The sequence below is a fragment of the Camelus bactrianus genome, chromosome X (assembly GCF_048773025.1).
Source record: "Camelus bactrianus isolate YW-2024 breed Bactrian camel chromosome X, ASM4877302v1, whole genome shotgun sequence".
NCBI lineage: Eukaryota > Metazoa > Chordata > Mammalia > Artiodactyla > Camelidae > Camelus > Camelus bactrianus.
The window spans coordinates 114,213,453-114,790,168 of NC_133575.1; the positions used below are offsets into that span (position 1 = coordinate 114,213,453).

General features: G+C 45.6%; 5 protein-coding genes, 1 long non-coding RNA gene and 1 other non-coding gene across 30 annotated transcripts; 6 read left to right on the top strand and 1 right to left on the bottom strand.

Moving 5' to 3' along the window:
- Positions 1-4,140: 4,140 nt before the first annotated feature.
- MAMLD1 (mastermind like domain containing 1) lies at positions 4,141-116,036 on the top strand. 9 transcript variants are annotated; one of them, XM_010956511.3, is made up of 8 exons: positions 4,142-4,296; positions 4,782-4,876; positions 60,335-60,493; positions 77,847-79,559; positions 81,465-81,587; positions 107,429-107,672; positions 113,570-113,654; positions 114,643-114,780. In XM_010956511.3, the coding sequence occupies exons 3-7, from the start codon at positions 60,398-60,400 to the stop codon at positions 113,608-113,610; spliced, it is 2,217 nt and encodes a 738-aa protein (XP_010954813.2). In that variant the 5' UTR covers positions 4,142-4,296; positions 4,782-4,876; positions 60,335-60,397; the 3' UTR covers positions 113,611-113,654; positions 114,643-114,780. The 9 variants fall into 9 exon arrangements, with proteins under 9 accessions (XP_010954817.2, XP_010954813.2, XP_074214824.1 ...); XM_010956515.3 differs by lacking the exon at positions 81,465-81,587 and having other exon boundaries at positions 4,141-4,296; XM_074358723.1 differs by lacking the exon at positions 107,429-107,672 and having other exon boundaries at positions 4,144-4,296; positions 114,643-116,036.
- Positions 116,037-152,851: 36,815 nt separating this feature from the next.
- On the top strand, positions 152,852-258,453 carry MTM1 (myotubularin 1). 6 transcript variants are annotated; one of them, XM_010956481.3, is made up of 15 exons: positions 152,852-153,004; positions 185,781-185,853; positions 188,576-188,648; positions 190,389-190,483; positions 202,638-202,748; positions 207,221-207,322; positions 228,019-228,102; positions 230,240-230,389; positions 234,802-234,990; positions 238,682-238,867; positions 243,768-243,974; positions 245,022-245,114; positions 245,594-245,707; positions 249,221-249,397; positions 256,730-258,453. In XM_010956481.3, exons 2-15 carry the CDS (start codon positions 185,791-185,793, stop codon positions 256,895-256,897), a joined length of 1,812 nt encoding a protein of 603 aa, XP_010954783.2. In that variant the 5' UTR covers positions 152,852-153,004; positions 185,781-185,790; the 3' UTR covers positions 256,898-258,453. The 6 variants fall into 6 exon arrangements, with proteins under 6 accessions (XP_010954783.2, XP_045373681.2, XP_074216127.1 ...); XM_074360026.1 differs by lacking the exon at positions 152,852-153,004 and adding an exon at positions 164,142-164,227; XM_074360027.1 differs by lacking the exon at positions 152,852-153,004 and adding an exon at positions 164,142-164,227 and having other exon boundaries at positions 256,733-258,453.
- On the top strand, positions 216,426-216,587 carry LOC123617309 (U1 spliceosomal RNA). The gene has a single exon (XR_006725413.1). It is a non-coding gene; the product is annotated as a U1 spliceosomal RNA (small nuclear RNA).
- Positions 258,454-269,232: 10,779 nt separating the features above from the next.
- Positions 269,233-330,890, top strand: MTMR1 (myotubularin related protein 1). 6 transcript variants are annotated; one of them, XM_074359354.1, is made up of 17 exons: positions 269,233-269,512; positions 275,078-275,183; positions 286,294-286,317; positions 286,933-286,959; positions 292,217-292,292; positions 294,977-295,071; positions 295,428-295,535; positions 298,512-298,613; positions 298,934-299,017; positions 299,843-299,992; positions 301,025-301,213; positions 310,846-311,031; positions 311,493-311,699; positions 316,545-316,637; positions 321,823-321,936; positions 325,673-325,849; positions 328,681-330,890. In XM_074359354.1, exons 1-17 carry the CDS (start codon positions 269,355-269,357, stop codon positions 328,840-328,842), a joined length of 2,058 nt encoding a protein of 685 aa, XP_074215455.1. In that variant the 5' UTR covers positions 269,233-269,354; the 3' UTR covers positions 328,843-330,890. The 6 variants fall into 6 exon arrangements, with proteins under 6 accessions (XP_074215455.1, XP_074215457.1, XP_074215456.1 ...); XM_074359356.1 differs by lacking the exon at positions 286,933-286,959; XM_074359355.1 differs by lacking the exon at positions 286,294-286,317.
- Positions 330,891-331,885: 995 nt separating this feature from the next.
- CD99L2 (CD99 molecule like 2) lies at positions 331,886-426,561 on the bottom strand. 4 transcript variants are annotated; one of them, XM_074359360.1, is made up of 9 exons: positions 426,303-426,561; positions 372,930-372,992; positions 362,687-362,755; positions 358,117-358,200; positions 355,998-356,063; positions 341,163-341,201; positions 340,563-340,682; positions 335,351-335,416; positions 331,886-334,235 (listed from the first exon to the last, which is right to left on the bottom strand). In XM_074359360.1, exons 1-9 carry the CDS (start codon positions 426,367-426,369, stop codon positions 334,171-334,173), a joined length of 639 nt encoding a protein of 212 aa, XP_074215461.1. In that variant the 5' UTR covers positions 426,370-426,561; the 3' UTR covers positions 331,886-334,170. The 4 variants fall into 4 exon arrangements, with proteins under 4 accessions (XP_074215461.1, XP_074215462.1, XP_074215463.1 ...); XM_074359361.1 differs by having other exon boundaries at positions 358,117-358,197; positions 426,303-426,559; XM_074359362.1 differs by lacking the exon at positions 362,687-362,755.
- A 33,341-nt stretch (positions 426,562-459,902) lies between these two features.
- Positions 459,903-463,250, top strand: LOC123617308 (uncharacterized). Of its 2 annotated transcripts, XR_006725410.2 has the most exons (4): positions 459,903-460,150; positions 460,760-460,847; positions 461,124-461,236; positions 463,026-463,250. It is a non-coding gene; the product is annotated as an uncharacterized LOC123617308 (long non-coding RNA). The 2 variants fall into 2 exon arrangements; XR_006725412.2 differs by lacking the exon at positions 460,760-460,847 and having other exon boundaries at positions 459,906-460,150.
- An 11,347-nt stretch (positions 463,251-474,597) lies between these two features.
- Positions 474,598-479,623, top strand: HMGB3 (high mobility group box 3). Of its 2 annotated transcripts, none has more exons than XM_074359154.1 (5): positions 474,598-474,725; positions 476,976-477,130; positions 477,418-477,557; positions 478,027-478,201; positions 478,610-479,623. In XM_074359154.1, exons 2-5 carry the CDS (start codon positions 476,981-476,983, stop codon positions 478,748-478,750), a joined length of 606 nt encoding a protein of 201 aa, XP_074215255.1. In that variant the 5' UTR covers positions 474,598-474,725; positions 476,976-476,980; the 3' UTR covers positions 478,751-479,623. The 2 variants fall into 2 exon arrangements, with proteins under 2 accessions (XP_074215255.1, XP_074215256.1); XM_074359155.1 differs by lacking the exon at positions 474,598-474,725 and adding an exon at positions 474,810-474,947.
- Positions 479,624-576,716: the final 97,093 nt, after the last annotated feature.

Sequence of the window (576,716 nt, forward strand, 5' to 3'; positions counted from 1 at the left end):
GCTTTTTCCTTAAAGGTTCCTATTTCTTTAAATCAGTGAAGTTGCCAGGAAATTACAATCAATATTTTAACAATTTCCCATTTGTTTCCATTGTGAGTCTTAAAAATGCTTATGACCACCACCACCTTCCCAGAGAAAATGAAAAATGTTTAAGAACAACACGGTGAAGAGAAAGAATTCAACTCAAAAATGATTTCCCAGTGGCTCTCCTCCACCCCACCAGGGCCAAATACCACGTGTCCTCCACATGTGTCCTAGTCTGGCTCCTTACTCAGCACAGACTCACCTTTTCCAGACATAGCAAAATGCTCACCGTTTGCTCAATATCACACGGGGTTTGGACCTCCGTGTGGGACCAGGCTTTCCTCCTAGTATGTTTCATCTTAAATTCAACATCTTAGATTCAATACCTGCTTCCTGTCTTGGGATGTACCAGCCAGGCACCCTGCCAACGGTGGTCCTATGAATAGAGGGATGCAACTCTGCCCAGTAAGGTAGGTACTACTATGACCCCATTTTCCAAAGGAGACACCCGAGGCTCAGGAGCTTATACGGCTAAAAGGGCAGAACCTGGATCTGCAGCAGGGCCTCTAGTCTCCCAGGGCAAGTCACACTCACTCTATATGAGGCAGTCACCACCCTGGGTCTCCCCACAGGCATTCGTCTGTCCTGGTTGTGGCCCGAGTCTGCTGTGATCAAAAAACACGGTTCATCAGGGTTAGGACTATGTGCAGAGGAGGAGTTAACAAGCCCTGAGCGAATGCTCCGGGAACCTAGAGCTGAGAGCCTGGGCTGTAGGGTGTGACTTCTGCATAGGTGGGGCAGGGCTGCAGGGAGCCAGGAGCCAGGGGAGAGGTAGGGGGAGCAGAGGGAGGGGGTGATCTCCAGGTGGGCACAGCCAGCAGCCTCTGTACACGTGCAGCAGGTCGGGGGAACTAGGGGGAAACATCAGACCCTGTGCTGAGCCTTGCCACATACATCACCCAATTTCTTCCCTCTGGATCTGGATTCTGACATTTGGAGGTCACCCTGAACCTCCCTTTGCCCAAGACATGGGTCAGCCATGATCTCATCAGGGAGGTTTGGGGTACCCCTAAAGGTCTCTGATAAAATAGTGGAACAGGAATAGCTGAGGGCCAAGGCTTCCAGAGCCAGAGAGATACAGAGGGCATTGTGCTGTGCTGTGATGTGACTCAGGCCAGGCTCCACGGAGGAGCAGCCTTTTTGAGATGAGCCCTGCAGGTCAGGTGGGATTTTGACAGGCAGCTGGCATGCTAGGCAGGGGACATGCATGAGCAAAAGTACAGAGGTGGGAAGAACCAGGAATTGTTTGGTGTCCAAGTAACAGTCCAGTCAGGCAGGAAGCCCAGAAGCACGTGTGAAAACACCAGAAGGTGTATCTGGACCTGGCGGCTGGGGCTTACCTGTGGAACGCCAGGCTGAACAGTTGGGATCTAGTGCCGTTGGCAGTAGGGAGCCACAGGAGGCTTTGGAGCAAGGGAGTAACAGTGAACAGAGCCACTGGATGTGTGTCTCTTGCCTGCAGTCAGCATGCCCGTTCTTCATGGACTCCTACTTGTGCAGGCCACACGCAGAATTCCAGAGGCTGCCTAGGTAACATCCGTCACGTGAACGTGGGGAAAAGTGTATGTTCACAAGACTATGAATGACAGATGGCTGCTGATGGTTTTCATATCTCTTGAGCTCCAAGTTTGGATCAGACCAAAGGCAGGGCCCACACTGGCCTGGACATGATGTCCCTGGACCCCCACAGCCTAAAAGCCTGACCCATTGCTTGGTAGCTTCTCAGCAACAGGGCCAGGAGAGTCCCCCTGGAGAAGAGCAGCCCCTGGAGAACCTGTGGGTTCCTTTCCTTGCCTGGACCCACTGGCCAGGACTGCACACGCTAAACGTGAGTAGCCACATGGCCGTGTGACCCTGGGTAAGTCCTTTCACCTCTCCAAGCCTCCCATCTCCTCATCTAGAGCACAGAGATGACAATGACTCATGCCTCATCGGGTACTTGGACTCCTGCAGATAAGCACATGGTACATACACCTCAATAAATGGAGGGAGCTGTTAGCTCCAGACTTGGTCCACATTTGGGGTCACAAAAGGGTCTCATAGCCAGTCTACTCAATGAGGAGAAAACCCTCACCTTCACTGTCTCCAGCCTTTTCTCCCATTTCTCCATCAGCCTTGGAGTACCCAAGGTGACAACCACAAGGGAACCTCTGTTTCCAACAGTCACTGAAAGAACCGCAACAATCTGGGCCATGGCACGCCTTGGTAATCTGACCTGAGACTGGTTTCACGAAGCTAACACAAAGCTCTTTGCCTGACCTCCAGCCTTCTTAAGGAGGTCATGACCCTCCTGAAAATGTAATGACAGCTATGGGCCCCTTCCCCAGTGTGAGTGTACAATCTAGTGGCCCCCAGAGTTTCTTGAAAAGTTCCAGGAAAATAGAATCCTGCTAACATTCATTGAGCAGATCCTCCCTGCCAGGTACCGTGCCAGGAGCTAGGAATACAGCAGTGAGCAAAACAGGCACTGATCACAGCCGGCTGGGGGTGTAACCTCTAGAGGAGGTCAGCTAGTGGTACTACTGAAGAGACAACAAAGCAGGGAAGGGGAGAGGAAGTGCCAGAGATGGGCGTGGGGCTTTGAAATGTTACATAGGGTGGCCAGGTGACATTTGTGTCAAGATGAAAGGAAATGAGGGAGCCAGCCCAGTGGATATCTGGGAAAGTGCATTCCAACCGAGGGAACAACCAGTGCAAAGGCCCTAAGGAGGAACATGCCTGGTGTGCTGAAAAAAAGTCAGGAGGCCTGGAGCAGAGTAGCAGGGGAGGGTATGGCATGCAGGTCTGCTAGGCCACCAGAAGCACTACTGAGCGCTTTTACTGAGTGAAATGGGGAGCCACCACCGTTGCATGGAGAATGGAAAGACTGAGATACTGGGGTGGGGGAGGGGGGACGAGGGAGGTAGGAGACAGAGCAACCTATTAATTGGCTGCTGGAACCACTCAGGTGGGAGATGCTGGTGGCTGGGCCCAGAGTGTAGCTGTGGAGGAGGAAAGAAGGCTGGGATTGTAGGTGCATTTTGAAAAGACAACAGAATATTCCACTTCTTTGGATGCAGGGTGTGAGCAAAAGAGGAGAATCCGGGAAGACTGTAGAGAATTCAGCCTCGGCAGTTTGCAGGATGGAGCCAGCCACCAAGAACTGAGGTGGCAGACTATGGGAGGAGCAGGTTCAGGGGATGACCAGGAGCTCAGCTCAGGGCGCGTGGAGCTTGAGCTCTCTGGAGGCCATCAGGGTACTGGTGCCAAGCAGGCCAACCGAGATGCTCTGACATAGGTGCAGCTGTGATCTCACAGGCTCCCAGTACACGCGGGGGAGTGGGCATCACCCACCCACTGGGGAAGCAGAAGGAAAGTGACATGAGGGTGGAGCGAAGGTGTCTGGGAACAGAACCCCATTTTCCACTTCCGTGACTGGTGCACTTTGAGACAGTTGAGAATCAAATCCTAAACACCCTGCAAGCTTGGTAATACACAGTTATCCCCGGTTCTGCTTTGTTTATCCCGATTCCCTTCAAGACACTCACGAGCTCTCTTTCGCTCTAGGGGGACAGGCTGGCTCTAGGATGACCCCCCATCTCTGTAGGACCCCGACGGGCCAAGGCCGGGGGACTCTACCGCGGCATGGTCTGGAGTGAGGGTAAGGACTGCGACCAGTTCAGTAACCAGAGAGCAATAACCTCTCCTGGCCGCTGGCCCTCTCCAGAGCCGCCCAGGCTGGGCCCGGCCCAGGTGGATCACTTCCCAAGAGCCCAGCTGAGCGGTGCACCGCCACCGTGCCGCGTTGGGCCGCGTTTGCCGTGGTACTAGGGCTTCGGAGCGGGAGCCCGACACCTGTGCCCCGCGGTGGGGCCGCTCCTCAGTCAGGAAACTTCGGGAACCGCTTCGAGGCAAGCCCTCAGCTCCGTTGCGCCTACGCAGCCCACGAAAAGGACTTCGCTCGGTTCTGGGAGGGGGCCCCAGCGCTTCCCGTGGGCCCGAGGGCGTGGGCGTGAAGGGAAGGAGGGGCTGAGTGGGCGGCGGGTCCACCCCTTTATTCCTGGCCCGCAGCTCGGCCGAGTATGACCAGATGTGCTGGTGACAGGTCGCTTTTCAGAGGTGCAGTCTGGAGCTGTGAGTCCGTTCTGGGGCTGCTCCCGGCGCTGCTGCTGTCGGACCGGACGCAGCGTCTGCGGGGTGAACTCAGCCCCCGCCGCCGCCCTGGAAGTCCAGGTTAGGAAACGCACCCCGGGCGGGGACCCTGGAGACGGGGGCTTGGGCCAGACCCCAGGGATACGGGGAGGGGAGCCCCCGGCCTCCGCGCCCGGGCAGCGAGCGGACAGCGCGCTCTGGCTCGCCGGGCAGTTCCCAAGGAACTCGTGTTCCTGCAGAAGCCGCAGGTGTCTGCCCCGGGATAACCCCGCGCTGCGAGAAGCCGGTCCAGCCCAGCTCCCGCAGGGGCTTCGCCGGCGCGGGGCCAGAGAGGCGGGAGACTGGCTGGCGCGCCCGGGCTCCTTGCTGAGCACGCCGGCGGGCGGCACAGACAGGGTCGGCACCGAGGCCGGGCGGGGGCGGGGGCGGGGGCGGTGGACAGAGGAGGAGGGGAGCGGGGCAGGGCGGGGGGAGGGGGCCCGGTAGGGGAGACGCTACGCCAGGAGGGGGGCGGGTGCAGTTCCGTACTCGGCACCTGAGAGCCCTGGTCCCCACTGCCGTCACAGCAGGTCGCCTTGGCCGTCTGGGCGGGAGCCAGAGAGCAGACGCGTCGGCCGTGAGACCGGCGCTGCCCCCAACTCCCGGCAGCCACCCGCCCAAGGTGAGCGCCCTCCCAGGGCGAGGGGGAGGAGGGCCCGGTCGCTGCTCTCGGGTTGGCTTCTGCTGTGAACGGGAAAGGGGGAGGGGGGATTGAAAAGGCGACTTTACGATGAGACTCCTGTCTGGGTGACGACCAGGGCTCCTTCAAGGAGCTGCCACTTCTCTCTCCTCCGCCCCCCCCCCCCCCGTCGCGGGTGTCTCTCTACCCCCCGGTCTCCGTCTCCGTCAGTGCCTCTCTCGGCTTCTGTCTCTCCCTCTCTCTCTCCTCTCCCTCGGTCTCTCAGTCTGGCGCGCTCTCTCGCCCTGTCGCTGGTGAGTGCTGGCTCTCCCGCTCCCCCTGCTCGCTCTCCGGCCGTCAGGGGCGCGCACAGCTCACTAGCTCACTCGGCCCAGAAGCGGGAAGTCTACCTGCCGCGAGCGGGTTTCCCAAGCGCGCAGGGCTCCGCCTGACGCCCTCGGGCGAGCTCCATCCGCTCGTGCCCGGGGGCGCTCGGTCACCCCGCTGTCGCCTCTCGGCATCAGCTCACCGTCTAGGCGGGCCACCTGCCGCCTTGGGCACCGACCACCTCCCGCTGCGTGCGGAGCCACCAAGGTGAGTGCACCCGCGCCCCTTCCTTCCCCCGCGCTCCTCCCTGGCTGCCCCGGCTGCCCCGGCTCTAGTTGACTGAAGGAACCAGGCGACCACAGCGAAGCCAGCCTGCGGTCGCTTTCCCTTCCCAAGAGTGGTCAGAGGGCCTGATAGGCCCCTCGGGCGGCCGCCGCGCTTCCGCTGCCCCCGGCTCCATCCGGGCCTGGAAACTCGGCGTTTCGGGGGCTCAGGGCCAGCGGGGTCGCGGGCGGGGCAGCGCGGCTTCCCCTTTAAGGCCGGAGCCGCTCGTCGCCGCGAGTGTGAGGGTGTGTGAGTGTGCGGCGTGCGTGTCTCCTCCTCCCTGAGTGACACAGCAGTGAGAAATGCCTATCAGTAACTTAAACCCCCCGAAACTCCACCTTCCGGGCGCGCGGCGCGGAGCCGGGCGGTGGGAATGGAGCGAGCAGATTGAGGCCGCCGCTGCAGCGCCGCCGGCATGAACTTGGCCGCGAGCTGAAGCGGCCGGCGGCGGGCGGGCGCGGGGGCACCGGCCGCTAGCCAGGGGGGTGATCTGCAACCGGGCCGGGCCGCTCGGCGGACGCCGGAGGCCAGGCTGCCCGCGCCGGCGGCCGCCCGCCCCTCGGGCACTGCCCCCGCCGCCGCCGCGGGAGCTCCGCAGCACGGTAAGGCTGAGGGCGGGCGTGGGAGGTCCGACTGGTTTGGGGGCTCTAGGGTGCACTTGTGGCCCCCGCTTCTTGTCCCCGTCGCGGAGGAGCGGGGGCTTGGGGGTACTGAGAGCCCGGGGACCCCAAAGTTTGCTCCGAGCACACAGCCCACCTGGCGCTGCGCGCGGTCGCCCCCTTCTCGGACTGGCCGGGCCGAGCTGAGCGCAGCTTGCATCGCTGGGACTGTGGCCTCTGCCTGCACCTCGGCGCCCGCCGGGCGTCTAGAATCAGGCAGGGGGAGTCAAGTACCGAGGAGGGAAGGCAGAGGGGCGCGAGCCAAGCGGGCTCCCCCGGCCGCGCCGGGCTACGGGGAGATTCCCATTCCGTCCCGGCGCAACCCGGGCCGCTCGCAGCCCGATGCCGCCGGCGACGCTGCCTTCGCATACCAGCTCCCCGAGCCCAGGCCAGTCGGCAGTGGGCGCAGGATTCCCCCCACCCCATCCCTACCCAGGTTGCCGCCGCCGAGCTGGAGTGTGGAGTGTGCGCGCGCCGAGCCCGCTGCCTTAATGCTCCCTCCCCTGCCAAATTCTCCTCTGGAGAGCAGCCCCGAGCAGAGCTGGCGGCTTGAGGCAGCCCCGACTGAGCTTCTGCCCGGAGCTCCAGGCGCTCCCGCGCCCCGAGCTCCCAGGCCTCGGAGCGGCGGCAGCGCGCGGCGCCCGGCGCCAGCAAGGGCGGGCGGGAAGCCCCCCGGAGCGCCGCCAAATACTTTTCGCGGCCAGTTGGCTCCGCCAGGCTCCGTCCCGATGCAGTGTGTCCGAAGCCGCTTGGAAAGCTGGCCATACCGTCTGATTTTGATCCGTGATTAAATGCGAACTGAGGAGACACTAATAGGATTAGTCTGCAGAAAACTGCCCTGAAGTCGTCGGAACCTAAGCGAACAGACGCATCTCGGGCCGGGGGCTTCGCCCTGCCGCGCTCTTGCAGCAGGGTGCGGCCGAGTGGGGCACCCCGAGTGTGGGTGTGAGAGTGTGCGCGGGCGGGAGCCCGGGATGGCTTGGGGACGTGGAGAGAAGCAATTCCACTTGCTGAGGTGGCCTGTCGTTGTTTGGTAGCAGAAGGAATCCCTCCCCCCAGGGCACCGTCCTCACGGCGAACGTGCCGTTTGCGGGTAGCCGACCGAGGCCAGCTCCGGGACATTGTGAGGGCGAACGAGCTGAGCGTACAAGAGGTGGCCGCTCTGGAACAAAGACGCAAAGTCTCCCCGAGCTTGAGCAATTTCGAAAGAGTTGGCTAGGAAGAGGGCCCGGGTCTCCCGGGGGAGACCCTCGCAGGGATCGTGCCCCGCTCCCCCCCACCCCCGGCTCGGGCCCTGCGGCCGGTGCGATCCTGTTCCCGGGCTGCGGCGAGCCGGCGGGCAGCATCGCCGCGGGGCAGCCCAGCCCTCCGCAGGCGCGGGCCGCTGCCCGAGTGCCCACGGGCCGGGTGGGGTCGGCCGCGCTCCCGCCCGGGCTTCCCGGCCGCCGCCGCCTCTCCGGGCTCCCGGAGGCCGCGCAGCTTCTTCCCCCACCCCACCTCTTCTTGTCTTTATAGATCCCCCCTCCCTCCCACCCCCGCCGCCGCTGCCGCCAACAATCCGCTTTATAAAAAGCCCCTTTGTTTCCCTGGAGGCTGGAGAGAGGGAAGGGGAAAGGGACGCAGAGGCAGGGGGCGGGGGCGGCTGCCTCCCAGTGGCTTCGAGCCGCTCGGGACAGGAGGGCAAGTGTAGGCGGTGGGGGAGGGGGTTGTGTTTCGAAGCCCCTCGGCTGGAACCCCGGAAGGCGTGGGGAGCCCCGGGCTCCTGGCGCCGGTCGCACGCCAAGCCGGCCGGCGGTGGACACCCGAGGCCCCTGCGGCCCGGACGGCTGGGCGGGCGGCTCGGCTAGCGGGCCGGCTTGGAGGCCAGAGGCGGCGCACGCTCGGCGGGGTGGGCAGACGCTCTCGCCGCTGCGCTCGCCGGGCGCGGGCATAGGGGGCGCCCTTTCATCGGTTTCGCTTTGCATCCCGTGCCCCTGGCCGCCCGGACTCTGGGCCGCTGTCGCGCCCGCCGGTGGCTGAGACGACGGCTGAGACGACGGCGGCGACTCTGAGGCTTTCCGCCACTCCGCGGCTACACTCCTCACTCCTTCCCGCGCCCTCCTGCCGCCCCCAGCCTCCGCCACCGAAGCTCAAACGCTTGGCAGGGCCCCTTTGTTTGGAAGGAGGGAGGGAGTCGAAACTGCCACCTCCGAGGTTCGTGCAGCCTGGGCGAGCAGTGGGGACGAGGATGCACCTCCGGAGAGTGCGTCAGCCTGCCGCCTCTGCACTGATCTAAGGCCAGGCACTTGCAGGTGTCCAGGACGCATGGGTTCGCGGCGTTAGTCGGAGTGCGGATTCCGCCGGCCCCTTTCCCTTACACCTGCCCTGCCCCCCCAAAAAAACTTGTGGGAACTCGGACTTGCGCTGAGGAATGTTAAACACAGTGTTTGAAGTAAACTTTAGCCATCCTGTCGGCCCCGCCCCCGCCCCCCAGAGCAGTCTGCCTCTGTTCTTGTAAAGTTTGTTCGGAAAGGGAATACTGACAAGAAAAATTGATAAATAAGGAGAAGTGGGCGGGGCCCAAACTCGACTGGTAGGTCACCAGAGCGAAGTCAGATTCGTCCCGATCTCTCCCTGCCTCCACCCCCTCTTTCATGGCGACATAGTATGTGCGCCTTTTTGCATACCTTTCCCCTGCTCTAGCCTCCTCCGATCTCTGGAGGTTTTTCGGAAGTGTTGGTCGAACATTTGTTCTCTGTTCTTTGGAACAGAAGGAGAATCGGGAACTCCCCCCACCCTCCAAACACACACATCCCAAGTGCATCTAAAACCACCAGAAAGTACTCAAAGGGTAAACCACGGGCTCTACCTTCTCCTCCCTCTTTGTGCTTCCCTTCTGGAACGAGATCATTGGAAAATAAAGCTGCTGATGTGCGAGATGGAACATATGGTGCCTCCATAAGACAGAAGCTGAAATGGCCTTGAACCTGCCGGACAGACCAGCTGTTTGCTGCCAGCCAGAGCAGCTAATCAGCGTCTTCCCCTTAAAGTAACAGCCCTCTTTTCTCTTGATGACCAGTTTGCATATTACATGGGATATTCTCCAGAGGAAAAACGTGATGGGCTCCTATACTGCTTTGTGCTTTGGTAGTTGGTCCCCAAAGCTGGTCCCCTGCCCCTAAGGGCTGCCTTGGCCTCCCGCAACACGTGCCTCCAGTGTTTGAGTGTGTTTCATTTAACACTGATGGACGAATGTTGCTCAAAGTGGAACTTGGGGAAAAGGCAAGAAAAGGGGAAAGAGAGTAGGACTGAGAGATTCCCAGATGCCCAGGAGGAGATTTGTGTTTTGTTGGTACTGGTTTTAGGAAAACTAATAGTTCTCTCCCTACCCCTTAAAAATATCACAAAGAGCTGCAGCTCTTCCTTATAAGATCTCCCTAAAAATCATCCTCTTCTGGCCGTGAACATTTTCAGTTTTCCTTAAGTACAATGTGTTTGAGAGGGGGAAAAAAACAGTTTGGCATTGGAAGAAGAAAGGCTTGAGGAGATACGAGGAAATTCCATGTTAGGAAATCATTAGCAAAGGGTGACTTCGTCTGTTTTCCTGCCACTGACGCTGACAGTGACACAGATGTGTGGGTTGAAACAGGAACGTCATTGAATTTTTAAAGTCAACCAGGAAATAGCCTGTTGCTGGAGTGGGGGTGGGGGTGGGGGCTATACATTCACTGCATCTTAAGGTAGGAGATTTACTGTTGATGCTTTTTCACTAAGGGAAGGGATTTTGTCAAGCTTGGCCAGCACATTTAGTATCATTTTTCCCCCTTTAAGCCGATCACCTAAAGGCTTAAAATGCACCTGTTAATAGATTATGCCTAGGAAACTCAATTGCTGTTTCGGCTTATGAAATGGGCGGAAACTGATCTTAGACAAGTGGTTCTTCTGACAATAGCTGGGCTACTTTCCTTCTTTAAAGGGGTTTCCTCCATGCGATAAACTTATTTTTAAGATTCTGATTTCTTTTTTCTGCAGCGATGCATTGGAGAGATAATTAGCCTAGGACCTGAGAATCCTGTGTCCTAGAACACTCTCCTCACTAATTAGCATGGTAATCATGGACAAGTGGATCCTCCCTCTTTGTCTTCCCTCCCCTCTATGACCTAGGAGGAGTCTGAGTCCCTTCCAGCTCTCACAGACTATGATTTGTGAATGACATAGTCATTTTTCTGGAAAATTGAAATACTACGGGGGAAAACAGCTAGATATACAAAGTAATGGCACTGAGATTTTGAGGGGCAATGAGAAGATGGATGAGTAGAAAGTGACAGAAGGCCAATCCAAACAAAAGTGGAAAGTGTTCCCTCTCTCTGTGCCTTTTACCCTCGTGAACGTCTAACCCAGAGACATAGGTGGTGGAGGCTGGGCGTAACCCCAAGGGCTTCTTGTCCAGTACCCCTAATCCAGTGGTCTCAGGACCCACTGACGGCAGACCTTCTCATCATTGGGTTGGTTTACAGATTATAGGATCCAAACTCTTTGAAATGAGCCTGGCATGTTTCCAAAGCACTCATCTAATATAGAACAGATTTGCTGCTTTGCAGTTATTTAGCAAAGGTTTCAAGGACAAAAAGGCCTTCCCTCTCCACACATGTGCCCCACTGGAGCATGGGCTCTGAACTCACTGCTGAACCTTTTCTTTTCTTTTCTTTTCTTTTCTTCTTGGTCCGGCTGCATGTGTTGTAAAAAGCACATTTCCAACTTTGAGGACGCAGCAGCCAGGCAAGGATCTGCCACCATCCTGCTTGATGGTAATATTGATTTTTTTTTAAACGAGTGTGGGGGGAGACATTATGAAGGGGGACCTTTTATCCCCTGAGCTCTCTGGCAATTATCTTGCTGCCATAAATGTTGATACACATATAATGGATGTAACTAAAAAATCTCCTTATCCAAGCAGAAAAGGCTGAGTGTTTGTTGGAGCAGAGAGAATGCTGAGAGTGTGAATAGAGCAACCCAGATGTGGCTGGGGAGGCAGATAAATGATGGGGGAACAGGAGTCAGTTACAATGGATCAGCGCAATAAACCAGTTCCCATCATCCACCGCTCACAACGCCAGCCACCGAGGTAACCTAGGCAGCAGCAGTCAACTGTACGGGCGGCGGGAGCAGCTTCTCGAAGCTCCGTTGGAGGCAGTCTGATTTTTCAGACATTGGGTCCTGAAACATCTTCCAGACTTTGAGGAGAGAAACTTCATAAATCTGTATGAACCTGACGGGGTTTTATGGCAATACTTATTACTTGTTTTTGTCATCACTGCGTCGTCGCTTCGTCTGCAAATGTAGCAAAGTAAGAGCAGGCCAGCCCCGCGGAGCCGGTGCGGAGCCGGTGCGTAGTTAGTCAGGGGATCCTGTGGAGATGACGAACGTGGCTTGTGTTACACTGTTTACCTGCGAGGATTTGGATGCGCCATCCCAGTGAGGTCCTGCTTACAAATGACCAGCCTGGGCAGCTGAAGCCCCAGGAGCATTTCCTGCAGGGGAAGGGGATGGAAGCAAAAGAGTTGGGTTCCCTCCCTCCCCCACCCCATTGCTTTCTTTTTTCTCCCCATTCACAGAACCTCCCTGATTTCCTCAGGGCCACAAATTCCCCCCTCCCCCTGAAGTTTGACCTCTTCATAATTTCCAAAGCAATCAGATTTGTCACAGCCCAAAAAGCTCCCCTGGGGTGAGGCATAGCGAGGGGCTTCGCTGACTATGGGCTCCCCAGAGTGAAGGCTTCCAGAGACAGGGCTTAAGCCCTTCCCTGGCTGCCCTCTGACCCCAGCACAGACAGGGCACTTTTCTGCAGAGCCCAGTCCCAGCCTTGCAGTGGGGTCCTAGCTACCTTCCCCTCCTGTTGTGCCCTGCCGCTTACTCTGCCCAGTAAATAACCGTTAAATGGGCTTTGGGAAATGCTGTTTTCTTAAGGCTGAGAATTGGTCCATGTGGCCCAGAGGAGGATGGGGGCCGACCATGAGATTCCGTCATGTGTCTCCCCCTTTCTTCCACCTGTGAGAGTACCTGAACACTAGGCCACAGGGACACATTTTTGTTAATTCTAGAAGAGGCCACTGGAGGCCTGAGCTAGTGGATAACATCTGGGTAGGAAGGGCCTGGTCACCCCAGCTCATGCCTTCCATCCTTGGAGGAGAAGTGTGGGCCTTTGGGAACTAAAGGCAGGACAAAAACCAAGTAAAGTCACCCTGAATGCTTTGGGCAATCCCAAGTCCTCTGTGCAATTATTCTGAGAGCCCTCCACCCACTCTAACAGTGCTTTTATATTTTGCCCAGCGTTTGAACCTGAGACCCCCACCCATAGCTTCTTTTAGGGGCTTGGTGACATGGAGGGCGAGGGGGACAGGATCCAGCTTTCCTTTTTGTGGCCCCATGAGCCTGTTGACCACGGTTCCTGCACGTAGTTGGCATAAATGAACCAACTCACCTACAAACTCAGATGCTGAAAGACAGAGCATTTTCCAGCTGGAAGAGTAAAGCCCTGTGACTTTACAGAAGAGAAAATGAGGCCCAGAGAGGGTGCTTGACTTTCCTGAGGAGGCACAGTGAAGGGAGCCCTGAGGAGGTAGAACCTGGGCCCCATGCTGTAGATCAAGTACATGGGTCCAGGATGCCCACAATTTCAGGGTAATGTGATTTGCTCTGTGCCAGTGTGTGCTTTGCTTAGCATTGTTAGGACAGCAAGGGGCATACTGATAACAGAAACCAAAGCTTCGAACCTGCTGAAATCCGAGGTCGTGAGTTAAGGATCAGACAGGGGCCCAGGCATGTGTGCCTCCGAAAGGCGTGTCATGTCCTGTTTTCAGGTTGCCGTCAGAGAGTTGGGCCGCCAGCCCCTCGGAGGGCTCGGCTGGGTGGGCTCTGTTGGCAGTTGGCTGGAGTTGTTTGGGTTTTGTTCTTAATGAGATCTCAGTGTTCAGATGGGCCTCTGGAAGTTCCAGCACTGATCTCGGAATTTTAAGTGGGACAGTAGTTTTGGTGCCGTTGCCAACGTCACATGCTTTGCATGTCTAATTCTGAAAGACTGGCGTGCGTTCAGCTAGGTTTGGGGAGGAGGGCACAGCGTTTCTAAGCCGCTCGTCTGTCAAGGATTAATTTAACCTCTAATTACTGCATTTTCTTCACAGTTCGCTGCACGAACATGTTGTAACAAAAGCTCAAAGAAGTATGCCATTTCGTTTCGCCGCCACTCTAAAATTAATTTGGGGGAGACGGAGTCAAATCTGACACACGGAGTGTTAAAATAATTGTGCTGACGTTCGAATGAAAGCCAACAATCAGGTCGTTTCTAGCAATCCCCCAGCGATGGGGTAAAGAGCATCATTGTTACATGTTATTATTGTTTATTATGATGGTCTTACTCGCCGCCGCAGCCCTCAAAATGAGCCCTGAAAATCTGGAGGAGTCTCACCGCACGGATCCCACTGGGGCAGCCAGCGCTCCCGACACATGGCCCGTGTGTTGCCTTTGGAGCGTGACTAATGCCCCGCGCAGGAGGCAGCCTGGGAGCACTTCCTGTCCGCTAATAGGGCAGGTGGCAAGGTCTCGTCCCTCAGTCGAGGTGAGGCCATTATCAAATTGGAGCCTCCCAAGGGCCTGCTCCCGAGGCAGAACCCATTCAGACAGTACAATCACAAGATTAACCTACAGGGATTCTCCAAGCAGGCTGCTCTCCCTCCTCCTCCCTGTGCCCCCCGCCCCCACCCCCCCTCAACAACAGCCCCTTGGCAGCCCTACAGATCTCTTTATCCCTACCTCCCCCAAAGAGCAGCAGCAGCTATGGGAGCCAAAAGCCTGTTCCCCACTCTGGGGTGGCCAGGAAGTCTGCCTTCTCAGACCCGCGGCAGCAGTCCTTTGCAGCATCCTGCGCTTACTGTTTGCAAGTGCATGGAAGTAGACTTCTAGGATGAGGGTGATGAGCAGGAGAGCTGGTTGTGGGGCCTCGCCTTGTGCCCAGGCAGTTGTTCAGAGCCAGACGTTTACACTCTCACACACACCTCTGTCTCGGTAGCTGAGAAGCGTGATCGCCCTTCATCTCCTCCGAGGAGGGAGAGGCACTTCGCCTTTTAGAGCACACTTTGCCCCAGGAGTTGAGAACTAGAGGTTGACATTGTCTCCCTTATCCTCAGTGTCCCCCACACCGCGTCCTTTCTGGAAGGCAAGACCCAGCTAGGAGGGCTAGGTCGGAAGCCCTTGCTCCCCACATGGCCTTTTCAGTCATGCCTTTGGGTTGGTCCTTTGCAAAATTCTGAGCAAACTAGTTGGGGTTCAGTCCCCGCATTTTTCCCCTCCTGAACCCTAGCTCTGCCCCCTCGCCCTTCCCTGAGAAGCACCATCCTCAGCCCTCCATGCCTTCATGTGAACCCCTTACTTAGGGGAATCTGGAACCTCTGACATGAGTCACAGGATGTAAGGGTTGCCATGCTTTGGAGGGCATCTGCTCTTTAGGGCGCAGGTAGGAGGTGTTCAAGGGTCAGGCGGATCCTAGGGGCCCAGTGGTATCAGGCCCACGTAAAACTGTTTCGCTTCATAAAATTGGAGAACAGCCAGGACCACCTGGCTGCCAACCCCAGCTGGTCTCCTGAGGCCCAGATCATAACAAAAATGATTCCTGTCTCTCTGGAGCAGGGGCTTTTGCCTTTTGTGGGTCATGGACTTCTTTGAGGATAACATGCAATGTTGTGTCTCATCTCAGAGGCTCATATACCCTTCGGGAAGCCCATCCATAGTTCCCTCAGAGATCCTTTGAGACAGGTTAAAAAATGCCTCAATATGACACCTTGGGCTGTGCCAGATTGCAGGGTCATCCTCCAGTTACCATGTGGGCATAGACACACTGTGCTGTGGTGGGAAGAACAGTGAGCTTTGCCTTCGGTGCAGACCATTGACTAGCTGTGGGGTTTTATGCAAGTCCACGAACCCGCCCTCAGTGTCCTCACTTGTCAGATGGGAGATTCCAACAAGATGGTCCTGGTGAAACAGTCTTGCAGACCTCAGGCTCGAGCACACTCTCGAGCTGCTCAGTGATTCCTCTCCGTTTTGCCTTCTCATTTGGCCTGAGAAATTAAACAAAAGAAAAGCAGGTCTCTTTTGACACGAAAAGTCCTTTTGTTCAATGTCCTTTGACATTGTGGAAATTACACCTAGGCAGACTAGCATAAAAGACTCTCTGGCTTGGGAGGGACCTCCAGGGGCATGTGTGTCTTGGGATCTAGGGAGTTCCTGAGGCTTTCTCTAGTTGAGGATCCTGCCCTCCCAGCCCTCCTGGGCTTCAGAGTGGGGCCAGGGTGTGTATGTGTCCCAGTGCCTTGGACGAGGTTTCCCGCCTGCCTGCCATGGAAGTTAGCAAACGGGATCTGAGAAGACACGTGGTCAGGTTTAGTTTTCCACATTTCAAATCCCTGAAGAGGTCTGGCCAGCTCTTGGTGAAAACCGGTTTCTGGACTTGCCCCAGGATCTTGCCCCTGTCCTGAGAGAGAGGAGCAGCCTGTTCTCTTTGGATAGAAGGCCCAGCAGGAGTCTGCCAGCGCTCTGCTGGGGGTGGGGGCCTGCCCCAGAGGGAAGAAGAACCGGCTAGATTCTGTTCAAACAGCCCACCTCCACTGCCCATGTCCAACCCTGGCAATATGGACAGACTTCTCATGGCAAGGCCAGGAGGGCTGGTGAATCACAGATGGGGAAACTGAGGCCCTGAGAGGGGCCAGTGCTTGTCCAAGGTCAGATGACAAGTCAGGAGCTGTGCAAGAACACAGATGAGTGCGAAGACAGGTCCTGGTTCTTGTTGGGCCTATGTTCCCCCCCAGCCCCCAACCAACCCCTCCCCGACTCTCTAGCTCCTTATGGTAGTGTCTTTAACGTCTGAAAAGTACAACACTGTCTTCAGGTTCACCAGGCTCTAATGCATGTTCAAGTCCTCAGAGTCAGCGCTAGAGAGTAAACAGCAGGTTTGGAAAGCCCTTTGAACCCTCAGAGGATGATCCTGGCCACGCCATTTCAGAGTCACACATCTATAGAGTTGTTTATCCCCTTCCCCCAGCCCTGAGTTAGGAACCTTTTGGAAGAGAGCCTGTTGCTAGAAGCTTGGCCTTTCCCTCTCCGTTACAAAGAGCAGTGCTGGTTGGCTTTGAACTGGCTTGCAAACAGACTGAGGTGTCCCCCACTTTCTTTTGTTAAACCAGCCAGATTTGCCAGGACTGGTTTGGTGGAGATGATGTCGAAAATGGGTGTTCGGTACGAGCTCATTATGTGAAGGGAGCGGTGTCCATTTCCACCCTTTGCTGGAGCATCTCGGCCTTAGCTTCATTGTCAGTCTGGAGGGAGAGGAATTGTGCAGGTCACTGGAAAGCAGATGCCACTCAGCGATTTCAGGCATCGTCCTGCAATCAGCTGAAACAATACTAGTTTGTAAATTGGAAAAGGTGGCAGTTGGCACTTGCCCTTTGGAAGAGTCCCTGTTTGGACCCAAATTTCTGAGTCTGGAAGGGTCCCTCATGCCAAGCTGGGGGTTGGCTGATAGGCACTCCAGGTGTAGCTGGGAGCCTCAGTTTCCCCATCTGTGCAATGAATAGACTAGGGGAATCTGAAGGGCTCCTCCACGATTCATCCATGAGTTGCAAATTAAATTCTAAGTTAATTTAAACATTTGAAAAGCATAAACCGTAACTTGTTCTTATGGAGATGACCTAGACTTGAAGGTGAGGGGGATCCATTTTAGTTTGGTAGGTAAAGGCTCTAACTGTTATATAGACGAGAGCACTTCCAGAAGTTTGGGTAAAGACAAAAAGTGCATATGGATTTATGTAGGCCAGAGAAGGGGGACGCAGCAGTTCCCTTAGAGACCCCTGGTCTTACACATGAGGATGCTGGGGCTGGATCTCCCAGAGAGCCACTAGCAGCTGAGCTGCTCCAGGACTCAGGCATTCCTGCTCTCTGCCCGCTTTGGGTCTCTGCCCCACTCCGCAGATCACCGACCCTGACAGAAGGAGCATCCAGGCTTCCAGCTTAGAATGGGCCGGCAGTCTGCAGAATGTAGGACTGAAAGATTTTGACTTCTAGCTCTGAAGGAGTAGCATATCAAAAAGGAATTCTTTTGTCCCCATCTCTGCCTCCAACATCCAAGAGCTGTTCTGAACTAAAGTAAATGATTTGGTTGGCTTAATTTTAAATAAATCAGATTTTTTAATAACAAAAGTGGTGGTCCTTGGGGGCTTATTATTAAAATGATTTTGATTTAAACATAAAGGGTATTTTAGGTTTGACTTCATATTTGCTAATTTTCGTTATGAAAAAAAAAAAAAGCCACCCCACCTCGATTTCTGTAACAAGTAACAGTTTGTCTTATCTAGAAGAAGCTTTTGGTTTCTCTACTGTTCACACCCATAGTACTCAGCAAGTTTGCTTATTTGTTAGTTTGTTTTCAAATCACATAAATATGTTGACCACCCACAACTCATGGGGTTCTTACAAAGTCTACCTGGCTCATCCGCACCTAGCCACCAGTTCTGAGGCTGTTTCTCTTGGTTCCAGCCCTACCACCTCTTACCTGTGCCCAGCCACCACCTCCTCTGGCCTGAAACAGGACCAGAGTAAGGGTGCAGAGGCAGGGAGGGAGGCAGACTGGGTGACAGGCTCAGCTCTACTGCCTCACCATGTGGCTTTGGGCAAGCCCCTTCCCCTCTCTAGGCCTTGGGGTTCTCTGGCTACACTGAGGGGGCTGGCCTAGAGGAGTGGGGCGCTCTCTGAGATTCTCCTCTTGGGTTGGATTGTTATATTTGGAGGATGTGATTTGACCAGTAGCGGATATGACCTTCACGTCTTTTCTAATGGTAAAATTCAGTGATAGCCTGAAAGAGGAGGATAGACAAGAAGTCCAAAACAAAAATGAAACACTAGCACTTCTCAGTATATGTGCTTCTCTGCCCACATACTTCCTGATGGCTGTCTGCCTTTTGAGAAAAGTGTATCTATTCCCTCCCCCTCACTCAGATTGAAGAGTTTGGGCCATGAAACTAAAGCAAAAAGGGAGGCGGGAAAGGAGGGCAGTGCCCAAGACCCTTCTCTCTGCTGTCCTCCTCAGGTGATGGGGCACATGGGGCTGCCTCTCCTCTCCCACTTGAACAGCAGGAAAGGTGGGGTCAGTATGAAGCTGGAGCTCAAAGTAATTCCAAACCGGAACTTGGATGCTGGTCAATTCAGGAACTGGTCAAAAGTCATTTTGAAAAATTGATTCAGCAAATATTTTTGTGTGTGTCTGCTATGTACCAGGCACTGTTGGAAAATGGGTGGATGGGGATAGATGGACAGGTGGATGGAAGGAAGAATAGGCAGATAGATGAGAGTTAAGATGTAAAAGGCTACTAAATACCCAAGATGAGAGATCTTATGCAAATGAATGATGTGTCAGGGATACAAGGGCGAACAAAACAGAAAAAAAGCTCAACAGCTGATAGTTTAGTCCGGGAGGCCAACAATAGACAAGATTGATAAGTAAAAACTCCAGTGTGTCCGGGGTGATAAGTGTCTTGAAACAAAATAAATCAAGAAAGGGAGTTGGGGAGGGCCGGACAAGGACAAGGGTACAATAGGGTGGCCAGCAAGGATTTTGCTGAGAAGAAAAGATTTGAGCAAAAACTTGCAAAACCATCTATCAGCTAGTCCTGTTCTGTCCATTGGAAATAAAATGCAAGCCACACATATAATTTGAAATTTTCTAGTAGCCACACTAAAAAAGTAAAAAAGAAACAGGTGAAATGAATTTGAATAATAGATCTTAGTGAACCCAATCTATCTAAAATTATGATTTCAACATGTAATCAATATGAAAAAGGTTTGAGGTATTGTGCACTGGTTTTGTTTTATGATGCCAGGCCTTCACAGTCCAGTGTATAGTTTGCACTTACAGCACATCTCAAGTCCGACTAACAGCGTTGCAAGTGCTCAGTAGCCACATGTGGTTAGTGGCTACCATATTGGAAAGCACATAACCAGACTCTTCGAGTTAAATGTCCTCATTTTAGCAGGTCTCGGATGACCTGTACTTTATAGGGTGCTTTCTTGGCTGATTGGGCTGAAATTATTTAAAATAACTAATATTGCTAATCATCATCAGTTTACATAAGTTTTTTCACCATGAGTATTTAGTAGCCTTTTATATTTTAACTCTCATATGTCTACTGTACATTCATCCATCCAGCCATCCGTCCGTCCGTCCGTCCATGCATCCATTCTCCGAAATGGCTTTACCTGAAAGGAGCCCTTTGATTCTGTTTTTCTGCTTTGTGGGCTGGGTTCTGAGTGCGGATTTGGAGGGAGTTCAGTGGACCAGCTGGTGGCTGCCACACTGAGTGGGGCTTTGAGGGGCATTGGCAACAGGTTGTTTGTTGGGAGGAAGGCTCCAGTTTTGACTTGGAATTTATTAAAACGGCAGTTAGCATTCCCCGAATGCCTGCGTGTGCCTGAGACTCCTGTCCAGTTGGAAACCCACGAGCAATTGTGAACATTTTCTGACGGATAGTCCTCAGCCCTCTACACCTCTCCCTGGCAGGTTAATTGACCAATTCTAAGCTTTTTAAATTTAATATTTTGGCTTGACATAAATTCAGACTTCAAGAAAAGCTGCAAGAATAATACAAATAATTTCAGAATATGCTTCTGCTCAATTCCCCAAATATTAATTTCTTACCAAATTTTCATTGTTTTATCTACTCCCCCCCCTACATACGCACGGGCACACACACATTTCTTTTTCTAAATTGTGAGAATACATTGCAGATGCACTGCGCCTTTATCTCTACAAACTTGAATGTATATTTCCTAAAAATAAAGACATCGTTTGCATAAGCATAGGATGTTGATCAAAATCAGGAATCTAACATTGGTACTAATCTAATCTAAAGGTCTTAATCTAAAGACTTCAGATTTTACTGATTGTCCCAATGTCCTTTTGTAGCAAAAGAAAATTCAGGATCATACGGTGCATTCGGTCGTTATATCTCTTTAGTCTCTGGATCTGGAACAATTCCTCAGTTTGTGTTTTGTAGCATTGATATTTATGAAGCGTACAGGCCAATTATTTTGCAGAATGTCCCTTATTTTGTGTTTGTCTGATGTTTCCTGATGATTAGATTCGGTTTCTGCACTTGGTTAATGTGGGTGTCTGCCATGTTTCTCCACGGTTAAGTTATTATTTTTTCCTTTGTAATTAATAAGGATCTTATGGGAATATATTTTGAAGATATGTTTATAAATTGTTACTGTGCAAACTTTCACTTACTAGTTTAGCATCTATTGATGATCCTCGCCTGGGGCAAGTTTACGAGTCTGTTTGCCAAATATTGAATTTCTAGTTCCATCATCCCTTCTATATTTATGATCTGGCTTTCTACTGTGAGAGTGTTCCTTCCCTCACCATTTATTTACTTATGTCTTTATATCAGGTGAACTCAGGGATTATTATTTCATTCCATGAGTTATAATCCTTGACTATTGTTATGTTGATACTCAAAGTGTCCCATGTTTGGTCAGTGGGAACCCCCTTTGTGTTGATTCCTCTGTCTTTTTGACATGTCCCTAATCACTCTGTCCCTAATCACTCTCTGAGCGTGGCCTTCATTTCTGGCACAACAAGATACTCCAAGATACTCCTGTACATTTTCTGCCGCAGCCCTAAAAATCAGCTACTTTTTCAAGGAGCCCTAGTTTCTTTTTGGTGGAGAATAGTATCTAGAAACCAAGATGTGGGTACTAGACACATGCCCACTTCTACAGGAGTGCTGCTGCTGGTTGATCCTCAGTCTAGTAGAGACTAGAGAGAATCTACTGCTCATAGCCTCTCAGTCAGCAGGCTTGGAAATTAATTCACTCAATCAATGTCATTCTATTCTATTATTTTATTAATTTTTATTATTGTGGTAATCTCCCTACCTACCTACCTATGTATAAACCATGAGTTCACACTGATACCTCGAAATTCCAATCAGCACAAAAATTCATTCTGTCTTTCCCCTTTCCATGTTTGTAAATAGCTTCTATGCCAGTGAGAAATAGCTCAGCTATTAGCCACAATATATTTACTGACTTACTGGAGTCTAGAATACACAGAAAGTCATTTCAGAGTTGCTAATCCGGAACTCTGTGAAAAGAAGCCTACTCATTAGAGTACAATATTTGTTTAGAATTCTTTTTGTGCTTACCTTAAGGGTACATCACCCAAAGATTGTATTAACAAAATCACCCGGGCTAGTTTTTCATCCCCCTTGTCCCCTTGTGGTCATTTGAATATGGTTCAGTTCACTTGTGTCTGTTTAGATTCCTTTTGGGTTTTTTGTTTCCCCATCTTAAGTTTTTAGCATGTGACGTTATGTAATTCCAACAGTTAGGACTGTGCAGAAAATGACATCTCTCAGTACTTCTATCCTTTCTACCGTGTTCCATTTGTGCCCTGTAAGTAACCACCCTCATTCTTTGTCCTGTGTTTCTTTTTGCGTAAATGAGCAGGTGCCTGTATTTTCCTCTACCCCTTTCATTCTTACATGAAGGTAGCATACTACAGAAACTCTTCTGGGCTTTGCTTTCTTTATATAACAGTACGTCCTAGCAATCACTCCGTTATCAGCTCCTAGAGATCTTCTTCATTCTTTTATTACAGTGTGTGGATGGACTGCAGGTAATTCAGCCACCTTTCTATATTTGAGCATGTACGTTGTTTCCAGTATTTTTGCTGTTACAAGCAGTGCTGCAATGGACAACCTAGTATATATGTATTTTCATTTCGTTGAAGGTGTATCTTCAGGGTTGATTCCTAGAAGTGAAATCGCTGTCAAAAAGTAAACACATATGTAGTCTTGTTAAGTAGTGTCAAATTCCCCTCCCAAAAGGTTGTGCCAATTTGTATTCCCATCAGCAATGTGTGAGAGTGCCTTTTTCCCTAAAGCCTCACCAACAAAATGTTTGCTATACTTTTGAATTTTTGTGAATCTGATAGGTGAGAAATGGTATCTCAGTAATTTTAATTAGCATTTTTCTAATTACGAGTGACTTGGAGCATCTTTTTATATGCTTTAGAGCCTTTTGTGTGTGTTTGTGTGTGTGTGTGTGTGTGTGTTATCTGTTCATGTCTTTCTACCTTTTTCTATTGGGTTTTTGGTCTATAAAAGACCAAAGATAAACCTCAATTTTAGCAGTTTTTATACATTAAGGATATTAGTTTTTAAATCTGTGATACATGTTGCAAGTTATTTCTCTCAATTTTTATTGTTTTTTTGATGTTTGCTTTTCTGTGCCATGTAAAGTATTTTTCTTATCTAGTCAAATATCAATATTTTGTTTTATTGCATCTGGATTTTGAGACACAAAAGACTTTCCTCATACCCAGCTTAAAGAAAAATTCACCTAATTTTCTTCCAGTATTTGTAGAATTTTAGGTTTTACATTTGGATTCCTAATCCTCTGGGAGGTTTTTTGGGTTTTGTGTGTGTGTGTGGATGGTTACACGGTATGGATCTTTGCCTATTTTCAAATGGCTACTGAGTTATCACAACCCTATTTTTTAAAACATAGGGTCACCTTTATCATAAATGCAATTTCCACATATACTTGAGTCTATTTCTAGATGCATATTGAGTTGAGTTTTGAGAGAGTTGAGTTTTGCAAGTTCTTTATTTTATATACTTGTCCATTGTCCCATATGTAATTTGAAAATATTTCCTTCCAGTCTGTAGCTTGTCCTTTCGTCTGCATAACTTTGTCTGCAGAAAGATTTTTTTATGGACCATGCTTTTGTTGTTGAGTCTAAGAATTCTTCATCAAGCCCTACGTCCTGAAGATTTTCTCCTTTTTTAAAAGTTTTATAGGTGTACATTTGGCACTTAAGATTGTGATCTCTTTTGAGTTAATTCTTGTATAAGATGTGAGGCTTAGATCGAGGTTCCTTTTTTTTTTTTTTTGGACCAGGGATGTCCAATTATTTCAGCGCTATTTGTTGAAAAGGCTATCCCTCCTCCATTGAATTGCTTTAGCATCTTTATCAAAAATTAGTGGGGCACATTTGTGTAAATCTGTTTCTGTTCCATTGATCTATGTGCTTACCCCTCAGCCAATATCACACAGTCCTGAATAATTTTGTTATGTAATAATATAAAGTTATATAATAAACACTGACATCAGGTACATTATATTCTTGTTTTTCAAAATTGTTTTATTCTGGGGCCTGAAACTTTCCATGTAAATTTTAGAATAAGCTTGCCTTGTCTACAAAAAAATCTTGCTGGGATTTTGATGGGGATTGCACTAAAATCGTAGATCAATTTGAGGACAATTGAAACATTTACTATGTTGAGTCTTCTAATCAATAAACACAGTGGGTCTCTTCATTTATTTAGATCTTTATTTCTTTCATAAGCACCTTGTAGTATTCTGGATACAGATTCTATGCACATTTTCTTAGATTTACTTTGCATTTTCTTTGGAGCAACTGTAAATGGTATTGTGTTTTTTAAACACAGCTTTATTGATACAATTCACATGCCACAAAATTCATTTAAAGTGTTTGATTCAGTGTTTTTTAGTATATTTACAGGGTTCTGCAACCATCAGCGATATCTAATTTCAGAACATTTTAGTTACCCCCAAAGGAAAGCACATACCCATTAGCAGCCATTCCCCATTCCTTCTTACCCGTGCCCCTAGCAACCATTAATCTGGTTTAGGTCTCTATGGAGCTGCCTATGCTGTACATTTCTATAAGTGGAGCCATACAACAGGCAGTCTTTTGTGACTGGCCTCTTTCCCTTAGGATGATATTTTCAAGTTTCAGCCACGTTTTAGCATGGATTAGTGCCAAATAATATTTCATTGTATCAATATGCTGTGTTCACCAGTTGACTGAAATGTGAGTTGTCACCAATTTTTGACCATTATAAATAAAGCTGCTGTGACCATCCATGTACAAATTTTTGTGTAGATATAGCTTCCATGTCTCTTGCATGGATCCCTAGGAGTGGAATTTCTGGATCATATGGTAAACTCTACGTTTAACATTTTGAGGAACTGCCAGGTGGTTTTTCAAAGTAGTTTTACAATCTCACAAACAATGTATAAGGGCTTCAACTTTTCTGCATCCTCACCAACACTTGTAGTTTTCTGTCCTTTTCATTATAGTCAGTGATGTTAAGCATTCCTTCGTGTGTTTATTGACCAATTGTGTGTCTTTGGAGAAACGTTTATTCATATCCTTTGCCCATTTTTAAATCGGGTCGTTTGTCTTTCTGTTGTTGAATTGTAAGGGTTCTTTATGTACTCTGGATACTAGACCCTTACACGATATATAAACTGCAAATTTTTTCTTCCGTTCTCTGAGTCATTTTCCTACTTTCTTTTATTTATTTATTTATTTATTTATTTATTTATTTATTTATTTATTTATTTTAATGCAGGGACTGGGGAATGAACCTAAGACCTTGTGTGTGCTAAACATGTGCTCTACCACTGAGCTAGACCCTCCCCCCTCCACTTTCTTGATGCTACTATTTAGCACAAAAGTTTTAATTTTAATGAAGTCTAATTTATCTAGTTTTTCTTTTATCACTTGTGCTTTTGATGCCTATCCAAAAAATCCATTGTCCAATTCAAGGTCCCAAAGACTTACTCCTATATTTCTTTATGAGTTTGATAGTTTTAGTTCTTACATTTCAGTCTGTCTTCCATTTTGAGTTAATTTTTGTGTAGAATGAAAAAGGGGTCTAACATCATTCTTTTTCATGTGGATATCGTGTTGCCACAGCATCATTTATTGAAAAGACTATTATTTTATATTGGCACTCTTATCAAAAATCAGTTGAACATAAATGTAAGAATTCTTTCTTGACCTTAATTTCTTTTTCCTTTTATTTATTAATTTTTAAAAATTTAACTAGTTGATTTACAATATACAGCTTCAGATTCTTTTCCATTATGTTATTACAAGATAATGAATATAGTTCCCTGTGCTATACAGTAAATCCTTGTTGTTTATTTTATATATAATAGTGTGTATCTGTTAATCCCATACTCTTAATTTATCCCTCTCCTTCCCCTCTCCCCTTGGGTAATCATAAGTTTGTTTTCTATGTCTGTGAGTCTGTTTTATAAATAAGTTGACTGGTACTACTTTTTTAGATTCTGTGTATAAGTGATATATAATATTTGTCTTTCTCTGCCTGACTTACTTCATTCATTATGATAACCTCTAGGTCCATCCATGTTTTTGCAAATGACAATATTTCATTCTTTTTAATGGCTGAGTAATATTCCGTTGTGTCTGTGTGTATACATATCATCTTATCATTTTCCAGTCATCTTTTGATGGACATTTAGGTTGCGTCTATGTCTTGTGTATATTATTGTGTATTGTGAATAGGGCTGCTATGAACATTGGGGTCTATGTGTCTTTTCAAATTAGAGTTTTCATCTTTTCCTGATATATATCCAGGAGTGAGATTGGTGGATCATATAGTAACTCTGTTTTTAGTTTTTAAAGGAACCTCCATACTGCACCATAGTGGCTACACCAATTTACATTCCCACCAACAGTGTAGGAAGGTTCCCTTTTCTCCACATCCTCTCCAGCATTTATTATTTGTAGACTTTTTTATGATGGCCATTCTGATCGGTATGAGGTGATACCTCACTGTAGTTTTGATTTGCATTTCTCTGATAATTAGTGATACTGAGCATTTTTTCATGTGCCTGCTGGCCATCTGTATGTCTTCTTTGAAGCAATGTCTGTTTAGGTCATCTGCCCAGTTTTTGATTGAGGTTTTTTTGGGTTTTTTTTTTTTGAGTTATATGAGCTATCTGTATATTTTGGAAACCAACCCCTTGTCGGTTGCATCGTTTGCAAATATTTTCTCCCAGTCCGTAGGTAGTCTTTTTGTTTGGTTTATGGTTTCCTTTGCTGCGCAAAAGCTTATGTTTGTTTAGGTCATGACCCTCATTCTTATGTCATTGATCTATATACATCTATCTTTATGCCAGTATGTATAGTATTGTGTTTTCAATTTTAAAAGTTTTAACATGGAAACAAACGTTTCAAAATGTTTGTTGTTAGTACATAAAAATGTGATTGGTTTTTGTATATGGGTCTTATATCCTGCAACGTTGCTGAACTCACTTATTAGTCCTCGGAGTTATTTTTTCAAGTCTTTAGAATTTTTCATTTAGATAGTCATGTCATCTGCAGATAGGGACAGATGTAGTTCCTCTTTTACTTTATTTTATTGCCTTATTTCACTAGCTGGAACTACAAGTACTTTGTTGAGTAGCAGTAGTGAGAGCAGACATCCTTGCCTGTTTCCAGTCTTAGAGGGAAAACATTCAGTCTTCCATCATTAAGTATAATGTTAGCTGTAGAGTTTGTAGATGCTCTATATTAAGCTGAGGAAGGTTCTCCTTTAGTCTTAGTTTTATAAGAGTTCTTTTTCTTTTTTTTAAATAGTGACCAGGTGTTGAATTTGTCAAACACATTTTCTGCATCAATTGATAAAATCATGTGTTTTTTCTTTTTTAGCCTGTTGATATTGTAGATAACATGGATTAATTTTTTCTTATGTTGCTCTGTTTTTTATTGAAATATAAGTAGTATACAATATTGTGTTAGTTTCAGGTGTATAGCAAAGTGTGATTCAGTTATATGTATATATTCTTCATATTCTTTTCCATTACAGTTTTTTACAAGATATTGAATATAGTTCCCTGTACTGTTGCTTATCTGTGTGTATATCTGTTAATCCCACACTCTTAATTTATCCCTCCCCCTTTTTCCCACCTTGTAACCATGTTTGTTTTCTATGTCTGTGAGTCTGTTTCTATTTTGTAAATAAGTTCATTTATATCATTTTTTAGATTCCACATATAAGTGATATATAATATTTGTCTTTCTCTGGATTAATTTTTTTTGAAGTGCTACAGCTTTACAATCCTGGGATAAACCTCACTTAGTCATTGTATTATTCTTTTTACATGTTCTTTACATGGATTTGATTTGCTAATTTTTTAATTCTTATCAGAGTATTATTTTTTTAAGTATTTTCATTAGTACAGGCTTTACTGTTACAATGCGTCAATTTCTGGTGCATAGCACAATGTTCCAGGCATGCATATACATATATATATATTTGTTTTCATATTCTTTTTCATTAAGGGTTATTACAAGTTATTGAATATATAGTTCCCTGTGCTATACAGAAGAAACTTTTTTTTTAATAAATTGGCTTGTAATTTTCGTTTTCTGTACTGTGCTTAACTAGTTTGGTATCAAAGTCATAAAATGAATTGGAGAGTTTTCCTGCCTTTTCTATTTTCTGAAAAATATTGTACCAGTTCTTTAAAAATCTAGTAAAATTCTCCATGGAACCACCTAAGTTTAGAGATTTCTTTTTTGAGAGTTTTTAAATTACAAATTCATCTCCTTAATAGTTATAGGGTGACTATAACTCATATTGTAGTCAATTGGGTTCTGTAATTCACATTGTGTGAGTTGTGGAAGTTTGCTAATAATTTCTTGAGTATTTTTGCATCTATGTTCATGTTGGGCTTTCGTCTTTGGTTTTCTTTTATATACTATCTTAATCTGGTTTTTATATCAAGGTACTACTAACCTCATAAAATGAGTTGGAAAGTCTTGTATTTTCTGGAAGAGAATTGTAGAATTAGTATTAATTGTCCTTTAATGTTTGGTAGAGTTCACTAATGAAACCATCTGGGTCTGGTGTTTTTTGGGGGGAAGTTTTTTCAACTACAAATTCATTTTTCTTAACAGTGATAGGGCTATTCAGATAATCTATTATGGTAGTTTGTGATGTGCAGAGTATTAATCCAGTTCATCTAAGTTGTCAAATTTATGTATGTAGAGTTTTTCATAATATTCCCTCATAATCCTTTTGATGTTTGCCATTTCTGTAAATGTCCCCTGCTTCATTTCTGATATTGGTTAAGTTCTTCTTTATTTCTTTTCACTCTTGCTAGAGGTCAAGTTTACTGATCCTCACAAAGAACCAGCATTTTGTACATTGATTTTCCTCTGTTGCTTTTCTGTTTTCAGTTTCATTGATGTCTTATCATATCTTAATTATTTCTTACCTTCTGCTGCTTTGGGTTTATTTTGCACTTCTTTTCCCAGGCTTTTGAGGTATAAGCTTAGATTATAGATTTAGCTTTGATTGATACTGATACTGATTTGAGACTGTTCCTTTTTTCTCATGTATGCACTTAGTTCTATACATTTCCCTCTCAGCACTGCTTTAACTGCATCCCACATCTTTTTTTTTTAACGTTTCTATTGAGTTATAGTCATTTTACAATGTTGTGTCAAATTCCAGTGTACAGCCCAATTTTTCAGTTATACGTGAACATATATATATTCATTGTCACATTTTTTTTTCGCTGTGAGCTACCACAATATCTTGTATATATTTCCCTGTGCTATACAGTATAATCTTGTTTATCTATTCTACATTTTGAAATCCCAGTCTGTCCCTTCCCACCCCCCGCCCCCTTGGCAACCACAAGTTTGTATTCTATGTCTATGAGTCTGTTTCTGTTTTGTATTTATGTTGGGGGGGGTTGTTTGTTTGTTTTTTTTTTTTTTTTCAGATTCCGCATATAAGCGATCTCATATGGTATTTTTCTTTCTGTTTCTGGCTTACTTCACTTAGAATGACATTCTCCAGGGGCATCCATGTTGCTGCAAATGTCCCACATCTTTTTATAGGTTGTATTTCATTTTCATTCAGTTCAAGGTATTTTTATTTCCTTTGAAACATTCTCTTTGACCCATGGATTACTTGGAAGTGTGTTTTTTAATTTTCAGTTGTTTGAAGATTTTCCTGATTTCTTTCTGTTACTGATTTCTAGTTTGATTCCATTGTGATTAAAGAACATACTCTGTGTGATTTCAGTTCTTTTAAATTTGTTGAGGTGTGTTGTAGAGCCCAGGATATGGTTTATCTTGGTAAGTTCTATGGGCTCTTGAGGCAAATGTGTAATCTGCTGTTGTTGGGTGGAGTGTTTTATAAATGAAGTATTCTTGAGTTCATCTTTGTTGGTGCCAACTACTGTGGCTGTATCTATTGCTGAGAATGGGGTGTTGAAGTCACCATCTATAATGTGGATTTGTCTGTGTCTCCTGTTAGCTCTCTCAGTTTTTGCTTCATGTGTTTTGAGACTCTGTTGTTTGGTGCATACACATTTAGGATCATTATGTCTTACTCAGTGGATTGATTCTTTTATCATTATATAATGTCTGTTTCCAATAATTTACTTTGTTCTGAAGTCCTTTTCTGATATTAATATAGCCACTACTGCTGTTTTTAAAAAGTAATGTTTGTATAGTATATCTTTTTTTCCATCTTTTTTACTTTCAACCTACATGTGCTATTATATTTGGAGTATCTTATTGTAGAATAAGATCATTTAAAAAAATCTACTTTGCCAATCTCTGTCTTTTAATTGGCATGTTTATACCATATAAATGTAAGGTGATTGTTGATATGTTCCAGCTTCAGTGTGCTATTTTATTGTTTTTCTGTTTGATTCCTCTGGTTCTTGTTCCTCTGTTTCTCTTTTCTTGCATTCCTGTGGGTTACTTAGACATATTTTAGGATTCCATCTTCATTTATATTTAGTGTTTTTGAGTATATCACATTGCATACTTTTCTTAGTGGTTATTCTAATAACAGTGTACATAAATAATTTATCACAGTGTACAGTCTACATTTTATCACTGTAAGTATATAAATCGTAATTCCCTTTAACTTCCCCACTTTTTAAATATAATTGTGTTAACCATTTCTTTGGTACATTTGAGTGTCAGATGAGATGGTGTTATAATTTCTGCTTTATCAAGCAAATGTGATTTTAAGAAACTCATGAGAATAGTTTACTATACTTATCACTATTTTTACCTATTCTGAATTTCTTTTTTTCCTTTATAAAGTTTCAAGTCTTTTTCTGTTATCATTTCCTTTCTGCCTAGAGAACTTTCTTTATTCATTCTTTAATGGTGGGATTATTAGCAACAACATCTCTTATTTTTCCTTCATCTGAGAATGTCTTGATTTCCCCTTCATTCCTGAAGGATATTTTTTGCCAGATACATAATTTGGAGTTGATAGTTCCAGGGTGAGGTGGAACCCATTTTGCCTGGCTGAAACCACAGGATGTGGATGGCTTTTCTGTTGGTGTTGGCTAGAGTAGAGTGAGGATTTTCAAGACAGTTTTCTCTCATTTAGGCTACCTTCTTCACAGCCCTTTGACAAGGGGGAAAGGCTTTTTATTAGAGGGTTTTCGTGTTTGTGTGCATGTGCCTGTACCTGTGGGTGGTTCCAGGTTGGAGGCTTCTGCTGCATCCTGTCCAGGATATATGAGAGTCAATAAGGAAACCCAGGAAACTCACTGCTGTACTGTTTGTTCCTCAAGTCTCTAGGTTTCTCGACTGACTGCCTTTTGTTTCTACCTTCTAGAGCTCTCTTATACTGTTATAGTATTTCCAAGTTTTACTTGTTTGTTTCTGCAGTTTGCTTTTTAAAACATTTCTAAATGTCATAAAATACACATAAGGTGAAATTTATTATCTTTAACCGTCTGTAAGTATATAGTTCAATATTGTTAAGTATATGCCCATTGCTGGGCAATGTGCAGGGGGGTTTGTATTGCTTTGTTTTGTTTTTTTAACTACAAGAGGGAGCTTCTGGGAGGAATGGGGCAACTCCATCATGGTCGGAACCAGAAGAGTCCGAAAGTATGTTTTCTTGGCTATTCTTGTATGTTTATTTTTTTTGTATGAAATTTAGTATCAGTTTGTCTAGCAGCATTAAAAAGCTTGTTGGTATTTTTATTGGGATTGCATTTGATATTTATAAATTTAGCAAGAGAGAACTGACATCTTTATCACGTTGGGTCATCCTATTCAACAGCAAAAAGTGTCTTCCATTTGTTTGGGTCTACTGCCAAGTCTTTCCAGGGTGTTTTAGCATTTCCTTCATAGAGTTTTGTACATGCTTGTTATGTTTCTTCCTAAGGATGACATTTTCATTGTTGTTTTTGTAAATGAACTTTTCTTTCCTATTGTGCATGTTTCCTCCCCAGTTAGTTGGGTATAGGAAGCAAACCAATGACTCTCAAATCTGGGTCTCCAGCCTGTCACTTGACCTCAAGACCCAGATTTGTCACAATGCCTTCCACCTGCTTACCTGGGCAGCCCTCTGACAACTTCAACTCACTGTGTGCAAGGATTAACTTCTCTTCATTCCCACTCACCCCAACCCTTACTCCAATAATAGTAACATTCAAACTATGACGTTATTTCCAACTCATCCTTTTCCACCCCCTCACAACTAATTGGTCACTCAGTTCTGATTCTCTGGCATTTTCAAAGCTGTGATTCTAAAATCTCCACGTTAGACACAATCATAACATTACCTGGTCCAGCTACACTTCTGTTGCTTAGATTCTCTATTTAGCATCTCCATGGAGTGGTTTCCCGGCGTATGCTTGAACATACATTTCCAGGGGCAGGAAACTTACTCCCTTATGTGGCAATCCATTTTCTTTCTGGCCATTTCTGACTATATGTACTATACATTTCAAATTTATCACCTTCTTTCTAAAATCACCACCCTGTACTTGTTTAGCACCCAGCCTACACCCATGGCCTCTGCCTGGACTGCTGCTCCAGCCTGTCATGGTTCTTTCCCATCTCTCTGTGAACTTCTGATGGGGATCTCCTACATCACAGCTCTGGCTGTGGCTCTGCCAGGTCCCAGGACCACAGACTCAAGGACACATTTCTTTGGCTTGCATCACGAGCATTCTCTGAGCTGACCCCAGCCTTCCTCTCCCACATCATCTCCAACTATTCTGAGATGGGGGAAGGGAGAGGGAGAGGAAAAGAAGGAGGAAGAGGAGGACATGGGGAGGAGGAAGGATGGAGAAAAGAACTAGCTTTCCAAGGGCCCTTATCGACACTAGTTGGGAATCTTCCTTCTTTGTCACCCTATTAGCAGAGGTAAAGAGATCTGGCAGCACTGGCAGCTTTAGTAGGAAGGCTGTCAGGGATAATTGCACTGGGGCATTTTGGATGTGGACTCAGTAATGGATGTTCATTAGCCATTCCCTACCTTTTTGACACATATATATGTTGCCATCAGGAAACTTCCATGCTCGTGGAGGAGACAAGCCAATAAATAAATATAACATCAATGACCATAAATATGAACTCTAAAATGCTGCCTCCTCTGTGAACTCCAATAAGGTATTTCTCTTTTCTGAAGCTATTGGTTACTTGCAGCCTTGTAGTATCATTATTTATTAACTTTATTTCTAGGACGTCAGTTCCTAAATTTAGGGCAGGGACTATCTTGGAGCCATCTCTGTATCTTCCACTGTCTTCTTTCCCTGTCAGAATCTCATTCACTTGTTAGGGTCCCTCTCATATGTCACTTCTTCTGGGAAGCCTTCTGTGGTCTCCTGAGTCTGAATTCATTCTGCAAGCGTTTCCAGAGCACCTGCTCTGCGCCCGGTACCATGCTAAGTAAGCACTGGATCTGAAATGGTGAGGGGTGCTTTCTGCCCTGCAGGAGCTGACAGTCAAGTCAGGCTGTGTCACCCTCAAGCCCTCCTGTATTGGTGCCCAGAGCCAACTGATGTGTGTCATAGGTCATCCTCTCCCACTGGGCCCAATGCCCAGCCCAGAGTAAGCTCTCTGGAGGGTAGACGGCTAGATGCCAGAAAGGCTCAAACCAAGTGATATTCGTATTCAGGGAGAAGAGGGGGATATATGGCTCAGAGGTCAGACAGGCAGAAGGCATCACCCAAGCAGCTTAGCCTTGGCTTGGGCTCCAAGGTGGCCAGTTTGGGAGCAGCAGGGGGTCCAGAGGACTGAAGGCAGGACAGCGATGAGCTGGCAAATGTGGAGGATTCCACAGGCCATGCTTTGGAACATTCCCCAGAGGGAGCATGGAGCCACCCGTATTTTTGAGCAGGGAAGATGGTCAGGTCAGCATCTTGGAAAGATTGCTCTGACTGCAGTGTAGAGGACAAATTAGAAGACAGAGACTGGAGGCAGGAGTGGTCCCCTGGGACTAGGCTGTGGTGGGATTCCAGGGGAAAGATGATGAGGATAAAGCAGAGCAGTGGAAGGAGACAGACCTGACAGACGGCTGAGAGGCAGAATCAACAGATGGCTGTTACTCCCAAGACAGGCCTGACTGATGTGTCACCCGAACGGAGATGTGGGCTAGAATCTGTGATGGAGACACTGCTGTCAACAATCATGGAAGGTGTCCAACTCAGAGAGTTGAATGGTGTTGTGGGTTGAATTGTGTCCCCTCCAACTGTATGTTATGAAGTCTGAATCCCCACAGCATATGCATGTGACTTTACTGGGAAGCAAGTAAGCAGATGTAATCAAGTTAAGGTCATTAGAATGAGCCCTAACCCAATATGACTAGGGTCCTTGTAAGAAGAAGGAAAGTTTGACAGAGACACACAGAGAGGAGAAGGCCAGGTGAAGACAGAGACAGGGATACAGTGATGTATCTACAAGCCAAGGAACATCGAAGGCTGCCGGCAGCATCAGAAGCTGGAAGAGAGTCCTGGAACAGATTCTCCCTCATGGCCTCCAGAAGGAACCACACCTGGATTTCAGACTTCCGGCTTCCCAAAGTGGGAGAGAGTCCATTTCTGTTATTTCAAGCCACTTGGTTTGTGGCAATTTGTTAGGACAGCCCCAGAAAATGAGTGCAGATGGCATGAAAGAACCACTGAGTGATGCTCAGGGACTCTTAAGGGGCTTTAGGAGGGGATGTACATGGTGTGAAAATCTGGCAGTGGCTGTCTTGGTGGCTTGGAAAAAGATCTTATATTTCTGACCCAGCTTGCCACATTGCTCTCTAAAGAGAGGCTGGTTAGAAAAAAAAAATACTGGGTGTTACTCAGAAGTGGTCACATGCTATTGTCAGAGAAACAAGATAGTAGCCTAAGACATCTACGGATTCCTTCCACCCTGGGGCTTAAGTGGGTACCTCCTGGGTAGAGACTGGAAAGTTCCACAAGGAGGTTAGAACGGAGACCTCTCAGGCAAGTGTTCTTCCTGCTCTATCTCCACACCCTTGCCCCATGTATTAATGGAGACTTCCACTAGTATGTATCCGAGCCGGAGGATTTTGATTCAGAAAGTAGAGAAAAGGCAAAAGTCATTGCCATTCATACCCTGGAATATAATTCAGCCAAGACAAGGAATGAAATACTGAGCCATGCTACAACATGGGTGGACCTCCGCAATGTGATGCTAAGGACCAGAAGCCAGACACAGATGACCACATATTGTACGATCCCATTTATAGGAAATGTTCAGAATCGGTAAATCCATAGCACCAGAAAGCAAATTCATGGTTGCCAAGGGTTGGGGTGGGAAGTGAGGGATGAGAAGTGACTGCTACTGGCTACAAGGTTTCCTTTTGGAGTGAAGACAATATTTGGGGACTAGATAGAGTCTGTGATTGCACAGCTTTGTAAATATACTAAATGCCACTGAACTGTACACTTTCCAATGGCTAGCTTTGTTATGTGATTTTTACCTTGATAAACAAAGCCATTGTGGGCTTGAAACCATATTTTATGACTTGTTTTCTGAGAATTTGGACATCAGTAATCCTATCTGTGGATCTGAGGAGGGCAGGGCAGGGCAGGCTAGCCATCTTCAGCTCAGCAGCAGGCAGCCCAGAGAGCCCGAGTTAGCAGACACTGGCTCTCATTTGTCCACGTGGGACGAGAGGCCAGGTAGCCCAGCCCTCCCTGGAGTCTCATTCCCCTCCTCTGACTTCCGGGTGGATCCAGTGCCCCCCAGTGTGGACGGGATAAAGTGGAAGTGGGAAGAGGCCAGGGCCACTACATTTGCTTGATCGCTTCCTGGGTGCCATCCAGAAAGTCCAAGTGAAATTATACCAGAAAGCCTCACCCGGAAAGCTGAGAAAGCACAGGCCCACTAGAACGCTGAGCAAAATGCATCGATCCGTCATGTGAAATGTTGAACATCGCCCACACTCCTGGACTCCTGGACTCCGAGGCCCTGGGATATCACCCAAAGCTGGAACCTGAGCTGCTGATGGGATGCTTTTACCACTTGGTAGAGGTGTAATTGACATACAATAAACTGTACAGATTTAAAGCACAGTTTGATCGGTTTGGCCACATGTATACACCATCACCACAGCCAGGATAATGAGGATACTCACCACCTCCCAAAGTTTCCTTAGGCTCCTTGGGCATCTCTCCCTCCTGCCCCTCTTCACCATCTCTGGGCAACCACTGATCTGTTTTCTGTCAATCCTGAGTAGCTTGCATTTTCTCGAGTTTTGTATAAATGGAATCATAGAATAGGGAGTTTTTTTTTTTTTTTTTTTTTTTTTTTTGGTCTGGCTTCATTCATTCAGCTTAATGACTGAGCTCCAACTCATGTCCTGTGTGTCAATTGTTCATTCTTTTTTTAATCACTGAGATTATTCTGTTGTATGGATTATGCCACAATTTATTTCTCCATTCACCTGTTGATGGGTATTTGGGTTTTTTCCAGCTTGGAGCAACCATAAATACACTTGCTGTCAAAGTAAACAAACAAGGGTTTTCATGAATAGACTCTTTCCTTTCTCTAGGTAAATACCCAGCAGTAGGATGCTTGGGTTATAAGGTGTATTTCTTAACTTTTTAAGAAATTCCCAAACTGCTTTTTTTTTCAAAGGAGTTGTACAATATTACATTCCATGCTGGTGTGATTTTTTTTTTAATCCATGGCTTTCTATGGGGTTGGCAGAGGTCCAGGCTGTTCACACGTTCTGCAGCAAATCAGACATTGGGCCGGATCCAGAAATAACCTTTGGTCCGTATTATGAAACAAGATGGGAAGGAGGGGCAAATGATGAAGGGAAAACTGGACGAGGGAGTCAGGGGCTTGGGAACAGGGAACATCAACAGGAGTCAGATTGGCCCCTTTGAAGGGGAGACTGAGAGCTGCGGGTGGCAGAGGGAAGGGAGGGGACAGCCAAGAGTTCAGAGCCTTTCTCTGGCTGCCAGCCGAAGAAACAAAGTTTCTGGAGCGTGAGTGGGCAGTTTTTCTCGGCACCCCCTTCTAGGGCTGGAGCCCACCTGTGTGGCCATGTCATTGCCTGGGTCTAGGAAGCCATTGCAACGGGGTGGAGTGGCAGACACTTGGCCTCTAACTTAGGGTGAGTCAGGAAGAGAGGGCAGTTGTGCCATTCCCCATTCGCCACCCTTGGAACATCAACTGTTTCATAAGCACTTCTTTTTCCTATTATCTTTCTTTTTTTAATTTTTTATTGCAGTGCAGTTGATTTAGATTATTAGTTTCAGGTGTACGGCAAAGTGATTCAGTTATACATATACACACATAGATATTTTCTTTTCAAATCCTTTTCCATTGTATTTTATTACAAGGAATTGACTATAGCTCCCTGTGTATACAGTAGGTCCTTGTTGTTTATCTACTTTATAATTAGTGATGTGTGCCTGTATTGTCTCTTTAAAGGCTGATGAGAGACAGGCAAGATGGGGAGGGGGCTTGGGTGATACTATGCCTTCTCAAAGTCCCTTGCCGGACAGATGCCTTAGTGCCAGGCATTCCTCGAACTTCAGTTTCTCCGTGTACAGGATGTGGGTAAGGCTAGGTGGGATCTGATGGTCCTTCCAGGACTAGCCTCCAAGGATTCGACTTGAGCCCAGCTCCAGGACCTCCTCCTAGTCCTTGAATTGCAAAAGAGAGTTTGTTGCAAAAGTATCTATATATATATATAGACAGATAGATAGGAGTATAGTCTGTTTACAATGTGTTAATTTCTGGTGTACAGCCAAGGCGTAGAAGCAACGTAAATGTCCACCAACAGATGACTGGATAAAGAAGTTGTGGTCTATTTATACAATGGAGTACTACTCAGCCATAAAACGAATGAAATAATGCCATTTGCAGCAACATGAATGGACCTGGAGATCATCATTCTAAGTGAAATAATCCAGAAAGAGAAAGAAAAATACCATATGATATCACTTATATGCAGAATCTTAAAAAAGGACACAAATGAATTTATTTATTTATAAAACAGAAACAGACTCACAGGCATAGAAAACAAACTTATGTTGCAGACATTTTATATCAGACCTGTCATCTCTGCATCTCTGAAATTTACACTAACGGCACTTAATGGAGTCTTTTCTACCCTGGTGCAGTACAGTTTTCCCTGGCCATCCTTGAATTTAAAGTGATGGGATGAGGAGGAAGAGGATGGTCTGCACATGTATTGGACCTGTACTCTTAGCCGAGCATGTATGCCGTGTGCCTTTCACACCATGTTGAAAAGAGCAGTGACAGCAGCTGATCCTTGTCAAGTGTTCCCTCCAGAGCAGACCTTGTCCTCAGGACTTTACATTTGGTGGCTCAAAAAGAGCATCTGATTGGTAGATTCTATTATTATTGCCTCCGTTTTACAAAGGAGGGCACTTAGGCATGGAAAGGGTCAAGTCCTCGCTCCCTGTCACATAGCCAGGGAGTGGCAGAGCTGTTAAGAAGAGAAAGAATGCGTGTAAGGACCTCCTTTTCCAGCAAGATGAAATCTAAACATGCAAGTCAGGAAGGAAAGGCGCACTGCCCTCAGACCTCCATCGCCTCGCAGAGCCTGGGGAGAAATGAGCAAAAACAAGCGCCGCCCAGACTGAACTGCTCCGAATCCCAAACTGCAGCTTTGCTTCCTTAGTTTGTTAAAATACAGGTGCCCTGGGACCCTATGGGTGCCTCTGGGATCCCTTGATGCTCAGCCAAGAAGAGGTAGGTTCCCTATTCCCTGGATGACCCACCCTGTTCTTATTTTCCCACCAAGATAGAAACACACTCCTTCTAGAATTTCTCTGTGGCAGACATCGGCCGGGTTTGGGACCCCACCAAGGTGATGCAGGCAGAGGAGCAGAGCCACCCTGAGGTGATTTAGCCCCAAGAGGGCAGGACAGTGCCCCTTTTCCATGAAACAGGGCTTTCAGGATAGCCTAAGAGAGAGGTCAGGGGTCTGACTCAGCCTCTCCCCTGCCCCTCCCCCGTGGTCACCCTCTCCACTCGTTTTCATCTCTGAAAGCTGCTTCTCAGCCATTTCCCAGGGAGGACTGACTCACGATCCCAAGCTGTCTCACTGGGGAAAAATGTTGGAGGCCCAGCAATGATCACAGGCCCCAGGCACGGCCTCTGTCCAAATGGGCCCAGCCATTCTAAATAAACAAGCAAGCCTGTTTCTGGGTACCAGTCCTAGAGTTTTCAGGAGAACCTCTCTAACTAACCATCAAAAGGCTCATTATACCTGGGCACGGGGCAGGGGGGCTGTAGTTCGTAAGATCCTTACGGCAATTGTGATGGGTGATTTCTGAGCTCCCTCGGGCCGAGCGGGTCTCAGGCTTGGAAAGGAATAGGCTCAGTACTGGGTGCTGGGTGCTGGTGAAATGACTCTCAAAGGCTGGGATTCCTAATCCTTCTTGTGCTATGGATGTCCTTGGCTTTCTGGTGAAACTTATGGACCTTTCTCAAAAAAAAAAAAAAAAAGAAAAGAAAGGCAGGCTTTCAAATGCACCAAGTAAAACTATGGTATCACAAAGGATTCCAATTAGATCAAAACAGTTATCATATTAACAAAACAAATGTGTGATATATTTATGTAGGTGGGTTTCTTAACACATGAAATAAGAGCTAGCAGTAGGTCTCTCGTAACCACTGTAATTTCAAGGTAGTGATATTTGGAGATTCCTGCTATGACCATAATATGAAATAAAAGTATCTGATTTCTCTTGGCGACATAGTCACAAGTTCTGTAAATATTACTGTGGTTTGTTGCCAACATTCATAATTGAAGGAAATGCTAAATTTCTGTTCGAGGTTAGTGAAAATACAAATGTAATTTTTTCCCCATTTGAGTTTACAGGCTCTCTGGATTCTATTCATGAGCCCCAAGTTAAGAGCCCCTTGCTAAGGCAACCCTGAAACCTATTTATTTGGGTGGGATTTTTTCCCATGATTCCTCAGCTAAGTCAAACTGTTGACCTTATAGCTTCTTCTTATACTGTACTTTCCTCTTACTGCCAGAGCACAAGCAGGGAAGTTAGGTTTTGGTCCTAGCTCTCCCACTCATGAGCTGTGTGACTTTGGGTGAATTGCTAAGCCTCTCTGAACATCAGTTGTCTCCTCTGGGAAACAAGGATGGTAATAGTACCTACCTCCTCGTGTTGACATGGGGATTAAATGAGATGATGCTTGTGAAACATCTTGGCACTGTGTTGTTGGCCCTTCATAAAGATTAGCTCCAATAATTATTATTATGGAAAGAATTTAGAAACCCAAAGCAGCACGTGTGGACCATTATAGCAACCTGCCTTATTCTTTGGTGATTTATCTCTTTATCATCTCTATGATCCTAGAGCAGAAGGCATAGGACACACACAGCCAGGGGAGGGGGCAGTGCTGTGCCAGAGCTGCCTCATACTGGCTCCCAAAAGCTGATTGTTTTCAGGAATTTTGCCAGCCAGTTGATATTGTGTTGGTAGCTCGCAGTCAGCCACAGAGAGGACATTTTCAACAGAAATCATCAAGTGCTGCAGCCGAGTTTTTAATCAGAGCGTTTTTCCCCTGGAAAGCTGCTTGCGGAATGTTTCTAGCACAGCACTGTGAGGGGGGGCGGGGGGGCTGGGGGCCTGCGCTTACCGCGGTGGTGGCGGGACAGCCTACACTGTATCTGGGGGAGATGTGAAACATCAGGTGGGTTTGGGGGGTGGGAACGAAATGTTCCTTGTGGTCCAAGTTAATTTCACTTTCAGTCTATTGGTTCTTCCATCTACACAGTTTTAGATCAAGGAGAGAACAGGCTTTTCTTGATTAATGTTCTCAGTTCTTGATAATTACTTCCATTTTAGCAATTCCGCCAAAGGATCTGTTCTCAGACAGGGGGAAAAAAAAATCTCTGGTTTCTTTATCTGCAGAGTGCAATAGTTTTTTTTTGTTTTTTTTTTTTGTTTTTTTTTTACTTCAGGTCCAATATTTCTGTGTACTAGTAGCTTATTTCCATGTCAACTTTTATCTGGAAGATTCCAGTGCATCCTTCCCAGAGAATTTTGCAAAGGCACACAGCAGGAAAGTGAGTCGACTGATGATGCAGCCCTGTTAGCATTACTCGAGTCCAAATGTTGGCCTAGATGGTGTTTTCAGAACTCATAAGTGGATGTTTATGTCTGCGAATGGAAGCACTGAGTAGCTAGACTCACAGGGCCAAGGCGGGGGAGTCAGTCCTTGGGTGGTGGTTTACTCAAACATTGGCATTTTGGTTGCATGAGCTGTTTTCAAATGCTTCTCTGCTAGCTCGCCACAGTCTATAAGCCACTTGTATGTGCTGCTCTCCACCTATGAAGTGTGCTAACACATGATGGAGAAAGGAAATAGGGTGGCAGTGGCAAGCAGGAGAACTTAAAACTATGGAGACGTGGAATCTGGCAGAGAAGGAAGGCTATAGAGTCATGAGCTCCCTCCCATCCTGGCAGAGACTGGACACCCTCTTCTGTGGGGATGTTGTGGGGTGCCCCAAAAGGGAAAGTGTGCAGCTAAACTCCTTCTGACCTGGAGGAGTTCCACAGAGACTTTGGGTAGCCTGCTGAGCTACTGGTCTGACACTTGCCCCTCCGGGATGTAGTTTCTCTCAAATCGCATCCGTTCTCCTGGAACGTGAGTACCAGCAGTTTGATGCTGCAGGGCATGCCGCTCCTTCCCTTGTGGGTAGTCAGCCTTACGTGGTCCATACATCACTTCGTGTCTCTGACTTTTCAGCTCTTAATAAAACTCCATTCAATTGGATAATACCTCTGGCTGGCTGCTTGGCAGCAGGTAGATAAGCCCACCCCACCCTCCAGACTGGCCATTAATATTGTGATTACCCAAAGATGACAAAGAGATAGGGATGGGGACCATTGTCTTCCAAGATGGAATCTGGTTTCTGGAAGCAAAAGTGGTAAAGTTAACAAAACCTAAAATAATTCGAGCTGCTTGACTAGTCCAGGCTCGTCTGGCTTGGTCAGTGCACTTCAGATAAATTGCCAGCTGAGCTGCCTCTCCGCAAAGTACGTAACTCTCAGAAGTAAACCAAACAGCAGCGTGGGTTTATACCTGTGGCAATTTCAGATTGTCCCCGTCAAAAACGTACCTGTTTTCCAGGATGTCTTTTTTTAATGTAAGTTTCACATTTAGGAATTGAGGGGAGGAGAAATGAACATTTTCTAAAGGAAAACCAAAGAAAATGGCTCCCAGAGTTGACATGGAAATGATCTATGGAGATTCTTGTCAGAAATTGAGCCTGACCCTGACTTTGACGGTAGGGAGCCTGAGCCTCAGAACTGGGTGTGTCCCTTGCCTTCTTGTTTTACTAGTGCCTCGTGTGTTCTGGGCCTTGATGGGAAAGGAACTTCCTGGAGGCTGCAGAGCACGGTCCCACCTTACATTGTTTGTCATCCAGTGAGGACACTGAGGCCCAGAAAGGGGCAGGGATTGCTGAGGCCCCACAGTGAGGGAGCAGCAAAACCTCTCAAAGCCCAGCGTCCAGACTCCTAGGCAAGCTCTTAACTCTGTCCCAGTAGAATATCTGAAGCCTGCTTTGGTCTCTTACTCTCTGTCGCCCAACTGTGTTTGAAGCCGAGTTAGTAATTTGTGACTGTTGAGACCCTTTTCAGGGTCATCCCGCGCAAGGGAAAAGCCTTGCACCTGCTTGTTCATTTGTCACAGAGCACCTGCCCCGTGCCAGGCTCTCTTCGAGGGACCAGCAGGCAGCATGGGGCTCGTGTTCTAGCGTCGAGAGACTGGACAGAAAAAGTCAGTGTTGTTCTCTACGTCATGACAACGTTTCACCCCACCCAGTGGCTGTTCCCAGGTTCCCCTTTGCCAGGACCTGGACAGGGGCTGAGAGGAAGACAGTAGCACTAGCTAACGTCTCGTGGGGCTTAGCACACATCAGTGACTGCTTTAAGCACATTGCAGGTATCATGCCTTTTATCTTCACCACAACCCAAGGGAGCAGATGCTATTAGTATCATCTCTCTTTTACAGATAAGGAAACCAATGCACAGAGAGGTTGAGTAACTTCCCCCAAGCCACACAGCTAATGAGTGGCAGAGCTAAGATTCAAATCCAGGCCCCTGGGTATCAGAGTCCATGCTTTAACTGCTTGGCTACTACACTGCCTCTCAGGATGTGGCAGAATCTAGACCCCACCAAGTTCAAGGAAGGCCCAGGCCAGGGTCCAGCCCTAGGTCTTCCCTACTAAGGGTGAGCACCTTCACCCTGGAAGGAACTCCAAGGCATCTGTGGATTAGCTGGGTCTCACCAGGCCTGGCCAGTGCCCTGTTCATTCCCCTTTCTCCAGCCTGAACACCCTCCCTTGGGATGGGACCCCCCAGCCCTATTTGCTTCACAGAATGATTATGAGGCTCTGAGGAGGCAACTCTGATCAGACCAGCTCCCCTCTTCTCCCCCAAAAAAGTTTATCAGCAGAGACAGCTCCCACTCTGAGTTCCAAGCTGGGACACCAGGTTTTGCAGAGAATGAGGGAATTGTGACCATGCTGAGTCAGATGGTTGCCACCGCTGCCTGTACTTCAGAGCAGTCTTGCCAGCTGCAAGGCCATTTCAGCCTTTGGCATGCACAGTGCCTCCTAGATTTGGCCTCCAAACCAGGTGGGGAAGCTCTAGCCAAGGCCGCTGGGAGGAGCGAAAGAGACGTGTACAACAGGTTGGACCAGTGGCTGCCTCGAGGCTGTTTGTCACTGTGTCTGGGACATTGTCACCACATCCCACACTGCCCTGATCTCAAGATTACCCTACAAACCTGCCCAGTGGACCCTCTGCTGCTAAGGTGGCTTTTTCTAGCCCATTCCCTTCTTTCCTGGGTCCTGGCAAGCCAGCTGTCAGAGCCCCAGGAGCAGAAACTGCACTTACTGACTGGAGAAATAGGCAGGCCACCAGTGAATTGAACCCACTTTATTTCACTGGCCTGTTTGCTCTTCAAGTCACATTATTTTCAGTCAAATTTAGGGAATCAAAATTTGGCAATTAAAACCATCTGATCTAGAATAATATTAAAAGTCAAGGATTTAAAACAGCCGCACAGAATGTTCTAAATATGGTATTAGTGTGGCCATGTAGGTTTTCATAGAAGGAAACATAATCAGTCATTAAGAGGAGGAATCAGCGAATCAGCAAATCCACAGCGCTGGGATTCTGTTTGTACTTTCAGCTGCAATCATGTGGAGACCCTGAGGCTGATGACTGGACATGAGAAGGCCTCCAAACAGTCCTCAGTGTGAAGGAAAACCCCGTTGTTAACTGGGGAACAGCGTGGGAAGCTCTCCCCCATCCTTTGCACTGTGCCCTCACTGGGTGCCCCTCCCCTTCCAGGCTTCTGCTCTCAACTATCCTCCCGCCCCCCCCCCCCCCCGAGAAAAAGCTGCCCACCAGCTCGCAGGACCACCGCTCCGGCTCCAGCCTCAGGCTCTTCCCGTCCTGTGCCCCTCAAGGTGGACTGTCCTTCTCGGCAGTCAGCAGCTAAAGCCCAAACGGTGGATTCCATGGACTGATGGACTTTGCCTCAAGCCTATGGAGCTGTGACAACCTCCCCGACTCATTTGATGTCACCGCCACTTTCCATTCTCTCTCCCTCTCTCGGAAATAGCCTGAAAAGTTTGTTTTTGATTTAAGTGAATACTGGTTAATTTTATTCCAATGGCAACACTCCTTTTGCTCCCTAAGGCATCAAAATGAGACTTTGGAATTTTTGAGGCTTCTGCTTGCTGGTCCTTATCTTTCTAGTTATTGTGGATGATCAGATCACCTCTCCTGCTTATTCAGAGATCTTCAGAAATCATCTGAGATGTCTTTTTGTTCCCTGGCTCCCGCTTGGCTTCTCTTGCACAGTGTTTCTAGGATCCCTCCCTTGTGGGGAAGCATTGCCTGCTTCCAGTTTAGAAAATGCAGTGACTGACACTCACTAGAAGGCTTTGAGCCTGGAGCAATTCATAATAAGCCTACCCTGGACATTTTTGAGTTTCTTATAGCAGTGTGGCTTTCTCCTTCCCCTGTTAAAAGTTAAAAGTATAAAACTCAAAGATTCCAGACCATCTGGAGAGTTTGCAGCATCTGATGGAAGCAGCTAAGGTGCCTCTGAGTCACAGGTGGAGTGCTGGGGGGACGTGACCCGAAAGAGAGAAGAAGGTAAAGGGACACCACACCCAGGGAGTCCCTGGATAGTGAGGAGACTCATCCCACAGAAGGCGAAAGCAGGCTCTTTGGAGAAAAAGTTCAGGCTTCTTTGTTGGAGAGAATGGCCTTCAACCTGCCAGTGATCAATCGGCTGGTGAGACTGCTCAGCTAGAATAGGAGACCATGATGGATGACAGGGCTGTGGAGGGCCACCTGATCCCTGATGGCCAGGGTGAGCGACAGTCCAGGGGACAGAGGGATGGGGAGCACTTGCTAACAATGACCATGAACCTCTGTCACAGAGCGTTATGGAATCACGCAGAAGTGCCAAAAAGAACCATAAGCCCCCAGATGGGCAGCTACTTCCACACTTCCAGAAAAGAAATTCCTACAGCTGGACATCTTGTGTCATTATAGTTAGGTTGATGTGGCTCCCTGGGAAAACTGTAGAACATTCTACCTTTATTATAGAGAAGGAAGCAGTAAACAGGTGGTCTGAAGCCAAAGCAGAAGGACCAGGTCTCCCTCAGAGCCGCCCCGCGCTCATCAGGAGCAGCTCATTGGGTTAGAAGAGTCTCCTTTTCTGTTGCAGGAGCTCACTAGCCAGGTAGGGCAGAGAAAAGCAAGTATTTTGGGACCTCAGCAAAGGATTTGCAGTGGCAGTTGTGAAATCTTCGTTTACAGCCCAGTTATGGGATTGTGTAATCAATTAAAGAACTGACTCCAAAGGCCATGGATAATGGATTAATGTCCTCCCTTAGAGAGGGAAGCCTTGAGGCAAGCCCCAGAGTTTCCTTCTGGCCTGCCTTGCTTTTTCTCAATGATCTGGATGACAGTAGCGAAGTCACTGTTACCAGATTCGCCCCGACATAGTGCCACAGGGTGATGAGTTCTCTGTAGCACAGAAGTAGAAGTCAAAGAGATCTTGACAGCTCAAGACTCATGGGAAATTTAACAGGGACAAATGGCAGGGTCTGATGTTTGAGTCCTGAGCCCATCTGCCCAAGAATAGGAGAGGGGAACCATAGTTGGAGGAAAAACTGGGAGCTTCTTGTTGACCGTGATCTCAGGGTGATTCAGCAGTGAGCTGGGCCTGCTGGCAGGGTGGCCGTGGCCTCAGGCTGCAGCATCAGCGGTGGCCCATTGGGCGTGAAGGTGCAGGTGTGTAGTCCACATCAAGCAGTACGGACAAGCAGAGGTTGTCAGGCTGGTGAAAGATAGAGCAGGCTCCAAATTACAGTGTAGCCAGTGACCTCCCCGAGCTGGGGCTTGAACTCAGGGCCCCGAGTCCAGCTTCAGAGCGTTTTAGTGAGTCCCTTGGCACGACCCTGCAGGAACTATAACAGTCTGCTGCAAACCTTGGACTCGTTTTATTCTGATTCCTCTGAGCATATTGACAAATGCTTTGAGAGTTGGAAAACATTTTAATGGAAAGCAGAGACCCTATCAGTCTTAGAGATGTGGATAACTGCCAATGCCCTCTAACTGCCAATGCCCAAGAGAAACTCAGCAGAGATATCTCTCATAAAAAGCAATTTCTTATATGAATATGAAATGAATTTCATGAACTACCAGAGGCTTCTTAACCATTGGGAAAAGAAAATAAGAATTATTAAAGCAGTACCTTTTGGATACACCAAGGTTATATTGCTAACGGGACTTTACCGAACCTCAGTTTGGGCGCCATGCAAGATGAAAAGTGTGTCTCTTCTTATTCCTTCTCTGTAACTCTCTCATACTTGCTTTGTATTAAAAAAAAAAAAAAGAGGAAAGGATGATCAGTATGACACTGGCAGCTTGATCAGATGAATAAGCGGATGGCTGATTGGATGAATGAACTGCAAAGTCTTGGCACCGAAGTGTTTATTTGGAGTGTTTCTGAACTCACTCTGTGCACAGTTGAGGAATGGGAAAGGATGACACTCCACTGAGGAGTCTGCCTCTCTGTGGGTCTGGAATGTGTTGTAGTAAAATGTCTTTCAAGCTTTAGCTGTTTGAATCCTTAAACCACAGAAATACACATTTGTATTTTGACACAAAATGGAGTTAGATATTTATCCTTGAAGGAGTTAGAGCAGGAAGGACGACTGAAGTTGTGGGGGTGCTACTGATTTAGATTTCAAAGAAATCAGTCGAGAAGAAATACAGTGGATAAAATCCAGCTCTGGGGAAACTCAAACCTCATGCTTCCTGGCTGCTTCCGCAGGTGAACAGAGCTGGCCAGGGCCTCTGAGCACATTAGAATAAGCCTGAAGTAGGACTTGAGTCATTCCCCTGAACTTTCCTCCTCCTGGTAAACCAGCACACTGCACATATGACCCCCACAATTTTAAGCTCCAGCCAACAGCATTGTGTTTTCCTGGATCAGGGCAGACATCAAGAAGAGATGCCTTATCCACCTTTGGCTTATGGGTTGGAGTAGTTTTGAGCCATGGGTCGAGTGACTTGCATCTCAGATCTGCTTGGGCAGGTTCTCCTTTGCTCGTGGTGGACCACAGCCTTGGAGCTCCATGCTTGATAAATAGGCTGACTTGGCACAGGGCCGGCCACAGAAGTCAACTTGTATAGTTTCAACTGTGGAAACCTGCTCTTGCTATCACCCTGAGTCCCTACCGAGAGTATTCATGTCAGTTTTCCCTTCCAGCTCTTCTAGAAGCCAGAAGCATGCTGTCTGTGCAACATTACTCTTGCCTATTTATCACGCCATGCAGCCGAATGGGCTGCCTGTTAAACTGCATTCGTCGTTAATGCCTGCCTGTGTGCATTTTGTGGGCTGTGTTCTCACAGGGAGGTGTCTGGGAACCATGTCTGAAATGCACAGCAATTTTCCCACTTTCCTGGGTAACCAGAGCCATTGCTGCCAACTTGCGATAGATAAATATCTTGAAAATTAGATGGTTTCCTCAAAAGCTGATGGTAGCAGCCTTGACTGTTTTCTCTCATTTGTGAAATAATATCTAAAATACTTGCCAAGAAGCATTTCCAAGAATGGAGAGAATTTATTGCATCCTAAGAAGGACTGAAAGCATATTTCCTCCCATCAAATGAGATTTCATATGAAGTCTCTCAATGTGACACTAGGGTTTTTCTTATTATTCTAAATCCATCTGAAGAGTGGAATTTATTAAGGAAGACAATTGAAACATGTGCTCTTCGCAAATCTTTTCTAGTCTAATAATCTTTATTTTTTTTAATGACTCTTTTCTTCTCTTAATTCACTGTTGGCCACTTTTTAAGTACCCTTCCCTCCCTGAGACACCTTCTAGTTTTCTCAGTTGGACCCACAGCTGTCTAGGTGGAGACAGAAGGCCGGCCTATGGATGCAGGCATACGGGGGGGACACCTCCTTGTGATGCCCAGTAACAGTTGCCACATCTGTCTGTTAGCCGAGGCCATCTTTTCCTCCCACTGTGGACTCTGAGGTTGATGAGTTCTCGAGCATTGTCCTAATTCATGACCCAGGGTTCTGATCCCCGGTTTACCTTGTTTAGAATCTCAGGGATCATGAGTTTGGAGTTTAATGTGAAAAGATGAGACCTCAAACTCTGCCCAGCCCCGCTAGGAATCTGGAGCAAATCTAGGTTCTTTCCAGCAGCCACTGAAAAGAGGTCTGGACACTCTGGCTGGGGAGTCACAGTAGGTGGATGAGTGTTGAGGTGGCGCCAGCTGGCAAGGCTCATAGGGTCCTCCCGGCCAAACTGTCGTGTATTGAAAGAAAGTGAAACCCGGAGAGGTGAAACGACACACTTGTCAACCTTGGCAGGGAGAGGCTGAAACCTCAATGTTGTCGCTTCTTTGAAGAGAGGCAGGGTCACTGGACAGCGTGGGAGGCTGCCTCGGGATTTATGAGGCCTCTTGACCCAGTACCTTCCAGTGTGTGGACCCGAGGAAACGTTGGATGGAGCATCTGTCTCCAGCGCAGCCCACTGCAGTCGTGCCCTGACTTGGGAGCCCGTGAACTTGACTTCTAGTGTCAGCTCTTCCCTGCACATTGTTCCTTGCGACGCCGGACAAGCCTCTGCCTTGATTTCCCTATCTGTTCCAGAAGGAGGTTACCTTCTAACCACTAGTTTTCCTCCGAATACTAACATTCTAAGACTCTCTCCAAGCGTTACTATAAAGGAGGGGAGGACCAAAAGGGCTTCTTTTCAGCTCAGTTGCTGGCTCCATTTTCTGTGATGCAGAAAGGGACTGCTTTCCCCCTGCACCTCTGTCCTAGGGACTCTCAGGTTCAAGTTCTCATCTGACACTCACACGGTCCATGTGAAAGGCGAAGAGCATCCGCTCCACTTTGCAGATGAGGAATCTGAGGCTCCAAGAGGTCAAGTGACTGGTTTGAGATTGAAGTGGAACCCCGGTCTCCTGACTCCCATGTTCCGCCCCTGATTTCTCCTAGACCGCCAGCTAAAAGCACTTGGCAAACTTTTCCTTGCCTGCTTCGGCCTGCTGTTACAGCTGGCATCTGGGCCCACGGGGCACATGTTTACAAGCTGTTTCTACACACCGAAGCTATTGCCTGCGGAAATTGCTACGCAGCCCAACCCCTTACGATGTCGTCCTCCTCCCTAGCCCAGCATCTCTGGTTACTGCTGTACCATAAGTCTAGGGACAGAATGTTTAAAAAATCATTTCCAGGAGAAAAGAATCTTGCTTGCATGTCTGCCTTCAGGGCCACAGCTGAGTGGTGATCAGGGCCGGAAAGGAGCCCAGCAGCTGCTGTCCTCTTCCCGCAAGGGAGGGGGGCCAGGCGCCCACTGGTACTGATGGGGACACTTCCGCTTAGAAGGGGGCCTTTTCCCCAGAGTACTTTCCAGGACAGAGAGAGAGAGAGATAAAGAGAGAAGTCTGTGTCTGTCTGTGTGTACCTGTGTATGTGTGTGTCTGTGTGTGTCAGTATGCCTGTGTGTCTGTGCATGTCTTTGCATGTCTGTGTATGTGTGCCTGTGTGCATCTGTGTGCGTATTTGTATGTGTGTTTGTGTGTGCATGTGTGACTGTGTGCATATAGGTGTGTGTCTGTGTGTCGCTCTGTGTGTGTGTGACTGTGTACCTGTGTCGGTGCGTGTACCAACATATGAATAGAGGGTTTGGCCCTGCCTGGGTTTGACAATTTCCTGGCATCCCTCAGCACAACCACAACCACAGTGATCAGCTGTGGGAAAGCTTAAGGGACTCACCTTGTGGGCATTCAGAGACAGTCAGCAGGTAGAGGGCCCAGCCTCTGTCTGCACTACCACTTTAAATCCCAGGGCTCTTTCCATTGTTAAAACGCATGATGTCTGTGGAACAGAAAAAGATGGTGCTGAACAGGTCCAGTAAGAAATGAGGTCTTGACAAAACTTGGCCTCATGCCACCTTGCAGGGTGGTTCTGCAGTCCATCACGTGACAAGAGCAGCATTGTTATCCCTGCTCTAAGACCGTCTTGGTCTGCCCTCATTTCTGGGTGTCCCAAGTTCCCAAAAACTGCTTGCTGTAATGGATGGATACTGTGTGTCGCTCGATCTTAGGGTCAAATCTGTTTCAGAGCAGGGCCAGCGAGAGACACAGTGATCTCAGCTGACTGGTTGGTTTGTACAAGTCTTGGCTCCTTGAAGCGGATTCTGCCATCTAAGCCCACCATGTGGGGACAGCAGACATTTGTACTTGCCAGGAAGCCCTGGCCCCAAACTGATGTATCAGTGAGTGGCATGTGACGCTCAGGTGTGTGTGTGTGTGCGGAGGACAGGCATTGGTAACGTCAGTGCTGTGATATCCCAAATCCAAAAGCAGGGAGACTGAGGAGTTCCCCAGCAGCAGCAACGGCGTTAAAATTAGGATCAACTGGATCTTGAGATACTGTTTCCAAACCCACTTTGTAAGTGGTTGATTATGTGGGTCGCCAGGGGAAGGTCACCAGCCACACTGTGTCATTAAGGAGCTAGTCTGGCTAAGAGTGGACAATAGAAATTATCTTTTTCTCCAAAAACTTAAAAGATGTTGCCTCATCCTTTCTTTAAATGGAACAACTTTCTAAAACCCCAAGTTAGATGAAGGAGTGATAATAATTTGGGCTTTATAAGAAAAGCTTAATTAGGATATCATTTACAGACCATGTAATTCACTCTTTGAAAGTATACAATTCATTGTGTTTTACTGTGTTCATAGAGATGTGCCACCATCACCACAATTAATTCTAGAACATTTTCATCACCCTCAAAAGAAACCCTCTATCCATTAGTAGAGATTCCACTTCCCCCTCCCTCCCCCTGCCCCGAGTCCTAAGCAACCACAAGTCTCCTTTCTGTCTCTGTGGACTTGTCTATTCTGGTCATTTTATGTAAATGGAATCATACATTGTGTGGTCTTTGGTGCCTGGCATCTTTCACTTGGTATAATGTTTTCAAGGTTCGTCCGTGTTGTAACCTCTACCAGTGTTTCATGCCTTTTAATGGCTGAATAATATTCCATTGTACAGAGAGTACATTTTGCTTCTCCACTCACCAGTTGATGGGTGTTTGGGTTGTTTCCACCTCTTGGCTACTGTGAGTAGTGTTGCTGTGAACGTTCCTGTACAAGCTTTTGTGGAGACGTGTTTTCCATTCACTTGGATGGATACCCAAGACTGGAACTGCAGGCTTGTGAGCTCCTCTCTGTTTAACTTACTCCGCAACTGCCAAACTGTTTTCCAGAGCGTCTGCACCCGTTTACATTCCCACCAGCAACATGTGAGGGTTCCAATTTCTCCACATCACTTTGGGCTTATTAAAAGTCAACTTTTAAAAAGGAAACGTGGTGTTTTAGAATACTGAGATATTTATTAACACAAGGCTATAATGACAGGCCTTGTAGCTCTTGTGTACTGTCAAAGCCGTTCTTTCAAACACGCGGAAATTCTGAACAACGTGTAGGCATTCCTAAGGTCACGTGGGCTCCAGCGCAATGAGTCATCAAGGCTCTAGGCTCAGGGACTCCTACAGAGGATTCTCGTCCAGCCTCCACCCAAGCTTGAATCCACTCCGCAGATCTGTTCAGCAGATAGTTCCCGACTCCTGCCGTGTGCTCGAAACACTGTGGAGCTGCAACCACATGTAAGGCGTACGTGCTCCCTTCCCTCGTGGAGCTTACAGTCTAGAGAAGAGCCAAATGCTGGACAAGTACTTCCGGCTGAGGGCAATGGAAACACAAAGGATGCTGTTCATATGGACCTAATAGGAATGCTGCCGAGAGCCAGAAAAACATTCTCTGTAAATTGGCAAGCCTGATGCCTGGCTCTTAGCTGACATCCAATTCTGGCTGTTTGATGTCTGTACAGAACTTTGCATTTTCCATGTGAGGAAACTGCATCTTTAAGCCTCAACCGCCTTCCCAGGGACCCCTAACTCAGGACTGAGAAGCCAGCCATCCTGCGGGAGGGTCTGTCATTGGGCTCTGAAGCCCTGACTCTAGTAACATCCAGAAGCCCTGCCTTCTTAACCCTTGACCTGCCTGTCTCCAGCCTGGGCTCTGCCTGCCTCTCCTGGGACTGGCTCCTGTGGAAGCTGGGCCTCTCACCTGACTAGTTACACCTTAACACCAAGATTACTAGTGGCAGGTAGTAATTAGTGACAGCCAGTCCCTTTTAGAGCAGGGTCATCTGAGCAATGAGAGCCCAAAGTGGCCGTGGTTGATGGCAGTGGGCTGATGGATCTTTTCCTAACGCCGCTCGGCTCTCTGCCTTGTCCACAGCCTCGCTCTTCTTCCCAGCGCCCAGGCTGGAGCTCCGGATGGTAGGAGTGGCCTTTAGCTTCCCAGCCATCAAGTCACATGACTCTTCACTGGCGGCGACTCCTTCCCATTGCTTCCTCTTCCTTCCTTCCATAGTAATAATTATTGGAGCTAATCTTTATGACGGGCCAGCAACACAGACGCCAGGAGGTGACTCTTCCCACGGCTACAGGAGCCGCAAAGGGGCAGGGTAAAAAGTAGAGTGGGGTCTTTAAAAGCTAAAGCAGCTTTTTCATGTTTTTTTAAATTTTGCCTTCTTTCTTTAGAGCTGAATGAATGGGTAGCTCGTCTGTTATCAATAGGTTTTGTGTTGCCAGCCCTGAAATGAGATCTGGGCCTCCATCCCCCATGCAGGCTTGAGATACTGGGCAGGGAGTTAGGGGTGGCTTCAGCGGTAAGGTCTCTTCTTGTCCATTTTAATTGGAGTGTCCTCGCTGGGGTGTCTCTAAACACTAGTACTTGAGTGAGGTCACAGCTGAGGCCTTGGGCTTGGTCCCTGAAACTCCTGAGGAAGGTTTGGGTGAGAATTGTTCTTTAAAGAATAAAAAGGTCTCTATCAGCTTCTGTAGGTTGCTGGAAAAAAAGAATGCTGCTTAGGACATGTCCCAGAAGCAAGAAGAAGAACCATTGTCCCCCTGGATCTGGCCACTGAAATCTTTTTTGAATAGCAGTTAGCTTCTCACGTTGAAATAAGGATAGATTCAGCGGAAGCTGCAAACAGCGTGCAGAGAGGCCCCCGCGGGTTACGTCTTATATAACAGTTGTACAGTATCAAAACCAGGAACCTGATGTCGCTGCAGGTTTTTGTGTGGACGTAAATTTCCGCTTCTCTGGAACGAAGGCCCTAGAGTACGACTGTTGGGTCATACGACAGTTGCATGGTCATTTTCACATTCCTACCAGCAATGCCTGAGTCATCCAGTCTCTCCACGTTCTCAGCAGCTTTTGGCGTTGTGATTCTGATACGTAGGTAGTGGAATCTCATTGTGCTTTTAATTTGCAATTTTCTAAGGGTTAATGCTATTGAAGATCTTTGTACGTGTTTCCTTGCCGTCTGTAGAAACTCTTCAGTGGAATGTCTTTTCATGCCTTTTGCCCGTTTTCTAATTGGATACTTGGTTTTCCTACCGTTGAGGTTTTGAGATTCTTTATATATTCTAGATACTAGTCCTTTATCAGATAGAAGGTTTACAAATATTTTCTCCCAGTCTTGTTTTTCATCCTATTCACAAAGTCTTCCACAGAGGAAGAAATTCTACTTTTGATAAGGTCAAATTTATCGCTGTTTCCATGAATGGGTGTCAAATTTTGTGAAGTGATTTTTCTGCATCAAAGAGCACAATCATATGATTTTAATTGGATTTTTTGTTTTGAGATAATTGTAGATTCACATGTAGCTGTAAGAAATACTGCAAATAGGTCCCACGTATCCTTTAGCCAGCTTCGCCTAATGATAACATCTTGCAAAACTATAGTACAATATCACAACTGGGGTGCTGACATTGCTACAGTCAAGGTACAGAACTTTTCCATCTCCACATACATCCCTTATTTTGCCTATTTATGGACATATCCAGTTCCTTCCCACGCCAACCCTCTCCTTGCACCTTGACAACGTCTAATGAGTCCATTTCTATAGTTTTGTCATTTTAAGAATGTTATATAAATGGAATCACACAGTAAGTAAGTTTTGGGGATTGGCGTATTTTTTTCTTTTTCCACTCGGCATAATTTTCTGCTCATTCACCCAGGTCACTGTATATGTCAACAAGCGTGTCTTTTTGTCGCTGAGTAATATGTCATGGTATACATGTACCAGTTTGTTTAACCATTCATCCATTGAAAGATGTCTGGGTAGTTTCCAGTTTGGGGCTATTTTGAATAAAGCTACTATAAGCACTTGTTTGCAGATTTTTGTATGAATACAAGTCTTCATCCCTCTGAGGGAAATACCCAGGAGTTCAATGGCTGGGTCATACAGTAGTTGCATGTTCAGTTTTTAAGAAACTGCCAAACAGTGTTTCAGAGTGGCTGTACCATTTTTTATTCCCTCCAACAATGTATGAGTAATCCAATTTCTTCCACTGTTGCCAGAATTTCGTGTTGTTGATATTTTTTTAATACAGATGAAATTCGTGTAACAATTCAGTGGCATTTAGTACATTCACAATGTGTTAAACCATCATCGCTATCTAGTTTCTAAACATTTAAATCACCCCAAAGTAAAACCTCATACTTGGTAAGCAGTTATTCCCCATTCTCCCTTACCCCCCATTCCCTGGCAACCACCAATCTGTCTCTATGGACTTACCTCTTCTGGATATTCCATATAAATGGAATCATATATGTGACCTTTTGTGACTGGCTTCTTTCACTTAGCATAATGCTTTTAAAGTTCATCCAGGTTGTAGCAGGTGTCAGTGCTTCATTCCTTTGAAAGGCTGAATAACAGTTATTGGTATGGATATACCAAAATTTGTTTCTCTATCCATGGATGGACATTTGGGTTGTTTCCATCTTTTGGTTATTATGAATAGTGCTACTGTGAACATTTGTGTAGAAATATTTGAATACCTATTTTCAATTCTTTGGGGGTATATGCATAGGAGTGGGATTGCAGGGTCTGATGGTAATTTTACGTTTTAATTTTTTGAGGAATTGCCAAACTATTTTCCCCAGCAGCCGTAACATTTAAATTCCCACCAGCAATGTATGAATGTTCCAATTTCTCCACATTCTTGCCAACTCTTATTATTTTCCTTTTTTATTATGTCATCCTAGTAGGTAGGAAGTGATATGTCATTGTTTTCATTTGCATTTCTCTAACACCTAATAATACTCAGCATCTTTACCTGTGCTCAACGGACATAAGCATATCCTCTTTGGAGAAATGTCTATTTAAGTCCTTTGCCCGTTTTATTTATTGTATCATTTATCTTTTTACTGTTAAGTTGTAAGAGTTCTTTATACATTCTGGATACTAGATCCTTGCCTGACATATGCTTTGCAAATGTTTTCTCCCGTTCTGTGGGATGTCTTTTCACTTTTTTAATAATGCCCTTTAATGTACAAAAGTTTTAAGCTTTGATGGAGTCTAATTTATCTATTTTTTTTCTTTTGTTGCTTGTGCTTTTGCTGTCATATCTAAGAACCCAATGCCAAATCCAATGTCATGAAGATTTTTCCTTATGTTTTCTTCTACACATTTTATAGTTTTAGCTCCTATGTTTAGACGATTGATTCATTTTGAGTTGATTTTTGTATGTGGTGTGAGGTGGGGAATCCCACTTCATTTTTTTGCCTGGGGCTATCCAATTGTCCCAGCACCATTTGTTAAAGAGACTATTCTTTCCTCCATTAAATGATCTTGACGCCTTTTTCAAAAATCAGTTAGCCATAGATTTATGGGTTTATTTCTGGATTCTAAAGTCTATTCCATTGGCCTATATATCTGTCCTTATGCCAGTGCCACACTGTTTTGATTACTGTAGCTTTGTAGTAAGATTTAAATTGGAAAGTGTTAATTCAACTTTGTTCTTCTCTTTCAACATTGTTTTGAGGTGATCGTGTGATTTTTATTATTTTACCTGTTAAGATGTTGGATAATATGGATTGACTTTTGAATATTGAGCCAGCCTTGCATCTCTAGAATAAAATCAACTAAATGATAGCATACAATTCTTCTCACAAATTTCTAAGACTTTGTTAAACATTTTTGTGTCTATATGAATGAGAAATATTAGTCTGTAGTTCTCTTTTTTTTTCTTTTTTTGTATAGTCTTTGCCTTTGCTGTCAAGAGAAGCACAGTGAGTTGGAAAGTGTTTCCTCCTCTTCTATTTTATAAAGAAGTTATGTAGATTTGGTGCTAATTCTTCTTTAAACACTTGGTATAATTCTTTAGTGAAGTCATCTGAGCCTGGAGTTATCGGTCTCTGAGGTTTTTTTTAATTATGAATTTAATTTCTTTAATAATTATAAGGCTAGTCAGATTATTTCATATTGAGCAAGTTTTGGTAGTTTGACCTTTTAGAATAATTGGTCCATTTTATCTAATTTCCAGATTTATGTGTGTAGAGTTGCTTGTATTAATCCTTTATTATCCTTTACGTGTCTACAGGGTCAGTAGTAATGTCCCCTTTTTCATACCAATATTGGTAATCTGTGTCTTGCCATAGGCTTGTCAGTTTTATTATTTTGTCCAAGAACTACCTTTTTCTGATTGGGTTTTCACTATTTTTTGTTGTTGTTTTTAATTTCATTTCAATATTAATATATATTCTTTATATTCTCTTACTTCTGTTTGATTTGGGTTTATTTTATTCTTCTTTATCTTGGCTTCTTAGGTGGAAACTTATATTATTGATTTTAGAATTTTTCTCATCTATTTTATAAGCATTTTAGTGCTACAAATTTCCCTCTCAAGACAGCATTACCTGTGTCCCATAAGTTTTGGTATATTATATTTTTATTTTCATTTAGTTCAATGAATTTTAAAAATTTCTCTTGATTTTCTCTTTGACTCATAAACTTTTTTAAAAGTGTGTTGCTTATTTTCTAAGTGTTTGGAAATTTTCCTATTGTCTTTCTGGTTTTGTTTCCTAATTTGATTCCATTGTAGTCAGAAAACACAGTGTATTACTCCAACTCTTAAATTTTTGTGGATTGCTTTATAGTCCAGAATATGTCTATCTTGGTATATATTTCTTGGGTGCTTGAAAAGAATGTAAATTTTGCTGGGTTTTGGGGGAATGTTCTATAAATGTCAATTAGATCCTATTCGATGGTGGTGTTGTTGAATTCATCTATATCTTGCTGATTTTCTGTCTAATTGTTCTCTCAGTTGTTGAGAAAGGATGTTGAAGTCTCCACTGCAAATATAAATTTTTCTGTTTTTCCTTTCATTTATTTTAATTTTTGCTTCATAAACCATGGAGCTCTGTTGTTTGGTGCATACACATTTAGGATTACTTTGTGTTCTTGGCAGATTGACCCTTTTCCCATAATACAATGCCCCTGTCTTTGCCTGCTAATGTTCTTTGTTCTGAAGTTACTTTATCTGATATTACTAGAGCCACTGCTGCTCATTTTTCTTTAAATTAATATTTTCATCATTTTACTTTCAACCTGCCCATATCATTATATTTGAGGTAAGCATCTTGTAGAGAGCATATAGTTGGGTTATGTTTTTTAAATCAACTCTACCAATTTCTGTCTTTTAATTGGTGTATTTAGATCAGTTTCACTTAATGAACCTATTGATAAGTTAGTGATTAATTCTGCCAATTTATTTTTGTTTTCTGCTTGTTCCCTATTTTTGTGTCTCTCTTTTGTTTTTCCTGACTTCCTGTGGGTGACTTGAATATTTTTTAGAATTCCATTTGATGATTCATGTATAGTGTCTTTGCATGTATCTTTTCTTATATTAAAGTATAGTCAGTTCACAATGTTGTGTTGATTTCTGATGTACAGAATAGTGATTCAGTTATATATCAGAATATATATATATATTCCTTTTCATATTCTTTTTCATTATAGGCTATTACAAGGTATTGAATATAGTTCTCTGTGCTATATAGCAAGATCTTGTTTACCTATTTTATTTTACTTTTTTAAAATTCTTTTTTTCTTAAGGGGGGAAGCTAATTTTAGGTTTTTTTTTTTTTAAACAGAGGTACTGGGAATTGAACCCAGGACCTTGTGCATGCTAGGCATGCTCTCCACCACTGAGCTATACCCTCCCCCTTATCAATTTTATATATAGTGGTTAGTATCTGCAAATCTCGAACTCCCAGTTTGTCTCTCCACCCTCCCCTTTCCCCCTGGTAACCATAGGTTTGTTTTCTAAGTCTATGAGTTTGTTTCTGTTTTGTAAATAAGTTCATTTGTGTCATCTTTTTAAGATTCCACATATAAATGATATCATATGGTATTTTTAGTGGTATCATGTGATATTTCTTGCATGTATCTTTTCCTAGCCCACTTTTCATGGTTGCTTTAGGTATTACATCATATATACATAACTTATAAGGGCCTACTGATCTCAACATTTTACCAGTTCAAGTGAAGTATAGAAACCTTCCTCTCTTTCCACCCCTTTACCACCATCCTCTGTTTATAATGTAATTGGGTTAAATATTTCTTCCACACACATTTGGAACCACAGCATGCAATACTATAACTGGTGCTTCAACCACCAAACATAATCTAGAACACTTGAAAGGAAAAACAAAACTCTATTACATTAACCCATATTGTTTTCTCATTTCATTGTTCTTTCTTCCTTGGTGATGTCCAAAATTTCTTCTTTTATCATTTCTTTTCTGTTTAGAGAACTTCCTTTAGCCATTCTTGTAGGAGAGGTCTGATATAAAAAAGTCTTTTAGTTTTCTTTCATCTGAAGATGCTTTGATTCCCCTTCCCCTACCTGAAACATATTTTTCAGCACTCATTTAGTTCTTCTGTTTTAGCTGGCATCCTCTGACAATGCTCTGGTTGAGAAGGGGGGCACTGTCTCATTTCTGCCACATGGGCATGGAAACCTAGGTTCCCCTGTAAGCCTTCATTGCCACCAGGGAGGTCGGGGCTTCTCGTTACTGCTAGGCAGTGGTAGTAGTTCCAGCTCCCCTCTGGGCTTCCGCTAATACCACCCTGGTTGGGCTGGGTAGGAGTGCCTCATTACTGTTCTTCATGTGTTATCCACTGACATTGGGAAGGATGGGATGCGGACTGATTACCACTGTGCAGGGGCAAAGGTCCTGGCTCTCTGTGAGGCTCCCTCTACCACCACCCTAGCAGGGACAGGGAGAAATGACCGCTGATTGCTAGTTGGGAATGGAGTCTAGGTCCTCACTTGGCCTTTGCTGATGGGGTGATGGAACCACACTTTTGCTGTTGTGTTTAGTGGAATTAGAATGGTTCTTACACAAAAGTTTTCTGTCTTGGTAGGTTGCCCCTTTCCTGGTCCTTTGGCTAAAGAGAACAGGCTTTTGGGGGCCTTTTTGTCTGTATTCATTGGCATTTGGGGTCGCCAGCTTCTTCAGATGCAGGATCTAGGATCTATGAGGAAAAAAAAACTGGGAGCTCACCACCGCATCGTTCTTTAGGTCCCAAGGTCCCTATCCAGTCTGCTTTCTTCTCTCCACCTTTCAGGGTCTTCTTATGGTTGTTTAATATATAATGTCCAGAGGTCTTAGTTGTACTCAATGGGAGAATGAGAAAAGTGCCCCTCCGTTTTTCCAGAGGTAGGCATCTGGACATTGAAATTGTAGACCTTTTTTTGTCCTTCCAAGGCGATCTATGGGAAGGAGAGCTTCACTCACGTATGAAGGCCTTAGAAGAGCTATTATTTCATGTGTGCATCGTGAACAACAAAAAGAAATGAAATAAAGCAAAATTTTAAAAAATCTGCTTATCTGTCATGGAGGGCGTGAATTGGGGCAGCCACGATCACAACCTGCTTGGGTCGTTTTTTTATAAATCAGTGCACCGGAGCTCCATGAGCCCCTTCCAACATGCATCGCTTTCTTCCACTGACAGGTCATGAACTGTTAGCTGACTTGGCTGGGTGCTAACAGGGGCAGAGTTGGGAGCTGCTACTTCTCTGGGCCATACGGCTTCAGCAGAGCTGAAGGGGCAGTCAGCCATCACCAGATCCAACCACCATGATGTTCATATAAAAAACCCTGTGTCAGAGAACAGAAGAGCCTTTCCCCAGATCTCACTGCATACCACACAAAAGCAAAGCCAGACTTCGGACCCACATTCCCTGCTTTTAAGCCCACTGTTATTTTAGTTACATCAGACTGCTTCTCCACCCATCCCTCAGCTCTCCATTGAACTTTGCTCTGCCCCATGGCCAAGGACTGCTGTCTCATCCCAGCCAACTGCCTCATAGAAGTCATCCCTGGAGATGGGAGGGGCTCGATGAGGGTGGTGGGATGGAGAGAGAGACAGGAAATGGGATGTGGCTCACTCCACCCAAACCTGTCCTCAGAGTGAAAGTCGATGATTCATGGGGTCAATGGTCTCATCTTCGTATCTGAAAGACAGTGTACTTTTTGTCTCCCAAAGCCCTGTGTCTAGGTCGTTTGGGAAGCGCCTTGGAGAGTCAAGAATAAAATTGCAGGTCAAACCATGGACGACTGGAAAAGTCGGCTTGTAGTCAAGAGCATGCTTCCCCATTTCACCATGGTGGGAGATCGTCAGGAGCCCAGAAAGCTCCAGGAATCGGTCAGACAATGGGCGATGGGGGAGGGGGGGGGTTTGAATGCTTCTTATCTTAAACTTGAACGTAAAATGTTGTCGACTGAAAAAAAAAATGCACAGCCTAAAAGTTGAGAATGATGTGTTATTCTGCGGACTTTCTGAGGACTTCAAGCTCGGGAGACAGCCTCTCAGATCGCTTTGAGGGACTGCTCCGAAGAGGTAAGGGAGAAGCCAGGACATATAGGAGTTTTGGCAACAAAGACCAGGTAGTTAGACCATCAAAAGATGACTGTTAATTAAAGAAAACCAGATATCTCAAGTCAAGGAATTTAGCACTTTTCTATGTTTGGGAATGTGCAAATTTAATGGGCGGGCTCATTGAAATCACTCCTTTCACATGCACCTTAGCTCTCTAGGGCCAGTGTCCTGTCCTTTGCCAACCTGAGTCCCCTCAGGGCTCACTGTCAGAGATGGCTGTGTAGTGGCTTGATGGCTGCAACCTCCTTTGTTTACTGATATGGCGAGCAACATTTTTCATTCACAAAGTGTTATTGAAATTCTCTGTGCAAACTTGATGGCAAGGAACCAACCCAAAATGTAAGGAACTGTAATCTGACCTAGAAAAGATCTAGGCGATGAGCTGACCTTGGCCCTTGATGAGTTTCTGGAATAGCAGGAGATAGCATCCAAGGCTCCATCTGGGTTTCCAGTCCGGCTATCTCTGCACTGCACCCCTTCAACTAGAGAGGAAAGATGAAAGGGGGGGGGGAAGCCTCTTTTTTTTCTTAATAGAAACCACAGGAATGTGGGAATGACAGGCACTAGATGTATTGTGTTAGCTTCCCAGTACCACTGAGAACAGGAAGCCAGTGAATAAGGCACAGCAAGAGATTCCCATTTGACTCTCTAGTCCTCATGTCCCTTTAAAAACTCATCTGACAAATTTCTCCTGTCCTCCCTTGGAACCTAGAGATCATCTATGTGTCAGAAACTCAGAGTTAGGGATTCCAGTGGGAGTCTAGGAGCCAGGATGCTAGAAGGGGCCATGAGAGCCATTGGTTGGATGAATCTGACAGTGAACGCCTCCAACATCGCCAATCTGCTAAGATTAGCTCCGTTAGTAGGAGTTGCAGCAAACACAATGGCTGTTATCTCGGTGTATTAGGTCCACAGAGGAGTGGCTGGCTTAATCTCTGAAATTAAGAGAGCAGAGAGGAAATAGCTCTTATAGAGCCGTGGGTCTGCTTCCTTCCTGTTCAGAGAACTAGGAGCTTGGGGCTCTGAGGTGATGTCATTTCACACAACTAGAGGGCTTGGCTTCTCCCATTCCACGGGCAATCCGCTTTCAGTAAGTCAGCTTTCTGTTGAGTTGAGAATCTTGATACCTGCCCAGGTGATGGGGGGGATTTGTTGAAATCTTGTTTCTGTTTTTTCCCTTGATTGTCTACCACCAACAATGTATTGAGAATGTGGGATCTAGTTGAGTATGTAGACATTTACAAAACTTTGTTTACTGAAGTTCCAGCTTGCACAGAGACAGCGGTCAGATGGGATGGCAGAGTGGGAGAAATTAGTTGGCCAACAGCCTGTCCTCTAAATTGCCAGCCCTTCCATCAGTCATCTCTCAAAGGCGATCTCTACCCTCCATCCTAATTACCCTTTGTAGTTCTTGCCTCTCAGCGGTCAACAACTGAGTCAGTGAAGGGAAACCTCTTGGCAGTGCCTCCAGAGTCCATGGTCAGTTTCAGTATGGTTTTCAGTTTGCCCATTGTTTTCACACTTGTTTCCATTCCTAGGAGAAAAGAGGGCTGGGTTGTAAGTGCAGGGAATCTCTTCCCCTTCTGCCCATGTGCCCCACCAACACCCTTGTAAAATGTGTGACTAGGTAGTAATTGCTTTGGTTTTGATCAGTATAGATCTCAATGCTAGAAGGGTTTTTCCTAGAACAGGTCCTTGGAGCGCGCGTCCATGCCCTCACACTAGAGAAGCTGCCCTCGATTATGCCATTTCCAGGAGTGGCTTCTCTTGGCAGGTGGCCTTCAGAGCCCTTCATAAGCCTTGCCAAAAATTCACATTCACTGCTTTAGAGTCACACCTTGGACTTGATCAAAATCAGCCCCTCTCCCCCCTCCGTGGCACACATTGTTCTCCACCCATGGCTCTGAACAAGCTGTTTCCGAAATTCCAAGCTGTCCTAGAAGACCAAAGATTTTCCTCAGTCGAGGCAATCTGACAACTATGCCTCAGGTTCCGAAGGCAAGTGTCTCAGATGAGTTCTCTTTGCGGTAAAAACCACATCTGGCTTCTTGGAAGAGGCACCTGGTCTCTGAAGGCCGTGCTGCTGAGGGAGCCCATTCCTTTGGCACACCTGTCAGGTACGCTGTAGAACCAGTTATGGCAGGACTTGGAATGGGAGCAGCAGAAGGAGGTCCTGTGTGGCTGCTGGGCTGGCACTTCCAGGTGGGGCCTGAACTGGACCTCGGCTGTCCCCAGTGCTTGCTGTCCCTCAGATGCTTTGTGACATCCAGGGACGACACCCTGCACCCCAGTCCCAGGAAACTGTGTACCTCTGGAAACACTTCCCTTGTACCACTCTCCCTCCTCCTGCAAGCATCCTCAACATGGAGATCTGACTCAGACATTCAGTTTACCTGGTTCTCTTGCCCTTTCCCAAGAAACAGACCAACAACAACAACAAAAACGAATTTCAAGTCAAGATCTATTAATCAAATTGTATCAATCCCAGAGGAGAGTTCTTTTAAAGAGTCCTGGGATTTCCATGGGAATAATTGAGAGTCCCCTTGCAGGAAAATATGCATCTGATGGGATGATTGCTCTTGGCCTGAGACCCTAGTCTTGCTTTTGCTCTTAAGTAGCTAGGGGGCTTTGTCCATCCTTTGCCCACCCTGAGGACAAATGTGAAATGAACCAGGAGTATGACTAGCACCTTGACTAGATGCCAGGCACTTGCTAAGCATTTGGGGCACGTTATCAGAGAGGCTAAGCAATTTGACAAAGACACAGCGGTAAGACGTGGCAGAGCTCAGAGTCTGCTTTCTTCACCACTGTGCTCTGCTGCCTCTTAGATCTGAAGCATGTTGAAACCTATGAAGCTCCAAGCACGTATCAGGCAGGAGGGGTCATCATGAGAAAGCTCAGTGCCCTCCCAGCATCCAGCCCAGGTTCATAAGGCATCCAGTCTCTGCAGTTAGTGTATGGAGCTTTAACAGGAGGCAGAACATCTGATTCCTCTTTTTGAAATTAAGATGGCCATTCTTCCCCCAGCTGTGTCGATCATTTACCAGTGCGCTCCAGATGGGAGCGCTTTGGAACCTGCGGGGAATTGGAACTCAGTCTACATGTCACATGTCATCTCTATCTCTGTCTACATTCCCACTACAAGTTGCAAAGATTCTCCATCTCAGAGCAGCCACCTAGTTCATTCATAAGGCAGCTCCAGACAAAATGGAGGCGTTATGGGCATTAGACGTACAGTCAAACGAGGACGGAGACTCTGAGCTCACTGCCCATTTTCTGTGTTTCATCATTGAATGATAGTAAATGACCGACTGTATAGGTTACAATGAGTTGGCCTGCCCAGTCTTCCTTCTGAGCTTCTCAGCCATTCTCCCTCTTTAAGGATGAGGGCACTGAGAGCTGAGCAATCCAGTGACTTGCACAAATAGGCTCATCGAGAAGGTGGGGAGCTATATCAAGGGTCCCCGTTTGGATGGTCCCAAGTGCAGCCTGCTTTTAATCCATGGCACCACCTAAACCACCCCCTCCCCTCTTCTTCTCACCTCTAAATGCAGATGGGGCTGAGGAAGGGGGAGAAGGAGCCCTGACTGTAACAAGGGATGATTTGGAAAGCTACAGAAATACCGTCCCCATTCTCTCTGTCCCTCTTCTTTAGACTGGCGACCTTAGATATACCCAGTAGGAGGAGGTCCGTTCACCTGTTGCTGTGGTGTGGGACCAGGTTTAGGATTTGTACCCAGCATCCTTGGAAGCACATGTGTTTCCTCGCAAAAAAAGCACAGAACTCAATAAGGAGTCCTCCAATGTGATCCCAGAGCTGTAAGTAGCACTTTGGGAGACCGTAAGCAAACTCCTTCTCTCTTGAGGTCAGAGGACCTATCTCCGGCCTCCTGCCTCATTTCCAGGGTCCCTCTGGTGTGCCTAGCCCCGTGCTACACCCTGGGCTACGGCAGTTCCCAGTCAAGGAAAAAACTATGCCCAGTCTTCCTCCCCTGGGAACAGATGCATCCTATTCTAGTTCTGCTCGTCCTCCGCGGAAACCATGAGGAGAGAATGGCAGAGTGGCTCTCTGCTGCAGGCTCCTTTGTAGACATTCACTCATCTATGCCTGAGACACAAGGATTAGTATTTCCACTTCACCACTGCGGAGACTGAGGGACTTTGCCAGGGTTACACCCTCAGTAGGTTGGAAATTCAGATCTCAAACCCAGGTGCCGGGGCCCCAAAGCCCCTCCTCCTTTGCTGTGTCCCATCCCCAGGTTGGGAGCTCAGAGCCTTCTACAGGCCGGCACGGCTCAGTGGCTCGCGCTAAAGCAGCGAACGAAACAGAGCCCCAGATTGCCTGGACATTTCACTCCGAGAGCAGACAGCCCATCCACAGAGAAAGAGTGGAGGCATCTTTGCTTCCTCCTTGTGGCTCCCTAGAACCTACTGACCAGCATTGTCCACTGCCCAGCCTGGGAGCCGAGAGCCAGGATAATCAGAACCCTGCAGGGAGGTAGGGACCACCGGACAGGACCTGCGCTGAGTTGTCTAATCAGCTCTCTTGGAAGCCTTGGAGAGGCAGCCCAGTGTCCCCTGCTTCACGCAGGCTGTGGGCCTGGTGCAGGTGCGGGTCTGGCCCCAGGGGAGGGGAGCGACGTGTCTAGCCCTGCTTCTAGAAACCAGCTCCTCAGGGAGGCAGCTGTCCCCGACATATACTGGGATCCTGCATGAGACTCCCCTCTGCCCATGTCAGGGCTTCTGGAAAGACACTGAACAAGGTGTGGTTCAGGGAACATGAACATGGTGGAAACCACCCAGGGTGTTACCACTGTTAACACTTTTTTAAAAATGATCAGAGATTGGCATTGGCTCAGAAGGGCGATGGGAGACGTGTGTCCTTGGAGCTCAGGTAGAAACACAGGGCCCCTGAGGATATCTCAGTCCCATCAACAGCCCCGCCGCCCGGGGAGCACTGGATTGATGGTGGAGCTCTGAGCCTTCTGGGTCAAGGCCTGCAGTGCATCTACGCCGTTCTATTTGGGGATCCTCCCCATGGAGCACGCAGCTGTTCGCTCCCGTTCCTCCCTCCTCCTCCTCCCGCAGTGAGAGCCCTTCCCTGTTCCAGACACCCCGCCAGGCAGAGGCCTCGCCTTCAGCCAGGCTCTTCTACAGGGGCTGCACGCTGCCCAGCCTGCAGGACACCACTGGGCTCTGCATCCGGGTCCTGCCACAATGTGGCAAAGCAGTGACCTGAAAATCTCAGTCTGTTTGAAGGGGAGGATTCTGGGCGGGGAAGTTCTGATTGGCAGCTGGCTTCCATTGGCATCTGGGAGCTAGGCCCTGCCTCTTTCTGAACTTTCAGGAGCCCACGCTGTCCTTGCCTGCGTTCCTGCCCGGCTCCTGCCGCCAGCTTCCTTGACATTAGGCCCAAGGTGACAGGTATCTGAAGCTTGAGCTCCCTGCAGAGGAGGGTGGGCACTGGGACCCCGGGTCGAGGTGGCAGGAGAGCCTGCTGAGCCAATGCTCAGGCACCACCACCGTAGTGGGGCAGCTCTGGGGATGCGGTCCTGGGGCTCCCCAAACTCTGGGCTGGCCTGTGCTGGTGAAGCCCTCCTGCTTTTGTTGAAAACCCTCAGCTTGAGAACGCAGTGTGGCTCTCATGGCAGACAGATCGTCAGGTCCTAAGCTGCCCCTGGGGTGCCTCGTTCAGAACCATGCACTTCTGAGGTTTGGGCTACAGATTTTGATTTCTGCAGTCGACATGGATGAATTTATCAGAACCCTGCCTCCTCCTCCTTTGCCTTTCCTTTCTCTTCATCCTCTTCCTCCTCCCCTCTCAGCAAATCCCCAACCCCAAAGTACCAAAGTTAGAAAGGCAGGCAGGAGCCTCTGGCTGCCAGACTTGACCACTGAGGGGTCCAGACCCAAGACTCCAGCATGGCGGCAGTGCCACGCCCTCCCTCCTGCCTGACCCCCCGCCTGCACCCGTGCACACAAACTTGCCTCTGTCCCTCTCCTGGCTCCCTGTCCCAAGCTGCTTCTCCAGGTCGGCTGCTCCCCAAGGCTGTCAGCTGGCACAGGCGCTCCCGGGACCCTGAGACCTCCTGGCTCAGTACCCGGCACATAGTAAATGCTCAGTAAGCAGTGGCCGCTCTTCCTCTCGGCCAGAAGTTCCCTTCAGAATTGTCCAGGTCACCCCCTTTGTTGAACACAAGAGGCCAATGACACACAAAGGGGAAGGGATGTCCAAGGTCCTTGGGCCAGTTAGCGAATTCATCCCAGTTTTTGAAAAGTGGTTGCCTCTTGGTTGTGTGCTGGAAATAGGAGAGAACAGGATAATTGGCAGGAAACCTTTTGCTCTGGTGCTGATTCAAATCTGCAGATGCCAGCTGAGCCTGGTCACGAGACTAGGCGCTCTGGGGGTCCAGAGATTAGGAGGAAGCAGCCCCGGACTTCAGGGAGCTGCTCTGAGGAGATGGGAACCTCACAGGCCTAACAGGGCGCAGCCTTGAGCTGGGCCAAAGCCTGCAGGCTGGGAGTGGAAGGCGAGGGAGGAGGGTGTGCTTTTGTCTCCTGGACAAGATGTGAATAGTTGAAGGAGGATACAGAGGCTGGAATAGCCAGGCAGATGGGCCTTCGGGACAAGGCGGTGTTCTCTCTCCTGGAACCTGCAATAATAATAACTGTCATTAGTGAAGGTTACCCGTGGCACTGGGGGCTGCCACCTGCCTTGCCCAGTTCAGAAGTGGTCACCTAACTTGTACAATGATGGAAAGCTTGAAGCTTTTCAGCCCCAAAGATGTTGCCTGCCACTGTCGTGAATACTAGACCTAAGTGGCCCCCTGCAGTGTGAGGAGGACAATTTGGAAACAACCCACGTCCCTAGGGGAAGATGCTCAACCTGTGCGGTAGGTCAGGGCTGGGCTAAATCTGGCCCAGAGCTTGTTTTTGTAAATAAAGTTGTATTAGCACAAGCCCCCCACCACCAGGCATGACCATCCTGTCTACTGTAACATCGCAACAGGGACCACAGGGCTGCAAAGCCCAGGATAGTTACTCTTTGGGCCTTTCCAGAAAGTTGCCCCTCCCCTGATCTAGGTTGCTGGGCTTTTGGTTCATTTTTTCCCCAAGGCTGGAGTTTCCTCTAAGAGGTGGGTACTCCCTTCTCTGCCACTTGAGGAACCATCACAGATCCTTGTGTCTTTCCAAGTGTTCTGCTTTGCTGCTCTGCCAAAGCTGGCCAGATGCCCTCACTCTGACCTATCTCTTCTCCAGAGGCCTTGCCTCTGTAACTGTTCCTTGTTCTTCTGGCAACACCTATTTCTCTCTCCCAGCGACATCCGGACAGATGTTATACAAATAGCTCGAGCCAATCTGTCCTCTGTATAAAACCCCCTGCAAAAGACTTCCCACTGCAAACACCTTACATCTACCCCTTTCCCAGGGCCTGCAAGGCCCTTGGAGAGCCATGGCTGTGCACCCAGCACCCTGGCCACCTGCCCGTGCCTGGACCTCGTGAGGAGCTTGCCCCCAGGGCCTCTCCCTTCTGCGCTACAATCTAGAGCGTTCTGCTCCTGATCCTTCTCCTGGCCTGCATTTAGTTGGCCACTTAGATGTCTTCTCCTTCTGGGAGCCACCTGGCCACTCTGCCACATCGCTGCCCCTCAGTCCTCTGAGGGGTGCGGCTCACGCTCCGTTCTGCTGTTTGCTTGCCGTCTGTCCCACTAGAATCCCAGCTCCTTTCCGGTGTAGTTCCCCACTTCTCTCCCTGGCGTGCGCTCATTCCTAGGGGATTTCTGTTCTGGGCGCCCTAGACAGCCCTGCTTTGTACAGTTAGAAGCCTTTGGGGTTTAGAACAATGAACTTGGCCGATATAAAATACCTCCAGGAAGCCAGTCGCCCAAACACCAGCATCTAACATCTGCTTTCTGAGTATATGGCTTCAAAGAGCTCGGTGTACAGTAGCTAACTGCTGTCCATCCGATTTTTTTAAGTCACATGACAGCTAAGGAACTTAGAAATGCCTTGCCCTTTCCTGTAGTTAAATCTGACATAAAATTACTTTATTGGCAGCATTTTAACAAACAAAAATCTCCTGTGTTTTTGCTGGTAATTCAGCTTCAATTTTCTAAGTGAGAAAAAGGTAATTATGAATGATGACAAGGAGACAGTTTTGGGTTTCTGTTAATAACACATTAGGAGTGAGTCTTCTTCCTCTGGCCCAGGCAATGGAGCTTCTTACAGAGAGGGAGAGTGGGAAGGAGGTACTCTGGAGGAACACCCCAACCATCAGCACCACCTTCACTGCCTGCTCCACCATCACCTCACCACCACCAACACCATCACCACTACCACCTCCTCACTGCCACCATCTCCACCATCATCTCTTCCACCTCTGCAACTTCATCCACTGCCACCATCACCACCTCCACCACCCCCACCACCATCTCCACCTCCACCTAGACCGCCACCAGCACCACCACCCCCATGACCACCATCCCCCTGACTTCCGTCATCACCATCACCACCATCACCATCAGTGTCACCTCCACCTCTACCACCACCATGATTATCACCATCATCTGTTCCAGAACTACCACCACCATCACACACACGGAGGCAGGGGAAGGTTGTCAGGCGATATGACATGTTCCATGATGCACTCACAGACACTCTGCATACAGAGTGAAAGAAAGAAACCTTTTTAGGTTGACATTATTTTCAATAGGATACCTACTCTTGTCACTGTGGGCTTTGGGGCTCTGGAACATCAGCATGTATTTATGGTCAAAATTAAATTAGGATTCATTACAAGAAAGGCTAATAGCTCCAAACACTACACCTTTATAAAAAGTAAGTTTGGAAGAGGGATCTTCCACTTCATAAAAGGGATTTACTGAGGGTTTGCTTTCAATGGCAAATTCTTGTTGCATTTTATTATGATTGAGTTACAAAAGTTCGCCTCGCACACAGCTGTTCAGGAGGGCAGCCAGTGAGTAAAGGCAGAGCTGCCTTGAATGGTAGATGCTGCTGGGTAACTATGTTACAAACCACTTTAGGACCACCAAGAATGTGCTTGCATTTTCAAGAGTGGAAAGGGAGAGAATATTTATTTGGTAGGTACCCCATGCTGGGTGCGTGCATACTTGGCACCTCTAGGCTCATGGGGTTCCTATAACAGATTTAGGAAGTGGCCTCGCTCTCCTGCTTTTGATTGCACAGCATTGTGAACAAAGGCCACTGAATTGTACACTTAAAAAGCTTAATTTCATACTCTGCGAATTTGGCCTCAATTTAGAAAAAAGAGGACCTACGTCATCTCACAACGTTTACAGATACTAAATCATCACATTGTACTCATCCTAAAAAACCACATTGTACAACCTCAGTACATATCATTATTATTTGTTGATCATACCTCAATAAAGCTGGAAAACATAGAGGACCTAGACCATGGGGAGGGTCTGTGGACTGACCCGATGCTCCTTATCCCATGTCCCCTCCCAGTCTCTGCTTCTATGGCCTCAGAGCTCAAACAGCCTGGCTCTAAAATCTACTAACTTGGGTGCGGACATCTGCAGGCAGTTGATACATTTTAGAGCCAGAAGTTGGCACTCAGCTGCTAAAATGTACTTATTCAGTAAGCCCGTGACCCCCAGAACACACTGGACTAACCAGGTGTCTCTGGATTCTTCTCCCACCTACGCAGCTGTTGGATTTCTCAGGCAGGGAAATTCCTACATCAGTCGAAAGCCTGTTGCCATTTTATTCCTCCCACTGTTGGGGCACAGGCAGGGGCCAAGTCTTCTTGTGCTTAAGCTTCAAGACTGGACTTTGAACCTTGGAAAGCCTGGGACCTACTTTTGTTCTTTAACATTATACTCTCTTTCATGAAGAGTGCTCCCCACGCTGGAGAAACCTCAGTCCCCACAAAGCAGAAATCTGCATCTGGGTGCAGTGGGGATGGTACCCATCCATCCACAAGTGATTTCCTCTTCACCCCTTTTAAACTACTGGGTGGTTTAAACTCAGAGGTGGTTGGAGAGGTAACAGCCTTCCTGGTAACTGGCGATCTGGTAGGACTCGAATAGAATGTGTCACAGCTCATTTCACCGAAATCGCAGGCCGCCATGTTTTTTTCCCACTGAGCCGCCATTCTTGAGTCAACAACTAGCCCAGACCTGCTATACTCAGAATCAACACTGCTAGTCTAAACACACACACACACACACACACACACACACACACACACACACATATACACACGCACACATGCGCACACACACACACATACACACACACACGCACTATGTTCAAATCATTCCTTGTTAGAAAGGGATAGAGATTTGGGGAGGACCATAATTTGGCCCCCAAATCTGCTGGGGCAAGTTGTGCTTCCTTGAAGAGGATCTGGGATTGGAAGTAATAATACAGACCCTGCCCGTGGCAGGGATACTCGTGAGACATTAGGGTCTCCTCCGCCTACCTGCCCCCCAGGGAGAGAGGCCCTCTTAGGTGAGGAAGAAGAGAATTCCTCCTTTCTCTGCAGGAGCAGTCCAGGAAGAAAGTCATAGCATCAGCTTACCAAAGCTGGGACCATTCACTTTATGGATGGGGACACTGGGGCTCAGAGTGGGATCGGAACATATGAGAGGTTGCACCACAAGATACGTAGAAGCAGCCCCCAGGGAGCAGTGAGAAGTTTGGGCTTAAATGAACTCCAATGGTCCTTCTGCCCTCTATAGAAACCCAGGTCTGCCCAGTGGCCCTGGTGGCTGCCAACCTCAGCTCTGCCTCCCGTTTTCCCCTGTCCTGCGTGTTTCCGGGCTCATCAGTCTAATTCAGGTGAAATGCAGATGACGCTTGATAACCTGAGTCCTGCAGAGTCATCTGGCCTGGGACAGCACCCTTGCCTTTGACCTTCAGCTTCTATTCCAGCCCCACAGGCAGTACCTGCCTGATCTCTAGGCCAACCTCGCCAAATCCATCCAAGTATTTCACACCAACTCCATCCTTCTCTTCTCCCCCAAATAGTCATCTTCATCCCACTAGTGATGCTACGTGGGCAGGTGTTTGGAGGAAACTGGGTCAGGGTTTCTTTCAGTGAAAAGAGGCCAACCTGGGAGTCAGAGGAGCTGGCCCACAGGCACATCTTTTCGTGGCTCTGTGCCTCATGAGCCCTAACGTGAATGGGGGGGACCAGCCTGTCACTAAGGGCCTGGCAGTTCTGACAGCCTAGGAGTGCTAAGCCAGCACTCAAGAAACGCTTGCTCAGTGACAGAATATTGGGGGGCTTCTCGGAGGTGGGACAGTATGAATTATGAGCCCAGTAAATCCATATACATCTGTTGGTTTGGGGTCAGTCTTAGAATTGCCAGTTGTTCCAACTGGTGTGTCTATACTACGGAAAGGAAGAACCCAGTTCTAGAAAATCCCCCACCGAGGCCTGCTCGTTTCTGCATTTGTTGGTGCTGCTGCTCAGATGGCTCTGGCTAAAGCTTGTTGAAGCCACAGCCCACTGGTTGGGATGGCTGAAGTTCACCAAGAGTGTGGTGGAACCTGGGGGATGGGGGTGCTGGTGAGGTGGAATTTTAAAGACAGCACTGCTGGCTGTCAGGTCAATGCCATCAGTACCAGGCTACTCGCCTCCCTCTGCTCCCTCCCCATGCCCCAATTCTAGTGGATGTGTCCTTATTTGCCAGAGAGCCAGGCGAGGCCCACCCTGGAGGGCGTTGGGGCAGCCTGAGGACCCAGGACCTGGAGAATGACACCAGTGACAGTGACTGCCCCTGATGGGCACGCCTCAACAATGCTGTGAGCACCCAGGGCAGGCCGAGCACTCATTTCACAGAAGGAGAGACTGAGGCTCAGAGAGGGGGAGTGACTTGCCCATAGTCACACAGCAAATGGAGGAGCTAGGACTTAAATCAGGTCTTTTGGTGGCTCCTCCAGGTCTCCTTCCTCCACTCCAGCCCACTTCTGCCTGTATAAGGGGCTGAGCGTGCAGTCTCTACCGGCTCAGGGCAAGCCCGGGACACCAATTCGTCCCCTACTGTAGGGTGAGATTCTTGCTCCAAACCACCAATTGGCAGAGATTCATTCCTAAGACAAACTGACTCCTCTTGAAGCCAGTCAGTGTTCAGGATTCCCTGGCATTCCCAAGCACCCAGGGATCCTCCAGAGCCTCGGGTCTTACCATTCGAGAAATGCTGGAAATCCTGTTTGTTCTGTGGAAAGGTCAGTTTCAGTTTGTTGGGACATCCTTCTGCAAAACAAACATGCAAGTAGACCTCTGGCCAGACACGGGTATTTATACTGTAGCTGCGGATGCTCCTCTGGTGCCATGTATCTATGCAGGCATATTCTCTCTCTCCCTCCTTCCCTCCTTGTCTCTCTTCCTGATATGTCATGTCTCATCTGTTCTGGGGCTCCCTCCACCAGGCCCCACGAAGTCTTCCCCCCTTTCTCCTGAGCAAGTCTACTGGGAAACACTCCTGTCTCAGAGGGCTTGAAATTCAAGCTAGTTGGCCAGCACGAGGTTCTTAGAAACTCATAGGGAGCACATTTAACAGGACCGACGTGTTGCCAGAGTGTGGATGTACTTGTGAGAAAGGCAATGGGAGGATCAGCAAGCCGACTGGCCCGATCTGGGCCAGAGGGGGCGCTAGTGGAGGAGGAAGGGGGAGATGGACTATACCCCAGGCCATTTCCAGCTTTTTGACAATGTTTGCCCAGGGGCCTCTGGAGGGAAGCTGAAACTCCCTGAGCTGATCTCTCCCGGCTACTGTCAGCCTCCCACAGTCTTACCCAGTGGGACGTGTGCCTATTCTTGCTGGTCTTTTACAGGTGTCCGTGTTAACCCTCCAGCTGGAGTGTCCAAAATTAAGTGTTTAGAGCAGCCTTCCAGACTTCATTGGAAAGAGTATATATATAACTATATAACATATATGTATGTTGCATTCTTTATATTCATTATGCCCACTTTATGAGCCCGGACTCTTACAATCTAGACCTTTTCCAAGAAATCTTTGCCCTTTTTGCCATTCTGAACTAAAAAATGTAGAAAGGGAAGAATTGCTATCTGTCACTGTTCAGACAGAACCAGAAATAATGTTGACTTCAGAGCTGAACTTGGCCCCTATCAGAAGGGTTGCCTTTGTTTTCTTATTATTTAGGGGGTGGGGAAGGCATCACATGCTTTGACATGCATTTTAATGAATGTTTATAAGGTCGTGGGGATCACATTGGTGGCTTTGTCTGCCCAATTATGAAATGGGACTCGGCAGGCACTGGTGGATGGAGATAAAGTCATTCCTGTCTAAAAGACGCCAGGGCACCGTCCCTCACTTCTCCTCCCCCCCCCACCACCAAAGGTCGGACCTGTGAAGGCTCAGGCCAGGAACTGGGCCTCCCGGGGTCTAGTGTTGCTGTTAGCCCCTAACTAGCTGTGTAATGACATCACAACCCATTCTTTTTTCTGTGAACAGGGATGGTTGGGATGTATTCTCTAGAAATCCTGCTAGTGTCTACTGATTCACTTATTGTTAAAAAAAAAAATGTTCTCACAGTGAATGGGCAGGGGCCTGTGTAATACAAGGCCTGGAGGAAGTAGGGGCTGGCTGGTGACTGGGACCAATAGCTTGCTGTCACAGAGTCCACAGAGACTGGAAAATGGCACCTAGGTAGAAATGTTTAGAAGGTTCTAGAAGTTTGGTGAGGACCTACTGTCCCCAACATGATGTTGAGAGGGGACGTCATTCCAGAGTAGCAAGCTCTCTGCTGCAGTTGATCTAGAATGGTGGCCACAGGTTCAGTCAAACACGCCATGCCCCCAGGCCGACCTCAGCAGCAGCATCCACAGGCCCAGGTGACCCGGCGGGGACGCCAGTGTGGTACCAGCATCGGGGAAAGCCCCTGGCTGGCTTCTCACAATTGTGATGAGTCATAAGTCAGGGAACTGCACAGGAGGAGGTGCTGAGCGGAGCCTGGATCCAGGGGCGAAATTAGCCAGCTAGGAGATCTCCACACCTCGCGGATGCCCGCTGGCAGCAGGTGCTGTTGTAGCAAGGCTGAGTACTTCCGTGTAAACACAGCCGCCTTCCCTCAGCTCATTTAGGCTTGGCTGGGGCTCTGGCCATTCGGCCAGGGTGCTTTAGGTGAACTGTTGGAAATTCTCACCGTAAAACCTGAAATGTCGAGCCGTGGCCTCCAGTGAAGCAGAGTCTCATGTAGGTCTGTTGGAAAACGAAAGCTAGGAAGAGGCTCCTGCCTGTCCTGCTGCTGGGACTGCAGCCCACCCCCAGGGACAGCAAGGCCAGCCGGGCCCCCTGATTAAGCATCCTCCCAAAGCTGTCAGAAGCGAGCACCAATGGCGTCCACGGACAGGCTGGGCAGCCCCCACTCCTGAAGATCCGATCCACGAGTGTGGGACGGAACCTCAACACCTCACAAGGGCATCCCGGGGTCCACACTGGTGTTGAGGGCCCAGTTGGGTTCCAGAATTGGAACTGAGTGGGGAACATTGGCTTGGCGGTACTCAGTGGGTGCCTGAAAAGTCATGTGTGCACATACTCTCGTTTCAGAGAGCTGGAGACCCCTTTCCTTTGCCAGTGGTTCCCAGTATTAACTTTAGCATCCCAGGTTCACCTTCTTCCACCTTAGTCCTAACAGGTTAATGGCAGACCAACAATTAAATGAAAGCCCTGGGAACCCCCAAAATCTGTGAGGGATTCCGAGCCATTGCAACTCACAGCCCCTGCCCTCCCTTCCTCTCTTCCTTCCTTCCCTCCCCACAACCCCATCCTCCCCCTCGGCTGGTCCTACACAGTCTTCACTGGCATTAAACCTGCTCTGAGTCCAAGACATCACGAACAGCGCAGCCGGCCCTGCCATCGCCAACTCAGACTCCCTGCTGGGGATCCTACGTAAAGCCTACTCTCAGTCATTCCTTACTGATCTATTGTAGACATTCCTATTTTCAGTATATTGTATTTCTTCAAACTCATTGGGACTTGTCTGTGGCCCGCCATTGATGGAGTGAACTGCCGGGAAAACACATGGCGGAGCTTGCTGTGTACTGGGTCGCTTGTGTTCGTTGGTCCATTGATTCCTTCGGCTGCTGTTTACTGAGCACCCGCTGTGGGCCAACTACATAGCAAGCACTCCTGGGTGCGAGGGTGGAGCAGGAGACTGGAGAGGACTCTTCCGATGCCTGCTGTACCCCCTCAACCCATTCCTGCCCCCTACTTGGTCATCAGGCCTCAGATGAGTTTGCTGGCAGAGCTGGTCCTCGCAGTGCCATTACCTAGTTGGCAGACATCACAAAAGAAAAGGCAGAGTAGGCCAAGCCCCCCCAACTTAGAGTGGGGGAGCCCGTCCTGCCCGGACGGGGCAGTCAGTGGGCTGCCGCCAGGGCAGGTGAAGGCTGTGGCTCAGGAGGCAGCTGAGTGGTGATGGTGGGCCCCGCATCTGCCTGGGCCCTGGGGCCCTCTGGCTGAGCCACTCAGGCCAGGCCCTGCCCATCCCTGGGTCTCAGGGTCCCTGTCTTTCAAGGACGAAGTTGGACTCCAGAGCACTTCCAGATCCACCCTTTGTAATGCCGGCTACCAGTTAATGAGGATCTACTAGGTGTCAGGGAATCTGCCCCGTTTCACTTCATGGTCTGAGCAGCATCCTGAGATGAGAAGTAAAATTATGCTCATTTTACAAGTGAAGAAACTGGGACTCAGAGAGATGATGTGTCAAGACCAAGACCTACTTGCATCTGCCTCGGAACCAGGGCCCTAAGCCACCCTGCCCCCACCCATGCTCTGGGCCAGCAGTTCTCAACCTGGCTGTCTATTGCAAATCAGTCATGACCACTGTCATGCTAGCAGGTGGCCCCCATGCACGCGCCGACCCTCCAGCGAGCCAAACATCAGGGGACATTGGAAGATCAGCACTGGATGTCCCAGTAAGACTTCCAAAGCTAGAAAGAGGTTTCTTACATGAAAAAGCATTTCAAGAGAAATGTATCCGTGCTCCTCTCTTCCCACACGCATCCCTCCACTCCACTCCCTTTTCCCTTTACTTGCAGGTCATGGTCACTAACACGACAGCCACAGGTGACAGCCTAAAGCCTTGAAAGAGTAGGAAATACTGCCGTCCTAACTTCTTTACTCTGTTCCTGAAGGCTACTCTTTTATACATGGTGGGCCACTCCCCTAAGTGCAGATCACAGATTGGGACCTTTTCCTGTTTTTTCCTGTCTCCCCCAGCTGAGGATGCATCTGCACAGAGGAATTTCTTAGATAGCTTTATACATTTTTTTTTGGATTACAAGTCCTTCTCATTCAAAACAAACAAGCAATACAAAAATGTAGAGAATAGAAAGGGAGTTGGCAGTCATCCCCAGGAGAGGACTACTCCAAACAGTTGCATCTAGGTTCTTCCAAGGTGTTTTTGTATGCTCACAGTGTGTGTGTGTGTGTGTGTGTGTGTGTCTGTCTGTCCAGATAAATGGCAGCATGCTACAATGAGTGTTTTGCAACTTGTGTTATCCTCTAAACAGTGTCTCTCAGACAGCTGCCCAAAAGTACACACCCAGGTCTACTTCTTTCCCTGGCAGTCTCTGCTGTATCCCATTTTCTCACTGCAGCCTTTAACCAAGACAGGGAGGCAGCCTAAAAGTCTATGTTCTGCTTTTGCTTTTTTTTAAAAAAGCAGGATCTCTGTAGACAGTGGGGATTGAAACTCTCTTAGCTGCTTCTACTTTGCTTTCCAGTGTCTGCCTGGAGCAGCACAGTTCATTCCATGCCTTGTGCAGAACTGTACTGAACGCTCCTTCAAGTGGGCAGAGAAGATCGTTTGCGTGACTTTCTGTAGTGTTTGGTATACAGACAGCATCATGCTTTATTTGGAATGGAACAAGACAGTGAAAATGAAGCACAGCAACAAAGAAACAAGCATCATGGTTCTAAAGATAGGCTGTATTGTATAGTTGTGACAACTGTAAATCTTAAAACTGAGAGATCTGTTTTATCTTGCAAGTTTACTGTTCAGTAGCTTTAAAGTGCCAAGCCTTTATAAACGTTTCTCTCTCTCTTTCTCTCTCTCTCTCTCTGGTTCTCCTTCCCTCTTCTCTTTTCTATTCCAGCCACAGGGAACCATTAAGAGGAGACAGGAAGGAGATAATTTCCAGCTTTCAGGCATGGCTGACGGGGGTTACCCTAATAAAATCAAAAGACCTTGCCTTGAAGATGTCACACTTTCTATGGGCTCAGGTGCCCATCCCAGCACCTCCTGTGCAGAGCTGCAGGTTCCTGCGCTAGCCATGAACCCTAGCCCTGCAGCTATGGGAGCAGCTGGCCATTCGTTACTTCTGGAAAATAATCCCATGAACGGCAGCGTCATGGGTTCACCATTTGTGGTGCCACCGACAGCAGAAATGAGCCTGAAAGGACCCCCTCTTCCTTACTATGACAAAACCAACAGCATGCCGGCTGTGGACCAGGAGCTTCAAGATCTGCTGGAGGAGCTAACCAGAATTCAAGAACCTTCTCCGAGTGAGCTCGATCTGGAGAAAATCCTGGGGAGCAAGCCGGAAGAACCACTGATCTTAGATCACCCCCCAGCAACCCTTGGCATGACACCCAAGCCGCCTTCAGTTCAGATGCCACCCTTGGAGAGCCTCGGTTCCAGCAAGGAGTTTGCCTCTAGTTGCAGCCAGGTCACCAGTGTGTCGCTTCAGATCCCGCCCTCCTCGGCAGGGATCAGCTATGTGATTCCCGCCACTGGTAAGCAGATGGTCTCACCCAGTTCTTTGGGCACCCAGGCCAAGAAGCAGGCCCAGGCCATGCTCCCTGCTGCTCTGCCCCCGCTCCCAGTGCCTCAGTGGCATCACGCCCACCAGCTGAAGGCGCTGGCCGCCAGCAAGCAGGGATCCACTACAAAGCAGCCGGGCCCCACCACCAGCTGGCCTGGCCTGCCACCTCCAGGCCTCTCCCCACCTTACCGTCCTGTGCCATCGCCACACCCGCCGCAGCCCTTCAGCTCCCCAAGCCTCATGGTGTCCTGCATGTCGTCTAGCAGCCTGCCGGGGAGCGCCCTCCAAGGCTCTCCCAATGCCTTACTCTCCAGTGTGGCGCCCAGCAGCAGCACTGCCCTCGGGCCCACCCTGCCCTACGCTCCCGAGAAGCTCCCCAGCCCCGCTCTCCATCAGCGGCCGCAGTTCAGCCCGCAGAGCTCCATTCTCGCCAACCTGGTGTCATCCACCATCAAAAACCCTCAAGGGCACCTGATGTCTGCTCTGCCCACCAGCACCCCGGGGCCCGCCACCCCCTACCGGCCGGAGAAGCTGTCCAGCCCAGGCCTGCCCCAGCAGTCTTTCTCGCCGCAGTGCTCCCTGATCCGCAGCCTCACGCCCACCAGCAATCCGCTCAGCCAGCCGCCGCCACTGCCGCCGCCGCAGCAGCAGCAAGCCAACAGCATCTTCAAGCCCATGGCCACCCACTCGCCCAAAACCCTGAGCATGATCATGCAGCAGGGGCTGACCAGCCCCGGCCCGGGAGCCCCGGAGCCATTTACTTTTGGCGACACCAAGCCCTTGTCCCACTTCCTCTCTGAGCCGGGCCCCCAGAAGACACCCTCCGTGCCTGCCGCGTCCCGGCAGCCGTCCCTGCTCCACTACCTGCAGCAGCCGACGCTGACCCAGGCCTCTTCAGCCACGGCCTCATCCACGGCCACGGCCACCTTGCGGCTGCCGCAGCAGCCTGACCAGTCTTCGTTCCTTCTGCAGCAGATGATGCAGCAGCCGCAGCGCTTTCCGCGGTCGGTGGCCTCGGAGGCCATGCCTTCTCTGCCCAGACAGGTAAGCCCATTTCATCTCTAGTTGCGCCCCTTTGTTTTGGAAATAAGCACCGTGCCTTGTGCTACTGACAGCTGGCTCTGGAGGCAAATCCAGGCTGGAGTCCTCTCTGAGAAGGGACTGGGCTCCAGAAAAGTCGATTTAAGCCAGCTGATACTGCATGGTGGAAGAGCAGTATTCGTGAGGCCAAGGGGATGGCTTAGTTCGCACACAGGTCACTTAACTTCCCTGGGAGGAAAGTGCTGTCCAAGGCAAGGAACCAGGGCAGACAAAGCAGAAGGCCCAGTACTGCCTTCCCCTGCACTGGGCGGCGAGGCACTCTTCCCTCACCCAGGACTAGTGAAGGCTTCACAGGATGCAAGGAAATTGCACCGAAGTACTTCAGTCTTGTCCCTGCTGGCGTGAGGCAGCACACTGAGCCTTCTAGAAATGCCACCGCGAACGTCTGCTGGGCAGCTCGAGCGTGCAGGGCATCACTGCCCTGGGTGCTGAGGCAGGTCCAAAATGAAAAGGACAGAGACGTGTCAGGTGGTGACTCTTACCACCTCCATTTCACATACAAAGAAACTGAGGCTCAGAGAGTTGAAATGACTTGCCCAGGGTCACACAGTTAGCAGGAGGTGGAGCAGGAGCTTGAAGGCGGGAGGTGTTGCTCCAGAGACCGTGTTCTCAGGATCCCTGTGACTTCTCCCTGTCCCTCATCTCCTACAGTTTCATCATTCACTCAGTTCAGTGACTTCTCCCCGGGTGGTGTCTAGCACAGTTCCCACTTTTCATTGCTCAGATCCCTGCCTGTATTCGTTGTCTGTTGCTGCGTAACAAATTACCCCAAAACATCTGCTTAAAACAACACACATATATTACTTCACAGTTTCTGTGGGTTGGGAATCCCAGCACAACTTAGCTGTGTCTTCTGGCCCCAAGTCTCTCACAAAGATTTGCTTCCAAACTCACTCCTGTAGTTGTTGGCAGGAAGCAGTTCCTTGCAGGTTACTGGACTGAAGCCTCAGTTCCTCATGAGCTGTTGGCCAGAGGCCTCCCTTGGTTCCTTGCCATGTGGGCCTCTTAGAGCATCTCACAAGATGACAGCTGGCTTCAACAGAGCGAGCAAGAGAGAATGTGCCAGCAACTCAGAATTCACTGTCTTTATAACCTAGTCTTGAAAGTGACATCGCGTCACCTGTGCTGTATAGTCTGTTCATTAGACAAACGCATGAAAGGGACTCCAGGAGAATACCAGGAAGCAGGGTCTGCCCAAGTTCAGGTCCTCCTGATTCTTCATCTGAACTCATACAGTTGACTCAAACTAGTTTCCCCAGCAAACCACCCATTACTCCTAAGCATTACTTTTCTGTAACACAAACCTGATCATGTTCACACTTGCTCAGAAGTTTCTGGAGGCCCGTAAGCTGGCTCCATCTACCTCCTTAGACGCACTCTTCTCTGGGCCCTGAAGTGCTTGCAGCTCCCGGCCCACCCTGCGCTCTCGGCCTTGACTCCCGCTGTTGCCTGTGTCTGGCCTTCCCTGCCCTCCTTTCCTCCCCTGTCCCACTCTTACAGTTCCCAAGGCTTAGGCACGCTTCCTCCCAGGAAGCTTTCCCCTAACCATCCTCGGTACTTCTGGCTCCCGCTCTGCCTCCATCAAGTGCTTGGCTGGGGACGTAGCCCACAGGGAGCACGTCTCTTTTGAGGGCCCTGGATGACCATGACTGTGGCAGTCCCCAGAGGAGAGAGGCCATATCTTTTTCATCCAGGTTTCATGCAGCATAGCCAAGCTGAGGGCTCCGCACCAAGGACTGGTCCTTCGATGGACGCACACAGCAAGCAGAGCTCCTGTGGGGAGGGGCCAGGGTGTGCGGCAGGCCCTTGTCCACAGTTCAGGAGCACTTTGGTTTGATTTTGTTATAGGCTTGTTGCCATCTGTTTTCGTGGACTTCTGCGGCTGGCTCGGGGGAGCGCCAGCATCAGCCCTGGAACTCTTACCCTAGCAGGCAAGATCCTCAGCCTGGAGACGTGTCAGCATCTAACATTGTGAGCCTTTTTGGTTTCTTTTGTCTTCAGTGGGGAACATGCGTAGCCTGACTCACAGGGAGAATCCTTAATAACTGGGGTCGTGAAAATCACACGCGACCGATTCCCAAGGTGGGGATGGAGGAAATGTTCAGGAGAAGGAGCAAGCAGCCAAGCTCTGTGAGGCTAGGAGAGAAAAGGCTCGGGTGACCTCCGCTGACAGAGGCAAAAGGCCAGGCTCCCCAAATGGGATGCTGTTGCTGCCAAGAACTGCCTTCCCAGCCAGCACTGGCTGGTGCCCACGGCCTGAGTGGGCAATTCAGTATTTCACCTGCCTTTTCTCATCTTAATCCTCAGAGGTAGGGGCTGTTATCATTCTCTTTAAAGCCGAGAAGACTGAGGCACAGAGAAGTCACCAGAGTTGCCCAAGGTCACACAGCAAGTCAGGGCCAGGGCAGGGAGTCTGGCTACAGAGCCCACATTCATAACCTCCTAACTATTGCCTTGTCTCCGAACTGGGGGTGATGCTAGGTTGTTTGAGGATTAAATGCACCAGTGCCACTAAAGCACTTCAAACAGGGCACAAAACTTGCCAATGCAAGTTTGTGATCACTGTGACTACCTCCTGGCCCTGAGCCTCCAGATCTGTTTTCTGGGGGCTAAGAGGTGGCCCTCAAAACTAGTGCAGTGTTGGGACAGAGTATGAGCAGCATTTTCTGCAGACCCCATGCCTGCTGGGAGATGGACAAGAGTCGTGGGGCCTTGTGGGCTTTTCTTGTTCTAGGACCTGTCCCGCCTAGACATCCCCGGGCCTGGTGGGAAAGGGGTCAGAGCCGTCTTGGCCCAGCCAGATGGCTGGGACACCCACCTCGTGCTTGCACCCTGGCCCCACCCCACCGCCCAGCAGCCTGCTCTGTGCACGGAGTTCTTCTAGCTGAAGTGCACCAAGCAGGCCTCCACACGGGCTCAGCAGCAGCTCCGCTGCCCTTCTCATGGCCTCTCCACATTCACTTTAAGGCCTAAGAACTCAGCTCTGGTCACTTGTACAGGAGAGTACCAGAGAAAGGAAGAGGTAAGTGTTTGAGGCAAGAGTCAGGTCACCCGTGGAAGGACAGACAGCAGTCCCCGTGGTGATGAAGTCCATGATTCTTGCTTCTAACAGGGTGAACTTGTCAAGTTTTACTGATGGCCAAGCTGAACCTCAGAAAACACTAGTACCTCCTATTTGGCGTGGACTGTCTCGTTGCACCTCCATGGTTGGTGGTGGTTACCGCAGAAGGACTGGGCATTCATTTTAATCCAGATCTTAGTTTTCCTAAAGGGGAATTTCTAAATATAACATGAGAAACCAACTCTTGGGTGAGCAGAACTGTCCAGTCCAGCTGTCTATAGGAGCTAGTTCTTGTTTGCAGACTAGTCTGTCTCAGTTTGGGGAATTTCACGTTCCTCGTTAAGTGAACGATCTGGTTTCAGTGGACTGCTTGCTTACACTGAAGGTCAAAGGTAAATAAAATGCCATCTGGTGCCAGGGCAGCCGTTCAGTCTGTCAGCCGTTCAGGAGGCAGCCAGAGTAGGGTTCAAGTCTGGACACCAACACTGACCAGGCAGTGTACCAGGAGAAATGTCACTTAACCTCCCTGAGCCTCAGCTGAGCCTGCGGACCCCATCTCTTAGGGGACTGGAAGACAGGAGATGCTAAACTGATACCACTCAGAGCCCTGCCCTCCACACACTCAGCCAGGGCTAGTGTGGGATCCCGGCCTTGGATCTGAAACCGCTGGGGTCAGATGTGTTTCCAAATTCAGAACTTTGGGGACTTTTGAAAGGTAATATGGTGCGTATACCAAACACCACACAACTCTCCAGTGGCATCTGGGGCAGTCTTTTATTATTTTTGCAGAGAAATCTGAATATTTAAACCCAGGTCAAGTTTTGCCCCTCCAATAAATCTTGGCACCAAATTTATAAATATACATATGCACATATATAGGCTTTCAGAGCTTTTTGGCCTTAAAATTACAGATAAAGGATGTGGACCTCAAATTATTATGGGACTCTTTCTGGAGTCATGACACCAGCCCTGGTGTGTTGAATTTCAGCAGTCCCAAATCTCCTTACTGTATTCCCCATCCTACTCCCAACGCTGAGTGACTGCTCTTTGTTTTTAATCAAAGTGAGGCAAAATGAATTTTGTTTCCAGAATTTAATGCCCCTTCTCCCGGAAGACTGTTGAAGATACCTTAGGGTATTGTGCAAATCAGGGTTAAGACTTCAATTTTGCCAGCAGTCCCTGGCTGATGGAACTAACATTTGCTCAAAGACAAAAATGGTTCCATCAAGGAGATAGGAGTGGTACCCTGGAAGAGTAGGGGTGGCAAGAGGCAGCAAGAGCATCCTTGGCGCATGTGCGGTTGCAGAGCTGGGAGGGCAGCATCCTAGGGAGGAGGGACGTGTGGATGATGGCCAGTTGGAATAAAAACAAAAAAGCCTGAAAGTTGATCCTTGAGGCAAGTGCTGGGGGAGGAGAGCAGCTGCAGAGAAATAAGACCAAAGAGGGCTGTGATACTGTTTGGACAGATTTTGAGAGGGGCAAGAGAAGAGACTGGAACCTGCCTTGGGGAAGGCTGGAATAGGCCTCTCCTGGGTTTGCTATGCTTTCTGCCTTTAACGCTAAGCCTCCTGCCTCCTTTGCTTAGGCCTCGGTGGACACCCAGCAACTGTGGAGGCCGGGGGCTAATCAGGAGCACTTGCCATCTGCCTTCCTGGAGGGGCTGGGCCTGTACAGGGAGTCTGGGCACCTCAATCTGAAATGGGACCTTGGGGAATCACTCTTGTCACCTTCGCCCTCGGGTTTGTCTTGTTCCTGGGGACTGAACCCTCCCAAGTACAGCATTCCCAAGACCCAAGGGACACTGAGGCCTTGGCCCTTGGGCCTTGGGCCTTAGTAGGCTGAGGGCCCCAGGGCTGGGCTGGAGGCTCAGTTCAAGAGAGCTCAGGCTTTAGAATGTACTTTAGTGTAGCCATTATGTAACACAGTATGGAGAGTCCTCAAAAACTGAGAATAGACTTACCATATGATCCAGTAATCCCACTCCTGGGTATATATCCAAAAGGAACTCTAATTCAAAAAGATTCATGCACCTCAATGTTCATAGCAGCACTGTTTACAATAGCCAACACATGGAAACAACCTAAATGTCCATTGACAGATGACTTGATAAAGAAGCTGTGATCTATTTATGCAATGGAATACTTTTCAGCCATAAAAAAAGAATAAAATAATGCCATTTGCAGCAACGTGGATGTCCCTGGAGAATGTCATTCTAAGTGAAGTAAGCCAGAAAGAGAAAGAAAAATACCACATGCTATCACTCATATGCAGACTTAGAGAGAAAAAAAACCAAAAACAAATGAATTTATTTATAAAACTGAAACAGACTCACAGACATAGAAAACAACCTTATGGTTATGGAGGGGAAGTGGGAAGAGGGTGGGGAGTTATAAATTGGAATTTTGAGATTTGTAGATACTACTATATATAAAACAGATAAACAACAAATTTATACTGTATAGCACAGGGAACTATATTCAATATCTTGTAGTAACATATAGTGAAAAGGAAAATAAAAAGGAATATGTGTATGTACATGTATGACTGAAACATGATGCTGTACACCAGAAATTGACACAACATTGCAGACTGATTATATGTCAATTAAAAAGGAGAGAGAGAGAACCCAGGCTTTGGATTACTTGAGTTTAAATCCCAGCTCTGCCACCTTTTCCTTTGGCACGGTATTTCCCCTCTCTGGGCCTCAGTCTCCCCGTCTATAAAGTGGAGATACTAATATACCTATCGAATGGGGTTGCTGGGAGGCTTCAACGAGATGAGGTAAAAGTGCTTGGCATAGGGCCTGGCACACAAGAATGCTACCACTGTTCCTGGAAGACTCTTAAAACTCGGAACACCAGTCACTCAGTGGAGACTACCTCGGTGTCCAGGCTCCTCTCCAGCTCCCAGCAGTGGTTGTGGCTTGCAGAGAAGGGTCAGGGAGTACCCTCCACAGGCGAGGTGTCAGGGAGGACCTCTGCCAGGTGGCCGAGGAGAGGGCAAGTGGTGGACCCCAATTGGTGATCCCAGAAAGGACCAGAGCAGGTGAACCAGGCTGCAGCTTCCTGAGCGCCCTGGCCAGTGGGGAGGGGAGAACTCTGACTGTTCTGCAAGCACAAAGAGCAGACGTGCCAGGAGCTACGTGGGGGCTGCACCATCCCCGCGAGAATGCTGAGTAGAAAACGGGCCCCAGGACAACTTCAAGTGGGCAGAGGAGGGCAGAGGGAGCAGCCCAATTCTGTCTGCAGCCAGCTGAACCCCAACCCCGCCGCCTGCAGCCGGCTGAAGGCTGCCTGCGGTTTCTAGATCCAGAGGGCCTGCTGCTGACAGGTGGAGAGAACGAACCTGAGGGAGAGCAAGAGAGTGAGGGCCAGCCTTGCCGGCCGCCCAGCGCTTGTGCCGCCAGGGACGCTGGCTCGGCTAGGTCACTGGCACTAGGGGATTGGCGTTCCTGTCTGTATGGTTTTTTTTGGAACCTTGCTCAGACTGGACCCCAGATGGATGCCATAGCACGCAGAGCACCTGCACTGACCCTTCACGGATGCCATCTCCTCTCTCCTCCCCCTCCTCCCCACTACTCACTCCCACCCCCAGAGCCTCCAAAAACCACCTCTGCCTAAACTCAAGATTCCTTTTGGTTTGGATTTCCCAGGCTGGACTCGGCTGCCCAGTAGGGCAGAATGTTTCATTACTGCTGTCTCAATTAGCACTGCAAATTAAAATCTTTCCCTTCACACCGTGATCTCCCATTGAAAACAAAAATGATACAAACGAGTTAGTTAGGAAGAGAGAATTCTTTGTTCTTGTCCAAGTTACTTGGGCTCCATTGTCCATTGGAGGAAGAGTCGGGAGAACCGTTATCTTGCCAAAATACTTGACCCCCTTGGAACCAGATGTACCACAAACTGCCAAGGAAGGGCCTGTGACCTTGGACTTCCAACTCCTCTCATCTGCCTCCCTTAATTCTTCTGCTGTTTCGAGGGTAAGTGTCTGGGCCGAGCAGCACCGCTCCCCCGTGTTCTGAGAGAAGTTTCTTTGCGTTTGTCTTTTCCTAGTTCTGGTGGGAAGCGTCAGAGATTTCATTTCAAAGGTTAGTCTAGCTGAGATGCAAGAGTGGGGGCCTCTGGGGGCAGCTCCGGGCTGCACTAAGGGAGGATGAGGCAGATGAGTCAAGTTTCAAAGAGCCTATGGGTCTGCGCCCCGCAGGCATCTTCTCTACCAGACAGAATGGACCACATGTTCCTGAATAAGCATCTTTAGTTTGTATTTAAGGACGAAGGACATACAAGCTTAGTTTTTCCTTTCTTTCTAAATTGGGCAGCAAAGAGCTATTTAGTTTGGGGAAGCACTTTTTAGCTGTTTTGGGAGGAAACATAATTAGTATACATATGTATAATTATTAGAATACATATGTATAATTATAATACAGTTATAATACAGTGTAACATACATTTTGATAATTTAGGGACCAACATCTCCATATTTTTAAAATAAAACGAGTTTTATTTTAACCATTCTGAATTGCCAGGAAATGAAACCCCATAGGCTGGTGAATTTGGGAAACATAGGCTCAGAACTTGGTACTAAGGTTACCAAGAATCCGATTTTTTTTTCATTGTCATTGTTTGGTTTTTAAGTACCATTAATGATCTTCTGGCTCAACGCTATGTTCCTTTCTCAAAAAATGGAAATTTTGAATGAGCTGCCTATCAAAGGCTAACCTTTTAAATGCCAACCTTTGTCTCTGTCACAAGCTGAAGAATGGGTGAGATGTCGCGTTGCAATGAGGCAGCATTGTTTTTTACCGAGTAATCGTCCATCACTCAATGAGGTCAACACCAACATTTACACGGATGCAAAAAGCCCCCCAAAATTCAGATGCTTCAATAATAGAGATCAGAAGACTTTATATTTTTTTATTGAAGTAGAGTTGATTTACAATGTTGTGTTAGTTTCTGGTATACAGCATACCGATTCAGTTATACATTTTTTTTTCATTTTTTTGTGATAGGTTATTGTAAAATATTGAATATAATTGCTTAACAATTTGACTTATGAAAGCTGGAAAGGCAACTATTTTCAGAAATCTGCTTGACTTTTTAAAAAATTTTTTTGAGGAAAGAGGGAGGTAATTAGGTTTTTTATTTTAATTAATTAATTACTTATTTTTTAAATGGAGGTACCAGGGATTGAACTCAGGACCTCTTGCATGTTAAGCATGCACTCCACCACTGAGCTACACCCTCCACTCCTTGCTTGATGTTTTTGTTTGTTCCTTTTGTCTTAACATACCTGAATAGAAACAATGAACTTTTTTTTATTGAAATGCAGTTGATTTACAATGTTAGTTTCATGTGTACAGCAAAGCGATTCAGTTACACATATACACATATATATTTTCTTTTCAGATTCTTTTCCATTATGTGTTATTACAAGAAGTTGAATATAGTTCCCTGTGCTATATAGTAAATCCTTGGAGAAACAGTGAGCTTTGCTGAAGTTGGGGTACCCAAAATGAGATATTTTAAAGACCAAGTGTATACATTCTTTTATGCTAAGTTCATGGAAACAACCTGCTTATTTGTCACTGTAAGGCAAGGGAAGAAATGTGATTTCAGTTTTCAAAGAGTCGAAGAGGACAGAAATAAATCATTGTGTAGTGTTCCTTTAAACTGTAACTCCTTATGAATATCTACAAACCCAAAATGTCAAACACCGCATGGAGAGACAGGCCAGTTCCAGACATACATCAGATTTGAAAGTGAAGTTGTTGTGACCCCAAGTGAAAAGTTAGTAAAATGTAAAAAATGTCTAGGGCAGATAGAAAGTCACAGTGGATCTGCTCCATTCAGCTGTGGCCCAAACGCCTACAGCTAGCACTGTCGCTGAGTGCAGGATGGCGCCAGAGCGGCGATGTGGGTCAGAGATGTGACCCACCAGGCCAGCAAGGGATCTGCACTAAGAGGCCTTGACTGCATCCCTGCCCCTCCTTCCTGCACCCTCCCCAGCTTTCCTCTCTTAAATCCATTAATGGACCCATAGCACAGATTTATGGAAACCTCTCCTGAGCCCATTTGTACTTTTAGCCTCTTCTGTCCCTTGGGGGTTGTCAACTCCCACGACCTGGGCCCACAGCGTAGAGCAATAGTGTGCGTGTGCTCTGGCCTGGCTGCCTGGGAGCTTGAAGGGGGCAGTGGACGCCTACAGTGAGAGCACCCCACCCCTACCCCCTAGAGAAAGAGTTTCTGCTTCTTCCTAAGGAGTTGAAAAGGGTTCCGTTTTTATTTGAGCTTGTGCATCTTGCCCACAAAGACAGGAGCTGCTTTGTTTGTTAGATTGTGTTTTGTTGTGGTGAGATGAGGGCTTATCGTGTTAGCCTCTCCCATCCAAAGCAATGAGGTGGTTGAAAGCGAAAAGCCATGTAAAGGTCCAAAGTTATCACATCTCCACTGCAGGCCCACGTGCGTGGCAGTCCTGAGAGCCCACGCAGTGCCCCGAGCGGAGCCTTCCCTGGCTCCTGACTCCCAGTGGAGTAACAGCTTCTAAGACAGTGGAAGAAAGGGGCAGCATTTCTCCATCTCTCCCCTCCTCTGGTCCTTCTCCCCACGTTAACCGATTTGCGTGTTAGATTAGAGAACGTACAGCATGGAATGGCATGGAGCCCACAGATCCTGATTCAGAGACTGAAGCTAGGTGCTTGGGAAAGGGGAGGTAGGCAATTCAACAAATTGTCTCGAAGTCCTGGCCTAAATGTGACCTTGAAGGCCTGAAAGAGGCAGAGCCCTACTTCACCAGAAACCATTCCAACTCTTACTTTGCTTTGGAGAGCTTTGGATTTGAAGCTAAATGCTCAGATTCTACCTGACTGTCCCTGCCCCTGCCCCCTGTAGCATGCCACCAGGTTCAGCCAGCTTCCATTTTTGAGCAGTGGAAGTGAGCATAGTTGTGGGGAGGCCCAGATTTTTTTTTCAGGCCCGTGTCTGGGTGGCATGTGAAGAGAATTTACGAAAGCCAGCTGATTCAGTGGTCCTGTAGATGAAAGCGGACTCCTCATTCCCAAATTTTTTTAATGGAAGTATAGTCAGTTGTAGTGTGCCTGTTTCTGGTGTACAGCACAATGTCCCAGTCATGCACATACACACATATATTCCTTTTCATATTCTTTTTCATTAAAGGTTATTACAAGATACTGAATATAGTTCCCTGGGCTATACTGAAGAGATTTGGGGGTTTTTAAATCTATTTTTATATATCGTGGTGAACTTTTGCAAATCTCCAACTCCCAAATTTATCCCTTCCCACCCCCTTTCCCCTGGTAACCATAAGATTGTTTATTATGTGTGCGAGTCTGTTTCTGTTTCGTAGATGAGTTCATTAGTGTCCTCTTTTTTTTTTTTTGATTCCATGTATGAGCGATATATGGTATTCTTTTGTTATTCGCAATTTTGATTAATGCTAATTTATTTCTGTGTGGCAAAGCTTTGAAAGGTGTGGGCGGCCCCCCTGACCTCCCTGGAGTGGGAATGAGTAGGAACGATTCCGTGACTCCTTCCCGCCATCAGGCAACGCTTTCAAAGATGAGCCCTGGGAAAGGTAAACGGACAAAGCCCTCAGATATGGCTTTCTAGTTTCATGTCCTCAAAAAACAAAATCTTGACACCCATTAAGATGGCTATTATTAAAAATAAAACAGAAAATACCAAATGTTGGTGAGACATGGACAAATTGGAAACCATATGCACTGTTAGTAGGAACGTAAAATGGTACAGCCACTGTGGAAAAACAGTATGGTGAGTCCTCAAAAAATTAAATGTGGTATTACCATGTGACCCAGCAATTCCATTCCTGGGTATATACCCAGAAGAATTGAAAGCAGGGTCTTGAACAGGTATCTCTTCACCAATATTCATAGCAGCGTTATTCACAATGGCCAAAATGTGGAAGTAACCCTTGTGTCCATAGAGAGAACAATGGATAATCAAAATGCGGTCTAGCCACACGATGGAATATCATTCAGCCTTAAAAAGGAAGGAAATTCAATTTAAGCAACTATTTATATTAACTAAATGAAGTGGGTTTCTTAAAAGCCAAAACAAACAAACAAACAAACAAAAAAAAACGGGGGTGGGGGGAGGAAATTCTAACACGTGTTGCAGTATAGATGAACCTTGAAGACATGGTGCTGACTGAAGTAAGCCAGTCACAGAAGGACAGATTACGGATGAGAGACTGAGAGGAGTCAGATTCCTAGAGACAGAAGGCGTACTGGTGCTTGCCTGGGGCCGGGGGAGGGGGAGGGGAAGTTAATGTCTAACAGGGACAGCGTTTCAGTTTGGGAAGATGAAAAAGTCCTGGAGATGGATGGTGGGGATGGTTGCACAACACTGAGAATGCACTTAATGCCTCTGCACTATGCACTTAAAGTGGTCAGTTTAACCGCAATTAAAAAAAAGAGGAGAAAAATGAAAGTTTAAAACATTTGCTAATCCTCTCCTAGTCAAAAGCAGTATTTTCTTTTCAATAATAATAATGTGTGATGTCAAGGTAGCAGCAAGCTGAGCTGCCCGTCTTCCTCGTTCTGCGTGGGCCGGCTGCGCTCCCTGGATGTCCTAGGGACATGCAAGCACGCACGGCGCAAGGTTCCTGGGCATAGAAATAACTTTCCTGATAAATCGATCATAATTTCTCTCCTTTTCTGGGCATTTTGAAGAAATGTCACCATGTGGGTGGGGGAAGAAAGGAGTGAGTGTAGACAGGAAGGGACATTATCTCTGCTCCAGAATGGGGTAAGAAACCCCACTCGCTGGCTTCATTGGTTCCCTAGTGCGTCTGCAAGCTTGGAAACACCAGGATGGCTCACAGTTTGCTGATGAATGCAGGAGCCAACAAAGCGATGCTAGGGACTTGCTTTCTGTGCAAAGCCTCCCACTGTGACTACTGCTAGGCCCTGGGGTAGAGTTCTGGAAAAGGTTGAGGATCTCAGCAAAAATGAGAACCAGCCTCAACACTGGCACACAAAGTAGGAAGCAAGGGCCTCCAACCGTTGGTCCAAATGACCAATTTTGGGAAGTCAACACCCTGGTCACTGTATCCCCACTCACATCCCAGCTCTCAAGACCCTTGGCTTCTGCCATTCAGGGTCTGGTGATGTCCATTTTTTAATCAGAGTCATTTGCATCTTGCCTGTGCCCCTTCTTGATAGCAGGCGTCTCAGGCATAGGAATATGTTTAATCCAGCTCTGTAAAAGTGAGCTCAAGGAAGCTTTGAATGCAAGAAGGAATGAGCCGAGAAATGAACTGTACCTGCCAGCCTCTGAGAACTAAGCTCTTGAAACTGTTTTGAGTGTTTTGGAGTAATTATTGCTAGAAAGCCCTGATCTGCAAGGCCTAGGAGACTGATGGACTCAGCTTCTTGTGTTGTGCTGAAGGGAGAACTCTGCCACTGCAAATAGGGCCCCCACCCCCTGACTGTGACCGTTAGGCTTTTTCGGGTCCATCTGGGGCTCTTGTCTGCCTACGGCAGTAGGGCAGACCCTACCTACAATCCTATCAGTGCGCTATCTGAATTCATGAAATTTCTGCAACCTGTGACAAATATCACAGTTTTGCACCTGCAGTGGTAATTTGTGCTGGTTGTTCAGTCGTGGTGGTAGCGATTGTTTCACGCATTTTAGAAGGGCAAAACAATACCTCTGGCTGGCGTTTTACATACCACAGTGACAGTAGCACATGATATAAGACAAGACTGAAAAAAGCCAGCCTTTTTCTCTCATGTCAAGAAATTCAGGCCACTCATTCGATTGCTTTTTTCAACCCAATTAAAATTCGTTTACACCACTCTGGGGCAGCTCTAATATTCTTAACATAACCCAATCGCTTTCAATCAGTCCTGAGAGCAATGAGTGGTCTCCACTTGCACACAGGGTATTTATAACTCCACTCTTTCTTTTTGACTAGCACGGTATCTAGTGAGCACACTTTGAAGGCTGCTCAGCATATGTTCCTCTCCTGTCAGCCTTAAAATGTAACTTATTAAGAACACTTGGTTGCATTTCAATAAGCTGCCACCATTGGTTTAAGAAAAAATTAAAAGGTTTATTTTACTAGTTCATGAGCACAGATTTTTATATCCTTAGTAGAAATGATCTTTTGGGGATTTTGTTTTGTTTTGTTTGTTTTTGTCATTTTGACAGCTATATTGTTAGCTTCTTTTATTTGCTCTATTCACTTTTCATTTAGAAGTGTCTTCTTTAGCAGAATAATTACATCACAAAGAGATTCCTTCCTGTCACCCTCCAGAAAGATCTCCTGATTTCCCCTACTGCTGTTTAACTGTTGTAGCTCAAGATTGATACAGATGAAAAAAGTGGAATGGGATTGGAAAGGGTGGCCTCCAGCAATGACCTGGACCTTGTCGATTCCCTCTGAACTCCTATAGATCGAGCATCACATAGATATGTTCTGCCTGGCTCTTTCCTCAGCAGCTGGTGGGCAGTACCACTCTTCTAAGCTCTATAGTTACCCCACCCCACACTGCAAAATGCAGGGTTGCAACAGAAGACCCATCCTTTGATAAAACTATGTCAGTCAGATTTCAGAATGATGATGTGGCCTCAGGAACTTACCAGAATCTGCCAAGTCTCTGCAGCAAGCAGGAAATCTGCCTGTGACTCTTGTGACTTGTCAGAGCTAGATTGACATCCAGTTTCAAGTTTAGAATTCTTCTCCAGGCCCCATTTTTGAAACAATTTAAAAAAATCTTGAGATTTATCAACGTTGCAGTCCAGTGTACTCTCCAAGACTTCAGAGCCCTTCAGAGATTCGAAGACAACTGTGACATTCCTGCTGAGTCTTTCCTCCCATCCCACATCCTTTGCCCCTAGGCTGGCTGCTTGCCTCTGAGCGAAGCACAGGGCATTGGAGTGAAGGCCTCCGAATAGGTAGGTCTTTACTGGACGACCAGAATGCTCCAGGTGCATCAGCCCTGCACAGAGGAGGGTGAGAGGTTCACTCCCCTTGTTCCCAACAATACTGCTTGGTTCCTGCCCCTCCATCTCACTTTCGTTGGTGGTGGCCACGGCCCCCATCTGCCCTGCCTGAGTTCATTGTCTAGGCAACTCCAACTTGTAACTCTCCCTTCCCAACAGAGGTTCCTGGAGGCTGAGTATTTCTCTGTAACCCTGCACTTGATTTGTGTGTATCACCAAATCTCCTGGGAGATAAAGTTCTGATATAATATTGAACTAGGGATGGAGGAGAATGAACCCGCATGATTGTTTCTAAAGCCATCAGTGTCCTACTCAGCAGCACCTCTTACAGGTTTTTAATTTTTTTTTGCTTTTTTTGCTTTATGACCTCTGAAATCAAATCTCAACTTTCTGGTATGTTCTTAGACTTATCAGGGGATTTAAAAATTTAGAAGCTTGGTGCCCATAATTGCTTTTAGGAGCTCGCACTGCCTGTTTCTATAGATGAATTCCAGTTTGGATTGTCAATTATTTTCTTCACAGAAACCCACAAAGTACATATTCGAGTTTGCATCAGAATTGAATGTGATCCAGGAATCCTTAATGTTGTTAAGCTAGAGTACTGCTTCTAAAATGTGCATCGCATTCAACCAATGCAAAATAGAGTATTTAAGAGCTTGAGTGCCACACTTGAGATCTGAATGAGGAGCCCAAGATGTCAGGATTGGATCCGCACTAGATGTGTTTCCTGGAGCATGTTTTACAGATGGTTTAGGTGTGTCAGAATTCTCTTTAAATGAACTGGTCTATGGCTAAAGGAACATGACTCAAAGCTGAGCAGGGTTCAGCAGGCCCCGGGTTTCATCATTAAAGATAGGTTGTTCTCCAGCATGAGTCTTGAGGTGTGATGCAGACCGTGTGAAGGGCTAAGTGGTCAGGGTAGATTCTTTATGAGTTAGGATATATTGAGTCCCAAGTAGCAGAAAAGCCAGTTTACACTGGCTGAAACAATAAAGGGAGCTTACTGAGCCCTGTCAGTGGAAGTCCAGCACTTGGGCAGACTTCAGGGGCAGTTTACATCCACAACTCACTGGTGTCCCAAAGACCCTGTTTCTTCCCTGCTGTCTATTGGACCTCGCATAGCATCAGCGTCATCCTGGGGCCGGCTCCCCCTGGTGGGCACACGATCGCCGTCCCCACCTCCAGGGGCTACAAGCTTCCCCCTGCCCTCATCCAGGGGAGCAGAAAAAAGAGTCGATTCTAGAAGTCTTGTCATAAGAGCAAGGAAGCATCTTTCCCAGAAAGCCCCTGGAATTTTCGGCAGAGTGGCCAGAATTGAGCATATGCCTACTATGCTGCTTCATGTAAGTGGAGCTCAGTGCCCCGCCTCTCCGACCCTGGATGGAGGCCGGTTTCCCCAAAGCATACAGGCAACATGGGGCCCAGGGGGCCGCCTGAATGGAAACTGCAGAAGGTGCCAAGAGCCGGAAGATGAGATGCTGCTGAGCAATCAACTATATTCGCTGTAATTGACCTCTTCAGCCATCCGCACTTATACACTTCCTCCTTCCCATACATATGCCTCCCGAAATGCTCACTCCTCCCGGAAGCCTATGTACGCTCTCCCCAAAGGGGTTCAGCTCCAGTCTAGGAACTCTGGGTAATGTGCCGTCCTCTCAGTTTGGTCAGTGCCTAGCTCCTCATGTTCCAGGCACCTCTGGCCATTGGGCTCACCTTGGCAGGGACAGAGCACAAGTACAGGAAAGAAAAAAAAAAAAAAAAAAAAACAGCTCCCATCTGGAAAGGGAGAGTTGGACAGCAGCACACCGTGATTACTGGCCCAGCATCCAGCATGCACATCACGCCTTGCTGGACAGGGACAGCGAAGCTTGACCTGGGGTCAGGGGTTCCTTGCTTCTCTGGGCCTCAGTCTTCTCTTCTGGATAATGAAGAGGTTGGATTAAACCAGTAGTTCTCTCTTGAGTGTGCCCTGGAAGGTTTGTTAAGTACCGATGGCTGGCTTCTACCTCCAGGGTTTCTGATTCAGTAGGTCTGGGTGGAGACCAGAAATTTCCACTTCTAACAGGTTGCTGTTGGCCTAAGGAACCCCACTTTGAGAACCTCTGGTGTAGCTGAGTCCCACAGGCCCTTCTGATTCTCACAATAGGACTCAGACTTTTCTTAGCCACCGTTTCTGCTCTACATGGATTTACAACAGATTGTTCTGTAAATGGGACCCACGCTGCTGTACCATGTGGACGGCTGAAAACATGCTGGAGCCGCAGCTTTGGTTTGCCGTCAGATTTTCAGCAAGCGGGCTTACAGCTTCTGGAAGACTAACACCTTTCTTGAAATTATTCAGTTAGGATTAGAAATAGGAAGATTCTTCATCCATCTTCCCTGCCCCCATCCACTGCAGCACAGTGCTCTTGGGGTGGACTCTGTGTGACTTCAGAAAGAGCCATTTTTCCAGGGAGAACCCAGACCCTCAGGCCTCACTTTGCAAGCATTCTCCTTACATAATCTGGGTATCCATCAAGTCTTAGAATAGGAGTGGCACTGGGTGAACATGTGATGGAGATAACATGGATTTGAGAACTTTGCCGGTTTTCTGCCCAGGACTCCTCACTTGGCCAACATCTCTTTGGCCTTCAGGTCACGTTAAAGCTCAGTTCCCCCAAGAAGCTTCCTCTAATCAAACCCTCACCCCGGCCAGGCTGGGTCCCCATGCTGTTTGTTCTCCAGCGCGCAGCGGCATTGTTCCGGTAGAGCACTTAGCACCTTCATTACAAATCCCGTTTAAGTGCTTCTCCATTATATGAGTGTGCCAGCTCTAAAAGGGCCAGGACCATCTCCACCTTGTCCACCCAAGTTATCACACACAGGGCCTGGATCATGGGAGGTGCTCAGTAAACATGTGTTGTACAGATGCTGTAAAAGGCAGACTGAGCAGATTCCAGCCAAGAGCTATTGAGCAATCTATGCTGTACATCCTACAGTGTACGGTGGTGCGCGTGCCAAAGGGACGAAACAGACAGGCCTCAGAAAAACCAACACACTGGTGCCGAACCTCAGGTTGGCAACTGCAGCCAACTCTCTCATATCCCTCCTGCCTTCTCTTGGAGAACCTGGGTGCCCCAGAACTAGGTGTCTCCCTACCAGGCACCCTGGGCCTCCTCTCTCCAGACAGCAGCCCCCTGAGCACCCAGCTCCCTGCTCTCCCACACCCAGTTTGGAGATAGGCTCTTGGATGAGGGCAGTGGAGGCCCCTGCAGCTCACAGCAGGCTCCAACCAGCAGGGCCTAGAGAACTGATCTGAGTGAAGCCTGCATTTTCCCACTGGCACAGTGCCAATCTAGCAAGGCCGTGAAATGACTGGCCCTGAGGAACAGCCCAAGTCTCCTGACCCCTGGCTCAGATGCCAGGCTCACAAATTCTGTATCTTACAGTGAGCAGGTGGCTTCCAATGAGATGTGAACTTCGTACACCATTGCTGTAATTATCTGCTATTCAATATAATTGTATAATGAAATTAAACCAAACCCTAAAATACTTTATTTTGAGAAAGTATACCCTACAGATGTTGACTTTGAAGATTGTGCCCATATTTAATGTCACTGCTGAATCCATTCTCATCAGATGGTCACCCATCAAAAAGGACATCCGTCTGCCCAGGCCCAGTAGTAGGTCATGCTGGTGCTTGCTTTTTTGCTTCCCAGAGCTAGCCCTTCTTCCTTCAAAACGGTCCCATGATCCATCCATTTACTAGCTTGCAAGTCCCTAATGAGGGAGAGACAGCAGTATGGTGAAGACCAGAACCTTCTTCACAGGAAAGTGTGCCATGTTTACTGAGGGCTGCTGGACTTGGGCACGTGGAGACAGTCAAGAGGGCCCAACTAAAGTTAGCTTAGCCAGGAACCCTGGAAAGTAGACTTGTCCGGAATTTCCCCATGACTTACATTGTCTTTTTCAAAACAACCAATTCATAACTGGGATGAAGAAGGAAAGTAACCAAAAAAAGATCTAGCCCAAGAAATCTCCAGAAACTATAAGGAAGCTCAGACAGAAGTGAACTCTCTGAGCTGTGAGCCAGGTGCTTGAGGAAGGAGGCCGGCAAACACTTCTCGTGTTGCTCACTGCTCACTGGGGCAATGTTGGGGAGTGCGGGGGACAGTTTACTCTATATGTTTGGCAGAAAAAAGAACTAAGTAGCCAAGTGTTCCTTTGTATCTGTTTGGATCTACCAAAAGGCAGATACCAGTATGACCTTAGACATGCAAGAAATGTATTGAAATGTATTGGAGGGAAGGGAGCCTGTGAAGGTTAAAGGAAGAGGGAGCAAGAGAAATTGGGGAGAGCTTCAGACCACAATGCAGGCCTGTGAAGATTGGGGGACACAGGAAGGTTGGGTAAGAAAAGTCTCAGACAGCAGCTCCAGGAAAGGTTCAGCCAGGCTAAAGAAGAATTCTTACATCACTCTACAGATGGGGACACTGAGGCCCTAAAAGGAGAAGATAGACAAATATCTTCTATGAACAGAGATGCAAAAATTCTCAACAACACCCTAACAAACCGAATCCAGTGACATACAACAAGGATTGTGCACCATAACCGAGTGGGATTCATCCCAGGAATGCAAGGCCGGTTCAACCTATAACCATCAATCAATGTGATAAACAATATTAACAGAACAAAGGATGTAAAAAACACATGATGATCTCAACAGGCACCGAAGGGAAAGGGACTTTCTTAAGCTCATAAAATGAATGGCAAAGCCCAGACGAAACTCAGGTCCCCTGACGTCCAGGCCACTGCTCTTAATAGTAGTGGGGGTAAGGATGGAGGGTGGAGCTAGCCCTTGCAAGTGCGTACACTGCACTGAGCCCCATAATGAAGACTTCCCCCTTGTCCTGTCATCCTGTCTTGACAACAGCCCCTGGCAGTGGTCACTGTTATCCCTACTTACTGCATAAGGAAGCTGAGAGGTCAGGCAACTTAACCTGAAGCCATCCAGCTGTCAAGCACATGGAGGGGCTAAGCCTAGATCTCAGGTCTCCTGTCTCCCACTTTGGCACGTCCCTTGCCCTTCACTGCTCTCCTCATTGATCAGTCCCACCGGATGAACCTGGTTCCATCAGTTCTCAGCTCACCACTGCCAAGTCAAGTAGATGGGCTTTTTGTTGGAGGAAGAATTCTCGGGAAAGAGCCCCCTCTCCTATGCCAGTGTGTCATGATGCTTAGAACCCAAGCTGTTGACCTACCTCTGTAACTGGGCTGAGTGGCTATTTATATATGTTAATGACTCAAACATCTTTACAAGGATGGAAGAACTATAAAGAAGCAAGCGGCACTGGGGAAACCAGAGGCCAAATGGTTAGAAGGTGGAGGCCAGTGCAGAGGAAAGAGGAACGAGGCTGTCTTTTGCTCCTGGACAAACTGAGGACCAGGCTGGCCTGACCTCTGGCAGAGTCTGTCCCAGTGAGAACTCTTCCTTCCTGATGACACAGGAAACAGAAGGCAGACATTTCAGAGAGTCAGAGAGAGCGATGCAGTTGGGCCAGGACTCTTAGAAGGCACCTTGGACTGGGAATTGGGAGTGATGAGTTCCAGTTTGCTCTGATTTGGGGCCAGGATCTTCCCTACCATGAGCCTCAGGGTTCACACTTACCAAGGTGGGAGTTGGTGGCAAGCAGTGTTTCTCAGAGGGTGGCACTGCAGGGCTCCACTTTCAGAGACTGAGTCCCTGCAGAACAGTGTAGGTAGATGCTCACTGTACATCTCTCCGACTCCCGGATTCTCTGTCTTTAACTTGCTTGGCGATCTTTTTCTTCCCCCATTTTTTTTTATTGTGGTAAAATCCATATGACATCAAATTTACCATCTTAACCATTTTTAAAAGTACAGTTCAGCGGCATTAAGTACATTCACACTGTTGTGCAACCATCACCACCATCCATCTCCAGATCTCTTGTCATCGTGCACAACTGAAACTCTGTCCCCATTAAACGAACTCCCCATGACCCAGTCCCCTCACCCCTGGCAGCCACCAATACTTACCTGGCAGGGGAGATAAAAGGATCAGGAAGATGGTTTTCCCAAGGTGAGGCTTATCCATTGCTTGGCAATCTTGAGCAAATCATTGGACCTCTCCTTCCTCTACTGAGAATGATGACTTTAGTAAGTGATCTCTCATTTCTCCTCAAGTTAATACAAAAAAATATTAGGGTCGTAAGAAGAGGAGTTAGCCCCAGGGAGACAGAACAAATCAGAAGAAGACAGAAGGTGAGGGCTTCAGTAAAAGAAAAGCAGAGAATGATGCCCGCCTCCCATACCAGTAAGGAAGGAAGAAAACCAGATAGTTTGCTGTGAGAGAGAAGAGTAGCAGGAGGCACAGGTTCATTTGTGGTCAGAATACCTTCTAGTGCATCTACATGGACAAAATCTTTGGGGGGGAAAGGCAGACTCCAAATCCAAAGCTCTGGAATGGTCAGCATTCCTGAAAAGAACTGAGAGCCAACACCAGACCACCCATAAAACTCATGAAGAGTGTGCTGAGCTAGGTCCTTGCAGCCTTGACCCCATCCTCATCCCTGGTGACTGGAGCATCTCCAGAAAGAAGTGGAATTGGTAGCAGAAAAGAAAAGAAGATCAAAATTCCAAAGTGACTTTTTTAAAAAAATTGGGGGGGGGGATTACGTTTGTTTGTTTGTTTGTTTGTTTAAATGGAGGTACCAAAGCAACTTTTTTAACCTCTAAATGGTGATGATGATTTTGTATGAACTTGAGTTGTTCCTTTGACAATGAATCCTGGGGTGTTTTTTAATCCATATGATAAATACAGAATAGCATATAAAACATACAATAATAAAAGCAACACCCGTGTACTCTTCAGGACAGGCAGATTAAGACATAGCACATTCGAAATATCTTGGAAACTCTCCCTCTTCCCAGAGATAGCAACTGTCCTGGCTTCCAAGTACTCACTCTAAGAATCCGCCCCGGCTGCTTGGCGAGCTCTGAGCTCATCCTAGTCAGATCAGGCGCATCGTCCGTCTCTTTAGGAAGTTACCTTCTGCACAGACTCCCACAGATGGCTCAGCCCGTCTATTTTGGGTTGATCCTCATTAGTTTCGATCTTAGATGGGGACCTTGTGTTTTTTCAGTATGTTTTGTGGTCTTCTATAATCTGATTGCTTTTTGTAGTAAACTTGGAAAATGCAGGAAAGTGTAGTGAAAACACAAACCCCATGAGATAATAAAATATATAAATTTACAGTATATAAATAAGTCAGGGATAACCACTGTTAACATGCTGAAATGCAGTACTTCATTAGCTTTTTTGATGTGGAAATATATATTTCACATTACTGGCATCAAGCTGCGTATATAGACTTTTCCTTTCATTGTGAAATATAACAGATACAAAAAAAGTGTGCAAGGCCTATGTGTATATTTAAAGAAGTAAAGTGAAACTCTTGTCACCTCTGGTTAGGTTGAGAAAGGGAACACTGTCAGCCCCCGAGTCGACCCCCCTGTGCCCCTTCTGAGAGAGGTAACCACCATCTTGATTCCGACGCTCTCTTGCTTTTCTGTGCAGTTTCACTACTTATCAGTGACCTCTTCAACAAGCAATTGGTTTGTTGTTGTTGTTGTTTTAATTGCAGGATAGTTGGTTTACAATGTTGTGTTAATTTCTGGTTACAGCATAATGATCCAGTTATACATATATGTTCCTTTTCATATTCATTTTCATTATAGGCTATTGTAAGATATTGAATACAGTTCCCTGTGCTGTACAGTAGGACCTTGTTGTTTATGTATTTTATATATAGTAGTGTGTATCTGCAAATCCTGAACTCCCAATTTAGCCCTCCAGCCCCTCTTTCCCCTCTAGTAACCATAAGTTTGTTTTCCATGTCAGTGAGTCTGCTTCTGTTTTGTAAATAAGTTCATTTGTCTCTTTTTTTTACATTCCACATATAAGCGATATCATGATATTCATCTTTCTCTGTCTGACGTACTTCACTTAGTATGACAATCTCCAGGTCCATCCACGTTGCTGCAAATGGCATAGTTTTATCTTTTATGGCTGAGGAGTATTCCATTGTATAAATACACCACATCTTCTTTATCCAGTCATCTGTCAATGGACATTTAGGTTGTCTCCATGTCTTGGCTATTGTAAACAGTGCTGCTATGAACATTGGGGTGCACATGTCTTTTTGAATTAGAGTTTCTTCCAGATATATGCCCAGGAGTGGGATTGTTGGATCATAGGGTAAGTCTGTTTTTAGTTTTGAATAAACTAAGGGGCAAGCACAATCTAGGTGTGTCAGCAGCAAAGGGTCATAGTGCCACTATTGGATGAAGGCTTCCAGAAGAGAAGCTGCCCCGGCTCCCCTCTTAGGGAGGGCAGTGACTCAAGGCACGAAGGCTCCGGGAATGCGTAGCGACCCCACCGTCAGGACTCGTGGCAGAACCGCGGGCCTGGTGCAGGACGGGCAGGAGAAACACAGCCTGAGGGACTGGGCTGCTCTCTTGTGTTTGTTTTCCTCGCCACAGTCTGCCTCCTGGACCTCTAGCTTCCAGGTGTAGGTCACGAGAGAACACCTCTGTGGGGTGAAGTGAGTGTCCTCAGCTAAACCAGGCAGCAGGACATGGAAGGCAGAACAGGAAATTCAGCAGCAAGTGGTCAAGCCAGATCTCTGCCAGCGTGGAGGAGAGGCAGATCCCCAGGGACGTGGAGTCGGGGAAGCCACCCAGGGATCTGCCTCATGTTGGCCACCCCCTCCGCCTCACCTCCTGATGCCAGAGACAACCTGGGGCTGCTGTTTCGGAGCCTGCCGAGGATTCTGCCATCTAGACCGAGCTGCTTTCCCACTTTCCCTTCTCCCCTCCTGTGATTCCGCTTCCTTGGTGCCATGGAGTCAGCAGCCCTGGTCTAGCTCCTTCTGAGCTTGGGAAATTATGATGCTGTTGTCTCCTGGAGCATTCTCCTTACCCGAGCAGGAGTGTGTCTTTAAAAGCCAAAGCGAACCCTCGCGGTACTTTTAGTGGGGCTTTGGGAGGGAGTGAATTTAGATACATGCGTTGGATCTGTCTAAATCCGGAAGTCTCCAAAGGAAACCCTGCCGCTCCCTTCCTCGTTTGCCTGAGTGTGATGGTTAGTTGGATGGCTTCTTTGGACCCCAGGGCCTGTCAGCAGTGCTGACTATACCCAGCTGGGAGGCGCTGGGGGAATGATGTCAGTCACATAAGCGTAAGGGTTATGCTTTGGACATTGCATTTTTTCATATTTGTGATTAAGAGCCCATATTTTGGAGCAAGTCAGACCCGGGTTCAGCTCCCAGCTCTGGCACTTACTTTGACTTTGAGCAAGTTACTTTGTTTCTCTGAACCTTATTTTCTTCTTCTATAAAATGAAGGTGATAATGGTACCCATCTTTCTGGCTTGCTTCAGGGATTAAGTGAGATAAAAGCTGTGCAGGGTTTCACTCAGTGCCTGGCACGCTGTATGTGTTCAGTACATGGTAGCTGTTATCATCATCACCCGCATCATCATGAGACAATAGAAATCTTCCAAAAGGCCGGCTACAGCAGGTCTGGACTCCAGAGAGCTATGACCTAGTCCCTGATGTTCCCTCATAGCACTGCTCTTGACCGCACCTTGCTCCTCGGATGATTCCCATGGCCCACTTGGCCAGACCAAACCCACACTCTGCCTACTCCATTACCCAGCATGACTGACGGCAGGAGCAGCCCTGCCACGTTGCAGACCTGCCCCACGGAAAGCAGCCGGCCTGAACGGCAGACTGCACTGCAGACCTGCTCTGTGCCTAGCACTCTGGGAGACACAGAGGTGCGTCCACAGCCTCTACCCCGGGGGGATAACAGGCCACTGGATTATTCATTGGCATCAGCCTTGCAGGGAGAAAAGATATTTATTCCTTCATTCCTTGTTTGGTTTGAACATTATTGACTTCTACCTTTTTGTGTTCTTGAGGGTTTTTTTCCCTTAGGCAAAGTAGAACTTGACCAGTTGAACTTAACTTCCGTGGTTAAATTTCAAGTCTGAGTGCTTGATTGATTAAGTGAACTTAATTTGGGACCCGGCAATATTAGTCATTTAAACTTTGAAATAGTAAAATTCAATTCTATACATTTATAGAGGAAAAGCTCAAAGGAAACTTTGACAAAATGCACATTTATAGAGGAGAGCCAGCGACCGAGCAAACCTTATCTAGTGAAAGTCCCACGCCCTGTACCACGGGTGGCAGAACAGAGATCCCTCAGCTTGGGAAACCCTTCATTTTAGGGTCGCGTTGTTACGTAAGGGAAAGAACACCTGGCTCACAGAGAACCTTCTTGCTCCTGGTCTGTTTGTACATAGCATTAGCAAAGGTTTCAGCTGGGCGATTTGGTCCGGCGAAACTCAGGGCATGGGCTTTGTAGTCAGACAGTGTCTGGGTTCTGGTCCAGGCTCTGGCACTCACAAATGAGTGACCGCCGTCGACCGAGTTGTTTAACCTCTTCATGCCTCTGTTTCCTCATCTTTACAACAGGATCGTAAGAGTGCCTCCGTCATAGGATTGTTCTAAGAATTAATTAATTGAAATGACTCCAAGACAGGGCTGAACCTTAGATCAAGTTCTCAATAAATGTTTCTAGTATATCACCAGCAACGTTTATCATTGTTATTAGTCTATTTTACCAAAAGATAGGAGAAACGATAGCTCCGTTGAGCTATGTTGGGCAGATCACACCTAGAGCAGCATGTCAACTCAAGGCTAACCCATGTAAAATTCATAGGACAGGGCTTGGCACATTGTTAGTAAAGACCAGAGAAAGAAAGGAAGGTGTTTAGGATTCGCTGCCTGAATTTTCAGGATGAGTAACTTTAGAAATCTACAAGCCCCCAGAAGCCAGTAAAATTATGATATCCAACCATAACCTTGTGGATGCACATATATCTCCTTCTGAAGCTCCATTGTGGAGGTTGGACCAATATCTAATCCATTTAATAATTTATAAAGTCAGAGCAGTCATCTGCTTCTTGCAAAGCATCTGAGCATCTGTGGGGGTTGTTCACAATCTGAGCTCCTTGCACTGAGAGCCCACTTGCACTGCAGCGAGGGCACAGAATAGCCAACAATGTGAAGTTTCCCCAGCGTGGCTAAAGGACACCCAGCTGCTTCTCTTCGTGTGCAGAGAAGGCGCTCTGTTCTTCCAAACCCAGCAGTTGTTTGGGGTTTAGTCACTCTGTAAATCAGATCCAGGTCTGTACCCCACCTTGCCGCTGTGCATCCTGGGGAGACCAACCTCCACTTGCTTTGTCTTGTAAACTAGAGACAGTCTCAAATGTGTGTGTGTACAGAGTTAGTGCCCGGCACACAGGGCATGAACAATAAATATCACACGGTGTAAGTAATACCAGCTTTTCAGGGATTCCAAAGAGAGATGGGTTGACCGTATGTTTGGAAGCCTCTAGGAGTTGAAGAGTCCCCCACAACCTTTTTCTTGGAAGCTTGGCCTCACGTTCAGAAGGTGTGTAATAGCAGTTTCTTCTCCAAATTAAATGAACCGAAGAAGATGCATGAGCATTAGCTGTAAAGGTCCTTGTCAATCAGAGTCAAGATTGAATCTCATCTCTTGTATTTATTACGGTTTTTAATCGGGGATTACATTAGTCTGCCAAGTGCCTGCTCCCATTCTGCTGAAACAGAACTGCCCACACTGTCGGGGCATCCTGGAAGCGTATGTTGATGCTGATGGTGGAGGGGAGGGAGGTCCTGCTTCTTGACCCATCACTAATATCGTAGAAGTTACATGAAGCTACCAGGGATTCCTGAGTGAAAGCTTAAAATGCTTCGGTTCCCTACCAGTAAGTCCCATTCATTGCTTTTAAGATGTGTCATCCTAGACTGGGCAAGAAATCAGAAGGCTAGTAATATGTGCATATTGGAACAGTAAAAACTGTGTGGCTATAAAATAGTGCTTGACGTTATCAAGGAGCTAGGCATGCAGACATAAAGAATGGTCCATTGTAGAGAGCGATGTTTCTGCTCCTGTCCCAGATGACCTGGATCCAAGGACAGATTGGAGCTTGATGAAATGAAGCCACAGGTGACCCCAAGGGGCAGGGTGCCGGACCCTCCACAGCTGGCATACCATCTGAGCTGCAAAGAGATTTTCTTTCCCAAGTGCATTCAGTTCACTTTCTAAGCATATTTCCCGTGGTTTTTTGGTTTTGTTTTTGTTTGGGGAGAGGGGTGTCATCTCTGAAACTCTCCAGGTAGTTAGATTATCTTCCTAGTCCCATCTTTAAGTGTTTATAAGTTGTCCTTAAAATTTTGTCTGGACCCCCCACCCATAAAATCTCGCCTGTTTTTTTCTAAATGGCACGTTTTAATAGTTTCTACATTTCAAACTTGTTTTCCGTATGACAGGCTAGACTCACACCCACACACACACATGGATTTGCATCTTCCTCTGTAACTAATTAGCTGTGTGACTTTGGGCAACTTCATTAACCTCTCAGGGCCTCAGTGTACTCTTCTGTAAATTAAGGACAATAATAGTTCCTGCCTCGTATCCGGCTGTTTCAGATTAAGTAAGACTGAATATTGAACGCACTTCAGTCAGTGCCTGGTGCATAGCAAGTGCTCGGTACATGCAGGGGTGGCCGTTTTTACTGTTATTTTATTTCAAATAAGGTATCCAGACCCCCACTGGCCCATCATCCATTGCAGAGACTCGCCCACAGAAGGCAATAAGTCGTGTTTATTGCAAGGAATTGAATTGACTCCAACTGTTTAGCTTAGATTGGAGGGGATAAATATTTCCCTTTCTCCTGGAATGTCTGATCGGCGCAGAGGATCCCTTGAAGCTCAGGTGTTAAAAGCCCAAGAGTGAAGAGGCTATTTCACGTAGAAAAAGGAACTTCTCATCAAGGCAGGCTCCCCCTGGTCCTCTTGGACGCCACTCGGCAGGACGTCAGGGCTCTATCAGCAGTTCCTTTGAGTCTTGGGGCTTTCTCTGACATGGATATCAAGTGTGAGGTTTTTTTTCATTGCCTTTGGCTGAAAGAATCAGGTCAGATGTTCAACTCTGGTGCAACCCTGTCTTCTAAAACATGATGGAAAGGGGAGGTTCCCACCATCACTCAAGTCCTGAAACCTTGGGGGTCCTGGCCAGGCCAAGTGCAGTGAGGGCCACAGTTCAGGGCTTGGCTGTCGTGAGATTTACACTTGACTGCTTGGTTTTGCAGATTCCTCAGTGTGTCTCCACACACATACCCACAATCCAGTTTAGAATGGTGTGCTCTGTGGCCCGGGGGCGGGGAGTAGAGGCATGGGGAGGGGTGGGATGGGTCAAGGTCATTGCTGATGAACCAGCTGTCTGACCCAGCTCGACTCCCATTTCTAACAAGACAGTGACTGATCAAGGCAGAGGCTCCTTAACTGAGCTCCACCGATGGATAGTATGTGGTCCCGAAAATCCCTGAAATTATATGTAAAATGTTGGTGGACTGGGAAGGGGGAGACACCACCGTTAAGTGCTGTTTCTGTGGAAAGAGACCATAGCTTTTAACTGAGTCTCCAAGGAGTCTGTGACCCAAGACAGTTAAGACCGCAAGGCTGTCGGGTTTGGTTGGCCCAGACCAGTTGGTGTGTCTTAACCACAACACCCAAACGGCCCCGCTAGGCGGTCAGGGCGAGTGACGAGAGCAGTCAGAAGCATGTGGTGGCCAAGCAGCTGATGGACTGTTCAATCGGTTGTTGTAGACTCATGTAGACAAAGCCTGCAAGCTTGGGGAAGCCAGGCCCCCCCAGGTCAGCCTCGGGCGACAGCCCCCATCCTGCCAGGCCGTGGGGAGTGAGTCCTTCCTGCCCGGCAGCTCCTTTGCTCAGGAGCTGGCCCGAGTCACCTCCTCGTATGGCACCTCAGAGGCAGCGCCCTGGGGCGGCTGGGATCCGAAGGCCTGGAGGCAGGTGCCCGCTCCACTACTGCCTAGCTGCGACGCTGTAGGTAAGTCACTTCCCCTGAGCCTCGCTTTCCTCATCTGTCAGCTGGGGCGCAGTCCCCTGCTCAGCCTGCCCGCCTGCCGCACAGGGTTGTTGGGAGGAACACAGGAGGTGACAGATTTCTAGTGCTTTCACTACTGTGGCCCAGCCAGTCTTTGGCAGAGAGACTGCCCGAGCAAGCAGAACGTTCCAGGCACCTCAGCTTCACCTCCGGGGAACTGAGTGGGGATTGCCCCGGGGCAGTTGCCCCTCCCCTGCTGTACGCCTTCCAGCACCCCAGTTCCCCCCCTGCCTGTCTGTCCCCGCGGCCAGACTGTGAGCCCAAGGGGGACAGGGGCTGCGCTTCTGCACTTCAAAATCCCCTCCAGTGCCTGCCTGCTCCGTACCTAGTGGGTGCTCTGGAACTGCCTCTCCCTCCAGCGACCTTTGTGGACTCCGCATCCCCGCTGTTCCTCAACCCCTTCAACCCCCTCCACCCAGGACTCGTGCACCCCAGAAGTGGGGAGTTGGATCATCCCGCTGGAGACTGGCAGCCCGGAGAGGGCAAGCCGAAGGAAGCCAAGCCAAGCCTGTCCAAGGTGGCTGAGAGTCTGCATCACCCTCCAGATTCTAGAGGGAATGGCTCGACTTGCCCTGAAGAGTCACGTGAGTGGGCATGAGCACGAGATGGTGGATTCCAGCCAGAGTCAGCCTTTGTGGAGAATTTCCTTTGGATGGTGGGGTTGTTCTTGTGCATGAAATATCAGTGTGCACGGGATGTCAGCCTGATCTGCAGAGAAAACCAGAGAAGTGAGCATTTGCTGAGTGATAGTGACCAGAAGATGCTCATCTAGCTGAAAGGACCGCCTGGACGAACAAGCAGTGTTTTCCATTCAAGAGCTGTCAGTGTTTCTCTCTCTTTTTTGCCCCTTTTCTCCGTGTACCCTCAGAGCCACCATGCTCTCCAGCTGTTCGCTGTGCAACCGGAACCCAGGAAACGTCGTCCAGCACCAAGCTGCCAGGGAAACAGAATTAGCAAAGAGATGGAGACATCATGCACTCTGGATGTTTTTGTGTGCCACCCTGGTATCCCTGCCCTTCCCTGTCCTCAGAAGGCAAAAAATGAGGGGTTCCAGCTAGCTTGCCTGGCGGACTCCTATCCTCACCTTATTATCTCTCTTTGAAGCTAAACCAGGCCTTCCATCCAGCAGTGGAGGGCGGGGCAGCTGCTTGACCCTCAGATCTTCCCTACGAAGCTTTGGAAGTGGGACCCACTTAAGAGACAGGCCCTTGCCAGCTCCACCGTGACTCAGGAAGGCCAGGCTCGGTGTGAGACGGAGGACAGGGGAAGAAGAAAGGCGAGCTGCAAAGACGTTTGCTTCCTCTGCCACCAGATCAGTCCCAGCATGTAGACCAAGCCCTTCCAGGACCAAGCAGCCCTGAAACCACTGAGATGGAGGAGGAGTCAGGATAGACTTCATGGAGTTGGAGGTCGACTGGAAAGACAGGAAATGAAGAGTAAAAAAGTTGACCTACAGCTGTCTGCCATCCCTTTCAACGGCATTGATTTTGTGAAGCCCCCAGTGGCAGCTTCAGACCGGTTCAAACCCAAGGGCGGCACCACCACCGTGGGGGAGGCTCTGGCTCCTGCTCCAGGGGCCACAGGAGGCGAAGAAAGACCCCATGCCCTGAGCCAAGGCTTTTGCCCTGCCTGCCCTCTCCTTCACTCACTTGTGTTGTCTGTAGAAGGTGTGGCACCATCGGAAATGTTTCTTTGATCGATGACTTGTGTCCTGGTCAGTCGCCCACCATTGTAAGCCTCACAAGAGTAGAGACACACCATGCTACCCCCATGCCCGGGACAGAGCCTGGCCTGGAGTAGCCCTACAAGAGATGTTTGTCAGCTAACTGAAGGACACCTAAGGAGAATTTTAGCCTAAGAGCATCCATACCCCCTCAAAGAAGGCTTCTGGTGCCAGTGTCTTCGTGGCCTCCGTCCATGGGCCAAGGGGAGCCCGAGCTCACAGGTCTGAGGAGTGGGCGTCCATACAGGCGTGGGAGACCCCAGAACTCAGGTCTTGATTTGATGGTCTCCATGCTGAACACTGTCTTCCTGTCATTTCAAAGGAAAAGTCAGAAGAGTGGGTGAGCTGTTTCCAAATATGGCTTCCAAAAATCACCAGAAAAAGGTGCTTTTCCTAGTGGAGTAATAAACAAAGAAACAAACCCACACGCTAGGACTCATTAACCTTTGAACCTATGACACAGAGCCGGGTGCCTTCTGGTGCAGGTAGGCTGGCTCTGTGAGGGCACTCACTGGAGTGGGGGGCTGTCTGCTGGGAAAGGAGGCAGGAGCTTCCTAATGGTGGGAAAAGACATCTCTGCCGCCTCCTCTCCTTTTGTCCCTCCTCCTACTCCCCCCCTCCCTCCAGCCCCTTCTTCCCTGTCTCCCTCACTCTCTCCCTTCTCTGTTCTCCGCTTCTCTCTCCACATCCCGACCACAACGTGCTGTAGAAAATAAGGCTTCGGGTCCATCGCCTTCATTCCCCCAGAGCCATTCCTTTGGAATCCCCTTCCCAGTCAGAATGCTCTCCTCCTGAGACCCAGGAACCATGTGTGGCCGCCCTGTGTGAGAGTCTTGATTCTCTTCTGCCCTCTGCCTCTGCCCCAGCCCCATCCAGTTAGAGGGTCCCTGAGCCTCAGTAAGTGGTGGAATCACTCATGGGACTGTTCTTCGCCTGCAGCGGTGAGAGGTCACGCACACCAGGTGATCATACCCGGGCTCCCAGGAGACATCCGCCAGTGGCGGCTGAAGGGTGACACTGACAGGGCGGCCTGGCCTGGCCTCCCGGTGGGTCCTGTTTTGGGCTTGGGGGGACAGTGGTGGGGTTCAGGCCAGCCTTTTGCCTCTCTCTCCTGCCTAGCGCACACAGATGAAGCGCTAGCCCTGGTGTGAGTCCCCAGGGACGGGGAGGGGGGGGCCTTGCAGCTTCTTGGGCATCAGCGTGAAGCTTCTAGGAAGGCAGCCTCAGGACTTTCTGGATCGCCACCCGAGCGCAGGTCTGTCTGTCAGGGTGGTCTTGGCTCAGTGGGAGGAGGCGTGACAGGGAAGAGCCAGGGCCATGGTTCTCAAGGAGACTTCCAGGGACCAGCATGGGGAAGTACACCGAGCTCACACAGGGCCCACCTGACGTGGCCCATCGGTGTCACCTGGTACAGTAGTACCGAGCGCCATGACAACCGCAGCCCCGGGTAAAGCAGCCCTTGGGTGAACTCCATAGTCCGCGATTGCAAAAAGCCACAGGTGGCCTGGGCCATCCTTCAGCGTGTCCTGGGCCATCCTTCAGCGTGTCCTGTCACCAAGCAGCAACTTTCAGCCACCGCTTCCTCCTGGTCACTGAAAACATTTGTCATTTCCTGTTTTCTCCATTTTCCAACAATTTCTAATTGTCGATGTCAAAAGGCAACAACCGTTTTCTTGGGGCTTATCTCTGGAGCACATTTTGAGATTCAGAACAAAGGATGGGGGCCTCCATCTGCAAAACAAAGGAAGCCGCCTCCTCGGGAGGCCCAGAGAGAATGCTCTGGCTGCTGGGCCAGGAACAACAGGACCAGGCCTAGAGCAGAAGGCTGGAGGTCCCTTCCCCAAGGCCCCAGCGGCATGAAGAGACCGCACTTGATGGTAGCACCCCAGGATGTCAGAGACCTGTCCCCCAGGCCGGCGGCAGCTGTGCTGTTTGGACGGGGGAGTTTCTGTAGCCGTGCCGCTGCCCAGACCTTCCCTTAAACTCTGGATGCTCTGGATTGGGTGCTTCCTTGGATAAACACTCACCACCATCCAGTTGTCCCTGTAACCAAGGACCGTTTGAGAAGCGTTCTCTTTCATCTGCCAGACCCTGCCCACTTCCTCCAACCTGACTCCTGCCCCAGCCCAGCCTTCACCCTTCCCTTGTGTTTCCCATGCCCCGGCGGCAGCTCTCCTCTCCACCTCCTTCCTTTTGGATTCTTCTGCCCCACTGCCCCTGCTTTTTCTTTGGTGGCACTCTTTAGCCCACCCCCCTACTCTGTACAACTATGTTATTTGATGAAATGAATGGAGCAGCCGGTGGGGATGGAGTTAGGGTCGGTGGAGACAGCAGGGCACAGGAGCCAGTCCCCAGAAGCAGCGGGCTGGAGAGGCAGAAGCACTGGGTCTGCAGTTAGGAGAGCCTGCACTTCCCAGCCAGGTGGCTTTCAGCGAGTCGTTTCCCTTCTGTGAGCCTCAGTTGTCACATCGGGAAGCGGGGAACCATGGATCTGCACAGACCTCCTAGGGCTGGTGGAAGGGTCGAAGGGAAGAACAGAAGAGAGAAAGCTGCCTTCAGAAATACGAGCCCACCCTGAGTGTCTCAGGCAGATCCTACAGCTCCCTCACTTCCTGATGGCACGGCTTTGGATGGTCACGTGACCCCTGTGCTCTTCAGGTCCTATCCCCCAACCCCACACTTCAGCAGGAAGAGGGCAGCTCCAGGGCTGGAGAACAGCATCCCCACCACCCACATCCCAGCAGCCCCAGGGGAGGGGGAGTGGGGACAAGAGCCCTGACAGGAAGCAGGCTAAGGGCGGGCTGGAGAAATCGCTTGTGATGTAGTGCGCCCACTGCCATGTGTTGGTCCTCTCTGCCTTGGCAGGAACCCAGGCCAGGAACTGCCACCAGGCCTGGGAGCCGGGCACTCTTCCAAACGCCAGCCCTCTGCCCTGCCCCGCCCCCTTCCCACACCAACACCAGGCAGCCTGTGTTGTAGGGTCAAGTCTCCTGGCCTCTGGAGGGGATGCAGTTTCCCAAGTGGCCTCAGAGAGGTGTGCTCCCTGGCAGAGATGCCGGTAGTGGTCGGCTCATTAGGGAACAGACTTCTTGAGAAAGGGAGCGAGATGGCAGCGGGTGAGCACTGGACTGGGAGTCAGACCTGGTTCCCAGTCACAACCTGGCACAAAGTGCTGAGGGTTTGGGGGCAAGTCGCGCCTTCTCCAAGCCCTCAGCTGGTTCTCTCCCAGCGTCCCCTTGAGCTGCTCCCAGACTCAGTGCTGGGACTGCAGCCCGGAAGCTCAGCCCCGCCCCCTGCCCACCCAGCTTGGAGATGGAGTCTGGGGAGCTCATCCTAGTTGTCCTTGATGCAGCCAGTCAGGACAATGAAGGGAAGCTGGCAGTGAGTGACTAGTTCAGGTGTCATACAGTGCGTCCACCTGACCCTGAGATCATCCTGCCCTTCATGCCAGGACCACCCAGAACAAGCCTTAGCCCGTCCTCCATGACAGCCCTGGAGAGGCTGGGCACCCCACCACAGCATTGTCCAGAGTCTGCTGTGCCCCAGCCCTGACACCCCTGGTTGGCTCAGCTGTTGTTTGCCTGCGTGGTTCAGAGTCCAAGCCCTACCTCCATTGTCCTCTGAATGCGGCCAGTTTGTCTGGGTCTCCCTGAGACTGGGATGCCCACACTGCTGTCAGGACTGCAGACAGGGTCTGGCCAAGGCAGAGCAGTGTAGGACTGTCACCTCCCTCCTTCTCTACTCTGCTTCTATTAATGCAGCCTAATGTTACATTTGCTCTTTTGGTGACCACATCTCACTGCTGACCCATCCTGAGCAGAAGGACATCCAAAAATGCCTCAGCCTTTTCTCTACGTGCTCTTGCTGTTAAGCTCTGTGTCTCCTGCCCCATCCTATGCTGCCGCAATTGGTTTTTTAACCCAGGTGCAGAATCTTACTTTTATTTACCTGTGAAGTTTTGCTTGGGAGGGTGGGGCATGCATGTGAGTGTGTGTCGGTGTGTTCACTCATGCTATCTGCTACACCAAAGCCAAGTCCTGAGTCCTCACGCAGCGATCCCAAGGCTGGTATTTCTCGGTAGCTCTCATCTAACCCTTCTTTTTCATCTTCTGTTTAGCAAGAGAAGCAGAGATCAGGTCTTATGGCAATGACCCCTGAACAGCAGAGTGCATATGTCGCTCAACAGATGAGTCAATTTCAAGGTAAGCAGTTATGGTCAATGTTCTCAAAGGGGTGGGCTGGGGGTGTGTATGTGAGGTTAGGGGAGAATTCACCCTGGAATAAACAGCTACTGAGATGTCTGTGAAAGCATTGTGGGAAAGAGAGGAGGTCCGCAGGGTGATTCCATAGCACCCAGGTTGGATCTGTCCCATTGAAAACTTAAGTAGGATCTCAGTCGAAGTCCCAGTCTTCACGGCTCTGAAATCACTGCCTTATTCAAGAGATTGATTCAACCATGGCAGCTAGGACTGTAATCAAGATTTATGGGCTGGGGATATAGCTGTTAGCAGAAAACCAGACATGGTCTCTCCTTCAAGGAGCTTCCAGACTAGCTGGGGAGACACATGTAAAGCAGTCGTCACCAGCCAGTGAGGACACTGGGCCAGGCCAAGGGCATTCTTGCCTGGGGCTCAGGGGAGGCTGCTTCCCCGCCAGGAGATGTGTGGCATCTTCATTTGAGCCCAGTGCCGCCATCATACTATTGGTCCTCCTTTCTCTTGCAAAAACCCCTGTTCCTTTGGGCCTGGTACCAGCTGAATGTCCAGCCATCCAGGCCGGAGCAGCATGTCAGGCAGGCTTTAGGGGCAGGGCAGACAAGTTCCAGGAAAGCCAGTGTCAAGGGTATGAGCAGTGACAGAGGCTGAGTACAAAAGCAGCCCTAGACCCTGGCCTCATGGAGTTTACAATCTACTTGAAAAGACAGACAGATAAGCTGGCATTTTCAGTCCAACGTGGTCTGCTCTCGGATGGAGGGGGAGCTGAGACTACAGACCCAGCGCGTCTAGGCAGGCTTCCCACAAGAACCGCGGTCCAGGCTGAGGATGGAGGAACAGAGGGAGCGGGGGATGTTCAGTAGGAGCCGGGGGCAGAAGATGAGAGGTCAGTGGTGGGCCAGTGGCTCCCCACCAGCAGCTGGAGCCCAAGGTGAAGACACCTTTGGAACTGACCCCCACTTGTCTCTTTCTGTAGCCGTCCAAGATCAAGTCACCTCCAAGTGTAGCCGGACCAAGGCAAGCTCCCCCTCCAGCCAGTACCTGATGCCACCCAGAGCTGGGCTCCTTCAGAACCATCCGAGTCCAGAAATGATCCCGCCCACCAGGCACCAGAGCCATGAGAGCGTGGGCATGATCTCACCCACTCTGGGCAAGCAGCAAGGAATTTTCAACTCTAGCCCCCCGTTTCCCATACCCTCCCCCTCGGGCCACACCCCCCTGGGCAGCCTCGGCTCCATCTGCCAGCATAGGCAGATTCCTGAGGCCGTGCCGGGGTTCTGTCCCAGCCCCCTGGGCAGCCAGCCCCTGAGTCCCCACCAGCTCAGACAGCCCTCTGTGCCAAGAATGCCCACTGTGTTCAACAATGCTGCCTGGGTGGCAGCGGCAGCAGCTGCCACCCCAGCAGTCTTGAGGGCACCACCCCCAAGCCAAGCAGCTAATGGCATCCATCAGCATTTTGATAACAACTCCATCTTTGCCAAGGCCCCCATGAGAGCCCCCCTGGGAGCCCCAGCATTTCCATCGCATCAGGCAGGTGTGCCCCCCAGTCAGGTGGCCCCAGGAGGCAGGCCTGGCCCGAAGGTGAGTGCTGCCCCAGCCAAGCCCAGCTTCAGCCTGCTGGGCACCCAGAACCTCAGACAGAGCCCAGTGTGGGGTCCTGTGCCCATGCTGAACACCACCAAGTCCCTCCACGAAAGCATGGCCAGCTTTGGTCCCATGAGTCCCATCCGGGGCATCAAGCTGCCAATCTATATGGCCGCTGCCGCCACTGCTGCCACAGCCTCCACCATTGCTACCAGCCAGTGCCCTGGTCCCGTTGACAGAATGGGCAGCCCCCCTGGGCTGCCCCCCTGCGGCATTTGGTCCCAGCCCCCACTAAACGATCTGATTTCGCCGCCTGACTGCAGCGAGGTGGATTTCACCGAAGCTGGCTCGAAAGGCCCTAGAGGGAGCCCAGAGGAAGACTGGGTGTGTAACCTGCGGTTGATCGATGACATTCTAGAGCAGCATGCTGCGGCTCGAAACGCCGCAGCCCGGAGCACTGGCCACATCGCCCCGAGTGCCGGTGAGCTTTAAATGCCCGTAGGAACCCCCGTGGTGACATCACTCCAGGGAGTGGCGTGAACCCATAGCAAACTCACAGCTGGCCCCACACGGCCACACGGTTGTTTCCTCATTACAATTTGAGGGGTGTCAGCCCGCGCCCATCCCTCTGTCTGCCTGTGAGAAAATGGAAAAGCTGGTGATTTTTCAAGCTACCTGTACATACCTGAAAATTTTGTAAATGGTTTTCCTAAACATTAATGACAGAAGTATTTATACTTCATTTTGTGACTTTGTAAATAAAGTGACGGCTTTTGTTTCAGTAGAGTTGTGTTTATTATGCATTGTTTGTGTTTATTACACATTGTTGCAAATATGCAGACTGTCGCCCACACCTGCCCGCCATACCTTATAAGCCAGGTGGCCAAGTCAAGTATAGTTTTGATGCTTTAAGAAATGTGAAGGTGACCAAGAGGCGGTGTATAAACTGACAAATGCCAACTAGAAAGCCACTTGGCCGTTTATTTCCATTTCCACTAAAACTTCCATCACCCTGTGTGATTCTTAATCTCTTTTGCAAACCTTTCAGTCTCTGCTAGCTCTTTCCTGATGAGCATGTTATAGCAGAAGCCGTTTTATCGTAAGTGCCCTGTCAAGGAATTATTTGCCAGGAGGCTGGAGAGTTCTGTAGATTTGGGAGAAGCGAAGAGCTAGCCTGTGGGCTGAGCACTGTCTGAGCTGTCCACCTTGAGGATGTTGAGTATCCCCTCTTCATCCCTCAGACGGTTTGCACTACTCCAGCAGCACCTTGCAGGGTGGAGGTGAGATGTTCCTGGTTTCAAGCCTTTCAGTATGTTTTGATTGTGAGGCTCTGTGGTTTGGGGGAAAATGAGTCTGTAAACATTAATAGTTGATTTGGGGTTTGTCTTTGATGGTTTCTCTCTGCAATTATCGTCATGTATATTTAAGTGTCTGTTATAGAAAACCCACACCCACTGTCCTGTAAACTTTTCTCAGTGTCCAGACTCTGTGTAATCACATTTTAATCGCCATCTCGTATTTTCGCCTCTACATTTGAAATCTGGCGTCTGTTTCAAGCCAGTGCGTTTTTCCTTCGTTCTGTAATAAACAGCCAGGAGAAAAGTGCCTCTATGTTTTCATTTTTCCAGGGAGCATTCAGGACCTACAGAGTCCTGTCAGCTAAGCCTCCCAGTGGCTTTGGTCCTTTCCAAGACCAGTCCGTGTCTTGGGATTCTTGGGCACCGAAGGGAGAGGGATAAGAAGTTTGGGCAGCACGTGCTGCGATCCTTTAGCATCACAGCATAGAAGCACGTCATTTTTGAGCCCCTCATTTTACAGAGGAAGAAATAGGGGAGGCCACTAAGGTGACTCTGCACTGGAATGCTGAGGACAGGGGGAGGCCTGCGCTGAGAATCTAGACTCTCCTACCACCGTCCTCTTTCCACTGAAAGGATGGCAGATCCAATTAAAGATCCAGCTCCTCCCATGTAATGGATACCCACATAGGGCGAATGGGATGGGGGCTGGGGGGAGGGCTGATTCAGGACTGCCGCCCGGGAGAGAAGGGTCTTCCCGCCTCCCCATCCCCCCTTCCTTCCCCCAAAGCCTAAGCTACAGCCAGCCCTGTTCGTCCCCAGCGCTAGAGGCCGGAGGAGAGAGGCGGACCCCGCTGCCCCGCCCCGTCGAGCTCCTCCCCCGCCCCTGGGGCCCCGCCTCTGGAGCCGCCTCCGGGCCGTCAATCCTGACTCGCTGTCCAATCCCCGCCGGGGGGGCCTCCTCTCCCCGCCCTCCACGTCAGCTGTTAGTTGCCGCTAATGTCTTGGCTGCAGGTTGTTTCCAATTTAAAGTGCAGGAAAACAACGGGGACTCCTGTCTCCTTACCCTAGGGCCACCCCCCCAAGCAAGAAAGTGGCTTCCACAGAGCTTCATCTAAACGTGGCCTCACTCTGAAGGGGACACTAAAGAGATGGCTGAGACCTGTGCCTCTCCCACGAGGTGGCCAGGTGGTGTGTTGGTGGCAGGGGTTGCAGATAGACCACATCTCCCCAAAAATGGCGAGGAAGCCACTTGGGGACACACACACACACACACACACACACACAAACACACACACACACACACACACACACACACACACACACAAACCATGTGCTGTAAGAGCGCAGCTGAAGCACCAGCTGGGATCTGATGTGGTCAAATTGAATACACACATTTATCCCCGTAACTGGCAGTGAGAGTTTATATCCTCATCCTCAAGGTACACAATGTTCCAACACAACAGCACACACTGTGGGGGCTGAGGGAGGCAGGTACCTAAGGCAGGCCTGTCCTGTTCAGCAGAGCCTAAAATGCTCTAAGAAGATGCTCGCACCCACCACTCTCAATGACTGTGACTGAGGGCAAAGATCGCCGGGGGTGAAACAGGCCTCCCCTGTCCGTGGGCCAGAGGGGTGGTGGAAACAGTCATCATCCAAAAGCCCAGGCTTCGGTTTACCTGTTCACACAGCCCCCTCCTGCTTCCTGCAGAGCCTTCCTTGTAGGTCTGGGGAAGGGATACATGCCTCAGGTTTCCCTCAACTCTAGTCACGACTCCGTGCCGCTGGCTTTGCCTCTGTCCCCCTGCCCCTTGCAGGCAGGCGATGCCTCGCCAGGAGCCATCACTGCTGTGATTGAAGTGTCGACTCAAGTGTTCCAGTGGTGCCAGGCCCAGGCAGGCCCCGGCTTCCCCAGTGGGCCCAGGGGCAGCAGAGGCTGGCCCACCTGCTCAGAAACTGTTGCTCACAGCCAGCCAGTTAGGGCACTGAAACCCAGCCCTCCCAGTGGGGCCTCCTAAGCCAGCCAGAGAGATTTAGGGGTCACTTAAGGGGACTGCACTCAGCCCTGCTGGCCTCCAGAGTCCCAAAATAAAAGCTGAGCTTGGCCTACTGAGCTGGTTCCATCTTCCACCCCCAGAGGGTTCACTTCCCACCCCAAACATGTGGTGACCTCTAGGCTGAACCAGTGTGGGCAGAAGTGTGGACAGCGCCCCCCCCCCCAGCACTTCCTGCCACCCAACCCCAGTCTGGCCTCACTGCCCTCCCGCAAGCCTTTCCCTCAACGTCCCTCCTTCCCAGAGATGCTAGCTCCCACCATCCAGCCATCGCTCAGCTCCCCTCTCTCCTGCACCCCTGCCCCGTCAGCCTCTCCTCGGCTGGATTCTTCCCAGTGGCGTTCAACTGGGCCACGTAAAACAGATCCTCACCACCTCAGCCCATCCAGCCCCAGCTCTGACACCCTGCCGCCCCTTCCCCCACTCACTCCTCAGCCCAGAGCCACCTGGCTCCCACCCCGCTCCTTCCCAAGTACGCTGGCCAAAGTACTAACTCCCTCCCGGCCATAAACTCAATGGAGGTTTCTCAGTCCTGAGTGGACTTGCCCCTTCAGTAGCACTGGACTCTCCCCTCTTCCGGAACAGCACTGCCCCTTGGCTCCTGGGAGCCCCAGTCCCCTGGGACTCCCCTCCCCTCTGAGGTCCATTCTCTCCTGTCCTCTCCCAGGAGGCGTTGCTCCTTCCATTGCTTCTTCTCACTCGACTAGGACTTCTTCCCCCTCCCCCTTTCCCTCGCTTCCAGTTTCTTCCCCGGGGAGATATGTGGGTTCATGAGGCTGCATCCCGGCATCCAGCATCTCAGCATCTTGACAGCCCAGTCACAAAGAGCATGGTGTGTCTGAGCAGGGCCTTAAGCTTTGGGGCCCTAAGTTTCAGGCCCCAGGGGAATGCTGCTGGACCAGTCTGCACGTTGGGTTTAAGCCTTCTAGGCCCCTTGTTGAAAGAGTGAAAGAGTTTGGAGGTTGCTGGATGCCCCCGACAGAGAGGGCTCACCCTCAGCCTGCTTCAGACAACAGCCTTGACCGGAGTCCCTCCCAGGCCCCCAGCCTGCATGGGTCCTTCCCTGGGAGGCCTGGGAGGCTGGAGGCGCTCAGCTGCCGACACTCCAGAGGAGCTTGCCAGTGGCTGCCCGAAGGCCTCCCCTTGAGGGTGCTCCACGAACCACAGTCACATCCATCCCATCACCCGCTCCCCAGCTCTGAGGCCCACCCCAGGGGATAGGCCAGAATTCCCCAGGGAGGTATGTGAGACCCCCCCCCCAGGACCTCCGTCCTCCCTGAGAACAGGTGCAGGGCCCTGGAGGCCCCAGGGCCAAGGTCTGTTTATCATCTGTCCCCCTTCATCCTAGAAAGTCAGAGGATCTGGCAGTGGATGTGGGATTCCAGAGAAGCACATGCTGTTGACTTCTGCAGAAAGTAGACAAACGGGGTCCCCAGCCTCATGGAGTGAACCAAGGGTCATGGAGGAAACCAAGGTCATGCAGGCAAACAGAGCCACGGGACACATACGTGTGTGTGTGTGTGCTTGTGTATTCTCCAAAGAACCAATAGGAGATTATATAAATATATATACACACACACACATATGTATGTATGTGTGTATGCATGTGTGTAGGTATGCATGTGTGTATGTATATATGGAAGAGAAAGAGAGGGAGAGACTGAGATGGAGATTGATTTACTGTGAGGAATCAGTGCACACAATTACGGAGGCTGAGAAGTCCCACGATCTGCCCTCTGCTAGCTGGGGATCCAGGAGAGCCAGTGGTATCATTCTGAAGGCCTGAGAACCAGGAGAGCCAATGTTGTAAAGCCCAGTCTGAGGTCTGAAGTCCACAGCACAGGCCGTCAGGAAGAGCAAGCAGGCTGGAAACCCAGGCAGAAGCTGACACTGCAAACCACAGACAGAATTTCCTCTTCCTCGGGGAAACCTCAGTTTTGCCCTTAAGGCCTTTCAACTGATTGGATGAGGCCCACGCAGATGGTTCAGGCTACTCTACTTCAGGTCATCTGACTGCAGATGTCAACTGCATATAATGGAATACCTTCATGGCGGCAGATCACTGTTTGATTAAATAAATGGCCAATATAGCCTATCCGTGTGACGGGGACAGATGAGAAACACATTAACGAAAGAGTAATAAGTTGCATTCAGGTCTACAAAGGAAGCACAAAAGGAGGGCAGAGAGTGAGGGATCCCAGTGTGATGGGGCTGGTGGGGAGTGGGGAGCGGCCCACTCAGCTAGACATCTCTTGGGAGTGAAATTTGAGCTGAGATTAAAGAACGGGATGGAGCGATGGGCAAGGATGTTCCAGGCAGAGGAAACAGCAAGTACCAATGCAGGGAGGAATGGAAGAGAGGCTGGTGGGTGGGGCCCAATGAGCATGAGGAGGGGAGGCAGGAGAGGTGGGTGTAGGGGAGGGCAGAACCAGACCACGCAGGGCCCTGGAGGCTGTCTTGATTCCATGAGGGAAGCCTTGGGTCACTTTGGCACCCGTGTGGAGGATGGACTCCAGAAAGAATGAGGGAGGCTGGTACAGAAGGCCTCCACCTCCAGGGCTTCTCCCTGGACATCTCCATTCTGGAGGTCTAAGCTGAACTCCTCATCACTCCTCCAAGCCTTGGCATCCTCCTGCTCAGGGAGGAAGGCAGTCATTACATCCCACTGTCCCACTCCTAAGGGCCCCCAATCCACTTGGTCTCCAGGTCCAGACCTGGGAGTTATCTTCCATGTTTGTTTTTCTCTCATCCCTTTTGTATCCTGGAAAGCTGAGATTTCCCTTCCACATCCATCTGCAAAATCTCCATGCTCACAATAAAACTCCCAGTAGGATTCCTTTCTGGAACATGACAAAATGATTCAAAGTGATTCATCTAGTGGGACAATGAAACAAGAATAGCCAGGACATTTCTAAAAGAGAAGAATCAGGAAAGAGTTCTAAGCACTACTAGATATTAAAATGTATCATGAAGCTACTGTATTTATTTTTTTATTTTCTTTTTTTTCAACATTTTTTATTGAGTTATAGTCAGTTTACAATGTTGTGTCAATTTCCAGTGTAGAGCACACAATGGAATACTATTCAGCCATAAAAAATGACAGCATAACGCCATTTGCAGAAACATGGATGTCCCTGGAGAATGTCATTCTAAGTGAAGTAAGCCAGAAAGAGAAAGAAAAATACCATATGAGATCGCTCATATGTGGAATCTAAACAAAACAAAACAAAACATAAATACAAAACATAAACAGACTCATAGACATAGAATACAAACTTGTGGTTGCCAGTGGGGAGGGGGGTGGGAAGGGACAGACTGAAGCTACTGTATTTAAAACAACGTGGTCCTGACACAGGAAAAGACAGCTGAGTCAGTGGAAAGGAAATAGATAAAAGCATATATGGGAATTAAGACAATGAGAGAGGTGGCATTTCACATCAGTGAGGGAGACTCAATACACAGGGCTGGATAAACTGGCCATCTGTAGAATAATCTGGGTCCTCTACCTCATTCCTGACATCAAGATAAACTCAGATGATTTGAAGATTAAAATAGAAAAAAGAACCCATAAAAGCACCATAAGAAAGAGGGGGTGGAGGGATAAATTGGGAGTTCAGGATTTGCAGATACACACTACTATGTAAAAAGTAGATAAACAACAAGGTCCTACTGTACAGCACAGGGAACTATATTCAATACCTTGTAATAGCCTATAATGAAAAAGAACATGAAAAGAAATTTGTACATATATAACTGAATCACTATGCTGTACACCAGAAGCTAACATAACATTGTAAATAAACTGTACTTCAATTTAAAAAATTAAAAAAAGAAAACAAGAGTGGGTCAAGCTTCTCCTATCATGATACGAAATCCAGAAGCGATAAAGGAAAAACCTGATGAAATTATCCATGTAAAATTTGAAAACTTGCATACAGAAAAACATACCATGAAAGGCAGAAGATAAATGACAAATTTAGAGAAAAAATATTTGGAACACATGACAGACAAAGAGTGATTTACTTAACACTTACAAATAAAAGCAGTAGATGGTCCACACACATAAAAAAACCAAGTACAAGAAGTCCATGACAATTTTATTCACAGTAACCAAAAACTGCAGACAGCCTGGGTGTCTATCAGTAGCCAAATGGATAGATCAATTCCAGTGTGTCGGTGCAAAGCAATGCTAGCATCAACACAGGGCATACTCCTAGGCCACAAAAAAGAATCAACTCCTGGTACAGCTACAGCGTGTCAAACGCACGGTGCTGTCCGAAAGAAACCACGCACAAAAACACAGGGGCTGTGTGAGTCCATTTACATAAAGTGCTCGAATAGACAAAAGTAACCTATGGAGAAAAAGAATCAGAACAGTGGAACCCTCAGGGCAGGTATAGGGGTTGACTGAAAAGGGGCCCAAGGGAAATTTCCAGACTAATGGTAAATTCTCTGTCTTGCTGGGGATATGGGTTACATCACTGTATGCATTGCCAAAACTCAGATAATGGTTCACTGAAGATCTGGACATCTAGTTGTTAAGTAAATGTTGCCTAAAATAGGAAAGTCTTAAACAAATATTGAACTCTAGTTAATGATCTGCTGGAGTGCTTGGGGTGAAGTGTACTCATGTCTGTAACTTACTTTGAAACATATTTTTTAAAAGATGCATGATGCTGTTCACCTGTTTTGCTCACCTGAATTGCCTCTATAGTCTCAATATTTTTAAATTGTTCTTTGTAAATGTTTTTATTTTTATCTTCTTAGTTAAATTATTTATCTTGATAAACATTGATCCTTTTATATGTACTACATAAAAAGTAAAAATAGAGCTCTTTCAAATCACTAGGGAAAAAACTAACTACTCAAGGAGGAGGAAATGAGCAAAGGACACAAAGAATCAGGTACAGAAGAGATGCAAATTACCAGGGAACGCAGAGAGGATGCTAAACCTGCCCCATAATGAAAAGAATGCCAATAGCATCCTTTCTAACCGACTGGCCTCAAATTTAACAACTTAGAACAGCCGGGGTAGCTGGAGCATGCACTCACATGTGCTCTCTCTCCTTCACTCCTGGGATGAAGGCAAACACATGCAACTTTTATGAGCACAGTTTGGCAATTAGTGGGAGAATTTCAACTTTGGCCATGCATCAGAACCACCTGTGGAGCTTTTGAAAGCTACACCTGCCAGGGCCCTAACCTCAAAGAATATCATTTAGAGGGGCTAGAGTCGGGCCCAGGAATCTGTCTTCCAACCTCCATGATTGAGGATAAATGGCTTGGCTTTCAACATGACAGGAATCTGTTACAGAGAAAATTCATACAGGCGTTCAAAGAGATGTGCACAGTATTGCTGATGACAGTGTTGCTTGACCTAGCCCTACATTAGAAACAACCCAAGTGTCCAAAATAAGGGCCAGTCAAGAAAATTATAATTCAAAATGACACCTGCACCCCAATGTTCACAGCAGCACTATTTACAATAGCCAAGCCATGGAAACAGCCTAAATGCCCATCGACAGATGACTGGATAAAGAAGTTGTGGTATATACAGACAATGGAATACTACTCAGCCATAAAAAGGAATGAAATAATGCCATTTGCAGCAACATGGATGGACCTAGAGATTATCATATTAAGTAAAGTAAGTCAAACAGAGAAAGAAAAAATATCATATGATATCACTTACATGTGCAATCTAAAAAAATGATACAAATTCTATTTACAAACCAAAAATAGACTCAAGAACATAGAAAACAAACTATGGTTATCAAAGGGGAAAGGGTGGGGGAGGGATAAATTAGGGGTTGGGGATTAACAGACACACATTACTATATATAAAATAGATAAATGACAAGGACCTGCTGTATAGCACAGGGAACTATATTCAATTTCTTGTAATAACATAATGTAAAAGAATCTAAATATACATATACATATGTATATTTATATGTATATGTATAACTGAATTGCTTTGCTGTACACATGAAACTAACATTGTAAATCAACTACATTTTAATAAAAAATAAATTTAAAAAAGGACCAGTCAATGGAGTATTATGTAGCTGTTAAAAAGCATGTGGGGGAGGGTATAGCTCACGGTAGAGCTGCTGCTTAGCATGCATGAGGTCCTGGGTCCAATCCCCAGTACCTCCATTAAATAAATAAATAAATAAAAACCTAATTACCTCCCTCCCAAAAAAATAAATAAAATGAAATAAAGCACGTGGGACTTCTCATTTGTTGCAAGTCTGGTTTCCACTGTCCAAAATAGGCTGAAATCCTTTCCAGGCTAACTTGTACCATTTTGAAAGCCTCAGGCATCACCTTCTTGTTAAGATCCTTGCATCTTTCTTCCTCAAGGGTGCCAGTTCAGGCCTCAGTAACCTAACCACAGTCCTAGTACTACCTATTAGAAGAGTTGTTCCAGTTGCAGGACTGCAGGACAAAGAAGAAAAGATCCAACCAGAAATAGGACTTGGCATTTCTCCGTGAAAGAGAGACTCCAAGGCACCTACAATTTGTGTTTAAAGACTTGTCTTACTCATAGGATGGAGCTCAGATTGGATACAGGTGTGAATGTCCATGTTGCCTTGCAAAGATGCTTTCTGGGAATTGAAAGTATTGAGGAATGGGTGAATAGCAACAAGATGCAGAATTTTGCCAAAGAATCTTATTTCTTTTTTAAATTATTTATTTATTTATTTCTCCTTAATGGAGGCATTGGGAATTGAGCCCAGGACCTCGTGCCTGCCAAGCATGCACTCTACCACTGAGCTATACCCCCAACCCTGAATTTTATTTTCTGAGCAGCAGGTTTGATTGAATATCAGGGCCAGTACCCAAAACTTCCACTAGTAACCTTAGGATCACGATGGGCAAGTTAGTTGATTTCTGCAATGGCACTTGTCTTTTTTCCTTCTCAGATCTTTCTCCCTTCCATATTATTTACAATTTAAAGTTATCTATATAGTTTGAAAGCCTTTCAGATTTTAATGTGTTTAGTCCCATTGTATTGATTTGCCTTTCTTCGGCACATCACGTGTGTCTTCAGATTCTGAAGTCTACGATAAAAGTAGACCCAGTATTAAGGGTTAAAATCAAAAGACTGTTGGGAGCAAAGAGATGTGGAAATAGACATTGGAGATTTCACGTTGTATTGTTCAGGTAAACATGATCACATTAAAGTGAGTGTTTTTCTGCTCTGTACCCATGGTCTTTCCATTTTCAGTACCAAATAAATGTGTTTAAAGGAATCTACCATTAAAACTAAGTTTGGCTTAAAAAAGAAAGTGTGTGGCAGGAGTCTCCCACCCCACGCACAGACCTGAGCCCCCGCAGTGCAAGACCTCTCCTCCCGCAGTGCTCCTCCCTGCCCTCCCTGCCCTGCCCACCCAGGACCCTGTTTCATCACTTCAACCCGCTTTTCAAATGGTAGGAAGGGAAGTGGGCTTCAAGGCACTATTGCTTCTCCTCTAACCTCCTTGAGGCACGGATGCTGATGAAGCCAGGCCAGGCTCCCTACTTGAAATTGACATCGGGGAGCTGTAAGGAGAAACACACACATACACATGCACACGCACGAGCACACCCACATATACACACGCACATGTGCATACACAGAGTGAAATTTCCATAAGAGTTCTTGCCACCTGCAGCAACTTGGTCTGCTCATCAGGAAGAAGGTGCCAAAGCAGTTGCCGAAGGTTATCCCTGGGGTGGGAGCAAGGGGGAATCCTACTGTTGTGGTTTCCAAAATGTGGAGCTCTGCCCCCCAGCAGGTTTCATTCATCCCAGAGTTAGCTGGCCCACCCTTGAAAGGTTTCAGGCTGGGCCTTCACGAAGCTGAGATGGCTCTGGGGCTGTTGATTTCAGCACAAGGTGTTCCAGATCCAACTGCAGAAGGCTCTTCGCCCTGGCCCATGTGCCCAACCTCGGCTCCAGCCCCCAGGCCACCTCCATGGCACCAGCCAGCTCCATTTCTTTTCTTCTAATGTGGATTTTCCTCCTTCTCTTTCCTATCCCCTCCCTCTGTATGTAGTGCCTCCCCCTATGGAGGCTTCCCCATTAGAAGATCTGGAGCCTCACCATGGCCACCACAGCATCTGCTGGTTCTCCATAAATAGAATCTTCTGGTCATTGAAGATGCAAGGCACATGGAGCCTTCATGGAAATGCAGCATCCTCATTCCCATTCTCTGGGTCACTTTGCCTTTGGATTTGATAAATCAATCTGCTCACATTCAATAACATAGCCAACAGTTAGCAACAAATGAGGAGACATCATGCCAAGCCCTGGCTGCCCTGCCGGCCTGCCCACCAGAGCCCTGCCCCCTTCTGAGCAGCCATGGCTGCAAAGCTCCTCTGGGGACAAAAGGAACAGACTTGGCACGCTGACCACTCTGGCCTGCAAGCAGAAGTGGGAGGACTCGGCCAGCATGGACTCCAGCCAAAGGCAAAGACGCAGCGGCCCCAGGGCCTCATGGGACTTGGACAGAGTCTGTGAGCCAAAGGGCAGCGCAGGGCAGCCGCTCAGCCCTGGAACTCTGGCGCCAGAGCCTCTCGGTTCCAATCATGGCTTGTTAGCTGTGAGGCCTTGGGCAGGTCAGCAAACCACTTCAGCTTCCTGTGCCTCAGTTTCCCCATCTGCTAAATGAAGACAATAATAGTAGCTATGGATGGGGGAGATATAACTCAGTGGTAGAGCATGTGCTTAGCATGCACGAGGTCCTGGGTTCAACCCCCAGTGCCTCCATTTAGTTAATTAATTGATTGATTTAATTAAAATAGTAGCTCCACATCAGAGGGCTGTTGAGAGGAGTAAGAACCAGTACCTGCCTCAAACAATTACACTCAGAGTTATACCACGTGACACGCCTGGGCCACAGCCTAAGAGAAACGGAAAGCAATGTCCACGCAAAAGCTTGTACACAAATGTTCATGGCAGCATGATTCCTGGGGGCCCCAAAGCAGAAACAACCCAAACGTTCATCACTGGATGAATAAGCAAAATGTGGGCTCGCCACACAGTGGAATATTGCTCAGCCTTAAAAAGGAATTAAATTCTGATTCATGCTCCAATTTGGACGAACCTTGAAAACATTATGTTAAGTGGAAGAAGCCGGTCACAGGAGGTCACATATGTAATTTATTCATTTGAAAGTCCAGAAGAGGTACCATTCAAGGAGACAGAAAGTAAATGCGTGGTTGCCAGGGGCTGGGGGGCCCCAGAGGGGTAGGAGAGTGACAACTAAAACAGGTTTCTTTTCGTGGTGATGAAAATGCTCTAAAGCAGACGGTGGCGACGGCTGCGTGCATTTGTGAAACTCCCCCGAAGCCTTGAATTGTGTGCTTTGAGAGGGTCAAATGCATGTTATGTGAATTTTATCTCAACAAAACTGTTTTAAAAAAAACCCAAAAGTGTTATGTTATTTAAACAGTTAGGAACACAAAACAAAACAAAACCCTGTCCTTTCCCATCACATTAAATTTTTAAAAGAAGGAAGCAATACACGTGAAGCCTGGAGAACAGGACTCAGTACCAGGCGCCTTCCTCTCCTGTGATCCTCCCCGCCGCCCCAGGAGGGGATTTGAACACAGAGTCCAAGCACTTGGATCCCCTCCTTTGGGCACAGCCTGGCACTGGCTGGGCCGCAAGATCAAGGCATCAGACTGGGGATGGCAAATTATATACAATATGTGACCTCCTGTGACCGGCTTCTTTCACTTAACATAATGTTTTCAGGGTTCGTCCAAGTTGGAGCATGAATCAGAATTTAATTCCTTTTTAAAGCTGAATATTATTCCACTATATGGAGAGCCCACATTTTGCTTATCCATCCATCAGACTCCTTGACCTGGGGGTGGGGGGTGGGGGGCCTCTGGTTTGAGGGCAGAGGCCCCTGAAAGAGGAGAGGGTAGTGTGGGTCCAGGGAGGCTCAATTGAGCATCCAGTTGGGAAGCCTGTCTTTGCCTTGGCAGAGATGGAAAACGAATTTACCGGGCACAGGTGACTGCCTTGACCTCTTTCCCTCCTGCTTCCCCTTCAAGTCTCCCAGGAGCATGAGATCATGAGCCCGGGTCGGGCGAAGCCAGGAGACAAGTCCATAAGGGGAGCTGGGGGCTGCCACCCAACCCTGTGGCCGTTCCCACATGCTGACGTTAGCTGGATCCTTTGCAGTGTGGGACTGTCTCTGAGAATAGGGGATCAGGTTGTTCTTCAGACCTTTAGCAGCAGCTAATATTAAACCTGCCTCCTTAAGCAACTGGCCCATCCCCTCTGGGGTCACCAAGTGCCAAGCAGGGCTCAAAACCCGACCCCAGCTCTGCCCTTGGCATCTTCCGCACCCGTCGTCTCCTTCTCAGCTTTGGCTCTCTTGGCACCTTTCCAACAGTCTGTGCCCACCGTGCCCAGGGACACCCCCGCTACCCACACTGATACATGCTCTTTTCAAACCGGAGCTCACTGGTTTCATTAGTAGCTTCTTTTTATCCTCCAATGAGATGATTTGTAATTGTAAAGACAAAATGTCCTTCCTTGGGCAAAATGTCACACTGAAAATGTATTAATGTGTCTTCTTCATTCACATTTCCTTGTGGGAGATAGTCCACACATAATATTCCAATCACAGGAAGAATATAACAAAAAATGCAACAAGAAAGATAAAGTCAGCTTTTGATATCCAGAACAGGGTATTTGTGACCGTGACCAGATAATAGTTTTGATAGCCAGACTTGATCAACAGAGAAAAGATTTTTTTCTTCAAAATTCCTTTGGCTCCTGTGATGGTCAGCTTTGTGGGTCACTTTGGCTACGCTGTAGTGCCCAGTTATTTAATCAAACACTAATTTAGTTGTCGCGTTGTCGCGATGATATTGTGTAGATGCAGTTAACTGTGTAGATGTAGTTGACTTTAAGTAAAGGAGATCAGCCTCCATCATCTGGGTGGGCTTCCTCCAATCAGTTGAAAAGCTTTAAGAGCAAGATTTGCCTGAGACTAAGATTTCCCTGAGAAAGAGGAAATTCTGCCTCAAGGCTGTGACATAGATTCCTGCTGAGTTCCAGCCTGCAGACATGCACTGTAAATTTTGGGTTGCTTAGCCAGCTCCCACAGTCACATAAACCAGTTCCTTATAACACACACACACACACATACACACACACACACCCTCCTACTGGTTCTGTTTCTGGCGGATGCGGTTCCCACCGTCATCACATCAAGAACCCAGCGCATTTTATTATATGCTAGGATGTAGGGACTCCAGATAAGATGATAAAGAGGTGGCAAATGCTCCCCTTCCCCTCCCCGTCTCATTCCATTTCAGGACAAGGGATGATGAGACAAGGAAAGAAAGAAGGAGAAGAAGTAGACATGCGGGTCTCACCTGCCCCCTTGGCACTAGAGTCCTGGGAGCGCTAGGTGGAGGCTAGGGGCACATTGGAAGTTGCTTTAGGGAAGCTGAAAACTAAAAGACCTGTCCCACTCGCCGTCTGAGAGCCTGGGAGGAGCCCAGGGCAGGGGAAATGCAAAAGCCAGCCTGGAGGTGAGGGACCGAGGCCGGGGGTTGGGGGGGACCTGGAATGCCACCTTGGAAAGCAGTGGAGGAGAGGGGTGCCTTTACCTCCAGGTGTGACTTTAAAAAGGAGACTTCAAGCCTGACAAGACCACAGTACCATCAATGAGCAAAACTAAAGCTTAGCTTCCCTCCTCAGGGTGGAGGTTCAAGAGCAAGAATAGAGTCATGATGTCACCTGACAAAGCAACCTTTTCCTTTGCACATGTGAATTTCATGGGTGTAAATTTCCAAGCCACTTAGGCACTTGGCATGTCCAAGACACCAAGCTCAGAGTCTTCATGGCTCATACTGACACTCAGGAGCTGGTACTGTGAGGACCTTGTCACACTAGAGGAAGCTGGCGCTGAGAGACATAGCGTGACTTGCCCAAGGTCATGTAGCCGATAAAAGTGGCGCGCACTTTCGTCCCCCTACTTTTGGCCACCAGGTAGCACAGCTATGGAACAGCCATGGTCACCATCCAGCCCCCACCTGCTCTCTCCTGTGCAGATGTTCACCTTCGAGTGTTGTTCTAGAGGCAGAAGAGTGACAGTCAGAATGGTGACCACCACTCCCTCCTCTAACAGTTAAGAAGCTGCAGAGTGAAAATTCAATACCTCGGCTGGGGCCAGGGAGTTGCTCTTACTTTCCATGGTCCACTGCCCCGAGCCACCGCAAGCGGATGACCTCCAAGGAAGTGAAACCTCTGTGCCAGCGTCTGCTCGGGACCTGGGCGGGGTTGGGCAGAGAGCCTGTCCGTCATGTGTGCCAAGGTCCAGCCGGCCCAAGACGGGGGCAGTCTTTGCCCTGCGCCACCCTGAGATGAATGAGTGGCATAACCAGACCAGGACCTTCAGTGTTTCCGATGCTGGAATCTCGAGAGTGGGGGCACCAGCTCAGCTGAAGGTGAGCTGTGGGGAAGGCCCTTGTCTCAGTCAGCTGCAGCCGCCATAACAAACTCCCATAGACTGGGTGGCTTAAACTAGAGACACTTTTTTCCTCACAGTTCTGGAGTCTGGGAAGCCCAGGATCGAGGTGCTTGCAGATTTGGTTCGTGGAGAGAACCCACTTCCTGGTTTGCAGTCAGCCGCCATCTTGCTGTGTCCTCACATTGTAGGGAGAAGGAGCTGACGCATCTTCCTCCCTTATAAAGGCTCCATCTTTATCAGATTAGGTCCCACCTTCATAACCTCATTTAACCTTTATCACCGCCTCAGAGGCCCTATCTCCATATATACAGTCACATCGGGGATTAGGGATTCAACATATAAATTTGGGAGTGGGGGACAGAAACATTCAGTCCACAATAGCCCCTCTGTAACTGTGACCTACCATTGGGATAGCCCCAGGTTGTCGGCGTGCCAGTTGGAGACTGCCCAGGTAGAAGGCAAAGCATGGGGGAATTTGTCAAGTGCCAGTGGGCAACTTGTTCTGTTTTGTTAAATGCCTTTGCTGAAGGGTGTCCCAGTTGGATGGAAACAATGCCCATATGCACAGCCAGTGTTGACGGTTCTTTGATTCCTCTAGCAGGCAAATCTGACAGTGCCTGGCATGCACCCACACAGCCGCAGTGTGGTGTGGGGGACATGCTCATAAAAGTCAGCATAATTCTGTCACCAAAATGGCCTGCAACAAGCCCCAAAAGGCAGGCAGCACTAGAACACCAAAAAAGACTCCAGGCAGTCTCCAAAAACGTTCCTCGAGGAGGCAGAGCTTCAATTCACCCATGAAGTCAACTGGACCCTTCTGTGATTCTGGACACCTTAAATACATGGTGGTCATATTCTCCAGTCCACCAAAGGAGATTCATGTTTGGCTGGGATGCAGCTATGACACAGACAGGAGCCCAGGCCACTGGACCTCATGTTTCTGATTTGAGTTCATCGCCAATGTTTTTTAAAATGGAAGATTCCCCCCCAAATTCTGATAAGAGAGTTTGTCTTTGGCTTAAAATTATCTTTGCCTCTAAAGCTCCTTTTAACACTGATCATAGTGCTTGCTGTGTTTTCTCCGTGAACGCCAGCATTGGGTGGTTTTAATGGTTTGCCTGTTGAGGCAGAACTGGAAAACCTTGCCCCATCTGCCAGTGTCTTCAGGATCCTAGGAGCTGTTTTGTTTTGGTTTGTTTTGTTCATCAGGGAGTCCCAAGTATCACCTCCATAGTTCTGGGGAAATGAGGGATGGGTCCCTCGGAGGCTGACGAAAGGCCACCTCTCTTTAAAACTCTTGATGCACAGAGCTGACCTGGGCTGGGCTGGGCTCCAAGCCCCAAGCCAGGGGCTTAGAGGTACCAGGGACAAGCTGCCCAAGGCTTGGGTACAGGAGGGAAGCAGAGCCTGGGAATCTGGCAGGGGCATCCCAGCCCAGAGAGCATTCCTTAGTCTCTGACACCCAGGCTGGACTAACCAGAAAGGAACATGAGGCAAACTGCAGGGCTCCCAAAGTCACCTCTTCCCAAACAATATCCTAACGGCAGAAGCATGCTGACTATTTCTCGATATTTTACATTTTCTCTGGTAAATAGAGGCCACATGGCATGGGAGGAAGGCTGGAGGCTCTGGCTTTGAATCATAGCTCAGTCACTTTCTGGCTATGTGACCTTGGGTAACTCAAGTGACTCAGTCAAGGCTCTCCAGCGAGGAAGGACCAATGCAAGAAGCAAACATTCAGAGCCAGTGCTCTTAGCCACCACACCACATTGCCAAGTAGTGACAAAGGACAAATACTGTCATATTTCCACTTATATGAGGTATCTAAAATAGTCAAATTCATAGATACAGAAAGCAGAACGTTTGTCACTAGGGCTGGGGGCGGAAGGAAGAATGGGGAGTCAGCATTGAATGGGTATAGGGTTTCCGTTTTACAAGATGAAAAGAGTTGTAGAGATGGATGGTGGTGATGATTGCACAACATTATGAATGTATTTAATACCACTGACCTGTACACTTTGAAGTGGTTAAAATGGTAAATTTTGTTATGTGGATTTTACCACAATAAAAAAATTCAAAAAAAATTCAAAAAAATAAACCCATATCATCTCTGCTGACAACTCCCTAAATCTATGCATCCTCATTGCCATCAGGGTCCTCTCCTGAATTTCACACTCACCTGTCTGGCTGCCACCTCAGCCTCACCTGGATGTCTAACAGGCACCTCAAAGCTAACCTGGCCAAACGCACTGCTGGATCGGCTTCTCCCAGTCTGCTTCATTTCAGTGCATCACACTGCTATTCTTCCAATTACTCAAGCAGAGCATCTTGGCAGTGTGGAGTGCCCATTTAAGATTTGTAACTAGGAATCGCCTCCTTCCCCTCATTCCACCATCCAATCCATCAGCAAGTCCTATCAGTTTTACCTTCAAAACAGACCCCAAGCCCGTCCACACCGCTCCATGACTACCACCCTGGTCCAAACCACCATCACTGTTACCAAGTCCAAACTCATTCTGCTCGCCGCACGACAGGCCAATAAATTGAGAGACGAGGTGTTCAGGCAAGGAATAGTGACTTTATCCAGAAATCTGGCAGACCGAGATGGTGGACTAATGTCTTGGAGAACCATCTTACTCCAGTCAGAATGCAGGCTCCTTTTATACAAAAAAAACCAGGGGATGGGGTATGGTTGGTTTTTGCAAACTTCTTGCTGCAGGCATTCCTTGTTCTTGCAGCCATCTATGTGGGTCAGGCCATGGTGTCCTTTTAAACCTCCAACAAAACAAAGGTTATTCTCTATTTTGCAACTTGCCATCTCCACATAAGTGCAGAAGTGCTGACATCCTGAAAGGTCAGCGCCCCAAGAACAGGCTCTCCTGTGTATTTCAGGCTAAAGGCAACATTGTTTCCCAAAAGGTGCAGAGCTGGCAAGGCTGAGCCTGGAAAGCAGGGCACAGTGGTCAAAACTAAAGGAGCAGATCCAGTGTGGAGTCAGATCTGTTCCCTTCTATTACACCACCTCTACCTGGACTATTGCAATAGCGGCGGGGTAAGCTTCCTGGGGCCACAATAAGAAATTACCTCGAATTGAGTAGCTAAAAATAGCGGAAATTTCTTCTCCCATAGTTTGGAGGCCAGAAGTCCAAAATCAAGGTGTCAGCAGGGCCATGTTCCCTCTGAAGATTCTAGAGGAGAATCCTCTTTGCCCCTCCTGGTGGCTCTCAGGTGTTCCTTGATTTGTGGCAGCATGACTCCAGTATCTGCTTACCTCCATCTTCACGTGAACTTCTCTTTTCTTTACTTGTAAAGACAATTGTCATTGGATTCAGGCCCACCTGGGTAATCTGGGATGGTTTTCATCGTGAGATTCTTGACTTAATTACATCTGCAAAGATTTTTTTCCCAAATGAGGTAACATTCACCGGTTCCAGATGGACCTGCTTGGCGGGGTGGGGAGGGGCATTCAACTCACTACAGCCTCCAAACTCGTCTCCCTGCTCCCACCCTGGCCTCCCCACCAGTCCCTTCCCCACAGCAGTCAGAGTGACCTCTTTCCTGGTTTACAGGCCCCGTCCCTGCCCAGTTCTCTCACGTCGCCTACCATGCTGCCCCACATCCCTCGTGTCTGGCCATGCTGACTTCCTTGTTTCCTCTTCCAGTTTTAAAGTTGACATGCAGCACCATGTAAGTTTAAGGTGGACCATATAATGATGTGATTTACATCCATCCTGAAGTGATTCCCACAGTAAGTTCAGTGAACATCTATCATCTCACATTGATATGAAATTAAAGAAATAGGAAAAAAATATTTTTCCTTGTGATGAGAACTTTTAGGATTTACTCTCTTAACAGCTTTCATATATAACAGACTGCAGTATTCATTGTGTTTATCATATTGTACATTACATACCTCTTATTTATTTTTCTTATAACTAGGAGTTTGTACCTGTGGACCATCTTCATCCAGTTCCACCCAATTCCTCATCCCCCTGCTCCCCTCCTCTGGTCACCACAAATCTGATCTCGCTTCCTATGAGTTTGTTTGTTTCTTTGTTTTTGAAATATAATTGACCTACAACACTATGTTGGTTCCTGGTACACAACATCGCGATTTGATATTTCTATACATTTCAAAATGATGACTGTGAGCCTCAACACACCAAGCTCTTTCCCACATAGGACTTTCGCACCTAGAGGTCCCTCTACCTGGATGCTCTTCTATATCCTCGCATCGCTGGCTTCATGTCAGCATTCAGATCTCAATTTAAATAGCACCTCATTGTGAGGTGGGAAGCTCCATGAAAAAAATGGCAGGACCCCCAGGCAGGGCCACTACCCTCCTGCCAGCACCATTCAGTTCCCTGGCCCAGCAGCATTATTTCCCTTTTTAAATTCTGAAATGGCTTACTTCTAGGAAAGCGGAACTTACCCCTAAGATTCTATTGGTTCCCAGAGCTAACTCCTGATTGGTCCATTTCTCTCACTCCTGATTGGTCCATTTCTACAAAGCTTGTTCCTAATTAGTCACCTTTGTTATACCTTATTTGCATATGATGTTGCAAATTGTTGCCAAGTCTAGACTGGTAGCCTATAAAAGCCTGTGTAAACATACAGACAGGGTCCAGAGCTTGGAGTGTTAACTCCTCTGGGCCTGCTGGCGCTGGCGTAATAAACCTGAGTTCTCCAACCCTCCGAGTGCTGCTTGGTCTCTCACCCGGATCCAGGCTGCTGTCACAACTGAGCTATAACACTGAGCTGTAACACAATTTGCTGCAACATTTCAACACATTCCTGACAACCCAATCTACTTATTCTCATTCTCAACCACATTACACCATGTTCATTCTCCATTTGAGACTTTTTAAAATCCCGCATATCATTTGCCTTCCCACTATTACATGAACTCCATGGGGGTCAGAGTTTGTGCTGTCTTGTTCACTGATTTTTCCTTGGCACAGAGAACAGTGCCTAGGACATATTTGGTGCACAGTAAATATTTAGAGGAGTGAACAAATGCACAAGTGTAAAGATTAGGTATGACTTTCGTGCCAGAATAAGTGTGGGATTAATTTTCTGGGATTTTCCCCTTTCAAAGAAACCAAGATATTTGAGGAATGATTTAAAAGACTTGGATATGATTAGAGATGAGTATGAGGGGCTCTCCTGGGGCAGAAGATACAGGCTTTATGTGGCCCCAAGAGCCAGAATTAGGAATAATGGAGGCTAGTTTGTCCCTAACAATTTGAGCTGCCTGAAAGTGGCACCCCCCTGCTCTGCCCCCAAAAGGGAGCTCAAAAGAGATGGGAGAACTCAGCAACAACAATAGCAAAAATGAACAACCCAATTAACCAGTAGACAAAGGACCTGAATAGACGTTGCTCCAAAGAGGAGGTACAAATGGCCAACAAGGACATGAAAAAGATGCTCAACATCATTAGCCATCAGGGAAATGTACATCAGAACCACAAGGAGAAAATCAACTACATTTCAATAAAAGAAAGAAAGAAAGAAAGAGAGAGAGAGGGAGGGAGGGAAGGAGGGAGGGAGGGAGAAAAAGAGAGAAACTGAAAAAAAAAACCACAAGGAGATATCAGTTCACACCCAACAGGATGGCTAACAAAAAAAAATTTGAAAGTAACAAGTGTTGGTGAGGATGTGGAGAAATTGGAGCCCTCATAAATTGTTGATGGGAGTGTACAATGGTGCAGCCACCGTGGAAAATAGATTGCCAGCTCCTCAGTAAGTTAAGCACAGAATTGCCACATGACCCAACCCAAAAGAATTGAAAATAGGTATTTAAACAAAAACTTGTACATTAATGTTCAGAACAGCATTATTCACAGGAGCCAAAATTTGGAAACAACCCAAAGGTCCATCAATAGTTAAGTGGAAGAACAAAATGTGCTATATCCATACAATGGAATATCATTCAGCCATAAAAGCGAATGAAGTACTGATACACAGGACACCGTGGATGAGTCTTGAAAACATTATATGCTAAGTAAAAGAGGCCAGGCACAAAAGAAGGTACATCATATGACTCAACTCAGATGAAATATCAGGACTCGGCAAATCCATAGAAACAGAAAATAGATCAGCAGTTGCTAAGGGCTGGGTGAGGGAGGCTATGGGGCATAAGTGCTTAATGGGTATGGGAGTCTTCTTTTGGGGTGATGGAAAGATTCTGGAATTAGATAGTGTTGACAGTTGCACAATGTTGTCAGTGTCCTAAATGCCACTCCAAAATGGTTAAGATTGTAAATTCTATCTTAAGTGGATTTTTCCACAATAATGAAAAAAGACGGGAGATGGCCTCTTGGCAGAGGAGCTGAAGAGAGGATTCGGGGGAGTTCGGGAGCGCAAATCATCTGTTAAGTACTTCCTGAGGCCGAGGTTCTGCAGATGAGACGCTCAGTGAGTCTTGCGTGGTCCCTGTGATGGCTCCCAGCGTGAAGACTTCAAGAGGCTTCTCCAGGTGCCTAGTTCAGGCTTTCTGAGGTTTGAGGAGAGGGGCCAGTGTCTGTTGTCCTTCAGACAGGCCCCCAGGATGGTGAAAAACTCCTGTGGGCATCAGGAACCCAGGCTCTGGTTACAAATGATACCCAAGAGGATTTGGGGGAGAACAAAGATCTGCTCATGGCAGGAAGGTTCTCTGCTGCCGGTGGGAAGTCACCACCCACCAGGACTGGCCAGCAGCTGACCTCTTCTGCAGGCCAGATTCTTCCTGTTCCCCTCTGCTCTGCTGCTGCCACTGCCCACCATCTCTGGCAGCAATGAGGGCCTCCCTCACTGCCACAGGCCAGATGAACCCATCCATGGGCAGGATGGACCTCACCAAGGGGCTAGAGTCTCTCACTAAACAAGCTACCAATGCCTTTTAACTCATCCCCCACCCCCACCATCATGATGATTTGTGAAATCACACTTGCTCTATGAACTTGGGCAGGTTCCTTTCCCTCCCTGGGCATCAGTCTTCTCACCTAGAGACGAAGCCCCAGTCTACTCATCAGGAAAACGGGCTTCATAATGAGACCTGCCCTGGAGAGTGGTTGCAAGGATCAAGTACAGGGAAAGCAGCTGGCCCAGTGCTCGAGGAGTGTTAGCTATTAGCATCTTTTATCACACACTCTTGAGTGTCCTTAAATGCCCCTACCACCAAAGGGATCACGGAAAATGCTGACAAACTTAAAGCCTGAAGCTGCCAGGCAGGAGGGGCAACCTCCCTTCGTAAATCCTTTGAGAAGGATCCAATCAAAATGGATTTCATTTTGCACAGTGGCAGGACCTGGGGGTTGGGGAGCCCACCATGCACGGCTCTCCTGAGGTCTGGGGGATGTGGCTGGAAAGAGGACTGTTTGCTCAGCATCTGGGCACTTGGCTGGATTCTGCGTTCCCGGGGAGGCTGTTTCTTGATACAGAATTGATTATTCTAATCAAGGCACTTCAGTGCTCAAACTGTTCAATATAAATAAGGGAGAGCAGCATAACTGTGTGGCTGAAAGGAATTAAATCGGAGCATGCTTTCCCGAGAGGAGTCTAAAATAAACCCGCGGTTAGCATGCAGAAAAGGCAATAATAGAAACCTTCGGCTCTGACTGACACAGATCGCGCAGACAAGGAGGCACGTTTCCAGGGAAGGGCTTCACATGCCCCCTCCTCCCAGCAATTGCTCTTCGAGATGCAATCTGGAAGCTTCCTACAAACCCAAAAGCCTGGGCCAGAATGACCTCTGTCCCAGTCTAGGGAAAGCCAGAGACGGGTGGGACAATGAAATGCAGGAAGGGTGCCTGTAGAAACCTAACCTGGGTAATGCTAAGGATGCTCTGGGGCTCTGGGGAGTAGACCAACCAGAATCCTCTCTGCATGGGGGCTCCCAGGCCCCTCTTCTGGAAAAAAAAAAAAAAAGGTTTGAATACCAAAATTAGGACTCTAGAACAAATTGGGGAGCTTAAAGTTACCCTGGACTTGGCCTGGGGTGGGGGTGGGGTGGGAAATAGGAGACCAAGACATGCGAAGCAGCAGTAGGTGGCCGTGAGCCAAAGCACCCTGGGAGGGTGGTACTGGGGTTGGCCACTCCAAGTCCTCCAGTGGATGTCCAGTTAGTGCATCTCCTTCTCATTGGCTGTTAGGGAGACTCAGTGGCAAAATTTGAGAAGCATCAGCATATTGGGATAAAATAGGCCTTTGGCATCAGATGAACTTGACTTTCCATCTCATTTATGTTCCCCTTCCAAAAAAAAAAAAAATCCAGAAGTCGAAGTTCTAACCCCCACGGACCTCAGAATGTGACCTTCTTTGGAAATAGGGTCACTGTAGATATAACTGGATAAGTTAAGATGAGGTCCTAGTGGAGTAGGGTGGGCCCCTTATCCAATACAGCTGAGGTACTTAAAAGAAGGGGGAATTTGGACACAGACAAGCACACAGGGAGAAGACAGCCACGTGAAGATGAGGGCAGAGACTGGGGGGATGATCCTATAAGCCAAGGAACATCAAAGATAGCCAGCAAAATACCAGATTCTAGGAGAGGGGCCAGGAACAGATTCTTCCTCTCAGCCCTCAGAAGGAAGTCACCCTGCCCACATCTGAATCTCAGACTTCCAGCCTGGACACTGGAAGACAATACATTTCTCTTGTTCATAGTTTGTGGCACTCGGTTATGGTAGCCCCAGAAAACTAATACAGCCTCTCTCCATAGCTTGACTTCACTCCTGAGAAGATCATGGGAACCTTGCTCAGGTGATGTTAATACTTGGGGATGATGCCACCTGCCTCAAAGGCTGGCATGAGGATGAGAGACCAGGGAAGGTCAGCAAGGCCTGACAGAGCCCTGCCTGGGCCCGTGAACCAACCTCCCCATCCAGAGGCCTGGGAGTCCGTGTGGCCAAGTGAGCAGAATGTGCAGTCAGGCTGAGTCAGTCTGCCTCTCAGTGTCATGTAGTAGCCAGACCAGGGAAGGCTGACCCAGAAGCTGAAGTGGCTTTGGAGGAGGCAGGGAGGGCACTTCTCGAAGGGTGGAAGCAGCAAATCAGCCCTCAGTGTCCAAACTAGAGCCTTCCTTGGCCGTCAAGTCCCTGTCTCCTCTCCTCCCCAAAGCCCCAGAGGCTCCCGAACTTCTCCGGTAGCTGGGAGGAAGATGGCGGGACACCATGGAGGTAAATGCTCAGCCCAGTGCATAAGCTCATACGTTCAAGAACATGCTCCATGCTCCGCCCCCAGCCAGGCCACAGGAGAAGCAGCCAAGGCAAGGCCAGCCAACCAGAACAGCAGGCACCTGCAGCGGGGATGCCCAAGCGGGGAGTTTGTTGGGTTCATGGCCCCAGGCAGGGTCAGTGCAGGGTCAGCTGGCCTTCCTTAGTCTCTAGTCCTGGACCAGTCTTGCAGGTAGGCGTCATCATTCCCAAGTATTAGAATTGCCTGCTCAGGGGGAGGGTGTAGCTCAGTGGTAGAGTGTGTGCTTAGCACGCACCAGATCCTGGGTTCAATCCCTAGTACCTCCATTAAAAAATACTGATAATAAATAAATAAATAAACAAACCTAATTACCTCCCTTCTCCCCCAAAAAGCCTCGAGGATAAAATACTGCGATTTAAAAAGAAAAAAAATATATATGTAGGAAAAAATGAATAAGAAAAATAAAAGTTAAAAAAAATTGCCAGCTCAAGGTCCCAGTGATCTCATCAATGGGGAGGCCAAGCTATGGAGGGAAGTGGGATGGAAATTCAAGCCCATCTGATGCCAGAGGCCCCCGCCCGGCAACACGCCGGCACCCCTGGTGGGTTTCAGCTGGGTCTCTAACAACTGAGCGGGATGAGATGCAGTCCCAGAGGGTGGTCTGGGGGGCGTAGCCCAAAGCTGCCATTTTGTTACCTTATGTTAGAGCTCAAAAATTGATAGGGAGTTTGCATTCAAAGTCATACTACATCCATGTCTATTTAAGTACAAAAAATGAATCTTTACATTACTTACAAAAGTAACTATTCCCTCCCCCATTTTGTAGTAAAATTTACCCTCCAGGAAGATGAGTCATATGCTGTAGGGATCCCAGCTGGAGCAACCTGGCGTTGCACAAGGCTGCTGATCGGCACTAACCAGGGCGCCCCACTTCCCCCTTCCCCTCCGGAGCGTGACGTGCCACCTTGCACACCACCCTCAGGGTGCAAGCCAAGGGGATCACGGCTCGCCCCAGCCCTCCTCGTCTTGCTCACTCCCCCTCCCAGCACTGGCTCCTGTTCCTCCAGGTGGCCCCACAACATCCCTGGCAGGCTGTCCATGCTCCCTGCCCCTGTGAGGGCTCAAGGCCCTGCATAGCTCAGCCAGGCAGCAGCCCAGACCCCCTACATCCCCCTGGGCCTGGCCCTGAGCCCTGCCTCCCACCACTTGAGATGCCAGGGCTGTTCCTCTGCGATCAGAGGCATTTCGTGGGATCTGTATGGCTCATCTTTCCTGCCCTTGAAGATATTCTCAACGGCAAAATGCTCACTCCTTCACCTCTGGACCATTTACTGTATGCCAGATCCTTGGCCAGGAGCTGGGGGTCTAAGTGACAACGGGAAGTCATCACAGGGTCATGGAGGAAGAAAGACGTGATAGTGTAGGATGGTAGGTTGGTAGGTGTCTTGGCCAAGGCAAGTTCAGGGAAAGCACCAGAGAGGAGGCCAGGCCTGGCCAGGGGCAGAGGTGCAGGGGGAGGGATCACTCCTGGAGGAAGTGATGTATCTGATGAGGCACAAAAGATCCCTAATGGTCTGAGGAGCGAAGAGTGTTCCAGGTGAAGCCAATAGCGTGTGATCCTGCCAGGGTGCTGACCTCTGAATAATAGGAGAACTGACCACCCTGTTCAGCTAAGGATCTCCAAGCACCTCCACATGTGTGCTATGCTCCCCAGGCTGGTGGGCCTGGCCTCCGAGGATTAGCACCTTTCAGCCCATCAGCAGCTTGCGTGCCCAGCTGGCATCCCAGCTTGCCACAGCAGGGCCCCACTGGCCTGGGTTCAGGGATCCATGGGGAAAAGGGAGGGGGTGGCTGCTTCATTGGAGGGGCGTCCCCCTAACTCCCCATGCCCATGGCCATGGCAGGGGAAAGGGGCTGCTATGGACTGAATATTTGTGTCCTCCCAAAATTTGTATGTCAGAGCCCTTCCCTCCAGGGCGATGGTATTAGGAAGAGGGGCCTGTGGGAAGTAATTAGAATTATGGTCATGAAGGTGGGGTGAATAGAATCCTTTGAGGGTAAGACTCTCACTGCTCTCCACCCAGCCCTACTCCGTTACAGGTGGTACACTGGAGACTTAGAGAGCTAAGGCCACCTGCTAGGGCACCAAGGTACTGAGTGGCAGAGATGAGATTTGAGCAAAGGCTGAGCCTCTGGGTCCACAGAGCAGGAGATGGGGAGCTGAGAAGGCAGGGATCCTGTCCCCAAGTCCCAGCTGCAGCAGCGCTGTTGTCATCCATCTTTCTACAGGGACTCGCCTGAGGTTTCCCTTGAAAGAGTGCTCTGCAGCTTCTGCACTGCACTGCACCCTGACTTTGGCCTCAACTGAGCTTTGTACCCTCCTAGCTCAGCAACAGAATCAAAACCCCTCAGGCAGTATCCCCCTGCCTGCACCCCCAACCCAGTGCCCTCTGGGAATCAGGGTGATGAGTCCCATGTCACTACGTGTCTAGGAGGAGATCTAGCGGCTGGTGCAGCCCCTAGCGCAGGGCCTGGTGCGGAGAAAGTGTGCTCCGGGAACAGGCAGTGTTAGCATGAGCCTTGAGTATTATTAATAACCAGACAGAGGACACCAGTGGGTGTCAAATCCAGAGGGTGAGACGAGGACAGGCAGGCGAAGGAGGGGTGAGGTAAGTGGCCAGGAAAGGCCAGTAGGAGGGAGGGAGGATGGGTCAGACCTGGTGCGGGCCCAGCTGCTTAAAGGAGCCAACCAGGGCTCCCCATGGCTACGGCTCAGGGCTTCCAGATGGGAGGAGAGTGCTGGGGACTTTAAGCTGCTCCAAGTGCTCACACATCGGCACACCCCGCTTCAACTCCGGCCTCTGCACACCAGGACCTGCCCAGAGCAATGGCCTGCCCTCACCCCCGCTCCATCCTATCCCTGTCCCGTGCCCACGCCACTCAGGCATTCTACCCAGCCACCCACTCACACAGTCTCTCCTTCACTTAACAAATAATGCAAACACCTCTTCTGGGACAGTCCCTGGGGCCACAGTGCATCCAAGACAGCATCCCCCTGCCTCCATCTTCCCAGAGCTGACAGTTAAAAAAGAAAAAGCCCTCCATAAGCACACAGGGGCAGCAGTGCTGTGATAAGGAGGCATGGGGGGAGGGGGCCAGGACTGGCCGTGGGGCCTGGCCACACTTGCAGTTTCGAAGTTCAGGGGGAAGAGCAGGAACCTAGGTTTAAGCCAAAAGGCACGTGGCATTTCCTTCCGTGATAGTCACTGACCCAGGGGAGAGCCTGTGAACTCAGCAGGCCCATCAAAACCTTTACTGGCTCTTTGCGTCCGTGGAATTGCTGTCTGCTGCCTTATTAGGGACACAGGGGGAGCCGACCCCTGGAGGCATGCCATGGCTGACGGCAAAGAGGGGCAGAAAAATCTGAGTGCTTGACCCAATTGTGGGGCCTTCCCTATCTTTGAACTTCCTGTTATGAGTTAATAACTTTCCTTATTGTTGAAATTCTTCAAAGTGGCGTTAATGACATTGCAAGTTGAGACGATGGACAGAGGTCAGGAAGCCATTGTCAGGGAGGCTCCATGGGCCCGAGTGGGCTCTTAAGCCAAAGTCCAATGATTCCTGGCATGCAGCTGCCTACCATTTTCTTGCCTTTGCCTGGAACTGAGCCCTGATGAAAACCTGCAATCCTGAGGCTAAAGGGGCATTAGGTAGAGAAGAGTGCTTTTTAAAAAAAAGAGGTGAAATTCATAGAACATAACATTAACCACTTAAAGTGAACGATCCAGTGGCATTCGCAATGTTGTGCAACCAACATTTCTACCTATTTTCTTTTTTTAAAAAACATATAATTTTATTTATTTATTTTTAATGGCGGTACTGGGGATTGAAACTGGGACCTCGTGCATGCTAAGCACGTGCTCTACCACTGAGCTATACCTGCCCCCCCACCTATTTTCAAAACATTTCCATCACCCCAAAGGAAACCCTGTGCCCACTAAGCTGTTAGTCCCCATCACATCCCTAGCCCTTGGCAGCCACTAATCTACTTTCTGTCTCTCTGTATTTGCCTATTCTGGACATTTCATTTAAATGGAATCATACAATCCTTGGCCTCCTATATCTGATTTCTTTCTCTTAGCATAATACGTTCACGGTTCACCCACGTTGTAGCATGGATCAATACTTTATTCCTTCTGTAAAATCTATAATCAACATATAACATTATATTCATTTCAGGTGTACAACATGCTGATTTGATGCTTCATTTTTTTAATAGTTGAATCATAATCCATTGCATGGCAGTACCCCATTTTATACATTCATACATTGATGGACATTTGGGTTGTTTCTGCCTTGTGGCTACTGTGAATAACGGTGCTATGAACATTCGTTCACAAGGTTTTGCTCGAACATCTGTCTTCAGTTCTTTTGGGTACAGACCTAGGAGTGGAATTTCCGAGTCCAATGGTCCCTCTATGTGCGTAACTTGTGGAGAAACCACATGTGTTTCCCTGCCTTTGGAAAAGCCCAAAGAATGCCAGTGTCGGTCGCTGTCCTCGTGGAGCAGAGCCCTCTCATCTCTGGGTCATGTGAGGCCCGAGCGATGCAGCCTCCATCATGCCCTCCATCCTGGAGTAGGGGGAGAGTCCAGCCAGGCAGACTAGAAGCCCAGCATCACCAGCTTCAGTCAAGCATCTCCCTCTCCCACCAGGCAGTAGGAGGAGCCCCCCCCCCATCCCTGTGGTTCCAATGGAGAGACAATTACCAGGAGCGGCATCTAAAGAGGTTCAGTCCCCTAGGCTGTTAGCCCAGAACCTGGTCTCCAACTCCCAAAGGGGCAGCATGAGATGGGGAGGCTAGGCTGGAAGGACCTCCCCAGGGGGCTGCTACAGGAAGAGGTCCAAAGGACTCCCAAGGAGCCGTCAGCCTGTGGGCTGGTATTGCTCACCTCCTTGCAAACCCCTACTTGGAACAGGGATCCTTGTCATGGGCTGAGCCCCTGCTCTGGTTCCTGTTTTGTTACTCCAGGGCCCACAGAAGCAGAACCACTGTTCTGTGCCCCAACTCACATGGCTTGGGTCTTTTCCTTTGGATGGTCCTGGAGAGCCTCTTCCCCTGGGGGACAGGCCACATCCCAGGGCCACTGGGTCAGGATATGCAACACACAGCCACTACTGGCTCCCTCTGTGCCAGGCCTTGGGCTGTGAGCTCAGGAGGCCATGAGAACAATTTTACTCATGCACTGACTTGACGGCCACGTGCCAACCTTGAGAACCTTCCATGTGCCAGGAATATAGCAAAGGACAGGCCAGACGAGACCCCCTGGCCTCAGGAAGCCCACATTTGGGAGGGAAGGACAAGAAGAAATTTTAGAAGACTGCAGTGAGATAGCACTTCACACCCACCAGGATGTCTGTAATCAAAACGACAAATAATAATGATTGTGAGCAAGGATGTGGAGAAATTGCAGCCCTAGTGCATTTTCGGGGGGTGGGGGGAATGTGAAAGGGGGCAGCTGCTTTGGAAAGCAGTTTGGCAGTTGTTCAAAAAGTTAAACATTGAGTCATCTTTTGACCCCACAATTCCACTCCTAGCTACAGACCTAAAATGATTGAAAACAGATGTTCACACAAAACCTTGTGCACCAAGGTTCAGAGCAGCATTCTTCACAATAGCCAAGAGGTGAAAACAACCCAAAAGTCCATGTGCTGGTGCCTGGAAAAGCAAAATGTGCTATATACCTCCGATGGAATAGAATTCAGCCATGAAAAGGAATGAAGTACTAATTCACACTGCAACAGGGATAAACCTTGAAAACATACTAAGTGAAAGAAACCTGACACATAAGACCACACATAGTATGATGCCACGTATGTGTAATATCCAGAACAGGCAAATTCACAGAGAGACAGCAGACAGCGGTTGCCAGGGGCTGGGGGAGGGGGAATGTGGAGGGACTGCTAATGGGTGTGGGGTTTCTTTTGGGGGTGATGCGAATATTTGGGAACTAGAGTGAGGTGATGCTTGGATAGGATGGTGAATATACTAAATGCCACTGAACCATCCAGGTTAAGATGGTCATGTGAATTTCACCACAATGAAAAACAAATACCTGACTTGATTTCAGCAGTGATGAGTGCTATGTGGACATTGAAAGAGAACAATTAGGGTGTGGTGGGGTGGGTGTTAGCCAGAGACATTGATAATGGCCTCTCTGAGGATATGACATTTAAGCTAAGACTTCTTAAAAGTGATGAGCCTGTCATGCTAAGAGCTGGGAGAAGACCACTCCAGGTTAACAAGATGAAAAAGACTTGGATTCCATCATCCCCAGAGGGGGAAGACATATCCCGAGTGACAGGGAAATCAGCACTCCGAGCTGGCCGACAGGCACAGAGTATCATGGGGACACACTGGAGGGCACAGACTCTGGGCGACAGGTGAGGGCAGGGAAGGAGACGATTCTTGAGCTGGGCCTTGAAGAGTGGGGCAAGAGTTAGCCAAGGCAAGAAGGAGGGGGAGGCTATGAACTCCTGAGACCACAGCCCCCACTGAGAAAGAGCATCACCTCCTGGTCCCCGACCCCAGCCCCAGCCAGCGCCCCATCGACTGCAGAGTTGCTAATGGGCAGGTGTTGGCAGCATCTGTGAGGAGTCTCCTGGCCACATGCTGGGTCAGAGCAGGTCTGGGAGGGGAGGGCAGAGTGTGTCTTTTCAGACTTGCTCTTTCCTGTGTTTCATGAGGTCAAGGGGAGCGTGGAGTGCAGATGAAGAGGCCAAGTCCATGCTTCACCACCAATAAGCAGGTTACGCACATAGCTAATCCTACCACCCATTCCAACCCAGGCCTGGAGACCAAGGGGTCTACACAGTGGCCTGCAGTCTGCATACACAGTACTGTGAGCCCTTGACCTTCGTTGTGTTTATACAGCCACGAGGCCCAGGCTCTGGGGGACAGGGAGTTTCTGGCCAAGTTTTGCAATACCAATGTTGTTCAGTCTTTTTGCTCTGAGGCAAAGAACAATATCCTCAGAAGTCTTGATCCTACAAGCAAATGCCTGAAAACGGCGAGTGAAACAAGGATCATTGCAGAGACCTCAGGGATCACTTTATTGAACCCCCATTAAACAAATGAGGGAAACTCAGGTCTGGAGCGGGGACTGGGCAGAGATCACAGGGCAGGGTGATGGCTGGGGAAGAGTTTAGACACTGGATTCAGAGAAAACAGAGTCTGAATCACAGCCTCACCACTTGCTTGCAGTATGACCCCACATGAGGCTTTTCCCTTCTGGGCCTCAGTTTCCCCATCTGTAAAATGGGAATAATAGCATGCACTCTTGGAGTTGTGAAAATCAGAGGTTGTGAGACTTAAAGGGCTCAAGTCTTCAGAGGTGCTCAGGAAATCGAACAACCCTTCCTTAGGTTATAATATCTGTTCCTCAGTCTGCCTCTTGGGCCACTTGACTCAACGGCCTTCGTACTTGGAGCATCTAAAGAGCCCAGCAGAACAGGGACATCTGGAGAGGCAAATGGCCACTGCACATCCTAGCCCAAGTCATATTCTCCATGGGACACAGCGTAGTGGGCACCAACCGTTAGAAGGCATGTTGCAGAGAAACATGAAAGAGCCACTTGTCTAACAGTCAATATCCCTTTCAGAATCTAGGCATGTTCCAGGTCAACATCAGTCGAGCAAGGCCAAGAGCTGAAATTCACTGCTCTGTTTTCTTTTGAGTGACATGGAATGCTCTTTTTCCATGCAAAGAAAAACAGAACAACCCATGCCATTGTTCTGACATCAATTCAAAGTGCCTTCGGTGGGAGCAGTTCTCTCCCACTCCAACCCCCAAGGTTGAGTCCCTTCCAATCGCCGGCTGCTGGACCAGCTCCAGCCAGGTTTGCCAGGGAAAATGCAAGGAGTCCAGTTCCATGAGATTTGCAGATGAAGAACAAATCATTTCCAAGTGTAAGTATGTCCCAAAGATTGCAGGAAACATACTTATACTACAGAACAATCCGTTGTTTATCCGACATTTCAATTTAACTGGGTATCTTGTATTTTTATGTGCTAAAACTGGAAACTCTGGCTCCAGCCGAACCGGCTGGGAGTAAGACTGGCGCCTGGCCACAAATCTGGGTCACTAGGCAAATTGCAGTGGGGTTTCAAGCCTGCCTGAGCCCCAACCCCTGGCTGCCCAGCCCTCTGGAATCAGCCATTTTGTGGGCAGCACTGACCTAGAGAGACCGCCAATCACCCTGGTTCCTGTTGGTGGGTTCAGCTCCCAGGAGGGGAGTTCTCCGCACCTAGCTCTACAAGCAGTTGGTCTTGGTGGTGGGTACTTTTGGAACTCCTACCTGAGACTGGTCAGCTTCCCTCCCTCTCCTAGCCCCAGCAGCAGCCTGCAAAGTTCAGCCCTGCCCAGTTTGGGAACCACTCCTGGCCAGGCAAGGCCATGTTCACTCAGCACCTTTTCCGGGAGTGACTTTTCGGATTCACACCAAGCTGTCTGCAAGTCTTCAGAGCTGGATGGGGTGGTGAGCAAAGAAGATACAGCCCCTGCCCTCCAGGAACCTGAAGACTGCCATTTCCCGAGGTCCATGTCTGTGCTGGACATTTTATAGGAGTCAATTGCATTCAGGCCTCACAATAATCCTAGTGCTCTTACGACCACTCTGTTTTACAAATGCAGATAAAGAGGCTCAAAGACAGAAGTTAGAAAGTGGGGATGCCAGGATTTCAACCCAGATTTCTCAGACTCCAGGAGACAGGACATGCTCAGAGGGTGGAACTACAATACAAAGTACAGGAAGTCCTGGAGGGAAGGGGTCCTTGCCTCTGGCGGAAGAAGGAAGCTCTAGCAGCAGGCTTTGTGGAACTGGAGGGCCCCTAAGGTGTGGAGGTGTGGAGGGAGGGACCCAATGAGGGTCCCTGCCTGAGGACAGCAGTGCTGGAAGGAGTGGACACTGGGACAAGAAGGTTTGTATTTATCACATTGTTCAGACTTACGATGTGCCCCCAAAGGGGGCACTGTGGATATGTGGCTTGAGGTCACCCCTTTTGGTAACAGGAGAATAGCAGCTTCCTCTCCCACGGCCCTGTGTTAAAAGCCACACTGCGCTGGAGAACGGTCACAGCCCCTCAGATGGAGACACCCACGATGATCAGTGATCAGGAGGCATTCCCCAAGAAGCCAGTCCTCAGCCTCAGCAACAATCACCAGGCCTCATTCATTCATTCATTCATTCACACATTCACTTGTGTCTTCAGCAATAAACACTTGGGAAGCACCTACTAGGTGTGAGGTGTGAGGCGTGGGGTGAGTGATCCAGCCCCGTCTTGCCGGTAGTGTGCGATAGTGGGGTTCCCTCACTAACCATCCCCTAGGGTCTAGGTCTCTCTCTGCCACTCTTTCAGGCTCCAGGTATGTGGGACACGTAGGAGGGGCCTTGGAAGCTGTCCCCTGGCACAGTAGCGGGTGGCTGCCCAGGGGGAGGGCAGGCAGGGCAGTGCTTCTGGGCAGGCCTCCTTCCCCTCGGGCCGCGCAGGTGGTGTCCTGTTCCCTGCGGAGCCGGCCGGGCTCCTGGCAGTCCATTCCGTGCCCGCTCCCACCCGCCTACGCAGCGCCCCGGAAGGCGCGGGCCGTCCCAGGCCTGGTGCTGGGCCGCGCCGCCCCCACAGCCCTTCCTCCGGCCACGGGCAGTCCCCCGCGGCGCGCGAGGCTCTCCGCGCCCTTGACCGCGGGCCTCGTAGCCTCCCTATTGGCCGACCGGGTCACGTGTTCGGCCGCCCCGCCCAGCCGGCCGCAGCGCGGCGGCCGACCCGGGTTCCTGCAAAGCCTCCGCGCGCAGCCGACCCTTTCCTGTACCTCAGGCCCTGACCTCCCTCCGCTCAACGGCTCGCTGTTCGTCCCTCCTCCGTGCGCCCCTCCGTCTTCCCTCAGCCTCCCTCCCGCTGTCCTCCGGGCCCTGGACTTGTCTGCCACTCACTCCCTTACAGGAGGTGACTGTCACCTCAACTCAGGTCCTGCATGGGAGTGGGGGACCAGACAGCTCTGAAATGTTATTGGAAGTGGGTAGGAGACACGATTCAAGACACGTGTGTTTACTGAGTTTGGTCACCTGCTGGGTGCCTGGGGGTGGGGCGGAGATGGAGTAGGGATGGAAACACGTACGATTCCTGCCCTTAGGGTCCTGCCATTCTAGTACATAAAGCACACCAGGGCTTTCCTTTCACAAGTCAGCCCTTTGTAGTTAGATGCCATCAGAGTCTCTAGGCAGGTCTTCCTTTGAGCTCTCCCCACCTGGGTCCCGAATTCTGCTGGGCACCTTATGGTGGGGTGAGTGGAGAGAATGAGGCCAAGAGTCAAGGTTAATGAGCCCCAGCCCTCAGGAAGCTCTCAAAGCCCAGTGGAGAGTAAGATGAGGAAACCCCTAATTATACTGGAAGTCAGTAAGTGCTGTGCCGGAGGCATGACTCGGCAGGCACAGAAGACGCCGTATGAGCAGGCCTGGGCCCTCTGCAGAGAGCGAGAGCAGCGCCATTTACTGAGAAGGCTGGGAAAGCTCCAACCCGTTTACTGACAGCACAGTCATTCATTCTCCAGAGCTGGCTGGAAGCCGGACTTGCCGCTCTGTTCAAACACCAGTGAGGGGTGTGAATCACTTAGCTTTGAGGCGGGAGGTGTCGGGTTAAATACAGGACGCCCAGGTACCTTTGAATTACAGATAAGCAAACAAACAAACTGGGGTGGGGGGAGGGAATCACTTTTGGTATAAGTATATCCCAAATTTTGCATGGGCTGTACTTGTACTAAAAATAATCCTTGTTTACATGAACTTCAAATGTAATGTATTTTTATTTTCAAAATCTGGGAACTTTGGGGGGGGGGGGTTGAGGTGTGGGAATGGCCCAAAGGGACCTTGTCTGGAAAGAGCAGAGGTGGTTCCTGACTGATGTTCCCTGGACCCTACATGATAAAAGAAGGGCCACTCCAGCAGGGGAGGGGAGGACTAGAGGAAGTAGGATGAGTCCCACCCAAGGAATAAAGGCCTGAAGGCTGAGACTTCCTGAAGATGATTTCTAAAAGATGTTCCAGACCTCCACGCCAGGCTCGGTGCCCTGAGAAGACTGTGGCAGAGAGACTGTGGCAGGGCTTGTGGTCGAGTAGGGAAGGGAAATGTGACCTGCTTCATCTTGACAGCAACTTGGGGCCCCCAGGACCTGACACAGTGCCTGCAGAGACTGTCAGAGGCTGTCCTTCTTGACACCCTAAACCCTTGCCCTTACATCCTACTCTTGGTCCCCGTGTCTTCTGGTCCCTTTTCTCCCAGACTGCCCGCGGAGAACCTGTCCTGCTTTAAAAGTCCTCCAAGCTGTCCTCTTGCCGATTTCAGTGCAAACTGGGACTCTGCTTCGCAGAGACAGCTGCCTGCGCTTTTCCCATACTGGGGCTTCTTGACTGAGAGTCTGACATCGGATAGACCAGAGAGAGCTATGACTGCCACATACCTGGCCCAGCAACGCTCTAAACCCTGAGAATTACTAGAATTGGAGAAAAGGGGAGTATCGGGGCCAGTCAGGGGGCACCGATGTTCTCTGGACACAGGTTACACGGGGCCCAGGACACACAAAGTGTACATGGCCCACGTAAAACCAGAACTTAATTTGGCCTGGAATAAGTATGCTAGCTACTGCGAACGGGAAGAAATGGCAAAGTAGCAATGCTTTTGTTTGCTTTTTCATAGGCTAGAAGCATTTTAGAGGGGTACGTTATTTTAAAGTTATAGAGCCTTCCCGAAACACGCACCCCCTGAAGATGGTTGAAGCGAGGCCTTTTTCACTCCCATTAATTTACTATAGGACTTGGAGGCCTTGGGAAATAGCCCGTCGGTCTTAGGGGTGAATGTTCTCAACAGCCAGGAACAAACAGATGAGGCAGTCACTCAGTGCAGGTTGGGGTGATGGGGCTGGTGACCCTCGCCCTCTCCAAAGCACATCTGCCGGTGAGGCCACATCGGGGCGGGCTGCACACGTGAACTGTGGAGGGGATCGGCCTGGCTTCAGATCGCTTTGTGTGCCACTTAAGAGCCGGGTGACCTTAGGATGGTTCCCGAACTGCTCTGAACTTCTGTTTTCTCATCTCTAACATGTTCCAACAATCATCCTGACTTTGCAGGGCAGTTAGGAGGATTTAAGGAAGATAAGTTCAGGGCTCAAGAAATGGGCACTCTTGTCAGAATCAGAGCGAACTAGTGGCCCTCAGACAGAAAGGTGTGGGCGTTAGGCTAGGGGCATTTCGATCACACATTTACCACTCTTCCCTCTTCACATTTCACTGAGATGGACTTCTCAAAGAGTGTTTCCCACCAACAGCTCCCCTAGTTAGAACACCCCAGACCCATCTGGCGAGGGCTTGACTGCCCCCTACTTCCTGTTGGCCTACTGGATGCCCTGAGATCGAGGTTGCAGAACGGATGGCTCAGTGGGGGACGAGGGGAGTGGGGCTGCTTGGGTTAATGTTTATCCACCAAGGTCGCGCTGGCCAGCCTGGGTTGGCTAGGCTGAAGTGTGCAGAGGGGCCAGAGCTGCTGCTGAAATCGCCGTGTGCAAGACCTGTTTGCCTTCTGAAAGGAGGTAGGGGGAGCGGAAATGATCCAGACTGACCCCTCATCATCTAGACTTCTCCCAGTGGCCTTCTGGAGCTCAAGGTCCCCCGGCACACACGCACTGAGTGATCAGGTGAGGAGAACCCAGGAAGCGAGAAGCAGCCCGTTTCTCTCCTCCAGCTGGGCTGGTGCTACAGTGTCATGGGGGGTGTGGAAACCGCTGTGGTCTGGCCCCCCTGTTTTGAGAGGAGCCTTGTCAGGCCTTTCTAGAACTGCTGGAACAAAGTACCACAAAGTGGGTGGCTCGAAATAACAGGCGTTTATTGTCTCAGTTCTAGAGGCTAGAAGTCCGAAATCAAGGTGACAGCAGGGTCATGCTGTCTCTGAAGGTTCCAGATGGTGATCCTCACTGTCTCTTCCAGCTTCTGGTAGCCTCAGCTGTTCTCGGCTTGTGGCCGTTTCACTGCAGTCTCTGCCTCCATCTACACAAGGCCTTCTTTTCTGCATCCGTGTCCTCTCCTCTTCGTCTGAGAACGCTGGTCCTTGGATGTAGGGCCCACACAAATCCAGGATAATTGTATCTTGAGATCCTTAACTAATTACATCTGCAAAGACCCTATTTCCAAATAAGGTCCCATTTTGAGGTTCTGGGTAGACATAAATTTGGAGTGGGTGGATACTTTTTAACCCACTAGACACCCCTAACTTTAATCTATGCCAAAGTGAGCATTTCAGAATTCATCTGTATTAGATATTATTTATGAAATTATTGTTAATTGATGAAAACATGCTTCAAAGTGGCTGCCATTATCACCCAAGTCCCCTCTAAAGGTGTGACTAACGAAAGACACTCTGATCACTGGTGTGCGTCCATCCCCAGAACAGTACCAGGTACACAGTAGGTGTTCAATAAATATTTGCCAGTTGAATACATGTAATGAAATCCATTTAATGGCCAGTCCATTTAAGGACTTGCCCTTCGGCTGAGAGAAGCTGGTCATGGGCACAAAGTCCTAGTTTCCTAGCTTTTAACGAAAGAGCCCAAGGCACTTTTTAAACAAATCTGACAAGTTAAAAGCAGTCCAAGCCGAGCCCCTCCGGTCTGCCCTGCCCGCCCTCTGGGTAGTCCCCAGGCTACTTCTGGGGAACGCAGGAGCCACGTGAAAATTCTGGTTGGGAGTCAGGAGTCTCATGCAAATGAAATTTTTGAGCACTGGTTGCTACATCACACATCGCACCAAGGCATTGACAACCACCCCTAAAGTTCACTTCCTAAAAGGCCACGACTTTTTATGCTACCCCCAGGCATTTACTGAGTCAGCCTTACATGGCTTCCTTCAGCAGACAGAGCCATTGCTGGCCCCAAGCCAGGTGGTGAAAACGGTCTGAGTGAGGAACTGCTCTTTCTATTAAAAGGGTCCCATTATTTTCAGGATGCATATTTTGCTTTCCTTGATTCCCAAAAGGGAAGTGCAATGTGAAAAAAGATATTTTTGTAAATGAGACCGGGGGCGTGGGGTGGGAAAAAGCCAAACAAGCATTGTCCATCTCTAATTGAACTAAATTGAAGGGCCAGGCTGCCAGGGTGACTGTTTTGCAACAGATTGTGCTACACGCCAGCTTACCAACTGGTGGTAATTCCCTGTGACCTTCAGGATAGTCTAGACTCTTTGGCGTGGCATTCTTTCACAGCTGCCACCATCTTCTGCCTCACTGTTAAGGACTGAATTGTGTCCCCCCCTCAAAAGCTGTTGAAGTCTTAACCCCCAGTACCTGTGAATGTGATCTCCTTTGGAAATAGGATCTTTACAGAGATAACAAATGAAGATGTGTTTAGAGTGGGCTCTCATCCAGTGTGACTGGTGTCCTCATAAAAAAGGGGACATTTGAACATAGAGGCAGATGCCCATGGGGAGAACACCGTGTGAAGATCCCAGTGATGCTGCCACAAACTAGCCAAGGGACCACCGGAAGCTGAGAGGCCTGGACCACATCCTTCCCTTCACCTTCAAAGGGAGCATGGCCCTGCCAACAGCTTGATCTCAGGCTTCTGGCCTCCGGATCTGAGACGATGCATTTCTGCTGCTTAAGCCACCCAGTTCGTTGTACTTTGGTCCGGCAGGCCTAGCTAGCTACTGCACTCGCCTTCCCCACCCTCAGTCCCGGACTCTAACTGCTCAGTTCTCCCCCACCCAGAGCACACACACCATTGCCGTCATGTGCTTTGGCTTGGAGGAATGACACATCTGAGTTCCCAGGGACATCCCATCTTGTGCTTGTTGTCACGGCTTAATAATGAGTAGTCCCCTCTCAAAGGTGTCCTGATTTGGACTCTATATTGGCTAGATGTGTCTGGGCTAGCTCCACCTTCCAGTAAGCCCCTTCTCCTTTTCTACCTGGTAAACTTCTATGCGTTGGTCAAAGCCCATCTGGAACATCACTATTTCTGTGAAACATGCCCAGTGTCAGCCAAGTTCTCAACAGTTTATACATTTCCAGCCCACAGTGCTTGTCACTACATCATGTCAGCTCAAATAAGCGCTTCTCAGGGATGCCCCCCGCCGAAGTTCTGACTGGCCCAGAGCCTGGCCATTGCTTCCATCACACCATGGACTCCCCTCCGTTCATGGCCTGTAGCCTGGCCTGTAATGAGCTATTAGGGGAAGTATTATCTGTTACGGTAACCCATTACTCGTTCCTAACCGGTGGTGGCAGGGACCACATCTGTGTCCTGGCCCGCAATTTGAATGAAGAAACATCAGAGGTGATTGTTTAAGTTCTTGACCTCCTGCTCAAGCTGTCACCTCTTGCCGATCTCGGCTGTGTCTTAATCCTCTCTCCCCTTTAGCACCTGCTACTGTGTCTAGAACATCCAAGTGCTCAATGCCTGTTTATTGTGATAGTGTTGAATTTAAGAATGTAACTCAATGGCTAAACAATTCCATAAGTCAAAAAAGATATTGTATATACTTCCCTCCTGAAAGGAATACCTTATGGCTGGGTAGAATAAAAAGGATGGATGGTAACAAGGGTTGGTGAGGATTTGGAGACGTTGGAACGCTGATGAATTGCTGGTGAGGATGTAAAATGGTGCAGCCACTTTGGGAAACATTCTGGGAGTTTTTCTAAATGTTAACAGAGTTACCATATGACCCAACAATTCCAATCATAGGTGCATATCCAATAGAAATGAAAACAGGTCCATGCAAAATATTGTACCTGCATATTCATAGCAGTGAATTATTCATAAGAGCCAAAAGGTGGAAACAAGCCAAATGTCCACAGATGGATGAATGGATAAACAAAATGTGGGAAGTATATACATGCAATGGAATATTATTTAGCCATAAAAAGAAATGAAGTACATACCTGAAACTAATATATTATTGTAAATCAACTATGCCTCAATTAAAAAGAAGTAATGAAGTACAGATGTATGTTACAACACGGATGAATCTTAAAAACATTATACTAGGTGAAAGAAGATGGACACAAAAGGTCACATATTGTATGATTTCATTTATATGAAATGTCTAGAACAGGCAAATTTATAGAGAAAGAAAATTGGTAGTTTTCAGGGGACAGTGGGGAGGGAGAAATGGGGGTGACTGCTTATGGGTATGGGGATTCTTTGGGGGCTGATGAAATATTCTGGACTATATGAATGTATGGATCATGGTGGTGGTTGGACAGCTTGGCGACCATACTAAAAACCATTGGATTGTACATTTTACTTGGGTGAATTTTATTGTGTATAAAGCCTATCCTAACAAAGGGTCAAAGACAGCACGCATGCGCAAAGTTCTGTGTTGGGGCAGCGCCAGGATTTGGGAGGAGGAGCTTAGCCCGAGCAGGTTCCCACGCGCAGCACTGAGGCCGGGGCTTTCCTGAGGCTCTGCTAGCAGTCTGAGACGTTGCCAGCGCTGTCCTGCCCCAGCAGTTCGGCTCTGTTCCCACTGAGCCCCATGGTGTGAGGAAGGGCAGGCGGGTGGTCTGCAGCTGTCCCTAGAAACACTGCCACTAGAAACACCACGTATTTTACCCTCTAGGGGTCCGAGCGGGGAAGGGGTGGGGCTGAGATGGTGGAGGCTCCATCCTGCTCAGAAATAGCTGCCCCTGGAGGCCCCCCACTTGAATAATAATAGGGTTAACAGGTTCCTTTGGGCAGTGCACATGCCCCCACATTGGTCAATGACCTCTTTAAAGTGATCCCCGGAAGCTATGACTGGAGAAGGAGCGCCTTCCTGGGACTGTCTCTGGGGCACTTTCCAAAGAACCTCCCCCAGCTCCCCACCCCTGATGGGTGTGATCCTTAGGAGGTGGCTTCTAGGCAAGCCCATCGCATCTTGCTCCCCTACACACCCCAGCCTTCCCGGTGGTGTTTTTGATCCTGATTGGATTGGAAGGGTCTAGGAAGACACTCTGGGAAAGGATCTCCCTTCACAGCTCGCATGAGTTTTTGGCAGTGACACAAAGAGGTGGCAGTGTTTATTTTGGGAAGGACCTGTGTTCTTGCTCCCCTCATCCTTCCCGTCGCCTGGGACAGGGGCGCTTGGTTAATTCTGGCTTCCTGTGGGAAGCTTTGTTTCTAAAGCAGGTCACAGGCCCTCCTGTCCTGGGTGGCAGCTGACACTGGCAGTGTACAATCACATCTGAGATGGACCACGGAGGGCCTTATCCGCCAGTCTAGGTTTTTGGTCCCCTTAGCTCAGGATCCTGTGGAGACTTAATGAATCTTCTTTTAAAAATCATGGCATAACATACATAAGCATCAAATTTACCATTTTAACCATTGGTAAGTATACAGTTTAGTGATGTTAAGTGCATTCACATTGCTGTGCAACCAGTCTCCAGAACTCTTGTCATCCTGAGAAACTGAAACTCTGTCCCTGTTAAGCAATAACTCCCTGTCCCCTTCCTCCCAGCTCCTGGTGATCACTACTGGGCTCTGTGTTTATGAACTGGACTAGAGATCTCACATAAACGGAATCATACAATACTTCTCCTTCTGTGCCTGACCTATTTCACTTAGCATAATGTTCTCAAGGGTCATCCATGTTGTAGCAAGTGTCAGAATTTCCTTCCTTTTTAAGGCTGAATAATATTCCATTGTGGATGTAGACCACATTTTGTTTGTCCATTCATCCATGGATGGGCACTTGAGTTGCTTCCACCTTCTGGCTATTGTGAATAATGTTGCTATCACATGGATGTATAAAAATCTCTGTAACTCTTCTTTCAATTCTTTTGGGTAGGTACCCAGAAGTGGAATTGCTGGATCATATGGCAATTCTATGTTTAATTATTTTGAGGAGCCATCATACACTTTTCCATACACCACTTTACATTCTCATGGACAGTGCACAAGGGTTCCACTTCTCTGCATCCTCGCCAGCACTAGTTATTGTCTGGGGTTTTGTTTGTTTGTTCGTTTTTGATAGTAGACAGCCTAGAGGGTGTGACGTGGTACCTCACTGAGGTTTTGACTTGCATTTCCTTCATGATTAGTGATGTTGTACATTTTTTCCCTTTGCTTATTGGCCGTTTTATGTCTTCTTGGAGCAATGTCAGTTCAAGTCCTTTGCAAATTTTTTCATTGGGTTATTTGATTTTTCTCTTGTTGAGTTGTTGTTGAGTGGTAGGAATCCTTTATACACTCAGGATATTAATCCTTCACCAGATATGCAATTTGCAAATACTCTCTCCCATTCCACAGGTTGCCTTTCACTCTGTTAATTGTGTCCTTTGATTCACAGACGTTTTAAAGTTTGATGTAGTCTAATTTATCTATTTTCACTTTTGCCTGTGCTTTTGGTTTCCTGTCTAAGAAATCATTGCTAAACCCAATGTCAAGATTTCCCCCTGCTTTCTTCTAGGAGTTTTATAGTTTTCACTCTAACATTTAGGCCTTTGATCCAGTTTCCCCTGCACTATTTATTGAAAAGATTATCCTTTCCCCCACTGAACGGTCTTGACACCCTTGTTAATAATCATTTGATCCTATATGTGAAGATTTATTTCTGGGCTTTCTATTCCAGCCCTTGCCAGTACCACAGTGTTTTGACTACTGTGGCTTTGTAGTATATTTTTTGAGCCAAGCGGTATGAGACCTCCAACTTTGTTCAACTTTTTCAAGATTGTTCAGAGGTCCCTTGAAATTACATATGAATTTTAGAACTGATTTTTCTATTTCTGCAAACAATGCCATTGGGATTTTGATAGACAGTGCATTAAATCTGTAGATTGCTGCTGATAACTTAACCATATTAAATCTTTGAATCCATGAACACAGATGTCTTCCCATTTATGTGTGTCCTTAATTTTTTCAGCAACATTTTATAGTTTTCAGTGTACAAGTCTCTCACTTCCTTGGTTAAGTCTATTCCTAAGTATTTTATTCTTCTCCATGAGTTCATCGTAAATAACAGAATTTCATTCGGGTTCAGGAAATATTTGCTGACATTCATGTTTTCCCTCTTTCATTTCTCCCTTCCTCATATATTCTCATTCAATTTTAATCTTGGGTCTCCAAACCCTTCAGTGTTTGGAAAGTAGCATGCTATTCACCTCAGCATGAATCAGGCCAGCCCTTTCAAATGAAAAGATAAAGTGCTTTTTAAAAATCTGTTTTGAATAAAACGCACTTGAATGTATCATAAAATAGTTCCTCATGGGGCTTACTTCCTCAAAAAATTTTTAGCGTACGACACTGAGATTTTGAAATAAAACTCATCATTGGGGGCAGAGGGAGGGTATCTTGGAAGTTGGCCTTTCCTCCAAGGGGCTTTGTTTTGATGTGGGATCTGACTGGGGCCTGGGGCAATTTTCTCACCAGGATGCTTGTGGACGAAACCTCAAAGCCATCCTGAACACCCTCTATTTGCCTAAGGATGAAGGAGACAAACAGGGCTGGCCCTTGGAAACTTTGTGATGTCATAACAATAATCCCTGCGTTTCTGGCCTTGGTGTCCAAGAGGCCCTGGGACAAAAAAATCTGGGTTTCTCTCTGTGTGTTAAGTGTTTTCATGTCCCATTCCTTGGCTCAAACTTCCACCTAGCACCTGGGAAAATAGACCCTGCTGACCCACAGGGCCTCTCCAAGGAGGCCCCCACTCAACACTGAGTTCCACAAGAAACTGGAAGGAAAACATCAGAAAGAGCACCCCTGTCTGCATGTGAGCTCAGGATCCAGGTTGACCCCCACAGGATTCTGGAGTCCTTCTGTGTGTGCCACAGGTCACTGGCAATTCCCAGAAAGAAGGTGGGGGAAATTTCTTGTCCCTGGGGCCCGTGTCATGCTCTTTCTGTCCAGACTCAGCTCCCAAGCCTCCTCCATCCAGGTAAGCACTCCTGGCCCCACCCTGATGGAGCTGGGCCACCATCTTCTCCCAGGGAGGGCTCTTTCCTGGCCCCACCCAAGTTTTTGTCTTGTAGCACACCCTTGGTATGTGTAGGGCAAACTTCACCGCCCTCTCCCCTTCAGGACCCTGGGCCTCTTAAAAGCAACCAACCAACCAACCAAGCAGAGAGATGAGCAATTGTGGGCAGCCTCAGGGCCCAGAGCTGAAGCCACTCCCCCACCCCCTTTAACCTCAACTTTATTGAAGTATGATTTCTCTATAATGAAATTCACCTAGTTCGTGCTTAGAGTTTAATGAGTTTGGGGAATTGTATACAGTCACATAATCACCATCACAGTCAAAACAGAGAACATTTCCATCACCCCCAAAACTTCCTTCTTTGCTCCCTGGCAGTCAGTCCCCTTCCCACACCTCTGGCCCCAGTCACCATAAATCTGCTTTCTGTCACTAAAGTTTTTCCTTTACCCAAATGTAATATAATCATACAGTATATAACATTCTGCATATTATTTATTCTATTTAGCATAATATTTTTGACAGTCATTCATGTTGTACCACATATCAGTGGTTCTTCCTTTTTATTTCTGAGTAGTATTCCATCATATGGACATATCACTGTTTAACCATTCACCGGTTGATGGGAATTTGAGATTTCTTATCTTTTTGACTGTTATTTTTAAAAGGCTACTATGAATATTTGAATACAAGGCTTTTATAAACATGAGTTTGTATGTGTCTTGGATAAATACCTAGGCGTGGTATTGCTTGGTTGTGTGCACATTTAACTTTATAAATCGCTGCCAGACCAAAGTGGATGTACCAATCTGCTGAGGCTACATTTTAAACAAAGGGCCCGGGTGGGGAGGAGGGAGGCAAAAGGACTTGGGGGTTCTTTTAGAAGCAGAAGTTAGTCTTGGGCACTCATGTGTTTATTTTGCAAAACAAGCTTATGAAGCAGGTATTAATATCCCCATTTCATAGATGAGGAAATCCAGGTTCAAAGAGATATTCTTGCCCCAAGTCACACACCTAACAAATGGAAGAGCTAGAATTTGAGCCCAGTGGCTTCGTGCCAATGCTCAGGGGCTTATCCCCGCCCTCTCCCACCTCTCTTCCCATCAGCCCACCTGGCAGCTCGGGAGCACTGCTCCCTTGACACACTATACACCGCACTTGCCTCTCTCTTTGCTGTATTAGGACACAATGACCCTGGGAAGCAGCACTTGACTCCTTTTTTCACAGGAAGCAGCTAATAACCAGAGACGTGAAGTGACCTTCCCAAGGCTAACGGCTTGTCTATAGAATTGCTGGAACTGGAGTCCTGGTTTCCTGACTCCAGGCACTTTCTGCCCAGTGCCCTGCAGCTACATTGAAAAGTTTTGGGGGGAGAGTAGAGCTCAGTGGTAGAGCACATGCGTAACATGCACGAGGTCCTGGGTTCAATCCCCAGTACCTCCATTAAAAAATACAAAAAAACATTTTTTTTAAGTTTTCATTTCCAACCACTTCTGTCTTCAGCTTTCTCCTTTAGAAGGATGCTCTTCCCTTTTGTCCACCTTCCTCCACTCCAGGTTTAACAGAGCGAACCTGGCGCGACCAGGTGGTGGCAGTCTCCAGCCTGCATCAAGCCGAGGCAGGGGCGTGGACCAGGGGTCAGAGCACCAGCGCCAGGGCCCTTGTAGTGAGTACTAAGGGAGAGAAGTAGGGTCCGGGCCACTTCCTTTCTCAGGGCTGCTTCTGCCCCAGGAGGCTGGGGGTGGGGCTGAGGGGACACCTAGCCAGGCCAAGGGTATAGGCCCCTCCTGGTTCTGCCTGCTTTACTCCCTGCAACTTGGGAGAACCGGATGGAGCCCCAGAAAATAGGCACCTTCTGTCTGCCTTAGCAAAAGCAGGCGGACTGTGATGGGGATGGGGGCAGGATGTCCCACCCAGAAAGGTTATCGGAGAAGCAGCCTTATGTCACGTCTCCTGCTGCCTCCTCCCTCTTGTGCAGGAGCCCTCATTTGTGTGTGTGTGTGTGTGTGTGTAAGACACAAGGAAGCCTGAAGAACCCCCAACAGACACTCACACATATACTTTGAACCATGAATGGCAGCCCCAGCCTGAGGGAGGGCATGACTTGATCAAGAACACCGCCACCTCGCTAAGGGCAGGGTGGGAAGTCTTCTGTAGGGTTCAGCCTTTACAGTTTTCAAAGTGCTTTCATCTCTCTTCCCTGCTGGATCCCATACCTACGCTGCGAGGCAGGCAGGGCAGAAGTCTCTGTCTCCATGTCACAGACCAGAGACTGGTCTTCCCTACAGGCCTTTCCTGCTTGGGTTGCCTCCTTCTGGAGCTGGGGCCGGGCCAGGGCTGGACCTAGGTTGGAGGTGGTGGAGAAACCTTCAGTAACTACCTCCTTAGGATGACGAGTGTCCCTGTTCTGTACCCTGTCACCCCCCCCCTGCCCCCATTTACAGCCTCATCCTTGAACACAGTGCCTACTGTATCCAAGGTCTCCCATCCAGCCACTGCCCTCCCTCTGTCCAACCACAGGTCCCTCTCTTCCTCTGCTCTAAGACTCACAGATTCAGGAATCTAGTTTTTCAGTGGCCCACCAGGGAGCCTCAGTGGCACACCATGCATACAATCAAGAAGCATTTACTGAGCACTCTTTGAAATTCGGTACAAAAGTGAATATGATTCAAAGAAGTTCACAGTCTGGGGAAGGGAGTTGATAGGGCAGACGTAAGCAAATGATGACATCAGTGCTCTGAGAAGGGCTCTAGGAGAGAGGGGAAGCTTCTAATTCTGCCTAGCCTGGAGCAAGTGCTATTCTGCTGGCTTTCTAGGAGTCTGGCTAATCCAGGAGAAAGGATCAACTCGTGTAAGGGGCTGGAGGGAGGAAAGAACCTGGTGCATCCAGAGAATAGAAAGATGTTCCCTGTGACTAGACCAGAATTTGGAGTGGAGAGAAGAGGCACTTTGGGAGAAGTGGCTGAAAAGTAGGCGAGGTTGGGGTCTCAAGGGCCTTGTGACTCAGATGAGAAGTCTTGACTCTTCAATAGGGTTAATATGTGTGTGTGTATATATGATATACAATTATTTACACACATACATATACTAGTATCATGTAAACAGCTGTTTTTAGATGCTGGAGTAATAACAAATATAAGAGGAAAAAAGTTCATGTTAACGTAATTCTGTTTACCATCATTAACTGAATTGCTCATGTATAATTTTAATGCAGCACAAGGAATATTACAGATAGTCTATGAGTATTTTTTATTACACATTGAATTCTCTTTCTGAAGTTGTCTATTTTTTCTTTTCCTCTCTTTTTACTGAGTTAATGATCGCATGCCCGAAACCTCAAAAAAGTAGAAGGAACTTTGTCCTGAAATGTTTCCTTTCACTAAGTCTCAGGAGAGTTCTTGGAAAGGTGCTGGCACAGCATGAAGGACACCACAGTCAGTGAAATTTCTTATTCCCTTATAGTATCTCAACTTCACGCAGCCAACCCTGTGAACTCCAAAATAGCTCAATTTCGTAACAGCCGCTAAAGTTTTATCTAGAGAAGTTTTCCCTCTGGATTTCCCCTTTATTGGAGAAAAACAGTGAGACGCAGAAAATTCTGGGACTACACTTCCCAGCGGCCTCCGCTCGGCACCTACTCCAACTTCCCTTAACAGTGGTGGCCGCTAGCATCTAGGTCCTGCCCATTCCCGGCACCGTACTCAGACCTACAACTCCCAGCTGCCTCCACGCGCCGGACCCGGCAAGGAGGGCTTCCCAGAAGCCTCCCGGGCGAAGAGCCCCACCCCTCGGAGCGGCTCCCCAGGCTCGGCCGGCGCCCCGCCCCTGGCACGTGATGCGCCGCCACCAGCCGGCGCGCGGAGGAGGGCGGCGGGCGGTGGCCAGGGGCGGGGAGGCCGCAGGGGGCGGGCCCTGGAGGGGGCGGAGCGGGGCCCCGGAGCCGAGCAGCCTGGCAACGGCGGTGGCGCCCGGACCCCGAGGTGGGTTCGCGCTCGCGGCTGGCCTGGCTCCGAGCCTGGCGCTTCGGGGACCCGTGGTGGTGGGGCCGGGAGGAGGAAGTTGGGACCCCCCCCTGGCTGGCAGGTCCCGCGAGGCCTCGCAGCACCCGCGGGAGTGGGCCGGGGGGGTTAGCCCGAGTGCCTTCGCTGTCCCCGCCGGCCAGGGCTGGGGCCGCGGAGCAGCAGGCAGGTGCCTCCGGCTTCCCCCGTTCTCCTCGCCCAAGGTCCCGGGCCGGCGGCGGGCGAAGGTCGGGACAGGAATAGGGCCGGCGGGCCGGGGAGTGAGGGAGTAGGGGCGTCGCGGCCGCTGCCCGGACTTTGCTTCCCCGTCCCGGGGCGGCGAGCGGGCCGGGCGGCCGCCCTGCCTCCCCGGCGACGCGCCGCAGCTAGTCCTTGCCCTGGCCCTCCGGGCGGGGTGAGTGCCTGCCGCATCCCTCGTGGGTCCTGCGGCGAAGACCCCATCGGCGCTCTGGGCCAGTGTTTCTTTGTCACGCAGGGAGGTTTATCTGCTTTTGCAACAGTTGAGGGAAGGTCTGAGGAGGGAACGGTTAGTTCCCTGATACGCAGTCGGAAGTCTGCACAGGCACGAGCAAGCGCCCTTTGCCGGGTTGCCTCCCTTAACTGTCTTGCTGCGCTCAGGAAGTGAAAACTAATTTTAGTTTTTGCCTAAGCAAATATGAAATGAATCTGATGCAAAAATTATATTATGGGCCTTATAGACGCATGCAAACTGTGAAGTGAAGTGGATTGTGACTGGTTGTTACAGAGACAAACTAGACCTTCACAAAGATGGAATCATGGCATGTTAGAATTGACGGGACCTTTAAGTTTATATAGTTCACTTGTTTCCCCGATAGGGAAGCTAAGGCCCTAAGAGGTTAACTAAAGTGACAACTCAATGGCAAAGCCGTTATCACAAGTCAGGTTTCTGGGGGCATCTCAGCATCTGTCTAGCCTGGGTAGTTTTTAAAATCACAGCTCAGTTATGTTCCTGGTAAAGTATCCACCCAAGAGTCTAGAGACTGAGCCAGCGATTTTGCTGTAGTTCAAACCATTTTGAATTACCTTCAGAACCATTTACCAGCCAAATAAGACCATCAGGCTTCTTAATTTATAGACATGTTTTCCTTTCACCCAGCATATATACTGGGCACGATCACCTATTCACCAACTTTGACTCTGAACTTTTGGCTGTTTCACAAAACCAAACTGACCCTTGAGAGATGCCACAGCATGGAGTAGGTTCAAACCAGAGGTACTACCAGTGTGTACCAGCTTCCTGGGGTAATTGAAAGCGGAGACCACTTATTCATAGGGGCTTTTAGATTCTAGAATGATTATTAAATGATTGGTCTCCTCACCTTAAAGTTCTAACTTGTATTTATCAAGCTGTCAGTGGCTTCATTCATTGAACTCAGAAGGCCCATAGTGTGCCAGCAGCGTCCTGAGCATGGGGAAGACAGCAGACAGCACCACTGATGAGGCCCCTGCCTTACAGAGCTTCTGTGTGGGGAAGCAGACAATAAAAAAGTAAACAATGATATGTTTGCCAGTAGAGATGATCACTGGAAGAATAGAGCTCTGAAGCTTAGCGATGACCAGCTAACAGGCCGGCATGATTGAGAGGGAGTTGGGTATTACTTTGAGTTGCTAGTGTTAGGCAGTCAGCTGCTGCTCCGTGAAAGCAAATAACCAAATCCAAAAGGAAATCTGTCTGAATCAAGGAGATTCTATGGCATCATCACTTCTCCGGCGATCGCCTCTTGGAGGATAAGTTCGTCACAGCCTCATTTTTACTTGCATTCCCCACCCCCCTACATGCTTCCAAACACCTAGAGGGGTGGTCTCTGAATCCCTTGCTGTCTCAGTCGCTGCCTCACTCCAGCTACAGAAGGCCCTGCGGACTGAGGTCAGGGTTGGGTGTAGATTTCATGCCAGTGTCTCCTGTCTGTGGGCTACCTGACCCAAGGAGTTCTCTTCCTGCATGCTGGGAACCTGCCATCCTAGGGGATCCTCAATACTTGTGTTGTGTGGTTTGTAAAGAAACTAGTTCAGTTTGGAATTAGCTCTAGAGTAAAGAAGCACCCAAGTTCCCAAGAGCAAGAGTACCAATAAAATGCGTTAGTGATAGCTTCCTATAAAATTCATCTACTTACTAGCTTTTCAGTTTCTTTCCTATTCTGGGTGTTCAGTGGCTTCCAAGCAATTTTCTTTTTCATTTTTCCCGGTTCTGAAAAATCATTGAAGTTAGAAAAAATACTCCAGTGTTCTTTGTTCCAAAATGAAAGGAGGATTAACAAAATGTAGTTACTTTAAAAACCACGGAAAGAACATGTGGTTCTTGCTCTTACTGAGGGCTCCAAAAATAAGGAGAAAAGTGGAGCCTCTTCAAGGCTTAGGCGACATTTTGAACTGGTGGCCAAGGATTTCAAAAGCGCAGAGTTTCTCGTTATTTCTAAAGTTTTTTCAATTTTATAAAAGAATAAGAGGTTGTTTTCATTACTCACTAGTAATTTCCCTTCCCTGTTTCTGACCTCTTTCAAGTTCTGCTTTCTTAGTTTTCTAGTTTCTCAGTTCATTATTCCTATTTGGCAGATGAGGGGACAGGGGCTGTCTTTTGCCAATAAGGTGTTGACTCAGGGTTTGAATCCTGGCTTTAATATTACCTGTGTAACTTTGGGCAAGTTCCTTACCTCCGAGCCTCAGCTTCTTTATCTGTAAAATGAAGTTATTAATATTACCTTCATCCAAGGGTTGTCGGCAGGACTGACATAAGTGCTTACAGTAGCATCTTGTGCATAATAGGCAGTCAAGAAATGTTAACTTATTGACTTGAGCTATCTGGAACTCTTTCTTTCTTTCTTTCTTTTTTTGAACTCTCTTAAAGAAAAAAAGTGATTCTAGCCATGTCCTAATAAACTTTTGGAAATCCAGTAAGCATGATGTTCTAGCCATTTCTCTGCATTTCATTGTTGACTCCAGCTTTTAGTTTCAGGTGACACTGGTGGCCCTGTGCACAGTTCTTGTAGAGCTAAGTTGTCTTTACTGTTTGGAGTCAGAAGTTACTTATAGTCGGAGGGTGGCTTCTGGTGTTGAATGTCTACAGTGTATTTTTCCACAGGACCACCAGGACAGTCTCATCCTTTACTTTTTAAGAATGTGGCAGGCATCTCTTTAGAAAATTGGCATCGGGCACTAGTGCTTTCTATTTCTGTCCAAGGAGCAAGGAGTGGTCAAGGACCCTCGTGTCTGTGGGAGGTGGTAGAAAGTCCCTTCTTCACTCCCTGATACTGGACAAGTCATTGCACCTCTGCTGATGGCTCTTCTGTTTGTAAGCTAGAGCGAAGACAACCTGCGCGACCAGGCTCCCAGAGCTCTTCAGGGATCAAATATGTATTATTATTATTATTATTATTATTATTGCACCTGTGTGTTATATAAGTCGTCGCTATTTGGAGAGCTGGTGTGAGAGGGCAGCATCCTTCCTGTTCTTGGCTCCTCTCCTCCATAGCTGTAGGCATGGCCTCTCTGCCCCTCCCTCCCTCTTCTGTCAGCAGTGAAATATGCCAGTGTTTTATTGCCTCTCTCAAATGGACCTGAAGCCACTGGTACACCTACGAGCTTCCATTTTGTTTATTGCTGAAATGATGGTACTGGATAACCAACAAGCACAGGGTGACAGCAAGACGGTTACTGCATCAGGGAATAGTGCCTGCCTTTTCTGCAGTGTCTCAGAATGGAAGTCTTTCCTTTTTCAGGTGAACACCTTACGTTGGCTCCTCCATGCAGCTTGAGGCCCTGCTGAGTTCCTCCACCCCTGGGTTTAGGATGAGCAGAAATCCAGGGACCTGATAGCTCTCCAGGTCCATCTGGCCTTCCTTGTTCAAACAGGATGGGTGCCAAGTGCTCTTTCTACTTGAATTTGTTTCTCAATATCCTGCAACAGATGCAATAAGTAGCTCTTTGAAATTTCATGTACTAATGTTAGTTTAGTGTCACTGTTCCCTGACTCTTTGTCGTGATATGTAACACCTGGGTCTCTCAGCATTCTTTTTTTTTCATCTTCCAAGCTTGTGATAAAGAGGGCTGAGGTTGGAGATGTGTTTCCGGGCAGGTGAAACCTCACAGGGCCCTCTCCACGCAATAGACATTTAGGAAATGTTCTTTGATTTGCACTGGACAAGGGGGCATAGCTTAGAATTGTTTGGGTATGTTCATTTCACCATTCTGTTCTATGTCCGGAGACCATATTCCGAGTACAAGATGCATCAGAGTTCATGCTTGGCCTGTCTTTCCATGGTCGATTAGCAAATTAATAAGGCAGTTCTTTGAGTCCAGTGGTGGGAGAGGTCCCACATGTTGGTTTCCCACCCCTTTCTTCCCAGCTTCTGGAATTTTGGACTGTCCTCACGTGCAGTTTGAGTTTAGGTTCATTGTTGCTTTGTTTGTTGATGTGTTTGGGGGTGGGCGGGGCTAAGGGAAGTCGAAGGACAATAAATGAAAGTAAAAATAAAAGTAACTTGTTGGTAACTCATTCAGCTCTCCTACCCTGGCCTACAGACCTCAGCAACACCGTGGTGCCCTTTTGTTAGCTCGTGATAATTGTTATGTGTTGCTATCTGGTACTTGAGCGTTTTGTGAGAAGGAAGCACTGTTTGTTTCCCAGGGTGTCTCGCTTCCTCCATGGGAACTCTTGAGGCAGAGGTGGCTCATAAACGGGATTCTTAGCATCAAGTGATGTAGCTTGAAATGCCCTTGCGTGACCCTCAAGTTCCTTTATGGCCCTGAGATGACTTAGGTGGGGACTTGGGAGAATGGGGACTGGGCTGTCAGGGTTCATTCCAGCAGCCTGAAGTCGGCCCCAGCTGTTTAACTGGAATCAGAGGTGCACCTGCGCAGCAGTGACCCGGTCCAGGCCGGGTCAGCTCTGTCTGTGCGTCACAGTGAGAAAAGTTTGCACTTGGTTCCAGTGAGACTCCTGGAGGGCACTACCGTTGACCCTGATGGGATATAAGAAACCCCAGTCAAGATTCCATTTGGAGCTTCCTGGTCCTGAGATGTCTTTGCACACATCAGTGGTTCCGGAGCTGGCAGAGAAAGTGGGCGCCCCTGCCGCACTCCTAGACAGAGGGCAGTCGGAGTTGGCCCTCACCTCTCTGTAGCCCTTGCTGTGAGACGTAACTGATTTTTTTTTTTAGGTTGAGGCTGAGTATCACCTTGCTGGCTGTTCTTTTCTTCACTATTATCAACTCTGAAATGACGTGATCTTTTCTCCAGAGTGTCCCATCACTTCCATGCTACGAAACAGTTTTTCCTTGTTGATAAAATTGTCCTGGTGCCCCTGCCTGTGATCTTAGACAAAATGCAGAATCTTAGCTTCCCCTCCCCCCAGACCCACACAACCAGAATCTGCAGTCTCACAAGACCCCCAGGTGATCTGTATGTAAGTGAAAGTTTGAGAAGGTTAATGTAAGTAGCCTTTATGTCCTCGCTTCCCAATCCTTTGGGACCACGCTGTTCATTAGAATAATAATTCAAGCCACACGTGCAACCGTTTTCCTGGTAGCCACATAAAAAAGAGACAGAGGAAATCAATTTTTATAAAATATATTATTCAACCCAACATGGCCAAAATTTTATCATTTCAGCATGTAATCAGTGTAATAATTAGTGAGCTGTCCCCCTTCCCTGTTTTGTACTAAGTGGTCGAAATCCAGCAGGCATTTTACGTTTATAGCACGCCTCAGTTTGCACTAGCCATATTTCAAGCGTTCAGGGGCTCCATGTACCGGTGGCTCCAGTGTTGGACAGCGCAGCTTTGAGAGATGCGTTTTGGCCTTGATTTGCTGATGATGTCATCAGATTTGCTGTCAATGCCGGAGGAGCAGTTAGTGCCACAGGCTGCCCGGGTAATAACTTCCGTTAACGTGCAGTGTGACCACGCCAAGCCCTTTGCCCAGGGCTAGTCCATCCTTCTCCTGTGAATCCTCACAACATCCTCACTTTGTTTCAGAGAGTTCTTTTCTGGATTTTAGCTTGGTAAGCCATATTAAGAAGTCACCATTGGTAGACGTGTGAAATGCCAGCTTCTTTCTTAGGGGCATCTTCAAAGGACTCAGGGAAGGCCTCTCCTCTGGCTCAGCGGAAAGGACCCGGAGGCCCGGATGGAGGTTTCCTGGCGCTGCAGACCTTGCAGACCAGCGAGTGGTTTACCACGCTGGCTGCTCATTAGAATCACCTGGGGAGCTTTAACGACCTGCTGCCTGGGCCCCACCCAGACATTCCAATTTCTTTGATCTCAGGGGGAGATCAGACATCTGCATTTTTGAAAAGTGTTCCAGGTGGTTCTGGCCTGCCGCCCAGCCCCAGAGCAGCTGTCCCTGGCTTTGCTGCACCGCGAACCACCCAGTATTAAGGCTGAAGTACAGATTCTGACTCAGGGGGACCGGGCCGGCCAGGGTGGAGAGCCCTCCTCTCCCAGGTGACGCAGATGCTGGTGGATGCTGGCGTGGTGGCCGCGCTCCGACTGGAGGAGCCTGTGCTCCAGAATCACCTGAGGGCGTTTCCCCAAACTCCAAGTTCGCTGGCAGCCAGCCTGGAGTTCCTGATTCAGTAGGTTTAGGGTGGGGCCCAGGATCTGATCTTGAGAAGGCGCGATGTTTTCCATACTCCACCACAAAGTATTATGTTGACTTTAGGTTCCGAGTAGGCACACCTCTGGTGCACAAATGGATGTTGAATTTTATCAGCCCCCTTTCTGCCTTTACAAAAATATGTTTTTCCCCCTCTTTAAGCTTGTTAACGCGATGGGCTGTTTTAAGGGATTTGCTAATATAGCTTGGTAGCATTAACCAGGTTTGCACTGCTGGCGTCAATGCATTTCTTACTGCTGGATTTGTTTGGTAATATTGTCTTCAGGATTTTTACATGGATATTTGTGAGTGAGATTAGGCTTTAATTTTCTTTTCCTGTACTGTCTTTTCTAGTTTAGTATCGTTTGCTAGCCTTGTAAAGTGAGTGAGAGTATTCCCTTTTCCTGGAAGTTTGTATAAAATTGGAGTTATCTGTTCCTTGAATGTTTAGTAAAACTTGCCCCAGAGCCCCCCAGGGTCTGGTGCTTTTGCTGTGGGAAGAGTTTGAACTACCAGTTAATTTCTGCTGTATCTGTAGTTATGTCTGTCTTTTCATCCTTAAATCTTCATGTTGTTTATTTGTGCCTTCTCTCATTTTTTTCTTGATTTGTCTTGCCAAAGATTTGTCCATTGTGGTTATGCAGTATGAGGTTTGTCAATATGTGGAAATGAATGAGCATAATTATATTCTCAAGCTTCTTTTCGATTAATGTTAATGAAACTTTATATGATTTTAAAGTCAAATTTGTATCAAGGTGTAGTCCGAAAAGCCTTGCTTTCACCCTGTCTCCTGCCAGGCGTGCTGTTTCCGCCAGCCACTCCAATCAATATGACTAGTTTTCAGTTCATCTGTGTTTCTTCTTCCGCAAATTTGAGCTAGTGTGCGTGTGTGTGTGTGTGTGTGTTGCATTTCCTCCCTTTTCTTATATCAAAAAAGCATACTATATACATTATCCAGCCTCTTGCTTTTTTTCACTTAAAATATGCCCCAGAAATCACTGTTCTCTTCATTATCTCCTTCCTTCTTTCTTTGGATTTATTTTGCTGCTTGGATGTTTCAAAACATGTTTTTATTATTATTTAGTTTTTTAGTTGTTGTTATTTAGTGCTAATATAGTCTCATTTCCATTTTGATTATTTCATTCATCTGTGAGTTTCGAAGTTTATTTTTAATTCACAAATACATTTTCTAGGTATCTTTCAAGCTGATTTCTGACTTAATAGCATGATGGCTACAGAATGTCGTCTGAATACTAGCAGCTCTTTGAAATGTGTTGAGGGTAGGTTTATATAAATAGCATTTTGTGGTTGGCCTCTTTCACTTAGCGTAATGCTTTTTATATTCATCTATGTTTCCTCACTCATCATGTAGCATCGGTTGGTGACTTTCTGTTGCTAAGTACTAATAGATAATATGGCTATACCATAATTTGTTTTTGCTAATTGATGATCCTTCGGGTTAATTCTATTTTTTGGCCATTATGACTGAAGCTGCTATGAACATTGCTTACAGGTCTTTGTGTCAACTCATGTTCTTATTTGTCTCGCGTAAATACTTAGGTGTGGCGTTGCTGGGCCAGCTGCTTCGTGTATGTTTAACTTTACAAGAAACTGTCAAACTATTTTCCAAAGTGCCTGTGCCATTTTGCATTTCCATCCCACTGACAAAGTAAAGTATGAGAGTTCTACTTGGGCCAGGTTCTCACTAACACTTGTTATTGTCTGTCTTGTTAAATTGAAGCCTGTCTAGTGGCTGTGTAATAGTAGCTCACTGTGGTTTTCGTTTGCATATTCCTAATGACTAATGATGGCCGAATATGTCTTCATGTGCTTATTGGCCATTTGTATATCTTCTTTGATGAAGTATCCACTCAAATCTTTTCCCTGTTTCTTATTGGAATGCCTGTCTTATTAAGTTCTAAGAGTTCTTTGTATATTTTGGATACAAGGCCTTTGTTAGGCAATTTGCAAGTCCTTTCTCCCAAACTGTGATTTACCCTTTCATTTTTCTTAACTGTGCCTTTGAAAGAGCAAAGATATTTAACTTTGATGAAGTCCAGTGTATTGGTTTTTTTTTTTTTGCCTCTTGTAGTTTATGCTTGTAGTTTATTCTAAGAAACCTTTGCTTAACCTGAGTTCACAAAGATTTCCCCCTGTGTCTCATTTTAGACTTTTGCAGTTTTAACTCATTTTAGACTTTTGCAGTTTTAACTCTTATGTTTAGACATATTTTTTAAACATTTTTTATTGATTTATAATCATATTACAATGTGTCAAATTCCAGTGTAGAGCACAATTTTTCAGTTATACATGAACATGTGTATATTCATTGTCACATTTTTTTTCTCTGAGCTACCATAAGATCTTGTATGTATTTCCCTGTGTTATACAGTATAATCTTGTTTATCTATTCTGCAATTTTGAAATCCCAGTCTATCTCTTCCCACCCCTCTGCCCCCTTGGCAACCACAAGTTTATATTCTATGTCTGTGAGTCTATTTCTGTTTTGTATTTATGCTTTGTTTGCTGTTTTTTTTTTTAGATTCCACATATGAGCGATCTCATATGGTATTTTTCTTTCTCCTTCTGGCTTACTTCACTTAGAATGACATTCTCCAGGAGCATCCATGTTGCTGCAAATGGCATTATGTTGTCAGTTTTTATGGCTGAGTAGTATTCCATTGTATAAATATACCACATCTTCTTTATCCAGTCATCTGTTGAAGGACATTTAGGCTGTTTCCATGTCTTGGCTATTGTAAATAATGCTGCTATGAACATTGGGGTGCAGGTGTCATCCTGAAGTAGGGTTCCTTCTGGATATATGCCCAGGAGCGGGATTCCTGGGTCATATGGTAAGTGTTTAGACCTATTTTGGCATACAGACACTAAGGTGCCCCCCCCACCCGATTTCTGCCCACCCCCCATTTTCATACCCTGTGTAATCCCCTTCCCTTGAGTTTACAGCCTTCTGAGACCTTGAGCAGAGGATCCAGCTAAGACATGCCCAGACTCCTGTCCCAGGACCCACACAAACTGTGAGATAATTAATGTGTGTTGTTTACAGCTACTAAGTTTATTATGCAACAGTATAAAAGTAATACTTACGTGCCTCATTTCAAGTTAATTTTGTATATTGTATGAAGTGAAGGTCAAGATTCACTTATTTCCATATGGACTTCAGATTGTTCCAGCATGATTTGTGGAAAAGACTATCCTTTTTCCATTGAATCACTTTGGTACCTTTGTTGGTACCAAATCAATCGACCATTTCTAGGACCTCCCAAAGATGAGCCTAATTCTGGACTCCATTCTGTTCCATTGATCTTTATGTCTAATCTTATGCCAGAACCACACAGTCTTGATTGACTGAGGCATTACAGTAAGTTTGGAAATTGGGTAGTGGAAGTACTCCAACTTTGTTCTTTTTTATCTGTACCCCCAGATTATTTTGGCTATTCTTGGTCCTTTGCTTTTCCATATAAATTTCATAATCATCTCGTCAATTTCTATGACAAAGCCCACTGAGATTTGATAGAGATTGCATTAAATCTATGGATCAGTATTGACATCATAACAATATTGAGACTTCCAATCCTTGAACATTAATTAACCTCATCTTATTTAATTTTTCTCAGCAGTGTTTTATATTTTTCAGTGCATGGATCTTGTACTCATTTTGTTAAATGTATCCCTAAATATTTAATTTTTTTATATTATGGAGATATTTTTATACTTCAGTGTTCATTATACATTGCTAATGATACAAATACAATTTTTTATGTTGCCCTTGTGTATCATGCAAACTTACAAAATTTATTTACTAGTTCTAGTAGTTTTTTTCTGTAATATTCTTAGGATATTTTACATATATGATCATGTCATCTGTAAATACAATTTTAATTCTTCCTTCCATTATGTTATGTCTTTTCTTTCTTTTTCTTATCTTATTAAAGTTGCTAGGATCTCTAAAATATATTGAAGGCAAGCAATAAGAGAAACCATCCTTGCTTTGTTCTCAGACTTCAGTGGGAAAGCACTGCATCTTTTACCATTAAGTAGATGTTAGCTATAGGTTTTTCATAGGTGACCTTAACTATTCCTAGTTTGCTGAGATTTTTAAAAATCATCATTAGATGTTGAATTATGTTTATATAAACTATGTCTCAGATATAATCTTCAGGAAGATAGTATACCTCATGAATAGCCCTGTTGACTCTACATATCACCACATTCATACCTATTATCAACCACCAGTACCAAGCTTTTCCTTCTAGTGTTGATAACAGAATTTCCATCTGGAGGTTGAGAATTCCTTTTATTTTTTTATGGAGCAGCATATACAATTGTCCCTTGGTATCCACAGAGGGGATTGGTTCCAGGACCCATTGTGGTTACCAGAATCTGTGGGTGCTCAAGTCCCGTAGTCAGTCCTCCATATCCATGGATTCTGCATCCATGGATAAGGAAGGTTGACTATTGCTCCTTCAAAGGCCGTGGCAATTCTGTGTCAGATTCATACGTGTCATTGGTATGGTACTGGTATTTCTTCATCTTCTTTCTTTGCCATTCTTTTGACACTGGTTTTGGTTTCTCTTCATCTTCTTGCCTTTTTTATTTCTGTCTTTTCTCTTAGATTATTTCTTCCACATCTATGAAAACTTCTTCCCTGCTGGTAGTGTCAAGTTCTAGAACTGTTCGTGTGTGCACACACATGTGTAGCAGGGATAGCTGGCCACTTGTATTTGTGGCTGGAATAATAGGTGACTGCCCCAGGTAGGAAGATAGCTGTTGTCCGTACACCAGGTCACTGCAAGTCTTGCTCTTTCTGAAACTCCGAGGCTTCTAATGAAGCCAGTCTTTGGAGATTACCTTTGGATACTCCATTAACTACCATGGCAAACTACCTCCTGGGCAGGCGACTAGTCTTGCTGCTGATCTGTTAATCTTGAAGGTCACCCTGCTCTTGTAAATTAGGACTAATTAAGATGTATCAAGCCCAGCATTTTGAACAATTGGGAGGCCCTGGCAACATTCAGAAACCTCACTTGCTGCTTTTGCTTCTAGCACGTGTAGAGAAGGGACGGGCAGCACCAAATCATACTTATGCAGCCCGTTTTCTGAGCTCTTCTTTGGAATTCCCTTCAGAGACCGTGGCACCTTTTACAGAATATCCTCAACAGAGTCCACTGTCTGAGTAAGAACTTGCCATTTGGCTTTAGATCAAAATTATTTTGAGGCCCATCTATTAAAGAGAGTGGATGTTCATGCTGTGGGAAGCATTGTTCTTTAAGAATTGAGATATGGTAAACTTCATGAGATGATGTCTTACGTAGCTTTATGTTCTAAAAGCAGTTTCAAAAGAGTTGAAAGAATACTTTGAATTGTGACAGTGTTGCTGGAATAAGCACACACCATCAACACGGAACACTTTGTAAAATAAGCCATCTAGCCACATATGCTCTGATAGGCATTTTAACCCTTATTAAAATTTGTCCTTTTTAATATAGTTTGAAAAGACTCTTCTATGACACAAAGTACTATTGCAGTCAAACAAGAAGGAGTACATTGGCTCAGTGCCTCACAGACATGGATTTGGGGGGTGGGAGGGAAGTCACTATGTTTTACTCATCCTTAAACTGAAGGCTAGTGTTATTTTTTAATGACCATCAGATTTTATTACATACAGATGAAATTCCAAAAATAAAGTTTTTTATTGACCTGTGTAAGCAGGAGGCATAATGTTTTCATTTTTAAAATTTGATCATCAATTAGAGAATTAGAGTGACAGATACCTGTTCGTGGGTATACTGTGTAAGAGGGCCAGACTGCCTGGGTTTGAACTGTAACTTTGAGAGTTCTTAGTAGATATGTTTAACCTTCCTGTTCCTCAGGGTTGTGTGTTTTCATTTGAAGAGAGTACTAGTAGTTGCCTTATAAAGTTAGCAGGACTGAATGAGTTCATCTGTGCTTAGAACGATGCTTGACACACAGCAGAAAATCAGTAAATGGAAGCCATGATCTTTATCCATGAGCAGACGTTCTCTTTTGTTTTAATTGTATAGTATCACCTGTATTATTGTCTTTATTACTACTTAACTTGTCATATATTTATTCATCTCCCTAACTCAGTTGCTAGCTTCTTGAAGACCTATCTCAGGGAATGGGCAGCCATTCTTTGCAGTACTGATTGTAGTAGTGAAACCTGGAGCCTGTTCACGAGACCACTGAGAAGAGTGGAAAACCGAGTGTGGAGCAGTGGGCTGCTATGCGGCAGGGGGAATGAACAGAGTACAGCTCCACACACCCACACTGATGGCTCTCACAACAGTGCTGTGTGAGAAGAGAAGAGGCCATAAGAATGTGTAATGATTCTACTTCCATATAGAAGTTCAAAACCATGCAAAATCAACATATTATTTGGGGAAGTATACATATGTAGAAAATTATACGGATGTGCAAAGGAGTTATCAACACAAAGATCAGCCCTCAGGAGGCAGGGTGGAGAGCCTTATTTATTTTATTTATGTATGTTTTAATTTTTTTATTGAAGTCTAGTCAGTTTATAATGTGTCAATTTCTGGTGGACAGCATCATGTTTCAGTCATATATATACATACATATATTCCTTTTCATATTTTTCATTATAGGTTACTACAAGATATTGAATATAGTTCCCTGTGCTATATGAAAGAAACTTGTTGTTTATGTGTTTTATAAATAGTAGTTAGTGTCTGCCAATCTATCTGGAGCACCTTTAATGCCTAAAGACTGACGTCTTCAGAGTTGTGCAGGGTTACAAGGATGGAACTGCATTCACTTACTCATTGACTGAAGGCCCGAGCTGTTCTGTGCGGTACTGCACCGGGAACCAGCTCATGGCCTTAGGAAGCGCAGATCTAATGGAGAGACACAAAATGTCAAGGGATAGGTAAGCACAGTACAGCATGAGAAATGATACGTTAGAAATTTTTATAGCAGGGTGGGAGGGATAAATTAGGAGTTCTGGATTTGTAGATACACACTACTATATGTAAAATAGATAAACAGCAAGGTCCTACTGTACAGCACAGGGAACTATATTCAATATCATGTAATAGCCTATAATGGAAAAGAATATGAAAAGGAATATATATGTACGACTGAGTCACTATGCTGTACACTAGAAATTAACACAACATTTGTAAACCAACTATACTTCAATTAAAAAAAAGAAATTTGTACAAAATACAGAGAAATGAGGTGTGTGTGTACACAGGTGTGTACATGGGGGAAAGCTTCCTCTATCTTGAAACAGGTGATGAAGGACCCAGTGCCGAGAAAGCACCTGCTTCTCCTCTCAGTGAAAGTGCCTGGAGGAGTTGGTCCAAATAGCAGGTTATCATCTCCAGCCTTTTCTCTTCTCTTTGTTTTTCTAGAAGCTGCACATCTGCCTTCAGTTCCTTTCTGTCCCTCCCCCTCCACCACTGATTACAGTTGGAGGAATCGTCAGTAATGCCCAGGCAGAAGGGCGATGGGAAGGAAGATGATCTGAACCAGCACCTTTGTTACTATTATAGTTGTGCCTCTTTATGTGTGTGTACTCTTACCTTCAACAAGTACCTTTTTAACTTTTGCTTAAGAAGGTACTTTTCCCTAATACATTTAAAATGTACTTTGGGGGAATAGTTTCTCACAGGGGAAAATATTTCCACAAAATACAGTTTTGTCATAGAGCAGATAAGCTGGGTTCATGAGTTTTGAAGTTGGCCGGTGGATGGGGAACTTGATCTTGCTCCTATTTTAAAACTTTATTTACTGGCAGGTACTTGATGGTTATGAAATCCATTGGTGGATTTAATGATGTGTTTAAATGTATGTCATGTCATTACTAGGTAGCCTTTTTACATTAAAAAAACTTAGCCTGATGGTAGTTGGCTTTTCTAGTAGTTTATTTCGCATATCAATTTCAGTTTATGAAGTGTTGCTAAAGTTATTCTGCCCTGTAGCCACAGCACATGCCACTGAAGCCAGTCAGCTACCTTGAAGATGTGCTATTTGTCATGAGGAGACCAAGTAATAGGCTGAATGGATCAGCTCAAATCCATCACTAACCACTAGAAAATGTGATTCAAAATGCATTCTTCACTGGATCTGAATTGCATTACAGTTTTTAGCCAAAAGGTCTTTGCGCATTTAAAGAAGTGGAAGTAGGTACATTGTGATCTTTAAAATGAGTAGTAAATATCAAAATGATACAAAGAGTGAGTTTCTAAATGAATTAGTATTTAACATTTTATAATTTCCAAAGAAGCATCATCAAAACAAAGTCCCTTAAGAACTATATTCAATTTCTTATAATAACCTACAATGGAAAAGTATCTGAAAAAATATATGTATTTATATGTATAACTGAATTGCTTTGCTATAGACCTGAAACTAACATTGTAAATCGACTGCACTGCGATGAAAAACAAAATTTAAAAAAAAAAACAAAACACAAAGTCCCTTTAGCCCTGAGATGATGCAGCGGAGACAAAGTGAGGTAACACACGTGTTCTGAATGTGTCTATTTGGACAGTAAAGCCACTTACGTTAACAGCAGGTACTGTTTTGGAACAACTGCTGTTAGATGTACTCTGAGACCTCTAGTGTATTTCTACGTGCTTGAGCCAGAAGGAAAGGTAAGAGGCCAGGTCTGCATGTTAGGGTCCTGCAGAAAGTTTCCCCGGGCAAGGAGTTGAGTGTTTTCTTTTTTTTAATGGAAGTGGTCCTGCTTCAGGAATAAACTTTAAGGCTGCTCAGAGCCTTGCCAAGATTGGATGGATTATCTTAGAGAATGTGTATGCAGAATGGTTAATCAGTGTTAGACAGTGTATATGTTAATGAAAATCCAGCCAAGTGTGCTAGCGCCACTTTGAGGAATGACTTCAAAGCATCTCTTGTAAGAGGAAGGGATCAGGAATTTGAGCGGCTCTGTTTTGCCATCTGCTGTGCCAGCATTTTACACGATCCCTATCACGGCCCCATGAAGTAGGTGGTTTCATGCCCATTTCACAGGCAGAAAACTGCGGTTTGTCTGAGGTCGCATGACTATTATTAGTAATCAAGTTACAAAATTGAGATTTGAACGCCAAACTGGTCTGAGTACAGAATCCCTCCCATTTTCAGCTATATCACACAATTTTGCAGCTGGTTAAAGTGCATTTTTAAAAGGTATAAGCTATGAATGGTGAGGTTTATAGCTTATAATTTAGTTTAAAAGGACAAGATTGTTATTTGCTGCGGCTGCAGAAAATTTGTTTGAAAATACTTTCTTTTAATAGCGTAAAGTAAGGCAGAGGGTGGCAGCCAGTTTTTGTAAATACAATCATACTGGAAGACAGCCACACCCCTTTATTTCCGTATTGCCTGTGGCTGGTTTAATGCTGGTTTAGTGCAGAGTTCAGTAGCTATGACCCAGTCTGTATGACCCACAAGGCCTAAAATAGTTACTCTCTGGCCTTTTGCAGAAAAAATTTGCAACCCTTGTTCAAAGAAACATGGATACAAATGGACTAAACTCCTCTTGCAGATGGTTTGTGTGCTGAGCAAGTGTAGAGGTTGAATTGATTGTACCTGGTCTCAAAATGGCTGGGGTGTGAACCTTTCTCTTGGTGCAGATGGCTCTGGTTAAGGATACCTCAACACATCTTTTTCATTTTCTTGCCTCCTAGGTGGCCTACTGGCAGAGCAACTCTAATGCGAAAGTCAGAATAAGTTAATTTTGTACATCCTGTGTTTCCGGGCATTCAGGTGCAGAACAGAACTCTGGTTGCGACTGGTTCTCATTGGGGGCAAAACTCCCCCTAGAGGCCAAATTGGAAATGGGGGGTGTTTTTGTTTTCAGTGTAATTTGTATTGAAAAATACAGTATTATAAATCAGTATCCTTTTATTTCTCCTTTACCCTGAAGTTCAGCTATTATACTGATGATTTTTAAAATTTGTGGCTAGGTTGATAATATCCATGACTTATTTCAGGCTACCCAAGGGGGCTTTGCAGAAATTTTTTTTTAAAAAAATTGAAGTATAGTCGGTTTACAACGTCTTATTAATTTCTGGTGTACAGTATAGTGATTCAGTTATACATTATATATGTTCCTTTTCAGATTCTTTTTCATTATAAGCTATTACAAGGTATTGAATATAGTTCCCTGTGCTGGACAGTAGGACCTTGCTATTTACCCATCTTATATATAGCGGTGCGTATCTGCAAACCCCGAACTTCCAATTTATAGCAATTTGTCTTTTAACAAAGGGAGCATTGGGTCTGGGAGTGTTGAGCAGCTCTGCCCTAAATATTTGGCATTTTTTTTTCAAAATAGACTTGCAAGGAAAGAAAGCTCCCTTAGAAAGACCTGGATTCCTGGGCTCAGAGGCTGCTTGGGCACGGCTTCTTGCTCACTGGCAGGCTTTCGAAGTCAGTTTGCAGACTGGGTAGGTTTCCGCAGCTTTCAAGGGAGCTTCCAGAGAGAGATCGGCCTTAAACTTCATTTGAACATCAACACCCAGCAGGAGCACAGTGAGTAAAACCCAGAGAGAAGGCCTGTGTGCCTTTTTGTCACTGTTTGTACCCAGAAAGCACAGGAAAGCCCCCTAATCAAGGGCCATTGATGGCAAATTGGTGACCGTGGCAGCTGAGCTCCCCTTACAGTTTAGATTTTGCTTGCCGAGGCCCAATGAGGTGGAGGTCAGATTTATTTTCTAATTCTACTGCTTTTAGATCTTTACAGTCAGGGTAAAAATGGTCCGCATTGATTTGAAAGTATTTATAATTATGTCTGCTGCAGGTGTTTTTCACGTATAGCGGAGAGGGGAGCACTTTCCTGGTCTGGGAGAAGGGAGTGGTGGAAGAAGTCTTTGTACCCTAATTGAAGTACCTGTCTCATCATAAAGTCTGTAGCGTAGGATGGTAGCGTGCAAGTTCTTTTTGGTGCAAGTTCTTTGTGGTGCCTCAAAGCACCACATTCTGCTGCCCAGAGCCATCATACCTTGAACACCTTGATTAGCCAAGAGTTGGTTCTACCATTTTTTAAAGTTTGCTTGAATTTCTGGTGTAAAGGAAATATTAGACAAACAACAGTTACGTTTTTTGGCCAGGTCTTTATTGCCCAGTTCCTTCCCTCATTAAACAAATACCTATTAAGTACCTGCCGGGTGCTGGGCACTGTAACAGGTGTTGTGAATGCAGCAGTAAATAAAAGACCAGAATCCTCATCTGGTGGGGACTTGTATTCTGGTGGGGGCTTGTATTTTGTTGGGGGAGGTGGACAGTAACAACAGGTTACCTGAAGGGTGGTAAGTGGTAGGGAGAGGAGACAGATGTAGAGAGGGGGCAGAGAGAGAAAGAGAGGAGGGAGATGGAGAAGGGGACAAGAGATGAAGAGACACAGGGAGGGGGACACCATGAGACCACTGAGGTTAATTGTCTTGAATTTAAAGAGAGACAGAGTTGACACCATGTTGTGACTTTAAAATTTGATGTTTTAGATAATGTGACCTTTATGTAGCTTTATTTGAAGAGGTTTGGGGACCCCAAAGATTGCTTGCCTAGATGAGTTTTCTTAACTATGTTTCCTGGTCTATAACTCCTCTACTGAGATTGGGACCAGTGTCATCCAGCCTGGTTTCTTTAAAAATGGAGATCACTTGGAAGCAGTTTTCTCTAGATGGGAAGGACACTGCTGTGTTAGTCGGGAGGCCTCGGCTGGAGCTGGTCCTGCCACTGACTCAGGCCAAGGCCTTATCACAACCCCTCTAGGCTTTCCTGTCATCTTCTCTGTAATGGGAGAGGATTGGGCTTAAATAACATCCTGAAAGTTTTTTTCAGGATCAAAAATGATAGAAATCTCCCTTTGGTTAAAGTCTGGAAATTAGCATATATATAGGGAATTAAGTTTTAATTTTCACTTTAAAGCCAAGATAGCCCCAATTCAATGTTTTTTAAAATAAAAAGGATTAAAGCTTGATCTTTAGGGGTTTGGGGCAAAATACGCTATAACCAAAAGGGTAGATGACTTTTGTAAACTTTACTGTAGCTCCTAATTATTATTGAACTCCATTTAAAGCAACGGAGGTGTTTCACAGGTGAAGACATGGATGAACTTTCCGTGGTTGATAAGTTTAAGACAGCTTTATTGACGTTTAATTGACACACAGCACTGTATACTTTTGAGGGGTGGGGAGGTAATTAGGTTGCTTTTTTTTTAATGGAGATACTGGGGATTGAACCCAGGATGTTGTGCTTGCTAGGCATGTGCTCTACCACTGAGCTGTACCCTCCCCAACTTCGTGTACTTTTTAGAGAGAAGCTTTATAGCCAGGTCACCACCGGCCATGCGCTATCCCTGTAGTAGTAAACTTTCTTCCTAGTGTGTATAGGGTCAGGACTAATTTGTAGAAGAATCGGTTATGGCATCAGCAAATCAGTAATTCTCCTTTCATTATTGAAAATTATACTGATAACTTGTTAGCGAATATACCAGGCACTGTTTTAAGCTCTTCATTACTTCATTTTGCCCAACTACGCTGCAGTAAAATAGAGATAAAAGCAACTGAAGCCCAGAGAAGTGAAATCACCTGCCCAAGGTCAAATAGTGAGTTGCAGGGTTGGGATTTGAACAGTCAGTCCAGCGCCTATGATGTCCGGTGTCACGCTGTTCCAACTTCTGTCCATTTCAGGGATCCTTTGGAATCATTCAACAGAGAGAGGTTCACTGATGAGATTTGAAAGCAAACCTCATTATGCAACTAACCCGTGTTACTTGGACCCTGGGATTTCTCTGATCTGTACTCGATCCAACTTTTAATAGTAGCCATTTCTAACTCTGAAAATGAGGGCTTTAGGCGTAAAGACTGCATATTATATGATTCTGTTTATATAAAATGTCCAGAATGGGCCAATCTGTAGAGATACAAAGCAAATTCGTGACGGGGGCTGGGGGAGCGGAGAGTGATAAGTGACTACTAATGGGTATGGGTTTTTTTTTTGAGGGGGATGATGAAAATATTCTAAAATCGATTGTGGTGAGGGTTGCACAACTCTGTGGATGTAACAAAAACCATAAAATTGCTCACTTGAAAATGGTGTGTTGTATAGTATGTGAGTTATAGCTCGATCCCATAGTTTATAATGAGGGGGAAAGGAAGACTTTGCTCTGTTATAGTTCATTTTAAATGGAGGGTATTTTTAATGAGAATTGAAGAAAATAGGAAGACACATCTTTCTTTTATTGTTTATAAACAGGAAGAAAGGTAAAGACTGAGTCGATTGTATTTGAAATGTCTTCTGTTGACATGACAGTAATCATTTAACATGTGTTTGAAGATGTTGCCTTATTAAAATGTTTTAAATATTACAACATCCCATGACTACGTTTTCTCTTCCTGAAGAAAATCCCACAAGTATATAATCTTGTTTAGTCAGTAGAATAATTTTAGGGCAAAGACATCTGACTTGCTTTATCTAGTCCTTCTCATCCATTCTGCTGTCTCGGCAAATAATGGGTTATTTTGCTTAGATTTGAACTTAAGGTTAGGTTTTTCAAGGCTATTTTGTCAACTATTTTGTCTGAATGTAATTCATTTTTGAGTTATCCATTTATCTTTTAAAAAAGTTATTTCTAATTTGAGGTTGTGCTGCCTCTTCATGGCTTCAGGTTTTTAAAGCTTAGTATCCCTTTCTAGAAAGAAGTATCTTATTTTGTCTTAATTGTTCATTTTCAAGCCTCAGGAGGAGTTTCCTTGTTCCAGTGTTCTGGGATTTGGTGAGCCATATACAAACTCACACCGTCATGATGTTTTACAGCAGCGTGTGTTTTGAGCGTAATCAGTCGTTTGTTCACCAAATAGGAATGTCCTCTTGTGCCAGGATACAGCCATGATCCAAGTGGACCCCCCAGCCTTGCCCTTGGAGGTGTGCAGCTTGTAAGATTGTTCTCACCTGGCCATCTCGCCGCCTCTTCATCCTGGTGGTTACCCTCATCTACATCTTTGTCACTTCTCTCAGGCCTTAGGGACAGTGACCAGCAACGCACAGCTATCAAATCTCTAGGTTTTGTACCAAGGGATGGTCACATTCTCCATGCTGGGTTTTGTTGGTGAGCGGTTGCCCTTTTAATGAGCCTGGCCAAAAGATCCAATAAACATCTCCAGTCCCCTTGCTGAATTGGATGTGGTTTAACTACCAGTGACTTTGTATGGATCTCTCTGTGTCGTTAACTTTGCTGAGTAAAACAGCAGCAGCATCACTTAGCTTCCTGTTGTTGCTGTAGTCTTCGCAGGTCTAACGAAACCCTTGCATTGGGATGCTATTGTGTGTGTTCTGAACACGATGGTTTCATTTATCTCTGAATGGTGATGGATAGGCCTTATTTAAATGAAGTATATACTTTCACTAGAAAATATGGATTAAGTCAAACCTTGCTAATTTGATTTCCATCAAATCCATGCCACTTTAACTTGCCTTAATTTAGAGAAAACAGTGATTAAAAGGGAAAAAGGTGAGTTCAGCTGCCCACCCTTTATATCAGTCGGCTTGGCTGCCTCTAAGTTGTCTTTAAAAATTAAGAAGTGGGGAAATTTGAAGCCTGTTGCACAATTAAGGTTTTTTCCGGTGACAGTTTGAAGGCTGTGAATAAAAATTCAGGGAACATGTGTGGTGTCTTCCTCTGAGCTCCCCCTTCTCTGTTCCTCTGTGGTTCCCTGCACCTTTATTGGAGCTCTTGCCCATGGGCTACGCTGGGGTTAGTCCTTCATGCATCTCATTCCCTCTAGAGACTACAAGGGAAATAGGGCCTGTCAAGTGTACTCCTGTTCTCAATTGCAGTGTGTCTGAAATTGCATACAAATTCAGTTGATACTGAATGTTGTCTCTCTCGGTAGAGTTTCCAGTATGGCTTCTGCACCGACTCCTAAATATAATTCACACTCCTTGGAGAATGAGTCTATTAAGAGGGTAAGTTGAGCTTTCAGATTTATCTGTACCTCTGTCTCTGCATTTGTCTTTTCGTATTTGAATATTATGTGCCCATTTGGGGTTTCTTGAATTATTAATTTCCTTATTCATTCCCATAATGTAAATCCTTTGATACCTGTGGTTTTATTTATTATCCCACCTTGTTCCATGAAAGGTGGACTACCTTATATGTGTTCAGTGAGTTTTGTTTGCAAATCCTTTCCCGTAACTTCATTTTTGAGAACCTTCTGTCTTGTGAACTACTGCCAGACATTACATTTAAGATACTGGGCAATCTCTTGCCCCTGAAAGCTTCCTGAAGGAGAGAGTGGAAGGCCATGGCCACTTAGCAAGCTGTTATACCTTCCAAAATACTGGCATTATTTTCTAATGATGATGATAAAAGAATTTTAAGACCAAAACAAATACAACATTAACAGAAAGTGGTTCCAAGTGTCAAGGAGAAAATTGTGTAATTAGAAGGAGATATTGGAACGTATATTGAAAAGAAGGAATGGATTTTAAATAAGCTTTATTCATGGCCCTTTAAGGCTTTTGATGCATGTTACCGATTATCCACCAGAAAGGTTCATTTACACTTCCGCCAGCAGTGTGGAGGGATGCCCAGCAATCAAGGGAGCCAACTAGTGTCTTTTAATTTGCATTTCCTTGAGTACTAACAAAAGTGACTTTTTTTTTTTTAAATGCGTTTTCTTGTTCATTTGTAATTCTTTTGTCAAGTGGCTGTTTGTGTCTTTGGCCTATTTGTCTTCCAGGGTGTTTGGGGAATTCTTTTCTGTTGATTTTAAAGTGCTCTGTACATACTATGATACTCAACTCTTTATAGTGTGTGTACTTCTTTATAATACATACAATATAATAATGTATTTCTTTATATATGTGCATTATATGTGTCATAATAAAGTATATAACAGGTCTTTTTTCTAGTTTATTGTTGACCTTTTAATTATATTTATGGTGTTTAGATTTTGAAATGTAGAGGTTTAAATTTTTTATGGAACCACATCTATCAATCTTTTTCTTTATATTTTCTGCTTTTGGTGTCATGGTTATAAGGACCTTTTTCATCCCCAAATTATGTAAGTTTTTTTTTATTGTATTTTAGTATTGCTATTGTGCAAGGATCAGTTCCAAATAAAAGAGTAATTTCAAGAAGGCAATTGCAAGTCCTTGTGTAATGTTACTCTAATATAAAAGTACATTTTATGTTAATCCCATGTTATCCTGTGTTAGTCAGACACATTTGTTTCCCTTATTTTGTGATTGAATTATGCTTTCTTCTCCTGACGCAGAACTGTGGTATGTAAAGGGTGAATGAATATTGAATTTACTAGTTATAAATGCTTAGCTTGCAAGCACTGAAACATATTGAAAAATTGGCTAGGAATTTTCAATTTATACCTGAATAAAAAAGATAAAACCATTAAAAATCCAGCAAGCACCCCTCTTTGACAGCTCACATCTTACCTAAATACACAGTGTGCATTTCTCTTGTTTCATAACACTTGACATTCACATAGCTCTTGGTAATTCTCAAAAGTGTGTTTCTGCAGTTCGTTTCACTTAATATTCAGGAAACTCCTTTGAGGAAAGAAAGGATTATTGACTTCACACATGAAATGATTGCAGTGTGACTTTGGAAAACAACTAGTAAAAACAATGAATGAAAAACAGTGGTGAGAAAACCTCTTGCCCAAACAGATGTTAGTGACATGCTGGCCAGGACAGCGGACCCAGGCAGCTTGCCATTGGCTCTGATCCGCTGGGGTGGCTGAATAGATTGAAAGACTCCTTTCCCAGGCATCCAAGTCACGACTCTCAGAACTCACCTTGGCTTTATTGGCTAATACTTTGCCTGCCTGACGGAGCGGCTGCAATGATTGAATGAGGCTTATGCCCTGGAAAACTTTTAAAGCCAGAAGACCTCGAGCCATAGTGAAGTCTTGAGAAGAATTTGTGTGTAGATCGTTCCCAAGACCCCTTTTGGCTCAAAAGTTCAATGACAGGCCGCCCTGTCCTCTTACCTAGTTACCTGTGTGAGGAAAGATCTTAGTAAAATAAAAGCCCGATTAACATTTAGTAACTTTTTTTCTGGCGTTGTGAGAAGATGCCGTAATTACTGTTGCTCAGTTACAGTCCCACTGAAATGAAGTTTTCATTCCTTCTCGTAATAAAAGGTGGCTGAATATTTAATATGAAAAAAAAAAGCTGCCACAGTACACGTGTATCTATAGAATACACTTAATATTTACTTTTTATCACTTTCCAGAGCACTGACAACTGTAAAGTGCTTGGAAGGGGTGTTTAATATTACTGAAAAGTGGGCTAATGTTATTTACAGGCTAAAAGTTAACTCGGCTAATGAATGTTGATGCTAAGTTGTATTTTACAGTTCTTTTAATCTTCTGTGCCAGTTTCCTAGACTGGTCGATATTTCTCTATTTTTTTTTTCTTTAAAAACGATATTTCTGTGGGGGAAGGTATACCTCAGTGGTGGGGTGTGTGCCTAGCACGTACGAAGTCCTGGGTTCAATCCCCAGTACCTCCATTAAGTAACTAAGTAAGTAAACCTAATTACCTCCCCCTTCCAAAAAAAGTTTAAAAAAATTAAAAGAAAAAAAAAACGGTATTTTTGGTTAGTTTCTTAAAATCCAGCGCAAATGTCATGCTATGAGTGCTGATTGCACTGTGTTGTTTCCAGACTTCTAGGGATGGACTTAATCGGGACATGGGTGAGGCTGTTCCTCAGCTTCCGGGAGAAACTCGCATTACTGGTAAGGATCCTGGGAAGTTTGGATTTGCATAAATTGATGAGAGATCCAGCAGGATCAGGTGGCTCTTTAGAAGTCAAATTTAGACAAATAAGCTAGCTTTGTTTAAAAGTGTTACTATAGAGGGAACTCTATTATTAGAGTTTCTTGATCAAAGAGTTCCCTCAAGAGCTTCATGCTCTCTGGGGCAGTGAGATTTTTTGCTTTGTACCAAAGACAGAACTATTTTGGAAAGAAATGTGGATTTTCTCTTGAAAGTCTCTTATTGGAGCTATAAGCCCTTATGGTTTGAGGTTATATGAACAAAATGGAATTAAGGTTTTCCAGTCTATGATGTATGCCTTAATATGATCAACTTAAAGTCTAAGTATTCTCTTCTTTGAAATATAAAAGACCATATTGGTTTAAAACATCTTTCTTTTGCCAGGTAGGTGAAGTTAGTAATGTTGATGTAACATTCTGATTGTTGTTGGCTTATTTTTTCATTATAAATTCATATGAAGAGGAAGATATCTACTTTGGGAAGTCTAGATCATTCCGGCTTAAGAATATAGAAGCACCTGACAGCTTCTAAGCGAAGTGCTGATGTTGTGGGCATTCACATTTTATATTAGAGTCGACATCCCCCTCTCAGATTCCCATTTGGTGACGATACAGTCACCATTGTTTCAGAGAACCTTTCGGTTTACTAAGATCTGGGTTGTTCAGCTTAAATGGCTGAAAACATGGTGCTAAGTAGATTAAGGTCATCTATATGGGTGCCTGTGGGAATCAGTTAGCCATGCACCTTGAGAAACTATGCCATGGCCACTGACTTGCACATGTGATCCTAGTTTTGAAAAGGAAACCAGTGGCATGTGTCCATGCCAATTTGTGGATAAGCATAGAGAGGCTACCTCCCGTTTGGTGGTCTTCACATAATGAAGCTTTGGTGCTCTGTATTAGCACCAGAACCTTAAGTGAGGCAGCGACTGATTAAATTAGCATGACTGGGTATTTTTCATTTAGCACCTGGGGAGAAAGGGATTTCCCAATTACTATAAACAAGCAAACAAACAAACAAATAAATAAATGCATGCCATGAACACATTCAAGGACATCCTTGAGAGATAGGAGAAAGATGTATTTTTGTTATGATAAGTCAACTCTCCTGATTTAGTTTCTCCTTATGTTTGATTCTACCAAAGATGTGCTGATCTCTTGGCCATCTGTTCTGTATCACTTAAATGTGGGAAATGAGTCTCGCTCAGCTCTTCTCTGCACTATTAAAAGAGCAAGAAGAGACTATAGAAACATTTCTACTGCTGACACTCATTTATTAAAAACATCGTGATGTTTGTGTGACTAGACGCTGGCAAACCTCAAACCCCATTTAGGGGTTAGTCCATGAGACTGTCCTATGTGAATCGCCATCCTCTGGTTGAAGTCCGCAGTCAGTAGTTAATCTTGACAACCACCTGAGGGTCAGTACCCTCATTCACTTCCGCTTTCTAGCTGTTATCACCTTGCCCCGGGTAGTGGCAGCATGGTGGGTGCGCTCAGAGAAGCACCGCTAGGGCCTGCAGGTGACATGTGGCCCCACTCAACGTAGCACGGTAATGTGGAGACACTGCCTGTGCTTTTGACCTTTTCAGTGCTTTTTTATTATAGTTATTCTTAGGCAAATAGTTGATATTAGTGCCATTTGTTGTGTATCTTGGTATATATTTCCATTATTTTAGGGTACTTTTTTTATCTTAATAGACAAAGAAGTTATTTACATATGTCCTTTCAATGGCCCCATTAAGGGAAGAGTTTACATCACAAATTATCGTCTTTATTTAAGAAGTTTGGAAACGGTAAGTAGAATCTAAGACCATAAAGATGACCCTAACTGTTAAAGATAATGCTGAGCTGTTTCTCTTCTACCTTGCAAGATTGACTGCAGATCAGATTAACATGGGGGATAGATTTGCTTCTCAGCTCTTAATTTTTGGCTTATGCAAAGCTCATTTAACACTAACACCTGTGTGTGTAGGAATAGAGTGAATTAAAGTAAGCTTTGTCTCTCATAAGCTTGAGAAGGCGTTGGTAACTGTACCCATTTGCTAGTTGGGAGAAGTCAGGGGTAGAGCGGTGTTTCTTTCCCAGAAGCACCGACGAGAGCTACTTGTGGAGCTTAACAGCCACTACAGAAGCCTGTGGTGCATTGCATCTGAGTGTCCAGGCCCTTGGTCCAGGCACAGTGGTAATTTTTTTAAAACGTCGCAGAGGAGGATGCTGATGTGAATCCGTTGTTAAGGCCCACTGCTCTGGAACTTTCCAAGTGTTCAATGACAAAATGCCAGCTGGCAGCTCAGAACTAGGATGACTAGGGCGTAGCTTAGTGCCACTCTCTGTTTTCATTCCAAGGCCATAAAATGTTTGCCACAGCATTTCAACCAGTGTTCCATTGATAAAACAATGAGATGGAGACGGGAAGCTCCAGGAGGGAAAGAATGAATGAACACCTGCAAGCGAGGCTATATTTTGATGGGATGGACCAAGGGAGGGATAAACCGGTCCAGGGCACATGGAAGAGTAGCCCAGTGGCAGCCTGTGTGTAGGCGATGTCGAGAGTGTCTGGGGGGGGGGTCTAGCTTTCGTTTTGCTGCTTTCACCCCACAGTCTCTTCAGGACAGCTCTAATCTAGATCAGTTTGCCTCTTGATTTTTAAAAAATTATGTTCATTTCTGTGTCCAAATTGTGAAAGCTGCTGTTTATTACTCTTATTGCCTTAGCTGTGGGAGCCCACTTATGCAGTGTTCATAGGCTCACATGGTCCTGAGATTGGGCATTTTATTTCTGTGAGTCTGTTCAGGCTTCTAAGCAAGACTGGATATGAGCAAATGTTCTAGTTTTCCAGAATGGGAAAGAAGGTTCTGGAAGTTAACAGAGCAATGAGCTGGATGTCAGCCCTTGGCAATCATTGGCAACAACTGTAGAATTAGTCATTTGAACAGATGATTAAGTACCTAGGAAAAAAAGAAAACATCAGAAGTGTTACTGACACATTGTCTTGATGGAATCAAGGCATGTGACAGACCCTGACAAAGAAGCACGGGCTGAATGGCAGAGGTGCAGTTAGGTGGAGGTACAGACTGTGTAAGTGGCACTGAACCTTGATGCTAATTTAAGCAAAGGGGAAGGAGTTTGAAGCAGTCTTAATTGGCTAAGATATTAGAATGAAACTAATACTTTAAAATTCATTGTAGATAATGTTTACTTATTAAAAACCAGTTGTATCAATAAAGGATGGAAGAGGTCTGTCTTTACAGGGGCTCAAGCTTATTTGATCCAGTAGTTGGATAGGATTGATTAAAAAGTTAACATACCCATAGGCTGAGTTAACAAAAGTATAATATAATATAATATAATATAATATAATATAATATAATATAATATAATATAATATAACCAGCCAATGTGAGATTCATTCTGTACAGCTCCCAAGTATCAAATAGGGACAGATTGAGAGATTTGATGCTACTATATGCGAGAATTATCAAAAATTCGCATTAGAGCAAGTGTTACAGTGTCTTTCACCTCTGAGACTCTTGGTTGGTTGAGCAGCCACACATGCCCGGTTCCGTTTTATGCTGTCACTGATGATGAACTGGGGAAATTATTTCAACCACGGTGCCATGACAAGATTGGGTCTATTCTGTGATCTCGACTGCAGAAAACAAACAAAAACTGTCTTGTCGAGAATTGGCCAGATGGAAATACACCAAGAGTTGTAGTCCTTGGGATATTTGGATGGTGGAATTGTGCATGCTTTGTTTTCCTCCGCCTACTTGGAGTGAGCGTGCATTACTTTGGTAGCTGGGGGAGCACTTAGCCAGCTTTATTTGTTTTGTTTTCAGACAGCACTCTGGAGGATAGGGATTAGCACGGAGCGGGTGAATGAAATACCCAGTTGACACTGACTACTAATGTTTGCCTTCTTCCACTAAGTTTTATGTCAATGTTTTGACCGATTGGCCACACCATTTAGTCCAAGTATAAAAACAAGCAGCTAACGGCAGAAAACAAAGAAAGCCATTTTGGTGGTTATGCGAAAATCTCAAAACACAGTCATCCTAGTGTGTCTTAAAGTCCTAAATAAGAACATTGATTGTGGATTCTGCTGCACAATGTGAATGTTTCTTGTGTGTTTGACGAAGAGCTCTCATCTCACTGGCATTTTGGAGTGGACCCCTGTTTGTTTCAGGTAGGTAAAGACTGCCGGGGGAGCGCCACCTGTCCCATGTCGTGAGGTGTCAGGGGCAGGTTTCCAGCCCCCGATCTCTTGGGCAGTGGACGCACAGTGATCTTTGGATTGTCACTCCTTTCCGTCCTTCCCCGGTTCCCCTTCGTGGTCTTCCCCTCAACTCTGCCCTGCACCCCGCCTCCAGGCCGAGCCTCCTTAGGACTAGGCTGACCAGCCTACTTCTCAACCCGAAAACCCTCGTTGGAGTAAAATCCGCTCTCCTTTGTGTAGTGTGCAAACCCTTCCGACACCTCTCGCCCTGACTCGCCCCACTGCTCCCGGTACTGTTCTCCAGCTACGCAAAGCCCCTTCCCTCTTCCCAGCGCGTGGGGGCCTTCTCTGCTCTTCTCTCTACCCGGATGCCCTCTCGGAAGTCATTGTACGTCCTTTAGGACCCACTTCAAAAAGTCACGTCCTCTCTGGAGCCTTGTCCGACTTCTGTCAAAGGAATCACTCCCTCTATGTGTCCCCACAGCCTTTGTTCATGTCTCTGTGTTAACACTTATTGCTGGGAAACCTTCCCTGGCCACTGGCCTAAACATTTAATACCCTCCCTCCACTGCCTCTGCCTCCCCCCTTTCCTCTGTATGTGTTTCTCCTGGGCACTTGCCACTGTCCCCTCTTTGATATATTTCACTGCTTTACCTTGTCTGTCTAAGGGTGGGTATGCTTCATATCTGTTCATCGATGTGCTCTCAGAACCTAGGACGCTTCATATCTGTTCATCGATGTGCTCTCAGAACCTAGTACGGAACCTGGCACGTTGTAGGTGCTCAGTCAGGCTGTGCAGAATGAAGGAATTTAACCGTATTTATTTGTTCCTCTGTCTGTAGCTTCAACTAATGGGGAATCCTTGTGGCCCTCTGTGCTTAGCTACCATAGTATCCAGTTGACAGTAGGGGCTCAGTAAAAGTATTCAGGGAGTGAACCCGGGAGGGAACAGGTCTCATCACCACGCTTTGACCACAGCATTGTGCCTAGTAAATCATGGCATTGTGAACACCACCATGGCTTTTGGAGTTGAGAAGTCCCATAGCCAGCTCTTGACCTTGAGGGTGCTCCAAGATTTGGCTTTGGTTTGATCTTGTGACCACATTTAGGGGCTATTTAGGCACGTAATATGCTGTCACCTGTGGACTGCCATGGGCAAGAGTGCTTCCAGTTTCCCTTCCAGGAGTCCTGGTTCAGGCGATATTGTGGATGAGAAAAACAAATTAGCCCTTTGTTCCTTTATGCATCCATATCCTATTCCAGAACCACTCACTGAGCGCTCTGGGAACTCTGACACCATGCTGGGCGCATGACATGGAGATGAGATTGTGGTATAATATGGCAAAGCCTGCAGTGGGTGTGTGATGCTGTTAGGTTACAAGGGAGAGGGCAGGGAACCAACTGATGAGTCACAGGATGCTTGATGGAGCAGGTGATATTTGAATCATGTCTTGAAGAATGGTGATGATTTCCTGGTAGGAGGGAGAGAGGGAGGAGCGAATCAGGTAGAGAGCTTCCATCTCCATACGGTACTTTTCTGTATTGCACATAGAATGATCTGGAAAAGCCCCAGATACTATGGAAATGGCTGAGTGATCTGTTGGACCTGGACCATAAAGGGTAGAGAGAGGAGTAGGGCCTGGGAAGAGATGAAGCTGGAAGACTAGCCAGGCTCTGAAGTCTTACAAGTCACAGTGCAACAGCGCGCACAGCACGCAGAGAACGACACATCGATGTGGGTTTCAGGAAGTGAAGCCAGATTTCTGTGTGTGTGACCAATTAGGGGAGGGAGAGACTGGAAGCAAGGAGGCCATCTAGGAAGTTGTTTTGGTTTCCCAGGTCAGCACAAAGGGCCTCATCCAGTCATCGTTGCAGTAGAAAAGAGGGGACAGCCACGCAAGGCTCAGGAGGATTTGGGTAGCATTTTAAGTTGCACGTTGAAGGAAAGACTTAAATTGAGAATGATCCCTCCATTTTTTTTCTTGACTACTTGGAGCTGCTGTCATTTGTGGCAATAGACACTGTAGGAGAAGGAACACGTGGGAGCTCAGCCTCCTGGGGGAGTCAGTCTGAACGTGGAGACTTAGAACCATGCAAGGACTAGGGGGAAATGTCTGAGGCGGTTGGAAATGTGAGCCTGAAGCTTCTGAAGTTCCGAGCATATTGGTGATGCTAACAAATGTGTGCATCCACAAGAGTCCTCTAGAAGAACACGTGACCTAAAAAGAGATGCAGGCTGCAGAGAGAAGCCCAGGGGCATAAACATCTGTCCAAAGAAGCGGCAGTCAGAGCAGAAGTCAACCTCCCTAGAGAAGGCTTTGGTGGAAGTCGGTAGAAGAGAGAAATCTCGAGAAGGAAAGGAGCGGACCATGGAGTGAAACGTTACAAGGTTCAGTAAGATAAAGAAGGAACAGAGGCCCTGGCTGGTGGCCATCGTGACGTCACTGGGGGCCAGGGGAGGACAGAGGTGGTTGTGACGGGCGTCTGGTCCCTGTCTTTCTCCTCCTTCGGCTCCCCCAGTGGAAGGTTCTCCCACTCCCAGGCCTCAGCACACTTCCCTCTATTCATTCTTCTCCTGAGGCTTCACCTCCTCTGGGGCCTCAGTCACTTCTCTTGGGATAACATTGTGTGTTAACAAAACTCTTAGCGCTCACCGAGCCCTCTCCCACACCCTCATCCCATCTGATGACAACCGCCAGGCAAAGCAGACGCCACCCCAGCCCCTTCCCTGGTCCTTCCATTCCTGGTTTTCTAGCACCAACTTTTCTTGTGGCCCCAGCTTTTCAGTTCTCACTACCTGCTGGAGATTCCTTGACTGGCCACCTGGCATCCGGGCACATGGCCGAGCCGAAAGTCTCCAGCTCTTCCTCCCTCCCACTTCCTTCTTTTAGTGTTCTTGCTCCTCTCGATGGTGTTCCTTTTCTTCCAGCCACTCTGGAGTCCCCTCCTCCTGCCTCCTCCCTTCTCTGCAGTCTTCTTCACATTGCCCCGTCCTTTTTGCTTTTGGTCCAAGGTGTGATCACCAGCACCCATCTCCCGGGCCTCTCCCCGCTCCTTTCTGGTTCCCTCAGACATTCGTACACTCTTACCACCCCTGCTCGGAAACCCTCAGGGGCTCTTTTTCTCCCTCGTTTGGATTCCGTAGTATCCATGGTCCTCTGCAGCTCCCCCCAACTCATCTCCCCACCTCTCTGCAGGGCATCCCCCAGTGCGGGCTTGGGTACCCTGCTCGCTGTGCCCTAGACCAGCCATACGCTTTCTGCCCTGGATTTCCCTCAGGCTGTTTCCTCCATGAGAACACATAGGCGTCCTCACCCAGCCCTGCTGTTCTCACCCCTACTTTTAAAAATTATTTGGAAATATTTAAGAGAGAAAGTTTATGAAGAATAAAATAAACATCTGTGGATCTACCCCCAAGCCGAAGAAATCTTGTTCCCCATTCACACTGGGGAGTCACCATCCAAAAATTGGTCATTGCACGCACCCCTTTTTCGAAATAGGATGGAGTTCAGATGATATGGGAATCTCAAGGAATAGAGGCTTTTAAGCCTTCCATCCGAGCAGACGATAACCCTTGGGTGATATAATCTGTTCTAGTCTTAGGACTGCTGGAAAGATGAGAAATGTGTCATGGATACACTTTGCATTTTCTGACAATAAGTTGGAAACCGTACGTTCTTCCTGGATTCAATTCAAGGGGAAATTTGCTGTTGGGGTTTCCTCTAAAAGATAGGAACATAGTGATTTCATTCTTCAAGCAGAGGATTACCTCGAGAGTCTTGAGTACTGTTCAAAACTCTCTTTAAAGACAGAATCCAGGTTAACTTTGTGAGGGACTAGAATGACAGGGTCTGTTGACTTTGCGTTTTGATGGTTTACCAGTACAGGAACAGGACCTGGAGAATCAAGATGGATGGATGGCCCTCATGTCCATCAGACCCTGTCTCTCAAATACCTGATTCTGAAATGAACTCTGGGCAGGTGTTTGCTTCATGCCACCCAAGAACTGGGCATCTGACAAGAGTGGCAGCACTGAGCTTCCACAGTCTCTATAATTGGCTGCAACTGGAGCTGTAAACCTTGGACACCACCAGCACTTCTGTCTTACATTTATGGTTTTTATTGGCTCCCACACCCGTGGACCTGCTCAAGCCTCTTTATTTTAAAACACCTTCTTGCATCCCTGCTGCCCTGATACTACTATCCTCCTCTCCCCCTTCTTTGCCAGACTTTAAAAAAAAATTAGTCCACACACGCTGCTTCTGCTTGCTGACTGTTAACTCCTTCACTTCTCATGGTCTGTCTTGTGCTCCGTATTAAAGCTCCCCTTGCCCTGCTCAGTTCCAAAGGTCTCGCTGCTCTGCTGTGATCGGCGTTGTTCATTACCTCTGCCTCCTTTGTCACTTTCTCCAGGTGTTCTTGGTTCTCCTCCCACTTCTGCCTTTTGCCTTTACTGCAGTTCATGTTTCCTTCCTACCTTCTCAATGTTCATTTCCGCCAGAGTTGTCCTCACTCTCTTCTTTCTCAGTTGTCAGTTGCTTTCCAGCTCTCTAGTGCCAGACCCGATCTTTCATTCTTTATTCATTATTCGTTATTTCATTCTCTAGTCATCATTCAAATGACCCTCGGGTCATAACCCGAGGGTCTAACAGGCTGTGGCACGTGGTGTGTGGGAGTGGTACGGGAGTGCAGTTGTTGGAGGAGCCTGGGAAATTGTCCTGAGAAAACGATGCTAGCCCCATGGTCTGAAGAATGAATAGGAGTTCCCTGGCTGCTTGGCAGGGACTGGATTGGAGAGAATAAGCTGAGAGAACAGCACATGAGAGGACCCGAGACCAAATGGAGCATGGAAAGATGACGGTGTGCCTGTGCTGGGGGTGGGGAGAACAAGTGATGAGCAGGGGAGGTGGGTCGTGGCCAGATGACCTAGCCTTGTAGACCCTGTTAATGATTTAGGTTTTTAGAGTTGAGCACCGAGAAGCTTCAGAAGTGGTTTAAGCAGAAAAATGGTAGCATCAGATGTGCTCTTGTAAAGGAGCTCCCTTATGATCTGCCCACCGCACAGCAGCCTGTGTCTATTAGAGTGGCCCCTCTGCTGGTAGAGTTGGAGAGAGGTGGACAGGTTTCTAGACTGATTTAAGGAGTAAACATGGAGATTGAGTGAGGGATAATGGAGAAGGGATGGTCAAGAATGATGTCTAGGTTTCCAGCTTTGGTCACTGGGCAGATGGTGTGCCAGCCACCAAGACAGGAAGGTGCAGTTTGGAGAGAGAAGTATCACGTGCTTAGTTCTGGACATTTTGAGTTTAAGGGGCCTTTAGGATCTCTTCCAGTTCTGCATTTCCAGCTGCCTCCTGGCTATCTGTACTTGATTAGCAGTCAAACCCAGTGTGTCTAAAATTGTCAATGTTAATCTTGCCCCTAAAACCCTCTGACATTCTTCGCATCTCTTGGTAGGACCAGTATTGTCCCAGACGCTTGGGCCTGACTGAGTCATCTGTGATTCTTCCCCATGGCTCACCTCCTCCTTTTGCTTTCCACCCCAGTCACTCTCTACTTTCAGATCCTCATAGCCTCTCACTTGCCCTGAAAGATTAGCTTCCAGGATTGCAAGCAATGGGGAGACCCTCCCATTGCTGGTGCGGTATGCTCGGTGCTGTTAGATGAATGTGCACAGAGCAGTGTTCCATCCTGGTAGCCTTCTTCTCAAGACGCATTTTAGGGATCCCAGTCACCCTGATCCAAGCCCTGGGGTGCTCCCTGGAGAATTCCCCTGCTATCCTATCTGAAACCTGGCCCACTTGGGTTTTGGTTTTTTGTTTGTTTTTTTAAATAAAATCCCCATGCTTTCCTACATGTGTAACCGGTGTCACTGTTACCTGCTTTTGGAAGGCCAATCTCCACCTGCTATTATTCCAGCTTTTAAGGGTAATCTTTAACGTCATCACCACAGAAACTTCATGTGACCCAATCAGTAAGAAACCGTCCTGCCTGCTCTGACTTCTCATTCCACTTTACCTGGATTTTTTTTTTTTAATCACTCTGAACACTTAACAACCTAGCATTGTGGCTCTTTGGGTACATGTGTCTCATCTCCCAGCCTGAGTCCTGAGCTCTGCGAGGGCAACACATACATCTTATTTATCTCTATGGTCCCCAGCATCCAGTCCAGTTTCTGTTACTCAGTATACACTCGAGAGAGAGCGCAGATGAATGCATATTTTTAGACTGTTGGGTATATTTACATCTCAGCTATTTTAGATACTTAGAAGTATAGAGGCATAGAATGTTGAGTTAGAATGGACCTGTGAAGATAAACAACAAGGGTACTCCTGTATAGCACAGGGAACTATATTCAATACTGTGTAATGGCCTATAATGAAAAAATACAAAAAGGGATATATATATATCTGCATAAATGAATCCATTTGCTGCACACATTATAAATCGACTATACTTTAATTAAAAAAAAGAATGGACCTTTAAGAATTCTTAAATATTTAATGATATTTAGATAAGTGATGACTCAGGTTTCTAGAGAGTTAAGCTAGTTTTCCTATTTCTCGATCGTCCAGTTTGGCCTCCTGGGTTATCTGATCTTGAACCTGTCATTCGGGGAGAACGTGGCAGGTAGCCTCAGTAGACTCTGGTGTCTTTGCTCAGGAGCTGGCTGGTTCTCTTCAGTGTCCCATTTTCTGCTTTGTGTTGGGTCAGGGTAATCAGAGCTATAGAACTTTCTCTGTACAGGGACAGAGAGCTGCAAGGTCTCACTCCTAATTCTCTGCTTTTTAAATTAGCATTCTTGCTTCCATCTTGATATTAGAGTATCAGACTTATTTAGTGTCTAGTCTATGTATTTTTAGGTATAAGTTTGAGATTTAGGTATACAGATGAACAGACACTCATAAATTTCAGTATAATCTAAGAATAGTAATGGACTGCTTGATAGTATGTTTTTAATATCTAGATTATATTGAGAAGTAAATACATTGTAATAAGCAGCTACATGTGTACACGGTTACTGAGTCGTGTCTTTTTTCTCTAAGCATTTGGAATTCAGTCATGGAGTGAGTGGTCTCACCCCATGGAAACAACTAAAAAATGCCTCCTTACAGGTGCCAACAGAAAGTCATGTCGCTGCTTGTGAGAACATACTGATCCACTGTATTTTTCTGTCTTACACATATGAAGATACTCTTTGCTATAATAATAGTAATAACTTCCATTGTTACCTCGCTACCATGTGACAGGCACCATGCCAGGTACTTTAAGTCCATTATCTCTAATCATCCCTACTTTACAGATAAATGTGGCTGAGATACAATAACTTGCCAAAGTCATCCTGCTAATAAATGTCACAACTCGGATTTGTGCCAGTTTTGTCCAACTTAAGAGTTTGTGCTCTTTTTTCAATACCACAAGAATTGTACTCTTACACTTTTTTGTTTTGTTTTGTTTGTGATGGGGAGGTAATTAGGTTTATTTATTTTTGTTTTATTGATTTATTTTCACTGGAGGTACTGGGGATTGAATCCAGGACCTCGTGCATGCTAAGCATGCGCTCTACCAATGAGCTATCCTCCCCCCCATTCTTACACTTTTTAAACTTTATTTTTAAATAATTATGAACTCTCAAGAACTTAGAAAATTACTACGAGAGGTCGTATGTATGCATCACCCAGCTTCTCCAATAACTATACTGCTTTATCAAAACCAGGAAATTGATTGGCAAAATACAGTTAACTAAGACTGACTGTACTTGAGTTTTGCCAGTTTTGGCATGGGCTCAGTTTTTGGCATGTTTTTGCATACAGTTCGATGACGTTTGATGCCATGTGCAAATTCATGTGACCGCCACCACCAATCAAGATATGCAACTCTCCCGTCACTGCAGAAAAACTCCCTTTCTAGGCTATATGCTCCCTTTATCCCGCGCCTTTATGGCCATGCCCTCCTTCCCCTTGGCCCCTGGCCACTGCTTCTCGGTTCTCTAGCTCTGGGATTTTGTCATTTCAAGAATGATATAAATGGAATCATACAGCACACAACCTTTATCCACTCAGCATGATGCCCTTAAGATTCTTCCAGGCTGTTGCGTGCATCCATAGTTCATTCATTTTTGTAGCTGAGCAGTATTTCATGGCATGGATACAGCACAGTCTTATACTTGTTGAATCTCTAGAACACCCATGAGCTGTATTTATACTTTATGAAGAAATGCTTAGTTTGTTGTATTGTCTTTTAAGGAGAAGGCTTTAAAGTAAAAGAAAAAAATTAACTTTATTTGTATCCCCCCAAATGACATCTTTTAAAGAACAAAAATTCAGTAAGCAGCTTTTAAAGTTTTTATTATCAAAGTCATCTAACACAGAATTAAAGAAAATATTGGATTAAAAAATTTGTGTAGTCCTTTCTATCTGTCCATATGAATATATATTTTACATTATTGTATATTTCATAGTGTATTTTGTATGCTGCTTCTTTCCACTTAAACTAATTTTTCCATGTACCATAATTATTTTAGTAGCTGCGTGTTTAGCCCATCAAGTTGACTGACCGTAATTTACCTCACCCTGATGTCCACCTCTGGCTCCATTGAGCACCTTCAGGCATGTAGCATCTCCCCCCATTGCACCACAGCCATAAGATAAGGTCTTAGGGATGCAATTATGGGAGTTAAAGGGTAGGACCATTTTTATGGCTCTTTGGATGTGTGTTCCCAGACCTTAGCTTGAATCTCAACCATTCCCCACAGTTACTAAGCAACTTACTGAGGCTTTTTAAAGCTTTGGTTGTGACATCAGGACATGGGAATACTTGACCTATGTCCAGAATGGTTGTTAGGATAAAGTGGGATGATGTGTGCAAAGCCCCCGTTGCAGTGCCTGGCACAAATGAGATATTCCGTATGTGGCAGCTGCTGTTATCTTGGTGTGATGATTGTGGTACGACTTCATGAACGTTCCTCCATCATGCCAGCAGTCTTCTGGACCCCTTGCGTTCAGCCGTGAATAAGGAACGACAGAGAAGCATCGCTCTGCATCCAGGCCCTTCTCCTGTGGGAAATGCACGCATGCCTAAGATGGGCACTGCTTCCAGGTGCTTGCTGTCTAATGCGGGAATACAGACACAGAAGTTCATGGCCACAGGACCTTGAAGCAAGCGGTGCCACGGCAGTCCGAATCTCGTGTTGTAGAACTTCAGAGGAGAGAGGGATCAATTCTGTCTGATTGAACGGGAAGCGGGACTTCATTCCAGGTGATACTTGCCAAGCCAGGACTGCAGCCTTGGGGAGGATGTTGGCAGTTGGTAAAGACAGATCATCCTCGGCCAAGGGGACACCATGCACAAAGCACCTAGGTCTGATTGGAGACAAAAGGTTTGAAGAACGGTGAAAGCATTTACTGAGTCGGACTGAAGAATGTCGTAGGAGAGAAGCCCGCGGAGTCAGGCTGGTAGCGACATCATGGGGCCCTTGAATTGTGCACGTAGGAGTTTAGTCTTTATTCTGTAGGCAGTGCAGAAGGGCAGGTGTCTGGGGATGCATTTTGGTGGCATAACTGACTATATTGAAGCTTGCTTTTTCATGTGCAATCTATATCATATTTTTGTTCATAAAAGGTGGTAAGAGGGCCAAGATCAAAATGCCCTGCAAGCGTATTTTTGTAAAATTTTTGATGTTTTAATTATACTGACAGAAATACTGACTTTTGCATTTTTGTCCATTACAGGATTCTGCACTATTGCTTGATGTCCCTCTGGGTGTGATCTCAAGAATCGAAAAAATGGGAGGCGCGACAAGTAGAGGAGAAAATTCCTATGGGCTAGATATTACCTGTAAAGTAAGAGATTCAGTGCTTTCTTCCGTGAAAAATGGCACATTAGCATTGAACAATAAGTAAACGATGAATGTGGGTTTAAAGAAAAAAGTCAAAGACCTTTGTTTATCGAAGGCCCTGGAATGGTCCTTCATGATCAAGCTTCCCATAACCTCCTGTGGAAAGAGTTCCTATGAAAGGGACCTGCCGTTGTCACCAAGTGTGAGGACCCAAACCAGTCATTTTGATAGCTTGACTGAGTAGGATGAAAACTTGATTAAAATTCCACACTTTTTAGTGTTTGCCCAATCTCTTGGTGTCCCTTCATGTGATGTGTTACCAGCTAGACATCTTCACACCTTGAAAGGAAGGAGAAATATAAGAAATTTTGCCCTCGGCGAGCCAGATGTGTTCTTACCTCAAACAGCCTCTCTCACTTCTGCTTAGATTGTTTTCAGAGGTAGTGGGCTCCCGTTTTGTTTCAGCATGGTGAACAGCAGGGACTTAGTGATACTAAAATTTAATCAGTTATAATATAACCATTTATTGAGCATCTCTGTTGGTCCAAACACATGCTAGGTGCTTTGCATTACATCCTCAGGGAAACCCTCTGAGATGGACAATGCTGTCCCCATTTTATAGACAAGAAACCTGAGGATAAGAAGAGTTTGGTCACTTAGCTAAGATTACCCAACAGCTGGAAAATTTCAGGTCCAGATACAGTGAGATCATCATTTTGCAAACGATGGAATAAACCTTCTTGCAAGAAAACTTACTTTACAGGTATTGCATTTCAGAAGACTGCAATGCCCAGTCCTAGAAGGAGCTAGAAGGGTTTTGGAGGTCACCTGTCACCGTGGTTCCTACAGCTAGGTGTGCATGAGGGTACCCTGAGAAACCCTTTTTGGGTTTATGAATGTAAAGCTTTGGGTTCTTCCCCAAATCCTACTGTAAAGTCATCTCTGAAGGCTGGGTCCTGGAAGGTTTGGACTCTTTCAAGTATCTCTGGTGACTCTGACCATCAATCAAGTGCAGGGGTCAGCAGACTTTTTCTGTAAAAGGCCAGATAGCAAATATTTTAGGCTTGTGGGCCAGTAGGATCTCTGTGTGTACATTTTACTCTGTGTTTTGTTTTTTCAACCCTTTTAAAATATTTTTAAAAAATTCTTAGCTTGAAGATCTCACCAAGAGTGACCTGGGCTCAAGTGCACTGATCCCTGGCCAAGTCCAAGTCCATCATGCCATGGGTGGAAATGAGGCATCTGCTCAGTGGGCTTACTTACTTACAGTTGCCGGGGGAGGGAGGTGATGGAAGAGCCAGAATTCCAACCCACGTCTCCTTTGCCTAGTCTCCACTGTGGTTTCTTAAAGCCAATCTCCTGTACTTTTATTTGGATTATGAATGCCATACTTTTTTGTCCCAAGTTTGTAAACAATCAAGACAAGTACACTGTATCAGAAACCAAAGGATTATGTCACTATGAGAACTGAAATTCTCCCTCTCTCCCCACTTTGGCTTCTTTTTGTTGTTTTTGTTTGAATCCAAGCTCCCTTAAAGCCTCATCTATAATCCCAGCTACTGTTGACCCTTTTGGGCCTAGAAATTTGGGGATTTACTTTTAAGGCAGTTTTTTTTTAATTTTGCAGAAAAGAATCCATGGAAAGATAAGGTTGCTATTTTGATGATTTCAAAGTGACTTGCATTCTAACAGAGTTGGAAAAAATCCTGTATGTTGCCTTACCAATAGGAAAAACTTGTATTTAAGTATTAATTCCCCAAGTTAATAGGACAAAGCACCTTCTTACCCTTTGACTGTTTATTGTAAGAACAAAGGGCTTCAGGACAACTCGGCAGGCATAATTCTCAAATGTTACATATGTATATTTCTTGGAATTAGTGTTGAGCCCAAAGACAATGTCCTTGAACAATGTTGTAGCACAATTTTTTAACTCAGTTATCTCCCTGGAAACACAGATGTCCTGAGAGCTGAATTCCATTTTCTTAGTAGCAGACCTGAAATTGATAGACAGGGAATCTGCTGCGTGGGACAAAGACTCCACCTCTGGTCTCTCAAAGGTCCTCTTTCATCTGCAGTCAGTAACTGTAACACAACCGCATTTCATTACCGAAACAAGTACTTAGAACCCCTGAAATTTGGTTCCACCAGGTCCGCACAAGGGGATTTCCGCTTGCCAGTAGCAACTTCCACATGATGGATAAGTCCCAGTGGGTGTTGTCTAGCCACAGAGGAGAAGGTAGCTCTGAATATGTGAATTCTTACCCCCCAAGGCCCCATACCAGCCCCTGCTGACAACTTGGAGCTTCAAACAAATGAAAAAGCAGAGCCAAACCATACTACTGCAAAGCCTTCTCTCTCCTTCCATACCTCACCCCCGATTGCTTGGTCTAAACACAGCGTGCTGTTTTGAAGTCAGCAGTGATAGGTGTTCTTTGGAAATGTGTTATAGAAATGATGCCTCGATAAATCAGCCCTTCAGTGCTGTTGCAACGGGAGTGTGTTTACTTCTTTGTTATCGTGGGACTTGGCGCAGCGCTGTGTGCCCAGTTACTAAGTGGGCTGAGGGTCTGACCGTGAGACTCTTGCCACAAGGCTCTTTCCCAGGTGTCCTTCCCTGATGGATCAGGCTCTAAGGAGACCAGGTGGAACTTACCACTCAGTGTATGCTCATATTTCTGTTACAGATTTGGTGTTCTGTCACCTGTGAGTCATTTGCCTTTCCCACTTCAGTGTTCTTGTTGGCAAGATGAGGTAGTAATTCTTTCTGTCCTTTAATTACATCTGAATCAGATGGTCCGATGAAGTTGCTTGAATCATTTATACTGTGGCACACTGAAATTAGTTTGAATCACTGATAGATCAGAATGAATATTTATCTCAAAATGGGCTAGTTTCTGGTTGAGTGGTTAAGGGAATGATCGTACAGAGTTGTCACCTGAACCAAGGCTGTTAGGAAGAAAATTCTCCACAGGCTTTGAGCCCCGAGGGACCTCTATCCAGTACTGTACTTGTGGCTCGTGGCAAACCCTTTAAAAGCGTATCATCTTATTGAGATGCTTTCTTTCCTTCTGCTTGACCAGTGCTTTGCATCATGAGACAACAACTGATACCCCAATTTCCTTGGAATATGTTCTGAGTCAGTTTTTGGATTTTATCAAGTGATGTGCTTTTAAAACTGAAAGCACAGGATCCTGGAGCTGGCAAGGCCCAGCAGATGCCATCCGTGTACAGAGTGACGAGTCCCAGGCCGCTGATTAGGGGCCTGAGAGCCTGGGCCCTTGCACCCCCTTCGCTGCCGATTGCATCTTCGGGTGCCTTGTGTACAGCAAGGTCTCCGCTGACGTTACACATCAAAGGCTTAGGAAGCTTCAGGAGTGCTCTTGAGATAATAGATGAGAAAGGACTTTGAGAAATAGGAAGATTGTGACATCCAAGGGACTGGATCTGTCTCACTCCTGAAGTACTGAAAGTGCCATGCAGAAGATACCAGCCATCACTCAGTCCCAGCACCATGGTCGATTTGAGGGCCAGACTAAAGAAAACTCCAGCTTCAAAAATAAAAATAAGATAGAACATTGTATCTTTTGATATATAATATAAATTGATATTTAAGGGAGCTTATTTTGTTTGGATTCTGTTTCAGAGGTTTTCTTGCTTATTAAAGGGGAATGTGTTGGAAACTATCTTTAAAATCCAGTTTTGATTTGGAGGGGCAGGAAATAGGTCAGTGGTAGAGTGCATGCTTAGCATGCACGGGGTCCTGGGTTCAATTCCCTGTACCTCCATTTAAAAAAATAATAAAATCTGGTTTTGAACATTAATTCTTAGCTGCAAAAAGCAATCACTCCTAATATGGAGCACTTTAACACAGTCTGCGTAGAACTCTGTGAGAGTAAAATTGTATAATAAAAATATATTCCATTACTTATCAGAGAGCTTAAAATGCCAATCATTTTCTCATTTTTATACGTGAGATTTAAAGTTAAAAGCATGAGGGGAGAGGGAGAGAGCATCTGGATTTTAATGACATGTTTGACAATTTGGAAATTATATTTTATGGCAGATACACATTTGAAAAGTTCTATGAATAAAATACTCTTTTATAATTAAAATACCTCAGAAACCAGTTAGAGTAGGTAGGCCCAGAAGTGATGAGCAAGGCACCATTTGATTTTTCTTTTTATAAAGGGAATTTTAGCTCTGCCTTCTCTTTAACATGAGTTGTCTTGTCTTTGCAATCTTGACCACGATGGGACTATCTTCAGGGGTTCTTAAACCAGGTATTTCAAAAGAGCATGCAAAACAAAGTAATTTTCTTAGTAATCTAGATTTAGTGCCCATTCCCTAGTAATCTAGATTTAGTGCCCATTCAAGTTAAGTCCATCTTCTACTCCCTTAGTTGTATAGAAGGGTTTTTGCTAACAAATGTGACTTAATTTGCAGACTCAACTGGCATGTTTCTCCTCTGCCCCCTAGGACATGAGAAACCTGAGGTTTGCGCTGAAGCAGGAAGGCCACAGCCGAAGAGGCATGTTTGAGATCCTCACGAAATACGCCTTTCCCCTGGCCCACAGTCTGGTAAATTCCAAGGTTCTCCTCAGTGTCCACGGAGGGTTCCTGGGTGTCTCCTCGCATTTACAAGCTGCCCTGCGCTTCCCAGCATGCTACGTGTGCAAGGGTGTTTATTTCTGAAGGTCCAGCCGTTCCCAGCGGGCGTCGGCCTCTTCCCCGCTAGTCTGTGTGGGGTGGGTGAGCCCAGGCGGCCTCCCTCTGAGCGTGCCTTCCGCCCTGGCCAGCCCTCTCCCAAAGGCATGAGGTGGCCAGGTGAGCACAGGTGTGGCAGTGCAGCACGATGACATCACAGTCCCGATCTGTGGTCTGTGTACTGCAGGCTGTCACTGAATAGGGCAGGTTGATGTCTTTATTTTTTAAGGAATAACATTTTAAATGTCATTTGATAGCGTTTTGCTAGATATCTGGCAGGACAAGCTTATTACACATTTAAGTACTTGTGATCTATGACTTCGTCCACAGCAGGATTCAGGATGTGTATACCTAGAACTTTTCCTTCCTGTTCATCAGACTGAGTACTCATACTCTGTTTACCACGAGGGTGGAATAAAGCTCTCCACGCCTCCTGCTCTTAAAACCATCATTCTGTATATTCTGTATTGGTCTTGCCTTCTTTTTTCTGTAGTGCCTGGCTTGCATCCTTGTATCCCCCTCCTTCCCCTCTGCTTGACTCTAAACACACTTGGATGCAAACATCTGCTAAGGGGAGAGCAGGGGAATAATTCCTCTGTGTGTGTGTGTGTGTGTGTGTGTGTGTGTGTGTGTGTACACATATATGTATATATATGCCTTTATTTTAAGCATAGGACCGAAGTGCTGCCCGCTAGACTGAAGGTGACGAAAGATCATGAAATCGAAGAGCTGCTTTGTAATGTAGTACTTCCTCCTAGGCCTGTGTTTTTATTTTTTATTTTTATTTTTGTGTTTTGGCCATAAAGGCCTGAGTTTTTTTCTAGTGAGACAAGGCTTCTCTCGACCCAGATTTCCTCGGCAGTTGTTTCTGGCAGAGAAGATTCACGGTTGATGGAAAGGACAATTATGCAAACACAGCAAGTGGCGGTCTAGAGGGATATGGGATTCTCATCATGAGTCATGTGTTGATTATAGAGTCAAATGGGATGCTTAAGGCAAATGTAATGATATCACAGCATTGAATACACTTTTAGCCTTTTCTCAGTTCTTGGTTAAAGATGACTTAAAATGTATTTCAGTATTAACATTTTGTTAACTATTAGAATAAAAAGAGTTTTATGGGAACACATCTTTGAAATTACTATGAAAGTGAGAATGTATGTCTAATCCACGAAAATTCAATTAGGGAATGGGTCGTGTCTTGGGTTTTGCAAGTGTGGCCTTAAATGATGAGAGATTAAAGAGTGGCTCACATAGCAGGTTTGAAGGCACTGAGGCCCCAGTCCATCTCCTCCACGGTCTTGCTCCATCAGTCACCCCATCCCCTTTCTCTGGTATCTCCTGTCTCTTTTAGGGTTTACTCCTTTAAAAAGATGTCACGTTTTGGACCAGCTTTCCTCTAAACTACTGTCCCATCTCTCACTTGAATCCAGACTTCTGGAAAGAGTCGTCTGTCTGAATCTCTGCTTCATTCATTCCTCCAGCCCATTCTAGTATCCAGTTTTCTTGCAGTACCTTCTTGGAACTCAGACCTCTTACTGGCCAAATGTAGTGACTCACTTCAGTTGTCATTCTGTTGCATCTCCCCCCAGCATTCAACACTTTGGACCACCCTCTTCTTAGAAGTCTTGCTTTCTGTGTTAGTCTGTCCTTCCCAGTCTCCACTGCCTCTGTCTTTTCCTTAAATGTCAACATCTTGTCGGTGGTTCTCTCAGCCCTTTTCTCATGTTACTCGCTTTGCCTTGATGGTTTCATTTAATCCATAGCTTAAGCTGTCATGGCCTTGTGGGTGATTTCTACATCTAGCCCTGAGTGAATCTAATGAGCCTCTCAAACACCTTCCTCTGGAAGTCTGTGAGAATCACAAGCTCACCGTCTCCCTCACCTCCTTGCTGTTAACTAGGCTCATTGTTCAGTCTCCATATCACGCAATTTGGATGATCCTCACTTGCTCAGGTTTGAGAACTTGAAGTCACTCCTCCACACCAGGCATAAAGTTTACTTACGTTTGTGCTTGCTTCGGCAGCACTGCACTAAAATTGGGTCCCTGTGCAAGGATGACATGCAGATTTGTGACATGGTCCATATTTTTTGTAACCTGACTATACTTCAATTTTTAAAAATGGGGGGGAAAAAACAAAGAGATGGGAAAAAATGTATTTATTTTGTTGAAGTATGGTTGATTTAGTGTTACATTAGTTTCAGGTGTGCAACATCGTGATTCAGTATTTTTATAGATTGTACTCCAGGTGCGAGGTTACAGCTCAGTGGTAGAGCGTGTGCTTAGCATGCACGAGGTCCTGGGTTCAATCCTCAGAACCTCCACTAAAAATAAAATAAATAAATAAATAATCTAATTACCACCCCCAACAACAACAACATCAAAAAACCTTGAGATGATACTCCATTTAAAGTTATTATTATAAAATACTGGTTGTATTCCCTGTGCTGTACATCACATCCTTGTGTCTTATTTAGGAAGTCAGCTTTGTTCCGTTGCCAGATGTTCCAAGTCCCGTAGGTTCTGCTCGTTAGTAACTCTCAACTATTTCTTCCATTTCTCCCTGTGCTTCCCAACTTGCTTCCCTTCCTCCAGTTTCCTTCCCTTCCAACTTCTCTGCAATGCCACTGATTTTCATCTTTTTTTAAAAGTATGATTATGTCACTCTATGTCCCACTCTCCACATACAAAAAATTCCATGGCTTACACCCTAGACACCAGCCACACAGGACCGCCCCATGCCCCTCTAGTGCACATAGAACTTTCTCATCTCAGACTCTTATGCTTCCCTGTCCCCTTTACGTGCAGTCCCCTCATCTCTTTAAAGCCCATCCTCCACCATCTTGCTCAGCCCTCGGTCCTTTCCCTGCCACGATGGGAGTTCATCTTCCCTCTCACTTGTTAGACTTTGTGGTCCTTCTATTAGAGCATTTATCTCACTCAGTCTGCCTTATGTGATAATTCTGTAGTAAGTGCCTGTCCCACTCCTATACTGTGAGCTTATCAAGGTGAGGATCAGCCTTTATTTCTCTCTCTGACATCAGCATAATGACTTCTGCATGGGAGTTGTATGGTGCAGCTTTTTTGTTGAACACAGGTTTAGTAGAAAGTGAAGGAAAAATCCACTGTATGGAAACAGATGGGATGGATTTGTGGATATTGTGGATCTAGTACCAGAGCATAGGGTTCTGGATTGCTGTCACTGGAGTGGTCCACACGAAGGGGTTTATGTCTCGAGTCTGTGGTACTTTGCCTTATTTTTCATACCTGTGCTGGGAATCCCTGCTTATTTCTGGAGGAAGTCATTAAAGTGAAAAGCTGGAGGAAAACGGTGAACTGAGTTACCTCACACAGTGTTTGGGGAAATTACATTCTCTAAGTCTGAACCACTAAAAATCATCTTAAGAAAAACCCAAAAAGCTAAGCTACTCACCAAAACATAGAAGGTACTGATCAGCTATTGACATGGCTTTTGGAATATTAGCCCCACTTTTCCATTCAACTTGTGCAACTATTTCATAAATCAAGTTCATTTCCGAGTAGTGGGTTGTGCCTTGTTGGGCAGCAGTGAAGGCAGATGAGGAGAAGTAGTTGTAGGCTGAATGACACCTAGTCCCGTTTGGGGATATGGCAGGAGTGATACGGCAAATGTGTGGCTGCGCTGCAGGATGCTCGACGTTCAGTGCGGTAGGAGAAATGCCGAGGAAGCCTGCTGGGGGGATTCACAGGAAGAAGGAACATATGCAGCCCAGGTTGGAAAAGCTTGAATGGAATTGGGTTGGGCTTTGAAGGATAGTTATCATTCCCAGCAGGCAAGGATGGTGGAGAAAGTGGAATTTCAGGCAGAGCCCAGACCCTGACCCTCAGCACAGCGGATGGAAAGCTGGAAGCATGGCAGGGCGCTTATGAGGGCAGGGATGTTCAGCTGGAGCGTGGACAGGGTGTTGGTGGGGGAAGCTGGCTCATGGGAGGAGTGCTCTGCCAGGGTAAGGAGCTTGCAGTTTGGGAAGAAACAGACACCTGCTGAAGGTTTTGAAAAAAGTGATGGGACTGAATACAACATCACAAAGAACAGATAGGAGAGGAGAGAACTCTTGGAGCCAGAAGGGGAGTCGGAGGGTCGGGTGGGATGCTGCCCACGGTGCCTGAGTCAGGACACTGGTAGTGCTTGTGGAGACCACGTACTTGAGTGATAGTTTGATCCGAGAGAGCAGGGAGGAAGGCTGCATCATCCTTCCTTCTAAGGTCTGCAGCCTGAGTGATGACAGGAGCAGGCAAGTCCAAAAAGGCTTCCGTCTGGGGAAGCAGGTGGAAGAGAGGGCGAGGCGGGAGGAGCGGTGACCTCCATTGTGCTCGCGGGGTAGTTGGCGTCCTTTGGCAGAATTTGCAGGAGTGTTTGCAGGCCAGCTCCTCAGAAAAGAGCCCAGAGGTTTAGGTCTGGAATCGTGGTTCTTCATCTGTTGGGAGTCATGAATTCCTTTGATAATATGGTGTAGATTAGAGTTCCTCGTCTCCAGAAAGAGGCACGAATGGACAAAACTTGACGTACAATCTTAGGGTAATCCCAGCCCCTTGGAAGCTCACCTGTGGGTCCCAGGCTGAGGAACCTGGGTGTGTAATAGAGAGGTCCCAAACCAGTTTGCGTGGAGTGAAGGTGGGACAGGAGCCAGCAAGGTGGATAAAAAGGGTTAGAGGTGAGAGCAGAGCCTGCAGGGTGGGGTCTGCGGGGGGCCGACGGCACAGGGAGGTTTCAGAAGGTGGTCGTGGGTGTGTGGTGCTGTGGAGGGTCGAGGAGGGGAGAGGATCAGGAAAAGCCCTTTAGACATGATGATGATGAGCTCCTTGGGGACCGGACCCCCTAACTGTGGACTGCTTGAGGCTGGAACCTTCCTTCCTTAGCGTGTACCCCGAGTGCCTGATACAGTGCCCAGCATACATTCGTTGAACTCTTTTGAATCACAGAAAATGGTCTGAGTGGAGGAGACAGACCCCAGCTGGTCAGGGTGTAAAGAGACAGTAGATGGCTGGGAGTGCCCCCTAATGCCTGGCAGAAGGGAACATAAAACCTCCTTAGCAGCCAGGTTGAGGGAAGAAGTGTTTCCCTTAGAATCCGGAAAAGATGAAGGAATATGCTTACGGGCGGGAGAAGGAGTCTCGCCTGTCTTCAGGGCAAGAGACGGAAGGACTCCTTTATTGAGTGGGATCCTGGGGCTGGCAGAGGGGGTTGGGGCTCAGCCCGGCTTGGAGGGCAGTTTTGGAAAGGAGAAGGGACCATTATTCTCCTGAGACAGGAGGGGAAGAAAAGTTTCCAAACTGCCACAGTGGGGAATGCGAGAGTGCAGAAAGGGATTTCCTGGAAGCGTAATCTAAGCCTGATTGCACTGAACAAGACAAAGGGCCCCTGCTTGAAAAATATCACTTTGTTATTATTAGTGAAACTGTTAAAGCAGCTGCGGATTATCTCAGTGATTTTGCTTGGCACTGGAAGTCAGAAGTAAACTTGCTCTTATGTCCACAAAATGGGGTCCACAGGCCAAGGGCGCTGGGTTCCAAATTCAGCCAGGGGAAAGCACTGTATGGATGCATTTTTTTTCTTTCACACCAACCCTGGCTCTCTTGCCTCCTTCCCCATTAGTATTTTCACCGCTCCGTGTGTTCTCTTGGGACTTAAACTTCGAATTGAACTTGAGTGGTTTAGCCACACACCGTCGACTCCCAAACCATTGTTTGTTTCTATATCATGTCAACCCACTAAGCCTCGCAAACTGTTTCGATGGCATTTTCTATTTCATCCGAAGCATTTATTTTCTTGTTTTGTTTTTGCTTGGCTTTTCAGACACTAGAAATTGTACCATTTTCTCAAACTGCATTGGAACTCAGTACTAGTTCTAGGTAAATGATACACTTCTATGATAAGGAATGTGGCAGCGCCTCTGATCTGATGGTAACCTTTTTTTAAGGCAGGAACAAAAATTATATACATATAAACAGAGCCTGATAGCGCTACAGCAAAATAAAGAGGTGAATTGTTGGACTGGTATGTTCGATGCCAAAGTTGAGCTTTCATTGATTTCATTTGTTACTCAGATGGGATAATCAGAGATAATATAAATTTTAGGTGGGAGGTTTTTTTTTAAACTCTGAATCTCAACCTATTATTGAGTCATGAAATCAATTTACTAGGGTGCAAGCAGCATTTTTTAATGAAATAGAAGAGAAAATATTAAGAGCCTAACACGTAATATAAGTATGGTATCGTGAAATGTTTCTTTCAGTTATCCGTGTGCGTGCGTGTGTGTGTGTGACGGTGTAAAGTGTATGGCCCAGAAAGTCTGGAAGACAGTCTTTTGCATAATGGTCGAATATGTGGACTAAAATGCGTTTGAAGTTAATTTAGGTGCTAAGAGAGTCACTGAAATCTATCTTTACAGCTGTAGGCCTGGCATGGGTTTTCTTAAGTTTTGTTTAAGTGAAGGGCTTGTGTTTATGACTCAGCTCGTGGGCTGTACACTCACAGAAGGAATGGAGCCTGAGGCCTGGCAGCCCCGGGTCGGGGAGGCTGGGCAGGAAGACGCATTTGTGGGGCCCTCCTGTGCGCTTGCCAGCACGGGCCAAGGGGACCAGCGGCCCGCGTCTGAATCCAGCTCAATCACTTACTTACCTGCTTGGTGACTTTGAAAATCATGTAGTATTTATGCGCTTCAGTGTTCTCATCTGTGATGGAGATAATAACAGCTCTACTCCACTGGGGTTTGGGGAGGATTAAATGTAGAGTGCTTACAACAGTGCCTGGCACGCAGTAAGTGCCCAGTAAATGTCAGCTCTTCTGTCCTAGTGCCCCGTTTTCCCATCAGGTGCAGAGAATATGGATGATTACCCTGACATACTCTTCCCAAGAGTATTAATAAACTAATTGTGATAATAGGTGCGACATTCGAAGCCCTTTAAAAGAAAGATGTTCTACAGATAACGGTTAGTTTTCTTATTAAGAAACCAGGGGTTGTACCTTGCTAAGGGATTAGGTGGAAGTCTCCAGTTTCAGAGCATTAAATCCAGAAAGCATCTTAACTAGAAATGGGGAATATGAGCAACAGGGCTATGTAATAAACAGACTTCTTCAGAAATTGTTTTCCCTTTCTTTTCTTTCCATATGTGACCTGGCTTTCAGGGTACAATGGCTTATTCAGGCTTGTGTTCCTACATTTTCCACTTTTCTCTGCCGTTTGGGATTCAGCTCTTCAGCATCGTGGTGTTTCCTACTTTTTCTTATTCTGTGCACCGATTGGCAGAGAATTGCAACGTTTTCTGGGATTTGTTTGGGTAAATTTGACCATTTATGGGCAGTGGAAATAGGCGCAGGAGAGAAGACTCACTGGCTCTCATTTCGGGAGAGAAGCAATGGGTTTGCAAGGCCTTTTCTGTGGAGACCAGTGGCCTCCGAGGATGGATGGCCAGTACTTGGTAGTGTGCACCAAGGACAGAGGCGAGGTCTTAGTGAGAGCAGCATGGTGCAAGCAGGGCCGGGCCCTTCCCTTTGCAGGGCGCTGCCCAGGTCTCTTTGCCTGGCTTTGCTGAACCCCATCACGGCCTGCCGTGTGCTCTGAGCACTGCTGTTTCTACCTCGTGTCCCCTCTGGTTCTACTCCCGCGTGACTGGCTTGCAAAAACAATTCTTTAAAGATAGTTAAAATGAGCTATGGGTGTGTCTGTCTTTTTTGATCTTTTGCATGAGGGTATAAATGATCTGATGAATAGAGAATTAACAACAGAGGGCACTTTTTTCCCCTGTGCCTCCATTTTTCCATTCAGAGATGGGGAAATATTTATAAATGGCTTTGAGATTTTTCATCAGACTGAAGTGGAGTAGACTCTTACTTTCTACAGATTGGATGACAGAATTAATAGGTAAAAGCGAAAAAGCTCCTTTGCAGCTGGTCAATGAACGAGAAGCCACACTGAGTGCAGCTCACACACCCTCATACACTCGCTTCTCCGCCTGGACGAGGCCTGACACTGAAGTGTGGCTTGGTTCTCCATTTCCTTTTCTGGCCAGGACTTTTTTTTTCCTTGAATAAACAGCCAGCTTGCCTAATTGAAGGTCTAATCAGGCTTTTAAATCTCCTCCCTTCCTGCCTCCTCTAAGACTTGGCCCTCAGTTCTCTTTCAGTCTCTCTCCACTGCCCTCTCCCTCAGCGGCCGTGCCCCCATCACTTGCTGGCCCACGCTTTGCCCTCCTTCTCAGGGGAGCTCTTCTTTCAAAAGTTGCTCCAGACCCTCCAAATTCTCAGCCTCTTCCACCGCACTGTCATTTGACTCTAACCACCCCTCCTTTCAAATGTTTTTTAAAATACTGAGTAGCTGCTGGAGAATGTTGATAAAGTCTCCATCAAATGTGCGGAGCATCCCTTTGTCTCTGGGCTGCTGTGTCTTCTACTTCGTTCACCCCCTCTCTCTCCAGCTGGGCCTTGTCGCTGGCTTGTGGGGCCTCATTTCCTGGGCTGCTTTGTGATGAGTGCCTGTGCACTTATATTCCTCGGGCCTTTGTCTGTGGGAAGACTCCGAGGCTGGGAGTGAAGGAGGTTTTATGTTCCCTTCTGCCAGGCATTAGGGGGCACTCCCAGCCTGGGACAGTCACAGATTAAATTCTCTGCTTGATATTTTTGGACCATGCGAGGTTTATGAGTTTTGGCCACCAGCTACTTACAGGCTGCCTTGTGCTGCGAATTCCTTTGCTCAGCACCAGTCGTCTAGACAGGTGAATTTCCTCTTTGTCCTTACCTGGAGGCTGCAGTGTGATTGAAGGCGGTTTCCAGTTTGACGCCCATCTTGGCATCTTGGGGGCAGGCCTGGGGCGTTAGGCCCTATCTCCTGTAACTGGAGAGGCCATGAATTTCGTTCCTATTCCCAGTTTGCCTTGGGCTTCCGAGTATTTATTCTTCCCTAGGCAGCTCATTAGTGCATTTTAAAAAGGGTTTCTGTACTTACCTGGCAGGGGAGATACTATGAGCACAAAGGTGGTTTTCCCAAAGCAAGACATCCGTCGTATTTTGGATGTGCTGACTCCTGTGATTTCCCCAAATGTGGGAAACTCGACTGCATAATTTGTGGTAGTGGGGGAATGTGTTCATGCTTCCCCCCACCAAAAAAGGGAGGTTCTGATTTATCCAGCAGTGTTAGACGTTTTCAGCAGAAGTCTGTTAGGGCATCTAGACCATTGCACTTTCAGACACCTCTTCCTGTGGCTTCTGAAAGCTTGATCTCCTGGCCGCCTTTTCTAGTTCCTTGGCTCCCTTCTGCTGTCTAAATGTGGGTTTTCTAGAAAAAGTCCATCCTTCACATCCTTCTTGCTCTATGCCATCCCCACGGTAATCTTTCCCAGTCTCACATCTGCCAGCACTGCCTTTCCGAGTGTGGCTTCCAAATCCATAGCTTCCTGTTTCCCTCTATCTGCTACGTAACTTCAGCAGACCCCTGAACTATTTGTTTAAGGTTAATCTCTCCTCTTTCCCTCCAGCTTCCCCTGTGCTCCTGATTTCTCTGTTGGTATCTCTTCCTTCTCTGCCTCTTCCTCCTCCTCCAAAATCAAGGTCATTGTGAGAGTTCCCTTTTCCATAACATTAGCTGAATCCAGGGGGTTCTTCCTCCCCAGCCTGACTTAGTTGAGGTTTTCATCTCTTCTAAACCGCAGGGACAGCGCGTTGGCTGGTTCTCCCACTTCATTCCTGACCCGGCCACTCCTGCGCATGCCTTCTGTCAGCTTGCTCTCCGAGGGGTACAGCTCTGATGCCCTCGTTCCTTTGCCTCTAAAGCCTCAGCCATCCACCCTCCGTCAGTGTCAGCGCAGACCTATCTCCTCCACGGTGTGGCCACGGCTCTCCACAGTCTTCTGTTTTTCTACCTGCCTCCGTTCTGGCTGTGAGACTGTGGTGTTTGCTGATGGCCTCGTATCTTCCGAGTTTGCCTACCATTTGTGACTTTTTGTCATCATCCTTGTTACCATGTCCAAAGTCATCTTATCCTTCTGGGGGAGCTCAGAGGACATCACGATCCCTCCAGGCCCAGCTGCCCAGAAGCAGCCCTGGCATCCTCACGAGCGCTGGAGTATTTTATCTGTACCTCCCCCGGCGCCTACCCTTGTCCTCTGTACATGAGCAGTAGTTGCATCCTCCTCATCTTTCTCCTTTGAAGGATTTCTAACCCTTTAAAGACAGTGTCTGTGTTTTAGCCATCTTTGTCTCTACTTAATACCTTGTTCATAAGTGGGCCCTCAGTAAATGTTTGTTGAGTGAATATACTAATGTCAGCAGAGTGAATTAATAGGAGCTAGTAGCAACCAAGTAATCAATAAGAAAATTCTGCTGTTTATAAAGGGCATTTGTTCAACAAGCATTTACTTTAAATTTCTTTCAATGTCTTATGGATGCCCATGATTGAAAATTCAGAAAGTATAAAAAGACTGAATGTTTGTGCCCCCCCCCATCATATGTTGAGGCTCTAACCCTCAGTATGATGGTATTTGGAGCTGGGGCCTTTGGGAGGATAGCTTTAGCTTTGAATGAGGTCATGAGGGTGGGGCCCCATGGTGGGATTAGTGCCCTTTTATGAAGAAGAAGCAACCAGATCTCGCACTCTCCACCATGTGAGGTACAGCAAGAAGGCTGTCCTGTATAAACCAGGAAGTGGATCTCACCAGAACCAGACCACACTGGCCCCCTAATATCAGACTTCTCAGCCTCCAGAACTGTGAGAACTGGTTTTTTTTCTAATTGAAGTATGATCACTTTACAATGTTGTGTCAATGTCTGGTGTACAGCATAATGTTTCAGTCATACATGTACATACATATGTTCATTTTCATATTCTTTTTCATTATAAGTTGCTGTAAGATACTTAGTGTAGTTCCCTGTGCTGTACAGAAGAAACTTGTTGTTCATCTATTATATATATATACTAGTTAATATTCACAAATCTCCAACTCCCAATTTATCTCTTCCCACCCCCTTTCCCCCTGGTAACCATAAGATTGTTGACTATGTCTATAAATATACCAATACAAATTGCCTACCAAATGGGCTTCTTCACTCTGTATATGAATGCATAGTATTCTGTTCAGTGTCCCATACTTTCTGTATTTGATCCTCTGTTGATGAATATTAACATCTCTTGCAGTCATTTGCTATTATATAAACTACTGTACTGGATAACCTAGGATAAACATCATTTTGTATGTGTCCATGTACATTGTAGGATAAATTCTTAGAAGTGGAATTACTGACATTGCCAAATTCCCCTTGTGGAAGAGGAAGTGGCTTTCACTCCCACACACAGCAAGGCAGAGCACCTGTTTCCAGACATCCTCTCCAACTGTACTAGTTTCCTGTAGCTGCTGTAAGAAATTACCACAGACTCAGGGCTTAAAAAAACAAGTCTGTCCTCTGACAGTCCTGGAGGTCGGACATCCAAAATGGGTCTCAGCAGGCTAAAATCAAGGTGTCAGCTGTGTTCCTCCTGGAGGCTCTAGAGTGGGGAAAATCCATTCCTTGTGTTTTTAGCTTGCAGAGGCCACCACATTCCTTGGCTTGTGGCCTCTTCATCTTCAGAGCCAGCTGCAGTGGGTCAAGTCCTTTGAATCACTCTGACTTGGCTTCCATCATCACATCTCCTCATCAGTTTCTGACTTTCCCTTCTTCCACTTCTTGGGACTCTTACGATTACATTAGGCACACCTGGGAAATCTGGGTTCTTCTTCCTGTCTTCAAGTCAGCCAATTAGAAATCTTGATTTTGTCTGTAACCTAGTTCCTCTTTGCCCTGTGTGGTAATATAACACAGGCCCCAGGGACCAGGACGTGGACATCTCTCAGGGACCATTATTCTGCCTACCACAGCAGTCCAGTGCACTTTCTGATTGTTTGATCTTTGCTAATATAGTAAGTGAACATGTAGAGTCATAGTTCTATTTTGTATTTATGCTATTCAAGTGAAATGGAGTATCTTTAGGTTTGAGCTATTTGTATTTCTATTTCTATTTCTTCATTCCCTGTGGCTTCTGCCTATTTTCTTTTGGGATTTTGATCTTTTCTATTGTTGTTAGTTGTAGGAACTCTTCATGAGTTGCAAATATTTTGCCCATTTATCTTCTGATTTTCCTTATGGTGGCTTTTACTATGGAGAATTTTTTAAATACTTGTTAGAATTTATCAATTTTGTGTGTGTGTGAGACAGGGGTCCCTGAGACCACTCCCAAGTTCAGTGATTCACTTGGAGAATTCACAGGACTCAACATATAGTCATACTCACAAGTATGATTTAATACGGCCAAGGGATATAGAGCAAAACCAGCAAAAGGGAAAGGTGCATGGAGTGATGTCAAGGGGAAACCAGGTGCAAGGGTCCACAGTTCTCAAGCAGCAGAGTCACTCAGGACACACTTAACTCCTACAGCAACAGCTTGTGATAACCCATGGGAAATGTTACTGACCAGGGAGGCTCATCGGAGACTTAGCACCCAGGGTTTTTATCATGGGCTGGTCACGTAGGCACCCTCTAGCTAGCATGTACCAAACTTCTAGACTCCCAGAAGGAAAGCAAGGGTTCAGCTTAAAGCACGTTATTCATATAAACATTTTCGGCACTGTGAACTCTTATCAGTTAGGGAATGGCGGGAACCCTCCCAAAATCCAGGTTCCCAGATGCCAGCCAAGGGTGAACGACACAGCAGGCCTTTCTAAGGAGAACCATCTCAGACCTGCTAGGGTAACTCTTGTCTGCACACTTTTCTTTTATAGATTCTGGGTTTTTATCCCAGGTGGAAGGTCTTCCCCACACAGCGTTATTAAAAAGAGTTATCCCATATTCCTCTAATATGTTCATTTCTTTTTAAAAAGTTAAATAGTTAAATTTGGAATTTTTTCAAGGGTGTCGTGAAGATAGGGATCCAACTCTTTCTTCCCCTTTTGTCGCAACACCATTTGATGACTGGTCCCTGGTTTGAAATGTCACCTTTATCGCACACCAAATCCCTCTCTGTACCAGGTTTTACTTCTGAATGTTTTGCTTCTGACATCAATTCCTCTTCATGCACCAGTAACAGTCATTTAGCTGTTGAAGCTGTGTAAGATGTAAGGTCTGGTAGAGCGAGCCTCTCTTGTTCCTCCTTTTCATTCCTTTCCTCCCTAGTTTTGTCCAACAGGCATTTACAGAATGCCTGTGTTACGGCTGGGTGCTGGGCACTGGAGCTGATAGCCACTCCCTGTCCTTAAGGAGCACAGGTTTGCCAGGTGATGTGGACAAGTGACCACATACAATACAGATGCAGATGCATAGGATAGATACCAGGAGAGGGGAAAGTCAGGGGGTTGGTGTTGAGGAAGGCTTGCTAAGAGGGAGCAGCCCTGACAGATGAGTAGCGGTGTTAGCCAGGCAGAGACGGGCATGGCCAGCTCCAGGAAAGTATGTGCAGACACAGGTTGGACCCACACGTCGGTTGGAGTCCGGGAGTTGGTGTATGTGTGGGGGTAGCAGCGAGGGATGGCACTGGAGGGGGAAGCTGGGCCAAAGCTTGCAGAGCCTAACGTTCCCCACCAAGAAGTTTCATTTTTGGTTTGAAGGGGAGGGGAGCCATTGAAGGGGTTTAGGCAGGGAAAGTGACAAGATTAGATTTCTATTTCAAAAAGATGGCCTGGGCTGTGGCATGCAGAGTGGACGGAGAGGGACAGGTGCCCATTTCTGGGGATGTTTGTTAGTCACCGAGGTGAGTGATAATGAGTAGTCCCTGAAATGGGGCAGTGGAGGGGGTAGGGGACAATGGCTTTGAGAAAGATCTGGAAGATCAGTAGAATTTGTTTATTCACCGACTATACTTATGGGGGGGATGGGATGATTGAGCAGGAAGACTCCAGCCTGTATAAACAGGTTGATGGTGGGGACAGGGGTTGAGATAGGGAATACAGGAGGGGAGTGAGGAAGAGATGGCAAGTTCCATTTTGAATATGCTGAGTTGCAAGTGTCTGTGGGATGACCGTGTAGGCTGGTGGCTGCCGAGACCTGGATGGCTACCCTGGGGAGAGGTTTATTTGGTAGATCTAGATGTGATCATTGGCATTTTCATAGACGTGACCAAAATTGCCAGGAGAGAGAACTAACAGAGAAGAGGTGCAGCGGATAAACCCTGAGAAATGTCAGCCTTAAATGATTATGATTGTGGACAAGTAGTAAAGAATGCTTTTTCCAAAATGATTTCAAATGACATTTTAGATGTACTTTTGTAGTCCTTTCCTGAATAAATGAATATGTAACTTTATATATGAAGGTAACAGTGAATATTAAAGCCATTTTCTCCAGGGAGAGTGGTAGAAATAGGACTAGGAGAATTATTTATGCAAACAAAAGTGGGGATGGTAATTCATGAACTAGTTGCTTTTTGACCTCTGAGACTTTTGTCAGATTTTGGGATGAAATTGCTTTTGATGCAGGTGTATGAATTAACGTACTATGTCAAGTCGTGTGAAAAGAGGCTGAAATCACTATCTAGCGTGAAGATGTTAACTTAGAATTATAATCTTTGCCAAGTTTCAATACCTCCTACGGCTCTTCCTTAACATTTTAGACTTTTTTCCCCTAACTTAAATGAAAGCATTTTTTTTCTTACATGAAGGTGGTCTTGTTTCTTAAATGTAATCTAAAAGATGAAAATGAGATAATTTTACATTGCTGCACCCTTAACTTGTAGGTGAAAGCTTTCAAAAACCACGAACATCTTCAATTTCAGAAATCAAATTAGAAAAAATGCTCACTTAAATTCCTGTTCAAACACTGCAAAATTTTTAAGGCTGAGTCGTCAAAGATGGAGTTTGTTTGCGTTATTAAAAGATCTGCTCTTCTAAAAATCATGTCCGCTGATGACCGTGCCTTTGTATGGTGACAGCATCATTTGAAAGCACTATTTATCTTTTTAACTTTTTAAATTGAAGTATAGTCAATTACAGTGTGTCAGTTTCTGGTGTACAGCATAATGTCCCAGTCATGCATATACAGACAAATGTTTTCACATTCTTTTCCATTATAGGTTATTATAAGATACTGAATATAGTTCCCTGTGCTAATACAGAAGAAATTTATTTTTAATCTATTTTATATATATAATGGTTAACATTTTGTAAATCTCAAGCACTATTTATTTATTTATTTATTTATTTATTTATTTATTTATTTATTTAAATGGAGGTACTGGGGATTGAACCCAGCATGGGCTCTACCACTGAGCTATACCCTCCCTCCAAAAACACTATTACATCTGCATAGCTTATCAATTTATTTCCCTGAATACTGCAAAAATTGTTTTCTTCTGTGACCACCTCCCCTTTGAATGATATTTAATTTTTATGAATCTGACTCTTAAACATCTAGTTCTGAAACACAACCAGCTTTGGAGGAAGAGGCTGGTTGTGAGGTAGCTCACATCTGTGAGGTAGCTTCCTGAGATCTAGGAATCCTGATTCAGTGGCAGACAGCTCTCCCTCCTCAAAGAGGAAAACTCGTGAATCACTCAGTATTTATAGATCCTACTAAATGAGAATAAATGCAATCTAGATGTTTAAAACGAGTCAGCACATCTCTCTATATATAGTGCCATTTAAAAATAATGGCTAATTAAGTGAAAGCTAAAATCTGTTGTCATTTCAGATGTTTGCTCCCACAAGACACAACGGTGATAAATGTAGCTAAATTAAAATGACAAGCTACATTCTCTTTGTCAGAGCTGTTTTTATCCCTAGTGTGAAATTGGAGATTTTCATCTCAACTTTGTCCTTTAACATTTTTCAAATGTTACATTGTGCTATTTTTAATCCTGGAAAAAATGCACATGATTGCTTTTTTTTTTTTTTAAAGTCTGCATGCCTGGTATCTCTTGACTAGCGGGAATCTGAGTTGGTGAAATGCCCAAATATTAATATAGAGCCAAATAAAGATCTGCTCACTTGAAGCCAGGGGTAAGCCCCTGAGTGTGTATGTTTTCTGCTGTCAGTTTGGAAACTGTACTCTGCGTATACAAGATGCTCACGTGAGGGAGGCTGAGTGAAGGGTGCCTGGGCCCTCCTGGCACATTTCTTTGCAACTTATTGTAAATCTATAACTATTTCAAAATAACTTTTAAAAAGAAAAAAACTAAAGCAGCTCCCCAGGGAGCTTGAGCACCCAGAACCCTTAGGCAAGTGTGGTCCCCATGGTCCTTCAAGGTCAGGGTGATCACCCCCTAGAGGGTCTGGTTCAGCAGGCTGAGCAGGGGCATAGACAGTGCCCAGCATGTTGAGAAAGCACCCTCTACCCCTGGATCCTAAGGCAGAGCCTAGGGGAAGGACCAGGCCCAGAAGAAAGCAGTGGAGGGCTTCCAGAAGCGTCAGTGAAAGCTGACCTTCAGCCAGCCCCTCCCCTGCCTGAGGCTCTGCTGAGCTGGGACTGAATCCTCAGGTTTTGCACCGTTCCTGACGCGAAGTCAGTGCAGATATGGGTTCAACGAGGGACTTCATCACCCACTTGGCAAACCTGACTGCCTACTGATGCTCAGGACCGAGAGTCTCTAGAACCAGTCCTCCCTGTGGGACTGCGTGTCCCAAACCCAGGGTCCAACTGACCCGAGGGTGTAGTCAGGAGTGATTATGGAAGGTGTCAGCCTGCGGAGTAAGTTCTAAAGGACTCAAAGCCTTCAAAACTGTATATCTGTAGGAGAAGATAAATGACAGCTATAAACCTGAAGGCACATAACCTGCTAGCTTTAGGTTTTAGCAGTTTTCAGATGGGAGCTGTAATTAGCCCTGTAACACCCACCTGTAGGGAATTTTGTACTTTTTGCTAATGAGGTACAGATGAATGGGTTTTATTGGCCTTGCTTCAATGCTTAGTAGTTTTTATTTGTAATAATCCACTTTTATGTTACTCTATTGAGAACTTGTGTTTTAAATTTCTTGCTTTGTTCTCTTTGCTGAATCTTTAAGGGGAAAAAAGAAAAACTTAAAATATCTGGGATGTAAGGTCTGTACATTCAACCTTAGAAAATGTCAGTGTTGGTTCTTGTAGGGCACTTGCTTCAGTAGAGCCAAGGTAGTTAATGACAGCTTAGTGTTCACATTGTGTTTTCCTGTAAAAACTAACAAGTAGTGCTTCTATAAAAGAAAATGTTTTCCTGTAATTGTATGCTACTTTATTTGGATGGTTAAAATAATTGGTTTGAGCGCCTGGTCTTTTCCACCTGAAGGTCCACTTCAGTGTTAGATTTGTTGCTGTGTATTTCACGACAAGAAATATCTGGCTGTTATGTAATTCACAAATTTTCCTGAAATATTTGAGGTCCAAGTCTGGCTCTTAGCATCAACAGTAACTTGGGTCAGGGGGTGGGTAGAACTCAGTGGTAGAGCACATGCCTAGCATGCATGAAGTCCTGTGTTCAATAGCCAGGACCTCCATAAAAATAAAATAATCAAAAAAAATTTTTTAATTAAAAAAATAGATTAAAAAATAAAAAAAATTTTTAAAGAGTAACCTGGGCTTCTTATGTCACAGAGTTCTCATAGACGTGCTTCAGGGCTAAAGGATGTCAGTCATTGACTCATTCTGTGTATCTGGGTGTCACTCAGAATGCAAAGTACCATTCCAGAAGAATTTCATGAGAAAGGCCACTTGATAGGTCGCTACCTTGAGAACATTGTATCATTCCCATATTAATAACAATCTTTTATATTACTTGTATTCAGACATTAAAGAAATTATGGATACTGACTACCATATATGAAATAGATAAATAGCAAGGTCCTACTGTATAGCACAGTGAGCTATATTCAATGCCTTGTAATAGCCTATAATGGAAAAGAACATGAAAAGGAATTTATATGTATAACCAAATCATTCTTCTGTACACCAGAAATTAACACAGTATTGTAAACCAACTATACTTTAATAAAAAGAAAGAAAGAAAGAAAGAGTATAAGACAGCAGTGAAAAAAAAGGGGAGACATTATGGAGATAATTTTGGTTTGGGCTGTAGAACTTCATCTTCTAATAATAGCAATTTTGTATACTTACATTACACCTACCAGTAATTTTAATATAAGACAGAAGAGACTATTTAAAGCAAAGAAGGGCTGCTTTATTATTAACATTATGGAGAAATAATGTTACATTGAAAATGCTGCTGGCCAGTTAGAGGATACTGATGGCATTAATACACATGATTTTTCTGGAGAGAAAGCTTTATCTGGCTTTTGAGTGAGCAGTTTTATTCTTTCTTTCAAAGGGCTGCCATGTTTGCTTGAGCTTCGTAGGAAAGATGCAAATAACTAAAAACCAAAAACTGCACAAAAACCATGTTGAGATCAGGAGCTTAGTTCAAGAAAGCAGATTCTAGGTTTTCTTCTGCAGTGAGTGACAGTACAGCCTGATGTCGTCTACAAGTATGTCACCAGCACAGTGTTCAGCAATACTGAGTATTTTCCTGGGCCAGGTGCTGACCAGTGCAGTATCCCATGCTCAGATGTCACCAAGAGGCTGTTTGGACATGTTCTGTAGATGCTGTGTATGGGTGAAAAAGCGCACTATACATTTCAGTGCTATTTTCACCAAAAGTCCCTCTGTTTTTGAGTTAAACTTCAGTTAACAGAAATCACTCGCTTTCCCTGGCGGTACTGAATAATGAAGTATTGCTGTGGCTTCAGTGCCAGCTGAAAGCCTCAACGAATGGCTTTGCTAGATCAGCATCACTGTTAATGTGTGGCCACCCAACACTCTGCACTTGAGCCTACTGCTCCCAGAGATGAGGCCTCCTGCGGGCGCCACATGCTTTGGAAAGTTCAAGAAGACAGTCTGGAGAGCACAATCATGATCAGTTTTCACTTAAACCTGTTGCCATTTAAATACAGAAAACCGTTGCTGCAAAATTATGCTTTTCCAGAAATTGCAATGTAGGGACATTCGAGGTCCTAGGCTGATAATAGGCAAACGGGTGGAGGGAAGATACCTAGAGGAAAGTGCCTAGACATGGTCCCTCCAGTGAAGGCGATGTGCAGGGACTGTGTAAGATTTCCCGTCTTCATTTGGTCAGCAAATACATATCTTACCTGTGCTATTCCAGTTACTGGGGCTCCGGGACGGGAAAAGAGCAACTGCCTTCATGGAGCCTGTGGTCTAGGGAGGGGACAGTTACGGGTCCAACAATAACAAGTAAATCTGTAGTATGTCAAATGGTCATAAGTGATGGAAATAAAATAGGAAGGAGAAGCGGGGTGCTGTTGTGGGGGTAGCCTGTTGTTTTTATGCAGATGTCAGAGAAAGCCTCACTGATTAAGGTTACATTTGAGCAGAGATGTGAAAGAAGTAAGGGAGGAAACCTTGAGGGAAAAGGACTCCAGACAGCTAGAGCAGCAGGTTCAAAGGCCCTGAGATCAGCGTGTGCTTGGTGCTGTCAGGGAGCAGCACTGAAGGCCAGCGTGGCTGAAGTGGGTTGAGCAAGAGGAGAGCAGAGACGTGGCAGGGGATGTGGTCAGATGGTGGCGGCCACAGTGGCCACTGGAAGGACTTCCACTTTTACCCAAAAGGAGATGGAAAGCCACAGGAGGATTTGGGGCGGGGGAAGGATTTGATGTGACTTAGGTTGTGACACTATTACTCTGACTTTAGAGGTAAAAATGAAAGCAGGGGATTAATTAGGAGGTCTTATACTAATCCAAGTGGAGCTGGTAGATCCTTAGACCAGGGTAGTAGCAGTGGGGTGATGAGGGTGATGCCAAGGTTTTTGGTTCAATCACTGAGAAGGATGGGGCTGTCATCTACTGAGATGGGGAGGCTGTGGGATGAGCAGGAGTAGGTAGGAGTTGTGGACGTCACCATCCTCCAGCTGCCTCTGAGGCCACCTGCAGTTGTGGAGTGGTCGCTTGCGTTGCCATATCTGGAGGTCACAGTGGGGGCTGGAGAGCGATGGGTATTTGTGAGTCACCAGGGTGTGGATGGTATTTGAAACCATGAAATTCATCAATATCACTGTGAGAATGAGCATACAGAAGAGATGGGAGGTCTGAGGCCTGTCGTCCCAGAGACCAGGGCATTGATTCAGAATTCACAGAGAACAATGAAGAATTTTCCTAATGTTCAATCTCTTTCTTAATAGGCTAACATGTCATTGTTTCCTTTTGAGACAGTTGTACTCTGTAATAATCACTGCTGAATTTTCATTTTTAGTATCTTCTTACCCAATCAATTGCTAATACTGCTTGAAATGGATAGGCTTTTTGGGGTCTGGAAATCATCTGATTTTTGTGCAAAAGCATTTAAAAAAAACACCTAAAGAGATGTTTGTAGCCATAGAAAATTGAGGTCTCAAAAGTAATATTAATCAAGATAGAATATAGCATAAGTCTAACCCGAATATTCCACTGTTATTTCTTGGTTGAAAGTCTTGGTTTGGGTTGTGATTTCATAGTAGGAAAATCTGGTGAAAAATCAAAGGGTGAGGTATTAGTAGACTGTTAGTTCCTTTACACTGAACTTGAAGTCCTTTTTTTTTTTTCTTTTTGCCTTCTGTAGCCAATATTTGCATTTTTAAATGAAGAAAAGTTTAACGTGGATGGATGGACGGTTTATAATCCAGTTGAAGAATACAGAAGGCAGGTGAGTCAGTAGATTACTGTACCATGTGGTGAATCTCAGACATGCGTGGTGACGATATGTTGTCGGTCAGGTGCTTTGAGAATCAGTAACACTCTTGCTAAATGTATTTTTCATGACAGTGGTATAATAGGGCTTATTCCGTCTGTCTAGTACTGTGGAACCTATGAGCTCACTCCATGGCCATGTTCAAGTTTCACTGAAGGCTAAGTTCTGTTGCCTTCCCCTCCATGAAGAACATCAGTTATATGTTGTTCATGAAATGAATCAAATACTCAGAGTCTAGAAAAGCCGAACTTCTACACCTTACTTCTCAGGAGTTGACGTCACTATGTATTTATGTATTGGGTAGCTTAACTATTACTGGCAGTAGTTAGGTTTCAATTATATTCATTCTGTTTTACAGATTCAGGTGAATTAGGACTGTTTTCCTGTAATGATGGCTTTTCCAGGAAGGCTTTGAGGAGCCTATATTAGAATTGCCTTTACCGCTCTCTACTGTAAACCTCACCTACATGCATGTTTATTTGCTCTAATAAAGCAGGAGTCTTCATACATTGTTGCTGTTCAGAGGGGAAGGTCTCTTGCGGCATTTTAACAAGGTCCTGTTCGTGTTACGGAATAAGAGCCACAATTGGACCTCTGGTGTAACCAGATCATAGGACAGCTGGGGGGTTTGTGATGAGATTTTTTCATAATTCTCATTCTACAAAGCTCTTAAAATAATTGGGAAGTTTTGTTGAGTGAGGTTTGAGAGTCAAATCAAGCCCATGATTGTAAAGTAAAATCTCAGAACCCTAAACTCGAGAAGAATCTTCTGGCCACCACCTCCACTACCAAGCAGCCGGGTTGATTTCCCTATTTAGCCTTGTCCAGTGGTTTGCGTGCGCGTAAGAAGATTCGATGCTCAGGAATGTGGGTGTGGGAGCTTCTCTCCCGAGCACATGTCTGAGGTGGTAAGTCCTGTTCTTTCCAGGAATCAAAGGCCGTGTATCCCTCTCATTTTAGTGACTTCTGTTCTGGGTCAGTAATGGCGGCCGAAGAAGGGCCATGAAAACATTTGGTATGTTTTGAAGACCTCTGTAGCATTATGCATTAGAATATTTGTACCTCATTTTTGAAGTATTATTGACAATATTAAGACTCATTTTTTAGGTCAAAGCTTCTAGCTTGAAACAAAACAGTTGCTGTTTTTAAGATTCCATGCATATGTGAACTCTTGAAAGTATTTTGTTCTAGACTGCCATTATATTCCATCTTTTTTTCCTTACACCTTTCTGGTGGGACTTAATAACTCTCTAATCAGAGTCAGTAACAGACTCGTCTGTTTGGTCCGTGCTCTCTAGGGCCAGACCTAGAGAATAGGTACAAAGTCTGTCCCCAAAGCAAGCACTCCCATAGCTCGCTTTCGTGTGTGTATTTGTGAGTATGGGGAGAGAGTATTGCACCGCCTCTGGGCCTTGTCAACACTGGATACAATTTTGTGGGTAGACAGTAGGGTGGGAAGTGTCTTCCTTGTCTCCCTGCCTAGAATATATGTGACTGCATTTGGCGCACAACCTCTAGGGTGGTAACTGACTCCAGAGCACTTGGTTGAAAACCCTTAGGAGGCAGTGAAGTGAGCCTCACCAGAGGGGTTTTCCTTACACCCTCCCGAGACTTTTTTCACAAGCACAGACTCTACCTTGCAGCTGGCTGAAGCATTCACTCTGTACTGAGTAGGGAGTGGAAGTTGCCTGATCTCTTTTCTACCCTCAGTTAGACGGAGGTGAAGATTACACAGTGTACTTTTCTGTAGGGTGTGGGGGTGTGCCAGTGAGGGATGAACTTGGGTTTATCACTGTTGTATAAATAGTAAGGAAAAGTTTGACATGAAATAAAGGAAGCTCTCACATTCAGGAGGATCTGTATTGAACTACAATAGTTTAGAATTATGGAAACCACCAGTGCTTGGTCTTATGTTCTTAAGTTGTCTTGATTATTGATTTGGCTCCCTTACCATAAATCAGTAGACCGTCACTGGCCTGTTGTCAAAGAGGCATGTGCACATTCTGGTAGGAAGAAGGTGGGAGACCCAACCAAGGCCAGTTCCCGAGAGGAAGTCATTTGGTGCTGATGTGGACGGCCTCTTTTCCCGCAGGGCTTGCCCAATCATCACTGGAGGATAACTTTTATTAATAAATGCTATGAACTCTGTGACACCTACCCTGCTCTCCTCGTGGTTCCATATCGTGCCTCTGATGATGATCTCAGGAGAGTTGCAACTTTCAGATCCCGAAATCGGATTCCGGTGAGTACCATAGTGAGTGCTTTTCTTACAGGGTGCCTTTGATTCCATAAGAACTGTAGTCAAGTGATTCAGAGAAACACTCTTTTGGAATTTCATTCCAACAAATAGTTATCAAGTGCCTTCTGAGTGCAAGGCAGCACGCTGAATGGAAACAGAAGCAAGACATCACCTGCCTTCCAGGAGCTCGCAATCGAGGCCAGAGAATGAACTCAAGTACTTCTTATACAGGAGAGGGTGCAAGTAATGTTGGGTGGAAAGATAGAAGGAAGGACAGAGTCTTTGTGGCTTTTGTCTTGGTAACACAATAAGTGACATATGTTAGGCTCTCGGTAAATGTCAGTTGACTTGTGCTGAAAACAACACGCTATCCTATATTGTGGAGCATATAAGTACAGGCTTTTCCTTATCACCTTTATTAGGATTTGTTTATACTCAAGTTTGTAAGCTGCCTTAGTACCATCAGCAAGCTGGAGTCAAGTGCAGACTATTCCAAGTGTATTTATGGTATCACTGAACCTGGTTCATAAAGTTGTCTTTGGTTCTTAAATAGTTATGTACGAGTCAGACTGTCTCCTCTGTGTCCATAAATTTTACTGACTAAAAATTTGGAGAATTTTCCCGTCTGTTAATTTTCAGGGCATGTCATAATAAGTACATTGTTTGGTTTTGTTTTGGTATTGGTTTTGAAAAACAAGGGTTGAAGAAATTAAGATTTAATGTCACCTTGCCTTTAACTTCCAAGTCTAGACATTTTTGTCCTTAAAAGGATATGTGTGGGGAACCTTTGTGTACCGTAAACACACAACGAATTGTAACTTTAAAAACTCACTTACTTCTCTAAGCACGAGTGCCCGTTCATATCTTCATGATATACATTATACTTGAAAGTATGTTCTTTAGCTCGTTTTGCTGGAACACCACGCTAACAAAGCTGGAGTTACCAGTTCACTTGTCTTGTGCTCTGTCTGGACGTACTTTTCGGTGCAGACTCCACCCCTGCCCTGGCCGGCTGTCTTGCTAATACATGCATTGCCCACAGGAGAACTGAGCTAGGGTAGTGTGGATTGATTTTGTTCCCTCCTTCATTCAATTCATATTTATTGAACATCTACTGTGTCAAAGATGTGTGGGCGTGTGTATGTGATTCCATGGGGATGGGGGCAGGAGAGGAAATGAAACAATTGTGCCAGGTCCGCTGTGCTCAGGCTGCCGTCTTGCTCTAGTCGTTTCCACCATTCTGAGTGAACGAGAGCCCACTTGTAGAACAAATAGAACGCTTAGCTTTCTACTTAGCCATTTTATTGATCCTTCTTACTTTGTGATGGCTACCAATTTGCATTTATTTTTCCTAAAAGAACTTAAGGCTAAGCTGTCCATCACCTCTGTGTCTTTATCAATTACCATGCTTGGGGAGAGGGAAATAGCTCAGTGGTAGAGCCTATGCTTAGCATGCACGAGATCCTGGGTTCAATCCCCAGTCCCTCCATTTAAAAGAAAAGAACAGGAAATGGTATCGATTACCATGCTTACTCATATCTAATAGTAGATAATGTATGCTATCTGCTATAATACTGTCTGACCACCTGAGTCTTGACTATAACCCAGTATTTCCTTTTAATATGAAATCATTAATATTTGATAGTCAGTTCTCTTTTTAAAAACCCATATAAAAATGCAAAAAAAATTGATAAGAAAAAAAAAGAATTGATGAGAAGGCAATCTTGTTATGTTGTGCATAAAATAAAATACATACTGTTGTAAAAGATCACTGAGTATCAGAATAATCCACATGCATTCATGTTCCCATTAATGGATACGTATTCCTTTGTTCTCAAACCAGTCAGTCTTAATGTTATAGAATCCTGTAACATATAAATAATACATATTTATTTTAGATGTTTTCAAAAATACTGGAAAGCAAAAAGGAGCCTGCCACCTAGTGAGGACTGCAGTTCATGTTTTGGGAGACGGCCTGCCAGACTTCCTGCTATGCATACATATTTTTGTTGGAAAAAGTGGAATTTTTCTGTGATTTGTGTCTCAATCTGCTTTTCCTACCTAGCATTAGCATGGAAAGAGCTTTCCACACTGATGATTCTCTGCTCACGTGCCAGACTGTAGCTGTGCCCTGATGAATTCAATCAGTTTTCTATTGTGAGACATCTCAGTTCTTTGTCATCTTTTGCCATTATAAACAATGCTGTGATAAACATCTTTTGGTGGCTAAATCTTTGTGTACATCCTTAAGTATTTATGGCTTCTACATCCTAACTTCGATAAGAATAACCTGACATAAGTACCATATACTTTGAAAACACTTACGGTAGGTGATGTTGTGAAATTAGCATCATTTGTACCTGGTCAGTTCTACAGCAAGCATCCTTTTTATAAAGGTAGTTGAGATCCCAAAACAAAAAAGGAGGTAGGAGGCAAAACAGCTCATAAGAATAGCATTTCTTAACATGGTCTGGTGATTCCAGTCTAAAATCTCCCAAGCAGAGAAAAGAGGGGCAGAAGAGAGGGGGCCACTGGTGGAACAGGGCAGTTTCTTACATATGACCTGATTTAAATTGAAAACTTGATAAGGGTCGGTATCAAATAATAAGCGTCTTGTCTGTGTAGTGATTTGATTTCTTTAAGGGATCTGATATCAAATCAACATGTTGCATACCTTAAATGTACACAGTGTTAGAGGTCAATTATATCTCAGTAAACCTAAAAAAAAAAGTACATTTATACGTAAAAGTGATCTCATCTCCCCTCTCTTGAGGCAAAGCCATGGGAGGTCAGTGGGGCAGGTCTCCTCTCTATGTTGTAGATTTGAAAATGGAGGTTGAGGAAGGCCAGCCCTTGTCCCCGGGCTCTGCGATCCTGAGCCTTTGGACTGTTGGGGCCACAGTGGTGTTTTGACTGGTCTCTGGAAGGCGCAGAAACTCGATTGAATGAGTATTCATTCGTATTATATAATCTTTTTTCACGAACCTGTTGTCATTATTGTACACATAACCTGTCATTATTAAACCCAGCGACTTTTATGAACATCAGTGCTTATCCTTTGCCATAGTGAGGAGGTAACTTTAAAGACACCAGCGTACTTGGCCTTGTATTAAGTGAGCTCGAACACTCATGCTTCTGTGGTCTTGTCTCCGCCTGCCTTTCATGGTTTTTCCCATCTGACTCTGCTGGCCACCCAGCCTGCCTCTGGATGCCAACTCAAGCCGGGGTCCTGCCCTGTGCTGGGTACTTACACGTGTTGGCCATTCGTCCGCCCAGCAGCACACTGCTATCCTGTGGCTCCCTATCTGATGAAAGACGGAAAGGAAGTGACAGAGCCTGTGAGCTCAGTGCCCAGGTCGGAGCCACCATGGTGGGGCACCTGCCCTGGAGCCCACGCTGCCACCTACCACACTCACCTCCCGGATCCTGTTTTTTTTCTTCCCCCTTTTAACAGCTTTATTGAGATATAATTCCCCTGCCAAACAAGTCACTCATTTAAAGTGGACAGTTCTGGGAGGAGCATATACCTCCGTGGTAGAGCTTAGCATGCACGAGGTCGTGGGTTCAATCCCCAGTACCTCCATTAAATAAAATTTAAAAATGTTTAATTAAAATTAAAATTTTTTTAAAAAGATTGTCTTCTCCCTCTTCACCCAAACCTATAAGCTCTTTCTAGGCTGCTGGTTCACAGCCCCAAACCCTTGCCCTTTACATTTAGGACAGACTCTTCAAAGTGGACAGTTCTCTAGCTTTTGCTGTATTACATTATTAGCTTCTTTTTGCAGGCCTTGTTTCTCATGTACTATGGGCCCAGAAACCAAGTAGCAAGCATTAGGCTTGCGTGTAAAATTAGAGAAGACTGACTCCGGGTAAAGGCTCCGAGAGCTCTCCTAGGAGGCGGCTGTGCGAGCTTCACAGTAGAGACTCCGGCAGCTCGCTCAGCTGCCCTGAGACCTCTTTTGCCTGCTTTGGGTGTTAGAATCTAGAATTGAGCCTGTCGGGGAAATGACCCATCTATGTGAGTTGGTATTGTAGAAACACAGCACCAGAGGTGATCGCCTTTACCTCTCACCTTTTGCTAAAGCTGTTTCTGGGTGATAACAAATCCCGTGCAAGCTGCAGGACTGAAATCAAATACCTGGAACTTTCTGCTTTCTTTAAGTGATGTAACTGTGTTTAGGTAAGTGTTTAACTTTCCTAGCTGTGTTACGAATTTAGAAAAGATGAGTAAAGCAATTGGTTATCCTCATTGTTCCGAATAGTCATCGCTGTGCATTTCTGGGTGCTCGGTGAGATTGCAGGTGAACAGGCATCCCGTTTCAGCAAAATCAGCGTCACTTCATCTTGATTGTTGGTGCTCTATATTTTTTTATTTTTTGAATTGTTTTGAGATTTGGTTTCTGAACCAACTGTAGGTGCTGTCGTGGATTCACCCGGAAAACAAGACGGTGATTGTGCGTTGCAGTCAGCCCCTTGTTGGTATGAGTGGGAAACGAAATAAAGATGATGAGAAATATCTCGACGTTATCAGGGAGACAAACAGACAAATTAATAAACTGACCATCTATGACGCGAGACCCAGTGTAAATGCGGTGGCTAACAAGGTAAGTCTATTTAATGACATGATAGCAGCTTACGTTTCCTACAGCGTGCAGCGTTTTACATGAACATTGTCACCATAGCATGTCAGCATGTGGGTTTAAATTCATAATTAAACTTTGCTTAAATAAGAAAACGAGGTCACTGAGGTAGAAAGTAGTTGTAATCACAAAACATTTCTTAAAAGTTGAATACACCAAAATGGAATGAAAATAAGCGTTAGGTAAATTAGGCAAGTCTAGAGCTGTAATGAACTTGGGTTTTGGCTAGAATCTCAGGCAAAAGTTAGGCACTCTTTGGAGCTCTTGAGGCTGCTGACAGTCATTCTCAGTGTGTACACTGGGGAGGCATCTGTGAGAAGTTGTGGGAGGCTGCAATTGTCCAAATCCTAAATTTGTAGCTTTATCAAAGCAGTCTCTTCACAATACTCAGATATGTGTATTCTCATTGATATCAGGTAATCCAAGAAATGAGTAGATCTATGTATGTAAATTTTACAATCACACAGACAGTGGTAATATTTTCATAGAAATCTGTCTCAAGACACTTCTTGGCCTTCTCGAGCAAAGAATGCTGTGTCCATAAGGCTGAGTGACAAGGTAGTGTCGTTTGCATGGCCCCAGGTTCCTAAATGCTTTTTACATTTGATTTCACCTTTTTGTTTTTTTGTTTTTTGTTTTTCCTTCTCCCATTGCCGGCTGCCACTTACAAGTGCTCACAGTGAGCCTGCCCCACTCCACCTTTCAGCTTTATTGTTTCTCACCAGTGTAGGCTTGAATTTCATCATCTTGACTATTTTGCTTATCCCGAGGTCATTAATCTGGCATCTTCAATTATTCAGAGCACAAGACAAGAACCTGAAAGCAAAACAAGTCCTCGAGCAGCTCACATAGATGCAGTAGCTTCCTAAATGGACCCATGACGTGTCTCGGGCGTGCATGTGGGGCCCCTCTAATAATTATTTGCACACAGATCATGCATCTTACACATTCACTCCTGGGGAGCTCCCTCTGCCCCTCGCACGCTCTTGGATCAGCTCTTTTTTACGACAGCTGGTTTTGGTTTAGGTAATAAAAATGATTTTGAAATTATCTATAAAGCAATCAGGAAGTGAAATTGAGAAATAAATTAGGGATTATAAGTAAAACACTTAGGAAATTAAATGTGACTGTGAATATCTTGTTGGACTATCCTTACCTTTACACAGTTCTGCTCCTGCTGTCCTTCACGTATAATCCAGAGTTGAATACACGTAATGCAGTGCTCCCATGTATACATTTAGCCTGAAATAGATACAATATAACATTAAAATGAGGTATTGAGAAAGAATATTTTAAAATATTAAAATGTATGGAAGGGGGTAGGGTCCAGCTCAGTGGTAGAGCACATGCCTAGCATGCACAAGGTCCTGGGTTCAGTCCCCAGTACCTCCATTAAATAAACAAATAAATAAATAAACCTAATTACCTACCCCCCCAAAAAATAAAACAAGAAGAAGAAATGTTTAAATAAATGAAACATATGGAATGAATAACTTTATTGTAGTAACCCTAAAGCTCATTGTTATAGCAGTAGAATTTTTGAGTGCCTTTTTAACACTCAGGAGATATGCCTGTGTTTCTAGTCCACTTAAGGATGAAGGGAAGGAAAAAATTAAGGGAAAAAAACCTAGGCCTGACAGATCTGTGCATCATGCTTTCAAAACCACACTTAGGTTCCCCTCCTCCCTCAGCTGTCTCCCCCCCATCATCTGTATCCATAGCAACAGGCTGTGTACATCATTGTACTAGGTAACCTGAGTTGTTCCTTTTTATTGAAGAGGGGAAAACTGAAAAGAAAACTTCAAAACTAACCAGAGATGGAGAATTCGAACTTCGGGGAACTCAATCTAGGATTGACTAATTGATTTTACCCTTCTGACTTCTCTTCGGACCCAGTTGTTCTGCCCTTGCGGGTATTTAGAAATTTACAACCCCAGTTGTAACAAGCCACATTGCACCGTTTCAAATTAAACACACACACATGAAACCCAGGGGTAGAGGGGATCCAGCACCCTGTGATGAGTTAAAGTCAGACTACATTCAGGTCTGGTTTTGCCAGAAACTTTGGCAATGACAATTAATTTTTTTTGCATATCATCTTTAGTTATTTATGAAAGCAACTCCAGCGTTGAGAATTCCTTTAAAAATCACTAACTGTTGACAGAGCACATATGCAGAGAAGCATGGCATCTGCCTGTGGGGCGGCGCCGTGCGTCGCTGCGTTAGAGGCTTGCAGATCGAGCACGGCCTGGGCTCAGTGTGGACTGCCAGGCCTGGTGCCTGTGGTTCACAGAAGTGATGGCAGCTGCCAGGTGTTATTCCCTGAGGCCTGGATAACCGAGGAGAGGGGACTAGGGCCCATTGTGTATGCATTCATTAGCCGATAACTTGTTGAAAACAACATAGTGAATGTTTTTTGTCTACTTACTACCTATGCTCTTTGTAGAAAGCTTTAAAAAGACATTTCTATCTAAACAAAATTTCTCACCTTGAGTCTGTGGAGACCAAGGGCCTCTGGCTTGTACATAGCCAGGTTTGACATTCAAGTGGTAGCCTTACTTCTACTGCAGGAAACTTCCTCTGTGACTAACCCTGGCAAAAACCATAGTATGTGTTGGTGCTTCTGTCCTGAGCTACAAGTTTATATTCCTTCTATTATAAAACATTAAGCAGAATGCAGCCAGGTTCCTAAACAAAGTCATAGCATCTCTTTTTGTCTTCATGGAAAACGGGCACGTATACGATGCTGTGAAGAAGAGGCAATGTCCGCCCTGGCAGGTTAATACTTGTAGATGTCAAGGCAGAGGGTGGCCAACTTGCCTCCTCTTTCAACCTTTTGTTCTTTGAGGGCCCCACCACGTGCAGCACTGTCCCTGTTCTTTGCATAGCACACAGACAGACACAGGGCACTAGAAAAGATGTCTTAAATTCTACTGCTTACCTCTGTGACTTTGGGGATAGTTAAATAGCATCTTTTTTCATTTGCGAAATGGGAGTGGTAACACCTGCCTGGTAGTGTTGCTGTAAGATAAAATTATGTAAAACAAGAATCACAGGATCTGGGATGTCAGAGGGGCTCATTGAATGGTGGCTGGTGTTTGCTATTGGAGAGCCTGGCTCCTCTTAGTCCTATGAGTCCTAGGTGGTCTTATCCCCTGTTCTACAGGAGACAACACTGAGGCTCAAGAGAGGTTAAGTGCCTTGCTTGCCCCAGATCACACAGCAAAGAGGGGCTGAAGTGGAGCTATCAACCTGGGCCTGTCTCCAAAGCCTGTCATTTTCCTCCAGCCCATCGTGTCCCATGTGAGCCTCCCCCAAAGAGTACTGTTAAAATCTGTTGGAAGACGAGGATCATTCAGAACCTGCTCTTGCCTTGCCAGATCCGAAAGAAGAGCTAGTAATTATAGAGCATTCTGAAAATGATTTTTTTCTCGCAAATAACAGATCCCCAGGAAATTACCAGCCTTCCATCGTTTTTCTAGTTCAAAATGTGACTAATGTTGTTGAGGCTTAGTGTCAGATAGGACGTCAAGTCACATCAGTTATTGCATCTAAGTTGCAAGGATTTGGAGGACCAATAACATTTGAACTATTTGTGTAGGTTACTGGAGAAATAGAAAACCCAACTGACTGTTTTGTGTATCTTGTTTCTTAGGCAACAGGAGGAGGATATGAAAGTGATGATGCATATCATAACACCGAACTTTTCTTCTTAGACATTCATAACATTCATGTTATGCGGGAATCTTTGAAAAAAGTCAAAGACATTGTTTATCCTAATGTGGAAGAATCTCACTGGTTGTCCAGTTTGGAATCCACTCATTGGTTGGAACATATCAAGGCAAGTATATTTTTGGAAAAAAGATTTATGTGTATGTAAAAAAGAATAATCATTTAGTGGAAAAGGAAGTTTTATTTTTTTGAAATTCCTTAAATTAAAAAAATGAACAATGAGAGATGAAATATTTGTTGTATAGGGTTGTACATTTGACAGTTTTATGTTTCTTTATAATTTGCTTACCTGAATTAAAGATTTCACAATATCACCTCCAGAATATTTTTTAGAGTTTGTAGAGATACCACTTTCCATGTCATCACGGGTAAGTAGTGAGTCTTCCACCCAGGTTTATTCAGGAATAGACAGTTTATTATTTAACTATTACTGGGTTTGAACCTCAAGGACCTAGAGAAGTTGCTTATTGAAACTAATCTCAAATTGACTTATTTTAAAGACTGAGTTTTGTGTTTTTATTACATTCAACCCTTCATCTTGATGGGGGCATCAAAAACCTTCATTCTTTTAAAAGTAAAAATAGTTGAAGCTATGTGAGATAATTAACAATTTTAGAAGACGCCATTTAGTTTTATACAAACAAAAAGCATACTTAAATAAGTTAATTATTAAGATAGATTGTTTTCTAGTCCAGTTTATTTTCCAATCTGATAGGAGTTGTATTTTTCTTTAATATCTCTAACTTTAATTTTTTTCTTCATTTCTCATCCTCAAAAATGAATTGCAAAAAAAATTAATTGTGACCAATAAATGTGATGTGGTATCCCAGATGGGATCCTGGATTAGAATAAAAGGACATTAGGTAAAAATTAAGGAAATCTGACTAAAGTAGGGACTTCATTAAAAATGAGTTTATTAATAATTTAATAGTGTATCTATATTGGTTGATGGTTGTGACAAATATACCATACTACTATGGTAAGGATAAAAGAAATCGGGTCGAGTCTATGGGACTCTTTGGTTCTTTGCAACTTTTCTACAGATCTAAAACTGTTCTAAAATAAAAAAGTTGATTTCATAAAAGAATTGTACTCTTACTATCTACAAAGCATTGTGCTAGTGTGAATGGGATAAAGGGATAAGACAGACTTCCTGTCTTTAAGGAGGTTCTCGTGGTTGAAGAGATGATATGTGTGTATAAAAAGAAACTTAATTTTCCACAGTGTGAGTGTTAATACCAGTGAGCCTTCATAGCAAAGGCAGTGGAAGAAACAGGCCCTTTGGGGGAATCCAGTGGGACTTGATCTGATCCTTGAAGAAAGCAGGGTGAGGCCTGGCTAGGAAGTGTGAGGATTTCTGTAGTTGCAGGTTAATCTAGAGAGATCTGGGAGGAGCCAGGTGGCCAGTGGCCTTGGCCATCAAGTTAGGTGGGGAGCTGCAGAGGTGTTAGCATAGGGAGGTGTTTGAGGAAAATGTTCTGGCAGCTGCATATGATAGATCATAGAGGGAAGAAAGGGAAGTCAGGGAAAGGAGAACCATTTAAAGAGTCCAGAGACAGGGAAGTAACGACCTAGGTCAGAATGCCACTGGGCTGCGGGGGTGGGGAGGGAGACAGCACGAAAGGGACCCACACTAGATATTTTCCAAGGAAGGGCCTGTGGTAGTTGCCAATTAGCTAGCTGCAGAATCTAAAGGAATGTAGGACTGTGCCAAAACGGTGAGCCTGGCTATCCGAGGAAATGATACCACCATTTGCAGATCAAGGGTTGTCCGGACCTGGACCTTGGTCAAGAGAAATGTCATGCCTTCAGGGTAATGGCAAGCCATCTGCCCGTTGGTGTCTAACAGGTGGGTTTTTTCCATGCAAAGAGGTAGGCCTAGGTATCAGCTATAGGGCAGTGAACTCAGGCTGAGCCCTTTTTTTGTTTTTAATTGAAGTATAGTCAGTTGCAGTGTGTCAGTTTCTGGTGTACAGCATCATGTCCCATACAGATGCTGCGAGAGAGGATGTACAGGGAGGATGGAGGGTAAGAGGTGGAGCTCATCGGGGAGAAATCAAGAGCTTGGAGGAGGAGATTGGACTTCTAAGAAAGGGTCTAAGAAGAAAGGGTCAGTGGTATTTCAGAGACATTTATTTATTACGGCATCCTTGATTACCTTGAAGGGCAGACTTCCATGGGTGTCTAATGATGTGGTGGAGGAGAGTGGAGAAAATAGAGGTAGTGAGTACAAACTAGACTACTCTTGAAAAGCTAGTTAAAGGAAGGGAAGGGTTGAGGGTCACAGCATTTTGAGAAGGGGTTTTTATAGAGAAAGGAAAAAGATACACTTTAGGTGGGTTTTTATTTAATAAGAAAGTTATATTGTTTTATCCCTTTTTAATTTTTTTTTTAATTTCGGGGGAGTAATTAGGTTTATTTATTTTTACTTATTTATATTTTTATTTTTTTTAACAGAGGTACTGGGGATTAAACCCAGAACCTCGTGCCTAAGCACACACTCTACCACTGAGCTATACCTTCCCACGTAGGTGGGGTTCTTTCTAAAGGAAATAACCACACAAGTTTGAAAAGATGAATATACTTGTGGGGGTACCATTTACCCCTCATTTTAGAGAGAAAGGACCCACAGTTATGTGATTGGCTCAAGGTGAGACATGTTAAAAGCAGTGGAATGAGGTTTCAAACCCAGGCTTTTGGCCTTTGAGCTGGTGCTCTTAACCACCGCTCCGCGTACTGCATCATTTCTCCCCATCAGTCACAAGTCCATCTGATCATTTAGGAGTTTTCAGGGATGTGTTTTTGAATGTCTATTTAGTTTCATTAGATAATCACATCTGTTCTTGTCAGAAGTGATGGTGGGAATTCATGCTTTATTGAAACACAGCTAATATTTTTTAAAGATAATTGGCCAAGATTGCATCCTCCTTTTATTACAAGGGAAGTATCTGGAGTGAGAGCGGCCCTCTGTAAAGATGTTAGAACAGCAACTTCATTAAATTGGACTCAAATGATCTAGTCTATTACCATTGCTTCTCAATAGTGCTTTCTTCAGAAGTACCTCAAATTAAAACTGTAAACAGGATTTTGGAGATACTTAAAATGCTGAAAGAGGTAGACCTGCGCTAGTCATCTTAAAAGCAATTATTTTTGTACAAATAATGGATGGGCCATCAGGTCCCCTAACCTGTTCTTGACACTCTTTTGCCCATTTATCTTTAGTTATCAAAGTAATAAAATTATGTTTCTTTTTAAATTATCTATCCATCACATCTTTCACCTAGGCTTTTTTCTAGAATTAGTTAAAATAATTCAGTATTTCAATTTTCTTGAATTCATTCAAATGACCATAATATATACCTCTTGCATGGCTGTTAGAATTTTGGGAGCACCAAAAGGACATACTGTATGCAGGTGGCTGATACACACATGAAAAGATGGAACCCACGTCCACAGAGAGTGGAAATGTGAAATGGTCCAACCACTTTTGAAAACAGTTTGACAGTTTCTTAAAAAGTTAAATGAATATAAGTTTACCATACGATCCAACTGTTTCACTCCTAGGCATAAACCCAAGAGAGATGGAAACTTACGTCCCTTCAAAAATGTGTATATGAAAGTTCACAGCAGCATTATTCATAGTCATCAAATGCTAGAAACAACCAAATGTCTATCAGCTGATGAATGGATAAATGCAATGTGGTCTATCCAGACAATGAAATCTTTTTGGCCGTAGAAAGGAACAAAGTACTGATACACACTACAACACGGATGAACCTCGAAAACATTATGCTGAGTGAAAGAAGCCAGACATAAAAGACCACCTAATGTATAATTCCATTTCTATGACATTTCTAGTAAAGGCAAAACTGTAGAGACAGAAAGCAAATCAGTGGTTGCCTGGGGTTGAGGATGGGAACAGGGATTGACCTCAGAGAACACACGGGGCTATTGGGGGTAATAGAACTGGGTTGTGGTGACAGTAGCACACCTGTATAAACTTATTACATCTTACTGAAGTGCACATTTATGATGGGTAAATGCTACTCTTTGTAGAGAATGCCTCTGTAAGTACCTAAATCATCAAAAAATGGCATCATAGCAACAACTTTTTATATACATTAAGTTAGTTATTTCTAAGTCTCCAATTTTTACTGGAGGTCTATCACTTTATCTTTAGGTAAGTACTCTGCTATTGCCAAGCCACGTGAGAGCTCGCGTTTTGTCACTTTAGAGGTGAAAAGCTGGTTTTGGTTGTATCGGGCCTGTGAGGTCTAGACTAGATCTCTGAGGCCAGGAGTTTTCCAATGTGATCACTGTTGTGGGTTTAATTGTGTCCCCCCGCCCCGCCCAGGTTTATACGTTGAGGACTCAACCCCCAGCACCTCAGAATGTGAACTTATTTGGAAACAGGGTCATTGCAGATGTGATTATTTAAGATGACGTCACACTGGAATTGGGTAGGCCCCCAATCCAGTAAGACTGGTGTCATGAAAACGGGGAATTTGGACACAGACACATGCTCAGGGAAAATGCCATCAGAAGATTGGAGTGATGCTGCCACAAGCCCAGGAACTACCAGAAGCTTTGAGACAGGCCTGGGCCACATCCTTCCCTAGAGCCTTCAGAGGGAACATAACACAGCCGACACCTTGATCTCAGACTTCCAGCCTCCAGAACTGGGAGACAATACATTTCTGACATTTCAGCCACCCAGCCTCACAGCAGCCCTAGCAAGCTCACACCGTCACGTATGCGAAAGTCAGCTTGAAATGCAGTGTGGCCTTCAGTCTGTTTGGATTTCTGATACCTAGTTGCATTCAAAGGCAGTTTCTGTGGAGGAAGAAGAACAGATTCTACAGCTCCTAGCCTTCCAATTTGAGAAATCTTTCTGTCCTAGATATTAATAGTATTTTAAAACAGGACTTTTTCTAGGGGAAAAGACAGTATGTTCAGATTTAAGCAGTACCTGACAGCTGCCTGCTGACTCGCATGTTCCCCTTTGCCAGCTTGTTTTGACAGGAGCCATCCAAGTAGCCGACAGAGTTTCTTCAGGGAAGAGCTCGGTGGTGGTGCACTGCAGCGATGGATGGGACAGGACCGCCCAGCTGACGTCCCTGGCCATGCTGATGTTGGACAGCTTCTACCGGAGCATTGAAGGCTTTGAAATTTTGGTACAGAAAGAATGGATAAGTTTTGGACATAAATTTGCATCTGTAAGTAAACAAAGAAGCTCATTTTTAAAATGTCAGATCAGCACCATAGGGGATCAGAAAGCTAGTTGTTAAACCAGGTATTTCCTTTAAAAAAAAAAAATCTGAGGGGCGTGATAAAATCACTCTGCAGGGTTGGACATACGTGCCCCCTGGGCTGAGCTGGAGTCTTTTGAGGAGACATGTTAATCCATCTGCACTATTTGCAGTTTCACTTGAAAGTAATACAAAGGGTCTGCACAAAATTTTTTAAAATTGAAATTGTGCAAAAGAAGGAAGATATTCCTTTGTTTCTCAACTAATATTATAGCTATTTGAGCCTAATATTTTAGAGAAATACTAGACTTTTCATTGAGGCTTTAATTATTCTCTGATACACATTTTGAAAATCACGAGAACTTATTAAAATTCCTATTTTCAGGTCTTGTTTCTAGGCACCCTTTGTTTTGTTTTTTTTAATTTTTTATTTTATTTTTTATTGAAATGTAGTTGATTTACAGTGTTAGTTTCAGGTGTACAGCAAAGCGATTCAGTTATACATATACATACATATGTATTTTCTTTTCAGATTCTTTTCCATTATATGTTATTACAAGAAATTGACTATATAGTTCCTTGTGCTATACAGTAGGTCCTTGTTGTTTATCTATTTTATATATAGTCAACTTTTTTGTTATTTTTTAATTGAAGTATAGTTGATTTACAATGTGTTAATTTCTGGTATACAGCCTAGTGATTCATTTATACATATATATAATCCTTTCTATATTATTTTTCATTATAGGGTAGTACAAGGTCCTGAATATAGCTCCCTGTGCTGTACAGTGTGAACTTGTTATCTATTTTATATATAGTAGTTAGTATCTGCAAATCTCAAACTCCCAATTTATCCCTTCCCACCCCCTGGCTCCCCAGTAAGCATAAGTTGGTTTTTCTATGACTGTGAGTCTGTTTCTACTTTGTAAATAAATTCATTGTGTCTTTTTTTTTCCACTTTCTCACTTTTATACCCATAAATTAAAACAAATCATCTTCATCAATTCATTTCAGAGAATAGGTCATGGTGACAAAAACCACGCCGACGCTGACCGATCTCCTATTTTTCTCCAGTTTATCGACTGTGTGTGGCAGATGTCAAAACAGGTAAGGGATATATAGGATGAAAATACATTTGACTTAATGTTTTAATATTTTAATATAATATCTGGAAATTGCCTCAAAATACCACAAGGCAACAAGTTTGGCCACATGTGAATAATTATTGAAGCCAGGCGATGGGTCCAGGGGGTTCACTTTTTATTCTCACTACTACTTCTATTGGCTGAGATTTTCCATAACAAAGTGTTAAGAATTCAGTATTTAACTGTACTGTCTCTGCTAATGGAGGGGCAGTGGAATTGACGTCTTTTCCATTCATCCTTCGCTGGCGTTTGTACATGGGCACATCTGCTGCCTTAGAATACAGTAAATAATTCAACCGTCCTGTATAGTCAGGAGAGCCCAGACAATGGGCTTGTTTTCCTCCTTTTCCTCTTTGTTGAATCACTTGACACTTACTTGAGCTCTTCAGCACTGTACAAAGCACCAACAAATGCATTCTGTGCTTGTTTGTTTCCATCCAGTTCCCTACAGCTTTTGAATTCAATGAACGGTTTTTGATTACAATTTTGGATCATCTGTATAGTTGCCGGTTTGGTACTTTCTTATATAACTGTGAATCCATGCGAGAGAGACAGGTGAGTGAAAGTGTTCATAGTTTTAGTTAAAGGCTCACCAAAAGGTGTCTAGTCTGCCTTGAAATAGAAAGAATTTGATAGCTGGGTCTGTGGTAAATGCAAAGTTTCTCACTTTGTCCCCCAAGCTTGGGCGTTTTCACTTCAACCAGGGGTTCTTGAGGGTGCAGTGTTTACTTCAGGGGTAATACATTGCCTTTGCCCTCATGGAGTAGGAATGACTTTTTTTTAATTGAGGTATAGCTGATTTACAATATTATATTATTTTCAGATGTACAATACAGTGATTGAATAGTTTTATAGATTATACTTCATTTAAAGGTATTACAAAATAATGGCCATAGTTCCCTGTGCTGTGCAATATATCCTTGTTGCTTATCTATTTTATACATAGTAGTTTGTGTCTCTTACCTACCCCTATCACTCCCCTCCTCCTTTCCTCTCCCCTCTGGTAATCACTAGTTGGATCTTTATATCTGTGAGTCTGTTTCTGTTTTGTGAGTAAGTTCATTTTATTTGTCTCAATTTTTAGATCCCACATATAAGTAGCATCACATGAAACTTGTCTTTGACTTCTTTCACTTAGTATGGTAATCTCTAGGTCCATCCACGTTGCTGCAAATGGCATTATTTCATTCTTTTTTATGGCTGAATAGTATTCCATTATATATATATATGTGTGTGTGTCTCTGTGTGTGTGTGTGTGTGTGTGTATATATATATATAGATATATAGATATCTCACATCTTCTTTACCCAGTCATCTGTCAGTGGACACTCAGGTTGTCTCCATGTCTTGGCTATGGGGTAGGAATGACTTTGAAGGTATACAAGATCATCCTCCCAAAACGCCATAAGAATGTCAATAAGGGGAATTTTTTAAAAAGGCATAAACCCACGAGAACAGAGGGAAATAAGAAAGGAGACAGAAGCAAACTTTTGGAAGCTGGAAAGCTAGTGGGTAAGTGCGAAATAACTTCCCTTGAGAAAACTGAATCTCAAAAGCCAGCAGCGGGGACACCAAGAACCAGCCCACTTTGCATCACAGGAACCCACATGACTCAGGGGTTCTGGGGCCAAGGTGTTCCAGTGTCTGGGGCGAAGGGAGAAGTGTAAGATAACCTGAAGTCTGTTTAGAAGAAACAGTTAGCTTCCCCAGGTCACCTCCACCCATCTCTGGAGTTGAGGACAGAGGTTTCTTCTGGAGAGAGGGTGAGAGGAGCTCTCCTGGCTGGGGACCTGAGTGTCACCATGGGGTGGGGGAATGTGAAGAGCTGGCATTCTGGAGGCAGGCCTTTTTATCTTTCAGGCGAGAACGTGAATGAACCTTCTCTGTTGGCGAGAATGGGGAGAAAATGGAACCCTTGTACGTTGCTGGTGGTGGGGTGGGTAAAATAGTCTGGTGGTTCCTCAAAAAGCTAAATATAGAATTATTATAGGACCCAGCAGTTCCTCTCCCAGGTAGGTACCCAAGAGGAATGAAAACAGGGGCTGAAACAAAAACTGATGCAGAGATGTTCACTGCTCACAGTAGCTAAAGGGTGGCAGCAACCCCAGTGTCCATCCGCTGATGAACAGAGAAACTCAATGTGGTCTAGCCATTCGATGGAATATTATTTAGCAATGAAAAGAAATGTAGTTCTGAGATATGCTACAACATGGATGAACCTTGAAAAAAATCATGCTAAGTAGGAGGCAGACTCAAAAAGTCACATATTGTATGAGTCCAGTCCTACGCAGTGTCCAGAAAAGCAAGTCCGTAGAGACAGAAAGCAGATTAGTGGTTGACAGGGTCCAGAGGGAGGGGTGAATGGGAAGTGAGTAGTTAACAGGTACAAGATTTCCTTTTGGGGTGATGAAAAGGTCTTGGAAATTGATAGAGGTGTTGGTTGCACAACATTATGAAAGTACTAAACGCCACTGAATTTGTAGACTTTAAAATGGTGAAGTTTATGGTATGTGAACTCCACCTCAATTAAAAAAAAAAAAGAATGCTCTCTGGGGAAGCTGACTGGCCCAAGAGGGAGGACCTAAAGATACCAACACCTAGGGTTCCCCATGGGGAAGCTCAAGTGGTCAAGCCTCATGGCCTCAGAGCTCACATAACAGCAACAAGCAAGAGGGAAATAAAACTGCTTAGAGAAAATAGTTACCATGTAGGGAGGGAGACACCTAAGCAAGCAGCGGTCATTTAACATCCCAAGAAAGATAGGAGAATATTGGTACCATGAAATAATAACAGGATATTACTTAGAAAGAACATTACTTAGAAAGAGATCAGAAAACTTGAAATTAAAAACATGCTATCAACAGAAATGTAAAATTCAGAAGAGTAGTAAGATAAGGTTGAAATCCCCCAGCAAGTAGAGCGTATAGACAGGAAGAAAATGGAGATAAGGTAAGTACCAAATAACCAAATCAATTTAAAAAATCAAACACAATTGCTTCTCAGGGGAGAGGGGAAACACTGCTATTTTCGTAACAAACCTTGTCGAGCTATTTGACTTTTTAAACTCTGTGCATGTATAAAAATAAAAACAGGCATGCAAATAAACACACTGCAGCATAACTGTGGCATCAGAAAGGTACAAATGAAGTTTTAGGTAGATTCCAAAGAAGGCAAAAATATGCTGGTGTTATTACTGTTCACAGTAATGAAATGTCTTCAGTCACTAATTTCAAGCTGTTCTTTTCAGCTTCTAGTTTGAGCTTATTGGTCCTTATTGACGTCATTACTAGGAAGAGTTTCAAATTCTGCCTTCAGTAATTTTAATACTTGTATTTTTATTTCCCAGGTTTTGATTTTCCTCTAGCTTATGGTCAAAATTGGTAAAAATCTATAATTAAAAAATAAATATATGTAAAGATAGATATATATTTAAAGTTATTACAAAATAATGGCTATAATTAAGAAACAATGAAAACATGAATATCTGTATGAAGTGATGGATACCTGTGAAGATTCTGTATGAATATCTGTATGAAGTGAAGATTCAGTGATTCATTTATCCAGGTGTTTCAAATATCTGGATATTGGCCTGATGTATTAAACATCTGGATATATGATTAAAATAACTTTTTATCTAGACGACTACTGTCAAGTAGACACAGGTTCAGATTCTGGAGTCCTAACAAACACAAAAGTGGAAAAAGTCAGCAAGATCATCTCATAATTTTTCTTTCTGCTGAATTAAAAAGAGCATACTGTCCATCTGTTCAAAAATGTTTTACCTCACCAGGAACAGTCTTCTTAGGTCAGTGGATTGCATTTAATGTTACAGCATCCTGCCCCCTCTATCTTCCGTCAGAAATCGTGGCTCTGAGCGAGGCCATTATCTATGCAAATATCAGGAAGCGGTGCCCAGCAGTCCCAGGCACACGAGGCTTTTTGAGCCATTATGGGGATCACGTAAATGTGTGATTCACATTGATGCTGGCTGTATTGCCACAGACTGCAAAATGGTTTGTGTTTTGGTGTCTGTTTTTACTTAAGCTTTCCACTTTGTCTTTCCTCTAGAAAGTCACAGAAAGAACAGTTTCTTTATGGTCGCTGATAAACAGTAATAAAGACAAATTCAAAAATCCCTTCTATACTAAAGAAATCAATCGAGTCTTGTATCCCGTTGCCAGTATGCGTCACCTGGAACTTTGGGTGAACTACTACATTAGATGGAACCCCAGAATCAAGCAACAAGTAAGTGACGTCAACTGAGTATCACTCCTAGACTTCGATAATATCATTTATAGGCTTTTAAAAAATACTACAAAAGGAGAACTATCAGACTAAAAATGTACACTTGCTTTTAAACACAACCTTACTTAAAAATTGTTTTTAATTACTACACCCTTTATTTTGATGGGTGTTAAACTTACATTTTTCTGCCAACATGAATGGTAACATTTTTTTTTTAACTGAAATGTAAACTAATTCAAAGCTCTGGGAAATTTCTGCATTTTGGTAGTCAGGGATTTCCTTGGATCACTAGAAGTCGTTATGCATCGTAAGAAAATTCTTTCCAGTGACAAGACTTAGATGATCCTTCAAGGAAGAGAGAGACAGTTTCTACTGTCTGCTTCAGGTGCATGTACTGGGTCAGCTAACATCAGAGTGCTCTTTCCTGAAGGTCTTTACTTCTAAAATAAAGATAATTGATCTGTCAAAGGATGGTGCAGTCAATTGGCCATTTATCAGTCAAAAATGGAAACAGTGGTTTTTGAAGTGAAGACTCCACATTTGATGAAAAGCACACTCAGGCGTTCCATTCTCCCACCCTCGCTCCATCCAAGATCAGAAGAAAAGGACAGCCTGTTCGTCGGGGCTCAGAAGTACCTCCACTGAGTGATTTGTGCTCAGCGCCATAAATATTCAATATTTGTGATTGCTCTTTGTGAAGATGGGCGACTACCTGTTCTCCCTGACCAGTCTTGCGTAAGCAGCAGCTTTAATCCCGCTGCAAATAGTCAGCGGCAGCAGGGCCCCGCGGCTGCGGTCTGCCCCTCGGGTTGTTGATTCCACTCCGGCAGCTGGCCGCGCGCCCCCCGTGGGCTCTGTCTTCCCGCTGGGGAAATGCCGGGCTCATGCTGGCACTCTGGTTCGTTTCAAGGTCTCTGCTGCTTGCAGGAAATCCTTTCACAATTTAGTAATGGTTGAAATGTGTAATCTTCTGGAAAGTGACAGATTACAGGGTTTGAGAACCGTCACTTGCTTCCTTTGGGATTTGAGAATTTCCCACATGGAGGAAATTTATTTAGCGGTAGCTCCAGCCTTTTGGAATATCAAGTAAAGAGGAAATGGGAATTTTTGTATGGTTCTAACTACTGTCGCAGAGGACACGTACCTTTTCTAAGTAAAAAATGCTGTATAGGTGACAGTAGTTTGTCCTATAAATTTTGCCTTTTCAGTATTTATTATGACTTTTTTTGCTTTCTTTTTTTGACGTTTATTTCATTCTTTTTTTTCTTTAAGCTTTTTTCTTTGCAGGGTAATTAGGTTTATTTATTTATTTTTTATTTATTTCAAAGGAGATACTGGGGATTGAACCCAAGACCTCATGCATGTTAAGCACAAGCTCTACCACTAAGTTATACCCACCCACCTTTATCATGGCTTTAAAAAAAAACATTGATGATTAGAAAGTGTTGATAGTTTCTGTACAGGTTCTGTAATCTCCTCTAACCCATTTGTACTTGGAGAAATTCTTGAAATTCAAGGCATTTAGAAGAGCAATTCATTTCTGATATACAAAGAGAATGATAATTGTGTGACAAGTCAAGTTTGCAGGGACATCACCAGCAGAACGTACCATGATGTGTCTCTCCCCCTGCTTCTCCCAGACCTTAGCAGAATGGAACTGGGCTGGCGGGGAACACAGTCTTTGGTTGAGGTTTTTATTTTAAGATAGCAATTGGTTGGTATTATGATCTGTGAAATTTACTCAAAGAAAATAACTTACCCTTTCTATACAGATGCTTCTGAACGTCAAGAGTCCCACACATGTCTTTATGTCCCTTAGTGTTTTTATATCTGCCGAATACTGAACGTTCCCGTGTGTCAGTCACTGGGGGAGAGGGGGACACAGGGATGAAGAAGAGGTGGTCTCTGCCCACCAGGGGAACCCAGGAACTGAAGCCAGTGGTTACAGTGCTTGGGGAGAAACGTGGTAATGGAAGTGCGAATTAAGTGCATTAAGTTTCCTGAAAGACCTTATGCAGAACATTATTTCATACAGAGATAGATCACAATCCAGTCACATAGGACTTTTCCAGTTACATCATGTGAACCTAAAAGAATCTACTTATTCACTGTAACTGTTATTCAGTTGTGGGCCCAGTTGGTATACAGGCAATTACCAGGTGCGTCTCTCTAGCATTCACAACACTATGGTAAACTGTGAGTGTTGAGAGATCCAAAAGCATGATGAGCTGCTCACCTAGAAGAAGGCAGGGCTAGTGTGCTTTTTCAGAGCAGAAGCCACCAGCCCTTGCTATGACATAAAAGCTCAGAGTTGACAGAAAGACCAGTGCTTACATTTGGCAAGCTACGAATCAGCATATTGAGTACTTTGATGTCATATAAGGAAATTGCTCAAGCTGAAAGCAAAAGTATAATTAAGGCACGGAAACCTGAATGGGACCTTCGGCTGCTGGTGAATCTCACACTTTGAGATGCACTGCGCTCCACGGAGCTGTTAACCAGGGTTGCCCCGGGCAGCTCGCGTGTTGCTTGGTGGTCACTCCAGGGTGAGAATGGGAACAGCCAGAAAGTCCCCGGGTGACCTGTGTCGGATTTAAGTCTTTTCTGGTAGAAAAGTTAGAAAGCAATATGAATATAAGAATTGTTGGAAGCCTAAAGTACTTGCACGGCTAGCCGACCGCCCATCTCCTGTTCTGTGCTGAGCAGGTGCGCTCCTTACTTCATACCTCATTTCCCAAGTCAGGTGTCGAGGTGTAGTATTTCTAGTCACTTGACTACGAATTTCATCTCTTGTTCTTCTGTCCTTTGATTAGCCAAAATGGACTGTTTCCTTCTATCTTGCCATCTACATTGGCTTTGTCTGTCTTAATTACTTCTACATATTTTATACCCGTTACTAGACTGAATTCTCTTTTTATGTCTGATAGTTTTCTAACTCTCTAGCCTTGTCATCTGCAAAAATGATTGTCTTACCTTTGATATCTTTTTTCTTGTCTAAAGGGCATCCGCTAGTACAATGACAAACTAATTCTAATTGTCATATGGAAAAGGGGGGGTTAAAAATAGCCAAGACAATTTTGGAAGAGAGCATCAAAGAAGAAGTTGTTCTGCTCTATGTCAGGACTTATTTGCAGCAGAATAGAGCCCAGAAACAGATGTGTCACTGTGGAGTTTGTGGGGTGAGAAGGTGACATAGGGGAGAGGAGTGGACTGTTGATGGCAAGTGGTCCTGGCGCAGCAACTTACATGCTCCCCAGACCCGCTCCCCCCACCATCTTCCTCATCTCGGTGCTCAGCACCTCCATCCTAGACACTCTAGCCAGAAGCCTTAGACTCATCCTTTTTCTCCCTACTTTAAAAAATAGCTTTTTTGAAGTATAATTGACACATAATCATCTGCACGTGTTCCAAGTGTGCGGTGTGATAGGTTTTGACACATGTCTATACCCATGAAACTAGGCCCACAGTCTTGTGAACATATCCATCCCCAGCAAACATCTGCCTGTGTGCCTCAGTTATCCCTCCAGAGAACCACAGACCCACTCTGGTCGCTATAGATGAGCTGCCATTTTCTAGACGGAGTCACCCTTGCCTCCCTTCTCTGTCACACCCCTCATCCAAGGCTGGCAGGGAGCGCCTGCGGGGCTTGGCCCTCAGAAACCTGTACAGCCTCCGAGCACTTCCCCCTAGTCCCCCGCCGCCACCCTGGTGCCGCTGCAGGACCTTCTAGCTGGACTCCCTGATTCTAATCTTGCTTCCTTCCAGTCTGTTCTCAACACGGCAGCCAAAGTGGTTCTTGGAAAATGTACCCCCCAGATCCCATCACTTCTCTACTCAGCACTGTCCAGGGAGCTGCTCACCTCACCAGGGTCAAAGCCCAAGTCTGGACAGTGGCCTCTGACGCCTGGGGCCCCCGTCCCATGCCTGACCTCTCTGACCTCCTGGCCTCCTCACTGACAACTTTCTCCTACACCCTGCTTCGGCCATACTGAGCTCCTTGCTCAGCCTCAAGACACTCAAATGTCTGCTTGGTTCCCTCCCCCCACCCTCAAGCCTTCCCCCAAGAGGCATCTCTTGAGCATGCACAGTCACCGCAACACCCTGTTTAAAGTGTCACTGGCGCCCCAGCAGGCCCTGCCCCTCTCACTCCACTCTTTCCTAGTCTCAATCACCTTCCACATCCTTTGGAACTCACAGGATTTTTGTTTTCATTGTCTGTCTCCCCCTGCTGGAAGATCAGCACCATAAAGATGGGAATCTGAGCCACCTTTGTTCATGGATGGGTCCTGAGCTCCCAGAACAGTGAGTGGCCCTCAGTTGAGTACATGCAGACAATAATGGGCAAAGGATATTCACAGGCAGTGCCTGACTCTTACTGAGTGTCAGGCACTCTACCAAACATTCCTGTTCGAATGCCAAGATGCATTTTGGGAAAAAAAAAACAAACTCATATTCTGCAAAGTCATATAGTAAAATAACAGGGACTTACAGGAAGGATGGGGTTAAGAGTCAGGAAGAGACCTCTCCAGACCCGCATGCCTTTGTGACAGTCACATCTCTGCAGCATTTGCTGCATCTGGCCTCCAAATTGAATGGTGGTCCCCAAAAGACATGTCCACTTGGAACCTTTGAATGTGACCTTGTTTGGAAAAAGGGTCTTTACAGATGTAATTAAGGATCTCAAGATGAGGGCTTCCTGGATTTAGAGCAGGCCCTAAATCCAATGACAGGTGTCCTTATAAGAGAAAAGAGGGGAAGATTTGAGAGACAGACCCATAGGTAGGAGAAGACCATGTAAAAGCAGAGGATGATTGAAATTGATGCAGCCACAAGCCAGGGAAGCCTAGAGCTACCAGAAGCTGGAAGAAGCAAAGAAGGCTCTTACCCCAGAGCCTGCAGAGGGACCGTGGCCCTGCTGGCAGCCTGATTTGGGGCATCTGCCCTGCAAACTGGAAGAAAATAAATTTCTGTTGTTTTAAGCCATCAAGTTGAGGTCAGTTTCTTATGGCAGCCACAGGAAACTAATACACAGGCTTCCAGCCTGGAGCTCGTGCTCCCTCCTCTGAGATGCAGGCCCCAGAGGGCTTCTGCTTCTGATACAGACCCTTCTCCTGAGCATTAAAAATCAGATCCTGGTGGTAGCCTTCTTCATCAGTGTAGTGTCTTCCCAGCTTCCTTGTTGGTACTTGCAGCTTCCACAGATAGCTGAATGCAGTGGAAAGCAGGTCAGCTCTAGAAGCCACTAGCACTAAAGGAAGGCACTTCTGTAGACTTTCGGCCTTTTTCTTAATGTCTTCATATGTTGCTCAAGCTTTCTAGAAGCTTGCCCTTGATCACTTCAGAACTTTAACATGCTGACGAGGGAGTCTAGGGTCTGTTCTGTTGTGTATCTTGACCTGGGTGGTAATTACCTTAGTGTGCATGTATGCAAGGATTCATTGAGCTGAACATGTTTCAAAGATGTTGCACATTTTTGTATGTAATTTATATCTCAGTGCAAAAGTTTAAACAGTTTTTAAATTTTTTAAATTGAAGTATAGTGGGTTTACAATGTGTTAATTTCTGGTGTACAGCACAGTGATTCAGTTGTACATATATATATATTCCTTTTCATACGCTTTTTCATTATAGGCTATTTTAAGACATTGAGTAAGTTCCCTGTGCTCTACAGTAGGACCTTGCTGTTTATCTATTTTATATATAGTGGTGTGTATCTACAAATCCCAAACTCCCAATTTATCTCTCCTTCTCTTCACCTTTCTTACCTGGTAACAATAAGTTTATTTTCTATGTCTGAGTCTGTTTCTGTTTTGTAAATAGGTTCGTTTGTATCATTTTTTAAGATTTCCATGAGTGATACCCTAATGGTATTTTTCTTTCTCTTTCTGGCTTACTTTACTTAGTATGACAATCTCCAGGTCAACTAGCATCCCGGGGAGAATCGCATTCTGTTCCAGTGTCCCCTCCCCCCACCCCCGTTTATCAATCAAAGAAATGAGTATTGTACCAAAACAGACTATATGGAGTAACTTCACTGTCACAACAACCCTGTGGTCTGGGCTGCTTTTATTCCCATTTGACAGATAGGGAAATGGAGGCACCCAGAGAGTTGTCACACAGCTGTTAAGCGGCAGACTGGAGATTCACACCAAGGCAGGCGGGTGTCAGAGCCACTGCTTTCAGCCATGCATTAATATGGACAACAAAAAACGGATTTCTTCTGTATAGCACAGGGAACTCTATTCAGTATCTTGTAGTAAGCTATAATGAAAAAGAATTTGAAAATGAATATATGTATGTATATGTATGACTGAAACATTATGCTGCACACCAGAAATTGACAAATTGTAACTGACTATACTGCAATTAAAAAAACATGGACAATAGCACATGAAAAGATGTGCAAAGGCAGAGCAATGCAAACTAAAACCACCATGAGATACTATGTTATACTCATCAAATCCGCAAAAAAAAAAAATTTTTAATTCCTCTTATGTTGCCAAGTTGTGGGAAGGATGTGGAGGAAGAGGAACTTCCAGACACACTAGTTGGAGCATCAGGTCACATCACCATCTCAGAGAATAATCGGGCAGCATCGAGTAAAGTTGAAAAGACCATACTGTCCTCTCCAGCAATTCCTCCCCCTACCCCAAGGAAAATTCCTCCAAGAAACATTCACATACATGCATGAAGAGAAGTGTCCAAAGATGGTACAGCTTCGTGTATAACAGTGGGGAAGAGTGGACATCACGAGCTATCCGTCGGTGTGGGAATGGATAGATCAGCTGTGCTTTATTCATTCAACAGTGCTCAACTGCAACGAAATTCAGAAACACAGTGTCAGATCAAAATGTCAATTGATAAATACAAAATACAACCATTGATGGAAATTTTCACAAAGTAGAGAATAAGCATATATTTTGTTTCTGGATATTCACTTAGAGGCAAAGTGTCACAAAGCTGCACGGGAAGGAAGGCTGCACGCTAACCTGAGAAGAGCTGTTGGCTCTGGGAGCAAAAGAGAGCAGTGGGGGGATGGGTGGGGATGGGTGACACAGGGGACTGGCGCTCTGCCTGGGCTGATGCATTTTAAAAAGCTGGTGACGCATGTGTGAGGAAGTGTGTGCGTGAGTCGTTTTTTGGTGGCAGATAGCTGGGTATTTGATTAATCTTTGTGCTTTTCTGGATTGTAAATTTTGCAGCGTTGGAGGAAATGATGTACATTACCCACCACAAGAGAATTTGTTCAGAAAGCAGCCGCCGCCGTAGAAGTGTGGCTCAGGCGCATCTCGGTGGCGGAAAGCGGTAACTGACATTTATGCTTCTTTCCAGCAGCCAAATCCTGTGGAGCAGCGTTACATGGAACTCTTGGCCCTGCGTGACGAATACATAAAGCGACTTGAGGAACTGCAGCTCGCCAACTCTGCCAAGCTGTGCGATCCCTCAGCCTCCCCCTCTGGTCCTTCACAAATGATGCCCCACGTACAAACTCACTTCTGAGAGGCCACCTGGCCCCAAGTTAGAGTTCTGAATAAAGGAAATAGTTGACTTTCATTTGGGGCCTCTGTACAAAGTAGGTGAAACTATCTGCTTCCATGTAGAACTTGAACTAACCAAATCTTAAACTCTTGAATATGTGCCTTCTAGAATACAGATTGCAAGAAAACGACAGTGTCTGCATGGCAGTCGGAAGAAAGGAGCTGAGATGGGGTTTTGGAAAATCCTGACACCTTCCAAAAGCAGTTTTTGAAAGATAAATATTTAAATCTGATTTACCTCTTCAGAGATACTACGTATTCAATATGTATTTTGTGGGCTTAATTGGAACAATGACACTGTTAACCTTTTAAAGGGGAGAATGTATATGTTTATGAAATGGATTTTCCTCAAACTGCTTATAATGTTTGCTTTGGATTATCTAAAACAAAGCGAAACGTGAAAGATGTGTGTTACTGCCAAAAGCAACCTGAGCTCACCTTCCGAGATATTATCCCAAAGCAAGGTGTTTAAATAATTGCCAAATTTTATACCATCATGAGTGGTGACTTAAGGAGAAATAGCTGTGCAGAAGAGTTTTCCCTTATTTTGAAATTTGGAATATGAAGTATTTTCCCTTAATTTCCAAGAGAAGCATATTTTTATATTAAAAAAAAACCTGATAGGGCCCAGTTAAATATGATTTGATTTTTTTTAAACATTGCCAGTTCTGTTTTCTAAACTCTTTCATGAGCTTGCCGAAAATTCTGGCCCATTTTCAGGTTGGTGGAAACCCCTTAGACAGCACTGTTTAAAGATGTCGGATGCATTTTGCTGCTTAAGTGAATGTTTTCGCAAACGCTGCTCTAGTCAAACCAGCTTATCTGCCAAAGTGTAGGGTTGACCATATTGGATGCATGAACTGTTGCTAGAGCATCATCCTTTGAAATAAAAGCCGCAGATGTACATTTGTTGAGCGTACTCTTGAAACTTGTGTTTATGAATTTCAAAATGGTGTGGGATACCCTCCCCCGAGGCGTGCATAAAAACTGGTTTTACAAATTTTTACTTGAAGTACCCAGCGGTTTGCTTTTTCAGGTTTTTTTGGTTTTTTGGTTTTTTTTTTTTTTGAAATTTCAGATGCAGTTCTATTTGATATCAGAACTAATTCATTTAGTAAGTATATTTGTAAAAGTTAAGGCTAGAGTTAAAACAATGTGTTTTACAGTGATTTGTAAAGGACTATTTATAGCTAATATGGTTTTGTTTTCAATGAATTAAGAGAGAGTAAGTATATCTTTGTAAATTATTTTATGTCATAGCTTAAAGGTCTACCAAATAAGACATCTCAAATGCAGTAGCATAATGTATAAATTTTGTATGTATAAGAAATTTTATTAGACACTCTCTTGCTTTTTGTAAACGCTGTAAATATTTCATAAATTAACAAAGTGTCACTCCACAAAAAGAAAAAAAAAGCTCATACTAATAGCTTAAAGGGTGTTGTGAAATTTCATGAAAAAATTTTCATGGCAATGATGACTAAAGACCTGCTGTAATAAATACATTAACTAAACATAGCGCTCTGGTTCCAGGGCTGTAACTGTGTGTGCGTCTTAAACATGCAGTTTGCCTATCTTATTTTCTTTTCCTGGATCTACTTCATATGCTCTTTATCTTACTAGCAATCTTGTACATGGCTCTCCCCAAATCCCAACAATGTTGGACGCTTAAGTACATGAACAATGTGTGTTTTAAGCCACAGCTGTCTCTATGAAAGTAAGAGTCGCTTTCACGAAAGCACTGGGGTGCACACACGCGAGACTCTGGGTGGGGAACACAGCAGTTGACATTAAGGGAGAGTGAAAGCCTAGTTGAAATAAGCCACACTTGATGTCTCTTTAGGGAAGAATTATTAAAATTCTTCAAATACTGCCAATTGGAAATTATGTCATTTACCTACATGCAGCCCAAGAATGCTAAGTAGTTACAATAGTAAGCTAAAATGAACCATTTAAAAATCTAAATAGGACTATTAAAAGATCAAGTATATCTTGACTGTAAGTATTTGAGATGCCTCGCAAGGTTCTTCCTCAGATATGCCTGCGTTTAACCTTCTCTGCGACCTCGTGGCCACATGGTGTTCTATTATCCCAAAGTCCCAGAGCATCACAACAAACTGAATTCTACCTCTATTGCATTCCCATTGAATAGCTCAGCACTGACTTCTGGCATGAAGCAGAATAATCTCTTCCTGGGACAGCCCTTCAAGTAATTTGCAATTATGTACACTTTTGACAATGTAACAGTTTTTTCTAAATCTTGTCAGAGTACTTTCTTTTTATTTATTTATTTTTATTGAAGTATAGTCAGTTATAATGGGTCAATTTCTGGTGTACAGCATAATGTCCTGGTCATGCATGTATATACATATATTCATTTTCATATTCTTTTTCATTAAAGGTTATTACAAGATATTGAATATAGTTCCCTGTGCTATACATTAGGACATTGTTGTTTTTCTGTTTTATATATAGCAGTTAGTATCTACAAATCTTGAACTCCCAATTTATCCCTCCCCACCTCCTTTTCCCCCTGGTAACCATAAGTTTGTTTACTATATCTGCGAGTCTGTTTCTGTTTTATAGATGAGTTCATTAGTGTCCTCTTTTTTCTTTCTTTTTTTTTAAAGATTCCATATATAAGTGATATATGATATTTGTCTTTCTGTGACTTACTTCAGTTAGTATGATAATCTCTAGGTCCATCCATGTTGCTGCAAATGGCCTTATTTTCTTTTTTATGGCTGAGTAGTATTCCTGTGTGTGTGTGTGTGTGTGTGTGTGTGTGTGTGTGTGTGTGTGTGTGTGTGTACACTACAGCTTCTTTATCCAGTCATCTGTCGATGCACATTTAGGTTGTTTCCATGTCTTGGCTACTGTAAATAGTGCTGCTGTGAACATTGGGGTGCAGGTATCTTTTTGAATTAGAGTTCCTTTTGGATATATGCCCAGGAGTGGGATTGCTGGATCATACAATAAGTCTATTTTTAGTTTTTTGAGGAATCTCCATATTATTTTCCGTAATGTTTGTTGAGCATCAGAGGGCGGGTGAGTCTGCAAGGTGAGAGGACAGACACTGTTAGCTCTCCTGTTACCAGTGATACAATCAGTCACCACTGGGTGAAACAACTAGCTTAATTCATTTTGTTACATCTCAGGAAAATTTTAGACTTTGAGTCGCCTCCGATTTTATTCCCGATTTCTATCCTTGCATCTATCCAAACCCAGATCGTACACTTCCAACTCCTTCAGTCCCTAAATGGAAGAAAGGGAGCTATTTACTGGGGACATAGGTGCCGGATTCTGTATTATTTGGCCTCCCCACAAACTTATAACATTGATAGGGTTGGTTTTTGTTTTGTTTTTGGTCATTTTATAGATGAGGCCTAAAGCTCAAGAGCCAGAAGTGTTTGGGTTTTTTTACGTATTTTTTTAGACAGTATTTATCAACAAATACTGTCTTCTGTGACCCAGATCTGTGTCAGCTGGTCTTTGTTGGGAAACAAAAATGAGTAAAACGGTGACTTCCTTCAAGGAGTGTCTGGCCTAGTGGGAAGACAGTCCAGTTAACTGGGAATTCCCAAGCAGGTTGCAGCTGAGACGGGAGGGAAGGGGGCAGGGCACAACCGTGAAAAGAATGAGTCGGCCATTAGCACCAAGATAGTGAAGTTTCAACTCCCAGTAGAACTTGAGCTTCAGTATAGGCTCATTGAGATACAATAGCTGCTAAATGGCACTCCCACGGGTGCCAGGGCAGTTTCAAGGCTGCCCATGAAAGGTCAGAGGGTGGGTGGTGGCCCAATTCCTGGGAATCCCAGCCCCTTCCCCAGAGCAGCTGGAATCATCCTCCCACTTGTTAGCATATGAAGTTACCTAGCCTATAAAAACTAGCAATCCCTTGTCCCAGGTCAATCAATCTTTCTCTCTCTCTCTCTCTCTCTCTCTCTCTTTCTCTCTCTCTCCCCCCCAACCCTCTCTCTCTTCTCCCCTTCTCCCCTGCTCCCCTCTCTCCCCTCTCTTCTCTCTGCCTTTCTCTCACCTTCTGAGACCCGGCTGTACTCTGTCAATGGAGTGTGCATCTCTCTGAATAAATCTACCTTCACTCTGTTATGGCTGACTCTTGAATTCTTTCCTGCACAAAGCCAAGGACCCTTACTTGGCGGGGCGCATCCCAGGGTTTTGCCCGAGACCTGGGACATGGCCATCCTCTCACACCCCATTTTTTTCTGTATCATCCCCACTGATACATTAATAACTGTCTTAGGTCAGATTCCTTAGAAGCAGAGAATAAGCAGGGATTTGAGGGCACATGATGTACTGTGGAAGAGCTCCCAGGAACGGGCAATGAGGGAGCTGGAGAGAGTGGAGGCAGGAGCTGGACAGAGAGTGGGGCAGCTGGGGTCTACTTCAGCCTGAGTCCCCGAGGCGCTCTGCAGCTAGAAGGGCATCTCAGAGGTGCTTCATTTTGAGACAAGACTTGTTCTCCCAAATCAGTCATTGGTTACAAGCTGTCCCGGGGGTAGGAGGGGACAGGTATGTGTCACCTTCTAGGAAAGATGGCTTCTGTACCTGAAGACGCTCCCTGGGAGAAGAGGGCATCTGGGAACCCTTAGCAGTCAACACTCCCAGCAGCTGGGGGGTGGGGTAAAGCCAGCAAAGTGGATCTGTTTAGGGGCCCAACACTGTCCCCCTCAACACTGAAACTACTTCCCCTATGCTGGCAAGTGAGAGACAAGTTTTCACAGTTGCCAGTAAATAATAATAGCTTATATTTGCATCATGCTTACAACGTACCAGGCACTGTGCTAAGTGTTTTACCTATATTAAAATTCCTTTAATTGCCACAACAAGCCTATGATTAGCTGTATTATTATTATTATTATTATTATTATTATTATTATTATTATTATTATTATTATTATTATTATTATTTTATTTGCTAAGCACAGAGAAGTCACTTGTCCAAAGTTACCCAGTGCTAGGGAATAGAGCGAGTTTCCAACCAAACCACTGTGGCTGGGAGCCTGTGCTCTGGTGCACGCTGCTGCCTTGCCAGAAGACTCAGAATCCTGTCAAAGTAAAGCAGGTTAGAAGATCTTTCTTGTCCCTAAAGAAGCATATCGTTGCTCCTCAGTGTTTACCGTCTGTGGATTTCAGCGCCTGATCACACTGAGTCAATGATGCTATTTCTGAGTTGGGAAGAGACATGGACCGCCCCATACAATGTCTGCTGTTTTAACATACTTGAATGTGGATATATGTAGCATTCAAAACATCCAAGACTCTCAAAATAGATTGTTAAACCCCTCCACTGAAGGCCTTGGTCCGCTGCCTGAGACCTACCTAGCTGCCATGGATGGCAAAGAAATCACCTGCTTTTCTCCCCACTTGGTTGAGCCCCAAGGGGTACTGATCAGAAAGAAAAGAATTCTTCCAAAGTCAACACAATGAACAGGTCAATGGAAGGCTCAAACATTTACTCTGGAAGCTGATGTCACTACTTGGCAACCACATGTTACTACCCTGGGGGGAAATTAAAACCTTGAGTGTTTGTTTTGTTTTGTTTTGTTTTCATTTTATTGGTCCCCAGATTAACTGGCTTGAACTCAGGGTCTCCCTTTCTTCACCTCTGTGATGGTTAATTATAGGTATCAACTTACTCAGGCCACAGGATGATCAGAGAGCTGCTTAAACCTGATTTCTGGGTGTGTCTGGGAGGTATCTCTGGAAGAGATTAGCATTTGAATTGGTGGATTGAGTAAAGGGTAAATGGGCATCATCCAATCCACCAAGGACCTGAATAGAAGAAAAAACGTGGAGGAAGGACAGAGTCTCCCTGCTTGACTGCTGAGCTGGAACATCTCCTCCCCTGCTCCCAGTCCTCAGGCCTTTGAATGACACCACTGGCTTTCCTGCGTCTCTAGCTTGTAGACAGCAGCATGTGGGACTTCTCAGCCTCCATAAACTTGAGACCTTTGAGTAAAGCAGATTGCCTTAATAATCTGAGTGGGCCTCAACTCATCAGTTGAAGGCCTTAAGAGCAAACACTGAGGTTCCCCCAAAAGGAAGGAATTCTGCTCCACACTCTGACTTCTGACTCAAGACTGCACTATCAACTCTTGCTGAAATTTCCAGCCTGCCGGCCTGGCCTGCAGATTTCAAATGTGCCAGCTCCCACAATGTCATGAGCCAATTCCTTAAACTAAATCCCCCTCGATCTTTCTCTATCTCTCTGTACACACACACACACACACACACACTATTTGCTGGGCTTCTCTCAATAACCCTTACCTGATACCTTTGGTAGGCATTTTCATCCCCCTAACACGCCTATTCCCTAAACCCTGGAATCTGAATATGTTATGGAGTGGGAGGGGGAATTTGCAGGGGAAAGGGGGGAAATTTGCAGATCTAATTAAGGTTACAGACTTGAAGGTAGGGAGAGCATCCTGGATCATCCAGGTGGGCCCTATCTAATCATACGGGTCCTTAAAAGCAGAGAGCTTTCTCTGGCTAGAAGCAGAATAGATCCCTCAGGAGGGAAAGTCAGAGAGATCAAAGTGTAAGAGATGCTTGACCCACTGCTGGAGTGAAGGCCGCATGGAAAGCACGAGAAAGAGTGAGGGCCGCCTCTGGGATCCGAGAGCAGCCAGCTGGCTGACAGCCAGAAAGGAAATGGGAACCTCAGTCATACAACCACATGCAACTGAATTTGGTCAATGATCCAAAGAGCTGGGTTCTCCCCAGAGCCTCCAGAAGAGAGCCCAGCCCTGCCCACACCTTGACTTCAACCTGTGAGACCCTAAGCAGAGGATCCAATGAACCTACCTGGACTTCTGACTTATAGAAACTTCAAGAAAATGGAAGGGTGTGGCTTAAGCTGCTAAATTTGTGGTAATTTATTATAGTACCAGTAGAAAATGAACCCCGTGCCCAATGCTGTGCACCATCATGAAATAACTAATTATTGTGTTGAGAAAAGTCTGGAAACCTTCACATAGACAGGTCAACATTTTTAAACAGGGCTAGATGGTGCCTCTGTGATGAACAGGGTTAATGCCGAACCTCTTATGAACCTGGATCCAAGACAGCACACAGAAGTCCCTCTGTTGCCTCATTTGCCAGGAATTGCTTTGGGCTTAAACAGCACAATAACAGACACAAAAATGAACACCATGAGCTGGACACACTGCCCCACCTGGAACCACAGAGAGGGCCACATTTCGCTTGATGATGTGGATGCCCTCCGCGGCCGTCTGTGAAGACTGGATCGAAGTCCTGCTCTTGTGAGTTGACGATACAACCCCTTCCAACTGTGGGACCATTGCTCTATAGTGGTCCTCACATGTAGTTCCATAGAAGATTAGATTTGCTCGTTCCTAACAAAGTGATGTTTTCTCATTGGTGGTTGTTTTAATTTTGTTTTTTATTGAGGTGTAGTTGATTTACAGTGTTAGTTTCAGGTGTAAGCAAAGCGATCCAGTTATACTTATACATACATATATATTTTTTTCAGATTCTTTTCCATGATAACTTATTACAAGAAATCAAATGTAGTTCCCTGTGCTATACATTAGGTCCTTGTTGTTTACCTGTTCTATAACTCTTAATTTGTCCCTCCCCTGCCCTTTCCCCTTTGGTAACCATAGTTTGTTTTCTATGTCCATGAGTCTATTTTTGGTTTGTAAATAAGATTTGTATCATTTTTTGATTCTGCATATAAGTGATATCATGTTATATTTGTCTCTGACTTGCTTCACTTAATATGATAATCTCTAGGTCCATCCATGTTACTGCAAATGGCATTATTTCATTATTTTTATGGCCAAGTAGTATTCCAGTGTGTGTGTGTGTGTGTGTGTGTGTGTGTGTGTGTGTGTATCTATCTATCTCACATCTTCATAAAATGATGATGTTTTTGAGAAACCCATTTAACAAGAAATGGTCAGGTCCACCTCCATTGGCTTGATTTCTTTTCCAGAAACAAAACTGGTGGCCTCATCAAGAGTTCCCACATTGTGGAGCTGAACATTACATTTCAAAAGGAGTTTTCAGGTTTTAGGAAAATGTACCAGCTTTTTACCACCTCTCTCATGAGCTCTGGACCCCTGTGACGACAGTCTACTAGACGTCTCCACTTGGATCATCCAAAGGCACTTCCCAAGGCTACCATGCATCATGGTGCAGGTTGTGCAGTGCACAAGGGAGTCACATCACAGAGAGACCATTCACAGTGAAGACCTCACAGATTTCTAGATCTGTCATGGCATTTTCTTGGCATATGACAGGCAAAGGCTGAGCTTTAATAAAATCGGCGTATTACGACTATTTACGCAAACAGTAATCCAGTGTTGTGAAGAACAGGTTTCTTTTCTAATGGATGTGCAGTTACCAGCCTGCCCCCTATTGGTCAAAAGAGGTCACAGGGCCAGGCCACATTCGGCAGGAGGGGAATAGACTCGCCGCTTAATGTGGGAGTGCAAGGTCACATTGCAAAGAGCATGTCACCCTGTGGAGATGGGGACTTGGGGGACAGATCCAAGGCATTGCCCTGGCTGCTGCTTCTGCTGTGAGTAATAAACTGCCTTTGTTCCTTCACAGCTGCAGGCCGCATAGTGTGAAGCACCTTCCTTACAGGGTGCTTTGGGCATGGATTCCCAGCTGGGTGTGGAAGGGTGCTGAGAAGAGGGGGATTCCTTCTCTGGGCCAGATATCAAGAGAAGTGTTTGGGTGCTCTGTTGATGCAAACACACACACACACACACACACACACACACACACACACACACACACACTCCAAAACCTAGTGGCTTAAAATAACAATTTATTTCTCAAAAACCTGTCAGTCAATAGGATACATCTCCAGCTTCACATGGTGTCGGCTGGGCCCCTGGAATGGCCAGAAGTCCTGAAATGGCCTCACTCACATGGCTGTCAGTGCCGTCTTCTGGCTGGGGAACTCAGCTGGGGCTGGTGGCTGGGAGCCTTGGTGCGAGCCTTTCCATGTGGCTGGTTGGGCTTCCTCACAGCATGGCAGCTGAGTTCCAAGAAAGAGTGCTCCCCGAAGCCCAGGTGGAAGTTGCAGATCCCTTACGGCCCAGCCTAGGAAATTACACAGCATCCCTTCTCCCACATTCTATTGGTCAAAAGACGTTACAGGGTCAGTCCACATTCATACAGAGGGGACACAGACTGCACCTGCTGATGTGGGAGTGGCAAGATCATATTGCCAAAGAGTGTGTGGGGTGGCAGACATAATTGCAGCTATCTTTGGAGGCACCGTCTACCACAGGGGGGCCATACAGTAGTATTTCTTCCAGTGCAGAGAGCCCTGCCTACATCAGAATCCAGAACAAAGTCTAAACATCTTAGTCCAGCAGCCAGGTGCTTCACGTCTTGGGCCTTAGCCTCTGGTTGACCTCCTCACTTGCCTGACGATGCTCCAGCAACACTCAATTTCTTGGGGTTTCCTGCATGTAATACACTGTTTACTTGATGCCACAGATTTGTCCAAAACTATTCCTTTTGCCAAGAACAACCTGACTTCTTCGCCTGATCAAAGACTTACTCATCCTTTAAGATTCAGCTTTGTGTCACCATTTCTAGGATGTCTTCCTAACCCCTCTTCTCCCATGGATTGGCTCAGGTGTTTCCCCCAGCCTGGTGTGCTTACCCCCGTCACAGCACTTACCAACCATTATGTCACTGTTAATTTGTCTGTCTCCTTCACTTGCCTGTGAGCTTCTGAGGCAGGGATATGTCAGATTCCATCTCTGTTCCATAAGTCCGAAGTTTGCTAACCAAATTGAAAGTCTAAGAGTGTCACAGTGAACTCTTCTTTGGCCTAATCCTCCCTGAAGAGAATGGTACTTCAAATAAGTTTAAAATTTCACCATTTTCTTTCCGACCAATCTCAGGGCAGCTCAGATGCCTGCAGCTCCAAACAAAGTACTCGACTAAAAGTGGGCGTCCCAGTCTTCTCGGGCGGCCATAACAAAATACCACAGACTGGGCAGCTTAAACAACAGACATTTATTCTCTTACAGTTCTGGAGGCTGGAAAGTCCAAGATCAAGGTTCTGGCATGGCTTGATTCCTTGTGAGAGCCCTCTTCCTGGCTTGCAGACAGCTGCCTTCTCGCTGTGTCCTCACCTGGCCTTTCCTCAGTGCCTACTCGTGGAATGAGACCAAGTTCTCTGGTATCTCTCCTTGTAAAGGCACTAATTTCATCACATCAGGGCCCTAGCCTTATGACCTAATCACCTTCCAAAGGCCTCATCTCCAAATATCATCAATTGAGGGTGAGTGCTTCAACATATAAATGGGTGGAGAGTGGGGGGAGACACATTCAGTCTATAATAGGGGGTAAAACATTTGATTTTTTTTATTGAAGTATAATCAGTTACAGTATGTCAATTTCTGGTGTGCAGCATAATGTTCCAGTCATACATATATATACACGTACATTCATTTTCATATTCTTTTTCATTAAAGGTTATTACAAGATATTGAATATAGTTCCCTGTGCTATACATAAGAAATTTGTTTTTTTAAATCTATTTTTACATACAGTAGTTAATATTTGTAAATCTTGAACTCCCCAATTTATCCCTTCCCACCCGCTTTCCCCAGGTAACCATAAGATTGTTTACTATGTCTGCAAGTCTGTTTCTGTAAAACATTTGATTTCATAGTTTTGGAAAACCAGTGTGTGTGGATGTTGCAGGAAAATGGGTTGTGAGACGATGGCCATGTCCCAGGTCTCAGGCAAGTCCCTGGGATGTGCCCCGCCAGGTGAGGGTCCTTGGCTTTGCACGGGAAGGAATTCAAGAGCGAGCCATAGTAGAGGGAAGGTTGATTTATTCAGAGAGATGCACACTCCATAGACAGAGTGAGGGCTGTCTCAGAAAGCGAGAGAGACGCTGTGAGGCGTGGGGTTAGTTTTTATGGGCTCGGGAAATGCATATACTAGCAAGTAGGAGAATTATTACAGCTATTTTGGGGGAGAGGCTGGGATTTTTCAGGAATTCGGCCACTGTGCACTTTTTGACTTTATGGTCGGCCTTGGAACTGTTACAGCACCCCTGGGAGTGCCATTTACCATGCTATTGTATTACAATGAGTGTATAAGGAAGCTCAAAGTCTAGTGGAAGTCAAGTCTTCCACCATCTTGGACTTAGTTGATTCTAACCAGTTAACCTGTCCTCAATTGCTGTGCCACTCTTTTAATGGTTGTGTCCTGCCCCTTTCCCTCCTGTCTCATGGAGATCTTCCCTTTCTCACTCGGTCACCCTTTCACCCCAGGCTTACCCCCTCTTGGGTGTTAAGATGGCTGCTGAGGCTTCAGGTATCACATCCTCACCATTCAGTTGGAAGTTATTAAGCTCAGTTGAAAGATGGGTTTGGGATGGGAACTAGTAACTTCCTGCCTACATGTCTGCCTTTTATCAGGATGCAGAAGATTCCTTTTATATTTCACTGGCCAGACCTGGGTCATAGGTCTGCTGCCCATACCCAGGGCAATCACAGGCAACGGGGCTTCGTCATGATTGTCATCTCCACCCCTAACTAAATCAGGGCTGAGCTGAGAGGGGATGAGCTGTTGGATATGCAAACCCTAACAAAATGAGCAGGGAAATAAATATAGACCAGGAATCAAACGTCCTAAATGCCTTTATCATCAGATATTGCCTTGATTTTCACAGTGGTGATTTAGCCAACAGAAGTTAAATGTTACTCTTAATATAAACCAAGGGCGTAAGTTCTGAGGGCGGCATCAGAACACTTGGTTGCCCTACAGAAGGCAGGGAGGTGGTTTTGCGGGGGGTGGGGGGGTGATGAGCGGGGAGAGGAAGAATGGAGTGAGGAGGGATTGCTAAAATGTATGGCATTGGTCTTGCTTGGGGTTGGAGGTGTCAAGATCAGGGACCCCCAGGGGGCCTTGGCTTCTCCCACCCCAAAACTTTTCTGGGAAGGAAAACAAATCTTTTTTAATCCTTGAATTTCCCTAAATTTTTTTTTTTAACCGTGTGTCTCTATAGTCAATCTAGTAGTTTCCTGAGCAAAGCGCGTTCTGCATAATCCCTTTGTCCATTTCGACCCCAAGGGGCCTGGGACGTGCCCGGGTCGCCCCAGCCCGAGGCCCCACATCCCCCGCCGGCGGGCCAGGCGTCCAGGTGGGGCTCGGGCGGGGCGCGGGGCCCCGGCTCCCGGCTGCGCGCCGGCCTCCCCGCCCCCCGCCCCGACCCCCGCGCGCGGGGCCTTGTGGGTAACGCGGGGCCGCCAGGTGACAGCTAATGGCGGCGGCCGCTTGAGCCGGGCGGGCGGCGGATCGGGGCCGCCAGAGGCGCGCGGCCGGACCTTCGGGGTGCCGCTCCCCTCGCGACCGCGGCTTCCCCGCGGCGGCGGGCTCGGTGCGCCATGGACAGGCCGCCGGCGGCGGCGGCGGCGGCGGCGGCGGCGGGCGGCGAGGGCGGCGGGAGCCTGGGCCCGGGGCCGGCGGGCGGCAGGAGGCCCCCTCGGGTCGCGGGGGTCCCCACCGCCGGCTCCCGGCAGCCCAGCGTGGAGACCCTGGACAGGTAAGCGGGGGCCCGGGCCGCCGCGGCCTCCCGCGCCCCGACTCCCGAGGGCCTCGCGCGAGGCCCGGCTGCCCCTCCCCGCGCGCCGGGCTGAGGCCGAGTTGGGGTGCCCCCGCCCCGGTCCCGTCCCCGGTCTCTCCGGAGCCCTGCGAACGCCCGCCTCCTCCCTGGGCCAGCACCTGGCTCACTTCCGCCTCGTGCGGAGCTCCCCGCACCCCGAGGGGCGTCGCAGCTGTCAAACCATGTCCCTTGCCGCCCCCCCGCTGCATCTTGGAGACGCTTTGGCGGCCCTTGCTTCGGGTTTGGGAGGAAATTTCACCCTGGCTCCCCTTTTTTAGGGTGATCTTGCCTCGTGTGGTTTGAAGACCCAAATCCCACCGCTGCTGCTTGAGGTCTTTGATGGTGGGGTTGGGAGGGGGGGCCGAGGTGCGGGGCGGAACCCCGCGGCTGTCGGAGCTGGTGCAGATGGAGGCAAAGGTACCCTCATTTGAAAAACTGGAATGGAAAACTTCCAAACTGCTCCCCATACAAGAACACACCATCCTTTACTTTCAGTTCATCACGCTGTAAAGGAACCGGCTTATTTTCACGAACACGGCAGCCTACTGCTTCTTAGGCAGTCGGAGAACTAAGATCAATTAGAAGCATAAACCCACCATGTTCAACTGGGAAGGCCACCCTAAAGCTCAGGGAACAAGGGATGGGTGATCCCATAGCCTGGAATGTTCAGCTTTCCCACATCTTGGCCGTTTCACTGGCGCTAGAGTGCAGTTAGGCAAGGGATACTGGTGGATCCTCTGGGTCAGTTTCAGATGTTGGTTCCTGCCTGTCTTAGTTATATCAGTGAGCTGAACTTTTGGGAGTTTCCAGAAGCTTAGAAACAACAAGAAACAATCCCTTGGGTTCTACCTCAGTGTAATTACAATTATTTTAATAAAGTAATTACCCAAGTAATCAGCTTCACTGGAAACTAATCACAGCTGAGACAGTACATGGAATGGTTGTGATTTTACTTACCTGCAGACATTCTGCAGCATATGAGGGCTCGGAGAGTCAGGGAATAATGCAAGACGGCTTTTGCTCTTTGGCTTACCATCTAGTGGAGAATACAGACAAACCAACAATTGAAATCAAATGTGATGAGGGCCAGGGTGGAGGTACACTTGAAAGTGCTCTGGATGTGGTGTGCATGGGACTCATCTGAGAAGCTTTTGGAGAACTCTAGGTGGCCAGACCCCACTCCCGAGCCTTCTGATGCAGGAAGTTCAGGTGAGGCCCAGGAGTTAGAATTTTTCAAAAAGGCTCCACAGCCTCGGTTGTGATCCACTGCATCGTGATACATGGTGGTGGGGTACTTGATTTGTTTTTTTAGTGGCAGGGGGTTGGGGAGTATGGGCAGGAAGCCAGGGCCTTCTGAGGAAGCTGACATTTGAGCTGAATGGTGAAGAAGGAGAAGTTAGCCAGGGGACTGGGGCATGGTGGACATAGTGGGGTGTGGGGGTGGAGGGCTTTTTGGCCGCAGGAGTGGAATGTGAAGTCCTGCAGGCTGGATGCTGGATGCTGGATGTGAGGAACTGGTAAGAGAGAAGACCTGCGGGAAAGTGGGGCTAGAGGTCCTCAAGGGGCCTGTGTACCTTCCAAGGAATGTGCCTTTGTCTTCTGTGCCAAGGCTTCTCGGCAAGGTTCTGTGTAACCGAGAGTCTGAATCGCCTCCAGTGCTTGATTTTAATGCAGATTCTTGGGTCCCACTCTAATCCATCGTCTCTGGGGGAGAGCCTGAAATTCTGCATTTTTAACAACCATCTGAGCTACAAGTAGGATGGGCTGTGTGGTCTCTGGCCCAGAATGGTACTGGTTTACTGATTGGGCCAGTGTCGTTACTAATAGCATCCTTCTGCAACTCACAATAGTGTCTGGGTTTGGATGAGAAATTATATGGTCACCCTAGCTATGGGGAGCACAAAAGGATTTCCATCAGGTGAGCTACTGGATGGGGTAGACATTTGAGAATAGTTGCTGTGTAGTAGTGTCATGAATGGACCAGAGGCGGGGAGTCTCATTGAGTTAGGTTATGTAGGTTCTGGAAATGCTTATGTCTCAGTCGTTGGTCTGCAAATATGAGTGCCTACTCTGTGTCAGCACTGTGTTGGGCCTGAGGATGGAGCAAGGAACAGACACCCACAAATCCCTGCCCTTGGGGAGCATCTGTTTAGTGGGACAGAGAGAGAAAAAGCAAGGCAAGCATGTTCTATTTTACGTGGTGATAGGTGCGAGGGCAAGGAAGGAAGTTGGGGAGGGGATAGGACGTGTTGGGGGTGTGCCCTTCAGGGAATGGTTGGAATTTTATATAGGATGGTCAGGGAAAGCCTTGCAGGGAAAGGTGGCATCGCCCCTGAAGAGGTGAGGGGTCTAGTCATGCACATATCTGGGGTGTCAGCATTCTAGGAGTGTGAGCCAAGGGTTCAAGGATCAGCAAGGAGACTGATGTCAGTAGCAGGGAGGGAGCTAGGGGGAGAACAGGAGGGGACAGGATCAGGGAGGTCACGGGGAGCCACAGGGCAGGGGGTTGGAGCAGAGGAGTGACAAAACCTGGTGTAGATTTCAGTAAGCTCCCCATGGCTGCTGTGTAGACAACAGCCCGGAAGGGGAAAGAGTTGAATCAGAGTCTAGCAGGTAGGAGGCTATTGCAGTCATCAAAGCGAGAGAGGATGGTGGCTTAGACCGGAGCAGTGGGGTCGAGGAAGGGAGAAGTGGTCAGATCCGAGATAAGATTTGAAGAAAATTTGCAGCGTAGAGCCTGTGGGGCTTGCTGAAGATTGCCTGTTGGTAGGAGAGAGGAGTCAAGGACGAACCCAGTGTTTGGGGCTTGCAGAAAACAGTGTTGCTGAGGTGGAGAAGCCTCTAAGTGGAGCAGGGTTAGGAAGTTAGCATGCTCTCAGCCCTGGTTGTATCAGTGAGGAGATGTCAGATGGATGTTCCAGAGCAGAGGTCAGAGAGGCAGTTGGTTTACATAAGCCTGCAGTTCAAGAGTGGTGTCTGGGCTGGAGACCTGAATTTGGGCGTTACGGGCATAGAGACGGGGCTTAAATTCACAAGGCAGGAGAACAGAAGAACGCTGGGTGCCTGGAAAAGGGAACCGGAATAGGAACGGGCAAGGTGCCTTCTCCTGATACGTAGTAGATGAGAGCGACGCGACTCAGTGAGCACTCTGATGTGAGAGTGAAGTGGGGTGTGGGCTCCAGGGGAAACCCCAGCGTTAGGGCCTGAGGTACATGGGTAAGGCATGCTTTTCTCTGATTTAGGGAGCACAGGGGTGGGGAAGGGGTCGGGTTGCAGGCTGGGCGTCTAATGCTGGTTTAGACAAGTTGAGCCGGCAGTGGGGTCTCTGGGACCGACTCGTGGAGATGTCTCATAGGATCATGGGCCTCCAGATTGGGAAAGTCCAGGCTGGAGAAAGAAGCTGGGAGTCCCCAGCCTGCAAGTGGTTGTTGACACCAGAGTGTGGAGGGAAATCGCACAGACTAAAGAGGAGACAGGGTACAGGAAATGTGGCCTCCCTTCTCTGTTCTGTCCTCGTGACAAGCTCTGGTTCACGTTCTTCTTTTAAGAGTGGCTCTGCGGGCATGGTTCCGCCATGCGCCCTGGACTGTGGGCCCTCCCCTCTCTTCTCAATGTTGTACTTCTCTTAATGCTGATGAAGATACGGTCCTGTGAGAGGATGTGGCTTGCTCAAGGTCATGGAGCTGGCTGGGGACAGAAACAGGGCCTGGATCCAGACCTCCTGTCTACCAGCACACGATACCACACTGTTTATAACTCTGTTGGTCAGGATGCTTCTGGTTGCAGGTAGAAAAAAACACAAATCGTTCTAGCTCAAGCCAAAAAGGAAATGTCTTGGCTCACATCACTGCTGCAGACAGGAAAGGATGGCCACATGCACATTTAGAGCCAGAGTTGCGGGGTTGTTGGGGCTCCCCATCTCATTTTTTTTTTTTTCTTGTCTTACTCTTTATCTCTGTGGGTTCCATGAGGTGGTGGAGGTAGGGAGCGGCCTCTAGCAGCCCTGGGGGTTCACCTATGCAACTCAGGATCCAAGAGGAAAGCCTGGGATTGGCCTGGCCTGGGTTACTCCCCTCCAAGTGGGGTAGGAGGAGCAAGGGGTCAGCCCCTCTTCCCTGCCCCCACAGAATCCTACGAAGTGGGGAGGGGCAGTTCCCTACAGCAGAGAGAAGTGTCCTTATCAGCAGAAAGGGGAAAAGATGCTGGGCAGATGGTAACAAAAGGTCTCCCGTGGTGGGTGAGCAGGCGGGTTCCTACTGTTAGATTTGCGATCAGGGGTAGATGCTGGCAGAGAAAAAGGCAACATGGCAAGAAAAATATGATGTCTTTGGGCAATGAGGATGACAGCTTTTAAAAGGAAGCTAATATCCCTCTCTTTTCCCTCCTTCTTCGTCTTAGTTATTCATTGTGGTAAATAGATTCTTAACATATGGTAGGAATGTCTGCCTGTTCAGTGAATGTTTGCACTTACATTTTCAGCCCCACAGATAACTACTGGGCCCACTTGGTCAGAGACTGCAATTTAGATCTGTAGTAGAGGACACCAGGTATCTTTATTTCACTTTTTAGGTTATTTTACATACTGCCTTAGGGATTCCAGGGTTTTCTATCCTTCCAATATAGGAGTGTGGATTTAATTAGTGATGAGATTTTTTTTAAATGGCTGGAATATTGTTTGCAGTGAAAGCTACCTGCAAGGTAAACTTTCACAAGTATCTTTTGCCCTTTTACTTGATTTCTTCAGTGCTTTGATGTATTGAGAGAGGAGCCTGGCCTCTGGGGGCAATTTTTAATTCCATCACTGCCTAGTTTGCTTATGTGACCTCTGCACCTCAGTTTTCTCATCTCAGAACCATGTTGGCTAATCCCTGTTCTGCCTTCTCATCATGCTGTGGTAGTGAGGCTCTGATATAATGATGGACCAGAAATGCCTTTTGTAACTTTTCAAAGCACTTACAGAAATGTTAGGTAGAATCATTACTATACATATGACATAACTTTTCTAGTCTGTTCTTTTTAAAGTCACACAGTCAGCTGAGCTCCGTTAAGAGTCACTTTGATTCACTTGAAATTACATTATTTTCTAGATTTAAAACTACCACCATGAAATTGATTGCATTTTTGAAAAGCATATGCTGTAAGATAAATATTTCACTTTTGAATTAATTTTCTACTTACATTACATTAAGAATATTCATGCTATATAATTGTAATTAAGTAATATTTTATTAAATGATAGAAGATAACATGCTTAACTGTCTAAGGCTTAGAATCTTAACCTTAAAATAAATTGGTTGAGTCATTTAAAATCAGCTTGGAACCTGATCTTACTTCCTAGCTGTCAGTCAGTATTTCAGTTCTTATATTAAATGTAAGGCTAACCAAATAGTCTAATTAAAGTTCCTTTCCTAAAAAAAATAAATGTACATATATCCCTAGTTAGTGCTCATTTTTCTCACTGACAGCCTGTGTCTTAAAATATTTTAATCACACTATTTCTTTTAGTCCTACAGGATCACATGTTGAATGGTGTAAACAGCTTATAGCTGCTACAATTTCTAGTCAGATTTCAGGTTCAGTGACATCAGAAAATGTATCCAGAGATTACAAGGTAAGCAGCATTGAGTCCTTAATTCATTTTCAATATACTAAGTAGCCAAGAAGCTTTGCAATTTTAATTCGAGTGAGACTTTGGCCCCTTGATGCTCAACGACCATTTGCTTGGGAACAAGGGTGAAAGGTTCTCTGTTGTTAGATTTGAACTTTAGAAGAGAAATTTCACCAGGATCTAGTATATGTGATCATAGTTTTATAATTGAGAGAAAAGCTGATTTTAGATTATGATCATTCTTTTAAAAATCCAGTTCTATCTTATTATTTTATTCTATGTTTAGGTTTTATTATAATAAATGCCTTATTTTCTTTGTTAGTATTCTGAATTTCAGAAAACGTCTGATATGTAGTCTTTTCCTAACTTCACAATTTGTTTCTGTATTTATGTACTACCTGTGGGTTTTCAGCATTAACATGTGATACTAGAATGCAAGAAACTTGCAAAATCTCAAGAGTATTGTATGGGCAGCCTCGTGTTGTAGTCCTTATTGAATTGAGAAATCTTTTCTTGTTTATTTTAAAAGTTGGATTCCCTGCTTATTCTAAAGTTAAGAGTGATAAGCTCCTTGTCAGCAGAGGCTGGGGCTCTTTTTCTCACCACTGCTCCCCCAGCACGATCCTGGAACATCACAGGTGCTCAATAAATGCTTGTTGAATCAATTAACAAATAAAACGCTTGCGTGCTCCATCTTTGTTAAGGCTAAAGACTAACTTTGTTTTAATGTCAAGAAACTATTAACTGGTACATTAAATGAAACCATGTGTACATTTCAGCAGTAGTCCGCTTGAATTGAGGTTTCAGTTTATTATAATCATTTTTACCTGTTAGTAAGAAATAATTGATTTTCACCAGTATGTGCAAATCACATTTAATAGCTTGTGCTACCCTAGGCTAACATCTCTCAAAACCATGGTTGTTGCCAGGCATCAAATCTTACAGAGAAACTCGAGAGCTACAATAACCATCCTGTCATTGTTAACAGCTCTCCTTGTTTAAGGGCTCTAGCCTCAGTTCCTCTCTAGCTTGTAATGTAGCAAGTGCAGAAACTGACTCCAGAGGCTGTGTAATTGAGGTCTGGCTCTGGTGCTGGACTTGCTTCCTCCTTGCCACTGGATGCTGTTGATGATGCCTACCAAAGGCAAGCATGACTGTGGGTTAATGGAAGTTGGATAACATGCCCAGCCAGGAGACTGAGAGTATAGTCCTGATAGATTTCCCTGCTATCTGATTTTCGTCTTTGCCCATGTATGAGCAGCTGGGGCTCCTGTTCCTTAAAACCCAGCTGGGAAGATATGCAGTTTCTAGGTGGGAGAAGCATTTGCTGCATCAGCTATGCCTGAGTGACTGGCTACTGAACAGCTGCTGGCCCTACTGGTCACAGGTGCCCTTTTGCCCCCACCTTAGCTGAGAAACTGCCCCACTGAGTGGAGAGGCTCACAGACCCATATTAGCAGAGAATAACTCTCAGATCTTGGATTGCTTTTCTTTACAGACAATTATGAGTTAACTGTAATGTTTTCATTATGGCTGAATAGTTGTTAGTGCTGTGCAGGTTCCATAGAAGGATGCTGACTGTGTGTGTAGCTGTCTAACCTTTGCATTAATAGATCAGACTGAATCTATACTTTAACATAAAGCAACGACTTTTTTAAAAAAAAATGTTAGTCTATTTACAAATTTTGTATAGCAGAATTAGCTTGTGCTGGAATGGTTTAACAGATGGTATTCAGAAAAAAAAATAAGGCTTTTCCATATTTTGCAAATTGAATTTTAAGTACCTGCATCAGATCATAGCTAGAACCTTAGATGAGTTCTTGTAAGAGAGCCGTCTTTGTTAGATATGCCCTGTAGCCAAGTCTGCACATTTGGTGTTAAATTTATAATTCAGGATTTGTTAGGCTTTCTTTAAGGAGAGAGTTTTTTAAAATAATAAAAGCATAAAATGTTTCTAAACCACAGATCATTTTGCATGCTACTTATTAAGGAGTTCTTAAAATCAGGGTAACCAACATGGGCCTTTGGGACACCTCTGGCCTGGGAGCCTGCTACATGGAGTTGGCCCTGAAGGTCCAGACACAATTCCTTGAAGATTAAATTTGCAGTCATCAGTTGATAGTATTTGAAATTATATATTGTGCAAATATCTTACTTGAAATACACACTCAATCTGGGGGTTAATTTATTGTAGGTTAAACTCAATGTCAGTAATGAAATGGGAGCAGATGTTTATGTGGAGCGGAGTGCTTGCGTCTTGATTTGAAATTCTGATTGTGTGCTCAGTTGGCTGCTGAGACTGGTTCTGCTTCATCCTCATCAGCCCTCTAGTATGTGCAGGGCTCTGTGGTTTTGCAATACTTTTTTTTTTTTTTTAACATATCATCCATTTAATTCTTAAACCAACCCAGTAAGGTAGCTTTTATCATAATTGTCATTTAATAGATGAAGAAAGCAAGGCTCAGGGAGGTTAAGTGACTTGCTTATTAGTATTACAGAGTTAGACTTGAGACTTGAACCCAAGCCACTCCTATCGAAAAGCTAGAGTTATTTTAAAAATTTCCCCCCACCCTCTTGTTCACTATTTTTCAAAACGTGGCCCTTGGGTGTTCCGGCATCAGCACTTCTTGAGGTGCCTGCAAAAATGCAGCTTCCGTGGTCCCCGTCCCACTCAGTGAATCACAATCTCTGAGGGTGGGGAACAGTGTGTCTCATGTATTTCTTATGTACAATAAAATATGAAAAGCTAGGCTTCCCTAGCTTTGTATCTGTTGAAATTGGTGATAAGACCATACATTTCTGGTGCATTCCCACAAATCTGAATAATTAGCAACTCATGTTAGACTTTGGAGAAGAATTGTTTTATTATTTACTCATATCATAAGTTGAAAGTCAGCCCCGGGTCGGACCACCCAAGCTGTGGCAAGAGTATCACTGGTATCACATGAGGTGGGTTTAGATGGTATGGCCGTGAACATGCTTTAACAGTTATGTGATGATTTTAATGTGTATTCTAGAAACTAGCACATCAGACTTGTGATTTAATGGATATTATTGCTTAAAGCCAGGGGAAGTATGAAAAGGAGTAGATTTAAAGTCAGTATAAGGGTAATAGCAGTACAGGCGATACGTAGATACAACAAACCAGACTTGCAGAGGCAGTGTGTGAGGCGCCAGAAGTTTGGAAAGCATTGTCCCAGCTGAGAAAATAGATAGCTATGTGTGAACTGTGAATGCATGAAGTTAATAAATGTATGCCTTAATACCAAATCATCCCTGAATATTTACCCGATGATTAAGACTCCTAGAAGAAATGTAATAAAATACAATGTAAAAGTGTTTTGTTTGTCCACCCCTCCCCTACTACTCACTCAGTTGCTTCCATTTTTACTGAGCTAAGAAAGAGTAAAAATCTCTCCTGAATTTGTCAAAAAATTTAAGACTAAGATCTGAATGTAATGTTCCAAAGATTAGATGAAATTATGCAGTTATAAATTGTAATGAAACATTTTTAGGAACTATCAGTAGAAGTGACACAGTTGATCAGTTTCCACTGCTTGGAAAGTAGAGCTGGGCCGAGAACAGGGAACATGGTGGAGTAGCACAAACAGTGCTGGTCAGCTTTGTGGCCTGCTGTAACCTCTGAGTGTCAGTTTCTTTTTCTGTAAGGATAAGAGAGTTTGGATTAGATTTGAAGTCTCTAAATTCCTTTCTTCCTAGAACATTCTTCAATTTTGTTTTGTCCAAAAGGATTTGGTTTTGGCCAGCCTTCAGGCAATTAGGACACTATAGTTCTAATGTGATCATTCTCTTTCCTCTGGCTCCATCATCATCACCATCACGTCTCTGTACCTCTCCTCCCGTTTCTCCTCTCTGCATCCCTTCACACAGTGCTCTTTCTTAAACATTCTGAAGAAAAAGGAGAAAATGGCAAGGGTCCTTTACTAAATTTAATCATTTAACAGGTTAGTACAGTGATTAAATTCTGTATCCTTAACAGAAATTTTCAGAAGGGCTTTGGAGGGAAGTGGGAGGCAGTGTACGGGGAAGGCTTCATTTCGCTTGAGCTAGGTCTGGTTTTATATTTCTTAAAGTAATAGTGTATGGAGGGAAGCATGAGCATAATCTTTCAGAGTCCATGGCCGTAATCCACTGCTGGTAACTTGGCCTCATGATCAGAGTTTGCAAACTGAGATGTCTACATGGGATAGTTAACAAGCTAGACAGACAGGGGAGGGGGCTGTGGAGGACTGGAGACTACAGCATGTCCCCCTAAAAACAAACAGCTAAATAAAAAAACCAACCCTGCTACTGCCTGTTTGAGCAACAGGCCTCCAGTTTGTAACTACTGTAATGTCAGGGCACTATCCTATCTCCCAGGGTGACTTGTCGGGTAGAATTATTTCTTAAAAATATCAAGATTTGGGCTTTTGCTGCTGCAGAGATGGAGGAGATGTACTGTTTCTTATTTTTCACACTAAGTACAACTAAAATCCCTGGACATTACCCATCAATCAAATAAACCTGAGAATGTCTCGAAAGGTAGCGAGAAGAAGGCAGACTGGTTAGGGGCCTCAAGACCCAAGACAGGGTGGTGATGTCCCTGGGTTTTGTTTTGGCCATATGTGTCCCAGATTTGTTGCTGAAGAAGCCAGCTACAGAGAAATGCCAACGAAAGCCTAGTCTCTCTAGCTAAAGGACCAGGAAAGGGGCAGCCTAGTAAAAAGAAAACTTTTCAACACTAACCACTGTACTCCAGTGAAACACCACAGGAAAAGATGAGGCCCCACACCCACCCCACCAGCACGGCCAAGTGCAGAGCCTAGATTCCAACCTTGCCAGGCTGTAGTGAGTCTCACCAAACCCTGCAGTGGTGGCGTCGGGAGGCCTAGTGGAAAGCTGGGATTTTGACCACTGCCCATTGGCATGGAGGCTACCCTTCCACTGTGGTATCAGTGGAGGCCATGTGGGGGCAGTCATGAGGTGCCCCTGCCACTCCCAGCCAGGGAAGGATCAGTGGAAGCCTAACTGGGAGCTGCAACTCTCACGCGACCCAGAAATAACTAGGACTCTCCCATCCTCTGATGTCAGCGGAGGCAGAGAGGGGAGCCTGGACTTCTGCCCCTACCTGGCTGTCATGAGGCAGTGCCACCCACCCTTGTCCTGCTGGAGCAGCGTCAGAGAAGGCCACCTAACACAGGGGCTTTAAATAAGATCCACAGTCTCGTAACGTCCAGATTTCCATTGAAAATCACTAGTCATACCAGAACCAGAAAGGTCTGAAACTGAATGAAAAAAGAGAATCAGTAGATGCCAAAACCGAGATGACAGAGATGTTAGAATTATGTGAAAAAGATCTTAAAGAAGCCGTCATAAAATTGCTTCAGTAAACAATTACAAATATGCTTGAACCAATGTGAACATAGAAAGTGAGAGACAAGAAATAGAAAAGTTTCAGCAAGGAAATACTAGATAAGAACCAAAAACTAACAGTAACCAAACCAAACCAGACTCCATGGATATGTTCAACAGCAGAACAGAGAGGACAGAGAAAAGAATTGGATGAATCTTAAGAATTACAGAGTAAAAAATGCCACTCCCAAAGAGTCACATACTGTGTGATTCCATCTGTATAACAGTCTTCAAATGACAACATTTTAGAAATGGAGAACAGATTCATGCCTGCCCAGGGCTAAGAAGGGGAGCGGCTGGGAGGGAAGCGGGCAGGGCTGTAAAAGGGCCGCATTAGGTGGTGATGAAACTGTTCTGCATGTTGACTGTCTGTCATGGTCCTGGTTCGGGTTATTCTATAGTTTTGTAATACACCACCATCGTGGAAATTTGGTGACATGGTTCATGGTACATGGAATCTCTCTACAGTATTCTTAGAACCACTTGTGACTCTACAATTATCTCATGATTAGAAATCTAATTTTTAAAGAGCCAAGATTTTTACAGACTGCTGAATGATTCTATGTTGCATATATAATAAATTATGATGAATATTTATAATAACTCGATATATCAGTATTACTTAAATGGAACATATAGTTATGTGAATAAAGATGTTAGAATCCAGTTAGTGAAAAAGGGTATCAGCAGTTACCCTTGTACTAGTTCAATTGCAAGTATACTCACCCCTTTTGTAGCTGGAAATTGGGGCTAGCAGGCTTCATCCAACGGCTCATTTGTCATATTTCCTGGAGGCCTTTAGAGAGTGGACAGTGATTGTTTCAGGCTAGGGTTTGACAAAGGAGTCAGGCAAGGTTCAGGTATGGCTTGTTTCGCAAAGACTAGGGTTGCATTTTGATGACTGGTTGACACTGTTATTGGCCTGACCATGGCCTCTGACTCCAGGCAGTGGGGAGCACGAAGCTGGTTATTGAGGTGCCTGCAGCAAGACCCAAGAGTTCATAGTCTTTAACTCATCTTGTAGTGATCTGATTGCTAAAGCAAAATTACTTTATTTATAGACTTTACACCTAAGACAGAAAACAGGGGTGTTTTTACTCCAATATTACAATCTTTTCTTGGAAAGAAGCCTTTTGGAGGCATAAACTCAATGATAACTCATTCATAAAAAACTGCTATTTATTTGGGAACCATCTTATATGGTTTATTAAAAAGATCACAAAATTTGGAGTCAGAGCACTTTGCCTTGAGTTCCAGCCCTGTAACTGACTAGCTGCCCAACAAATTACTTCACCTTGCTGAGCCTCAGTGTCCTCATCTGTAATAATGGGTGTTACAGCAGAGGTTTACTGTTTTAAAAAGGGCAGCAAATGTATGAAATGAATATAGTGCTCATTTGCCTTATACTATTACTCTACAAAAATGTACATGATATGTAAAAAGAATATAAGAGGAGTGTATTGTAATTGCTGAACACTAGTCGACTTCCCTAAAGGTGATGTGAGCAGCTATTATGTGCAAGAGGCTGGGCTGGGCTGCATGGAATTCACAGTAGAAGAAAGAGACACTGAAAAATACAGTACAAATTGGACTATGGTGAGTGTCGAAATAGATAAGGAAACAAGGTGCGGTGGGAGGAACAAGGTGGGCAGAGCAGGGCATTCTGGGCATTCAGCCTTAAGGGCACTTGGCAGCCTCCTCAGAAGGGGAACAGGTTTAGGTGGGGCTGAATAGAGGTTAAGAGCACCAGCACTAAACCCAGCCGGCTTGGGTTTGAATCCCCACCCTCTTAGAATACTTGTGATACCGGATGTGTGGGTTTTTTCCCACACTGACCAATTCTCCAACAACAATTCAGTTTGATTCTGATAGTAACCAGAGTTAGCGGAGAGCCCACAGGTTAAGGGCTCAGTCCCCCAACAGTTCTCATTTCAGATGCCAATTGCAAGCAGTCGATCCCCGGGTTACTCACAACTTCTGCCTGCCTTGGCTATAAATTGGGGGTTCCCACAACTCCCTCCTTGAGTTCCATCATTTGCTAGAATAACTGACAGAACTCAGGTAAACACTGAGGTTTACCAGTTCATTATATAATAAAGGATATACGAAAAGGCTCCAGATGAACAGCCAGATGAAGAAATACATAGGATGAGGTCTGGGAGGGTCCCAAGCACAGGCACTTCTGTTCCCATGGAGTTGGGGTACACCACCCTCCCAGCACATAGATGTGTTCAGCTCAGAAGCTCTCTGAATGCTGTGGCTTAGGGATCTTTTTGGAGGCCACTAAATAGGCGTGATCAATTATCAACTCCTCATTTTCCAGCCCTTCTCCCCTCTCCAAAGGATGGGGAGTGAAGCTGGAAGTTCCAAGCTTCAAATCATGGCTTGATCTTTCTGATAATCAGCCCCCATCCAGGAGCCCACCAAGAAGTCACCTCTTTAGAACAGAAGACACTTCTATCACCCAAATAATTCCAAGCGTTTTAGGAGCCCTGCATCAGGAACTGGGATCAAAGATCAAATATTAGAACAAAAGATGCTCCAAGCACCCCTAATTGCAAGGGTATTAGGAGCTGTGTCCAGAAGTGGGGTCATTTTATAGTGCTTTTTCTTGATTTAGTGAAAGCCATTTAGAGGCAGGTACATTTTTAGTTAACTTTTGGGCAGTCTGCTTGCTGTGTTAAAGTAGACTGAGATCATCATGAACTTGTTTGCACCTTCTCATAGGATCTCGGCGTGTGTAGGAGTTGCCAGGGGGTGTAGGGCAGGTCAAGGGAGTTGCAGTGCAAGTTGGGGAGGCTGAGAGCCATCACCTACAGGTTACCTAAATAGTACCGATACTAACAGCCCCCGCTTCCTGAGTATTTATCCACCGCAGGGACGGCCGTTACCTGATTTAACCCTCGCAACAGCTTATGAGGAAGGTTCGCTCAGCATCGCTGATTTAGAGAGGGGGAGACTAAGGCTCCCTCCGCTGCCTGTGTGGCTGGCTGAGGTCTCCCAGGCGGTAAGTGATGGAGGCAGGGTTCCACTCCAGAGCCCATGCTTTCAACCACTATGCCGACGTGCCTCCCTTAGCCTAGGGTGGGGAGATGTTTTCTGAAGTCTTCCAGTGAAGCCAAAATGACTCCTCGGATGTGAGAACCTCCTCTGTGGTCAGGACCTTGCAGTCATTCCTAGACTGCTCTCCTTTTGTATGTGTTGAAGCTGAGGCCAAGTGCAGGTATGTGGAGGCTCCAATCTGCCGGTGAGAGCTGGCCCCGGCCTCTCCACTCCAAACCACTGCTCTCTTCTCTGGCCTCGATCAGAATCAGATTCAAGAAAAAGGAAATGAACCTCTCTGTGTGTCTGAAACGGCTTAATTCCGGAGAGATGAGACCTGTAAAGCAGAGAGAGCCATAGGGGTATCAAGTCAGAGGCTTTCAGGTGCGCCTCCGTGGACCCACCTGGCCTCACACCAGGAACACCGCGAGCGCCACTAGAACAGGTGAACTCTGTGAGTGTGAAAGCAGATTATCATCCTACCCCTTTCCTTCTGGGTTAGTTCCTCCTTCCAACAGCAAAGGCTTATTGGCAGTGGTGCAGCTCCTACATACAAGGCCCAGGTCCACTGCGTTTTTATTTTCAGTTGTTGCTATCACTTTATAGACAAAGCATTCAAAAGTTAATTGTAGTTACAGAACAAATGTGAAAGTAGGAACATGCTGGAGCGGAGGTTTGGAGGCAGAGGAGAAGCGAGGGAAGAGGCAGTGATGTCGGTTTCTTCATCAACCCCAAAGGAGGTTACAAGAGATTGGATGTATATTTGAAGGCTTTAGTTTCTGTGTGTTAATTAGAGTGGCACCACAGCTGAGGCAGTGAGCAGGTTATCTGGGTTTAAGTACTTGCTCAGCCACCTTGAACTTGGCCAGGTAGTACTTAACTGTGCCTTGGTTTTGTCATCCAAAAATGTGGCCAATAATAGGTTTTATCTCACACGGTTGTTCTGAGAGTAAAATGAATTAATATATACAAGGTTCTCAGAAGAGGGCACCTAAAAAATCATTTCATGGGTCTTTTTTTTTTTTTTAATGATGCAGCTGCTGCAGAAGGATGACAGTAAGAGAACTGAAAATTTAAATTTCTGTCAGATTGGGAAGAGGGAGGTAGTTGGGAAAGCTACTGTTCAGAGTTGACAAATCAGGAAGTAGGGGTGTAACCATATTTATGGTTATGGAGACAGTGAAAAATCAGTCTAGTTAAACGTGGTTATCACTGAGGAATGAAGCTCCAGAGTTTTTATTACCATATATGTCCAGTTTTGAGTTTTTTAAATTAACATAAACATATATTTTATTTATTTTGTACTAACTTTCTTATAATTAACAAATGATAAACCACATATTTAAAGTATACAAATTGATAAGTTTTGATAAGCACACACTTAGGAAACTATCACCACAATTAAGATGAGAAACAAATCCATCACCACCACCCCTACCAAAACCAAAAAAGCCAAGTTTAAGCTTCTTAGTCTAAATAGTCTATATTTAGGAACTTCTAGGCCTTAATTCCCCTTGAGCTACAGCATCACTTAATTCAGAATACCTTTTTTACTTCAAAGAGTATTTTCTTTTAATGGTGATACAGTGATTTTTTTTGAAGTCTGTATCCTCGTATTCATGTGATCTTCTTATCTATCCTGAGTAAAACCTATAATAAAAACCTCCAGTGACTTTTTTTTTAAATAACCTGTTTTCCACAGAACATCCAGTGTGCTGTGTAAATAACATAGGATTTCAGGCTGTAGAATGGAGAACAGATGATTCACGTCTTCCTCAGACTGTTACCGCTATTGGCTGCTCAAAAGTTCCATCCTTTCTCTGGGATGTTTCCTTTGCCCAGAACTGCCCAGATGCTTATGCTGCACGTTCAAGTGGGAGTCACAGGCAACGGGCATAGGAATAACCTCGCTGAAATCAGTGTCCCAATTTAGTAAAGCTTGGCTTCCCCTGGCCTGGGGCCTCCCTTGCCCTCCTCTCCCTTCCCCACCACTCCCCACGTGGCCACCCCTTTCCCACGCAGCGGGCGGGGCTGGCGTGAGGGATGGCACCTTGGCCCTGTGGGGCGGCCACACCAGGGAGTTTAATTTGGGAGTCCCAAGTGCCAGTTGGAAATGGAATTCCTGCAGAAACCAGGTTAAGATTTGTGGTTAACTAGGCTTTGTGAAACCATTAACACTCCATCTGAGCTTCTGCATCAGCTGTGGGCGCTTTTGTGGTTTCTTGGTTCGGTTTTGTTTTGTTTCTGTGGGCTGGTTTGGGGGCCGAACCGCCTTTTTATATCATTGTTTCTACGGGGAGAATGCATTCAGTATTCCAAACAGACACACAAATGAACTTTTCAAACACAGCCTGTTCACATTGTCTTGTAATAGCCCTTGACAGAAGGGGTTTGTGTTTAAAATAATGCAGTTTGTCTTAGCCTAAGGGCGGTAAGTTTCTCCAAATCATAGACTTGCCTGAAAATTACAGGACAAATGTGTTAGGATTGATTGGATATCGAATGAAACTTAGAGGGCAAATGTGTTAGGATCGATCTGCTTGGTTTTATTTTGAGGATTATGATGTTTCCTAGGGCGTGGGCTGGTGAACTTAATGGCATCTTTTGAAGTCAATAGTGACATGTCCATGATGATGATGTTCTGTGTTTTAACTGACAGGTTTTCAGGAGGCCTGATATAAGGGTAAGGATTTTTGGCTTTCAGCGGATGGGCCTCCTACTTGTGTGTCTCTGTGCTTTATTGAACACTCGGTCTATTTAGTGTTCTTTACCTTCTCATTGGTTTTATGAGTCACTCAGATCAATTTGCTCTGCTCTGTCATAGCTTTAAGTGTTCACTAGAAATGCTTTATTTGTTACAATGTTTTTATGTGCGATAAAAGCCACCGTGTATGAGGGCAGGATGCTAAAATTGTTACCAGTGTGCAGTACTGACTTGCTGTGTTACATGAATTCTGACCGGATGGATATTCATGGCAGGGTCTTGTAAGGGTAGGCCTACGTAGTCCTCTTTTAACCTCGTTCCTCATGTAATTCATGCTGAAGAATTTAACAACAATAACAAAGTGGTCAGTTGTTGTCCATCCTAAGTAAGACATCTAAGACTTCAAGTCTTGATTACAAGGTCAAGTAAGACTTTGTGTTTGCATGATGAATCCCCAAACCAGAAGTGCAGGTCTTGAAGATAAATTTAGCAAAATCAGCCCCATTTAGTATTTCTTAAAATACAGAGGTAGCTGTTACAACTAGTGGTTTATAGCTTTTATTTTCCTCATGATTTTCCTTCCCTTTATTTCAGAATATTCATAAAGCAAGACAAAGATTGGTAATGTGCATGTATTTAAACCTGAGTGTCAGATGTTGAAAATTAACCTATTTCCATTAAATGAAAACAATGTGGATTTTGACAGAATAATTTAATGACTTCAGTGTTAAAGTTTTAATCTTATTGAAGCCAATGAAGTAGTACAGAACTAAGCAGGTTAAGTCAGATTCTTGTTATTCTAGTTGGTTTACCTTTGTTTAATTTTGTTCCCACCGTGTGTCCTTTTGCCCCTGGGACTCATTTTCTTTCACTGATTCCCATTGTTAAATGTTAGTGCTTGGCTTTATATCTGCATGGACTTTGAAATGCTGTGGGGGGGTTGGTTGTTGTTTAGTCATTCATTCTTCCATTTGTAAAATTTTTATCAAAGAATGATTCCATTTTCTTTACACTTAAAAAAAATGGAAATTTCAAAAAACTGGTTGCATTTAAATAATTGTCCTGCTTTGAAGGGTGTCAGTACCAACTGTGTACTAAATTCAGTCTGATGATAAAAGATAAAAAACATATTAAGTAAAAAAATATTAAGTAGCTGTTTTATTGACAAAAATGAAAGGTGGGAAATAGTAAACTCTTTAAAAGCTTTGCTACTTCACTGATTGCCTTTTAAAGAAATGTGGTCATTGGAACCAAAGTTTCTTGAAGGAAAAATACATCGATGCTAAATTTCAATATTTTCAGCCTCAGAGACTTGAGACCACTTTTAAAGAGGGTTACAATCTTGTCATCTTCAGTATTCATACTAGTTATACCACCTGCTAAATGAAAAGTCCAAGCTCTTAAAGTTTCAATAGCTGATCCTATAAAGAAATTAAATTAAAAACAGTATACATGTAAAAGGATTGGAAAGAGTTAAAGATATGTGACATTTTAGCTGTTTGTTTGAAGCACGTTGATACTGTAATTATAAATATTTAATACGGTATTGATTCATAGATCACAATCTTTAATTAGCAGTAACAGACTGTTTGTATATATCTGTGTTTGACTCCAGCACGTGGTGTGTGCATGAGCATGTGTGTGGAACTGTTAATACCAGTGGACTTGACCCCTAGATACCATAATGGTTCCTTACAGTATGTGGATACTTACTGGGTTTAAGACACATGTCTATAAATTGCCTTTGTATTTTGGCTTGATCGTGCCGTTTGCCCGGTTTCCGTGGTATGATACATTTGCTATGAGCATGTCTGTGTCTGTTGTTTGGTTTCTTTGCTGTATGCTACAGTAATGCTTGATTTTAAAAAGACAGTATACATTCTTTGAAATCCATGATGTTTGTCTGCTTTTCATTTTTCTACCCCAACACAAACCCAGAATAGATACCCCATTTTAGGCTGAGGATGCTGTAGATGGCCCACACGTTATTTCCTTAACTCCAAGGGGGAAAATGGTTGTGACTTGCAAAAAGCCATGAAAGGTGTGTCGACTTTTACATGCTTACTGTCTCTTTAAAAAAAGAACTGCTGTCCTTTCACCTGTCTGTTTGCACGTGTTTCTCTTTCCCCTCTTTGCCTTTTCTTGTCCATGCACCTGGTGCTGTGCAGGAGCTTCAGGAAGAACACAATGGCTACCCTTCTGAAGCTGAAGCTGATCAGGTGGCAAGTTCTACGTGTTCATCTGTTTGTAGTTACAGATCGTGTATTTAGAAGCCATTTCATACTAGATTTCTAGAGAACAAGCAAGTGCTTTTTACCACTACAGTCGTACCCTCCTGTCCGAGTTTGGTAGATTCCATTCTGACATTATTTGCAAAAATTGGTTTATCCAACATTTTGTCAACCAGATGTTTGGTCATCTCTGCTTCTCAGCCTTCCCAGATGGCTTTACTGCTGAGGTTACTGAGCCTCAGTCACAACAGGGCTCTGAAGTGCCTTCACAAAGACTTAGAGGGACAGGTGCATACGCTAAGGGTGCTCTTTGAGGGTACAGATTCTGCTTTATTCCACTTTGCAAAGTCTGTACCCAGCACAGCGCCTGGTACCCTGTAGGGATTTGTGGAAATGAGTCCATATATCTTAGAGTTATTAATCAAAATAAGAAAATCACTCACTGAGTTTTCTCGAGTGCTTACTCTTCGTTTAGTACCTCTGGACTCTCTGGAGTCTTTTAAAGCCGCAGAATTTACCCCAAAGATTATGTAGAAACTCAACATATGAAACTGCCGGAAGAGCAGCTCCAGGGAAGCGTGGCAAACTGCCTGTGCTCAGCTGTGCCTGTGCCCCACCCACCCTCCCGCGGTGACCCTGGGAGCGCCTTGAAGAGCCCAATTTGAAAACCTGCTTTCAGCATGCAGCTGTTAGAGAAACTCTCCACCCTGCTGCTCGCTGGGGTTCAGGTGGAGGAGAAGGTAGTGGAGAGATCAGGAGGTTGATGGGCCTTCAGTGGGACCTTCCAGTCACCAGAACAGGGTTGGAATGAGATCCTCAGAGAGAATTCCTCACTGGGGCAACACCGGGAGCAAAAAGGCACCCAGAGGACTGGGCGTGTTCACAAGACACACTTTATCCGTGAGCGTTTTCCTTTCTTTGATGATGCTGTACATGGGTTGGATAAATCAAGGGTCAAATCATGTCCTGTGCAACTTGGAAGTTGCAGTCAAAGCTTAATATAGTACAAGTGTGAGTCCTAGCTCCTAACACCAGCTTTCTAGACGGAATCTACCGTACTCACAAAACAATGAACCTTGAAGAACCATTCTCTTGAATTTCTATGCTAAAGCTCAATGTCTTTCCTGTGCAAAGTGAACCTTCTATGGGGAAATCTGAAGCAGTGAGATCATTTTTTTTTTCTGATAGTTGCTTTTTCATCACTTACAAAGCTTGTCCCAGATTTAATTATTATTAGTGAGAGGTTTGTCTCACTGTCTCACCAGCACATTCATGCCTCATCTAAATGCACAGGTATTTCAAGCCAGATTTAACGTGACCATCAGGAGAGAAGAGAAACGACTGGTCTCCAACCTCTATCTCGAGAGCCTTGTACTTTCTCAAAATGGTCCCAATCACTGCTGCCTCCCAACAACATTTTATTAGTCCTGGGTTGAGGACTTTAGGTAAAGTGTTTGATGTGGCTTGCTAAAAAGCTTAAAGGAACTCAGATTTCTCCCCACCTCTTCAGTTGATTAGAACAGCTTGCTTTAGTAAACATATTTCAAAATAACCTATTCTCATTTATTTTTAAATATGTTAAGGAATTTAAGCCTATATGATGCACAATAATATTTAGCCATTAAAATAAACTTTAACAATGTAACATTTGAAGTCATTTAAAACTTGAATATTGATTAAAATAGCTTCCTCATTCTGTAATAGTATAAAATTAATTATTAGATCACACAACAAATTAAAGAAAGCTGACTTTCAAAATCAGGCTTCTATTAAGATTGGTGATTTTTTAAGTGTTTCTAAAACTCAACTTTTGAAAGTATAAATATTGTTTATGCTCTATTGTGTCAAAGATGTATTTCCAAATCAGGTGTGAGTATAAATGAGTCCACCAATGCTTCTCCACGTCCCCCCGAACAGTTCTCTGTCTCTAAAATTTTTGACTGAGAAGTGTCTTAAAAACCAATCTGGGCTAAAAATTCAAACTGAATAAAATTGCTTGGAGGTAAGAATGAACAAACACTAATCTGTATTATTTTAATCATGTATCTTGATAAGGAGGACGATGGACTATGTCATTTTGTGCCCTCCCTGAACAGACATATCTTGACCAACATTTAGCATCCAATTTGCTCTTTATAGTTTGACGTTTTCCTTTCTTTATTTTGTGAAATTGGATGAAACTACTATGTATAGTGTTTTTAAATTGACCTTTAAGTCCCTTTATAAAATATATTGAAATATTCTTAAAACTATGCAAAATAATTCTTTTGAATTTTCAATAATTTAGGTTAGAATTATAAAAGATACCAATTTTTAATATTTTGCCTCACGAAATTATGCTGAAAACTTAGTATCGTCCAACCTGTTCTACGCTGAACACTAGTGGCCTCCCGATGTTACCAGGTATCATGCAGCCGGATGGACGAGGTAGGGGAAATGCAGCGTGCTCTAGCGCCCCCTTGCTGATTCGGCGTAGACTAACAGGCCAAAGACTCTTCTCACTTAAAAGCAAACAAAAAACCCAGCTTAACTTGTTTTCTTTAACCCAGAATTTCCCAAACTTTAACAAAATAAAAAAAAAAGCCCTATTCACATATCTTGGGAATTTAATGCTCTCTAAAACACAGCTTGGGAATTGCTGGGGTTAAGTACCTTATTCTTATTAATGACACGTTATATCAGAGATGCCCAGGAGAAAGTGACCTGTTTCCTTGGCAGTATCTCACAGGGTGGCAGTAGCTCGGAATAGGCACTGACTTCAGGCTTTGGTCCTCAGCTTTGTAGTTCAAGAACACTATTTTCTCAGCTCCCCTGAGTCATCCTGCACCATCCAACCAAGCTCACAAGAGACTGGCTACTGGGCTGCAGTGCTGACCTGGACATTTAGACATGTGGACATGTATCTCTCCAGCCATCCTTTTCCTAGTGTCATTGTAGCAGGAATCCTGATACCTCATTAGCAATTTGCTTGGTGAGCATGGAATCAACAGAATGAATTTACTTGGGAGAAGCCTGGTGACCACACCCTGCTCCACAGGAGTGCTTGAAATACTCCTGTCTGCCAGATGAGGGCGCCCTCTTGTGAACTGGGTGGGATACCCAGTGACTAGCCCACTTGCCCTGTCCCCCCTCCTACACTCTGTGCAAACACAGGTTGCTGGGCTGCAGTACAAAAGCCTAGGGCTTTCCTTAGTAAGAGATCCCCTCTCTGGTTTCTTTAATTAGACTTTGAGGTTTCCAAGACGATCTCATAGCTGGACCATTTCTACAGCTGGCTAAGCATCTACGTCCAGTGTTAATTTTATTTGTATTAGTTTCATGCTCAGAGGTAACCCTTTTAACCTTATTTCCAAATTCTGAACGCACCTTATGATAGCTGTTTGTGTAGTGATTACAGTATCTATCTGTCATGTCAAGCCATTTCTATATTAATGCTTTCTAACTGTGAACTTGAAATATGTGTAACAATTTGCTAGAACATGCAGCATGGTGTCCTGTGATGCTGAGCTTTGAAACTGTCTTGTAAGGGGACGGGGGCATACATTTTGCACGCTTCTGTAGCCTTGTAGCAAGAGCACAGACCACCAGAGTTCTTCGCAGGTGTACAGGTGGAAAGTGAGAGTTACTCCTGATTGGTTTCTTGCCAGGCTCTACGGGATGGAAATAAGCTGGCACAGATGGAAGAAGCACCACTTTTTCCCGGAGAATCAATCAAGGCTATTGGTAAGTGTAATGAGTAGACTTCGCTGACGGAGCTCCATAAAATGAAATGACATGTTACTTGCAAGCACAGGTGGTGTCTATGCTAGAGACCAGCCAGACCAATTTAATTAGGGGATCAACGGACTAGACCTCTTCATTCTTATTTATGTCGTCATGACCTCAAGAGAGAAAAGACTGTAGAGGATGACTTTAAGCTCTGAGTGTTGGGTGGCAGATCCAGCTTTTCCTGATGAACGGAAGGCTGATGAGATGCTCACTGTAATGTCAGTTCACTGCCTTTGTTGGAGCCCCTCACTCTAAGGAAAATGTCTCGATAGAAGATCCATATCATATATTTTTTAAAAATTCTTTTTTTTGGTGGGGGAGGTAATTAGGTTTGTTTGTTTATTTATTTAATGGAGGCACTGGGGATTGAACCCAGGACCTCGTGCATGCTAAGCACTCGCTCTACCACTGAGCCATACCCTTCCCCCATCCTATTTTTAATAAGTTTTGAGAACTTGGCAAAGAGATTTTAGTGGCTTATAAGAGTCCAGAAAGTACAGTTTTAGTGCAATAAGAGGGCGTGTGTTGCCACCCTGGATTGTAAGGGTGATGGCTTGAGGCGCCCAGGCGTTTCAGCAGGTGGATGGGAGGGCAGCTGGGTATGATATTTTCACCTCCCAGTTGCCAGGGTCCAGTTGGACAGTCTGGTTTGCTAGGCCCAGTGTTGCCTTCTTCCCTCACGGCTCCCTCCCAAAGGGGTGTGTTCGCTCTCAGAGTCCAGTCATCTTGTGTCCAGAACATTTGCGTAGCCGGGCTCTCCTACCAGTACCTGGAAACACCTGTTCCCACTGACGATCCTAGTCTGTGGCTCCGGCCTCCATTCATCCCAGCCTGAATTTTTTGGGCAGGGTTTCATTAGGTCTATTTATTTATTATTAGTGTTTTTTAATGGAGGCACTGGGGACTGAACCCAGGACCTCCTGCATGCTAGGCATGCACTCTAGCACTGAGCTATGCCCTCCCCCCACCCCCGACCTGAATTTTGAAACTTTCCTTCTTTGGCTTCTGGAACTTCCTTCACTCCTGGTGGTCCTCTGGCTTCTCTGGCTGTTCCTTCTCTGGGAGTGTTTCTAGCCCCACTCCCACTGCTTTGGGAATGATTGGACCAAAATGCAGAGCTGGTTATGTCAGACTTCTGCTTCCCCAGACAACAGACCACACAGCTGTAAAGTGAACGTGAGGAGTTCTGACACATCTATCCACCTGGGAAACCATCATCACAGTCAAGATAAATGAACGTATCTATCACCCCCCAGAAGTTTCCTTAGGCCCCTTTATAATCCCTCTCTCCTGTGCCTTACTCCCCTTCTCCAGGCACTAGAGGCTAGTTTGTATTTTCTAGAGTCTTGTAGAAATGTAGTCATTTAGTATGTTCTTTTGTCTACTTATTCCATTCCACATAATTATTGTGATATTCATCTGTACCGTGAGTGCCGTGGGTCAGCAGGCACTCCTTTTCATTGCTGAGTAGTATTCCATTGTATGGATCCACCAGTTTTTTTATGCATTCATCTATTGATGGGTATTTGGGTTGTTTCTGCTGTTTGGCTATTACAAATAAAACTGTTGTGAGCATTCATGAGCAAGTTTTCTCTGGCCTCGTGGCCCTCGTCCTCATGCACCCTTTGACCCAGCCCCACTAACCACCGGCAACTCACTGAGCTCTCCTTTCTCCCTTCCTCTCCCTCTACTCCCTCCCCCCCCACTTCCCTGCTGAGTTAAGTCTGTTCTCCTCTGATCTCTTACCACATCATGTCCTCGTGGTTCTGATAGCATTTATCAGGCTGTGGTATAATGGTGATTTTCTGCATCGTGTTTTTCACAGGTCACTGCTGGTGGGCAGGAACCATGTCCACTCAGACCTAGAACCCCAGCAATAGAAGCTGCTCGGGACATGAGTTAGAGAAGGGTTTAATGGAAGTGTTGTGGGGATTTGGCTGACCGGCAACCTTAGTACCTTTAATTATCACGCTAGGACTCATCGGCTGCTGTGTCCATTCCTGCCGTTTTGATGGAATGGCGCTTTGGGAAGATTGGGAAGATGTGGTCTCCTTGTGATAGGTGTGAGCTTCTTCACACTCCCTGGCCTCGTACATGTGGTTGGTCTTGATAAATGTGTTGATATGGATATTAACAATAAGTGAAAAAACTGATATGGAACTGATGAAGAATTTGAAGCAAAGTCTTTCCCCACTTCATTGATGTGGTTTTCATTTTTGCTACCTCTAAAGCAGTTTCATTTGGAGGTGCAGCAGGGGACAGTGTTTAGCTTTAGTCAGTTTTCATTAGCAGTAATTTATGAAATGGTAGCTCAGGGTCTTCAGAGTTTAATTAATGTGTTTTTGAATGTGATTAATTTATCACTCAGGGAAAACGTTAACCACTTGGAAAAAAATGACAAAATGTAACTTATGATGAGGCCCCTTACTTAAAACCTCATTAAGCAGCAAATCGGAATTTTGTTTTAAAAAAATGGAATTTTATTAGAAGGCTATCCATCTATGTCTTCATTTAAAGTAATGAAAATGTTTAAGTTCTGAGAAAACTGGGATCATAAGTAGGAATATTTGGAAACTCATGTTAAGATTTATTGAAACAAGTCAATGGCAGTGGATGGTCTTTTGGTTTTTTTCTTTCAGTGAAGGATGTCATGTATATCTGCCCATTTGTGGGAGCAGTGAGTGGAACCCTGACAGTGACTGACTTTAAGATGTACTTCAAAAATGTAGAGAGGGTGAGTATTTAAAAGTGTGTTTTATTTTTAAGAACACTGCAGAAGAAAGTAAACAATAAAGAAGAAGTCAAAAAGTATCCTGAAATCCCATCACCCTGAGAGAAACAGAGGGTGAGTTTTAAGATGTGCACTTTTGCAAGTGGATTTTGTGTCTTGGAAAAAAAAAAGACTGTTAAAGTAGCACTTCCACTTGGAGGGGAAGTGTGATTGTCATCTCAACATCTACTTCATAAAGCATGTTATAAATCAGCCAGGTCCAAGAGGAAATGCAAAATAAGCAAACATGTTCTAAGACTTAGTGTATGAAAACTCTGTGACTGATATTGACAAGTGTTCATGTTAATTTGTAAACCCAGGACCCGCATTTCATCCTTGATGTCCCCCTGGGAGTGATCAGCAGAGTTGAGAAGATTGGAGCGCAGAGCCATGGGGACAACTCCTGTGGCATCGAGATCGTGTGCAAGGTACGGTCCAGACACAAGTGACACTGATGGGGGGGTGCAGCTTGGAACTTCTTCACGGCCTTTGGACAGTAAGAGTAATTTGTATTGTTAGTAACTCAAATGTTTTCAGGACACAAACCTTGTCAACCTTTTGTCAACCAATTCAGACCATTATATAAGCCACTGAAGTAAACCTCTTCTTTTCTATTGAAGTGTTCTAATTAACATGGCCCGCTAACCTCGGTAGTGACATTATTATATTTCAGAGAAATCCAGTGGAAAGCAGAGCTCAGTATTTTTTCCAGTTTGTTGTCTTAAGACTAATCTTTAGAACAGTGGATGGTCAAAGACTTCCCAAACGGACAACAATATTCATGAATTCTGTAATTAAATACACAGTTAAGCTTCTCGGCTGTGTTGGAATTTTCACCTGCACCGAGCTGTTTTTCTTCCTCCAAGGGGTTAAGCAGAACGTATGTGATGACTTTAATGATGACTAGTCATTTAAGAACAGCCTCACTGATGTTTCATTCCCAGTAACTTGACCTCATGGAGCACAGCTTATTAACAGCTCTACCGAAAATACCAGGACAGAGATCCTGCCTGCGCACTGACAAGTTCCCTTCCAAACTTGGGGGTTGGATTCCTGTTTGCTTTGATCAAATCTCTGGGGAGAGCTCCCTCTGTTTGGCCCTAGACTGCAGTTGAATGCGCTTTTTCAAGTAACCCTGTACTCTGCCGGGCGTGGAATCCGTTGGCTTACCAGACTCCCTTTGGGCACCACACGCCAGTCCTCTCCTTGGAGAAACTGGGGTTGCCCTTCTCAGTCCAGAGTTCTGCATGCAGAGCAGTGCCAGGCCATTGAAGAACTTAAAGCGGAGGGCGGATTTGATTGATTCTGCAATTGTGGGACAGGTCATTGCCCTGCTCGGGACTCTTCGGGAGCTTCCCATCATCCTTAGGCTGGAGGGGAAACTGACAGACACCCTGCGGTGTGAGCCTGACCTCCTCTTCTCTGCAGCTTCCTCTCCATCTACCCTCTGCTCATCTTGCCGTCCCAGTGCCTAGAATTGCTCACACTTGCCGCATACCCGCACCCCACCCCCTCCTGGTACTTCTCACACACTCTTCCCTTTGCTTGGAGTACTTTTCCCTCCCAGCCGACCTAACTGGCAAGTCAGCTCCATCAGCGACCAGGTGGCATGTGTGCAGCCAGAGTATCTTGGGGGAGGGCACACCAGGAAGCTATGTCACATAGGCAGGTGTCCTGTGGCTGTTTTACTAGGATATTTTTTTGTGGCTGGGGTGAGCTTTTGCTAATAGCTGCTTTGAAACATTTTCTAGCCTAGAATCCCACGGCCCATGCTCCCAGTCATCTCAGCTTCTGCCTGAGAGCCTTGCAAGGTGTAGGGTTGTTGTTTTGTTTTGTTTTTTAAACAAGCGATACACAATTCAAAAAGTGTAAAAACTGTGTGTAGGAAGAACTAAGTTTGACAACACGCAGCCAGCCGGATCCACTCCCCGCAGGCACCCACTGTTACCAGTTTCCACCGATGGCCTATGCACGCAAGTGTGGACGTGCAGTCTTTGAAAATGTGAATGGTTGTATGTTATGTACACTGTTCTGCCCCTTTCTTTTTCCCCTGGACAATGTGCCTTGCAACTCCTTGATAGCAGTACATAACAAGCTGCTTCTTGTTTCTAGCAGCTCTTTAGTATTCTGTTGGTGGTACTGTAGTTCATTTAGCCAGCCCCTAGTGATGGACATTGAGGTTACTTCCATTCTTTCACTGTTATAAATAATATCACAACTGTAACTTCATCACTTGCCCAACTGCTCTTGCTTTAATTTGTTTGTGGTCATATTTATTTTCAACTTTCATGTAAGGTTAGAGGAGAATGAGACTTTTGTGTCTAGCTAACGGCATAGGTTTAGAAAGGCCAAGGGTAATGCTCAAACCAGCCCTGAGAAGAAATTGCACCATCAGAGACACCTTTTCTGGCATTGCTCCTGCCAACTTCCATTTGGGCTTTGGACCGGTGGCTTGCACGGCAGGGTGTTTTGAAACCAATCTTGAGAAACAGCATTATAATTTCTGTAAGGAAGTCACTGAGGGCCGCAGTCTCTATGTGACACGGAGTCCTTGCTATGAGTTCAGGGAGATCCCTGTTGCATTTCTAGTTTATGGATGATGTGAATTCTGTAATTGACTCTTAGTAGCTTAAAGCTCACAACTGATTCTGTGGCACACCTTTAGCAAGTAAGTGCACAGGGCTTGATGGCATGTCATTTATGTACTAACCTTATTCTTGGTTCCATCTGCTGAGTTTTTCCCCAACACATCCCCTTTATTCTAATTTCTTCACTTGATTTTTTTATTATTTTGTTGGAGGTGTTTTGTTAATTGCCTTTTCAAAAATAATTAATTTTTTTTAATAATTAGTTTTTATTTTATTTTTTAAATGGAGGTACTGGGGATTGAACCCAGAACCTTGTGCATGCTAAGCATGTGCTCTACCACTGAGCTATTACCCTCCCCTCAATTGCCTTTTGTTAGAGTAAGATAGAGTTCAGTCATCCCTTGGTATCCACTGGGGATTGGTTCCAGCTTCCCCGCCTGCCCCCAACAGATACCAAAATCTGTGATGCTCAAGTCTCTGTATATAAAATGCCACAGTATGTGTATACAACCTATGCAGATCCTTGAAATCCTCTCTAGATTCCTTAAAATACCTAATACAGTATCAGTGCTATGTAAATAGTCACTGGCACTCTGTGAATTCAAGTTTTGTGTTCTGGAATTTTCTGGAACTTTTCCCCCCAATATTTTCAATCCATGCTTGGTTGAATCTACAGATGTTGAACCTGCAGATATGGAGGGCCAACTGTGCAACATGCAATATGAATGAAAACATTTTATTTATCTCTTCACAGTATGGTGTCTACCTCACAGGTACTCAGTACATGTTAAATGAGTTTTGCTAATTGTTTAACAGGATATGAGGAACTTGCGACTTGCTTATAAACAGGAAGAACAGAGTAAACTAGGGATATTTGAAAACCTCAGCAAACATGCATTTCCTCTTTCCAACGGGCAGGTAAGCACACCAAACTAAACCTCTTTTCCTGCAGGTCTAAATGCCTTGATGGGGTCTGCGGATTTCATGTTTAATTATTCCTTCTTCCTGAGGTTTCCTTTTTCTTTTCTCTCTGTTGGTAACTAGTATTAGAATATTTAAAATCTGTCAGTTCTGTGTAATGATAAAGAAAACTGTCGAGTTGTTGCTTCAAAATTTACAGATTAAAGTAGGAATCTTAATACATTCAGCTCATGAGAAAAAGCTTTAATATTGGGCATATGACGTAGCAAAGAAATACTAACATGTGTTTTATGGGGCTTTTTTTTTTTTGTATCCAGACACTCTTTGCATTCAGCTATAAAGAAAAATTTCCAGTTAATGGATGGAAAGTTTATGATCCAGTATCTGAATATAAGAGACAGGTAAAGTATGTTGCCCATCAACTGGAAAATATTAGGTTGAGCATCTTTTTCTTTTCTAAAAGGGTAGAGATGAGGTGGAGAAGAAAACCCTTTTGAAAGAAGTTGTCTGTAGGCATGAGTTACCCAGCTGGTAGGTTCCCCTTCTCCAGGATGCCCCATTCTCCCTGTGCCAAACCCTTGGCTCTGCCACTGTTCGTCCTTTCTCTAGAGGGCATGTGGAGTACAAGGGTGGGGGTTTATAAAGCTGATCAGCCAGATGGTTTTTATTAGATATTCTGGTAGCAAATTGATGACTAAGTATCAAAAGCAATGGCTTATATTAGATTTGAAGTATATGGCATGACTGCATCAGTCTGACAGGTGCTCCTATACCTGGAAGCTGTTCAGTTCATTGTTAGTTTGAAGATATTCCAATAAGATATTATTTTCATGACATTAATCTTTGTCTCCACCCTATATTTGTTATGGTGGTTTTATATTACTTTAGACATTTGTAAGAAGTTTCTGCTTCTCTAAAGAACTTCCGTCGGTATCAAAAACACTATGCTCTTTATAGAAAGAAATGTATAGGATTGGGATTCTAGTATATAATCCTCATGTTTTAGTGTGTTTGAAAATTATGCTTCATTAGATTTTTTTAAATGGGTTGGGTAGGAAATGGGTTCTATTAAATAAATGTATATATAAACTTTTAAGTAGCAGTGAACAACAAATTATAAATAGATTTTAGTAGAAAGTAAGAAATGGATGTGGTTCATGCTTAGTACTTTTTGAAAGTGTAAAAGTGTGCTTCCCCCTCCCTCTCTCCTCTCTCAACCCCTGCAGGGCTTGCCAAATGAGAGCTGGAAAATATCCAAAGTCAATAGTAATTATGAGCTCTGTGACACGTACCCTGCCGTCATTGTCGTGCCAACTAGTGTAAAAGATGATGACCTTTCCAAAGTGGCAGCCTTCCGAGCCAAAGGTAGAGTCCCAGTAAGTAAGAAACACTGTCATTTACATATAAACATATACTGTGTTAGATCTAATATGGAAGAAAACAAGACAGAAAAAAGTGTAGTGAACAAAATGGAAAGTACAAATGTAAGTCTAAACCTGAACGTGTCTTTGATTCTCAAGAACCATCTAATTATATAAACATTCTGTTTGCTACGACCCCACCTTGTATGACTTCGCATTACTAAGTATAAGGGAGGGTAACTTCACCTACTCTCTCAAAATGTAGTAGAGAATGAGGAAGGAGTTAGCCTGCTGTTACATTAGCAGTTCCTATCACTGGTTTCACCGAGTCATCCTCGAGAAGGTACATTCTGTCTAGATGCTGAGTGGGATGCTGTAGCTGCGTGGGAGGGGGACCATAACAGAAATAAACAGAGCAGCCAGCAAGGGGTGCATTTTTCTAAACAGTTTTGTTGAAATACAAGGAAACTGCACGTCTAATGGACACAATTTGCTGAGTTTGGACATATGTACGCAGCCCTGATATTATCACCACAGTCACAGAGGGAGTGAGCGTTTTTGATCCTTGAGTTTGCAGCCTGGTATAAGCCTGAGTCTCCTGGTCGCTGGAGGGAAATGAGAGGTTCGGGGACACAGCTTTAAACTTTATAAGAGACTGTGTATCTGCTTGTGCTCGTCTTGCCCCATGCATCGTTGCTGAGATTCAGAGGTCTTTTTAGATTAGGAGATAAACTAAGCCTAGCCAGTCAAACAGAAATGGGGCTTGATGTTAGTGATGGTTTGACTTAGTTTCTGGGTTTCTTAGAATTACAGAATTTCAAAGGTAGAGGGGATTTGTAGAGCTCATATAGTCAGACTTCCTTCTCCCTGACCCAGACACTGAGTCCCCTGGCCGCTGCCCTGCTGTCTCTGGGCGGGCCTTTCCCCTCTGAGGAGGGTCTGCACAAGCAAATGTGTTTGAGAAGAGAACTTGTTTTTACTACCCAATCCTTAGAGCACATACTGTTTTAGGAACTGTACTAAGTGTTTATTGCTTCCAAACACTAGGTGTTGTCATGGATTCATCCAGAGAGTCAGGCGACGATTACCCGCTGCAGCCAGCCACTTGTGGGTCCCAATGATAAACGCTGCAAGGAGGATGAGAAGTACTTGCAAACTATAATGGATGCAAATGCGCAAGCTCACAAACTTATCATCTTTGATGCCCGGCAAAACAGTGTCGCCGACACCAACAAGGTACCTTATCGATACCGCTGCAGAATCTTTTCTTCCGTACTCTTTATGACTCAGCCGTGCTGCTCAGAGAGCCCGTGGAATCCTTCCCCCCCGGGAGTGGCCCACAGCCATCCTGCCTGGGTCTGTAGCCCTCAGGCTGTGTGCAGTGTCTCGTGCGGGTTGGAATCTTGTCTCTCATTGCCCCTGCACAGTCCTGTCTGCGGAACTAAGCGAAGACCCAGAAAGAGAATTAGTACCTAAAGAATCAAGTAAGTATTTTAATGAAAGGGTCTTGAGGCCCTTGGAAGTCCCTTGAACTTGTGAAATATGGTGATCACTTGATTAATTCACATCCAGTCTGAAGCTCTGTTAGAATGGAGTCAACTTTGTGAAACAAGGCAGATAGACAAAGTTTCTGTAAGTCACATGGAGCAGCGACATCCACACACAGCTCCTGTCTGAGTCCCACCAGCTGAAGGGGACAAGATCCTTCGTACCTAGCGACAGCTGTGAGGTCAAGCCTCCAGTACCTGCTTTCCAACAGGAACGGCTCTGAACTGAGTCGCTTCTATTTTCCACTGTTGCTGGTGTTAGGTTCCTGTCTCGTCCCAGAAAGAATTCAGAGACAAGACACAGAGGTTAGGAAGGTAAAGTGGGGACTTATTAAGGGATGGATAGTCCACTCTCAAGGGGAGAGCAGGCAGGCTCAGGTGAGCAGCTGCCTGGAGTTTCTTTGGCAAGTTGGTTACACAGGGTGTAAAAATAAGTGGGCAGAATATTCATTGGGGAGGGAGGGGTTTGGGGTCATATTCCGGGATTTCCATCCCAGATCTACCTTTCTAGGGGGAAGAGGGATTTGTGTCCTTATTTAGTCTGGATGGAAGTGTCATGGCCTTGGTGCATGATGGGTCCTTCTAGTCTGCAAAGCTAATTTTATTGTAATGAGGGCATAATGAACAAGAGGTTACATTCGGACACCCGAGATTCCTGCCTTTTCCCACCTTTCTTTGTCGGTCTCCAGGCCATTCATCACCCCAAAAGTTGTGACCACTTAATCAGCCGAGAGTTTCCTGCTTTTCTCTGCCCAAGGACCCCTGGTGCTTACATGCTGTATGGCTTACCACATTTGGCCCATGCCCCTCCTTTTTGCTCAGTTCCTGCCATTTGGCCTGTGTCCCCCTTTCTCTGCTCATTTCTAGCTACCTGCCTGCTGTAACACCATGAAATGGCTTTCCGACAGCATAGTCCTGCAGGCAGGCACCTGGCAGGCAGAGGACTTGGCCCTCTTCACAAGTAATTTTAGGTATCGGGACGGTGGCGACAGCCCTTACCATCTCATGCCTACTGGTACCCCTGGGTAATGAGCATGAAATGAGCACCTACTAGGGACAAGGTGCCAGGGGAAACACCAAGTCAGACAGTGCTGTCTATGGGAGCTGTCAGCTCTGTGTTCTGGGGGAGCTTGTGACGCTGGGCAAGGCTCCGCAGAGGAGGTGGCCTTTGAGCTGGCTTTGGATGATGAGCAGGAGGAGGTGGGTGGGCATTCTAGACAGCACTGTGCCAGAGCACATCATTCACATGAATGGCAAGGAGGCCGTCTCAGGGCTCCCCTGCTCTGCCCCCTCAGCACTGCTTGAGGGGGGTTGTTTCTCTCAGCAGCTTGTGCCTCTTCTTTCCTCAGTGATTATTCCATTGTTGACCAACCTCCTACCTCCCCATCTCACTATGAGAGGAGCTGTTCCCTTCTACTTCAGAGAGCAGACATGCTAGCAGGCACGCCCTTCTCCCCGTGTGTGCGCGACTGATGGCTTGTCTGCTCTCTGAAGGAGGGGACACTCCTACTGAACAAGCAGTCGCACAGACTGCCCAGCACTTCTCCAGCTTGCGGCTTGGAGGAACGTAAAGCGGGCTGTGGGAGAGCGTGGGGGCCACGTGGTTATCTGTACATGACCATGGGCAGTTACCACGTCTCTCTAGAGCACGATGGCCTCCTCTGTAAACGGGGAGGGACGGACACCTCCTCTCTGGGGTGGATGTGAAGGTTGAATGAGGCAATACCGTAAAGGGCTTATGACATTGCCTGTCCCTGAGAAAGCACTCTGGTCATGTTTGCTGTCATCATTATTGACCTCAGAGTGGATGGCTACATTCTCTTGGCTCTCACGACATCTTGGGCCCTGGACCACTCTCTCCCCCTCTGCAGCCTGGCCAGCTCAGCTGCCTTCACTGGTTCCTCTCCCTCTTCCCAGCTGTCAGATAGTGGCGCTCCTCGAACTGTCTGGGGTCCTCTTTTCTCCTCGGCACAATCTTTCTGGGCCATCCCCTCCAGTGCCATGACTTTCAACACGCTCTCTGTGTTGAGTTTGCCACCCAAGTTTCTATCCTGCCCTGATCCCTCCAGACGTCCAAATGGAATTTCCATCCCGCTCTCTTGTTGGCATCCCCTCTTGGCTGTCTCCCAGGTCACAAAACCTCAGCGTATCCGAAGCAGCCTGAGAGGCAGGGTAGTAAGAGCCCTTGGCTGGGCAGTCAGTCACATCTGAGGTTTCCTCCAGGTTCTAACCCCCTGGTGTTCTGTGGAACCCTGAGCAAGTTATTTAACCTCTCTAGCAGCCTCAGGCTTGTTTTCTGTAAAATGGGAGGTAACTGTCTCATGCTGAGGGCTGTGAGAGAATTGAAGCAGGGTGAGAAGAATGCACGTCATGGACTCAGCACAGTCCCGGGGGCCTCGGTACAGGATGCCAAGGGGCTCACTCCCCCACCCCCACCCCGGAGTCTGGCCTGGCAACGAATGGGGGCATAGGCTGCTGAGTAGGGGGATGGCTCGGGGAGGAACGGGGCTGGGAGGAGGACGGGCAGCGGTTGAGTTTCTGAGGTGGCTGTTCTAATCACCACAAGCTTGGTGGCTGAAAACAACACAAATTTATTCTCTCACAGTTCCGGAGGCGAGAAGTTGGAATCTGGTGGTGCAGTGCTGCTTCTCAGGGCTTCAGGGGAAAATGTGTTCCTTACCTCTCCGGGCTTCTAGTGGCTTCTCTGCGCCCATGGCCACAGCACTCTTGTCCCCGCCCTGTCACCACACGGCCTCCTCCCCTTTGCATCTGTGTCTGTGCTTTTCTCTCTTCTAAGGACACTTGTGATGGCATTGAGGGCCCAATATGACCCCGGATTCTCTCTTTATCTCAAGATCCTAATCACATCTGCAAAGTCCCTCTTTCCAAAAATGTCCCATTTACACTTGCCAGGGATTGATGTGGATGTCTTTGTGGGAGAGGGGCGGCAGCATTTTTCAGCGTAGTCATCCTCCATTAATCAGTTCCCCTTGCTCCCCACGTCTGGTGGATCAGTAACCCCGTCAGTCTTTCCGCGTCTCTGCAGACTTCCTGTCACCACTGTAGTACTAGCCCAGGGAAATTAAAAAAAACAAATATGAGAAAAGCTATATTCACAGAGGCGATCTCTAAACATCCAGCAGAGCAAGGGCAGCCCATTGTTTTATCCCACACAGAAAAGACAGGAGCAGGACACCAAATTGCACGTCTAGAGTGATTTTAACTGCAGTGGTGTATGTGTCTAGGAAGCAGACACGGATGTTTATCTGTCCAGGTCCACATTAGCTCCTCTCTATATGTCATGTCATCTGCAGGTAGAGAGTTTTACTTCTTCCTTTCCAACCTGGATGTGTTTTATTTCTTCTTCTTGCCTGATTCCCTGGCAAGAACCTCGAGTACCATATTTTGCTTTTTCTTTTAAGATCTAATTGGCTTTATTAGGCAATTCATGAATCTGGCAGAATCCCCTCTAGCAACCAGAAGGGGACTTCCTCTTGAATGCCAGGCTGAATAGAAGTGGTGAAAGCAGGCATCCTGGTTTTGTCCCTAAGCTTAAGGGGAAAGCTTTCAGTCTTTCGCCACTGCGTAAACTAGCTGTGGGTTTTTCATACACGCCCTTATCAGGTTAAGGAAATTCCCTTCTATTCTTTGTTTGTCGAATGGTTTCATCATGAAAGGGTATTGGATTTTCAAAGGCCTTTTTTGTGTCAGCTGAGACGATCATGTGTTTTTCCCCTTCATTCTGTTAACATGGTGTATTGCAGTGACTGGTTTTTGTATTTTGATACTGTAGTAGGTTGACCAGCAGCTCCCAAAGCTTCATGTCCATCTGGAACCTTAGAATATGACCTTATTTGGAAATAGGGTCTTTGTAGATGTAGTTAGTTGAGTTCAAACTAGAGTAGCCCTGAAATCCAGTGATTCATGTCCTTCCTCAGAAGAAGGCAGTGCAGAGATGCAGAGACACACACAGGGAAGGTGGCCCTGTGATGACGAAGGCAGAGACTGAAGGGGCGCAGCTACATGCCAAGCAGCCCCAAGGATGGCCGGCCACCCCCTGAGGCTGGGAGCGAGGCCTGGAGCAGATTCTCCTTCAGAGCCACCAGAAGGAATGACCCCTGCCAACAACTTGATCTTGGACTTCTAGTCCCCAGAGCTGTAAGGAAATGGATCTGTGTTGTTTTTAGCCACCTGGTTTGTGGTACTTTGTTATGGCAGCCCCCGTGAGCCTGTACAACCCCCTTCCATTCCTGGGATACGTCCCACTTGGTCATGATGTAAAATTTCCTTACTCTGCTGCTGGACTCAGTTTGCTAGTGTTTTGGAGAGGTTCCCTTCAATCCAGTCTCCACATTGTGGCCAGGATGATCTACACATACACTCTGTGCGTGCCTTCCATGCCTCGAGGTGGTGACAGCCAGTTCCTGAACAGGGTCTCTGAAGCCCTGCACCCACAGACTCTTTCCTTCCTGCCTCACAATACCTCCTGAGTCCACGTCGCAGCTGTGAGAAGCTTCTTTCAGTTCCTTGAGCATATCCCAGTGTCATCTCCAACTCCCTCCCCTGAAGCTAACTGCTCCCCCATCCTTCAGATGACACTTTAAAGGTCACTTCCTCAGGGCGTGTCTCCAGCTGTGCGGAGGTCTCCCTGCCCGTGGTGCTCTGCACTTTGCTCTCCGTACCCCTCAGCACGTGGCCAGTTCCTCATTCAGCCTGTGTCCAGCCGCTGGGCCATCGGCTCCACAGTAGCAGGGGCTGCCCCACGACTGTGGGACACAGGGCTGGCTGGCTGGCTGGTGGGTTGGGGTCGTCTCTCAATGGATGGCCACTATTTAGAGGACCTGACAGCAAGTGGCATTGGATGTTAACTTCAAAATCCAGACTCCACTATGGGGAGGCAGTGTGACAGCACCAAAGGCATGTATGTCACATTTCTTCTTGAGAAAGTGAACGTGGATGGAAGGAATTGAGTTTTGACCTGTGGGGAAGGGAAATCTCTGGAGGTTGAGACCAGGGCCCCAGTGGTGTGTTGGGTGGTGGTTGCAGTCTTCAGGCAGAGAGGGTGAGGCTACGGAGGGAGTCTCCACCACGTGAGCAGGGGCCAAGCACCTCCCCCCCCCGAAATGCTGTCTGTGGAGGGCAAGAGAGGAACTCGGTGAAGGAAAGGATGCTCCAAGTAGTGGGAGGAGACCCCAAGGAGGGAGGGGGAGGTCCTAGATACCAGGAGAGGAGGGGTGTCCTGGGGGAGAACTAACTGGGCGAGCTCAGGCTGCTAAAACAAAATATTAGAGGTTGGGTAACCAATAAACAACAAATGTGTTTCTCAGAGCAATGGAAGCTGAGAAGTCCAAGATCAAGATGCCAGTGGGTTCTGTGTTGGTGGGAGCCTGCTTCCCTTCTTGCCGTGTCCTCACATTGCAGAGAGCAGAAAGGGGCGAGCTCTTTGCAGGCTCCACCTCCATCCCCTTATCCTCTGCCAAAGGCCACACCCTCTAACACCTGCACATTGGGGGTTAGGGTTTCAACATGTGAATTTGAGGGGACACACTTAGTCTGCAACGGGGGAGGTGTGGGGACTTTGGGGTCTGAGGGTACGGGAATCCTGCCCTGCCACTTCGTGCCTTTGGGAGTAGCCTGCCCTCTCGGAGGCTTCAGCGTTCTCACCTGGGAGCCCTCCTGGCTGCTGAGGGTTGGCACCCAGTGGACCGAGAGCGCGGCAGGCTTCTGGCCAGCCCGCCTGAAATCAGGGCAGCTGCGTCCATCCTGCAGCTGCTGCCTCCCGGCGGGTCGGCTTTCTGTTCCCCGAGGGTTAGGTTGGCCCTGTCGCCGCTGCCATCCGCTTCTTCGCAGGGACTTGGGGGCCAGTGAGGAGCGGTGTCCCAACACCACTGGCTTCTCTCTGGAACCCTCCTTGGCCCCACCGAGAGAGGTCTGGCCAGCAAGCTCATGTCTTCCAGAACTCTCCCAGCCCCCTTGCCCTGTTCCTGCTGGAGTAGAGGTGGGGCCCCCCGCACCTTCCTTCCCCTTGTCGCGAGACCTCCAGGTGCCTGCTCTCCGTCCTGGCATGTGGTAGGCACGCATGCTCAGTTGCTTCCATCGCCCGGTGTTCTGGTGGTCATTTGTCTTATTTGGATCTTTAGTAATCAGTTTCCAGGCAACAGATTGGCTTTAACTACATTCTGCTGGTTAACACGTGCTCCCTCTGAGCTAAAGTGCTTGCTTGGTGTGAGGGCCGAGCACCCCTCCAGGGACCTCTTCTCCGGATCCCCTCCGGGTTCCCAGCGGCGGGACCGGGGCTGATTTACCCGCCATCTCGTGGCTTTGTGCACGGTAGGTGCTGGGTGAGGGGATAAGAAACCAGTGCTCGAGTGTGGGGTGAGGGGGGGCAGCAGACTTGGTACGGATTAGCTTTCGTTAAGAGAATCTACTTAATTAGCATTTAATCCCCCCAGTGACCCTCTGCAGCTTTTACGGCGAGAGAGCTGAGGTACAAGAGAAGGTGAGCGTCCCGTAGCTACTTGGGTGGCCAAGCTGGGATCACAGACCCCCTCTCCCTGCCGCCAAAGTGCCTTCAGCCACTTCACAGGCTGCTGCTGCCTCGGTCAGCAGTGTCTTCAGCGGCTGCTGTGGGTGTTTCTCCCGAGGAGCAGAGAGCTACAGCAGGGAGGCAGGGCCGTGCTCTAGAGCACCCTGTCCAGCGCTGGTGTGTGGGTGTTCCGAGAGTGCTGTGTTGAATTGAAAGTGTCTCAGGGAATTCTGTGGAATGCCCTGGAGTACAAACTGGCGTCCAGACACACACAGTTCTCTTCTTTTCCTCTCAGTCGTGTTTGCAAGCTTTATCAGATACTCAGCACCTGCTCCTCCACCCGGGGGACGGGGCTTTCGGCCTCCCGTGGGCTCTGGCCTTCCTGGGACTGTGCCCTCTGCCTGCTCGGGTGCAGACTCCCATCCTCTCGGCCCCGGGCTCCTGCGGCCCGCACCTGGGCTCGCCAGCCCTGCAGCACCCCTGCCCGCCTCCATGCCCACAGCCTGGGCTGCTGAGCATCCAGGAGAACCACGGGCTCAGCGGGCAGGCTGGAGTCACTCCACATTCACGCCGGGATGCTCCTGCCTCACCTGGGGCCTCAGGCTTCCCGGGGTCTGCTTCCTTCTTCCCAGAGAACAAAGCAACCCTCAGACAGGCGCTCCCTTCCCGTCTGTGCCCCGCAGCCTGCCCCCAGCCGCCTGCCTGCTCAGCCCTCCCTTTCCCCTCTGCTGACTCCTTCCCACCAAGTCTTTCCCATCAGTGTTCCCTTCCAGCTGGCACCGCGGCTCTCCTGCCCTTCTCGGATGGCTTCTTGGAGGAGGTGTCTCTTTGATACCCCTTGGGCCATGCGAAACCGGCTCCCATCCCTCTCTCTGCCCAGACTGTTCACGGCAAGGCCAAGCCCCTTCTCATCGTGACCTCATGAGCTGTGGACACCACTGAGTACCTTCTCCTTTTCAGAAGACTCCTTTCCCTTTTCTCTTTATCCTCTAAGCCTTGGCTGCTCTCCTCAAGGTGTGCGCTGCCCTCGAGCGCTCGACGCTACACCTGCTAGTCATAGCCCAGCCTCTCCTCTGAGCCCGAGAATGCGTATCCTGCGGCCTGGCGACATCTCCACTTCAGTTCTCACGAGCATTATATGCTCCCTGTACTCGAAGCCGAACGCTCTGTTCCTTCTCCAAAAACTATTCCAGAGTTTACAATTTTGTGACTTCCAGTCTATTCCCAATGTTGTACGATGGTGGTCAGGATGGAAACCCTGTGCCCACTGGCAGCCGCTGCCCTCCCTCCCCTCCCCGCACCCCCTGCCAGCCACTAATTTACTTTCTACGTAGATTTCCGCGTCTGGACATTTCACATAAATGGAATCACACGACCTGTGGTCTTATGTGCCCTCTGTCACTTAGTGGAATGTTTTTCAGGTTCCTCCTTGTGTAGCTGAGTCAGCACTCCATCCCTTTGTGTAGTGGAAGAATATTCCAGTGTATGGAGAGACCACATTTTGTTCACCGCTCAGTCACTGATGGACACTGGGGTCGCCGCCACACTTCAGCTGTTGCAGATGCTGCTGCTGTGATTTGTCGTGTACAAGTTTTCACATGAAAGTTTTCATTTCTGTGGGAGTTGGAATTGCTGGGTCATCTGGTAGTTCTGTTTAACATTTTGCAGAGCCATGAAACCTTTTTCCACAGAGACTGCACAATTTTCATTTCTACCAGTAATTTATTAGGGCTTCACTTACTCCATATTCTTATAACGGATGTGTTTTGCGTGTTGACCTCTACCACATATAAGCTAATTATAGACCAGCATTTGTTACGAGAGTACCAAGGGGTGAGCCATAGCCCCCTGTTTTGTTGCATTTGTATTTTATTTTACTTAAATTATTTAAATGAATCTCCTTGTTTGGGACGGTTTTATACAGAATACAGAAACAAATGGTTTTATACAGAAGTTTTGCAGTGGTACAACTTTTTTATTCAGATAAATAGTACTAACAGACAGAACCTTTGAAAATCCAATTCATCTTGTTGAAAATCTAATTCGTCTTGTGTAAGATCCAGTTGTTAATCGTTTTACTAACTGATGATGGGTAATGGAGGACTGTTATGAGTTGGATTGTGTTTCCATTGAAAAAATGCTGGAGTCCTAACTCCTGGTACCTTTGTGGCCCTGATTTGAAGTAGTCTTCGTACATGTAATCAAGTTAAGATGAAGTCATATTGAATTAGAAGGGACCTTATTCCAGTCTGGCTGGTGTCCTTAAGAGAAGGGACAGAGATACAAGGAGAGGGTCTTGTGAAATGGGGCAGACAGAGATGAATGTGTCTGTAAACCAGGAACACCAAAGGCTGCCGGAAACTGGAAGAGGCAAAGAAGGATCCTCCCCAAGAGGGCTCTGAGGGAGCACGGCCTTGCCAGCACCTCGATGCTGGGCTTCCAGCCTCCAGAACTGAGAGGACGAGTTTCTCAGATTGCGGTACTTTGTCTCAGCAGCCCTGGGACACTCATGCAAGGATGTAGGAGGTTTATTATAAACAGATGAGCTTGTTGCTTTTTTAATGGTCCCTGTCTGGTAACAGTAGAAAGGATAGAAAAGTTAACTCAATTGTGCTTAAAAGAAGAAGAAGAAGAAGAAGAAGAAGAAGAAGAAGAAGAAGAAGAAGAAAGGAATCACCTAATAACACATGTAATCTCCATTTTCCCACAAAAGATAATTAAAAATTTGTTTAAACAATAAAGAAAAACAAAAAGTGAACTCAGGTGAAGTGATGTCTATCTTTTGTTTCTCACAGGCAAAGGGCGGGGGCTATGAAAGTGAAAGTGCTTACCCGAATGCAGAACTCGTGTTCTTGGAGATCCACAACATTCACGTGATGAGAGAGTCTCTGCGGAAACTGAAAGAGATCGTGTACCCGTCCATTGACGAGGCGCGGTGGCTGTCCAACGTGGACGGGACGCACTGGCTGGAGTACATAAGGGTACGCAGAGGGCCCGTCCTTTACATGCCTTCTGGTTAAGGTTTCTCTGCATTTGGGCCGTAAAGCTACGCAGCTGTCTATCCAGGGGTTTCTCAACATTGCAAAGAGGCACATCTTTGCTGGGTACTTGAGCTTCCTGAGCTTTCATAGTTTCCAAGGGCAGCATCCAAACTGTGGTCTTTGTTGGGGGCTTTTGTGACAGAATACAAAGGACTAATGGTTGCCTCAGATCACGGTTTTAAAGTACTTTGTGGCCTTTTGACAAAGGACCTTATTTACTACTGTCATTTTTCTTACTGGAAGTTTTTCTTTTTTCTTTTTCTCTTCCCCCACAATACTGATGTTTCCTAGTGATTCTCAAATTGATTGCATTCTTGTTTGGTTTATTGACCTGAACAGAATTCTTTTTGCTGTAGTAGAAATTAAATGGAGCCTAGTTTAATGTGCCTTCTTTTCTGAAGATGCTTCTTGCTGGGGCAGTGAGAATTGCTGATAAAATAGAATCTGGGAAAACCTCGGTGGTGGTGCACTGCAGTGACGGTTGGGACCGAACGGCCCAGCTGACGTCCCTGGCCATGCTGATGCTGGACAGTTATTACCGTACCATTAAAGGATTCGAGGCTCTCATAGAAAAGGAGTGGATCAGCTTTGGACATAGGTTTGCACTGGTAAGTTGAGACGGAGAGGTGCATGCTAGACTGTTTTGCTCTGGCATATGTGTATCACGCATCACACACACACACACAAAGGCTTTGTGCCCTGTATGAGACCTGAATTGCCATAATAGAATGCCATGGACCTCAGCATCATATGTTCCTGGTAGGACATTCTATTCTGTATGTGTGTAGGTGTGCCTTTTTTAAAAACAAAACAAATGATGTAAAAACTCTTATAACCTAGAATTAACCTTCTTAAAGTCTATAGTTCAGTGGCATTGAGTGCATCTGCAGTGTTGTGCAGCCACCACCTCTCTCTAGTTCCAAAACATTTTCATCACCCCCAGAAGAAAACCCCATGCACATTAAGTAGTCACTCCTCGTTTTCTCCTCCACCCAGCCCCTGACCACTGCTAATCTGCTTTCTATCCCCCTGGATTTGCCTGTTCCAGGAACCTTGTGTAAGTGGAGTCATACAGTATTTGTCTTTCTGTGACTGGCTTATTTCACTAAGTACAGTGTTTTCAAGGTTTATCCATATAGCATCTATCAAATTGTAATTCTTTTTCGTGGCTGAATAGTATTCCATTGTGTGGACATAATTTCCATTGTATGGCTATCCTGCATTTTATTTATCCATTTACCTGTTGATGGACACTTGGGTTATTTCCACCTGTTAGTGGTGGTGAATAATACTGCTGTGAACATTGGTGTACAAGATTTTGCCATACAAAATACTGTAAGACTGGGTGGCTTAAACAACAGAAGTTTATCATCTCATTGTTCTGGAGGCCGGAGGTCCAAGATCAAGGTTCTGGCAGGGTTGGTGTCTCCTGAGGCCCCTCTCCTTGGCTTACAAATGGCTGCCTTCTTGCTGTGTCCCCACATGGCCTCTCCTCTGTGCACGCACATCCCTGCTATCTCTGTGAGTCCAAATTTCCTTTTCCTATGAAATACCAGTCAGACTGCGGGTTAGGACTTCAACATATGTATTGGGGGAGGCACAGTTCAGCCCAGAACAGCCTGCTTTCACACTTGGGTGTATACCTAGAGGTGGAATTGCTGGGGCATCTGGTAGGGCATTCTTGGGCTGCTGTTTGTGTCCTAGTTCAAGTGGTCTTGAATCCCTGTCCAGGCCTTTGAGCCGCTGGGGATTCATGTGAACTGTGCACTGAGCTGGAATACTCTGAAGCCCCGCTTGGACTCGCCCGTGGAAAGCCTGGATGGGCAGTGAGAGGGCTCCAGCAGCACCCACTGGGGGGCACCAGGTGCGTGCTATGACGGGGAGGCGGGGCAGTGCCCCCGTTGCTGAGCCGTGTGCCCTTTGGGAGCTGTGGTCCTACCCTCAGACACATCCCTTCCCTCCCTGTGCCTTGGTTTCCCTTCTCTGAAACAGAGTGCTGCAGAGGAGGGAGGATGAGCTTCTGTGTGTCAGGTGCTTAGGACAGGGCCCGGCCTGCGCCAAGTCCTGGATAAATGTTAGCTCCTGCTGTTAATTTAAACAGTATCATGAGCTCCCGTGTTGCTTCCCCCTCAGCGAAGGCTGGGAGAGGCTGTGGCGTCTTTCCCAGGCTTGCACCTACCTGGCTATCCCTGAAGACCCACAGTCCATTCTCTTCCACCTTTCCTCCCCAAACTCTGTCCTGGGCGACAGACAGCTGGCAGGGGCCCTTTACTTTCCCAGCTGTTTAGGGTGGAGTCAACATTCAAACAGTGTTTTCCAGCCTGCAGCCACCCACCTACTGGTCCTTCTGCTCTGCTGGCCCTCAGGTTTCTGTGGATGAGCAGTCTGAGCTCCTACCTGAAGCCGGTTTCTGTCCTTGCCCACCTGTCCCATCATCCGCCTCTCGGACCTTCTCACGGACTGCTGTCCAGCTGTTCCTGCCCCCATTCCCCTCTGCCCTAGATCATTCCCGTCGGTATGGAAACATGCTGTGACTTCTCCCGCCCTCTTCACCACACTCCCCTGTCCAGCTGTCACCCCAAATACCTTCTCCCCTTTTCAGCAAAGCTCCGCAAAACTAGTCTCTACTCACTCTCACTGTTTCTCTTGAACCCAGTTCAGTCAAGTGTCCTCCTCACAACCTTGCTCCGCCCTGAGACTGCTCTTGTCACAGCCACCAGTGACTGCCACTCTGTCACGTCCTCCTCTCGTTTGGCCTGAGCATCTGAAACTGTTGATTGTCCCCTTCTTGTAGAAGCACTTTCTTCCCTTGGATATTCACAACCTTTTGAATTTCCTCCTACCTCTGGCCTCCTCTGTCCCCAACTTCTTAATGTTGGGGTGCCCCAGGGCTCAGTCCTTGGATCATCTTTCTCTGTGTTTAATCCCTTGCTGATCCCAGCCCATCCTATGACTTTAAATACATAGATTGCAACTCTATCATCTCTTCCCCACTGCCTCTGACGCCAGCTTGGTTCACGCCTGGCCATCTCCCGTGGGACTATTATAGCAGTCTCCTAAGTAGCCTCTCTGTCACTCATCCCCTTCCAATCCACTGTCCCCCCATCCCCATAGCAGATCTGCTGCCGCTGCTCCCCCGCATGGATCCCTCCGAGCCTTCCCCGGCTTGCTAGCTTGTGGGCCGACTCCACGGCACCACATTTGAGGCTGCTGGTGATCCGGCCCTAAGCTGCTTTTCCAGCCTCGCCTCCCCACCCTCCCCGGGCTCAGCCATGCCCAGCTACTTGCAGCACCCCTGGTGTCCCCCACCGCCTTCACTGCTTCTAATTCAGTCCGTCTTTGGCCAGCCAGGAAGCAGGTTCCTCCTAGTCTTTCAAGATTTATTCCAGGGCTGGGGAGTAGAGCTCAGTGGTAGAGTGCATGCTTGGTGTGGACACGGTCCTGGGTTCAATCCCCAGTGCCTCTGTTAAATGGAAAAAAAAAAGATTTATTTCAAATGAGACCTCCTCCATGACTGTAACTTGTGACTTTCCCTCCCGGTTCCCTCCTCCTGCCCATCCCAGGGTGGCCACTTATTCCTCTGTGCCCCACCATACCCATCTCCAGCCAGGAAGCCCTTGCACGCTTTATTGCCTTTGTGATTTGCAGGTCTTTCTCCCACAACCAGACCGTTTGTCCTGGTGCCCCAGGTGCCTAGCCAAGGGCCTGGCCTCTATTGGACACCGTGAAGCTGCCTGAAGCCCTGCGGGCCAGGCGGGGTGCCTTGTGCACACTGTACGAGTCCAGTGTATGTCTATTAAAAGAAGGAGTGAATCCTAAACTGCGAAATGTCGGTACAAAACTTCCCCTGGTGCCTGAAATACGGAGAAGCAGATTCCACAAGTTATTTTATAAAGGAGGAGTACAGATCTAGGACAGTGCATGCAGCCGCCATGCAGAACAGTAGGGTAGGTCCTCAAACAATTACAAATAGACCTACCATACGACCCGGTACGTCTGCTTCTGCTTATAGACATAAAAAAAGTGAAAACTGAGACTCAAACACTTCTTTGCACATCCATGTTCATAGCAGCATGATTCACAGTAGCCCAAAGGTGGAATCAACCCAGTGTCCCTCAACAGATGAACGGACAAACAGAATGTGGTCTATCCATACAATGGGCTATTATTCAGCTTTAGAAGGGAAGACAGTTCTTACACCTGCTACAACATGGATGAACTATGAGGACATTATGCCAAGTGAAAGAAGCCAGTTGCAAAAGGACAGATAAATTGTATGATTCCACGTATATGAGGTATCTAGAGCAGTCAGACCTATACAGACAAAGGGTGGTGGGTGCCATGGACTGCGGGAGGGGAGCAGGGAGTTAACTGTTCAATGGGGACACTGTTTCCACATGGGAAGATGAGAAAGTTCTGGAGATGGATGGTGCTGATGGTTGCACAACAACGTGAATGTACTTAGTGCCACTGACCTATACACTTAAAATGGTTACGATAGTAAATTTGGTATGTATATTTTGCTACAATTAACATTTTTTTAAAAAGGCAGTACAGTGTTATTCTGAAGTGTTCATGTTGACTTGGTCATTTCTTTCTTATGTCTTTCCTGGTGGAAATCTCATAGATCTAGTATTTCTCACTCTTCCTATGTCATGACCACCTTGTATCTTCATAACTTTTCTCATCCTTTTGCTTAGTCATCAGATTATGTGAAGCTTCTGTTAGAATGCTCACTCCTGAGCCGTTTTTTAACTTGACACTTTCAATATTTTTTTCAGTCCTGTTTATGTGTTTGAAACTATCTTTTACCTTTTAGTATGAATCTCTTAGCATCTTCTAAAATAGCAAAAGGTATGACATACACTACTGGTGTCAATTATATCTCAAAACTGTAAAAAAACCCAGAAATACCATACTGAAGGGCTCCCCGTTACCATTTCAGGAGTGAGATTTTTTGAGGTTCTCTGAGTCATGTGGAATTGGCTAAAACTCGCAGATTATTAATTGTTATTTTGATTCTCAGACTTCCTGACATTTCTGAAAAATGGAAAAAAAGCTACTCTTGTGGAGAAAATGACAGTCATAATGTGCTTTATGAGCTGCTAATTGCTGGTCCCATGCTGACATTGTGCACTTGGTGTGGTGGCTGCGGCCAACCCCATCATTTGGACTGAAAAGTTTACTGGCCATTTGCTTATAACTTCTTGATCTCGGTATTAAAGTGAAATTATAAAACAATCAACATGTAAAAATATAGTACACTGAAATTTTGTTTCCTAAGAGTAATGGAACTCAGTTCAATTCAATGAACATTTTTGAGTGCCTTTTATGTGCCAGGAATCGTTAGGCCTTGGGACATATAAATGAGACATGATTCTTGCCACTAGGCAATTTAAAGTGACTTTCGAGAGGACCTACATTAAAATGTTTAACCTCTTGATTCTTTTCAGCGAGTGGGCCATGGCAATGACAACCACGCAGATGCTGACCGGTCCCCTATATTCCTGCAGTTTATTGATTGTGTTTGGCAAATGACGAGACAGGTGAGAGGGTTCAAGTATGTTTCTGACCTTTATAGTCTGATTCAAATATGTCTTAAAGGTAAAGAGAAACTTTAATTTTATGTTCATTCAAAGTGATATGTGTGTGTGTTAAATATGACCCCTTCTGTTATTTAACTCAGTTTGATTCTAATTCACTTGGAAATATAAGCAGAAAGTTGGAAACAACCAACTTCACACCAAAAGGTACTTTTCTTGTGTGAATGGTTTTTGTCCGTCATGCGGTCCAGCAGCTGTGCAAATGCTGCCTCTCAGTCCGGCCTCCCGTGTGCTCTGTCCGTCTGTCTGTCTGTGTCTGGGAGGGCACACACAGACCCCTGCTGGGCAGGTCCGGGAAGAGTCACCAGGTGTTGGAAATGGGGATGTGTCTGAACAAAGGGGATGAGACCAGGGACTCCAGGAATCCTCCCACCCCGAGGTGAGGAGGGAAATGAGTGTCCCAGGATAGGGTGGCCTAGGACAGCAGAGGGGAAGCTGCTGAGCTCCGTGTACGGGCCGATGGTCGGCAGGCCAGAAGGCACGTGCTCTTTTATTTCCCACCTCTCCCACCTGAAACCCGAGTCTGGGGTCTTATCCTTAGTTGGATGCAGTGCCAGAGAAATGGACCTGGATTCAAAGCCAGTGGAGAGAGACCAAGGGACAGAGAGAGAAGGGACAACAGAAATAGAGGCAGTGAAAGGGCCATGGTGGGGAGGGGCCGGGAGGGAGAAAGGGCAAACCACAGACAGCCCTTTCCAGGGCGCCTGCTGCCCAGTCTAGCTTCCCGGGGGGGTGGGGGGGTGGGGGGGGAGGGGCTGGGGGAAGAGAGGCTAGGAAAGCACGGCCTGGGCGCGCTCCTTCCTGCTGACCCGGAGGTCTGGCCATGGCTGCCTTAGTCACAGGAAGGGGACCAGCTGGCAAGACTGCTGGCGACTTGTAGTGACCCCTGATTGAGCCGCCTGGCCACCTTATTGCAATTCCCCTGGAGCCTTTTAAAGGCCTTCCGCCTCCCCACCTCGGAGAGTCTGAAATCCCAGTCCTCGCCACTGGGTGCTGATGTGAGTGTGTTGGGACAGGAAAGGGGTTGAGACCCACGGCACTGCCCACAGCGCCCCTCGCCACGTCTCCACCTCAGCTTGTGGGTGCCAGGGCGGGGCCTGGAAACTTGTAAAGCTGTGCCTGCTTGGGCCCCGGCCCTGGAGGCCCTTCTTCCTGCGGGCCTGGGGGAAGGTCCAAGTGTGTGTAGTTCATCAACGTTCCCCAGGTGGTTCTGATGTGAGAATGAGGTAGAGGACCAGTGATCCAGACAGTGGTGCCAAGCATAGTCCTGGGGCCAGTAGCCTCTGCCTCTCCCCATCCCCAGCTGAGAGATGCAGATTCTCTGGCTGCCCCCGACGCTGACGCTGCGGGGCTTTGGGCAGCCCTCAGTCAGGAGCCCTCCAGGGAGCCTGCTCTGCCAGCTTCTGCGCTGCTCAGACTCTAATGAGCACACAGTTCCCCTGGGCATCTTATCCAAATGCAGGTTCTGATTCAGGGGTCTGGGGCAGAGCCTGAGAGCCCACATTTCTAACAAGCTCCCAGGTCATGCTGCTGGTCCACGGATCACACTGGAGTAGTGGGGATCTCGAGAGACTAGACATACTTTCAGAAATAAGAAAACAAAGGGAGGTGGGCGGGGTTCTAAGTGGCCAAAGCAGATTTTCCAGAGTCCTCAGGCCCTCCCTTAGAACTTACTTGGACTTTTAGACCCAGCTTCCCCAAGCTAGGTGGGCTCTGTTTTCTGAGTGCCAGGTCCCAGCTGACTCAAAGCAGTCAATTAGAAGGGTGGGGAGTGGGAAGAGGGGTGGTCTCAGAGGTAGGCTCCCGATGGTATGAGTAACAGGTAACGGGTAACAGCATACACATACTCAAAAGGCATGGAGGCTGGCCCGAAGTCTTACTGCTTCATAGTGCCATGTACTTGCTGATTGTATTGATGCCAAGCCAGTAACAAAATTAAATGATGGTTACATTCAGGTTAAGACAGGAAAGTACGAAATACATTTTAGAAAAATTGCATAAGAAGGTTGAACACAGAAAATAATTCTGATGCTTCTGAAGGGATAAACACCATTTTTGTAGCTTATTCCTCCCAAATGTCTAGATAAATTGTGTGTGTGTGTAACACCTTCAAGCTGACTTCATTCTTCATATTGCTTAGTGCCTATTTCTATGTCTAATCTATATAATTCTTCTTATGTTTATTGAATTTTAATAAAGTGAGGGGTTTAGGTTAGAATATTTCAGATGCCTCTTACAGCTTTAAGACTGCCTATGAAATGTGTATAATTAATTTCTTTTAAAATAACATTGTTAATGCATTTAAAGGAGACACTCTGAAGAGCAGTCTATCAATTAAGTCACAAGTGAATGAGATATGTAGCTTGTTAGAAAAGATGCGTTCATGTGACCGGATTAACTTATTTTTAGGTTGCCTACTGCTAAATGAAGTCAGCTACATCAGTGCAAAGTTGTTAGAAATCTCACAATGAAATGAACTAGTCTGTGCAGAAAATGATATAAAAGGAACTAAGGGGAAAAGTAATTGAGTGACTAGAGAAGAGTCTCAAAGACACTCTACAATAACTCCAGTTTAACAGACTTTTTGCCCTTTCAGATAGGTTTAATATTTGTTGATATTTTTGTCCCTCAAGAGGTGCAGACTTTCATTATGGATTTCTGTGGGGTTTTTGACACCATATTTTTGAAGTATATGGTATAGTTTCCAGGAGAAGAGGCCAAAATAAACTGTGAATCAGAGACTTAATCTTTTATTTGTATTACTCTAGTGGTTGCTACTTCCTGTGATGAAATGTTGCCTGAGTTGAGTTTAATGCCACCGTGCCCTGTGGATGTGAACAGCATCCTGACCTGGCATGAGCGGATGGAGCCCTTGTGTTCTGGTGGTGTGGGTGCTGATGGGCTTGGGCTGAGCCCGCCCCTCCCCCGACCTCCCATACCTGCTGCCGACTTGGCGAGAATAAGGCTTGTAGTCAGAGGCAATAGAACCTCCAACCAAGCTTCCAGATGCCGAATGCAGGCTCAGGGTTAGGGATAGAGACTCATATGGCTTCAAAAATGTATTAATAATAGAAGCTTTGCTGTCCTGTTAGTAAATGTGTATTTTTAAATGTTTGAATATAAAATGTAGACCTTCCATTTCTAGCCTTGATTTAATAAAGTTTCAGTATACATAAATTTTGTATTTTTGCTTAGAGTTCACAAGTTTCATGGTGCCAGTGATTTATAAATAGAGCATAACTAAGCTGCATAGAAAAATATTGGGAAAAAAAGGATATAATATACTTGAACTTTTAAAAGATAGCCATTTGGAACATGGGGCCATGGTCAGAATTGCAAGGGGCAATCTTAAAGGCTCTGAGAGAGGATTAACCAGTAGCTAGCTTTAGCATTTCAGCCAGATTTAGTTGATTTAATTCATCATTGATTTAGTTCCTCTAAGAACAAGGACGTTAGTGAGACCCACCACCGCAGCTAGTTTCCAGGGGTTTCTGGAGAAGTGGTATTCCCATGGGGCTCCTTGGACGAAAGCTGTGTGTTTCTCTGAGAGCGATCCTTAAGGCATAAAGAGCGGCAAGTCTTCACCTTGGGCAGCTGAGCAGAGTTCCTGACATGGCCTAGTCTAATAGCCTGGGGAGGAGAGGAACAACTGTGGGGGGCGGGGGGGGGGTTGGACAGCCCTGCATTGACCATTGTTTCTAGCTGAGAAGCTAGTCTCTGGTCTAGTAAAGTGATAAAGGTAAACTTACAAAATAAACTTTCTATACATGATTCGTCATTCTAGAGAGACAGGATTAGCTGTGATAGTGTGCAAGCATCTCTGATTAGGAATAGGTCTTTAAGCTGTCAAATAAAGATGTGCTGGATAGTTCTTTTGGTTTTGTTCTAATTGGCTTGGCTTAATTGAGTAGGTAATGAACATTTCACTATGTTTTCAGTTAGAATTCTGGTGCATGGTAGGCTCCCAGTACATGCCTGCCACTGGGATTGTTATTATCATTTCCAGATTGTCTCCTCATGGTTACTAAATGGCAGCTACCCGGTGAAACCTCCTGGCAATGGCAGTTCTTCACTCGAATTCTGCTAAACTCCGTTAAGAATTACCTAAGACAGGTGGGAGGGTCTAGCTGAATGGTAGAGTGCATGCTTGGCATGTACAAGGTCCTGTGTTCAATCCCCAGTACCTCCATTAAAATAAAGAAACAAACCTAATTACCCCCCAAAAAAGGAACTAAAAATAAATAAAGCTAAAACAATGATCAAATTATTGATAGGAAAATAAATAAAATAAAATGACTTTTAAAAAACAAAAAATTACCTAAAACAGCATTTGAGAAGATCATGCGGTTTTCTTCCTTATTCTGTTAATATAGTGAATTACAGTAATAGACTTTTTTTTTGTGAAGATCAAATCTTAAACCAGCCTTGTATTCCTGAGACAAGCCCCGCTTGGTCATGTGGTGTTGCCCCTCTTACATATTGCCAGGTTCAATGTGCTTATATATTGGTAAGAATTTGGGGAATGTATATTCATGGAGTTGTCTCTGTGGAGAGGTTTTTAATTTTGAGTTATTTCTTTAATAGATAAAGACTTTTTATTTCTTCTTGAGTCACTATATGCATGGGCTGTACCTAGGAACCCCCTCCCTCCTCCATGATGCAGAATGTGCCTCCAGGGCCTCCGAGTCGAAAGTTGGGCCAATAGTAGGACTTGTCCCATTTGTTTCCCTTCTGGGGCAGGCGCGGCATCATGGTCCTGTGCCACTGCCTGTTGCCAATGTCTGAAAACAGCTGTTTCATACATTTTGTGTATGTTTCAGGCCGAAGGGTGAATGTAGGCTCTGTTCCACCATCATGGCGAGGAGCGGAAGCTCTGTAAGCTTTCTTAGGCATAAAAAGTTCAACAGTTCTGGTTGTTTCAGGTTGTTTCTCAGCCAGATCTATAAGCTTGGATTGGAAACTATCGATAATAAAGTTCTATGTGGACTCAATTTTCCTTTTAATCTTTTAACTATATTCCAAGTTGTAGTTTAGCTGTCTTTCATATACACACACATACACAAATTAGTACTAGTTTGTTTTGGAAATTTAACCTTAAAATTAAACCTTCTTTCTTTCTCCATTTAAGTTTCCTTCAGCATTCGAGTTTAATGAACTATTCTTGATTACAATTTTGGATCACCTTTATAGCTGTCTCTTTGGGACTTTCTTGTGCAACTGTGAGCAGCAGCGACTCAAAGAGGTAAGTGTCTCCCGCTTGCCCCATTGCTCAGGTGCCTTTCCACAAAGTGGCATGGTGGAAGCAAGACTGATGGAGAGCGGCCTTGGGTCTCGCCCCGCTGCTGTCTGTACTTGGAGTGGTGGCACTAAATGCCCTCCCAGGGGCCGCCAGCCCCAGCACGTGTCTAATCTTCAGGCGATTTGAGGAAAGCCCCTGGCTTTCTGGGTGCTGGGGCGCCGCCAGCCTACAGCTCCCTGAGGCCTCTAGGCTCACTGCTAGAGGCCAGACCCCTCAACCCCCAAATGACCCGGTTCTGCAGTCACTCTCTGTGCTGACGGGGAGATGGTACTAGGAGACCTTGGAAAATGATGCTTTCAGATGAGCCCCAGCTCTCTCTGGGTTCCAAGCTAAAGTTCCTTTTCCATCAGACTGGTAAAGCTGCAGCTACCAAGCTTCTCAGAGTTATATTTACCTCTTCCTTTTCTCCTCACTTTGGGATAAAAGACAGAAATGATCAAAAGTGAGGAAGCACTGGGAGAAGACAGCTTAAAGAATGTCATCCGGTTCATAGAAAAGGACTTCTGCCTGCAGGCGAAGCGAAGGGAGCTAGGACAGGAGGGAGAAAACTGCAGCCCCCAGCGCAGCTCCCTCCCTCCTGGCTGCCTCCCCTCCGCGGACCACGCCCTCATTCCGTGCCCTCCCCGCCTCGCTGGCCTTCCCTGCTCAGTAACTTCCCTTGAACTCCTCTAAACTTGGAGTTGACTGGGCCCAGTCCTGTGTCCTCTTCTTGCCCCAAACTCTGTTCTCTCTGTAGGTGATTTCGTCTGTCTTGGATCTACATGCCATCCTTCTGTTCCTTCCCTGCTCTTTTGCATTTCACTAGATGGCACCTCTGCCCAGCAGGATGCTAAGGTCATACAGAGGGGCCATCTTGATTACTCCTTTGCCCTCACCCCAGCTGCCCCGTTCAGCCCATCAGTGCGTACTGCTAGCCCTGTCCCCAGGGTAGATTGTTAGCCTGGCCACGTCTTGCTGCTCCAAGCCTTGTTGAAGCCGCCCCACCACTAGTCTCACACCTGGACTAAGGCAGCTGCCCAGAAACGAGCTTTGTTCGCTCCCTGCATTTCTGACCTCCAGCCATCCACTCTAAGTGTAGCAACCAGGGTGGCGTTCCTGAACTGCAGTCTCATCATGGGCCTCTCTTCGGTTTAAAACCTCCCCGTAGCTTCCCACTGTGATCAGGATAAAGACCACCTTCCCGTGGGCCCAGTGTGACAGGCCCTGTTAAACCCTTAAAAAGAAAAAATTTAAAAGAGTGAATTTTATGGTATGTGACTTATCTCAGTAAAGTTTTTTTTTTAATCAGCCACAGAAGAGTGAAGTTCATATGTTGAGTTTAAATCTTTATGGTCTTATTTTTTTTTTAATCAAAATGTACTCTAAAAAATAAGCTCCCTTGAGATAAAATTTACAAACTACAATTAACCCCTTTAAATTGGAAAGTTTACTGTTTTTTAGTATATTCAGAGTGTGCAACCATCACCACCATCTAATTTCATAAAATGTTCATCACCCCAAAAGAAAACCCATGCCCATCAGCAGTCCCTCCCCGTCCTCTACCCCAGCCCCTGGCAGCTGCTAGTCTCCTTTCCTTCCCCGGGGCTTCACCTGTTCTGGACAATGCATATGAATGCACTTGTCTTCCTGCGAAGGGCATATTGCACGCAGCAGAATGTTTTCCAGGCTCACCCATGTTTAGCATGCACCAGTACTTCAGTTTTTATGGCTGAGTAACAGTCCATTGTATGGAGAGACCACATTTTGCTTATCCACTCATCAGCTGATGGACTTTCAGGTGGTTTCCACTTTTGGCTCTAAGAATACCTCAACTGTGAACATTCACATACAGGATTTTCTGTGCTTTCATTTCTCTTGCGTAGATACCTAGAAATAGAATTGCTGGGTCATATGGTAGCTCTATGTATAACCTTTGAGGAACCACCAGACTATTTTCCAAAGCAGTTACATTTTACATTTTCATCAGCAGTGTCTGAGGGTCTCATTTTCTTCACACCTTTGTAGACACTTGGTGTCTTTTTGATTCTAGCCATCCCTGTGGATGTGAGGTCGTGTCTCATTGTGATTCTGATGTGCGTTTTTCCCTGATGACTAATGATGTTGAACATCTTTCCATGTGCTTGTCTGGCCATCTGTATGTGTCTGTGGACAAATGTTCCTTCACATCCTTTGCCCATTTTTATTTGGGTTATCTGTCTTTGTATTATTGAGCTTGTAAGAGTTCCTTATGTATTCTTTATGTGTATAAGTCTCTTATTAGACGTGATTTGCAAAAATTTTCTCCCATTCTGTGCATTGTCTTTTCATTTTTTTAAAAAAAAATTATGGAAAATTTTATTCCAGTAATCTTGTAAAGTTATGTGAATTGGATAATTTCTTCTTTTTTCTTTTTGGATGGTGTCATTTGAAACACACAAGTCTTTAATTTTGATGAATCCAACTTACCTGTTTTGTTGTTGTTGTTTGTGCTTTTGGTGTCATAGCTAAGAAACCACTGCCTAACCCAGGGTCATGACGATTTAAGCCAGTGTTTTCTTCTAATAGTTTTACAGTTTTAGCTCTTACATTTAGGCCTATGAACCATTTTGAGTGACTTTTTCTATATAGCAAGGTAAGGGTTCAACTTCATTTTTTTGCAGGCGGTTATCTAGTTGTCTCAGCAGTGTGTTGAAAAGACTCTTTCCCCCACTGAATTTTCTTGGCATCCTTGTTGAAAATCAGTTGACTATAAACGTGGAGGTTCATTTTTGTGGTCTCTGTTCCACTGATGGACGTGCCGGTCCATCCTATGCCAGTACCACCTGCACTGATTATTGCTTTGTAGTAAGTTTGGAAACTGGGAAGTGTGAGACTTCCAGATTTGTTCTTTTCTCCAAGATTCTTTTGGCTATTTGGGGTTCCTTAAATTATTGCTGGTGTTTCTCTATGAATACAAAATATAAACTACGAAAAAGTGCTAATTGAATTTCCTGTGTCTAGATAACTTGTGAGGAAGCCAGCTGGCTCGGGAGCAGCAGAATGGTAGAAACACTTCTGGCCTCACCATTTCCTCATTTTGACTTTGTCACCGTACTTGATCCATGTTTAATGTTTATCTGCCCCATCGTGCCTGTGGGCTTGGGTATTTTCATTCCAATGAGCAGCGCAAATAGTTAGTGTTTCTAAATTGTGTCCTATAAAATTGGGAGGTGAGGCTCTAGGATTTAATGACATATTCTCTATTTAAGGCTTCTCCAGCCTGCCACAGCACACTTTCCCCCCAGATAGCCATGACTTTCAAGTGAAAGGAATCTTATCTGTAAATTCTTCCTATAGTGCCTAATATTAAGGGTCACACAAGCAACCTGCAAACAAGAATAAAAAATGTATTTCTTACATACGGGCCCCATCATCCTGGGATTGTTAGAAAGTTCTCATTCTGCCTTCACACAGACACCGTCACCAGATATTACCTAACTCAGCAATATGTTTTTCCAGGCCAGTAACCAGTGTGTTTTCGGGTCTTCCCCAGCACGAGGCCATGCGTGCAGAGGGATGGGGTGGGGCTCTGTCAAGGTTCCTGAATTTTTATCATTTGAACTCAGTTAATTATTCAGGTCCTTTTCAATATGTGATACAAATTCTTGGGGGTGGCAAGAGACTTGAATTTAATTCAGTGCATTGTTTGCTTGCTTTTCAGGATGTATATACGAAGACTATATCTTTGTGGTCTTACATCAATAGCCAGCTTGATGAATTTTCTAATCCCTTCTTTGTGAATTATGAAAACCACGTCCTGTATCCTGTTGCTAGTCTGAGTCACTTGGAATTATGGGTAAACTATTATGTGCGATGGAATCCACGAATGAGGCCTCAGGTATCTTTTTGTTTGTCTTCTCAAAAGAGCGTATCTTTCTGTCCAGGTGACGATGGTGTTGTAGAAATGTGTGCATCCTACATATGAACATATACTGAAGGCCCTCTGCCCTCGCCTCTCAGGGCTCGGTCCTTTGCGTTCGTGTTCCAGCAGGTGCCTTCCAGCACCAAGCCAGGTGCTGTTTGCTGGGTTAGAGTTACAGATCTTAGCACCTCTGTCTTCTGCTGCTGAAGGTAGACAGATGACAAAGTGTTAGAAGTTACTGCATTTGATTCTTCGTCCTTCCGATGACTCTGTGACAGTTTATAGACTCTGATAGCACAATAGAGAGAGGGTGCGTGCCGAGTCACAGAGCAGGCACCCCCTTGAAGAGGGGTTCAGGTTTCCCTATCCCTGCCACCCCTTTTCACTGTAACATTTTCTGAGATTGAAAAAATAGTACAGAACAGTGCATGGCTGGGCCAGAGCCAAGTTATAGTCACCCTGGGTGTCCAGTGGCTGAGTTCAGGTCCCACCGAGGTGAGGTACTCCCCGAACCCTCTGCTGTCCCTGGTTCTGCCCTAGTCCCCAAGCTCTTCCACACAGGTGGCCAGGGTGTGGTCAGAGTCGGTGGGGAGAACCATGGAGGCAGCCCTCACCTCTGAGGCCAGATGGCTTTCTGCTGAGGTTTCTTTTCTCCCCTCCCCTCCCCTCCCCCTCCCCTCCCCTCCCCTTCCCTTTTCAGTTGAATATTCTCAGGATTTAAGGGCATGTTACCCAGGCCTCGTTTGACCTCATCACTTCTGTCGGCTGCAGATGTGCAGTGCTGCCTTTCCCCTCCGCCCTTCTCCCCCTCAGTCCTTCCCCTCACTCGGGGCCTCCACAGTCTCCCCAGGCAGGGTTCGTCTGTCTCCGTCTGCTCAGGCTTCTGTAACGAAGTCCCCCAGACAGGGGGCTGCAACAACAGAAACGCACTGCTGCCCAGCCTGGAGACCAGAGGTCCAGGGTCAAGATGTGGGCAGGGCGGGCTCCTTCTGAGGGCCGAGAGGGCAGGGTCTGGTCCGGGCCTCTCTCCTGGGCCGGTAGACACCGTCTTGTCCCTGCATCACCTCGTCTTCCCTCTGTGTGTGTGTGTGTCCAGTTTCCCCCTTTTCATAAGGACACCAGTCAGACCGGATTAGGGCCCACCCTGAGGACCTCACTTTAACTTCAGCACCTCTGTAAAGCCCCTACTTCCGAGAAAGGTCACCTTCTGTGGTGCTGGGGCTGAGGACTTCAACCGATGCATTTGGGGTGTGGGGGACACAGTTACACAATAACAGCCCCCAAGCCCCACTAACCACGGGCAGGACCCAACTGTTCGTGTCCTGTCAGCCTCCGTGGTGCTGGTTATCGAGCCCCCTAGTGTGTGGAGACACCCAGCTGTCCGCCCGTCCGACCCTGTCCCCTCCTCATCTCTGGTCGTTCACTCTAGGCTCTCATCTCTCTCCTATCTGTCTCCCACCTTCCCTCTTCCCTCCACTGGGGCTGGTCACCGCTGGCACCGGGTGGGATGACTCCCAGTCTTCAGGGGAGGTAATGATGAAACACACAGGCCTGGCGGGAGTGGAGAGGTGCCGAAAGGCCCCACACCCATTGCAAGTCCTCTTCCAGCCGGTCCCTGTAGGATGAAGTCCAGCACGTGAGTGAAAGGGGGGGGGGAGAGTGTCTCCGGCAGAAGGGACAGAGGATGCATGGCATCTTCTAAAATATGGAAGGTTCTAGAATGCAGGAGGGGAGTAGAGGCAGGATCTGGTGAGAAGTGAGCAGGAGAAGCAGGCTGAGGTCAGACCATACAGGGCCTCGAGGCCAAGGTCAGGATCTCACCTTGAGGGCAGCAGGAAGAAGCCACCGGAGGGTGTTTGGTGAGCATCCCATGGCCCGGCCGAGGCTCAGGAACCAGGCCTGCGGCCGCTGTATGCTGCCTGGACTGGGGTCAGAGGGAAGCAGGAGGCGCTCCGCAGACCCACCGCCCGTGCCGCCTTTGCCCCTCAGCTGGCGACTTCCCTCCCTGGTCTGCCTCGAGCCATGAGGGAAACACCAGGTCTGGGATCTCTGGGCCCCTGCAGGTGTGGAGAACAGCTTGTTTGCTAAGTGCAGATGTGGGTGCCATGACCAGAACAGTCAGACTAGGGAGGTGGCCCCTGTGCCCCAGGAAAACCCTTCTCATTTGCTTCTGGCTCACCCCCATTGGTCGGCTTAGGAATTGGGGTGAGGCGTTGTCGGCGGATGCTTCGTGAAGTGGGGAGGTGCAGTGCCCGGGGGCTCCCCCTCTTCCAGCACGGCCCTCTCCAGGGGCTTCTATCCCCTCCTGATCTGGTTGATGAAAACGAACGCTAGTTCAAGTGCTAGAAAGTGTTGAGGCAACAGACATATTTTCAGTCCGCAGTGCTGTTTATAAAAATGCAGAAACACAGGGGTGATGGAGGTGGGGGGCTTTCCCTGTAAATGCTGCTCGGTGGCAGGGAAGCACTGCTCTCATTTCCCACAGTCCTGGCTCCTTTCCAAGTCTGCATGGGTAGCCTCGGCTGATGCTCAGGTGGCAGGTTCACCCAGGCCTCCTTGTCCCCTCTGGGGACCTGGCCCAGCAGGGAAGGCAAGCAGAACCAGGGAGGCCACCCCATGGTGGCAGCTGAAGGCCCTGGCTCGTGGGGAGGGGCCTGGTGCACCTGGCTGTAGTTCGGTCAGAGACTGAGGAGCCTTTGGGTGCACAGGCGTCCTGACTGTGAGCTCGGGGTGAACCGAAGCATCTAGATGCCGAGGCTGTTTGGGGAAGGACCAGCACACTGACGCCGCTCTCTCTGTCCCTGCAGATGCCCATCCACCAGAACCTCAAGGAGCTGCTGGCTGTCCGGGCGGAGCTGCAGAAGAGGGTGGAGGACCTGCAGCGGGAGGTGGCCACGCGCGCCTCGTCCTCATCGGAGCGGGGCTCCTCGCCTTCGCACTCAGCCACGCCTGTGCACACCTCGGTCTGACGGCCGCGGGCCCTGGCCCAGGCGGGGACTGCAGCGGCTGGACCTGTGAGCCTGTCTTTTCCGATTAGGCCCCGCGACCATTTGTGTGCTAGGTGACAGCGCCCATGGTCAGCAGTGCTGCTGTGTTGTAAACACCCCACTTCCCTCCTGTCAGCGCTTTCTCGGGGCAGCTGTCTGTCCCGTTGACCCTGTGACCCGACGGTCCACGGTCCCAGCGCGTGGGAGACACTCAGGTGAGCGGTACGCAGTGCTGAGGTTCAAGGTGGTACATCCTCGTGAAAAACCCACCCCATTCCCTTAAAGACCACGTTGCCAGCCACGTGGCTCCTTTCGGCTCTTAGCTAACTAGAAGTGTTTCAAAATGCACTGGTGGGGAAGACAGACCGTTGCCATCTTTCCTACAGTGCTCTTCACGCCAGGGGTCCTCCTGTACCAATTACTGTTGTGTACATATAAGGTATTTTTAAAGAAGAGAAACATGCCTTTATTTTCCTATGTCCTTTTTTATGTTCAGACTAGTCACCCAAGCTGGTATCTGCTGCACTGGACTGGGTGAGGAATTTTCAAACAGAGCTCACGCTGTTATGTGGTACATTTGAAGCACGATTTGAATCTAGTCATTTAAGGCCACATGTTCTGCCCTCCCCTGCCTCCTGAGGCGGCACGGGTGTTCCTGGTAGTGCTGCAGTGTCCCCGGGGCTGGCACAGTGGAGGCTGGGCACAGCCTCCCCGGGGCCCCATCACTCCTGAGCTGCCTGACCCTGCAGCCTGCCACTCCCCCCGCTGACAGCTGTATCAAAGCCAGCCTGCTCTCTGCCTGTCTGAAATACTAGTTCTCCTTTTATCAAGATCCCTTCAACTCAGATTATTCCTGTGATTGCATGTCGATATTTTAAAGCAACTACTGCGCCGTGGCTTCAGATGCCAAAAGCAGAGCCCTTGCTTCCCTCGGTTTTCTCATCTCACGGCTCAGGCCTCTCCTCCCCGTGTTGCACCTTCACTCACTGACTTTGGGCCCTGGGACCATCAGTCTGGGCAGGAATTAATTTACCATCAACTGGCCCATCCACTAGCGCTGGGGCTCTGAGCTGCTGCAGAATCTCGCACATTTGCTCCCCGCTCCAGCAGGCCCCGCCCTCCTTGGGCCACGCCCACTTCAGCCAGCCCCTGGGACCTCCACTGCGGTGGGAGTTAACCTTGCCTTTAGAGTGGGGGCAGGCAGAAGCTCATGGGGCTCACAACTACATTGTAACACGTGGTTGGTTTCAAATTACTGGATGCTACCCAAAGTCCTACATGTTGACCTTATTTTTGAAAACATTCTTAAAGGTTTTTTACACTCAAATACTTAACAGAATAGATGTTTTTTCAACTTGGAACCTTCTGATTCTTACAGAAAATTATCTGGTATCCGTTAGGTATCAAATATTTATTCAAGGTAATTTAATAACCGAAAATGAATTCATTTTTATCATCTGGGGGATTTGTTTCTAAGGCGTGGTTTAATTGATGTTAGCTTTTGATTTAGGCTTCCAACATAGCCGAAACCTTGTTTATCAATGGATAAACTGGATTAGTCATTGATTACTGAGTTTTTAGATGGGGACGGTTCTCACTTTCTCCCCAGGGATAGCACATAATCTCTCAGCTGCACTGACTCTTAAACTTGCTGTGGCCTGAAGACTGCTTTTCACAGAACCAGAGAAGCAGACTCGGGCTTATTCTTTCCAAGGTCAACTAGCCTGGGACTGGGCTGTCCTACCTCCCCTCCCCCATGTATTGGGCCCTAGGAGGACCCCAAAACCCCCATTCCATTTGAGAGCAGCACAACAGATCACTTTCCATTGTTCCTAGCACAGAACTGTTTCTAAAACAACTTAAAGTATAGTTTTGTTACCTAAGCAGTTTTTTTTTTCAGTTTTATTTAAGTGTACTAGAATGTAAAACCTTTACAGGTCAGATTTTTAAAGACTGGTACAGTATCATATTTGCCTCATCTGATGCACTGTATTTCAATCTGTAATTAAAATGTTTGCCCTGTGGTCTCATTTTTTTGTTGTCTTAAGCATTTTGGTGATTTTTCCCTTGGGGAAAGTTAGTAAACATTCAATACATGTTATATGACACAGTTAGTGTACATAAAGTGCCTTTCCATGATTTAACTCATTTACTAAGTCGTAAATGTAGCTTATCATAAGACTTGAGTGCTGTGTCTGAAATGGGTAGCTACTCTGATTTTAAAAATCTGAAATGCCCCGGACCTTAACCTTGAGAAAATGCTGAAGACTCAAGGAAAGGCTGGACACCCCTGAGAGTCAGAGGCCACCCTGAGGTGGCAGGGCTGGCTTTCCAGGCCATGCATCCTAGAGCTTAAATGGGACAGATATCTGAGAAGCCATGGGGTCCCCACCTGGAGTCTGCAGAGGGTGTGCTGGCCTCCACAGGGGCTGTAAAGGCCGGGGTGAGACCACGCCACCCCCCTGGTGTCACCTGTCTTCTAAGGCCTGGCGTCCCTGTCCTCACACAGCAGTCACTGCAGCTGAGGGCCCCGCAGCAACACCCTGGTGGCAAGGCTGGGAGACTCACGTGGTGCCATTTTACCACAAGGCTGGAGTGGCACAGCCCTCCCAGTGGCCCTGCCCTCATGCTGTCTTTTCAGCTGGCCTGGCGCACAGCCCACTTGAGCCTCAGCGGGCCCCCTGCACGCACGGCCTTGAGTGCCCGGCTCAGCTTCCTTGGCCTGAGATGACTGCACGTCACCAGAGTTGACCTGGACACGGGCTTTCTTTGAAGAAGACAGAGCAGTGGGCTTAGGAGTCGTGAGTGGGAACTTGCCTCTGCCCGCCCTGCCCCTGCGACATCGTTGTCGGCAGGGCGCCAAGAAGCCTGACACTAAGCCGCTGGTCAAGAGGGGACTTGGAGAACCCTGACCTTGAGAAATGCCTTTGGCTGGGAGGAGGGGAATGAGGTCGGCTCCGTAGAATTCAGAAAAAACAGCATCCCTTGACAAAGTGAGTGCCTTCACACGGTCAGAATACAGGGATCTGGTAGGTTCCATTTTGTTTAATGCAAACGTGAGACAGCTTACAATTCATACTTAAACACAAGCACATAAAAAGTACAGGGGATTCTGAGATCAGCCTCCCATCTCCCCTAACTCACAGAACTACCTGGTACCCCCAACCCAGTGGCCAAGGCAGTGGGCCTGGCCCCACTCTGGGTGCCACGGTGGGAGGGCATCCCACCCGCTAAGCTGCCCTGCCTCCTTCCTCCACTGGCTCAGTTATTGTCAACGCTGAGCCCCACCCCCCCAACCCCAGCCAGTTAGGCTAGTGGCGATGGACACTGCATTCGGCCTTTCTAGCGCCCTGTCTCTGCGAACACCTGGGAAGGCCCAAGCCGGCCAGTGCAGCGTTCGGGTTGACACAGTTACGAGAGCCCCATGGCATCTGCCCGTGTCAGCGCCCCACCCCTAGGCCCAGAGCTCTGCAAGTGGGTGGCTGAGTGATCTCCGAGGCCTGTCCCTTCACTAGGCACAGAGATAGACAGGGAAGAGCAAAATGGGTCTCTCAACCAGAGTCAGCGCCGCTGAGAACATGGATTGACAGCTAGGATTTCAGGGGCTTCGCCATCAGCCAGCCTCGCGGTGGCAGTTAGAGAAGTATCTCACTGCTCACCTAAGTGCTGCCTCGCTTCCTCTCACATGCCTCGGGACGGCTCTGAGCAGCCCTCCTGACGTGCCGACCTCCTGCGCGCTGCCCGGCTTCCTCCCGACTCCGTTACTCAGGACACGGGCCCTCCCTGGGCCCTGAGCTCCCCCTTAGGTGACAGCAGGCTGCAAGGGTGGGGGTATTGGCCCTCGCCATCCTTGAGAGAGACCAGCCTGGCCTACGAGGGCGGGGGCATACCGGAAACAGGCAAACCTCACAATGTCCCCGCTGGTCCTTTCCTGGGGCACGGGATGCGGTGGGGCACGATTTCCTTCCTCCAGGGCACCGTGCAGAGGTGTCTCCTTGGTGCTCCGCACCCCTGGCCACATGCTACCCAGCCTGTCTGGCAGGGCCCACAGACACGCTCTACATAACACAGACACACGAGGCAGGCACTACGCACCCTGCGGGGTCTGTTCAGACTTCAGCCGTTTCCCTAGGAAGTCGGAAGTGCCTCATCCCAGCTCCATGGAACGTGTAGGGCTGTCTGTGCCGCACGTGAAGCGGTGTAAACAGGACCCCGCCTTCTTGCTGACTGGTTATCAGTAGACGGGGGCTCCAGACTCCACCTCAGACCCTGACAGCAGAGCCCCCAGGATCAGGACCACATGTGGGCTGGACAAGTGTTTCCAGAAGGCAGCTCAGCTCCAGCCCAAACCAGGCAGCTCCAGGCCAGTTCCAGTGCCCACAGGCTCCCACGCGCTCTTCATCAGAGGACAGGTCACTGGAGACTTCCTAAGTCAGGTGTATTTCCCAAACCAAGCGAACGTCCCTTTTCCCTCTCCCCGCTGCATACATCTCTAAGTAAACAACGGGCATGCTTCAGGCTTTGATGCTCGCCCAAAGTGGTATCGGGCACTTTTGCTATCAAAACAAGAACACGCATGGGGTGGGGTACGCCCCTCCGCAGTATAAGAGTCATCTCCACGTCACGAATGAGTCCTCGAAACTCATCATGTCAGCCTGGAGACCACGCCTAGTCCCCTGGAATCAGATGGGAATTAGGCCTGAGAGCCACAGCTCTCTACATGTCCAGAAGATTCCTGAACTCTCAGGGCAGGGTACCGTGACATGCATGTTTGTACTTAAATAAATGACAAGCCACCACACGGGCCAGCTCTGTAGAAGCCCAGGTGCATAAGGGCTGGAGCTGGAGAGAAGGATGGAAATAAAGACACGCCCAGGTGTGATGTGTGCGTGGTGGTACCTGCTGTGCAGTGGCTGGCTCCTCGCAGGGGCTCCAGGTGACTCAGGCACCAGCTGGGCCCCTGCCGACAGCTCTTTGCTCTCGGCCAGGACTGCCTCTGGGCAGAAACCTGCCCAGTGAGTCAGTGCGGTGTAGAGGAGCTCACACCGCCCTGGGCTCAAACTCCTGTCCTGCAGCAGAAGCGTCCTCTGGGCCCCCGCCCTCCCCAGCTCACTGAGACCTGGGGACGGGGTGGCTTTGGGGAGTCAGCGACTCTGCGGCTCCTGAAGCTGGCAGGGGCACAGGAACCAAACTCACAAACACCAGAGCTCATCTGGAAAACTGAGAACGACAAGAAGCCAATGACATCAAAGGAGCAGTGTGGCAGCTGGGGGTCCAAATGAAGCCAGAAGCAGGGCGCAGCGTGCGCCCTCAGATCCGGGGCGGCTCGGGCGGCGGCGGCTCCGCGGACTGCGTCTGCAGCGCCGAGTATGTCACTAGGAAGAGGAGATGCCCGTTAGCAGGGGATCATCCCCAGCCCGCACCGGGGATAACGCAGATAGCTGAGGCCCTCCGGGAACAGAAACCTGGCTCCCTGGCTGTTTGTCCTGGACAACTCGCCTCTGGCGCCCGCTCCACACCCTGGAGATGAGGACAAGGCGGACAGACCCTGGAACGAGCTCAGCCTCCAGTTCCTCATCTGTGAAGCGGGAATGCTCCTGGCGGAGTTGCTGGGAGGAGGATTTTCAATAAAGCAACTCAACACAGTACCTAGCCTGTGGGAGACGCTCACACAAAGGTGGCCAAGAGTTTTAAAAACTTTTAAAGTTTTTTTATTTAAAAATTTTAAAGTTTATTTTTAATAAAAAAAATTATGAATGTTCCTATAGAGTCGATTTCCTCATGTTTTACATCCAGGGCGGCGCTCCCGCATGCCATACGGCCCTGAGTGAGCGCGCGCAAACCCCCCCCCCCCCCATCGCACGCTGCCTGCCGACAGGCCTGTGCCTCCTGCTGCTGCCTGTAGCTCCAAGCAGACCAGGGCACCGTCGCCCTGGCCGCACCCTCCCCAGCCTCGACTGATGAAAGCCAGCTGGCTCCCCTTCTCCACAGGAAGCCTTTCCTGACCGCCTCACTGGGGCCACACGCTCTGCCTGCCTTGAGAGGTTGGGCACTCCAGGCTGGCAACCTGACCCTAGGCAGACAGTGCTCCATCACCACAGAAGAGGGCGGGGAGGCCAGGGGAGGCGGGGCTAGGGGCTCCCATAATAGGGTCCGTGTTTTAGCCAACTTCCCTATTGCCTCTGGCAATTTTCTAATCGCAAGGTCCCAGGTCTAGTTGTAAAGATTTCCCACAGCTCCGTCAGCACCTGTCTGAGGTGCGTCTCTTTCCGCTGACAGGGAGCAGAGGGGCTCAGGCTCAGGGACCCAAGGGCAGATGGCCCTGACTGGGGCCGCTGCATCCCTGGTATCATGAAGCTGGAGTCTGGCTGGTCCGGGCAGAGTACAGGGACCCCTGGCTGGAAATTCTAGGAACAGGCACCTCTGCACTTCCCTGCTGCTCAGGGCTGGGCCCACGGGCTAGGAGGCTTCAGCCAAGGCCAGTCCTCACCTTGGGGCTCCTCACACACGACGGCTTCCAGGTGCTCCCCCTTCACATAGTCCGCGTTCAGACCCTCTGCAGAAGGCAAAGGGCGGAGTTAGTGGCTGACACAGAACCAGAGGGTCCCTGGGCATGATGGAGAACTCCTGACCAAGCCTCCATGACGCTGAAAAAGTCCAACTCCCTTAACGACCTCAGACCCCTGCACCCTGGGCCCCCTAAATGTCCTCATCCCCTCATCTGGGTGAAGGGCGGCTGGGAATGGCCTGCCTGGCCCAGGAGTTCTCATCATCGTCCTCAGAAATGCTGGGAGGCAAAGGCCCCTGACGTCCCATCCCCATTGGGAGGGTGCCACCATGTGGGAGACTGTGGGCCACCCAGCAGCTTTGCCCAGCAGAGGGGACACCTGACGACAGGGCTTAACACAACCCATGGGTCCACGTGATGGCCCAGGGGCCAGGGAGGTGGAGAGGGGGCCAAGCACCATGTGAATGACTGATGGAGGCGGGGCGGACGGCTGGGTGGGCTCCCTGCAGAGATGCCAGCGACCCCCCCCCCCGGCACAGAGGCCGGCCGGCCCCTCCAGGCACGGGAGGTGGCGCCGTCCCTGCGCAGTGTGGAGGGCCCAGGGCCCGCTGCTAGCTGCTCTAGTCCACTTAGTTACTTGGGCTTTCTCCCCACCAACGTGTGAGAGGGACCGGGGACTTTACAAGCATCCTCTATCTGCCAGCACTCAGGCCCCTGACTGGTACCATGCTGGACACCAAGGCCAGCGCTCACAGCTCAGAGTGGACCCTGCCCCTGCTGCTGCTTAGGGACAGTCGAGTCCACATCTTATCCTCAGAGAAGCCAGAGACTAGAAACCCCATCAGAGCCCAGGTCCTTGGCGGGGAGAATTGAGCCATGGTTCTAACAAGCCAAATGATGGAGCAGGTACCAGCATATGTCACCCTGCCACCCCCGGTCGCATTCAGGCTCCTTGCACAGAAAAGGACGCCTGCCTGCCCTAGTGCTTGCAGGGCTCAAAATGGATACCAGATGGGCCCAGGAAAAATGCAGGTATTTCTCATTGGCAGGGCAGGAAGGGCGAAGGAGTTGGTGGAAGATGCTCCCTGGTGATGGGCAGGGACCAGGAGATGTGCCCTGAGCCTTCTGATCACTGCCCAGCTGCCATGTGCTGGACTATCTAATGCCCGCGGGCCGCCCTCTGGTTGCTCCTCAGGGATGACCGCCAACAGGCATCTGAGTTCCGGTCAGGATCTCCACCCCTGCCCCAGCATCCCTGAAACGCAGCTGCACCCAGCCTCCCACACGTGTCAGGGAGAACTAAAGATGGTTGGGGTCGCAGCCAAGTTGGTGAGTGCCTGGGAAGGGGATGGGGTGGAGAGTGGCGAGAAGGAACAAGAGCGGAGGGGAGAGGAGGGGTGGACAATGAAGTGTAGAGGCCAAAGCAGAAGAGGAAAATGAGTAAGTCAAAGCACGTCGTTACCTTGACCTTCTGCTGCATCTGAAGGCAAGACACAAAGCTTAGGAGCCTGGAGCAAGAACACAGCCCCCAACAGCAAACCGCGTGGGCTTTCCGCACGACATGCTGCTGACCCTTGGCACTGAGGGCAGAAACAGGGGAAGCAGAGGGTCCCCAAGGCCAGGACCCCTTTGGTGGCAGCAGAGACCAGAAGCCCCTGAGCACCACGGCGGGGTCAGCCCTCCCAGCAGCCACGTGCCGTCCCCCAGGCCCTCCCTGTGTGCCGGGTGCAGAAGCCGTTTCTGCTCTACCTTCCCTGACTTCCCATGGGGGTGGCTTGGCAGAAAGGGTGAGGATGGGAAGTCCCAACTCCCAGCTTCTCTGGGGCTTAGCCACCGCACAAACATCACAGTGCTCCTCCTGATTCCAGCCCGACCTAGGTGCCTGGGACACATCAGTGGATGAAGGACACACAGTTCCCCAGGAGCTGACAGTCCAGAGACGGGGGACGGGGTGGCAGTCACAGACACGGAAACCAACAAGCCCGATCGGCCCCAGATGGGCTCTGCACCGGGCGGCCCCCAGGCTGGGAGGGTGGTGCCCCAGGCCCAAAGGATGAGGGCAGCTCGGTGAGGGGAGAGGACAGCAGAGAGGATGATGGGGAGAGCAGAGCATGCTCAGGGAAGTGAGTGGCTGTGGAGAAAGGCTTCTGGGGATGGGCAGGGACCAGGAGACCACAGGTGGGGAGGAGAAGGGATATGGTTGGAGCCAAACCATGAAGGGCTTTGGACATCAAGCTCAGGGTCCAGACCACAACCTGGAGAGCAGTGGGGAGCCTGGGAGGGCCACGCAGAGCCATCCCTGTGTATTTTAAGTGGGCCCCTCTGGCTGCTCAGAGCAGGGAGAACCATGGGGGAGACTGAGGCAGGCAGGAGGCTGATGGAACAGTCTAGGCGGAGGGGCAAGAAGACCTGGCCCTAGACAGGCAGGATCAGGGCACTGGTGATGGAGAGCATGGCCCTAGAGCAGAGCTACCCACGTCCCCCAGGTGTGGGGACCCCACTGACATGAGGTAGGGGCTGGGAGGACCCAGGAGGGCTGGCGGAATTGGTGAGAACAGGCCACAGACGCAGGAGCAGACACAACTTACAAATTTGGAAGAAAATGCTGGTAGCACAGGGGGAGGATACAGAAGAAAGGGGGATCTTTTTCAAATGTGGGGGATATGCCACACTTTGGTTCCCATCTAAGTGAACTGGGGGTGATGACAGTTCTTGCCGAGTGTTCTGGTGAGGGACTCAAGACAGTGTGGGTTCAGCAGTGACAGTGACATCACTGACAGACCGAAGGGAAAGGCCTGGGAAGCCCACCCTCGGATGGAGCGGAGGACCGGGAGAGGCTGTGGGAGCACTCGTCAGCCCTGCCAGCACGCTGGCCCTCCCGGCCCGCAGCCCCACCGCCGGCCCAGCAACACCCTCACCTTGAGGCCGCCCCCAGAGGAAGAGGTCACTTCCACACCCTCCAGCCTTCCAGCTGTTGGCAACGCCCCTCCTTTTTGGTTTACTCTCTCCCAAACAGCATTTAAATTGCTCAACAATTTCTACCCAGGCCTTCATGTTCTCATACTTTATTGGGCTTGGCCTGCTAATCCAATTTGCAAAACCTCACACCTGTTTGTTTTAGGAAACAAGTGTGAAAATAATGTACTTTCATTTCACCTTCCTGCCTCCCCCCCCAACCCCGCCACAGAGACAAACAGATCCGACCCAGACGTCTCCTTCTTTCCCTTGGAAATCCACCTCTTTTCCCCTCCCCACTCCTACTTCCTGGCACCCTTCCTGGATTCATCGCTTCCCATGTGGAGCCAGTTCCTTCAACAATCCCCTCTGCCTCGGCTTCCTCATCCATTAACTGACGGTGCCCATCGTGGCTGCAGCCCAGGGCTGTGGGGGTGCTCGGGGCGGGGCGGCGCATTCCGCGCTGGGCAGTGTTGGGCAGCGGTGCAGTGGGCAGGGATTTGACGACCGTGGCTTGCACTTGTCTCACTGTTCAGGTATCAGTGCTGAACTGGGGTGAATGGCAGCCCTCAAAGGATGTGTCCTCATCCTCATCTTTGGAACCTGTGGATGTGACCTTATTTGGGAAAAGGGTCTTTGCAGATGTGACTAAGTTAAGGATCTCAAGACGAGATCATCCCAGACTAGGGTGGACCCTAAATCCAAAGACAGGTGCCCTTTGAAGAGACAGAAAATGACACAGAGGAAAAGGCCATGTGAAGATACAGGCAGAAACTGGAGTGATGTGGCCATAATCCAAGGGATGCTTGGGGCCAGCAAAAGCTGAAGGGGGCCGGGAAGGATCCTCCCCTAGAGCCTCCAGAAGGAAGCAGTGCTGCGAACACCCTGCTCTTGGACTTCCAGGCCTCCAGAACTGCGAGAGAACAAATTTGTTGTCTTAAGCCACTCGGTTTCCTTGCTTTGAGCTGGGGCAAGTGAGCGCTCTAAGGACGATCCAGCCTGCAGCTCTGCACTCCTGACTCTGCCTGCCTGCACCATTCGACAGCCAAGCTTTTGGATGCACAGTGGGCGGACAGGACCTCAGGCCAGGCAGCCATGAACAGTTGTGCAGGTTGTGCACCGAGATGTATAATGGTATCCCTGGAGCACAGCCTAAGGAGCTGCACGTGGCAGCCCTGGTCACAAATACTGTCCAAGAGTAAAACCAGCAAACGTGATGGCCTGCTGATAAACTAGCTGGAGACTTCAGCAGTAGCCACATGCAAAGCATTCTGGGACCCAAATCAGTTTCCTGGGAAGCTCAGCTCTGGGCTAGAATTAAGGGCAGAAGCCAGAACCAGTGAGGGCACAGGAAGCCTCATAGAGGATGGCACTGAGGTGCAGGAAAGAGGAAAACTATGGCCAGGTCAGGCTCTCTCACCTGAACTAAAAAAATCCGCCCGTTTTCAACTCAAGACACTCAACAAACAGCAACACCAGTGCTGCGCTTATAAAACACCGAGTATGGCCTTGTTCACCCTCAACAGCATCCCCATGGGGCTTCCCTGACACGGGGCGTCCACCACAGACTCCTAAGACAGATTCCATCTGTAATTACTCAATTTACACACCACATATAGACTCACCACTACAGCATCCAGTGAAAGCGACCTGTTACAAAGCTAGCGTGGAAAGGCAGTGGGCGGGGGGTGAGGCATTCCTGCTCATTTGAAACAATTCATGATCCCACATATTTTAAGGTTCTCTGGCTCGGGCAGTGACTCCCTGGGATCTGAGGGGGATGAGAGTGCTGCCTGCCGGGTCTCAGAGATCCCGGAGTTTCCTGCCTTCCACTCCCCAGGACACTGGTAGCAGGAGAGGGTTCCCTTGGGCGAGATCCAAAGCCACATGGAAACCCAGGGAGAAGCCCAGAGGTCACCTGGGCTGCTGGAAGCTGGAACCCTTGGAAGATCCAGGTCATTGGGTCCAGCCCCATCCTCTCTTCCAGGCTGGTTGACACTTCAGTTCTGCCCACATCTGTCCCCAAGGGTTTTGAAAAGTGCAGCTCCACCTCCGCCTCATCCTGGCAAGTCTGCCAGGGAGGGGGCTCGGGCAGGCTGTGGAAGGGACCTGAATCTTAACCTGCTTGGGTTCTGCCCCTTTCCGTCTAAAGCCCTTGCCCCTTGGTCCACATCCAGGAGTCAGGGGATGAAACCACCGTGGGCACGGCCACAAGCAGCTGCAGGGCAGATCCACTTACGCTGAATGCTGAAGCAGAACTTCTTCTGCTGGTACGAGATGTAGCTGGAGACGGCGCCGATCAGGGCCATGGCCAGAGCGCTGGCAACGCCAGCAATGGTGCCCGTCTCAGCCGACTTTCCTGGGCGGAAGCGGGGGGGGGGGGCAATGCAGAGGTGAGGTCAAGCTGATGGCACCCCGAGGATCAGCTCAGACACCTGGTTCTCCCCCAGCCACCGAGCTGAACTTGTCCAAATACCTGTGACCCCCAAACCAATGTAAGAGGCTGATGCCACTTATATCTAAGGTAGTAAGAGGACATGGTGCTCTCTGGGATTTGCCAAGTGCTTCTCATTTTCCATAAGCATTTCCATTTCGAATACCTGGAAAGGTGGCCGTGGAAGGGGTGCAGCCCCTCCCTATGTGGGACCCAAACAGGCCAGTGGGCTTCCTGTGAGGCCACCTCCCCGGGATCCAGAGATTCACGCTTAATTCCTTCAAGTGGCAGCATTTGTCTGCTGTTGGCCTCACGGTTCTCTACCAGAAACACACAGGGAAGGGTTGGGAAGGCTGGCACTGTCCCCTAGTGGTTTCCAGCAGAACCCTCGGGACTCAAACTCACCGGAATCAGAGCTGTCATCGCTGTCATACCGGCCATCACCTGCAGAAAGGACAAAAGCACTGAGTCTCCGCTGTGACCACCAGCTCAGGGTCAGGACGGACAGCTCCTTCCCGACGCTGATTCCACTTCTGCCACAGGCTCCAGCCAGCACGCCCCCTGCGGGCTCTCCCTGCCTGTAGCAAGACCTGCTTCCTTACGCCCGTCACCCACCAAACCCTGGCTGCCAGGTGGAACTTTTTATTCCTGAAAGGACAGTGGCTCTGCACCGAGAATGTGTTATATCCTTGGTTTTCACGCGTGGCCCTCCGTCGAATCTCCGCAATCCCCTGGGGCAGGTGCAAAGCATCCCCCATCTAGGCGTGCAGGTGAGGGACTGGCCGGCAGGTGGCGGAGCTGAGCCCAGCCCCCAGGCCAGCCGACTCAGAGTGATAACGCTGTGTGTCCCATGTATCTACTGCCTCCTGTAAGAAGTGTATTGTTTATCTGATGACAGAAACGTGGTTATATAAGGCTTCATTTAATAAAAAGGATGAAAGACTAGCATAAAAATAGTTCATCATCCCACCACCCGTAGAGATTTACAGTTCATATTTCAATTGCCTTTAGTCCTGTGCCTGGCCCTTCACGTGCTTTTCTGCAAATCCAGATGCTTCTGTTCATGTCACTCTGGTACACAGATAGTGCCCTTCCGAGACGCTACAGGATTAAGTGATCATCAAGTATTTGCTAAGGCCTTCCACTTCCAGCTTGGCGTCTAGTTTGAGTTGTTCTTGGAACATAAACCAATGCAGGCTGACAATCTCTTATCTAGTTCTTTTGAAATTCAAAAGGGCCTGAAATATCAGAGATGGAGAACAGATTAGCGGTTGACAGGGGTTAGGGAGTGTGAAGGAGGGGAATTTGTCTGTGATTAAAAAGGGAAAACAGGAAGGATCTTTATGGTGATAGAACTGGGGGTTTTTTCTTGACAGTGGTAGGGGTCACATGAACCTACACACGTGGTAAAATTTCATAGAACTAAACACACTCTCACACACACACGCTGCCCAGACAGCAGCTCCATGACAAGCTACTGGTGCCGTTTAAGGACATTAATTAGCCTGGAACACTCCCTTCTTCTCAGGACATAATGTTCATTAATGGAGAGAGGCTCTGTTCCCAGAGCCCAGGGATCTTCGGAGAAGCCGCTCTCGGATGCGGGAGGCAATGACCTCTGACATCTCCTTCACAATCAAAGAGTCTGGTGGAGATGTAGGGGCTGCTGCTAACAGGGATAGGCTGTGGATGTGTGGGCGCAGGGGGTATATGAGAACTCTCTTATGATGTGCGCAATTTTGCTGCAAACCTAAAATTGCTCTAAAAAATAAAGTCTATTTTAAAAAGAAAAGAGTCTTGGGGGAGAAAATGAGGTTTGCTATGTTCCCACCTGGGGCTGAATCCTTGAGTTAAATGCATTTTATAGACAGCCCTGATTGGAAATGAATGGTTATTTATAAAACAAGGAACACTGGCATTTTCAAAAACACAATCACCACTGCTAGAGAAAGCAGAGCAGAAAGGAGGACGTGAGTCACCAGTGCGTTAACATGTCGGCAGCAAGGTCACCTCTGAGGACATGGCGTCCTGCTGCACCAGCCCAGCACTGGGCCCTTCCGCTCTGCTGGGGATGGCCGTTGCCAAGGGTAGCGGTGAGCCCCCTCACCAGCATCGTCTGCTGACGTGTTCACGTCGCTAGATTTCCAGATAGGTCTGAGCAACTCAACCCATACTTTCTTTCACCTCGAGGTGGAATGAAGCTGAGTGTCCTCAAGTCTCTCCTTATTAATACTTGATCATGGGGATTCACAACAACTTGAACCTCTCAATCAGGATGAGCATGAGCTACAAAGGTGTTCCATGAAATGTGAATACGACGACTCCTCGTCTACCGCGGCTCCAGGGGCACACGGAGAGAGGGTCTGGCTCCCCTCGGCTGTCCGAAAGACTGAAAAGTTTGATGCTTCTGTCTCGAGGAATTCCTGACTATCTCACCATCTGTCATTGTATGAAAGCATTATCCTAAGAAGATGACAAACATGTTATTCCCTACAACAAAAATGTGATCACATCCTGTGTGTGACTCACTGTTCACATGGGCACGTGAGCTGAACAACCTGTGAGGCTAAGGAACAATTAGAAAAGAAAAGCCCAGTCATTCTAGAGCCTTGCATCCCTTCTGGTTGCATGAACCTGAAGGGAAGTCAGCCAAGCCAATGTCATGGACTTGATCCCTGTGTGGCTACTGAACTCCAGTCACTTCCTCTGAGCACAGGTTGAATCCAGTTCCTTTACAAAATGCCTGCCAGGCAAAGAAGGTACCGGGACAACTGATGTCCCTCTGGCATAGCGTATACTTGTCTAGACCAATACCACCCATGGAGGGAAGTTCGATATCAATGTAAAGTGGATGAAGTCATAAAAGCACTACAAGGAAATGTAGGACCACATTTATATTTTCCTAAGGGAAGGAACGGCTTTCTAAATCTGACCCTAAAGCCAGAAGCTTGAAATGGAAAAGATCATATCACAAGCAAAAACTTCAGTACTAAAAGCACAAGAAACGAAAGGGAAAAAATGGATCCACTGGACAATGTAAAAATTAAAAACCTTTGTGAAAAAAGAAAGCTAACTAAGTGAGGTGATGAACACTCGTTAGCTTGGCTGTGGCGGTCATTTTGCAATGCGCACCGACACTGAACCATCGTCTTGTGCACCTTCCATTTGTAAACTTTTGTCAATTATACCTCAGTAAACCTGAAAAATGAAAAGATGAAAAGAAAACCTTTTTGCTTCAAAGGACATAATCAAGAAAGTGGGAAGAAACCCCCTAGAACGAGAGAAACACCTGTAAATCCTGTGTCTGATAAGGGGCCAGTGCTGAGAACCAAGAACTGCTACCACTCAATCAGAAGGCAAGAAATTCAGGGCGGAGGCTGTGGCTCAAGTGGCAGAGCGCACGCTTAGCATGCGCAGGGTCCTGGGTTCAGTCCCCAGTGCCTTGTCTAAAAATAAATAAGTAAACCTAAGTACCTTCCCCCCCCCCCAAAGTAAGAAAATACAAAAAATTTTTTTGAAAAAGATGGTTTGAGAAAAGGCAACTAATTTAATTTTTAAGTGGGCAAAGGATGGGAAGACATCTCGAGCCTGAGACAGACAAATGGCCAATAAGTACATGAAAAGACCCTCAGCGTCATGAGGCGTCAGGGAACTGCAGATGGAACCGACAATGAGATAGCCCTGCACACGCACAAGGAAGGCCAGGGTCCAAAAGAGGAAAGTAAGTGCCACTGAGGGTGTGGAGAAATTCGATCTTTCAGACGTGGCTGATGCGAATGGAAAATGGTACAGGTTAATGGATCCTCCCAAAGGCGAACACACTGAGTTACCATATGGCTGAACAATTCCACGTCCAGATTCCATCCCCAAGACAACCGACAACACAGGGCCACACACAAACCGGCACAAACTGGTACACTGACTTCACTGCAGCGTGAGTCATAAAAGCCCGAATGTGGAGGCAACACACAGGTTCAGCAGCTGACGAGTGCGTAAAAGAAAGTGTTTCTGGAATGTCTGAAAAGGGCTTACTAACCCCTAATGTAACAGGAGCCCTTCCACGTAAATGAGGATAGGCGCCGACGCTGGGGGAAACCGGGAAACAGGCACGGAAAGGCAACTCCCACAGCACATTAAGAGTGTCTCAATGAGACGTCCAGGTGAAAGGTGTTTCACCTCTGGGGTTCAAAGAAATGGAAAAGTTCAACAGGATAGCATTTTGTGCTGCTCGAATGTGCAAAGATAACAAAACTCACCTACCCAGCGAAGGGGGTATCTCAGCCAACGGGCACCTGCTCGCTTCCTAGTGGTGGAAACGGAAGGCGGCCGAGAGGTAATGGGATACCATCTGGCAGTCCACGAAGAGCTGCATCGTAGAAAATCTGCACTTCCTGTGACCCCACCATACAACTTCTAGGAATTTATCTGACCGACAATGTACATTTGGCGATGAGGACATTCATCACAGCACTGTGTACAGTAGTAAAAAGCTGGAGGAAAAAACTTCTCTGCATAAAACTAGGTCCTGCTTAAATAAGTTACAGTAAAGCCTGAGATTACGCAGTGGTTGACACAAAAAGACACTCAGGGTATCACTCAGTAAATATCCTGGCTTCAGAAAGGTAGCGTATCAGGGCTGGGGGTGCAGCTCAGTGGCAGAGCGCGTGCCTGGTGCGCACGAGGTCCTGGGCTCTGTCCGCAGTGCCTCCGTCAAGGGGTGAAAGTAGAAAAAAGAAAAAGAACTCATTAAAAAAAGGTAGCATGATCCTATTTTTATAAAAATAAACACAAACGTTTACAAATGCATACTGTATGCACAGAAAATGTATTGCAAGCAGATACTCTGAAGTATTACTGGTTACTGCTGATTATTCCTAGATGGTGAAACAATAAACACGCATTTTTCATGGAATTTATAAAATATGTTTCAAATATGCCAGCCTCATGCCAATCTAGCCCCGTCTACTTTCCCACAACTGGAGAAACGGTTCAAAGAGGCTAGTTCACAGGATCTTCATTATCAAGGACAATGCGTTTTGTACCCCTACCTGCGTTCTGAGTTCACAATTATAGATCATGATTACATATGAGTCTACAGTCGCCTTCTACCATATTAGAAACTCCCCGGTACAGCGTATCTCAGACTGCAGTTGGCTTTGAGCACAGAAACCTGCGCACACAGACGGCGAGAGTGAGTCGGCAGCTAGAGCAAGCTCTGCAGCTCTACGGGGCGCCACAGCTATGTGCCCACCTCGACTGTACGGGCTCCTCCTATAGCGACAGTGCCCACTGTAGCTGCAGAACACTGTAAACGGTAGGCACTGCCTCAGGGAGGAAGTCGCAAATAAGCCCTGCTGTCAACAGAAATGGTACAACCTCCGCCTCCTCAAATACAAAAGGCAGCAACACACACAGACAGACAGACATGTCACCCTGGAGTCCTCCACGGCCACGCGCCCGGGAGGCAGGGATGCAATGCACGGACTGGTCCTTCACTGACAACAGCAAGACCCCAGGCTCGCGGCAAGCGCCTGGCACCTCTGATTTGCCACGGGCACGGGTACCAGTGGGGAGGTACCATCTAGAACTGCTGGCAGGGGCCGTGCAAGGCTTTAAGGACTTCTGTAAGTGTTCCCGACTTCCAGCAGCCACAGCTAGGGCTTTTGGATTTTAGGGGGGTTTTTTTGTTTGTTTTAGGGGGGAGGTAATTAGGTTTATTTATTTATTTATTTTTCATGGCGGCACTGGGGATTGAACCGAGGACCTTGTGCATGCTAGGCATGCACTCTACCACTGAGGTATGCCCTCCCCCAGGGCTTCTGGGTTTTTTTAAAAGGTATTTTAATTTAGAAAATAAATTTATTTTTAAATGTATTTAATTTATTTACACTCATTAAAGAGCCAGACACAAAAGGGCAAAATATTTACTACATTTTTAAAATACGGCAGCAGAAATGCAAAGTAAAATTTTTTTCAAAATTGAAAAAATAATAAACAGAGGGAAAAACACTTGCTTCAAATGACTCATGGTTACAAAGTCAGACTGAACTGAAGCAATCAGCCCGAACATGGCTGCCAAGGCTAAGCACTGGGGACGGCCTTCTCCACGGCCGCAGAACGTCTCCAAGGCCTGGGTCCCCTCCATCTCCCTCCTTGGGGAAGAGCATGCTCACCTCGCCCTCTAGCTAACGTGATGGGGGAGGGTAGAGCTCAGTGGTAGGGCGGGTGTTTAGCATGTACAAGGTCATGGGTTCAATCCCCGGTACTTCTGTTAAAATAATTAATTAAAACCTAACTACCTCCCTCACCAAAAAAATGATTTATAGATAACATGACAGGTGCCCTGCCCCAATCTGACACAGAGCCCTACACCTGCCCACCTATGGCAAGCTCCCAAGACACCAACGACGTTATCTCGGAGAACAGCCCCGCGTTCACGCCACACTTGTGTGTGTGTGTGTGTGTGTGTGTACCTTCATGTGTGGGGCAGGGCCAGGGGCTCTGAGGGAGCAAGTGGGTCTCTTCCCATTCTAGAACACCAGAACCAGACAGCCATTCCTCACATCTGAAACATCTTATTTCTTCATGTTATAAAAGCTGAAGAAAAAAAAAGAAATGGGTCCAAAGAAGTCAGAGAGAGCTGTAGAGGAGAGATGGAGAACGGGCTGTCCGCAGGGACCCAGCACCGTCTGGGGGCAGATCCCGAACTTTTCAGTTCCCGACAGAAGGTTCCTCACTTGGCTCACTGTGCCACAGCGGGGCAGGCCACCCCAGGGATGTGGTGGTCACCGACTAGTCAGTGGAGGTCTGATGGGTTTTAGCCACTATTTCTAGGGTAAGCCCTTCCACTTAAGCTCTTCTGCCATGACTATGTTCCCACTGAGGCCCAATTCCCTGTTGCTTGAGATTCACTTAATGGCTTGTAAGGGACCATGAGACATCCCAGATACTTCGAGAGTGTGATTGTAAATACAGTAAAAATGGAAGAGGAATGATTTCTCTAAAGGCCCAGTAGGGAGAGCAGATGAACCAAACATGGTGTACCTCTATGATGGAATATTACTCAGCCATAAGAAGAAATGAAGTCCTGAACCCTGAAAACCTGTTAAGTAAATGAGCCAGACACAAAAAGGCAAATACTGGATGATTCCACCTAATGAGGCACCTAAAGTTGTCAACTTCACGGAGACAGAAGGTAGCATAGTAGTTATTAGGGACTATGGGGACAGGAGAATGGGGCCTAGCTGCTTAGTGGGGACAGAGTTTCCACTTGAGAAGGTTGTGAAGATGGATGATGGTGACAATTGTACAGTACTGTGAATGTCCCTCATGCCACTGAACGGTACACTTAGGATGGTTAAAATGGTAAACATTATGTCTGTCTTGTCACAATAAAAAAACTCATTAGTGAACCCTGGGGCCCTGGAAGATTCTAGAAGGTGGAGGTTCCGGGCAGGGAGCAAGCACAGAGGCCTCAGCCAGGCTCCCCACGTGCGGTACTACAGAAGAAACAAACAATTGAAAATTCAAAGTCAGGAAGCAGTCTGAGGACAGACACCAGGAGTGCAAGGCGGGGATGCAGAGGAAGCTGTCTGCAAAGCCCTGAAGGAAATCAAAGATCAAGGCTCCCGCACTTCATCCTGGGGCTGCGTGTGGAGGGAGACAGCACTTGAAGCTACAGCCAACTAACTGAACTGAGCCAATAACAGCTTCTCATTTAACCCTGGGAACTCAAGGTGACGTGTTCCTACATCCCCACAGTGAAGCGCCCAGGGCTGCAAAGTGAGCATCGTCTCTAGACCTCCCAGGACAAGTTCCAGCAGGGCCCCTTTCTTCGTGGTGTTCTCGGAGACGCAGGGAGGGCTTGCACTTCATGCAGAAGATAAGGCCCTCCCTGCAGACACCTGCCCTCTACCACCCAAGGCTCTGGGACTGCCACTTGAACCTTGAACGAGCTGGTCACCCAAGTGCTAGTGAGCAGACCCAGAAGCTCAGGGGAGGTTCAGAGAGAACAAGCAATGGGTAAAACATCCAGCTGGAGCAATGAATGGCTGCTGTCCTGGAATGCGGGCAGGAGGAGGGCTCTCCCTGAGGATGGAGAAGGGAGAACAGCAGCAAAGGGACTGGCCCCTGAGGCTCTCCCTGAGCCACTCCCTCTCCCTCCCCCAAGCCCAGCCCTCTCTCATCCCCATTTAATCCCTTGGCTCAGCTTATCAAGAGTTCTGCTGACTGACACAGCAGTAACAGTGATTGGGGGTGCTCATGACATCCCTCCTCCCCTGCAGGTTCTTCACCCACCGAGGACAAACGCCAGGAATCAGAGGATGGTCAGATAAGGCATTTGCTTTATGAATGGGCTCCTGTGGACTTCTCTCCCCTGGCTTCCAAAATCCCCTGGGGGAAAGCTGAGTTTACAGATCAGAGTTACAGAGTTCACCTCCCATAAGAGTGCCCACTTCTCCAGCCAGTTACATGGGGGGGCGTGGGCTCCCTCATCACCCTCTTCAGGGTACAGGAGAAAGCACTTCATGCCCTGATCCCAACACTAATGTGGCCCAGAGTGTCGATAGCCTAGACCCCCTCACCTCAGCACACTTTTATTGGGGGGCGCCAGGGATGCACAAGGGAAAAGGTGGCTGCCTTCAGGAAGCCCAGTCCAGCAGGAGTGAAAGCAGCTATCTGTGACGCCAGCTGATGGGCGCACGCTGTGCCGTCTGGATGATGGACGCTCTAGGAGGACCCACAGGCAAGAGATGGGTGCCGGGCCCCAGGACCACAGAGGGGAGGAAGCTCCAGAGAGCAGGTAATCATCTTTGAGGTCTCTCCTAATGGATCAGTAGCTTCACACTTACTGAAGGATGAGTAGGAATTCACCCAGTGGAAGAAAGGCATTTTAGGCAGGGGAACAGCACGTGAAGGCACAAAGATTGGCAGAGACCATCTTGTCTGCATGGCTGGAGATGAAAGGAACCTGTGGTCTAGGGCAGAAAGCTATGCCAGCAGCATGAGGGGCTTGAACTTATCTTGTAGGCAGTGGGGGGGGCATTAAAGATACTCTTTGTTGTTTTTATCTCCTTTAAAAAGTTTTTCCCAACACAAAACCAACTTCAAACGTTCAAAAAAGTTGAAAACATTGTACGGTGAACACGTACATACCCATCATCTGGATTCTGTAAATGAACATTTTACATTCTTTGCTTTATCACATGTTCATCTGTCCCTCTAGCCCTCCGATCTTACTTTGATGATGCATTTCACAGTACGTCTCAGACATCAGTACAGGTCCCCTCAAAACACATTATAACCTAAAGTTCCACAGTTGCAAGTGATTCCTTTTTTAAGGTACAATTTACATATAATAAAATACACATCTCACATGTGCCATTTTGTAAGTTTTGGCAGACACGTACACCTGTGGAACCCATACCCACGCCAAGATACAGAATGTTACCAACACCCCAGAAACTTCTCTCCTGTCCCTGCCCAATTAATCCCTGTCCACACCCCCATCCCTGGCAGCTGTGGATCTTATTTATAACATTAGACATCAGTTTTCCGACTATTACAATTTCATGTGATGGGGCTCATACAGTATGTACTCTTTTTTCATTGGCTTCTTTCACTCAGCACCATATCTTTGACATTTATCCTTGTTCTTATGTGTATCAGTAATTCATTCCATTGTATGAATATGGGTCACAATTTGTCTATCCATTCTCCTGTTGATAATCTGGCTGTTTACAGTTTCTTTTGTTACTGTCCTGCTATCATAAATAAAGCTGTGACGAACATTCTGCTATAAGGCTCTTTTGAACATAAACTCTCATTTATCTTAAAAAGGAGTGAAACTCTTGAGTTACAGGGGAGGCCTATGTTCAGCTTTATAAGAAACTTGACATTCCCACCAACAACGTCTGGGAGTTCCAGTTGCTCCGCTGCCACGCTAACATTTGGTATTGTCAGTCTTTCTGCTTCAAGCCTTTCTGGTGGCTGTGCTGTGACAGCTCATCATGATTTTAATTTGCATTTCCCAAATAATGATTTTGAGCACCTTCACAGAACTTCCTTTTTGAAGTGTCTCTTGTGCTCGTTTTTAAATTGGGCTGTTTGTCTTTTCACTATTACACAGTAGTTTTAAACAGAGGACTGACAAGATCGTGTTCCTGATGGTTCTCTCTGGCAGCTGCATGGAGGACAAACTGGAGCCAGGAGATCAGTTAAGAGATTAAGGTAATGGCCCCAAGGGGAGGTGATATGGGCCTGGGCTTGAGGGAGGCAAAGAGAAAGAATATTCCAGATTCAAAAGATACTAGGGGAGAGGACTTCTGGCAAGAGGGACTGAGGAGGTCAATCACTACTCTTCTCAAAAAGCAACTATAACCCTGGACAACCCAAGACAGCTACTTCAGGAAATACATTTAGTTTCAGTGAGAACAGCTGGACTCCTACTCATATTTCCCCTTCCTCCAGGTCTTTCAGCAGCTTGATCAACTGGGGAGAGGTGGACAGGCCATGAAAACCAGCAATTGCATTGCAGCTGCCAAACGGGACCCGCGTGACTTGGAGCATTGTGGCAGCAATCTCAGTGGCAAGTGAACAGGGAGAACCAGCAGTTTCTTTAGGCTGAGCAAGCCAACCAGTCAACTAGCCAGGGATTTAACAGAGAGGTGACACAACCACAGGGGGCTTGATACACTCTCTACATAAGCCTTGGATGCCCCAAAGCTGAGCACATGCCCAGCAGAGACAGGCTGGTATTGGCTGAAGGCCAGCCACGGACATCAAAGGAGCAGAATTGAGAGTCTAGAAACAAACTCTTACATTTATGGTCAATTGATTGTCACCAAAGGAGTGAAGACATTTCAGTGGGGAAAGGATAATCTTGTCAACAAGTGGCACCAGGACAAGTGGATATCCACATGCAAAAAGAATAAAGTCAGACCCTTATTTCATACCATATACGGATTAACTAAAAGACGGAACAAAGGCCTAAATGTAAAAGCTAAAACTATACAACTCTTAGAAGAGGACATAAGAAAAAATCATGAACTTGGTTGCTCTTAAACACCGAAGCATGATCCATAAAAGAAAAAAATTTGATAAATCAAACTTTATGAAAAACAAATATTTTTACTGGATAAACAATACTATTAAGAAAGGGAAAAGACAAGCTGCAGACTGGGAGAAAATATTTTCAAAATCACATACCCGATAAAGGACTTGCATCTAGGTTAAAAAACAGCTGATAAAAGCAAACTTAATTTTTGATATGTGCAAAAACTCTGAACAGACTTTAAAGAACAATGTAAAATAAAGAGATGCTCAACATCACTTCCCATTAGGGAAATACAAATGAAAAAACAATTAGATACCCCTATACAACTATTAGAATGTCTAAATTTTTTTTTAAAGAAACATGACATTGTCAATTGCTGATGAGGATATGGAGCAACAGGAACTCTCATTCATTGCTCATGGGAAAGTATAATGGTACAGCCATTGTACAAGACAGCTGGGAAGTTTATTGTAAAGTTAAAGATAGATTTACTATATGACCCAACAATCATATACCTAGGTATGTACCCATGTGGAATGAAAACTTATGTCTGCATAAAACCCTGAATATAAGTGTTTATAGCAGCTTTATTCATAATCACCAAAAAAACTGAATATAACCAAGATGTCCTTCACCAGGTGAATGGACAAACAGTGGTATATCCAGGCAACAGAATAGTATTTACGATTCAAAAGAGGTATACATGAAAAGACATGTAGGAACCCTTGATGCATATTGCTAAGTGAAAGAAGCCAGTCTGGAAAGGCTACATACTGTATGATTCCAACTATGTGACATTCTAGAAAAGGTAAAACTATAGAGATAATAAACAGATTAGTGGGGGAGGGAATAGCTTAGTGGTAGAGGACATGCTTAACGTGTATGAGGTCCTGGGTTCAATACCCAGTACCTCTACTGAAAATGAATAAATAAATGAATAAACCTAATCACCTCCCCCTACCAAAAAAAACCCTGATTAGTGTTTGCACTAATGGAGAATGATTACAGTTGAGGAAAGAGAGTGGCTGAGTACCAAAGGGGTGTATAGAAGAACTTTTTGGTGACAGAACTGTTCTGTATGGTACTTAAGGTGGAGGACACATGACTATATATACGTCTGTAAAACCCCAAACAACTGTATATCACAAAGAGTGATCTTTAACGTATGCAAGCAAAAGAACAAAACAAAACATCAACTAGGTTGGTGGGGGATCCCAGGATGAAATGCAGACTGTGACAAATGACTATCTGCAATATAAATGTATGTTGTAACTGCACTGAATGGAGGGCAAATGAAGGAGCTACCCAAATAACCTTAAAAAATGGTACTTTGCAACATGATAAATATCATTACACTGCTGTACGTTATATATGAAAATCTTAAACAGAGTAAATCCTAACAGTTCTCATCATACACACAAAAAATGGTACTTTGACGAAAACTGTAAGGTAAAAACAAAAGAAGAAAAACACTGGAATGTAATTGGTAAAATTGTTTCTCGCAGGGTTATGGGTTAACGGTTCTGATTGTGTTATACACGCATGGTACCAGAGTTGAGCAAGTAAGCAAACAGTTGATGGATGGTAGGTGTCTCATTCTTAGAGGGGGAAATTACAGATGAGCAAGAAAAAAATACTAAAATATGTCTCCAACTATAATCTACTGCCAAAAGATAGAAGTATGAACTCATGTTTAGGTTAATATGGCTGCTGATGGATAGATACAGAAATAATTATAGATCCATATGGATACATGGTCTAAAAGGCATCCATATACTTCCCATTTCCTACTTCTTCCCATTTCAAGGGTATAGAAGTAGCGACATCCCACTAATGAATATACTCAACGCTGAGATCTTAGTTTCTAACACCCTTCCATTCCAGTGGGGGAGGAGAATGACATACTGAATCGGACACCCAAGGAAACTGACCCAGCAGGCAAGAGTGATCATCAAAGTAAAATGCTGCAGAGCTCACACAAGACAGAGGGCTGTGATTACCAAGAAGTCACTGGGAACCAAAGAGCAACTCTAGGGGAATGCGAGGAGAGCCTTGCGTACACACCAGGATGTAGACTGCACAGGAGACAATGAGGAAGTGAAACTGACTGGCCTCAAGCTTCTCAGTCAGTGAAAATGCTAGGGAATGGAGGAGGCTGAAGGGAATAGAGGAGGCTGAAGGGACTGGGGCTGATTGGACCTGTTGATGAGAGATTGTCGCTGCTACCTATAGACAAAACATGGGGCACCTACGGCACCATTAGAAATGTTTTCTTGGAAAAAATATACAATAGATAACATATTATTTCAGAAATAGACTCCAAAACTAGAACTGAGTCTATGTGCCTAACACCCAAGATTAGCCAATGCATTAATTAGGATGGTTTTTATGCTAAAGATCATCATTCATTTAAAGGTGATGTTTTAACTTCATACATGGCATTAGCATGTTTGCATAGAGGACAGTGTCTGAGAATTTCATCACGTGCTTATCCTAACCATGTTTCAGTTTTTTTTTTAACTGAAGTATAGCCCTACTTGTATTTTTGGCCGAGACTCTATTTTCTTTTCCTGACACTTGTCATGACAGACGGTATAACTTAAGGTAACAATTGATTATTCCTTACAAAAGAAGTTCAAATATGAGCCTAATTAAAGAATTTCCTAACACTCCTTCCTTGTTAAAACAGGTACTTTTAATAAGGAAACCCCTCGACATGTCACTGAGATGTTCACTCGTGTGCGTGCTTACACACCCTACTACCGCTCTCATCTCACCATCTGGAGATACAATTTGTCATCCTGGAGTAATTGGCTAATTTGCTGGGTTTGCCCTTTAAATGTTCCATGTTCTCCTGACACCTGTGAGTTTCAGTTAGAGGTTTTTAGAGCTTTTTACTCAAAATGACACTGTTTGGAAAGGTGTTGTGAAGGACAAATTTGACTACAGGATCCTTTAATCAGGAGACAACACTGTTTCCATGAGAAAGGCACACAGTTCACACAAGAAAGGAGCAAACACTAGTGCCACAGTCTAGAATGTGGGGAGTGTAGCAGGGTTCCACCAGATACACCCATGACATGTTACACTCCTAAATTGTTACACTCACAACCACAAGGCATAACCACAATAGGGTATTGCCACAAAATGCTACCCTCACAACTCAGCATCACAACAGGTTATCATCACAATATTTACCTATAAAAACTTATTACTGGAACTCTAAGTTATAATCACAACATACCATCAGAACAGGTTGCAACCATAAGTAGTGATCACAAATCACAACCCTAGCTCATTTTGCCATATCAAGTCTGGCTAATGTCGTCTCCATACCAGGATCAGATCTTGAGAACATATGAAAATAAAATAGATTTAAATCTTTGGTTGTTTGGGGGGTACTAAGACTATCTGGCCTCGGGGGAGGGGGTGACTATGAAGGGTTAACATGAGGGTGTTTCTCTGTGGTGATGGGACTGTTGTGCATTCTGCATCCCAAATGGGGTTGTGGTTACTCAAATCTACACATGTGATAAAATTTCATCAACCCATGTGTGCATGTGTATACACACACACACACACACACACACACAAAGTATACACAACATCTGATGAAATCTGCATAAGGTCTGCACATTAATTAGTAACAATAATGTACCAGTGTCAGTTTCCTGGTTTTCACAATGTAACTGTAGTTATGTTAAGACATCAGGGGAAGCTGGATGAAGGGCACACAGGAATTCTCCTGAACAATTTTTTTTAACAAACTTCAAAATAAAATGATATTTTTAAAGATATCTGACTTGTCCTGATGAATTTTGCTCCCCCTATTCTGAGAGCAACAGGCTTCCCAGGTTGGGTAGGCTGTTCCCAATGAGTCTCCTGACCTTCAGTTACTGTAACTGGGACTGCCTCACCAGCCTCTCCTTGTATGGACACATTCCCCAACCCTGGCTTAGGGAACATTAAGGGAAATGGGTGGCTCTTCCACGTTGGCTTATAAACCCCCCTGCTTAAGCTGCACAGACCACATCATTCCAAGTGAGCCCCAAAGTGCAAGCAGGGGTGTCTAGGAACTATCTGTTATTTCCCAGAGGCTGAGTAAGAACAGCTCAATCAACCTGGGAGCTGTGTAATCATGTCTTTAACAAGAAAAAGGTGTTTGAACAAATCAGTGCTCCTACCTTTACCCTTGTCAGGTTTGTATTCACCACCCCCTAATATGTCTTCAAGGTCCTTGTCTGAAAAACCTGGAGAAAACAAAACACACATCTCAGTACCAAAAAACATTTCTCAGTGACAAGAGATTTGTTAATGTTGTCCAACATCCCCAGAAAACGACTGCCGCTTAGGAGTGTCCTTGATGGATGCAGTAGGCAAAACTCTCAAGGGGCTCCCAAGATTCCCGTCCACCAGCGTACACACTCTAACATCCCATCACTTTGAGTGTGAGTGGGACCATGAAGAGGATGGCTATCACCCTGTGAGTAAGTCACACTATATGCCAAGGGGAAGGGGCTTTGCAGATGTAATGCCAACTTTGACTTGGCATTAATCACAAGGGAGATTTTCCTGGGTGGCCCTGAACTTAATCAAGGGTTGAGGCCTTCCTGAGCTCAAACTCTAGAAAAAACAGTTAACCTTCTTCTCCCCCTCCCCTCCACTTCTGTTTTTCTCCTGCTGGCCTTAAAGAAGCAAGAAGCCATTAGTTCTCCAACTGCAAGGAGATGGTATTCTGCCAACCACCGCATGAGCCTGGAGGACAACCCAACCTCAGATGAGACTCCGGACCTGGGTGACACCTTGACTGCAGCTGGATGCGGCCCTGAAGAGAAAACTAAGCTTAGCTGTTCCTCAACTCCTCACCAAAGGAGACTGGGAGGTAACAAATGTGTGTTGTCTTCACTCACTACGTTTGTGATAATGTTACATAGCAATTGAAAACTGACACAAGTAAACAGAAAAATTAATTTTATTATAGCTCTACCACCGAGGCCAAATCTTCTAACACTCTGTGTGATGAAATGGGAAGCATTTCTGTTCCACTCCGAGGTATTATAGTTGACTGAAAAAAGCGTGTGTAAAGGGGGGAGGGTGTAGCTCAGTGGTAGAGTGAGTGCTTAGCATGCATGAGGTCCCTGGGTTCAATCCCTGGTACCTCCATTAAAATAAAGAAAGAAAGAAACCTAATTACCTCCCCCCACCAAAACACACACACACACACACACACACACACACACACACAAACCAGAACAAAAGCACTTGTGTGACTGTTTCAGCTCTGAGTTGTATTAGCTGCTTTCTGTCATGGAAGGTCACTCTTACTAGAAAGAAATAATGATGGGCAAACTATGGTTTTGGTGGCTTGAATATTTGGCAGATGTTTTCTCATTAGAAACTGTCTTTTAAGTATTGGGGAGCTGTTAAGCTCACAGTGGTAGATATAGATTTTTCCAAACATTTTTGTTTCAAATATTATGATTGGCAACAAGTACTACATAACAGCTTCCCAATACTTAAAAACTTCTTCTAATGAGATGGGTGGTGACTTTTGGGTACTGTGTACTGAAACACAGCATTATCTGGAATTTCAAAAGGCCTCAGAACCTCAATATTTTCCCAATTACCAATGTACAAAACTATGAATGGGCAAAAGTCCCATCAAAAGTATAAGAGAGTCCCTGTGGGGTTTAATGAAATCAAGTATGAAAAATTCACTGATGTGATTTCACATTCTACACTGCATTTAATCTATAAGAAACAACCACTGGTCGAGTTTGGGTGTCTTAGCAAAGAAAAATGGTATGAATCAATGCTATGAAAAGTCTATTTACATTTTCTTCCCCTTTTCAACTGCATATCTGTATGAGGCCAGATTTCCTTCATATGCATCAGTTGTAACATGTCAGAAGCAGACGTGAAAGTTTTGCTCTTTCACTAAGACAGATGTAACAGAAATTTGCAAAAATGCACAACAATGCTACTTTTTTCACTGAATTTCTTTTTATCTTGCCATAGTTATTTCCCATAAAATGTGCTATTTATGTTAACATGTATGAGTTTACTGTTGTTCATTTTAAATTAATTTTTTTTAGTTTTAAGTTCAAAGATGATAAATATTGATGGATGTGACACATCTAAATAGAGGATTCTCAATAATCTGGGGAGTCCTGAAACCAAACAGTTTGAGAACCACCGTCGTGAGTTCCTCCTGGGCCTTAAAGTGTCCCCAGCGCTGCCAGGCCAGGAGTAGCTCTGTGGGCTGTGGGAGTTAATGACTGTGCTCAACCAGCTCCGACTTACCTCCTCCTCCCGCACTCGGTTTCCTGTGGCCACCATCTTGGTCATTTCGATCATCCAAGGCATCAGCCAAGTTAAAATCATCTGCTTCAGGGGACCCCAAAATATAAAAGAGAAAGTCAATTGGTTAAATTACAGGTAAGTTCATGTGGACACTGCCCCCCAGAGAGCTCCACATGGCCTTTCCTTTAGTGCCCCTTCTCAGAGAAGCCATTTTATCTGCAGTCTTCGCTGGAGCTCTGGTCGCTCCCAGTCTTTTGGTTGTGGTGGTGATATGGTCCCATCTCTCTAAAAGCGGGAAGGGGGGCACATTTAGTAACAAAATATAGCAGCCACTGCAGGGACCATGCCATGCATGAGTTTTCCAACAATTTTTCTTGACCTTCGAGACTGCCATAATTCTTCCTCCATTTGGAGGTAGCAGAAGGAAAGGAAATTTAAGGGAGGAAAAGGCATAGACAGTGCTGTACACAGCAAACACTTAGAATAGAAACAGCAATGTTTCTGGGGAAAAAGCCTCAATGAGTTTTACAGACCAATAATGTAATCTTTAAACTACCCAGGTAATTTACAATACATTACCTATCTTTTTTGGATAGAGCCTTGGGGTTGTCTATAGATTAAAGAATTATAAGTGTGAATCTTTCGGAAAGTGTAAAAAAACATAGTAAGACATGACCTGATAGTTCTCACTAGCAATAAAGGGAGATGTCACATAACGATAAAGGATCAATTCACCAAGAACACAGAACAATCCTAAATGTGTATGTACCAAGCAACAGAGTCTCAAAACACATTAAGATAAAAGAAGAAATAAACAAATCCACAATTTATAGTTGGGGACTTCAATACTCTACTCTCAGCAACTGACAGAACTACTAGAATGAAAACCAGCAAGGATACAGAAGAACTGAACAACACAATCAACTAACAGGATGTGATTGGCATGATACTACCAAATCACAGCACAATAATTGTTTAAGCATCCATGGAATATTCACCAATAGATCACATCCTGAATCAGAAAATAAACCTCAACAAATTTTAAAGTATTGAAATTATAAAGTGTTATCTCTGACCATAATGGAATCTAACTAGAAACAAACAAGAGAAAACAAGAAAATCTCTAAACACTTGGAAATAAACAAAACACTGCTAGATAAAACAAGGGTCAATGAGAAAGTCTCAAAAGGAAATTTTAAGAATAAATAGCACTAATGAAAATGAAAATACAACATATCAAAATATGTGAGATGCAGCTAAAGTAGTGCTGAAAGGGAAGTTTATAGCACTAAAACTATGTTTAAGTTAGAGACAACGGTCTCAAATCAATAATCCAAGTTCCTAACTCAAGATACTAGAAAACAAAAATAAACCCAAAGCAAGTGGACAGAAGGAAATAATATAGAGCAGAAATCAATGAAATTGAAAATAAGAAATATAGATCAACAAAAACAAAGCTTGTTCTTTGAAAAAGTCAATAAAATAGACACATCTGTATCTAGCCTTACTAACGAATATAATTGGAGAAAGGACAAAACATGAATATAAGGAATGGAACAGGGGCTATCATTATAGATTCTGCACCTATTAAAAGAACAATAGGGAAATGCTATGAACAACTAAGGCTCATGTATTTGACATTTGACACCTTGGAACAATGTATAACTGGCAAACACAACCAACCATCAGGTTCTAAGTGACATGTAAATATCCCACCGAACAACAATATTTATGGTGATGGAACTTTTCTGTGCCTGACTGTCATGGCAATTACACAAACGTGCATGTGGGATAAAATTGCATAAAACTAAACACACACACAGAAATGAGTACAAACAGAACTTGGAAATATGAATAAAATGGCTGTGACAAATAAAAACAAACACATAGATACAGAGAACAGAGTAGTAGTTCCCAGAGGCGAGGGGGGGAGGGTGAAATGGGTAAAGGATCTACTGTAGGGTGATGGGTGGAAATTCAGTTTCTGGTGGTGAGCACGATGTTGTGTACACAGAAGTAGAAATACAAGATTATACACATGAAACATATAATGTTAGAAACCAATGTTGCCTCAATAAAAACATTTTAAAAAGTACATATGAAGTTTTTTTATTTAAAAAAAAAAACAAAAACAAATGTCTGTGATATTGTAGTATAACCCGCAACATGTTACCATGGGGGAAAACTGGGTGGCGGGGATAAGGAATCTTTCTGTAGTATTTCTTACAACTACACGTAAATCTGTCATGAGTTAAAATAAAAGATTAAATTTTTAAAAGTTAGGCAAAGAGAAACTTGAGAATCAAGGTCATTTTGTCAAAAACGGTTTGACATCTCAATGCCTAGACTGCAGCAGCATAGGGAAACATAGAAAATCATTGAAAATTGTTTTAAACCACCAAGGTTGTGGTAATGTCAGGCAGCACTGGACAACTAAAACAAGCCAAAAATTATTAATTTTTTTCAACTTTGGCCTTTAAATAGTCTGATAAAACAGCAAGTACGTTTAAAGTACTTCAGTGTCCCATCAAAATACAGAGGCTGACACACGGAAAAGCACTTGTGTGACTGTGTGTCAGTTGTAAGCAGCGCTAGCTGCTAGACAGTGGGATCCCTGACCTTTTCTCACACAAGGTTCTTCCTTGAAAGACTGAATGACAGACTAACTCTGGTTATGCTGACTTGAATCTGGCAGACATTTCCTTGTAAATGAACGAAGGGAGCCCAGCACTTCGAGGAAAACAACCGACAGTATTTTTTGTTGTTGCCAATGATAAAATATAAGATTTCAAGCAACATCAAGAATTGTGAAAAACCACTACTGTGAACTTGACAGCTTCCCAGTCATCCAAGACTTTTTCCAATGAGATGGTTGGTGATAGTAACAAATGAGATGTTTTGATGTAGAATGAAATGTATCAACACAGAAAGGCATATACGGAAGTCAGGGCACCGACATGTTCCCAGTGACCAGTGCATGATGCCCCCAGACCATCACTGAGTAAAAGATCCACTCAAAGGATAAGAGAGTCCCTGGGGGTTCAGTGGGGTCGAGGATGGAAAGTTCATTAATACGGTTCCACACTGCATTTCACCTGTACGGAACAACCCCTGGTTGAGCTTTTGGTGTCCTGTCAAAGAAGAATGTCCACAATTACATGAAATGTCTATTGGTATAGTCCTCCCTTTTTGAGCTGCATATCTATGTGAGGCCAGATTTCCTTCAGATACTTCAACCGTAACAATACATCACAAGAATTGAATCTAGAAGCAGACATGAGAGGCCAACTCTTCCACTAAGACAGAGATCATAGAAATTTTCAAAAATACACACAAAAAAATCTTCCCACTAAATTCTGTTTGGTCTTATGAAACACAGTTACTTATCACAAAAATATGCTATTTATGTTAACTGATGTGGTTTTATAATTGTTCATTTTAAATGAATAAATAAAAATATTTAAAGTTTTTTCAGTTTTAAGTTCAAGGATGATAAATATTGATGGATGTGACACATCTCAATAGAGGATCCTCAATAATTTGAGGAGTTCTGACACCAAAAGTTTGAGAACCACTGTAGCAGGTTTCTCCTGGGCCTCGACGTGCCCCAAACTCTGGCAGGCCAGGAGTGGCTCTGTGGGCTGTGGGAGTTAATGAGCTACGCCCTAACCAGGAGCTACAGTTCTGGCCTGTGCACTCAACCTCCTCCTCTAACTTACCTCCTCCTCCCGCACTCAACTAATTTATACTCCCATACATGCTTTGCTTCAGCCAGCGGTCAGATGGCTTTAACAGTATACACACCAATTATAGGTGTTAACCCAAGATTCAAAACCAGCTGCATAGAGTCCATAAACTGGACAATCAAGAGGGAGGTTGTGTGATCACAACGCACGACTTAGAGGCTGCAAATGTGAAGACACGGGACAAATCATAAAGCAGCATTAACTCTTGGGTCACGACTGTCTCTTCAGAAGAAAGGTAGCCATCTACTTCAAGGAACATGGTAGCATGCACCTTAAGTACCAGTAACAAGTTGCCAGATGGGAGCAATGACTGCGTCCCCCACCCCAACACTAGCTTTCTCTTTACAGCAGTGATGACATCTGAACACTAAAATGGCCCATCTGGAGAAAGGTTAAAACAGCTCCAGGAAAGAGTCCCAAAGAAGCAACAAGTTTCAAAATCCTTTACTGAAAGATGACACTGTAAAACAAATGCCACTCCAAAACGCTCCATCTGCCTAAAGGAAGTATGTGATGGGCTTCAGACAACTTAAACAGTTCTGTCTTCCCCTATTTTAGATTGTGAATTAGTTGAAAAGGGGAGGAAATCCAAATGTATTTTAATCTTGAAATTTTCCTAAGTGGGACACTTAATTAAAAAACACAGAAATTATACCAATTGGCCAGGTATATGCTCTATTAACTGAAGCCCCATGTTGAGATGAAGGTCTCAGTTGGTAATGCACACACAGGGCTTAACACTATGGGTAGTTCAACTAGATGCTACCTCAGAGGGAGCTCCACAGGATCCTTCCCTAGTGCCCTCCTCAAAACAGCCGTGTTACCTGCAGGCTTCGCTGGAGCTCTGGTCACTCCCGGTCTTTTGGTTGTGGTGGTGACATGGTCCCATCGCTCTAAAAGGGGGAAGGGGGCACATTTAGTAACAAAATATAGCAGCCACTGCAGGGCTCAGGGAAGTCACAGCACAAGTAGAGCACCCCTGTCTTGGTCCTTGAGACCTCTTTTAAGGCCTCTGAAGAACCACTCTGAGGATGACAAAGATATACAAGAAGGTTTAGATGAGTCGAGTTCTGCTCACGTTTCTTCAGAGGATGGATGGTGAAGTGGATGTGACCCCACCTTTGACCTGGTGATGAGTGGAGCTGGGACTTGAGCCCAGATCTTCAGATGACCACGGTTAAGGGAGCTCCAGAGCTTGAGCACAACCCCTGAAAGTTCCACAACCCCTGAAAGCTCTGCGCTTTGGTTTCCACCACTCTCAACCTGGCGCCATAATCACAGATACTATCGCCCAGGGATGACCTGATGTATGTTCCCAGTAGAATATGGAAGTGTCTTATAAAGTAAAAGTGGTTACAATACCAACAAAATATGTTATATAAATGTAGTTACTGCTGTAATATTAGGTCTATGGGTTCAACCATATTCCTTTAAAATTCTGGAATTCTAGCACATCAATTACATGCCATGCCATGCATGACTTTTCCATCAAGACTATGCTGTTAAAAAAATAAAAATAAAAATAATGAAGCCAGAAAAAGGTTATGCTGTAACTGTTCCTACAATTGGAGCTAGTAGAAGGAGACAAAATTTAAGTAATGGGAAAGGCAGAGATGAAACAGGTCTAACTTTATATGCAGCAATCACTCAATAATTAATCAGAAAAAAAGAGCAAAAACAGAAATTGGTTGAAAGTAAAAGGATGGATAAAGGTATACTATGAGAATAGCAACCATAAGAGAGCTGGAAGAGCTATACTACTGAAATAGACTTTAAGACAAAAATTGTTACAATAGTCAAAGACTGACATAATGATGAAAGGATAAACCCAAAAGGAAGATATAACGTTTTAAACATATGTGCCCCTAAAAACAGAGGTCCAAAATACATGAAGGAAAACATGACAAAATTGAAGGGAAAGACAGACAATTCAACAATAATAGTTTGAGATCTCAATATGATCCTTTCAAACATAGATAGAACAGTTAGAAAAACAAAAAGGGAATATAAGATTTCAACACTATAAACCAACTAGATCTACCAGACATCTATAGAATGTATCCCCTCAAAACAGGAAACACATTCTACTCAACTGCACATGGAACATTCTCCAAGATAGACCACATGCTAGGCTACAAAAAATATCTCAATATATATTAAAAGCTTGAAATCATACAAATTGTGTTCTCCAACCACAATGGAATGAAAACAGAGATCATTAACAGAAGGGCACCTGGAAAATTCCCAATTATATGAAAATTAAACAACACACTCCCAATAACCAATGGGTCAAAGAAGAAATCAGAAGGGAAATTATAAAATATATTGAGATGAATGGAAATAAAAACATAACATATGAAAACTTATGTTGTAGTAAAGGAAACCATCAACAAAATGAAAATACAACCTACTGAATGGGAAAAAATATATGAGTGATAAGGGATTATTATCCAACATATATGAACAGCTCATACAACTCAACATCAAAAAAACAAACAACCTAATTTAAAAAATGGGCAGAAGAACTGAACAGACATTTTTCCAAAGAGGAATGCAGATGGCCAACAGGTACATGAAAAGATGCTGAACATCACTAATCATCAAGAAAATGCTCATCAAAACCACAATGAGATATCACCTCACATCTGTCCAAATGGCTATCATCAAAAAGAACAAAAATAACAAATGTTCGCAAGGATGTAGAGAAAAGGGAACCCTAGTACACCGTTGGTGGGAATGTAAATTGGTACACGTACTGGGGAAGACAGTAATGGAGGCTTCTTAAAAAGCTAAAAATAGAACTACCATATGAGCCAACAATTCCACTCCTGGGTATATATCTGAAAAAACAAAAACACTAATTTGCAAAGACACATGCACCCCAATGTTCATAGCAGCATTATTTACAATTGCCAAAACATGGAAGCAATCCAAGTGACCATCAACAGATGAATGGATAAGGAAGATGTGGGGGATATATATATATACACACACATACATATACATACACATACACACACACACACACACAATGGAATACTACTCAGCCGTAAAATAGAATGAATTTTGCCATTTGCAACAACATGAATGGACTTGGAGAGTATTACGCTAAGTGAATTAAGTCAGAGAAAGACAAATACTGTATGAAATCACTTACATTTGGTATCTAAAAAATACAAGAAACTAATGAATATTAAAAAAAAACCAGACTTATAGAGAACAAACTAGTAGTTACCAGTGGGGAGAGGCAAGGGGGCAGGGGCAATATAGGAGTAGGGGATTAAGAGGTGCAAACTACTATGTACAAAATAAGCTACAAGGATGTATTGTACTGCAAAGGGACTGCAGCCAATATTCTATAATAACTATAAATTTAAATATAACCTTTAAAAATTGTGAATCAGTATATTGTACACCTGTAACTTACATAATATTGTACATCAACTATACTTCAATTTTAAAAATGGGCAAAGGACCTAAACATTTTTCCAAAGAAAACGAATACGACCAACAAGTACACAACAACATCCTCAACATCACTCATCATCAGGGAAATGCAAATCAAAACCACAATTAGGCATCATCTCACACCTGTTAGGATGCCTACTATCAAAAAAAAACAAATGTGCTGGTGAGGATGTGGAGAAAGGGATCCCTTGCACATTGTCAGTGGGAATGTAAAATGGTGCAGTCACTATGGAAAACAGTATGGAGGTTCCCCCCCCAAAAGAACAATAGAAGTATTTAATCTAACAATCCTACTTCTGGGTATATCTCCAAATGAAATGAAATCAGGAACTCAAACAGGTATCTACATGTCCAAGTTCATTGCAGGATTATTCTCAATAGTCACAATATGGCAACAACCCAAGTGTCCACTGATGGATGAATGAATAATGAAAATGTGGTATATACATGCAAGCCCTAAAGAAAATCCTTCCCTTTGGGACAACATGGATGGACTTGGAGGACATTATGCTAAATGAAATAAGGAAGACACAAAAAGACATATACTACATGATCCCACTTTTATGTGAAATCTAAAATAATTAAATTCATAGAGAGTAGAATGATGGTTACTAAGGGTTTAGGGGAGAGGGAAACAGTGGAGGTGTTAGTCAAGGGTACAAAACTTTGGGGGCAAAGAAAAAAGGAAAATAATTTGGCGAGGATGTAGAGAAATTCAAATCCTCATACATTGCTGGTGGGAATGTAAAATGGTACAGCCACTGTGGAAAATAGTTTGGCAGTTCCTCCAGAAGTTAAATATAGAATGACCATATAACCTTGTGAATCCACTCTCAGGTATGTATATGTGTGTGTGTGTGTGTGTGTGTGTGTGCCCTAATGAATTAAAAACAAGTATTTAAACAAGAACATGTACATGCATGTTCATAGCAGCATTATTCATAATAGCCAAAAGGTGGAAACAGTCAAATGTCCATCAACTGATGATTAGATAAAATGTGGCCTATCTGTACAATGGAATATTACTCAGGCATAAAAAGGTATGAAACAACGATACATGCTATAAGGTAGATGTACCTCCAAAACATTATGCTATGTGAAAGAAGCCAGAGACAAAAGGTCCCATATTATATGACATTATTTATATGAAATATCTAGGAGAGATCAATCAAGTGATAAGGAAATTAGATTGGTGACTGTCTGGGGCTAGGGGGGAGAGGAAAATGAAGAGAAATTGCTTGATGGGTGAGGGATTTTACTCTGGAGTAATGGAAATGTTCTAGAACTGGATAAAGGTGGTGGTAGCACAAGATTGTGAATGTCTTAAATGTTACTGAGTTGTTCACTTTAAAATGGCTCATTTTATATTTTGTGAATTTTACTTCAATAAATTATTTACAAAGAGGGAGAGAGCATCACTACAACTGCTGCCACAATTCAGTTTTAGTAAAAGGACACATAGAAGTTGAGAATATGGAAAGTCCTCTTCTTAAAAACGATCATACTTCTTCCCTCCTTGGGAAGGCTTTGGGGACACTAATGCACATTACAATGTGAAGGCCACACCTATGGACACATTTTATGGCAAGAGAACCACAAGCGATAACCTGCTATCATTATGTTTTTTTTTAATCTAGAGATAATTTTGTATCTATAATTTCCGTTTGACTCTACATCTGTAAAATGAAGAAGTATAGCTTACCTGTCTAAATGAGGCTCTTTATGTATAGCTTATATTATGGTGATCTGTACAGGCAGGAAAGAGGAATTACATTACTGAAACCACTATTTGAGCAACTTTCAGAAAAGCAATTGCCACTTATGGAATATTAGCTTAAAATCCGTATGACTCATACAGCTCTTGTGTAAAAATATTTGTTTTTCCAGCTTAAAAAAAATCAACATAGATGTTAAGGGTTTATTTTGGATCCTCATTTCCGTTCTATTGATCTACATGTCTATCCTTACGGCACTACCACACCTTCTCGATCATTCTAGCTTTGTGGGGTCTGGCCCTACTAGTCACAGTTTCTGGAGAAGCCTCATGGAGGGTTAGGGTTAGGGTTTCTCTGAAGTTCGGCAGGTTCCAGTTCAGGACAGCATGCTCCTTATGTGTCTACTGAACCAGTTGCTCCGTCAGAGCCTGAGCCTGCCGTGATGTAGAACATGAGCTTGGATCTGTGGACTTTTAAAGATACTATTAACTACAGATTTTCTTGTCATGAGCCTTTAAATGGGATTTATTATCATCCATAGTTGAGATGAGAAAAGCCAAGCTACTTATCAAGGAATTAGCACAGTAGGTCAACTTCATCAAAGCAGGGAGCTCCTAAAATAAAGGCTTCAGTTTCTGTGAAGCCTTTCTCCAAATGACAAATTTAGAAAGAATTCTTTGATGCCCAGCAAATGCTGCCAGCAACACTGCACCGCTGCCAGGAGTGCATCTTTGGAATGTGTGCCACAACCAAATGGTCAATGAAGCTGGTCAGCATCCCCTAGGTGTGGCTCAATGATGGTGCCACGGCATTCATGAGAAGCTTTAGTTGGCAAATGCAGAGCTAGGTTCCCCTGTGAGATGATTATACATAGGAAAAGGGAGAGATGAGAGTTTGGAGGGGAAGAAAAAAAGAGATAGAGAAGAGGAGAGATGGAGGGAAGGGGAGAGTGAAGAAAGAGGAGAGGGAGGGACAAAATTCTGAAAGCAACATGATGAACCTTGGAAACGTTATGCTAAGTGAAAGCAGCCAAACATTACGTCCAAGTGTTCTATGACTCCATTTACATGTCTGGAATAGGGAAATCCAGAGGGTTGGAAAAGAGATCGGTTGCCAGGGGCTGGGGGGGAGGGGAAGAGTCAGGGGATCAGAGACTAATAAATGAAGGGCACAGGATTTCTTTTGGAGATGATGGAAATGTTCTAAAATTGACTGTAGTGATGCTTGCACAACTGTGTGAATATGCTAAAAACCACCAAATTGTATATTTTAAATAGCTGAGTTGGATGGTATGTGAATTTTTTCTAAATAAAGCTTTTAAAAAAATGTTCCAGGAGTCCCCCTTGTCCTTAGAATAAAGCGGTCACTGTGCCCTATAAGACTCCATATGATCCAGCCCCGGCCAACTGTTCTTTTCTCCAGCATTCTCCACACTCTAGCCACACAGGCCACCTTCCAGGCCCCAGAGTCAACCCAGTTCTTTTCTGCCTCAGGGCTCTTACATCTAAGCCCTTGGCCTTGAAGGCTCTTTCCCTGTTCTTGCATGTCACCTTCCCTTAGAGAGGCCTTTACTTGCTTTATCTAAAATAGCCATTCCTTTTTTGGGCCCTCCCTGCCCCATCACCCTATTGTATTTGCTCCAGAGGACTCAATAATATCCAGAATTATATTATGTACTATCTGCGTCCTTGTGGAGAAAATAGCTCCATGAGGGCAATGACCTAGTCCACATGGTATGCCCAGAACCTGGACTAGTGCCTGGCAACAAGCAAGCATTCAGTAAACATTGTTGAATGGAAGAATAAAGGCCATGTACAAATACCCTGACCAAGGTGTCAGGGATACTTGAAACAAGAAACGTACAATATACAAAGGAGAATATTCTTCCCCAGAAAAACAGCTGAGCCAAAGAGAGATGGATGGGCCTATCTCTTCGAAACCTCAGCTGCATTAAATGCAAGCTAAGATAGAGAAAAAGGATGGCAGAGTGATGTGGTCTTGAGAGATGTCACTCAACCGAAGACACCATGCGCTGGTGGTCTTATGGGTCCCAGACACACTGGCTGATGGATGCTAACAAAGATTAAATGGGCTGGCACACAACTGAGAATGGGATATAAATATCAAAAAGGCCTCTATCAGGCAATCATCTTACCTCAGAGACCCAGCCACAGTAAGTCTTTCCAATCAAATCAGTCAAAGAACAATAATAATGGCTGACACTTACTAAGCACTCATTTTGTACCAAACTTTCTGCTAAATGCTTCACAGGGGCCACCTCATCTAACCGCTATAATAAACCTAGGAGGTTATCATTAACCTCATGTAACAGATGAGGAAACTGAGGTGCAAAGAACTCAATTAACTTGCCCAAGGTGACAGTTAATAAGGGCAGAGACAGAGTTCAGACACAGGAAGTCTAACTCCAGAGCCCCTGCCTTTCTTAATTCTGAGTATCAAAGAGATCTCACAAATTCATTTTAAAAAGACAAATAACTTGGATTGGAAGAATTAATATTAAAATAGCCATACTATTGATACCAATCTATAGATTTAACACAATCTCTATCAAATTACCCAGGATGTTTTTCCCAGAACTAGAACAGATAATCCTAAAATGTATATGGAATCACAAAAGACCCAGAATTGCCAAAGCAATACTGAAAAAAAAGAACCAACCTGGAGGAATAACCCTCTCAGACTTCAGACAATACGACAAAGCTACAGTAACCAAAACAGTGTGGTACTGACACAAAAGCAGACATAAGGATCAATGGAACAGAATAGAGAACCTAGAAATAAGCCCACACACCTAAAGTCAATTAATCTTTGATGAATGAGGCAAGAATATACAATGTTGGGAAAACTCGACAGCCACACATAAATTAATGAAGGTAGAAAATTCCCTCACACCATACACAAAAATAAATTCAAAATGGCTTAAAAGCTGAAACATAAGACGGGACACCATAAATCTCCTACAAGAGAACACAGGCAAAACATTTTCTGACATCAATTGTAGCAATGTTCTCCTAGGTCAGTCTCCCAAGGCAACAGAAATAAAACCAAAAATAAACAAATGGGACCTAATTAAATTTATAAGCTTTTTCACAGCAAAGGAAACCATAAACAAAATAAAAAGACAACCTATGGACTGAGAAAAGGTATTTGCAACCAATGCGACCAATAAGGGATTAATTTCCAAAATATACAAACAGCTCATACAAGTCAATATTAAAAAAAAAAAAACCAATGAAAAAATGGGTAGAAGACCTAAATGGACATTTCTCCAAAGAAGACATGCAGATGGCCAACAGGTACATGAAAAGATGCTAAACATTACTAATTATTAGAGAAATGCAAATCAAAACTACAATGAAGTGTGACCTCACACTAGTCAGAATGCCATCATTAAAAAGTCTACAAATAATAAATGGTAAAGAGGGTGTGGAGAAAAGGGAGCCTTCCTATACTGTTGGTGGTAATGTAATTATAATTTGGTGCAGCCACTATGGAGGACAGTGTGGAGGTTCCTTAAAAAAAGTTAAAATAGACTTACCATCTGATCCAGCAATCCCACTCCTGGGCATATACCTGAAGGAAACTAATTTGAAAAGACACATGCACCCCAATGTTCATAGCAGCACTACTTACAACAATCAAACATGGAGGCAGCCTAAATGTCCATGGACAGATGACTGGATAAAGAAGATGTGGCATATTTATACAATGGAATACTACTCAGCCATGAAAAGGAATAAAATAATGCCATTTGCAGCAACATGGATGGACCTAGAGATTATCCTACTAAGTAAAATAAACCAGAAAGAGAAAGACAAATACCATATGATATCATTTATATGTGGAATCTTAAAAGATGACACAAATAAACTTATGTAAAAAACAGAAACAGACTTATAGTCACAGAAAAAAAACTTCTGGTTACCAAAGGGGAAGGTGGGTAGAGATAAATTAGGAGTTTGGGATTAGTAGATACAAACTACTATATATATAAAATAGATAAACAATAAGGTCCTACTGTATAGCACAGAGAACTATATTCAATATCTTGTGATAACCTATAATGGAAAAGAATATAAAAAAGAAAAAATATATAACTATATATACAGTTATATATAGTTTATATAGATAGATAGATAACTAGATAAAATGGAATCACTATGCTGTACACCAGGAACTAACACAACATTGTAAATCAGTTACATTTCCAAAAATGTTTTTAAATTAAAATAAAAAAGACAAGCAACTTGGCATAAAATGGGGAAATGATATGAACAGATAATTCACCAAAGAGAAAGCAAATGGCCAAAAAATAGATGATTTTTTCCCATCATATTGGTAAAAAGTTTTTGGTAAAATCTGGTGATGGTGCAGGTCAGGAAAAAGGTACTCTTATAACAGTATGAGTGGGAGTATATGTTGCACATTGATTTTGGAAACAATTTGCCAGAATCTGTTAAAATATAGACTACATATTCCCCTTGGCCTGACAGCTTCACTGTACTTGGGCACAAAGGATACAGACAAGAGTGTTCACTGGACCCCCACTTACAACTGTGCAAAAGAGAATCAAACCACATGTCTGTCAGTAAGAAGCTGCATCGCTGGTCATGGCCAAAGCCACTTCACTGGAATGCCAGCTCTATGAAGCACAGGTTTGTGTATGAGATATAGATATTAAATGTAGTAGGTTGAATGGTGGCCCCCCCAAATAAATAGCCAAATCCTAAAATCCAGAATGTGGGAAATGTGACCTTATTTGGAAAAAGGGTCTTTGCAGATGTAATGAAGTAAAGATCTTGAGATGAAATTATTCAGGATTATCCAGGTGGGTCCTAAATCCAACAAAGTGTCCTTATTAGAGACCAAAGAAGAGAAGACACACAGATGAAGGAGATGGCCATGTGAAGATGGAGGCAGACGTTGGAGTGATGTAGCTGCAGGCTGAGGAACATCTGGAGCCACCAGAAGCTAGCTTAGGCAAGGAAGCATTCTTCCCCTACAGTCTTCAAGTAGGAGCATGGTCCTGCCAACACCTTGATTTTGGACTTCTGGCCTCCAGAACTGTGAGTGAATAAATTTCTATAGTTTTAAGCCATCCAGTTTGTGGTACTTTGTTACAGCAGCCCATACAAAGGAAGCTAACATAGACAAGATATATTCACTCAGGTATTCAATACACATTAAATTTTTTTTAAGTTGTGAAATAACAGACATAACTAAATGAAGAAGCCCTACACATGTTATGAAAAACAAAAAAACACCAAACAATCTATGTGTACAGATGTACATAACAGCAGAGAAAACAAATTGGAACCAGAATAGCCCAAAATGAATTAAGCAGTTGTAGGATGGGGAGGGATCAAAAGAAATCTCAGCTTTACTTTCTAAGCATTAATGCATATTTTTAAATAATGGTTTAAAACTTTTCTCTCAAAAACATTTCAAGATGACAAAGCTCGGCATTTGAGAGATTACACATAGACACCATTTTAAGAACAGCCATTATAAAAAGATCTAAAAAGAGAAACAAATCCCTTATTTGCTTCAAAGTACCTTTTTATGAGCTAGAAAAAGATAGTCCTTGGAGGCCACTGCTGGTGTGTCACAGCAGTAAGGGCTATGACTTAAACTGGAGAAAATCCCGTTCCAGTTATTACACATATTTGGTATTCTCCACAAAGGAAACAAAGGAGTTTAAACATTCAGATTTTCTTTTCAATAATGCATTTTATAATAACCATATTATATCTAATCAAGTGAAAATACAGGCCACCTACTTCTTTCTTTGAATGGGTATTCTGAGTGGGTAGTGCATATTAAGCACTATTACTTGCTTTTAATACTTTGATTTACTACTCACGCTTTACTGAGGAAGTTGCTTTCACTGCATCCTTCAGACTGAAATCATCAGAGTCTCCGGATCCTACAAATTAAAAAAAAAAAAGCTTTTAAAATCTAAGTATCTTTGCATGAAATGTAATAATACTGAAATACTCTTGTAATGGTAACTTCCCTCTAGACAGTGTCATGAAGGTAATGCCACAAAGGGTGATAACTACCATGAATTACAAATAGAAGAAACATGAAATTGTAAAAGAAGACATCTAAATCATTAAGAGTGGGAGAGGGAAGCAAGAAAATATACAGTATTTTTTTTCTTTCTTTTTAAAATTTTTTGTTCTTGGTAGGATAGGTTTGAGATCATGTTACTATCAGTTTAATAAAAACAGTTATAGTAATGGGCTAATAGACTTATAAAAAAGGGCAACCACAAGCCAAAAACTTACAAGGGAGTCACAAAAACTAAATAAAATCCATGATAATAAAGAAAAATTACCAAACCACAAAAGGAAGGAGAAAGGAACAAAAAGGAAATACCAAATCAACTGCAAAAATTAGTTCAAAATGGCAATAAACACACATCTATCATTAATTACTGTAAATGTTAATGGACTAAATGCTCCAGTCAAAAGACACAGAGTGGCAGACTGGATAATAAAGCAAGAACCTGCAATATGCTGCATACAAGAGACCCACTTTAGGGAGAAGGGCACATATAGATTGAGACTGAAAGGATGGAAAAGGATATTCCATGCAAATGGAAAAGCCAAAAAAGCAGGTGTAGCAGTACTGATTTCAGACAAAATAGACTTTAAAACAAAGGCCATAAAGAAAGACAAAGAAGGGCATTTTATAATGATTAAAGGAGTAATACAAGATGAGGATATTACACTCATTAATATATATGCACCCAATATAGGAGCACCTAAGTACATAAAACAATTACTAACAGAGATAAAGGGGGAAATTGATGGGAATACAATCATTGTTGGAGATTTTAACACCACATTAACATCACTAGACAGATCTTCCAGACAGAAAATAAATAAGGCAACAGAGAAATTAAATGATACAATAGAAAAATTAGATTTGGTGGATATTTTCAGAGCATTACATCCCCCCAAAATAGGATATACATTCTTTTCAAGTGCACATGGAACATTTTCCAGGATTGATCATGTACTTGGGCACAAAAGAAGCCTCAGCAATTTTAAGAAGATAGAAATTATCTCAAGCATCTTTACTGACTACAATGCCATGAAACTAGAAATCAACTACAGAGAAACAAAGGAGAAAAAAAGGAAAGCATGGAGATTAAACAACATGCTATTAAAAAAAACCAATGGGTCAATAAAGAAATCAAAGCTGAAATTAAAAAATACCTTGAGACAAATGAAAACACAACCACACAAAATTTATGGGACGCAGCAAAGGCACTGCTAACAGGGAAGTTTATAGCAATACAGGCCTTCCTCAAAAAAGAACAATCTCAAATAAACAATCTAACCCACCAGCTAAAAGAATTAGAAAAAGAAGAGCAAAAAAACCCAAAAGTCAGCAGAAGGAAGGAAATAATGAAGATCAGGGAGGAAATAAATAAAATAGAGATTTAAAAAAAAAGAAAAAAAAATCAGTCAAACCAAAAGCTTGTTTTTTGAAAAAGTAAATAAAATCGACAAACCTCTGGCCAAACTCACAAGGAAGAAAAACGAGAGAGCACAAATAGCAAAATAAGAAAGGAAAATGGAGAAATTACAACAAATAACATAGAAATACAGAATATCATACGAGAATATTATGAAAAACTATATGGAACCAAAATGGATAACCTAGAGGAGATGGACAAGTTTCTGGAAATATACAGTCCACCAAGACTGAACCAAGAAGAAACTGACCACTTGAACAAACTGATCACTAGAAATGAAATCGAATTAGCAATAAGAAACCTCCCTACAAATAAAAGTCCAGGACTGGACGGCTTCACCAGGGAATTCTAACAAACATACAAAGAAGAACTCATGCCAGTCCTTCTCAAACTCTTCCAGAAGATTGAAAAGGTGGGAATACTCCCAAACTCATTCTATGAAGCCACCATCACCCTGATACCAAAACCAGGCAAAGACACTATCAAAAAAGAGAATTACAGACCAGTATCACTGATGAACATAGACGTAAAAATCCTTACCAAAATATTAGCAAATAGAATCCAACAGCACATAAAAAAGATTATACATCATGACCAAGTGGGGTTCATCCCAGGGACACAAGCGTGGTTCAACATACGCAAATCAATAAATGTAATACATCACATCAACAAGAGAAAGGACAAAAACCACATGATCATCTCAATAGATGCAGAAAAAGCTTTTGATAAAATTCAACACCCATTTATGATAAAAACTCTCACCAAAGTGGGTATAGAGGGAACATATCTCAACATAATAAAAGCTATATATGACAAACCTACAGCCAGCATGGTACTCAATGGTGAAAAACTCAAAAGCTTCCCACTAAAATCTGGGACAAGACAAGGATGCCCACTCTCACCACTCCTATTCAACATAGTCTTGGAAGTCCTAGCCACAGCAGTCAGGCAAGAGAGAGAAATAAAAGGGATCCAAATTGGAAAAGAAGAGGTAAAAGTGTCACTATATGCTGACGACATGTCACTATATATAGAAAACCCTAAAAGGTCCACACAAAAACTACTAGAAATAATCGAAGAATTCAGCAAGGTAGCAGGTTACAAGATTAATGTTCAAAAATCAGTTGCATTTCTTTACACTAATGATGAATCAACAGAAAAAGAAAATAAAGAAACAATCCTCTTTAAAATAGCACCCAAAGTAATAAAATACCTAGCAATAAATCTAACCAAGGAGGAGAAAGACTTAGACATGGAAAAGTATAAAACATTGATTAAGGAAATCAAAGAAGACTTCAAAAAATGGAAAGATATCCCATGCTCCTGAATTGGAAGAATCAATATTGTTGAAATGGTCATCCTGCCCAAGGCAATCTACAGATTTAATGCAATCCCTATCAAATTACCCAGGATATATTTCACAGAACTAGAGCAAATCACAATAAAATTTATATGGAACCACAAAAGACCTAGAATTGCCAAAGCATTACTGAAGAGAAAGAAAGAGGCTGGAGGAATAACTCTCCCAGACTTCAGACAATACTACAGAGCTACAGTCATCAAGACAGCATGGCATTGGTATAAAAACAGACATATATACCAATGGTACAGAATACAGAGCCCAGAAATGAACCCACAAACTTTTGGTCAACTAATCTTCAACAAAGGAGGCAAGAATATGCAATGGAATAAAGACAGTCTCTTCAGCAAATGGTGTTGGGAAAACTGGACAGCAGCATGTAAATCAATGAAGCTAGAACACTCCCTTATACCACACACAAAAATAAACTCAAAATGGATCAAAGACTTAAACATAAGGTAAGATACAATAAATCTCCTAGAAGAAAACATAGGCAGAACATTATCTGATATACATCTCAAAAATGTTCTCCCAGGGCAGTCTACCCAAGCAATAGAAATAGAAGCAAGAATAAACAAATGGGACCTAATGAAACTTAACAAGCTTTTGCACAGCAAAGGAAACCATAAGTAAAACAAAACGATAACCTACAGAATGGGAAAAAATTTTTGCAAACGGTGAAACCAACAAAGGCTCGATCTCCAGAATATATAAGCAGCTCATACAACTTAAGAAAAAAACAAACAACCCAATCCAAAAATGGGCAGAAGACCTGAAGAAGCAATTCTCCCATGAAGAAATACAAATGATCAATAGGCATGTGAAAAAATGCTCAATATCACTAATTATCAGAGAAATGCAAATCAAAACTACAATGAGGTATCACCTCACACCAGTCAGAATGGCCATCATTCAAAAATCCACAAATGACAAGTGCTGGAGAGGCTGTGGAGAAAAGGGAACCCTCCTACACTGCTGGTGGGAATGCAGTTTGGTGCAGTCACTGTGGAAAACAGTATGGAGATTCTTCAAAAGACTAGGAATACTCTTACCATATGACCCAGGAATCCCACTCCTGGGCATATATCCAGAAGGAACCCTACTTCCAAAAGATACCTGCACCCCAGTGTTCACAGCAGCACTATTTACAATAGCCAAGACATGGAAACAGCCTAAATGTCCATCAACAGATGACTGGATAAAGAAGTGGTGGTATATTTATACAATGGAATACTATTCAGCCATAAAAATGACAACATAATGCCATTTGCAGCAACATGGATGTCCCTGGAGAATGTCATTCTAAGTGAAGTAAGCCAGAAAGAGAAAGTAAATACTATATAAGATTGCTCATATGTGGAATCTAAAAAAAAAGAACATAAATACAAAACAGAAACAGACTCGTAGACATAGAATACAAACTTGTGGTTGCCAAGGGGGAGGTGGATGTGAAGGGATAGACTGGGAGGTCAAAATTTGTAGATACTGACAGGCATATGTAGAATAGATAAACAAGATTATACTGTATAGCACAGGGAAATATATACAAATCTTGCGGTAGCTCACAGCGAAAAAAAATGTGACAATGAATATATGTATGTTCATGTATAAGTGAAAAATTGTGCCCAACCTGCAATTTGAAACAATATTGTAAAATGACTAACTCAATAAAAAAAGTTCAAAAAAAAAAAGTATTGATCATGGAAGCAACCTAAATGCCCACTGACAGATGATTGAATAAATAAGTTGTGATACACACATATACACACACACACACACACACACACACACTGGAATACTACTCAGCCATAAAAACGAATGAAACAATGCCATTTGCAACAACATGGACGGACCTAGAAATTATCATACTAAGTGAAGCATGTCAGAAAGAGATATGATATCACTTATACGTGGAATCTAAAAAAATGAGACAAATAAACTTATTTATAAAAACAGAAACAGATTCTCAGACATAGAAAACAAACTTGTGGGGGGAGGGTATAACTCAAAGTGGTAGAGCACATGTGTAGCATGCATGAGGTCCTGGGTTCATGAAGTCCTGGGTTCAGATCCCAGTACCTCCTTTAAAATGTAAATAAATAAACCTAATCACCTCCCCTCCACCAAAAAATAAAAAAGTAAAAAATAAAAAAAAGAAAAGAAAACAACCTTATGGTTACCAGGGGGAGAAGGAAGTGGGGAGGGATAAATTGGGAGTTTGGGATTTGTAGATACTAACAACTATATACAAAATAGGTAAACAACAAGGCTCTACTACACAGCATAGGGAACTATATCCAGTATCTTGTAATGGCCTATAATGAAAAAGAATATGAAAAGGAATATATATGTGTGTGTGTATATATATATGTATGTATAACTGAATCACTATGCTACATAGCAGAAATTAACACAACATTGTAAATTGATTATAGTTCAATAAAAAAAGTATTGATATTGGTGGGTAAATGTCAAAGGGGCACTGGACCAACTGGAAGAGTTCACAATAGCTAAAGCTGTTAACAATTTAAGCAACAAAATACAGTATTGCACTACAACCTGAAGTATAAAATATCCATGAGTCCATGCTGACATAAACAATTGAACAGAAACATAAAAGGGAGAGAATAGAAGAATTTGAATTAATTTATGTAGATATTTCTCCTTCAAGGAGGTGACCCATAAGTCCCACTCCGTAAGTGTTAACTTCCTCCCAAGATTATACTATGAGAAGGTGGAGGGGGTGTGAAGAGAAAGTAACTTTGGAGAAACCTGACGAATACTACATCAGCCAGGTGATCAAGGTTAACATTAACAGTGATGAGTGATGTTGACAGTATGTACCCTTGATACGATATGATGAGAAGGGCACTTCACCTGTGTGGTCTTCCTCTCAAGGAAATACAACTCCATAACCCCAGTCTAATTATGAGGAAAACATCAGACAAATTCCAAATGAGGTGCATCCTACAAAATACCTGAATAGTACTCCTCAGAACTGTCAAGGTCATCAACAACAAAGTTTGAGAAACTGGCACAGCCTGAAGGGCCTAAGGAGATGTAATGATGGAAAGTCATGTGGTACCCTGGATTGGATCCTGGAACAGAAAATGAACTTTAGCTAAAAACTAAGGAAATCTAAATAGAGTTCGGACTTCAGTTAATAATAGTGTATCAATGTTGGTTCATTAATTGTGACATATATACCATGCTAATATAAAATGTTAATAACAAGGGAAACTGGGTGTAGAGCATATGAGAACTCTTTGTGTTAGCTTTGCATTGTAAATCTAAAACTGTTCTAAGTTTATTTTTAAAAATCCATTTCCTATAGCAAAAAAAGGGTAACCACTAAAAGAAGGGTTATAGGATATATAAAGTCTAACTCATCCAAGGGAAAAAAAAAGGTCAACACCAACAAATAAAATTCAATTCAACAAAAGTCACTAAACAGAAAAAGAAACAAAAACATGTTAAATAGAAAACATGGACTTTAATATAAGAATGTATACAATCATATTAGTAAAAAGTGAGTGTAAACAGAGTAAATCTATCAAAAGATAAATGGGATAAAAATTACGTTATGCTGTTGACAAAATATACACTGAAAATTATATATATATATATATATATATATATATATATATATATATATATATATATAAAATAGAGAAATATATACCACGTAAATGCTAACAGGAAGGAAACAGATGTGGCAGTATTAATATAAGACAAGATAAAATTCAAGACCCAAACCTCTAAACAGGAACAGAGTAACACTTTTTGGGAATAAAGCATATAATCCACCAAGAAAATAAAAGTCATACACTTAATAACCTAGCTTCTAAAATTCTAAAGTAGACTTTTGCTTCTTGCTATGATGGAGTAACTGGTATCAGATTAGCCTTCTCATCATAAACAACCATAAACCGGACACAGCATGAGGCAACAGCTTTCAGCATTGAACAACAGGCACTGAGACTGTGGTCCCTGAGATCAGGGAAATCATGACCACTAAATGCAACAAGTGTTCCTGGACTGAATCCTGAACCTATAAAAATCATCATTGGGTCAATCAGTGAAATCTGAATGAGGTCTGTGGACCAGATGGTAATATTGGATCACTGTCAACTTCCCGATCTTGATGGATGTACTGTGGTCGTGGAGAAGGGTATCCTTGTTTTTAGGAAATACACACTGAAGTATCAAGAGGTAATGGGCATCATGTTTGCAACTGATTCTGAAATGATTCAGAAAAAAGTATTTGGAGATACATACACACACCAGAGCAAACGTGGTAAAACTGGGAAATCTAGGTGAATAGGAATTCCTTGTATTAGACATTGTTGGAACAACTGGTGAAACCTGGAACCTGAGGATTAGGGAGTATTAAATGGATCAACGTTAATTTCCTGATTCAGATGGTTACATTGAGGATATATAAAAGGATGTTCTTGTTTGTAGTAAATCCAACTATGTTGTGGGAGGAGGGATAATAGGGCATGGTAAATAACTTATTCTCAACTTATTAGGGAAAAAAAGAAGTTCTTTGTACTATATGTGAAAGTTTCCTATAGGTTTATAACTATTTCAACATTTAAAGAATTAACAATTTAAATGTGCATATTTATCAATCCAACAAATGTACTTCTAGGTACCTGTTACAGAAAAATACTTAGACATGTACCCAAAGAGATATGTACAAGGATGTTCACAGCAGTACTGCTTACAATAGCAAAAAGAAATAGAAACCAACAAGTGTTCAACAAAGAAGAATAAAATGAATTATGGTTCTTCAATACAATGAAATGTTCTATAACTGTGTAAAAGAATGGGATACTCTCAGTAAACTGAGACTAGAAGGGGGACTCCCTCAACTTGATAAAGAATGTCTACAAAAAACCTACAGCTAACATACTTAAGGGTGAGAACCTAAAGATTTACAAGATCAGGAAGAACAGGTAATGATATCCTCTCACCACTGCTTTTCAACATCATACTGAATCCCAGCTACTTCAATAAAACAAGGAAAAAAGGTATAATGATTGAGAAGGAAGAAATAAAACTGTCTTTGTTCACAGAGGAAATGACCATCCATGTAAATATTCCAAAGAATCCTCCACCCCCCCCAAAAAAAACCAGAAAAAACTCCTGGAACTAATAAGTAACAATAGCAAAGTTGCAGGATAAAAGGTTAATACAAAAGTCAAGTCAATCGATTTCCTACATATCAGCAATGAACAAATGGAATTTGAAATTAAAAAACACAATACCAATTATATTAGCGGCCCCCCAAATAAATATCTGATATAAATCTAACAAAATACACACAAGATCTATATACAGAAAACTATAAAACTCTGATGAAAGAAATCAAGACAACTAAATAAATGGAGTCCCTATTCATGGATAGACTCGGTACTGTCAAGATGTCAGTTCTTCAACTTGATTTATGGATTCAATGTAATCACAATCAAAATGTCAGCAAATGATTTTGTGATTGACAAACTGATCCTTAAGTTTATATTGAAAAACTGATTCTTAACTTTATTTGGAGAGGAAAAACACCCAGAAAACCCAGTACAACATTGAACAACAACAAGAAAACAATGCTGGAGGACTGACAACTACCCAACTTCAAGACTTTCTATAAAGTTACAGTAATCAATATAGAGTGGTATTAGCAAAAGAAGAGACAAACAGATGAATGGAACAGAGCAGAGAACCCAGAAATAGACTCACATAAATATAGTCAACTGATCGTTCACAAAGGAGCAAAGGCAATACAATGGAGAAAAGATATAGACACAGGCCTTATAATGTTTCACAAACATTAATTCAAAATGGGTCATAGGCCTAAATGTAAAACACAAAATGATAAAACTCCTAGAAGATAACACAGCAGGAACAGATGACTTGGGTTAGGCAATGACTTGTTAGATACGACCAAAGGCATGATCCATGAAAGAAAAAATTGTTAAGCTAGACTTCATCTAAATTAAAAAGTTCTGCTTTGCAAAAGACATTGTCATAAGAGTGACAAGCCACAGACTGGGAGAAAACATTCACAAAAGGCACATCTAATAAAGGACTGTTATCCAAAATATACAAAGAACATTTAAAACTCAACAGTAACAAACAGACCCATTAAAAAATGGGCCACATCCCACTGGTCGCTGGTGACTTAGTCATCTCCTGCAGACCTAGGATACAGGCCTACTCATGTGGACCTGAATAGTTCCTTTTCCAAAGAAGATATACAAATGGCCAACAGGTACATGAAATGATGCTCAACAACACTAATCATCAGGGAAATGCAAATCAAAACCACAACGAAATTATCACCTCATACCTGTTGGAATGGCTAGACTCAAAAAGGCATGAGATAAGTGTTAGTGAGGATGTGGAAAAAAGGGAACCCTTCTGCACTGTTGGTGGGGAAGTAAATTGGTTCAGACACTCAAAACAATATGGAGGGTCCTCAAAAATGAAAAATAGAATTATGATCTAGTAAACCCCACTTCTCGGTACACTGCCAAAGGAAATTAAATCTCTATCTCAAAGAGATATCTGCACCCCCCAACCCATGTTCACTGCAGTATCATATGCAATAGCCAAGACATGGAAACCAGTAAGTGTCCACTGATGGATGAATGGATGAAGAAAATGTGGTATATTTTATCTACCATGTGTGACTTCAGAGAATTAAAACTAATTTGACAGTCCAAGGGATAAAATATGCTCCTAACTCACATAAAATATGTTTAAATTGTTATTTACTTAGTTTTATACGTTTAGATTCTTCTATTTGTATAAAATTCAATAGATATTTATTATAAAATGCTACTACATGCAGAATAATGCGTAAGACAGAAAATGTAATACATTCCAGTGAGAAAGAGACTCCACAGACACTTAAGATCATTTCATACAGTGAAACGTGCTGGAAATTTAACAAAGTAGAGGACTGTGGTATATTTATACAATGGAATACTACTCAGCCATAAAAAAGAATAAAATAATGCCATTTGCAGCAACATGGATGGAACTGGAGACTGTCATTCTAGGCGAAATAAGCCAAAAAAAGAAAAGAAAAAGACAATGATGTCACTCACATGTGGAATCTAAAAAGAAAAAAAGACAAACGAATTTATTTACAAAACAGAAACAGACTCGCAGACATAGGAAATAAACTTATGGTTACCGGGGGTAAGGGGGTGGGAAGGGATAAATTGGGAGTTCTAGATTTGCAGATACTAACTAATATACATAAAATAGATAAACAGCAAGTTCATACTGTATAGCACAAGGAACTATATTCAGTATCTTGTAGTAACTTATAGTGAAAAAATATGAAAACAAATATATGTATGTTCCTATATGACTGACGCATTGTGCTCTACACCAGAAACTGACAAAACATTGTAAACTGACTATACTTCAATAAAAATATATATTAAAAAAAGAAAATGTGGTATACACATACACACAACAGAATCTAACCTGCCATAAAATAGAAGGAAATTCTGCCTTTTCAACAACATGGATAGATCTAGAAGATATTATACTAGGTGAAATAAGTCAGAGAAAAGACAAATAGCGTATGATCTCACCTGCATGTGAAGTATTAAAAAAAAAAGCCAAACACATAGAAGCAGAGTAGAACGGTGGTTGCCAGGGGTTGGGTAGGTGAGGGAAATGGGTTTAGACAATTAGAATGTATAACACCAACAGTGAGCCCTAATGTCAATTATGGACTTTGAGTGATAATAATGTGCCAATATAGGTTAATCAATTATAACTAATGTACCACTGGTGGACGTGGAGGGCATTATGCCAAGTGAAGTAGGTCAGACAGAGAAAGACAAATACTATATGATACCACTTATATGTGGAATCTAAAAAAGACAACTAGTGAATATAACAAAACCGACTCACAGATATAGAGAACAAACCAGTGGTCACCAGTGGGGAGAGGCAATCAGGGAGGGGCAAGATAGAGGTAGGGGATGAGGTACAAACTACTATGTATAAAACATATAAGCTACAAGGATACATCGTCCAACGTAGGGAATATAGCCAATATTTCCTAATACCTATAAACGGAGTGTAACATTTACAAGTTATAAGTTACGATGTTGTTCACCTGAAACTTATATAATATTGTACATCAAATATACTTCAATAAATGAGCAATAACACACAATTTTGCAGTATTTATTCATCTCTCAGTGACCTTGAATTCAATGGACCCAAACCATCTGTGGACAAAACCACTGAAAAATCTCAATCTACATTCTAAGCTATTACAACTGTAGAGCCTACAACCAAGTACAGCCGCTGAAATCAAGATGGGAGCAAATATTCTCATGGGGGATACCACACCTCAAGTGGTCTAAAATAGGGTCGTATCATGCTGATCATTTTTTAATGTACAGAAATATGGAATTGCTATGTTGTGTACCTGGAACTAAGAGTTGTAAGTCAAGTTAAATCTCAGTAACAAAATAAAACCGTACCAGGGAGATAGCACTGTATCAGAAAAAATAAATAAAATAGGGTTGTATTCTATACCTCTTCTATGTAGTCTATAACTAAACGACTCAGTTTGGATGTAGGCAGACAGGCGTCCTCCATGTTAAGGACACTGACTCACCCTCTGGCACAGGCACACATTAGAAATCAGCAGATTCATCGGAGGCTCAATCCACAAAGCCCAAATCACTGTATCTGGGAGGCCAGTGTTCCAGCATTTGGCAGAAAAGTTACCTCATTCCACCACTGAGAGCCACAAATTTCTTTTAATGGAAAAAGCATGTAGTGAGCTGGTTACACCTATCTGAAAATGTCCTTTCACATAAAGCAGAACTTTGGAAATGTTACCCATGGGCTTGTGTGTGTCCTTGAGAAGACACATTTAATAAGGAAAGTGCTGGTTCTACCCACAGACACCCCAGCAGCCGGTGTCTGTCCTGAAGTGGACTTTCTCCCTCGGGGAGGGAACACAAACTTGACCTCATATTGCAACCTGACCCGCCGTGCCTGGCTGACCGGTGTCTAAAGCTAAGGGTGCACTTAATGAGGGCTGTAAGACCTGGCACAGATTTCTGCCGTGAAGTGGCTGAGATCCAGCAGCTGCCAAAGCGTTGACTGAAAAGCCTGAGCCATGAGAGAGCCCACCTGATGTGCCCCTTAAGCAGCCTTTCACATGGATTTGATTACTCACTCCTCTGCTGTCCTCGCGCCCTTCCACTGAGCCCATCCTGTTAGGTGTTTTTCTTCTCTCTCTAGACCTGCCCTTTCCAACGTGGTGCCTCCTAGCCACATGTTGCTGTTTAATTAATTAAAATTCAATAAAAAATTTTAAATTGAGCTCCTTAGTCACACTGGCCAAACTCCAGGTGCTCAGTAGTCACGTGCGGCTGGTGGTGACTGTGTTGGACAGTGCCAACAGAGAACATTTCCATCACTGCTGCTCTTGAAGCACGACTAGGACTTGGTCACCTCCACGCCAATGCTGAGCACAGGCCTGGCAGCAAGGAGGCGCTCCCTAAAGGTGCGCTCACTGTGATTATCTGAACTCTGGCTCTGTGCTGTGAGAGCGCCAGCAGTAGACTGCACCTGATACTAGTTTGCAACCAGTCCATTTCGGTTTCATGCCAAGAGCAAATTCATCTCTGCAGAGGAACGTGTCTATTCCCTGCAGCTGGATTAAGAAAAGCAGAGGCAGCCAGGATCTCTGCTTACTGAAGATTTCAGAGGCGAAGTCACAACTCAGCCAGGGAGATGGGTGTCTCTCAAGTGCCCACTTACATCCATCCCCCTGCTCTCTAAGTGAGGATGGTTTCTCTTCCACCTTTTTCCTTTGTACATATAAGCAGCTTTCAATTTTTTGGAAATGGGTCCAATACAAATCCGAAATGAATGAACACTCACCTAATCTGCTTTGGTTTTCAAATTTTTAAATCTTGTCCCTTTCTGTGAGTGAATAACAACACAAAGGACCTCTGAATAACAACACAAGGGGCCGGTAAACTGTAAATACATCATCTTGGGATTTTCCACTTGTCTGAGTGGAGTTTCCATAAAGACTAAAACTCTGCTTAAGTTTGTCCAAGAAAGTCAGGACAACAGCCACCTGCCTAGCCGTGGGGCTAGTGCCTGTGTCTATGCCACAACTGCAAAGAAATGGAGCTATTTATCAAAGAGGAAACCGACTCAATCAACAGTGAGGCTGTGAACAAATGCAGGGAAGACCCCATTAGAAGATGGGCCAGAATGAAATCCGGGTTGAAGGGGTCAAATCATAACCCAGTGAATACGACCACAGCACAAGCCTCTTGATCATGTAAGTCGAGGGAACAAGACTAAAGTCAGCCCCAGAAGACTGAACCTGCTGACAGGGGTTGGGGGGCACAGTTTGATTTAACTTGAAGTGAGCCATGGAATAAGGATGTTCCACTTTAATATGATAAAGACCTCAGCTGATGCGGCTGCTCGGAAAGCCACACGTTTCCCAGGCCCTCTGGCAGGGGCTACTGGGCTGGGAGTAATAAAAGGGAAACCCGCAGGTCAGAAACACAACTTTCTACCCCACACCCCTCGGCAGGGGCTCCCTGCCGACTACGGAGACACTCCTGAAACTGCCTGTGTGAATCTCTTGTGACAAAATCACTGGCACACGTGGTCAATTTTATAAATGTCTCTGGTGAAAACCCTTTCTCAGCGTAGACAAGTAGGGCTCAGCCTCCTGCCTTGCGCTAGAAGAGGGTGGGAGAAAACCAAAAATGCTAAGTTACGCTAGTCCCTGATTTCCCTAAATTTTTGCACCATTTTAAGTCCATTTGCCTCCATCAAGATTTAAACACATGTGCTTTGATAAATTTATGCTTTTACACCTCGAAACATGCAGAGTAATTAATATCCTCTGGGTCAGCTAGGCACTGCAGCCCTGCAAGAGAACATGAAAATGGCTTTCCTCTGATTCTGATTACTAAACGGATTTAGCTGTTGCCACCTGAGCTCCCACTAGTTTCATGAATAAATTTAAAGCACTCCTAGAGAGGACAATAACCACACGAAGGCAGGGATCAGCGTTTCAGTCCCAAACAGCCACCACCATCAGTACATCTGCAGTGCCCAACCTAGGCAGTTATTCCTGGTGTTCAAGGGCACACCTCATGCCAGGTACCTGCTATGTAAATGGGACTTGGTAAACAAGGGAAGGATTTAGATGCAGGTGACATTCTAAAAGCCTTTTTACATATTTCCGGGAAGCATCTAAGCGTCCTAGCTACATGGCAAGTAGCTTGATTTTAAAAGTGGGGAGGATTTTTGTTTCTGTTTTACAAATTGCATAAATCACTTTGCTAATGAAAAGATAGTTTCAAAAAATATTTAAGAAAAAAGAACGACCGTTTCTTCCTTTCCACAAAGAAAGGTAAATGCCTATGATGGCTGTTCAGAGGAAGTTCCAATGGTGCTTGGAAAGTCTGCAAGGATAACCTTTTCCACAGAAGTCAGAGCTGACAGCTAGGGGACTCCCCTGCCAGAGAAAACTGGAGTGGGTACAGAGGCTGGGGGAAATGAGGACTGACTGCTAGTAAGTATGGATTTTCTTTTAGGGGTGATGGAAATATTCCAGAGGTAGACAATACTGATGGTTGCACAATCCAGTGACTAAATGAAGGACCACTGAATTGTACACTTTAACTTGGTGAATTTTGTTATGTGAATTATATCTCAATTTAAAAATGCAGTAGCTGTCACCCAGTACCATCCCCAGCATTCAGCTCTGTAAGGGGGTATCAGGGGACCTCAGAGATCAGATGCCTGATCAGATGGGAACCTGAGGGCCACAGGAGTTAATCATGTGGTAGCAGAAATAGAAATAGCTCTGAAGCCAAAAGATACGACATCTCATCACAGTCTGGCCACTCACTGACTGGGGGTCCTGGAGTATTTACTTGGCCTCACAGGAGTGATGCGCTTACATGCAAACTGAAGGCATCATATCCAGTTGCTCAACCCCCAATGGAATAAGGTAGATGATATGACAGAAACAAAGCCACCATGAACACATGAGGTGTCAAGAGGCTTAGATATGACAAGAGGCACACCGCTCTTGGGGCCACAGTTTCTAAGAAGCAACGCAAGATACTAAGTACCTTGCCAAAGGCGACACTGCTGGTGTCACATCAAAAACTGCAGCCTGAGACTTCCTAACTCTGTTCCAAGGCTGTTTCAGGACAACATATGAAGCTCTCAGGACTGGTGACCAGCTTTGCAGTCAGATAGTCTGGGTGCAGGTCTCTCTCTGCCTCTCACCAGCAGAGACACCTTGGCCAAGAGACTGACAGCTCTGTGCCTCAGTTTCCTCATCTGTAAAATGGAGATGACGGGAGGCTCTATGGCAGTGGGTTGATGTGAGGATTAAATTGGTGCTTATCTATAAAGTGACTAGCACACTATCTGTCACACAGGAATCTCTCAATTATCAGCTATTATTATATTTGGTATTAAGTAAAGCACAATGTACTAGTAGATCTACAAGCAGGCCCTCAACAAAGACGCATGAGTAAAGAGCTTACAGGAGAGTATTAAAACCTTCAAAAGCTTAATAGATGCAGAGAGAACAAAGTCACATTCTAACAATCAATGCACATGGCATTTCTTTCCCCTTTAGCCAAACACACACAAGTGGGTATCTGCATAATTTTTTAAAAAGTTCTGTACAATTCCTTAAGTGAGGTGGGAAGCTGTCTCTGCTTGATCATGCATAGATGGAAATTTCCAAATCAGAGCCAGGAAGAGCGAAATAAGACCTCAGAGATCATCTAGATCAACCTACTGGTTTTAATTTTTTTTTAAATTGAAGTACAGCTGATTTACAGTCTATGCTTCTAACTCAGGCACCCAAGTCAGAAGCATAGCCATTATCCTTGACTCCTCCTTCCTCATTTCTGATTCACCCATGACCAAGTTTTACCTATTTTACCAAAATATTTCTCAGATCCATTCCATCACCTCCACTTCTGTAATCACTCCCTTAGCTTCTTGTCTCCAGGATCACAACAGCCCTCTAATTGCCCTCTTTAACTCAAGTCTTGCATTTTGTTGCCCGAAAAATGTGATACATCAAAGGTCTAGGTGGGTCAGCCTTGTTACTCAAAAATGACCAATTTCTCCCCATCGCCTAAAGAATCAAGACCAAAATTCTTACGTATCATTCAAAACCCAGTCATTCTCGGCACTTTTCTACCTGCACACCCAAACCCCCTTCTCTTCCTAGTCAGGCTGTCAGCATCCTCAGCAGTGCTTCCTCCATGGAGCCTGCTGATGCCTGGCCCCCTTGCCAAGTAAAACTCGTCACTGGGGTCATCCATCTTTCACTCTAACTGTATCAGATACCTCTGAGCCTGTCACCCTCACAGTTGACTGTAAACTCTTTGAAGAGAGGAGCATACCACAAGGCTCTGTCTTGTAAGAGCTCTCAGTTCATTGCCCTAAATTAACTACTACTCTTCTAACAGATGCTCAGATTGGAAACCCAACACCATCTATGTCCAGGGAACCAACACTTACAATTTATTCTTTCAACTAGTGAACAGACAGCTTTTCTGCCAAGTAAAACCCATCCAGTTTCTCCTCTAAGCACCGAAGTTTTGAGAACTAACTTTATAATAAGCGAGTGCCAGTAAGTTAGAAACACAAGGAATCTAGAGGCCTCCAACCTCATGAAGTGCTTCCTTAGTAACTGAAGAGAAAGGTCTAGATTATTTGCTCATTTTTCAATTGGGTTATTTGGTTTTTTATTGTTAAGTTGTAAGAATTCTTTATATAATCTGGATACAAGTCTCATCAAATACATGATTTGCAAAAGTTCTCTCCCATTGTGTGGTCTGTTGTTTCATTTTCTGGATGGTTTCTGTTGGAGCACCAACATTTTTTTTTATTTTGAAGTCCAATTTATTATTTTTCTTTTACTCTGTGTGCTTTTGGTGCCACATCTAAAAAGATTTTGCCTAACATTCACAGGTCTATATGTAACAACTAAAGCTATAAAACTCTTAGAAGAAAATACAAGAGAAATTTTAAGTTAATTTTCTGTATGGGGTGAAGTAGACGTCCAACTTTTTTTTTTTTTTTTTTGCATGTAGAATTCCAGTTGTCCCTGAAACATTTATTGAAAAGATTCTTTCCCCCACTGAATTGTATTGGCAACTTTGTCAAAATTCTACTGATCAAAAATCTGAGGATTTATATCCCAACTCTCAATTCTATTCCATTGATCTATATGGTTATCCTTGTGCCAGTATCACCCAGTCTTGAATTCTGCTTTGTTGTAATAAGTATTGAAGCAAGTAAGTGTGAGTCCAACTTCATTCTTGTTTGTCAAGACTGGCTATTCTGGGTCTCAAGAATTTCCATATGAATTTTAGGATCTGTTTGTCAATTTCTGCAAAAGCAGCAGCTGGGATTTTGACTGGGATTGCCCTGAATCTGTAAATCAATTTAGGAAGTATTATTTCATCTGTTTAAAAACATGCTCCAATCGCTCTTTTGACTTTACACCCTCATCCCAACACTGCCTTCTCTCTCCTCTTGTTCATAACCAAACTTATAAAATGGCTGTCTATACTTGATGCCTCCAACTCCTTCCCCTTCCAATCACTCCTTGATGTCTCACAGCCACCTCACACTCAGCATGTCCAAAACCAAATGCCTGCACCTGCCCCTCCAACCTAGACCCTTTTTTGGGTTCATCTGTTTCACAGAATGACACAGCCACCTACCCCACTGTCCAAGCCAGAAACCTGCCCATGATCCTGGACAGAGTCTCTCTTGTGCTCCACAGCCACACCATTGAGAACTTTCAATTCAACCACATGACCTCAGCCATCCACATTCACTTCTCCACATCTTCACTACAGCCATCATCTCTTACCTGGACAACCACAAGAGACATCTGCCTGGTCCTTCCAGGTCTGCTCCCCATCTCAACCTATTCTCCACACAGCAGCCAGGGAGACACTCTTTTTTATTTTTATTTCTTTAAATATCATAGTACATCATTTCCTGGTTCAAAACTTTCAAAGACCTCCTCACTACAGTGAATAAACTCCACACGGCTAACTATGGCCTGCAAGGCCCAGCCTGACCTGGCCCCTGTCTACGTCTCTCTGTAGGTCCCTCTTGTACTATGCTTCTCACTGTTAGGTACTCTTTGTTGTTTGTTTGCAAGTAAGGTAGGTCCACTCTGGAAATCTTAGAAAATGTGGAAAAGAAATAAAATATCAGCAAATGATTATAACATAGATGAATCTTCAGGACATTATGCTAAGTGAAAGAAGCCAATCACAAAAGGACAAAAATACTGTATGATTCCATTTATATGAGGAACTTAGAGCAGTCAAATTCATAAAGACAGAAAGTAAATGGTGGTTGCTAGGGGATGGGGCGGGGTGGGGTGAGGATGGGGAGTTGTTTAATGGGAAGAGTTGGTTTTGCAAGATGAAAAAGTTTTAAGATTGGTTGTACAACAACGTGAACATGCTTAATTAACACTACTGAACTGCACCCTCAGAAATGATTAAGATGTGGTAACTTTAGGTTATGTTTTTTAAATCACAATTAAAATTTTCAAAAATAACAGCAAGTGGTGGTTTCTTAAAAACAAACTTCACAAAGCCAACCACCTTAGGGCTTATTAACTTTGGGCAGATTCTGAAATGTCATCTAATCAACTATATTACTTAGAATGCAGGGATCTCATCTCCATGTAGAACTCAGAGGTTCTCAGCCAGGATGGACAGGCTCGGTAAGCTTAGGAACCTCTTCCCTCCCAGAATCTGGGTTGAGGGACCAGGCCAGGACTTCTGAAAGTCATTCATTGGAAGAGTCAGGTTGTTAGAAACTTTCTGTGTTGACCTCAAAACTGGCCCTGATCCCCTGGCATTACCAAGAGTTGGCCTGTCCCCTGTTGCCCATGACCATCCTTTCAGACATCTGAATCCTGTGGTGAGGGCCACCAGCACTAGGTCAGCCTTTCTGCCACACCCCTCACTTCCTCAACACCTTCCTTCCCTTGACTTGTATGACTGTGCTCCAGGAACCTGTCCACATCTGTCCTATTTGTAGGAAATGGTCTGCTCTAATTCCTTCCCTGATATAACCAATGGCAGATTATTGCTTCTATCAACAGCCATGCTCAAGTTCAGTGCTCGTATCTACAATTAGCAGACCCAGCTCTGACAGCCCTTGGCACTTGTGTGGCGCTCCATAAACACTGACAAAGCAATCTGAGGAGTGGTGTCAAAAAACAGAGCCAGCCTGTGGGTATAAATACATCCTGCTCCACAACCTCCTTCTGGGGCTAGCTTATCACTCAAGCAGGCAATCAGTCTGGCTCATCCTCCAACATAAATCCTCAGAAGGAGAGAGCCCCCACCCCCCGGTTTTCACATCTGTGGAAAAGGGGAGACTGGTGTCTTGGGCTCTACGGAGATTTCAAGGAACACATTCAAGTCTGTGTCTGCTTGACTGGGTCAACTAAATCCCTCAGTCAGCCAGTTCCATGGGGGGAATATAAATCAAATAAGTGAGTTAATACTATGCAAAAAAAATCACGAGAGGAGGGTATAGCTCAAGTGGTAGAGCACATGCTTAGCATGCACAAGGTCCTGGGTTCAATCCCCAGTACCTCCTCTAAAAAAATAAATTATCTACCCCCACCAAAACCAAATCACAGCTGTTCAGCTGACATTTCCCCTTTTTACCACTCTGAGCTTGTGACTGCGCACGAGCTGGTGGTGTGGGGTAAAAGGGATACAGATGTGCCACGGAGCAGAACCCAACTCACCTACTTTCTAAAGTTCTTGCCAGGCCAAATGCGTCCCTTAAAACGTGAACCAAGCCAGGTTCAGGTTGGAGCATGCTCAGCATTAAGAACCTTCACAAGTTAGACTGTGTTTATTCCCCAACTGTACCTGACGTGGGTCCCCCACACAGGGAACTATATTCAACAGCTTGTAATAACCTTTCATGAAGAAGACTATATGACTGAATCACTATGTCGTACACCAGAAAGCAACACAACATTATAAATCAACTCTTTCAATTTTTTTAAAAAAATTTTTTATAAAGAAATATTTGGCCTCCCCAAGTAGTACTTGCCAGCAGCCAGCAGCCAGCAGCCAGCAGCCATCCACGTGGCAAGCACTGTTGCAACACAGCGCTGCTGGTTTAACTGTCTTGGTACCTTTGTCAAACAGAAGAACAGATTCGGCAAGTTGAATTCTAACTTTGCTCGCAGCTATCTTCCCCACCAAAAGGGGGTCTGGGAGGTCTGAGGCTGGGTCTCATGCCCCTTTCTCTTCTGTGGCACCTGAAGCAAGATGGCATGGCCTGAGTCCACCATGCACTCAGAACACTTTTCACATGAAGTCACCTAGCCTGGTATTTTTTTTTTTTTAAGAACCACCAAAACGTTCAAAAAGGAGACTTTCCTCACTTGAGAGAGGAAAAGGAGTGACTGATATACACACCAACGTGAATAAGTCTCCAGATCATTATGTTGAGTGACAGAAGCCAGGCCAAAAAGAAAGAGTGCATGCTGTATGACGCCAGTTCTAGAAGATGCTGGGAAATGGAAACCTGTGGTGACAGAAAGCAGATCAGTGGTTGCCCGTGGATGGAGATAAGGGCCAGGGGGGATTACTAGGGGCACAAGGAAACTTCTGGAGCTGATGCAGACGGTCATGATTGTGACTGCAGTGATGGTTTCACAGGTGTATGCATACGCCAGAACTGATGAAACTGAACATTTTAAATGTGTGTTGTCGGCCAATACACCTCAATAAAGCTGTTAAAAAACAATGAGACAGACACGCCTGGTGAAGAGGAAAGTATGTGCCTAACTCTTTGCAATAAGCTTCTGTAGGCCTATGGAATCTACCCACGGCCTCACAAACGGTTTCTAGATTTTTTCGTTTGTCTTAAGTCTGAAATAATATATACCAAGATGGTAATCATCACTATTCACAGGTGATGCCTATTTTCTGAGAATTCTATGCTAAGAAAACTATTAAAAAAAAAACAATGTAATATAATGCATTGTCGGTTGTGTAACAACCAATACCCCTTGTGGTAGACAGGATCCCTCAAGGATGTCCACATCCTAGCCCCTGGGGCCTGTGACTATATTGTGCCTTACGTGGCAAAAGGGACTTGGCAGATATGATTAAGGATACTGAGATGGGGAGATTATCCTGGAGTATCTGGGTGGGCCCAAGGTAATCACATGGGTCCTTAATAAGTAAAAGAGGGGTGAAGGAGGGTCAAACTCAATGTGATGGGAGGAAGGAGGCTATGAGAGAAGGAACGCAGGTGGCCTCCAGATGCTGGAAAAGGTGAAGAAACATCCTCCCCTAGTGCCCCCAGAAAGAACACGGCCATGTTGATACACTCATTTCAGCCCAGTGAGACCCAAGTCAGTCTTCCAACCAGCAGAATGTAAGAGAATGTATTTGTGTTGCTTTAAGTCTCCAGCTGGTGGTAAGTTGTTACAGCAGCCATAGGAGACCGATACTCCCTTCCTTTCTTCTAAGTACATGCCCAGCTGTTGGTCAGCACACCTTTGCTGAGCTTCTGCTTGGTGTCACACATCAGCCTAGGCCTGGGGAATAGCGAGGACAGTATACTACCTGCCCAGGGAAGCCACCAGAACAGACGGTATCTGTTTGAAAGAGGCCAAGTGTCCACCTTTGTTCTTAGCAGGCATGCAGTCTTTCCAGATCCTATTCTGCCAAGCCCGTAATGTCATATTTCAACAAGCAATTATTATTTAAAGAAAAAGAGTCCTACCTACACTTACATATATTCTAATTGGGTAAAATGACTGACAAAGGCCTTAATTATGGTCCATAATTCCCACCTCGTATCTTATTAGACCTTTGCTACAAGTTGGCATCTGTGAACATTACACCAATGTCCTGTCATTGTTGCAGCTTCCTCCAATTATTGTACTTGCAGGCTGTTAGTGCAAGGCCAGGTGACAAACAGTGGATGGTCCGACTCCCAGAGCCTTTCATTTACCTGAGAAAAACATCTTTCGGTCACTCTAACCCAAGGCACAGAGGGGCGCTTCCAGTGGGGATCAACTATCCACCAGGAACTTGATTTGCAAATCGTGTGAATTATGTAAAGGTAGGCTGATGGTCTTCCTATTTTCAGGTGAGAAGAGCAAAGCATAAATTGGTCAAAGGCAGCAAGTTAAGCAGTGAGAATTCAATGGGTCCCTGTGTCACTTGTATGTGGAACTTGCAGCATTAGCTCAAGAAGAACAGCCACATGAAGCCTCAAAAAGAACAGTCCTTGTCATCAGAACACAAACTACCATCTTTTGGTGTTTTTTTGTATGTAGCTGACCCTTGAAAAACCCAGGCTTGGACAGTGTGGGTCCACTTATATGTGGCTATTTTTCAATAGTAAACTCTAGAGCACTACACAATCCATGGGTGCAGAGGAACCACAGACACTGAGGGCTGGCCAGAAGTCATACCCTGATATTCAACTGCTAGAGAGGTTGGTGCCCTGAGCCCCCGTGTTGTTCACAGGTCAACTGTACTTCTATTTGCTGTAATGAAATCTGCCTATTACACTGTACTGGCTTGAACAGTGTCTCTCCAAAATTCATGTGACCTTGTTTGCAAAGAGGGTCTTTGCAGATGTAATCAAATTAAAGGGAGGCCATCCTAGATTAGATTGGCCCCTAATCCAATGACTGGGATTCTTGTAAAAAAGAGAAATTTGGACAGAGACACAGGGAAGATGTACGCAGATGGAGGCAGAGACTGGAGTGGGAGAGCTGCAAGCCAAGGAACTGCAAGTGTTGCCAGCCACCAAGAGAAGCTAGGAAGACAGGGTTCTACCCAGAGTCTAAGGTGGAGCAAAGGAGTTTGGCCTTGCCAGCACCTTGATTCCGACCTTCAGTATAGTGAGAAAATAAATTGCTGGTTTAAGTCATGCACTTTGTGGGACTCTGTTACAGCAGACCTAGGAAAGCAGTGCAAGCACATGCAGAATAACTCAGTTGGGAGTAGAGAAGGCAGGGTTCATCTGGTAAAACTTCCTGGAAGCTATAACCTTATGAAAAGCTTCTAAAAGTAGGAAGAACACAGCTTGGGGAGGAGGACAGGGGACAAAGGATATTGGAGCAGAATACAGAATCCCTCCCCAGCCAGGAGATAACTAGGATCTGCACATGCAAGCATGAGGCACTAGGGGTGAAGCCTTCATCAGAGCTGCTCAGCACAGGGAGATCCCACTTTATACCTATGGTGAAGGCAATCATAAGAACAATGGACAAAGCTAAGATTTGGAGAGAAGGTGGGAACATGGGAACCCATGGGCCCTGCTGGTGGGCACAGGAACCAGCATGGTCATCGTAGAAAGAAGCTGGCAGTACTGGGGTGAATTCACATGTGTGACCCCCATGACTCTCAGCCCCACCCTGGGGCACAGAGCCTAGGCAGGTCTGGTGCACAGGACCCGCAAACACAGAGGAGGATGCTCAGTGCAGTGCCCAGTACAGCGTGGGACACTGTAGACAACTTGGGTGGTGCCCGCAACTGGCAGAGCACTGAGGGACCACATGGCAATGCTCACAGAGAAATACCCAGACCCTAGGGCAGTTGGGGGCAACAAACTCAATGGAGCAATAAGAGATAAGGACAACACCGCACTGAGTGCAAACAGGAAGCAGAAAGGCACAGTACAAGTTATGCAAATCACACACACTCTACATATTTCACAGGACATGTGCATATTTAATGACATATATATCAAGAACAAGGGCTTAATGAGCGGAGGGGAAGGAAAGTGGGGATGCGGGGGTGAAGGGGAATAGAAACTTATATAAAAATGAAAGAGGGGCCTCACAAGGCCCCCATGGATACAGTGGGCCAGGACCCCGGAGTGAGATGAACTCCATCCTCCGCAGCAGAGCTGAGAAAGACCAATGAGGCAAAGACGACCTCGGCCCATCTTGGCGACTGGTGCACAGGAGGTCCGTAGGAGACTGGCACCTCTCCCCTCCCCCGCAGTACCACGCTTTTCCTCAGGCATACCTGGAAGCAGAATCACTGAGTAACCCTGAACTCCACGGGGTGTAACAGCAACAGTAAAAGGAAGACGAAACCTACACTGAAGTTTGGGTAGTCGCGTTTTGTAGTCGCGTTTTTAAAAGCCCAATTTAGAAAACCATCAACTATTCAGGCGATGGAGAACCCAAAGGCATGGAGAAATCCAGTCCTAGAATTCTTGACTAGCTGACCCAGTAACTCTCATATGCAAAATGCCAGTTGGGGACAACAACAAAAAAATCCTCAAACAAAAAAGAAACATTAGGGGAAAATGAAGGAAATCTGAAGAACAGCTTGGGCTTTAGTAACGATGTATCAAGGCTGGCTCATTAATTGTGGCAAATGTACCATATTAATGTAGGATGTCGACAGCAGGAGAAACTGGGCAGGGGGGGACAGATGGGAACTCTCTGCACTATCTTTGAAGTTTTTCTGTAAAATCTAAACTGGTCTGAAAAGTTTATTTAAAAAAAAGGCCAAGCAGGGCCCTAGATTTACTCCATCCCACTTCTCAGCCTGAGTTTAAAAGAGGACAGAAGCTCAAGGAAGTAGGTGGCTTCCTACGAAGACTTCCTTCCTTTGACTAGAGCCCATGGAAGCCAATGAGCAAAGGCATCATGGCAGAAGATAATTAAAACTGAACCATGGCTGGGAGGGGGAGGGTCTAGCTCAGTGGTAGAGCACATGCTTAGCATGCACGAGGTCCTGGGTTCAACTGCCCAGTACCTCCATTTAAAAAAAATTAAAAACTGAATCAATACGTGATCAGACTTCCATGATCGTCTTTGTAGTCTGCCAGATCCTCTGTTCTTCTATAGGTTCTCTCATGGTCAAGGCAAATAAATGGGACGTTCCTGGATGATCAGTTGCATGTTTCCGGGAATGAGCTTGTCCTGATGTGGGTCCTGATGGTCCCCATGCTTCTCCTTGGGTCCTTGAGGAGGCCGGCCCAAGCAGTCTGCTTCTCTCATCACAAGGAGCACAGGCCAAAGTGCTTCAATCAGGTTCCATGTTCAGCTTAAGAACCGTCAAAGGAACCTTGTTGAAATATTCTTCTGTTTGGCTCAAACAGGGTCTCAGCTCTTGAAGACATTTTAGACCCTGCCTTCCCTACACAGATAATGCACCCAGACTCATCTCCAACCTCGGTTCTGGTCTCCAGCGGCTCTGATTTTGCTCAGAGAGAAGGGAGATCCTGCCCTGCCCTCAGAAGTTAAGTCAAAACAGGAGAAACATACAGGGAAAATCCGAAGAGCAGTTAATGAAAACATCAGCTCCAGGAGAGAAACTGTCTTGGCAGTGTTCGGCACACTGCTACCACAGGGCAGCCTCTATTAAAATCTGAAACCCAAATCCTGACATCGTGCAAGTCTACATGTCAGCATCCACTCTGAGAACGGGCACAGGGAGATCTCCACAGGAGGCCCACTGCAGCAGCACTGCACGAAGAGCCGGGAACAGCCCAGACGGGGGCGCTGTCCAAGGGCCTGCTGGCATCCTGGTCAAAGGCAAACTGCTGGGCCAAGTGCATTCCAACCCCAGCTCTGCCACTCCCTAGTGATGTGACCTTGGACAGCCTTCCTAGCTCTCTCAGAACCTCTGTTTCCTCCTTTATGAGGCTGATCAGTGTACTCCCCTGAGGCTACTAGGAAGACCAAAAGAGACTGCATACATGGATGTGAGTGTGCCTGGCATGCAGGCCTCAGACCTCCCCCCACCCCTCACCCCCTCAGTCCAGTGATGTTTTCCTCCCCCAAACTCCACCTCCTCCAGCTCCTCCTCTGCAGCCTGTGAAAGGTGGCAAGTCTCCCAGCCCCTCCTGCCCTGTCCACCCCTCCCCTCACCGGCAGGAGAAGCAGGGACTCTGGGCCTACTTCCCCAGGCTGGCCTTGGTCTGTCACCCAGTGCAAGCTGGCTTCATCCACCACTCCCAGAAACCGTACTCAGGAACATGAGCTGGAACCTGAGACCGAGACATGGCTTCTCTTTCTTCCGATTTTCCTTCCCGCTCTCCAGCTATCCCTTCCCTGGCTCCTGACTGGCAACACTTCCTCAGCCTTAAACTGCACTGTCACCCTGTCCATCCTTCCTTCTCGACCCACAACCTGGGCCATGTGGTCCAGGCCCATGACTTCGTTTTCAGCTCACATTGAGACCTCCCAACTCCTGTCTTCAGCCTGAGCCCAGGCCACCATCACCTCTCCTGTGAACCCAGCCACTCCTGACACTTGGTTTCCTCATCAAGACACTGAAAATGATCAGCCCAGAGCTGCCATTGTGGCCCAGTGCCAGGCACACAGTAGGTGTTTACTCCAAAGCTCTGACCTCCTGTGCTGTATGAGCCTCTGCGGTCCCTCAAGTTCTCTCTCCTTCGAGTTCTCTGTGTCTCAAGGACATGGTACCTAGGACAGCAGCCCTAGGTACAAAAATCAAACAACATAAGCTAATGTACTTGGAAGGTAAAAGGGCTCTGAAACACAGGGCATCTCAGAGGGCACCGTTCCATCAATGTTGGCCTAACACTTCCTGGGCCTCCTGCCAAGTTGAACTCCTAACCATTCTTCTGATGGAGGAGACAGGCAATCTTCCCTCTGGGGGTTGTTACTGCAGCTGGAAGGTTCTGGAAGAGTCTTCTCACACATTTTGAGGGCCTCATCCATACCAGGCACTGTGCTAGATGTTCTACCTCATCCATCATGTCCCAGAATGCTCTCGTGACTACCTCTGCCAAGTGGGTCTGATCCCAACCCTTACCGGGGAATAAGCATTTCACCCCGGGGCTGTGAGGCTGCAACTCCAGGATCCCCCACTGGTTCGCCAGGCTGCCTCTATGTGAGGCTAAAAGCAAACATTCTCCTTTCCTTCCCCAGACCAGCCTCCCCAAATTATCACCCACTGAGAAACGGGAACCAGTCACAGCTGCTCAGGCTGGAAAATGCGGACATTTTGTTACCCTTGACTCTTTCCTTCCCCTCACCACCCACATCCAACCCAGCAATGATGCCAGTCAGTTCAACTGAAAAAAAAATCTCTCTTGAATCCAGCCATGTCTTTCACATCGTCACCACCTTGGTCCTCTAAGCAAGCACTCTGTATCTACTTTGTGCTATAGTTTATTTTCACTTTGTGTGTCTCATCTGGATGTAATTCTAACGACTTGTCCACCTGCGTGGTCATGTCTTCTCCAGCAGGCTTCTCCATCTCCCCAAGGCGCTCTACTGATCCAACAGAAGGCGCCCTTTAGAGCACCCAATCTCTGCCAGGTCATTGATGGCCCGCCAGGAGATGGCAGATGCTCTTGTCACTGTCACCAGCTGAGACCTCTTCTAGTGCCCTCCCTTTCCCTTCCTCCATAAAGGTCTATATTATAACCTTTGCACTAAAGACAGAAGCAAATAACCAGAATCCCTCTTTGAGAAATTGTCTCTAAAAATGAATATCGATATAAACAAGTAGGTTTAAAAGAGAAAAGCCTTCCACATCTGCTTGCATCTGTGGCCTCTGCAGAGACAGGCGGGAGGAAGAGAAGGGCCTGCGGACAGAGAAGGTTGTTCTCATCCTGCCGCTGGTGAGGTATTTGATTTCACAAGTATTAATCAAAATCACTCTTGATTATAGCAAAAACAACCTTTGCCATAATTTTAATGCAATTAACTGGAATATATGGTAATTCTGAGCAATCTTGCTCTTGAGATTAAAGAACAGCCTGCCAGGAAACACATGAATAAAGCTTTAAGATCAAAATTTGCATAATTAGGTTTCTTCCCTCCTCTCCCCACCCCCACCCACAGCCTCTCTGGTGGCAAGAAGTTCTGTTGAAAGGAGGTGTTTAAAGTTGGCAGCCTGGGCTGCCCTCCGGGGCTGGAATACTCCTTTCCAAGAGTGTGTTCGTATTTCTACGACGCATTCCTGATGGACTAACAGCCAGCCAAAGACAGGCGGACAGTGCAGAGATTTCTGAGCCGTTACTTTCAGAGGCGGGAGCAAAAAGTAGCCACGCCTTCTAGCTAATGAAACTGCTTTCTGGCAGTTTAGTACGGTGCCAACTTGTTCATCCTGCTCTCCAGAAGCATCATACTCTATTCTGGAAACCGTAACAACCTAAACGATACATCAGTCCCCCAAAGTTACAGTGTGGTTTATGAGATATTTTTATGCCTGGTCACGATGGATGATGGATTTCCTTCTCACGTGCTCCCCCCAGCCGAGGCCCAGGCATTGCTGTCGCAAGAAATGCCCCACCTCCTATAACCCTCCAACAGGGGCTATGCCAGCCAGAGCCATTGCCACACCCCACTGCACCCACTTCCTACCAGCCCTAGAGCCCCTAACCCTCCGGGGAGAGCTTGTGTTGCTCTGGGAGGGAGGGAAAAGCACCAAGCAGTTATTTTCCTGAAGACATGACAAGCAGGACCCAGCACCCATCTACTCCTAAGAAAGGGGAGAAGAGCCAGGAGATGGTGCCAGCTGCGCATCCGACAAGCAGGCTGGGGCCGAGGACTCCCGGAAGCCTAGCGAAACAATCCCCACCCTCGCCTTCCACCTCTGTCTCATGTGGAGGTTTTCCACCCCATCCTACCCAAGAAAAGATCTTTAACATTTAAAGTCATGTAAAATGTCAACAGTACCATTTCTTCCTAAATAAGTTATTCTTGGACCTGCAGCACACATTAGGCTGAAAGGTTAATATTCCTTTATCGGAAGGCTTGGAGGAAACAAGTCGTTTTTGTTCTTTGTGGCTTTGAAAACAAATGCAGAAAAGAGGAAGACTACAAAACAGGAGAGTAGTTGGTCCTTTTTCATAGGAACCTTCAAGAGAGGATGCCACTCTAGAGTCTGCTCAGATAACGAGAAATCCACCCTGACTTCCTGATCCAGACGGTGGACCAACCAAGCACACGTATATCCCCTGGCTCTCAAAACTCCTGGGAAAGCAACATACAAGTGTGTACATTCAGAAAAGTACTAGGAGCAAGGGGTGGAGAGAAGACGGGCAATCCAAGATGAAGATGAACCTTCAGAAGAATGAAGGTGGAGGAGATCTGAACCACAGAAAAACCAAAGTCAGAGAAACTGAGGAGCACCAGATATGGGAGGAGACATGGGGGAACTGGAACGCTCATACACTGCTGGTGGGAGGGGAAAATGCTAACACTTTGGAAAACTCTACCAGGTTCTTAAAAAGTTAAACATAGTCGTCACCTATGAGTCAGCAATTCTACTCTTTGGTCTCCATCCCAGAGAAATGAAGCCTACATCTACAAAAAGCCTTGGACACAACTGTTCACAGCAGCTTGATCTGTAACAGTGCTAAGCTGGAAACCACTTGGATGTCTGTGGACAGGGGAATGGATCAACCGTGGTACATCCAGACAATGGAAAACTGCTCAGCGAGAAAAGGAACAGCTGACATGTATTATCACATGGATGAACCTTGAAAACATTATGCTGCATGGAAAAAAAAAGCCCGACACAAAAGGGTCAATATGGTTTGTTTCTATGACACTCTAGAAGAGACAAAACTAACCTATGGGGTAAAATCAAATCAGTGGTTGTCTGTGGGAGAGAGGCTGGGAAATAATGTAACAGAACTCTCCAGGGTGATGAAAATGTTCTGTCTGGATATGCGTTCGCCAAAATGGATTGAACTTAAGGATCTTAATACCTTAGAATTTAACTATAGGTAGATCATACCTCAAAAAGAAAAAGAAAACTTAACAACCTTACCAGAACCGAGTGCACAAAAATATTTAAAACACTACTGAAGAACATTACTGAAAATCTTAACATGAGCATTTTCTTGTATGTAAATTATACCTCAATCTTAAAAGATACTTAGGAACTATACTAGAACTAAGTGAAGAAAAAAATTAAAACAGTACAATTGATCTTCAAATAATATGGGGGTTAATCCGCGTGTAACTTACAGTCAGCCCTCTGTATCCACTGTTCCTCTGCATCCACGAATTCAACCAACCACAGACTGTGTGCTACTGTAGTATTTACTACTGAAAAATATCCATGTATAAGTGGAGCTGTGCAGTTCAAACCGGCATCATTCAAGGGTCAAGTGTATTAAAAAACCAAAGAGGACTTGAACAAATGAAAAGACAAAGTAGTTTGTAGATAGGAAGATGCCATATCATAAAGATGCCAATTCTCCCTAATTTCAAAATATGACATGTTTCCAATAAAAATGGTAATGACAACAAATGTGGGAAGGAGCCAAGCTCAGAAGGAGGTGTGGAGGCCGGATGGAAGACCCCCTTCCCCCTCAAGTCAGTGTTGGGGAGGAGGACACGGAGGGACAGGAGGGGAGGAGACTAGGAACCCTGTGCGGACCTGCTGCTCCCCTCGGCTCTGGAGCAGCGCCTCACTCCAGAGAGGCTGGACATCTCCCCTCTAAAGAGACCTCCTGGAAGAGGATCCTGCCCAGGCTTGCCCCAGCCTGCTCACTGGCTCACTTACCATCTACAGCCCCAATACACAGCCTTCCCCTCTCCACACTGTGAGGTCCCACCCTCCCAGACTGCAGCCTGCCTCCAAGCCCAGGAAGAAAAATTCCTGGCTGGCTCTCTTCTGCAGAATGCAAGCGGATGCCAAGAATCACCCAACAGGCACCTCCATTCACTCATCCAACAGAGAGCCACTGATGAGCAGGACGACGACGAGGTGCGCAGCTCTGGTCTCAGCCCTGGGGAATGCCCACAAACAAGGCAGGTACAAGGGGTGGCCTCACAGAGCTGGAGTCTACTTCCAGTGGACTATCCATGCAGTGGAACATCACTCAGGGATAAAAAAAGAAAGGAACTGGGGTGGGTGGGTACAGCTCAGTGCTAGAGCGTGTGCTTAGCACGCATGAGGTCCTGAGTTCAATCCCCAGTCCCTCTATTAAATAAAAAAGGAATGAAGCACTGACACCTGCTACAACCTGGATGGGCCCTGAAAAGCTTCTGCTACGTGAAAGAAGCCAGTCACAAAAGGCCACCTACTGCCTGATTCCATTGATATGAAACATCCAGAATAGGTAAATACAGAGAGACAGAAAGTTGATTAGTGGTTGCCAGGGGCTGGGGCAGGGGAGAATGCAGACTGCTTAATGGGTGTGAGTTTTCCTCTTTGGGTGATGAAAATGTGTTGGAACTAGACAGAGGTGATGGTCACACGACTTTGTGAATGTCCTATATGCCACTGAGTTTTCTACTTTAGAGGGATTAATTTTATGGTCTGTGAATTATACATCAATTTTTTAAGCCCTAAAAAAAGAAAACTGCATTTCAAGAGGACATTCACAGGGGAGCCAGTGGGAAGAGGATTTGGGTCAGAGAGTACAGGAAACCGGGCTGGAGTCTGGCTGGCCGGGCCCCCACTTGCATCTAAAACCAGAGCCAGCCTGCGGATGCTCTCTATAAATACACCTGGCCCCTAACCAGGCTCTCAGCCTGACCGCCCCAACACGAAACAGGGTGTACTTCCAAGGGCTGATACGACCTGCTTGGACACAACAGAAGTGTTCCGGCCCTGATGCTTGTGCTTCAGAGTTCTGTAAATCCAACCATATTTTCAATGTCTTAAGTAGTTCTCATTTTAAGGATATCTTCAGGGAATGCTTTTCATAGGATCATAGAACAAAAAAGTTCACACAGAACTATTTAGTCACCAAACATTGAACACCCACCAGGTATCAGGGGCTGGGTGAAAGAGAAAGAAGAGAACAGAGTTCTTAACCTCAGTCCAGTGGTGGAGATACTTGAACAGAGGTCGCAGCAGCTGCGCATGTCAGGTGCTATACAGTCACAGCTTTAAGGAGTAAGGGGCAGCTGAGCCCAGTTCGGAAGGGCGAGCAGACATTCTCTGGGAGCAGAGGAAACTTCCTGAGTCAAGCCCCAGGGGCGCAGGAGCCTGTCATTGTCAGAGAGCAGGGATAAAATGGGAGGGTTGGAACTGAGTATGTAGCGGGCAAAGGACAAGGAGGGCACATGAGGAAGGTAGAGCTAGTTGAGGGGCTTCAGGGGTGACAGGAATGGAAGGATAAGCTGCCTACATGTGTCCCTTGGCATATAGGCTGGAACAGTGACACCATCCACCCATCTGGGGAGCACAGGAGGTGACATCAGCTAGGGGAAGAAATGCCATATCCAGGTTCACACATGGCAGACTTGAAGACTCCTCTTTCTGACCCTCCACCGATCTGACACCACTGAGCAACCTTCCTTGAAACCCCATGTCCTAAAAGTCCACGACATTTTCTTTCTCCAGCTCTTGTCCTCTCCTGCTGCGCATTGTCCTTTGCTGGTCCTACTCTGTCTACCCCTTCAATTTTAGTGTTCCCCAGATAGCTGCCGTACATGTTCACCCACTCTCCCAGCCTGATGCCACCCGTTTCTATGATTTCAGCTTGTAATAGAAAAAAACAAATCTGACTCCATGTTGGATCTGTTCCTTTGACTTTTAAACCCTGTGCTGTTTCCTGGGCTTAATCTTGCTGGTTCTGCACTTTTTGTAAAAGAAGGTTGCCTAGAGCCTGAAATATACAGGATAGTCTCAAGGCTCTGACCTTTAAGGTTGTAACACTTTTCCATTCATATAGAGATTAAAAGTTGCAGAATAGAAAATTACATTTGTTTTGTTGGAGGTTTGCAGGGACACCATGACCTGACCAATGTGCACAGGAACAAAGGATTCTGACACCAAGAAGTTTGCAACAACCAAGATAAAGAACAATTCCATTGGCACAGGCATCCCTTATGCTGCCTTTTTATAACAGTATCCATCTCTTTCCCACCTTTCCCCTTTCCCCTCACCTGCCCTTGACCCCTGACCACCACTAATCTTTTCTCCATCTCTCTAAATGTTATTTCAAGAATGTCATAGAAATGGAATATTGCAGTATGTATTCTTTTGAGACTGGCTTCTTTCACACAGAATAGGGCATCTGAGACTCATCCAGGTGGCTGTGCATATCAACAGTCTGTTCTCTTTAAGTGCTAGGTAGTATTCCACAGGGTAGAGGTATCACAGTTTATCCTGTCACCCATCAAATGGCAATGGAACTGATTCCAGTGCTTGGCAATTACAAATAAGCCTATCAACATTTGGGTACATGAAGCCTTGAATTTTCCAGAATGCCTTTCTGTTGCCTCTTTACGAGAATAACGACTTGGATCACACACTTATTCTCTCAAAGCTGTGCAGAGGTATTGTCCCGACATCTTCTCGCATCAAATACTGTCATGAAGCAGGGTGATGCGAACTGGACTTATTTTCCTCTAATAGGTGCTCCTTCTGCCCTAGGTTTCTTTAAAACAATCACCACCAAAGGGATAAGTCACGCACTAACCTAATCAAGAAAAAGTGAGAAAAGAATGGATACACATATTAGGACTGAGAAAGGAGAAGTTTAACTACTAACACAAAGGAAATCAAACAATTATGCAAATATTTATAAGCATCTACTACGTGCCCTACCTTGTTCAAGGTCCTGGGGATACACCAGTAAACAGGAAGGACAAAAACATCCTGCCTTTATGGAGCTTATAGTCAACTGGATTAAATGGCTATTATTCTAGAGCTACATAAATATTCAAAAATTAGTCAACATGAAAGACAAAACCTAACATATAGATAGAATATAATAGAGAAAACCTAAATAGAGCATCATGAGGAAAAATGGGAAAGCTGTATATGAACTACCCCTGAATCAACCAGGCTCAATCTGCAGGAGAATTATTTCTATCCTCAAAAGACAGAAGATGTCTCTACTGTTCGAATTTTCTAGAGCACAGAAATGAGAAAAACTTCCCATCTTTTAATAACACCTGGAAAAAGGAGCACAGAAAAAAGTACACTACAGACCAACCTCACTTTTGAATACTGATAGAAAAAAAATATGCACCACTAGAACCCAATTGTGTATTCAGAAGGAATACATCCAAAGCCCACGGTGGGCTTGCCAAGGATGCTCACTAGGAGGGGTCTAGTGATATGATTTACTATCTCAGTGAGTTAAAGGGGAACACACAGATCTTGAGATACCAAATCACCACTAGATAACAATTCAATGTCTAAATCTGATTTTTTAAAAATTCAAATCCTTAGTAAAATAGGAGTGAGGATTTATCCTTAATAAGACAAAACAATATATCACAAATCAAAGTCACAAACAAGCAAAGAGGCCCCTTAGCATCAGTATTATTTAACACAGTCCAGGGTGTACCAGCCAGTAGAACCAGAGAAGAGATTACCAAGGGGGGAGAAAAAGAGAAATACTGGAAAAGAGGCAGTGCCATTGCTATCTGCACGTGATATGAAACACCAAGAGAATCAAGTGAAAAACTAAGAGGAAGGAAAAATACCATGTGATATCACTCATATATGGAATCTTAAAAAAAAAAAAAAAAAGTACAGGACACTATGAACTCATCTACAAAACAGAAAAAGATGTGCCAGACATAGTAAACAATTGTATGGTTGCCGGGGAAAGGGAGTGGGAAGGGATAAGTTTGGGAATTTGAGATTTACAAATGTTAGCCACTATGTATAAAAATAGATTAAAAAGGAAAAAGAAGTTTCTTCTATAAAAAAATTAAATTAAGAGAAGTAAAGATTGTTTAGTAAGGTGGTTGGTAATAAAATATATATATATATAGCTTTCTCAGAAACCAACAATCATCACTTAGAAAATTTAATGAGAAAAAAATTCCACTTATAACAGGAATATAAAATCCTCGGTAATAAGCCTAACAAGAAATGTGAGGTAGAACATGAAGAAAGTTATAAAATGGAAAAAAAAAAAAAGGAACATAGAACTAAATAGAGAAACCAGTGTTGGAAGGGAAAATTTACTACTGGGTTTTTTTTTTAAGTCAGCTTTCCTAAAAATCAACCTAGTCAATACAATTCCAATCAAAATCCCAATGGTCTTTTTTTTAACTTGAAAATTTGACCCTACAGTATGCATAGGGAAATATGAAATTTCAGAGTCATTTAAGAAGGGCCTGCCCCATCAGATTCTAAAATTTCTGCAATTTGTTTAATCAGAGCAATATCTCAATACATTTTTCATACCACAGTACCTGAATGGCCCAGCTGCATCACTGATTGTGTTGACAGACAACACTTGACCCCAATGTCAATTCAAAGGCCTCTGGGGCCCACCATACAAACATCACTGGCCTTAGACATTTCCTGCCACCAATTTTAAGTTATCAGTTCTCTGCCCTGCTACTTCCATTGTCTGCTTGCTCCTAAACTAATTCAAGCAGCTCTCTGTGTGCATCTTCCCACATAACCCTACAGGAAGGAGGGAGAATTACCCTCTTCCTTCCAATTCCACACCCTGGTGAGGTCACCAGTGTCAATCATTTGGGACCTGTGACTTCAGAATGTACTTAACATATACATTTGCCCTGATGGCCTCTGTGAAACCTTTCAGCAGACCAGTGGGGCAAATGACAGAAGCCACACTCCAGTGTGACTGAGAAAATAAAGGGAGATGAAGAGGAAGGGTGGGGAGTGGAGATGTGGAGGGGCAGGGAGATGGAGCACTAGCTTAAAAGGGAGGCAAGGGAAGGAGAGAGATCGCAGGATGAAGGAAAACTTAAGCACGTTTTTAGGTGGGTGAAAGGAACCAAGGAAAGGGAGAGGGTGACAAATGAAAACATAGACAGTAAGTGATGGATTTCATTAGTAAGGTCCCTGCTCTCAGGTAGGGATGGGGATGGTTAGATACATTTAAGACAAGAACAATATACCATAAAGTCCCTGGGGATATACCAATCTAACAAGCAACATGAAGCGCCCGCTGTGGGCCAGAGCATGGCTAGGGTGAGCTCCAGACCTCCTGGTTCCCAGTGTAGCGGCCTTTGCATTAGACAGACTTCCACTCAAGAACATGACCTAATAAGCACAGAAAAGGATGCTCGACTTCATTAGTCACTAGGGAAATGCAGATCAAAACCACAATGAGATGCTACATCATTAGGATGTATTTTTTCTCAAAAAACAAAACAAAACAAAAAAACCCCAGAAAATAAGCATTGGTGAGAATGTAGAGAAACTGGAACCCTCATATGCTGCAGGTGGGATTGTAAAATGACATAGCAGCTTTGTAAGAAAGCCTGACAGTTCCTTAAGAAGTAGAACACAGTGTTTACCATATGACCTAGCAATTCTACCCAAGATCATTGAGAACTTAGGTTCACACAAAAGTCCATGTGTGAATGTTTACAGCAGTATTCATAGGAGCCAAAGAGCAAAAACCACCCAAATGTCCATCATCTGATAAACTGATATAATAAAATGTCTTATACCCATACAATGCAATGCTATTTAGCCATAAAAGGCATGAAGTTTAGGTCTTCTGCCCATTTTTGGACTGAGTTGCTTGTTTCTTTGATATGAAGGTGTATGAGCTATTTGTATATTTTGGAAATTAGTCCCTTGTCAGTCACATCATTTACAAATATTTTCTCCCATTCTCTAAGTTGTCTTTTCATTTGGTTGTTGGTATCCTTAGCTGTGCAAAAGCTTTTAAGCTTAAATAGAGCTCATTTGTTTATTTTTGCTTTTATTTCCAATACTCCAGGAGCTGGTTCAAAAAACATATTGCTGTAATGGATGTCCATGAGTGTTGTGCCTGTGTTTTCCTCTAGGAGTTTCACAGTATCTGGTCTTACATTTAGGTCTTTAATCCATTTTGAGTTTATTTTTTTGTACATGGTGTTAGATAATGTTCTAATTTCAGGCTTTTACAGCAATTCTCCAATGAAGACACACAAATAGCCAATAGACACAGGAAAAGATGCTCAGCATTGCTAATTGTCACAGAAATGCAGATCAAAACTACAATGAGATATCACCTTACACCAGCCAGAATGGCAATCATTGAGAAGCCTACAAATGATAGATGCTGGAGAGGGTGTGAAGAAAAGAGAACCCTTCTACATTGTTGGTGAGAGTGTAGATTGGTGCAGCCACTATGGAGGACTGTATGGAGGTTCCTTAAAAAATGGAAAATAGACTTACCATGTGATCCAGCCATCCCACTCCTGGCCACATATCCAGAGAAAAATAAAATTCAAAAAGACACATGCAGCCCAATGTTCATAGCAGCAGTTTTCACGATAGCCAAGACATGGAAACAACCCAAATGTCCACCAACAGATGACTGGATAAAGATGTAGTATATATATACAATGGAATACTATTCAGCCATGAAAAGAATAAAATAATGCCATTTGCAGCAAATATGGATGGACCTGAAGACTATCATTCTAAGTGAAGTGGGCCAGAAAGAGAAAGAAAAATGCCATATGACATCATTTATTTGAGGAATCTAAAAAATAACAATAAGGACACAAATGAACTAATTATTTTTATTTCTTGAATATGTGTAAGCACATTTGACTGTCCTTTATGACTGGATTACTGCATTCTGTTGATTTTTATTTTGTAGCTGGCTTTAATCTTTTGATAACTATGTAAGTTTAAAAAGCTAAAGATCTGTTCTTAGAAACAATAATTAGTACATATATGTAAACTAAAAAAATGTGCAGCATACTGTATATATGTATTTACATGCAATATAATGTGTATATGCAGTCAAAACAGAATTTGGATTAAAAAAAGGCATGAAGTATGGACACCTGTTTCAATATGGATAAATCTTGACAACATTGTGCTGACACTGAAAGAAACCAGATGCACACCAAATCTAAAAAGAAATGATACAAATGAACTTATTTACAAACAAGAAATAGATTCACAGACATAGAAAACTGACTATGGTTACCAAAAGAGAAAGGGGAGGGAGGGAGGGATAAATTAGGAGTTTGGGTTCAAGATATACATACTAATATACATAAAGTAGATTAAAAAAACAAGGACCTACTGTAAAACACAGAGAACTATATTCAATATCTTGTAATAGCCTATAATGGAAAAGAATATGAAAAAATATATATGTATATGTATAACCGAATCACTTTGCTGTACACTTGAAACTAACACAACATTGCAAATAAACTATACGTCAATAAAAAAGGCCACACATTGTATGATTCCACATATATGAAGTGTCTAAAACAGACAAATACACAGGAACAAAGCAGACTGGTGGCTGCCAGGGTGGAAGGGGGGAACTGGAAAAGGGTTGCTAAAGGGTATGGGGCAGCTTAGGGGGTCATAAAAATGTCCCAAAATGTGATGTGATGGTGGCCCAACTCTGAATATACTAAAACCCACTGAACTGTATCCTTTAAGTGGGTGAATGTCATGGTATGTGAAAAATGGAACTATTTCAAGTGGTGGGAGGGGAAGGGAAATCAACCTGCTACACAAAGGCCTCTGCCGTTCAGTGGTTATAAAGGTCCCCTCTGCAACCACAGGCAAGCACCTTTATGGCTTTTTGCATGTTTCATCCTCTAGATAGATCAGACACTCCAAGAAACCCACCCTCGCCCTCAGTTAGCCCTCCCTCCTCTTCTGAGGCTGCAGCCACCTTGTGGCTGCCCCTTTCCTCAAGGCCACCCTCTCCTGTCTTCCAGCATCTTCCCTCTTCATCAGGGAGCCAGTGGAGCTGTCCAGCACTGGCTGGGTTCTTTCTCTACCCCAAGTCAACCTAGAATGTGAACACCTGTGGCCTGGGGGTCCTCCAGATCCTGCTCTCGGCCCCTTCGCCTCCTTCCTCATCTCCAACAGCCTTCACTCGCCTCGCTTTGCTAAAGGCAGTTCCATCCCCACTCTGCACAAGAGACTGCGCCGCCTTGGAAATGCCACTCTCCAGTCTTGGCCCTGTCTTCCCAGTCCTGGCCAGACCTCGCAGAGCCTGCCAAGCAGCCCACGGCCAGTCCTTCCTGTTCTCCTCCCGGCTTTCGGCTGCTTCCCCACCCTCCTCGCACATCGTCCAGGCGGAGACTGGAGCCAGCATCAGCAATCCCGGTTACAGCGCTCTGCTCTCGCCCTACCCATCCCCAGCTTTGAGAGGGGAACCCGCTCTCTGTCCTTACTACTCTGGGAGCTTTGTATAGCAAGGCCAACGCCTGACTCATCCCCGTTGGCTCTGCACAGAGCAGGGTGCCAGATGGCACTTCATTAACCCCTCCCAGAGGAGACTGACACTTGGAGGAGCGATCCTGATCCTGCCGCCAGCCTTTCTGCCTTCTGGGGTGATGCCACCCTGCAGTGGCAAGTCTCCCATCCCTGTGCTGACAGGCATGAGCACAGCCACCAGTTCAGGGCTGGTGACTCAAGCCAGGCCCTCGGGGTACCTGGGCAACCCACATTCCTTCACTGGTCCCCCTGTCGCCTGATATTCCTCCTTCCAATCTTCACTGTCTAGCTGGATCCCCACACTCTCAGCACAAGACTGTCTCCTCCTCCACAGGCAGGCAGGCTCCACATGCCCCCTCGGCCACCTCATGTGCGTCTGCAAGAAGAACAGTCACAAAGGCTGACAGCAACTGAGCACTGACTAAGGTTCATACCTTATCTCACCCACTTCTGCCAGCCAACTGGTAATTAGGTACCATTATCCTCAGCCAAATAATATGTACAAAGATTTACTGAAATGCAATTTATAATAGCAAAGACCTGGAGTCCACCTCAATATCCATCAAAAGTCATATACTCAAAACAATTTTAATTATGTAAGAAAATACACACAATATAAGGTTACATACACAAACAGGATAAAGATACATCAATTTGTATTTCCAGTAATGGCAAGATGGATTATTTGGACAAACCTTCCAATTAAAAACAATTTAAATGGTTGATTTTTAAAACATCCCCTTAAAAGCACTGAAGGACTGACAGGATGGTTAAAAAAAAATGACAATACCTAAGAGACAGCAGGAAATCCAGAGAGGTAGGAGCCCATCTGTGCACACCCAGCTGTCTGCCCCACAGCTATCTGCCAGCCTGGACAAACCCTGCCTTTGACTTTGGCAATATTCCAAGACAGGCAAAGGGGACTGTAGTTCAGGCCCATGAGCACCTAAGTTAAGGCATCTAATAGAAAATTCTTCCCCGATTAAACTGGGGCCCCAGAGGACTACACCCTTGGGGGAAGGGTGACTCAGAAACAAACTTGCCCCTTCCCAACTCAGCTCCGGAGGACTGCAAGGAAGGTTGCCTTGGTGCTGGGAAAACAAGGGGAAAAGGTTGGGCACTCATTTTAGGTGCTTCCAGGCTAGTAATGTCCTAAGGCACCTGACAAAATCAAATACAGTCTTCTCTAGAAGAAGGTACATTTATCTTAGACTTCAAAGAGCCCCCACATATATATTTCAAGGGCAATGAGTAATAGACAGCCAAAAATAACCAAGCACATGGGGAAATAAAGCATCATGATTGAAAAGCATAGAAAAAGAATAGATAAATGAGCCAAGACTTGACCAGGTGATTCATAAAGGAATCAAATTGGACAATAAACATATGGAAAGATGCCCAACTTCATGAGTAACCAGAGAAAAGCGAATGAAACCATAAAAATATGACACACCCACTAGTAGCTAAAATTATACTCAAGTCTGACAGTAGCAAGTGTTGATGAAGCTGTTGCACAACAGAAACATTCATACATTTTGCTGATAGGAATGTAAAGTGGTACAACCACTTTGGGACACAGTGTGGCATCACCTGAAAGAGTGAAGCTACAAATACTACATAACCCAGAAACTCCACTCTTACGTAGAATCTGAGGACAGCAATGGTCAAACTTTTTGGCCCTTAGGACTCTATACACTCAAAAATTGAGACTCTCAAAAACCTTTTGTCTATGTGGGTTATATCCAATTCATATCTGTGATATTAGAAGTTAAAACTGAGAAAAATGTAAAACACAAGAAGACACAAGCACACATTCCATTAGCCAGGGTAATGATGTTATATGTCACGTCAGCTCTGGAAAACACTGTACGCTCATGAGGAAGTAATGTAAAAGGCATTTAACATCTTAGTGTTATTATGAAAATAGTTGGACCTTGTGGACTCCTGCAAAGGCCTTGGGGGCCCTCCAAGGGTACCAAGACCAATGTTTAAGAACCAGTACCCTAGATAAACAACAGGGTCCTACTGTATAGCACAGGGAACTATAGTCAATATCTCACAATAAACTATAATGGAAAAGAACATGAAATATATATATATATGTACAACTGAATCACTATGCTGTACACCAGAAACACAACACTGTAAATCAAGTATACTTCAAATAAAAAGAACCAGTACCCTAGAGAAGTTTGTACATATCTGCATCAGAATGCTCACAGCAGCACTCCTTGAAACAATCAAAAACTGGAAACCACCCAAACGTCCATCAATAAGAGGATGAATTAAAAAAAAAAACCTCGTGGGATATTCAAATCCTCGTGGTATATACTCAAACACTGGAAAAAATACTTGGCAATGAAAATGCATCAGCCACAAGCACACATATTAGCAATGTGGGGGGAAAGAGGCAAAACACAAAAACCTACATACAGTGTGATTGCATTTCTACCAGGCTACAAGACAGGCCAAACTCAACTATATTATTCAGGGCCACAAGCAGAGCTGGTAGACGTATAAAGCAAACAAAACAACTGCACAAAAAGCAGACTAGTGTCGCCTCTGTGGGGAGGGCAGGGCTGTGATCACAGACGGACTCACAGAGGTCCACCCGGGTGCTGTCAACGTTCTATTTGTCAGCTTGACTGGCAATGACAGATTTTCACTTTACAATTATTTGTTAAAGGCCTTGCATACGTTTCAATATCTATGCCATATTTCACAATAAAGGGGAAATCTCCATACCAATAATGTGAAATATATATTTCTACAGAGAACAATACATTGAAATACCGTATTCTGATATGTTAATGGTGGTTAACCCTGGGTAATGGGGTTTGCATTTTCTCGACACTTTTCTACATTTTGCAAGTTTACTACAAAGAGCACATATTAGTCTTGTAGCCATGTAAACACCTGGTATTGTCAGACTTCATTATAATTTGTAGCCTACTGGAGGGTATGTAATTTTTTCTTATTAGAGTTTAATTTGCATCTCTCCAATTACTAAATGAGGTTGAGCATCTATTCATATGTTTGTTGTCCAATTTGATTTCTTCTCTTATGAATTGCTTAGTCAAGTCTTTGGCTCATTTTTCTGTTTATTCCTTTTCACTGTTTCTCAGAAAGTCATAAAATGTATTAGAAAAAAAGACAAGGTCGGCCGCTAAAATTGAAACTAATGAGGATCAACCCAAAATAGATGGGCTGAGCCATCTGTGGGAGTCTGTGCAGAAGATAACTTCCTAAAGAGACGGACGATGCACCTGATCTGACTAGGATGAGCTCAAAGCTCGCCAAGCAGCCTGGGGTGTTTTCCGAGAGTCAGCTGGCTGCTACCCATCCAGAAAGATTCTGTGATCTGATTTACTCTAACGTGTCCATCCTGAGGCAATGCGACGATGACAGAAAACTTCAGTGACTCATGAGGAATACTGAAAATGGAGAGTGGAAATACAAAGGATATGTCTGTCTCTACAGCAGTGGGTCTCAACCCCGGGCTGTTCTGCCCCCAGGCGACACTAGGCTAAGTCTGGACTCACTTAGAGTTGGCAGACTTGGGAGGGGGTTGCTGCCGGCATCTAGTGGATAGAAGCCAAGGATGCTGCTAAATATCCTTCAATGCACAGGATAGCCCCTCCTGAGGAATTAATCCACCCCAAGCATCAGTAGTGCCATGGCTGAGAAACTGCTCAATAGCCTCTCTCCAGGGGAAAAAAAAAGGGCTCAACCCTCCAGAAACCCTCTCCAAGTAGAAATGGTCATAGGTGGAGAAAGGCAAGTCCCTGGGCGGTCTCACCTCGATGGGGGTCATCCAAGGCTCTTGAGACCCACGCTCTACAAGCCCCTCCAAGGGAGCTGCATGTTAGTCACTGTGCTCTCCAGCGAAGACCGCCCCCCGCCCCGGAGAAAGCTTCTGCAAATAAGGGCAGGTCAAGCTCACAGAGAATCAGTGCTAAAGGACCGTCAGAGCCAGCCAGCCTATCCCCCTCATTAGTGAAAGAACCTGACAGCTGAAGACAGCATGTGGCATCAAGGGAAGATGGGGAATAGAGCTGAGCTAGTAACCAGTACAACAACAAATAGGCACCACGGTGATTGTTTCATAAAGACACAGAGAAGTATGCATCCTGGTAGAGCTATAGCAGTTACTACTTCTGCAGGAGATGCAGCATTTCGTCTGGACCTTGAAATCTCAGCAGATTTGCGTGGCAGTTTAAAACTGTGGCTAAAAAATTCTTTGATGCTCTTCCATTGAGAGGTAGGATATATGTTCTCAGCTTGAATCTGGACTATCCTTAGATGACTCAGCCTACAGAATGCAGTGAATGTGCTGCTGCGTGACTTCCGAGGAGCAGAGCCCAAAGAACTGAACACAGATGCGCAGAGGAATTGTATGTGCATGTTCAGAGCAACACTGCGTTCAATAGCCAAAGGGTAGAAACAGCTCATGTCCATCAGTTGATAAATAGGCAAGCAAAGTGTGCTGTATGTCCATAAAATGGATTATTCAGCTTTAAAAAGGAATGAAGTATTGATTCATGCTACAACCTGGATGAACCTTGAAAACATTATGCTGAGTGAAAGAATCCAGACACAAAAGACCATCTCTTGTGTGATTTCACTTATATGAAATGTCTAGAACTGGCAAATCCAGAGACACGAAGCAGATTAGTGCTTGCCAGGGACTGGGGGAGGAGAGAACAGGGCGTGACCATTTACAGGGCATGGCGTTTCCTTGGGGGGTAATGAGAATGTGTGAAATTCCCACGTTGTCCCCTGGAACACCCATGCTTAGAGCCCTAAGTGGAAGTTCAATGACCATGCTGTAAGAAAACCCAAACCACGGGCAGAGGCCAGGTAGCAACAGGCCAGCTGAGCCAATCTCTCATGAAATGTCAGGGAAAAGCCTTCAGATGATTCTAGCCCCTAGTCATTTGCGTCTTCTAGCTGAGATGCTAGACCCCTTGGAGCAGAGATAGCCATCCCTGCTGTGTTCTTCTAAATTCTTCTCCAGAATCTACAGCCAAATTCAGTAGTTACCAGCTGCTAAGTTTGCAGTGGTTAATTACAGAGGATGACAGGAACAGCCTTCAACATGGGGATGATCGGGGCAAGGGTCTTCTAGGCAGACAGCACTGCAGCAACAGTATAACCCAGGTGCCTCCCTGATGACACATGTGACAGTTATTACATGTAGCTGCCTCCAGGTCTGTCTGGACTATAAACTTCTTAAGGGCAGATCCATGCTTTATTCTGCTGTTTTTGCCCTCAGTGCCCCACGCTGATCCTGGCTCTGTAGCCACTCACTCGGGCATCAGCAGATCCACTACCAAGGGCGACATCAATGGCTTCCATGCCCTCTGACTCCTGATTGGGTTCAGCCCACAGGTTCCCTCCATGTCTCAGTGGCTTTTTCACCACACCTCTGAGACAGGCTGCCACCTGGGACTGAGCAACAGAATACAAAGAAACTATAAGGAATTAAAAATAACTGTGTACATGCGCAGTTGGGGCAAGTTGTGAACAGTAAGATAAAAAAAGATCAAAAATCCAACTGCCACTTCTGAGGTGCTGGGAGCAGAAGCAGGGTCCTGCGCATGATCCCTGCACACAGCAGCACCAAGGGGTGAGCAGGCCACCTAAGACACCCCTCAGCCCGATCCCTGGACCCGCCCCCAACCGATTAAGGGACCAGCTCATCCCCACCCCACCACCGCCACTGCGGCCGCCAGGGAGTGAGTAAGGGCACCTGTTCCTTGTTTCGCACCCCCACGCTGCAGCATGAGTCCCAAGAAAGCCTCGCCTGCATTTCTCCTCTGGCCTCTTATCAATTGCTATTGATTAAGGAGTCCAAGAACCCTGGTTAGTAACACCTTTCCACCAAAAGAAATACCTAACCACTCCATTTATAAGTAGATGGTTCCAACCAATTAATAGACGTGGCTACATTTCCCCCCAAATTAAAAATATCCATGGTACCTCCATGAGTTCGCTGCCACTGAGTTCCTGCAGTGCCCCAGGGCACCTAGGTGCACAGTTTAGGACCCACAGGTGCAGCCATTGGGAGGCAGGAGCAAAAGACTGGAAGGTGGGAACACTCGCAGTGTTTATTCCTCTGGCTCCCACCCTCCAGGCTGCGGCAGTGCCCTGCACAGGTGGCCTGGTACCCCCCTGCAGCCCGAGCTACACTGGATTCCAGGACTCCTTCCTCCCCTTGCCACTTGAAGCCCAGGGCGGTAAGCACTCCCCTCATGGCACTTCACCACCCAAGGGGCTTCCCAACCCTTGCTGGTCTCCCCTAACCCTGCCCCTACCTTGTAAACAACCCTCTGAGTGAATGTGCAGTGACCTGGTTCCAGCGTTCCATCCATTTCCTGCCAGAGTCCCTGACTGCGCCACGGGTGGTTCTAGACACCATGAGGAAGCAGGCAAAAAACAAAGTCCCCGCCGTCATGGAGCCCACAGTCTAGTGGGACAGTAAACAAAGAAGCAGGTAGACAGATAGCATCAAGGGAGAAATGGCTTTTAAGAAAACTCAAGCAGGCTGAGAGTAGATGGGTATTTGAGGCATAGTTTCAGGGAGGGTGGTCAGGGGTGGCCTCTCCAAGGTGGGGGCACTTGGGAAGTGAAGGAGAGGACGCACATCTGTCCAGGGGAGGAGCTTCTAGCCAGAGGGGACGGCAAACATGAAGGCCCCAAGGTGATGGAGTGCTTAGCATATTGCAGGACCAGCAAGTCAGCCAGGGGAATGGGTGAGAGTACACACAGGCCCGGGTCTGTTGGGACTTGTAGGCCACGGTCAGGGTTTAGATGTTATTTTCATCACAACAGGAAGAGTTCTGAGCAAGGATGCAATGCCAGTGACTGAGGTCTCTAGAGATAGTCTGGCTGCTGCGTGGAAGTTGAACTGTAGGGGACAGGAGCAGACTCAGACAATTGTTGCGAGGTCACTGCCAGGGCTCCAATGAGAGGGGACGGTGGCCCAGCCAAGGGAGGTGGCCCAAGAGGAGGTGAAAAGAGGTGGGAGTCTGGATGATTCTGAGAGTGGTCACTGCTACAGACTGCTGACAGATCAGGTGTGGGATGTTCCAAAGCCACTAGCAGGATGGCGTTGCCAATTACTCAGGTGGGAAGAGAAGGTTTGAACAGGGCCTTTAAAGATGCGTATAAGCAGGGTTAACAGTCACAATAATATGGCTGCACAGGGCACGAACCCTTTGGTTCCTGGATCATGGGGAGGTCCAGGAATCCTGAAGGAAGGGCAGAGTCAGTTGGTGAGTGGGGAGAACGGCTGAACCAGGAAGGATTTCAATAACTTAATGCCAGCAAGGCCATTGGATGACCACGTGGGGATGTTGAATGCAAGAGCCTGGAGGTCAAGAGAGATCAGGACTGGGGATAGAAACTGAAGTCAAAAGCATGCAGATGAGATTTCATTTAAGCCATGAGGCTCGTGAAAGAACCTGGGAAGTGAGTGCAGGTAGAGCAGGTGACCAAGGACAAAGCCCAGGGCATCCCCACAAGCCGTGAGATCAGAGAGGTGAGGGGAAAAGGCAAGGAATGACTAGCCTGGCTTTTCAGAAGCCAAGGGGAGAAAACGCTTCCAGGGGAGGGTGCGATCAGCAGTGTCAGATGACCCTCAGATTTAGCCACATGGAAGTCATCACTGACCTTGGCCAGAAACAGCTTTGGGGGAGGGGTGGGAAGTAAAGTGCTGGGAGGAAGTTAATGAGAGTGCCGAACTACAACTCCACATGGTATGTTGCATTTTCATGAATGAAAGATTAAAATACCATTCTTGTTTGTTTCTTGTTAGGCACTACTTTGATTTTTTTGCACCCCCCCCCTTTTTTTAAAGCTAGATGACAGAGCCAAACAAATGAATAGTGAGAAAGTAAAAAGGATCGCTCCTGCAAGACAGCCCAGAATTCTGCAGGAAGCCAAAGGGATATGAAAAGCAACTCAATTCCAGGTCTTCCTCCCAGCTCACTGGGACTCTTGAGCCCAGCTCACTAATTTGGTGGGCACTTTGCTTCTGGTCAATAAAGGCTTTTGTAAACGAAAGCCCCTGAATTCTCATTAGAACCAATGCAAGCGAGGGAGGAAGGCAGGTGGCCCCTTTCCCATTCTCCTCCCCTCCCCGGAGCCTAACTTTGCTAATATCTTGACAACACAGCCTGTTTGCATTAGCAATTAATTGGCTGCTCCAACAATTCTGCGAGGCCAACAAAGCAGAGGTCAGCAGCCTCTTGGTGTAGATAAGGGAACTGTCGCCAGCAAATGGTGGGGCCACACTGGAATGCCGGCCCCGTGTTAATTCCATCATCCGGGGCTAGCTGAAGCAGCAATAAAAATAAAAAGAATGTCGAGATGAGCGGCTTGGTGCCTTGGCTCTATTTTGGCCATAGCGCCTGTAATGAATTCCGCTCTGCAACAATGCTTCCTGCTCAGGGTATTGCCTCTAATTTGGAAAACAATCCCAAACAGAACCACCTTGCAAGGCCAGCCAGATGTTGTCTCTAGCCTCTCCTTCAAACAGATGTTTTCAAGCTTTAAAGCTGCAGAGCCCTCTGACATCTTATGAGCAGCCTCAAGTAGAAAACTAATAGAAACAGAGCTCAGGATTAGCTGAAGCTGGAGTGGCGGCCCAGGCCCACCCATTTCTGCTCTGTTCCTCCCCCGAAACCCACCTGGGGACAAAGGTGAGCCTGACCGCACACTCCCCACCCCCTCCTCAGCAAAGGGGAAGGCTCTGCCCGGACAAAGAGAAGAGAGTCTGTCTGCTGGCCCCAGACTGCACCCTGCTTCAAAAGCAGCCGTCAGGATTGGGGTGGGGGGAGTTGGGGGCATGGAAAAGGCCTCTTGGGACATAGCTGGTAGCCCCCACTGCAGGTGGCCCATGGCATGGGGCACACTCTCCAACCTCCTCGTGAAGTAGTTTAAAAATCAAACCCCAGCAAAAGACATCTAGCTGCCTTCCAGAGCCCTCAGAGGTGCTTCAAAACACTCACTGCTGCGCCAAGAACATCACTGCGGTCCAATTTTTGGCGCATTTACTTTAAAATCCTGAACTCAGAGCAGACTGAGGATTGATTTAAGTTGGCAAAGTTGAAGCAATGAGACATCACAAGCTAGTTTTTTTTTTCAAAGAATGAAGAGGACGTTAATACCCATCCCTTAGCTTCTCTTAGTAAATGATAACAAATTTAGTGCCTTAAACCAACACACACTTTTATCTTACAGTTTAGGAGGTCAGAAGTCCAACACAGTCTCCCTGGGCTAAAATCAAGGTATCAGCAGGGCTGCATTCCTTCTGGAAGCTCTATGGGAGAGCCAGTTCCCTTGCCCTTTTTCCAGCTGCTCGAGGCTGTGTGTGCAGTCCTTAGCTCCGGGCACCTTCCATCTTCAGAGCCAGCAGTGATCAGTTGAATCTTCCTCACATGGCATCACTCTGATTCTAACTCCTCAACCGCCCTCTTCTGTATTTAAAGGACCCTTGTCCTTTAATCGGCCAGGATAACCCAGGAGAATCTTATTTTAAGGCCAACTGATTAGCAACCTAATTCTATTTGCTGCCTTAATTCCCCTTACTGTGTGACCTCACAGTCACAGGTTCCAGGGATTAGGGTGTGGACACCTTTGGGGGGCATTCTTATTATTACCCTGCCTACTATAGCTTCCCACCCACCTCCATTTGGAACACCAACCCGCATGAGAGATTTTCTCACCCATTTCTATTATGTGTTTAGGTTGACTTTAAGCTTTTATATACAAACCAAGACTGGCTGGTCAGTGGACCTGTGAGCAAGCCTCAGGGAGGCCAAGTCTGGGTTGGGGACCAGGAACCCCTGCAGCCAGGCCTCCCCATGCACGTGCTAAGTGCAAAGGGTAGGAGAGGACACATGGCATGAAAAGCACCAACAGCACGTGGGGAAGAACCCCAAATGAAAAAGTCTGTGCACCTGGAAACTATCTTTCCTTAACTCACAGAACCCAAACCAGCTGCTCCCCACCCTCCCCTCTGAGCAGCCAGACAGCCTGGTCATCCTCATCCTTGCTGCTGTCATCCCTGCTGCAGGCACCTTCAGGCCCCCTCCTCAGTGCCTGCTGACACTGACTCCTGGGTGATTTTTGACTTTGTGTGCTTAACAAGCACACACATTGGTGTTACCTGGTTCCAAAATGATGGAGGGGACGGGGGTGAGGAAGGGGCTGAAAACCAACCGAAACTGGTGAGACTAAAAGGCAAACAAGTCCCCAGACCCAGCCAGGCCAGTGCGATGACTGGGATGCGTAAGGGCGAACTTGAGCCATCCCAGACAAGGAAGGGCCCCTGCATCGCATCCCCAGGATGCGCCTCTGCAGGGACCACTCCTGCGCTCGGGCAAGCAGGGTGAAGCAGCTCTGGGCCAATCCTGCAGGAGCCCCTGTGGCCTGTCTGGCTCATACCCAGCCCAAGTCAGACCACAGGGCTTCTGCCTGGATCTCAGTGCCACCGGCATGTGGAGCCCACTGGGCTCCCACCCTCTCCCTAGCCCGACCAAGCTCAAAGGCCCTGAAGAGCACCCCCAAGCCAGGAGTCACATGCTGCTGCCCCCTTCAGGTGTTCTGCTTGGACACCACTGAATTTATTTTAAATGGATATAATTCACACACCATACAACTCACCCTTTGCAAGTATACAATTCAGTGGTTCTTGGTACATTCACAAGGTTATATATCCATCACCTGTCTCCAATTCCAGAACATTTCCATCACCCCAAAAGGAAACCCTGTACCTAGTAAGCAGTCACTGCTCGTTCCCCTGAGACTCTGGCAACCACTAATCTACTTGCTGTGTCTAGGGATTTGCCAACTCTGGACATTACATATGAACTAAATCATGCAGTATGTGGGGCTTTGTGTTTAGGTTCTTTCACTTAGCATAAGGTTTGCACTGTAGATTTTTAAAATGCGGCTTGGAGTAAGTGTTATTAACGGAGCTCAGTCGGAGCCAGGTGTTGTGCTAAGTGTTTTATTCATTTGTACCCATTTAATCCTAGTAACCACCCCTCACGGCGGATGGTGGTATTATCCCCATTTTACAGATGAGGAAACCGAGGCATGCAGCAGTTAAGTGACTTGTCCTGTGTGGTGGTAGTGCTAGATACCTCTTTTTCTTTTTTAATGGAGGCACTGGGGATTGAACCCAGGACCTCGTGCATGCTAAACACATGCTCTACCGCTGAGCTGTACCCACCCCACTGGGCCACCTCTCTTTAAGGGAGCAGGCACTTGGAGGTTTGCCAACACGCTGATCACACTTACTCTCGGCCACTTCTCACATTTCTATGACCTGCCCCATTCCTGGACAGATTGGCCTTCACGACCCCTCCTTTGGTTATTCAGATAAACTTGAGTTCAAGTCCAAAACCTTGCTGGACCACGTGTTTTTCATCTGAGTTACCACTCAGTTACTTTTCAAGGCTGTATGCAAGCTGCTTGTATGGACATGAGGAGACGACATGGGTGACAGTGCCAACCTTTCAGGGTAGCTAAGAGGTGCAAAGTGTGTGAGACACGGAGGGCCTGGCGCATGGAAAACACTGGGGAAATAGAGCCCTCGTAAAATTACCACCCAGCCGGACCCCTGAGGTTCTCCCTGAACCTCAAAAGAACAGCTTCCCATTTCTGGAGGTGCAGACAGGTGACATACCCGTCCTCAGGCAGTTCTTCAGAACTAGTAAAATACTCAGTGGACTAAAAACCCACCTGTAATTAGAACAGGAACGACTCGGTAACCACCCTTTTAAACTCCTGGGAACCCCAAGTCTGTCTCAACTTTCCCCATCTGGAGGGGTTTCACAAACCATGCTTCGAGGTTCCATGTGCCTTCTGAGGCCTGCCAGGATTTCTCTGTCACACCTCCTTACTAAGGACTAGGACCCAGAATAAAGTGGCTCTTGGGCAGACCCACCTGATCCTCCACTTTGGGGCTCCCGGACAGCCAGTGGGTACCTACATGGGCACCCGTGTTTAGTGTTTGTTCATTTTAACACGGCAGCTCTGAAACTAACTGCCTGGATCCCCAGAAGGGACCACCAATGCAAAATCCGTATCTGTCATCTTGTTCTGAACAAAAGATCCAAGAAACCGGGTCCCTGCCTTGAAGCAAAAGCTTCTCCTGGTTCAGTGTTCTTAATTAAAATAAAAAAGATCACTGGGTACCAGTCTTATCTGTGTGAGATCCTGGCTCCATAATTCCAAGTCCCTCATCTGCAAGGTGAGGATAATACCTAACCAGCAAAACTGTTGGGGCAATTTAAAAAATATAGATGTGAAGTGGTACACAGCAAGCACTCAGGAAATGGTAGCTGCTAGCAGGGCTGCAAATCTGAGGGTGACACACACCTGGTCCTCTCAAGACACTTCTGTGGGTTATTAGGCATCATACGAAAGAGCAAACCGGGCCAGGTTCAGAACACTGTCCCAAGGCCACGTGGCCAGTAAGGCATAGAAGGAGGGCAGCCTCCAGGTGTAAAGGCATTATGCCTAGTGCTTAAAAGCAAGGACTGTAGAATCAGACAAGCCTGCCTTCAAGTCTTAGCTTTGTCACCTGAGGCAAGTCATTTCCCCTCTCTGTGCCTCTGTTTCCTCATCTGGAAAATGGCTGCACTCATTCGCAGTATCCCCCCCACCTCTCAGTTCACGTAGTGTAACGCATGATGGTGAAAATCTGAGACCTGATCATTTATGTTCTTCCCCTCCTCAATGTGCATACCATGTTGAAGACTTTCAGAAGATAGCCTTGAAGGGAGTATTTTTCTAACCTTTCTGTGCTTCCATTTTCAGATTTCCCATATCATTAAGATGCAAGTCAATCAAATGATTAACAGTTTTTCCCACAAATGCATCATACACAAAATAGAAATCGTCACCCCAAAGGGAAAAATGAAACAAAGTTCAACAACCCTGTAACTTGCTTTATTTTTCTTCATGACACTAACAATGTAGCATAGGGATTGGGATGTGTTTGCGCTCATTTTTCTCCCCCACCAGGACGTCAGCTCCACCAGCATAGCGTCTGAGGTTTGTTTACTGCTGTAGTATCAGTATCTAGAATAGAGCCCGGCTCCTTTGTAGAATGGTGAATGGTTCTTCTTGTACAGACTCCCTGAGGGTTGCCCACATGAGAAACATTTCTGCATCTCTTGCAAAACTTCCTTGGACTGTCTACTGTTTTCCTGAGTTCCTTATATATAACACCAACCTCATGAGGACTCAGTATTAGGACACAGTTTTTGTGAGCTCATATATTTTTCACTAGCTGAATCTGCCTTTGTGTAATGAGCACAATTCTGTGCTCAACTTCTGTGTTTTCCTCAACCCCTTTTTCTGATGTGGAGATGTGATATAAGTGTAAGAAGATTCCGCTGGTACTTCTGGGAGACTCTATTTTTAACTACAGACTGCATTTATTCTAAGACGATCAGTAGGTCAGGGGCGGGGCCTGAGATGCTGCATTACTAGCAAGTCCTAGGTGATGCCCATGCGGGCCTGGACCACACTTTGAGTAGCGATGGTCTAAGAAACATGCTCCTTTAATTTGGTAGAATGTCTCTCTTCTCCTTGGCAAAATATCACCAATGGCTCGAACACTGGGGCAGGAGCCAGAAGCACCTGGGGAGCTGGTCAGAACTACACATCGCTGTCCCCCGTCCACCACCCCCCCATCCCCGCCGCCGAGATCCTGACAAAGTAGGAGTGCGTACAGGAAGCTCCCCAGGTGCTGTTTCTGCAGGTGGCCTTGAAACACATTTTGAGAAGCCCTGCTCATGGGAACGGGTGCTCTCTTCCAGGTTTTCCCAAAGGCAATCGCCTGGAGACAGCTGTTGTCACCGGTGGTGACACCCTGTTCAGGATTTCAAGAGATGACTCTTGCTGTTTCTACCCAGCACCCAGAAGGCTCCCAGTCCCTCCCATTGGCCACAAGGATCGCGGCGGGGTCAGCCTCCGCGGGCCCGGGGCGCGCACCTCCGCCCCCCGCCCCCCGCCCAGCGCGCGGCCACGCCCGCCCGCCGGCCGCCTCTGCAGCAGGCCCTCGGGGCGGGGGCCGGGCCGCTCATGCGCACCACCCGGCCTCCCCAGCGCAGAGCCCCCGCCCCGTGGGTCCACAGGGCGGGGTCCCCGCGCGCCCCTCGCCCGCCTTACCTCTCTGGACCAGAGTGGCCAAGGAGAAAATGAGGCAGATGAGGAACGCCGAGCGCCAGGCCACCATGGCTAGGAGCTGGCGGACGGGACCCACAGGAGCACACCGCGAGAGCGCCCGGAGGGGAGGTCGGCGAGGAGCGGGGAAGGAGGAGGCGGAGCCGCAGGGGGAGGAGCCCGGCCACCACTGCAGGGTCTGACCAGAACCGGCGCGCGCGCGCGCGCGCGACGCGGCCGGGAGGGTGGAGGAGGGGCGCGCACGAGCGCCGGCGCCGGGGTGTGCCCTGCGGGGATGAGGTGGGGCGGCGCCGCGAATGTGGCGCGAGGGGCGGGGCGAGCCTGCACTCTCGGGGGCGGGGGTCGCTGCGCGGAAGGCGGGACCTCAGCTTGGGGGCGGGGCTGACGCCCAAGGGGCGGGGCCCGCGGGCACCCTGCAGGTTGCGCGGTCTGGCACGCGGCCCGCGGGCCGCTTCACAACCACGCCCTTGAGAAAGAAGTCTCAGAGGTGGGCCCTGCGGGCCCCGAGCAGGGAGTTCGCAGGGGCTGGGGAGCCGGAGGCGCCGGCAGCGAGGATATGCGGTGGTTTCCACCTGGCGCGCCAGACTCCTCCCGGGCCCGGAGCAGGACCCGAGGCGTCGCACGTCCCTGGTGCGCTCTCCAGCCAGGTGACCTTGGACAGGGCTCTTCCCCTTCTGGCCTTAGTGTCCCCTCAGTAAAAGCTTGTTCCCTAGGGGGTCCTTCAGCCTGCGGCTCCAGGACGGAGCACCCGCCCTTTTGCCCCCGTCGCAGTGGCCGAGCTTGCTTGTCACAACCGCTGGCTTCCCTCCCATTTAGCCGATCCCTGCAGGAAGCTGTAGTGGAACCCTGTCCAGAGATTAAAGAAAAGTGCTGTTTTCGTGGCTGGCGGCTGTTGGCAAACAGCAGCACGTCTCGAGGAAACGCTGGGGACGCGGGGGCAGGCAAGAGGGAGGGGGCGGCGGCCTGGAGCCGGAGCGTCGGGGGCCCGGGGGACGAGGCGGGTGGGACAAGGTCAGCTCCCCCGAGGCTTTGATGAATGCGCTGAAAGTGCAAGTTCACATCTGCAGAGTTGATCTGTAATTGTGCTCAGTGATCGACACACGCGCTGCAGCCCTTTCCCGTGAACCCCCTCAAACCGAGTCCATCTCCAGGACCCGACGAAATCAGATTCCGACACTGCCCGGAACAGCAAGATGCCCGGTGAAGCCTTTGACGTGAACGCTCTGCAGAAGGGCTCCAGCGGCAGCCAGCCTTCGAGGACAAAGGGATAAGCCCCACTGCTCCTCGGAGTGTTTGAACGGCGTCGTCAAGCCTGTCCCTGCCATCATGCTGCACAGGCTGCCCTGGGCCACATCCTCCTTAGAGGGTGGCTACTACCACCTCCCCCCAGTGTCCCTTCAGTAGGCTTCCTGTGTCCCCTCACCGAGCCCGCATCTCCAGAACCCCCTCCCCCCGCCAACAGTGGCTTCCACCAGCCTCTGAGCCATAGAGGAGGGGAGTCTCCCTGAGATGGAGCCAAAATCTATCCCTGGGTGACTTCCATCCATTGCTCTGAATCTTGGGGCTGCAGAAACAAAACATGTAAGGGATGAGTGGATATTCTCATTACCAGGGCAGTGCCTGTTCATTGACACTAACTAGCTGGATAATTAACAGAAATCGCTCGGAGTTATTAAGCATTCATTCTATACATGGCATATGCTGGGCATTTTATTCTTATTTTTTATTCCCACAACAATTTCATGTATCACCTCAATAATTAATGAGAGAAAGGGAGTTAACTAGCTCTAGTCCCATAGTGTCAAAAGGGGCAGGGGGATCACTAGAAACTCCAGAAGGTGAATGGCTAAAATCATGTGCTCTAGAGCCAGGCAGGGTGGCAATCCTGACTGGACACAATAAGATTGTACCAAGGATTGAATGAGATGTGGGAAAGTGGGTGGCCTGGGACACAGTGAGCAGGGAAGCGTTACTTGTTAGCCTTGTAACAGCTAAAGAAATACTGGCTACTGTGAGGTTGGGTAGTTGCTGTGTATTCCAGGATGTGAGTATGCTCCCAACTCTCCCACTAACTCTGGCTACCCTCGGCCATTCCCTTGCCCTCTGGCTTCAGGGGTCCCATCTGTACCAGGAGGGCTCTAGGCATCATGGTATTTTGGAGCCCTTCAGGCTTTGACGGGTGAACCCTAGCACCTACACACTTGTCTACACTGACGAGGCACAAGGAAGTGAAGAAAATGCAGCCTGTAAGTGGAGGCATCTCAGTCAACAATACGAAGTGCACACAGTCACACCCAGCTGGAGCTCCAACTGGTAAATGTGTAGTAGAGATACCTAAATCCCAGCAGCAAAACCTTTAGTCAAAATAATGCAAACGTCTCAGGTCGATTATCCACCAGATAACTCTCCCTATGTAAAATGACTCATCTGGGGCCTGGTTCTTCTCTCAGTCTTACAAGTTAGGTTTGTGTGAGTCTGCAGGAGCTAAGGACCTACCTGGAACCTGGCGAGCATCTCAGTCATGTAGCTGCTACCGTGCTGAATTGCAATTGATAGTGGAGCTGATTTACATACAGGAAATTCTACACTTAGAAACCATGATTCTGTGCTCCCCACCCCCCCACACACACATACACTCCCCCACGGCCATTGCACTTGGGCGCTGGGATCGGCTCCTGGCCAAGCCCGCCTTGTCCCCACACTACCCCCATACCCCCTAGTCATCACCCTCTTGCTACTCTTCACCCCTTCCTGAACTTCTCATATCCTGAAAATTGTCACCAAGTAGAAAACCATTCAACCTGACGAGCTCTTCTCCTAAAATGCCTACCTTTCCTTAGTGCTGACTCAGGCAGAGAAGTGTGGCATGGCCAAATGACGACTAGGCTAGTCTGGGAGTACGGGAGAGGTACAGATGGAGCTGCAAGGGCTGACACTAGTCTGTGTTAAGTAGGCTTCTGAGGGCTAACCTGGTATTCCACCACTCTCCAATCTTCTGCCCCCGAGAATGACGCGTTCTCAATTCCAAAATAGCTATTACCTCACTATCATCATTGCAGAATTCCCGTTCCTGCTCCCAAGTGCCACAAATACCTCCTTGCAAAGTCCCCCAAGGGAACTGCTCTCATCTGTGGCCAAAATTAGGCCCACCTGGCAGCATCTGCCTACCAGCACTCTGGCATGGCCTGGCTATCAGCCCCATCACTGATGAAGGTGCCAATCTCCAGAGCACCACTGTCCATGTCAGGGGCACTGGAGTGGAGAGGGAGTCCATGTGAGGGCAGGGGCAGGGACAAAGGTGTTGCCCCAACTCAGGGTCACCCTTTGGCCCTAGGACCCAAGGCAGCTCAGCTTGTGCTCATGGCTTCAGCAGCCCTTCCCCTTCCATCCGCTTCCTCTCCTCCCCCAGCCTTGGGCCTTAATCCCCACCTCCTCACCCTGTGCACGGGCCAATTAAGAGACAAAGCCACCCTGCATGTCACTGGGAGTGCAGACCGCTAGCTATTGGGGAGGGGGTACACCAGGAGCTGTGACACTTCCCCAGATACCTGACAGCTGGGGTGACTCTTAACCGGTCCCAGGCGAAAGAAGAAAATGAAGTCGTTGTGGCAAGTTCTCCCCCATAAAGCTAGAGTACTGACCTTTATTCTGAAATCATGGACTTCTGGGGGTATACAAAAGTCCTTTATTTCATGAAAACATGGCAATGTTTTGTTTAATGTGCTTACTTTGCAAATAAAAAGTTGGAAACCCTGCCCATCCCCACATTTCAAATAAAGAAATCTACTCACTGGTGAAATTCACAACTCTGGGAACCCTTGGCTCTACCAGCAATGCGTAGCCCACCCAGGGCCCTGATAACGTAAGGATTTGGGGGAACACACCCTGTATGTAAACAGAAGCCCTGAAAATGGATTCTACAACAATGTTCCCTCTCATATTTTGGGAGTTGTAAACAAATTATCCCTCCTCCTCCTCCTCCTCTTCCCCTTCCTCCTCCTCCTCCTCCTCACAATGTGCTTCTGTCCTCTCTTGGATTTTCCAGTAAGGCAAGGTCAGGCGGAGCCTTGAATGCCATGCTAATGAGCAAAGCTTTGATCCTGAGAACAAAGGGAAGCCACTGAAGGGTTTTAAGCATTAAGCAGCAGGAAGTCAGGGAATATGAGAGGTAGGGAAAAAGGTCCACGGAGTGTCTACTGGCATCATCTAGCAGAAGGTGGGAGCCTGGGGCTGAAGAGGAGGGTTTGGGTTCAGGGTCTGTGTATGGTGGAGGCAGCAGTGGCCATAGAAAGGAGGGGATGGGTGTGTGATTCTGGCTCTGTTCTCAGGGCCAAGGAGCAAAGGAAGTCCAGGGTGCCCTGTGGGGAAGAGGCAGATGACAGGCAGGAATAACTCCAGGTGATGTAGGCAGTTAGAGAGGGGAGCGCAGGGCACTGTGGGAGCACTAAAGAGCAAGCAGTTGGAAGGTCAGGGTGAGCTGACTTAAAGGAGAAGTAATAGTTCACCATACAGATGGGTATATTAGGGGTGGGGGGACATCCTCCAAGAGAACCGCTGAAGCAAAGATCCAGAAATGAGCCTTTGAATTTGAGTTGCTGGAACCAGGTCATGCAGGGCTCCTAGAGCAGGTGAAGTTTGGACTCTATCCAAACCTAACTGGGAACCCCTAAGAGGTTTACATGGGGCTAGGGTAAGGCTGCCAGGTGACGAGATCAGACTAGCATTTCATGGTTCCCTTTCTTTGAGGAGACTCAGGACTCTGCTGTCCAGAACCCAGCCTCTGCCTCTGAAAATGCTGCTCTCGGTTACAAAGCCAATGAATAGTAAAAAGCTGGGGAAAGTGGAGACGAGATTGGGATGGGGCGGGGAGGCAGGGAGAAGAGCCAGGAGGCTGGTGCAGGAGTCCCCGCAGGGCTTAAGCTGGGCTCAGGAGCGTGGTCAAGCTGGGATTCGATTCTCCAGCTCTGTCACCGGGAGCCGAGGCAGTGTGGCTTGTCAGGAGCCCCCACTCCACTGACAGCAACAACCAGAAGACTTCTATCCCGTGTTTCTGCAGAACCCCACTCCCTGCTCCACTCCTGTGGCAACTGCATGCAACAGAGTTTCTCACCCCTAGAAGGAACTCTTTGACCTGAGCATTTTGTAATCCAGTGCAACAGATCCTCAGGAGACATGACTCATCTCACCCTTTTGGACCCCTGGTAGAATTCCCATTTGGGGTTTCAGGTGTTTTCTTAACAAATCAAGGACCATACAACAGTGACGATCATGACAATGGTGGCCACGGTGACAACATACAGAAGGAAAAGAAGACTGGTGCAAAAGGCCTGTGGGTCACTACTTAGTTTGAAGGCTCATTATCATGAGGAGTCCTCTGCCCTGGAAATCTAAATGCAGAACACCCACCCATCTTCTAGAAGCCTGCGTGCCAAGTCAAGCAGGGCAAAACCTTATACCTGCATGTTTTCCTAATGCAAGAGACCGTTCTGTAAATTTCTCTCTAGTGCTCAGTCAAGTTAATATGGAATTTGCATAAGCACTTGGCAAAAAATAACTTACGTCTCTGTAATATTTCCAAGGCAGCATTTTCCACTCTGAATCCTGACCTCTGCAGGAGCAGGACTTAACATTTGCCTCGCAAATGTGGACCTTATTTAACTCACTGGGTGAAGTCTCCCTGAAGCACTTGGGAGACTCAAACCACAGAAACCAACATTTGGCCTCTTTATGTCTTTTCATGTAATCGAAGCTGCCCAAGAAACCTCCCAGAAAAAGTTACAGAGCACAAATGTGGAAAACAGCATCCAGTGAATAGTAGTAACATTGTGTTCACAAATACCTCTTGTTGGTTTTCAATAGGGATTGCCTCCCCTCTGGAGCACCAATACATCAAACACTCCTTACACACTCAGACACACACATGCACACACACACAGACACAGGGCACTAGTGTATGTGAATTTGGATATTACAGGAGCCCAAACCCAGCCCATTCAACACCACCTTTTTTTTAAAGTGAAGTATGGTTGATTTATAATGTTGTGTTAGTTTCAGGTGTACAGCATGTTAGTTTCAGGTGTACAGCAAAGTGATTCAGTTATACATATTTATATATTCTTTTTCATATTCTTTTCCATTATAGCTTATTATAAGATATTGAATATAGTTCCCTGTGCTATATAGTAGGACCTTGTTGTTTATCTATTTTATATATTGTAGTATGTATCTATTAATCCCAAACTCCAAATTTATCCCTCCACACCTTTCCCCTTTGGTAACCATAAGTTCGTTTTCTATGTCTGTGAGTTTATTTCTGTTTTGTAAATAAGTTCATTTGTATCTTTTTTTTTTAGATTCCACATATAAGTGACATTATATGATATTTATCTTTCTCTGTCTGACTTACTTCACTTACTATGATAATCTCTGGGTCCATTCAAGTTGTTGCAAATGGCATTATTTCATTCTCTTTTATGGTTGTGATAGATAGATAGATAGATAGATACATAGATACATAGATACATAGATCTATCGATCGATCACAACTTCTTTATCCAGTCATCTGTGATGGACATTTAGGTCGCTTCCATGTCTTGGCTATTGTAAATTGTGCTGCTATGAACATTGGAGCACATGTGTCTTTTCGAATTACAGTTTTCTCTGGATATTTGCCCAGGAGTGGGATTGCTGGATCATATGGTAACTCTATTTTTAGATTTTTAAGGAATCTCCATACGGTTTTCCATAGTGGCTGCACCAACTTACATTTTCACTAATAGTGTAGGAGGGTTCCCTTTTCTCCACATCCTCTCTAGCATTTATTTGTAGACTTTTTCTTTTTGTAGACTTTTTAATGGTGGCCATTCTGGCTGGTGTGAGGTGATACCTCATTGTAGTTTTGATTTGCATTTCTCTAATAATTAGCAATGTTAAGCATCTTTTCATGTGCCTTTTGGCCATCTTATGTCTTCTTTGGAGAAATGTCTGTTTAGGTCTTCCCATTTTTTGATTGGGTTGTTTGGTTTTTTTTTTATATTCAGTTGTTTGTATATTTTGGAAATTGATCCCTTGTCGGTTGCATTGTTTGCACATATTTTCTCCCAGTCCATAGGTTGTCTTTTCATTTTGTTTATGGCTTCCTTTGCTGTGCAAAAGCTCATAAGTTTGATTAGGTCCCATTTATTTGTTTTTGCTTTTATTTCTATTGCCTCCAATAAGACCTTTTGATTTCATTAACTCCTTTGCAAACATCAAAGCTCTGTTTGATTGCAGACTTTTGTGACCTGGCCTGGGTAAACTAAGGCAAATAAAAATTAGAGCAGCATGGATCTACCTCTAACTGCTATGTGAATTTGAACAAAAAATGATTAACATGTATCCACTGAGGACCTGGCAATTCTACCTCTTCAAGACTTCTCAAAGCACACTCTCCTCTCCACCCCATTAAGGACACCCCGACACAAATGACCACCTGTGAAAACAGGGCATCTTCACTGGGGTCCTTCCTTCTCCTTTCCCTGCTCTCCTCTGCACTCCTCACTACAGGAAGAGTGGATCTCAGCCCTCCCCAGCTCGCGCCCCGCAGTGCCTTCTTCCCGTTGTTCCTGGGATGAGTCTAAGCTCCTGAGCTCAGTATTAAAGGCCCTGCAAGACCTGACCCCAGATGATCCCTCCCAATGGACTCCCTCCCACCACTCCTGGCCCCAGGTTCCAGCCTTACCAGAACATTCCCTGCTTTCTAAATCTCCGTGTTCCTCCCTGCCTCTGTGCTTTTACTCACACTCCCCCTCCTGCTGGCACCTTCTACCACACCCTCTCTTCCTCTCGCTCTGTCCTCTCTCCCTAGGCTGTCTCATCCACACCTACAGGCTGATCACACCCACCAGCTTCTCTTATGAACCCAGATGCATCCATTCAGATGTCTGTTCTGCCTTGTCTAATGGCTTTTCAGAGGAACTGCAATGTCCAAAACAACTGTCCAGCCTGGTCCCCAAAATCACCCTCCCACTCCCCAACATGGTCCTCATCTCAGGAAGTGGCACCGCCGATCTCCCACGTGCTGGGGCCCCAAACCTAAGAAGCACCCTTGACCCCTCTCCTAGCCTCACCCACTCCATTACCAAGTCCAGCGAACTCTGCCTTCTAAACAGGTTTGGATGTGTGTACCCATGTGTGTCCTGAAACTGCATAGCTGCCTCCAGCCCGTTCTCCACCCGGCAGCCAGAGGGAGCCTCTTCAAAGGTAAATGTAACCATGTGTTGCCCTTGCTTAAAATCCATCAATCTCATGGCTAAAGGCTCTCCGTCTCAATCTGAGCAAATCCAAGTTCCTGTCCACGGCCTACAAAGCCCTACATGAGCCGGCCTTAGCCCACCATACTGCTTCATGCCTCCAGATTCTCCTACACGTTGTCATTGTCAGCAGTGACCTTCCTGCCCTTCTCCACCTGGCCGGCTCCGCTTTATCCCTCATGCCTTGCTAGAACATCCTGTCTCTCCCAGCCCAGGAAAGGTTAGGGGCCCATCCTTTCTACTCCCATGGCCTCTGTGCTGCTCTCTACCTTAGCGCTGGGTCCACTGCTTTGAAATTTGCTGTCTCTTTCCACTGTTCCCCTGGTTCTCAACCCTGGTGACATGCTAGACTCATCAGAGAGCTTTCTTTCTTTTTAAATTGAGGTCAATTTCACACTTTTGAAGTATACTACTTAGTGGCATTTAACACACTCACAAAGTTGCTTTGCAATCACCTCTATCTACTTCCAGAATATTTCCGTCATCTCCAAAAGGAAACCCCAAACCTGTTAGCAGTCATTCTCTATTTTCCTGCCCCCCAGCCCCTAGCAACCATTGATCTCCTTTCTGTCTCTATGGATTTGCCTGTTCTGGACATTTCATACAAATAAATCCTATGATATGTGATGTTTTGTGTCTGACTTCTACTTCACACGGTGTTTTCCAGGCTCATCCATGCTGCAGCATGTACTCGAACCTCATTCCTTTTCATGGCTGAATAATATTCCATTGTATGAATACACCCCATTTTGTTTATCTACTCATCAGTAGATGGATATCAGTAGATGGATGTTTCCAGTTTGGGGCTATTGTGAGTGACGCTGCCATGAACATGGATGTAGAAGTTTTTGTGTGGCTGTATGTTTTCATGTCTCTTGGGTCTATACTTGAATTGCTGGGTATCAGTGAAGCTTTTTTGTTTGTTTGTTTTATGTTTAAAAAATTTTATTTGGGGGCGGGGTAATTAGGTTTGTTTGTTTGTTTGTTTGTTTTAATAGAGGTGCTGGGATTGAGCCTGGGGCCTTTTGCATGTTAAGCGTGGACTCTACCACTGAGCTATTACCCTCCCCAGGAGGCTTTTAAAATTATCCCTTGTGGGACAGAGAAAGACAAATATCATATGATATCACTTATATATATAATCTAAAAAAATGATATAAATGAACTTATTTACAAGACAGAAACAGACAGACATGGAAAACAAACTTATGATTGCCAAAGGGGAAAGGGGATGGAGGGATAAATTAGGAGTTTGGAATTAGCAGATACAAACTACTACATATAAAATTGATAAACAATAAGGTCCTACTGTGTAGCACAGTGGTGGGAATGCAAAATGGTGCAGCCATTATACAGAACAGTTTGGCAGTTACTCAAAGAAATTAAACATAGAATTACCATGTGATCCAGCAATTCCATATATATATATATGCTCCAAAGAAGTGAAAGCTGAGACTCAGTTAGTCACGCACCCATGATCAGAGCAGCATTATTCACAATAGCCAAGAGGTGGGAAAAAACTCCAGTGTCTATTGACATATGAATGGATAAACAAACTGTGATCTATACTCACAATGGAATATTATTCAGCCATGAAAAGGAACAAAATTCTGACCTATGCTATAACATGGATGGACCTTGGAGACATTATGCTTAGTGAAATAAGTCAGACACAGAAAGACAAATATTGTATGATTCCACTTATAGGAAGTATCTAGCTAGAATAGGCTAATTTATAGAGGCAGAACATGGACTAGTGGTTACCATGAGTTGGGGGTTGGGGGAAAAGGGAATTTATTATTTAATGGCTAAAGTTTATGTTGGAGATGATGAAAAGTTTTGGATATAAATAGTGGTGATAGTTACACAACATTGTGAATGTAATGCCAGTGAATTGTGCACTCACAGATGGTTAAAATGATAAATATTATGTACTATATTTTACCACTCACACACAAAAAAAGCTGTTTAAAAAGCAAACAAACCATGTGAGCTTCAAGGAAAGCATTTTGGAAAAGAAAACAGAAGGCTCCCCGATTGCAGGACCACCAGCTGGGCACAGACCCTGCCGCCTCGCCTTGTCTCCCATGAAAGCTCCTTGAAGCTCGTTCTTTCCCTGGGGTTTCACCCCTTTTTTCTGCTTAGGCAGAGTCCTAAGAGAAAGAGGTTTTCATGGACCTTGTATCTCCCTTTTTTTATTCTCATCACTCTTTATCGTCCTCTACACCCATTTATGATCACAGATCCCTGCTTCTGGTCACTTCTTTTTGGCCCCCATTTAACAGAGCCCTAGGAGTGACTTTGCCATCTTGCTTCTCCATGCACTCTGGCTTCTGAGTGGTAGCTTGTCTTTAAGAGCATCCACCACCCCAAGCATCTCCTCCTTTGGATGTAATATTCCCCTGTGTCTCCTCATTACTTAGATGACCAGGCCACATGCCTTGGCCTGGCATTCAGTTCCAAGCCTGTCCTGCCTGAGTGCATCTGGTTCACCAGGTGACCTCACTGTGCCCTCAACTGGCTTCGTGCCTCCCTTTCTCCTTGGCTTTTCTTATGAAGTTTCCGTTGCTCATCGTGTCTTCCCTTAGCTCCTCTATCCTGGTATCCAAATGCTAATGCCCCTGAAGCCCAAGGGCAATGGGCACTTCTTTCTTGAAAGCCTTTGGAGGTCAAATATTACCTGTTTCATAAGGAATGACTCATTACTGCTTTGGGTGGGCATTTGCATCTTTTACTATTTTTCAACTACACCCTGATGTTGATTTTATGTAGAGAGAAACCTCTCGAAGCCAAGGACACTTCTTACTTTGGGTTTCTCTCCCAGAGCCGCACATGTAAGTGACACAAAATGAGCATCATCCATGATGGCTTGGTGACGAGGAGGATGCATCTAGGCACGTGGGTCCCACCTCCTGTGCCACTTTCACACTTCCCATCAGACTCCGACAGGGGGCTCAGCCCTGGGCTCAAGGGTATAGGGAGTTCAGTAGCCCTTCCTGTCATGGGTGGGAATTTTCCTTTAGAAACTGACCTTTGAATTTTTCCAAGGCTATCTTTCTTTGGCGAAAAATAGTGAAAGAACTGAGTGAAAGTTCCCCCACTCAGAGATCTCACTGTGTCTTCTGGAACCGCATCTTCCTCACTGCCACTGCTATCTCTGCCCTAGTGCCAGCTGTCACCGTCTTACATCAGAATTATTGGAGCAGCTGCATCCTGGTCCTTCTGCCTCCAGGGCTGCCCCCGTGAACCCATGCTCCACATGGCAGTCAGGGTGGCTGTCCTGAAACAGATTTCTCCCTTTTACTCCCCAGCTGATGAATGACAATTTGTCTCCAAGGGAAAAAAAAAAAGATCCTGAGACTGGGGTTCCAGGGACCTTGACCGTCTGACCCCCAAGTCTCGGTCCCTGTTGTAACTCTTATGATTCTGATACTTCACTTATGGCACAATTTGTTGGTTTCCCAAATGAAAGGGGAACATTGATGCCTCCAGGACTCAGTCCAGGCAAGTTTCCCCTCCTGGAATGTCTGACCATTTGAGACAAGTTCTGAAAGACCCACCTCCTCTCCAAACCCTGTTTCCTGAGCTCTCCTCCCACTTTTGGGCTCACAGTATGAAGCCAATAAATACTTGCTGAAGAAAGCAATTAGCCCACAATGAAATCCCGCTTCACACCCACTAGGGAGACTATAATCAAAAGGCAGATAATGACAAGTGTTGCTTAGGGTATGGAGAAATTGGAACCCTTATATGCTGCAGCTGGGAACTGTCTTAGTTCTGGCTGCCCTAACAGAATACCATACACTGGGAAGCTTATAAAAACAGAAATTTATTTTTCACAGTTCTGGAGGTGGGAAGTCCAAGATCAAGGCACCAGTAGATTTGGTGTCTGGTGAGAGCCTGGTTCATAGAGGGCTGTCTTCTTACTGTGTCCTCACATGGCAGAAGGGACAAAGGAGCTTCTGAGGTCTCTTTTATAAGGACACTAATCCCATTCATGAGGATTCTGCCCACATGACTTATTCACCTCCAAAGGCCCCCCCACCTCCAAATATCATCATATTGGGGGTTAGGAGTTCAACATATGAATTTGGCGAGGACCCCAACATTCAGTCTATAGTAAATATAAAATGTTGCTGCCTCTAAGGAAAACTATTTGGGAGGTCCCCATCAAGTTCAACACAGAGTTCTATAGGACCTGGCAATTCCACTCCTAGGTATATCCCCCCCAAAATTAAAACATACATCAGTGCAAAACTTGTACATAAGTGTTCATAGCAGCATTATTCATAGTAGCCAAAGTGGAAACAGCTCAAGTGTCCATCAATTGATAAATAGACAAACAAAATGTAGTATAGTTTACAATGGAATACCATTAGGCAATAAAAAGGAAAGAAGTATGGATACATGCTTTAACTTTGATGAGCCTTAAAAATATTATGCTAAGTGAAAAAAGCCAGACAAAAAAAGACCACGTATTGTATGATTCCATATATATGAAATGTCCAGAATAGGCAAATCCATAGAGACAGAAAGGAGATTAGTGGTTATCATGGGCTGGGGCAGGGGAGGGGGTGATGGAAGGAGGGGCAGAGTTTCTTTGTGGTGTGATGAGAATGTTGTGGAATGAGATAGTGGTGATGGTTGCAAAATTTTGTGCATATGCTAAAAATCACTCAATTGTACACTTTGAAGGAGTAAATTATATAGTATGTGTATTATATCTCCATAAAATAGTTTTAAAAAGAAAGAAACCACTTGGCAAGTGTGTATTGAGCAGCCACTCTATACCCAGCACTGAGCAAGTAGCTTTCAGGCATTAACTCCCTAATTCTCATCAGCCTCCTATGAGATGCTGCTATGGACTGAAATGTTTGAATCCCTGATAAATTCGTATGTTGAAGTCCTAAACTCCAATGTGATGGTATTAGGAGTTGGGACCTTTTGAAGTCATTAGATTTAGATGAGGCCATGAGGGTGGACCCCCCCTAAGATGGGACTAGTGCCCTTTTCAGAAGAGACATGGCTCTTCCCTCTCCCTCTCTCTTCCATGTGAGGACACAGCCATAAGCCGACCATCCACAAGCCAGAAAGAGAGCTCTCGCCAGGAAGTGAACTGTGCTGGAATCTTGATCTTGGACTTCGCAGCCTCCGGAGCTGTGAGAAATAAATGTGTTATTGAAGCCACCCAGTCTGTGGTATTTTGTTGTAGCAGCTCAAGCTAAGACACACAGGTACTATATTTATATCCATTTTTCAGCTGAAGAAACTGAGGTAAAGTATCCAGCCCAGTGTCACTCAGTGTCACTCAGCCCGTAGGTGGCAGCACCAGAATGTGAACCTAGGCGGCCTGGCTTCCAGACTCCTGTACTGGACTGCCTCTCAGGTGGACGAATATGTGCTATAGGGTTCATGGTCAGAAAAGGAAGAATTGGTTCCTCATCAGCACTCCAGAAGAGGGGTTCAAGGGGCCCCCAACCCCTAAAAGCTGCTTCTGCCAGGGAGTCCTGGCAGAATGAGCCCCCTAGATCCTGTTTACAAAGGCTGGGTCCGTGGGAAGGGGTCTTCTGCCTTCACCCAGAGTAGCTTTACAGGATGCTCTTCTGCTGCCCTCCATCCAGCCTCAGCCTTGAAATTTGGGCCGGTAGACCAAGTCAGGGGTACTTGTCATCCCAGGGGACCTGTTCTGGAGGGCCAGGAGAGAGCCAGGGTAAGTATCTCCAGCCTTCAGCTTTCCTGACGCCAAGGGCCGGGCCTCAGCCTCTGTAGGTGCTGGACCTTGCATCATGCACCAGAAGTATAAGGAAGGGGGCTCCTAAAGCCAGTATTGGGGCCTGGCATTGCTTATGCTAGTAGGAGACTAAAGGTGTGGGGTTACTCAGTGTATAGAGGATGACATTCAGCCGTAGAGGTAAAGATAGAAAGTGTGACTCAAGCCAGCCAACTCTGCCTTCCAAATGTGACTCTGCCATTTACTAGCACTTACTGTGTGACCTGGAGCAAGTCACATTGCCTTTCTGGACCCCAGTGTCAGGACACATAAAACAGAAAGGAAACATTAACGCGCGTGGACAGCACATGGAACAGTGCCCAGCACACAGTAAGCTACCAACAGTGGTAGCTTTTGTTTTGTCTTGTTTAACTATTATTTTAACGAACGTGTCCAAATGGGAAGAGAAGGAGACACAGTCAGAGAAACAGCTGGGTTATAGATGCTTCCTGAATCACAACAAAGATAGTTTGACATTTTTTCCCCACATATCCTCTCAAGGGGCCCCATTCTGATCTAGAAAAAGGCAGGTGACAGTCCTACTGTCTCCTGGTGAACACACAGTGCCTGGCCACCTGTCCTGTTCTGGCTACCAGCAACCTCTCTGAGAGACATTAACAAGCTGAATTTAGCCCAGGAACCAGTGATCAGGAGGTCAAAGGGAATTCAGAATGTTCACCCAGGGAATAATCTTGGGGAGTGTTATAGGCAGGAAGAAAGATGACTTTAAAGGGTTAGAGGGAGAAGAGTGATGAGGGAGAATCTTGGGGGGAGCTCATGAGGGATTTGATCTCTTCTGTGTGGCCTCAACTTGGAAACAAAGGATAAAAGGGACAAGTTCCGGGGTGATGGATTCTGGGACTTTCTAACATGCAGAACAACCTCAGGATGGAAGAGCTGGCTGGCCGCTGGGGGATGCTGGTTCTCTAGTCTCCTATGGATGTCTCTTCCAACCTGGAGACCCTTTGTGTGAATCACTCACCTCCCCCACCAGGTTTGGGCCAGGACAAAAGTGAAAGGCTGGTTTCCAGAACTGCTAGAGCAAAGCAAAGAGAGGGTTTGGCCCTTAGTTTAGTCTAAGCCCAAATTTGAGACACCCCTTTGAGGCTCCGCCACGTGCTGCCTGTGGCCAAGCTGAACGTACGCTGGGTTTTCTTCCCCCGCCTTCCACTCTTTCCCTGTGATCCTGAGAGAGTGAGGCTGTGAGAGAGCTTCTGCCAAGAGCTTTAGTTGTCATCTTGTTTTTAGAAACAGGATGAGTGGGTGAATGGGGAAAGCATACATACTGAAACAATTCCTAGGATTCTATCTAGATCAAGGCCAGGGTCTAGCTGCTGAGCTGGGGCCCAGCCCATCCTTTCCAGAGAACTCAATTCTAAAATGCATTTCTCAATGTGCTCCTTCTCTTGAAAATGAAATCCTGGCATTTAAATGTGATTCCTGTCCTCACTCAGATCAGTGTTGAAAGACACATGAGAGGCTTTCCAAACACAGCCCAATAGCACAGAACGCACCTTCCTTCAGTGTTATCTGGTTGGTTCAGCAGCCCCTCATTCATAGATGAAGAGGCTGAGGCCTGGAGAGGGGCAGCAACTTGTCCAGCGTCACACAGTGAGGCATCGGCAATGTAAACGAGGCCTCCCACCTTCACGTGGAGTTGGGGGTGGTGTGGCTTCCCGGGCTCAGCGGCACCCTGGGGGCCACACCTGCCTCCCTGTTCTCCCAGCTCTAAGGATTTCATTTGTACCAGGCTCTTCTGAGTTTAAATCAAGCAGAATGGTTTCTAACCAGCAGCAGGGTTTTCACTTGTAGATAAACCACAGGAGTTAACAGCCACTGACCCAACAGAGGAACAACTTGACTCTCTCCAGTGGAGCCCAGCATTTGAAGAGTGATCATCATCATTGATTTCAGTTAGTAAGTGAATACTTGTAATTTACATGTAATTTATAAGCGATGCTGCCTCTCTTAGTGCTGTTTCTTGTGGGCTGTTTGGAAGTGTAAACGACAGTACCTTTATCAGAGGATTTGTGCTTATTTGGGATTTGGCTTCCCATCTAGTCAGAGAGAGCAGAATGGAGATTATGCCGAGTCTAATTCTGCTGTGCCCCAGGACGAGCCCATCACGAGCAGCCTTCCACTTACGGTCTATGAATCAAGTGCTATTCATGGGCACTGAACAGAATGAACCAACCCAAACCATCTAGCTTGTTAGACATTCTCTAAATCCCACTCTCCCCTTTCAATGCACAAGTTCAAGACCTGTTTCAAAGGGTAAATGTTACAAACATGAAGAAATTGTTACAGGTTATACTTGGAAAGAGTTGAACTGATGTTGAACTACCCTGACCTGTAGGTGGCATGTCTTCAAAGAGATTCACTTGAATGGATCAAGTTTGCAGAACAGTCAATAGCAAAATAGTTCTTTGTGCTTTCAATGTGGACACATTCTTACCACACAAGGAGTCTGTGCGGCAGCACTTTCATAGGGTGATTTTAGATTTTGGCCTTGGAGGTTTGAAGGCAAAGGTTTTCCAGTTAAAGTGATGATTTATAGAGATAATAGCCAAAGTCAACTCCAAATTTATCAGTCGGTGACCCTCCCCCACCCCTACACCCCTGAAATCTGCACTGGGGGTCATTTCACAGCTCAGGAGAGGAGCTGAAACTCTAAACTAGTCAATTCAGTAACACAGTAACAGCCCCAGCAGCAGGTTGCGGAGAGGACAGGGAAATATGAGCTGAAAAGGAAAATCTTTCAATGGCCTTTGGTTTTGTTTTCTAGGTTGTTTGTATCCTCCATCAGCACAGAAATCCGGAGTTGATGCACTGGATTCTGCTGCAAGTTGCATCTTGATAAACCTATAGCTACCATATGACCCAGCAATTCCATTCCTAGATATCTACTCAGGAGAAATGAGAACATCTGTCCACACAAAGACTTGTACACGAATGTTCATAGCAGCATTATTCATAATAGCCAAAGTGGAAACAGCCCAAATGTCCATTAATTGAAGAATAGATAAACGAAATGTGCTCTATCCATACAATAGAATAGTATTCAGCCGTAAAAAAGAATGAAGCACTGATACACAGAACATACATGGATGAACCTTGGAAACATTATGCTGAATGAAATAAGTCAGACACAGAAGGTCATGTATGGTATGAAACTGTTTATATGAAATGTCCAAAATGGGCAAATTCACAGAGATGGAAAGTAGGGGAAAGGGGAGGGGTGAGGAAGGAGTGCATAATAAGGGTGTGGTTTCTTCCTGGAGTGATGAAAATTTTCTAAAATTGGTTATGATGATGGTTTCACAACTCCGTAAATGTACTGAAAACCAATGATAGTACACTCTACAATGGTTAAAGTGGGAAATTTTGTCTCTGAAAATTCATTTTATTGTGGCAAAATTCACACAATATAAAATTTAGCCATTATTAAGTGTGCAGTTCAGTGGTATTAAGTACATTCACATTGGTTTGCAGCCTTTACCACTACCCACCTCGAGAACTTTTTTGTCATCCCAAACGGAAGCTCCATACCGATTAAACAATAACTCACTGTTACCCTCCCCCTCCAGACCCTGGTCGTCTCCATTCCACTTTCTGTCTCTATTTGGCTTTCACTGTTTTAGTTTCCTCATATAAATGGAATCATAGGCAATTTGTCCTTTTGTGTCTGGCTTTCACTGAGCATAACGTTTTCAAGGTTCATCCATGTTGTAGCATGCGTCAAAAGTTCTACCATGTGACTTTTATCTCAATAAAAAACATTGCATCCTGATGGGAGACAAAAGTAGTCTAGGGAGGTAGGCGTAAAGGCGGTAGGTAGTAAAGGGAGGTGTTGGTGGACACGGGGCTAAGCCATCTAGAGGACTTCATCATGGAATGCCTTGAAGCCAAACAGAGACCATCGAATTTGATCTTGCTGTCAGTGATGGGGGGGGGCCACTGAAGGACTTACCAGGCATGGTGTGGGGAGACGTGGGCATTAGGAAGTTCGCCCTAGGGCAGTGAGGGGGCAGGGTGTTCATCAGAGAGACGGATTAGCCGGCTGGTGTACCATTATGCCCTTGCAAGAAGTTTCGGTGTTGAGAGTAGGACTTTCCTTGGGAGGAATAGAAGTGCCCACTTCTGCTGTGTCTGTAACAGGCTCAGTTACATATATGAAGGCTGGAAAGCACACCGATACAGCAGCAAAGAAAAGCAGATGGCCTACTGATGAGAAGCACTGGCCAACAGACAAGAATTAGGGGACATGGGGTGACTCACTGTTCACAGACCCACAAAGCCTGGGACTGGTGGCCACCGCTGGCCCCAGGAGTGGGGTGGCTCTATAGTCAAAGTTGTTATCACTTTCTCTTTTCCTTTGCAGGGTGTGGAGGGTGGCAATTAGGTTTATTTAGTTTTAATGGAGGTACTGGGGATTTGAACCCAGGACCTCGTGCACACTAGGCACACACTCTGCCACTGAGCTTTCTCCTCCCACTTAGAGTCAACACTAAATCCACCAGCTGGCTGCTCTGTCTCCGCCTGGGAGCATGGGAATTGGTGTCGTTGTAAGTCAGACCAGCAGAAAGGGAACCTTTTGAGGGATCCTGGAGTCTCTCTCGTTGCCATTTAGGTGAGAAGGTTTGGGTTGGTCAGTGTAGACCCTACACCCATAGGCAGACATTTTTGCCTCCATTCTTGTGGGAGGCTGAACAATGGCCCACAATGACATCTGAATCCTAATTCTGAGACTCCAGGAAAGCTACCTTATAGGGCAAAGGAAAGTTTGCTGATGTGACTTAGTTAAGGATCCTGAGGTGGGGAGATGATCCTGGATTCTCCAGCTGGGCTCTAAATATCATCACAAGGGTCCTCCTAAGAGAGGCAGAGGGACATGGCTCACAGAGGCAGTGTAACCACTGAAGCAAGATGCTCCGCTGTTGGCTTTGAAGATGGAGGCAGGGCCCACATGGCCAGAACTACAAGGAGTGCAGCTCTAGACGTCAGAAAAGGCAAGCAAACAGATTCTCCTCTCAAGCCTCCGGAGGGAGAGTGGCGCAGCCAACACATTGGTTTTGGCCCAGTCAAACTGATTTTGGACTTCTGACTCTCGGAAATTTAACAGAATAAATGGATATTGTTTGAAGCCACTGAGGTGGTGGTAATTTGTTATTGCGGCCGAAGGAAGTGAACACAACTCCCCTGATGCGCTATGCTTCGCCAAGGTACTGTGTCACAGAAATTTGGGCTCGGGGGTAGGGCCTTTGGTGTCCATTTTCTCCTTGCCAAGGACAGTCTACACTGGCCTGACTGAGTTCCTTTATGTACATTACCCTGGCTACTCTAGAACTTGCTGGAATAGTCCATGGAATAATGGGAGGCATGGTAATGGGAGGCATCCTCAGTCCTAGCAGACAAGCTTCCCTGTGTACAGCATCCTGCTCCCCTCTCCTGGGGCTGTGGGTAGAATATGGTCAAAAAGAGTATTATCCTTTCATTGTCTTAACAAACATATTCTGCAGGGTAGAAAAAGAATTCCTGGTCCGGTGGCTTTCCCCTAAGTAGCTCTTGGCTTGTCTAGTAACCATGTGGCTTTTATGAGTTTCTACTCTGTGCTTCCGACTTTGCTTGGGTTACAATCTGAACTTTGTCTATTCATTCACCAAAGGCCACGCTCCCTCTGCGGGCTCTGGGCCAGGCGCCTCTCCCAGGTTCTGGTGCTGCCATCCATCCTTGGTGTTCTTTGGCTTGTAGATGCATCCCTCCAGTCGCCACTTCTGCCTCCACGTGGCCGTCTTACAAGGGCACCGGTCACTAGGTCTGGGCCTCACCCTAACCCAGCATGAACTCATCTTAACGTACTTACATCTTCAAAGATCCTGTTTCCAAATAAGATCGCATTCCCAGGTACCAGGGATTAGGACTCCAAGATACCTTTTTTTGGCGGGGGTATGATTCAACCCACAATACCTTCCAAACAGCCTTGGCAATATCTGCCTGCTTTGAGGCAAAGCTGACTGTTCCTTCCATTCAGGATCTACTGTGTTTCTCTTCTTTCTGCTAGCCGGAACACTGGGATAAGGAGCAGCCATCTCCAGGGCCTGAATACTCAAGACTGGCCCGTAGGCTCGATGGACCCCCTTCCCTGGCTGGGAATGGGTGAGGAAATGTGTGCAGCTCAGCCACCGTGCAATAATCCATCTCCCGGCTGGCTTCAGTCAAGCAGGCCTGGCTAGGAGGGGCTGTACCATCTGCAATGCTGCCGGCGGCCACCACGGCGCTCTCGCGGACTTGGGGGAGGCCAGTTCTGTCTGGCAAGGAGAAGGGAGGAGGCCGACGACAGTAAATGAACAGGGGTGGCGGCCCCGCTAAGGAAATGGACTCTGTAAGGAGGTGGAGGAGTGGCTCTCCAGCGCCTCCCCTCCTGGGGTGCAAACCAAACAGGGCTCCCTCCAGCCTCCTCCTGAGAATGAAACAGGTAACCCTTCTCCTCCTCCTCTCCTTTTGGGACAGCAGCCGCCGGAAGGCCAGCCTAGGGGTGGGGAGTCAGTGAAGACACAGGAAGGGTAGGTCTCTGTGGGACAGGGACCCCCCCAGGGGGCTAGGCGAGGCCGAGTGGGGTGGTCCACGCCAAGTGAAAGGGGATGGCTTTCATGCCCGCCTCTGAATGCTCCTCCAGTGACAGAGTTGGGTTCTCCCTCCAATACTGAGGAACCCACCCTCCACTCGCCAAAACCTACTTTTCCATCCCTGGAAATTTTTCCTTTTGGAAAGCTGACCATTAAAATCCACATATCTATTCATATCAAAGTCCAGACTAGAGAAGTCTGTAGACTCAGGAAGGGGCTTGGGGCTGCCAGGCGCTGGCGGGACGGAGAGGTGGGGGGGCGAGAGCTGAGGGATACGTGTTTCTTTTGGGGGTGATGGCAGTGTTCCAAAATTGAGTCTGATGATGGTTACAATACCTGTGAATATACTAAAAATCACTGAATTGTCCACCTTGAATGGATGAATTGTGTGGTATGTGACTTATATGTCAATAAAGCTGCTTTTGTTTGTTTGTTTTTGTGTTTTTTTTTTAAGAAAGCCAATCATGGGGTAGCGCTTCGTGAGCTGACCTGTCTCCCTTTAAATTTCCAAGAAACCGCAGAGGACTCATGCCGCGGGTCCGTGTGGGCCCGGCCCGCGCTGGTGGCCTCGTCCTCGGGCCTGTCATTGCCGGCACTGGGTGCCGTGCTGTCGGGCTCGGCACCTCCTTGTGATTGCAGATGGCTGGCCAAATGCACCGTGTGTATGCAGCGACGAGAACTATCTGGAAGACATTTAATATAGTGACTCACAGGGTCATGCTTGGAAAATTAATTCAAATTGGCTTGGCATGAAGCCAAGAAAAACTGTCTGAAGAGGCTGTAAACAGAAGGTAATGGATTGAGTTGAAGGAGGGAGAGAGGAAAGGCGGCAGGGGAGGTCCAGCCGCCCAGCTCCCAAGGCAGCGAGCTGGAGGGGGCCAATGGGCGGCTGGCCCACTCCGTGCTAGCTCGGGGCTGGGGACCGGTGCCTGAGTCCTGGACCTCTGGCTCACTGGACTCCCACTCTGGAGTCCCTGTACCTGGTCTGTTCCCCTAGGCAACACGGATTCCTACCAGCCGGGATGGGAGGGGAGGGGCAGCTGTAGACAAACGATAGCTTGTGCCGCTTCACCATAGCATCTGCCCCAGGGAGGCCTCGAAGGGCTGCTGAGGGGCCCCAGTTGTTTAAACCCACACCTCACTAGACAAAAGTATCAATGCAAAAAGCCCTTACTTCCCATAGTCTGTGCTGGGAAAATAATAGGTTTCTTTATGGGTTTTCCCAAGAAGTGTTATAATGTGTTTGGGTTTAAAAAAAATTTATTGAGGTTTAATGTAGACACCATAAATTTAGGTGCACAATTCAGTGATTTTTAGGAAATGTGTATAGTGGTACAACCATCACCACAATCACTTTGGAGAACATTTCCCTCACTGGACATGCCTTTTAAACTCTTCATTGCCCCCATATTCTGATACACCCAGAGGTGCAAAATGTCCCCCTTTTTTCCCTCTCTGGCTCTCAGGAGTGAAATCTCAGTGGCCTGGGGGCGAGCCACCTGGGTCCTCAGTCCAGCTCTGACACTGAGCGGTTGTGGGACCATGGATAAGCTGTCCCCTTCTGCAGGCCTAGTTTCCCCTCCTGGAAAGTGGTGGAGATGGTACTGGGGAGGGGACTCCGCTGTTCCTCGGAGGGCCTTCCAGCTCCGGCACTGTGTGAGTATCTCTGCCCGGTCAGGAGGGAGCTCAGGACCCTGCAGGTCTAGAGCCTCTCACCTGGGCCCAGCTGGCACCTGCACAGGTGAGAGCAGGGGCATGGAAGACTCCAGGATCTTCCTGGGCAGAGCACTTGGATGTGGGACTTCTTCCCCAGGCAGTAAAGTAGCTCCACCCTCCGCAGGCACACGTATCATCCCCGCAGCTGGCAGTGTCACCAATCTTGGGCAAACAGAACAGAGTGTAGGCATCCACGAGACCCCTGATTCCTACAGGAAGGACCCCAGGAGGCCTTCCATATTCACCATGGCCATGCCTCTCTGGCCCTCACTGCCTCCCCTGGCTGCGTGAATTCAAAGAAACATTTCCTGAATGCCTCCGGGGGGTCAGGGTTCAGGTGAGGGGCTCCCAGAAGGGATGCAGACATGAATGAGCAAGACAGTTCAGGCCTTCGACATCCCCATGCTCTCCTACTGCTGGCATAACCAAGTGTCACAATTCAGTGTCTTAAGACAACACATCTATTATCTTACGGTTCTTAGGTCTGAGTCCGAAATGGGTGTCACTGGAGTAAAGTCAAGGTAGTAGCAGGGGTGTGTTCCTTCTGGAGGCTCTAGGGGAGAGTCTGACTCCTTGCCTTTTCCAGTTTCTAGAGACCACCCACCTTTTGTGTCTTGGGACCGCATTGCTCTGACCTCTGCTTCTGTTGTCATATCTCCCTCCCTGACTCTCACACTCCAGCCTCCCACTTGGGACATTGGGCTCACCCACATAATTCAGGATAATTTTCCTATCTTGAGGTCCTTAACTTAATCATATCTGCTAAGTTTCTTCTGCTGTATAAGGTATGATCTCCAAAGGTTCCCAGAATGAGTACGTGGACATCTTTGAGAGTCGTTATTCTGTCCACCCTCAGTTGAGCAGCCCCTCCAGGTGCCACCCAAGTAGGCCAGGTGACAATGCTCCAGATAGGGAGACCAGGCCTTGTGTGTGCAGACACACACACACACACACACACACACACACACACAGTCTTTGTTATTTTTTTCCAAACCATTGGAAAGTAAGTTGCTGACATCATGCTCCATTACCCCTAAACACTTCAGCGTGTATTTTCTAAAATCCAGGACACTTTCCTATATAACCTCAGTATACACATCAGAATCAGGAAGTTAACGTTTAACACTACTACTTAATCCATAGACCCCATTTAGATTTCTCTGATGGTCCAATAATTAATGTTCTTTGTAGCAACACAACAAACCAACACATAAAAACAACCTTTGCCACCAACAATAACAATAACAAGCCCCAACAAAAAAACTGTTCTTTTCTTCCCCTTTCCTTTCTCATCCAAGATCCAATCCTTGACCACATGTTGCACTTACTTGCCGTATGTCGTTAGTCTCCTTCAAGCTGGAATCCTTTCTCAGTCTTTCCTTGTTTTTTTATAACCTTGACACTTTTTAAAAAATAAATTCAATCTTTTAAAACAATTTCTTTTTTGAGCTTTTTTTTTTAAATTTAATTTAATTTATTTATTTGGGGGTCGGTAATTAGGTTATTTATTTATTTTTAATGGAGGTACTGGCGATTGAACCCAGAACCCTGTGCATGCTAGGCATGCACTCTACCACTGAGCTATAGCCTCCCCCCGACCCTGACACTTTTGAAGAACACAGGCTGGTTAGTTTGTAGATCGTCTCTTCATTTGGGTTTGGCTGATGTCTCCTCAGGAACGTCTGAGGAGTGACGTGTCCTCAGGACATGTGAGGAGGTACAGGATCTTGGTTTGTCTCATTACTGAAAACGTTAACTTTGATCGCTTGATTAAAGTGTTGTTTGTCAGGGTTTTCCATGGTAGGCTGAGTTAGCAAGGGCTTTATATTTATTAATTTATAAGTAATTAATAAATATGGGGGGAGATCATTTGAGATTATATCAATATCTCTTCCTCATTAAACTTTCATCCACGGTTTTAGCATCCATTCATAGTTCTCGCCTGGATCACTTATTATGATGGTTGCCAAATGATGATTTTCTAATTCTATCATGTTTTTCTACATTGGCATTCTGCTATAGAAAAGGCTTCCTCTCCCACTTTGTTTGTTTGTTTATATTAGTATATATTAGTATAGGCTCATGAATTCCTATTTTATTCAATGGATTATATATCATTCATTACTATCTTTTTTTTTGTTACTCATATTGTCCCAGACTTGGTCAGTGGGCACTCCTTCAAACTGGCTTTTGCATCCTTGTAACAAGTATTCTTTATTCCTTGAGCCCATCCTTACTCTTGGCAATGCAATGTTTTGGTTTCATCTGGCAACTTTACTGCCCAAGGGAATCAACCATTTCTCTAACCCTCGTTCATTTAAAATTATTTAGAAACCAAGATCTGGGGTCTAGGTGTGTTCATTGCTACTGGGATGTTATTACCTCTAGAACCTCAGGGCCAACAGAGCTAGGAAACACACGTGTCTATAACCACACACACATACACACATCTACATCTGTAGCTCTATATCTAAAACCAAGAATTCACACTGATCCCTGCCTTTCGACTCCAACAACGCAGAGTTCATTCTTGCACGCCACTTTCCCATGTTGGCACTTTCCTTTTCTGATAACGAGAAACCTGGTCCTTATTATCCTCAACATATGACACTAATCTCCTGGTCACGAAGGCCATCTCAGCTGTGGCTCCACTGGGCCTGCCTGCTGCTCCTGCTAATGCAGCCTGCCTGGCACTGCCAGATGCTGCTGAACTTGACGCCAGCCTGCCGTGGAACTTTGGCCCCCTCCCTTCACTCCCTTCGTCTCACCTGACAATGGGAGTGGCAGGTATAAGTCCGTGCCTCTTCTAAGCAACGTGCGGGGCCGGAGCTGAAGGAAAGACTGGGGCATGAGAGATGTGAGTCGGTGCTTCTCAAACTGGGGCTCACAGAGCCCCAAGGGTGGCTTCTGATTGCAGGGAGGGCTGGACAGCTCCAGAAAGGTAAGGCGCTCACATGGGGACTGGGTCCTGTGGCCTATGTGGAGCACAGAAAACTGTGAGCTGGAGTAAGCAGATCAAATTTGCATGGTCTTTAAAGGCTCCAGCAGTCCTGTTGTTACCGAAGGCAAGTTTGTGTGCCCACCACGCCATAAGGCCAAACAAACTGAAACATCGAAGTTTGGAGCAGAGAAAGGTTTATTGCAGGGCACAGCAAGGAGGACAGGGTGTCTCATGCCCAGGAAAACCCTGAATTCCCCAAAGGGTTTCAGCAAAACATATTTAAAGGCAGGTAAGGGAGAGGGGGTCGCAGGGTATGCGATCAGCTCGTGCACAATCTTCTGATTGGTTGATGTAGAGGTAACAGGGCGGTCAACACCATCAACCCCCAGGTACCAGAAGGTCTGGAGGCAATACATCTCGATCATCATGTAGTTATTTCTTCCCTTTGGTGGTAGTTTTAAGCATATGAAAGACTCAGGAAATATACATGAAATACTATTATCTGTGTTCAGAGACGAGCTACAGCAGAGGATATGGAGGAGGGGTCTGACCCTGGAAGGCCCCACAGGGTCCTGCTCAGTTACACTGTGAGCAGAGAGGGGAAGGAAGGGGTGAGCAGGTGGGAGGGAGGGACAAGCCTGAAGGCCGAGACCAGTGAGAAGCCTGCTGTAAGAGGCCGGGGAGAGGGAATGTAAGTAGAAGCTAAGGTAGAGGCAGAAGAGGAGTCAACAGCAGGGATGGCCAAGTCTGGGGACCCTCTCTCCTTTCTGTGGCACGTAGAGTCCACCCTGAATGATGAGGCCTCAGGCAGAGACTGGGAGATGGGGAGGGATGGGTGCGGGGGGGGATGACAGAGGGAGGCACAAGGAAGTGATTTGATTTGGAGGTGACAGTGGGACCTCCAATCAAAGCCTCTGTACCAGGCAGATGAAGATACAGACTGCAGAAGAGGCATCTACAGAGGATAACTCATGAGGGCCAGGGGAAGGGGTGAGTTCTTTAAGGGCTAGAGAGGGTGGGGCCCAAGGCCAAGATCTGCATTCTGGGGCAGTTGGGCTGGTAAGCATGAAGCAGACAAAGAAGAGCCAGGGGAGGGGAGAAGGAGGGACAGGAGAGAGCACAGCACTCCCTGAACAGCGACTCACCCCAGCTGAGCCAGCTGTCCTGTTGGAGCCTTGACCCCCGCATCCCTGAGGGAGGAGCCTGTCTGAGCCCTCCTTCAGCTCTGGAGTGGTTCTTGTCCTTTTAAATTTAGTGAAACTTCCAAGCCCCTGGGAGATCATCCAGCACAAAGATCCCTGCCCTCTCCCACCCTGAAGGATTCAGGGTGAACAGTCTTTAAACGCCTTCTCCTCCACGCAGGTGACCATGATTTGCAAGAGGATCTGAGGATTCAGACATTCCTGAAGAGTAACGTGTAAATCCAGTCTCAAAACTTATTTTCTCTACAGATGGTTTCAGAGGGGTTATCCTCCTTCAGCATCACTTGATCGGCCCCAGGGGTGCTCCCTGCTTCTGCTTTACTTTATCTCCTGTCTCTTTGTTGGGGAGAAAACAGCAACAAGACTACTCTTCCCACCCATTCCGCGCCTTGTCTGAAGCCGGGAGCCCACTCCTTACTCCTCCCCTGCCTCCACTCTCCTGGAAAGGTCCAAAACTCTCTTAGAGGCCTTTTTCCCGGGGGGCTCACAGCAGATGGAGCTGCATGAGTAGAGGGTGCAGCCGCCAGAGCCTGCTCCTCCTGCTGCTACCTGCCTGCGGAGCTGCTCTCCGTCGCTGATCAGGAGCCCCGCAGCACGTCCTGCAGCAAGCAGGTGGTGGGCCTTCCCTGGCCGGCAGCAAGGGGCCCACCTCAACAGAGCTTCCAGGCCAGCCTTGCAGGCGGCTTCCTGTACGCCACGAGCCACCTGAGGTCTTCTTGCATGAATCTGGCCTCTACACAGGCATGTGCTTTATAGACTGTCAGCAGTCGGTGATTATTTGTTGCTGACTACGAAAGCCGAGTCATATCCCACTTAGTGACTTGGGGCAGTCGATTCATTGATCCAGAGGCATGGAGCTCAGGGTGATCGCAGGCCTGGGGAGAGAAGCTGACAGGCTGATTCTCATTGCTTCTGCCCTGAGCCAGTCGTAATTAGCATCAATCCCATTCAAGCCACGGTTCCTGGCCACCCGCTACCAGAGGGAGAGGCTCAGGGCAAGTGCTGCGGGAATACCCAGGGAGGATGCCGCCCCGGTGGCTGACCTCACTCTGCTCCGCTCTGCCCGGGGCCAGCGGGGCACATGCCCCGGGGGCCCAAAGCCCACAAGCCACGGTGCCCTGTGCCCGGGGCACTCTGCCTGGGACTGGTGGCTCCCTCCCTTCTGCACCTCCCCCTTAAAACCTACACACACTCCCACACCGCACATGTCCAACACACGGCCTCCCATAGCAACACACACACGTGCCCCCACAATTCATACAGGGTCCCACGCTCATACACATATTCAAGACCTCACTGCCAAGTGGCAGAAAACACAGGGGCTGGGCACACATATCTTGTCAGCAGAAGGGAGCACATTCAGTCAGTCTGACTGTCCATCAGGTACTCCTAAATAGAACCCAGATGTCAAGAATCCATACACCCTTGAACAAGAAGACATCGCCCTTGACTGGTAGAACTCACAGAAAGAGATATAAGCCAGAGGATGGCAGTGTGGCCCAAGGGCTGCTGGGACATGGTTCTGTGGGTGCATCAAGGCAAGGTCCCTCCCCTGACCAGGGTTACAGGTCACAGAAGCACCTGCTTGCTCTATGGTGGGGGGAAGATGGCAGACATGGAAATAAACAAGCTCTGTGATTGGCCAACTTGAGGGCACATCAGCATCTCCTGGACGGTTTGTTATAACGCAGATTGCTGGGTTTCTGAGTCAGGAAACATTTTTTTTTAACATTTTTTATTAATTTATAATCATTTTCAATGTTGTGTCAAATTCCAGTGTAGAGCACAATTTTTCAGTTATACGTGAACATACATATATTCATTGTCACATTTTTTCTCTGTGAGCTACCATAAGATCTTGTGTATATTTCCCTGTGCTATACAGTATAATTCTTTTTTTAAATTTTGATTGAAGTCTAGTCAGTTTACAGTGTTGTGTCAATTTCTGGTGTGCAGCATTATGTTTCAGACATACATATACATACATATATTTGTTTTCATATTCTTTTTCATTATAGGTTACCACAAGATACTGAATATAGTTCCCTGTGCTGTACAGTAGGACCTTGTTGTTGATCTGTTCTGTATATAATAGTTGAACATTTCTTATGTGTACCCCGGTGATGCTGAGGTTCCTGGTCTGGGGATCACACTGGAGAACCACTGCACCAGCTCAACAAGCTGACAGGCCCCAGCACGGAAGTCTCTGTGGGGAGGGGAAGGGGCACACCTGGCTTAGAGGAGCAATGGCTTCAGCCAGGAAAGCCTCATACTTTTTTTTGGTCTTTGTATAAGACAACTATGTTCTATTAGAATAAATCACCACAAACTGAGTGGCTTTAAATAATACAGAGATATTACCTTATAATTCTGGATACTACAATGCTGACAGGGATCTCACTGGGCTAAGATCAAGGTGTCAGAAGCTGTGTTCCTTCTGGAGGCTGTAGGGGAGGATCCATTCCTCACCTTTTCCAGCTTCTAGAGGCCACTTGTGTTCCTTGGGTCATGACCGTATCACTCCAATCTTTGCTTGGGTTGCCATATCTTCTCTCTGACCCTCTTGCCTCCCTCTTCCCGATATGACTCTTGTGATTAGATTGGGCCCACCTGGATACTCCAGGCCATGCTCCCCATTTCAAAATCCTTATTTGAATCACTTCAGCAAAGTCCCTCTGGCCTTGTAAGATCACATATTTATGAGGATTAGGGCATGGACATATCTGGGGGGCCATCATTCAGCCAACTACAGCAACGGAGGTTAGAACCGAAGAGTAATGCAGCTAACCCTGACAGAGCACCTACTACAGGGCAGACACTGAATTCATGGCGTTAACGGTTTCACACCTGCCACCTTGAATCTTCCCTGCAGCCCCATATAGGAGATCCAGTGGGACTCCAGTTTTATGGCTGAAGAACCAACCTTACAGAGGTGAAGTGATCTTGAAACCCAAGTGGGAGATGCAGGGGGGAGGGCCAGGAAGATGTTACAGGAAATCCAGATCTCAACCTGGGACCCAGCAAGGGGAAATGGTCACCTTTAGGTTTATTATGTGTTAAAGGTAGATGATGACCTCCCAGAATCCCTCTGGCCCCAGGACAGCATTCTAAGATTGTGGCATAGGTGACTGCGTCTGGGCACTTACCCCCTGTTGCAGAATTTATCAGTTTAACCCTCTAGGTGTGTCTCAAAGGCAGATCTTGGGTCTTGTTCTGGTAGCTGTCATAATAAATTATCACAAAGTTAGTGGTGTAAAATTACAGAAATGTATTCTCTCTCAGTTCTGGAGGCCAGGAGTCCAAAATGGGTCTCGCTGAGCCGAAATCAAGGTGCTACGGAGTCAGACTCCCTCTGGAGGTTCTATGGGAGAAGCTGTTCCTTGCCTCTGCCAGCTTCTGGTGCCTGCCAGACTCCTTGGCTTGTGGCCACACACTCCAGTCTCTGCCTCTGTCTTCACACAGCCTCCTCTTCTGTGTGTGTGTCATAAAATCTCCCTCTCATAAGGCTGCAGGTGATGGCGTTTAGAGCCCACCTGGATGACCCAGGCCGAGGTCCCCAGCTCTACATGCCTAACCTCATCACATATGCAGAATCCCACTTGCTGTATATCAAGTGGCATGAATGGGTCCCAGGGACTAGACCTGCATTTCTTTGGGGGCGTTATTTAACCTCCCACGCCCCTGGAGCTCACAGGCGTTGTTCATGAACATGCTTTGTGGGGTGGCTGAATGAATTGCAGTTTGAACCCTAAACTCTAAACCCAGTGGCTTTCATGTGGATTCTGGGCCCCCAGCAAAGGTTTGTTTTGGAGTTAATTGTTTACTTGTCCCTGTATAGGGGAAGGAAGCTGTTACAGTCCATTGTGGACTGTAGGGACTAGAGACAGATGAGTCCTAGCTAGCTGGGCTCCTTAGAGTAAGTTGATTGCCCTCTCTGGGACTTGGTTTCTGCAGTGATAAAATCAGATTTATAGCTCCTGTCCCACCTTGCCTGCCTCCAGGTATTATTGTAATGACTGTGAAGTAGGGATGTCTTATGTTATATGAATGTCAAGCATTGTTAGAAATATTGTTATAGAGTTTTAAATATTGTTATAGAGGGAAGAGGGCAATGTTCCACTCAAAGGATAGCATCCCTAATGGTGGAATTTAGGTCTGTGGGAGGACTGTAGGAGACTTTAAAACCCTTTGGCCTCCTCTAGCTACGCTTGATACTATTCAGCCACCCTGGGTACCGGGCTGGAGTGGAAGGCCGCCGCGAGTTCTGATCTGTTGTTGGCCTTCCCTCTGCTTCCCCCAGTGTGTGAGCTGAAGCTCAGAAAGCCACATTACTCCCTTGTGGTACAGAGATGGGGAGGGGCTGCCCCAAGAGCCCAGGTACCCAGCTCCCAGGCTTGTGTGCCTTCCTTGAGGGCTGAGGACACTTGTGTGGACTAGGCCCTGGAGAGGAAGAAATGCTGCAGTGAAGTTTTCAGGTACTTTTTTGCTCCTGGGGCCTCTCCGTGAGTCCTAGTATCTGGGCCTCTTCTGCAAACTAGGGGAGAAGTGCGCAGTTGCGGTAGGCATTTGTGCTGTGCGAACTTCACAGACTCTGGGCAGGGTTCCTCTTCCAGAAGGGACAGGACACAGCACTCCGGGTCAGCACACGCTCTGCTCAATGCATTGGGCAAAGAGAAGTGATTGAGTCCTTAAAGGCTGTCGCAGACACCCTTGGGTTTCCTGTCCCACCAGTGCACAGCGGATTTCCCATCCAGGAAGCACTGCCTCGGGCGTGGCTTGGCTATCATGGTGCCGGGGGCCATTCATTTCGTGACCTTTGGGTCCTGCAGGCTTCCTTTGTGTGCAACCAGTAGTAGCAGGTTGGGGGAGTGTGAGGGAGGGAGCAACAATTTCAGAGCCTCTGGGATGCAAAGACCCCCAAAGCCATCTGACTCAAGGCCCCAGGAGCAGCCAGGGATGAGAAATAGGAACAAATGAGGGCAGGTGGGCCAGAAAAGATGCTGAGAAATGGGAGGGAAGGGACTAGGATAAAAGAGGCAGCCACCTAAGGAGCTGGAGCCAAGGTTTTTAATTTTGACTCTCACTGATGAGTCCTGGGACCTTAGGCCAATCACCTCCCCTCATTGGTCCTTGCTTTCCGCATCTGTAAATGAGGGGATGGGACCAGATCCATTGGTTCATTTATTCATTGGCCAAACATGCATTGAGCTTGGACTGGATTCCAGGCACTGGGAGCAGAGGATGCTGGGGGAGCGGAGAGGAAAGAGAGTGTTATCACAGTGGGAGCGGGAGGCAAGTTTGCACAGCATCACAAGGATCCAACACCTGAGCTGAACGTTGAAGGCAGAGTAAGTGTGTGGAGCCAGAAAAGGGCCAAGGAGAGAAGGAGCTGGGTGCTGACATTTTTTTCCCCAGTGGCAAAATACACAAAACAGAAGATGCACCATTTTAAAGTGTACTATTCAGGGACATTTAATTCATTCACAAGGTTGTGCAACCACTACCTGTATCAAATTCCAGAACGTTTTAATCACACCAAAAGGAAATCCCATTCCCACTGCGGGGTCACTCCCATCCACCCCTCCCCCTGCCCCTGGTAAACACTAATCTGCTTTCTGTCTCTATGGATTTGCCGACTCCGGACACTTTCTATAAATGGCATCATACAATATGTGGTCTTTTGTGTTTGGCTTCTTTCACTCAGCGTAATGTTTCCAGGGTTCATCCTTGCTGGAGCTGTGCCTTGGTATGGCTGAAAAATATTCTATTGCACACAGAGACCACAATTTGTTTATCATTCATCATTGATGGACATTTGAGTTACTTCTACTTTTTGGCTACGATGAATAATACTGCTATGAACATTAACTCATAATCCCTGTTCGGGTGGGCAATCCTGGTCCTTGTTTTAGTTCTTTGGGGTCTACACCTAGTGGTGAAATTGCTGGGTCCTATAGTAGTGCTCTGGTTAACTTACTGAGGAACTAACAGGCTGTTTCCAAAGTCACTGTATCATTTTCCATTCCCACCAGCAGTGGATGAGGGGTCCAATTTCTCCACATCCTCCCCAGCGCTTGTTATTTGGATGTTGACTGTAAGGGACAGATTAAAGAGGAGGAACCTGGAGGAGAGGAGGAGGAGCAGCTAGGAAGGGATGAAGATGTAGCAGGGGGAGCAGGGAGCGGAGCGCACCATCCTGGAAGCCCAGGAAGCTAAGTTTCCCAAGACAGGGATGGTTCTGCTAGCAGGATGCTGACAGTGCCCCCTGGCTGCGGAGGACTGGTTAGAGGGCTATTTCAGGGCCAAGCTGGGGCAGGGGCTTGAGATATGGTAGGGAGGTGAGAAAGTGGAAAGTGTGTATAAACACCGGTTGGGCTGGGAGGGCGTGGTCAGTGCAGTGCCATAGGTGGGGTGGGGTTCAGGGGTGGGCTTGTGTCAGGGCTGCGGGACTTGCACGACCTGGCTCCGGGCTGGCAGTGCCCTCCATCATTGCTGGAGCCCGCGCTGGAGGCCCAGAAGCCCGGCTGGCTTGACAGCTTGTTGGAAGAGAGATCAACGGGAGCCGGCAGCCAGGAAACCTGGCCGAAGCCAGCGGGGGCTGGGGGGCCAGGGAGGATGGGGTCTGGGGAACCCTGGAAGGCTGGAGCAGTGCTGCAACCATCCCCGCCACTGAAATGACAGGCCCCCCTCTCCACGGGGAGAAAGCCCCAGCGCCCAGCTCAGGGTCTGGGAAATGGTGGAAGTCAACACGTGTGTTTGGATGAATGAAAAGAGAGACAGACAGACAGACAGACCGAGGGACACAGAGAGACAGGTTTCCAGGAGTCCATTTGCATGAGAACCTGTGAGGATCCTGGGGTGGCAAGGCTCAGGGGCAGGTGGTGGTGGCAGCTGCTGGGGCCTTGGGTAGCCAGGGGCCTCAGGACACAAGAGGCTGGCAGGCCAAGCCATCTCAGGGTCACGCCAGGCCGCGTCCTCCTGCCCCCTTCTCCTTGGCTTGCTCCCCACCACTCGATGGCAGGGCCTGAGGTGAGGGTAAAGTCCTGTAGCAGCCCTTTGGCCGCGGCCCGGCACCCAGTCCCGAGCCCACTTGGCAGGGCCCATGCCTGACCTCATTCAGTGGGGCCTGGTGCAGGCGGGGCCCGGCGTGCCCGACGAGCAGTGGGAGGTTGGACTGGCACCGTGGGAGGATCCCAGGGCCCGGGGGTCTCTGAGCAGCCTGCCAATCTCCCCAGCCTGGTCAGCTTTTCCCTAGCCCCTAGGAAGGCTGCGCTTCTGGAACTGAGGGTAAGAAGGGCAGACAAGGTGGGGAGGGGAGCAAGGACAGGGGAGGGAGCGGGTTTGGGGAGAGGGCAAAGTGAGGGGTGGCGAGGGTGTCGGGCCCATCCTGGTGTGCTGCTTCTTTTCCAGAAAGCACGTCAGTCTTTCCAAAGCCTTTCCCCCTCACTCCCGAGGCTGAGCCAGCCTCCTAGTGCCTGTTGTGGTGGGGACACCAGGAGCCCTCCATCCCCCTAACCCAGCAGCCATCCTGAAGGCATCCTGCTGGGATAAGCAACCTCTGGCCATTCCCTTACCAAGACTGTTCCCTTGTCCATGCCCCTTCATCTTTCTCCCTTCCCTATCCTTGCCCCCCTCCTTATTTCCCTCCTCTTCCCCCTCCCCCTCCCTTGCCTTCAGTTTCCTTCCCTAACCTCTCCTCCATCCCCTTCTCTTTTCTTCTCCTTTCCCACCTCCCCTGTCCCTCTTCTATTTCCCTTTCCTCTCCTCGCCCCTCCCTCTCTAGTTTCTTCCCTCCCCAGGACTCTCTCCCGCCCTCCCCACCCCCTACCCTAGCTGAGCCTGATGGAGTGCAGGGGTGGCCTTACCTGCCTTCAGCCTTTCCTGCTCTCCTTCCAGTCTTTGCTGCCAGCCCGGGGAATGTGCCATCTCTCTCCCTTGCCAGGTGGAGCAGAAGGCTGGACTCGAATCTCCATGGCTTCCTTGGGTGAGGGGTGGAGAGGGAGAAAGGGGGGACCCTGGTGTGGGCTGTGGGGTGGGAGGGGTGAGCGGGGTGGTGGAACCACCGGGTGGAGCCCTGTCTAAACCTCCCCGTCCACCACCCCCGTGCCCCCCTCCCACGCACCCGGTGGCCCAGGTGCTGCTCGGTGCTGCTCAGAGTGCCCGAGAAGGGAAGCAATGGGTGAAGGCAGGGCTGCTGTGCCCTGTGGATGCTTTCCAAGTACTTCTTGACTTCTTTCTGCTGGACATTCCTTTATGACAGTGGTACTGGTGGGACGCACTACAGAGTGGCTTCCCAGAGACCCCTTGCCCACTCACAAGCAAGTCCCCAGACTGTGGAGGGGCACGTGTGGATCCTAAGACAATCCCTTTGAGGTGAGTGTGTGCGGAAATGAGGAGAGTGCTGAGCAGGCAGTCTGCACTTTGCCACCAGCGTGCCCATGGTCAAGTTGCTGACCCTTTGGGTCTCATTTTTCTCCCATGTGAAATCTTTTGGCCTAGGAAGCCCCTGGGATTCCTTTGAGCACTGGCACTCAGCTGATTATCGGCCACTGTCCCATCCTGTTCAGACTTTCTGTTGCTGGTTGGCCAAGAGCAAGGTGGTGTGGCCTCTGACCCCACAGGCTGTCCAAGTGTAGTCCCTGGGCTGGCAGCAGCAGGATCACCTGGGAACTGATCAGAAATGCAAATCCTTACGACCTACCCTGGACTCACTGACTCAGAAACTCTGGGGGTGGGCCCAGGAATCTGGGTTTTAGCCAGCCCTTGGGTGAGACTAATACACACTCGAGTCTGAGAACCATGGTGCTGGACTGTTGGTCTTTGCAGAAGGAACAGGAAAGCAGTTCATCCCAAAGACAGGCAAGGCACTGAGCCCTGGGGGTTGACATTCAGTCAGAGATGCCTGCTCGTGCACGGCCTGTGTTGCACACTTATGTGCGTGCGTGCGCACACACGCACTCTGGTTGTCCCTTCCCCTGTTGGCAGCCTTGCTTTAGATAGATTTGATGACAGCAAAATTCAGGATTTCTTTCCATGAAGGACACCACAGATAGTTAACAGGCAGACGACAGATGGGGAGAAGATATTTGCTGTTTAAAGCTGACAAGGGATTAATGGATAACATATACAAGAAAATTCTGCAAACCCACAAGGAGAAGACCCAACAGGAAAATGAGCAAAGCACATGAATAGGCAATTCCCAGAAGGAGAAACCCAAAAGGCTAGCAAGTCAGTATGTGAAGAGATGCTCAGATTCATTAGTAATCAGAGAAATGCAAATTACAACAATGAAATAGGATACACACATGTCAGGTTGGCAAAAAGCAGCTATATGATGCCAAGTGTTGGCTGGGAGAAAGAGAAAGGGGAACCAGTGTGTGCTACGGGTGGGAGTCCAGCTAGACTGGCGCAGCTGCTTTGGAAAGCCACGTGGAAACATCTAGTCAGGTCAAGTGTCCATGTCCACACTAACCTAGTGATCTGTCTTCTGGTACAACCTTGAGAAATTCTCCTGCCGGCCCACAAAGGGGCTATGAATTTCCCATGGCTGCTGTAATAAATTATCCTAAACTTCGTGGCTTCAAACAACAAAAGTTTCCAGTTCTGAAGGCCAGAAGTCCAAAACCAGTATCACTGGGCTGATATCAAGCTGTCAGCAAGATCATACTCCCTGCCAAAGCTCTAGGAGAGAATCCTTCCTACCTCTTCCAGCTTCTGGTGGCTGCAGGCATTCCTTGGCTTATGGCCACAGTACTTCAGTCTTCAAGATCAGCATCTTTCCACCTCTTTCTGTTCTGTCTTCACATTGCCCCCTTGGGGGTGTGTGTGTGTGTGTGAAATCCACCTGGCCTCCTTTTTACAAGAATACGTGTGTAGGACATAGAAAACAAACTGTGCTTACCAGGGGGGAAAGGAGGGGTGGAGGTGTAACAGAAAAGAACCAATCTGACCCCATACTAGACCTGTTCCTTTGACCTTAACCCTGGGCTGTTTCCTAGGCTTAGTCTTGCTGGCTCTGCACTTTTTGTAGAAGAATGTTGCCTAGAGCCTGAAATGTGTAAGACAGCTTGTTCTCAAGGCTTTGACCTTTAAGAATATTATCACTTTTCTACTCATACAAAGATAAGTTGCAAAATAGAAAATAACATTTGTTTTGTTGGAGGTTTAAAGGGACACCATGATCTGACTGACGTGGACAGCTGCAAGAACAAAGGACTCTAAGAATACAGAATTCCTACACCAAGAAGTTTGCAACAATCAAGCACACCCTCTCCGCATTTTAGTGCAAAAGGAGCCTGAATTCTGACTTGGGGAAGATGATTCTCCAGTACATTATTGCTCTGCCATCTTCTTGGTCAGCTAGCTTTCTGAATAAAGTCGTTTTTCCTTGCCCCAACACCTCGTCTCCTGATTTATTGGCCTGTTGTTCGGGGAGCAGAATGAGTTCGGACTCGGTAACATAGGGATAAATTAGGAGTTTGGGATTAACAGATATACACTACTATGCATAAAATAGAGAAACAGCAAGGACCTACTGTATAGCACAGGGGACTATGTTCAGTTTCTTGTAATGAGCAATAATGGAAAAGAAACAAAATTATATATATGTGTGTGTGTGTGTGTGTGTGTGTGTGTGTGTGTGTGTGTGTGTATATACAGAGAGAGAGAGAGAGAGAGAGGCTGAATGGTTTTGCTGTACACCTGAAACTAACATTGTAAATCAACTACACTTCAATAAAAAATAACAATTAAAAAACAGAATACATGTGTACTGGTTGAATAGTGCCTCCTCAAAATTCATGTTTCCCCGGAACCTCAAAAAGTGACTTTCTTAGGAAATAGGGTCTTTGCAGATGTAATTAGTTAAAGTGAAGTCACACTGGATTGAGGGACCCTTCATCCAACGACTGGTGTCCTTACAAAAGGAGGAAAGGATGCATGGAGACACAAGGAGGCCATGTGAAGATGGAGACAGAAATGGGAGGGATGCGGCCACAAACCCAGGAACCAACACCTGGGACCACCAGAAGCTGGAAGAGACAGGAAAGATCCTTCCCTAGAACCTTGGAGGGAGTCTGTCCTGCTGACAGCTTGATTTCGGACACCTGGACTCCTGAACTATGGAAGAGTAAATGCCTATTGTTTTAAGCCCCCCAGAGTGTGCAATTGCACTTCAGACCCACCCTGATAATCCAGAATCATCTCTCAATCCGAATCCTTGATTTAATCTTTTCTGCAAAGTCCCTTTTTCCTTATAAGGTCACATGCGTGGGTTCCAGGGATTGGGACTTGATATCCTTGGGGGCCATTATGTATCCTGCTACAGGGACCCACACAAGGAAAGAGTTCATCGTGCTTTGCTTGTGCTAACAGAGGATCAGAGGCAACCTAGGTGTTCACCACTGGGGAAAAGGAGAAGCAACTGCTTAGTTACAAGGAATCAACTCAGAAACACACAGCAGTGGGGAGTGGTAACATACATAGCTGAGTGGAAAGGTACGGGGAAGGTTCTCCAGGACAATATCACTTGTGTTTATTGAAAACACACACACACACAAACACACACTACCCTACACATTTGCCAGAGTACATACTCAAGGGTTGGCTGCCAAAGGGAGGGCAACAGGAGTGGAAAACAGGAAATTACAAGGACTGGTTGGGTAGATGGATTGATCCAGCCTGGGAGGGACCTCACACACTGGTGATGATGGTGATGCCGTGAACTGAGGACTGTCATGACCTGAAGGCCAAAATAAACAAAGGAATGTAAAAGTCCCAGATGAGCCGTTTCTGTGAAGGCTGCCCACTCTGGAAGTGCCTTGGCATATTTTGCCTAAAGATACACTGTCCCATTAGCTGCAGTGTTGTGGGTGGCAGTCACTGAAACTCATTTTTCCCTTCCTTTTGGGAAAGAAATAAACATGTAGCCTCCAGAGAGGAGGCAGGATGCCCTTCTTAGCAACACCAAGGAACAAAGAAAGCCACACGAATGCCATTTGCTGTCGCCTGACAGTTGTTTTCCATCTGCTGTGCTGAGTGTTGGCTCCCTCCCGGCAGCCTTGAGCGGGCAGCTGACGTGGTTGGCTCGCCCCTTGGTCCTGGTTCAGACCTCCTATGGTTTTGTTCATTCTCGGAACACGTGGAACACACCCTGCCTCCCTTTTTCCAGATACAGTACTTCTCCTAATGCCATTTGATCAGGTAGCAGGAAGGCCAAATAGAATGAAGCCAGTGGCCCTGGAAACAGTCATTGATATAAATCACCGTGAATTCCCCATCAGTTTGGTAAGTGATCAGCTATTTGAACCCTGGGGGAGGGGGGTGGACCTTGTTTGCTTCTTTCGCATTGGGTTCCTCTTAGTTCCCTGTAAAGTTCCCTTTGAAAATGCCGCTCTTCTTGGCTATGCTTGGGAAGAAAAGAGAACCTGACTTTTTAAAAAATTGATTTATTTTTCTGGGTTTTTTTTTTGAGGGGGGCAATCAGGTTATTTATTTACTTATTTATGGAGGTCCTGGGAATTGAACCCAGGACCTGGTGCATGCTAAGCACGTGCTCTAGCACTGAGTTATACCCACTCCTCTCCCGGCGTTATTTTTTCATTCAGCTCAGAAATAGGAAACTCAAACTTCACTCCTTCATCATAAAAGAGTGTACATTTCAGTGCTTCACCCTACCTGGGTGTTTTTATTTCTATTAAAGTCTCATGGGAATTATGAGTTGGTTTGGCTTTGGGTGGCCTGGCTGCCAGAAGATGCCATGTACCTCTTAGAGCCACAGGCAACACAAAGGGAGGTACCACTGCTGGCCCCAGGGCGCAAGTTAAGACCACAGTCCTGGCACCTGTCTCTAAGCTTGGCCTCGTTCCTCTGCCCTGTGACCCGGCAGCATCTGTCTGTCCTCTGACAGTAGGGAGAACACCTGCAAGGCCTCACGGCAGAACCTTCTAGAATCTTTTTGAAAAAGATTTTTTGCAAGGATGTTTTTTCCCCTTCTATTCTATTTTCTTCTCGTCCTAAAAGTAATTCCTGCTTAGTGTCAAAAAGGATAAGGAAATAGAATAAAAGATCACCTCAATTTCACCTTTCCAGACCACCACATTTACTTAATGCTTCCTATCTGCCAAGACACAGGCTAAGTGTGCTCCTTCTTTTGTCCCCAGTAATCCTCACAACTACTCTGTGAGGCGGCTATTATGAGTCCATTTTCTCATTTTTCCTATGAGGAAACTGAGGCACAGGGAGATTCAACAAGTAGCCCGAGGGCACAAGGAAGGGGTGGAGTTGAGACTTGAACCAAGGTCCTTCTGATTCCAAAGCCCATGCCCTTGACCTCTGCACCCACCAAGCACCTTCAGCACAGCTGTACGCAGAGCTCTGAAAACAGTATGGCAGTAAGACTGTGGGCTCACCAGGACATAAGCCCGCCGGACACTCGGTGTGTTCTTCCAGGAGTGTATCCTCACTGGGACTAACTTGCCTTCTGTCCCACTCAAAGTCTTGCTCTGTGAGGTGGTTGTCCTATTCTGAGTTTCTGGGGGCGAAGTTCAGTTGGTGGGGTGCTCATCTGGCTACAAGTCAGCTGGGGAAAAGCAAGACTCCATCAGTTTGGCCTGAAAAGCGCATGCGACCTCCCACTGCCAGCCCTCCGTGGGAGGAAAGGAAAAGCTCCCACTGGAGGCTAATGGCTCTTTCACCTGCAAAGTTCCATGATTTATCGAGTGTCAACACTCCCGCGCGCTAAGAGAGGATTTGAAAACCCGTCATAAATATTTAAATTAACTAGTAACATCCGCTTAGCTTATCGCATGATCACCAGCCAGATCGTGGAGCAAGCTCTAAGAGACAGGGTGACACATGATCTGACACTCTCTTTCCTCTAGACCCCCCAATCCAGTGTTCCAGAAGCTGGATCTCTGTGCGACCCCTAGCTTATCATCATCATCATCATCATCATCATCATCATCCAGCTCTTAAGATTAAAGGCAGGAAGCTAGCGGGAGGCATTTTCCAGAGGCCGCAACGGCGGCGGCGGCGGCGGCGGCGGCGGCGGCAGCAGCAGCGGCGGCGGCGACAAGGCCACTGCGGATCTCTTTCCTCATCCTGTGTTTTCTCTCACGGCTTTTAGATTGCTGCACTGATTACCCAGTGCCGGCCCCCAGCTCTCAACACCGTCAAGCCGATTCCACTTCGCTCAGATTTTCCTCTAAGATCCCAGCAGGGGCCAAGCTTTTGGCAGGCCAGCGGGCTGTCTAGGCAGCTATGGGAGGCGCTTCCAGCCCTGGGCCGCTTCAGGTCTGGTACAGTAGCCAGGCGGGTACAGAAACACCTAGAACACCCAGGGCTTTCAGGCCCCTAGGGATAGTGTGAGCAGTGCTGAGGTGGCTCACAGGGTCTCCGTGTCTGATTGGTGGGGGTGGGGGTGGGGTGGTGGCAGGAACCTAGCTGAAACTAGATCTCAAAAGAGAATGGTCTCTCTGTGACTTGATTTCAAGGTTGTAGAGGGTTATGATAGGATTTGAAACTGAAAAGTGACAAGTCAGAAATGTGCATTTATAAAAGATACATTGCTGGCATGGAGAGTGGGTAACGAGAGGGAGAGCAGTTAGGTGGCTGTCGAGGCTAGCCAGGGCAGAGACGGTGACGGCTCAGTAGCGGGAGATGCAGAGAGGCAGCTGAATCTGGGAGACATTTAGGAGGTTGAATTGACAGGATTTGGGGACAGCATGGCTTTGGGAGATGAAGGAGAGATGGGAGCCAGGCAGGATGCGAGGGGAGGGGATGATGGTGGTACCACTTTCTGGGGATGCACATGGGGAAAAGGCTGAGGTTGGGGAGCTTGGTTTAGGGCATACTGGTGTGAGGTCCTGGGAGGTCACTCATCTGATGACTTCAACAACTCTCCGGGGCTGCTGGCAGGCAGAAGAATCCTGGATGGTCATTGTTTGCCCACTGAAAACATTTGGACAGTGAAGCCTGTTAAAAAAAACCTGGGAGGCAGGAGACATGGATTCTACTTCCAGTTCTACTCCTTTGAGTGAAACAGTTGCTTTCTCGGGGCTTCACTTTTCTTTTTCTTTTCAAAATATGCCTCACTATCTCACTGTATCTTTGTGGGGTGCAGCTTAAATAGATATGCAAGCACCTTGTAAACTGCTTAAGGAACAAAATGCAAGGTAGCATTACTTCTGCCCTCATTATCATTATCATCCTATTCTCTGATCTGACTTGGGCCATTTGTAGTTTATGTTTACAGTTCCTTACCCGTATCATTTTATCTGATTGTCTTTTTCTCTAGTAACCCATGAATCATGCAGGCCAGGTACAAACATATCCAAAAGTAAATGGAAAGTTAAGATGATCATCTAAATAAATCATGTAAAAAAAAGAAGGCTTTTACTTGAAACATCTCAAGGCAGGCTCTTCTGGGAGTCACATCATATTGAAAAAGCTGTCTAGAATCATTTGAAAAGATGACCAAACAAAGGAGATCCATTTATGAATATAAACAGATTTTTTCCACCTCACTGCGAGAGCGTAGAATCAGAGCATCTCCACCCATCCATTCATTCAACAAATATTCACTGAGCATTTACAGCGTGCTCTCTTTTAGGCTTTTGAGAAAGTGGGTGCGAAGAGATCGCTGCCCTCGAGGAGCTTATACTCCAGTACATGAGAAAAGTCTCTGGAGATCATCTAGTATCTAGGGCAGCTGAGTCCCTGACTGTACAGAAGGGCAAACTGAGGACAAGTGATGCTCAGGGATTTGTCTAGGGATTTTCAAGCTGTGGGGGAGCAGAGGGCAGAACCCCTGCTTGTGCTTCTAGAATGCTAGTTCTTCTAAGATAACTCTGTGGGTTTGGATTTAGAAATGCAGATATATTTGTCCCACACCTCATGAAGGGCTGTCACTTGTCCCATTATAACGCAAGGATGAAATTGGCCCTTGTCAGTTATTCAGAATATCCATCTAACAAATACAGATTAATTCTACCTTGAACAACACTCACCCTCACGGCAAACATTCTCTGGCTGAGACTCTACGCTGTGTCAGGCCTTGGGCTGGGTGCCAAGGAAGTGGGGCCATTGGGAGATGAATGGAGCTCAGTCCTTGCTCTGAACCTGGAAATTGCAGTACCATGTCCTAAGCGCCCCCTTGCTACGGTTCTGGTCTCTCCCCACTCCTCATTCAGGTACCAGGGACTCAGGACTAGGAACCTACCAGGTATTTAGAGAACAAATGTCTGTTGCAGTAGGACTGATGTGGGTATGGGGGTGGGTGTGGGTTTGGGTGCGTGCACTCAGATGCAGCCTGCCCACTTGTCTCCGTCCTATAGCTCAGGTCACAGACAGAGTTGATTCGCTATGGAGGATGCAATTCCCAGCATAACTGTTTCTTGGTTGCGGACAAATATGGTTCAGGCTTGTGCCACTTATGTTTGGATTGTCCTCCAACTGTTGCTCCTCTGCATTATCTGAAGCGTTAAGAGTGAAATCGGCAGGTGAATATAGCTCAGCTGTAGCTCAAGTGCTTAGCATGCATGAGGCCCTGGGTTCAATCCCCAGTATCTCCATTAAAAAAAAAAAGAGTGAGATCAAAGGTGCGCATGAGCACAGGGAACCCTTTTCACGTGCTTATTTTGTGTCAGGCATTGCTCTAAGTGTTTCACAGGATCCCCACAACAACTTGACTACTCGCAATTTTGCAAACGGAGACTCTAAGTCGCATGGTGGCACGTGGCTCTTGCTCTTTTCCAAACGCCCAACCTAAATATTCCGAGGTGCTATTCGGACTTGGGAGTTCCCTTTTCGAGCCAAAGCTCTAGTTAGTGCTGCAAACCTGACCAGGGCTCCAGGGCCCAGAAACAAAGAATGGGAGTCCTGTTCTCCCCCCAGGCCCCCAGCACTGCCCCGTGGCACCAGGCAGCCCAAGGGGCCCGCCTGGCCCTCTTATAGGAATGGGGTGGAGACAGAGCGATTCCTCTGCTTGGCTGAATTCCGTTCTTTGCAGAGCTGGCATTGGCCCTCTAGTTTTCTCATCACCCGTGCCGGCCATCAGAGAGATCTCAGCCTCCTGAGACCGAGTGCCCTCCACACCTGCCTTGGATAGCACAGGCCCGCCTTGCATTACTTGGGGAATTCACAGAAGGGCCTGTGGTTTTAGCCCATCAGAAACTCAGGGGAAGCGGGGAGGGCTCTGAGAACCAGCCGCTGCGCTCTTGGTGGGAGGGGGTCCCAGTCACCCAGCAGTGGGTAAAGTGTTCAAGGCCTGACAGGGCAGGGCTGTTCTGGGAATGGGGTGGGTCACTGGAGGCGACCCCACTGAGTGTCATCTCCTCTCTCATCCCCTCCCCCACGGAGCTCTTCCAGGACTAGGTGCCCCGGGGGGAGGGCAGGGACCCTTCATTTCATCTTTATCCTCCCCACAGGACTGCCTGGCGCGTCATTGGCCCAGGATGGTCTTGTGCGGATTCAGATTGTGTTTCCAGACAGCAGCACTGTGGACAGGAACTTGTAGTAAATCCTTTGGTTCCAATATGAAAGGGGGCAGGGCTGGCCTGGTGGTGCTGGTGTGACTTGTCACACTAAACAGTGCTGGCTCCCATACTCCCTTCTCTTCTCAGGTGGCCCCACCTGCCCAGCTGTTCGGAGCCTGGAACCCCTTCTTCTCAAGGGTGCTAGCTGCCCAGCCACCTTGCCCATGGCCATTGCACCCACAGTGCAGCTGACGGGTTACGGGTAGGATGAGTGTGACACTAAGGGCCAGGAGACCAGGCTTCTAGCCTGGGCTCAGCCACTGACTCCCGTGGGGCCCTCTGTCGGGAGGAGGCTGTGCTGCTGTACGAGGCTGTTAGAATAGCGCTGGGGACCCTGGCTACCTCTGAAAACACTTTCCTCTCTTTGGTAAAAATGTCCAGTTGGGATGTAATTCCTACCCATGAGCAGAGGGGGAGGGGAGAGGGGCGGCTCCAGGCCTTGAACCAGGTCATCTAGGGGTGAGCAGAGTAGGGCCCCGGCCCTGGGAAGGCCTGGAAGCCTGCCGTCAAAAACTCCCTACCCGTGAAGATGGAATTCACAAAGGCTCCCAGATCCCTGTTGAAAGGATCTGTTCCTCGTGGGACCTTCACCGCCAGTGCCCTTAACGTATTTTCAATGATTCTACAAGCTGGCCCCACCCCTGCCCCCAAATCTACCCTGTCTGCATTTTCTTTGATTCTTAAAAGGAGGCTGGCCTGGTTGGGCCTCGGGGATGCCACCTTGAAGCCCTGGGCCTTCCAGTGAAGACCTGGGGTAGGGTGAGGTGCAAGGATTTCATTTCTGTTCAATGAGGATTCCCCTTAATCTCTGGGGGAGCGGGTCTTGAACTGACAGGAACTGGAAACCTCTTTGCCACACTTTGTCATATTTCCTATTTACTTTCATGTTTTCCTAACCTCGCCAGGCAGCGAAATGGCTTCTGGGATTATGGTTTGAGGTTCCCCTGTGTGGATGGGTCTGGCCTGCCGCTGGGCCTCACAGGTGACTGATGTGGTTAAAGTTCTTTCCAGGGAGGTCTGGGCAGAGGCCCAGAGCCACTCCATCGCCTTGGCTAGTTGGAGCTATCCCGAGCCACCAGGTGCCAAACTTTGCCACAGGCAGAAGAGGCAGCCTGCCCTGGAACCATTGACCTTCCTTCTTTTCACCTTCCAGGCTGATTGCTAGCTTCCCTCTGGGTGGCCTTTTACAGGAGATTATCAGATCACTTTTACGTACACCCTCCCTCACAAGCAGACTGGACGGTGGTTGGGGTGGAAAAGGCAGGTGAAATCACCTTTGACAGATGACACTGAGGCTGAGAGAGAGGAGGTGATGTGGCAGAAGGGCCACCACGAAGTGAGCCCAAAGCCACTGCCTTGCCCCTGCCCTCTGGTCCCACCCCTACTTCACTTCATCTCCCTTCTGTTTCTTATTAGTAGGTGTTCAATATGTATACATGGAATTGAATTGTGAGACAGTTTCTGCTGAGGTAGGAACCCACCAGGCCCCCCCCACCTGTGCTCAGGTGTGCTGTCACGGTCAGGAGGGGCTGAGGAGACACCCAGGCTGCAAGGAGCCTCCCGACTTAGGCCTGTGGGGAAGGGATGGAGGAATTGGAGACACTGAGCCTGAAGGGGACATGGAGACTTGGGCTGATATGTTTGTGTGGGGCAGATCAGAGGACCATGACAACCCTCTTCAGATCTCTGACATGCTTTGGGATGTCATAGTCATTTTCTGTGAAGTTCTGATGATGGTGACTAGAGATTCAAGCTTCAAGCCGAGGGCTTCAACTTGATTAGCGGAGGGCTTTTCTTGGGAGCAGAGATGAAAAGGCTTCCTTTGAAGAGTAAGAGGAAGCCTTTCGTCACCTGAAGTATGTACGCAGAAATAGGAGACCGATGGGCAGGGCTATGGCAGTGGGTGGGGAAGAGTGAGTCCTGAGGGTGGTGTCCGGACACCACTTCCGGTAAGTTCTCTTCTGGCTGGGAGATATTCTTATTTCTCTGCTTTGATTTTCAAGCTGCTGCTTCTGGTAATGCCCTGGGTGTGCCTGGGTGAGTGTGTACAAACGTGCTGCTTGTGACTTCCCTGTGCTTGTAAGTGTGACCCTCAACATACCGTCAGGGGCCCACCAAGTATTTTCCCCACTTTGTGCTGGCAGCACCCCACTCTGGCCAGGACACCAGGCAGTGGCTGGACCAGAAGTAGACCCCTGTCGCACCTGAGACCCCAACTCATGTCTCTGGCCTAGAAAGGCCTGACAACACTGAGAGGCTCTGCACTCTGCAGAGGGGAGGTACTGGTCAGACCACGTGTGGAGACCCGCTCCCCTCTGGGAAGGGCAGAAACATAAGAGGGGGAGGGTCTTGGCAGGTCAGACCCTGGGAACCTAGTCGTCCAAGGGGCTGGAGCTGTCTGCTTGGAGAACAGACTTGGCCTGCCATGAAATCTCTGAAGGGTGAGGGACTGGACTGTGTATAGGATGGTGACCCCAAGGCTCAGAGATAGCCCCAGATGAAAAAGACAGCCCAGAAGGGAAGTGGTGAACTCACCGTGAGTGGAGGTATGCAAGCGTAAGGTAGGCAACCATTCAGCTCACTCTAACAGGGCAGAGAATTAGATAAGGGAGCCTTAAGGTGTCTGTCTTTGTGAGGGTCTGTAAGTTGGGGACCTAAGAAAGTGACTTGATACCTGTGGCTCTTGTCCAAAGCAGCACTATCTTTGCCTTTTGGTCTCAATTGGATCCGTAATGTTGGAAGCCCAGCGGTGCCAGGTGCAGGGCCTCAGGCTCACCTGGCACGTTCAGAGGAGCTAGCCAGAGCTGGTGGGGGTGGGGAGGTAGGTCTCTTGTGAGGTCAGCTCCCTTGCACAACTCAAACTCAGCCACCGGGTCTGCAAACAGCATTTGGAAAACTCCTCTGGTGGGTCTCACTTCTAAATATGGGAATTACAAATAGCTGGCCATCTTGGCCTTTCGAAGTGCTTTGGGAAGGGAACTTCCTATAGAAAAATCTCATGATGCCTCTTCCATTATTTTTTCCAAATTTCAACCCTTAAAATGTGCTCCTTTTTCTCACTCTTCATTTCCCCCCATTCTTTCCAGGAAGCTCATGGTATCTCAAAGAGGGAAGGGGGCCCTCAGATATTTTTTTCAACAGGGCTGATATAATAGCATTTGGCATGGGACATCTCTTCCTCCTATGTGACTGTCCTGTACAATGCAGGACATTTAATATCCCTGGCCATCCCTTCTTCATATTAAATTCCAGCAGCAAATCCCTGCTTGGGGGCATTTCCAGACATCCCTTAGAGGTAACGCTGCCCCCACCCCCTCACTTTAAAAACCATTGCCTGAATCCCCTCAAAGAAGGGACTTGCTCAGGGCTATATCACCCAGTGACAAAGCCAAGGCCCAGTCAAATGCCATTCACTCATTCCGATAACTTTTATTTTTCACCATGGTGTGTGTCAGAAGAGCAAAGGGAACGCGGGCCTGAACGGAGGCAGTGAAGAGGGGACTCCCTGCCCAGAAAACTATAAGTTCTAACGATTTCTCCCTTTTTGCCAAACTCCGTTTTCCTCCTCTAGCCCACCCAGCTCGCCGTTTCCGCAACTGCAGCACAAACTGACTTTTTAGCAATTAGTGGAAAGAGCCTAGTCGAGCACGATCCGCGGGAGCGGAATAAAGTCCTTTCCCGGCGGGGCAGCGGGGTGCCGAAACCCGAGGTCTTGGTGAGCAAGCAGCCGCCTTCTGCCAGGCACAGAAGAGCGGGCTGCCGCCAGGCCCCTGCGGCGGAGTCACGGCGGAATTCGGTAGAGGTGGAGGACCGTCGATCCTCGCGGTTGATCCCAGGAGGTGTCCCGGGGCAGGCAGGGGGGCTGCGTGGAGGCTAGGGGTCGGGGCTGGGGGCACACAGGCCGCAGCGCAGAGGAAGAAGAGGGCAGAACAGTAGAGCTCGACCTCGCCCTCCAAACACCGCAGGCCGAGGCTGCTGGGAATGGCGGGGCCACCTCTCCAAAGTCCTTTGAGATCCCAGCTCGGTTCGAAGAGTGGGGCGCGGGGGTTGGGAAAGCGAGATTATTATTATTCCTCTGTTTTGCCTCGGCCGCCAGCCCCGGCGGGTTGTTCTATTTGAATGAATGATCCCAGCGGCCGCGCCCAATGGGCGCCAGAGCCTGTTTAATATTCATAAGGCCCGTAGCCAATGGCCGGGCGAGGAGGCTGTTTTAAACGGCGGAGCCCGCTGGCCAATCAGGCGGCTCTCGTGGAAGCAGCTAGCGCGAGGCTGTGAAGCGCTGAGCCGCGCGTCGTGCCCTGCGCTGCCCAGACTAGCGAACAATACAGGTACGTTTCGCACCGCCCGCCGCCGCCGCCGCCGCCGCCGCCGCCGCCGCCGCCGCCGCCGCCGCCGCCGCCGCCACCGCCGCCGCCGCTCCCCGACAACTTTCCGGTCCGCGCCGCTGAGAGCGCGCTCCTCCGCCGCCGCCCCCTGCCTTTTCTCCCCGCGCCCTTCCCGCCCCCTTTGCTTTCCCTCTTGCTAGGTGCGGGAAGGAAGCAGCAATTCAGGTGTTTCAACTTTTTAATGCTTCAACCTGAGCTCCCCGCTGTCGGGGTTTGGGCTCCCTCCGTGGATCCACCCTCGGCCGCCGCCCCCCGGGACAACGGCCGAGGGGCCAAGGCCCTCCGAGGCCAGATGTTCGGGCAGCTGCGGCGGCCGCGCGAGCCGAGAGGCGGCTGCGGTCTTCGGGCTCGGGCTGCGCGCGTCCCGGCGCCGGGTGGCGGCCTCGGGAAAGGGGCCCGGCGTGCCCCGGGCCGGGACGGACTCCGCGGGCGGCGGGCAGCCGCTGCCCGCCGGGGGCTGCGGCGTAGGCAAACTTCGCTCCCGGGCTCGGCGGGCGCCGCGCGGACCCGCGGGCTGCACTGCTGCCTCTGCATTAACATGGCCGTCGCGGGAGCGCTCGGCGGCCCGGGGGGTGGGGGGAACGCGGGCCGGCCGCCCCCTGCTCGTCGCCTGCCCGCCGGGCGCCGCCGCCGCCGCCGCCACCGCCGCCGCGGCGAACATGGCTGGCGCTGGGCCGGCCTCGGGCTCGGGGAAGACGGGCGGGCAGGGCGGGCGGCGGGGGCTCCCGGGCGGGCTCCGGCCTTGGCCCCGGCGCCCGCGGCCTGGGGCTGGCAGCGTGGAGGGCCAGGGGCGCTGCCGCGGGCCCCGGCGCGGCCGAGCGTCATGGCCGCACGGGCGCCTTTGTTATCCCGAGGAGTGCGCCCCGCGCCGGCGAGGGGGGGGGGTCCGGCCCGCGGCCCCTGCAGCCCCTGCAGCCCCCGCAGCCCCGGGCGGGGCCGGGCGAGGTGGGGGCTGGCGAGCGGGCGGCGGCGGCGGCGGCGGCGGCGGGGCCCGGACCGCTTTGTTCGCCGCCGCCGCCCGCGCCGGCCGCGCGCGGATCAGCCATTTTAGCGAGCGGGGCTCGGAAGCACGGCTGCCGCCACCGTCTCTGCCGCGGCCGCTGCTGTCCGCCCTGCTCCGCGCCCCCGGCGCGCCCTTGCTGCCGCCGCCCCCGGCCCCGCGCTCCTCCCGGGGGTGGCAGCGGCGCATTTCAGGGGCACTTTCTTTCATCAGGAGGCTATTGACAAAATGGAAGGTGAATTATGTGTGTCTGGGTGACCCAGCACGGGGCCGAGCCCGGCTGCCCGTTCCCGGCCCGGGGTTCCCCCGCGCCCTGTCCCGCCGCACCCGCGCAGCCGCTGCGGGGCCCTAATGCAGCCCCTCGGTCGGTCCCTGCAAACGGGAACGCTTTAGTTTTGCGTGATGACCTTGGGTGTGGGAAAAGGAAAAGATGGCGGGAAGCTGGGGGGGTGGGACAGGGACGATGACACGCCACAGCTGCATTTTTATTTGGAAACTTTGGAGAAAGTATTTCTAGCTGGACATGCGTTCCTCTTTACGGATGAGCAAGACTAGCCCTTTTGGTCTCCCCTCCCCCTTTAGATAATGATGGAGTGACAGATTGGAAATAACAGTACAAGGGGTATCTGCTCACTTGCCAGATCACCCTTTTTGTAAAAGCCATTTTTATAAGCCAAAACGCATAAACAATAGTGAAAATTCAAATGTTCCCTATTTACAGTTCTGTTTTGATCTTATGTTTGGCAGTGGTGACAGTATTTTTGTCTCTTAACATAGGAGTAAAACAGATGACCAGTTAGCCTGCAGTCCTTGGTTTCAGGCTTCTGCCATCCGCCTGCACCTTCTAAAAATGTGTCCTCCTCGTGCCCTTTCAAACTGCAGTAGTGATTTGTGATTGTAGTTTCCCAAATGTAGTAGTTCTGAATTCAAATGTAGTGCCCAGCCATCCCATTTGGGTCCATTCCATTTGGAGAACTTGATGCCTCTCAGAGAGGTAACTTGCAAACCAGCACACTTCATGCTGGTCAAAAGTTAAATGACAAGAGACAGTGAAGCTGATTTTCTCCCCACTCTGCCTTCAGCTGCCAATGGCATCAAGCATGAGGGGGTGGTTCTTCCTAAAGGGCAGCCTTTGGTGTATCTTGTATGTATTCATTGTATTTGTTTTTCTTTGTCTCTCTTCCTTCCATCAGGCAGGATGGCTAAAGGTGATCCCAAGAAACCAAAGGGCAAGATGTCTGCTTATGCCTTCTTTGTGCAGACATGCCGAGAGGAGCATAAGAAGAAAAACCCCGAGGTCCCGGTCAATTTTGCGGAATTTTCCAAGAAGTGCTCTGAGAGGTGGAAGGTATTCTTCTTTTGTATCTTTCAAGCTGGTCTTAGTTGGATTTCACACATTGTGGTTACTTACCTTCAGAGTAGCCCCAGGTGGCTGTTTTCTTTTTCTTTACTTAGACTCACCTTGCCTGTCCTTAGAATTTTGTGTGTGTGCTTTAATTTTGAAGACTGTACAAAGGTTTAAGCTGTCCTCCCCCTTTGTGAGTGGTTAGAGCAGCTGCCACTTTCATTACAGGACAGCTGAACAGGTAGTGTGCTCGCTGCATTAAGGAATTTAACAGGTCTTGTTCTTTGCAGACAATGTCTGGGAAAGAGAAGTCTAAATTTGATGAGATGGCAAAGGCAGATAAAGTGCGCTATGACCGGGAAATGAAGGACTACGGACCAGCTAAGGGAGGCAAGAAAAAGAAGGACCCTAATGCCCCCAAGAGGCCACCGTAAGTGACTCTAGGATTCAGAATGACACTTAAGAGCTTTCCTTCTGCTTGAAAGATTTTATTAAAGGACACTTTACCTAAGAAATGTCGAGATACCTCTGCAAAACATTCTGTACTTAGAGCTTCAAAGTGCAGCTGCAGGGAAGACCGCGGTTGTGGCTGTGTTTGCATGGTGGTTGCCCGTTGGCCTTGCCACTGGGCTAGGAGCAGGCATCCCGGTTCTGAGTGTCAGGGACTGCAGATGTGTTCTCTGCCCTTTTCCCAGTACCTGAGAAAGCACTGTGTATTTCTGAAGCACTTAAACATTCTGGGCCCTCCAAGTTCGTAACATTGTGTAGGGCATCACACATCTCCTGACTTTCGGGAGGAGTCCATGGTAGGAACATGTGCTCTGGGGAATGTGGGATTTCAACTTCAGCTCACGGTTTTTGTGGGTTCTCATCTCATGTATACAATCCTCTCCCCCCAGGTCTGGATTCTTCCTGTTCTGTTCGGAATTCCGCCCCAAGATCAAATCTACCAACCCTGGCATCTCTATTGGAGACGTGGCCAAGAAGCTGGGTGAGATGTGGAATAACTTAAGTGACAGTGAGAAGCAGCCGTACATCAACAAGGCGGCGAAGCTGAAGGAGAAGTATGAGAAGGTGAGAGGACTGGAACGGCGCCTGGCCGGTGGGCGGGGGCGGGCAGTCAGCAGCCTGGCCCACTAGGCCCCTGCTCCACAGCAGACCAGCCTGGTGTGCTGGTGCTCAGGCTTCTGCCAGATTTTTGTGTTTGGGACAACTTTTCAGACAGGCTTCAGAATTTGATACTGTGGGATGCCACGGGTGGAGGGTTTGATGGTGCTGCTATCAATGAGACTTAAAGGGCACTGAACACTCGTTCACTTTGAAATCAGGGTGGCTGAGAAGCCAATTTGAATCTGGAAACAAAATACTTCAAAGAGCATCCCCATCTTCCTCACTTGTTCTCTTATTCAGAGGTGGTTGGGGGTAGGGGGACAGCTGCTTTCTAACCCTTGCTCATTCGGAACATGTCCCTGTTCCTTCCAGGATGTCGCAGACTATAAGTCTAAAGGGAAGTTTGATGGCGCAAAGGGCCCTGCTAAAGTTGCCCGGAAAAAGGTGGAAGAGGAGGATGAAGAAGACGAGGAGGAGGAAGAGGAGGAGGAGGAGGAGGAGGAGGATGAATAAAAAAACTGTTGATCTGTCTCCTTGTGAATACCTTAGAGTAGGGAGCGCTGTGATTGACACACCTCTTCCCTGAGCCGAGTCTGTTGCCCTCATTAGGTTTAATTACCCAACTGGATCATGATCATATTGTAGTCTCTCAAAGTGCTCTAGAAATTGTCAGTGGTTTACATGAAGTGGCCATGGGTGTCCGGAGCACCTGGAAACTGTATCAAAGTTGTACATATTTCCAAACATTTTTAAAATGAAAAGGCTCTCGTGTTCTCCTCACTCTGTGCACTTTGCTGTTGGTGTGACAAGGCATTTAAAGATGTTCCTGGCATTTTCTTTTTTTCCTTTTTTTTTAAAAAATTTGTAAGGTGGTGTTAACTATATGGTTATTGGCTAGAAATCCTGAGTTCTCAACTGTACATATCTATAGTTTATAAAAAGAACAAAACAACCGAGACACACTTGATGCTCCTTGCTTGGCGTGGAGGCTGTGGGGAAGATGCCTTTCGGAGGGGCCGTAGCTCAGGGCGTGCACTGTGAAGCTGGACCTGTGGACACCGCAGTGGGCATCCATGTCGCTTCAGGTTGTCTTGTTTTTGTATATAGTGACCTAGCGTTCTGCCATTCTTAGCTGTGAAGAAGGGGGGGTTCAGCTGGCATGAGAAGTGTTTGGATCCTTTTTAGTTGAAGTGCGGTAGTTTTAAACTGTTTGTTTTTAAACAAACTAGAACTCTTCATTGTCAGCAAAGCGAAGAGCCACTGCATCAATGAAAGTTCAAGAACCTTCTGTACTAAACACAATTTGCAATGTTCTGTTATTTTTTTTGTATGTTTAGAATGCTGAAATGTTTTTGAAGTTAAATAAACAGTATTACATTTTTAAAATTGTTCTCTATTATGACAGCCTACGTTTCTGACTCACAGCAGTCCTGGCAGTTCAGCAGCCCACCCCGCCGCGCGCGGCGACGGGCCCCGGGAGCCGCCCTCCCGCGCGCTGTGGCAGCCCGCTCGGGCCGGGGTCGGAGAGGGCTGCCTGCAGCGGCTGCGGGGGCCGTGTCGGCGTGTGAGAGGCAGCGGCTGAGGCGGGCGGCGCAGGCGTGGGTTAGCGTCCTCAGAGGTGCGGGAGGGAGGGCGGGCGGGGAGTACGGAGGCCACTTGCAGGTTCCTTTTTTCTTTTTGGTCTCCCACACTCCCTGCTAAACGGCAAAAACAAAAAATGTTCTTTCAGGCTTTGTTTTTCCTTTCACCTCTGCCCGCATCCCACAGTCCGTGTAGCAGAACATTATTGTGCTTAACCATTGAGGAAGTCTCAGACTGTTGGCCGTGGGGTCTCCTGGACCCCACGGAGGGGTGGCTGGAGTAGGGGGCAGCGGCCTGAGAAAGATGATCTGGGTTCCTGTGGCAGGCTCCATCACAGGGAACCTGAGCTGCCGGGCAGGCTGGTGGGCTCGACTTGTTTCTAAGCGTTAACTGCATTGGAAGAAAACTAGAATGGTCTCCCTATGGTCTGAGTTCCTTCATTTAGAACGTAGGTTGTTGTTAAAATGTTCTTAAACTGGAAGAGGCTTGCTTGGTGTTCCGGTGTTTTGGTTTTTTTTTCCTGTTTGTGGAAGGCATAGCATTTTGTCCAAGTTGGGGTGAGGGGTGATGGCTGTAGTAGCAATTGGTGACATTAAATATTCTGCGGGGTGCTGTGTGCATAACACTAACTGCTGGCAGTAATGAAGGGTACTTACTGTGTTGTGGACGTTAATCCTCCAGTGTGACCGTTGGAGGCTGTGAAGCCCTCAGGCGTGTTTAAATGGCACTGCTCAGGAGAACAGAATTTTTCTTAAAATTCACTATTGAGAAGCTTGCGTGTCTGCAGGCAGTGTCCTCTCTGCCCTGTCAGGTTCATGGTCCCGCTCACCGGCCTGATCGCCAATCTGTATTCATAACCATTCCTTCTCACATCACAACTGTTTTGTCCTAAATGTGTTTTTCTACTTCTAGAAAATGACCACTCATTTAAAAACCCGTGGTCCTGAGGTTTGCCCAGAGGCACTGGATCCCAGCTTCCCTCCCTGCCTCAGCTGTGCCCTTGTCGCTTCCCTCCAGCCATCGCTTGGCATCTCAGGCTAAAGGTGCTGCTGCCCAGCATGCAACCCGCCAGGCTAAGATTTGGGAGCTGGGATCAACCTTGTCAAATACGGAAGAGAAGCTCAACTTAGAGTCATGAAGGAGAGATGGCTCGCTAAGTGGTGCCCCTCTATCTGGTGGTAACTGGACAAGCCCATTATGGAAGGGGCTGACTTTCTTTCATGCTCTCGCAGTAGTTAAACATAAATGGGGAGCTGTTAAGTGATCTTTGATTTAGCAGACAATGAGTTCTAAAGAGATTCAAGGCCCCTTGGCCTGTTGGCTCCTTGCAGCTAGAGGACGACCCTTAAGATTTTCACCCATTACAATTGGCTCCTCTTAATGGAATGATGCCTCGTAGCTCCTCTGAGATGCTACAAGTGATGTGGTGTCACCGCCCAAGGCTTTGGCTTAGTTTGACTTCCTGACCCCACAGTATGTGTTCCTGCGGTGCCAACCTGTTACTTTATTATTATTTTTTAAATCAAAAGGACAGTACCTGCTTTCTCTACCCACCTCCCTGTCTTCTACCGCCCTTACCAGATGTTTTATCCTTTCGAAAGAACAAGGCTGTGATGTAGCAACTGTTGTCTGTGCCTCTGGTATGTCTCTTGTTACAAATGTATTTGGGGACGTTGGGTGCATTCATTTTCTGTAATAAAGTTTCTTAATCAGTCTTCCCCCAAAGTAATCAGTGGGCTGTCTGCAATCTGTGAGATCCTGAACCTCTGTATTTGGGGTTGATTATAATCAAGGTTTGAAAAGTACAACCTTTGCTGTAACTACAGATCTGAGCTAACATTTAATGGGAAGAAAGCATCAAAAAGAGCAAGTGTTCTCTGTCTTGTCTCTTGTTTTCCTCAAAAAAGAAAAAAAAAAAAGCAAGTGTTAAGGACTCCAAAGCCCCCTAGATCAACCCTTCAGCCAGAGCGGTAGCGGAAGAGCTGGTTCAGGAGCCCTGTGCCAGGGTGAACATGCAATTTGCAGGATGCTAATGAGCTGCTGTTGATAAAGTGGCTGGGTACTTGCAATCAGCCAGCCCTGCCAACCAGGACTCCCTGAGGCCCAGGGTCGGGGCTCAGTTGGCTGGCAGAGCCAGCTCCAACACACAGTTTTGGATGAGAGCCCTGGGGGCAACTTGCTGTTCTTAACTCCTGGCTTAGTTTCATGTGGAGCCCAAGGCTATTATGGAGGGAGTGGCTGTGGGTCAGGCTTCCCTTCCTGCTTCAAACAGAGCAACCCCCACTTTGTTTTGTATCTTGACCATCCTCCTAAGATTTTAGCTCAAAAAAAAGAAGAAAGCTGAGATACCATATTTATAAAACAAGGGAAACATCATCTCAGTAGATACATAAAACTATTTGATAAAATCCAACACCCTTTTGTGATTAAAAAAAAAAACTAGAAAACAGAATGGAATTTCAACCCAAAAAGGAAAACATTTAGGATAACCCACAGCTAATATACTCAGTGAAAGACTGAAAGCTTTCCCCCTAGGTTTAGGAGCCAGATAACGATGGTCGCTTGTGCCACTTCTATTCATCATTGTACTGGAAGTTCTAGCCAGGACAATTAGGCAAGAAAAAGACAAAGCATCCAGACTGTAAATGAAGGAATAAAGCTATATCTATTTGCAGGTGACATACTCCCGTATACAGACAACCCTAAGGAATTTCCAAATAAAACTCAGAATAAAGTTGCAGGACACAAGATCAATACACAAAAATTTGTGGTATTTCCATATGTTAGCAATGAACAATTTGAAAATGAAACTAAACAATTCCATTTATAATAGCACCAAAAAGAACTAGTAATAAACTTAGCAAAATAAGTGCAAAACGTATACGTGGAAAACTACAGAACATTGTTGAAAGACATTAAATACCTAAACAAATAGAAGGACATGGCACATTCATGGGTTGGAAGACAATATTGTTAAGATGGCAATACTCCTGAAATTGATCTATAGAGTCAATGTAATCCCTGTCAGAACCTAGCTGGCTTCTTTGTAGAGATTGACAAGGTGATCCTGACTTTCATACGGAAATTCAAGGGACCCCAGATGGCCAGAACAATCTTGAGAAAGAACAAAGTTGGAGGAGTCAGACTTCCTGATTTCAAAACTTACTACATAGTTGCAGTAATCAAGACAGTGTGGTAATGGCATAAGGACAGATGTATGGACCAACGGATTCAAATTGGGAGTCCAGAAATAGACCCATATACCTGTAGCCAATTGACTTTCAACAAGGATACCAATACTATTTTATAGAAAAGAGTATAATCTTTTAAGCAAATGGTGTTGAGACAACCCGGTATTCACATGCAAAGGAACAAATTTTGACCCATACCTCATGCCACATACAAAAATTCAAAATGGATCTAAGAGCTGAACTATAAAACTCTTAGAGACATAGGTGTAAATCTTTGGCAAAGGTTTCTTATGGCAATGAAAGCACAAAGCAACTAAATAAAACAATAGATAAACTGAACGTCGAAACTAAAAAAGTCATACTTCAAACGATATCAGGAAAGTGAAAAGACAACAGATAGAATAGGAGATGTTTGCCAATCATATATCTGATAAGAATCTAGTATCCAAAATACAGAAAGAACCATTATAACTCAATAATAAAAAGACAACCCAATTAAAACGTGGGCAACAGATCTGAACAGACATTTCTCCAAATAAGATGTACAAGGACAACGTGCCGATGAAAAGGGCCTCAGCATCACTCGCCATCAGGCAAATGCAAATCAAAACCACGAGGCACCACTTCACACCCACCAGCGTGCATACAGTAATAATATAAAAAGGAAAATGACTGGTATTGGTGAGGATGTGGAGAAGCGGGAACCCTTGTGCATTACCAGTAGAAGTGTAGGATGATGCAGTCACTGTGGAAAACAGTTTGGTCCCTAAATAAGTTATACATAGAATATAAACATAGACCCTGACCCAGCAACTTCACTCCGAGGTATATACGCAAAGAATTGAAAACAGGTATTCGAACAAAGACTTGTACGTGAATGTTCATAGCAGCATTATTCATAATAGTTAAGCAGTGGAAACAATCCCTATGTTCATCAAGTAATGACTGGGTAAACACAATGCGGTCTACCTGTACAACGCAGTGTCACCGAGCTATAGAAAGGACCGAAGCGCTGACACATGTAGCGCATAGATGGGCCTTGGAAACACCGTGTGGAGGGAAAGAAACCAGTCACAAAAGGCCACATGTTGTATGACTGCATTTATATGAAATGCCCAGAATAGGCAAAGCCATAGAGACAGAAAGGAGATTAGTGGTTGCCAGAGGCCAGGGATTGCTGGGGGGAAAAGAGGAATGACTGCTAATGGGTATGAGGATTCTTTCCGGGAAAATGAAAATGTTCTAAAATTAGATAGTGGTGATGGTTGTACAACTGTAAAAATAATAAAAAGTACATATTTTGAATCGGCAAATTTTATGGAATGTGAATGATATCTCTTAGCTGTTGAAAATGAGTGGCAGGACAAGTCCGGCATAAAAGGAAATATTGAAGCACAGCAGGGAGAATAGTCAGTTGATGAACACAGGTACCCGGGCAGAGAAGGGGAATGGAGCCAGAGTAAATGCCAAGGAATTGGCCTTTTGCAGACTGGAAGACACTGGAGTTGGTAAGAAGTGATGGAGTGCCCATCTGGCAATTTTATTTCCTTGTGAAGTTTGCGGCGGGGGAAGCAGAGAGGAAGGGTGGAGTTGGAAGCAGGGCTGGCTAGCGCCGTACAATGAAGGCCAGGAGAAGTGGATTTTGAGGTGGGAGCACCCAGTTCCATCACATGCTGCTAAGAGATCGAGCAAAGCACTGCAGAAAGGTGTTTTTGCACATGATAGCGTGGGGAACCAGGTGGTCCTTATGGACAGCTGGTTCAGGGGAGTGATGGGGATGGAGACCTGACTCTAGTGAGGGTAGAGCATACGCCCCTTTTAGGAAGTTTGGCTGTGCAGGGGTGGGGTGGGGGCCATGGGATGAGGAGCTGTGATCCATGATGATGCCACCTGAGTATTGCCAGGCAAAGCCTCTCCCCTGAGCTCTAGACCCAGAGATCCAATCGTCTCTTTGACAAGCCAGTTGGATGACCCATAGCACCTTAAACTCCATGTGTTCAAACCTAAGTTCCTCATCTTCTCCCAAATCTATCCTTCACCCCAGCCTGCAATCTGGAACTCCAATCCGGGCTCCTTGTCTCACCCTCTGCCATCAATCTGTTCCCCAATCTTACCAATTGTATTTCCTAAAACATCTTGGATCTATCCCTCCTCTCATTCATGGTGTCAGTGCAGGTAAATCTCTTGTCTCCAAATTCTCTCATTCCCTCTTAGAGCTAGACTAGAACTTACATTTTCAGGCTTTTGCTCATCAGCTTCCCTCTAGAGAAATCCCCAACTCTGATGCCCTGGTGTAGTACTGTCAGATCTGGAGACAAGCCATAACTCAGGTCCTTACAAGCATTTGTCTGGATGAATGTAGTGGCTTCCAGGTGATTTCCCTGCATTCCCTCTTACCCTCCTCTGTCCCCAGACCTTGGATAGCCACTGACACATACTTGGTGCTAAGTACATATTCATTGGGTAAATAAATGAATGAAGAGGGACAGATAAGGGAAAGTTCAGCAGAGCCAGACCTCATCAGCCATCTTAAGAACTGGAACTTTCCTAAGGTCAAGGGTGAGCATTTAAGAATTTTCTTCTGTTGGTGTTTGGGGAGTGGTGGACGGTGATACCATCAGATATGTACTGTAGCTAAATTATGATGGCATCTGGGGGGACAATAGGTGAGAAGACATGGGGAGGGGCAAGAGTGGAACCAACCCTCAATTCTTAGTGACTTAGCACCATGAAAGGGTTACATCCCACTGACATTACAATCCAATCAAATATGTGGCAGGTAGCCCTCAATATTGTGACTCTAGGATTCCAGCTCTTTCCATTGGGCGGTGCGACCATCTTCAATCCATCTCCATGTCACTGCAGAACTGGCTTTAGAAGGAGGCCTGGAAGTGACATTGCTTCACTTTCACCCCCATTCCATGGCTCCCAGCTGAACTGCAAGGGCAGTGGGGAGATGTGGTCATTCTGTGCGGCTAGGGAGAAAATGAAATGGATTTGTGAACACAGCATTTTCTGTTCTATTCAGGGAGATGTGTGGGCGTCTATCTAGATGAGAGATGCTGGGGGCTTATCCAGAGTGGTGGTGATTGCTAGGACTTGGTGCGGGATTGGATGCGGGGGATGAGGGAGAGAAGGTGTTGAGAATGAGCCCGTTTCTCTCCCTTGGGGCACTGGAGGGATGACAGTCTTCCAACTAGATGGAGTCCCTGAGGAGAAGCAGGTTTGAAAGGTTCAAAAGTGATAACAGGGAAAACTGGGAACTTGGAATCATAGACCATTCATGCTGTCAGCCTCACTCTTTCCCTCTTAGGACTAGCTTGGGATTTGCATTTTTCGTTATTTTGGTTTTTTTTTCCCTATCAGTTTCCCTCTAGGGAAATCTCCAGCTCTGACACCCTGGTCGTATCTATCTGCTATGGTATGATCTTACCAGAGTGTCAGAGCTGGAAGGTTTCCCTGGAGGGAAACTAAATCCCTTGGGCTAGATGAGGGCTTTCCCCTTTCCACACTCACACTTCTAAATCTCTTTCTAAACTGGGAGCATTTGAGGAAAAGCTCAAAGAATCTTCCTGCTGTTACCCTCAGGCCACAGTTGGTTTTTTTCAATCCACATAGGAAATCTGAGATGCACATTTTCCTGGGCTGTGGATTTTGTTCCAGGCCTGTGGTGGGTTTTTGTTTTAAAAGTCTTTTGGATGCATGTCAGTGGTGATGCTGCGGCAATGTTGATTGCAACATTTGACAGTTCCCATTGCAAGATGTGTAGAACATATGACGCTTCTGTCTTCTGTCCAAACCCTCAGTCATTTACATGAAAAAAGGGCTCATATTTCAGTGATGAAACATTAACAGAAGGCTGAAATATGTCACTTAAAAATATTGGGTTAGCCATGATTTTTTTAAACCTCTTGTGCTAGAGCTGCTTTTAACTTCTCTATCGAGAAACTCTCTTTGGCAGATATTTAATTTATCAAATGAAAGCAGCTGATTGAGGAGCATAATCCCCAAAGTTTCTACCTTGATTTAGTTATTGAACATCATCCTAAGACTAAGCGGCCACACAGGATTGGAGTGGGAACATCAAATACCCGGCTCTGTGTCTGGAATGCCGGAAGAATACGAATGTGAATCCCCCTTCCCGGGGCTGCTCACCCCACTCCCCACTGCAGGAATGAGAAACTCTGGGTTCTAGAGAGGCTAAGTGACTCATCTTAGGTTACACAGATAGTTGATACTGGAGCCAGGATTCAAATTGCCATCTACAGACTCCAAAGCCTGTGTTATTACCCACCCTACCTATAGAGAACACAAACTATGTGCCAAGTATCCCACTAAAAGTTGAAGATATGGAAATCATGTCACTATAGCATGATCCTGGCCTTCCAATTGTTCATGGATGGCTGAGAGTTAAGTAAACAGGTACTTAAAATACGGTAACTGTGTTAATAGAATTTAGCAAGGGGTTCCTAGGGAGTAAGGAGGAGGAACCGTGTATACAGTGCTCAATTAGGGAAGTCTTCCTGGAGGAGGAGAGACTTGGGCTATTTGATAAAGGCAGAGGAGTTAGCTAAATGAAGAGGGATGGGCCGAGGTGACAGCACACAAAAAACACGGAGAGGAGAAGCCTCATGGGAGTTCTGGGAATTTGCAAGCAGTTTCCGTTAGTGAGAAGGGTCTTAGTTATTTACTGCTGCGGAACAAATCACCCTAAATTCCAGCGGCTTAAAATATAACATTTATTATCTCCCAGCTCTCTGGGTCAGGAATCCAGACCACTAAGCTGGATCCTGTGGTTCAAAGTCTTGGCCAGGGTTATAGTCATCTCGAGTCTTGTCTGGAGGAAGATTGCTTCCAAGCTCACTCAGATGGTTCTAGGAAGCGTTTACTTTCTTGTTCTGTTGACTGGAAGCTGACCTCAGTTCCTTGTCTCATGGGCCTCCCCATAGGGGGTAAGAGCATCTAAGGTAGAGGCAGCTTGATTCATCCACGGGGATCAAGTGAGAAGAGCCAGAGGGAGGGAGTGTGTGGGTGAGGTGGCAAGTCACAGTTTCTTTGGAATCTAATCTCAGATGTGAAATCCCATCACCTCTGCCATATTCTATTTTTTAGAAATAAGTTACTAGGCCCAGTCCCCACTCAAGGGCAGCAAATCACACCAGCACCCGAATACCAGGAGGTGGGGATCACTGGAAACCATGTCAGAAAATTTCAGTTGTATTTAACTTTTCAAAAAGGCACCATTCTATATGTCTTCTTTTAAGGCTTATTTTTTTCCACATAAAATTACATCACAAGGATTTGTGTATATCATTTTGTTGCTTTAGTTCATTCGTTTTGACTGCCTTATTCTTTTGTTGTCCATATGCATTGTGTATGTGTGTGTGTGTGTGTGTGTGTGTGTGTGTGTGTGTATCACTGATTATTTATTTTCTTCCATGGATGGATATTTGAGTTGCCTGGGGCTGAGGAAGGGGAGTTGGGGAAAAATGGGGAGGTACTGATAATGGGTTTTTGGAGGGAGGGGTGATTAAAATATTTTACAATTAGATAGCAGTAATGGTTGCACAACTCTGCATACTAAACCCCATCAGACTGTGCACTTTAAATGGGTGAATTGTATGGCATGTGCCTTATACCTTAATAACACTATTATAAAAACTCTATGGCAATGAATATGAAAATGTAGAGGAAAAAAACTGATGATTTCCTAGCAGCATATTAACTACTGACACTGACCCAAGGAAAACTAGAAAACTTGACATAAATAATCATGAACAGATTATAAAGGAAATTAAAGGTCTACCATAAAAAAAAATCAGAGTGGCCAAATCAGCACATGAAAGGATGCTCATTAGTTTATAGGGAAATGCAAGTTAAAACTAAAATGAGATACCACTGCACACCCACCAGAATGGCTAAAATAAAAAAGACAGACACCACCAAGTGTTGGTGAGGACATAGAGCTGTCGAGACTGAAAATTGTTTGATCCATTTTGGAAAAGCTGCTTGGTAGCGTTTATTAAAACCAAACGTTTGCTATGCATTTGCACGTTATCAAGAGAGTTCTCATCACAAGGAAAAAACCTTTTTTTTCTTGTTTTGTATCTATATGAGATGATGGATGTTAACTAAATTTATAAAGATAATCATTTCACAATATACGTAAGTCAAGTCATTATTGTTGTACACCTGAAACTTACAGAGTACTGTATGTCAATTATATCACAATAAAACTGGAAAAAACATTAATTGCAAAAACCCCACCTCTAAACATTTGCATATCCTACAAGGCAGAAATTCCACTTCCAGCTGTGTATACCAATAGAAATGGCTCCATCCTCACAAACATGAACTATCTGTAGTTCATTACGGCACTATTTGTAGTAGCTCAAACTAGAAACGACACAAATGCTCATCAACGGTAGAAGGGAAACTCAATGTGGTATACCCACGTGGTGGAATACTGTGCAATAATGAAATATAGGTATATGCAGCAACATGGGTGAATCTTGTAGACATAATGTTGGATGAAAAAGTCAGACACAGAAGGAGTGCATATTGAATGATTCCATTTACATGAAGCTCAAAACAAGCAAAACCAAGGCATAGTGATAGTGGGTATTCCTGGGAGCAGGGTACTGACTGGGAAGGGGAATGAGAAAATCTTTTGGGGTGCTAGAAGCACTCTGTGTCTCAATCTGAATGGTGGATCTACAGGTGTATACATATACACGAATGCATATAGATGTCCTGTTAGGATGAGCAGACTTTATATACTTTCCTGTGTGTTCACAATCCCTTCATAAAAAAGTGATACATGTGTATTTGTTTAAAGGAAAAAAAAAGATGCACATGTTCTGGATTTTCATTTCTGATAATGGAAGACTAGGTAATTTGAACCAACTCTCCCATTGAAAAAACTGGACAAAATATTTTTAAAAATCACTTTAAAAGCATCAGTGAGCTAACTAGAGAGTGAAAAAAAATGACTGAGCTGAGATCCAGGAGACAAGGGACTCACCAAAGGTGAGCCTGGGACTTAGAACTGCGTTTGCCCTGGGATGTTTGGGGTTTGCTGACCTCGAAGAAGCAGCTGGGGGCTTAGGACAAAGAGTCACAGTCTAGACGCCACCAAGAGCATATATGGACACTTGATCTGTGACAAATGTGTCACTGCGCTAGGACAAATGTGTAATGACAATGAGATCTCATATAAAAAGATGAAATTAAAGCCCCGCCCGGCACTACACACAAAAACAAATTCTGGGTGGATTGTAGACCTAAGGCTAAACAGTAAAACAATAACACTTTTAGAAGGTAATGTTGGAGAATGTCTTCATAAAATAGGGTAGGGAAAGACTTTGTGATCAGGATGCACAAAAGGAGTGTTGATCATAGAAGACTGATAAATTGCCCTACAATAAAATCAAGAATTTCTGTTTCTCAAAAGACATCAGCATCAAAAGGCATGGATAGGCAAGCTGCAGAAAGGGAGAAGATATTTGCAGTAAATACAACTGCAAAGGGCTTGCATTCAGAATATGTAAAGAACACCTACACATTAATAAGAGAAAGTCTGACAACCCTGGAGAAAAATGGGCAAAAGATTTGAACAGTTACTTCACAAAAAGGACTAAGTGCCAACGAGCATATGAAAAGGTGCCTGAGCTTATTAGTAAAAATGAAAAGGAAATGTTTAGATCACGATGAGATACCATCGGATACTCATCAAATTGGCTAAAATGAACAAGTCTGACAATCTGAAGCACTGAGGGAGATGTGGTGCAAGGGGACACCTTGCACTGCTCATGGGAGTTTATGTAGGTACAACCACTTCGAAACATGGTTTAGCTTCATTTAGCAAGTTAGGTGTGCACTCAACACAAGGGCATGCATACGAGGGCCAGGAGACATAGTCACAGCTGCCCTGTCTGTAATGGGCACGAAGTGGAAACAACCCAAATGTCCATCTACAGCAGAATCAATAAATAACCTGTGGTATATTCACATCACGGAAGCGAATGAACTTCAGATACTCACAGTAACATGGACGAACCTCACAGGCATTGCACTGAGGGAAAGAAGCTGGATGATTTCATTTACACAAAATTCATCAACAGGTAAAACTAAACCAGGTTGTTTAGAGATGGCTCAACTATAAAGAAACACAAGTAGTGAATAATCTAAAAGTCATAATAGCATTTACCCCTAGTGAGCTGTGTGCCCCAAGTTCACATGTTGAAGTCTTTACCCCAGTATGTCAGAATGTGACCATATCTGGAGCTAGGGTCTTTAGAAGGTGATTAAGTTAAAGTGAGATCATGAGGATGGGCCCTAATCCAATCTGACTGGTGTTCTTATGGAAAGAGTTGATTAGGACACACGCACGCAGACGGAAAACCATGTGGAAACACAGGGAGAAGATGGCCATCTCCAAGCCACAGAGAGAGTTCTCAGAAGAAATGAACCCTGCTGACACCTTAATCTTTGACTTCCGGCCTCCAGAGCCGTTAGGAAATACATTTCTGTTGTTTAAGCCACTCAGTTTCTAGTACCTTCTTCTGGCCGCCCTAGCAGACTAACACAAGTTGAAATTTGGGAGGACTTCCAGGTGCCTCCAATCTTCTTTTTCTGGACTAGGATGATAACTGCACAGGCATTTGCTTTACCATAGATTGTTAGGTTGTATGTTTAAGGTTTATTTCTGTAAAAGTAATGATACTTTTTCTGTATTATATTTCACAATAAAACATTAAACCAAAAAAGAATGGCCTGGCCTGGGCAGGAAACAAAGATTTTGCTCTCATTCGATTGTCACACCAATCCTGTCAGAAAGACTTGGAAAAGACCCTTTCTTTTTGGCCAACAGCTTTATTGAGATATAATTCACATACTACACAATTCATTTATTCTAATTGTACAAGTCAGTGGTTTTTAGTATATGTACAGGGTTGTCAGCCATCATCATAGTCAATTTGAGAATATTTTCATCGTCACAAAAATAAATCTTGTACCTTTTAGCTGTCATTCCCCATCCACACCAGCCCCTGGCAACTGCTAATCGACTTTTTGTCTCTCTAGGTATTCTCTGGACAATTCAAATAAACTAAATCACGTAGTATGTGGTCTTTTCTGTCTAGCTTCTTTCAATTAGCATGCTTTCAGGGGTCCTCCACGTTGTAATGTGCATCAGTACTTCATCCCTTTTTATGACCGTGTGGATAGACCACATCAGGTTTATCCCCTCATCAGTTGATGGACATGTGGGCTGTTCTCACTTTTTGGCTGTTGTCTATAATGTCACTGTGAATATTTGTATACAAGTTTTGGTGCAGATACGTGTTTTCAATTCTCTTGGATATATACTGAGGAGTGAATTGCTGGGTCATATGGCAATTCGATGTTGAACTGGCTGACGAACCACCACACTGGTTTCCACAGAGGCTGTGCCATTTTCCACTCCCATCAGTAGTGTATGAGGATTCCAATTTCTCCACATCTTTGCTAATATTTGTTATTCTCTGCCTCTTTCATTATAGTCATCCTACTAGGTAGGAAGTGGTATCTCTTCGTGGTTTTGATTTGCATTCTCTTCATGACTGACTATGTTGAACTTCTTTTCAGGTGTTTATTGGCCAGGACTGTTAACTCCATTTTCCTCAATGAGGAAACTGAGGCTCAGAAAGGTTAAGTGAATCATCCCACCTCATGTAGTCCAAGGGTCCTTTTTCCTTCCAACCTATCCCTGCCGTCTCCATGGAAGGCAGGGCTCTCTCAGCAGATAAGCATGAAGGTAAGCCCTAGTTGTTCTTAGGAGCCTGCCCAAGCCCCACGCTGGGGCTTCTGGTTTTGTCTGGGTCAGTTTCTGTTGCTCCCACTCACCCCCTGAAATCTTGTTGGGTCCTCTGGCATCACCTGACAGCACTTGCCCTCTGCCTGCCCAACTTGAAGCCACCTTCTCTTTTTTAAAAGGCTTTTTAAAAAATTGAAGTATAGTCAGTTTCCGATGTTGTGTCAGTTTCTGGTGTACAGCATCATGTGTCACTCATACAGGTACATACATATATTCCTTTTCCTATTCTTTTCCATTATAGGTTACTACAGGATATTGAATAGAGTTCCCTGTGCTGTACAGTAGAAACTTGTTGTTTATCTGTTTTATATATAGTAGTTAGTATCTGCAAATCTCAAAATCCCAATTTATCCCTTCCCACCCCCTTTCCTCCCTGGAAACCATAAGTTTGTTCTCTATATCTGTGAGTCTGTTTCTGTTTTGTAAATAAGTTCATTTGTGTCTTTTTAAAATTTAGATTCCACATACAAGCGATATCATACGGTATTTTTCTTTCTCTTTCTTGAAGGCTTCTTCTTGATGCCTAGGACTTTACTACAGAGGACATCTTGGCTTTACCCAAACCAGGTACTCAAACATCCCAGCTTAGCAAACAGAGAATCCCAGAACAGCAGAGCAGCCAGGACAGTGCGAGGGCATCAAGTTCAAATCCTTATCAGTCAGGGGGGAAACTGAGGTTCTGGGAAGTCAGGGAATTGTCTGCAGTCTCACAGAATGCTGGTGGTGGAGCCATGGACAGGGCAGAACTCTTCTTGATGTGTACATGATGGAAAAATAGGAGAACATTCTTCCCTTGACACTTTTCTCAAGCAAGCGAGCACGAGCACGCAGCAAGAGCTGTCTGGAGGGGGAAGGGCGGGCGAGCACCTGCTGGTTGCCTCTCAGCATAGAATAAAGCTGGAGCTTTGTGTTGATGGGTGAACCGGGCAGCCGCTGAAAGCTGGATTTGACCTGCACTAGCAGGTGCCCTGATCTGGTAGAGCAAGGTCTTCTGCCCTGGTGACAGGTTAACCACAGTCACTTGAGAAAAGTAAAGATAAATGGATTTCTCCTCCAAACCCTTTGACCTCTGCAAACCAGGTGCAAAGTATGCTTAGCCCCAGCGGAGCTTAACCTCTAGGGGGAGGGGGGCAATAAATAGGTCTTTACTTTTTTCAGTTTTACAAGCTTTGACCTTTAGCCAGTTCACTTGTTTCCTCAAACCCACAGTCTCTCTGCGGCCAGGGGCAGTGGAAATTCTGGTGTCTGCTGGGACCCACATCCGCCTCCCCTAGTAATGTTGTTCACGGTCTCTTTAGAGGACTGGGCTGTTGGGGCTAGGCTCCAAGCTTCAGGCCAAAGTCCCATGAAGGTCATGCTTCCTTTAAGAATGTCAGTGCTACAAGAAGGCCCGTGGTCTTGAGAAAGTGCCCTGGGCTGGGAGGCAGAAGCCGGGATCTCACCCTCAGCTTCTCCAGTAACTCACTATGTCACTACATGCATGCACTGTTCTGAGCCTCAGTTTCCTCATCTATACAATGGAATTAAAAAACAGCTCTATCATACCTTCCTCACCAGAGCCAGTCCTGAATGGACAGATAGCTGGTTTATATCCTTAATCGAAAAAGAGCAACTTAAATTCATGGAGGAAAGACAAACCCCACATTTTAAATTGAAAAAAAAATTAAAAGAATTTAGCAACATGTGTCACATTTTTGAAAAGTGCACATGCTTTACTCCTGGGGTGCACCCTAAGAGAGCAACTGAGATTCATGCAAAAATGTAAGTACATACTATCATTATTATTTTAAAATTTTTTGAATAATTCACATTTTCATTTTTAAAATTTATTTATTTGAAGTATAGTTGATTTACAATGCTGTGTTAGTTTCTGGTGTACAGCATAGTGATTCAGTTATACATACATACTCTTTTTCATATTCTTTTTCATTATAGGTTATTGCAAGATATTGCATGTAGCTCCCTGTTGGGATTATCAGATACAAACTGCCATATACAAAATAGATAAACAGCAAGGTCCTCATTCAGATTTTTATTAAAAGCAACTTCCATAGTGCTTAAAAAATATAGCCAATTCAAAAGCATATTTATATTACATTCTAACATTTCACTCTAATGAAAAACGTTTTTATTCTAATTTCTTTTCCAACTACTGATCCAAGTCAAAAATTTCAGAAGATTGATAGGTTTTTTTCCATTTGTATTCCTTTATTGTAGAATTCAGAAATTCCCAAATTATATGCTCGGTATATTTAAGTGGCCGAAACTGACACTCCATTAGGAAGTGGATACATTTGCTTTATTGTCCTACAGAGATAAAACCTACAATTGCAAAGAAGCGTCTACACAGGTGTAAGACTACACATCTTTAAACCTGGTGCACCTACTGCCTTTTATGTTATTTTCATACTTTTCGTATGTATGGAATATTTCACAGTACATTTTTAAAAAGAAAATGCATTATCTACTAAAAATGATCAAGTAAGTTTGATTCTCATGGTCTTGAGAAGAATTTTTACGTAGTATATTGTTATAATAATGCCGTCTATGAATTACATCTCCCCACATCCATCTTCCTTTGCAGCGTCACACCACTGCTCCTTCCATCAAGAGTTAGAATGGGTTTTCCCTCCCCTTTGACTCTGGGCTAGACTCATGGCTTGCTTCGGCTGATATGGTGCATCAGAAGTGAAACTGTGTGACTTACAGGGCTAGGCCTTAAGAAGCCTTGCAGTTTCCATTTTCACCCTCTTGGACTCCTCAGACCACCATGGTGTCCTGCAGGCCCGGGGGATGAGAGGTGTGCAGTCAAGGGGTAACCCAGCAGGCTCAGAAGGGGTGCTTGGAAGTCGGATCCTCCAAAGAGAAGGCTAGCCCTTGCCTGGCTCCTGGGAGACAGCTCTGAGCCCTTGGATCATCCTGCCCGAGAGTGTTTATGTCTGCCTGAGGCTTTGGGCCAGGCTGTAATAATTTGACCTCTGGGGCACTATGGTCTGAGTAGCTGAGATCGGTCACGTGGGTGCTGCCTGTCTTCAGGCCTGACCCGCAGTAAAGAGTCTGGACACTAGGGCTCGCTGAGCTTTCCTGGTTGGCAATCATTTGCGCATGTTCCCGCACATCATTGCTGGGAGAATTAAGCAGGTGCCCATGAGATTCCACTGGGAGGAGAGATTTGGACACTTGTGACTGGTTTCTGTTGGACTTTGGCCCACGTGACTTTTTCCTTTGCTGATTTGGATCAGTATCCTCTCACCATAATAAACCATAAACATGACTATAACAGCTTTTCTGTGTCCTGTGAGACTTTCTAGTGACTCATCGCGCATGAGGGTAGTCTCAGGGACCCCTGTCACAGAGGCTACATGGAGAAGTGGGGAGCCCCAGCCAACAGCCAGCACTAACTGGCAGACACCTGAGTGAGAACACCTGGGGCCTTCCAGCCCCAAACTGTTGGGTGTCTGGAGCTGCATGAGTAAGCCCAGGGGAGCCCAGCAGAAGGATGGCCAGCCTACCAGCAAAATCATGAGACACATCATTGTTATTTTAAGGCACTAAGGCGTGAGGTGATTTATTAGTACCCACAGGTAGCTGGAATGGTAATTGATTGAACATAGGCAAAAGTTAAAGAAATGATCATATAGCTATGCACTGAAATACTAAGACGTCCTCAAAAATGCTGATACAGATGCCATAATAATGTGGAACTGTGTTCGCTATATATTTCAAGTAATGAAATACTATAAGTAACTATGTATAGTATAATCCCATTGTACTATATATATATATATAGTGTGTATATATATGTATATATATATCTCCAAATGTATCATTAGGATGAGCCACATGCAATTGTTGATTTTCAGCCATTTTTGTCCAGAACAACACTTTCCGGTGGCTAACTTATACACATGGATAGAGTCAAGGCTGGCAGGCCCCACAGCACAGTGGTAACTGTGGCTTTGTTTAGGGGGTGAGTGATGGGCACTATCCTCTTTTAGTTCATCTTTATTTTCTCAGTCTTGTACATTGAACATGTATTCCTTATTGTAATATTAAGAGAAAAAACAAAAGGGAACTCTTTATTTTTTTCCAATTTTTCAAATTGAAGGTTTACAATGTTGTGTTAGTTTCTGGTGTACAGCATAGTGATTCAGCTATACGTATATATATTCCTTTTCATATTCTTTTTCATGATTGATAAGCTATTACAAGGTATTGAATATAGTTCCCTGTGCTGTACAGTAGGATCTTGCTGTTTATCTATTTTATATATAGTAGTGTGTGTCAGAACTCTTCTTTTTATAAAGTGCTAAATAAACATGTGGACAACCATGACTGGATGAGGAAAGCAAACTGAGAAGGGAGAGGGGCTGAGCTGGGGCCTGGAGCTGGGCCCCCCACTGCCCCTGAATTCGGGCTTGTGCCCTGTGGCTGAGAGCAGGTTCACACAAGCTCTAGGTAAGGCAAAAGGAGGCTGAGGCCAAGGGCAGAGGCTTCTATGTTGGGTGGCTGGTTGGATCTGGGCTCCTGCTTTGGGTCAGCTTGCCCAGAGCCTCGTTAATCATTGCCTGTTGTTCCCCGTGGCACTGTGGGCCTCAGCCCTCCTCAGGCAGAGGAGGGGGGCAGCCTGGCTTGAGCAAGTATGGGAGGAGCTGCCCAGGCCCGGGCCTCTGACACGTGCTGGAGCCGCCACCCAGATGGTGGCCCCTCCCTTCGGACTGCAGCATCTCCAGGGGCAGGGGAGGGGCAGTCTCGGCTCTGGAGGGAGCCTTGGAGATCATCTGGTGACATCCCTGCAGGAGGCAGGACTCTCCCCAGCCAGAGCTCCCTCCACCCCCACAAAGGTCACCATCCTCTGCCTGTCTGACCACAGCCCTACACTGTTTCTCAGTAGCACCCACCCTATGTGGCAGTGACCAATAGGAACACCATCCTTATTGGGAACCTCAAGTCCGCTCAAACCTCCCCCTGTCGGAATCCTCTCTCTTTACTTTGGGAAGCAGTTGTTTTCTCTACATTGAAATACCCATCTCTACAAAAGCACAAATATTTATTGGGCATCTGGTATATCCCAGGCACGGAGCTTGGTGTTGGGATGTACGTATGCTACCTCCTTTAATTATCCAAACATCCCTTTGAATGAAATATTGCTGTCTCCACTTTCCAGATGGAGAGACTGAGGCCTGGCAAGGGAACATGAGTGCCCAGATACCATACTCGGAAGCGGCAAAGCTGGGCTTTGACCTGGGTCTGTCTCTTTAACTAGTATATTATGTAGCTGACTCCATTTCACTGATGCGCCTGACTTCATCCGACAATGAATTTGAGATAGCTTAGAATATCCACAATTTAATAAAACAGCAATAGAGAAGCATGCCTAAGAAAACATGACAAGCAGTAGAAAATCAAAACAAGGCAAAGAAATGGCTGAATGTGCAAAACATCTGGGCTACAGTTGACAGGGTTATCAGAGGCTGTTAGGCTGCCCAACTGAAAAGAGAAAGCCAATTATCTTTATAATTGTCATTACCAGTAAGAAGTTCTTTAAAGGAAATATAGCAAGCAAAGAATTCTAAAAGCCATTTCTGAATACTATTGATGATACTGTCAACTGACAGCACGTGGCACCTCTCAGATGCCATTAAGCCCACCTTTGAGTTCTGAAATCAGTGATGGGGCAGAAGTATATCTGTATCTTATCTGTGTCTCGGCCTGTACCTGCATCTCTGTGACTATCTGGATTTGTGCCTTTATCTGTACGTGTACCGGTATCTGTGTCTCTATAAGTCTCTCTGTGATTCTGTTTGTACCTGTATTTGTATCCCTGTAAATACTTTGGTCTGTCTCCATCTGTACCAGTAACTGTGTTCTCTATCTGTGCTGTGTCTTTTTCTTTATCTATACCTGTATCTGCTTCTATCTGTACCTTTACCTGAGTTTCTATAAGAACTTGTATCTGTTTTGTAAATAAGTTCATTTGTGTCATTATTTTTAGATTCTATATATATGACAAAGAATGTGTATGTGTGTGTGTTTATGCTCTGTCACTGTATCTTCGTCTGTACCGTCCCTATAACGCTTTCTTGGTCTATATCTCTGCCTGTGTCTGGGCTTCTGTCTGTTTCTGTACCTTTGACTCTAGCTGAACCTTTCTCTGGTTTTCTGTAAGTATCTCTCTGTCTCTATATCTACCTGTATCTAGGTCTCTATCTGTTTCTCAATCTCTACCCCTATTAGCTTCCGTATCTGTGTTATTATCTGTACCTCTTTTCTGCATCTCTACCTCTAGCCTGTCTATAGCTGCACTTAGGTCTGTGTCTATGTCTGTGTTCCTATATCTGAGTGTCTGTATGTACCTGAAACTGTTTGTTTATACCTGTATCTGTGTCTTTGCCCCTGTATCTAGGTCTGTGTCGTACCTGTGTATGTGGCAAGGGAACTTGGAGATGCTCTGAAACTTGTAGGAAGTTATAAAATGTGCCTGTTAGCCCTGCTGCTGGTCCCACCATTGCTTCTCATCATGTTAGTTTCCTGAGAATGCTGTAGGAAATGACCACAAACTGGGAGGCTTAAACAAGTGAAATCTATTGTCCTAATGTTCTGATGGTGAAAAATCTGAGGTCATTGTTTTGGCAGGGCTAGTTCCTTCCGAGGGCTGTGATGGAGAATCTATTCTGTGTTTCTGCGTCCAAATTTTCCTTTTTTATAAGGATATCAGTCCCATTAAATTAGGGTCCACACTAATGTCCTCATCTTAACTAATGACATCCACATTGACCCTATTTCCAAATAAGGTCACATTTTGGAGTCTGGTGGTTAGGACTTCATATGAACTTTGGGGGACACAATTCCACATGGAACCTGACTCCTTAAATTCAACACGGAATCTGAGTCCTTCATTTCACTGCCAAGCTATTATCTCGACAAGTGCCTGACTCCATCCTTCAGACTGGCTTTTCTCTGGGCTCTCATTTGGACCTGGGACAGTTAGTTGAGAAGGCCACTGCCGTTATTTGGGGAAGATAGCTCCAGGGCAACCCAGGGCACAGGTCTGTGAAGACAGGGTCCCAGGAGAGGGTGGGTCTCTGCATGAATGAGGTGCTCAATCATGGAGAAGTGGTAGCTCCTCAGACCTAGAAGTAGAAGTTGGGAGGAGAGTCAGTCAGGTTGGCTTAGGCGATGCTGCAGTAACAAATGACCCCAAAATCTCAGTGCTGAACTCGACAAAGAATTATTTCTCACTTCTGCAGCATGTTGATCATGGGTCAGTTGCAGTATTTAGCTCCATATCATCCTCACCCAGAGCCCAGGATGAGGGAGGATCTATCCTTATGGTTCCACTATCCCCAGGAAGAAGGAAGCATGGCCTACACTGGCTCTTAATGTTTCCTCCCAGAAGTGAGGTGGCACACTTGTATTCACGTGCCGTTAGCCGGAGCAAGTCACGTGTTCACACCCCATATCACGGGATAAGGGGAATTCAGTTCTACCATGTGCCTGGAAAAAGAACTGGATATATTTCAAGAACAACAGGCCTTAGGAAGCCTGGGAGGGGGGGCATAAGTCTTGGTTGGCCAAGGCCATTTATACATGCTGCCCAGCCTAAATGTTAATAGTGCTTTCTCTCAGTTTTAAGAGAGTTCCTCTTTGGATATTGATTTTATGCCCCTCTTCTCTTTTGTGGCAAGAGATAAAGACGGTCTGTGTACCAGGAAGCAGATACTGTTAGCAAGGGGACCCCCTGGTGGACCATATGCTGAAGGGATAAAGCAAGCCACTTCTGGTTACACATTATTCTCTATGCATCTTAACTTTCTATGAACCTTCAGCCCTCAGCTGAGTCTTCTTTAGATCCCTACCCTTGTCTCAGTTGTGTCCTGGGGGGTGAGGAAAAGGACTGGTGTTCAGAGAACTTAAGAAAAGAGGTGTCCTTCAGATGCTAGCATGGCAGTGGCAATGGTGACAAGTGACGGGCCTCCCAGAAGTCTTCTAGTGATGACCAGGAATTTGGGGGGTTTCCTTGTTAAGGAAGATGGCACTTTCTCAAAGATACTGCCACAGGTAGTACCCATTCCTCCCCCATTTGCTCTCTCCAGCCTAGCGAGGAAGCTCTTGCATCCTGGAGCTGGCATCCCAGTACAGAGAGGCAGGGCTGGCAGGGATCCCCTCACCATCTTGTGCCACGATGGAGAATGGGGACTCCCATTGCCTATAGAAGGGCAAGAGTGCCAGCACAACCTCATAATTACTGAAGTTGGAAGGGCACCCTTTTACTCCTCACACCTTCCTGCCTCAGGGCCTTTGCACCTACTCTTCCCCCTGCCTGACATGTCTTTCCCCTACTCCCTGCATGTCTGGCTTCTCATCCTTAGACACATAGCCTGTTAGTATCCTCTCTCAGTGGATGACCCCTTCATCCCATCCTCTGTCACAGCACCCCATTCATTTCCTTCACAACAAGTGTCACAGTATTTAAATGCCTATTTCTTTGTTGATTTTTGGTTTCCCCTCTAGACTATAAGATCCACAGGGGTGGAAACAGTGCCCGTCTTGTCCATCATTGTGTCCCACAGCCTGGCACAGTGCGCGTCACACAGCAGGTCCTCAGCACCTATTTGCTGAGGGAATGAATGAATGATTGAATAGATGAGTGCGTATATGCATTTGATCTCAGTTTCTGAGGATTTTTTGGCCCTGCACAACAAAGTAGGAAGATGAGGGACACCCTCAAAATCCGAAATTGAATTCTAGTTTCAAAGTGACCATTAGTGGCAGGTCAGACATACAGAAATGAAAATGATCTGGACGTCAGAGTAGAACTCAAGACATGTAGAAAAGTGTCATATTGGAATCTATCAAAGGACAGTGTCTTTCTGAGAAGGGCAGCCGGCCCTTTGGAGTATTTACTGGGTTTATCAGTAATACCCATTCCCTGTTGGCCGCAAGTTCTGTGGCCATGAAGATAGTGCCGACACAGGGGCGACGGGGCTGAGGCCGACCAGAGCTGGTGCTCCACGGAAGGCAGGGTATCTGTCAGCTGAGTGGGGAGACACACAGTGCTGAGAATCTGTCTTGGCCAGATAGATGTGCAGGATGTGTGACTCCATTTGGTGTGCACACACACACACTCACAGTCTGGCACATGGGGATGAGACTGTTTTCAGAAGACTTAGTGGCAAACAGCTACCCTGCTTGCATGTGGAAAATATTCAGAGGCTCTCAGTGCAGGGATTATTAACCCTATTTTTTGGACAAGAAAACTACGGCTCAAAGATGTTAAGTTTGTCATCTAAGGTCATCCCACGAATGTGTAGAGAGCAGGCAGGCTGATCTCTGCCACCCTCCTGCCCAGCGCTGGATGCTCAGTCAGTGCTGGGTGGGGACTGGAGCCCCGAGCCTGTGCCTGAGTGGCAGTGGCATTGGTGATGCAGTTATAAGTGTGATTTGTGACCCACTCTGCTAGGGTCCGAATTCCTCGCTGTGGTGAGTGAGGGTGTTTGCATTGAAAAAGGCTCTCAGATAATTTGGAGACCCTCCTCCCCCCAGAGGGCTTCTCCCAACCCCCTCATCCCTTGAGAATCACCACATTGAAAGGTACGTGGGCCAGAAGTTCTTAAGGACTGACTTTCATTTAATGAGTTTGTTATAAAGGCCATGGAACACGTTACCAACTAGAGGTCAGTTACACCCACATTTCTCAGACTCACAAGATCACTGACAAATAAGGATCCTCAAGGTGACTGTGAGGCTTGCGAGACACTCAAGGGCCTCCTGAGTGACAAAAGGAAGAGGGAGCTCTGTTTGGAAGGCGCTTGTATGAACCAGAACAGACCATCCTAGCTCCCAGGCTGCTGGAGAGAGTTTATTGCAAATATACTCCCTGTCTTTTCTAAACCTTCCTAACACGTGGACAACTCAGACAGGGCTTGTCTGCTTTGAGAGGGGCTGCCTCAAAAAAATGTTAAAAGCAAAGATTTCTGTTTACTGTAGAACCTGTTCAGTGAATGCCTTTTACGTCTACGTGTGGGCCAGGGAACAGGGCCTCCTGCCTCCACCCACATTCCCCAAGTACTCACACTTGTGAAAAAATGGAAAAAATTTTTTTGTGGGGCTGTAAAATCAATTTAGGAAAAAACCTGATAGCCTTAAACTACTCAAAAGTCTAAGGTGGAAAACTCACAAGTCAAACTCCTGTCTGTTGCTTCCTGGACAAGATTAGCTTTCACACTCTGCTCAGGTGACCCTTCCTTCAGGAAATCTTTAGGCGCCCTGACCCCTGTTTGCCCCCATCCCTCTGTGGGTTAATTAGTCCTTCATTCATCCTTTTATCCAATAAGTGTTTCCTGAGAACCGTGTATGCCAGGCACTGTTCAAGGTGCTGGGTAAGCAGGCCAGACAGACAAAACCACACAAAGTTCCCTGACTTCATGGGGCTGATGTTTTACCTGGGGGAGGCTGACAATGTACAAGACAAAGAACTGTATTCCACGGGACATTAGAAGATGGTAAGTGCCCTGGATAAAAATAAAGCATGTAAAGAGCCAGCAGGTGCCAAATGGTAGAGGTGGTGCTGGAAATTTTGACTCAAAGCGGGTGAGGGAGTGTGCCATGTTGCTGAGAGAAGTGTGTTCCAGGCACTGGGGACAGCACGTGCAAAGGCCCTGAGGAGAGGCGTGCTTGCTGTGTATGAGGAACGGCAAGGGGGCCCGTGGGCCTGGAGTGGCGTGAGTGCAGGTAGAGCTGGAGGGGATGAGATCACAGAGTGACCCCCTCCATCACAGCATGGGGATGATGCTCCTGCCATGCCGTCGCGTCGCTGTTGTGAGTCTTATTCGTTGGGACACTGGCTTTGAGCTGGAGCTTAGTGTACTCTCAGGATCAATATTTGGGCAAAGGAAAGGGCAGGAAGCAGCGGTGGGGAGAGGGAGAAGTTGAGCCGGGGGAAAGTCACAGCAAGGACTCGGCCAACCCGATGAGGGACTTTGGAGCTGCGATGACCCTTCAGCGTCTTCCTGAGTGTGGCGAGGGGGCTGGGCCGTTCTGCCTCCCCATATAGCCACTGGTCACTGGATGGCACTGCCCTTCAGAGGGGATGTGACCTGGGGCCAGGCTGCTCTCTTCAGGTGTGGGCGATTCCTGCAGAAGCTGACACTTGTGGAAGCTGACACTCAGGGAAACTGACCCTTGAGAATCAACCTTTCCAGCAGTGGGGGAAATAAGTCCTTTAGCCCTTAAGGGAGATATGGCTGATGCATCACGGCATCTGCTACATCGCCTAGCACCCAGGACTCCCACTAAGCCAGGCTGAGTGCTTAGTAAGAATGACCTCATTTAGTCCTCACACAAAACCTGTGAGTGAAGTATTATTGTTAGTTTCACTTTATAGAAGAGACCCAGGGGGATTGAGTCGCCTGTCTAAGGTCCACGCTACTATGCAGCTAAGTGGGGGCTCCAATGCAGGTGTACCTGACTCTAAAGCATGAGCTCCTAACCACTGGATTCATCTCCTTTGCTCTGAACTCTTTGCCTCTGTTGATATAGCCCCAGGGCAGGGACTCCCCTTCACTGCACTGACTCATATGGAACAGTTGATCACTCTTCCCATCTTCCTGGCCCACCTCTCTGCCCTGCCCGGTGCTGTTGAATTCTTGGCCCTGATGCAGGGTCCCTAATCCTTCCTGCCCAGATCCTGTCCTAAGAGTTAGCCTTGACTCCAGTGTACATGGGTCCCTTGGAAATCTGCCCAGCCATGCACCTCTGATGAGAGGGTTCACATTGAGGATATCAGGGTTGAACAGAGCCTTAGAGACTGGGCCAGCTGTCTCCACAGGGGGCAAAGTTGAGGTCTGGGACCTGCCTGAGGCTGACAGCCAGGAGTGGTAGGATGGAATCAGACCAACTTGTATCCCCCCAAATCATATGTTGAAGTCTTAACACCTAGTACCACAACATGTGACTGTATTTGGAGATAAGGTCCTGAGAGAAGTAATTAAGGCAAAATGAGGCTGTTAGAGTAGGCTCTGACCCAATCTGACTGGTATCCCTTTAGGAAGAAGAGATTAGGACACGGATGTGTACAAAGGGAAGACCACATGACCTTTGTCTTGGGCTTTTACAAAGCCTCCAGAATTATGAGAAAATAAGTGTCTGTTGTTGAAGTCAGCCAGTCTGCGGTATTTTGCTGTGGTGGCCCGAGCAGACTTATACACCAGGCCTGTGCTCTTCCCTCAGCGCCAATCACTATGGCTTAGCATCACTCAGTGGAACTTAGCCTGGTGTAGGGTCAAGAACACCAGTCTTGGAGTCAGAGAATCTGAGGACTTTCTCCTCTTCTGGGCATCTGGGTGAACTCGAGTAAGTCATTTAACCTCATTAAGCTTCTATGTTTCGTCTGGAAAGTGGAGGAATGAAGGAGCATTTCCTTCCAAAGGGCCCATTTGATGTGCAGGTGCTTTCAAGGGCCTGATGGGAATGTTGGAGGATCCAAGGACAGACAGCCTTTTGTCATTCTGATCCAAATGCTTGACCAGGGCATCCTGTTACGGGAAAAGAGCCTGGCCTGTAATGGATGGGAAAAGAGAAAAGAACACATCAGGGGCACGGATCACTGGCAACTCTGCCAGATGGGCACAGGGGAGTCTCAGGGTTAATGGGCCTCGTGCTAGGCGGTGGTGTCTGGAGTAGCCCGACTCACCCCCTAGCTGCCTTCCTAAGATTGGTGCACCACCGCCTCCTGCAATGGAGAATGGGAGAGTGAGCAAGACAATGGAGAAAAAGGAGGAGGAGGGGCAGGAGAGAGTGAGGAAGCTTCCTCTGCCCCTGTGCCTCTGAAGGTTGGGGGCACAGCCATGTAGTACCACCCCTGGGGCTCAGCAGGAGTGGGGATCCTTCACCCCTCTGAACCATATGGAGTGAGCCGGGATGTCATAGATAATCATGATGCTAGTAGTAATGTTATCCGTTATTATGGGGGAGGTAGCACATCAACAAAACCCATGCTTTTTTCTCCTCTTCGGGTTTGCAGAACCCAAGTATTTCTCTTGTCAGTTCACCCTGAAGTTGGAGGTTCAGAGTGGGTGTGTGGAGAGACAGGAACTCCCTCGGCCTAAATCCTCATGTGATCGGTGGTAAGACGAGAAGCCAGCTGGTTCACCTCTCTGTGGAAGCGATCTGTACAGTGATGGGAGCCTGCTGGTCAGGGTATTTCCGTCTCACTCGCAGGGCACTTGGAAAATCAAATTAGTCAGTACAGGTTTCTCAGAAACCAAAAGAGTTCGCTGATCTTGAAGGGTGTTTTGCCTCTGGCTGGAGGCAAATCTTGACAAATCATCCCAGTTCCATAGCAGAGCTTTGAGACTTGACCTTGCTAGGAGTCGGAACCCTGGGGTCCCTTCCCTTCCTCATAGCTATGGCTGAATTAACATTAACACAATTTTACTTACCGTAGTGGATAAATGCCTTTTTATTGGCCCAACAGCCTCTCCTTTGGGCAATCACCCTTCTTCAATCTACCACCTACTGTATGTGTAGCCTTGGGCAATTACTTAATTTCTCTATGCTTCAGTTCCTCCCTCTTTAAAGTTAAGCTAGTAAGAATACCTAGCTCGTAGGGTTACTATGAGAAATAATATATGACTCAAATAATACAACACACACACTGAAACACATTAAGTGCTTAGAAGAGTATCATGATTATTATATAGTTTTCCAATCTATTCTATGTGGTTCAGTGTAGTGAGTGGACCCCCGTCCCTTCAGTCTTAGGAGTGATGCTGCATGACTCAGTCCTGGTCAGTAAGAGTACTCCATCTCAGGCAAGGGGGAAGGCAAAGTAAAAGAGAGCATGGCAAACGATATTATCAGAGAAGGGTGAACCAAGAAACAAAGGGAGTTCATTTGTCTTTTTTTTTTAGATTCTACATATAAGTGATATCATATAGTATTTTTCTTTCCCTTTCTGACTTACAGACTTATGGTTACCAGGGGGGAAAGGGGTGGCAAGGGGTAAATGGGGAATTCAAGATTTGCAGATACTAACTACTATATATAAAATCGATAAACAACAAGTTTCTTCTGTATAGCACAGGGAACTATATTCAATATCTTGTTCTAACCAATAATGAAAAAGAATATGAAAACTGATAAATGTATCTATATGTATGACTGAACAATTATGCTGTACACCAGAAATAGACACAACATTATAAACTGACTATACTTCAATAATAAAAGAAAGAAAGGAAGGGATATGATTCACAATGATCTAATGGTCCAGGAAACCTGTGAACCAAATAATAGAGTATTCATGCAGAAAAAGGGACTAAATATGCCAGAACTAGAAACACATTTGTAGTAAAGAAATTAATCTCTTTCAGCACATAGCGGAGCAAGAGGACAAAAGATAACTAAATATATAGAAGATCTAAAGAATATGATAAAGTCTATCTATATTTATCATCTTTTGCTAGGTTACACTGCGGTAAGGAACAACGTCCAAGGTCCAGTGGTTTGCAGTAGCACATGTTTATTTCTTGATCAAATGACATGTTGCTTGGTGCAGCCTTTGGCTCTGCTCTATCTGTTTTCTTTATTCTGAGATCCAAACTGAAGGAGGAGCCCCTCTCCAGGACGTAGCCTTGTGGCAGGTGGAAAAGAGCAATGGCACAGCCAGTGATGGTTCAGAGCTTCTGCTCGTTGGGGTTCAGATCACTTCCATTCATATTCCCCTGTCCAAGGTAAGTCACATGGCCAAGCCCGATGTCATTGAGATGAGGAAGTATACTCCATCCACAGGATAGCACTGCAAATCATGTGGCAGCAGGCAGGGACTGTGTAGTCTTTTTACATGGATGGCAGCAAAGAGTTGGGAACAATAATTAAAACTATTTTAATGTCTTATTGATATATATCATATTCTATACTATGTAATGCAGCTTGTAAGTACCACTGCACATACACAAAAATTGAAAATGTACTGGCCCACACAGAAAATGTCAATATATTCTAAAATGTAGAAATAAAAGTTTGCCCTCAGCAACAGCAGACTAGGGTTGTTTCCGTTCAATTATCCAGCTGGGAACAACTAGATAATCTAGAAAAGTATTAAGATAGTCTGCCTGAGAGCATCAGAGAGCTACAAGGCAGGGAGAATTCACAGAGTCAAGATCTGAAAAAGAAGAGAAGCCCAGAGACCTGAACACTCCCTCACACCATACATAGAAATAAACTCAAAATGACTAAACTTAAATATAAGACATGACACCATAAAACTCCTAGAAGAGAACATAGGCATATCATTCTCTGACATAAATTGTAGCAATGTTTTCTTAGGCCACTCTCCCAAGGTAAAAGAAATAAAAGCAAAAGTGAACAAAAGAGACCTAATCCAAATTTTGCATAGCAGTGGAAATCATAAACAAAACAAAAAGATAACCTATGGAATGGGAGAAAATATTCACAAACCATGTGACTGACAGGGCTTATTTTCCAAAATATACAAACAGCTCATGCAACTCAATATCAAAAAACTGAACCACCCAATCAAAAAATGGGCAGCAGACCTAAATAGACATTTCTCCAAAGAAGACAGAGAGATGGTCAACAGGCACATGAACAGATACTCAATATTGATAATTTTTAGAGAAATGTAAATCAAAGCTACAATGACGTATCACCCCACAGCAGTCAGAATGCCATCATTAGAAATTCTACAAATAATAAATGCTGGAGAGGGTGTGGAGAAAAGGGGACCCTCCTGCACTGTTGATGGGAATAGAAATTGGTGTAGCCATTATGGAAAACAGTCTGGAGGTTCCTTTAAAAACAGTTGCCATGTGATCCAGTAATCTCACTCCTGGGCATACACCCAGAAAAGATGAAAACTGTAAATCAAGAAGATACATGCACATCCATGTTCATAGCAGTGCTATTTACAATAGCCAAGACTTGGAAGCAACTTAAAAGTCCATTGACAGATGATTGGATAAAGAAATTGTGGTATACAATGGAATACTATTTAGTCATAAAAAAGAATAAAATAATGCCATTTGCAGTAACATGGATGGACTTAGAGATTGTCTTACTAAGTGAAGTAAGCCAGAAAGAGAAAGAAAAATACCATATTATATCACTTATATATGGAATCTAAAAATAAGAGACAAATAAACTTATTTACAAAACAGAGACAGACTCCCAGACACAGAAAACAAACTTAAGGTTACCAGGGGAAAAGGAGGGGGTGGGGAGGGACAAATTGGGAGTTCAGGATTTGCAGATACACACTACTATATATAAAATAGATGAACAGCAAGGTCCTACAGAATAGCACGGGGACCTATAGTCAATACCTTGTAATAGCCTATAATGAAAAAGAATATGGAAAAGGAATATATATGTATAACTGAATCATTATGCTGTAACCAGAAATTAACACAACATTGTAAACCGACAATACTTCAATAAAAAAAAAAAGCTGACCCTTCCATGAGCCTTAAGCTATCAAGCTGAATATTTTGTCTTAAAAACAAAGGGCTTTTAAGGGGGGAGGGTGTAGCTCAAGCTTAGCATGCACGAGGTCCTGGGTTCAATTCCCAGTACCTCCTCTAAAAATAAACAAATGAACTAATTACCTACCCCCGTCAAAAAAAAAAGGGGGGTTTAAATTATGCAATTAATACATGCTAAATTCTCCTTTCAAAAATGTCATCCTTCACAGGCAAAGCCAGCCCTTGGACTCATCCCCCACTGCTCTTGGGTGAATCCCAGTTATCAGATTGGTGCATCTCCCTCCTCATCTTTTCCTCTGCAATAATCCCTATACAGAAATGTAGAGTTTTGGTATATGTTTAAGAAAAAAAGCCCAAAAAACTACAAATGACCTCTTACAGTAAACATTGTTCTGTAACTTGCTTTTCCACCTATCTGTCCTGATAGTCTTTCCACCACTTAATTTTTATAAGTTGATGCATTGTAGCTCTTTTTGGAAGTATCATGTTTCTTTATCCATTCCTCCAACATGAACATTTATGCTTTAAAATTTTTTTCCCTTTATTTAAAAAAAAATTGGGGGGGGGGTAGGTAATTAGGATTGATTGATTGATTGGTACTGGGGATTGAACCCGGGACCTTGTACATGCTAAGCATGTGCCCCACCACTGAGCTATACCCTCCCCCCATGTTGTTTTCATTTTTCTCTATTATAAACAAATGCCACGATAAGCAGCTTTCTATGTGTTGGCTTGCACACAGGGAGAAGACTTCTTCATTCTGAATATTTAAAAAAGAATAATTATTTTATTGTTTTTATAAATCAGGTAATGCATGTTATACAATTGAAGCAATTTAAGGACTATAATGAAGAAACAAATTAACAGTTAACATTGGTAAGTTAGCATCTCAACCATGTCTTTATACACATGTCTGGGTAGAAGACAGGAAGCTATCTAGATATAATCTTACAATACTGGGATCATACCAGTCATGTTATTTTAATACAAAATGTGAAATTTGGTTTTATTTGTAGTTATTTTTTGTTTGTTTTTTTAATTTAAAATTTTAAATTGTATTCTTTTTTGGGGGGGGAGGTAATTAGGTTTATTTACTTATTTTTATTTTATTTTTAATGGAGGTACGGGGAGCGGGTATTGAACCCAGGACCTCATGCATACTAAACACACACTATCACTGAGCTACACCCTCCCTGCTACTTGGATTTAAATAAAAAAGGAGCTAGTGTAAAAATAAAGGGATCGCTGAACTTGATGTAAATGCTTCTTTCTCCCAAAATCTATGAGCTCCTGAGAGGCCACTCTTGGGGACAAAAGAATTATAAAGAGGGTTAAATGATTAGCAACATTGTTTTTCTTTCTCTCCTCTCTCCTTCCCTCCTTGCCCCTCCCTCCTTTCCTCTCCCCTTCCCTTCTTCTGTTTAAATCTACGGAGCTACCATCAGTTGACTGTCCACAATGGAAGATGAGACTTCGCATTTCCCTGTTCTCTCACTTTCCAATTTTTGTTGGTGATACTGGCCTTGCTTTGTTAGTGGTTATAAGGCAGTCTATTCTGCAAGGGTGTGAGTCCTTGGTCTTTTATTGAAGATGCCATAGTTAGTCTTAGTTCCATGTTCTAATGGATTCACTGCGCATGGCTCTCTGTTTCTGATTTACCCCTTGGTTGGCAGGGTTTTTCTCACTGGGTATGGTTTTCAAGAAGGGCTAATGAACACTCAGTTCCCTGCGTCTTTCCTGACGGTGAACAGCATTTAGCCTTGAATAATAAATTGGCTGGTGTAGTATTCTTCAGTCATACTTTCTTTCCCTCAGAACTTTGTAGAACAGTGCTCCACTCTCTTCCAGCACTGATAGTTTCTATGGAGAAGCACAGGGAAGTCTGGTTTTTATTCTCTTTGGTGACTTACTTTTTCTGCTTGACTATCTGAAGAACGCTCTCTTTATATTTCAACTTAAATAATTTAATCAGGAATGCTTATTCCAAGTTAATGATTCTATATCCATTTTTTCTTCATATGTGGGATGCTTTTATGATCTGCTGATTCAGTTCTTATTTTGAGAAAATGTATTCACCATAGACCTCTGAATGTTTTTCCTATTTTATTTATTAAGTTCTGTTTGAGTTCTTGCTGTATTAAATCCATTCACCCACTTAGTCAACAAATATTTATTAAGGGTCCACCAAGTGCCAGGCATTGTGTCAGATAAAAATCCCTGACTTCCTGTAGTTGACATTTTAGTGGGATGAAGATAACAAGAAATAAACAAAATAAGCACATACAGTAGATAGTGTATTGGGTGGTGATAGGTGCTATATAAATCAGAGGATACATGGGGCTAGAATTCTAAATAGGGAGGCCAGGGAAGGCCTCCTGCAGAAGGTGACATTTGAGAAAGGCTCCAGCTTCTCTTGATTGCATTTCCCTGATCAATAATGAGGTGGTCTCTCTCCCTCTATCTCTCTGTATATGTACAAGAGAGAGACAGAGACACACAGACGGAGACACAGAGAGACTACACATATTTCCTTTCCTGAGAAATGCCTGCTCATGTCCTCTGCCTGTTTTCATTACAACGTTTATCCATTTTTAAATGATTTGTAGTTCTTTGCCTTCGCTATTTTGTTGTTTACATGTCTGGCAAAAATTTGCCAGTCTCAGACTTGTCCTTTCACTTTGATTAGGGTGTCTTTTGAAGAAGAGAATTTCCTAATCGATCAATCTTTTCTTAGTGCATTTTGGGTCTTGCTTAAGAAATTCTTCCCCACCCCAAAGTCAGAAAGCTATGGTCCACTAAAAGTTTTTAAGTTTTGGTTTTGACGTTTAGGCATTTGATGCACTTGGAGTTGACTTTTGTGCATGGTGTGAGATGGGGCAAAACATCTGGAAGGATACCTCCTCAGCAGCTAACGGCGCTGACCTCTGAGGGTGGAGCAGGTGAGGGAGGACTTTCAGTTAAAAAAATGTTTTATCAAAGTAATGTATAAAGCAATTAAAAATCATAGCACTTTCAATATAAGTAGACTGATATTGGAAAACAGCAGGACCCGCCCTCCTCTGCATTCCTGAGCATCACTCTTCAGAGGTGACGTTAAAATCATATCTTTTCAAGGGGGGAGGGTGTAGCTCAGTGGTAGAGCGCATGCTTAGCATGCACGAGGTCCTGGGTTCAATCCCCAGTAACTCCATTAAAATTTTTTTTCAAACTGGTATTAACCCCTTACCTTCAAAATAACATTCTTGTGCTAATATTTCTTGACTTTTCAGTTTTAGAAATCATTTATTATGACTCTACCATTTAAGGTGTGGCGTGGTCTCTCTCACACTAGTGTGCCCCTGGTACTCCATCTTCCCTTTGCTCCCAATATAGTTTTCTCAGGATCTTTGGTGAAATAAATGCTCAGTGTTCACATTATTATGGTTATGTAGATACTGTTCACAGCCAAACGATACCTTTATTCCCCATTACAACACATCTTTTGATTTTTCCTGGAGTCAACACTTGCTGCCTTTAGTTGATTCACTTTCATTTCCTCTGCACCTATGATTAAAGTTTCTTCCAGACTTTCTCATCGGAGATGTAAAATTCCTTGTAATACAGCCATGCACATCAGATTTATTTCCTTATTTTTCACTCTCAGAGGTTGCCTTCCTGCAATGACTTCTGGTTCATTTTTATTATTTTTTAATTTTTATTTATCTTTATTGAAGTGTAGTTGATTTACAGTGCTGTGTTAGTTTTTGGTGTAGAGCATAGTGATTTAGTTATAGAGAGATATCTATCTATGTATCTATATAGATAGATATAGAGATATATATAATTTTTCATATTCCTTTCCATTATGATTTATTACGGGATATTGAATACAGTTTGCTGTGCTATACAGTAGGACCTTGTTATTTATCTATTCAGTATATAGTGGTGTGTTTCTGCTATGACTTAGTGTAGTTGTATCTGCTAATGACTTGTTCTCCAGACATGTTGCACAGCTGGAGATTCTTTCTCTTTGCCCCCCCCTCCATTTTCTTAGATCCCATGCTATCCTCTTTTATGTCTTAAATCTTCATTTGGAGGGTGCACATCCTCTAGTAGCTTTCTGAGAAAGAGTGCATGGGAGTTAACATATTTTGGGGGATTGTATATGTTTGAAAATAGCTTTATTCTTCCCTCACATGTGACTGATACTTTGCTGGATATAGAACTCTAATTTGGAAATAATTTTCTCTGAAAATATTGAAGGCATGCCTCTATTGTCCCTAGCTTCCATTATTGCAGTTGGTAAGCCATATGCCATTCTGATTACCAAACTTTGCAACTACCTTTCCTTTTGTAAAGCTTTTGAGATCTCCTTATCCATAGTCTGCTGAACTTTCACGATACTGTATATTCATATGGCTATTGTTTTCATTTGTTTTGATGGGTACTCAGTGGGGACCTTTCAATCACATGTCCTTCATGAAGACTCACGTCCTTCTGTCTGGAGAAATTTTACTGTGTCATTTTTTCTCTTCTCTATTTAGTCTGTTCCTTTTTGTGGAACTCCTATTCATTGCATATTGGACCTCTTGGACTGATATTCTAATTTAAAAATATTTTCTTTCTTCTCTCTCTCTGTTTCTCTGAGATTTTCTCGACTTTATTTTCACACTGTCTACTGAATTTTAAATCCCAACTATGATATTTTTTTAAGTTACCAATAGCTTTTCCTTTTCTTTTTCTTACTTGAAGTACAGTCAGTTACAATGTGTCAATTTCTGGTGTACAGCATCGTGTTTCAGTCATACATATACATACATATATTCGTTTAGCTTTTCGTTTTCTTCTTTCCTTTCCCATAACCTCATCTCTTTCTTTAATTATCACAATATCTTGCTGTATCTCCCTTAATATTAATGTGTGTGTGAAATGTGCCTTTTCTACTTCCACTGGAATTTGTGTGTGGAGGGTGTGTATTATGAGGAGGGGGCGGGGAAGCTGGTCACCGCATGGTCTTGGCTCCCAGAGTTCTGGGAGCTGGGGGAGGGGGAGACTTATCACTTAGTGTGTAGGTTTGCTATTCCCTCTGTTTTCCCTCTCATCCTTCACAGTGCCTGGTGCTCCCAGTTTCACAGAGAATAAACCTCCTGTCTCCTAACTGCAGGTATAATACCTGACTGGCTGGGATAGAAAGGGGGACCTGCCCCTTATGAGACTTTTAATCGACTGCTGTATTTTCAGCCCCCTGCATTACCCTGCCTTACTTGGTACCTGGCACCTCTAATTCTGAAGGCTTTCTGGGTTCTCTGGAAATCAGTTTGCTTCTCCCCTCTGATGGCTTCCTCCACCTGGCTAAGTCAGCCACTACACCTCTGCCCACTTTCCCTTTTCCAAAAAACCGACATTTTGCTTGTAGATCTTTTCTTTTGCTCTTTTTGCCATTGTGTGTTTATAATATTAAAAAGTCACTTTGGACTCAATTTGAATGAGGTTTCTGGAGGGAGCAGAATAAACTCATCTGTTCAGTCTGTTGTGCTTAACCAGAATTGTTAACTGATTCTTTTTCTTTTCTTCAGAACCTCTGTTATAAAGAATTGAATTAATCATAACTCTTGCTTTACAATGTGCTGTCACTACTGGCTTTTTTTTCATGGCCTTAAGATATTCATTTAATTATTTAATTAATACAAAGAGCACCTATGATCCTTATATCCAACCCGAGGACTAAAACATTACCCGTATTTGTCATCTGGCTTTGTGCTCATCTTCCATCCTATTCCCCGTCTCTCCCATAATTAAAAAGTAATCACTATCCTGGAATTTTGTTTTTACAGTTGAAATGCATAGTAGGGGTGGGGTACAGCTCAGTGGTGGAGCGCATGCTTAGCATGCATGAGGTCCTGGGTTCAATCCCCAGGACCTCCATTAAAATAAATAAGTAGATAAATAAACCTAATTACTTCCTGCCCAAAACAAAACCAAAAACACAAAACAAAAGACAAAAAAAAACCTATAGGGGCAGAGTATAGCTCAGTGGTAGAGTGTATGCTTAGCATGTAGGAGGTCCGGGGTTCAATCCTCAGTACCTCCATTTAAAAAATAATAATAATAAATAAATAAATAAATAAGCCTAATTCCCCCCCTACAAAACACACACACACACACACAAAACCAAACCAAACCAAACAAAAAAAAAATGACCAAAAATGCATATATATATATAATTACTTCTTTTTGACATTTATTAAAAGAGGGTTATATATGTATAATCTTCTTGGCTGCTTTTTTCACTCACCATTGTTACTGACATTTCCCCGTGTTATTGTTTAAGATTTTAGTTCATTCATTGTGAGTACTGAATAATATGCCATAATTTGTCCATTCTCCTGTTGTCACTTAGGCTGTTCTTGTTTTGTGCTATTGCTGGCAGTGCTGCTGTGAACATTCTCATACGTGGCTCCTGCTGTACTTAGAAGGAGACTGGCTACATTGTAGGGGATACAAACATCCTACTTCACAATATTAGACCAAATGGTTTTGGCTAAGCGCTAGTACCAATTTTCACTCGCATCAGAAAACCATAAGATAATCTGATGTCCCTCATCCTCTCCAACACTTGTCAGACTTCTTAATTTTTGCCGGTTGAATGAGTGTAAAATGGCATCTCACTGTAGTTTTGGTTTTCATTTCCCTGCTTGCTAATTAGGCTGAGCATCTGCTCGTATGGATATTGGTCATATGTATTTCTTCCTTTGTGAAATGTCTGTTCATGTCTTCTGCCTTTTTACCTGTTGAGTTACTTGGAGTTTTTTTTTTTTTCTTATTATTGATTTGCAGTCCTTTATATACCAATCCTTCATCAATCATATGCATTACCAAATATCTTCTTTTAATTTGTAGCTTTTCTTTTCATTTTCTTTAAGGTGTCTTTTAATGAACAAAAGTCCTGTATTTTAATGCTGTAAATTTGTCTTCTTTTCTAATTAGTGCTTCTTGTGACTAATTCAAGAAGCCTGTGCTGGCCATTTGCCTGTTTGCTCTCAGATTCATTCTCTGCCCTCTCCCTGCTTTGCTCTGAGTCACCAGGGGCTGGCATCCTTCAGGCTTGCATGCCCACTGGCTGCCAGTTAAGAGTTTGGCCAGAGGGAAGAACTGGCCTGACATTTAAAAGCAGGAGGAGGGAGAAGCCAGGATATTTTCTCTCTTCTCTCTTTGCTTTGGGAGGCATCTCTGGCAGTGGCTGTGTCTCCTCCATAATTATAGTTCCTAGTAGGCAAGCCTATTTCTGCTCCAACTGAATAGTCTGTATGCTACAATTCCAGTTCCTACTGGGCGACCCCAGGTCCTGAGCTCTAGTGGTATCATCCCCTCCCTTTTGTCCTCCATCTCTAGGGGTGGAAAAGGCTTCTTACACTTGTTAATCTCTGGGTTGCTACATTGTCCTTTGTTTGCCTTTTCACCTTTCCAACACGTCTGCGACGCATTCCCTGTCTCCATTTCCCTCTCATGATCTACCAGTGTGCATTTTGTTTTTATAACTGGATCACCACTCCAACTGAAAATATATTGAACTCTAGTTTGAACTAAAAGTTTAATGTTTTTCTTTTGGTAATCAAATTCTAATCCATCTGGAGTTAATTGTTGTATAAGGTAGTTCATTTCATCGTGGTATAAAGTAGTGACCAAATTTCACCTTTTCATACGGACAATCATTTTTTTCCAGCTCCACTTATCACATAATCCCTTTTTCTCTACTGATCTGTCATGCCCCCTCTTTCATATGGCAAATCCCCATATATGTCTGAATCAGTTATGATATCCCTAGTTCCATTGGTCTATTTAATTGTCCCTGTAGAGAACTTTAAGACCCTGCTTTCTTTTTTTTTTTTTAAACATTTTTAATGAGTTATAGTCATTTTACAATGTTGTGTCAAATTCCAGTGTAGAGCCCAATTTTTCAGTTATACATGAATATATATATATATATATATATATATATATATATATATATATTCATTATCACATTTTTTTCCCGCTGTGAGCTACCATAAGATCTTGTATATATTTCCCTGTGCTATACAGTATAATCTTGTTTATCTGTTCTACGTTTTGAAATCCCAGTCTGTCCCTTCCCATCCCCCGCCCTCTTGGCAACCACAAGTTTGTATTCTATGTCTATGAGTCTGTTTCTGTTTTGTATTTCTGTTTTTCTTTTTAGATTCCACATATGAGCGATCTCATATGGTATTTTTCTTTCTTTTTCTGGCTTACTTCACCGTAGAGAACTTTAAGACCCTATTTTCAATAGTGGATAGATCATCCAGTCAGAAAGCCAATAAAGAAACAGCGGATTTAAAAAACACTATAGACCAAGTGAACCTTACAGACATATACACAACATTCCATTCAACAGCAGCAGAATGCACATTTGTTTCAAGCACACATGGAACATTCTCCAGGACAGATCATATATTAGGTCAAAAAAGAAATCTTAACAAATTCAAGAACTATTAAATAATATCAGGAAACTTTTCCAACCACAATGATATGAAACTAGAAATCAGTTATAAGAAGAAAACTGGAAAATTCACCAATATGTAGAAATTAAACCACACATTTCTGAACGACCAAGGGATCAAAGAAGAAGTCAGAAGGGAAATCAAAAAATATCTTGAGACAAATGAAAATGGAAATACAACATACCCAGACTTATGAGATACAGCAAAAGTAGTCCTAAGAGGAATGTTTATAGCTATAAACACTGACATTAAGAAAAAAGAAAGATTCCCAAATAAACAACCTAACATTATACCTCAAGTTATTAGCAAAAAGAAGAACAAACTAAGCCCAAAGTTAGCAGAAAGAAGGAAATAACAAAGACCATAACAGAAACAAATCAAATGAAGACTACGAGAACAATAGAAAATATTGATGAAAATAACAGTTGTTTTTTTAAAAGATAAACAAACTTGACAAGCATTTAGCTAGGCAAACCAAGATAAAAAGAGAAAAGACTCAAATTTATAAATGAAAGAGGACACATTGCAAATACAAATGATTTGTATTTGTAAAAGACACAAAAACACAAAGGATAATAAAAGACTACTATGAACAATTATAAACCAACAAATCATACAATCTAGAAGAAATGGATAAATTTTTCGAAGCAACAACAACAAATTGGGTGTAGAAGGAATGTACCTCAACATAATAAAGTCCATATAAAACAAGCCCACAGCTAACATGATGCTTAATGGTGAAAGCTTGAAAATTTCCTCTAAGATCAGAAACAATGCAGGGGTGCCCACTCTTACCACTCTTATTCAACATAGTACTCTAAGTCCTAGCCAGCCAGAGCAATTAGACAAGAAAAAGAAAGAAAAGGCACCAAAATTGGAAAGGAACAAGAAAAACTGTCTCCAAAGATAATATGACCTTATATACAGAAAATCCAAACACTCCACCAGAAAACTGTTAGTACTAAGAAACAAATTCAGTAAGGTTGCAGCATATAAAATCAACATACAAAAATCAGTGGCATTTCTATACAACAACAGTGAATTACCTGAAAAAGAAATAAAGAAAACGATCCTATTTACAATGGCATCAAACCCAATAAAATAACTGAGAGTAAATTTAACCAAAGGAATGAAAGATCCATACACTGAAAACGATAAGACACAGCTGAAAGAAGCTGACGAAGACACACACACAAAAATGGAAGGGTATCCTGTGTTCATGGATCAGAAGAATTAATATTGTTAAAACGCCCATACTACCCAGAGTCGCTTATAGATGCAATGCAATCCATATCAAAATTCCAATGGCACTTTTCACAGAAATAGAAAAAAATCCTAAAATCCATATGGAACCACAAAAGACTCCAAATAGCCAAATTAATTCTGAGAAAGAAGAACAAAGCTGGAGGCATCATACTTCCTCATTTCAAACCATCTTACAAAGCTATAATAATTAAAAACAGTAAGTTACTGGCATAAAAATACTCACAGACCAATGACCAGAATTAGGAGCCCAGAAATAAACCCATGTATGGACAGTGAACTAATATTTGACAAGGGAGCCAAGAATATTCAATGCAGAAAGGATAGTCTCTTCAATAAATGGTGTTGGGAAAACTGGATGTTTATATGCCAAAGAATGAAATTGGACCCCTACTTATAGCACTCATAAAAATTAACTGGAAATGGATTCACAGCTTAAGTTAACTTAAATGTAAAACCTGAAACAGTAAGACTCCTAGAAGAAAACATAGGGAAAAGCTCACTGACATTTGTTGTGGTGATGAATTTTTGGACGTGACACCAAAAACACAAGCAACAAAAGCAAAAACAAACAAGTGGGACTACATCAATCTAAAAAGCTTTTGTACAAAAGAAACTAGTAATAGAGTAAAAAGGCAACCTACAGAATGGGAGAAAATATTTGCAAACCATATAGCTGATAAAGGGTTAATATTCAAAACATATAAGGAACTCATGTAACTCAAGAACAAAAAAGCCAAATAATCTTATTTAAAAATGGGCAAAGGACCTAAATAGACACTTTTCCAAAGATGACCAACAGGTACATGAAAAGGTGCTGAATGCCACTAATTATCAAAGAAATGCAAATCAAAACCACAATGTGACATCACCTCACACCTGTTAGAATGGCTGTTATCAAAAAAGACAAGAGATAACAAATATTGGTGAGGATGTGGAGAAAAGAGAACCCTTGTGCACTGTTGGTGGGAATGTAAGTTGGTGCAGCCACTATAGAAAATATTATGGAGGCTCCTCAAAAAATGAAGAGTAGAACTGCCATATGATCCAACAATTCTGCCTCTGGGTATATATCCCAAGGAAATCAAATCACTATGTTGAAGAGATATCTGTGCCCCTATGCTCACAGTAGCATTATTCAAAGCCAAGACATGGGAACAACCTAAGTATCCATCAGTGGATGAATAGATAAAGACAATAAAGTATACATATGTATATACACACACACACACATATATATACACAATGGAATATTATTCAGCCATGAGAAAGAAGGAAATCTTGCCATTTCTAATAACATAGATGGACTTAGAGGGCTAAGTGAAATAAGTCAGTCAGACAAAGAAAAATTCTTTATGTGTAGAATATGAAAAAGCCAAACTCTTAGAAACAGAGTAGAATGATCGTTGCTAGTGGCTGGAGGCGTGGGGAAATTGGGGAGATGTTGGTCAAAGGGTACAAAGTTTCACTTTTAAGATGAGTAAGTTCTGGGGATCTAATGTACACGATGGTGAGAACAGTTAACAATACTGTATTGTATAGCTGAAATTTGCTAAGCAAAGATCTTAAATGTTCACCACCCCCCACACAAACACACAAGAAGTAACTATGAGATGATGGATGTGTCAATTAACCTTAATGTGCAATAATTTCACAATATATAATGTGTATCAAATCATCACATTATACACTTTATACTTACACAATGCTATTTGTCAATTACATCTCAATAAAACTGGAAAAATAAAATAGAATAAAATTCTAACATTAAAAAAATCCCTGTATTCTTGGGACAAACTTGAATTGGTCAAGATATGTTATCTTTCTTATAAACTGTTAGTTTTAAATAATATTTTGTTTAGAATTTTTTACATAAAATGGGCCTGTCATTTTCATTCATATTATGTCCTTATTTTGTTTTGGTAACAAGGTTATACTAGTCTTATAAGAATGATTTGATCATTTGTATTTCTTCCTTGGAGAACTGTTTGTTTAGGTCTTCTGCCCATTTTTGGATTGGGTTGTGATTATGTCTGATTATGTCATATGAGCTGCTTATATATTCTGGAGATCAAGCCTTTGTCAGTTTCATCATTTGCAAACATTTTCTCCCATTCCGTAGGCTGTTGTTTTGTTTTACTTATGGTTTCTTTTGCAGTGCAGAAGAGTGTAAGTTTATTAGGTCCCATTGTTTTATTCTTGCTTTTATTTCTATTGCTTGGGTAGACTGCCCTAGGAGAACATTTTTGAGATGTGTGTCAGATAATGCTTTGCCTATATTTTCTTCTAGGAGGTTTGTTCTATCTTGTCTCATGTTTAAGTCTTTGATCCATTTTGAGTTTATTTTTGTGTATGGTGTAAGGGAGTGTTCTAGCTTCACTGATTTACATGCTGCTGTCCAGTTTTCCCAACACCATTTGCTGAAGAGACTATCTTTATTGCATTGTATGTTCTTGCCTCCTTTGTCGAAGATTAGTTGAACAAATATTTGAGGGTTCATTTTTGGGCTCTCTATTCTGTTCCATTGGTCCATTTGTCTGTTTTTGTACCAATACCATGCTGTCTTGATGACTGTAGCTCTATAGTATTGTCTGAAGTGTGGGAGAGTTATTCCTCCAGCCTCTTTCTTTTTCTTCAGTAATGTTTTGGCAATTCTAGGTCTTTTGTGGTTCCATATAAATTTTATTATGATTAAAAATGCTCAATATCACTAATTATCAGAGAAATGCAAATCAAAACTAAAACAAGGTATCACCTCACACCAGTCAGAATGGCCATCATTCAAAAGTCCACAAATGACAAATGCTGGAGAGGCTGTGGAGAAAGGGGAACCCTCCTACACTGCTGGTGGGAATGCAGTTTGGTGCAGCCACTGTGGAAGACAGTATGGAGATTCCTCAAAAGACTAGAAATAGACTTACCGTATGACCCAGGAATCCCGCTCCTGGGCATATATCCAGAAGGAAACCTACTTCAAAAAGACATCCGCACCCCAGTGTACATAGCAGCACTATTTACAATAGCCAAGACATGGAAACAGCCTAAATGTCCATTGACAGATGACTGGATAAAGAAGAAATGGTATATTTATACAATGGAATACTATTCAGCCATAAAAACCAGCAACATAATGCCATTTGCAGCAACATGGATGTCCCTGGAGAATATCATTCTAAGTGAAGTAAGCCAGAAAGAGAAAGAAAAATACCATATGAGATCGCTCATATGTGGAATCTAAAAAAAAAAAGAACATAAATACAAAACAGAAACAGACTCATAGACATAGAATACAAACTTGTGGTTGCCAAGGGGGCGGAGGGTGGGAAGAGATAGACGGGAGTTCAAAATGTAGAATAGATAAACAAGATGATACTGTATAGCACAGGGAAATATACACAAGATCTTACGGTAGCTCACAGAGAAAAAAACGTGACAATGAATATATATATGTTCATGTATAACTGAAAAGTTGTGCTCTACAGTGCAATTTGACACAACATTGTAAAATGACTATAACTCAATAAAAAATGTAAATAAAAAGAATGATTTGAGGAATAATTTCTTTTTTTTTTCTATGTCTTGCAATGGTTTGAATAAGTGTGGAATCACTTACTCTTTGTAAGTCTGCTAGAATATTCCTGAGGAATTCCCTGGGCCTAGTATTTTCTTCACAGGACGATTTTCAAACTACTGCTTCAATTTCTTAATAGTTACAGGATGATGACAAATTGAATGTTTAGTCCTGATTAATCACTCCTTTGTAATCGAATTATACATGCACACCCTTGCCATGGCTCAATGATGGGAGAAGTATACTTCTTTGCTCCTTGATTTTGGACTTGCCATGCGCTTGGCTCTAGTGGACGTGATGCCACAGAAGCTTGAAATGTGCTTACTTCATGTTGGGCTTTCTTTCTTATGCACCGGTGAGACTCAGTGAGAAAAACATGTCCCAGGTAGCCACTGTCCCTTCAGCCTAGCCCCAGAATGATCAAAATGATTATTGAACATACCTGACCGCGACTTGTAGCCCAGAGCTAAGCCCAGCCAACCCACAACTGGAAGCAGAGGCAGTTAGATGAGCCCAACCTAGAGCAGTCAAACTGCAATTGATCTGCAGATTCTTGGGCATGGCAATAAATACTTGTTGTAAGCCACTGTTTTTGTTTAATTCTTTTTTTTTTCATGGATTGCTATGCAACTTAATCGTGACAATAGATAACTAATAGAATGACAAATCAGGCCTTCTATCTCTTCATAAGTCAGTTTCATAGGTGATATCTTTTCTAAGAATTTGTCCATTTCTCCTAAATATTCAAATTTATTGGCATAAAGCTGTTGAATACACGTTCTTGAACTATATTTTAAATGTCTACCTAGTCTGTAATTATGTCTTTGTTTTCATTAATAATATTATTCCTGCCTTGCTCTTTTCTCTTGATCAGTTTTTTTTTTTTTATGAGGTCTGTTTTGTTTGGCTTCCTTTACTCTTTGGCTTTGTTTATTCTTTCTACTGTGTCTTCTTTCTTTTTTCATTTTTTCTGTTCTTATGTTAACTTTTCCTTCTTTCCGCTTTCTTTTGGTTTATTCTATTTTTTCTAACTTCTTAAGTTGGACACTCACATTATTGATTTTTCAGCTTTTTTTATTTTCTAAGGTAAGCACTTTATAACTATTCATTTTCACTGAATCCCACAAAGTTTGCTATGTAGTGTTCTCAACATCATTTAGTGGGTTATAAAAACCTTTTTTGGTTTGTTTTGATTACAACAATCAACTCTATTTATAAACATTCAGTCTTCACAATTCTTTTTCTGACAAAAATATTACCCTGTTTACACATTGAAAAAGAGCAGAGCTGACATGAGACATTAAGTCACAACAGTGATTGGCAGGAGACATTTTAGGGGTAGAATCACAGGTTTTGTGAATGGTTAGGCATGTACATTAAAGGAATCATGAAATAAGACCTAAAGTTTTGTGGGGAGGGAAATAGCTTAGTGGTAGAGCGCATGCACGAGGTCCTGGGTTAAATCTCCAGTATTCTCACTGAAAAAGAAAAGACCTAAAGTTTTCAAGTCTGGGTAACTGGAAGAAAGGCAATTAAACCTGTCAGAGAAGGGTTAGAGGAGGAAATTGTTGACAAGGTTTTCATATATCCACCATGCTGACCAATCCATTATCTGATGCAAATAAGTAAATGTTTAAGTATTTTTGACTGCTGACTGAGAGCTTTCCCACAATCAGTACATTCATAGGATTCATTGATGCCAAGTCAGGACTGCACACTGACCGAACATTTCTCACATCCATACCATTAGTATGGTCTTCTCCCATGTGGGTTATCCTTGAACTCTGAAGTCTTTATTCCATATAAGGTTTTTCTACAGTAGGACCTTTCTGATAATGAATAAGATTTGGGCTTCCAACCAAGGTTTTTACCATTCTACCTTCACTCTACATTTCAGTCCACTATGAATTATTTGATCCTGAATAAGGATTGAACTCTGGCTGAAGCTTGCTTGCTTTCTTTTTCTTCCTTTCTCTCTTTCTTCCTTTCTCTCTTTCTTCCTTTCTTCCTTTCTTCTTTTCTTCCTTCCTTTCTTTCTTTCTTTCTTTCTCTTTCTTTCTTTCTTTCTTTTTCTTTCTTTCTTTCTTTCTTTCTTTCTTTCTTTCTTTCTTTCTTTCTTTCTTTCTTTCTTTCTTTCTTTCTTTCTTTCTTTCTTTCTTTCTTTCTTTCTTTCTTTCTTTCTTTCTTTTCCCTCCCTTCCTCCCTCCTTCCCTCTCTTCCTTCCTTCCTTCCTTCCTTTCTTTTTAACATTCATGAAACTCATAAGACATAACCAGAGTGAATTCCGTGATGGACTAAACTGTAGTAGCGTTCCCACAGATGTCATCTTCAGATGGTTTCTGGATTATCTGTTGATTTCTAAGGACAGAGTGATGATCAAACTATGATGAAAGGCTTTTTGACATCTATTACATATATGTAGCTCAAGGCTATCCCACAACCGTTATATTGAAAGTGTTTCTTTCCGATGTGAACTATAAGATTTGAGACCTGGTTGAATGGTTTTCCAGAGCCATTATATTCACAGAGGTTTTTTTCTGAGGTGAATTTTCTGATGTTTCCTCAGATATGCACTTTGGCTCAAGGCTTTCCTGTACCTGTTACACTCAAACATCAAGAGAATGAAACCTATGGTGTTAAAAGGTATGAACACCGCAGGAAGGCATCACCCCCCTGTTCACTAACCACAAATGATTTTTCTCCAGAATGAATTCTTACATGTTTCATGAGATTGAGCTCTGTCTAAAAGCCTTCCCACTTTCATTGTATTCATAGGTTTTCTCACTCCTGTGGGAATTTTTCATTCCATTTAAATGGATACTAGCTGAAGGCTTTTCCATAACCATTCACAAGTAGGCTTCTTTCCTGTGTGGTTTATCTGCTGCCCAATCAGGTTTGAACACATATGGAAAGCTTCCTCACATTTATTGTGTTTTTCACTACCCTGAAATTTCTGATGCTTTTTGAGAACTAAGGGTTGGCTGAGAGATTTTCTACATTCATTACATGTAACGATCTTCTCTCTAGTGTTAATTGCCTGATGTTGAATAATATCTGGGCTTCCTCTGAAGGTTTTCCCGCTTTTGTTACTTATACATGGATATTCAGCTTTGTGAATTCTCTGTTGGCTCAGTAGATCCAAATTCTGTTGGAACCTTTGGCCACAGATGTCGTACGGCCGAGGCCTCTCTTCTGGAGGAATTCCTTCATGTGTAGGAGAGTTTAGGTTCAGACTGAGAAGTCACTCAAATTCATTATATTCCAAGGCTTTCTCTCAGGGATCCCTTAATCTCTTGCTAATAGGTCATTACACAGCACTTCAAGCTCAGATGCCTGGGAAATAGTACTGATACACTTTCTTGCTTTCTGCTGGTGATTCAGACAGTTCTTTCATTTGAAAAAATTTCTTGTTCTAAGCCCGCTATCAAATCTTTTAAATATATCCTGGATCCCATTACATCTCACTTGTTCCACCCCTACCATTTTGAGACAGGAGGGGAGGGGGCAGGGCACAGCCACTCAAGGAATGCCACAGCAATTAACACCAAGATGGTGGAAGATTCAAGCCCCAGGAGGCCTTGAGGCCCAAGATGGCAGGAGATTTGACTTCTAGTAGACCTTGAGCTTCATCATACACTCACTGTAATATGTTAACATGGTGAATAACATGCGCACAAGCACCATGACAGTCCCAAGGCTAACCATAAAAGGTCAAAGAGTGGACAATGGCCAAATTCCTGGGAATCCCAGCCCCTTCCCCAGGGTACTTAGAATGGTCCTCCCACTTGTTAGCATATGAAGTTATGGAGCCCATAAAAACTAACAACACCATGCCTCATGGCCGCCTCTCTTGCTCCCTCCTCTTTGATGACGGCCCGCACTCTGTCTATGGAGTGTGTACCTACTTTTACTTTAACCTGAGCACCCAACACCCGCACCTTGTGGCTTTTCTCTTGCCTGCTCAAACAGCCTACACTCTATGCAGTATATGTCTCTCTGAATAAATCTACCTTTAGTCAACTGTGGCTCCCTCTTGAATTCTTTCCTGTGCAAAGCCAAGGACCCACACTTGGTGGGGCACATCCCAGGGGCTCGACGGAGACTTGGGACATGGCCCTCCTCACACCCCACATCTGTTTTTCCTGCATCAGTTCGGCTGGTGTTGGTGAACATGATAGACATCTCTGTCAAGCTGGCCAAAGAGCCTGGACGGAGTGCGTCAAGGGCAGGTTGCCTCAGGGGCATTGCTGATGCAGGGCTGTTCAGCAGAGGATCCAGTGTACGGCCCCATGGCTGCCTGCTCCATCATTACCTCCTTGGGAGTGATTTCTGAGTCTAAATAAGGTACGAAGGCCCAGATGGGGCTTGCACCCAAAGAGTGCTTGTGGGACTTGGACTAACGAAGTTATGTGGAGTGGCTATGTTCACCCAGATTGTCTCTTTCATCATTCAATTTCAAAAATTATAAAATGCCCTTTCTGTTTACTTCTTTAATCCATGAATTATTTAGAAGAATGTAAGTTTCAAGTATGAATTTTCATTAATTTTTTTCATATTCATTTGCTGTGTTGTGATCAGAGAATGTGGTCTCTATAATATCTATTCTTTGGAATTTTGATGAGGCTATCTTTATGGCCAATTTTTGTAAATGTTTCCTGTGTTTCTGAGAGAATGTGACACTAATTATTGAGTTTATAGCTCTCTATATGTCCTTAGATCATGTTTATTACTTGTGCTTTTCAAATCTTTTATATGTTTGCCACCTCTTAGTTAGTTTCACCTTTTCCTCCCTGTATGCAACCCATTTCTATGTATGATTACTCTTGAACATTTACCATCTATATTTAACTTAAAGGCTAAAATGAAACAATATCTTGACTCCTCTCACAAAAAATATAAAACCTTTAAAGTACTTTAGTGCTAATCATTACTTTGCAATGTTATATATTACTGTTCAGTATTTCAGTTTTGTATATTTCAATTTCATTAGTGAGTCACTATGATAATTATTTTATATGAACAGTATTTGTTTAGATTTATTGGCATATTTACCGTTTTAGTTATTCATGGTTCCTTCTTACATCTCAGATTGTCTTTCTGAGGTTCATTTTTCTTCATGTAATATTACATCCTTTACAAGTTCTTGTGAAGAAGATCTTTTTGTATTAACCTCCCAGTTTTTATTTATCTGTAAAACTACTTATTTTATTCTCATTCTGGAAAGATGATTGCTGCATACCAATTCTAGGTTTACATATATTTAATCTGAATTCTTACAGATATCATTCCTCTGTCTTCTGAGTTACCCAGTTGCTGCTGAAAAGTCTATTACTGCATTACTTTATATGCAGTTTGTCCTTTTTCTCTAGCTCTTTTCAAGATTTTTTTGGGTGCTCTACAGTTGTACTACACTATGTCTATGCAGCCAATCTGCTAGTTGGCACCTCATTTGTATTTTTATTTTGTCAATCATGTTGAATATTTCTAGAGGTTCTTTTTTGTTTGCTAGTATTTCTCTCTTTTTTTTTCACAGTGGTCTGCTCCTGTGTTATATTTGCATATTCTCTGAAATATCACAGAGCATACCAATTATATTTTAGAACGTTCTTCCCTGTTTACTAGATTGACTTTGTCTCACTGGTTTGAACTCGTTTCTCAGATGCATTGCGCTACTTTTGTTTCTGTTTTTCTGCTGGTCCTCCTGATACATCTGCTGGTTGTCTGTGGTCTGTTCTTTTCTTTATTGGTGTTGGTAGCTTGCCTTGAATTCTGCTGCCACCCATCCCCTGTCTTAGGTGGCAAAGCCTTACCTCTTTTAATTTTTCTTCACCATCACAAGCTGGTTTCAGTGAAAAAAATCAGAAACACTTAGTAAGATTTCTGTTCTGCTGCCTGGTCATTTTCAGTGCAGGAAAGGGCTTAAGTAGAGGAATGGTTTTTGTTCTTCCTGTAGCATTTTTTATAGCTTGTCATTCCAGACCACAGAGAACTACTGAGGCCAATTGGAATTATCTTCATTGTCCTGCGCCCAGGAGCTGGAGGGTTGTGTGTTATCTCTTGGAATCCTCTTTCACTTCATACAAGTTATATTGTGCCTGGCATATACATTCACCAGAGAACATTGTTTTTCCTCTCTTTGGGCCTTTTTGTTCATTTCAATGGGAGATTTCTGTCAAGGCATGCTTATACTGGCATTTTTCCCAGAAGTCAACCCCTTTTGTAAATAAATAAGAAAGAATAAAAAGAAAAGATTGATTAATAAATCCAAGAAGTTAGAGATAATGACAACATCAGCAATAATGAAAACAAAGAGGAAAATCAAGAGAAGCAATTAATACAGACAAAATAAATTACTGAAGTTGAAGACAATTGAAAACTGAATTGAAGAGCTGATTCTTTGAAGAGATACAATAAAATTGGCTAAACTCTGGCAAATAATAACAGCAAAAAAAAAAAAAGCATTGGCTAAGTTCATATGACTCAGAATGCCAAATATAGAGATTTCTTTTAAATTATAAGATTATTGTATAAATTCTATGCTACATTTTGAAAATCTGGATGTTAAGGGTGCTTTCATGGAAAAATATAAATGACCAAAATTGATCAAAGGATAAATAGGGAGTCAAATGGATGAATAATATTGAGAGAAGTTGAAAACATTAAAGCACACTGTTTCCTGAATAATGGTACCTGGACCACCTGCATCAAAATCCCAGGGACTGCATTTCAAGTGAAGATTTCTGGGCTCCATCCCAGACCAATTAGCTCAGGGTCTTTACCATAATTTGGGTTTGAAAAGTTGAAAATGATAGCCCAAAAAGAAAAGAAAAAATGTGCAGACCAATAAAATAAAAATTCCTAAATAAAATGCTAGCAAATAGAATTCAGCACAATATTACAATAAATAATGAAACACATCCAGCAAGTATTATTCCGGATGCATGTATCCAGATGCCTATTTGACATCTCCTCCTGCATGTCTAACTGGCATCTTAAACTTAGCACGTCCCAAACCAAACTCCTGATCTTCCCTCCAAAACCTGCTCTTTGTGTGGTCCTTCTCATTTGAACATATGGCAAATCCATTCTACTACCTGTGAATCTGCTGTTTCTCCCATGCTCTACAGCCCAGCCGTCAGTGAATCTTGTGGGCTTCAAAATATATCCAAATACGTCCAACATGCTCCTCCATGGTCCAAGCCAAAGTCCCCCATTGACTCATACCTGGACAAGTTCTTCCATTCTTGCTCTTTTTCAACCCATTTCCCACCCAGCAGTCAGGGTGACCCTTTTCATACATAAATTAGATCTCCCCTTTAATACTCTCCAAAGGCTTCCTAGCCACCCAGGTCACCTTGCCATTCCTCATACAGTGCCAAGCGTGCTCCTGCCTTTTGCATGGACATCCTGTATTGGTTTCTTTGTTGACTCTCTACCGCCAGAATGTGAGAGCAGAGACTTGGTTTGTCTTGTTTGCTGTCAGACTGTTGTACCTCCAGAACCTACAATAATACCTGGCACATAGTAGATGCTGAATAAATATTTTCTCACTGAATGAATACACAAATGTAAGGCTGATACAATGTTAGAAAATTCACTGTTATAATTCATCATATCAGCCAATAGTTCAAAGGTGAGTGAGCACATGATAATTTCAATAGATGCCAAAGAGATATTTGATGGAACTGAACAAATATTCCTAGTAGGGATTTCGTAAGCGCCCCGATTTAAAAAAAACAATTCCGAATGAATAGCTCAAATCGTAGCTAATTGTGAAACCCTAGAGACGTTCTCATTAAACTCAGGACAGAGCAGAAAGTCCTTTCTCCTGAGAGTAATGCAACACCAACTGACTTTTTTCTTGTTGTACTTTTACTAGGATTTAACTAAACACCAGATACAGTGATAAACACCTTACACATACCATGTCATTAACCCTCATGCCAGTGCTGTGAGGTCTACGGTATCTTCTGTTTACATGCAATGAAATGGTGGCTCAGTAAAGGTAACCCCTGTCCCAGAGTCACTCAGCAAGTTTGGGAGGCAGCTGGGTCACAAAACCCGGGTGGGGGTGGGGTAAGGATTGGCTCAATTGTGCCCAGAATGATAACTAGCATCAAAATAATAAACTCCAAACAGCCCACGGATGTGAAAAAGAATTCCTCCTCACTAATAAACAGAGAAGTGCAAACGAAAGCAACAATGCTGATCAAATGGGCAAGTATCTTCAAAAAGGTAGAACAGCTCACGTTGCTGGGGGTACGAGACGCTGCCTTTCAGCACTGGGGAGAGCAAACGGTTGTCTTTCTGGAAGGAAATTGTCAGCCTACAGCTTAAGCTGTGGGACTGTTCGTTTGCTTTGACCCAGCAATTCTGCTTCTAGTAATTTATCCTTAGGGAATAATTCAGGATGTGGGCAAAGACTGAGTTACAAGGATATTCAGTGCAGAGTCATCTTACAAAATAGCTTGTACAGCATGAATTCCATTTTTTGAGGTGTGTGTATATATTTCAATAATATATGTCTCTAGCTATCATCTATCTATCCATCCTTCTATCCATCGGTCCATCCATCTATGTATGGGAGCGGGGAGAGAGAGGGAAAGAGGGAGGGAGAATGAGAGAAGAAATGTATCAAATAGCAAGGGTGATTTTCTCAGGAAAATCAGATTAAATGTAATTTTTTGTTTTGTTCTGAACACTTTGCTCTATTTTCTGAAGGTTCATGATGATCATGTAATACACTTATAATCAGAGAACACAAGAAAATTATTTTCCTTATGGGAATAAAGTGGGTGCCTTCTTTTCTCATATCTGGCTTTTGAGGTGGGAGTCCCTGTGTTTGCTCATTCAACAGTTAGGCCCTCTGCCAGAGACGAGGATAGAGCACTGAATGCCAGAGTCCAAGCCCCTGCTTGCATTGAGCTGACATTCTAGTGTGGTGTGACTTGAAACACACACACAGACACGGAGGAACCATGTCTGCAAGGGGTATGTGCTCTCAAGGATAATCAAGGTGGAGCAAGGGATAAAGGGTGCTGTTTTAGATTCAGTGGTCAAGGAAAGCCTGTCTGAGGAGGTGCTGTTCAGGGAGGAGGTGGGGGAGCTGGCCTCCTGGAAATCTAGGGGAAGAGAGTTACAGGCGGAGGGGACAGCAAATGCAAAGGCCTCAATGTGTGTATGCATGCTCATGTATAACTGAAACATTGTGCTCTACACTGGAAATTGACACAACATTGTAAAATGACTATAACTCAATAAAAAATGTTAAAAAATGCAAAGTCCTTGAGGCAGGAATGTGCTTAAGGTGTTAGACGTGCAGCAAGGAGGCCGGTGTCCCTAGAGCAGAGGGACTGAGGGGGGTGGGAGGAGGTGACTTCAGACAGGTTATGGACACAGATCAGGTGAGACCTTGTTGGCTGAAGGAGTGATGTGGGTTTTGGCAGCCTCTGCAGGAAGACAGCAGTTCCTGCCGGTCCTGGGCGGAGGCAGCCCGCATGCACAGCCCCGGCACTGGCACCACTCCTTCCTGAAGCCCGCTCTCCGCCTGGTCTCTTTTCAGGGCAGCAGACAGAATCCTGATGCTACCTTATGGAACTGACGCTTCCACCGGAGGCTTACATCACATGCCCACGGGGTGGGTTATGGGGACTTTTGTCTTCTTTTTGTTTGTCTGTGCTTTTCACTTTTCTGAAATGCACGTGTGTTTCTTTCATTGTCAGAACAAAAGTTATTTGTAAAAAATAACAGTGACAAAAATGGTAGCAACACGGAAATATGACTGATGCAATTTGGTGAGGAGCAAAAGCAGGTTGTAAAATCTTTTGTACCTGATGACGATAACACTATACGCATATGGTTGCTTGTGGGGAGGTCTCAAAAGGAGCAAAATAATGCTCTGTTACAATACAGGGTTATGGGTATTTTTCTTTCATTTAAAAATTGTCTTAATATGGTTGTAGTGTTTTTCTAGTGACAAGGGAGGAACTGACAGGTGCTCAAGGCTCCCTAGGTTGTTTATAGGAAGGGTCTCAAGTACCACTCGGGCCTGATGGGTGGTTTTGGAATGCAGATCAAGGAAACAAAACACACAGGCAATTCAGGGGCATCTTTAAGCCCATTCTAGTAGAGGGCCATGCAGAGCTCCTCTGCTGTGAACTAGTCTAGCTGCAATCAGGGTCCTGGGTCCCGAACAGGACGGCTGTTTAGCCCTGCCTACACCCAGGTACTTGGCCTGTGCTACGGTGTCACCCCTGCTAGTTCTGGGCAGCACTCAAAACCCTCAGCAAAATTTGCAGTTCTTATAGTTCCAAACTGAACACATTTGGGTTACAATTATACAGATCATGTAACTGGGAGAGTGTTTGTTATTATTTCTGTTTTACTTCTGAGGACAGAAGCCAAGAGAAGCAGAAGCCTACCCAGGCTCACAGTAGGGCATTAGCAGGACTGGCAGGCCTCACCGCCAGGTTTGCTCGTCTTCCTGCTCCGGTGCCTGCCTTTCTGCTGCGGCCTCAGGCAACAACTCCCAGCTAGGGTCAGCGATGGGGTGCTATGTGTTTTCTAGACTTGAAGAGGACAACAAGTCCTATTTCAATTTTCATTAAAGGTTACTTCATTAAAATTATGTAAGCATTTCCCCCTTTAAAACTAGAGTAGTTTGAAAGCATCTCAGTGAGTATTAAGGGAACATGTGTTGGGGTTAGCATACAAATGATTAATATCAGTTTATAATTCAGCTAAATACCGCTATCCACCATGCTCATCTTGACTCATTATACAGCTGTAAATTGATTTTTATTCTTATGTAAATAAAATATTGTTTACTTTATGTCTTTAAAGGGCCATTGCTTCAACGGATAAGCATAAATAATACCCGATATTCAAACACAAGTTAACGAGGAGAATAAAAATGATAATTTGGCAAATTTACCCCAGGATAATTTGCACCAGATATGTAAATTATATTCATCTCACCAAAATTCCTATAAAACATACCAACAAGTTTTTATTCCTTAGAAAAACAATGTTAAGAAGACAAAATATAGTGGTAATTACAGCCAATTCTACTTTTCATTTATAAAGACTAGCAAATTATTTTTGGAGAAAAGTTCTTACAACCAGCAGCCTTAAATGTCATTTCTTAGCTAATCATTTAGACATGAGATCTGTAAATTAAAAATAATAATTACATGATTTTTAAAGTTAAAACAAAAGAATCTCAAACCTTAGGTCACAAAAGCAGGTTTTGCATCTATTTGCTCCTGTAACATGTGATTGGATGTAATCTACATCTTAATATACATTTGATCTTCAAGCTAATTATGCTCAAGGTCATTTAAAAGGGATGTGTTGACAAATCATGCTTTGTGTTTCATAACTAATATACATAAAAATGAAGAGTATACGTCACTTTTTAAAGTGGAAGAAATCTAACTTTATTTATTATGAATGTTTTATTATTAGTATTGTTATTATGAAAGGAGATTATAAGCCAGAAAAGATTAAGACGTGCCAGCCTGGATGTTTCTCCAACTCGTCCCTCTCTCCGCTCCCATCCCCAGTTCCCATCCCATAGAACAGTGCAGAGGAAACAGTGCCAAGGAAATAATGTTGCCCAAGGCAACTCCCATCCTGGGGAATGTGTGTGTGAGTGGGTACGTCTGTGAGTGATCGTGTGTATGCGCGTGTGAGTATGTGAGTGTTTTTGTGAATGCATGAGTACATATATGTGTAGGTGACCAGGTGCAAGCATGGATAAATTCGTGTATGTGTGATTGTGTGAGCAAATGTATGTGTGTATGTTTGTGTGAATGAGAATGTGTGTGAATATGTGAGTGTGTGCGTGAAACCACCCAAGCCCTGAGGAAGAGCATCTGGGTTGACGTGATGGTGGAACAGGAAATTCTCAAGTATACAAACCTATCAAAGGAAATTGATTCCCGGTATCCTGAGTGGAGCTGAGAAGAGCATCACCCTCTTTCTCTGCTCACTTGGTGGTCAGTCATGTGGCAGAACGAGGCCAGGTCTGATTTGGCGGAAGCAGATGCTGTGTGTGTGTTGAAGTCGGACGGGTGAGGAACAGTCCACGAAGTGGACCAACCCATCAGCCCAGCCCAGGTTCAGCCAACTGGGTGCTCTCAGGGATGAGGGCAGCTGTGGGTGGCAGCAGCAGGAACCCACACCACCAGAGCTGAGTGGAAATCTCCCAAGCTCCTTGTCTGGTCCTCTCTTCCTCCCTCCCTCTATCCCCCATCCCCTCAGGACACACACACCAAAGTGGGCTCATGCCTCTGTCTTTAATAAGCTCAGAAGACAGTAAATCACGGTAATGAGAAAAACAAGGAGCCCATCTGCTCCCGATGAAGCACTGCATGCAGGCTGGTCAATTGCTCTAGAAACTGTCTTTTGGACGTTACTCAGGATGAAGTTGTCCTGCCCGGGTGCAGTTTCCCAGATATAGTGAACGATGTGTCAGATAGGTTGCAAGTCCCTCTAGTGGGGCCATCATCACATTTTCAGTTCAGGCCGTTCTGACTAAGGAATTTGGGGTTACGTGTCCAAAATGCTTTTCACTTTTCTTTTTTAAACCTCAGAGACCAGAAAAATAATTTTAACAAGGGTGGTGAATTTGCAGGCTTGTCTGGCAAAAAGACATGTTTCTGATCCCTGAACAGTTTTTGGAGTCTCTGGTCAACATTAACCCCCTTCCCCTGCCCCTGCCACTCCGAGTGAATCTGCATTTATCTGTGACAAGGATGGGAGGCAGTTTGTGATTAAAAGCATTTGTGGACCTGGCTGTGAGCCCCTTGGGAGTACCCTTCTCTCAACCAGCTCTGATGCTCCCATCCCACATCCACATTCACAAGGTAAGGGCGTAAAAGTATACGTCTTAGGGTTTCTAAGGACATCCCCTTCTCTTCCCTTCTCTTCCCTTCTCTTCCCTTCCCTTCCCTTCCCTTCCCTTCCCTTCCCTTCCCTTCCCTTCCCTTCCCTCCCCTCCCCTCCCCTCCTCTCCTCTCCTCTCCTCTCCCTATTTCTTCACGGGCTTAGCCACTTGGGATACACAGGTGATGCAAACAAAGTTCCCTGCCCTCCTGAGGTGTACAGAGCAGCAGGTAGAGACAGACATACAGCTGGCATCATCAACGAGGAAAGGATCTCGGACCTTAGCAAGTGCTAGGGAGAAGAGAAGGGGAGGATGTGGAGGGGCCATGGGTATGAAAGACAGTGGTCAGAGGAGCCCGTGCTGATAAAGTGACATTTGAGCAGACTGAGAGGACAAAGTTGATGTCAGGGAAGTGCATTCCAGCAGAGGGGACAGCTAGAGCAAAGGCCCCAGGGCAGGAATGTCCCTGGCATGTTTACAGAACAGCAAAGAGGCCTGCGTGACTGATTCAGAGAGGAGGGGAAGGCGATAAGGTGGGGAGGTGAGCTTGGTGATTGGGGCCAGAAGATAGCTAGGACCTTGCAGGCCATGGTGAGGACTTGGGCTCTCACTCTGACAGGAGAGCTGGTGCAGGGTTTTGAGAAGAGGAGGGATGGGACCTGGCTTGTGTTTTAATACAATGTCTGGCTGCTATGCTGGAAACAGATTGGAAGGCGACAAGGGTTGGAAACAGGCCAATGTAGAAAAGAGAGACAGAGACAGAGACCGAGAGAAATCTAGTGATCTAGTCCTCTGGGTTTCTTAGAAAGGCAGAGGATTGAAAGGATAAACACGAAACCCCTTCAGGGGTCTGGGGGGACCTGGGTCTAAGGACCCGGGGGGTACCTGGATCAGATTATGGGCCTGGCAGGCAGGTAGGAAGGAAGGCTGATTGCCCTTTAACTGATTAGCTGCCTCAGTTTCCCTGTCAGCACCTGCTTGCTACGGATGGCAGTCTCTGGGAGACTTCAGGACACAGAGGGACAATGAAGCCCTCTCATCTCCGCCATCAAATGACTCCACTGGACTTCCCTGGAGTGCCCTGAGCAGATATCTGGGAAGACAGCACCCCCTCTCCCCTCCCAGCCTGCTGGCTGTGCCCTAGGGGAGTTTGAGGAAAGAAAGGCCTTTTTGGAGCGAGGAGGAAGCCATGTGCCTTGGGAGCTTCGGATGGGAGTGGCAGCAAGACACCAGGGAAAGGCTAGATAGGGAACTTTGCAGCGGGACCTTGAGTCCACTAGACAGACCGGGGACACCCGGAGCTGTGCCAAGGGGCCCTGACCGCTCGGTATTCAGCAGGCTGGGTTTCCGGTCCTGGGCTCGACGCGGCGGAGTTTGAGCAAGGCCCGGTGCCCTCTGGGCGCCTCCCCCGAAGTAGAGGCTGCGTCCAGGTGACCCGCGGACACGCCGCGGCGGGCGCGCCCCGAGCCAAGGCGGCAGAAACCCGCGCGGCGCCGGGCGGGCGGGGCGGCGGGGCCCGCGAGCCGCTTCGCGGGGCGCGCCCGCCGCCCTGTGGTCCGTCTGCGCACTGCAGGCTGCGCTTCCCTTTGCTCCGGGGTTCTTCCGTGGGAGGCAGTGGGGTGGGGGCTGAAGGCGCACCTCTCCCTGTGTCAGGAGCTTGCTCCTCCCTACGGCCCCTTTCTGGCCATCTCTTGGGGCTCCTTCCATCCACAGAGTCACAGAATGACTTTCCCCGTCCAGGTCTCCGCTTTCGGGACTGTATAATGGGGGCAATAGCACCCACCTTGCAGAGCTGTGGCTGTCTCCCTCAAACGCGAACTAGCCCGGGCCCCCTTGATCCTGGGCCCTGTGCCTCACGGGTTCCCGTCTTTTCAGGACCTTCCTCGAAGGAAGCCCCCCCAACCAGTTCCTGGGAGCCCTGAGCATAGACCAAGACGTGCATGGGTCTGGAACCCCATTTCGCTCTTCGCAAGACTCTTGGATCCTCTAGTCTGCCCTCACATACGGGATGGATCAGATGTCCTGAGAAGCTCCAGGATTCCCCTGTACGGGGACCGTCCCAGGACCCCAGGGCTGGGCCCTGGTTCCAGGGTGTCTGCCTGGAAAGCAGATTACTCCTGCTGGCTAGGGAGGAGCCAGAAAGATTGGGCGGCCAGACTGGTGCTGGCACGCTAATTTCAGTGACTCCGGTTGTTTGTACAGACAGGAGCATAGTACAACAGAGGGGTGCCCTGTGGCAAACGAGCCTGCGAAGGATTACTGCCTGTGCTGCTTATTACCAAGTAGACATGGAATCACCAACTCCCTCCTTCTATAGACCTTGAGTGCCTCTTCTGTACCAGGGACATTGCTGAGTGCTGGGTACTGGGCCTGGGATCTAGACTCAAAGAGGTTCTCATCTTCTGGGATCTCTTGACAGCTCTGACCTGTTGCTTCTCTTCTGACAGGTTCTCTTCTACAAGCTTCCAGGACACCACCTCTCCTGGCTTTCCTCTGACCCCTGCCCACTCCAACTCTCCTGCGCAAAATCCCTTGTCCCCTCAGGGCTCTGCTTTGGGCTCCTGGCCCTTTCTCTGCCCACACTCCCTCTCCAAGCTCATCCACACTCAGGACTTGAATGACTACTTGTCTGCCGACTAAGCCAGTGTCTCTACATCTACCCCCGACCTTTCTGATAAGCTTGAGAATCACATCCTCCACTGTAAGGTGGGCATCTCCACAGGAACACCCCACAGTCAGCACCTACTCACCCTGCCCAAATCTGACTTGAAGATCTCCCCCCACCCGATGGGTTCTGTGGCTGTCAGGATGTAGTGCAGACTCCTGGCCATGGGCTACAAAGTCACTCATGTCCCAGGTCCTGTCCCTTACCTCTCTCCCCAGGCTCCCATCTATACCCCAGCTGCCCAGGTCCTCACGCGGGCCCAAACACTCTCTTTGGCCATGCTCTGCTCTCCTCCTCTTGCCAGTTCATCAGTCTGTCCTGGCTCTTTGCCTTCCCAATTCATCTTAGCCCCATTGTGCATCAGCTCCCTGTCTTCCAGTACTTTCCAAACAGCCCCCTTCACTCCCCGCCCCAGTCCTGTTGCTGCATCTACCTTGAGGAGGCTAACTAGCCATCCACCCTCTCCTGGAAGATAACACGGTCTCTACAAAACTTATTTTAGTGTTTCTCAACAAGAATGTTAAGTGACATTTTGAGTGGAATAACTCACCATTGTAAGGAGGGGATATGAATTTGATTTGAGCATGTTGAATTTGAAAGGCGGTTAAGATGTCCAAGAGGAGATATATTGATCAAGTGGTGGGTTCATGGATTTGGAGCTTGTGGGAGATCTCTGGGTTGGAGATATAGGCTTGGAAGTCGTCTGTGTAGATGGATCATAGAAACCATGGGGATGGCTGTGACTGGGAAGGCTTGGGATGAAGAGTGGGAAGAGGAGAGGGTCTTGGGCTGAAGCTGGAGGAACTTTGTTCAGAGATTGAGTAAAAGAGGGAGAGCCTGCAAAGGAGCAGTTGGAGCAGGAGGAGGAAAGCCAGGTGAGTCCTGTGCGCGGGAAGTCAAGGAAAGGGAGTTTCAAGAAGGACCATGTGTAAGTCAAGTATGATAAGGATCAAAAATGAGTGGTATATATAAAATAGATAAACAAGGTTATACTGTACAGCATAGGGAACTATATTCGATATCTTGTAGTAGCTTACTGTGAAAGAAGAGTATGAAAATGAATATATGTATGTTCATGTATGACTGAAGCATTGTGCTGTACACCAGCGAGAGACACAACATTGTAAACTGACTCTACTTCAATAAAAAATTGACTAAGGGATGTGGTGACAAAGGAGGACCTTGGTAACCTTAACAGGAATTGTTTGGTGACAACAGAGTGGGGTCCTGGTGCATCCCAGTTTCCCTTGCTCCGGGGCCTTTGCAGATACTGTTCCCTTTATTGGAAATCCTTTCCCTCTCATCCTCGCCTAGTTAACTTCTAGCGTAGCATCTCAGGGCAACCATCATTTCCTTGGGGAAGTCTTTCTTGACCCCCTGATTCAGACGAATTCTCCCAGCCTACTCTTTCATTGCACCAGGTACTTACCTCTCCTTCAGCGTGCTTTTCTACATTACAGTTCTTCATCTATTTCTGGGACCATAGAATCAAACCCTATCTCCTCCATAAGACTAGAAGCTCATGAGAGCAGGTTCTGATCTGTCTTTGTTCATTAATGCATCCCAGCATCGAACACAGTGCCCGACACCAAGTGGGGACTCCAAAAATGTTTGTTGAATGAATGCCAAGGGGGTGGTTGGTGACCTCAATGAGAACAACTTAAGGGGCTGTGGTCAGATCACATGATGACTACATGAGGAATTTCAGAGGATGAGGACATTTGGGTTGTGACTATGAAGGGGTGGCTGAAAGGGGTGGAGGGGAGGGTCACTGGTGATTAAAAGGCTGATGTGTGAAGAAGAGCCCACTGCTCCTTGAAAATCTTCATGGTCATATATGGGGACTGATGGATGCAGAGCCTAGAGGGTTCTGGTTTGTCCTTGCTTTCCTTTGTTCTCCACCCAACTCTCTTTCCCAGAAGTGGTCCGGGGCCTCAGGCCCACTACCAGACATTCGGTTGTGGACCTTCCAGAAGTGAGAGCCACCCAGAGGCAACACAAACTTGCCTTCTTTGCTGACTTAAGCAGCTAAATGGCCTTAGCCTTTCAGATTTTCCTGTACGCTCTGACTTGTTCACCATACCAGTGCTGCAGGGGAACGCTTTAATAACTCTTACTCTGATCTTCCAACTCTCCCTTCCAGACCTTCACTTCCCAGCATCTCCCCATCATTTTGTGAGCTCTAACTTCCCATCACACCCATAATGGCTCTGCTTCCCTGACTGAACTGGAACTGGTACGGTGATGGCTGGGTTGTCCTCTTGGACACTGAAGTCACCCAAAGTAGGGGTCTAGCTTGGGGGAGGAGGAAGACTATGATCCTGTAGTCTAGGTCTCCATGACCTGAGTAGGAGGCCACTAGATAACAGCAACCAGGAGGGAAGTAGAGGGTAGAGTCATAGAGGGTAGAGTCAAGTGGGGAGAGTGAGTGGCTGGAGAGGAGGTTTGACATGCAGATGGCAGAACAAGGGCCTGAGCAGAGCACCCTGGAATGAGAAGCATGCTCACCCCTCTCCTACCTGGTGAGAACCAGGGCTCAGGATGAGGAGGTGAAGAGAACCTCCAGCTGAGAGAGCCAGGCTGGGGAGTTTGATTTGCTTGACTAGGAGTGGCCAAATAGTGCAATGGCGAAATACTTGGCCACTAACACATTGTGTGACTTGGGAAAGGTCTGCCATCTCTGTCTCAGTTTCCCTATCTGTTCAATAAAATTATGGTGGTACTTACCTCATAGGGCTATCGAGGCAAGTAAATGAATTAATACATGTGAAGGGTTAAGAACAGTCCTCTTTTTTTAAAAAAATGTTTTTGAAGTATAGTTAGTTACAATGTGTCAGTTTCTGGTGTACAGCATCATGTCCGATTCATGCGTATACAGACATACATTTGTTCTCATATTCTTTTTCATTAAGGGTTATTATAAGATAATGAATACAGTTCCCTGTGCTACACAAAATAAATTTGTTGTTTATCTATTTTTATATATAGTGGTTAACATTTGCAAATCTCAACTCCCAAATTTATCCCTTCCCACCCCCTTTCCCCCAATAAACATAAGATTGTTTACTATGTCAAACAGTACTCCTTTTGAACAGTGCTTGACAAATAATACATGCTCACTAAAGTTTTTTAAAACATTTTATTTGGCCCTCATCAAAATTCTGAGGGGTCAAGGTAGGGATTCTTACCTCCAGTTGAGGAATGTGATACCCCGGGAGGTTAAGGAGCTTACCAAGACACACAGTTAATGAGGAACAAAGTTGGGACAAGTCCCCAGTCTCCTGATTTGCCAGAGATCACTGCGTTAAGGAGTTCTGAGAAGTGGGGAGTGAAGAGGTCAGATGATAGGCCTTGTTTCATCTGCTGGGAAATTCTCCTTCTCATCAAATTATACCCTCAAAGAACCCTCAGTGACAGCAACTCTGTCTAACAGTCACCCAGACCTTTCACCATCAGCCCCTGCAGGCGGAGTTCCGTGCTTTCATTGTCTGATTCCAGGTCCCTCCCCTGGTTGGTCCTGAGACGTAGCTGGCGGAAGATTTAATCTGCCCTGGGCCTGACCCAGGACATCCCACTGAGTTACTGCTGAGCATAATATTCAGACAAACTAGTGATCTGATTAGCCTGAGCGCCTCCTGCTCTGGTCAGCCCCCTGCGGCGCTAATAGAAGGGGAGGGAGATTAAATTAGCAATGATGCTGAGATGGTGGTGCTGCTGAAATGCGTTTACAAATGGATTTTTCATATAAAAAATAAGGGCAATTGGCACTGGCAGTTAGGATATAATGAAGGCCCTTGTAGCTAGAGCTGCTGATAAGGGGGTAATAAATTGAAGAATGAAAACTCCTAAACCAACAGACTCTGAGAGCAAATATCTAGAGATATCCCTACAACTGGTAGTGATGAACTTCTCTTCCTCATTGGTTGTGGTGATCAAACAGGGGAGCAAACAAGCAGAAAGCAGAAATTTCTCCAATATCGTGAGGGGACAGGGCAGGATGGGATCCTTGTAGCAGGTGAGAGCACAGTAGTGGGCACTTGGCAAACAATGGGGAAAAGGCACCAGGGGAAGGGGCCTAGCTCACCTAGCGAAGGCTAGGAGGAAGAGCAGGGCTCAGTCAGTTTGATGATAACATGATGATAATATTCCATGGAAACCAATCTGCAACTCAGGTTGCATCTCTGACTGCATTTTTTTTTTTTTTTGGTGGGGGGATTAGGTTTATTTATTTATTTATTTATTTATTTTTAGAGGAGGTACTTGGGATTGAACCCAAGACCTTGTGCATGCTAAGCACGTGCTCTACCAGAAGAGCTATACCCAACCCACCAACTGTATTTTTTAATAACAGCTTATGAGATACAATTTACATACTATAAAATTCACTCTTTTAAACTGTACAATCCAGTACACTTTATTTTTTAAGTATACACATAGTTGTGCAGCTATCACCACAATCAATTTTAGAACATTTCATCACCTCCAAAAGAAACTGTTCCCTCTTAGCAATCACCCCACCATTCCTCCCAACCCCCAGCCATTGGCAACCACTAATCTGTTTTCTATCTCTATGGATTTGCCTTTTCTGAAGATTTCATATCAATGGAATCATATAATATCTGGCCTTTTGTGTCTGGTTTCTTTTACTTAGTACGTTTTTGAAGGTTCATCCATGTTGTAGCGTGCATTATTACTTCGTTCTTTTTAATGGCTGAATAATATTCCATTCTATGGCAAGACCATTTTGTTTATTCATCTATCTACTGATGAACATCTGGATTGTTTTCACTTGGGGAATATTATAAATAATCATCCTATGAATATTTGTGTACAAGTTTTTGTGTGAGCATGTTTTCATTTCTCTTGGGTATCTAGAGGTGGAATTGTTGGGTCATATGGTAACATTATATGTTTAAGTTTTAAAGGAACTTCCAAACTCTTTTCCACAGTGGCTGCACCATTTTACTTTCCTACCAGCAATGTACAAGAGTTCCAGTTTCTCTACATCTTTATCAGCACTTGTTACTATCCATTTAAAAAAATTATAGCCACCATAGTTGGTGTGAACTGGAATCTCCCTGTGGCTTTAATTTGCATTTTCCTGATGACTAGTGATGTTGAGCATGGTTTCATGTGCTTATTGGCCATTTGGGTATTCCCTCTGGAGAAACATCTATTCAGATCTATTGCCCAATTTTTAATTGGCTTATTTGCTTTTTTATGGTTGAGCTGTAAGAGTTCTTTACGTAATATGGATACTAGACTCTTATCAGATATATGATTTGCAATTGTTTTCTCTTAGTCTGTGGGCTGTCTTTTCACTTTCTTGATAGTGTCCTTTGATGCACAGAAGTTGTCATTTTGAGGAAGTCCAACTTCTTTCTTTTTTCTTTTATTGCTTGTGCTTTTGATGTCATCTCACTGCTTCTTTAGGCAGTAGTTCTTGATCTTTCCTATCCTCTGACAACCTCAGCCCTATCCCCAATCATTCTCTTGAAGGCCGTTTGTCCCAAGCAAAGAAACTAAAAACTTACTTTTTCTGAGAACACATTGATAAGTTTACAAATATTCTGTTGTGATATTGCTAATTTATGGGAAGTTTGAGACCACACCTAATTACAATGGATAGAAGGAAGTTGTAGCAAATTGTATTTCCATAGTTCTGCAACACAAATACACTAAAATACTTCCATTAGTAATTGAAGTCTGTAATAATACTGTGGAAGAACTGTGACCTTTGCTGTAACTAAACAATACAAAGATAGGGCATTTTCAAATGACTCTAGTATTGATGGCAATATATATGGATGTTCTGCTGAAAGCACAAAAAACAAAAATAACATTGGTAATGAGGAAAAACAACAAAGCTTGGGGCATAACCCTCTCAGACTTCAGACAATACTGTAAAGCTACAGTAATCAAAACAGTGTGGCATCTGCACAAAAACAGGCATATGAATCAATGGAACAGAATAGAGAGTCCAGAAATAAACCAACAGACTTACTGTCAATTAATCTTCAACAAAGGAGGTAAGGGTATACAATAGAGAAAAGACAGTCTCTTCATCAAATGGCGTTGCGATAACTGGACAGCCACATGTAAATCAATGAAGTTAGAACACTCCCACATACCATACACAAAAATAAACTCAAATGGCTTAAAGACTTAGATATAAGACAGGATACCCTAGATCTCCTAGAAGAGAACATAGGCAAAACATTCTTTGATATAAATTGTAGCAATGTTTTCTTAGGTCAGTCTCCCAAGGCAGTAGAAATAAAAGCAAATATAAACAAATGGGATCTAATCAAACTCATAAGGTTAAAGAATATGAAAATGAATATCTGTATATTCATGTATGACTGAAGCAATGTACTGTACATCAGAAATTGACACAACATTTTAAACTGATTATACTTAAATAAAAAATTTATAAGCTTTTGCACAGCAAAGGAAATCATAAACAAAACAAAAAGACAACCTACAGCATGGGAGAAAATATTTGCAAATGACACGACTGATGAGGGCTTAATTTCCAAAATGTAGAAACAGCTCATACAACTAAATAACAAAAAAACAAACAACCCAGTCAAAGAATTGGAAGAAGACCTGAATAGACATTTCTCCAAAGAAGACATAGAGTTGGCCAATATGAACATGAAAAGATGCTCAATATTGCTAATTATTAGAGAAATGCAAATCAAAGCTACAATGAAGTACTACCTCACACCATAATTAAAAAGTCTACAAATAATAAATGCTGCAGAGAATGTGGAGAAAAAGGAACCCTCCTACACTGTTGGTAGGAATGTAAATTGGTGCAGCCACTATGGAGAACAGTATGGAGGTTCCTTAAAAAACTAAAAAAAGAGTCACCATATGATCCAGCAATCCTACTCCTGGGCATATATCCAGAGAAAACTCTAATTTGAAAAGATACACACACCCCAATGTTCATAGCAGCCCTATATTCAATAGCCAAGACATGGAAGCAGCCTAAATGTCCATCAACAGATGACTGCATAAAGAAGATGTGGTATATATACACAACAGACTACTACTGAGCCATAAAAAAGAATGAAACAATGCCACATGGATAGTTCTAGAGATTATCATAGTAAGTGAAGTAAGTCAGAAACAGAAAGACAAATATATGATATCACTTATATGTGGAATCTAAAAAAATGACACAAATGAACTTGTTTACAAAACAGAAACAGACTCATAGACATAGTAAAGAAATTTATGGTTACCAAAGGGGAAATGGTGTGGGAGAGGGATAAAAAATAATCTTGGTAATGACAATAACTGATATGAACACTTTGTTTCCCACCAAGACCAGGCCTAGATTGAGAACCTGTACTCTGTATTCCTCTATGTTTCTGCTCCATGTCTTTGAGACTGTTCCCCACTTCATGTTTACATACTCCAATCCTCCTCAACCTTTAAAGAACAGCTCATCTCTATGAAGCTTTCCCTGATTTCCCTCATCCTTAATCCACAGAAGTAGCCTGAGGTGAGGGTCACTAGTCAACTGCAGATGGCGTGATGACTTGGGGGTGAGCCAGAGCTCAGGGTGAGGAGGTGGAGAGAGCCTCAGGTTTAGAGGGCCAGGCTGAAGAATTTAATTGTATAGACTAAGAGTGGCCAGATAGTGTAATGGTGAAAAGCTTAGCCACTAACATGTTGGCTGACCTTGGGAAAATTGTTTGCCTTCTCTCTCAATTTCCCTATCTGTTCAATGAGATTATTATTTTTTTTACTCTTTTAAAGAAAATTGAAGTATACTCAGTTACAATGTACAGCATAATGTTTCAGTCATACATATACATACATATATTCATTTTCATATTCTTCATTATAGGTTACTATAAGATATTGAATATAGTTTCCTATGACAATGAGATTATGGAAGAACCAACTTCAAAGGGCTATTAAGGAAATTAAATGAGTTAATACATGCAGAGGACTAAAAACAGTAGTCCCTTAGAGCAGTACTTGACAAGTAATACACACTTGCTAAAGGTTTTATTTATTTCTAAATTTCATTTGGTTAAAATCACAGGCTCATGACATAGACCTAGGGGCAGCTCCCATGAGCCTAAGTTTCCACCCGAAAAGGACTTCTCATAGATGCTATGAGCTACACAGGGCAGACTGTGATATGGTAGGTAGCAGAAACTCCTAGTCCAATGCAATGTCTCTAGTAATATTTGAATTTAAAACCTGGAGTAGATATAATTAAAAAAATCTACCAATAAACTATTAGAATTAATGAGCAAAGTCATTTTATATATTAGCAACAGACAAACAGGAAAAAAGTTAGTGATACCATTTATGGTAGCAACCAAAACCCATCAATTACACAGGATTTAATATAACAAAAATGTCCAAGATCTCTACACTGAATATGACAGAACATTGCTGATGAATTAAAGACAATCTAGAGAAATGGAGATATATATCATGTTCATGGACTGGAAGGATCAATATTGTTAAGATGTTAATTCTCCCCAGATTGATCTACAGACCCAATGTGATTCCAATAAAAATAGTATGGAGGTTCCTTTAAAAAGTAAGGTTTGTGTTTGTATGTGCATGTGTGTGCGTGAATTGACAATCTGATTATCAAATTTATATGGAAATGCAAAGGGCTGAGAATAGCTTAGATAATTCTGAATAAGAACAAAGCCAAAGGCACTTACGTCACCATATATCAAGATTTGTAAAGCCACAGTAATTATGTTGATATGTTATTGGCAAAGGATAGGAAACAAAAACTGAGCAGTGGAACAGAATAGAGTCTAGAAACTGACCCAACACGTGTCACTTAGTTTATAAAAAAAAATGATACTGAAATTCAGTGGAGAAAGGATGGCCTTTTTGGAAAATGGCCATCTGGATATCCACATTGGAAAAAAATGTACTTAGACCCCACCTCACATGCTAGGCAAAAATTGATTCCAGATGTGTTAGTATCTAAATGTGAAAGATAAACCAATACATCTTATAGTAGATAAAATAAGATAATATCTGCATGACTTTACAGTAGGTAAAGATTTCTTAACTGGGACACAAGAGACACTAACCAGATGGAAAAAAATCCATAAAATGGACTATATTAAAATAATTAATTTCTGTTAGTTATAAGGCATCATAAAAAGAAAATACAAGTGAAAATGCAGGCCACAGAGTGGGGGATACTTGAAATACATGGATATGACAAAGGAGTCATGTAAAGAAAAGAATAATGAAAGTCTACAAATAATAAGACAAAGACAACCCAATAGAAAACTGAGTAGAAGACTTAAAGAGACACTTTACAAAGAAGGCATCAAAAAGTCAATAAATATATGAAATGGGCTCATCTTGACTGATCAACAGAAAAATGCAAATTAAAATATCTATGTGCTGTGACTCCATACCCAGCAGAATGAATCAAATGCAGATTTATAGTGCAAGTTCCGATGAGTATCTGGAGCAGTGGGCACACTCAAACAATGTTGGTGGGAGACTGCTTGGTTCACTTGAGGTTATCAGCCTGTCCCTTTCCCATAAACAAAATGCCACACTCAACAAAGGAGTCAGCTATCTCCCAGGCCACTGAGTTAGACTCAGGGCCTCAGTTCCCAGCTCGGTTTTGAGGGATAATCCCCAAAGCTTTCCAAGGTCAACACTGTGTCTCTGCCCACTGCTACCTCCCTGCTCACTGCCGCCTCAGACAGATGCCAAATGGAGCAGAAGGGCAGAGTCCTTGGTGAACACCTTAGGGATTTTGTGCAGCACAGGCCAAGTGATTGCATCATATGCTTCCCAACCACTGACTTTGGGCAAATAGCCTACAGTTGTCCATAAGCAGTCACCCTACTACAGGAAGGCTGGCTTTTATTAACAGTACTCAGCAACACCTACAACACCACCCCACATCTGGAGGAACACCAGATCACCCAGGACACCTTCTGGAGTGCCAACCATCTCCCAGGCTTTGTATACCAGACAAGACATCCAAATAGAAGATCAGGCAAATTGGTTTCACCACTCTTACCACTCTGCACAGCTGCCTCCATTGACCTTGCTGGAGAGTTTCTGAGCTCATTTCAAATGAGAGAAGTTACCCTCTGCCTGTAGCTGACTCCATTTTTCTGCATGGATTCAGTTTTCTACCGCTGGCACTCTTGTACCAGTGTGAAGTGGCCAGAACTAATTACTGGGCAGATTGTACTCTAAAAGCCATTCGTGCATTATTTCATTTGATTCCCACTACTGACCTGTGAGGTTGGCAGATGCCATTACTAGCCCAAGTTTACAGCTGAGGACATGCAGCCCCAGACCTGCCCTCGGTAGCCTAGCTAGTAAGCGGCAGAGCTGGTTCTGATTCCAGGCAGGTGACCCCAGAGCCTGTGCTATTAATCAACCCACGTCTCAGAAATGTAGGGACCATGTACAAGACAAAGGCGCTGGCTGATGCTGCTATAGTAACCATATTGCAATATATAGATGTGTCAAACAAACACAGTATACCTTAAACTTCTGCAGTGTTGTATGTCAATTATACCTCAAAAAAAACCAAAACCCAAAACAACAAAGCAGTCTCCAGGATCTAAGGGCAGTCCCCAGCTGTAGCCGGCAAGGATAGGGGAACCTCAGTCCTACAACGGCCAGGGACTGGATTCCCTCTGACTTGAAGGAGCTTGGAAATAGATTTTTCCCAGAGCCTCCTGATGTGAACCCAGCTGGCTGTCACAAAGAGGTCTTAATCAGGGAAGTGGCATGGATGGGGAGGATGGACCATAAAGGGGCTCCAGATGGAGCTGTTTGTGGTGCTGATAAACTCCAGGTCGGAAAGTGACAAAGAACAATGGCTCCTTCTCTTCCTGGCCCTGGAATTCTCTACTCAAGAACACTCAGGGTGCTTGATCATGTGGAGGCATAATTTTTTCTGTGGCCAGAAAGCCTCCAGCAGGCAGACTGTCATGGTGGGTGCTGATGACCTTCCCTGTTACCAAGGCACGCAGGTGGGCAGTAGCTCCCCATTCCTGGGCCACTGAAGGGACAGAAATCCACTCTCCAGATGGAGAGCTCAGTACACTCTGGAACTTCATGAGGTTGCCACCTGGCTCCCACTTGCTCAGGTGCAAATATATGGGTTTGAAGCCCAGAGGAGGACTTTCTGGATCCAGCTATTCCAGGTACATCCATGATGCTGTGATGATAAGTACAGGTCCTTCTCCTGGGGTGGGATGCCCCTGGGCCAGACAAGGAGGCCCAGTGGTTCCTGTGAACCACATCACTGGGGATGGTTGGGAAGGAATAAGGAAGGTGGTGTGGTCTGCCCTCCTCTCTACCCTTTCAGTGGCCCTGGCTTGCCCATGCACACACAGGCTGGCAGTGGACACAGAGCCATGGAAAGCAATAGTCCCCTGTGTCTGGTGTTCGCAAGCTTCTTCCTGCTTGAAGCCAGGAAAAAGGAACGGCACACTTGCATCCCTCCTCAGACCTTCTGTGATCAGGCACAGCTCTGACCCAGATTACCTCTCACGGTAGGAGTGAGACACAGTTCAAAGCATCGCCTAGTTTCCAGGACTCCTGATGAAGTCTAGAGGCAAAGGACATCGACAGACCAACTCCATATCCCATGGCTCTCAATCTTGATATCAGTTTCAAATCTCCTGTCAGCAACTATACCACTGGCTGCCTCTCTTTGTGGCAGCCATCCACAGACTTCTGGATAATTGTCCTTCATTCCTTGGAAATTGTAGGTTCCTGACTGACTGTCACTCCCTCTCACATTATTCCTTCCATAATTCTTGGTGATTCTATTATCTACATACCTGATTCTTCAAACACTGTGATTTCTCCTTTCCTTGGACTTCTCTGACCAAATGATCTCTCTCCAAAAGATCTTGTATCAGGCAGGATCTATTCAGGAGACAAAAACCATGCCAGATAGTTGAACAGAGAATTGTGATTTAGGATAAAGCTGTTAACTGGGTAAATGAAAGGCTAAAAAGAGAGCACTAAGGCATCATGGAAGTGGCTGCAGGATGAAGCCCCCACCCCTGGGCTAAGGGAACAGAGGAAAGTACCACAACTTGGAAACTTACAAGAGGGGCTCTGTGCACCTGGACCAGGACTTCTGTGGATGTGGTGCAGATGGCTGGAGCTGGTGTCTCTAAGCTTGGAAGAGGAGCCTGTGAGGTTGGGACTCATATCTCAGTGGTGGGTGCTGGCTAGTGTCCTTGAATTTAGAGGGGGCCTGTGGGCTGGGACCCAGATCTCTGAGCGTGGAGCTCTGGCTAGCTTGTTCTTCTACCTCTTAGTTCAGAGGAGGGGCCCAGACCCCTAAGAGTGTGTGTGTGTGTGTGTGTGTGTGGCCATGGGGAGGGTGGAGGAAGGGAGATACACCAGCAGGCTGCTTCCAGAACATCACACTGCTCCTTTTTCCCTTATTACTGGCAGCGCCTTCTCAGCCTCCTTTGCTACCTCCTTCTCATCTTCTCCATGTCATAATGTTACAGTGAGCCAGAGCTCATAACCTGAACTTCTCTTTTCTATCCCCACTCATGCCTAGATGTTCTCACCTAGTCTGATGACTTTAAATACAATTAATATTCCATTGACTCCTGAATGTGTATCTCCAGCCCAGTCCAGAGTCTTATATCTCACTGCCTACTCAACATCTCCACTCAGATAGAAGTGGTTACCCAGACATTAAATCTGCCAGCACCTTGATCTTGGACTTCCAGACTCTAGAACTGTGAGCAAGAAATGTCTGTTGTGTATAAGCCCCTCAGCCTGTGGTATCATTAGAGAAGTGCGGATGGACTAAGACATACATTAATGAAAACATTCCCTTCGGTCTCTTCTCAGCACGGGAGGTAGAGCGATCCTGTTGAAACATAACCCAGATCACATGACTGCTCTGCTCAGAAGCTCCCCATGTCTCCCCATCACACTGCAAGTAAAAGCCAGCAACCCTACAAAGCCCTATATGATTTGTCTTCCAGTTAGTTTCCTGACCACATCTTGTACCACTTTCCCTTGCGTTCACTTTGTTCCAGGTACCCGGCCTCCTTGCTGTTCCTTAATCAGATCTTTGCACTGGCTGCTCTCTTCACTTTGAACCCTCTTTCTGAGGACAAGCCCATTGTTCCCTCTTGTAGCCCCTTTAGGGCCTTGCTCAAATGTCACATCAGTGGGGCTTTTCCTGACGATCCTATAAATATGACAACTTCCTGACACCCCCTTTATTTGCTTTTTGTTTTTCTCCATAGCACTTCCTGGCATCTGACATACTGTCTATTTTATTTATTTCATTGCCTGGCTCTCTCAACTAGTGATAAGCTTAATGAGGTCAGAGATTCCACCTCTTTTGTTCACAACTGAATCCTAAGTAACTATAAAAGAGCTGAACTTAACAGATGCTGTTGAATGAATGAACGAGAGCACACCATCCATCTCTGTGCTCCGCCTGGCTGTGAGGTGTGGAGTGGATCCTCAGGGGTGTTTCTCACAGAGGGTACTGCAACTTCTCCAGGTATAGGTTGCCTATTAGCGAGGGGCACTCAGGCTTCAGGAAAGCCACACCAGCTGTGGAATACTGTTGTGGGTGGAGGAGGCAAAGATCCACTGCAGACCAACTTGCGTAGTGAGAGAGACGGGCAGATCTGCTGTGCCACCTGGAGATGTGGGGGTGGAGCTGGCAGTGGTGGTTGTGCTCTGGGATTCCATTGTGCATACACACACTCCTTGCAATGACCCTGAGATAGAGGCTGTTACCCCCATTTTACTGAAGAGAAAACTGAAGCACAGAGAGGTTAAGTACTTTGCTCAGCATCACAGAGCTAATAAGCGACAGAGTCAGGATTTGAGCCCAAGAAGGGTGGCGGCTGCAACACATAGAGGCCCAGTGCCCAGGATGAAGTACGTGATCATGACAAGGACAAATGCTTATTCAACATGGTGCTGTGACCTGGGAAAGGGGGGCATGTCTTTGATGTGGTCAGCGGTGTTGCTGTTCTAGGGATTGATGGGCTGGGTCTGGGTTGTGAAGTTCTTGGGGTTCCCCAGGCCTGCCTTTGGACTGAGTTCTGGTATCCTGGGGGACATTAGTGCCCTTGGATGTCCCCAGGTCCATGTTCTCAGTATCAAATGGCCCTGGCTGGCCTGCTATGGTGGAAACAATAAAGGGTGCTCGCTTCCCAGCCTGGACTTACTACTGTCTCATTTGGAAAATAGTACAGGACTTTGCCCCTTCAGGGGCTGCCGCAGGGTGGCTGGCATCTTGGCCAGGCACTGGCGTTTCGCCCGCTGTACCGCTTCAGATGTCTCCTCCAGTGACTGAATGGCCTCCGCGTTCTCAGACTATAGGATTCACAGGCTGCTGAGGCTCCTGCTGTCCCTTGAAATGATGGCTTCTGTGACAGGGCTCTGGGTGGCGGTCTGGGTTACTCACATGGACTAACTGCCCACCTCCCTGGAATGAGGTGTGCTCTGGGACTGGTCTCACTGCTGGTGCCTCCGACTACAAAGAAGGGAAGGTCCTCTGTCACCTGGTGCTGGGCATATTCACCAGCTTCTGCCAGGCCCGATTTCCATGAGAAGCCGGCTCAGGGTACAGGTCCCTGAGGTCTGATTCTCTAGGACCGCGGAGCCTCCAGTGTGGCTCTGAAGCGCTGGTTGTCATGGCTCCCAACACTCAGGCCAGGGGCCGTGGGCACGCAAGGGGGAGCTCTGGCTAATGCCACTCGGCATCCTCTCTGCCGAGGCTTCCCACGGCCAAGTCACGTCACCTCAGGCGCAGAAGGCCTCAGTTCAGCCCTGCTTGCCTTTATTCTGACAACGCCCTACCTTCTCCCGCATTTGTGGCCTGGTGCCAGGCTGTCTCCCTCGGGCTGACCTACCTCCACACAGCAGAGGCCCTTATGGTCAGCTGGAGCCCCAGGACCCCCTGCAAGGCCTCCCCAGCCAGCCTGTGCTTCACTCACCTGGTCCTGGGAGTTGATGGGGCGACACTTTCAGAGCCCCAAAGTTGCTTTCTGGCCTCAGCGCTACCCAGGGATGGACAGATCAAAGCCCAGACACTTTCACTCAACATCTGCTGGTGCAGTGGTGCCCCTGATGGTCCGTATGGCACGTGCCTCTGGCAGACCCGAGAATCCAGCCCTTCTGAGGTCTGTGCTGGGTTCAGGACACATCCCCACTTCTGGGGCAATCAGGCAGCAGCCAGCCCGGTCCAGGTAGATTGCTTTATGAGCTCAGTTGAACCTTGTTGGGGGACTCAGCCCTGGCTCCTTCCACAGCAGGGCTGCTCCTCCATCCCTGGTGCCACCCGAAAAGCAGAGCATGTGGCGGTCTGCCCTAGATTCCGGGAGGAGCAGGCTAAAGGAATCATTAGGCCATGAAAGTTCTGGTTCTTCCTGTGAGCTCACACACAGTAACTCAGCCTTTGAGCTTCCCTCCGAGGCAGCTGTAATAAAGCACCACAAACCGGGAGGCTTAAGAAAAGTCATTTCTTCTCTCCTGGTTCTGGAAGCTGGAAGTCTGAAATCAAGGTGTTGGCAGAGTTGATTCCTTGTGGAGGCCCTGAGGGGGGCCTGTCCCTCTCTCCCAGCCTCTGGTGGTTTGCTGGCCATCCTTGGCGTCCGTTCCTTGACTTACAGGTGCGGCTCTCCTATCTCTGCCTCCATCTTCACATCATCTTCCCCCCATCTCCTCTCCTCTTATAAAGAAATTTGTTACTGGATTCAGGCCCCACCCTCAATCAGGATAACCTCACCTTGAGATCCTTAACTTAATTACATCAGCAAACACTTTTCTTTCTTTTTTTTTTTACTTGTTATTTTTTATTGAAGTGTAGTTGATTTACCATGTGAGTTTCAGGTGTGAAGCAAAGCGATTCAGTTATACATAGATATACATGTATTTATACATTTTCATATTCTTTTCCATTACAGCTCATTACAAGGTATTGAATATAGTTCCCCGTGCTATACAGTAGGTCCTTATTTATCTATTTTATATATAGTAGTGTGTATCTATTAATCCAAAACTCCTAATCTGTCCCTCCCCCTCCCTTTTCCTCATGGTAACCACAGTTTGTTTTCTATGTCATTGAGTCTGTTTCTGGTTTGTAAATAAAATTTGTATCTTTTTTTTTAGATTCCACCTATAAGTGATATCATATGATATTTGTCTTTCTCTGACTTACTTCACTTAGTATGATAATCTCCAAGTCTATCCATGTTGCTGTAAATGGCATTACTTCATTCTGTTTTTCATTTTTCCCTAGATTTATTGAGATATAATTGACATAACATCATACAAGTGTAAGCTTTACAACTTGTGGATTTGATGCATTTATATATTGCAAAATGATTACCACACAGCATTAGCTAACACCTTGTGATATTGTGATTTATAAGAGAAATATACATTTGTCATCCACATGACAAATGTTTATTTCTCATATATATATTTAACACCTTTATTGTGGTATAATTTCTGTACAGTAAACTACACATATTTCAGATGTACTATTTGATGAATTTTTTTTAACATTATTTTATTGAGTTATAGTCATTTTACAATGTTGTGTCAAATATCTGATGAATTTTGATAGATGTATACACCTATGAAACCACCACCACAATTGAGATAGCTAACGTTTCCATCATTCCCCAAGAGGTGCAAATTTTGGACTGCTGATTTATCCACCCCTTTACCCCCTAGTAACCATAAGTTTGTTCTCTATGTCTGTGAGTCTGTTTCTATTTTGTAGATAAGTTCATCAGTGTCCTTTTGTTTAGATTCCACATATAAGTGATATCATAAGGTATTTTTCTTTCTCTTTTTGGCTTCACTTAGAATTACAAGCTCCAGGTCCATCTATGTTGCTGCAAATGGTATTATTTCATTCTTGGTTTTTTTTTTTTTTTTACAGCTGAGTAGTATTCCATTGTATATATATCACATCTTCTTTATCCAGGCATCTGTCGATGCACATTTAGGTTGCTTCCATGTTTTGGCCATTGTAAATAGCGCTGCTGTGAACATTGGGGTGCATGTAGGACTCTTTTTCTAAATAAGGTTCACAGGCTCCAGGTGGACACAACTTTTAGGGGTCACCAGTCAATCCACTACAGGGCTCATGCCAGGAGGGCCTCAGGAGAATATTTCTATGCCCTGAACCCCTCTAGCCCTGGAGGACCCAAAGGAACTCAGTGCACAGAGATAGCGCCTCTAGTGTCTGCTCACACATGCCCAGGGAAACCACCTGGCTCCTGCTGACACCAGAGGGACTGGGGAACTTGAGTCCAGCAGAGTGGATATGTCACCAGCTTAAGTTTCTTCTCACAGTGCCAATCATTGCATTCAGGGCCATCCAGCTCACAGGGCCCTGTATCTGCCACTAGGACCCACCTGGCCCATCAGGTCAGCAATGCTGGGTGTGGCAGGGGTGTACGTATATTCAAGTCCTTGCTGTGACTCTCATTAGCCAGAGTGAGTTACTCAACTGCCTGGTGCCTCATCTATAAAATGGAGGTATCTACTAGTGCCTGCTATTACAATCTCAGCAGAACTATTTGGGGTGGAGTCCAGCCCCTAGTGATGAAGCTCCAAGTTCCAGACCTAGATGCCCTCTGAACCAGGCAAACAAGTCACATAAGGAGAATTTGAGGACAAGTACAGGCAGACCTCATTTTATTGCACTTTGCTTTATTGCATATTGCAGGCATTGCATTTTTTTGTTTTTGTTTTTGTTTTTTTTTTTTTTTTTTTTTTTTTTACAAATTAAAGCTTTGTGGCAATCCTGCATTGTCAGATGATGCTATAAAGTATTTTAAATTTTTTAGCAATAAAGTATTTTAAATAGAAGTGTGGACATTGTTTTCCTAGACATGATGCTACTGCACACTTAATAGACCATAGTGTAGTATACACATAACTTATATATGCAGTGTGAAACCAACAAATTTGTGTGACTCACTTTATTGTGATACTCTCTTTGTTGTGTTGATCTGGAACCTAACCAGCAATATCTCTGAATCATGGCCTCCTAAGATGTCCATGTCCTAATCCCCAAGGCCTGTGAATATATGGTATCTTAGATGGCAAAAGGGACTTAGATGGCAAAAAGGATCTTGAGATGGGGAGAATTTCCTGGATTATCCCGGTGGACCCCATGTAAATATAAGGCAGGAAGGTCAGAGTCAGAGAAGATGTGATGATGGAAGCAGAGTCAGAGAGAGAGAGAGAGACAAGAGCAAGATGGAGAGATTTGAAGATGGTACACGGTTGGCTTTGAAGATGAAGGAAGGGGCCTTGAGCCAAGGAATGCAGGCAGCTTCTAAAAGCTAGAAAAGGCAAAGGCAAAGAAATGGATTCTCCCGAGAGCCTTCAGAAGGAACATAGCCCTGTTAACCCAGTTTAGACTTCTGACCTCTGGAACTGTAAGAGAATACATTTGTGTTGTTGTAAGTCACTACCTTTATGGTAATTTGTTAGAACAGCCATAGAGAGTGAATACAAGTACCTGTTGTTGTAGGTACCAGGGCACCATAGATGTGTGCCTCTCCATGGCCCGTTGCACATGGGCTTCTGCACGTCAAGGAACCGGTGCTGACTGTCAGCCTTGCCTCATTTACCCAGGGCCCTTAACTATGTCTGATGAGAGTCTGCAATTCAGCTACCTTCTGTGAGACTTCTAGTTTCAGAGAAGCACCCCACTCAGACACTAGAAGGCGTTTGTAGTCATGAAGGCAGAAGGATGGCTATGGCACCATGACCCTGTGGAGAAGCTCACACAACTGACCTGGTCTGCGGGTCCTGTGCCCTCCTGCTCAGAGCCCCAGACCTAGACCCTGGCAACCCAAGCATTCACCCAACACAAGACCCAGCTCCTTTGCACATTCTCCAGAAAGGAGCCACACACATCAAAAGCATTAGTGAGCAAGGTTGGTTTTGCCCAAGATTTCACAGAGGGCTTCATGTCACATGTCCTACAGCGTTCTCTCTATTTTATCCAAGTCCTGTCTTCTCTCCCAGCCTCTCTGCACAATGGCTCTTCCAGGTGCTACAGCCACTCTTCCTAGATGGCAAAGTGCACTTATAAATAACCACTGGATAGCCTTGTCTTGTCACATATGAGACCCCCAAGGAAGGCAGAGGCTCATCCAGCTCTCCAACACTGTATCAGGGGTCAGTGCATTTTATGAAAGAAACCTGAATGTCTTGAAAAAGCTCCTCAGGCTGGCAGTCTTCATAAAACAGAACAGCTGGGGGCCTTCATTGCCATCTCAGTCAGAATATAGTGACAATCATGATATTGATGACTGCCTTACACTGAATGCTGACTATGGTGCCAGACACCTTGCACAAAGATGAACATAGATTGACACAGATTAATATTCGCTATCTCATTTCATCGTGACAATAACCTTACAAGGTAGATACTGCCATCATCCTTGAATTATAGCATGCAGGAACTGATGCTCAGAAAGGTTGGATCACACAGCTAGTAAGTGGCAGAGCTGGAATTTCAACCCCAGCAGTCGAGCTCCAGAGCCTCCACTCTCAGCCATCACATGTTACTGCCTCTCTAGCTGTGCCAATTGTCAATGTATTGCCTTTCAGATTAAAATCCAACCTTCTTCACTTGCTTGTAATCTTGGAATATTTCCCCCTTGCTAGCTGGCAAGATCTTAAACTTTGCTAGTACAGGGCATTGAAGGGACCCTGGAAGACGAAAGGGCTTCTTTTCCTGTTTTTGGTGTACTTTGCTTCTTCCTATATCAGGGCTCTGGGATGGTGAGTTTCATCCCATCTACCTTTTCAGAGGCAAGTCTAGCAGCCCCTGCCCCTCCGCCCCATGTGTGGATTCACTGTGAGTTTTGTGGTAGCCTCGCCTAGTTTCCAGGAGAATTCAGCAGCGCTGGCTAAAGGGCAGTTTCCTGGCAAGTTCTGAAGATGCCCTAGCCGGCTTTCCAGCATGTTCACCACCTCCTCCTGGGCAGCTTCCCAGAGAATTTATTGGGAATCCAGGAGATGGTTTTCTGCATGCCAGTCTCAGCCTGCTGGCACCCCAGTAGAAAGCTTGCAGCCCAGTGACCATCTCCACACATTTAGGGGGCTGAAACCACACCCTCTTCAACGAGGTCTGAATTCCAGCCTTGAGGAAGTCCCTGACCCCTCCCAAGTTTTTTCCTTCCTTGGGTACTCTCCCTTAGTCCTGCAATAATCTTTAAAGCTCTCTTTTATTCCTTCTTAGAAGTGAATTCTCTATGAATAGTTGATAGTTCTTTATAGTAAATCTTTATTATTTAAATTACTGTGTGTTCTCTATTTCTTTCCTGGTTGGACTCCAACTGATACACTGGCCAAGCCCAGGGCTGGATATGCTCATTAACTATATTTGTCTGGTGGTGAAAGGGACACTATTATGCAATAACTATGGTAAAAGTTCATAGATATGTAATACTACTGATAAAACAGCTAACATTCATTGATCATCTGCTATCTGCCAGGCACTGTACATACTGTACATTAGCTTATTTAATCCCGACAATGACAATATAGGTTAGGTCCAACTATTATCCCCATTGTATTAGTCCATTCAAAATGCTGGAACAGAATACCATTGACTGGGTGACTTAAACAACAGAAGTTTATATTTCCCAGTCCTGGAGGCTGACAAGTCCCATGACCTGCTGTCTGTCAGCTGGAGCCCCAGGAAAGCTGGTTGAAAGCTTGAGAACCAGGAGACTGAGGGCAGAATATGGATGTCTCAGCTCAAACAGTTGGGGAGAGAGCAAATTCACCCTTCCTCTACCTTCTTGTTCTAGACAGGCACTTACTGGATTGGATGCAGCCCACCCATATTGAGGAGTGTAACCTGCTTCCCTCATTCCACCCATTCAAAGGCTAATCTCTTCTGGAAACATTCTCATGGATGCACGCACTCAGAAATCATGTCCCACCAGGTCTCTGGGTGTCATGTTGCCCAGTGAGATTGATACATGAAATTAACAATCACACTCACTTTGCAGAAGTGGCACTGAAGTTATTGGTTGCATGGAATACCTGAGTTGTCTTCCAGTGATTAGAATACATGCCATCATTCTTGATTTCTTGATTGGTTTTATATTTGGATGGCAACCTGATTTATTCTTTAACCTGACTTTTGGACCCATGGTTTCCAAACTTCAGAATTGCCGTTAGCAGTTCCATCTGCTGACAGGCAGGAAATTCATGTTTGAAAGCCTGGAGGTAGAGAGCCTGGGTGGCCTCTCTCCAGCCCAGGCATCATTACAGGATGGCTGTCTCAAACTGGGAGGTCCCAGGCCAACCAACAATGTCTCATTTTCAGGAGCCTCAGCCCTCATTTCCATGCTCTGTTGGTTCTAATAACTAATTTGCCCCAAGGGAGTTGAGCAGTCAACATCCCTACTTCCCTGGTGGGGGAAAGAAGCTGCACTCAGGCACAGAGCTAATGTCCTAAACTGCCTCACCTCCCTCTCACTGGAGTTCTTGGAAGATCCTCAGATGTAGCTACAGGGCCCCAAGGACTGGTGAGCTGGCCCCACATATGACACGATACTCTCAATCCCATGTACCATTAATTCTGACTCTTGTTCAAAGGTGCAAAGGGCAAGAACCTGTCTGTGTGATTTGGGGCAATACTACCCTTAGATGTATAGGAATTAGAAAGTCCTATACATCTAAGGGATTGTGTCTCTCAGGGCTTCATCTAGACCAGTGAATCCCCCTCCCCAATCCCCACCACTACGTTGCTCAGAAATGGTCCATTTTATTCCCACGCTGGTACCATAGATCTTCCAGCCACAGTTGCCTTGCCCAGCCGTGAGCTCTCTACCTCTACACACTGCCACACCTGGATCCTGTTTTGTATCCTGTATTGGAGAGGATACCATTCAAGCCCCCTTTCATTCACCTGACCACCTTCTGTAGACTCATGTTAGTCACTTTCATTCTATGCTTTTCAATCATTCCACCAAGAAATAATCATCAACTGTCTACTATGTGCCAAAGGGCGGCTGAAGTCATAATTGTGAAGTAGATTTTTTTTTATCTTGGAGTATCACCCAGCATCTGAACCTCTTATGGTGCTTGGGGGAATTCCTTGCCTCGTGATTCTTGGTGTAGAAGGCAAAGCCCACCTCCCACTACAGAATATGAAAATATCACATATCTTAGTATTGCAGCTATTATGGGGCACACAACCTAGGCTCAGCCAATCAGAGGCCCCCTTTAGGGTCTTTGAACCTGGCATTAGTAACCTAAAGAATTGGGGCAGCAGAGAACTCTCCATCTGATGGTGGTGGTTGCAGCAAGACCAAGTTTCTAGGGGCAGCAGGAGCAGGAATGTTAGTGATGGTGTCCAGTATCCACTGCCAACAGTTTGGGACCCTAGTGCTCAGTGGTGACTGCAGTAGGGTCATCACCAGAAGCTCTGTGGTATGATTTGATTCATTCTTTCTGGCCTCATAGTTTGCATCTGGTTCTTCAGTGCCTCCAGTGACTTGATGATTTACCAAATATCCTTTTGCTAAATGACTTTTCAAAATTCTTATTTTTTTACTGAAGTGTAGTCAATTTACAGTATTAGTTTTAAGTGTACAGCAAAGCCATTCAGTTATACATATACATATATATATATATATATTTTTAGTTTCTTTTCCATTATGGCTCATTACAAGATATTGAACATAGTTCCCTGTGCTATAGAGTAGGTCCTTGTTGTTTATTTGTTTTACATATGGTAATGTGTGTCTGTTAATGCCAAATTCCTAATATATCCCTCCCCTCGCCCTTCCTCCTGGTAATCAGTTTGTTTTCTATGTCCATGAGTCTATTTCTGGTTTGCAAATAAAATTTGTATTTTTTTTCTGTACAGCCGTTATGGAGGACAGTATAGAGGTTCCTTAAAAAACTGAAAATAGATTTGCCATGTGATCCAGCAATCCCACTCCTGGGCATATACCTGGAGAAAACTTTAATTCAAAAAGACACATGCACCCCAATGTTCGTAGCAGCACTCTATACAATAACCAAAACATAGAAGCAAGCTAAATGATTTTTTTCTTGTATTAAAGAAGAGACAGCTTCCAGGGCTTTTGTATAAGAATCCTGATTAATGCGGAATGCAGCACCAGAAGTGGGATGCTTCAAGGAACAGAGCTAAGATGTAGAGTTGGATGAGTGGAGGAGGTATGATGGACCACACCACTGCAGGCAGGGAAAATGGTGACAATTTGATGCAATTGTAAAACATTTGGTTAAATGGTTGCCTATAGTATCTTTGGACACACACCATCTATAAACAAGGCTCTACAATTAGAAGAAATGGTAAGGAAAAATTCTTTAGAATTTAAGAAGCCTTTACTCCAGGGATATCTCAGATCTGTGACAAGGTGTGATCTCTCTGAAGTTTCCACCAAATGCTCTAGATGATCACTGGGGATCCCCTGCTCTTTTTGAACATCTCCCAGTCTTGTGAGAGCTCTGGAAATAGTTCTGCTTAAAACTTCCAAGTTGTTCTTGGCTCAGTCCATTACTCAGTAAAGACTCAAGGAAAGCCCTTCTCAGATTGTTGGACCTCTTCCTCCATGCAGTTCCCTCATCTCTGGTGCTCTGCCCTACACATTCTTGCTGCCTCAGCCTCCTCAACTCTGACCTCCAACTCTTCAACTCAGGGAACGTTCTTTGCTCTGCTTGGGTCCCTCCTCCCTTCTCTGTGTTTTAGGCTCAGCTCATTTATTTCCTTCCCTGTAATATCATAGTTATATGATGCCTCTTGTCTAATGTAAGAATTAGTTACGTATATATTTGGTCAGCTTCTAGCTCCTTATTATGCATGAGTAATTCCAGATTCTGTTACTCCTTCATGGCCAGAAGATTTCCCTTTCTATATTTTCCAAACTTTCAGAAATAAGTATAAACCAATTTCTATATATATATATATAAAATAAAAATTTAATAGATTAGGAGGAAAATGGCATGCCTGTGTGTGTATGTGGGTGTGTGAACCCACCCACGTGTGCACACCTACACACCCTGAGCAGTGGTCATATTTCTAGGGCATAGGTTTGGCTGATGGGTGATGTCTGTTGTTGGTCCCGCTTCTTCAGGCTTTAGACCCAGACCTCGGCCCATAACTCTGGGAAATCCACAAATCCACCGCATGATCAGCTGTACTGTATTATGTACAAGTATCCATGCTTGGAGGGAAAATCTGGCTAGAATCAAGGAGAACTAGCAAGCAGAATCTTGTGAGATTCCTGAGGTTGTTGGCTTCCTGCTGGCTCAGTTCTTCGATGTTGTCAAGGTCTCTTCTGGACACTAGGCGGCGCTCCCGCACCAAGAATGACCAGCTCTTCCTCACTGTGTCATTCCTCACCAGCTCTCTGTGATGCAGCCTTGCTTGAGTTCTTCGGGGACAGCTAGGGATCCTGCTGATACAGGGCCCTAAGTGGCCTGTTCCCCATCCCCAAGGTACCATATATATCACTCTAAGCTAACTTTCCTCTCCTGCCCTCACTTTCAGCCTCCCAGGATGACGCCTAGCACCAGGGCTACCCTACGTTTGCCCTTACAGCTAGTAGTCACTGGAGAAGGAGGTCTGGGTCCCTGGGAATTCCTCTTCATGTACAGATATAAAAACAGATAGACGGACTCTTTTGTTTTTTTGAATAGAGTGTTTATTTTAATTTATTTTTACTTTAGGCTTTTTTTGTGGGGGGAGGTAATTAGGTTTATTTATTTATTTTTAGAGGATTAAACCCAGGACCTTGTGCTAAGCATGTGCTCTACCGCTGAGCTGTACCCTGCCCTCCTGAGACATGGATTCTTCATCAATTCCACTGCTACAAAGCTGCTCTGGGGAGCAATTGTGACCTCTGAGAAGTTTTTCTGTGCAAGAGGTTAGCCCTAACTTGGACCTCTCCTGTCTGGAAAGGAGAGGTCTGGAAGAGGGTAAGGGTAAAAACTGACTCTCTAAATTCAGCCTGAGCATGGAGCTAGTAAAAAGAATCTTGGGCCCCTGGTCCGTGGCATGTTGCAGGGACTCAATAAATTCTTATTAAATAAAGGGAAAAAATAAGGGAATGAATAGATATTAGAATAAGAAACCCAAAGGGCATCTGCTAAGTGCTCCCCGCCCCAATCTCCTTTCTTTTTTTTTTTTAAAGCTTTATTGAGGTATAATTGATACACAGAGAACTGCTCATACTTCATATGCACAATCTGATGAGCTTGGAAATGCGCACTCATGATACCATCTCCACAGTCAAGGTGATAAACACACCCAGCATCTCCCAGAGTTTCCTCGTGTCCTTTGTTTTTTGGCTTTTAACTTGAGATTTGCCCTCTTGACAAATATATAACTTAACAGCTTAATATACAACTTAACAACTGTATAGTTGACTGTAGGCATGATGCTGTAGAGCAGAGCTCCAGAATTCATGCCTCTTACATAACTGAAACTTTCCTGTTAGAACACATAAAGGCCCTTAGGGGTGAAATGACTTGCTTAGGGTCACAGAGCTAGTTAGCAGAAAAGCCAGGAGTTGAGTTGCAGAGTTCTGACTTGGGTCTAGCGGTTTCCCCACTCCAATATGCAGCACCGTGTCCTCAGATATTTGCGTCCCTGGGAGGTTGGTAGCAGGCAGGCATAATTGGTTTCTTTGTGATGAATCACTGCCGGTGCCGGCTGGATACCAGTACTTTTCCTGGGTGGCAGCATCGCTAGCCAGCCACCCTGATTGCTTGCTGAAGAATTGCTCTCGGCCACACACGCTGTGCACTGGGGGTGCTGCTGTTCAACCAGTGGGCTTATTCAGTTATTTTTCACTTGTGTCTTCTGGGTACCTAGATGTAGACTGGGGGCTGCTCAGGTGTGACTAACCTTCATTGCCAACACCCACCTCCTCCCATCGCATCCTCCTCGGGGTTCTGACCATGGCAATAGACCACCAGTCCCTCAGGCACCTTCGCAGATCACTTTAAGCCTTGACTGTTAAGCACTGACTCTCTTAAAGATTAGAAAATCGCACATATGCCCCAAACGTGGTACCCCATTCAAGGGGTCCACGGCTGCTAAGCAGTTTGTGGCCCGTGGACTGAGAACCTCTGCTTTTCTTGGATATTTTTCGCTAAAAAATGTGAACATAGAAACCATTTTTGGAACCCTTGACATGCAGGAATGACTGTATTATGGAAGACAAACAAAATTTCCTCTGATGAGTGGGATAGGATTGGAGGGGAGGAGAGTAGAGGATTTTAAATGCCTCAAAGAGAGTCTTTACCCCGCAGTCCCCTCCATCCTTTGGGGAGAGTGCTGGCGGTGCATGGCTCAGCTAGTCGTGACTGTGTCATTATATTCTCATCAGCACTGATGAGTCAGTCAATATGGAAGTAACCACAATTGCGTTTGATATGACTTTCAAATCAGCTCATTCCCAAGTCAGAAAACTCGGAACGTCTGCTCACCACTCCCACAGGGCAGTGACTCGTTCCAGGGCCTTTACCTGTTCAGACGATTCGGCTTGTTTGCAAGTCTTTTTCAGAGAGCAAGAGGGACAATCTCCCCACTCCCTACCTTGCTCTATAATTAAAGGGGAGGAAGGAGCATGGAGTTCTCGTTCTTATTCAGTGAATGTCTGTAATCCAAGCAGCCCTGGGGACTGCCCCAGATGTCATATTCCCTCCACAAATGAAGCCAATATTTTCTTTTAGAACCTCTCATTGCTGTAAGGCTCTGTCTGATAAGCATATAGAAAAACAAGACTCACTTGTTTTCTTTTTAATTCCTCCAAGTTTGTGTGTGTGTAATTAAGCAAACTCTGCTTGATCTGCAAGTGTGTGTGTATCTTTAATTTTAAAGGACGCAGAAGTTGAAGTGGCCGTGCCCTCAGTGCAGCTTCACAGACTCTACCTAATCACTTAGATTGTCAAATATTTTGCTACCCTGTAGTTTTGGGAAATGCAATGTCTCCATCACTTTAAAAAACAAAACAAAACGAAACAAAACAAAAAACTTCATCACTCTTTGAACGCCCACAATACCTAGGGAAAGGAGGCGAGCTACTGAGCCTTTCATTAAGTGACAATTTCATTCTGCAAAATTTGAGTAGGAGCATTGCAGCTTCCAGATGGTTCCCACTTTCCCTGGTCCAGTAAGTGGAGCCAGCCCCCTGCGTAGCTTGCTGACCCAGAGTCTGCGTCAATACACGCATCCCAAGCCTCTGCAGTGCTCCCGACCCTGTGCCGGGGGCTAGAAACCCAGGGAAGAATCAAGCAAGGTCCCTCGCCTGGAGGAGTTTTCCTGAGCTTGGCAGATAAAGGAGGCATGGAGGGAACAGTAACCCTAAGAATGGGATAAGAGCCGGGAACAGAATGTGCAGTGGAAGGGTGGTTAAGTGAACACCAAAAATGCAGTCTTTTTTTTTTTATTTTTAAAGAAAAGAGCTTATTAATTCTATGAATATTTTGTATTTTTCTAAATTGATTTACTTATTTATTTTTTCTTCCTTCTAGTGCAGAGGAAGGGGAACGAAACCAAACAGCTCCAAACAAACCCAACAACTACTCTCTCACTGCTTTCATAAGAAGAGTCTTAATTGCCATTTTACAAAGGTTGTTTTCCCCATCTTATCAAGGGTCATCCATTAGGAGTGTTAAAGATGACAAACGGCTAATTTGGTTGTTCATGCTCTTTGCTGCTGGAACTGAGCGCTTAAATGATAATTAATACAGGAAGGCAGGAAGCTGCTCCATAGCGCATGAACTTTGTCCTTCTCCTGACATGTTGACTGACCCCTGGCAAGCCACCCCATGTGCATATGACCCCCCATTGCAAATTAAACAAGAGTTCAGACAGTGGGGTGCATCGCCAAAATAGAATGAGGTCCATTAGCCTAATACCAAGCATGACAGGCTTTGAGTCAGTTCTTCTCGTCTGAAGGGAGTGCAGGTATTTTCCACCCCGATATACACTGCACCAGGGCAGGCTCTTCTGGGCTCACGCATCCCTCGCACCAGCTGTGGCCAGATGCTCTCATGATGGTCTTTGACCCACCACTGAATGGCTTGTGAAAACCAATCATGAAAGAGGGAACTCTGAGGCAGTTGGCACCTTCCTGTTTATAAACAACTGTGAAATATATTTATAAACCAATAATGGTAGATATTTAGCAAAAGAAAGGAAGAACACTGCTTACCACATCATAATATATACCACAATACTTAGAGTACTACTAATTACAATTTTAAAATATTTTATGGGAGCTTGGTTTTGGAGTGGATGTGGGGAGATGGTCTCAACCATTCACTGTTGGTGGCAGAGAAAACTGGCACAGCCAACTCGATCCCATGAATTTATCTCCTAGACATTCATGCAATGGGGCACACACAAGGATCTTCATTGAAGTGATGCGTGGACTAGTGGGAAGCTGGAAGCTGCGTAACTGTCCATCTAGATACAAATGGTGGTACCCTCATGTTTGAGAACACTATGAATATTGTGACCAAAATTAGGTATCTACCATCGGCCCTGCACGAGGCACTGTTCCAAGTGCTTTGTATACATTAACTCACTGTATGCGGTTGGTCCACTTTATAGATGAGCAAACTGGAAGGAGACATTCAATCACTTGCCCAGAATCACTCAGCTCGCAAGTGATGGGGCCAGGATTTGAACTCACACCGTGTGACTCCAGAGTCTATCCTTGGAGGTGCCCCTTGAGGAACATTTTCTTGGGGCAGCTTTCTCCTGGATGGCCAAGGACAGACAGCAAACATAAATGCTTAGACGAAAAGAAACAAGTTACTGAGTAGTGTTTATAGTAGGATTTCAGTGCATAAGAAAAGGAATTGTACCCATGCTAGTGCTTGCACAGTACCTAGAAGGATGTCCAGGGGATGCTAACAAGGACCCCTTCTGGGAAGGGGCATTGTGAACGCAGGACTGGTAAGAAGGAAGGTTTTTATGTTTCATTTCTCATTCTTCTGGATCGTTCAAATTGATCCCATGAGCTTTTTAAAAACATTACATTTAACATTAAAAAAATCTAATTGGAAGAAAAAATCTTACGATAGCCTCTGAATTCAGAAATGGAGATCAGTTTTAGCTGGGGAGGAGTGTGGGATAGTAGGAAGAACAGGAAGAGCTTGGAGCTCTACCACTGGATTAGACTCGTGTGGCTGCTGGAACAAATGACCACAAAAGAGGGTGGGGCTGGCTTAAACCAACAGGAAAGGATTCTCTCCTAGGTCTGGAGGCCAGAATTCTGAGATTAAGGTGTAAGCAGGCCACGCTCCCTCTAAGCGCTCTAGGGAAGATTTCATCTTTGCCTCTTCGTAGCTTGTGGTGGTTGCTGGTGATCTTGGGCATTTGTTGGAATGCAGCTGCATCACTGCCATCTCTGTTTCTGTCTTCACATGGCGTTGTCCCTGTGTCTCTCTGTGTCTTCACATGGACTTTTTATAAGGACACTAGGCATTGGCCACAACGTCCAACCTAGTCCAGTATGACCTCATTGTAACATAACTAATCACATCTGCAAAAAACTTATTTCCAAATAGGTTACATTTTAAAGTTTCAGTTGGACATGAATTTGGAGGGGAGCACTATTTGTATTAGTCAGCTAGGGCTGTCATAATAAAATACCAGACTGGGTGGCTTAAGCCACAGACTTTTATTTTACTGCAGTTCTGGAGGCTAGAGTTCCAAGGTCAAGGTGCCAGTAGGGTTGGTCTCTGGGAGAGTGCTCTTTCAGTTTGTAGACGTCTTTCTTCTGGTTCTGTCCTCACATTGCCTTTCCTCTGTGCACAAACACGTACATGTGCGCGCGTGCGCACGCACACACACACACACACACGCGCACACACACACACACACAGAGACACACACACACACACACACACACACACACACACACAGATCTGGTTTCCTTTCCTCTTCTTATAAGCACACGGATCCCATCAGTTCAGGGCCCCACCCTTATGACCTCATTTAACCTTAGTTATTCCCTAAAAGCCCTCTCTCCAAATATGGCCCCATTGGGCATTAGGGCTTCAACATATGAATTTGGGTATACTTGGGAGGGAGGGACACAATTCAGTTAATAACATTGTTCAACCCAGGCTAGCTGTGTGGTCATGGGTAGATTACTTGACTTACCTACCCAGCTGGGGCACCAAGCACAGATTTTTCAATTAGCACAGGGACGCTACTTGCAAGACCCTGGCTCCTGTCCTTGCAGTGTTCTTGTTTTTCCAATCCCTGTTTCTGAGAATTCCCCTAAGTGCCCACCCCTGCCCTCCTAGCAGCTTCCTCCCATCCTTCCATTGCCCAGCACTGCCCAGATTGTGCCCATTATTCATTCAGACTGCAGAGCCTTGACCAGGTCCTCACACCTTCTCCATAATCCTTGTCTTCATTACCTGTTTCTGGCTCTGGAACCATCTTGCCCACAGCTTCCTTTCCACATCTTCTGGTTTAGCTATGGCCCTCCTTCTTCTTTATTCCATTGTATATCTTCTCTATAGAGTAGTCTTCACGCTGTTTCCACTTTCTTATTGGCCCCTTATTCATAAATTCTGGAAATCCAGCTTCTGTCTTCCCCTCCTTTGATTTGCCACCTGCAACACCCTACTTGTCAAATCCAGTAGTGTTTCTTCATTCCTCACTACCCTCCGTACCTCAGCTTGATTTGACTCCATGGGTTGCCTCCTTTTCTGGACATCCTGTGCCCACTGTTCCCCAGAGTATTGCAATCTCTGGCTCTGCTTTATTCTCTCTGGGCACACCTTTCTGTTCATGTAAAAGCTCCTTCCACTCTTCCTCTCCATGTTCCAAGCTGGCAGGACTCCAGAAAAGGATCCGGATAAATGTGGAGGAGAACAAGAGGATTCACCCATCTCTTAGCCAGAAGACCCTAGTAGAACCCAGAGTCCACGGGTAGAGCAAGGTTGTAGCAGCATCTGTTCTAGCTGGAGATCTAGGAACACCCAATGGTGGCTTTCTATCCCCTCTAAAATAAAGCCCAGACTTCTTACTGTCCATTCATAAGAAAACTATTGATTGAGTGCCTGAGTCTAAGACTGTGAAGACTTTTGACAACACTCCTAAATCAGAGAGCTGAGCCCAAACTTCCCCCTGCTCTGTGATAGGCCTTGAGCCAAGGCAGGAATGCCTATCTGAATGTGGTCCTTGTCACCATACTGGGCCAGGCAGTGTGCTAAGACTAGTGAGGCACTTAGTGGTGGACAAGACAGACATGAGCTCTGTGTTTTTGAGCTTATATTCCAATGGATTAAAATGACATTTATGAAGACCTTCCCAACCTGACCCCAATCTATTTTTCCCAACTTCAAATTTTGGTCTTCTCTTTGCTCCTGGCTTCATCCCACCCATATTCCAGCCTTTGGAGTAAAAAGCATTATTTGTCTGGAATACCTTTCTTTCCATCACCCTTTTCCTACCAGTTTCCTACCAAACTCCTCCATCTCTTCTCCCTTTCAAGGCCTGGGCTTTCTCTGGACATGTCATTTACTCTACCTTGAAAGTGTCTCAGGGGTACTCTCCACAAGTCTAGCTCTTCCATGACACAGTGTGAGGGCATGTCTCTGATTTAAGGTGAAGTTTCTTTTAAATTTAACTATAGCTGATTTACAATATTGTGTAATTTCAGATGTACAGCTTTAAATTCCTTTCCATTGTATGTTATTACAAGAAATTGAATATAGTTTCCTGTGTTATATACTAGGAATTTGTTGGTTATCTATTTTATAAATAGTGGTGTGGATCTGTTACTACCAAATCCCTAATTTATCCCTCCCCCTTTGGTAACCATAAGTTTGTTTTCTATGTCTGTCAGTCTACCATAAGTTTGTTTTCTATGTCTGTGAGTCTGTTTCTGCTTTGTAAATAAGTTCATTTGTGTCCTTTTTAAAATATTCCACATATAAGTGCCATCATCTGATGTTTGTCTTTCTCTGTCTGATTTACTTCACTTAGTATGATCATCTCCAGGTCCATCCATGTTGCTGCAAATGGCATTATTTCATTCCTTTTTATGGCTGAGTAGTATTCCATTGTATACATATATACAACTTCTTTATCCAATCATCTGTCAATGAACATTTAGGTTGCTTCCATGAGGATAGAACATATTTCTATTTAATATCTTGTTTGTTTCATTAAACACTTTTAAATATTTAGGCATATAGTGCATGGCTCTCCATCTTTTTCTCTTGTCCTGGACTCTGAGAATATTAGGGATGCATCTGGACTCAGGAGTCCTCTCTTGCTTCACTGCACAGCCTGTTCTGCCATTCTGACTTCCTCATTGCCTCCCTATTATTTGGAGGATATTTTCCAGGACTCTTTTTGGAGGGGGTGACATTCAGGGCAGAAAGAGGGGCACAGCTTTTAGAATCAAGAGGGCTCTTAGAGATAGTCTGGTTCACTCTCACATGCACCCTGACACCAAGATTATACAGATGGAAAAACTAAAGCCTATTCTCTAGAATTGTGCAGCAACCACATGTGGTGATTTAGATCTAAATCTAAATTAATTAAGAATTAAATATAACTATAATATAACTTCCCTGGTCACACTGATCACAATTCCAGTGTTCAATAATCATATAGGGCTGGTGGCTACCAGATTAGAGATGGATAATATTTCCATCATTGCAGAAAGTTCCATTGGATGGTGCTGAGTTATAAATCAGGTTTAAACCATCTGAGGGTGATACAGATATGTTATCTCTCAATCCTTTCTCAACAAGTATTACCAGAGATGAGTTAGATATCCATTTCTCCCATTGGAGCATAAATATAATATTTACTTTTCCCGAACAATCACATAACATAGGAAAATTCACCTAATGAAAAAATGCCAACATATCTGGGAACTTCAGATACTTTACCATAGAAATAAAAAAACTGGAAAAAAATACCCCTACTCCTATCCCTCACCATCAAAAATTCATGGTGATTTGATTTAGGATCCCATATAGGACTAAATTGTAAAAGGAAAGATCCCAAGATTCGTATAGAGTACTAAAGATGTACCATTCATTTGCTGGGGATTGATTTTTCCAAGACAGCTTTCTAAAGATACCTCTGTGTTAAACAGGGTGGGGGAGGGGGACTGATGGTGTGACTCTTTTGCTAATTTTCTTTTTGACATAGTGCCCCCTCAGGTAAGGTTATTAAATATTTCTGTTTAAACCTGCAGTCCCAGGTGGGATGGGGTTCTAGGGAAAAAAATTTGGTCACACATCATACACAGCTAAATGTAGCTAAAAGAAAGCCACTGAGCAGTAAAGGGCATTTGTTCCCCCAAGTCAGTTTCCTTTTCTAGAATGTAGCCTTAAATATTGTTGCCTAGAACTGGTGTGATCCTACTCAGCTTTCATAGAAATTATTCACTATCATTTCTGTTCCTGAAAAGGTCTTGGAAATATAGGATTATAAAAACTTAGAGCGGTAAGTGCTTCTAGAAATCATAAATTGAAGTCCAGAGAGTGGAAGTCATTTTTTCAAACTGAGTAGAATCAGAAAAAGAAATCAGGTCCTTTGAGCATGGGTTTGGTGTCCATTTACATGTAATTTAAAGGAGAAAAAGCTGGCAAACAAATGCCGAGAGAGATAAGTAGACAGATGTCTCTGATGGATGGTTTCTTTTTTTTAAAAAACACCTTTATTGTGGTATAATTTTCGTACAGTAAACTACACATATTTCAGATGTACAATTTGATGAATTTTGATAGATACTTTATAGGGGAAGTATATTCAATACCTTCTAGTAACCCATAATGAAAAAGAATATGAGAATGAATATATTGCATGTATGTGTATAACTGAAACTTTATACACCAGAAATCAACACATTGTAACTGACTATACTTCAATTAAAAAATAAAATAAAAAAGAGAGTATGCTGTCATGTAAAGAAAGAGAAGAGAGTGTTTCAAGAGGGAGGGGATAGTCAACTGTATCAAATCAAGGAAGATGAGAGATGGAAAATATGCACTGAATTTTGCCTCATGGAGGTTGCTGTTGGGTTACCTTGCCAAAGGTTGTTTCATGACAGTGGCAGAGGCAACATTCAGGTTACAGTGGACTGAAGAATGAAGGGGATTACCATTTAGAGATGATAGACTGAGCCCTAGTGAAACTCCACTAAAAAACACATAAAAAGCAAAAAGGGACAGATCAATAACAGAGAGAACATGAGAAAGTCTCATAGCAGAGAGACTCCAATGACTATCTGCTGCAGGGCGTAATGTAGATGAAAGGGTGGTAACCAACAAAGCCAGGCGAATGAAACTGCCTCCTGGAGTATATGAAGAAGGGGATGTTAAAGAGGGAGAACCCAAGAGACACTCAGGATTTGGAGATGCCAGAGGACAAGAGAGAAATGTGAAACTGACAAAACAGAGAAGGGGAAAGCCTGAAAGCCTGCACACAGAGTCGTTGGACAATGGCCCTCCAGAACACAGGTATCTACTTCTGGGGAGGAAAACTCTCCATACAGAAAATGAAAGGTTTGAAGCCTTCCAATTCCAGGGATATGGCAAGCTAGGTTAATTGGGCCAATTCATCTACTGAAAACAACCAGAGAACCTAGATAAAATGTATATTTTTAAAAATCTTAAAAGCATAAAAGATATGACAACAGAGAAAAGAATTAACAAGTCTAAAATCTAATGAAACATGAAAGGTTAATGGAATAAAACTTTTGCTCTGAGGGTATTTGTTGATCCTGGCAAACTTGAACTTAGGGTTTGATAGTTTCATGGAGAAAGGGGAACAGAAGTCAAAGGCCAAGAGTGGTCAGTGGTGAGAACTCTTATAAGAAATGTTCCTCACAATAAACTGAGACCCTAGAAAACTATAACCTGAAGGTGAGGATAAAACAGAATTAAATTAAACCTGTCCTTTTCCTAGGTGACTGCAAGGAAAGTTACCTTGGCATTGAGCAGAACATGGGGAAAACCCTTGGGAAGTTGTAATCACAAACTGGCCCTCCTGTGGATTTGCAACCCAAATTTGCAACAGCTGTGTAGTCCATAAACCTCCAAATCTGAATTCACTTTAAAGTACTCCCAGACTGATAGTGACTTTAATCTCTGGCAGAAATAAAGTCAGATCCTCTTTGGAAAAAGGAGTTTTTATCCTGGGCCTCAAGGAATCCCCTCAAATAATTTTTCATGGATACAGTTAAAAAAATAACCAGGCACATACGAATCAAAATACCATGAGTGAGAACTAGCAGAAGCAAGAGATAGGAGAGACCCAGATCCAGAAAGACCTCAAATAATGAAATTATTAGACAAGTATGGGAAAATAAGTATAGTTACCATATTGAAAGAAGTAAAATAGAAGCTTAAACATTTCCTCTTGGTACAGGTATCCAAAATAAATAACCTAGAAGATTTCAAAAACAAAACAAATTGAAGCAAATAAACTTCTAGAAATTAAAAATACATCAACAAATTAGACAGAGCTAAAGAAAGAATTAGCAAGTATCTGGAATGCAGAACAAGAAGACAAAAGTGATGTGAAATATAGAAATGAGGCCAAGTGGCATTAATGATAGAGGGAGAAAGTCTAACATATGTTTACTTGGAGTTCCAGAAGGAGAGGAGAGTGAGCGGGAACTGGGCAACTGGCAACATTTGAAGAGGAATTTTTCAGAAATATTATAAGATAACAACCTATAGATTCAAGAAGGCTCATGAAAGGCCAAGAAGAACGAATTAAAATAAATCTAACTTTTACAAGTTATGGTGAAACTGTGGTACTCAAAAATGTAACAGAAAAAATCTAAAGTGAAAAAACAAAGGACATCAGAATCATAAAAGGTAGGAGAGCGGAGCAAGAAAATATAGATTTTTTTTCCCCTCTCTCTCCTTTTTTCTCTTCTTTGTTCTTTTTAGGATGTGTTTGAGCCTGCATGACTACCAGTCTAAAGCAGATATAGTAATGGGTTAATATACTTAAAAAACAGGGTAACCACAAATCAAAAGCATACAATAGAGTCATAAAAACCAAAGAAACCAAACTAATACAAAAGAAAATTATCAAACCAAACCGAAAATAAAAACAAAAAGGAAAAATAAGGAACAAAGAAGAAATACCAAAACAACTGGAAAACAAAGTTCAAAATGGCAATAAGCACGCATCTATCAACATATGTAATACATTTTTGATCACAGTGGAAATAAACTAGAAATCAACAACAAAAAGATTTGTAGTATGTCTGTATATTGTTGGAAATTAAGAAACATAATTTTAGGTAACCCATGAGTCATAAAAGGTATTTTAAGGAAAACAGGTATCTAGATGTTAATAACAATGAAAATGCTGTATATTAAAAAATTGTGGAATGCAACTAAAGAACTGCTTAGAGTGAAATTTATGGCCTTAAATGGGTATGTTAGAAAAAGAAACAAGACTAAAATTAATAATCTAGGCATCCATTTAAAAATTAGTAAAGAACAGCAAACTAATCCCAAAGAAAGTAAAAGGGAGAAAATAATGAAGATATAAACAGAAGTTAATGAACTGGAAATCAAGCATGCAATGGAGAGACCAGACAAGCCAAAAGCTGGTTCTTTGAAAGAAATCAGAAAATCAAACTTTTGGAGAATTTGATGAAGAATAAAAGAAGGTATGCATTGATAACAAATATTAAGAATGAATAAAATCATATCACTACATTTGTGCAGAAATTTAAAAAGATCAAAAAGAGGATATATGAAGAACTTTGTGCCAATATGTTTGATCATGTAGATTAAGTGAATAAATTTCCAGAAAAAAAGTAACTCTCAAAATTGAATCTTGGAGCATGGCCGACTAGGAAGCTCCAGATTCTCATATTCCAGTAGAAATACAAATAAACAATTAGAAACTGACTGAAATAACTTTATAGGAGCCCTGGAAATCCATCAAAGGTCTACAGCAACCAAGAAAATGTCCAATCAAGAAAAAAAACACATTTAAAATGATAGGAAATTTCGTGGTGTTTTTATTTGCCTTTTCCCTGAAGTTTAGGGGAGCAGCAGTCCCGTCCTAGAGCTGTTCCATGAAATGGAGAGAGCAGAGTGAACTGAACTTGTAACTATCTAACCTGGCCGCAAGCTGCAAGATAAAAAACCAACACACACCAAAATCAGTTGCCTTTCTATACACCAACGATGAATAATCTGAAAAGGAAATAAAAAAAAATTACATTTACAATAGTATTTAAAGGAATAAAATACTTAGGAATCAATTTCACCAAGGAGGTCAAAGACTTGTACACTGGAAGCTACAGAATGTTGCCAAAAGAAATTAAAGACACATAAACGGAAGTGAAATAAGCCAGGCACAAAAGGACAAATACTGTATGATTCCATTTATGTAAAGTACATAGAGAAGGTGAATAAATGGAAACAGGAAGCAGAACAGTGCTTCCCAGGATATAGGGGAGGGAGGAATGGGGAGTTAGTGTTCAACAGGGGACAGAGTTTGGAAAGATGAAAAAAAGTCCTGAAGACGGGTGGTGATAATGGTTGCCCAACACTGTGAATGTACTTAATGTCCACTTAAAAATGGCTAAAATGGTAAATTTTAGGTAAAATTTTATTATGAAAAATTAAGGAATAAAAATAATAAATAATAATAAAAAATTAGGAATAGCTAAAAAGTTAAAATAGAAATAGAAACCTGAACAATACTATAACCATTAAAGTTTTTCTTGGTGTGTGTGCATGAAATAAGTATTTTACTGAAGTATAGTCAATTTACAATGTTGTGTTAATTTCTGGTGTACAGCATAGTGATTCATTTATACATATATATGTTCCCTTTCATATTCTTTTTCATTATAGGCTACTACAAGGTACTGAATATAGTTCCCTGTGCTCTACAGTAGGACCTTGTTGTTTATCTATTTTATATATAGTAATTAAATTTTTTTTAATGGAGGTACTGGGGACTGAACCCAGGACCTCATGGATACTCAACATGTGCTCTACCACTGAACTATACTCTCTCTAAGAAGATTAATCAGTAATTAATATTTTCCGTAAAGAAAAGTGTAGACCAGATGCATTTCACAAAAAGCACTCCCCAAAGCAGCCCCAGAGTAGCTGTTGGTGGCCAGCATGGGAGGAGAGAACTTCTTGTCTTGGCAATAAGAAATAGCCCCACATACTCCCAGTTACGTATTACAAACAACCCCTATTCAAAGGCAAGGTCAAAGAAGAGCTTGAAAGAATGTTCCATGTTCCCTCACCCATGTCTCCATATGGTAGTTGTGAACACAGCTTGCGGCAGAGGAAGACACTTCATGCCAAGCCAGTCTCTTGGTCTAGCACTTGTGATCCAGCAGCATAACCTGGCCCTCAGCATTTCCCACCAGAATGGCTGCTACACAGAAA

What these genes read in the sequence shown, in the direction of transcription:
- MAMLD1 (XM_074358723.1), top strand. Translation starts at nt 60,398, where the DNA reads ATGGACGACTGGAAAAGTCGGCTTGTAGTCAAGAGCATGCTTCCCCAT. An exon ending in TGCCTTCTCTGCCCAGACAG is followed by an intron (nt 79,560 to 81,464) that starts GTAAGCCCATTT and finishes ATTTTGTTATAG; the next exon opens with GCTTGTTGCCATCTGTTTTC. An exon ending in ACGTGTCAGCATCTAACATT is followed by an intron (nt 81,588 to 113,569) that starts GTGAGCCTTTTT and finishes TCTTCTGTTTAG; the next exon opens with CAAGAGAAGCAGAGATCAGG.
- MTM1 (XM_010956481.3), top strand. Translation starts at nt 185,791, where the DNA reads ATGGCTTCTGCACCGACTCCTAAATATAATTCACACTCCTTGGAGAAT. An exon ending in TTGAAGAATACAGAAGGCAG is followed by an intron (nt 228,103 to 230,239) that starts GTGAGTCAGTAG and finishes CTTTTCCCGCAG; the next exon opens with GGCTTGCCCAATCATCACTG. An exon ending in TAAATGCGGTGGCTAACAAG is followed by an intron (nt 234,991 to 238,681) that starts GTAAGTCTATTT and finishes CTTGTTTCTTAG; the next exon opens with GCAACAGGAGGAGGATATGA.
- MTMR1 (XM_074359354.1), top strand. Translation starts at nt 269,355, where the DNA reads ATGGACAGGCCGCCGGCGGCGGCGGCGGCGGCGGCGGCGGCGGGCGGC. An exon ending in ACTGGCTGGAGTACATAAGG is followed by an intron (nt 311,032 to 311,492) that starts GTACGCAGAGGG and finishes TCTTTTCTGAAG; the next exon opens with ATGCTTCTTGCTGGGGCAGT. An exon ending in ATCCACGAATGAGGCCTCAG is followed by an intron (nt 325,850 to 328,680) that starts GTATCTTTTTGT and finishes CTGTCCCTGCAG; the next exon opens with ATGCCCATCCACCAGAACCT.
- CD99L2 (XM_074359360.1), bottom strand. Translation starts at nt 426,369, where the DNA reads ATGGTGGCCTGGCGCTCGGCGTTCCTCATCTGCCTCATTTTCTCCTTG. An exon ending in GGCCACTCTGGTCCAGAGAG is followed by an intron (nt 372,993 to 426,302) that starts GTAAGGCGGGCG and finishes TTTAATTTGTAG; the next exon opens with GATCCGGAGACTCTGATGAT. An exon ending in GTTCTGCTTCAGCATTCAGC is followed by an intron (nt 335,417 to 340,562) that starts GTAAGTGGATCT and finishes TGCCTTCTGCAG; the next exon opens with AGGGTCTGAACGCGGACTAT.
- HMGB3 (XM_074359154.1), top strand. Translation starts at nt 476,981, where the DNA reads ATGGCTAAAGGTGATCCCAAGAAACCAAAGGGCAAGATGTCTGCTTAT. An exon ending in AGTGCTCTGAGAGGTGGAAG is followed by an intron (nt 477,131 to 477,417) that starts GTATTCTTCTTT and finishes TGTTCTTTGCAG; the next exon opens with ACAATGTCTGGGAAAGAGAA. An exon ending in TGAAGGAGAAGTATGAGAAG is followed by an intron (nt 478,202 to 478,609) that starts GTGAGAGGACTG and finishes TGTTCCTTCCAG; the next exon opens with GATGTCGCAGACTATAAGTC.